This window comes from Desmodus rotundus, chromosome 5, assembly GCF_022682495.2.
Source record: "Desmodus rotundus isolate HL8 chromosome 5, HLdesRot8A.1, whole genome shotgun sequence".
NCBI classification, from domain to species: domain Eukaryota; kingdom Metazoa; phylum Chordata; class Mammalia; order Chiroptera; family Phyllostomidae; genus Desmodus; species Desmodus rotundus.
In genome coordinates, this window is record NC_071391.1 from 100,027,678 (window position 1) to 100,572,149 (window position 544,472).

General features: G+C 44.1%; 6 protein-coding genes, 3 long non-coding RNA genes and 3 pseudogenes across 11 annotated transcripts; 6 read left to right on the top strand and 6 right to left on the bottom strand.

The window, feature by feature from the left end:
- Window positions 1-1,233: 1,233 nt before the first annotated feature.
- On the bottom strand, window positions 1,234-102,021 carry FAM178B (family with sequence similarity 178 member B). Its single transcript, XM_045204780.2, has 17 exons — window positions 101,911-102,021; window positions 101,638-101,779; window positions 86,754-87,175; window positions 85,747-85,808; window positions 83,364-83,471; window positions 78,443-78,595; window positions 70,982-71,093; window positions 67,823-67,907; window positions 48,709-48,823; window positions 41,498-41,591; window positions 41,022-41,198; window positions 40,682-40,779; window positions 25,703-25,790; window positions 18,143-18,268; window positions 3,471-3,548; window positions 3,017-3,169; window positions 1,234-1,708 (listed from the first exon to the last, which is right to left on the bottom strand). The coding sequence occupies exons 2-17, from the start codon at window positions 101,684-101,686 to the stop codon at window positions 1,676-1,678; spliced, it is 1,953 nt and encodes a 650-aa protein (XP_045060715.2). The 5' UTR covers window positions 101,687-101,779; window positions 101,911-102,021; the 3' UTR covers window positions 1,234-1,675.
- Window positions 102,022-107,292: 5,271 nt separating this feature from the next.
- LOC128780873 (uncharacterized) lies at window positions 107,293-109,531 on the bottom strand. The gene is made up of 2 exons (XR_008426863.2): window positions 109,102-109,531; window positions 107,293-107,958 (listed from the first exon to the last, which is right to left on the bottom strand). It is a non-coding gene; the product is annotated as an uncharacterized lncRNA (long non-coding RNA).
- A 60-nt stretch (window positions 109,532-109,591) lies between these two features.
- Window positions 109,592-111,355, top strand: COX5B (cytochrome c oxidase subunit 5B). The gene is made up of 4 exons (XM_024571878.3): window positions 109,592-109,748; window positions 110,292-110,365; window positions 110,539-110,638; window positions 111,164-111,355. Exons 1-4 carry the CDS (start codon window positions 109,646-109,648, stop codon window positions 111,274-111,276), a joined length of 390 nt encoding a protein of 129 aa, XP_024427646.1. The 5' UTR covers window positions 109,592-109,645; the 3' UTR covers window positions 111,277-111,355.
- Window positions 111,356-113,949: 2,594 nt separating this feature from the next.
- ACTR1B (actin related protein 1B) lies at window positions 113,950-122,726 on the bottom strand. The gene is made up of 11 exons (XM_053924410.2): window positions 122,499-122,726; window positions 120,383-120,447; window positions 119,136-119,211; window positions 117,940-118,065; window positions 117,502-117,626; window positions 117,063-117,279; window positions 116,822-116,914; window positions 116,556-116,730; window positions 115,478-115,539; window positions 115,195-115,235; window positions 113,950-115,025 (listed from the first exon to the last, which is right to left on the bottom strand). Exons 1-11 carry the CDS (start codon window positions 122,544-122,546, stop codon window positions 114,923-114,925), a joined length of 1,131 nt encoding a protein of 376 aa, XP_053780385.1. The 5' UTR covers window positions 122,547-122,726; the 3' UTR covers window positions 113,950-114,922.
- A 15,673-nt stretch (window positions 122,727-138,399) lies between these two features.
- On the top strand, window positions 138,400-139,271 carry LOC112315175 (C-terminal-binding protein 2 pseudogene; annotated as a pseudogene).
- A 5,037-nt stretch (window positions 139,272-144,308) lies between these two features.
- Window positions 144,309-151,831, top strand: C5H2orf92 (chromosome 5 C2orf92 homolog). Its single transcript, XM_024571831.3, has 4 exons — window positions 144,309-144,354; window positions 149,200-149,310; window positions 150,623-150,773; window positions 151,505-151,831. The coding sequence occupies exons 1-4, from the start codon at window positions 144,309-144,311 to the stop codon at window positions 151,635-151,637; spliced, it is 441 nt and encodes a 146-aa protein (XP_024427599.1). The 3' UTR covers window positions 151,638-151,831.
- Window positions 151,832-157,673: 5,842 nt separating this feature from the next.
- ZAP70 (zeta chain of T cell receptor associated protein kinase 70) lies at window positions 157,674-181,204 on the top strand. Of its 3 annotated transcripts, none has more exons than XM_024571877.4 (13): window positions 157,674-157,776; window positions 168,254-168,704; window positions 169,412-169,572; window positions 174,542-174,680; window positions 174,781-174,862; window positions 174,939-174,985; window positions 175,199-175,250; window positions 176,297-176,489; window positions 176,998-177,204; window positions 178,793-178,985; window positions 179,072-179,212; window positions 179,306-179,418; window positions 180,693-181,204. In XM_024571877.4, exons 2-13 carry the CDS (start codon window positions 168,303-168,305, stop codon window positions 180,814-180,816), a joined length of 1,854 nt encoding a protein of 617 aa, XP_024427645.1. In that variant the 5' UTR covers window positions 157,674-157,776; window positions 168,254-168,302; the 3' UTR covers window positions 180,817-181,204. The 3 variants fall into 3 exon arrangements, with proteins under 3 accessions (XP_024427645.1, XP_045060724.1, XP_053781720.1); XM_045204789.2 differs by lacking the exon at window positions 157,674-157,776 and adding an exon at window positions 161,316-161,422; XM_053925745.2 differs by lacking the exons at window positions 157,674-157,776; window positions 168,254-168,704; window positions 169,412-169,572 and adding an exon at window positions 169,835-169,938.
- Window positions 181,205-207,405: 26,201 nt separating this feature from the next.
- LOC128780793 (uncharacterized) lies at window positions 207,406-208,459 on the bottom strand. Its single transcript, XR_008426792.2, has 3 exons — window positions 208,328-208,459; window positions 207,633-207,816; window positions 207,406-207,514 (listed from the first exon to the last, which is right to left on the bottom strand). It is a non-coding gene; the product is annotated as an uncharacterized lncRNA (long non-coding RNA).
- A 9,870-nt stretch (window positions 208,460-218,329) lies between these two features.
- LOC123480886 (uncharacterized) lies at window positions 218,330-263,062 on the top strand. Its single transcript, XR_008426962.1, has 5 exons — window positions 218,330-218,580; window positions 223,690-223,812; window positions 245,472-245,575; window positions 255,702-255,804; window positions 262,669-263,062. It is a non-coding gene; the product is annotated as an uncharacterized lncRNA (long non-coding RNA).
- TMEM131 (transmembrane protein 131) lies at window positions 234,214-454,289 on the bottom strand. Its single transcript, XM_053925284.2, has 41 exons — window positions 453,636-454,289; window positions 411,092-411,153; window positions 392,587-392,627; window positions 372,455-372,523; window positions 361,129-361,252; window positions 342,143-342,259; window positions 337,382-337,504; window positions 329,743-329,823; window positions 320,596-320,746; window positions 320,442-320,498; window positions 319,224-319,285; window positions 304,300-304,408; window positions 297,903-298,011; window positions 296,688-296,841; window positions 296,428-296,598; window positions 295,288-295,398; window positions 295,062-295,196; window positions 292,441-292,545; window positions 290,860-290,946; window positions 287,845-287,997; window positions 287,667-287,742; window positions 287,395-287,512; window positions 285,415-285,553; window positions 285,211-285,320; window positions 284,476-284,542; window positions 280,009-280,160; window positions 279,387-279,529; window positions 278,539-278,725; window positions 277,318-277,503; window positions 276,511-276,669; window positions 275,537-276,132; window positions 260,366-260,541; window positions 257,345-257,472; window positions 253,159-253,283; window positions 252,804-252,953; window positions 245,159-245,324; window positions 243,893-244,014; window positions 243,691-243,787; window positions 242,758-242,855; window positions 241,747-241,907; window positions 234,214-235,263 (listed from the first exon to the last, which is right to left on the bottom strand). Exons 1-41 carry the CDS (start codon window positions 453,811-453,813, stop codon window positions 234,982-234,984), a joined length of 5,637 nt encoding a protein of 1,878 aa, XP_053781259.1. The 5' UTR covers window positions 453,814-454,289; the 3' UTR covers window positions 234,214-234,981.
- Window positions 329,907-332,019, bottom strand: LOC112315194 (POU domain, class 5, transcription factor 1-like; annotated as a pseudogene).
- On the top strand, window positions 342,395-347,222 carry LOC128781067 (ferritin heavy chain pseudogene; annotated as a pseudogene).
- Window positions 454,290-544,472: the final 90,183 nt, after the last annotated feature.

The following is a 544,472-nucleotide window of genomic DNA, read 5'->3' on the forward strand; positions in this document are numbered from 1 at the left end:
TCCTTTAGGCCTCCCTACTCCGTTCTCTGCCCTTGGCAGGGAAACAAAGAAGGGAAATGCAAAGGTGATTTCCAGGTTTCCAGAGCAAACTGAATGACTGCAGATGAACTGCCAGGTTGTGCAGTGTCAGAAGTGGGCAGCCCTGAGGGCGGGGGCAGGAGATTGGCTCACCAGAGCCTCTCCGACACATACTCGCAGTATCTCAGACCTACCCAATGCCTCTGAGGCCTCCGTGGTGCCCCGGCCAAGGGGGCCTGAGCTGCGGCCAGGAACAGAAACCAGAACTCTCAGTCAAGTCATCTGGGCATCCAAGTCACCCTGGCGGAAGATTTCTTCCACCTCTCACTTGGCAAAGGCTGTGAGGCAGGGAGGCATCCTGCATGGTACCCAGCCCTCTGAATTATAGATGCCCCCTGGCTCCCAGCGTCTGGGGTCCCGGCAAGGGAGGCAGTTGTGTATTAAGCAGGCTCCGGAAGCGTTGGGGGACACTGTGGATCTCCAAACTGAGCTACTTGCCCTGAAGGTCCTGTATTGTGGCAGAGCCTTTCTCCTAGTTAGCCCACCTTCCCTGATCTCTGTGGCTTGAGAGAGCGAAGGAGAGGGACACACCAGCAGAGAAAGTCTAAGTACCCACCATGGTGATGTTCCATTGGTAGATGCTAAGGCTAAACCAAGGAGTGGGCACGGGCCACTTGGTCAGGGGTCATCCTTCCTCTCTACTTCCTCTCTACTTCTGTGGCCCCCACAAAACCCCATTCTAGCCTGGAAAGAGCCAGGAGTGGCCAGAGACTAGAAATGGATTCTCAGGATTGGAGGAGTGGACAGAGGGAGAAAATGAACACCCAAGGGGTTTCCTGGGGTACAGAAGACCCATTCACTTCTCAGGGAGGGACAGGTCAAAGACATCCAGCATCCTGTTGGGGATCAGCACCCTCAAAACTTACCTCGGGTAAGGCTGAGGGAAGCCAAAGCAGTATCGGGAACTGTCTTTGGCATGCCCCGCCCCCCATACTCCTAAGTCTGGAGAGTTGATTTCAGAGCTCAACAATAAACTGAACTGAGTGTAAGTACAGCTTTGACCCACTGTCTCACTCTGGGGGGTCTTCTCCCATGGGGTGGGGGTGGGGAATGGTCCCAGACTAGGTCCAGACACATGCTCCCTGTCCAGGCTCCAGGGGGTTTCTGGGGCCACAGGAACAACTGATCCTCCTTGGAGATGTACAAACAGCCTCCTGCTGTAGGGCAGCAGGGCCTGAGTCCCAGTCACATGACTGTTTGAGGTGAGCGTTCGGCAAACTGGATGCTGGGCACGAGACCTCGGCATGGGGATTGCAGGAAATCATCCGTACCACTGATGTGAAATTAGACTTTAGTGCGCACAAAGAAACCTCACATTAGTGACAGGGAGAGGAAGGAGGGTGGGAGGACTGGGGCCTGGGAGGGCCTTGGGTGAAGAGGACATGCCCGGCGGGGAAGGAGAGCTGTGGGTGTGGGGTGGGCAGGCAGGGAGAGGCAGGATCCCTTGCCGGTGGGGGTCAGGGCAGTGGTGGAAGAGGGCTCTTGTTTCATCAGACTGGGCCTCCTCTGGCCTCCGTTCTTTGCTTCCTCCAGTTCCATGGGTCCTGTTTACTCCCTGCCAGAGCCAAGAGCCATGGGCCACTCCTACCCTGCTCCATTAGATGTCTTCCCAGGGGCTGAAGTACTGGGCCTGTGGCAAGGTGAAAAACAGGGTGTGGTAGCCCCGGGCCCTGACGTTCCCTGATTCTCCAGTGTCCATTCAACATTTACAACAGCCCTCCTCTGTGCCAGATGCTGAGTGACAGGACTCCTGGGGCTCACCACAGGCAAGGATGGCAGGGCAGCAGGCCACAGGGCCACATCTCTGCCTGGTTTCCCTCCACTCGCTGCTCATAGCCTCAGGGCAGCGTGAAAGAAAGGTAAGGACTGCCTCCTGGCTTGACCAGGACACGAATCACTTTTCCTTCTTTTCATGACAAACACAGTTTCCCACCAAAAGACTAGTGTGATCTAGTTCCTTGGGGACTGAGGGTGAGGTTTGCTCTCCAGCTTTCTCAGGGACTTGCGAAATCTGAGACCCAAGCCACAGCTTGTGGCAACATGTCAGCCCCAAGTCAGAGGTTACAGGGGAAGGACAAGCACAGAGAAGGCAGAAGAAGGGCGAGTAGGAGCCAAGGACCACTGTGGAGGGTGGGTGCTCATCGTCACAGAGGGCTGGGGGCCCAGAAGGGAAGTGCCCCTAAACCAGCGGTGCTGTTTGTCAGAGGGATGGAGGCCAGAGGGAGGATGCCAGGGTAGGCAGGGCTGGACTGTGTTTAAAAGCTGCAGGCGTGGGAGCCAGGCTGGCCCTGTGCCCTGGTTCTGACATTTACATACTGCCTGCCTGCGTGATGGGGCAAGCTATTTAACCTCTCAGTGACTCTGGTCAGCTTGCTCATCTGCAAAATGGGGTCATAATAATACCTGCCTCGTGGGGGTTATATAGACTCATGTAGAAAATGGCCTCATTCAATAAATATTAGCTATAAATACTATCATCTAGAGTCTGAAAAAAATGAGTGTGTGGAGAAATTGAAGGGACCAGGGCAGTCTGGGAATGTTCCTCCTAGCTGAGTAGGAGGCCAGCTTCAGGCCTGCAGGACAAGAAGGCAGGGGGTGGACAGCTGGTGCCTCTGGTGTCTTTTCCTGGCACTGCTCATGATAAACTGGTCCTCCCAGCCCAGCGTATCCCCTCCCCAGGGCAGTTTCTCTTTGCATTTGCTCTGGAGAGGCTTTTCTGTAACCCCCCCACCACATATCCACATTGGGTATCTGACTCTTGATAAAGACGAAGGCCCTCCAGGCGGCTCCCCTCCCCCCACATCGCCCTCTCCACCAGTTTCCCAGCCAGAAGCCCAGAAGCCTAGCAGCTGCAGTGGGGGTGGACACGCTCTGGCTCTGGTCAGCCGCCTCACCACTTCCCTCCCCTCTTAGGTCAGGGGGCGAGAAAGGGCACCACCTGGGGCTGGCAGTGGGACAGCAGCTCCTGCCAGCGGATGTAGGTCTGGGCAGCTAGGTCCTTGAGTTTGGTCCGGTGCATGGCCTGGGGGCTCTCCCGGATGTGGGTGCTGATGTGGCAGTCCAACTGCAAACAGAGCAGCTGCAGCTCTCCCTGCAGAGACAACCGTGGAGGGGGCGGCCCATCCGGCACAGCCACAGTGGGGGAAGAGGAGGAACGGAGTCAGAGAAGGAGAGGGACGCCTATGAGTGACTGCACAGAAGTTGGCAGGAAAGGGAGGAGAGGGACTGGGCAAGTGCCAGGGTCATGGGTTGAGAAGGCCCTGTGGGATGCTGGGAGAAGGCAGAGGCCTGCTACCCCAAGTCTCCTTCTTTCTCAGCCCCTTTTTGCACTTCCTGACAGCAGGCTGGGCTCCAGCCCAGCTGATTGTAGCCCATCCTCTTGGGAGACTCACCCACTGGTCTGGAGTAATGTCTTGGCAGCTGACCACCACCCCAGCAAGTGTCAGGAGGCTGTGACACAGGTAGCAGACCTGGGGAGAGAGCACAGGACTCAGTCGTCCCTAAGTCCCTCACCCCCAGCCCTCATTCCCAGGCCCTGGGGGGTGTGAGGGCTGGGCCTCCAACCAGTTTCCTGGGAGGCGTCTTCAAGGAGGTCGCTGAGCCCCACTCACTCAAAGCTCTCCCTCTGGTGAATGACTTTCCTCCCTTCCTTCAGAAAAGAAGAAACTCGTCCAACCAGAACCCCATACTGTACCCAATCCTGTCCTGGGGCTCTGGCAGAGAAAGCCAGTAGGGAGAGGGCCTGTCTACTCTGACCTCTGCTCTGCTCCTTGAGACACCCACCTACATGTGTGAGCATTGTGACCAGGTCCCACTCTCCTCTCTGGGTGGATGTGGTCCATTGGTGCCCAGCTTACCCCTTGGCGGAGTACCACCTGCACAGACAGAGGTGCAGCCCGGTCTGGACAGTCAAACCATGCTGACACAAGGAGGCAGGCGGAGAGAGGGGAGGCAGGGGGTTGGTTTGGGTTGAGCATTTGCATGCCTGACCCACCAATTCACACCCTTGCTCTTGCCCACTGGACACTGAGGGGTGAACACAGAACAAAGGCCAGTTCCACCTGATCAGAGAGTGGTTTGATCCCAGGCGCTCTTACATGCTCTTGGTGCCCATCCATTTATGGAAAATTCACCTGCTGTGCAGAGAAAATGAGGTACGGGGAGCACTCCAAAGACAGGCGAGGCCCTGGTGTGAGGACAGTCTGCTCCTGGCACTCTGAGTCCTGTCTGCAGGCACCTCCCCACCTCAGACTCCTTATATCTGGGATAGGGAGGGTGGCAGGAAACAACCCACAGACCCCCCCATTGTGTACCTGGCAGATAACCAGCCCTGAGGCTGAGCTGGGAGTGAGAGGTGGGCTCCAGCAATGGGGCTGGAACTCAGAAACAGCCCAGGGCTTCCCCTGCCCTATTCACCCTCTCCCTTAAGAGCACCGGATGGTGCCCCAGAAACTGGGCAGCCTCTATGCATGGACTCAAAAGCCTCCTTAGGGCAGAAGCTAGAACCACTTTTGAGAGCACCGGGCTTGGCACTATAGAATATAGTCTTGAACTCACATACTGCAGTGCAAAGTCCTGAGGAGAGAGGCCACTTGCCCCCTCCCCCAGTAGCGCCTGCCCTGCCCAGACCCAGTCTGTTCTTCAGCACATGGCTGAGGCCCCCTGGGGCCTGACCCCATGGCCTGGCCACGTTGGGCTGCACAGCCCACCGCATGCACAGAGAAGACACAGTGGGAGAAAACCTGGGCCGGGGTACACCTGGCCTCTCTGAGCCAGCTCCTGCCAGTGCCCAGAGTCCCCCAGCAGGCTGGTTCACCAGGGAACTGACTTGCTAGCAATCCCTTGCTCCCTAGGGGCTCCCTGCCCCCAGACTGGCCTTGCCCTTTGGAGGGAGGGCCACAGCATTTGGAACCCCTTCTGACCTCTGCAGTCCTGCCAAAGGGCTCATTGCCACCCCTCCCCCACCCTGGACATAAAGCAGGCTCAGGCCTGTGTGCCAGATACTGTACTTGAACTAAGACACAGCCACAAACACTCAGACATTAGAGGGGGAAAGATACTTCAGGAAGACAGTCATTTAGTCAACAAATCCTGAATTTCAGCTTCCCTGGGGAGCAAAAGGAGAAAGGGTCCTTCCAAGTTTTGGGGGGAGAGGGGGCTGGGGGGTTTATTGGGGGTCCGGTGTATGCAGCTCAGAAGGTTCAAGGAGGAAGTGACTAAGCTAAACCAGGCTTCTAAAGCACAGTGAGATCTGTGGTGAGGTTAGCCCTGTGAGGCGGGGGCAGGGCTGAGATTATAGTACCAGACAGACCGTGGGGGCTGATTCAGGGAAACAGAGGTAGGCACTATGGGGGACTGCCTGCCAGGGAGCCTGCCAGGGTGGAGCAGGAGGAAGGGCTCCCTGAGGACAGGGCTGGCAGCAGGGGTCTGGACAGTAATAGGTAGTGGAAAGAAGGGAGGCTGGCTTGAGTCACCCCAAGATTGCCTCAGGTATGCAGGTCGTTTTGAGCTAAAGGCAACTTTAGCCTCAGGCTCAAGAGAATCTTCTGCCCCTCCTTGTAACTACCTAGAAGAACTTGAATTAGGGGCCTTGCCTAATTTGACCTGTATATAGGTCAAAAGAGATCATTTCTTTTTGACCCATCTATAGGTCAGGGCAAACATTTTCTGAATGTCTGTTCTTATCCCGCAATGACCCTTTGAAGGCCCCAAGGTGCATCACCTCATCCCTAGCTCAGAATGCCCTCTGTCCCTCAGTCCCCCTTTCTATCTCAGCCTCTCCTGACCGTGGGTCTCCCACTCGCTCCTTTATGTGCATACAGTATATGCATACGTATATATTGAATTTGGTTTTTTTCTCTAGTTAGTCTGTTTCATGTCTATTTGATTATTAGACCACCTTGAGGATAGAGGAAAGTTTGTTCCTTCCCCACACAGGGACAGACTGGGAGTACCTGAGGGAAGTCAGGCACCATTGCCATGGAAAACGCCCCAGAGTGGCAATGTGGCTCTGAGAGAAAAGATTATAGAATATCCTTCTTATTCTTTTTTTTCCTTAAGATTATTTCTCTACAGTATGTGTGCTTTACTCATATAATCAGAATACAATGAAAGTTGTTAAAAATTAATTTTAAATAAAGACAGTACCAACTAGAATTGACTAAATCTAGTTGGCTTTGGGGTGGGTGTAGTGGACGGGAGAGGGACAAGACCTTGAAAAGAAGCAGCGCCCTGGGGACTGACACCCCTCTTCGAGAGGGCACTGAGCAAGCTGAGGGCGAGGTGGCAGGAGATACCAAAGAAAATACTCAAGGGCAATGATCTGAGGGTGACTGGGAGAAGAGCCCGTCTGTCCGCAGGGGCTGGGGAGAAGAGGGAGAGAAGGGGGTCATCTCTCAGCACTTTCATTGGTTAATTGTCCCAGTGCTGAGGTGGGGGCAGTGGGTTTTTTGCCTGCCTGCAAGCTCAGGTGGAGGTCCCTGCAATTCAGCCTCCCACTCCCACCCCAGCTGTGCACAAAAAGCCAGGGGCTAAAAGAGACCTCAAGCCAGCCTCGATGGGTGCCTGGGGCAGAAAGTGTGAGGGTGGGCCCAGGATCTGAGGAATGCCCTGGAGGAAGATCTGCGAGGAGAGGAACAAAAGGCCCTGCAAGTATGCGAGATTCACCACTTTGTTCTTATGCTGATCCCCACAATTGAATCTGGAGGGAAACCCCAGGAAAACTATTCTGAAGGTGTTTTGGGGCTTCGGAGTGGTAATAGCAAGAAGGAAATGGTAGCTCCTAAGAAAAGCCCCATTTAACCACACTCTATTAGATGATTTCCCAAAGGGGAAGTCGCCTGCCCACTACCTGGAAGAGGGCGATCCCTGCAGTGGGGCTCAGCGAGGGGAGGCCCTTTAAGGAAGATTTTGACCCCACTTAAGAGGATAAGGTTCTGAAACCAAGGGTCCTTATGACTTGGGTTAAATTTAGTTTTAAACCCTAGCACTGGAAGTTATTTCTCTCTGTATATACCCCTCAGAGACCTAGCTTTCCCCCCAATAATCTGTAGCTCCTGAGGCAGCAAAAGACAGTGTCCTGGATCTGACTAGTGATCACAAGTCTGGACCTCTGGCAAGCTAAAGACTACATCTTTTTTTTAATTGTATTTTTTTTCCATTACTATTTATCCTCCTTTTACCCTTCCCCCACCAAAGATAACATCTTGACCTGAATTTTGTTTTAGCTACTCAGCCCTAACATGGAATTGCCCCCTGGCTATGGTGAAACCAGATGGAGGGATGCAAAGCAGGCCTCAGAGCTATCCTCAAGACCTAAGAGATGATCCACCACCCTTGTCTAACCTCTGACCAGTGGGCTCCCAGCTCTACCCAAACACCTAAGCCACAGTCTCGTGATTTTGCCCTATATAATCTGTAACCCTCACCCCACTGGGGAGTTGGGATTCAATATTAAACTATTTTTCTTTTGTGGGGGTCCAGAACGAGTCACCCCAAGATGTGCCTCTGTGGTATGCAGATTGTTTGGAGTTAAAGGCAACCTAGCCCAAGGCTCAGGAGAAACTTCTGCCCCCATCCGTAACTGCATAAAAGAATTTGAATCAGAGGCCTTGCCCATGTCAGCAATAATCTTTTCGACGCACCTACAGGGCAGGGCAACCTTTTATTTACTAAACATCTGCTCTTCTTATCCTGCAATGACACTTTGAAGACCCCAATGTACATTATACACCTTAATCCCCTTTCTATCTCTAAACCTCTCCTGCGCGTGGGGTCTCTGACTCTTGTGTATGTGGGGTTCCCATACGTATGTATTAAATTTGGTTAATCTCTCTCTCTTGCTAACCTGCCTCAAATCTATTTGATCATTAGACCAGCCCAAAGTCGTGAACTTTGAGAGCAGAGAGGTTTGTTTCTCCTCCACACTTTCTATGTAGCAAACTCCTACCCATGCATTTCTTTGGGACAGTGCGCGCAGGCAGAAGGACTCAAACATTGGGGTCCCCGTAACAGTTCCAGCTTGGTCAGTCATCATGAACAGTGTGTGTAGTGGTGCTTTGGGGGAGAAAAAGGCTTCATTATGCGCACAGGACGCGCTCAGACCATGTCCTCCCCTCACTTCTTGGAGACCCGAAGTCTCAGCGTTAAGGAGAGGGTCCAACCTCGTCCAGACAAATGCACGGGGTGCATGCACGGCCTCTTCTGAACCCCCAGCCTCCCAGACTCCTCCCCATGTCCTGTTTCTGTGCTGCTCAGAAAAGCAGACATCAGTGGACACTGGACTCTGGCTTGGAGGAGGCTGAACCCGAGTCTCCATTCTCTGACAACCCCACTGCTGCGTGGGGGACCAGAGGCTGGCCAGGGAACACCAGCTGGGGTGAGAGCCAGCCGTTGCCAGCAGGACACAAACTAAACAGCCAGGTACGAGTGCTGTGTTTCCTGCTCCAGTCGCGTTGTGACCAGTTCCTGAACTTAGCAAGCCCATTCCTGTCCTAGCTGGCAGCACAGACTTGGGGCTCTGTCTCTTCTTTCAAAAGGCAGGAAAGGGAGGCTGGGCAGAGGCACCCGGTGCCAGCAGACCGAAGCCCCCTGCCTCCTCCCATTTCCTGCTCAGCTGGAAGTATACCGTGGCCCTGAGGCCCCTTCTGAGTCCCTAAAGGCATGTAGGTAGGAGTGGGGTGTCTGTGGCTTCAGGGTTAAAGAGCAGTACAGAGGTACTCCTTGGTGGGGAGGCAGCGGTGGGGGCCATAATTGTCCAGCCTTCGGGACCCTGTCTGAAAATTGGGCCCTCACTGTTTGGGCTACCCAGTGCCTCCCCGACTGGGTGTGAGTTGGAGGCTGGGAAGCCCCCACAGGAAATGGGGCCCCAGAAACCTCAGTCAGCAACCTGGGGAGAGGCAGAGTCTGAGGGTGTGGAATGGGACATGGGATGTGACGTGTCTGAACCCTATGCAGACAAGACAGGACCATCCCCTACTGCTGCTGCTGGCACTGGAGCCTTACATGGCCTAGCCTGCCCCCTGGGGAAGGATGACAAGGGTAAGAGATAGAAGACAGCCTGCTGAGCTTGTCAAGTGGGGAGTGATAGGTCACTGTCTCCTTGTTCTGGTCCAGCCAGTTCTGACCCCAGGAACCAGAGCCAAGACTCCCTTTGCAGCACTTGTATCACAAGAGGAAAGGGACAAAGGGTGGCCATTTCCCAGGAACTTCATTCTTCACAGAATTCCCCTCCAGTAATGCCAAGGGAGAAGGAAGTGGCGGGGAGTATTTATGCTAAAAAAGGACAGAAGGGAGGAGGGAGAGGATCTCCCAGGAATCTACTCACTCTGCCTGGAACATCATGGTTTCTTTCACGTCGGGTCATGACCAGGAATCCAGACTCACTAATCAGGCAAGTCTTCAACCCCATCCCTTTCCCTGGAGGCAGAACCATGCCCAGTGGAGATGGCAGATCTTGTCACTGGCAGGAAGATCCTATGGGATCAGCTCTAGCCAGGCTCCAGGGCAGCTGGGTGGTGGGGGAGAACTAAGGCTGACCTAGGAACACCTGCTGGGGGGGACCAAGATGGACCATAGGACATGCTTTCCCAGCCAGGCTGCAGCTGGAATCCCTGGCTCCTGCTCAGAAAGTCAGCCCTAAATGCCTACTGGTGTCAGGGTCCCTGCCTGCCACCCCAGAACAGCCTCCTCTGGTTTGGCCTCGGCAAGCTCATTGGCTGTGGGTGGTAGCTGCCTTGGGGGACCTGCATTCAGCCACAATCTGGCTAGGCTGCTCTCAGCCCTGCCTGAAGGGCCTAGAGGTCCAGCCCAACTGGAGGGTTGACTCTAGGAGAATTCTGCCAGAGGTCCCATCATTGTCATGTATGGGTCCTCTCAGAGGTTTTGTTTAAATATCCATTGGAGACATTTAGACACATGTACATGTGCTGAAGGTCAATGCCAGAACCAATCTAGTATGGGAAAGATTGGTGCTGCCCTGGTCTACCATGGGAGATTTCAGACTCAAAGCTAGGGCTGGGTCCTGGTGCATTTTTTCTTTTCTTTCTTTCTGCTTTTTTAAAACTAAATTTGAACCTATAGCCTCACTTGACAGTGCCCTGAGGCAGGGGCTCACAGAAAGGGCCTGGTGGTCGCACTTCCAGCAGATGAGGAAGCTGAGGTTGGAGTGGTCCTCTGTCTGCACGGCCATCTCCAGTAGAGGTCAGGTCTGAAGCAGATGTCTGTGCTCTCTCCTTTAAGCTGGACAAGCTCCAAGTGTGTGTGGTCCCCCTTCAGAGAGAACAAGCCCCTACTGCTGGGTACAGCAAAGGCCCAAGGGCCTGCTGGAGGCTGCACAGGGAGAGGCTGAGGCTGCTCCCTGGGAAGGGAAGCACTGGAGCCTGAGCCCCCAGGGTATGGTCTAGGCTCTCCACCACAGGCTGTGCAAATGACAACAATAATTAATAATGAGTGTTCCCGAGGCAGGGCTACTTACAGGCCTCAGGTCAAGAGCCTCAGCCTCTCCCTGCACAGCCTGCATGAGGCACTTGGGCCCTTGCTGTGCCCAGCAGAAGGGGTTGGTTCTCTCTGAAGTGGGATCCACTGGGAATTAGGTCGACATAGACTTTGGGCCAGTCCTCAATGGTGACACTGTTTAGGTGTGTGAAACCACAGATGAGTGAACAGCCTGAAGGACCATGGGAATCCAGACCAGGAGGGACAGGCTGGGCGCTGCCAGGGAGGAGGAACAGCAGGAGCAAAGCCACAGACCTGAGAATGGGGGTTTCTGGGAAGGACACCCACTGCCTGGAATCAGGTGGTATGATTGGATTTTCAGGAGGGAAGTGCATGGATGAAGTGGGCTGGCCAATGAGGCCTTGGACAGCAGGGTTTGGATATGATATGACAGGTGCTGAGGGTCGATTTTTCCTGAGTTGGAAGGGGAGAAGATGATCACAAAGTTGCCCAGAATGACTTGCAGGATAAAGAGGCTGAGTTTGGGTATTAGGTCAGAAACAGAGAAGACCAACACAGGGCAAGGACAATGCCACGGGAGGGACCCCTGGGTCGGGGGTGGGGTGGGAGAGCAAGCTATGCCTGAAGAAGCCCAGCCTGCTCTCTCTGGCTGAGCTCTGTCACTTCACCCCCTGCTCACATGCTTGCAAAGAAGCCAGAATTCCTGGGACCCAAACAAAGGTGACCTGGGCCTGGGCCCGGTGTGGCTTCAGATGCTCAAGGGAGGACCCATTCTGAAGAGGCTCAGTGGCCACTTAGGTGGATGTGAAGTGCTGCCAGAGCAAAGATGTCCCTTTAGGGTCAGCTTTCCAGAGGCCAATTCTTTGAGGTTGATTTCAAAAGATGTCTGATGTTCCTCACTGTAGAGGAACTACGAAGAAACCACCACCCACCAGCCAGGCAAGTGACACACTTCTCCCAAACATGTAGTTTCTGTTCCTCAAAAGTAGTCAGTTTTCCCCCATTCCACTTAATCTTGGCCTGACTAGGGTCCCCAGCCCTGAGGCGTGTGGCTCTCTAAGGTGCAGGGTGAGGGCAGGAAGAAAAGGACAGCACCTGCTGGTGAGGAGGCAGAGAGTGTGGGAAGAGGGAGAAGCTCCCAGTCCACCGTTCTTCTGGGTGACCCAGGAGCCAGGTCTGTGCTCAAACCAAGCCCGAGGGGGCGCCTGTTGCCATGCCGCTGCCGAGAGCCCGCAGGAGAGAGCAGGGGCCACGCACCCTCCCTGCCTCCTCCCGGAGCCACCCAAACCTACCCCAGCTGTGTAAGGTGCTCTTGTCAGGGTCACCTGACACTGGGACAGGCTAGCTGCCATCTCAGTAGCAGAAAAAAAAGCAGTAAAACTTGTTTGTCAGCTCTATTAACACAGGCACACACCACAGGGATAGACAGGAAAGGCGCACACACAGACACACACGTACACAGATGGGGAGATACAGGCCTACGTCCTCTGTGGGGACATTCGGGGGCCCCGGGAGTATGGGCGCTTAAAGGATGTGAAGCCGCAAGCATGTTCCAGACTCGGAGCACAGCCTGCTCCAACATCTCCTGTACACGAACACTTCTCCCATCCACAGGCTGTGTCCCCAAGCAAAGGGCCGACCACAAGCGGTGTGCATGGGAAGGAAGCTGACAGGAGCGACCTGTGGTCGGCCGGGTTCCATCTTGGTGGCATGGCCTCTTGTAGCTGGGCCATGGGGATAGGGGTCAGCACATGTGCAGAACCCTCAGTGTCTCAGGCTGTCTGGCCTACAAGGACATCATTAGGCTGTGAGGAGTGCTAGCCCAGGAGGCTGAGGAGGACTCAGCACGGGGCTCCTGGTGCCTGGGTGCAGGCCCACCCTGGACTTCCCCTCTGTGGACCTTCCTTTTCTTTCACATAGTGAGAGACAGTCCACTTCCTCAAAATTCCCAAATTTAACCAAACTGGGAAAACTCCCACCCCACCATAAAGATTCTGGTTCTATATACCTTCCATGCCTCTAGGGGAAAAGACAGAACCAGAAACTCCTTCCCAGTAGCGCCTATATAGCCAAAGCCTGGGGAAAGAAGGCCAGACAGGGCAGGAATCTGTGGTAGATGGGGCACAACAGATGACAGAGGCTCAGCAAGGCCAAAGTATCAATAAGCTCCATTAAAGTGAGTGGGCCAAGACTCTGAGATCAGTCACAGCTAGACAAAATCTGGCCAAACACACTGTGGACAAAAAAGGGGCCACACACCGAACCTGACCAGCTCAGGGGAGGCCTACGTGGTGGGACTTACAAGCTCATGGACCTAAAGTAACCACAGAGGATGGCCTGAAATGAAAACTTCCTAAGAAAAAGCAAGTCATGGCAGGTAGTCACGTCCTAGGCCCGCAGCTGAGCCTATTATCTCTTTGCATCTAAGATAACATACCTTTGAAACGTCAGTGATCTTTTCTTCCAGACCCCTGACAGCATCACCTGGGGCAGCAGGGCAGAGACCACAGACAGCCCTCCCCCGCCCCCCACTGTTATCTTATTCCCTGAATACCATCTCTATGTGCTGTAAATGTTAACTATTAACCATTCAGTACCCACCAATGTAAAAGAAGGATGGTTCTCTCTGTTTTACTTTTTATTCAATCCTGGAGATTTCCCCACTTTGCTTTCTCCCACCTCTCTAATCCGCCACCGATGGATTTCATGTAACCTTCGTTAGGTCTCCTCCTTTGATTCTAATGTATAAAATAAGCTGCAAAACTGCCATTTTCAGGAGGATTTTTCAGTCCATTGATATTTTGCTACTGGGTAATTGTTATCAGTTTGGCTCAAATAAATTCATTAAAAATTCTCTACAGGTTTGGACGTTTCTTACATCAATGGTTTACGTACGTCAACAAAACCCCCAAATTCCCAGGATCCCTGGTTCTGGGTTGGAAGGCTGAGCTGTTTGCTTCTGTGGACAGCAGGACCAATAAAATGGCGTTAGTCCTGTCAAGATAGGATAAAGTCTATAAAACACAATGACACTACTCGTGTCAACCAAGATCGCTGCCAGTCGGTCACGACACTTTGGTTCAAGAAGGAAGCCACACCAGACACATCTGGCAAGGAGTGTTCAAAATATCTGCATACATGACCTGAACAGACACACCTGTAGAGGTGGAATACCCCAGGATAAGCCCACCTGGAATTCCCAGACCACTTATCAAGGGTCCCAAGATGCTTATTACGAGGCCCAGAGGGGTAGAGTACACGACCCTGGAGGGAATAACTGAGGTGGACTTCAGAGCCACCACGGAGACAGCACATCTCCACACACCAAGGCGCTGCTCCATGCCACGCTGATCTGACTGATGTGCCGCTGTCGGAGGCTCTGCCCTGCGGGACTGAGAACTTGGTTTGCCCAGTGGCCAACCTGGCTCCGGAAATCCTGCCTCATAAGATGTTGACAGCTCCCCAGCCTACTGTGCTGTCTGCTGGACCCACAGACTGAGACTCTGGGGCTGAGTTTTGTGATCCCTCAATTCTCTCGTGTGATGTTATTACTGATTGCATCTGAGTGATTATTGCTATTGTTAGGTTAGTAGTGATTTGGATTGGATCTGCATTAGTAAGAGCCAAGTGAACAGCACAGTCACCTGTGTTGGCTTCCTATTATCTCTCAGTGCCGCCAGCTGGGGCTACCTGTAGGACTGGTGGTCATATATATATACGCCACTTGAGGCTTTCGGTTCTTCAGGCCTGAATCAGACGACCTGAGCGGGGACCAAAGCCTGGCTCACAGGAAAGATTACATTGTGAAACACATGCTCCTGACAGCTTCCAGGAGACAGTGGCAACTGGAGTCCAGGCACGTGATGTTTGTACGCATGGGGCTGGTCTGGAGGCCCAGAAGGCCCCGTCTCTTGTAGAATTGATATCTGTGGGCCAGAAGGGAGCACCTGGAGACCAACTCTGAGTATACTCCTACGGTAAGTCATCTTCTCCCCTCTCCCAGACCCCAGACGTCACTCTGACCTCTCTCTGCTCTCTGCTGGGAGAGCTCCTCTCCAACCAGGTCAGCACAGGGCCAACGACAGCCGCTGTGGGGGCCACGAAAACTTCCTCTTTCTCCCTTTAGTTCTTGTGGCTGGTTGAAGAATTTGAAGATGCACAGCAGATAAGAGGAGAAAATCAAATCTTAATACTTGGGTACCCGGAATTCACATAAACATACAAATTACAAAGACAGGCCCTGGCCAGGGAGCTCAGTTGGGTGGAGCATTGTCCTGATATGCCAAGGTTGCAGGGTCGATTCCTGGTCAGGGCACATACAGGAGGCAACCAATAGATGTATAAATGGGTAGAACGGCAGCTTGTTTCTCTCTTCTCCCCCTACCTCTAAAATCAGTGAATAAAAATAAACAAACATTTTTAAAAATTACAAAGATAGTGAGGTGAATTAAGGTATATATGTCATTTTGGACTAAGGAAGGGGAGGTAGGCAATTCACAGGTCATTGAAAAAGATCAAACATTTTGTAAATACATTCCTACCTGGCCACCCACAAACAGCGGGACACAGAAGGGGACCTAGGAAACAGATGTTTGCTTGGATTCTGCTTGTCTGCCACACTTCATTCATATGTGCCAAGGCTCCCTGTCTGAAGCAGATTTTTCTATCTGAACCTCTCTCTAGGCAGGAAAGGGGAAGGTAGCAAACTCTTCCCGAGATTATTGGGCTTTAATTGTTTTTTGTTCGAAATAATCTGACCCACACACCAGCAAGGGGCTGGGCAACCATTTCTTTATCCAAAAGCACTTGAAAATGCTGTAGGTATTCTAGTCACCCCATTAAGAAGCAGGATTCCGATATTCCACAAGCTCTGTGGGGATCTGCTGGGATACAAAGAGCCAGCTCAGGCCAGCCAGTCTTCCCTCCTCACCTACCCCTCCCTGCCACTGAAGGGCTGTGCTAGGGGCAGGTTCTCTCCTTTGTGGCACTCGGTGGTTAGCTTTCCCAGGCAGGACTTCACTAGCTTATAATTACACACAGTGTTTTCTGATTGGTTTTCCATAAGCAGGTGACACTTGTGAAGTCACACACCTCACAGAAGCCCAGGCTATAAACCCTTGCAGCGCTAATGATACAAGGGCTTTAGACACAACCGGGCTGACGTGCAGAGGCTGGTCAGAGGGTAAGCAGAGGAAGGTTTCCAGAGGCCAGAATCGGGAGTTGAGGGAGAAGACAGTCGGTCGAGAGAGGAAGAGGAATTAAAGTTGCTTCATTCATTCATTCACGCATCTAGTGCCAAACATACCATACGATGCTGGGAGACGCTGGCTGTGCCCACAGTCAACCTAGGGACATGACAAATAAAGGGACAACTGCAAAGCCCTGAGATCAGTGAGGACAGAAAGTCATGCCCTGGGCAGCAGAGAACAGCTCTCCCAGTCTGGGGAAAGGCTGGCAGCTGTCACTGGGGAGAGAGGAGACTGGGCCAAGGCCCCAGGCAAAGGGAGGAGGTGGAGAATCCAGGGAGTGGAGCCTGGCAGAAGCGTTTATCTGCAGGGCGGGAGGAGGGCTGCAATGCACAGCAGTCTCTCTAGGGCAGGAAATCTTCCAGACAGGAGTGAGCAGGGTCTGAGGGAAGGGGTCCAAGGGCTGGGAAAGGGCCCATCCCATTTCCTCCAGGCTGGTCGCCTGTGGCCAACCTCACTCTGGCCTTAGTTTCCCTGTTGTACCTCAGGAGAAAGATGGCCAAGCCTTTGAGCTCTGAGGATAAAAGGCTCAGCCGGCCCAGACCACCACTCCCTGTAAAACAGGGTGGAGGATGCCTCCACTCTTTTTGGCTGGTGAGTAGCCTGATCATCTTTGAAGATGAAACGTGCTGGGCCTAATGAGGAGTCAGTCGCCATGGTGGGGGTAGGGCTGGGCTGTGGAGCCAGTCACCTACCTGCCCAGCCCAGTCACTTGCCCCACCTAGCCCCTCCAGGTCAGAACAGAACCCAGCCTGGGGGGACGAACACTTCACATTTCTGTGTCTTCCACAGTGCCTCCCACCAGCCTGGCCTGCTCCCTTCCCTCCTCTGCTCTGGGCCACCTCCCTCTCAGGCCAGGGCCACCCCCAGGTGGGCTCCTGCTACAGCACAGGCATCTGAGAACCTCCTGTGCCTCTTCCACTGCCCTGGACCAGCCCACTCTAGACTTATGCCCTAGTGTAGGGTGCCAAGACACACCAACTCCTCTACGTTTCCAGGCCAAACTGGTCATTTCCAATATGGCCCCTAACCAGGGGGACACTTTATAACCTCCTTTATGTGTGTGAGAACAGTCCTCAAAATAAAGGACACCATCACAGGAGTGGCCCCAAGGCACCTGGAAGTCACACTTACCACACACCATGAACAAGGCACAGCCCCTGCTTTACCTCTCACCACTCCCCTTCTTCCTCCCCCAGCCCAGGCCTGGGCCTCTAACCAGTGCCCCGCTCAGACAGACCACTCCCAGGGCTGCCCTCGCCACACCCCACTCAGCCTCCATAACCAGCCCCAGTTTTCAGGAAATAGTTGGTACAGGAGAAAGGGACACATGGACGCTCACACACCCAGGGGATGCAGCAGCCTGGTGACGATGGCAGGAATGGCAGGCAAAGCTGAAAGACAACCTTCCTACACTTTTCAGAAGAGAGGGTGCACCTGGGGGTTCTCATATCTTCTTAATGGTCCATTTGTATTCATTAAGTAATTAATTCATTTATCTGATTTGCAGGGATGATGCCCAAAGTTTAGACTTCTGAATTCTTAATACACAACCTTCAAGTGAGCTTCTGGAATTACCACCTTCCTAAATTGGGAAGATGCTTATCTGTGTTCCTTACCCTGAGTCCCCAGGGCTAGCATGCTCACTGAGAACCACCCCCCTTCCCCAGGAAGCCAGGTTTGGGAGTCCAAATCTGAAGCCCCTACACCTACCCCTGCTTGGCATTCATGCCAGGGGCCACAGCCTCACCATTCCAAACCCCACACCTGCTAGCTCTGGGGGACCTCACTGCCCTGACTCCTGCAAAAGCATGGCTCTCAGGGAACCAGGGCAGCATCTGGGAAGTCAGTGAGGAAGAACTGGAGAAGGCCAAGGACTTAGGCTCAGTGATGACTATGCTGAGGAAGGACAGGGGTGTTGGACCTAGTGCTACCCTGGGAGAACAGGGTGCTTTTCACAGCTGGACATTTCCCTGGCTTCGAACTTCATGTCCCTTTTCACTACACCCCCCTCATCAGCATTTCTGCTCCTGCATCCTCTCTAAACAGTGTGGTAAGACTACTGGAGCACCCATGGCCAGCACAGCCATGCCAGGGTGCGTAGTGTGCAGCAGAATCCAGAGCAGGGCCAAGCGGACATTTGGCCTGATGCCTGTGCACACAGCGCCCCACAGCGTGGGGCCTGGCAAGGGCACTAATCAATCACAGGCTGCGCCCACACCTTGACTACCTGCTCACTAGAGGGAGGCAGCTTGCTGGTCTCTTTTCCCTCAGGGCCCGCAGGAGTGAAGGGTGAACAGCTTTGCCTTACCTGCTTCCCTGGTGCAACAGTGGTTAGAGGCAGGCTGGCACAGGGTGCTCACCTTATGGTCTAGCTCAGCACTGGCCTTTGGCTGTTGTTCCTGGCAGGGTGGCAAGGTCTCAGAGTCCAGGTACGGCCCAAGGGATGATGGCCTCATGAGGCTCAGGAGCCGGCTGAGCTCTACCAGCTGAGGAGAAGAAGAGAGGCCATTACTCCCAAAGGGTGGCGGCTGAGTGCTTGGGCACTGCAGGGACCAAGCCCAGCAGTCTTGGCTGACTGGTGGCTTAGAGTGCAGGCCCTGGAGCCAGGCATCTAGCTTCTGGAGCCTGGATCCACCTCTCGCTTGGAAGTTGGGTCTTATGAGTAGAATGGAGATAAGCGCACACCTTCTTCCCAAGAAGGTCACACAGTCACATGGGACCCGGTATAGGGCGAGTGCTCCCTTAAAGGAGTGAACTAGGAAGAGCTCTGTGGGCTGGAGGTGGAATCCATTTGCCTAGGGTAAGCACACTCATGGTTGAGAAGAACGAAGACCAGCAGAGAGGGTCTCCTCTGATACCAGGAAGACCCTGTGCACCCTGAGCTGTTGCTCACTCTGGGGACCACTCTCTTGCATCCCTTTCTTTCCATTTAACTTATTCGTGTAGGGCCTGGGCACAGGTTCAGGAAAGAAGAGAGATTGTGTATGACCCTACACACACACCTTTCACTAGGAACAATGACCGACCAGCCTGGCCCTGAGTGGGTGGGTCTGCTAAGGTCAGCTGCTGTGTGTGAGTTCTTGACTTCATGTAGGAAAGATTTCACATGAATCCAGGTGACTATGAGGGTACATTCATTGAAGCTGGGGACAATGAAACAAGGAAGGACTTAGCATAGAGGAAGCAATAGGAGAACCCAGGCTGGGCTGCCTTAGCTCACCGGGAAGTCAGAGAAAAGGGGGCTTTGAGGACAGGTTCAGAGTGTTAGCCTGGGACAAGCTGCCAGCTGCCCATTGCCTTAGAGTTTAGGAGACAAGTGCTTATGAAGAAAGAAGTGGGGGAAGAATCGAAAGAAAACAGCTAGGGCTGCTCCCCAGACGGAGAGGGCAGGCTGGGTCTTTGCCTTGAGACTTTTATCGCTTTCTTCAAGGCGGGGAATATTGGGGGAGGCTTCAGGGGAGGGTTTCAGTAGAATATTCATCATTTCTCCAGGTGGGCCCTTTCAGGGTCATGGTCCCCTCTGATTGGTCAGTGACAGGGGAAGGGGTCTGTAGCTGATGGCATCACCCACCTGGTTTTGCTGCTTTTCTGGGCCTGGAGCTGAAACACAACTGAGGCCTAGGTGTTATCTCCAGGGAGGAAAGACTGGGGGAGAAGAGGTTACCCTGGGGGCAAGGTCCTAGTTTACCCAGTTTTGCCCCCTGCCAGGCACTCGGCCCTCCTGCCCAAGTGACCGTCTGCCCCTGGCTATTGTGCCCAGCTATCTGTCTTTCCCTATTCCACTTGCCAAGGAATTTTCCTAGCTACTTACTATCCTGCCTCAACACTGCCTGCCCTGTTTCACCCTTCCACTCCCCCGTTTTCCTTCCAGAGAAATTTAAAGCAAATTCAAAGGTTGTATCATTTTACCCATAAAGAGCTTCTAACAGTAAAGGATAAGGATCCCCCCTCCCCCCATAATCACAATACCATTCTCTTGCCCAATAAAGTTACCAAGAATTAATTCCTCATATGATCTAACAACTGTACTCAGTTTTCTGGGATGGTCTCAAATAGATCCTTCTATAGTTGCTTTGTTGGAATGGGGATTCCCCCACAAGGTCTGCACCTTGCATTTGACTGAAATGTCACTTAATCTGCTAGCTACCCACCACCCCCATTTAAACTGCTCATCCTCTCTGAACAAATGGGCCAGTGTTTCCCACTCTCTGGACTGTGGTCCGAGTAAGTCCAGGTGTCTGAAGCAAGCAATTCTTCCTGCCTAGCCCCTACACCTGGTTTGGGCAGCCTCAACCAAACTCCAGCAAAGCCCATCCAGTTGCCCCGAAGCTAATCTGTGGCGGGGCAGGCAGGCAGGATCCAAGCTCCTGGCCCCTCTGAGGCGATGTGCGGCCCTAGGGAGGGGTGGTGGTGTAGTACGAGGGAGTAGAGTCAGGGGAGTTCGCAGAGGCATCATCTCTTCAGAAGCAGATGCAGGGTGGACAAAAGGGCAAGGTCTCTAGCCCCAGAGCCCAGCTCCCTGCTTGAGCCCAGCCCTGCCCAGCACACCTGGCTTCTTCGCTCTGACTCACCCCCAGACACCTGCTCAGCTCCTCAGCGGCTGCGGGCTTAGACAGCCCAAAAGAGCAGCTGGGCTGAGTGCTAGGAGTCAGGCCTGACTCCTGGAAGGGAGCCAGGGTTTTCTGGCTTAGTGTCTGATCCTGTCAGAAGGGGAGAGGAGGCGGCAGGGAGAAAGAGGGAAGGTTCTCTGCGAAGAGAGGCACCATCTGGAGCTTCACCAAAACCAAGTATACCGCCTTGCTCAGTCCTTGCAAGTCTGGGGATAGTTTTCAAAACAGCCCTGCCTGCTCAGGGCTCACAACTGCAGCCAGTGCTCCCAGAGCAGCCCTGGGGCAGGCAGCCTCGCCTCAGCTGGACCCTCCCTGGCAGGGAGCCTTGGGTGGGGCGGGGCAAAGGAGCACACAGCGCTCCTCGAGTTTTCCCTCTCACTCTCTGAAGAGAGCTCCACTCTGCTCAGTGCAGCGAGCCTCCCCCTTCTGATTGTTTATTCTCTTTTGGTCCCAGCTCAGCCATTGCCTCTCTCTCCAGGATAACGGCTTGTTTGGGCCCCGTGGGTCCTCTCTGGGCCTGGGCCTGACCAGAACATCTCCCCACCTTGCCCCCATTTCTGGGAGCCGGCTCCGTAAACACTTTGCCCTTGAGGGCAGACACCTCTAGGCCAGAAGCAAATGATCACCCCAGAAGGCAACAGTCTGCCCAGCAAGAGAACACAGGCCAGTCCCAGCGCGGGCACTGTCTACATAGCCTGTCTTCTCGAGCTCAACCCCGACTGCTCTCCCACTCGCCCCAAGGAGAAGGCCAGGGTCTTACATGCTTGATGACCCAGTGGCCCCTGTTGCTTCCGGGAGCCTGTACCCGGAGCAGTCGCTCTGACCAGACACTGCACAACCGTGCCTCCCCTTCTTCCAGCCCCAGCTCCAAGACCACCTGCTTGATGAGGCTCACCCAGCTCCCCAGCTCCCCTCAGTCTTCCAGCCCATATCACTCCACTTGCCAATCCACTACTCTGCACTACTTGTATTCCCGTGGCGTTTATCACCTTCAAACAGGCTGTGTAACCTACTTGTTTATTATCATCTGTTCCCCTTTCCCTCACTAGAATGCAAGCCCCGGGAGGGCAGGTTCATTCATTGCAGTGGCCCCAGAGCTTAGTACAGTGCCTGGCACATGGTATATGTTTAACCCGTATTCATACTCATGAACAGCAGGGCAGGGCTGCAGCTGTGCAAACCCGATCCCCCGTCAGCCCTCTGAAGCCCAGGTTTTCCAGACTCCAAACTGGAAGACATGGCCGGACAAAAGAGGCTTGCTGTGTGGCAAGAGGTGGCCTGAGACAAGAAACAAACTCTGACTTCCCTCCAAACCTGTTCCACCTGTGCCCTGCCTGGCTCAGTCAAGTGCCTCTCCACCCCGCCAGATGCGCAGGTCTTGGAGCCCTGCTTGCCTCCCTTCTCTCACATCCCGGGTCCCAGTGGCTGTCCTCGGGAAATACGCCTAGACTCAGCCCACTTCTTGCCACCTGTGCCACCCTCTTCCCTGGCCAAACTGCCATTATCTCTTACCGTGGTTACTGCCATCGCCTCCTTCCTCCCCACCCCCAATAGTCTATTCTCAATACAGCAGCCAGAGTATATTGTAAAAATTTTATAAACCAGTTTTGTTTTTCCTTTTAAAACCTTCCAATGGATTTCCACTTTGGCATGAAAGTCAAAGCCCCCACCATGGTCTGGAGGTGCTGGAGGATCAAGTTCCCACTTTCCTTTCCGACTTCCACTCCTGCTCCGCCCTGAGCCTTCTGCTCCAGCTGCACTGGCCTCTGTTTTTTTCTCCAACCTAAGAGAACTTTGCCTGCCCCAGGGCCTTTGTGCTTGCTCTTGCCTCTTCCCCCAGAAACCTGCATGACTCCTTCAGGTCTGGGCTCGATGTCCCTGTTCACCCCAATAAAATAGCGTCCTCCCAACACTCCCTCTTCTCTTTATCTGGCTTTATTTTTCTCCATTGCACCTGGCAGGCCAAATATTTACGTCTTCCTCAGCCCCTGTGTCCGCCTCCCCCGACCATGAGTTTCTTGAGGGAGGGACTGAGTTCTGCTCAGGACTGTATCTTTAGTGACCTGAGAAGTGTCTGGAGCATACTAATGCCTGAGGCCACAACTCTGCTGTTCCTGGGTTAGTCCTGGGAGTCACAGGAACCACTGGAGGCAGTGTGACCCTGAGACTCTCCTGGAAAATGCAAGCCGTGGTGTTGTTGTGTCCTGACCACCTACAGGAGTCCTGATCCTCAGATTCCACGTCCAGCCCCTGCTCCTGTTCCTGCTCCCAGGGACGCAGACTGCAGCCTGAGTGGAGAGCCAAGCAATGCAGGCATCAGGGACTTCTGCCCAGCAGTGCCCTGACGATTCTCTGCCCAGCATTCACCCTAGATCCTCTCCTCCCATGGAGTCAGTTTGCAGCTGCTGCAATTCCCCTTCCTAGTGAATCAGTCAAAAGGTTTATCAAGCTCTTGTACACTGATGAAGAATGAGGAAGGGGTGGCCCTGGCCTATCTGCATCCAGGACTAAAGCTCAAGGGACCAGCAGGGCACCTGCAGCATGAAGCCACAGTTGTGGGCCAGGCTGCCACCATAGTGAGAGCCAAGGGAGTGGCTAGGGGAGTGCAGATGGCTTGCTGCAGGGTCAAGGGCAGGACTCTGGAGCCAGGACCTCTGGGCTTGAATACTCGACCCATGGCTTTGCTGCTGTGTGATCCCGAGAGTCTCCCTAACCACACCTATCTTGGTTTCCCCATCTGTAAAAGATGGATGATAAACAGAGTTCTTACCACCTGGGGCTGCTGTGAGAAAGAGGTGAGCTTTGAGATGGCCCCTGGGACACCGCCAGTGCCAGCCGGCGTGTTAGCCACCACTATTCAGTTGGGAGTGATGGGTGAAAAGGAAGAAGTGTCAGTACACAGCACTGTGTGCAGAGGCACGGAGCTGGCCTGTGGAGGGGGAGACGGACGGCACTGGCAGGCGGTACAGGGACAAAGTTGGGAGAAGGCGTGTGGGCTGAACATAGGCAGCTGTGGGGCTGAGGTGCTCTTTGAAGGTGTATTTCATGGGGATCTGTCTGACAAGCCAGACTGGACAGGGGAGTGCCTGCAGCAGGAGACCTGGAGGAGGCTGTGCAGCAGCCCGGGGCTGGTGGTGAGCACAGCTGGGGAAAACACACGGAAGGGGAAGGCCGTGGGCAGGCCCGAGCTGGTCCTTCCTTCCCTGGAGCCACCAGGAGTCTGACACAGCTCTGTACAGCTGTCCTGCCTGCCTGTAGACTCTCCTCCCCAGCACGAGCACTGACTCAGCCTTCCAGGCTTGGTGCAGGACACCTCTAGGAGCCATTGCCGCAGCCTGCCTTGCTCACACCCTCTTCTCTGAAGGCGTCACTTGGTACAGAGTCTGCAGGCCTCCCATCACACTCCCCCCTCACTGTCCTGGGCATGGGCTCTGGTCAATAAAAACAAAGCTAAACAAAACCCCGAACCTTGAACTGACCCTGACGTTGGAGTCACCTACTGTCTTTCCAGTCACTGCCAGCTGCTGGTGGGTGGCTACCCCTGCTCACCACCCACCACCTGCAGCTGGTCCTTCCTTCCCTGATCTTGGCACTCTGGCCCCTCGCTGTACTCTGCTGACACTGAGCTCTGTTCTCCTGGGGCTCCATGATGCCCCAACCCCAGTGAACACCAGTGCCTCTCTGCCAGGTGGCCCTTCGGAGTCCTCTGGGACCACTTGGCTTGTCCCCCACTCCCTCCTCTCTGCACCCCTGCCTGCCCCTAACCATGTGGCAACCCCCACAGCACTGTCCTTCTTCACAGAGATGTCCTCTCCTCAGGCTGTCACTTCTGTGAAGTTACCCCTGTGCAGGCCACTCCCTCACCCACCCCTCCCAAGGTCTCGGCCTGGGACCTTGCACATCTCTCAGAAACTCACTTCCACAAGTGAGTACCCACAGAGTTCCTGGGTGTGCCCAGCACTGTGCTGGGCGCCAACGGGCAGCAGCAAGCAAATGCCTTTTGGTCCCTGGCCTCCAGGAGCTGCTGGTGTGCATGTGCATAAGTGTGTGTGTACTATGTACACACGTACACAGACCTGAACAAACAAATAAGAAAATATCAGGAGGTGAACACCACAGACGATTTAAAAACTGGGTGACAGTGGCAGGGGACTTTGGGTTGGGTGTTCAGGAAAGACCTCCTGGAGCAGGTGACACTTAAGCTGGAATGGGAATTACAAGAAGCTCCAGCCATGCTAAGCCCTAGGGGAAAGGCATTTAAGGCAAAGGGGATAGCCTGGGCAAAGCCAGGCCAGGCTTGCTCTGATAAGCCAACCCAACTGGTCACCCTTCTGAGCTGCCTCCCTGTGACGTCAGACTCAGCCATGTTGTCCACCCTGCTCCAGAATGTGCTGGAACATTCTCTCTGGGCAAGGGGTTACACAGGCTTGACCAGTACACTTTTAATGACCAGAGGCACACAGGCTTTCGGCAGGCCTACCTTGCTGGAGTGAGTGACTGAGCTGGAGGGCTCCGCCATATCCAGCACTTGTTCCGGGATTGCAGGGAGATTCTTGGGAGGTGACACCACTCCCAGCCCCGCCCCCGCCCCCCACACACGTCCTGAGGCCACTGCCCCTGGTCCCCGAAGGGGTGTTCTTTGAGCTGCAAGGAGGTTGAAGTCATAGCTTTATGGAGAACAGAGGAATGGGGGAAAAGATAAACTACCTCCTCACCGACCCAAGAATGCCTAACACTGGGACAGAGGGACAATGAAAGGGAGCAGTTCCAATGGAATAGTGTTTGTTTTCCGCCCACACAAAGTGATCTAACCAGGGGCTGCAGAATGAGGGGATGGGGAGTGTGTTTCACGATCCGGTTTCGGTTTGGGGAGATGGGAAAGTTCCAGAGCCAGACGGAGGGGGCGGTCACTCAACACTGTGAATGTGCTTAAGGCCATGGACCTGGACACTTCAAACTGCTTAGAACTCTACACTTCAAATGATTAACGTGGTTAAAAGAAACAGTTAAAATGGTAAAGTTTAGTTAGATATATTTTACCACAATTAAAAAAAAGTAATAATAATATGTTCCCTGCTCCCCACTCTGTCCTCAGAGCCTAGCACACACACAGCAGGCTTATAAAAAAAGTAATTGTCCAGTGTACGAATATGAGTGAGAAATTCAAACTCAGCTTGGGTCTCCTGGCCTGAGGCTTTTAACCTTTGGGGAAAGCATGGGGGACGATGAGCAGGCCATGGGGAGAGCTGTTCCCTTGCCCACGGGGTTCCCAGGCCCCAACAGACACCGCTGATGGTAACCCAAACTCACCCGGGCCTTCTCCTCCCAGAGAGAGAGTGTCTCCTGCTGGTCCAGCAGCCGGGCAATGACCACGAGGCTAAGCTGGCTTCGAAGCTGCCTGTGAGACAAGGGAGGGAGTACTGAGGGCGTGACATTTGAAGAGGAAGGGTGTTGACATCCACGTGGGGTCAGACACCCACCGAAAGAGAGATAAACAAGGGAGAGTCACTCTGTCTGAAGTACTTGGGCTTTCTCTTCTGCTTTACAGCATTTATTTTATTTTATTTTTAAAATTATTTTTATTTTATTGATTTTAAAGTGAGAGAGGGAGAAATATCAATTTGTTGTTCCACTATTTATTCATTCATTGGTTGATACTTCATTGGTTGTATGTACCCTGACTGGGGATTGAACCCGCAACCTTGGCATGTTGGGACAACACTTTAACCAAATGGGCTACCTGGCCAAGGCCACGTTTGTTTTAGAAGGAACTGAACATGCATAATGGGAAAGCTAAAAAACAAGCAAAAATAAAAATTAAAGTGACTAATTTTAGAGGCCAGCATTGTAGTGTTATGTCTTCTCAGCCTGTTTTTCTCTCTCTATCCTTAGACTTACCTGTGGGTACACAGAGATAGGAAACATCAACCCCTTTACAAGGACCTTTACTTTTTCCTTCTTTTGTACTTAGAACCTTTCAGCCCACACAGGGTAAAGTGGGTCACCTGGAGCAGCGGAGGCCTAACTTTGTTGTTGTTTTTCACTTAGCATCCAGTGACTTTCTTTCGGAGAACCCCGCCCCCATCTGGCCCAAACCCAAGCTCTCCAGGTGGGCACAAGAGCCAGGCCTGGTCCAGCACAGGCCCTGGGAGTAAAGAGCTGATTGGCGGCCTGGGGAGTCGTGGCTGGAACTATCAGCAGGGCCACTACTTTGGCAGGAGGTGGGTCCTACAGCTGCTGGTGGCCATCCTGCCTCCCTGTGGGAGAGCCTGAAGGACGAAGCAGACTGGATGGAGAGAGAGCTCCAATAGCACCCAGGGCCCACCCTGCCTGAGACCTCCAGCTCCAGGCCATTCCATTGGTAGGTCAGTTGGTTGGTGGTGTGAGTCAATAAATTGCTTTTGCTTGAGTCAGTTTGAGCTGGGCTTCCGAGTCTAGCACCAGTCATGACTCATTCATGATGGGGCTGGTATTTCCTCTCTTCAGGTGTGAAGACTTCTTCTTCTTCTTTTTTTAAATATATTTTATTGATTATACTATTACAATTGTCCCATTTACCCCCCTTCACTCCACTCCATCCTGCACACCCCCTCCCTCCCACATTCCCCCCCTATAGTTCATGTCCATGGGTCATACATATAAGTTCTTTGGCTTCTACATTTCCTATGCTATTCTTACCCTCCCCCTGTCCAATTTCCACCTATCATTTATGCTATTTATTCTCTGTACCTTTCCTCCCTCTCTCCCCCTCCCACTCCCCTGTTGATAACCCTCCATGTGATCTCCATTTCTCTGGTTCTGTTCCTGTTCTAGTTGTTTGCTTAGTTTGCTTTTGTTTTTGTTTTAGGTGTGGTTGTTAATAACTGTGAGTTTGCTGTCATTTTACTGTTCCTATTTTTGATCTTCTTTTTCTTAGATAAATCCCTTTAACATTTCATATAATAAGGGCTTGGTGATAATGAACTCCTTTAACTTGACCTTATCTGGGAAGCACTTTATCTGCCCTTCCATTCTAAATGATAGCTTGCTGGATAGAGCAATCTTGGATGTAGGTCCTTGCCTTTCATGACTTGGAATACTTCTTTCCAGCCCCTTCTTGCCTGTAAGGTCTCTTTGGAGAAATCAGCTGACAGTCTTATGGGAACTCCTTTTTGGTAACTGTGTCCTTTGCTCTTGCTGCCTCTAAGATTCTCTCCTTCTGTTTCATCTTGGCTAATGTAATTATGATGTGGCTTGGTGTGTTCCTCCTTGGGTCCAGCTTCTTTGGGACTCTCTGAGCTTCCTGGACTTCCTGGAAGTCTATTTCCTTTGCCAGATTAGGGAAGTTCTCCTTCATTATTTGTTCAAATAAGTTTTCAATTTTTTGTTTTTCCTCTTCTCCTTCTGGTACTCCTATAATTCAGATGTTGGAACATTTAAAGATGTCCTGGAGGTTCCTAAGCCTCTCCTTGTTTTTTTGAATTCTTGTTTCTTCATTCTTTTCTGGTTGGATGTTTCTTTCTTCCTTCTGGTCCACATCATTGGCTTGACTTCCAGTTTCCTTCCATCACTATTGGTTCCCTGTACATTTTCCTTTGTTTCTCTTAGCATGGCCTTCATTTTTTTCATCTAATTTGTGACCCAGTTCAACCAATTCTGTGAGCTTCCTGATTACTAGTGTTTTGAACTGTGCATCTGATAGGTTGGCTATCTCTTCGTCACTTAGTTGTATTTTTTCTGGAACTTTGATCTGTTCTTTCATTTGGGTCATTTTTTTTTTGTCTTGGCGTGCCTGTTATGTAAACGGGTGGAACCTTAGGTGTTCAATGGGAAGGGGTAATGCTTGTCGCTGCTCTGTGATGCTGTTGTGTGTGGGGGGGGTCCGATAGGAAGCAATGGCGCCTGCTCCACTCTCTGCTGGTTTTCAGTCACTCCCACCACTACCCACAATCAAATTGTTCCCTTCTGGTGCTGCTTTCCGAGTGGGTGGGTTTGTGTACGTTCTAGGACTCTGTGGGTCTCTCCAACAAACTCTCCTGTGAGGCTGGGAGTTTCTCCCACTGCCACCTCAACCCCCACAGGTGTTTTCAATCAGTGGTTTGAGGCTTTATTTCCCCGTGCTGGAGCCCTGGGTTGTGTGGTCTGTCACCTGGTCCACCAGCTGCTGCCTTGCCAGTCAGCTGCAGCCTTGCCCACCCCACTCCACAATCCGCCACCTCTCTGGGTCTGCCAGCTGCCGCCTTGCTGCGAGTCCTCTCCACCTGGCTGCCCGTCTCTGCCCCTCCTACCTTCCTGGATGAATGTTTCTTCTTTATCTCCTTGGTTCTTGGACTTCCATGCAGTTCGATTTTCTGTCAGTTCTGGTTGTTGTTTTTAAATTGTTGTTGTCCTTCTTTTGGTTGTGCACAGTGTGTCTACCTACACCTCCATCTTGGCCAGAAGTCAGGTGTGAAGACTTCTAATGTGAATTTAAGATGCTAATGTTTGAGGCTCTGATTTTCAGGGTTATTGAGGGCTGGAGTGAGCAAAAGAGAAGAGGAAGGAAGTGGAGACCAGAGACCGGAGAGAGATGATGGGAAGAAGGGTTCAGGCCCCACCCTCCTTGCCCACACTACCCCCGCTACAGCCTCCACCATGAGGTTACATCTCCTTGCACCCCCATACACGTTGCTCCCCTATAGGCGGCAGAGATGAGCACCTAGAATGCACTTTGATGTGGCTGAGTCCCTAATTTCTGTGGAAAGCCACCATCAGGGGAGGCAAAGGAGAGGTCCTAAAGCTGGAGGAAACTATTGGGCTGGAACTGGCTCCTTGGAGAACCACCCAGGGGACAACACTGTGGAAGGATCCCACAGAGTGGACCGGACCGACACCTCGAGAACTGAAGGAGGGAGGGGATGTGGGAACAGCAAGCTGCGGGCAGCACTCGGAAATGATGTTTCCTGAGAGAAGTAATTAGGGAGCTGGTGCTGAAGGGTCCCCTGCACCCTCCACCCCAGAGCCTGAGGTTGCTCAGGACCCCCATGGTGCTGGGGACTGAGGGGGGCTGGGCAGGCTGGCATCTGAACCAGTGGCTTCATTTATTTTCTTCAACAGCACTTGGTCAAGAAAGTCAAAGGAATCAACAAAGCAAGAGGCTCTTGATTAAACAAAGAAAAAAAGGCAGCAACAGGCAGTACCACTACATACCAGGACGAACATAAAAAGGAGGGGAAGGCCCAGCCCCGGGAGGGGGGAGGGGCTTGCACAGTTGGTAGGAAAGTAAATTGGTGCCTCCACTCAGTAAACTGTTTGGAAGATGTACTGAAGCTGTCCACATGCCTACCTCCTGACCTAGCAGTCCTCCTCCTAGGTACTTACTCCAGAAATAGGAAAGACAGAAGTGCGATACCACTGAAATGGACAAACAGATCCATACCACTCAACCCAGCGCAGAATGACCATAAAGGACATACAAGCGCATCCAACAGCTTGGATGACTATCTTGGTGTCGTGTGAAAGAGTCCAGATACAAAAGAATAGATGTGTATGATTTCACTTACATAATGAACAAGAACAGGCAAGTACCAGCTGTTGGAGGTGGGGACACTGATGACATATTGGGGGGAGCAGGTTCTGCGCACGTTTCATTTCTTGACCCCGGAGCTGGTTCCGTTCCACATGTGTTCGACTTGTGGAAGCCCACTGAGCCATACACTCAGGTCTGTGTTCTGTTCTGCTTGTGTGTTACAGTTCAGTCAAATTATTACTTAAAGAAGGAATTCAGCTGAGGGAGGAGACAGGATGGTCAGATTTGGCCCATAAAAATATAGGATGCTCAGTTGAATTTGAAATTTCTTACAGATTAACAAAGAAAGAATTTTTTAGCATAAATTTCTACCATGCCATATTTGCGTCTTACCTGGCAACCTTGGGAGGGTCTGGCTATCCCATCTATTCTTGACCTGTAAGTCTTGACCTTAACCAGCGTGGGGACTTCCCTCACCCTGTCTCCTGTTAGCCTTAAATCTTTTCTTCAGAATGCCTCAGCATTCCCACCCCACCTTAGGAGTCCTGAGGAGAGGTAGCCCCTTCTGGACTGCACCATGGGACAGAAAACAGAAGCCACTCCTCCTGGGGTCCCCCACACTAGACTCCCATGGGTACAGTCAGATGTTGTCCAGCCCCAGCTCCATCCTCCAGTTTCTCCCTGGGCCATGGCCCCAATCACATACCCTGCATGGCTTCCCCCTCATAGTCAGTGAAGACCTGCTCTCCAGCTGTTCCTGGGAGCCCCAGCAGCAGCTGGGCTGGGAACACAGTGGGAGGTAAATGACCCCTCTGAGCTGCTGCTCTGAGCAAACTTGCAGCCAGAGTCAGAAGTGCTGCATGTGAGTGTCAGTAATCCAAGCCAGGACTGGGAAGAGCTCCTTTATCACAGTGGGAAGGCTGGGAGGGGCCAACCTGGGGGTGGGGATGCTGGCGGGCAGAGGAAGCAGAACTAGGGTGGCTCTAGAAGGGAAGAGGCAGGTGGGTGGGTCGGGACAGGACTGATGTCCAGAAATGAAGAAAAGCACCAGAAAAAGCGCTGAGGGTGTGAATGGATAAAAAGAAACCCACGTCTGAGAGTGGCACTCCCCCTCGCTGTTTGCCTGCCCACTGCCTTTGATGCTAATGGCTCGCCCTGCCTTTTAAACACAGTCCCCTGCACCCGCAGTTCCCACAGGGAGAGGGGACAGGACCGCTTTTTAATTTTAGACTGAAAACTCACTTTACAGAGGTGAAAAAGCAAAGATGCCCCCCAAACACCATCCAAACTGCAGGGGGCAGGCAGGGGGCCAGGCCCTACTGAGGTTGGCCTGGGCTCCTCCTCCCGGAAAGCTGCCCGACCCTACCCAGCAAAGCCTCCCCGGAACTCAAACCAGGCAGACAAAGGAGGATGCAAAAGCCACTGGAGCCATACCAGCCACTGTCATATAAGGCAAGGCTCCAGCCCTACCACTCGCTCACAACAGGCCAGGCCTCTGCCTGGGCCCTGCCCCTGCCACTCCCACAGGCCTCCAGAAGACCAGGACACTGGATTAGTACTCACAGAAGCCCCAAGTGCTGGGAAATTTGGAAATGATTTTTCTAAAGTCAGCAGAGATGGGGAAGTAGAATGTAGGCACACTGCTTCCCAGCCTCTAGGTCTCCTTTCATCTCCTGCAAAGGGCAGCTTTGCCGGCACCCTGCAGAGGCTGTCAGGACAATCCTGAAGTCAAGGTGGCCCCCTCTGGTGCCCCTGGTCTTCACTCCTTCAGAGGGGAACCAGGCCGTACCAAGGCTGAACTACCCTAAAAGACCATCAGGCATCTGGCCAAAGGCGTGAGCTGCCTTTTCTAAGTCTCTAGGGCAGCTCAGGAAGCAACAACAGTGGCCTGTTCGCCTGTGGAAATGCAGCCCAACACCCTGCCTCAGGGCGTCTGTCTCTCCAGGCAGTCCAGGCTTTCAGTCAGGTCACTGCTGCCTCTCAAACCACCTGCCCTCAGTTCTTCTCTTGGAGTCTTCCATCCTGCCTGTGAGCAGGGGTACCCAGGCAGAAAGGACCCGGGCCTGGGTTAAGAGATGAGTGGGACAGAAAGGCAGTGGGACAGGAAGAGGCCGCAGGGCACAGACAGCCACAGACCTGCTCATCAGCCACTGTGTGGCAACAAACACGAAGGGTCTACCCTCTTCCACAAGGACAAAACCCACAAAGAGCTGACACTTCACCGGGACAGGAGGTGCCAGAGAGAATTCTGTATGAGCCCATTTTGGTACATGTTCCAACTCACGTGAACGATCTGTGTGATGGGAGTTGGGGAAGGGTTTTCTTTGCAGAGGGAACACCTGGGAGAGGTCTGAGGCAGGTGACAATGACCATCTCTCCTAGGATGTAGTGCTGGTTACACAGATGGTCTCCTTTGCACAGTGCACTGCGTGTTGCCTCTGATGGGTCTTCTCCTGTATGCATATTATAACTCACTAAAAACGTTACTATTATTTAGTAATAAATGAAGTTCATATAGACAATCACAAGACAACTTCCTCCCTCCCTCCATCCTTATGTCTTTCTTTGTTTTTGGTATTATAACCTTAGACTTAGAAAACACCTCAAAAGTCACCTTCTCTAACATCTCTCTATTCATCCACATACTGAAGGAAGTTGCATTGTTTTCTGGGCCACCCCTCTCGAGGTCCTCCGGACACAGTCTTTTATCTTTTGCCATTCTGGGATGGGTCCTCCGAGGGCCTTGGGGTTTGCCAAGCATTGCTGGCCGGGGAGGCGCTCAGAGCTGAGGCTGGTGTTCATCGTCAGAGGCCCCACGATACTGTGCAGTTAACAGATTGAGCCCAAAATCTTTTTCACATATCTTGCTGTCAAATCCCATCTCCTACATCTTGTTCTTAATTGTGCAGCTGGGTCTCTCTTTTCTACCCAGTCCGTCATTATGGTCTGTTGAGATCTTCTGGTATCTTCAATTTGCTGGCAGTTGTACTCACATCATGCGTGAATCTGACCGTTGTTCCATGAATGGCCTCATCCCGAGATGCTAGGCTGGCCCTGGTCAAACTGTTGGTGAACACAGGACTCTGGTGGCCACAGGGCCTGCCCCCAGGCAGAGTCCGGTGGCCAGTGCTACCTTTTGATGATGAGCCAGCCTAGTTTTACATCATTCAGCCCACGTTTCCTTAACACTGTCCACAAGAGGCTTTTTGACCAGAAAGCAAAGTCACACTCCTCCTTCAAGATGCCCCAGCTCAAGGGGTCTGCAAAGGGCACCAGCAACCAAGGCCTGTGGCAGGTAGTTTCTGGGAAGAGGAGATGCCTTGCTCTGAGCCTAGGTTTGAGGGTGAGGAAACATTTACCAGACAAAGGGGAGGGGGAGAGGGGAAGAAGAGGCTTCCCTAAGAAGAGGGAACAGATGCCCAAAAGCTCAGGGGCAAATCCTCATGGTTTTGGTGGCTGCAAAGATTTAGGGAATGGCTGGAGCATGGGAGCCTGTGGAGAATGGGAGTGGGGAGAGGGCAGAAGATAGAACTGGGGAAGAGGCCCAGAAGCCCTTGTGCGTGAGACTGGGCTGTTTCACTTCATCCTGAGGACAGAAGCCTGAAGGATTTTAAGCACAGGAGTGACAAGGACAGATGTCGTTTGAAGGAAGGGCACACTGCTGGACAGTGTGCGGAAGGGGACTGGTTAGACGGGAGAGAGCCTGGAAGGAGACAGCTCCAGTTCTCCGGCAGAAATCCCAGGTGTGGCAGTAAGAGCTGGAACTGTGGCAGCCACAGTAAGGTGACAAGGAGAGATGAGTGTTGTGGGAGATGGGAAACCTGATGGAACAAAGGTGCCTACACACTCCCAGGCTTCAGGTAGTGGGTGGTGCTAAAGCCACCAAGGGGCCAAGGATGACAGGGGGTGACCCTCCTTGGAAGGTGGTGACTTCTGCTTCACACATGCTCAGCTGGAAATACCTGCCCATACAGATCTGGTGCTGAGCAGAAAAGTCTGGCCATAGGCATTGCTTTGGGGTGCCCAGCGTGTAGCTGGGGTTGAAGCCATGGTGTGGATGAGCTGGGGATCTCAGGTCGAGTTCCCCAGGAAGTGGGCTCTAAAATGTAGAGTATTTACGGGGTGAGAGGAGGAGACAGGTGCTCTATGGGGAGTGAAAGAAGTAGGTGCAGGCCAAGGGGCAAGCCGGGCTGTGGTGCAGTCACAGCAAAGCTGGCCCTACAAGGAGCTCTGGGGCGGCGAGGTCCTTCAGAGATATCCCGAAGTAAGGTCACTCTACCCCCATCACTGGGCTGCTCCCAAGGCAGGGGCCCAACGTTGGGGAAGGTGACAGCCTTCCGCAGAGGCAGCTCCTGGAGTGGGCTGGCAAGGCAGCAACACTCCAGCAGCTGGGATGGGGTGCCTGAGTTCCCCAGTGGACAGGGCACCACGTGGGCCAGTGTGGGCAGAGAGCCACAGTGCCTGCCCAGAAGACGCCCTGAGAATGTGCCCTGTGTCAGAGAAGAGGGCCTGGGACAAAATCCTGAGGCACAGCAAGGCTCAAGGGGCAGTGGAGGAAGGGCAATGAGTGATGGCGATGGAGGACGGGCACAGAGTGGAGGGAATAACAGGAGAAGTGTCCTGTGAAGTCAGGGAAGAGGATGCTATGCTTGTTCGTGAGAAACAGCCATTAGGTCACTGGTAACAGAGCAGCTGAGATGAGTGGCTGGTGCCAGATGAGGGGTGTCTTTTCCACTTCTGGCTCCTTAAGTCACTCCCACTACCTCCTTACACATACTGATAAAAGTGAGCTGGGTCCTCATCAGCCACTACCCCTCACACTCCTGGCTTCATCGTGACCACTTTTCCTTTGTTGTCTATCTCCCAGGTTCAGCCATGGCCCCTTGACTCCTAGACATGAACTTCATCTCTGTTTCTTGTTCCTCTCAATTTTGAACACTTCTGAAATATTGAGGGTTTTTAGAGCATGGCTGCCTCCTTCTAGAACATCCTCAGTGTCTATCTTCTCAGGTAGGAACTCCCTACAACACTGAGCTCTGCAGACTCCAGGATGTGTCCAGGGTTCAGACAGGAGCTAGAGGAAACAGGGGGAGGGAAGTTTGGAGACGCAGCAGCAGGGGGAGGGAACGGTGGGTGGAGACCGAAATGTTCTAAGGTAGGGGACTCATGGGTGCAATTCTTTGCAGAGCAGAAAAAGCTAGTGGTGAATAAAAGCTAAAGGTGTAAGAATAAGAAGGGATGACCACAGAAGGAAGGTTCTGGAAGAGCCAGGACGGCTGGGATCCTGAGATGGGGGGAGAGATCATGAGGAACGTGGGGTCTGGAGGAAACAAGGTGGCCTTGGATAAAGCTATGGCACTCCTGGAAGTGTCACCGCCCTGGTACCCACTGCACAAAGACTTGATGACTTTGAGGCTGTCCTCTCTCAGGGCCACCTGCCTTCTGCTTTATGAGCCAGCCCCCTTATTGGTCGGGTCTGGCTGCTTTGGACAGAAAAGGACTATGCTAGGAGGATGCTGGGGAGCTCTGGAATCCATGGAAAGGTGAAGAACTGGGCTTGAAAACCAGTCAGGAGCCAAGGGACATGGGAGCAGTGAGCAGGCAAGGTCCCTGCCTAGGAAGAGTGAGGAAGGCTGCTGCCCAGGCTCCTTCTGCAGGGGCATCTGACTGGTGTGCCGGCTCTAGCTCTCAGGAGGTGACAGAGGAATGCCTGGCCCTTGTTTCTACAGGGAGGCACAGTGAGGAATTTCCCCCAGCACAGGAAGGATGCCCAATGTCTGGGAACAACTCTCTCCTTTCCCTTAAAAAAGAAAAAAGAAAAAGGAAAAGCCAAAACCTGAATGTATCTCCATCAGAGAAGCAGGGATAGGAAGAGAGCCAAAATCGGGCACTTACTTATTCATCCAATATTCAGTGAACACTCAGGATATCCTAGTCACTGTTCCAGGCTCTGAGGACACCCCCGCAGGGAGCTTGCATCCTCCTAACAGGGCAGGCCGATTACACATAAATAAATGCAGGCAACATGTGATGTTTGATGATAAGTCAGGAAGAAAAACAAAGAAAAGTAAGGTTCTGGAAGCCCTGAGGAGGAGCTAATGTGGAAAGGATCAGCGGGCAAGGATCTTTGAGGAGTGGCATATGGGCAGAGACCACAGTGATGTGAGAGGGCGAGTCTCCTGCCAATGTGGGAGGAAGGCAGTGTGCTGGAAAGGGGGGATATCAAGACACAAGTCCCCAGTGTGTCCCAGGGACAGTGAGGGTTCAGCAGTGGGCAGGGGCCACGTCCCAGGGTACCTTGCAGGCCATCTTAGAATGAACATCCTTTCAAGTATAATGCTAAGCCTTGGGGGATTCTTGGACAGGGAAATGACTCAATTTTTCTGTGGTAGTTTTTTTACCATTAAATGTTCTAGGTGTGAGAACTATTATGTTTTAAAAAGCAGGGCCTTGACTTTTAGAGACGCCCACTGAAATAAAACGATCTGATGTCTGGGATCTGTTCCCCACTGATCTGGGGCAGGAAAGGTGGGGGAGCAGGTGAGGGTGAAGGGGGTCACTGTGACCACAGTGAATGTCTGTTGAGGTGGAGCGTGGGTGCATGGAGCCCGTCACACTATTCTCTTGTCTTCCGTATATGTTCAAAATACTCTGTAGCAAAACTTTGAAAAGCCATTAAGTAAAAGTGACTCTGGCTGAATGGTGACAACAGGCTGTGGGTATAAGAACAGAGGCAGGGAGGCCAATAGGGTTTTTGGAAAAGAGAGATGATGCCAAAGACGACAGAAGTCACTAATACTAACCTCAAACCTCAAAGACTACTCCCCCTCCCAATAAAATCGGGATCACTTTACATATGGACCCATAGCCTTTTCTCATTTAGGACTATTTTGTTAACTTTCCCTTTCTTCCATGAGGTCATTTTTAAGTGCTCTAAAATATTCTGGAGTGTGAGCACAATTTAATTTATGGTGGGGCACCGAAATCATTTCCAATTTTTCACTCTTATGAAGACCACTGTGCTAGACACCCTTGTCAGTATAACATTGCTAGTCCCCCAAACTGTTTGTCAAAGGGTTTGAACGTATTAAAGTCATTTGCCTGATTCGGCCGAGTTGCCCTGCAAGGGCAAGGGCAACAGCAGGGAGTGCACACCACGAACACGGGAGTAGTGGGCCTGTTTCTACGTCGTGCTGATGCTGGGCAAGAGCTCTGTCATTGTCAGGGCCGGTTCTGTGGTGTTTTGGGCAGCCTTGGTCCGCCGACCAGGCTGATGGTGGTGGCACTCTGCCCTCTACTCTGAGGACCCCCAGAAGCAGCACGCAGGAGAAATTTAATAAACATTCAAGGTGGTGATGTAGGGAGCCTGGGAAAGTCCATCAGCTTTTAGGGGAGCAAAAGCAGCCCCCGTCTCGTCTTATTCCCAACAGGGCTCCTAGGAGTGGGTGCAGTGGTCTGCTGGGAACTTGTGCTGGGCCTGGACAGAAGCTGGACAGCTGGAACTACCATGGAGAGCCCATGGTGCTCAGACAGATTTTCCTCCAAGGACCTCCCCTGCAGGTGGTTTTCAATGTATTTACTTTCGTTTTCCAGGGTTAAGCTCAACTTTGCCTTCAATCAACTTTTCTTAACTTTTTAACTTGCCTTTTCAACTTTTGCACATCCCTTAAAGTCTTGGTCAACAAGGTAGATGGGGGGAGACCTGCGTGTGTCAACATTGGTGGGACTTCTTGCTCTGTGCTTAGCCAGTTGGTAGGCTCAGAATGTGACAGCCCATTGTCACATTGCCACAACATGCCTTCCTTTCTGCGGTCAGTCTGGGAACTGGGTCCAGTGGGGTGGCCACGAGCGAGGGCAGAACAAGGCCACCAGCAAGCTCTCCAAAATCGCCACCATAGGGAGCAAGGTTGGGAGGACAGCTAAAAGCCACAGTGAGTACACTGTGCCTGAAAAAATGAGAAGCTGCTGCTGATCCAATCTGGAATGACTGCCGAAACACACCTTGGCGTGACAAGAAGGGCAGGGAGTTCATGGGCATATTTTCAACACATACTTCTTGGTGCCTTTTGAACTCTGTTCTATTTACATGCTTTATGTATTGAGAGAAAGAAATACAAGAAGGTATCTAAGTGAATGAATAAATAACACATGTCTAGATGGTGAACCTCATTCCTGGAGAAGCTCTTGGTAGAAAGTGTCACTTGGTTGACATGTCTGTCTGAAAGCAAGGTAAGGCTGCTCATTTTATTCACTCCTGGCACTGAAGGGGCACTAACCAAGGGCCCAGAGCTACAAAGAGACCCACTGACAAACAGCCACTGACTCCTGGAATCAAAGCTTCATGCTGCTAACAGATGAATGATGCCATATGTTTAGGATGTGATGAAGGTGAGACAAAAAAACTGGTGTCGGTGCGCTGGCTCTTTGGGGGCGGACAAGTGCAAATTAGATCCCCGTCTCACACCTACAATGCACAGAGTCTGGACGGGACTAAGAGCCAACAGAGACAGAATGGTGTCAGTACTGAAAGATACAGAACTCAGTGTTTTTACGGGTCTTAGGTTTTATGGTTCAGAAGGCCTTCCTATCTGAGATATAAAGATCCTATCACAATCAGCTCTCTGTACTATCCAACAAACGTTTCTATAAATCTAAATCTACTCTAAAATAAAAAAACTTTCTTTAAAAAGTAAAAAAAAGAAAGAAAGCCCTGATCTGTGTGGCTCAGTTGGTTGAGCGTTGTCCTGCAAAGCAAAAGGTCGCTGGTTCGATTCCCAGTCAGGGCACATGCCGGGCCTGGTACCCAGTTGGGGCATGTGTGAGAGGCAACCAATCGATGTTTCTCTCTCACGTTGATGTTTCTCTCCCTTTCTTTCTCTCTCCCTTCCCCTCTTTAAAAAGAAATAAATAAAATCTTTTTTAAAAATGTAAAAAAAATTTAGTTCACTGAAAGATAATCATATACAAAGGTTTAAAAAGGACAATTTACAGCCTTAGGAGGAAGTACAGCATGTGTGAAACATATATAATATGCATGTAAATCAATATAATAAAATAAATGACAAGATAGAAAAATGGGCAAGAAATAGCAAAGATAATTTACAATAAAAGGAACAAATGGCCAATAAACATATGAGAAGATTCTCAAATTCACTGAAATCAGGGAAATAAAAATTAGAACCACAGAATGGTGTTTTTCACTTAACAGACTCACTGAGGATACACAGTGTTAATGACAACGTGGAGAAACAGGTGTTTTCATGTCCATTTGGTGGTATTAATAATTGGCACAACTATTTTTGGAGGCCAAGTTTAAATGTGCACAGTTTAGGACTGCAATTTCACCTCAAGAGCTTTATCCTGTGGAGATACGGCATGAATGTGTAAAGCTGGTACACATGGATACTCACTGGACGAATACCCAGAGTGAGGGGTCTGACTGCACACACACTGGGAACAACATGCAGCTGGGGAGAAGAATCCAGCCCTGGCTCGTGTGGCTCAGTGGATTGAGCACCAGCCTGCGAACCAAAGGGTCGCCAGTTTGATTCCCAGTGAGGACACAAGCCTGGGTTGCGGGCCAGGTTCCCAGTTAAGGGCGTGGGAGAGGCAACCATTTCCCTCCATCTCTTTCTCCAGCCCTTCCCATCTCTAAAAATAAAAAAATAAAAAAATAAAAAGAGTGCAGTTCATCGTGTGTGTGCACATGCATGTACAGATGTATAGGTGTGTAGCCCAGCTCTTTCAAACACAGAGCAAACACCTCCCTTTCAGGCCTGTAGAGAGGCCTCCTCTCCTTCAACCAGATTCATAGGAAAGAGACTGAGCGCCCATCTCGGGACTGGACTGGGTCTCAGGGTGATCAAACCTGGCTGGGCCCCGGGGACATGAGGCTGAATAAAACTCCAAGCTGCTCCCAGCAGCCACCCTGGGGAAGGAGCTGCAGGGAGCCCGCCCCAGTGGAGGTGCCTGTGAAGGCTGGGGGTCTTCCTGAGGGGGGCTCCAGGACATGCCTGATTAGAAGGGTGGGAAAGGCTATCATTTTAGGTGGGAGGAGCTGCACATGGAGAGCCAGGAGAGGAGAGGAGAGGGGCTGGAGAGTGGTCTGCCTGCTCAGGGAAGGGCAATGAATCCCCTGAGCCTGTGGCCTAAAGGGGAAGAAGCAAGGAGGAGAGCAGAGACAGAGGTCAGGTCCAGCTGATGCGTCTTATCTCCCTGTGGGCTGAGTTTGTTCACCTTGGTCAACAGTGTGCCAGGCACTGTTCTAGATGGGGGTGAGATGGCAGTGACCCAGATAAGGTATCTGCTCTCTTGGAAGTAAGTAACATGGAGGAGAGGCAGCCATAAACAAGGAAACAATCAGTAAGATCATTTCTGGCAGAGGTCGGCGCTGTGTAGAAAATAAAACAGGTTGATAAACTGAGAGTGTGGAAGGCAGGGTGGGGGGAGTGGGGATGATCAGGGGACGCAGTGCAGCTGAGGTTTGAATGACAAGAAGGAACCCCTACCAAAGACTGGGGACAGTGGAGCAGCAAAAAAGAGGGTGGGACCCCTGCAGTCACAAGCTAATTGTGCAAGACAATTGTTTTGCTAATAAAACCATGGTAAGAAAATTAGGCTTTTTTCATTTGTAATGAACTCATTAGTGAGTTGTATTTTTAGTTCTTTCTCCTGGGTTTTAGAGATTGTTGAGAGTGGAAGGTCTGTTGGGACTGATGGGGACGGTTCTGGATCCCCACAACCTGGCTGTCACAGGGTGGGATGAGTGTCAGAGGAAGAGACAGAGGTGCAGGAGCACCCACCTGCTTCGGGAGGTCACATCCAGGAAGAACTGCACAAGCGCCAGCAGGTTATGGTGGTGATCAGACACGGAGCTCAGGGCACAGCACAGCTGCCGGAGCTGTGGGGACACCAGAGTGGGCGGGGGAGGGGTCACCTTCCACCCTGAGCTCTCCACCAGCTCCCTCCCGGAGGGGAGGAGTGCTGGCCATGGAGGCAGGCCAGGACAAGAGGGATGTTCCCTAGCATTCCAGTGGCTTCATGGCCTCGGAGCAGTGCCATCCCCATCCAGGGCATGCTAAGGATAACTTGGGACCGTACAGAGGAGGTTGGGCTGGGGCTGGGCCCAGGGGCTCAGTGTACCTTCCCTGGCCACTCCTGGATGTTCTCCAGGAGCAGGAGCAGGAGCTGCTGGAGGTCTATCTTGGGCAGCAGGCGCAGCCGCACGTCCAGGCCAGCTCTGCACAGCAGCTCAATCAGGTCCAAGAGGTTCTCATCAGTGGTGGCCCCTGGCTGCACTAGGGCACACAGTGTCAGGAACTGGAGAGCAGAGAGAGCACTAGGGCAGTGTGGCCTTCCTGGGAGACAGGACAGGCAGGAGGGGTGGCATTGTGAGCCTCTTGGCCACGTTGGGTGAGAGCTGAGATAAACAAGCAGTGAGGCCAGAGGCCAGGCCCCGTGGGGTCCTTGGGTGGCAGGTGATGGCATGGGGAGTGTGAGCGTGCCATAGCATCAGTGCTGGCCGCCCATCTGGTGCCTGCAGTGGTGCTTGATGGGACTCTCCGAACTAACCTGTTGAATAGATCTGGATTGGAAGTGGAGACAGCCATTTGACTCACCTTATAGATATAGCTCAGGCTGATGTCCAAGGCGGTCTCCTGCGGGGTGTCCTGTTGCTCACCCTGGCTCAGGCTAGCCTCCCTTTTAAGCACTCTAAGGCAAGACAGAAACAAAGGGAAGGAAACAGGAGGAATGGGCATCAGGGGAGAACTGAGGCAGAGAGGGGGCCACACTTACTCAAGAACGTGGGACCCAGGGACGAGCCACTCGGCCTGGACCCTGTGTGTGCTGGTCTGCATTGCTGCATAACAAATCACCGCCAATGTACAGGCTTAAAACCATTTATTATCTCACGTAGTTTCTGAGGGGTGGGAATCTAGGAACAACTCAGCTCAGTGGTTCTGGCTCAGGGTCTCTCAGGAAGTTGACCCCAAGATGTTGGCTGCTGTTGTCTCAGGCTTGGTAGAGGCAGCTGCTCCCAAGCTCACGCACACGGTCAGCGGCCTCAGCTCCTTACGTCTCCATAGGCTCCTCAGCATGGCTGCCTGCTTCCCCTAAAGCAAGTGAGATTGCCTGGGACAGAAGCCGTAGCCTTTCACACCTAACCTTGGAATTGACATCCCACCATGTCTGCTGATCACTCTTGGCCGTACAGGCCAGCTCGACTGCTACCATTCTGGTCAGGCCTCCTGCTGTAGTTTTCTGGGACTTGGAAACCAGAAAATCGTACTCCATTTCCCTCAAAGAGTCTTCCTCAAAAGAGTTTGTCCATGCAGGTATGGTGACTGCATGCCCTGAAGTACCTGACACTATAGCTTCCAAAATCGGTAGGTTAGGTGAAAATCAGAGCAAAAACGATCCTTGAAAGCCCTCCAAAGGGGTCACACTAACACACCACCTACTGGTAAGTCCAGCAGGGACACTGCTCCCCGAGTGACGGAGCAGATCTGGTTGAGCCTAGGTGAAGTTAGAGGTCAGAGTCATATTTAAAAACAACAACAACAACAACAAAACAAAAAGCAAAAACCGCCTCTATAAAGACTAGAGTCACACTCAGGGTGGCACGATGCTTCAGAGAGAGCAGGGTCACACTGTCCTTTGCACAAGTTTCCCAGGCATGTGCTCACTGGATAAATGATTCTCTCTGTGGTCGAGAGTATGTTGTCGGTTTCAAGTAAGTGAAGTGAGTTTTTGACAAGGCTCCCTTTGTGTCTCATCCACTTTCCACTCTTGTCAACCACCCTGGAGTCCAGCTGGCAGCGGGCTGTCCGTAAATGAAGATGCTTACGAGACAACACTGCCGACAATAACGGCCACCGCCACTCCCGCACGCTCCAGGGAAAGTCCTCTGCTCTTCTTGACTCGGCATTGTGCTGCTTCTTCGAGGGAAGGAAGGAGAGATCCCTGTCTCGGCCCTAGGGAAGTTGATAGCAACAAACCAAAGTTGGGGGCGGTGGACCAGGACTGGGTTCTGCTGTTTCTTCCAGATCTTAGCATTTATTAGGCCAGGGAAGTGGGCGAGGCTGGTATTTGCATCTGGGCATGCGCAGGCTGTGTCAGTGCGATGAAGTTGCAGCTGTAGCAGCCTGTGAGCATGCACGGGGTAGGCAGGCATGGGGGGATGTTTCAGATTTCCCGAAGGGTGGGGCATCACCGAGTGGGCTTCATGCCTCTGCTGGGAGCAGTGGGTTTTCAGATGGTTGGCTGCTGCCCGAGGGAGTTGGGCTGGAGCACATGGGAGCTGGTGATGTCTTCTTCCAGCTGGGGAGGGGAAGTGTGGCTGTGACAGAGCCCTCTCTTCTTTGGGAGGGAATGCCAGCACCCCCTGGAGAGAGGGGACTGCCTCCTGGCGTGTGTGCCAGACAGTCAGCATTTATTTCCCTGTGCCACCTCTCCTGGGAAGCAGCAGACCAGAGCAGGTTCCTCCATTCCCTCCCCTTCTTGAGGACCCACTTGACTGAATCGTGTAGTCTGTGACTGCTGTCCTGGGGTGCAGCATCAGCTGATCCCCAGGCCTCCACCACTGTTCACATCAGGGGGCCATGGAGCACAGCAATTCACAACCTAACAACCCCATTCCCCTCCTGCACCCAGCAGGTGAAGAGTGAGCTGATGTGACTCCATGAGCAAAACAGCTTCATCTGTGACGCCCTTCGGTCCCTGTCCTCAGCTGGCTAGGTCAGGGCTCACAGCCCTGTGAGCAGCATCCAGGGGCTGGAGTTTGGGTCACAACGACACTGTTCTACACTCACTGAGTCATCTTAAGAGGGTGCGTCACTCAGTTTCCATATATGTTTTTCCCAAGGGCTGAAAAAAATACTAGTTACTATCTGTGGGAGCTCCGGCATTCTCAGCAGGAGGAGGCGAGGAAGTGTGTGGGCACTGCCACCACCACGACCAAATGACCAAGTGACCATGTGCTGCTCTGAAGGCCCGCCGTCAGAGCCCCACATGCAGGCTGCAGGGCGCTCTCTCCCTGAGCTCTGCAGTGCTCAGCCAAGCCGGACCTGTCAGCTCTGCTCCACAGCAGCTGAGGAGTCGATGCTAAGCTAATGGAAAGGGAAGGAAAGGCAAACTTTACCTGGATAGGATTACACTGTCCCAAGGGAGCCAGTTACCAACAGCATGCCCTTTCAATGGATTGCCATTTATTCACCCGTTTGGGCACTGCATCAATTTAACCTTTCAGAAGACCAAGTGGAAGAAGGCTTCCAGCACTGGGCAACCACAGCAGGCTTGCTGGCCTTTCGAGGCCAGTCCTGTGTACCTGACCAGGGCTCTTCAGCTGGGCTTTGTAATCAGAAGTGGCCTTGGAGGGCCAGCCATGGCTACCTGAGGCCCTCCCCTTTCTTCCCAGATGAGACTACGTAGCCATGTGGCACAGCCTCCTCTGAGGATGCTGGAGCTCTCGTTCAGTGTCCATACTCCAGTCCCTCCTCCTCTGTTCCCCCCACCCCCAACAGCCTCCTGACTTCACCGTCCCAGCCTCATCCCTGGCAGAGGGCTACTCCTTTGGCATCAGGTGGACATCAGACCACCTGCACATGTCCATTGCGGAAGAGCTATGTCTTTCTGAAAGGAAGTCTTGGAGCTCTCATAAGATGGTGATGGGCTTTAAGGAAATCTGAGGTTAAGAACAGATGGTGGAAAACCTGAAATTCTCATAGCAACTGGAATGTCAGCCAAGTCATGGGCCCACGTGCAGAGACTACTCAGCCCTTGTTTCCAGCCTTGGCCATCGCAAAGTTCTGTGGGGGCCCTGTAGGAGATCCACCTGTTCTGCCAGGGGACCCCTAGTGGGACATCCCTGGAAGTTGACAGAGAGATGTGCCTGACATGGACTCAGCTGGCATGGGACAAGCTTCATGTAAGCCTAGTCAAGATGAGGAGGGTGGTGGGGAGCAGGCAACCTGCCACGCACTTGCTCTTGTGGTCCATGCACCCTTGATGGAGGAAAAGCTAGAAGCTGGTTCCTAACACCCTGGAGGCATCATCCTCCCACCCCTTGACTCTCAGAGCTTCACCATCACAGTAGCCAGCCAGCCAGGCAGCCAGCCAGGAAACATACCTGAGCATCTTTGACAGCCCCCTCCCCACTGAGGTCACAGGATGGTGTCCAGGACCTGATTGCTTCTGTAACGGTGCTGTGTCCAGGCAGGAAAACCTCCCCAGGTCGAGTGGTTTGGCAGGTGGTCCCAACCTGCTCTTACAGTGTTGTGACAGGGGAATCACCCCTGTAGCCATCGCCAGCTCCTTGGGGCCAGTTCTAAATCCTCTTGGGAAATGGTGTCAACAGCAAGCCCAAGGTGCGGGGTCCAAGGAAAGGGGCAAAGCTGTCACCAAGTAGCTCTGGTGGTGCTCTGGGCCTGGGCTGAGGCCAACGTGGCTCTGCTTGCCTTCTGCACAGGGCTAACTGCCCCTGGTAAAGCTGGAAGTCTACATGCTGGGGTTTGTGTTGCCAGGTATTTGAGATGGCATGTTTAAAGGACCCCAATAGTAGTGCCTACCTGCCTGCCTCCTGTGGCCTCCAAACAAGGTGGATTTGTCCTGAAGCAAAAGTGGCAGGAAGCCACAGAGAAGGGAGGGGAGACAGAAGTGGCTCTTTGCGGAGTGCTTTGTGAATTGAGTGGTTATGTCTCCAGAGCTACCTCCCACTTGCCAAGTGGACACCAAGTGCTCATCAGAACAGTTAGAAGTGACTCTTCTGAACCCCACAGCATCCCACCCCACCTCCAACATGAATTTGTTTTCTGAGTATAATTCTCTCCTGACTCATCCTAGATGGTGGTGTGACTGCAGCTCCATGTTCAGGAAGGGAAAGTGGCTTATTACACCAGATTCGGAGCTCAAGGGGTGGGGAGAGCTGGAGCACGTGCGTATTTATAGCACAGCCAGTGTGGTTTGGTTTGGCAGACAATTACTAAACACAGTTGTGGAGCAGGTTCTTCAGAAAACTTGGACCTTCTCCCCAGGTGAACATCTGCCTACCACAGCAGAGGAAGGGGGCTGGGCACCTTCTGGGATGAGGGTCCGTCTGCAGGATGGAGGCGCTCCCATATAACAACCCATTCAGGGTTCTAAATGCTCCATTGTATCTCAAACCAACTTCTGAAAGAATTCTCAAGAAAGAGTTTAGATGCACTGTAACTCATAGAACAAGCTAACCTCTGCAAGGCGTTTACAACCCAGACCTAGTCCCCACCCACCCGACAGCTGTCATCAGTGTGTTAATTTATGGCTTTGTTCCTGGAAGGCAGGATCCATGCTTATGCAAATTAGCATCTCGGTACCCACCCAGCCCTGGGGCACAAAGGGCATACCCGCAAAATAATGCTGAGCACTGTGGAAATATCCTGCACAACTGTGGCCATGAGGTATTAGGTGTGAGCCAGATAAGAGGCCTGGAGATGGACTGAAAAGATTGGGACATGTCTTGGAAGAGGCAGGGTAGCGAGGGCTCTGAGTCAGGAAGGGGCAGAAAGAGATGTCAACCAAAGCAGTAAGACGCATTGTGCCTGGTTTTTCTGTGACCCTAGGTCTCGGAGCTGGGCAGTTCACACACTTAAGATTCTCAGGCACTCATGTGGAGTTGTTCTGTAATTCCCTCAGACTCTGGGCTTCACCACGTGGGCTACAGCAAGTTTAGTAACTTTTTCTTACTTCAAAAAAGTCCTTAGGTATGTTCCCTCTATTCTCACTTTGCTGAGAGTTTTTTGTTTTTTTTTTTTTAATAAAAAATGGGATGCTGGATTTTATCAAATGTTTTCCTGCGTCTATTGATATGATCACGTGGGGTTTCTAAAAAATATTTTATTTGTTTACTTTCAGAGAGGAGAAGGGAGGGGGGAAGAGAGGGAGAGAAACATCAGTGTGTGGTTTCCTCTGGTGCACCCCACACTGGGGACCTGGCCCGCAACCCAGGCATGTGCCCTGACTGGGAATTGAACCCTCGACCCTTTGGTTTGCAGGCTGGCACTCAATCTATTGAGCCACACCAGCCAGGGTGATCATGTGGTTTTTATCCTTCTTTTTGTTTATGTGGTGTATTACATTTATTGATTTGTGAATGTTGTACTGACCTTGCATTCCTGGAATAAATGCCATTTGATCACGATGTGTGATGTTTTTGAGGTATGGCCGTATTGGGTTCGCTAGTATTTTGTTGAGGATTTTACCATCTGTGCTCATCAGTGATGTTGGCCTATACTTTCCATTTTTTGTAGTGTCTTTATCTGGTTTTGGAATTAGGATAATGCTGGCCTTATGAAGTGAGCTTGGGAGTCTTCCCTCCTCTTGAATCTTATGAAATAGTTTGAGAAGGAGGGCTGTTAGTTCTTCTTGGAATGCTTGGTGAAATTCACCTTGCAGCGTCCGGTCCGGGCTTTTCTTTGCTGGGAGTGTCTTGATTATATTATTTCCATTTCACTGGGTATCGTCTGTCTACTCAGATTCTCTGATTCTTCCTGATGTAGTTCTGCAAGATTATATGTCTCTAGGAATTTATCCATTTTGCCCAGGTTGTCCAGTTTGTTGGCTTTTAATTGTGCATAATATTTTCTTACAATCCTTTGTATTTCTTTGATGTCAGTTGTTATTTCTCCTCTTTCATTTCTGATTTTATTTATTTGGGTTCTCTCTTTTTCTGGTTGGGTCTGGTTAAAGATTTGTTAATCATGTTTATCTTTTCAAAGAACCAGCTCTTAGATTCAGTGATCATTTGTATTTTTTTTTTAAGACTCTATTCCATTTATTTCTGTTCTGATCTTTATTATTTCCTTCCTTCTATTCACTTTAGGCTTTGTTTGTTGTTCTTTTTCAAATCCCTTTAAGTGTAAAGGTAAATTGTTTATTTGAGCTTTTAATGGAACTGCCTTATTACCCAGGGATTCCACTTCTGTGAATTTATCCGAAGACACCTGAAACGCTAATTTGAAAGAACATAAACACCCCTATGTTCACTGCGACACTATTTAAAATCACCAAGGTCTGGAAGCAGCCCAAGGGTCCATCAGTAGATGAGTGGATAGAACAACTATGGAACATTTACACAATGGAATACTATTCAGCTATAAAAAAGAAGAAAATTTTACCCTTTGCGGCAGCATGGATAGAGTTGGAGAACATCATGCTAAGTGAAAAAATCCAGTCAGAGAAAGACAAATACTACATGATCTCCCTCACATGAACAAACTGAACTAACAAGCAAAAGAGACAGACTCACAGAGAGCAGGCTGATAGCTCCGTGGGGAATTAGGGGGTGGAGGGATTGAGCAAAAAGGAAAAAGGACTCATGGACATGGACAAAGTGTGGTGACTGCAGGGTGGGGAAGGAAGGGGGGCACAGGGGGAGAAATGGTAATGGAAAATATACAATAGAAATTTTGTTACCCTGGGAAAAAAAGAAAAATGTACATAATTTTATCTAAAAATCAGAGGATATCTTTCTTTTTCTAACCTATAATAGCTCACTGAGCTAAGGATCATTTCACAAATAATAAAATAGATAGCTTTGTGCAACGACTGGCCAGTTGTATTACATTTATAGAATAGGAAATACTTTAAATTAATATTTCCCAGCATGAATATATTTTTAGAAGAATCTTTCTTTTGAGGGGAGGTGATACTTTGTTTTGTTTCTTAACATTTGTACTGAGGTGTGATGGCATGGGAAAACCCGCCCCTATTTAACACACACACTTTGGTGGGCCTGAACAGAGGCCAGTGCCCCGTGAACAAATGAGAGAGGGTGAGCGGAAGGGGAGGCACTCACCTCTTACTGTGCTGAGACGGCCCCAGCGGGTACAAAGCAGGGCTGTGGGCCCCCAGACTGTGAAATACCTCTATGATCTCGCACAGCGAGGGGCACCACATGCCCAGGTCTCCATCTGTCAGGCCAAAGGAAGGCAAGGGTTAGAGTGGGCAGAGGAAGACGGGGTACACTACTCCCACAGGAAGGCCTGGGAGAGACAGCCCTGGCCGAAGGGGACCCATTTCTGCGTTTTCTGGAACAGGTATCATCTGGAGAAATAAAGCACCCACTGGTTTTCTCACACTCATTGGAGCTTTGGGAACCTGGTCTTCAATTCCATGATCTTCAACCTATAGCCGCCTCCATGTGCTAGAGCCCTAGGGTGAAGGTGCCCTGACCACCTCCGTCAGGCAGCCATCAGGGCGCTAAGCTGCTCAGAGCTGAGCCAGATGGGGAGCCCGGGACCAGAGGCCTGAAAACTTCAAGACTCAGAAGACACCCATCTTGATGCCCCAGGCTCCCCGTCACAGAGGACCACTGTCCTTCTTGTGACATCCAGGTTTCCCAGGCCCACCACCCCTGCTGGTGTCTTCTCAGCAAGCTTGGGCTGTGAGCACCATCTTCTCTTGAGAGTTTACAAAACATGAGTGAGAATCTGACCACATCAACAAAGGGGAAAACCTAAACACTCAGGGCCTTTGTCAGACTACTTAAGGACATTTTCAGAAAAGGAAAACAGAAAAATGAAAACTGTGTGTCTGGGCATATTTCCTAAAGGTGAAATGCTATGATGTCCTCTCTGCATAGGACACCTTCATGTCCAACCAGAGATGCAGTGGAGGAAGTGGAAGGACAGAAGGAAGGAAGGAAGGGAGAGAACCCTAATCAAACCTGACTGAGTAATGCATGGCTAAGAGGGAAATGGAAAACAAGTCACAAAACACGATGGCACTGTCAGAACACAAACGCAGACTTTGAAAGGACTGAGGTGTTGGATCAAGAGCCTGGGATCTGGGCTGGTACGTGGGCAGGGCAAAGCTTGGTCATCGGATGGCGAATGCTCCTGCCTAAGGCCCACCTCCCGGCACCCCATGTGTTCGGGGATCATGCCAGGTGCTAAGACCACAAAGGTGACTCAGTAGAGGCCTTGACCTCAGGGATCCCACAGTCCAGGAGGCAGAGGAGCCAGGCAGACAAATGAAGACAAGAATGTGTTCATGCAAAAACCTAAGCAGGCGAAAAGTGCAGAGCCTGATCAGAGGCGAGAGAGGAAGGCAAGAAACATGGCACCGGCAGCAGGAAAGCAAGCGTGTGCCTTGCACAGGGACAGAAGTGACAAAGACAGAGAGGCACGTCCAGAGACCAAGACAAATAATCAGGTAGCTGAAACTCATTGCAAAGTTGTGGCCCCGGTCCAGGCTGGCTACAGAGCCGGCAGCTGGTGGAGTGGCAGGCAGAGGGTCCCTTAGTCCCATCCAAGGACCTTGGTTCAGTGGCATCAAGTGTCTCTCTCTTTGGAAATGTATATGGGTCAGGGCTCACCCAACAAGTAATTAGATTCTTGGAGGAGGAAAAACTTTCCTTGTTTGTTTTTTTTCCTCTCGGGCAGCTTAACAAGAGAACGGTAATGATACCCCTTGCCTGCTTCACAAATGAGCTGGGAAGAATGAAGTCTGCAAAACACAATGCAACTCCACGGGCGAGGGAGAGCTGTTTACCGGGGCCCTTGGGGATGGTGCACGTATGAGCACGCACGTGTGGGCGGCCCATGGACATTTCAGGGAGGGGAAGATAAGTATGGAAAGAGAATCAGGCTAGGGTGAGGCCTGGGAGGCCCAGCTGGGCCATAACATCCTGCCAGTGGTGTCAGACCCCAGAGGGGGCTGTGCAGGGCCCACACAGGTGCTTCTGCTGCTCTGAACCCCGACAGCAGTGGCACTGGCCCCACCAGTCTCATGTTGTCCCCTGTCCTTACTCCGACCCAGTAACTACTCTGCAGTGCAGCTAACCCAGGCTGATGTGTCAGAAGCAGTTTCAGAGAGAGGGGCCTGGGGTGCCTTGGGATAAATCAGTCCTCTTCACAGCCCCAGAAGTTGGCTAAGTGACGACAGGCACCAGAGAGCCCGTAATTAATGCTGCGCCCATAAGTAGGCCACGAGCTCAGCTTTTCCTGAGCACTGTGTTTCCCGAGTGAGGGTTTTCTGGAGAGCTGACACAGAAGTTAACTCAGGCACGGAGCTGCCAGCTCCGTCTCCCTCAGATGCTTCCCGCCCACAGCAGTCATCTGAGGTGAGTCCCCAGGGGACCGACTGGCCTGTGCTGCCTGTGCTGCCAGCGCTGCCAGCCTACACAGCTGGGCTCTGGTTAGAGGCTGAGGGCCTGGAAGCGTCCCTTTGGAGGCTCTCACAGGATGGAACCAGTGCTCTGAAGGAAGGCAGGAGACGAAAAGAATCAGGCCTCAAATAAGAGTAACTTTTCCATCTGTGCCTCAGGAGAAGCTGTTAGTTCACGCAACACCACTTTCTCCTGGCACTGTTACCGAGTGAATGGGAAAAACACACACATCCCAAGAACCTCCTGGGGCGGGGCTCTGCTGCATCAGGGTCGGGGGTGGGGTGGAAGGGGCTGTCTCTAAAGGCAGTGGAGCTACCAATCCATCAGACAGAGCCCCATCCTAACCGGAGTGTGGGGCCTTCCACCTTGAGAGGAGGTTCAGAAACCTATGGTCTCATCCTCCCAACTCTAACTACTGAACTTCCCTCAGCACTTTCCTATTTAAATTTAAACTTGTTTCAACATCACTGATTTAGCCTTAGTCATTTAAAGTTTTTATTCACTCAACAAACGGTCAGTGAACACCAGTTGCTATTCTAGATGCTAGGGGCCTAGCAATGCGAGAGAGAGAGGGAGAGAGGGGGAGAGGGGGAGAGAGAGAGAGGGAGGGGGGGGGGATAGAGAGAGAGAGAGGGAGAGAGGGGGAGAGAGATATCCTGGTCTCGTGGAGCTGATGAACTGGTGGGGAGTCAGACATTGCATGTGACAAGTGAATACACAGATGACACTGGGTGCGAACGTGGCACAGGAGAAAGGTGGCCAGGGTGACAGGGAGTGGTGTCACAGCAGAAGGAAGAGCCTGCAGGGATCTGAGGCCAGAACACAGCTCCTCCCTTCAGGCCCAGCAAGGAGCCCGGGGTACTAGGGCGGGTACAAGGCCGAGGGTGGGGGACTGGCTGCCTTGCAGACTGCTGGTCCTGTGGGGAGGGGGTGATGTTACCAAGGTGATCCGTTATGTGGCGAAAAAGGCAAAACCCTATCAAGTCCATATTTCACAAGTGCACACACGCCACCGGCACAGCTACAGCGACAGGGCCTCTCACAGCAGAGCTGGCGTCTAGCAGGACTTGGACAAGCCCTGACCTACCCCCTGCTCCTGGCCTCTTACCCCCACGGGCTCCTTCTCCAGACCTGCTCTACCCACCTTCTTTCGGAAGCTTCTTTTTGTTTCTTGCCCACTGTGCAACCTGCCCGTGGGTTTCTTCATTTTCCCTTTGCTCCCCATTCCTCCTGAGACAAGGCCCTCCCTTTGGTGCCCCACAACCCCTCTGCCTACTTGTGTCACCCAGCCTGCACCCACCCCCTTACATCGGTGTGCCCTTACATCGCCCACCACACACACATCCTGCGCACACTCCCAGCCCCACACACAGCCTCTGTTGGCCTGGTCTGTTTATTCATGGGAGTGAGGGTGTGTTCAGGGTAAGTGATGCCGTCCCCAGGCCACCTCTCCTCTTTTCTGCCCTCTGTAACTCACACTACTACCTGGTGTCACCTAACACCGTCAAGGACTCCAGGCACTCGTGTGCAGGACAGACTTGCACTGTGCCAAACCACCAAACCACTGGTCTCAGATAGATTTAGGTTCAGCTGCAAATAACAAAAAGACCAAAAACAAAACAAAAAAACCCACCTGGGCTCAAACAAGCTAGATTTTAATTCTCTTTGATAAAAAAGAAGTCCAGAGGTGGGTGGGCCACGCTGGTGCAGGGACCTGACTGATTTGTAGGATCCTGGGTGCCCACCTTCTGCTCTGCCTGTCCTTCTCAAGGTCACCTCACAGTCCAGAATGGCTGCAAGAGGCCCAGCTATTACGTCTCAACCCCAGGCAACCACCTCCTCACTTTGCCACTTTGTCATGCATGCTTAAGTTGTTGTTAAGGATGAGGAACCCTCTCGGTGTGACTCAGGAAGGCACTAGGAGATCACCAGCCAAAGTTTAGAAAGCAAGACTTGAGACAAATTTGGACTCAACCAGAGAGCTTCCCAGTGGTGTCGCTGAGTGCATGACTCACAAGGTTCTCTCTCACTTTGGATTTCTGAACCTGAGACTTTGCAATATTCCTGATCTGTGGAGACATGGAAATACTGGCAGGACGTGGAGCAACAGGACTTCCATTCATTGCTGGTGGAACGCGAAATGGTTCAGCCACTTTCAGACACAGTCTGGCCGTTTCTTACAAAACTACGCACAGGCTCACCATATGATCCAGCAACTGCACTCGTGGTATCTTCCCCAAAGGAGCTGAAAATGTGTGCCCACACAAAAAGCGGCACACAGATGTTTATAGCAACTTTATTCCTAATTGTCAAAACTTAGAGGCGACCAAGATGTCTCTCAGTGGGTGACAGATAAACACACTGGTTGATTTTGACAATGGAGTATTATTGATCAGTGCAAAGAAATAAGCTGTCAGACATGGGAAACCTCCAGTGCACATTACTAAGTGAAAGGAGCCTCTGAAAAGGCTACATGCAGTATCATTCCAACTATATGCGTGACACCTGGAAAAGGCAAACTATACAGACAGTAAGAGACTGGCGGTTGCAGAGGCTGGGCGTGGGAGGGAGGAATGGACGGGGGAACACGGGGGATTTTTAGCGCAGTGAAGCTGTTCTGTATGAGACTCCAGTGGTGGAGAGATGCCATCACACACTTACTAAAACACACAGAATATACAACACGAAGAGTGAATCCTAATTTAAACAACAATCTTCAGTTAATAATGTTTCATGAATGGCTCGTCGATCATAATAGAGACACCACACTAATGTGAGATGTTACTAACAGGAGAAACTGTGGGTATGTGTGTGTGGGGGGGAGCTCTCTGTACTTTTCTGTTAATTTTTCTGAAAGACTAAAATTGCTCTAAAATATGACAACAACAACAAAGAATTCTTTAAAAAAATGAAAGGATGGAAGGAAGGGAGGGAGGGAGGGAGGAAAAGAAAAGAGAAGAGGAGAAAAGAGAAGAGAAAAGAGGAGAAGAAACAGCCTGCACAGCCAGCAGCGCGGGCAGCGGGCCCGCATCTGAGGGACGGCAGTGTGTGGAGACCAGGGTGTGCGCTCTTTTCTGGACCAAGGATGCCGCCGAGGACACAGCAGTGGGTCTCAGGCTTGTCTGCACATTTTGGAATCACTTTGGGAGCAGCTTTGGGAGAAATGGCTACCACCTGTGTCCCACCCCAATGTCTGTGGTTAATTAGTCTGGGGTGTGGTTTGGGCTTTGGAGTTTTTGAAAATTCCCCAGTACTTCCAATATGCAGCCAAGTTCAGGAATGCTGAGCTAAGGAAAGTGTGGCCCTTGCTCCAAAGTGGCACACGGGCCATCCTCACATGCTCCAGTGCTGGAAACAGGTGAGGTAGGGTGGGGGAGGACTGAGAAGGCAGCCCAACTCCTCGTGCACACCCGGCCCTTGGCCTTGCACAGTGGCCCTGAGGCTCGCAGCCCCCGCTGTTTACTGGAGTCAGCTGGGAGGTTCTAGAATGCCCACGGCCAGGCTGCACTGCAGACCTGCCTCAAGCACAGGACTCTGGTCTCCATGCCTTGTGACACTCGGCAACCGCTAAACACTGTGGTGGCTAGAGGCCGAGTACAGGGGCACACTGCCGTTTTCTGAAGACAAACACATTCAAGTCAGTCACAGTACTTTCCTCCACTTTTCAGAAGGTGGGTCGAGAGTCTTGAGCTCAAGAGGTGGGATAATCCGTCACTGCATGGCTCCGCTCCACCCCACCAAGAGGTTTGTTTCTACACTTGGCCAGAGTCCCCCTAACCCAGCTCCTTCTTATCCTGGCTGCACAGGAGAATCACCTGGAGCTTTAATAAGTCCTGGCCAGGTACTCTTCCAAAGCATTACAGGGTTAACCCACCTGTACGTCGGCTGCATACGAGAGCAGCGCCATGCCACCTGGCTGCACAGGGGGTGGGATGAAGTGGTGGTCAGGAGGCAAATGTTCTAGATGCTGGCTGGGCTGGAGTAGAGCACACATGCCTGTCTGCATGGGGCCAGCGGACCCTCTGTCCTGACCTCAGAGGACCAGACTGCATGCCCAGGGCTTGGCCGGCATACAGAGCTCCACAGCCAACTGACCCATTGGGGTCAGAGAAGCTGGGGGGACGAGATGCTGATGTCTGCCATGGGCAACACACGTATTTTCCAAGACTCATCCTCTCCTTCCGCAAGTAATGCCTGGGTCCTGCTGTGTACCTGGCTCATGTAGCTGCCAGGAACTCCAAAGAAGGCTAAATGAGAACAAGCAAAGACGTGGCCCCTGTGCTCTGGAGCTCACAGCCTAATGCAAGAGACAACATGAACCAAAGAATTCACCGTTAACTATGACCAGAGCCACAGAGTAGAAAAGGAGTGTTAGAGTAGAGGGAAGGGGGGCTAGACATAGGGTACGGGGCAGAGTGCCAAAGAGGTGAGCCAGCAGAGGAGATGGAGTTGAGAAGGCAAAAGCAGAGAGCTGCTGGGAGGAGGGAGGTGTGCAGCCAGGCCGGGGACGATGGGAGGAAGAAGAAGGGAGGAAAAGAAGGCCGGCAAGCCCGGAGCCCAGAGACCGAGAGAGAATATGAAAAAGTGAGCTGGACTAGGTAGGGTCTGGTCAAGCACACAGGAGACTGTGAGTGTCACCCAAAGAGTGTGCAACTCTTTCAGGCTTTCCAGCGCCGACTACCTGTGAAGTGGGAAAAGAGAACTGCCTACTTGGGGTGTTGTGGTGATTAAATGAGACAGGCAAAGTCCTGGGTTCAGTGCCTGGCACAGCTCTCTAGAAATGTTAGCTGTTATTTTCAACAAAACTACTTTTATTACAACTGATATTTTAAAAATGAGGATCAACTATGAAATTGAATTACTGTTATCGCTGCATTGCAACTGGAGATTTTCAAGGGGTTGTGCCAGGCCAATGACGGCTCCGTAGGAGTTGGGTGATGGGATCTCCTGCTGGTTCTCCTGCAGGTCTGGGTCTACACAACCTCCGCACAGTACCCGTGTGGGGATTAAGAGCACCGCTGATGGCAGACCTGGGTCCCGGCCACCTTTCCAGGCCTGGGGATAGCAGCACCTGCCCTGTGAAGTTAGTGAGTGAAGGTTACCCACATGTGTCCACTGCTATTGTCACTGCCAGTGGAGATGTGACCCACTAACAAGGCCTTATGGATCCCCAGGGGCAGCTGTCCACTCTGGGAGGCTCCAGGAGGCTCTGAGTGGGGTGCTTCCTGCCACGCCAGTGGGAGGCTGTCCTACGCACCACGAGAGGCAGATCAGGTGAAGTGCAGGCAACTCCTCACGAGACAGTAAAGGACAGAAAGTGCCCACTGGGTGTGTAGACAAAAGGATTTCTGACTGCTTAAAAACCGTCTGGGAAAACAAAAAGAAAAGTCAAATCCCACCATCTGGAACAGAAATGGCAAAAACAGAACTATAAAAATTAAGAAAAGGTACACACAGTACTCACGACATTGGTGCTACTTACTCAGTTCCTTTGGTTTATCTAATGAGCTCTGATTCATGAAAAAATACATGTTTGTTTTGAAACAGCTGTTATGTTTTGAGTGTCCACTATGCACCAGGTGCTGTACATCTGTCATCACTGCTGACTCAGAGAACAGTCCTGAGAGGTTGGTGCTGGCCACTTAGGTGACGACTCCACCTGTGGTGTGATGCTGCCCTGTGCTGCTGCGGAGTTTTTCCCAAGGTGGGAACTGTCCACATCCTGTCTCTGCTCCATCCACCCCACCCAACGCTCTGTCACCAGTCTTGCCTCCCATGTTCCTAAGATACGTCTCTGCTCAAAATTTCCAATGAGTCAGTCTAGAGTTCCAATCAAAGAATGCGTTTGGCAGTCTCCAAACTTTCTGATGTGCATGTCTGTCATTAAAACATCTTATTTGCCCTGGCTGGTGTGGCTCAGTTAGTTGGAGCATCATCTCATAAACCGAAAGGTTGTGGGTTCGATTACCAGTCAGGGTACATATCTAGGTTGCGGGTTCCGGTCGGGTGTGTACAAGAGGCAACCGACTGATGTTTCCCACATTGATGTCTTTCTCTTTCTCTCTCTCTCTCTAAGCCACGACAAAATGTCCTTGGGTGAGGATAACAAAAACAATTTTTAATTTATATCTCCAACAAGTATACATTTATAAACTATGTAAATGTACCATGAAACTAACATGATAGGTCCATTATATAACTTAGAAAATTTGAAAAAGATGAGTTACTATGAGCTAAGTTTCCACCTTAAAAAACTGGGGGAAAAAAGAGCAAATCAAACCTAAAATAAGCAGAAGAAATGAAATAATAAAGATAGAAACGGAAAGCAGAAAAACTATAAGGAAAATCAATTAAACCCAAAGCTGGTTCTTTGAGAAAATCAATAAAGTCGGTAGACCAATAACTTGACGGATCAGGAAAAAGAGGGAAAGAGAAACTCCAGTACTGGAGTGAGACAGGAGCCCTCGCTGGTCCAGCAGACGGTAAGAGGGCAGTGAGCGAGCGTTATGAAAAGTCTGTACCAGTAGCCCTGACATCTTGGATGAGACGGACACAAGTTAGATTTTGATCATGTGAGTAGCCACATAGTTATCTTAAAAATCAGATTTGTAGTTAAAAATCTTCCCACAAAGAAAAGCCTAGATGGCCTCACTGGCTACTTTTACTAAACATTTAAAGAATAAATAATAACAGTTCTACACAAACTCTTCCAGAAAATTGAAAAGGGATATACTTCTCAACACATTTAAGAAGTCAGCATGACCCTGATGCTAACACCAGAAGGAGAAAATGACAAATTAATACCCTTCATGAACATAAAGGTAAGGGTTCTTAATGAAAGCTTCGCAAATTGAATCTAACAACGCATAAAAAGTTAATACATCCTGACCAAGTAGAATTTATTCCAGAAGGCAAGGATAAAAGAACAAACATTCAAAAATCAATCAGTGTAATTTACCACACTGAAAAACTAAATAAGAAACATCATATAATCATCTCAAAATCCAATGTCTGCTCCTGATAAACATTCTCAGCAAAGTAGGAGTTTATTGAGGTCATAATATATAAAGTCAATATATAAAAATCAATTGTATATTAGTTCACTGGCAAGGATCAGACCAAAAATAAAATTTAAAAAATTCCATTTACGAGCATCTAAAACAATAAAATACGTAGGAGTAAATTCAGCAAAAGAAATGTAAGACTTGCCCACTGAGGAGCCGAAGGAAACTAAGGAAGGTCTAAGTGAATGTAATGGCATCTGCGCTCGCGGACTGCAAGGCAACGCTGCTAAGGGGTCACATCGATCTATGCGCTCGGTGCAATTCCATTAAAAAGTCCAGAAGGATTTTTTTTTGTAGAAAATGACAAGTTCATTCTAGAATTTGTATGAAAAAGCAAAGGACCTAGAGAGCCGAGAAACTTTGAAAAAGAAAAATAAAGTTGAAGAATTTAAACGACACCTAATTTCCACACATACAGAGCTACGACAACCAAAACAGCGGGAGTCAACTTAGACATATAAATCAATGAAACAGAACAGAATCCAAAAATAGGCCCACACGTATATGATCAATTGATTTCTGATACAGGAACCAAGGTAGTTCAATGTAGATGGACAAACTTTTCAACAAGTGGTGCTGGACCAATTGGATAGCTGTATGTAAATTAACCTTACTTTACATCGTAAGCAACATTAACTCAAAATGGATCACTGACCTAAATGTAAGGCTTACTATAAGCTATGAAACTTATTTAATTATGAAAATTGTAAATTAGAAAAATTGTAGAAGAAAACAGGGGAAAAAAATCTCAGTGATCCGGGTTTCACAAACTATAAAATATCAATAAATTGTACCTCATTAAAATTTTTTTAAAAAACAAACTTTTGTTCTCCAAAAGACACTATCATGAAAATGAAAAGGAAAGCCACAGATTGGGAGAGAATACTTGAAAAACATGTATCTGACAAAGAATTCTAACTAGAATATATGGAGACCTGTCAAAGTTTATTAAGACAAACAACCCAATAAGAAAATGGACAAAAATACTAAACAGACACTTTACCCACAGATACAGATGGCAAATATGCTGATGCAAATTTTATCAGTAGTCAGGGAAATGCAAGTTAAAACGACAGTGAGCTCCCACTGTTAAGAAGACTGACTATGTGCCAAGTGGTGGAAAGGATGTGGAGCGACTGGAACTCTCCTCCACTGCTGGTGGGAAACGGTGTGAGCGCTTTAGAAAACAGTTTGGAAATGTCTTAAAAAACATAAACATTCATTTACCCCCGGCCCAGCCTATCCACTCTTAGATATTTACCCCAAGGGGAAAGAAAGCAGACGTCCCCACAAAGACTTGCGTCAGAGTGTTCACAGCAGCTGTATTGAATGGGCTCCAAACTGAAAACAACCAAGATGTCTAAGCACTGGTGACGGGAGAAACTAACCGGCCGATCTCTACACCGGATGCTGACCAACTACACACAGAAATAAAGTACGGACACACACAACGTGGGCGAATTTCAAAATAACCATGCTGAGTTAAAGGAGCTAGACAGAAAAAAAGAGAAAAAAGAATACCCACTGCCCGATTGCATTTATATAAAATTCTAGAAAGTGCAAACTAATCGGTAGTGATAGAAAGCAGATCAGTGGTTTCCTACAGACAAAAGGGGAGGGACGGATGCGTGAATTACAAAGGCCACAAGAACACTTTGGAGGTGATGGGCACGTTTATTATCATGACTGTGGTGACAGTTTTATGAGTACATACATACGTTAAGTGTATGAACTGTGCACTTGAAATGTGTACAGGTTAACATATGTTGATTAAACCTCAATCAAACTTTTCTAAAAGATGGGCTAAAATGTAAATATATGTATTAATGTTTTCTTTTTTGTACCCTGGTGGCTCATCCCACCTCCAGGGCCCCAGCTCTGCAGACTCCTGGTCTAGAAAATCTTGCCTGACCTGCCTTGTGTGGGCTCTGACCTCTCCTGACCTCCAGGGAGAGGACTGGAAACTCCTAGAAGAGTAACTCTCCATGGAGGTAATTTCAGATTACTGCTGAGGCAGCAAAAGAAATATGGTGTAAATGAATCTGTAAGTATAAAACATATACTTTGTGGCTTGTGCATTCACTTTGCTCCTGGAAATAACCACAAGACTTTAAACAATGAGTATTAGGGAGAGCAAGTGGCCATGGGGAGCAGGTGGGGAGGGAGCATTCACTTTGCATTTTGCACCTTTCTCTAGTATTTAAATTTCTGCATTTGGAACACAGACTACTTTAAAAAATAGTAACAGTGGTTACTTGGCTAGTGAGATTACCGCCATTTTTGTTTTCTTCTTTTTCCAAGAAGCAACCTTATAACTATTATCTGGGAGGGAGTAAGGAAGGAAGGGAGAGGAGGAGGAAGGAGAGAGAATGAAGCAGGCAATGACAGAAAAGAAAGTTACCCACAAAACAGGGGCCTGTCCAAGACAGTCCCAAAGCCCCAGTGACTACGTACGATACTAGAGCTCTGGGGACAAAGGGAAAAACATGGTGACCCAATGAGGAAGAACAAAGTGTCAAGAGACACTCCTTGTGAAAATACAACTAATTTGTTTGGAGAGCTGAATTTCTCGCCCACTTAAAAAATATCCAAAGAATGTATTGGCCAGGGTCATTTTTTTTTTTATTATACTCTCCCTCTCCTACACAAATTCTTAGAAGCCGCTAGAGAATGGAATGAGTAGGTAAGAATGAACAACATTGTTGTGGAAGCTAATGGGAAAGAACCTCCACATGTTTTACGCCTCTTCTGAAGGGCTCCGATCTCACTGATGCGGCTCCCTTTCTCCAGGCACTGCCGCGTGCTCGGTATGCTCGGCGCTGGTGTTACTGGCCAGTCCTGCATTGGCACAGCCAAAGCATGTTTGCTAAAGAAACATGAGTCATGTCTTTCAAGCAATTAGTTGCACAAGAATATGTTTGCTTTCAAAACCAAATTCTGCTATAAAAAATAACGATTAGAGCTAATAAATGAGTTCAGCAAGGTTGCACGATACAAGGTCAATATACAAAAATATGGTGTATTTCTATACTCTAGCAAGGAACAATCTGAAAAGAAAAAAGAAGAAAACAATTTCATATATAATAGCCTCAAAAAATAAAATACTTAGGAATAAATTTAACAAAAGAAATATAAGACTTGTATACTGAAAACTATAAAACACTGTTGAAAGAAACTAAAGATATTCCAATATTCCATGTTCAGGGATGGGAAGACTCAATATTATTAAGATGTCAATAATACCCAGCCCTGGCTGGTGTGGCTCAGTGTATTAAGCACCAGCTTGCAAACCAAAGGGTCGCTGGTTTGACCCTCAGTCAGGACATGTGCCTGGGTTGCAGGCCAGGTCCCCAGTGGGGGTGCACTAGAGACAACCACACATTGATGTTTCTCCCCCTCTCTTTCTCCCGAAAGAAGGGAAAGAACCCTCTAAGAATAAATAAATAAAATCTTTTTAAAAAATGCCCAAAGTTATCTACAGATTCAACACAATCACCATCAAAACCTCAGCTGCTATTTTTGCAGCAATTGACATGCCAATGCTAAAAGTCAGACAAGGGTTCCAAAGTAGACAAAAGAATGTTGAAAAGAGCAGCTTTGGCATACTCACACTTCCCAATTTCAAAACATACTACGAGCTACAGTAATCAAGAATTTGGGGTATTGGCATAAGAATAGATGTATAAACCAATGTAATAGAGTTGAGAGTCCAGAAATAAACTCATACATCTATAGTCAACTGATTTTTAACAAGGTGCCAAGACAATTCAATGGGCAAAGAACAACTGTTTCAACAAATGGTTAGGAAACTGGATTCCCACATGCAGAAGAATGAAGGTGAATCGCCTATCTCACAGCATATATAAAAATCAACTCAAAATGGATGGAAGACCTGAATGTAACAGCTGAAGCGGTGAACTCTCAGAGCCCTGGCCAGGCAGCCCAGCTGGTTGGAGAGTCACTGATACCCCCGGACTGCAGGTTTGAGCCCTGCTCAGTGCGCGTCCAAGAAGCAACCATCCCTCCATCCGTCCTCCCCTCCCTCCCTCTCTCTCTAACATCAATTTTAAAAATTTTTAAGAAACCCTTAGAGGAAAACACGAGGGAAATTCTTTATGACCTCGGACTAGGCAATGGTATCCTGTTTGACACCAAAAGCACAGGCAACAATAGGAAAAAACAGATAAATTAGACTTTATCAAAATTAAAAACTTTTGTGCATCAAAGGACACTATCAAGAGAGAAAAAAGACGGCCCCCAGAATGGAGGAAAATATTTGCAATTACATAGCTGGTAAGAATCTGGTATCCAGAGTATATAAAGAACTCCTGCAATTCAGTAAATAAATAGGCAAAACATTTTAACAGACATTTCCCCAAAGAAGGCACACAAATGGACAATAAGCACATGAACAGGTCCTCCACATCCTTAGTCATTAGAGAAATGCAAATCCAAATCACTGGGAGATACCACTTCACGCCCACTAGTAAGGCTACGGCAATAACTAATGCTGGCGGGGATGGAAAGAAAGTGGGACTCGCATAAATTGCCGGTGGGAATGTAGAAGGATGTAGCTGCTTCTGAAAATGGTTTGGCAGTCCTTTAAGAAAATTAAACATAGAATTACCATGTGACCTAGCAATTCTACTCTTAAATATGTACCCAAAAGAACAGAAAACATATGTTCCCATAAACACTTGTGTGCAAATGTTCATAGTAGCATTATTCACAATAGCCCCAAAGTAAAAGCAGTTCAAGTGTCCATCAAGTGATGGATAAAATGTGGCATATCCATACAATGGAATATTATTCGGCTGTAAAAAGGAATAAAGTACTGACATATAGGACAACGCACATGGACTGTGAAAACATGTTAAGTAAAATAAGCCAGACTCAATTGGATTCCATTTATGTGAAATGTCCATAAAAAGCAAGTCCACAGAGACAGAACACAGACGAGGGGTTGCCAGGGGCTGGGAGAGAGGGAATGAGAAGTGACTGACTGCAGATGGGTATGAAGTCCTTTCTGAGGGGTGATGAAAGTGTTCTGGAATTAGACAGTGGTGATGGTTGAACAAATCCGAACCATACTGAACCACACACTTTGCAAGTGTGGATTATATAGTATGCGAATTATGTCTAAAACAGCAATAATTTTGTCCTGGTTTTGCCAAATATTAAGCTTCACTGTGTCTGAATGGCCCCACTGTCCTCTGAGCTCCGGCCCCAAATGTTCCGTCTTATCTCCCGCACTGCCCCCTGGAAGGAAGCCCCAGTCTCCCCACCGCCTTTTCCGTGTTACGCCGTTCTGCGCTTGCCTTGTATCTCTCTGCACCTGAATCCTCCTCCCAAGGCTGCAAATCAGTGGAGCTGATTCCATCTACAGTCAGAAAGAGTCTGCAGATGGGTTCACAGTGGGAGTTTTTGCTTTTGTTTTTTAACTGAATTAGCTACCACGAGGAGATTTCACATAAACACCCACATTCTGGCTATGGCAGCTGGCTGCCTACCCAAGAGCCACGCTCCTCTCCTTTCCTGGTAAAGGAAGCTGGGTTTTGTTCTGGCTTCTGCTCGGGAACAGCTGGCCCACTGCAGCAGATGAGCCATAATGTCCCGCTTACCTTTCCGGAGACTGGTCTAGGGCGGCCAGTGGGGCAGTGAGAGCGTGTATCCACAGGCAACAGAAATGGGAGCGGCTGCTTGAGCAGAAGCTGATGAACCGTAAAGCTGATGAAGCTTAAGCTTCGGGGCCCCTCACCTGTGTGACCCTGTGAGTGTTCTAGGTTAGGTGAGGAGGCGCGGCACAATCAGCAGGCATTCATGCAAGAACTTCCGGGAAATGTCCAACAGGGGTGTCCAACCTTTTGGCATCTCTGGGCCACACTGGAAGACAAAGAGTTGTCTTGGGCCACACATTAAATACATTGCGACACATAATCACCAAAGAATCTCATAATGTTTTAAGTAAATTTACAATTTTGTGTTGGGCCACATTCATAGCCATCCTGGGCTGCGTGTGGCCCGTGGGCCACAGGTTGGACGCCCCTGTAAGAGATCTGGGAGAAGGAGACCTGAACTTCCCAAGATCCAGCATTTTGGTCCATGGTTTCTTTAGTTATTCTAAGTCATTCAATTCATGCTTAATTTTCCATGTAATGAATCCGATGACCAGATGTTAGGACTCCAGAGAAGGGTCTAAAGCAGCTACTGCGACTACGCTCAGGGTGGTAAATGACAACACGCTCATACCGAAGGGGCGAATGAGAAATCCCAGTGCAGAAATAGAAACTATTAAAAAAATAAAGAACTAAGCACAACTAAAAATTCCAATAGTTGAAAGGAGGTTGGAAAAGTGTCCTAGATTCTAACCTGGAGTAGTAGGATTTATGGAACTGAAAATTCTTCAGACACCGCCAGAGGCTCAAAGGGCACCAGGGTCAGAAAATATGGGAAATGTCCTCTAAAGCCTGGGCTCCAGTTCTGTTTAACGAAACAAAATGCAAAGAATGTCCTGATAAAAAGAGAAAAATGCAAGAAGTGATGACCTTTTATCCTCTACCCTTCTCCTTTCTGCCCCGAACACTGTTGTCCCAGGAGAACATGATGGTGGTTGGAGCTATGACAGCCATTTTGCAGTCCTGAGGGGCAGTCGTGAGAAGGGAGACACATGAGCTGAGCTAGGACTCCGATTCTGCAGCTCTGCTGGACATACCACAGAACCATCTGCCTCTGGAATTTCTGTCACATGAGATAAGAAACTTTTACTTGGCTATTGGTTACTTACAGTCCAAGCACAGCCTAACTGAAACACAGCCTGTTTTGAGAACGGAGAGAGAGAGCACTATCTGGCAATACTGTAACGCCAGTGCTTTAGAGTGAGCAGAAGCTCTCCAGTCGTGGATCTTACTTGGTCTCTACAGGAAACAGTTTGCAATCCCTGACCTACACGTCTTCTGAGAGATGGATCTCTGGCCCCTCTTCTACAAATCACTTCCCAACTCCTGTCTTCCCCACTCCAACTCCATCTAGCTACAAGTAATTCTCCTTCCTTGGAAGTCCCACAGCTTTGTCAGAACCTCCCTTCTATCTCCTACTGTAACTCTGCCATCATCCCCTCCCACTTGGCCATCAGCCTCCTGAGGGCAGGAGTCCTGCCTTATTCATTCCTGAGTCTCCCTCTGCTGTGGAGTGAGGTGCGCGAATACAGGATGCCCTCGGTGCATGTTCGCTGAATAAATGAATAAACACTCCCTGCAATGCCAAGGATATCCCATCCTCCAAATTCACCAAGGAGCTTTTAACAGGTAATATGTGGCTCTCAATCCAGGAAAATAATTCCCACCATACTCAGTACTCCAGGGAACCTCAGACCCACCCACTTGGAGCACACCTGAAAACAGTGGGCTCTGAAGCTGGGGTCCCAGACTCTCCAGAGACTCTGGGCCACCTCCGTCCTGACCTTGCTCAGGAAGCCTGGTGGGATAACAACCTCCCCAGCATGGCCTGGGAGGGACTGCCAATCAGCACAAACGACAGGAAAGGACATAAACACACACACGCACACACAAATCTCCCCAGTTTACAAGAGAAAGGCCAGGCAACTTGAAAACACAACAATCACAGATCTTCCCGGGAGGGAGGCAGCCCTGCGGTTCTTCCCCAGAGGGCTCGGCTCCCACAGATGACAAGGACACTCAGAGCACCTCAAGTCGCTGACACATCCAAGGAGCAGGACTTGTGTCTGTACCAATGCTGCATCTGATTTACTCTTACAAATGCTTCCTGAACTAGTGGTTGATATTCAGTCCAGCTTTTGGTAGATTCTTTCTTGGCACCTGGCTCTAGGCTCTGGATGTGACTATTTTATTTGTTTTTTAAATTATGGTAAAAAGCATATAACATAAATGTTGCCTCTTAACCGTTGTTAAGTGTAGAGTTCGGTAGTGTTCAGGGCGTCCACCCTGCTGCTCAGCCCTCACCACTACCCATCTCCCAATCCGTCCACCTTCCCAAGCCGAGACTGAAACCCTGTGCCCACGAACGCCAACCCCCCATTCCCTCCACCCCCACTCCCTAGCAGCCACCATTCTCTTTTCTGTCCCCACAATTTTGACTGTTCTAGGGATCTCATGTACATGAAATCATACAGTATTTGTCCTTTTGTGTCTGGCTTATTTCACTAAGCAGGGTGTCCACAGGTTCATCCATGTTGTAGAATGTATGTCAGAGTTTTCTTCCCGTCCAAGGCTGAGTGATGATCCACTGCATGTATATACACGATTTATTACCCACTCACCCATCAGTGGACACCTTTTCGCTGCTGTGAGTAATGCTGCTGCGCACACCTGTCTGTTCAAGTGCCTGCTTACAGTTCTTTTGTGGACCTGGTCTTTGACTTCCTCCGAATTAGTCAAGATTCCACCTTGGACCTGGAATTCTGGGAGGGAGAGAGAACCCCAGCATGATGCATGAGAAGTGCTCTGGAGTCGAGGGAGCAGAGCTGAGCCAACTGGGAACTCAGGAGCAGGCTCCTGGCCCATCTGATGGAGGGCAGTGAATCAAGGACATTGTGGCGGGCAGCAAAGAAGAGTGGGACGTCCCCCTCTGCCTCTGCGGGAGCAGACACATACCACTGCCCGGAGGAGAAGAGCAAGACAAGGCAGGCCTCTGTTCCCCCAAAACGCAGGCATGCTGCAGAGGTGGCCTCGGGGGCTCTCAAAAGGGCAGCCCCGCTGCAGGGGCAGAGGTTGTGAAAAGGGAGAGGATGTTGAGACTGGTGCTGTTCAGAAAAGCTCAGAGGGGCCTAGGCGAGGGGGCGGGGAAGGGGAGAGGGGTCAGGAGTGTGGAACGCTCTCATTTGACAGCTGGCCCCCAGCTCAGCCAACTCCTGAAGCAAGGAAGGCCCAAAAGCAGAAATTCAGAGGGCTGGTGGGGCGTTAATGGTGCCTATCATGGGTCTCTAAACTTGGCCTTGAGAGCTATGCCTTTAGCCTTTCAGTGGGAGGGTGGGCAGACTACAGCTAGTGAACAAAGGTGGTGTCTGGTCACCTGTGAGTCCCTCTCACTGTAAGCAACTTTTAACTGGTTACATGATATTTTTTTGGTGCCAAAGTGTCTGTGTCTGGGTTCAGGTATGAAATGATCCCTTCAGCCTGGGAAGGGCGCAGCCACTAAAGGGAAAATCAATCACTTCTGTGAACTCTGAACTTCTTGAAATGTAAAGATGACTTAAGTGCACCCCTTAAATGTCAGGTCCAAGGTACAGGCATGAGGCTTTCGTTCCAGCCCAGACCAAACTCAGGGGCTCCACCAACGCCTCGGGAGCCGAGGCGAGCTGCTGGAGGGGAAGGGCTTCAGGCTCCCTGTGGTAAACTCAACCCAAGAGGCTTCTCCGATTTGACGTAGGTGTTCAGAGAGAACTGTGCCCTTAATCCAGAGCACTGGCCCTCCAAACTGTTCCGGGACCCCGACAGTCTGTGAGGCCAGCCTGGACCTGGCTGCCATGACGTGCGTCCGAGGCCAGATCCAGGTGCCGCAAAGCCTGTGGGCTCAGCTTTTTACTGACGCCGGAGCCAGAGCCCAAGATGGTCTGATGTCTCCACATCCCGGGGACGCCACGTCCCCACGGGCACGGCCTTGCGTGCCGGGCTCCAGGGACACTGGGTGCTGTGTACTCTCCGGGCTCTCAAGCTTGGGTACTCGGGGCACAAGTCTCCATCCCACCCCCTAGCACTGACCAGACTGACAGAGGAGTCTATCCACGCTGAGATCCCACAGGAGGCCAAAGGCTCTTGAAGAAGTTTCTGGAGGCCATGTCAGCAGCTAGGAGAAGAAACAGGTTAGCTGGGTCATTCCTATGTTGTAACAGTAGTAAACATCTACTGCTCCACATTAAACATTCCCATTTAACCCTCACAAGTCCACATGGTACAAGGGTAGGGTCATTATTGCCATTTTACAGAGCAGGAAGCCAAGCTCAGAAGGGTCAGGCAACTTTCCCAGGGTCACACAGCTTTTATGTCACAAAGCCAGGATTCAATCCCAGGTTTATGTGACTTCAAACTTCCTACTCTGTCCACCTCCCTGTGAGGGAGTCTTGTGTCCCTGCCTTTCACCCCCTGTGGTCAAGGCTGTGCCCCTCCAGGGCAGGGCCCAGTATAGGAAAGAGAAGAGAGAGCTTGAGAGTCTGCTGCACAATGACAGGCCAGCTCCTCTCTGTGATCCCCCATCATTCCCAGGTCAGTGCCTTAACTTAGGGTCTTCTGAGACCACCAGCTCCAGGGGTCCGTGGTCCTGAAAGCAGATCCTCACACAGCCCGAGCTGCGGTGGGGGTGGCAGGTCACCCACCTGACTCAAACTCACTGGGATCCGAACCTGAAGGCTCCTCGAGTCTGAGGGTCGAAGGGACTCAAATTCTGCCACCCTAAAGCCGCTTTCTGGGATGTTGATTTTAAGCTGTTTATCAAGACGCAAGAGACTCAGAAAACACCTTTGACCCTCCCCCCTCTTTCTTGCCTAGAGATTCAGGGGAACTTGCTTCAGGAAGGAGATCTTAGGATGTCACCTTAGTCAAATTTGAATTAAGTGTGTTACACAAGAGGACTTCAGGCAGGTCTTTGTCTGATAACTGGCCTTGGCTGGATCCCTTGCCTTCATTGGTTCAACTCTAAAGGGTCACCCAGTTCCAGAGGCCCCTGTAGGCCTGGCTGTGATCCTCTTACACTTGCTTTGCCTCGCTACCCAGGCCCCTGCTCCCTTGCTTCCACGGTGGCTGCTGAGAAGGATCCCCCGCACCGGAAATCTGCTGGGAAACCACGTTTCAGAGTCAGCTCTCTGGGATCTGACCTAAGACACCAGAACTCTGCCTTCTCCTCCTTTTCCTTTTATAACTTCCCCTAACTTCTTCATAGCTGGACATTTGATCATTCCCCAACAAGAATATACATTCAGAGCACATGCTCTGTGCTTTTGTCCACCTCCCCAGCTAGAGTAACCCAGTAGGTACACACTAGGACTCTAGCGACAAGTTTATGTAATTCATGAGCACAAAGGCCAAAGTCTCTTCACCCAGCACCCACTGTACGTACACCCCAGTGAAGCCCCTGGAGGGGGGACCAAAGGGGCTGGCGGCAGGACCTAGACCCCACGGGACCTCGGGAGATTCTTTCCAAAGAAACAGTCCAACGAGCAAGTTTGGGGAGGTGAGCCCTGCTTACCCACCCCCAGCTGTGAGTTAACCGCAGGTTCACAGGTCACATAGTCACATGGTCACTGTGTTGCCTTACTCCTCCTTCCCCTCCAGAGACAAAGATGCTGATCAGAGTCTTGCCTGCAGGTTCCCAGGGTCAAGGGAACCAGAACCCTTTCACTGATCTGGCCCTAGCTGTGGGAGTGGGGAGCTTTTGTGTCTCCTTCTTGAAGGTGGAGAACTGGAGCCTCTGAGCTAACATTCTTTCTGGAAGATGCCCAGGCCCCGGGGCAGAGCCTTTGTGGGGGACCATAAAAACAAGACAGGCCACAGGACTCTTCCTCATGGGACTCTCAGCCCCAGTTTGCACAGTGCAAACTGAGGCACAGGGCTGACACTAGATAACTTGCCCAAGGTCACACAGTAGGAAGTGGCAGCGGTGGAAACGCACATGGCCCGTCTGGCCTCAGGGCAGGGTCCTCTGCTGTATGGTCCCTGCTGGGGTGACAGAGGTGGGAGAAGAGACAGGGCAGGGCTGGCTCCCTCCTCCCAAGGCAGTCCACGCCGTGTCAGGGTCACACAAGGACCCTCTGTGGGCGATGTCTCAGACGGGCCCTTTGTGCCTCCCAATGCCCAGTTGTGCGTTTTGTCACACACTGTGTGCGTGGAGCACAGAGACACTGCACTGGCGGGGGCAGAGAAGAATGGCCGCACTGTTCCCTGTTACTAGCCTATAATCCCGCTGGGCCTGGGGGAGGGGTGAGGCAACAGCCTCACTCGAGAGCCCCAGGCACCACAGGGTCCTTTTCTTCTAGGGCAGGGAGGGGCAACGGGAAGGAGAGAGCTGGAGGGCTCTTTCAGGAAGGCAGTCCATCAGCTGAGGCCGACTTCCTTGAACAATCCACCCTGCACTCCAGCTCTAATTTACAGCTGGGATCCAGGTTCCAACTGGCAGGAATGAGACCAGCTGGAACTTGTGACCTGCCCTCCCCAGACAGGGATGGCCCTGGGTTGGTGCCAAGGCTGGCATTCAGACCACAGCAGCTGGTTCTTGGGCTGTCCCTGCTGGCTCCTCACCCTCTTTCGCAGTGCGAAGGTCTCAGCCCCTGGGTAGGATGCGGTTTCCCAAGTGCCATGTTCCAGCAGCACCAGCAGGGAAAAAATGGGCAGCTACTACGGTTGCTCTAGGCTTTCCCAGTTGACCTACAACTCCACAGAGGGAGGCAAATGCTCAGACACCTGAGCACCCCCAGCTTGCAATTCATGAGGGCCCCCACACCTCCAGGGTGCTATAGGGCTGTGGTGGGCCCTGAGCCAGGACCTGTGACATGGAGCAGAGATGAGCTGGGACACATGGAAGCACCTGTGGAGTAGCAGAGACAGAACCACAGAGAGGACTTCTGGTGGCACAGGTAGCAGCACCCTGTGAGACACTTGCCCTGGGCAGGGTCCTCTGCTGTATGGTCCCTGCTGGGGCGACAGAGGTGGGACTGAGTGGGGGGTGGACTGAGACCACAGGGTGGTTGGAGTACCTCCCTGACTCGGCCATCACAGGCCTTCCTTCCTCCTCTTCCTTCAGCTGAGACAAACTCAGCAGACCACACACTCCACACCTGTACCCCGCAGCCCCTCCCCCTTCCTGGCCAGCCCTGCCAGGCTGCAGGCCAGAACGCGCCCGCCACCTAGTGGCAGGACTGAGATCCTCACCTGGAACAGCCACTGGAGCAGAGGTATAGGGCAGGTGGGTGCAGGCGCCTGCAGGTAGAGGTTGCTCAGGAGGCCGCTGCGCAGAAAGGAGAGCTGCTGGGCCAGTGGGGAGCTGTAGGGGCAGAGGAGCCAGGTTAGGGGACTCCATGCCAGTGGCCTGGTAGCTTTCCTTAACACACCTGTCTCAGTAAAACAGGGTGGGGGTGATTCTCATATTTCAGCTTCACTAGGATGCTTGAATCCCTCCCTCCCTCCCTCCGGTGAGCCCTTGATTCAAGCAGCTGTCGGAAGGAAAAACCACTCACGTCAGCATTGGAATCACGTGCTCCCCATGAACACATCCCACCGTTTTTTTTTTTTAAGAAATGTTTTATTTATTGATTTTTTTTTTACAGAGAGAGGAAGGAAGAGAGAGACAGAGAAACACCAATTTGTCATTCTGCTTATTCATGCATTCATTGGTTGATTCTTGTATGTGCCCTGACCGGGGATTGAACCTGCAACCTTGACATATCAGGATGACACTCTAACCAACTGAGCTACCCAGGCAGGGCCCAGGACTCATGCTCTTAATCACAGTTCTCTGGCACAGAGAACTCCAGATGGTGATCTCTTTCAAGTTAGGGATGAATTTTCTCCACTCTTGTATCCTCAGCACCTAGCACAGTATCTAGCACTGAAGAAAACCTAATACAAATCAGTTAAATGAATTGGTGATTATCGCACCTGTTTTACAGTTAAGGAAGCTGAGACTCAGAATTATTAACTCATTTGCCCAAGGCCACCCCACTCACAAGCAGCTGATCTGGAATTAGGTCCCAGGTCTGTCTGCGTTCAGGTGGTAATCGTTTCCCTACCCCACACTGTCCATGAGGTACTTCTCCCTCACAGATGAAAGCATATTGTCTACAGTTTTAAAAAACAACATCAACAATAACAATAACTACCATCACAACCACCAAAAAAGTCCCTTTTCCATGACTAACCCCAATGCTGTGAAGGCACTATGACAGTAGATGCGAGGCGAGGGGAGGAGTGAAAGGAGGGAGCCAGCCCACATCATCACAGTTGTCACCATCCCAGCAGCAACATCATCTCCAACACAGACTGTTTGGTACACGAGAGGCACTGTGCTCAGTGCTCCATTAGCACGGGCTTGCTGAACCTTCATAACCAGAGGGATCATCATCAGAAGAAAGGTAACCGAGGCTTTGAGAGGTGCAGTAACTTGTCTGCAGTGGGTAGAAACCCAGGTGTACCTCTTTGGCCCTAGAGCCTGTGTTCTTATGCCAGGTAAAGAGTCTTCCTTCTCTTCTTTTGGCTCTGCTGATCAGCAAAGGTGATTAGCTTGCCCCAGATCACACAGCTAGTGAATTCAGAGTACATATTTGAACCCAGGTTTGCCTAATTCCAGAGCCATCAGCTGGACAGACCAAAAGTGTCAGAATGTTGCCACTGGCATATAACGAGGGCACCCTGTGGAAAGCAGAAACAGGGTGCCAGTTGTTGCCTCAGTGACCAGCCTGGATTCTCCCACGGCACCTTCGGTCCCATTTCTTAAGCCCGACATCCTTCCCTAGAGCCTTTGGAGGGAGCATGGACCTGGGGTAGCCTCGATTCCAGACTTCTAGCCTCCAGACCTGTCTCTGACTCGCGCAAAGTCTGGTGACTCTCCAGGGCGGCTGTCCTGCCTGCAGTGATTCCCTGATCTACATTGCCCCATTGGTTGTGCCACCTTCTCAACCCCTGCCTTTCAAAATGAGCACATCCCACCGTTTTAAGCATACGACCGGGCGGTACATTTTGTCCTTTCCACTGGACCAAGGGGAGACTGAGGCGTTTACCAAGGCTGATTGGAGGATCTGAGTCAGCTGCTCTGAGGGGAGAATCCGGGATTCACAGGTCTCAGCCCAGGGCCCCGCCGTGGCGGTGGGCAGAGTTACCGGTGGGGCCCACGTGAGCCAGCGTTTGGGCTCTGATTACACGGGGCTTTTCTGCCTGTCCTGTGTTTTTCCAAAACAAAAGGGACACCTGAGAAGATAGAGAAATAACAGAAAGGGGCCCAAGATGGGGAAATTCTGGGAAGCAAATCACAAATGAGGTGTGCGGAGACGCTTCAGAAACCACTTGAGCAGTGACGGCCCTGAGCGCAGGGGGACCTGCACTCAGTCACTACGTGCCTGTGGCCAGAGCCTGCATTTCCTCTCAGCACAGGCTCCTGCGGGGCCCCTGTCCACTAAGAGGAGCTCTCAAAATCTCACTGCTGGGGTGGGGAGGAGCCCTAGAGTCTGCTGGTTGGTCATGGGGACCTATGGGATCCCAGGTCCCTATAAACCAGCAGTTGAAATATTCCATGTGGTTTTAGGGCATCTGGTGAGAGGAGCTTCCGAAGTCATTTTGGAGGGTTGGCAGGACTTCCTTCATCCCGAAGGAGGCTGGGGCTGGGGGAGGGCTCTCCCACTGTCTGCATTTTGGGAAGGCTCCTTTTCTCTCTAGACATGTCGTAAAGGCAATTAACATGGACTCCAGGAAATGGAAACGGATTTTTGTGTCTATTCTTTTTTAAATGGCCAGACCCATGCAAAGAACATTTCGGACAGCATTTAAAACCATGACTCCAGATAGAAATGTCCTCATCGGCCAGCCCAGCCTCCTTCTCTTTTTAAAAAGGACGTATTTTAATCTGCTAGGAACAGAATGCTCCAAAACAAAGATTCTCCTCCAAGCCAACCTGCTGTCTCCTTGAGCGTGTCCAGGCAATTTAAGAATTGTATATATTTTTTCCAAGCCATTTAAGTTCAGAGGAGAAAGCGGCTTTTTTCCTGTGTTTTGAAGCTGATCGCTCTAAAATAGACCTTTATTTGTACATACAAATATGTGTGTGCCCCAGGGCCTCTGGCACACTCCGCGGGGCTCCCTGTGCTTGATCACATGGACACTTCAATGGACTGACCCCACGATGCCTGCAGGGTTCAAGTACAGCGCCCGGAATGCAGACAATACCCAGGCAAACAGTGTCTGCAGGGCCTCACAAACTGGCAGAACATTGCCCCGGGCCGTGTGGAGCGGAGGCTGGTGCTGTAGGGACTCTGAGGAGACTCTACAAGCCCCTTTTGGCTCAATCGACACAGTTCCAACTGCTGCTCCAAGGGAGAGACACCCCCGGGTTGCGATGTCTCCCTGCTGCAACGCCCACCTTGCACTGCATTTTTTTTTTTTTGCCACGGAAATAATCAGGCTGCCTCTGAGTTCGCAGAGGCCGAGTTAGGGTTAGTCTGTAACCAGCAGCAAGAGATGGCAGAAAGGGTGACTCAGCTGTGCCCTGGAGTGAGCGGCTGTTGGGAACTCTGTGCCTAACGCTGGATGAGATGTGGGAGCTCGCCCCTGCAGGCTGGGTCACAAATGCTGCTTCACCTTGTGGACTCGGGCCTACTGCCTTCAGTGGAAGGGACAAGGCTGCCGGCATGCGTAAACTGCAGCCTGGCGGGAGGGCCTCGCTGCAGACACTGCCCAACCTGAGCAGGAGGGAAGGTCCCCACAGAAGCACCTGGTGAGGAAGGTGAGAAGAAAGGGAAAGGGCAGGAGGTGTGTGCTGAAAACTCAAAACCCTTGGGTTGCAGAATCAGCTGCTGTTAGATTTACAAAAACCCTTGCCGTGCTGGCAAATCAAGGGTGCAGATGCTGGGTCCCAGTGGGTGCCTGTGCCTGCGGCTGAGCCAGCGCTCAGATCAGAAGCTGTGCTGAGAATGTCAGAGGACCGCAGTGAGAAGGGGACTGAGGGAGCCTCTGTCTCAGTAGATGCCACACAGGCCCGCTGAGCACAAAGCCCCAAACGTCGACCCTGGGGATCCCAGTGAGGGAGGTTCTCACCAGGACAAGGAGCAGCCAGTCAGAGAACTGCTAATCCCCAGTCACCATGGCAAGGACAGAGGGCCTGGGAATGGGGGAAGGAAGGGGAGAAATTAGCCAAAAAGGGGAACTGTGCAAACAAGGGGGGAGCACAGAGGGCACTGGTGTGCGTCCACAGGTGGGTGCCTGGGCACAGCTCTGACCTCTGTCGGACTTCCCATTCCTGATAACACCTGGCCAAGAGTGCTCCAGTCTTCCCCTCCTCTCCCAGTCTCAGGGCAGCCGGCCCAGAGGGCAGGCCTCTCAATGCCTCGGGAATCCCAAGCGATGGTGGCGGGATAAACACCAGTGCAGCTATTTATATAGTATCAGTTTCTGCGCCCTTGCCAAGTTACTCAAATGAAAGTTTAAAGGCCTTGGCAGAACAGAAACAAATAATGCTCAGAGTGTTTGTGCCGGCTTCTCTTCTTTTTCTTTCTTTCCTTTGTTCAAGTTAAGCAGCACTGTCTGGTCAGAATCAGAGACCGCAGCGACAACCCTGCCTGTGGGCTCTGTTTTCAGGGACGGTTGCAGCCAGTTGGGCAGCTCAGTCCTATCCGCCCAACTCTAACTGCCGGATTTATTTCACAGGCTTCAACCCCGGCATGCCAGGAAAAGGAGGGGGTGGTGGCAAAGCAAGGGCTGGGCCACAGGGAGATCCCCAGCGCAAGCAGCACTGACATCCACACAGCTCGGCCACGTTCTCCTGCTGAGGTGGGCACAGAGCGAGGCCCTGGCCTGTGCACCCGGTGACCTGGGAACACACTGCAGACACCTCACCCACAGGACACCCCCACACACCCCGCAGGGCCAGAGGAGCACCCGGAATAATTCAGCAGGCAGGCCCCACCCTGCCCTGGAGCTTCTCCTGCCTCCTGGCCGTGAGTGGGCCAGTCCTGAAGCTTTTCCACTCAGGGGATCGGATTTCCTTCTGAACTGTGGTCAAGGGAGAAGGAAAAGGTTCAGTCCCGCACCAACTTTGTCATAAAGGCATGTGACCGTGGTCCTGAGGAACTGACCTGAGGTCACACATCCAGCTGGGTGGTGACGGAGAGGGGATGGCCCGGGCCATCCCAATCCTATAGCAGTGGGCTCCAGGGAGAAGCGTCTCGCCCAGAAACCCACGCAGGCCCGGTCTGGGAGGACGTGGTCTGGCGCTTGGACACTGGGGCGGCCCTCACTAGCTCTGCCATCTGAGACAGACAGCTTGCTTCCTCTGTGCCAAGGCTTCCCAAGGAGAACAGTGGGGAGAAAGATAACACTCCTTTTCACAGAGTGGGGAGAAGTGACTCTATTTCTAGGAGAGATTTTGAAAAACTGCATTTACTCTCTTTCCCCCTCAAATGATTAAAAATAATACACGTTCACTATAGAAAGTTTGGAAAACACAGGAGTATAATGAGGAAAATTAATATTACCTGTAATCACACAGTGTTAAATTTTTGTATGAAAAGAAAGGGAAACACATTGCTTTTTTGAGAGATCAAGGGATCTTTTATTCTCCCTTCATTTTAATGTTTCTGGCTAAACACAATGGGATAATTATTACGGACTAGCATCTCCCATTCTGTGTCTGAACTTGAAGTCCTTGGCAAAAACAGGAAATAAAAGATGACTCCACGGCTAAATGGTGACCTTCAGGAAGTAGCCCTCACCTACCGCATAGCAGGGGCCCCTGACCTGACCATGTGCAGGGCATCCCTCCAGAAAGCCCCTCCGATCTGAGGCGCTGGCAGTGGTGCCCGCGATGCTCGTTAGCATGCTTCAGGGAGGAGGGCCTGAATTCCTTCCTCCAAGGAAGCTGGCCAGCCACCTGGTCCCATTTGGCAGGGCCGCTCGGATCCAGGTCACTGCTCCACAGGCCGGCTCATCTGTCAAACACTTCCTGTGGCCCATGCGGCATGGGAGAGAAACCCCGCTGTTGGCACAAACCATGACGCTGCTCAGGAAGCGCCTTCCTTTCTCCTGTCCCCACCCCCCCAGCGTCCCCCGTCCCCCACCTGCCCAGACCCTTCGTTGTCTCCTCCTTTCTCCGGCTCCACTATCTTTCTTCTTCTCCCTTCACTCCCTTTCCGTCCTTTTCTTCATCTCTTTATTAGATACCTTTGGAATTTGGCAAAGCAAACCTTTATCAATATTCATACGCTCAGGCCACATCACTCACATCACACCCGGGGGGATATCCCAGGCCTCCAGACAGACCTTGCTGTGTCAGGATACAAGAACATCCTCTGCCACACTTTACAGGAGGGAAAGGCAGGACACAGGGAGGACGGGGACCACCGCGCCCGGCGCCGACGCAGTGCAGTGTGGTTTCCCCAGTCAGGTTACCCTCCTGCAGTGCTTAGGCCTTGTTTACAGCCTGACTTGAACATTTAAAAACATTTATAAGACAACTGAGGAAATCCGAACATGGACTGATACTGATGATATTAAGAAATTACTGGTTTTTTAGGTATAATAATGGTATCGATGTAACGTCTAAAGTACAATCCTGTCTTCTAGAGACACAAACTGAAGTATGTTCAGATGAAATTATATGTGTCTGGGGTTTGCCAGGAAGTCAGCTTGAGGGGACAATGCTAGTGGGCGGGGGAGAGATGGAACAAGATTGGCTCTGAGTCGGGAATTGTCGACGTTGGGTGCTAGGTCCGTGGAGGTGCACCGTACTGTCCTCTCTACTGTTGCGTATGCTCCGCACTTCCCACGGTACACAGCGCTAAAGGAAACACATCGAAGTGTTATCTTTCTGTTATAAAATAAGGTGGATTTAGAATGAATGGAATAGACATATTAAAGCCCTGAATAGCTGCAAGAAAGAGTAAGATTCCTGTGTTCAAGTCCTAATGTGGCTGAAGAGGCCACAGAAGCAGCCTGGCCTCTGCTCTTCACGGTGGGCGGGCCAGGTGGCCTCCCGCGTGGCCCCTGCCAGCCCGCGCGAGCGCCCCGTGGACGGCCGCCGCACTGAATGCCGTGGGCCTTCTCTCTCTCTCATTCTTAGCATATCACTCACAGTTGCAAGTGTGGACGTTATTGTCGTGAAGTTTTTTTTTTTAAAGCCCTTAAAAAAACATAGTCAGTGGTTATGTGATGACAATCCTAAATTTATTTCCAAGAGAAGAGGAACAAGCTGTCCTAATGTTACACACAGCGTACTTGTGGCCGCGGACAAACTTTTAGCATCACACACAGATTGACGTAGCGTATCGAATGAGTACGTGGCAGTGACGCTGACGTGCTCTGGAAATCTGCTGATGGCCCAGAAAGGGGCTCCCGCGTAGATGGAGACATAACTCCAAAGGCAGGTGGCATCAGTGTGACTAAAGTTATTCCACGAAACTCAGGTGTGTGGGAGGAAAGGCAATGTGAGTAAGTAAATACACAGTCTAATATTTGCTGAAATGTAAGGTTAAAAAATTATATATTGTTAGACACGCAGAGCTATTTCATCTCTGTCTCTAAAAGCTGACACAGCCAAGTGGGCCAAACACAGCTTTGGATTTCCTCCTTTGGGGTGGACCTAATCACTGGGCCCCATGAGGGAGGGGCCTGGTCACGCGCACAAACACTTACCTGAGGAACAGCTCCTCCAGGTGGTTACGGGGCTTCACGTGTGAACAGTCCAGGATGCAAGGCAGCGGGTGGTGCCTGGGTAGAAACATGGTCTCTCCTGGGTGGACTGATGGGATGGCCTGCATGGACATGGAGAACCTCTCCACCAGCTTCCTGGCAAAGCAAGGGATGGGAGAGCCCAGTCAATAGGCGCACCTGGTCTGCCGCTGGGATCTGGGGGTGGGGGAGTGGGGGTGGGAGTACCAAACCAGCGGGACAGCGCCACCTGCTGCTGGAGGAAGAGCCCAGGAGATACAGTCTAAGGAACCCTTTCCTTTCCACTCCGTCCTACACCTGATTCCTCCCTCAGTCCAGGAGCCTGAGGTCCTGGTTACAAGCCCAGTGCCACCTGTTGGCTCTTTTCAGTTCCAATGTTCACTGAGTGCCCACCACGTGCCGGTGCCAGGTGGTGGACGATGAATTAGGTATGGGCTGCCCTTGCACTTCCCGGGACCCTGCAGTATGTGGATGGGCCGCAGAGCTGAGACATGGGTCAGCCAGGGTCAGGGAGAGCATTTGCGCCACCAGGAAGCCCAGACTTCCTCCAGGCAGCCGTCCTCAAGCTCCATGATCAGGAGGACTCCCCAGGAAGCGGCTAAAATGCAGATGCCCAGGCCCCACCTACTCTTTGACCTAAGTAGACCAGAGCTGGGCCCACGGACAGCGGAGGAGGGGGAGAAGAAGAGGGGATACAGTCCAACTATGTTGGGAGGCGCACACTGTCAGGACTAGTGACCCAGTGAAGAGGGAACAGGAAGAGGGAGGTAGTTGGGATGATTCCTGGGAATGAGGTAACTCTGTGCCACAAAGGTGGGTGGAGAAGCCAGCTGCAGAACGGGAAGTGTGTGCACATGCATGTGTGTGCACATGTGTAGGTATACACACAGACATTCATAAACACACGCAGCACCCCCCCCATCTGACACATGCAACTATGATCTAGGGTCAGCCTTGGGCAACAGGATTTGGGGAAGAGGAGGCACTTCCTGTTTACTTCATACAACTGTGTTCTGCTGGATTTTGTAACACATTTAACTGAATTTAACTACAGTAACAGCAGCAACAAATTAAACCAGCTGTGGGTACTCATCCCCTCTTCTCACCACAGGACCGCCTACACTCAGGTCTCTGGCTGGGCAGACTGAACTCGGAGAGCCACAGCACGTAGGGCTCCCAGGAGGATCGGGGGCTCCAGCAGTCAGCCCTACAAATGCAGCAGTGAGGTGGCTGCCCACTGCTGGCCAGGTGAACTCCGCTCACTTCACGTCAGGTGGCCCAGTGTCAGGGAATAACCTGAATTACAGGGTCGCCCTGAGGATGAAAGGGCACAGTGCAGGGGTGACTTGGGGAGATTCTGATCCTGCAGCCTTTTGGAAGCAGCCTGGGAAAACCAACACACAGATGGTAAAACAGTTTTCTGTTTTGTTAATTTCTTTGTTGTCTGAATAACTGTGACTTCCAATGTTGCTTTTATAATTAAAAAAATGTACAAATTATTAAAAGTCTGAAAAAAAAAGTCTGTAAGAAGTAGGCTCACCCGTAAAAGGGTCTTAACCCTGTCACCAAATCACGGTTCAAAGGGACTTTTGTGATATTAAATATAACATCTGTTCGTCATCCAGAGTTCTGAGATGACCCTCATACAACTAATTAAGGATTTCCTGTGCAGCCCAGAACTGAGGACAAAGGATGCTGTTGTGGTTTAAATGTCCTCCCTCCCCGACCCCAGCACGCACATAAGGTCTTTTAACTTGAAGAAATAAAGAACATAGGACGCTGTCCATTCCGAATTACCAGACAGCCCTTAGCGTGTGAGCAGACAATCTGCTCAGGATGCTCAGGGCCCTTTCTGAGGGGCAGCTGTGGCAGCTGCATGACTCCTGGTCACAGGCGACTTGTCTGCCTGAGGTGGCCGGCCCCAGCCTCAGCTCACCCGCTCCAGGCCTACACTCCTCCACGCTCCACACCGTACTCAGGGAGGGAAGAGGCTGCTGGCTTTGTGCACCAGGGAGTCATTTTCTTTGAAGCAGAGAGTTGCTCTGTCCCATCAAAATGATCCCATATCAAAACCACCACCTCAGAGTGGCTGTTGTCAAAAAGGCTTTCTCATAGTCCAGTTTGAAAATGTCACATGCCCAGAAAATTGTCAGCAATTTTAAAGCCTGAACCCCCTTCTGCCTTAAGCCAGTTGTCCAGATAACTCCCTTCCTGCGAGGATTTCAAAACATCCAAGCCATAACTTCTGGAATCCTGGACGTATGTAATAGAAAGGCAAAGAACTAGAATAATGATTCTTGCTAGAGAGATTTTTAAAAGGTTCAATTCCAAGGCTATCTATCCAGACAACTGGGAACCTGGAAACCAAATCCACGGGCCCCAACTTATGGAGATGAATGCTTTCATCACTTATGGTGTCACCGAGGCCTTTGGCCCACACCCACTGGTTCCACTGTCTTCACACCCAGCCGCCTGCACTCAGACGCACCGTGTGTCTTGCCCTGCACCTTTCCCGGGGCCCCTGGGCAGCCTGTGCGCAGCGCTCAGCCTATCTGGCCGCTTGGATTTGCACAGTGAGAAGTGGTAGCAGGTAGGCGGCAGGGCCCCTGAGTCCCGGCCAGGCCTGCGGTGACTCCTGCCCATTTCTGCGATGAGGTTTTACAGCAGCACTCACGCTCATTCAACCGACACGCCGCCTGTGAGTAGTTGTAACAGAGACTGTGTGGCCCTCGAAGCCTAAAATCTTCACCATTTACAAACCTTCTACTAAGTGTGCTCATCCCTGATCTGGTCCGAGACAATTATTGGAAAAACTTCAGAAACAATCAAACAGAAAGCGAAAGTGTCACTCGTAATAATCTCTGGTAACAGTAACATTTGGGGATCCCCAAAGTGGAGAACCTCAGCAAGTGGATGCCAAAGGCAAATTTCACCTGTCACTGCATGGACCAGCACTGGACACCACCACAGACTTACCAGAAAAGCAAAGCCTGGACAGGCTGACCAACCTGCGCCAGTGACATGGCTGAGGTGGCTCCCCTCCTGCAGCCCGTCCGGCAGCTTCTGAGGGAGGGAGGGAGGGAGGGAGGGAGGAAAAGACAGACAGAAAAGCTCTAACCTGACTCCACTTTCCACTTCAGCTACTGCCCATTTTTCACTTTCTCTCTGCTCCTCCTGTTCTCTGATGAACCTACTCTGGCCAGGTTTGTCCAAAGCCGTCCACCAGAGCTGCTCTTGTCAAGGTCAATGTGACCTCTAGGTTTCACCCTTGGGCCCCTGTCTCGTCTCTCTGTGTAGTGAGTGCAGGGCGTCCAACCTTCTGGTGACTCTGCCACACTGGAAGAAGAGCTGTCTTGAGCCACACATTAAACACACACACGCTAATGAAAACCGATGAGCAAAAAAACGGTTTAAAGTAAATCCACGATTTTGTGTTGGGCCATGTTCATAGCCATCCTGGGCCGCGTGTGGGTTGGACACTCTGGTAGTCTCTCCCCAAGTCATCTCACTCAGTTTTGTGGCTTTAAGTGTCATTGTACTTAGCAACTTCCAAGCTTGCCTCTCCAGACGAAGCATCCTAGCCGCCTCCTTCATCCTGCCTCTGAAATCTCCCAAAAGAACTCCCGATCCTACCCCACCCCACCCCACATCACTTAGTCTTACCCCAGACAACTACAACCTACTGCTTGCTCAGGCCCAAACCCTTCAGGCTCCTTTAGTCACTATCTCCGTTTCTCCTCAACACCGTGGCAGAGGATCCTGTTCAGGCGAATGGTGGCAGCTCACTCAGAGAAGCTATGGCATGGAGCCCCTACTCAGCGCCACCCCCCCATCTCCTCTCCTCCTCTGCTTCCCCTGGCTGCTCCCCCAGCACACCAGCAGTGGTCTGGTGAGGGGGTGGGGGCAGGCCCAGAGCTGCCTCTCAAACTCTTTCAGGCATCTGTTTAAAAGTCATCTGCTCATGGAGGCCTTCTCTGACCCCCCATCCAAAATCTCCCAACACTCCCTACAGTCCTGATGCCCCCTCCCCGCCTTATCCTTTCTCACTGGCACTTTGCCACATAGCTTCCTTCAGCGGGTTCACCGTTAGTCTCTCTGCCTTGAAAGCAAGTGATATGAGGGCAGAGATGTCTGCTTGGCTTTGTTCCTGCTGTGTCCCCAGAGTCTGTAACAGAGGCTGGCACCAGGCTGGCACTCAGTAGGTGTTTGTTGGATGAATGGATGGGTGGATGGACAAACACACATGTGGCTGGACTAGTAACAGGGTACCCTGAAGGTGGAGTCATCTGCGTCCTTGGGCGTCTCTGAGACTCTGGCACAGACGAGTCCACCCTGCTCCAGCCAGTGGGCTCACAGACGCCACCCACACGATAGCATGTAAAGCAGCCACCTGCTCTTCCCCAGACAGGGACGGTGAACAATGTCACGTGGCTGTATCCTCCCCTTTAAAGGCAGTTTTCATTTAGACTTTGGTCTTGTGCAGTTATTACCCCGAGAGACCCAGTTCTATAAATGTGGCGGGCAGGTGGGCAGAGCAGGCCATGTTTTCTATCTGTGTCCTCAGAGGCCCACACTGGACCCTGACACACGGCTGCTGAATAAATATTTCTTGAGTCGATGAATGAGTGTGGGTTTAAGAGGAGGAGGCAACCTGGGAACTCATAAATGACAAATAAATCACTGACTAAAATTGCCCAAAACTCAGTGTGGCAGACCAAGTCCTTTGCCTGGAGAGGTGGGCACAGGGGTACTTCTCCCCGTCCCCTCCCCACCTGTGCCGGCCCCTGCCCGTATCCCCCCGGGTGCCCCCTCTTGTCCCTGGGTACCCACCCCTCACCTAGGTCCCCACTGCGTCCCTCCCTCTTCCTGTGTCCACTCTCCCCACCTGTGCTCAGGTGTGAGAGGCAGGTCCTCCTCATCGAGATCCAAGGAATCGAGATGAGGGCAGCCCTGAACAAGCAGCTTCTCCTGCTGCTGCTCCAGCACCTGTTCCCTGCAGGGAGACGAGAGCCAACGACGGGGTTAGTGCTGTTCCCGGTGGGTCACCCAACCCTGTCACTGGGCCGCAGGGACCCCCCAAGAATATGGTGAGGCCTAGGAGGGAGGGACCAGGAAGCTGCATTGCCTGCCTCAAAAATGTATTTTTGGGTGGAGGTGCTGAGCTGCATCGATGGCGTCGCATCTGAACATGCACGGATGGGCAGACGGGCCCCACAAAGGACGGTTTTCACCACGCGCCTTCAAATGCGCTTCTACTATATACCTTATTTTGGCATTTGCTCACTTTTTTTTTTTTTTAAATTTTTACTTGAGGACATGCCCATTGATCTTAGAGAGTGGGGAAGGCAGGGAGAGAGAGAGGAAGAGAAACATCGACGCAAAAGGGAAACATCAGTGGGGTTGCCTATTGGACAGGCCCTGACTGGTACCAAACCTGCAACCTGGGTTTGCGCCCGGACTGATGATCGAACCTGTGACTTTTTGGCTTATGGGAGAATGCTCCAACCAACTGAGCCACACCGGCCACGGCATTTGCTCATTTTTTAACACACTTTGGCCTGCGTCTAGCCCTTTTGCTCCTCCTGAGGTCCAGCTGCATGGTCAGGAAAAGCCCTGTGCAGCTTGCTGCCCAGAGATGGGACACTTGGCCTGCCTCTCCGCCTCACATGGCAGCCCTCCAGATCTGGCTCAGCCCTTACCCTCCCCAGCCTGTGCCCTCAGGCACAGAGACCTGGAGCCCACATTTCTCCCAACAGCCCCTGAGGGCTTCACTTCCCACTTCAACCAGCCCTCACTACAGGCTCTGTTGCCAACCTTTATCTTGCCTGAGCCCCTACTCCCTTCCCTGCTCCAGCCTTCTCTGTCCTCGTCCCTCAGGCTGTTGAGGGAGCCCTGACTGCCTCACAGCCCTTGTCCTGCCCCTCCCAGTGTTTGTCCTGGCCCATGGGTCCTCAGTTCTCAAAGATTTTTCACCTCGAGCCTGGACCTCTGTCTCAGGTTCAGATCCCTCCAGCTAGCTGCTGACTGGATGGTTTCCAGCTTGGTGCGCTCGGGCCCCTCTGATGCCACAGGTCCAACTCCGAAGTCCTCTTTCCCATGCAGGCGCTGCAACCAGCCACCCAGGCGCCATTTCATCACCGGTCACCCCACTTCCTCTCTTGCCCTACCCATCCATTCCCCATGGTGCAGCCCGAGTATTCTTTGTTAGACACATGGGAAATCACTACCTGCTCAAAAGTCCCCTAGGACTCCATCCTGTGCTCATGACGCCCCTCATGCCCCAGCCCCTGTTCACATCTTGGCTGCATCTCTTGCGATCTCCACCCCCAACACTCTAGCACGAAGAGTTCCAGTCCTGGCCAGTCAGGAGAGGCATAGCCTGTCCTACTCACCTTTATATGTGTTGTCATCCCTGCCACCCTCCCAAATCTTCTAAACCACCGAGGTTCAAGGACAAGGGCACCTCTGGGGAGTCTTTCCCGATCCCCTGGTTAAGTTAGGTGCCATGATTCCAGGACCCTCTGTAGCATCTCTATGGCCCAGGAGACACTAGAATCATGATGTTAATTTCCAGGTGAGCTGGGGCTGCACAGTCATCTCTATATCCAGCACCTGGTCAGGGCCCAGCGCAGAGCAAGACCCTCTCAGTGCTAAAGAGTTGGTGTCTCCAACACCATCTCGGCCTCCCTAAGGGACCACTTCTGATTGGATGTGACTTTGGCCTTTAGAAAGTAACTTCTATGTGAGCTAAGGCTCACTGTAACACCATGGAGATGGCAGATGTGAAAGCGATGAAGTGCTATGGGAAAATGAGCAAAGCGTGCTCCAGGGTTGGTGCAGAGCAGGGCAGCAGGAACTGGTGCATCTCTGTGGAGGCAGGAGGCAGCTGCATGCCTGTCAGAGCCAGCACCTTCTCTACTTCTAACACAGCACCTGAGAGGGAACTGAGAGACTAACTCTTCCCTTTCCCCCAACTAGCAGGAATTGGGCAGAAGGGAGTTGAGAAGAAAGAGAAGCCAGGATAAGGGCTCTGTACGTGGTGGGGGGTCTCTGCTTGGCATGACCCTCACCCCGTTGACCTGGCTGCTGTTTCCCATGTTCATTATTAATTCAAGCGCATAGGGCCCTCTGGGGGGCACACTGTGGGGGGAGGGAGGCCGCTTTATCCTGAGAGGCATTTGATATGAGTCTTAGAGGACAACCTCTGTGAAATTACTACCAACCCCACAGACACGAACATCCCATGATGGACCCTTTTTTGAACTCACCTCTTCTCCTGCAGCAAGTAATCTAAGCTGTTGACGTAGCTTTCTGAGTCCCCAGGGGTGAGCTGGAGAAACAGGTCATGGGAATGGAGAAGAAAGAGAAAGACAAAGTAGAGGGGAAACAGAATAAAATTTAATCTAAATTAAGCCCTTTATTTTTGTTAACTTTTCTGAATAGGCAACCCATTCACATGACTGAAAAAATCAAAGAGCCTAAAGGCATTCAGTAAGACATTTCCCCTGCCCTCCCCCCAGGAATGCTGTCAGAGACATTCTGCGCACAGAGAAGCAGACAGTAACGCATCACAGCCCCCACCCCCACACAAAGGGCAGCGCACCATACACCCCATCCCGCACTGCGCCCTTTGCATTTTGCAGTATGTCTGGAGGGCCATTCTGTATCAGTCCTTCACAGACAACTTAAGAAATACTTTCAGGGTCCTCTGACATGTGACTAGAACAGAATTTATTACTTCCCTAGTGGTGGGCATTTCAGTGATGACAATCCTGGGCTATCAGAGACAAGTGAAGCCCTGTTCCTAGAGTACATTTCCTTCAGTGTCCCCACTGTCTACCTAGCAACAGCAGTTTGCTCTGCTTGTTAAGTTCATCACAGAGTGTCCACTCAGGAATCTAAGTCCAGTGGGCCACACTCAGCCGAGTCTCTGTGCCTGACTAGTCCTGGCCCAGCTCCAGGGTCCCTCCTTCTCCAGGGCCATAATCCCCACCATGGCTGGGAAAGCCTTGCAGGGCCCCATGCAGGAGGGGCACCAGATCTGGCACCGCCAAGCCATCTCTTAGCAAGAGTTAGAGTGGAAGTAGAGGGAGAGCAGTACCTCGGCCTTTAGGGCCCAAGGACTGCAGGGAGATTAGGGGTATATGATGGTCCAAAGGAGGTGGTCACAGAAGGACAGTTGGGAAATGGCCAAGTAGGAGTGTCAAAAAGGGGTGTCTTGGGGGTGACAGAGGAGGGTGACTGAAGATGGGTGGCAAGGAAAGGAGGTACCCACCAATGGAGCCGCAGCCTCTGGGCTTGGGCCTGGCGTGTTCCAGAACAGCTCCTCCAGTGAGGCCAGGTTCCCCTGGGGGTCTGAGACCTGGGGCTTCTGCTCTAACTCCACAGGCACCCAGCAGGCCAGTCTCTTCAGGCCCTGAGGTCCCACTGTACCCACCCACCTGTGGGCTTGGGCCCCCTTGCCAGCTTGCTGAGCCCTTGGGGTCAGGAACTCAATAGGTGGTGGGCTCCAGTTGGTGGGAAACATGTCCCCTGTGGCCTGCATCTTGGGCTTCTTCGACGACTTGGCAGTTGGAGTTGAGGTGGGGCTGCAGAGGCACTGGGTGGCCGGGCGGATCCTCTTGTGGTGGGGATGGTCCAAGACACTGTGCTTCAAGTTGGGCAGAAGGATGAGGGCAGGGGCAGCTGCCTCGACACCTGTGGACAGGATGAGCACTGCAGTGTCCCCACCTGACCACCACCATCCCACCGTGTGGGTTAGGAGAGGGAGCAACTTTGGATTGCTTGGGCAAGATGCGTGGGGAACCTTAGCCATGGGGTTTCTATTCCCATGTGGCCCCAAACCTCAGGAGGGCTCTACCTATGCAGGTGAGAGATACCCACCTGCTCTCTGAGGAAGGGCTAGCACAGTCTTCTAGGATATGGCCATCTGAAGACTTCTGGGAGTTCTGTCCTCAAGGAAACTGCCTATCAGGTGAGGTGAGATGAGCCTCCAGAAGAAAGCTCATGTTCTGGGGCCCTAGGTTCCTAGAGAGGAGGGCCCGGACCTCTGGTACCCAGGAGGGCATCCCCCCTCCAGCTCCACCCAAGGGCCGACCATGTGCACCATGAAGCTCAAGTTGCTGAGGTGACAGGGGCTTGATCTGACCGCCCATTTTAAGGATGTGATGGGCAAGGGTAAGGACATCAACAATTTTTAAAATCTGTATAAAATTAAAACTAGTGGGTTCAGCAGGAAACTTGTGTTCGGAAATGACATCCTGAGCATCTTGCTTGTTTGGTGTCACGCCTGTCCAGCTGTTTGCCCACAAGGACTGGGCAAGGCTGTCCCCAGCACTAGCACAGGCTGGTATACAGCAGGGCTCAGTGAATTTCTGTTCAATGAATGAATGATATAAGCAGGCCCAGGGGCAGGTCCAACAAGCTTCCTCCAGTGTTAGGGACTGCCTGTCCCCAGCTAAGATGGGTCATGTCACTTACACAGACATCTCTCGTCACGTCAAGCCCAGACTCAGGTAAACAGAAACGAAGGTGAAAGGCTAATTCTTGAGTAAGCTGAAGAGTCTAATGATCCAAGGAAACAACAGTGTCCAGAAAAACAAACACTAACTCAATAAGGCTCACACTCGACAACACTGAAATTGAAATCAATTTGACTATGAAGTATAATTCAATAATAAACAAAAAATTAAAAATCTGTAACAACAAATGTTGGCATTACTGGAGGATATGCATGGCTGTTAGCACTGTAAAATAGATTATTCATTTTAGAGGGCAGTCTATCAATATAAAAATAACTGTAAAAATGTCCATACCTGGGAAGAGGGAACTCTGCAAGTCTATGCCTTCACAAAAGTGACAGTTAAGCTGGCAAAAACTGTCAGAATCAACATGTACAGAACTTTGGAACCCAACCAAAAACTAGCAACAATCAGGGGAATGCTTAAGGAAGAAAGAAGCTGCTAAATTTCAGTAAGATTGCAATCTGGTTTTTAAACATAACCACCTATCATTCATGCTCAGAGGCAGCCCTGGGGACTGTATTCCTGGTACAGTTTTCAGGTGCCAGTGGCAAAGGGGCAGGCAATCCAAACGGTGTTTTTTTTTTTTCTTTTTAAGTACATTTTCTTGATTATGCTATTACAGTTGTCCCATTCTTTTTTATTCCCTTTATTCCCCTCAGCCTTGTACCCCCTACCCTCCAGCATCCCCCCTCGCTCAGTTCATGTCCATGGGTTGTACATATAAGTTCTTTGGCTTTTCTATTTCCTATACTATTCTTAACTGTCTGTTGTGTACCTAACATTTATGCTTCTTATTCCCTGTACCTTTTCCCCCATTCTCCCTCCTCCCCCTGTCCACTGATAATCCTCCATGTGATCTCCATGTCTGTGATTCTGTTCCTGTTCTAGTTGTTTGCTTAGTTTTTGTTTTTGTTTTTTAGGTTTGGTTGTTGATAGTTGTGAGTTTGTTGTTATTTTACTGTTCATAGTTTTTGATCTTCTTTTTCTCAGGTAAGTCCCTTTAACATTTCATATAATAATGGCTTGGTGATGATGAACTTCTTTAACTTGACCTTATCAGGGAAGCACTTTATCTGCCCTTCCATTCTAAATGATAGCTTTGCCGGAGAGAGTCATCTTGGATGTAGGTCACTGCCTTTCATGACTTTGAATACTTCTTTCCAGCCCCTTCTTGCCTGCAAGTTTTCTTTTGAGAAATCAGCTGATAGTCTCATGGGAACTCCTTTGTAGGTAAATCCTTTTCTCTTGCTGCTTTTAAGATTCTCTCTTTAATCGTAGGTCACTTAATTATGATGTGTCTTGATGTGTTTCTTCTTGGATCCAAATTCTTTGGGATTCTCTGGGCTTCCTGGAAGTCTGTTTCCTTAGCCAGATTGGGGAAGTTTTCCTTCATTATTAGTTCAAATAAGTTTTCAATTTCTTACTCTTTCTCTTTGGCTTCTGGCACCCCTGTGATTCAGATGTTAGAGCACTTAAAGTTGTCCCAGAGGTTCCTAAGCCTCTCCACATTTTTTTGAATTCTTATGTCTTTATTCTGTTCTGGTTGGATGTTTATTTCTTCCTTTTGTTCCAAATTGTTGATTTGAGTCCCGGTTTCCTTCCCTTCACTGTTGGTTCCCTGTATATTTTCCTTTATTTCACTTTTCATAGCCTTCACTTGTTCCTTCATTTTGCGACCAAGCTCAATCAATTCTGTGAGCATCCTGATTACCAGTGTTTTGAACTCTGCATATGACAGGTTGTCTATCTCCTCGTCACTTAGTTCTTTTTCTGGAGTTTTGATCTGTTCTTTCATTTGGGCCATATTTCTTTGTCTTGGCGCACCTGTTATGTTGTAAGGGGCAGAGCCTTAGACATTTGCCAGGGTGGGGCAAGCCTCTTTGCTGCATTGTGGTGCTGTCTATGGGGGAGGGGTCAGAAAGGGATCAATGCCACTTGCTTGCTCTGCTCTAGCTCTGCTTTCCGTCACTTCCCTGGCTTCCCACAAGCGGATTGTGCCCTTTCAGTGCTGATTCCCAGGTAGGTGGGTTTGTGTACATTCTAGGACCCTGTAGGTCTCTCCAATGAACTCTCCTATGAGACTGGGAGTCTCTACCACCACTGCAACCCCCACAGGATTTTACAGCTAGAGGTTTTGTGTCTTTAGTTTCCCAGTTATCCAGCCCCTGCCTCACCTGCATGGTCCACCACCTTGCCTCAGGGTCTCCGTCAGGTTGCCTGTTTCCACCTCTCCTACTAGTCTGGATGTATGTTTCTTTAACTCCTTGGTTGTCAGAGTTCCATGCAGTTTGATTTTCTGGCAGTTCTGGTTGTTTATTGTTTTTAAATTGGTTGTTATCTTTTTTTTTGTTGTGTGAAGAAGTGAAGCGTTTTTACCTACATCTCCACCCTTTGTCCTGGTTGTGACACCCTGTCCTCCTTTGGGCCTTCAGGGAACTATCACCCATTCTTCCACTTGCCTGTGGAATTGTTTCCAGTTTTTCTGCCCTAAAAAATAACCAGTTGGTTTTCCCCTACACTCTTTTCCTTCCTGTTCTTCCTGAAAAGTGCTTCTAATTCAAGCTTCCTAGAGCATCAACTCAACTCTGTAACAACTTCTGCTCAGAAGCCATCACTGGACACAGCACATGAGGTCCCTTCAGAGAGTGATGAGAATAAATATTCCCTGTCTCGATTGTTGGTTTCTCACACTATATACATTTGTCAAAGCTCAGTAAACTGCACATCTAGGAAGGATGAATTTTACTGTATGTAAATCATACCTTAATAAACCTAAGTTTAGAAATATCACCAGCTTTTATTTAGCAAATGTTGAGACAAACTTTTCAACATATAAAATGATTTCCACATTAGAAATCACCTGGAGTACAACACTAGATGCACATTCTGTTAAATGAAATGAAAAGGCTTCTGGGATAATCAAGTCATCTTTGTGTATAAAGTGGCCACTCTCTACAGGGAACCCTGGCAAGTGCTAAGAATCACTGGACTTCCTTATAAATAAGCAGGAGCAGGGCAAGGGGGTCCAAGTCTTGACAGGAGTCCCCGATGGTATTTTCTCTCCTGCTGGGGGGTGGTACTTGGGCCAGAGTATGCTTCTACATGGGAGGCACCTTTGGCCTTGGAGAAACAAGAAGGACCAGGGTGGGCCCAGCATAAAGGAAACCAGACTGGGGCCTTCAGGGTGACCCAAGAAGAGCATATGGTCTGGGACCTAGGGTTGTGATTTGTCCATCAGGCCCACAGGGTAAGAGAGGAGGCAGGTGTCAGGGCACAGGGGTATCAGGGTGCATGTATTAGTCATCTTGGGATGCCATAACAAGTACTACAGACTGGATGGCTTATACTACAGAAATTTATTTCCTCACAATTCTGGAGCCTCAAAGTCTAAGATCGAGGTGTTGGTAGGGTTGGTTTCTTCTGAACCTTTCGTCATGACTTGCACGAGGCCATCTTCTCCCTGGGCCGTCACATGGTTTCTCCTCTGTGTGTCTATGTCCTAACCTCTTCTTATAAGGACACCAGTCATAGTGGATTAGGGCCCACCCTAGTGACTTCCTTTAACCCTAATTACTCCCTGTTTCCAGACACAGTCACATTATGAGGTGCTGGGGGTTATGACTTCAACATGACTTTTATAGGGTCACAGTGAGGGCCATACAGTTCCTTTTGTGGCAGTAGCCTGAGCTCTGTGGAAGGTGGATGTTGGTGGTGAGGCCTGTGAAAGCATTTAAAATGTTTTGTGTGTCAGAAGGGTGATACCGGAAGTCCAAGTTCTTTCCCATGTTCCTGATTTGGACATCATTTTGCTGCTGATGAGGCTGCAACATCAGCATGATCACAAAAGACAACCTAAATCACTCAAGCAAGAAAAATTGTGAGCGACCTTCTACCTAAACTCAATGGTTTTTAATATGTGAGATCACAGGTCAAGATCAGCAAAAGAAATTGCTCTCATTACGAGAGTGATCTGCACGGTTGTTTGGTCCATAAATGACCATGCCTCCAGGGGTAATTCTCCAGTCCCAACAGCACTGAGGACCAAGGCCTGGCTCCAGCAGTACTTGCAGAGCACGTTCGAGAGGGCACTGTAGGCATGGTGACGACACCTCCACCCTTTTCAGAGAAGCATTTTAACAGACAAGCTGAAAAGTCGGTCAGCAGTAAAATTTGCAAACATTAAAGACCAATAAAATATTTCCTTTGCTTACTGATAAGGAAGAGAGCTTTGTAGAAGTCTGGCAGTTCCTCAAACAGTTAAACATAGAGGTACCATTTTACCCAGCAATTTCATTCCTAGATATATACCAGAGAGAAGTAAACACATGTCCACATAAAATCTGTACATGAATGACCACAGAGCATTCATAAAGTAGAACCACCCAAATGTTTACCAGCTGATGAGTGGATAAACAAAACATGGTATATCCATATAATGGAATATTATTCGGCCATAAAAAGGAATAAAGTGATACATGCCACAACATTATGCTAAGTGAAAGAAAGCAGACATAAAACCACATAATGTGTGGTTTCACTTAAATAAAATGTCCAAAAGAGTCAAATCCAGAGAGACAGAAAGCAGATTAGTGGATGCTCAGGGCTGGACCAGAGGGAGAAGATGGGGAGGGGTCGGTGATAGCTAAGGGATGTCGGGTTTCTTTGTGGGGGTGATGGGAGTGTTCTAAAATTAACTGGGGTGATGGCTGCACAACTCTGTGAATTGTACACCTTTAATGGGTGAATCACATGATATGTGAATTACATCTCAATACAACTATTTTTAAACAAAAAAGGTAAGTGAAAAAGGTAGATGTGAAGCACAGCACGGGCTATGCGGTCAGTAATATTGTAGCGACTATGCGCAGTGACCGATGGTCACCAGGCTGACAGGGCCACACTGCTAGGTGTACAAGTGCAGAATCACTGTGGTGCACCCATGAACTAATATAATATTGTTTCTTTGTCAACTGTACTTTAATGAAAAAGAAAAAAGAAAGTAAGTACAAGGTCACATCTGATGATGTTGAACCTTCTGAGAGGACAAAGGAGTTCATAGTGTAGCTACTGATCAAGAAGAAGGAAAAGAAAAACAAAGACTAGAAAGTATTACTAAAATCTTCCAGAAAGAGCCTATGTGATTGATGATGCTTTTTGAGAATTTATGAGGGGAAGGTGGGGGTAGAATTAAAAAAAAAACCTTTTATTTGGGATGTTCTTAAAGTACCAAGTTGAGTCTGGAACATTTGCCCAAAACAAGAAACTACCCTAAACCAAGCAAATGTTTAGTGTTCAGAAGTCTGTACAGATGAGAGAATAAAACAAAAAGAATCAAAAACTAGTGACCTACCACTGAGACCAATTCTATGCAGCAAAAGCTGTGTGCAAAGAAGGGGTGGGCAGAGGCTGTGCTCTCCTTCTGAACTCGTTTCTTTTCTGAACACAAGTGCTTTCTGTATCTTCTGAACAATGCAGGGCCCACTCGGCTCAGGAAACACACCAGCCTTTGTCCCACTGCAGTGCCGATGGTTTTGCTGTTCCCATTTTGGATGTTCCTCAGATCATGAAAAGCAGCCTGCCCTGGTTTTGGAAAGTTCAGCAGTTCACGGCTCCAGATGGAGCACAAGAGGGGAGCACTTTCAAGTCTATGAGAGGAATAGATGTGTCCCTGCTGACTGAGGACACTGGAGTTTCTCAGCCCTCCCTGTCACCCTCACAACACTCATGCATCTTCACCACACTGATGAGTCAGTTTTCCTCGGGAGTCACAGATGAAGCCTTGTCCTGTATCTCAGCACTCGGCCTGGGCCCCAGTCAGAATGGATCTCCAGAAAATGAGATTGCTGAGGCTGGTGTTTATTTGTATGTGCCTTAGTCTGCTCTGGCTGCTCTCATAAAACACCAGACTGGGAACTTTAACAACAGATTTACTTTTCACAGTTCTAGTCTGGGAGACCAAGGTCAAGGTGCTGGCAAGATAGGTTTCACTCTGAGGCCTTTTCTCCTGTCTTGTGGGAGGCCATCATCTCTCCATGTGCTCCCGTGACCCCTTCTTCGTGGGAGAGGGGCAGGGAGGGCATCAGCGAGCTCTGGTCTCTTCTCACGAGGACACTAATCCCATCATGGGAGTCCCACTCTCGTGACCTCATCTAACTCTAAGTCCCGAAGGCTCCTTCTCCAAACACCACCACACCACGGGGCAGGGCTTCCACACAGGAATTGGGGCGGGGGGCACAATTCAGCCCATAATGACGTGCAATATACCAAACATCACTGTGCTAGGTATAAATCGGATTAACAAACTTTAAATGAAGGTGCAATACACATACAGAAAGGCATACCAGTATAAAAGTACTGACTGGTGAATTTTCACAAAGTGAACACACCTAGGTAACCATTACCCGACTTAAAAAACAGCATATTCCAGTCCCTCAGGGTCCTCCTCGCGCTCCCTCCCAGTGTTACTACCCTCCAGCCCAAAGCTAAGACAGACACCACAGACTTGTTTTTCTTGATTTTTGAATGTTACACAAATTAGTGACACCATATGGATTCTTTTGTGGCTTCTTTTGTTCAATATTGCATTTGTGTGTGTGCATTTTCATTGCCGTACAGTAGTCCACTGTGTGAATACAGATTTAATTATTCTACTATTTATGGACCTCTGTTTCAAATTTTTATTAGGAATAATGCTTCTATGACCCCCCTGCCCCCACACAGTCACACACGTTTCTGTTGGGAATGCACCTAAGTGTCAGATTGATGGGTCACAGGAATAGGAATGTCCAATACGGCAGATAAGGCTGAACAGTTTCAAAGTGGTAGTGTGACTTTACCAGCCATTGATCAGTTCCCCTGTTGAATCTTGCCAACACTTGAGATTGTCAGGCTTTTACCGTTCCGGTTGGTGCGCTTTATTTCTCATTGCATTTTTAAAATTGCATTTCCCTTATTCTGTAAGATTGAGTGCCTTTTTATATTGTGTTGTCCACCTGGATATCCTGTTTTACGAAGTGCCTTACTCAAGTCTGTTGCCCATTTTTCTATTGCGTTGTCCTTTTTTAACAGCTCTTCATCCGCGGGCATTCTTTTCTCACTCTCAGTGAGTCCTCTGTCAGGTACACACGTTGGAAGCACTTTCTCCCACTGCGTGGCTTGTCTTTTCACTCTCTTATGGTGTGTTTTGGTAAAGAGAAGTTTATAAGTTTGTTGTAGCCTAATTTACCAGCATTTTCTTCTATGATTAGTGCTTTCTGGGTCTTGTTTATGAAACCTTCCCCTAAACCAAAGCCATGAATATATTCTTGTGGCATATTTAGAATTTTTATTATTTTACAATTACATTTGGATCTATAATCTATACGATATACATTTTTACTTTGTTTATGTACAACTGAGATGTGTGAAAATTTTAAGTGTTCAGCTTGGTAAATTTTTAGGTATGTGTGGGCATGGGTGTGTGTATATCCGCTACCCACATCAAGGTGTTAAACACTCCTCACCCTCTAGAGAGATCTCTCATACCCCCGCCAGCCAATAACCCCGAAAAGTAACATCAGTCTGCCTCTATCGCCACTATTGTGTGGAGCTTTCCCCCCGAAAGCCTGTTTTTGAACTTTACATACATGAAGCCGTACATTTTGTATTCTCCTGTCTGATGTTTTGCTCAGCATCACGTATGTGAGACCCATCCAGGCTGCGCACGCTGCAGCCAGCAGCTCCCTCAGTTCATCGCCGTGTAGTGTTCCAGGGCACACACACCTCACAACTCATTTACACACGCTTCTTTTCATAGACATTTGGGCCGTTTCTTATTTCAGGGTGTTACGATACATTTGCTACAAATATTCTTGTACGTATCTTTTGAAGGACATAAGCACTCATTTCTGTTGGATATATGCCAGGGCACATAAAGTTTTGATGTTACCATATTATCATAAAAACATTCAGATTTATCAAGCACTCCCTGCCAAATACATATAATAGCATATCTCACTTGTTCCCACATCTATCTATAATTCTTGCTGGAAAAATGTTAAAAGCAGTATTTCCTATTTTGAAATAATTTCAGACTTACTAAAAGTAAAACTAAAACAAAGAATTGCCATATGTCCGAATTCCTCAAATGTTAACATTTCCCTGTATTTGCTTTATCATTCTCTCTCGCATATGTGTGTGCATGTGTGTCAATGTGTGTAAATATATGCTCTTGACACTGTTGAATAGTATTGATTGGACAAATACTCTGTAGATTTTCTGTCAATTTGGTTTGTGGATGTTTCCTGGCCACTAGGCTCAGGTCGTATGTCTTGCGCAGGAATACACAGATGTGACACTGGGTCCTTGACAGTGCATCGGATCGAAATGCACGTGATGTCGAGTTATCCCATTATTGGTGTTCCCAGATTTAATCACTTGGCTAACATGGTAGCTGCCAATTTCTTCACTGCAATATCACTATTTTTCCCTTTGCAATCAATCAGTATCTTCTGGAGAGAGCCCTTGAGATCATGCAAGCATTCTGTTTCTCATCTAACTGTCATTTCCTAGTTTTATCCACTGCTGATGCTTGCCTCAAACAATTTTTATGGTAGTGGTTGAAACTAGTTTTTTTTTTTTAATCGCTTCAAAATTTTCAAAAAATCTTACAATGACAATCAGTAGTTCTCACATTCAAAATAAAATTTGGAAGACCATCAAGATACCTCATAAAAACATCCCCCAAGTCACCTTAAAGATTAAAAAAAACCCAACAACTTGCAAACTGGTGGTGGCAGGGGCAGCATCCTCAGGCAAAATGCAACCCAACCCTGGAAACATGAGAGTCAGTCAAAGTCATGCTTCCATGCAAACCGCCCCGACACTGTTGGTGCAGGCTGAGAAAAGATGTTTTGCATGCTCAAAGCATTTCATTCTGGAAGGAACACTAAGGTCAGCCAGGGTGAGAATGGATAGCAAGGTTTAAGTCTGGCAAACCAGAGGGCCCCCAGGGTCTGGCCCATGTCTTTTCTGGAGACAAAGCAGGTCAACTTCGGCCTTATGTTTCCAGGAGATTTGCACTCAGCTTTCAAGCCCCAGGCTGGTACCTACTTATCTGCATAAACACCAAACCCAGCATAGAAACCTGCTGTGCCAACTGTGATTCTAAGATCCTGTGGCTTAACTAGTGAGGCTATCTGGGAGCAAAGTCACCAAGTGGGTTGCTATCTAGGCAGGTTCAAATTTATAACTGGACCGAGTCTCCATAGCTCATTCTGCAAGCCAAGGGTTAATAGGAACAGGACGTGGAGAGAAATAAGGTCTTCAGGTTAGCTTACAAAACCAATAACTCACAAAGCAGCTGCATGGAGGATTGAGAACTGTGAATGGAACCTTGACCCAGAACATGATTCTTCTGCAACTTAGACTTAGGTGCTAGGCACACAATTTATCCCACCCTGTCTGGCATAGTTCTGCTCAGCAACCCCACTTTAGCATCCCTGATGTGCCAGGCACTGTGTTGAACACTGGGAAATCAAGGATGGGGAAGGTCAAATTTCTGCCCTTGAGAAGCTTACAGTGATGGGAGATTTCTGCCATGGGATAGACCCAGGGTCATCAAGACTCCCGTGGATGGTGGGAGCCAGACCCCACTGTCCCAACAGGTGTATTCAGATTGGCAGTTCATGACAGACTCGTGGGCCAGGGCTGCCTGCCCAGTGGGTAGTTAAGCCTGGCTGCTGCAAAGATTTTTCTCTCAATGTACTGATCTATCAGTGGTTATATGGTAGTCTAGTGTTTTTTTCTAGTTCAATGTTTCTTTATTTGAAATTTTAAAAAAATTTTCAATTACAGTTGACATTCAATATTTTATTAGTTTTAGGTGTATAGCATAGTGAGTGGACATTTCTATAACTTATAAAGTGATCCTCCTGATGAGTCTAGTACCCACCTGACACCATTCATTATTGACTATATTCCCTATGCCGTACTTTACATATTCTCCTGATTATTTCGAAACTACTCATTTGTGGTTCTTAATCCCTTTACATTTTTCACCCAGCCTTCCAACCGCCCTCCTATCTGGCAACCATCAGTTTGTTCTCTGCATCTATGAGTTTGTTTCCGTTTTGTTTGTTTATTTTGTGTTTTAGATTCCACATTAAGTGAAATATGGTTTTGTCTTTCTCTGACTCATTTCACTTAACATAATACCTTCTAGGTCCATCTATGTTGTCGCAAATGGTAAGATTTCATTCTTTTTTATGGCTGAGTAACATTCCATTGTATATACGTACGACATCTTCTTTATCCAGTTATCTAGTCCTTACCTTGGCTATTGTAAATAAGGCTGCAATAAACATAGGGCTGCATATATTTTTATGAATTGATGTTTTGGGCTTTTCAGATAAGTACCCAGAAGTGGGATTGCTGGGTCATATGGTAATTCTATTTTTATTTTTTTGAGGAACCTCTACACTGTTTCCACAAGTTTTCAATCCAACCAACAGTGCAGGAGGACTCCCCTTTCTCCACATCCTCACCAACACTTACTGGTTTTGGTTTATTGATGACAGTCATTCTGACAGGTGTGAGGTGACATTGCATGTGCTTTTACAATAATTTGCATTCCCTTGATGATTAGTAACACTGAGCATCTTTTCATCTGTCTATTGGCTACCTGTATGTCCTTTTTGGAGAAATGTCTATTAAGGGCCTCTGCCTATTTTTTAATTGGATTGTTTGTCTTTTTTGGTGTTAAGTGGTATAAGTTCTTTATATATTTTGGATATTAACCCCTTATCAGATACAACACTGACAAATATCTTCTCTCATTTTTGTTTTGTTGATGGTTTCCTTTGCTGTGCGAAAACTTTTTAATCTGATGTAGTCCCATTTGTTTATTTTATGTTTTCCTTGCCTGAGGAGTTTTGTGGTTTCAGGTCTCACATTTAAGTCTTTAATCCATTTTGAGTTTCTTCTTGTATATGGTGTAAGAAAGTGGTCGGTCTAGTTTCATTTTTTGGCATGTGTCTGTCCAATTTTACCAACACCATTTATTGACGAGACTGTCTTTGCTTCGTTGTATATTCTTGCCTTGATCACAGATTAATATAGGCATGGGTTTACCTCTGGGCTCTCTGTTCTGTTCCATTGATCTATGTGTCTGCTTTTGTGCCAGTACTGGGCTTTTTGATTACTATAGCCTTATAGTGTAGTTGATATCAGCTAGTGTGATACTTCCAACTCTGCTGTTCTTTCTCAGGATTGCTTTGGCTATGTGGGAACTTTTGTGGTTCCTTATAAATGTTAGGATTATTGGTTCTAGTTCTGTGAAAAATGTAATGTGTATTTTGATGGGGATTGCACTGAAACTGTAGATGGCTTTGGGCGGTATGGACATTATAATGATGTTAATTCTTCCTATCCATGAGTATAGTAAGTGCTTCTATTTATTTGTATCTTCTTCAATTTCTTTCTCAGTGTCTTATAATTTTCCAAGTATAGGTCTTTTACTTCCCTGGTTAAATTTATTCCTAGGTATTTTATTTTTTTGATGCATTTGTAAATGAGATTATTTTCTTAATTTCCCTTTCTAATAGTTTGTTATTGGCATATAAAAATGCAGCCAGTTTCTGCTCTTGCAGGTGTCGCTCAATGTCGGAGCATTGTCCTGTAACCAACAGGTTGCGGGTTTAGTTCCAGGATGGGGCACAGACCTAGGCTGTGGGTTTATTCCCACTCCGGGCGTGGGTGCACGCGACCCCAGTCAGGACACGTATGACCCGGCGCAGGTCCCTGGTCTGGCTGTGTATGAGGGCAACTGACCAATGCTCCTCTCGCATTGACGTTTCTCTCTCCCTTCCTTTCTCTGTCTCTAAAAGAACAAATGAAAAATGTCCTCAGGTGAGAATTAAAAAAATGTTTTAAATGCACCAATTTCTGAATATTAATTTTTTATCCTGCTACTTTACTGGATTAGTTATCAGTTCCAATAGTTTTTTGGTGAACTCTTTAGGATTTTATATATGTAGTATCATGTCATCTACAAATAATGACAGTTTTACTTCTTCCTTTACAGTTTGGATGTCTTTTATTTCTTTTTCTTATCTGATTGCTGTGGCTATGGCAGTCCAATTTCACATGGAAAGGAGACAACCCACCAGCTATTTCTTTTCTCTTCAACCCACAAAGTAATACATTCTTCATACTTGTACCTACTCTTCTGGCTTTTTACCAACCCCTTCTCTCACATTCCTTGAAAACATTAGCATTTTCAAAGAAAAAGAAATGAATGACAATAGAAGAATATAGTCTGATAACAAGTCACCTTTTTTGCCCAAGTCTCCAAGCCCCAAATCTGCCATTATTGGACCAAGGCCACAGTGAACTACAGTACTTCATCAGACTTAAGATGCCGCTAATGTTAAGAGCACCAAGATGTTCTGTGCCACCAAGAAAACAAAAAGCTGACAGCTTAATGAAACACTAAAGAAGACACCATCCACTGTGGGATCCAGCTCAACTCGTGGCTGTTCAAATGGGAACAAAGATGCATCCTAGAATCAATTTAAAATGATAATTCTGATTAGACTAACGTGCTCCCAGCATTGTGTTAGGTGTTGAGAAAGGAACATGGGAGGGGACAAAAGTGATGATATTGAGCCCTTTCACCCTGTCAAATAGGGAGACACCCTCAACATCTAAATTTTGCTTCTTCCACCCTCTCCCTCCCAAGCCATAGATACACAACCAGCTGGGCCCTGTCCGTCCTCAGTCTCATTCATTCTTTCCAGGCTAAGGACTGAAACCATTTCAGAGCTTGGTCTCCTGGCTTGGCTATGCTGCTGCTCTCCAATCCAGCCCAGAACTCGGCTCCACAGGTCTGGCACATTCAGTGCAGAGCTAGTGCCTCCCCAAACCGTACTGCATTATTTACAATAATCTTACAGTGTGGCCACGAGGCCAAATAATTATGGAACCCAAAGTGCTCTGAGCCTCGATGAAAAAAGACTATGATTATCTCAGAATGTTACAACTGTCCTGTTTTTACAAAAACTGCTTTTTCCAAGATGCCTTATTCCTAACACCATGCTTTGTGTCTGCTCTTTTAAACAAATATTTAATAACTTAGGAATTTTACTGAAGGCAGTCACTCTGGTCAGAAAGGACTCAGCTCGCAATCTGAAATAAAACGGGACGAATTTTTTCCACAAATAAAAGTCAAACAGTCTCCAGTATGGTAAACTGCACGTCCATCACACTGGGCAGGGGCTAGGAATACAAAGTGTTTCTGGAAAGAAAAACAGCAGCTACCCTTGTGTCTGAGGACCAACGGAAAAAACGAAACAAAGAAAGAAAGAAAAGAAACACACCAAATCAACCAAAACATAAAGCAATGCTCAAATTAGTTTGAAGAAAGTTCCAGCCCAACCAAGTAAACCATGCCCTGGGGATGTGCTGCCCGGGCAAGTAGGGCCTGGCCGTCTTGGTCTGGGTCAGGCAGGGTCACAGTAAGTGAAAATCGCGCAAGTGCTCATTGTTTTCTTTAAAGCGCCAACCTGGCGCTGGGCCTGGGACAGATAGGAAATCTAGCCAGGGCGTTTACTGTGTGACCACCATAGGACTGAGGCTCGTGTGCCTCATTTAACTCACCTGTAAAATGGAGCTGGCGTCCTACCAAGCGGGTGGCATGGCTGGCCATACAGGGTAAGTCGCCTTCAGTACAAAGGGAGAATGGCTGGGGTGTCTAGGGAGAGCACCCAGAAGCGCCAGCACATCAGATGCCTGGGTCAGCCTGTGGGTACAGGAAAAGGGTGCAGGCTTTCTTGACCAGGGGTGGAAGGGAGTGGGGGGTGGGGGAGGTAGGAGGGATGCCGGGATGGCAGGTTAAGGCCAAGTGAGCAAGGGAGAGGCAGGGGATCCTACCTTCAGGGCCCACGGGGTCTCCCTGCGCCTCAACATTGATCAGAACAGGAAGCTGGCATCCAGCTCCAGCTTCAGCTCTGTGATGAGAGGTAACTCACTGGTACACCATCCCCACCAGCCGCCGCAAGCAGCATGCGTAACGTGCGCAACCCCGTCACGTGCACGCCCCCCCCCCCCCCCCCCCCCCCCCCCCCCCCCGCGTGCATAGCCCTGCTGTGTGCACGGCCCTGTTGCACGTGCCCCCGTGTGTGGCCATGCTGGCCATACAGCCTGGTGGGGGCAGCCACACCACACTTCCTCTTTCCAGAGCCATGGATCTGTGCCAGTAGCTTCATATGTACTAAGTCATTCAATCCTCACCTGAATGAGGACATCCATTTTACAGAGGACGACACTGAAGGGAAGGAGCCACTTGCCAAGGGCACATGGACAGAAGGGAGGGGCAGCAAGATTTGAATCCAGAACAGATTGTGACTCCTTAGCCATCTGACCATTTCAGATTTTTGCAGACTTTAAGCACTATAGGCATGTGTGCCGAGTGCTCTGCTCATAACTATCACCCGTGGTTATTCTTTGTTATGTTTTGCTTTGAGAACAAATCTGCCCTTGGTGTGTGCCTGAGTGTGTGTGCGCATGCGTATGCAATCAGTTTAGAGGATGTTGGCCTTCAGATTCAAACTCAAATGCTGTTTGGCTCTGACCCTGTGCCTGTGACTGTGCTTGAGCTAGGCCATTTCTCTTTATTCTATGTCAGCCCTGTTGTGGGTTAAAACCCTCTCCTACCCTTCTGGGGAACTGACTTTTTAACTGGCATCATGAATAACTCATTAATGATACCCTGCTTGGTTCATCAGGCAGGAGCATGGTAGAGGTGTGCTAAGCTGGCTAATCTACTGCTGGACTCAAGCGAAGCCCATCTCCTGAGCCAACTGCTCTCCTGGGGCCCAGGTGTGAAGGGTAAGAAAGCAGCAGCCCTGGTGTGCTGGGAGGCCTTCCCAGCAACATTGCTACTTGACCTGTACTTTTGATCAACCCCTCTAGGAGTTTGGGACTATCAATTCATTTGACTTCTAGTTGTCAAAAGGTATGCCTGAGAAGTTGAAAGGAACCTATCCAAACTCCTTACTGTTCTTTGGAGAACTGCCATTTAAATGTTTGAAACATACATAGGTAAGTCCATTTTAATGAGCATCATTTGAAAGTTTAATATAAAAAGACAAAACTGGCCCTAGGCAAAATTGAAAATAACAACCTAACACAAGAATAATAAATTTTCAGTATAAAAATTGCTTCCACCAACATTACCTCATTTGATCTTCACAGGAGGCTGGAGGGCACTATTACAATTTCATTTTTCAGATGCAGAAACTGAGTTTTGGAGGCCCTCTACCTGGCCTAGGGCCATATACTAGTTTAGGAGACCCAGCATTTAAGCTCAGGGCTCTTGTTGCTCCTGGCCTATCATTTTAACGCCACATCATCCAGTGTGTTGCCCTCACTTTAGGGGCTGGCTAATGGCTGTCCCTATTTCTGCAGAACGCTGTCAGTGTTCAGGCTCTCTGTCCTTGACGCCTCCACTGTCCTCACAGAGCACCCTGGGAGAGCATAAAAGGAGGTTGGCTAATAGGGCTGCTTCAGGTGGCTGGGGGGGTCCCAATGGAGGGCCCTTGTAGGGCCTAGCCATGCCCAGCTGAGGGCCTGCCCAGTCTCCCCTACTCTGCCTCTTCTTCCCTCTCTTCCTCCTAGTCCTAAAATTTCTGTTTTCTTAGGCTTTGCTCCATGGAACCACTCCTAGTGACTTGATCTCTTAGCTACTTAAAAAGCTGTGTTTCTGGGTGACATCACCAAGATGGTGACATATGTCATTCCTGACTTTGCTCCTCTCATGAGAACAACTAACATCTATTCAAGAATAAGACATCACTGAGAGAGTCCCAGAACACAGGGGTGGGAGTAAGGCTGAAGCACCCGGCTGCCACTCAGCGACCAAGACAGACTGCACTAGAAGGGTAAGAGAAGTGGCTACACATTGATTGCTTTACCCCACCCCTAGGCCAGTGCAGCACCCCAGGGAGAAGTCTCCTGTGAGCCTCCAGTTCCTCCAGGGGGGAAAGAGAACCCAAAGAGGATAACCAGCCTCCCCCAGCATTGGGGGTTGCATTGTGGAAGCCCCTATTCTGATATGGCACCACAGGGATTACGGGGGAATCTGTAGGGCTCAGCTACTGGGAATCTATGACAGGAGAGGGTGGAGGATTCAATGCAATCCCTATCAAAATTCTAATGGCATTTAAAAAAAAGATTTTATTTATTTATATTTAGAGAGAGGGGAAGGGAGGGAGAAAGAGAGGGACAGAAACATCAATGTGTGGTTGCCCAATGGCATTTTTTTTGTTGTTGTTGTTATAGAAGTAGAGCCCTGGCTGGTGTAGCTCAGTGGATTGAGTGCCAGTCTGTGAACTAAAGGGTCGTTGGTTTGATTCCCAGTCAGGGCGCATGCCTGGATTGTGGGCCAGATCCCTAGTTGGGGTCGCACAAGAGGCAACCACACATTGATGTTTCCCTCTCTTCCCTTCTGCCTAAAAATAAATGAATAAAATCTTTTAAAAAAAGGTAGAAAACTCAATTCAACATTTATATGGCACCAAGAAAGATCCCGAATAGCCAAAGAAATCCTGAGAAAGAAGAACAAAGCAAGAGGTATCACACTTGAAATAACCTGATTTCAAGCTATACTATAAAGCTATAATCATCAAAACAATATGGTCAGCATAAAAACAGACAGACCAATGGAACAGAATTAAGAACTCAGAAATAAACCCAAGCGTATATGGTCAACTAATATTTGGCAAGGGAGCCAAGCCTACTCCATGGAGAAAAGATGGTCTCCTCAATAAATTGTGCTGGAATAATTGGATAGTCACATGTAAAAAAATGAAACTGGACCTATATCTCATACCACACACAATTAACTCAAGATGGATTAAAGAGTTAAATGTGAGATCTGAAACATGAATTGCCTCAAAGAAAATATAGAAATGAACCTCCTTGACATTGGCCAACAAAATAAAAAAATAAAGACTGGGACTACATCAAATTAAAAGGCTTCTGTACAGTGAAAGAAACCATCAGTAAAGTGAAAGGACAACCTATGGAATGGGGAAAAAATTGTAAACCACATATCAGATAAGGGGTTAATAACTGAAACATAAAGAGCTCATACAGCTCAATGGCAAAAAACAAAACAAAACAACTCAGTTTAAAGAATGGGCAAAGGACCTGAACAGACATTTCTCCAAAGAAGATTTACAAAAGGCCAACAAGTACGTGAAATGTTGCTTAACATCACTAATTATCAGGGAAATGCAAATTAAAACCACAGTGCAATAAAACCACTACCTGTTAGAAGAGTCATCATCAGAAAGAGAAGAGATAACAAACGCTGACATGGATGGGGAGGAAAGGGAACCCTTGTGCACAATTGGAAAATTGTGCAACCCTTGTGTAAATTGGTGCAGCCACTATGGAAAACACTATGAAGGGTCCTCAAAAAATTAAAAATAGAACTACCATATGATCCAGCAATTCTACTTCTGGGATTATATCCAAAGATAATGAAAATGCAAACTCAATAAGATATCTGCATCCCCATGATTACAGCAGCATTCTTCACAATAGACATGGAAGCAACCTAAGTGTCCATGGAGCGATGAATGGATAAAAAAAGTTGTGGCATGTAAATTATTATTCAAACATAAAAAATGAGGAAATACTACCATTTGCAACAACATGAATGGATCTTTCTTTTAAAAAAGATTTTATTTATTTTTACAGAGAGGGGAAGGGAAGGGGAAAGAGAGGGAGAGAAATATCAATGTGTGGTTGCTTCTTGCACGCCCCATGCTGGGGACCTGGCTCAAAAACTGGGAATCGAACCCATGACCCTTTGGTTCACAGTCCAGTGCTCACTCCACTGAGCCACACCAGCCAGGGAACATGAGTGGGTCTTGAAGGCATTATGCTAAGTGAAATAGGTCAGAGAGAGAAAATCAAATACTGTATGATGGCACTTATATGTGGAATCTAAAAACCCAAACTCACAAGAAAAAGAGAACAGAGTTGTGGTTAGAGAGGTGGGGGTTAGGGGTGGGGAGCAGTGGGGGGAGGGGGAATTGGAGGAAGGTGGTCCGAGGTTGCCAAGTTCCAGTTACAAGGGAAGTAAGTACTAGGGATGTGATGCACGGCAAGTTGACTGTAGCTATCACTGTTGTATGATACACAGGAAAATTGTTAAGAAAGTAAATCTGAAGAATTCTCATCTCAAGGAGAAAAGATATTTCCCTTCATTTTTCTTTCTCTTCTTTGTATTGTATCTATACGCTGAACCTATATGGCAATTATTTCACAATATATGTAAATTAAACCATCATGCTATAGGCTTTAAGCTTATATAGTGATGTATGTCAATTATTTCTTAATAAAACTGGGGAAGGAAAAGTTGTGTTTCTAAGAGTCCTTTGCATAGTGGCCTTAGTGATGGCATTGACTCAGGGCAAAGGGACTTTAGGCAAGGTCCTGTAGGCTTTGCTCCTTCCCAAGTCATCCTGTAAGAAGCTGCTTATTCTTCCAAGGCCAGCCTGGAGTGACACTTTTAATTATTTTATTCATTTATAGCTTTCAGTATGTGTTAATATAAAGTGGTATCTCCCTTCCTAGGCCCCATGCTGACAGCAGTTACAGGTGACCCATTTTGGATTTGTGGCATCTGCATGACAATGCTTGGTTTGGCTTGATCCATCTTTTTGGTCTGAAGGATTCTAGCTCTCAGCAGGCTGCTGGAAGTTCAGCCACTTTGTCACATTTTCCTCAGGCTTTTCTAGGGGACCCTCGGGTGTGGGCTATCCATGACTGATGCAGATCCGTCCAGGCCTGTACGCAGCAACTGTCTCCCTCACCTGTTGTAATAAAAATCTGACCATACAAGTGCTATTGTAAGTGGTCAGAGCCTCTCTGGTCCAGTCAGAGCTCAGAGCTGCTTGTTCCAGCAACAGAAATGCAGATTGAGTCCCTTTCGTGATCCCATAGCTTCAGACTTGGGTGAACTCTGGTCAAACTAAAGACGACCTCCTCTACTCCCCTTTCTTATGATGGATTCAAGGTAGAGACCAAGTTCTATTGATTTTTGAACAGTGCCCAGCTTGGCCCATGGACAGTACTCCATATAATCTCCGTAACACTCAAAGTCTCTGCAAATCAATTAGATAAACAACCTGAATTTCTCACTGGTCTGCTGCGAGGTGGGTTAGTAGGTGTTTCTTGGGAGTTTTGTGGTCAATTAGGATGGGAAAACTCTGGCTTAAACCACAGGTAAATTAAACAGGATTCTTTGCTGCAATCCTAATCAGAGGCTTTAATATTCGACAATGTGTATCTCCAAGAGGGTGGTCATCAAATGCAGAGGGTGTCCTGACCAAGTCCTTTTTATGGAGAGCTTCTCTTGAGCCTAGGGTTCCATGGAATACACTTTGGGAAATACTAATCTAGTCTAATTATAGTTTTACTAAAGAAATGGTGGGGAAAAAAAGGTGGGGGGGACTGGCTGAGCTGACTGGTGGGGTTCCATCTCAGAATGTCTTTCTTCCAGACCAAGGCTCCCCCACTCACTAAACATCTAACCAAGGGTACAAATAAATTATAGATTCTTGGGAATCATTCTTAGGATTTAAGAAAAATATTTCAATTTAATGTTGAGGGGTTACAATGGGTGGGTTGAGGAGAAGGGAGTAACAGTGGAAGCCATTGAAAGCAAAATTCGAAGAGCTTTTCCGGAAGAGGTCAGAGTGGGGTGCGATGCGTGAGGTCCCACAGCATGACATCACAGGGCAGGCACCTTCAACTTTTGCACGCAATTAGATGATTTGCCTTCAGGCTCCAATCCTAAATTGAGAGCAACCTCTGTGTTGGACTAGGTTCTTCAGCCAAGCAGAAAGCTTCTAACTCAGCTTTAACTAAAGATGACTTTCTTGTTCACTCAAGAAATTCGCGTGTCTAAAAGACATGAAGAAATAGTATCGCAAAGATTAAAGTCACTTCAACAAATGAAGAGTAAATCTGGAGATCAAAAAAAGGAAAAGGCATCTCAGATTCAAGCAGCTGATGCTGCATTTAAAAGGAACCTTAGACCTTTAAAGGACATAGAAGGAGCAGAAAAGTTTCTACAGGCCCGGCTTCACCCATTTCCATCACCTGAGGTGGTTTCTCTTGAGGTGAGAGTCTTAAGGAACAATGAATGGTAAAGGAAGAGACCCGATCATTGCAAATTTCATAGTGATTATGTCTGTATTTTCAAGATTAATTTATTCAACTAAAATAAACAAGATAGGTCTGGTCAAAAAAAAAAAAAAAGAAAGCAAAACTCAGCTTCAGATGATCAAGAAATTTTCAGCTTCAGAATAGAGTCCATTTTTTCTTCTTTTTGGTGGAGAAGACACTAACGAAGACCAGCTGTACTCCTGTGAAGAAATGCTCCACCAGGTCCTTTTTAAAATATTCTAACCTGCAGGAGACAGGTGGGAACACCTGGGACTTCAACCCTCCCCAATTTGCCTCAAATTGACCACCACATTCCAGAAGCCCTACAAAACAGATTTGTTTATTCTATCCAAGCAGTAAGAACACTAAAATTTATTTGACCCTATTATATGCAAGGCCTCTGCAAGGCACTGGGGATTTCAAAGAGGAATACAGCATAATTCCTGCTCTGAAGGGATTTTCTATCGGGTGAGGAACAGATATGGCACAGGTAGGGAGCCAGACCGTGACAGGGCTACACCGACGATGTGAACCACATCCTAGGAGCCGTTGGAGGGCAGTGTTTGCAAAACCCTTTAGTGCCCATCCTGCTACGAAGCTTGCACACCTTAGCTTGTAGGCCAGGCAGAGCTAAGGAAGATGTGTTCCGTTTTAAGGAGAGCTCTGGCCACAGAATGTTCCGTGACTCTATTTCCCATCATCAACTGCCCTTCCTGCTGCCCTTCCTTGGCCAACCTCTCACCCATCACCAAGGGCCTCGGTCCTGGAAGGGGTCCTAAACCTGGGCCTACTCTCCTGCCTCTCACCACTTGTGATGACTTCATCACCTCCACACCCCTGAACCAGGAGACTGATGCCAGCACTGCGGGTAGGTTCTACCTGAGTACTTGTAGACTAGGCCAAAGCAAGTTCGCGATGGCTCCCACGCTGCCAGAAAAACCAGCGTCACATGAAGCATAACAGTGAACACATGGGCCTTCAGGAGCCCACTCTTAAATCATTCAGGGTCCAGCAAGTCTCTTGACAGAAGCGGGATTAACGACTTCCCACTGCAGCCTCCACATTTACCGAGCACAACTATCAGGCAACACGCACAGGGACGCCAGTGTGGCTCCCCATTCCACCGAGGAGGATACAGGGTCCCGTGGACGCAAACCGAGCTGTCCCAAATCACAACATCCGGAACTGAGACCGTGTCCACTCCTACGCTTCCGCGGGGGTGCAACGGCGGAATGCGAGACAGCACTGGACTTGAACATCCTTTTCCGTCGGCTGGCAGTCACTTGAGAGGGGCGGATCCCGGCGCGGACGCAGCGGCACCCGGCGGAAGCGGACGGCTGACGCGTAGACGAAAGCAGCTCTCTCCGGAAGTCCCGCCTGTCCTCGGAGGCTGTCCCGGAAGTGTTGTGTTGCTGCGGGCGTGATGGCTTCAAGGTTACTTCGCGGAGCTGGAACGCTGGTCGCACAGGCCCTGAGGGCTCGCGGTCCCAATGGGGTAGCTGCGGTGCGGTCCATGGCGTCTGGAGGTACTCGGCCAGCTGGTCGCGTCAGGGCCCGGCGCAGTGGTCCTCCCGGGTCGGGGGTGCTAGGGCAGCACAGCGGACCGGCGTTTCAGCGACTCTGGGCACCAGTGACCGTCCCCGAGCCCCGCGGGCCTCAGGCTCCGCGGGCATTTCCCTGTTACTCCCGGCCGCCGCTGTAGCAGCCCACCTAATTGACCCTGCTGCGAAAGAATCCTAAGTGGAGGTGCTGGGTGACCTTGTGGGGGCAGGTGCTGCGAGCGTGATGGGAAGGGGCTAAGCCGCCCTTCAGACCCGCGCGCAAAGTTGGACTCTGATTTACCTGCTTTTAGAAAAAAATGTGTCGAAAAATTTGTCTCGGTGGTTGAGGGAGAGATTTCCTTGGTGCTGTCACTTTTGGGGATCATGACTCTAGTACTTAGGGGACAGTGGGTACGGGTAGCCTTTAGGAGCTTGTGAGCCCACTTAAACAGCCCGCAGAAATTTACCTCTGTGCGTTTTCTGCCTTAATCATTCTGACGCCGTCATAATTCATGTGCCTTTCTTTAGGTGGTATTCCTACAGATGACGAGCAGGCGACTGGGCTGGAGCGGGAGGTCATGATGGCTGCGCGGAAGGGACTGGTGAGGAGAAACTGCTTTCTGTGTCTTCTCTGGACCTCATGACCTTGGTTGGGACCAGAGCAGTCTCCGCTCTGGGAGCTTTTGATCCAGGAAACCTGGCTGTGGGAACAGTAACATTAGCCCCTGGAGGGTAGGGGTCCTCTGGTATAATGGCTCAATTCTTGTTTTTTCAGGACCCATACAATATGCTAGCCCCAAAGGCAGCTTCAGGCACCAAGGAAGACCCTAATTTAGTCCCCTCCATCACCAACAAGCGAATAGTGGGCTGCATCTGTAAGTACCTCACCACTATGTTCTTATTCATTTGTTTAATATACCCTGCTGTACAGGATGTCTGTAAGCTGCTGCAGATCTTGTGTGTGTGTAAAGAGAATATGTTTGTAAATAAGTTGTTCTAAGGGTCTGCACCCTTTCAACCCTTCTTATGCCTGAGTAGGTCACCCTTACTGTCAAGAGGCTCACTGGAGATGCAATATCAGTATTCATTCCAGAAAATGCTATTTCCTCTCTGCCAGACACCATTTTAGGCACTAGGATTACGTATCAGAATGACCCTGCTTTGGGATTCTACGTAGGCAGGGGAAATGTCAGAACCTATACTGACTGCGATATATGGTCAGTTTACTCACAGGTAAACTCAGGGCCTCAGGTTTTTCATCTGAAAAATGGGGAGGAGAGCTTGAACTGATCTCTTAAGATATCGACCATAACTTTGTTCTCGGAGGTGTCTGAAGAAAAGAGATGTTGAGACTCCTCTCTTCTAGACTAGATGGCCTTCAACCACCTTCTTCCTTTTAGGTGAAGAGGACAACAGTGCTGTCATCTGGTTCTGGCTGCACAAAGGCGAGACCCAGCGATGCCCTAACTGTGGAACCCATTATAAGCTGGTGCCCCACCAGTTGGCCCACTGAGCCCCGACAGTAACTCACAATGTGCTGTAAAGTTTCTTGTCTCCAATAAAAACTGGCCATTGCTTTGGCTCCTCCCATAGTTGGCTGGTCTTATTTCTGTGTTTTTGGAGAGAGATGAGTAATTCTTATACCAGGACTAGCTCTCTGTTATTACTAGCTTGCCCTCCACTTGTGGCAATCCCATAATGCCATGACTGGGACTACCTGGCACAGGGGGAGAGCATGTGCTGTGGAGTCAGACTGATTGGACTTGTAACGGTGGCTCCATCACTTCCTGTCACTGGGGACTGTTTTCTGAGTGCACATTATAAAGAGCCCGGCACGTGGTAGGTCCTCAAAGTACTGTTACAAAGACAGGGTAACTTGAGAGATGAGTTTTTGGGGGCTTTGAGGTCTTGAGGGACCCAGGTTCAAAGCATAGTTAATGGGGATACTATCACCAAAGTTCAGAATATGGGACAGTTCCAGAAACCAATGACCAGGTTTTGTCAACAAATACACTGCAAGGAGAAAAAGAGGGAATGCCTGTAGAATGAAGTGGACGTGAGGGAGATTGCAATCAAGTGCAGTGGTGAAACTTGTTTAGATACTGATTTAAAAAACCAACTGTAAAGAAAAAGAAGTTGGAATAATTTGAACTCTGGATATTTGATGTTTAAGAATTTATTACATTTTTAGGTCTTCATTTTTTATGCTTTAGAGATACATACTGGGGTACAATATGCCTGGGATTAGCTTTAAAACTGGGGAGAAGAGGAAGAAGTGGTTTGGAGTGTGATTGATTCCCTCGTAGCCAGGGAGGTACATGAGGGGGTCACTGTTCTTTCTGCTTTGGTGTGTGTTTGAACTTCGCCATAATGATGAAACAGCACCAGAAAATAGAGTTCTGTTCATATCCCCAGTCCCAACACCATAAGGTTCTAATAGCCTTACCAGCCTCTCACCTGTAGCTTTGCCCCAGCAGGGAGAAACCCGGCAGGGCCAGAGCGATTAACTGCATCATCCCTGCCAAAAGGGGGAGGAGGATGGGCGCTGCATGGTGCTTGGCGTAAAGGACGGGATACTGACAGATGTGCGGGAGTCATTCCTAGCATGGAATGGCATGAGTAGTGGCTGGCAGACAAAGCAGCCAGTCACTACTCATGCATGATGATGCAGAAGCCTAAAACAGGGAAGGGACAAATCCCAAAGGGCCTGAATTAAATGCAACAATGTGTAGTTAGTTCATGGAGGAGATCTCACTAGGCAGTGGAGAACTGTTTGACATTTTGGACTAGGAAGTGGCAGGACCAAGGCTATCCAGGCTTTAGATCCAAGAGCAAATGGATTGGTGGGGAAAAAGGAGCTATGATCTTGAGCCAGGGTGGTAGTGGCCCTCATGAAAAAGAAATGATGGGTAGGAAAGGTATTACAGAACCAAAAGAACTTGGTGATGGACAGAATGTGGGGGAGGTAAGGAAGAGGGAGGGCTCACACTAATAGGGCTCCAACTTGGATGGCTGAGAGAGTGGCACATGAACAGAACCCCAAAGGGTTCTCTGTAAATTGTTTCCCCCTTGAGGGCAGCTATGGGCTTAACTGCTTTCTGAACACAAAGGCTCACAAAATGCCCTGTGAAGACAGTCCAGTCAGATAACCTCTCCCCTTCTACATGATCTCAGTTCTGGGCTCTCCCTCAGCTCCACTCACTCCAGTTACCTTCAACACTCAGCTATGACAACCACCCTCCCATAGCAGGCTGCCCATCATCCAGCACATTGCTAAAAATCTGCAAGGCCCTCCCTGTGCTGGCCTCACCCCCTGACTTTTTTGGGGTGTATCTTGCATTCCAAACAGAGACCACTTCCTTTTCCCTGCTGACATGCTGTCACTCAGGTCTGTGTCTTCTGTCCCATTGGTCCCAGGTGTCTCCTTGAGCTCTTACCTCTGCCTGGAACACCCTCCCACACCTGGTTAACTCTTCCTGGACCCAAGCAAGTAAGCCTGCTCCACCTGCTGGGTTAGAAGCCCCTCCTTCAGGCTCCACAACTACTGGAATGGCCTGTTGTTCCTCCCCTGACCTGTATGTTTCTGGGGGCAAAGATACATTTACCACTGTCCACAAACACATGGACCCTCCTGTGCACGTTATGTACGCATTCAAATACTTGATGGCGGAAGGAAAGGGCAGACACTCTGGTGTCTCCTCACTGCTCCGTCCATGGTCCTTCCTATCCTCAGTTCATTGACAACCTTTGCCATCTCCCCTTCTCTCCCTCCTTCCTCACTTGTCTGAACTCTGAGTCTGTATCATTGTCGGTCCGTCAGCCTTAGCCACATGGGAGTGGGCAGCAGAGGTGTTCCAACAGGTGAGGACACAAAGGCACCACGCCCCAGCCTCACCTGCCAGGAGGCCCTGTCCAGGAATAAGGCAGAGGAAGGCAGCTTTGTCCTCTGCTGCTCACAGAAGACTGCAGCAAGTGGGTACTGAGCCTGGGGAATTCTGCCACCAGGCTGAGACCAGCCTCCTGGGGCCTCCTGCGCCACACTGCCCCACCAACCACTAAAACCCTCAGTGCTCTGAGCTAGAGCCGGTGCCATGTTGCGTTCTTGCCTGCCCTTTCTTTCAGAGTCCCCAGGGATGGGTGAGCAAACAACAGCTTAAGAACCACAAGAAAAGAGTCACACACTGGGCCTTGTCCATAATTATTACTATAATGATTTACAAAAAAGTTTTTTTCAGGCAACTGGGTAAAATTACTGTACATATCTGGGAGAGGGAGGTGGGGAGCCTGGCCCAGGGTAACGAAGATCTCCTTCTGGGAAAGGAATTGTGCTCCCTCAACCCTCTGGGTCTGACTCCTGATTAAGTGGCTTCCCCTCCCTCAGCAAGTGAAGACCATTAACTCTTCCCCGTCCAGGGAACTGGGGTAAAGGAGAAGGAGCAGCAAGTCAATGAAGTGCTTTGAAGGGGAGAACACAAAAGACTGTGGCTGCCTGAACCCCTTGCACACTCTGCCCTGGCTCCAACCCTGGGCCAGAGCCCTCACCGGGGAGGGCGGACGGCCCATGACTCAGCCTGCAGCAAGGCATCTACTCAGGAAGACGGGGACAGAGTGTGGAAGGTCAGGGATGCCTGGGAGTGGCTGGCCCTTTGTGCTACCCTGTCAGGTCAGGGAGGTGTCATGAGAAACAATGATATGCCAGCGGGGAGCTGCTGGCTGCCCCTCCTCTAACCCACTCCCCAAGGCTAGTTACACAGGCATCCAGGCACTCAGCTCTGGGAGGGACCCTGTCAGAGGAAATAGGGGCGTTTGGGTATCTGGCCTTAGAGCTCAGGGAAGCAGCCCCAAGGGTTAGAGCCAGGGACCATAGGTCTAATTGGCCCTGGCAAGGGGGACAACCAGAACCATTCAAGGCCGGCTCCTCAATTCCTATGTTCCAGCTCAAGACGCCCACCCGTGCAGCTAAACATTACCATGTCTGTGTGCATGCGTGCATGTGCGCGGAGGGCAGCGCTGCAGGGAAGCACTGTTGCACCACCTGCCCGGGGTTCAGGGCATGCAGGGGACCCTACGCCTGGTGTGTCAGCCCAGCCCAGAAGGGGTCAAGGGCTCTGGCTCCCCTTTCCTCCCATTCTCCCAACGCACTGCCCCCTCCTTAGGCACTAGAAGGTTTTGCGATGAATAGCACGGGCGCCATCTTCTTCATACTCTTTCTTGGAGACCCACATCTTCTTAAAAGTGTCTAGTGAGGCCAGGATGGAGCCACTGTGAGGAGGGAGGGGTGGTGTTCTTGTGTTCTCTGGCCACTCAGAGTTCTGTCTCCCTCACTGGGAGGGAAATCTATCCACCTCCACCTGGCCTGGGCCAACCCTGGGAGAAGTCTCCAAGGCAAAACGGTTTCCTCCCAGAGCCCTCCCTGTGAGCTCTGCCTTACCCGATCCATGTGGAGTACAGCCGTTCCTGAGGCGCAGAGATCTAGAGGGAGCAAGAGGCAACTAAGTGCCTGTCCCCACACAGCAGCCCCTGCCCCAGCCTTGGGGGTGATTCCCACAGGACATGAGGCCAGACAGCTAGTGCATCAGCTGGGGGCAGGGGGAACAGGCGAATGGGAGATGCGGCTGGGCTGGAGATGAGAGGGCCTCTGGAGGTGGCATGTGCCCTCTCCCGGGTCATGGTTGCCAGGGACCCCATGCCCCATGGGCACTCCACCACCTCACCTTGATTTTGACGTCCTTTGGGGCAAGCTTCTTCACTTCACTTAGTAATCGGTCACCAAAGCCTGTGAACACAAGGCTGGCTAGCCTGGGGTCCCCATCTAGCCCCTTTACCACTAGTTCCCCCATATCCCACTTGGTGCCCCACAGTTGCTTCTTCCTTTCAGCATTTCCTTCCAGGATTAAGGGTGGACATGAGCTACTCCAGGGGCAGAAAAGACCCAGCACCAGGCCTACAAGGAGTCCAGCTTCCAAAGAGAGGAGACATGATATGGAACCCCAAGTCACAGCTCTGCTGGCCCCCCATGTTCTTTATCACTCAGTGCACCAGCAGCTAAAACCTGCCAGAAGCAAAATCAAAAGCTAACGACAAATCAGGAGAAAACATCTATCGATTTGGGGGCAAAGATCCCGCACGGTGTCAGGCTGGTGGCGGGCACAAGCTCTCAGGAGGGACACCTTGGCAGGACCCACCAAATAACAAAGGCATATCCGTAGTCTGACTCAGTTCTACTCTAGGATTTACCCGTTAGTATATTCTCAGCATGCGAAATGACAGTGCAGGAGAGTACTAATTAGAAATGACTGCCACTCCCTCAAAGGCCATCAGCAGGATGACGGCCGCATGGCACCGCCATTCAGTGAAACAACGTACGGCCAGATGAGAGAACTCACACGGGTAGGAAAAGACCTTCCAGATACGATGCTAAGTGAGCCATACATGGTCAGGACTCGTACCACATGCTACAGTGTGTGTGTACACGGGGGTGGCACACATTTGTTACATGTGCCGGGAGGTCGTTGACAGCTGCCTGAGAAACTGGCAAACCCCGTGCGGAGGGAAGGGCTGACCAGGACAACAGGGAAAGGACACTTCATCTAACACAGTTTAGATCTCATATAAACTTATCACCCATTTACAAAGTGAATAAAATGTAATTTAAAATTTTACTCTTTAAAAGAAAGTTGCTCACTGAACACCAAAACGCTAATAGAAAACCGGCTACGTGCCAGGCTGCAGGTGAAGGTGCAGCTGCCCTTGGCTCCCAGAACCCTACCACCACCTCCCAAACCAGGGCACCTTTGAACAGCGTGGAGCCGCCTGAAAGCACGATGTTGGCGAACAGTGTCCGGCGGAGGTCCAGGTCAGACTTGTGGATGGCAAAGGCCAGCACCTCGTGGAGGCCCTCGCTCTCGTCCCCTATCAAGTCTGGCTGGAACAGCAGCTCGGGAGCCCGGAATCGTGCAGGTCCCACCTTTGGCACACAGGATTGAGACACAAAGTCCTTTTCCCCCTCCAGGTCCCAGCAGCACCACTGCCACCCAGGGCCAGGCCTGGTGACTTACGTCAAGTGTGCTGCCATCTGGCAAGGTGTACTGCACCTTCTCTGTCTCCAGAGCCTCATCCTTCTGAGGGTTGATAGACAGGTAGCAGGCTCTCTGCAAGGGGGTGGGGGCAGGGACACATCCTCAGAAGGCTGCAGACTGGGGCACCCACACCCAGGGTTCCATCTCAGGCCTTGGTCCTGCTCCCCTCCCCTGCCATTTGCCCTCCGGGTCATCTTGACACCCTCCTGCCCTTCATCACCTCTTTGATGGTCCGAACAACCTCAAACTCAGCTGAGGTGTGAAAGTCGACGCCTTCCTTGCGCAGCAGCAGCCGGAGATAGCGGGAGACGTCACGGCCCGCAATGTCCACGCGCATGATGGAATGCGGCATGGCAAAGCCCTCGTAGATAGGGACGGCATGGGTGACCCCGTCCCCCGAGTCTAAAACCACTCCCGTCGTGCGTCCTGTCGCATACCTGTCAGCGGGTCAGCACCGCTTCACCTCAGCCAGTAAGGCATGGGGACCTCCCACCCCTGAAGGGAACGCTGGGACACCTGCATGATGTGGTCTGAAAAAGGGACATGAGGAACTCCCTAAAGGAATAACCATCAGGGGGCTGTTTCTATAGGGAAGTCAGACATCCGGTTGCCTTGAGCAGGATGGCCCAGGGGGGACAGGGACTCAGGGGACCACTCACAGGCTGAGTACGGCCTGCATGGAGATAAACAGGGCCGGCACGTTGAAAGTCTCAAAGAACACCTCTGCTGCCTTTTCCCGGTTCTTACTCGGGTTGAGCGGGGCTTCCGTTAGAAGAACAGGATGCTACAAGAGATGGCGAGTTGTGGGCGTGTGCACAGACAGTATGCTAGGCTCTAAAAGGATCTTTCCAGACAGCCAACCCCCTTTGCTCCCTGCTCTGAGGACACATGGTTGCAGCCTGATGTCCTCGAGGGCACTTCCCTGTCACCTGCTGGCAGTTATTCTTCCAAAGAGCCAGCTCTCTCTGGAAGTGAAGAGGTGGCAGGCCCTATCAAAATGCAGGAAATATGGGAACCTGACCAATGGAGAGCAGAGCAGGGAGGGCAAAGGGCAAAGTGAGAGGATTCGGAGCTTGTGGGAGGCCTGGCTGCCACACCTCCTCAGAGAAGGTCTGCAGCTGGTCCTTGGAGTAGACGTACTGCCAGATGCGCTCCATGTCATTCCAGTCCCGCACCACGCCGTGCTCCATGGGGTAGCGCAGGGCCAGCAGCCCCCGGTGCTCCTGCAGAGGGTGGGTGGAAAGGCCAGTGTGGCCCCAGGCCCCTCACCCAGGCATTGCTTTCTGCCTTCCTGCAAGCTGCCCCTTCCGCTGTCCTGAGTAGAACCACCGCTGCTTACTGGGTGTCCCCATGCACTGTGGCAGGTCCTGAACTCAGTGTAGCTCAACTAACTGTCCCGCAGCCTCTCAGGATCTCAGAGCCCAGCCGGCCTCAACGGGCCAGGGACAAGGGAGCGTGGTAACATGCTTCTTCCCATGATCCAGTCCCTCTTCTTCCTCCCCTGACCATGCGTCTCTACCCTCACTGCCAGCACGTTCTCCCCTTCTCCCCAGGTCGCCCAGCTTCCATCTCCATCCCTCAGTCACTGCTCCCATCAGTGGCAGTACAGTTCCCTCCAGTGGTCACCTCTCACCCCCACTCCTCCCAGCTTCTCAGCCAGCGCTCACATCTCCTGCATGGGTTTGCCCTTTGATGTCACCCACAGCATGCCCCTTCTCGCCAAGCACCACACGGCCTCTCTCCCCCAACTGACTCATCTCCTGAGAGCCCGTCCTACCCCAACTCAGGCCCCAGGCCCTAGCACCCCACATTAGGTTTCGTAGGTGCCTAATCTGCACTTGTTTTTAATGCTCCCACCCCACATTTGCTCTTCCCGAGGGCCTCTTCTGGTTGTGTGGCCCCTAGCAAGTCACCCTAGCTGGGGTGCAAGTGGCTGCACAGCTCTCATTGTGACCGGTTATCAAGTCTGGGTAATTCAGACTCTTAAAAGCCACTTTTTGTGACTCTTAAGTGACAGGCGCAGTCACTTTTTAATCAGTTCTTTCCTCCACAGCTTCCAAAGACAGGGCATGAAGTGCTCTAACTTCCCCTTCTCCCTGCCCATAGGAGCCAGTGCCTTATTACAGGGCAGAGCTCTTTAGAGCTGAAGCTGGGGGGAGTCCAGGGGGGACCTGACACATGGCTCAGAGATCAGAGTCCCAGGGGCCTCTGCAGTACAGCTCTGCCCCCAGCGGATGCTCCTGGGACTATGAAGACCCCAGACCCAGGAAAATGCAGGTTCCACAGGTGTCACCTCTGCTTTTGGTCCAATGAAGATATCCCCTTCCAGGGCTCCAGCCATCACCCGCATGTGCTTAGGGCGCCCAACACTGCAAGGACAGATAAAGTCAATGAGGTGGGTGGGGGGGCACAGCTCAGCCGAGCCCAGGAAACCAAGTCCTGCTCCAGTCGCCAAGAGAGTAACTTACTCCAGAGCAACAGGATGTGGCCATGGGGTAAAGGTCAGAACCCAGGGAAATGGGATAAGGGACTACAGAGCAGGCCTTAGCAGGACAGAAAGCTCAGTGTCAGAACAGGTGTTCCTCCCAGAGAGGGATGAGCTTTGGAATGCCAACCCTCCACAGCCCATTCCTGGCAGTGGGTCAGCTTCTGCAGCCACGGTGACTCAGCCCACGCTCTCGATGTTAGGAGGGCAAGCTGCTGCCACTATCTACAGACCCAGGGAGGAAGGCCCTGGGAAGCTGGGTAGTGGCTCCCTGTGTACCCGTCTCTCATCAGTCGATCCAGCCCCTTCCCACTGCCAGGGCCTCCTGAAAACAGATTTCAAATTTGACCCAAGTTCCCTGCGTATCAACAGGAATCTTAATTACATCCAAGTGGGGTTCAGAAAGGAAAGCTGGAGCCCTACTGGGTGTTCCACACGGGCTTGTCTTCAGACCAGGCCTGGGGTCTTGGCACAGCCAGCCACTTCAGGGGCTCCAGAAGCTCCCACCCACCCCAAGGCTTAGGCTAATCACCAAAGTCTCCAGAATTTGCAAGGTGACGCTGCTAAGGGAAAAGTTCCCAGTGGGCTGGAGTAGCCAAAGGTGTACCCCAGGCTTTGTCCAGGTTTTACCTCCTCTGACCCCCGCCACCACTGGCACCATTCAAGGAAGTACCTTCTGGACCAAAAGAAAATATTTTCTAAAGTCTGAAAATAAATAAGCCCCTCAGAAAACCTCTCCCAGGAGGAGGAGGAAAACCTCTCCTAGGAGGAAGAGGCTTGCACTAATTCCGCACTCTTTACTCCTCTGAATTCAGGTCTTTTTCCTGAAAACTTCTCCCTTTTATTTTTGCTGCTGCTACCACGCCCTGTCCCCGGGGGAATGCTGGCAGCTTCTCCTCCCCAGCTCAGTGAGGGACCGAATTCAGACTCCAAAGAGGAGGGGTGAGCCCAGAGCCCTTAACAGCGTCAGCCTCACAAATCTAGTGTCTTCCCTACTAGTGGGGGCAAGGTTGGCCTCAAAGACACAGGACCACTGTTCTGGGAAGTGCACTTACTAGTTTGGGAAACAGTATTTGGGAATCTGGTCTCCTGCAAAGCCAGCCTTGATCACCCCAGAACCCTGCAAGGAAAAACAATGTTTAGCCACCTGCATTCACTCCCAAACTAAGGCAGCGCGTTGCAGTGGACAGCGCAGGCTGCCTACCGACCCCCACAGCAGCAGAGGAGGAAGCTCAGATCTTGCCCAGAGAGCAAGATTGTTTACAAGTACACTGGTGGCTCAAAAAAGTGTGTGTGGGGGGCAATTTTGCACCCCTTCTCCCCCGCAAGTTGACAATGTCTGTAGACTGGGGAGGGGAGGGAGGAAGCTACTGGCATATAGCAGGTAGAGGCCAGGGACCTGCTGAACAACCTACAGTGCACAAGCCAGCCTCTCACAGCCAAGAATTATACAGCCCAGAATGCCAACAGGAGACTGACAGACCACTGCACACTGCCAGGTTAGCTCCCGGCAAGAGGAATCCATGGCAAAGCTACTCCTGAAAGCGGCCACAAGCAACCCCTAATGTAGTTTTTTCAACAGCCCCTGGCCCCCCTCCTCCCAGTAGACTGTGTCACATACAGGGCCCATGGGGAGACTACAGACAAAGCAGAACTTGTGCTGCCATTGCTCCAGCAGGGACCTGGCATCTAGAACCCCTGACCACGCCCTGTTCACACAGGTCTTCATCAAACCCTTTGGGTCTGCAATGCAGGAGTAACCATCCCCGAGTTACAGAGCAGCCAGAAGCCCAGAGGCACCATGCAGGGGCCCTCTGAACTCGTAAGCTTGTTGTTTAGCCTAAGTGAATTTCTGGCTCCCAAGAAGGGAAGTAGACGGAACCTTCTTATAGTCTGCTGGAGAGTATCCCTAAGCCCAGTTCTGGCCTTCTTATTAAACATCCCTGTTGTGGCTCAGGAAGCCCACATGGGTACTCCAAAAAGGAACCACTCAGGGATGACATGTGGAGGTCATGTGGGAGGGAGACAGATCCCAGAAAAAGAAGGGAGTCATTATCAAAAACTCCAAGGCTTGCCCTGGCCGGGTGGCTCAGCTGGTTGGAGCATTGGTTCAAACACCACCACAGCTCACACCAGAAGGTTGTGAGTTGATCCCAGTCAGACTGTAGGTTTGAGCCCTGGTCCGGGAGTGTATGGGATGTTTCTCTCTCACATCAATGTTTCTCTCTAAAATTGGTGAACATGACCTTGGTGAGGATTAGTAATAATAATAATAACAAATAAACACCAAGGCTCATACACCAGAGGCAGGTACCCAGAGCCACTCATTTTCTTCCTATGACCAGAAATTTCTGAGGACAAATCCTCAGGGGGCAGCTGACAGGATGCTGAGCCCCACTGATGTAGGACAAGGCCACAAGGAAGCCAGGCCTCTTTCCTTTGAGGCTTCCAAACAATTCTCCTCAACTGTTTATGGGTCCTGGGGAGAGAGGTCCTGAACTCTCTCTGTGCCCTGCTAGCTACAGCATCTCTGCTCTGCACCAGGAGCACTTCAGGAGAGGGCCAAAGTCGCCAAGTGGCCAACCAGGTGGTGGTGGATTTGTGACTGGTGCAGCTGAATTTGCATTTTTTTCTAGTCCCAGGAAAAGAGGGCAGTAGGGCCTGTTCACTCTGGAGGTCCTGCCTGGGGGTGTAGCCCTTTGGGAACGGCTGTTGGAAAGGTCCCCAGGCCAACCCTCCCCAAAAGATGAGGCCAACGGTGTGCTAAACGGCAAATACCATATTTCCTCTACCATGAAGGGCAGACAAGAGCCACAGCCTGAAGGACAGGGGTAAAGAGACTGGGGTCGAAACCTGCCCAGTAATCCCACTCTCAACCAAGCAGGGTCCGGGGTGCGTCCCCACGCAGGGCAGCCCGCTGTCACTCCTACTCTCCCGAGATGTTCATCACGGGCCGGCTGGGGAAGGGCTCGGGCAAGGGCTCCACCACGGCGCCGGGGGTGGGGGGTGGGTCTGGCCCCCCAAGGCCCGGGCTACAGGGCCAAGCGGAGGCGCGGGATCCGCGCAGGCAGCCCGCGGAGGACAAGCCCAGACGGGTGGGGTCCCTCCCGGTGCTGCCGCGTACGACCCGGTGGCGGGGCGCCCGCCTTCCCCCCGGCTGCCGGGCCTCACGTTGTCGATGACCACGGGCTGGTTGGCGATGATGTCGTAGGACTCCATGGCGGGGCCGGGTCGGCCCTGCCCAGCAGGCAGGCCGCAGGAAGGACCAGCGGACCGGCGGGCGGGCTGACCGGACCACTAAGGCTGCAGACTGGGCGCTGCGCCCCTCCCACCTGAGCGCGCAGCCTGCAAGGGCCTCTCCGGAGGGCGCGCCCGGCGGCCAATCACCGCTCCCACCTGGGCGGATTGATTGCACACGCCCGGGGCTGGTAGCGAGCAAAGGGGCTGGATCTTGGGGCGCTGGCCAGCCAATTGCGGTAGCCCAGAAGAACTGCCGGGCATTTCCAAGTTAGGATGCGCGGTGTGGAGATGACGTCATGGCCTCGCTCTTAAAGGGAACTAGGGTGCAGTCTGGCTGGCTCGAGGTCGTCTGGCCAGGAAGATGTCTTCCTGACTCCCAGCACCTCGAAAGCCGCTCCTTCGTGATCGCGCAGTCCCCGAGGAGGCCGCGCTGGCTATTTCACCTAAAGCATTTATTGAACACTGAGCATCATCCTTTCTTTTGTAACAATTACAATTTAGTGGTAACTTGGTAGCTGGCGTTTATCCAGCACTTCCTCTGGGGCTTGTGGAGCACTTTGTATAGATTATATTAAATTGGGCAATAACTCTACCAGGTAATTGCATTGTTATTCCCATTTTACAGCTGTGGACACTGAGAATCCTGTCCACAGTTATGGAGCTAGCACTTGAGCAGCTTCCAGCCTCGCTGGAGTCAAAGGCTGAGACATAGTGATTTGCCATCATACAGAAAAGTGCAGAAATCATAAGCCTACATTCAGTGCATTATTACAATGTGGACACACGTGTAACCATCACTGAGTTTAAAAAACAGCATGACCTGCACTTCAGAGGCCCACCATCCCTCTCAGTCACTGCCCTGTTTTTCCTCCCAGGTGTCCACCCTCGTGAAATTAGCACCACAGGTTAATTTTGCCTATTTCAGAACTTAATGCAAATGGATCTTAGGAATGTATTCATTTGTATCTGGTGTCTACGCATTCATAAAATGGGTCAATGTTTAGTCGTTTACATTAATAAGGGAGTTCTATATTATCTGATATGAAACACATGAGGACACCCGCGTAAATCAAAGCAAAGAAAGCCTGCGGCAGTGTTCAGCTCGTCTTCTGTGTGGATGGCTGTGAAGAGTCTATCAGGGACCTTCAAGACTCGGTAATATGAGAAAGGGGCCATTGGTAGACGCGGGTGAATGATGGGAGAATTCTTTTTACAATGTAAACTTTTGTATTGAATTATTTTTAACATGTATACATTGCTTTTTAATAATTTTTTATTGTGCTAAAATACACATAACATAATTTACCACCTTAACCATTTTAAGTGTACGGTTCAGTGGTACTAAAAAAATTCACAATGTTGTGCTATCGCCACCACCGTCCTTCCATCTTGTAAAACCGAAACTCTGTGCCCATTTAACACTGAGTCCTGCTCCCCTCTCGCCAGCCCCTGGCAGCCACTGTTCTACTTTCTGCTTCTAAGAACTGACTAAATATTTTGAATCTCTATACTGTTTTTCCATAGCAGCAGCACCAAACAATGCAGAAGACTTCCAGTTTCTCCACATCCTCGCCAATACTTGGTATATATATATATTACAGCAGACATTCTAATGGGTATGAGGTGGTGTCTGGTATCTCATCATAGTTTTGATTTGCATTTCTCTAATGATCCATGATGTTGGGCATCTTTTGTGTGCTTATTGTCCATTTGTACGTCTTCTTTGGAGAGATGTCTATTCGAGTCCTTTGCCCAGTTTTGAATTGGTTTCTTTTTGTTGTTGAATTGTAGAAGTTCTCTACATATTCTGGATATTAATCCCTTATCAGATATCCAATTTGCAAATATTTTTCCCATTCTGTGGGTTGCCTTTTTACTCTATTAAGAGTCTTTTTAAAAAAGATTTTATTTATTTATTTTTAGAGAGAGGGGAAGGGAGGGAGAAAGAGAGGGAGAGAAACATCAGTGTGTGGTTGCTTCTCATGCACCCCCAACGGGGGATCTGGCTGAAACCCAGGCGTGTGCCCTGACTGGGAATCAAACTGGCAACCCTTTGGTTTGCAGGCTGGCGCTCAATCCACTGAGCCACACCAGCCAGGGCTATTAATAGTGTCTTTTGATGCACAAATTTTCAAAGTTTTCATGGTCTAACTTGTCTATTTTTTCTTTTGTGGCCTCGGCCTTTGATGTCATGTCTGAGACACCAAATCCAACGTTGTAAAGCTTTTGCCCTATGTTTTCTTCTAAGACCTTTATGTTCAAGTTCTTATATTTAGGTCTTTAACCCATTTGAGTTAATTTTTATATATGGTGTTAGGTAAGGGTCCAACTTCTTTCTTTTTCATGTGAATATTCAGTTTTCCTAGCACCGTTTGTTAAAAAGACTATCTCTTCTTCTTTAAACGGTTTTCTCACCCTGTCAAAGACCGTTTGTTTATATATGTGAGGGCTCTCTATTTTATTCCACTGGTCTATATGTCTGTCTTTATGATATATTACTTTAAAAATGAAATAAACTACTGAAGCGAAAAGCTGTCTGCATAACAGTCATTTATAAAAGAAGGCCAGGGTCCTGGCTGTGAAGAAATTCCACGGACACTCAGCAGCAGGGACGACAGTGTGGTGGTGGGGGGGTGAGGAGTGGCTGACAAGGGCCTCAAAGCACGTGATGTTGAGGCTCTAGAGCAAACCCAGCTACGGAGGCAGGAGGGCAGGCTTGTCACTTAACCTCTGAGATAACTAGAAAGAGGAAGAGCTCAGAAAACTTATTTTGGAGGGAAGAAACAGAGAGAGAGAGGAAGAGAGAATGATAGCGATCGAGAGAACCCCTCCAGCCCGAAGGGCCAGCCACGCCCCGGCCCCTGGAGCCACCCCACTCCTTTTTTCACGGGAACGGCACCCGAGCACTCAGACTCCTTTGGTTTTTTCAGTTTCAGTAACTTATTTACACCCACTTTACTAAAAAAAGATTGTTGTCCCCCTGGGGAAGGATTATAGCTGTCAAAAAGGACTCTTCGTTGTGGTTAATTGGGCCCAAATTCATAATCAGAGTTCAGCAGCCCTTGTTCACCTGGGGCCTGCAGTTCAGGGGAAAGCCACAGAGTGGGCTGCTAAGCCTCCTGCGTGGCGTTCCTGCTGGTTCTGCTAGTCCTTATAAAGGAATTCCTGGTACCACATTTTGACCCATGGGTCGAGACCAGCCCTGTCCAGCTGGAGCTGCGCAGACAAAAGGCACCGGTGCAGGTAAGGTCTTGGCACCTCTGGAGACACCCAGAGGGTGGAGTCTTCGGGGACGTCCCTGAAAGAAAGACAGATGAGGGAATGCTGAGCCTGATGCCACCTTATCCTGGATTTGCTGAGGATGTGAGTTTCATGTTGTTTCCTATGTTCTTTTCTGTTCTGTTTTTACTTTTTAAAAGCTATTTTGGAGAAATAAGACTTACGCTGCTGTCATTGCCTAATGTTAGGACTTGAATCGTGGCCCACCTCCCATCCCTAAGTTTAAATGTGGAAGTCCTAACCCTCAGTATCACAGACTGTGGCTTCATTCGGCATGTCTTTAGGAGGTAATTTAGACTAACTGAGGTCATTAGGATGGGCCTTAATCCTATGTGGCGATGTGCTGCTAAGGGAAGGAACTTCGCATGTGGAGGGAAGACACTGTGAAGACACAGGGAGAAGATGGCCACCTACAAGCCAAGGAGAAAGATCTCAGAAAGAACCAACCGGGCTGACACCTTGACCTCAGACTTCTGGCCTCCAGAACTGTAAGACAGTAACAGATTTTTGCTTGTCAGCCCCCGCCCACCCATTTTGTGGTACTCTGTTACGGCAGCCCCAGCAAAGGAATATGCCTGAGCTGCTCAGAACTCAGCTTTATAATTTTTTGCCCCCAAAGACCTCTTTCATTCCCCTCTGCAAACAGCATGTGAATGGGAGGGCTGAAGGGCCGTGCCAGCTGTGTAATTTGTGGGACCCAATGCAAATGAAAATGTAGGGGGAAAATGCAGTTAAAAGTGCTAAAATATAATGACTTTTACTTTGGAAGTAGTTTAATACTTACAAAACGTAGTAGGGAAGCCCTGTCTGGGTAGCTTGGTTGGTTAGAGCATTGTCCCGAAATGCTAGGGTGTGGGTGCAACCCCCGTTCAGGGCACATGCAAGAATCAAACAGTGCGTGCATAACTGAGCGGAACAACAAATCACTCTCTCTCTCTCTCTCTCAAATCAATACTAAAAATTTCAAAAATGTAATAGGGGAAATAGTGATACATAAGGGACATTCGCTTATACTTTTGTTTATAATATTTTGGTATTATAATTTTATGTGATACAATAAATAACAATGCTTCTTGTGGTATCTTGACTTACCCTAAGATTTACTGTCTAGATCGAGGAGACGTTTTGTCACTTGCAGCCTACTGCCTTCAGGCTGCAGTGCGGGCGGGATGGAGGAGGCAACGCACAGGCCCCTCCTGTCCTTGTCTAAGGAATCCGGTGCCCCCTCCCTTCCCCCACAGAACTGCCCCCACCTTGCCTCTGCTGTGACTTCACAGACCATAGGGTTCCATGGCGTCCTAGAGTTCAAGGGTGTTCATCAAGAGGTTTGCTTCTAGTGGTGTACAGACCACGGCAAAGATGAGAGGAACAGAGAGCCTCTTCTTTGTTCTCTTCTTGGACTGTTGGCTCGGTGCAGCACTCCATCACCCTCCCCATCTGACCAAAGGTACTGAAACAAGAATATTGCTATGGCAGTTAGAGAAGTGGGAAACTCACCTGGAGCCTGAGTCAGGCAGGAGATGGTGGTCGCCTCCTGTGAGTTCTTGAAGTGGTGAACACGGGGCTTCTCCCACCCTCTACCTCCTTCACGTCCCTGAGTCTACCATAATGACTTCTTGTCCTCAGGAAAATGGAGTAACTTTAACATTTTTCCTAACTTTGAACCTTCCCCAAAATTCAGGGATCCACAAGAGAGTAGAATACATGTACATTTTAAGTATTCATTATAAAAAATTTCAGGTATACATTAAGTAGAAAGATTGGTATGATGAACCTCCGTGCGCTGATCAGGCTGGGCTTCCTTTATCCGTCCCTTCGTATACACACACTACATCAAATGACAGGTTGAGATATTTGCATGTGACATAAAATTCACCCCCAAAAAGTGTATAATCAAGCAGTTTTTAGTATAAAGAGTTGTGAATCACCGCTATCCAATTTTAGAACACTTCTGTCATCCCAAAAAGTAATGTCACAGTCCCTAGTTGTCAGTCCCCAACATCCCTTTCCCAAGGCCCCTGGTGACCACTGTCTCCTGTATAGATTTGTCTAGCCTGAATATTTCATATATGGAGCCATGTAATATGTGGTCTTTTGTGATTGGTTTCTTTTATTTAACATTTTCAAAATTTTTATGATTCAATAATATCCCATTGTATGGGTATGCCACATTTTGTTAAATCCACTTATCTGTTGGTGGGTATTTGGGTTGTTTCCACCTTTTGACCATCTGATTGATGCTATTGTGAAAATAGCATTTCCAAGTGACATCAGATTTCCCTGCTCTTTTGCTGTTTATGAAGCTTATTGGCCGACGACATTCTGAGAAATTCTCTTGATGTAAAACCCATCAGGTCTGGGGAGAAAGTAGGAGAGTAGACACAACCCTGGTGGTGGGGGAAGAACAGTATTGTTCTCCAAAAATTAAGCAGACCAAGGGCGTAACCAGTGCCATATGTCATAAAGGGCAGTGAGTACAGTATGTGAACTGCCCAGTCAGTGGGGGCAGCAGGAAAGCGGAGACAGTAACTGCTCTCCCAGGGCACTTGAAAAACAGAAGGATTTTTGTGAACAGATATTTTACTGCATGGCCTTAATATACTATCATTGTAATGATCATTAATAATTCATTAATATCTCAGCAAAAGAAAATGTTTTTCATTTACTAAAAAGACAGTGTATCTGGAAGAAATGTTAGTGTCTCTTGAACAAACGTATTACCTCATGAAGAGCCGAAAGCTGCTGCCTGCACACATTACCCAGCGGCTACGCGTATTGTCTGCCGGGATTCCAGGCGACAGTCAGCACTGTCACTGGATCTGAGTTACAGGTCAGATGCACAGACACGACAGCTCTGTGGCACTCAGAGTAGGTAGGTGGTCTGGCCTTAACCACCCTTCCTGAGGGCATCGGTTTCTTCTTGGTGGTTTGCCCACTACCCCGGGGACAGAAAGCAGGGCTGGTCATGACCTTGAATCACAAAGATGTGTCTGGACACTGAGACATCACAGCCTCCATGAAGAAAAGCCTGACGCTGTAGCTCAAAATCTCCGTGGGTCGCTACAGTGCCTTAGCCCAACTAGGCACATCCTTGATGTAGCCACGTGAGAGTGAGCAGAAGTCTTGAAAACAGCCCATGATGTCCTAGAGGAGATTGCCACCAGTCCGTTTCATTTGCACCTTCATCTTTCATTTGTTACCATCAATGTCAGGGGCTCCCTGGGCTCACCAAATGGGTCAGGGGGATAGCCGAACACAGACCCACAGCTTGGGTCAGGGCAGGGTGCACAGCGGTGTTGTTCCCCCACCTCTGAAACAAGAAAGCACCGCATCTCCTGAGTGGTCGAAACCTCTCCTATCAGCAGCATTCCTTGGACAGGGGAGAGTTTCTCTTAAAAATACCCGAGGTGTGGCTGTCTGTCTGTCTGTCTGCCCCATGCCGAGCACCACACAGCCATGAGTCCCCAGTAGATACAACACTGAGATGTGAGAAGGGGAGGGCATCTCAGCAAGTTTTGTCTCCCTCCGCCTCCTGTGGTCGGTGCCTTTCCCACCAGTCTCAAGGAGAAAGCCAGATCCATAGAACTTCACTGCCTGAGCTCACAGGCACTCAAAGGATGGACCAGAAGCCATCCCCAGTGCTCTTTGCCCCAGAGCAGCCAACCACGTGATGCTGCCCCCCACACACCATGTGTGGGGGTATCAGCTGAAAATGCTGCATGCAGACCTGATGAGAGATTTACTCACAGCTAAGGTTTATTTTCCCACAGGCTCTTCTCAACACAAGAGCTTGAAACATTCTAAATTTGCAGCAAGTCCATATAAGCAAGAAGAATATATGGCTAAACTCTTTGGTAAGTTCCTTCCCCATGTGACACTGTCAGGCTGTATTTGAGCATCCTGTGCTTGTCCCTGGTCGTCCCCCAGAAACCTGTTCCTGCAGCTCTGTGGGAAGGAAGGTGCTTTGCATGGAGGCTAGAACCCGTTCTCTAGGTGACAGAGTCCCAAGAAATTATCAAAAGCATAGAAGATCAACATGGGCAAAAGATTCTGCTCCTCACAGAGTGGTGCATGTGGCAGCAGCAGGGCCATTCTCTGGGAGGTGAAAGAGGTGCAGTGTCAGGCCCCCCCGAGACCAGCTGTGTCACATCTGCCCGGGCAGGTGCCCAGACGATTGTGCATGTGGTAGAGATGGTGAGGCCCTTAGGCTGAGATGGATCCTCTGCCCAGGTCCTCAGCCCTCATGGGACACGAGCATCCCCTGGGAGATTATTAAACAGACAAATCCAGACCCACCCAGCCATCAGGTTCCTTGATGTGGGGTGAAACCTTCATGTGAGTCATTTTTAAAGGTGAGTCTTGGCTGGGACTCACTGATCTACTCCAAACCTCCCATTAATACTTGAGATTTAGGGCCAGGGAGTCTTTCTTTTTTTTAAAGAAGCCGAAGTGAATCTACAGTGGTTTTCTACCTGGCAGACGGATGGGTAGGTGACCATGAATGAATGAAGGGATGGGTGCAGCCAGCTCTTGCAGTCCCACTGCCCATGCTGTCAGAGGTCCTGTCTAGGAGTAAGAAGACTCTTTCATCTTCACAGGTGTGCCTAGTTCACACGTGAGGAAGGGGAGTGTGTGCATCTGCAGATGGGTGTCTGATTCAGGATTTGGGAGGATCCCATCACCCCCAGGGCCTACTGAGTTGCCCAGTGCCATGCCAGCATTGGCCTTGGTATTGGTGGGCCACCGATGAACTTGCCCAGTTCTCTCTGAGCGGCAATTCAGAAACTTGTAAGTCAACCCATTCACCAAGGAAGGGCTGGTGATGAGAACCCATCATTTGAATGAGTGAATGTGGTAGTCAATTTTTTGTGTCCTTATTGTAAGCATCTATCCACCAGGTAAGTAGAACATCGACCAATGTACCAACAGCCCTTGAAAAAGGACTCAGAATAAATATCCAATCAATGTGGCCTAGCAAAGTAAACCTAGGAGGGGAACTTGAAATGGTTGTTTTCAGTGACAGGTGGAAACTGGAATGCTTTAAAACAGTGGTCCCCAACCTTTTTGGCACCTGGGTCTGGTTTCCTGGAAGACAATTTTTCCACGGACCAGAGTGGGGGAGATGGTTTTGGGATGAGTCAAGCTCATACATTCAAGCTTACCTCTGGCTGTGTGGCCTGGTTCCTAACAGGCCCAGATCAGTACTGGTCTGCGGCTTGGATGTTGGGGATCCCTGCTTTAAAGGAGAAGAAGAAATTAATATATTTCAAAAAAAGTAACTATGGAAAAGTAGTAAGAATATTATAAATGAAGAGTTTTCTGAGCTTATTGAACCTGTTGTTCTTTACCTCCATCCCTAAGTCCACTGAATTTTTGTCGGTACAATTTTCATAAATAACATCTGTCAATGAATTTGAAACCTCTGAGGACAGCTTTGTCGTTCGGGTGTGTAGAGTCCTGGGCCGTCCTGTTGTGACATGGACCTGTCTCGATCTGGGTTCTTCTCTAAGGCACCGGGGGTGTCCTGTGCGGTCCCGGCGGGGCCGTCATCGGTCTGCAGCTTGATAACTGTCTCGAGGACTTTGTATGATCTTGTAGTTCATTGGGTTACGGTCTCCCGATGGCTATTCTCAAGCTCCTTGCATGTCACATAGAGACCCACCGGGGCTGCTGTGACCACTGTGAGCACCAGAGTGCTGGTGAACGCAGTTCACTGACACCCAACACTTGTAGACGGGACTGACCTTCGGGGTCTCAGCAAATACCACGGTCAACATGATGCAGGCTCAGCCTCAGCCAGCAGGGCCTCCTCCCTGCTCCCGAAGCCTGCCCAGTCTAGTGCCTGTCTCCTGGCTGCCTGGGGCAGAGCTGGTTTTCCTCCTCCTCTCTGCTCCAGCCCTTGCTTGTTGCTCTGTGTGGCTGTGTCTGTGTGTCTGGTCATGTCTTGTGTGTCGGCCTCTCTGCCTGTGTCTGGATGGCTCAAGGATGCGGACCAGGGACCAGGCAGCAGGTCCCATCCCCTTGACCCTCCAGATCCTAGTATGGTTCTGAGCAGAGCCAGGGCTCCCCACAGGCTTTGTGTCAGAATGACCACAGTCTTCTATTCTGTCCCAATCTACGTGGGTGTTGTGATTTGGGGGGACTTATGCTTGGGTCCTCCATACAATAATGCACCATCAATAACCAGGGGCCAAGGTTACCTCGGGAGGGTCATGCAGGTGTTGCCATATTCATTGTGCCAGTTAAGAGTGCACTAGGCCCTGGTCAAGTATGTCAGTTGGTTAAAGCGTGGTACTGTACACCAAAAGGTTACAGGTTTGATTCCTGGTCCAGACACGTGCAAATATCAACCAATAAATGCATGAATAAATGGAACAAATCAATGTTTTTCTCTCCTCCTTTTTAATAATTACTTTAAACATTACAGAAAAAAAATAATGCACTTGGCTGCAATTACCGGAAGACCTGAGATTAGTGGCTTAAACAGAGAGTAGTGTATTTTCCTTCTGTCACAAGTAGCCTGAGGGAGGCAGCCTCTGTTTGGGTGCAGTGCACAGTGACTTCGGGCCAGGGTGTGCTTCTCTGAGTACATCGGGGCCTTCCCTGGTGCTTATGTCTCTTGCTCATAAGATGGCTTCTGCAGCTCCAGACATCACATCCACTTTCAAGGCAGGAGGTAAAGGGATTGAGGCAGTGCAGCCCCAGCACGACTTTCTCTTCCATCTGGAGGTGCAAGATTCTTCAAGGGTCAGCAGAGTCTTCAGAGCCCCTTTGCAGCCCCATATCCCTCCCCTGGCAGTCCCATATCCCTCCCCTGGCTGCCTGGGATGTGGGGTGGGGCAGAAAGGATGTGTCTCTCCAAGGGCTGGCCCCTGAGGCTCCGAGCACAGGTAGGCATGGGAGGAGGCAAGCATGGCTGGATGGGGTGCCACAGAATCTATGGCAGATATTCCCGTTTTCATATGATAATTACATCTCAGTTTCCTTTGTGCTTCGTCTTTTTTCTTCCCCACCCACGTATTAATGCACTTGTGCCACGTCCAAAGAGCAGGAAACAAGCAGTGTCGCCAGCTGACCTGGGGGTTATCGTCATAGCTAAGACGAAGAGCAGCAGTCTCCAAATACTCAGTCTTTAGCATATGGGCACACTGGCTCTGTGCTAAGTGGTTTCCTATACATTGTTCTGTTCAATCTTCACAGAAGTTCTGAGTGAAATAATCGTATTCTCATTCTATCCACGAGTATCCAGAGATCAAGAGGTGGAGCTAATTGCCCGAGGTCTCATTTTGGTAAACAGCAAAGTCAGGATTTGGTCTAGGTTTGTCTGTCGCAAAGGCAGGGCTGTCCCTGTGAGTAGCTTCTTAGGAGGTGCAATGAGCCCCCATGGAAGAAAACGATGTGCTACTTACAGAAACAGGACAGAGGCTTGTTCCCAGAGAGGGACAGCGTGAGGACGGTCTCAGAGGTGAGGAGAATGACAACGGGAACAAGGAGAAAAATTATGACATAAATATCATGAGATTTGGACCAAATTTCTATAGTGGGTCTGTAATGTTTCCTGTCTGGGGTATCTAGTGAAATCACAACTTTTCAGAAATGAGATCCATAGACAAAATTCTCCAGACAAGACATTTTAGAGTATGATGTTAATATTTAAATAATGATATGTTTGTATCTCTGACTCACTGTATTCCTAGACTACTTTAGGTACTTATTGACCAAAATGTATCAATGCTGCATTGCTGCTATTTACATGCCTTTCTTTGCTTTCCCTGAGATGACATTCTCCTGCAAGTGTATTCCAGTGTTTCCTTTGATGAGGCAAGAACAGCAGGAAAATCAATTACAAAGAGAGCTGTGAAAGAAAGCAAGTACATGTTTTTAAACCTATAAGTGCACATATTTCTTTTTTTACGTATATTTTATTCATTATGCTGTTACAGTTATCCCATTTTTTTCTTCCCTTTATCTCCTGCCCTGCACCAAGCTTCCCTCCAGCAGCGCCCTACCCCCCACCCTGCCCCACTCTCTTAGTTCATGTCCATGAGTCATACATATAAGTTCTTTGGCTTTTCCATTTCTTTTTCCATTTACTATTCTTAACCTCCCCCTGTCTATTTTGTACCTACCATTTATGCTTCTCATTCCATGCGCCTTTTCCCCCATTCTCCCCCTCCCCCTCCCCACTGATAATCCTCCATGTGGTCTCCATTTTTGTGATTCTGTTCCTGTTCTAGTTATTTGCTTAGTTTGGTTTCATTTTTTAGGTTCAGTTGTTGATAGTTGTGAATTTGTCATTTTACTGTTTGTAGTTTTGATCTTCTTCTTTTTCTTAGATAAGTCCCTTTAACATTTCATATAATAAGGGCTTGGTGATGATGAACTCCTTTAACTTGACCTTATCTGGGAAGCACTTTATCTGCCCTTCCATTCTAAATGATAGCTTTGCTGGATAGAGTCATCTTGGATGTTGGTCCTTGCCTTTCATGACTTTGAATACGTCTTTCCAGCGCCTTCTTGTCTGCAAGGTTTCTTTTGAGAAATTAGGTCATAGTCTAATGGGAACTCCTTTGTAGGTAACTGTGTCCTTTTCTCTTTCTGCTTTTAAGATTCTCTCCTACTGTTTAATCTTGTGTAATGTAATTATGATGTGCCTTGGTGTGTTCCTCCTTGGTTTCAATTTCTTTGTGACTCTCTGGACTTGCATGTCTATTTCCTTTGCCAAATTAGGGAAGTTTTCTTTTAAGTTTTCATATAAGTTTTCAATTTTTTGCTTTTCCTCTTCTCCTTCTGGTACCCCTATGATTCAGATGTTGAAATATTTAAAGTTGTCCCAGAGCTTCTTAAACCTCTCCTCATTTTTTTGAATTCTTGTTTCTTCATTCTGTTCCGGTTGAATGTTTATTTCTCCCTTTTGTTCCAAATTGTTGATTTGAGTCCCAGTTCCCTTCCCTTCACTGTTTGTTCCCTGTGTATTTTCCTTTATTTCATTTTTCATAGCCTTTACTTTTTCCTCTATTTTGCAACTATAATCATTTCTGTGAGCATCCTGATTACCAGTGTTTTGACCTTTGCATCTGATAGGGTGGCTATCTCCTCATCACTTAATTCTTTTTTTGGAGTTTTGATCTGTTCTTTCTTTTGCGCCATATTTATTTGTCTTGGTGCACCTGTTACATAGTAAGTGACAGAGCCTTAGGTATTCCCCAGGGCAGAGCAACCCCCTTTGCTGCCCTGTGGTACCCTCTGTGGGGAGGGGTCAGAGAGGGGAACAATGCTACTTGCTTGGCTCTCACCCTGCTTTCAGTGACTTCCTTTGCTACCCACAAGAGATTTGTGCCCTTTCAGATGCTAATTCCCAGGTGAGTGGGCTTGTGTACACTGTACGATCTGGTGGGCACCTCCAACAGACTCTCCTGTGAGACTGGAAGTTTCTCCCCTTGCTGTAACCCCCACAGGTTTTTACAGCCAGAGGTTTTGAGGCTTTAGTTTCCCGTGCTGGAATTCTGGGAATGTGGGATATCCCAGTCCACCAGATGCCACCTCACCCATCCGGCTACTGCTGCTTCCCTGCTGCCTCCCCGCCCCAGCCTCCCGACTCTGCCCCTCCTACCAGTGGATGAGTGTTTCTTCTTCAGCCTCTTGGTGGTTAGAATTCCATACAGTTACATTTTCTGGCAGTTCTGGTTGTTTTTGTTTTTAAATTGGTTGTTATCCTTTTTGGTTGTTCAGGGAAGTGAAGCATATCATCCTATGCCTGCCTCATCTTGGACAAAGCTCAAAATCAGCGCACATATTTCCAAGAGCCTGTGTGTTGTCTTATTTGTACTACCCTATCATTTTAGCATCCTTTAAACCAAGTAGTATGGGGCATACACAAATTGAGATATGGAAATGAGAATTGTTTGAAATACTCTATGGAATTCTATGGTCTACAGTGCAATATTCCTTTGTCTTCAGTGATCTCTGAAGTTCACGTGTCAGGTAGGTTTCTTACTCTGGAGGCTGTTCAGAGGACGGGAATCAATTTCCAAGCAGTGTTCACAGTGCCTGGTATGGCTGGTCATGAATAGTTTAATGTCATTCTATTCAAAGGTGCCTTATTCAGAGTGCATGAGTGCTGGGTCACTGGCTTGGAGAGTGAAGCCTTCCTACTTCCCTCCCTCTCACCTCCGCATACCCCACCCTCTGGAAAATAGTTGCACTGAGGAGCAGAGCCAATTTCTCCCTTGGCACTGAAGGGAAGCAGTGGTCACATATGCAAAAAAAAAAAAAAGAAAAAGAAAAAGAAAAAAGTATATTAGTCAAAACACGAAAGTGACAGAGACACTATGAACACTACGTACATTAGTAAAACTTAAAATTGGGGAGTTGGTTCTCAGGATAAGCAGACATGTGTGTCATACTGAAATTATAAAATTATTAGCAAACCAATTTTATAACTAATGCCCTTGCCAATGCATTTTGTAAACCACATAGTTAAAAGAGTAAAGACTTTACTGTACTCAGCATGGTGCGCCTGCACAGGGTTTTATTATGCTCCCTAGGCTGACACCATATAAGCACATTTTTAGCAAGGTGCTGCCTTAATTCAGTATATCTATTCCTTATGATTCATCAAAGTCTTAAACAAGAACTATATATATATATATATATATATATATATATATATTTATTTATTTATTTATTTATTTATTTATTTTTTAAGAACTATATATTTATAATTTATGGGCTCAAACTAGTCACACTTGAAATCATTTGGCACATGCCATACAACACTTCTACCAATTCTTCTGAAGAGCCGAAAGCTGCTGCCTGCACACATTACCCAGCGGCTATGCGTATTGTCTGCCGGGATTCCAGGCGACAGTCAGCACTGTCACTGGATCTGAGTTACAGGTCAGATGCACAGACACGACAGCTCTGTGGCACTCAGAGAAGGTGGGTGGTCTGGCCTTAACCACCCTTCCTGAGGGCATCGGTTTCTTCTTGGTGGTTTGCCCACTACCCCGGGGACAGAAAGCAGGGCTGGTCATGACCTTGAATCACAAAGATGTGTCTGGACACTGAGACATCACCGCCTCCACGAAGAAAAGCCTGACGCTGTAGCTCAAAATCTCCGTGGGTCGCTACAGTGCCTTAGCCCAACTAGGCACATCCTTGATGTAGCCACGTGAGAGTGAGCAGAAGTCTTGAAAACAGCCCATGATGTCCTAGAGGAGATTGCCACCAGTCCGTTTCATTTGCACCTTCATCTTTCATTTGTTACCATCAATGTCAGGGGCTCCCTGGGCTCACCAAATGGGTCAGGGGGATAGCCGAACACAGACCCACAGCTTGGGTCAGGGCAGGGTGCACAGCGGTGTTGTTCCCCCACCTCTGAAACAAGAAAGCACCGCATCTCCTGAGTGGTCGAAACCTCTCCTATCAGCAGCATTCTTTGGACAGGGGAGAGTTTCTCTTAAAAATACCCGAAGTGTGGCTGTCTGTCTGTCTGTCTGTCTGCCCCACGCCAAGCACCACACAGCCATGAGTCCCCAGTAGATACAACACCTAGATGTGAGAAGGGGAGGGCATCTCAGCAAGTTTTGTCTCCCTCCCCCTCCTGTGGTCGGTGCCTTTCCCACCAGTCTCAAGGAGAAAGCCAGATCCATAGAACTTCACTGCCTGAGCTCACAGGCACTCAAAGGGTGGACCAGAAGCCATCCCCAGTGCTCGTTGCCCCAGAGCAGCCAACCGCGTGATGCTGCCCCCCACACACCATGTCTGGGGGTATCAGCTGAAAATGCTGCATGCAGACCTGATGAGAGATTTACTCACAGCTAAGGTTTATTTTCCCACAGGCTCTTCTCAACACAAGAGCTTGAAACATTCTAAATTTGCAGCAAGTCCATATAAGCAAGAAGAATATATGGCTAAACTCTTTGGTAAGTTCCTTCCCCATGTGACACTGTCAGGCTGTATTTGAGCATCCTGTGCTTGTCCCTGGTCGTCCCCCAGAAACCTGTTCCTGCAGCTCTGTGGGAAGGAAGGTGCTTTGCATGGAGGCTAGAACCCGTTCTCCTCGGGTGTGTCAAGTCCTGGGCCATCCTGTTGTGACATGCACCTGTCTCTATCTGGGTTCTTCTCTAAGGCACCGGGGGTGTCCTGTGGGGTCCCGGAGGGGCCATCATTGGTCTGCAGCTTGATAACTGCCTCAAGGACTTCATTTGATCTTGTAGTTCATTGGGTTATGGTTTTCTGATGACACACGAGACATGACCAGACATACAGACACAGCCACACAGAGCAACAAGCAAGGGCTGGAGCAGAGAGGAGGAGGAAAACCAGCTCTGCCCCAGGCAGCCAGGAGACAGGCACTAGACTGGGCAGGCTTCAGGAGCAGGGAGGAGGCCCTGCTGGCTGAGGCTGAGCCTGCATCATGTTGACCGTGGTATTTGCTGAGACCCCGAAGGTCAGTCCCGTCTACAAGTGTTGGGTGTCAGTGAACTGCGTTCACCAGCACTCTGGTGCTCACAGTGGTCACAGCAGCCCCGGTGGGTCTCTATGTGACATGCAAGAAGGCACAGGGGTGCAGAGCACTGAGCAGATCAGGGAGGTCGCCTGGGAGCAACCTTCGTTCTCGGAAAGACGCTGGGCCTCACAGGCTTTGGTCACAGAGACAGGTGGTCGCTGTTTGATCCAAGACCTTTGGATTCAGTGTCATCTTTTTTGACTCCTACTTGCAGGACCAGGTAGAGTGGTCCCTGGGTGGACAGAGGCTCTACACCCTCAGGACTTACTTTATTAGAGAGCCACTGCATCTCCTTACACTGTAATCTCAATCAACGTAATCTCCACCTCATCAACAACTTCACTATGAAGCAGATGAGGCAAGGAGCATTCCTGGTGAATGCAGCCCACTGTGGACCGGTGGACGAGAAAGACTTAGTTAGACCAGGCCCCCAAGGAAGGCAGGAAAGGAGGGGTGGCCCTCGAGGTGCACCAATTGGAGCCTTTCAGCTTTGCTTAGGGTCCCTTGAAAGATGCACAGAATCTCATTTCACGCCCCACACAGTCTGGTATAGTGAACAAGCGTCACTAGAGACAAGGGAGGCCACTGCCACTGAGATCAGTTGGGCAGTCACTGGTCTCATCCCAGAAAGCTTAAGAAACTGTGCGAACAAGGAATTCTTTGTCACAACTGCTCCTGTTCAGTAACAGATCAGCAAGCAATTCATCCAGAGCTCATCGGTGCCACATGGAGACCCCTGTCAGGCATCGTGGGTGTAGCCCCGGGGACTACCTGGTGCCATGGAAGGGACCATCCCCAGAGGCACCCAGGTGACTCGCAACTTCCCCACAGCAGCACACCCTTCCCAGGTGCCCTCTCCCAACCAGTCCACAAAACATGGGGACAATCGAGAGAACCCCAAAGAGCAATAGCAGAGGATGACAAAAGGTCAGATAAACCTGGGACCAAGAGATAGTGAAAAATAAATAAACTAAGGGGGAAGGATGTGACAGTGTTTTTAATTGACTCTGGACATGTGCACCATTGACATTGCAGTGTTAAAACTACAAAACAGCTAGAAGCTGAGACGTGGGAAAACTGAGGATGCCTTCTACTTAGGAGGCCCTGAAAGACTAGGATGTGTTTTATTATTGACCAACTTCTGTTATTGTCAGTTAAGCTTTTCCTCTATGCATCAAATCACAGAGAATAAATAGATCTTTTTCCTTTATCAGTCCCTTGGGCATAGCAAGTCCTGAACACCTTGCTACACAGAATGTTGTGTCAAGAGTTCCAAACCTTAAAATGGAAATTGTTAAGAAGCAATCACCATCCTGTGACTTTATTGCCTTTGGTCCATGGGGGCTGGTTACCTCTTTTGCTAATAGGAAGATTTAATTACTACAAAATGGGGAGAAAACTGTTTGCCTGTGTTAGTCAACTTAACTGCAAGCATAGGATGACAGTCCAGCTCCTGCACTGGGAAGTCTCACATCTGAATTGCATACTAAGCGGGCGAGTTGGTTGTGAGTTCAGTAATATACTCTCTGATGGTGTAAAAAAAAGCATTGAGTTTCACAAACTGTTTGTACTCAAATATATTTTCTCAGTTCAGATCCTCAGCTATTTTATTGAGTGGAAACAAAAACAGACACACAGATCAATGGAACAAAATAGAGCCCAGAAATGAACACACACACTTTTTTATTAAAGATTTTATTTATTTATTTCTAGAGAGAGGGGTAGGGAGGGAGAGAAACATCAGTGTGTGGCTGCCTCTCACATGGCCCCTACTGAGGGCCCGGCCCGCGCCCAGGCATGTGCCCTGACTGGGAATCGAACTAGTGACCCTTTGGTTCACAGCCAGCACTCAATCCACTGAGCTATACCAAGCCAGGGTGAACACACACTTTTATAGTCAATATTTGACAGGGGAAGCAAGCACATACAATGGGCTAAAGATAGTTTATTGAATAAATGGTGTTGGGAAAATTGGACAGATATATGCAGAAAAATGAAACTATACCACCACCTTTCACCAAGAATAAATTCAAAATGGATCAAAAACTTAAATGTTAGACTCAAAATCATAAAAAATCCTAACAGAAAACACAGGTAGCAAAATTGTGGATGTTGCTTGTAGCAATTTTTTAGCAGATATATCTCCCCAGGCAAGGGAAACAAAAGAAAAAAATAAACAAATGGGACTACATCGAACTAAAAAGTGTTTGCACAGCAAAGGAAACCATCAACAAACTAAAAAGACAACCCACAGAATAGGAGGACATATTTGCCAATACATCTGATAAGGGGTTAATATCCAAAATTTACAAAGTACTTACAAAACTCAACACCAAAAAACCCCAAACAACCCAATTAAAAAATGGGCAAAGGACCTGAATAGACACTTCTCCAAAGAGGACAGACAGAGGGCCAATAGACATATGAAAAGATGTTCAACATCACTAATCATCAGATAAATGCAAATTGAAACCACAATGAGATACCATCTTACACCTGTCAGAATGGCCACCATCAATAAAACAAGTGCTGGTGAAGACATGGAGAAAGGGGAACCGTGTACACTGTTGGTGGGAATGCAGACTTGTGCAGCCACTGTGGGAAGCAGTATGAAGATACCTCAAAAAATTAAAAATGGATCTGCTTTATGACCCAGCAATCCCTCTTCTGGGAATATATCCAAAGGAACCCAAAACACTAATTCAAAAGAACATAAGCACCCCTATGTCCATTGCAGTATTATTTATAATCATCAAGATATGGATACAGCCCAAGTGTCCATCAATAGACGATTGGATAAAACAACTATGGGACATTTATACAATGCAATACTACATGGCCATAAAAAGGAAAATATTACCCTTTGCAACAGTATGGATGGACCTGGAGAACATTATGCTAAGTGAAAAATGCCAGTCAGAGAAAGACAGATATGATTTGTCTCATATGATTTCACTCATATGTGGAATCTAATAAACAAACTGAACAAGGAAAATGGGGACAGACTCATAGATAGCAGGATGACAGCTATTGGGGGGTTAGTGGGTGGAGGGATTGAGGAAAAAGGAAAATGGGCTCATGGACAACAGTGTGATGATTGGTGGGGAAAGGTGGCTATAAGGGGACTAAGAGGTAACATAAAAAAATACAGTAAAAATTTTTTTTAAAAAAAAGTCTTGAACTGAAAGGGTTCAAGAAGGATAATGTTTCATTTCCTTATTGTCTCAGGAAACACTTTTTGTGATAACTTGTCAGATTGTCTATGAAGAAACCCACTTTAAAAAAATATTTTATTGATTATACTATTACAGTTGTCCCATTTTCCCTCCTTTATTCCCCTCTGCCCGACACTCCCCTTCCCACCTGCGTTTCCCCCTATCACAGGTGGGCACAGGTAACCGGGTTCTTGGTGATCGGGACAAAGAATTACACACCCAGAGTTTACAGCAGAGAACATGGGAGAGGGCCAACTCCAAGCAGAGATTGATCTCACTGGCTGGAGGGATTCTATTCTTATAGGGTGGATCCTTCCTGGCTAGTTTTGGGGGGCTTTTATTGCACATGTACAAGTACTTGTATTACTTTAAAGCTACTGTGCATATGGTCTCCCATGGTTTTCTTTGATTGGCCACCAGAGAAGGGGTCGTGCAATGTTACCAAATGGACCCCCCTTCTCCTGGGGGCCCCCTGTACTAGGTTCACCTTGCCCACTGCCAGGGAATTATAGCTGTCAATGTCAGAGATTGATGAAAAGGAAAGGAATTATTTATTCATAAGTTATAAAGACTTAAGAGTAATGACTTAATGTCTTCATTAAAATCCCAAAGTCTCTTAAAACACCCACAAACACACACAGTCCTTCCTTCCCCCCTTTGCCCAGTCCAGGGTACCATGTCTCAGGACAAGAAATAGAGGTCTGTGGCTCAGGTAGCCCCCGGTTCTTCCCAGTAATCCATGCTCGGCTGGCAGGCCTCCCTTGGTTCCCAGCACCATCAGCTGTGTCACCGGCATCTCCAGTTCTTAATCTAAAACCCCACTTCACCTTCTCATGGCCCAGCAGCAAGAGTTCTTTCACCCCTTTCATTCCCTCAGTGTCTCCCCTGCATTCTTCCAAACTGCTGAGAGAGAGCTCTGTATCGCTGCTACATCCTGCTTTCCGGCTTCCTAAGCTGAGTGGCAAAGGGAGCCCCAAAGCCGCGTGGTGATGCTTGTCATGGCTGCCACACCTGGGTTTAAATCCCAGCACCAATCTTCCTCTGCGGCCCCATTTCCGACTCCTCCCACAATTGGCTACACCTGCCAGCATTCCCATGTTTTTCCAGCTTTTCTGGGCTGCCATAGTAAGTCCAGGCGGGCGTAGCCCCATGGTGTGGAGCCAACCATCTCCAAGCTCTTACGAAGGCGAAGGCACAGGCGCTGTAACCAAAGGGAGTTGCCTCCCAGTTACATCCTGGGTGGAAGTCACTCCCATTTCCCTGGCTCAAAGCATGGCCACAGCTATTTAACATATCCATGAAACTGGGCAAAAGTTATAGATATGTTAAATGACTATTCTAGAGGTTATTTGCAAAACTGTTGCTATGCAAAACAGCTCTTAATGGCCCTGCTCCATGTGTCCCATCCCACAAGTTTGGAGGGTAAGGTTATCCCATATTTTTAATATTTCCTGGACACCTTGAGTTCTGGACCCCATTACAAATCATTCTTAGGGGGCCCCCTGGCTATACCCTCTTACACCCCCACTTAGTTCATGTCCATGGATCATACATATAAGTTCTTTGCTTCTCCATTTCCTATACTATTCTTATCCCTGTCTATTTGGTACCTACCATTTATGCTTCTTATTCCTTGTACCTTTTCCCCTATTCTCCCCCCTCTCCCTCCCCACTGTTAACCCTCCATGTGATCTCCATTTCTGTGATTCTGTTCCTGTTGTAGTTGTTTGCTTAGTTTTTGTTTTTGCTTTAGTTTTTCAGTTGTTTATAGTTTTGAGTTTGTTGTCATTTTAAAAAAGATTCTATTTATTTTTTAGAAGGGAAAGGGAGAGAGAAAGAGAGGGAGACAATCATCAATGTGTGGTTGCCCCTCACGGGCCCCCAACTGGGGACCTGGACCACAACCCAGGCTTGTGCCCTGACTGGGAATCGAGCCAGTGACCGTTTGGTTCTCAGGCCCATGCTCAATCCACTAAGCTACACCAGCCAGGGATACCTTTCATGGTTTTTTATCTTCTTTTTCTTAGATAAGTCCCTTTAACATTTCATATAATAAGGGCTTGGTGATGATGAACTCCTTTAACTTGACCTTATCTGAGAAGCACTTTATCTGTCCTTCCATTCTAAATGATAGCTTTGCTGGATAGAGCAATCTTGGATGTAGGTCCTTGCCTTTCATGACTTTGAATACTTCTTTCCAGCCCCTTCTTGCCTGCAAGGTTTCTTTTGAGAAATCAGCTGATAGTATTATGGGAACTCCTTTGTAGGTAACTGTGTCCTTTTCTCTTTCTGCTTTTAAGATTCTCTCCTTCTGTTTAATCTTGGGTAATTTAATTATGATGTGTCTTTGCGTGCGCTTCCTTGGAAACCCACTTTTTTAGACATTGAAAAAAAAAAGGTTGTAGGTGTGATTCCCAGTCCAGGGACATACAAGTATCAACCAATAAATGCATAAATAAATGGAACAACAAATCAATGTCTTTCTCTCTCTTTACTCTCTTCTCCTCTAAAACTACTTAAAAAAATTATGAAAAAAAATAATGCACTTGGCTGCAATTACCGGAAGACCTGAGATTAGTGGCTTAAACAGAGAGTAGTGTATTTTCCTTCTGTCACAAGTAGCCTGAGGGAGGCAGCCTCTGTTTGGGTGCAGTGCACAGTGACTTCGGGCCAGGGTGTGCTTCTCTGAGTACATCGGGGCCTTCCCTGGTGCTTATGTCTCTTGCTCATAAGATGGCTTCTGCAGCTCCAGACATCACATCCACTTTCAAGGCAGGAGGTAAAGGGATTGAGGCAGTGCAGCCCCAGCACGACTTTCTCTTCCATCTGGAGGTGCAAGATTCTTCAAGGGTCAGCAGAGTCTTCAGAGCCCCTTTGCAGCCCCATATCCCTCCCCTGGCAGTCCCATATCCCTCCCCTGGCTGCCTGGGATGTGGGGTCGGGCAGAAAGGATGTGTCTCTCCAAGGGCTGGCCCCTGAGGCTCCGAGCACAGGTAGGCATGGGAGGAGGCAAGCATGGCTGGATGGGGTGCCACAGAATCTATGGCAGATATTCCCGTTTTCATATGATAATTACATCTCAGTTTCCTTTGTGCTTCGTCTTTTTTCTTCCCCACCCACGTATTAATGCACTTGTGCCACGTCCAAAGAGCAGGAAACAAGCAGTGTCGCCAGCTGACCTGGGGGTTATCGTCATAGCTAAGACGAAGAGCAGCAGTCTCCAAATACTCAGTCTTTAGCATATGGGCACACTGGCTCTGTGCTAAGTGGTTTCCTATACATTGTTCTGTTCAATCTTCACAGAAGTTCTGAGTGAAATAATCGTATTCTCATTCTATCCACGAGTATCCAGAGATCAAGAGGTGGAGCTAATTGCCCGAGGTCTCATTTTGGTAAACAGCAAAGTCAGGATTTGGTCTAGGTTTGTCTGTCGCAAAGGCAGGGCTGTCCCTGCGAGTAGCTTCTTAGGAGGTGCAATGAGCCCCCATGGAAGAAAACGATGTGCTACTTATAGAAACAGGACAGAGGTTTGTTCCCAGAGAGGGACAGCGTGAGGACGGTCTCAGAGGTGAGGAGAATGGCAACGGGAACAAGGAGAAAAATTATGACATAAAATATCATGAGATTTGGACCAAATTTCTACAGTGGGTCTGTAATGTTTCCTGTCTGGGGTATCTAGTGAAATCACAACTTCTCAGAAGTGATTTTGATAGACGGAGTTCCTTGCTCAAGACAAGGTGTTTTAGAGAATGACAATAAATATTCACTAAATGGTACCCAGCAGGAATAGCTAGAGTTGAGTCCAGGGTTCTGCACATTTTTGCATTTTCCCCGAGTCACTTGTCTACATCAGCTGAATTAACTCTTATTAACTCATATAGTTTCCTGCAGGAAGAACCAGGACAAAAATATTTGTTTTGTTTTTTTAAACATCGCAATTAATTTAGAACCTTCATCTCTTCTTTGCAAACATTATTTTTGAATCAATTCCTTGTTGTATTTGGGGCTATTTCCACCTTCAATCTGACTGGTACTCGTTCTCCTAGTCCCTCTGTTGAAATGACCAGGAGATACCTCGTGACAATATCTGCGCACTCACCAGGCCCTGTGTCCCACGCTGAGGAGTCGGGTGTGATAGGTAGTAGGTGCTCAGTACTGTTTGCTGAAGGAGTGAACGCGGATGAATGTATGATACATTCTGTGTAACGATAATAACAACTATTACAAGGAGAAAATTAAAATATACTGAGCACTTACTGTGTGCCAGACACAGGAGTTTTTCAACTACCCTGTTTTATTTCCACAGCAGTCCCGTGTGTGCAGCATTATGACTATGCCCCCATTTTCCACGCAGGGGCCCCGAGGTTAAGTGACCTGCCTCAGGTCAAGCCGCTATTGTGTGAACTTGGGATGCCTGTAGGAGACACCAGTTATGGTCGCGTGTGATGTGTCCATTTTAAGGACACATTATACCCTTTCCTTAGCAACAGTGAGCATTAAAAAAAAAAAAAGATTAAAAGGGCTCGATATGAAGAGCAGTGAGGAAATTATCCTCTGAGAAGTGAAGTGTCCTGTAAACAGTGAGCCCAGGTGTGGGAAGGGACGCTCGTCCTCAGTTAACAGGGACCAATGAGTTGCTGTTCACGCGGAATCAAAGGCCCGTTCCCGTGTCAGAGTCTCCTAAGCCTACTTAGAAAACGCAGAGAAGTTACGAAGATGTAAGACTTCAACTTTTCCTTGGGCACAAAGCCAACATTTCTTGGTTCTGGGCTCATTTGGGATAAAGGTGCCAGGCCCCGGACATGACTGGGGATTTGGACCAAGTCTGCGCCATGCAAACCCCAGGGACTTGACCATGCTTCTCGTGACAGGGGCTGCTGCTGTCCCAGTCAGTGGTTTTCTAAAGCTGAAATGAAGTTTGGAAGTTGACTGCATTTGGCAAAACTTGATAATACTGCTTATTTTTTTCACACAAAAATAATTCAACAAATGATCAAAATTACAACCCGTCACACATGGAAAGCATCCTTCAAACTCTCCAAAGAACCGTAGGTAAATGGAAACATCTGGCCGTAGAGACAATAAGTATGGACAGTGTCTTACGTCTTGGTTGTGCAGAGACGAGGAAAGTAAAAGTTTGTGTTCAAGTTATAAGTCCACCTTTTTTACGGCTCCATGAAAAAGTAAGGCAAACCCAGCCCTCTTGTGGACTCACTCCATGTTATCCAGAGTTTTCTGTCTGTGGCAGTTAACCTCTCAACTTTGCCTTGACAAGCTGGCCTTTCAAAGTGAGTCATATTGTGCTGGGAGTTTTCTCTTTTTTCCAGGCCAAGTTGAATGAGGAACAAATTTCCCTCTTTCCGGAGAAATAACTAAGATCTCACAAGGCTGTTATCACCACCCCTGCCTCCACAACAGTCTTAACCAAATTGTCTCCCTGAGGCACCAGGCACGCAGAGATCTCCCGTCCAGGACTAGAGGCTCCAGCCTGGCCAGCAGTGTCCTCCGGGTGCGGCTCATTACTTTTCATTCTTCCCCATTCTCCTTGTGACAGCCCTGCTTTCTAGCTGTAAACAGTCTAAACAGATGCAGCTGGAGCTCCTACCCATTGGTTCTAGTTTGCTCCTGGAACGTTTCAGAAATTCTCTCAGCCCCCTTCTAGGACCAGTCCTGTATTAGGCAAAGACAGCTTTCTGGCTGCCCAGTTTTCTCCACGCTAAACTCACTCAGGCTCTCTGACAGATCCTGTATGCTAATGAGCCAAAGACAGCCATTGGCAGCGTTGGGATGCAAATATTTTTATTTATTTATTTATTTATTTTTAATTAATTAATTTATTTTTATTCAGTTACAATTGTCTGCATTTTCTCCCCTTCCCTCCACCCCAACCCAACCAGTCCCACCTCCCGCCCCCACCTCTACCCTCCTCCTTGATTTTGTCCTTGTGTCCTTTATAGTAGCTCCTATAGACCCCTCTCCCCACTTTCCCCTCCCCACTCCCCTGTGACTATGGTTACAATGTTCTTAATTTCAATGTCTCTGGTTATATTTTGTTTGCTTTTTTCTTTTGTTGATTATGTTCCAGTTAAAGGTGAGATCATATGGTATTTGTCCCTCACCGCCTGGCTTATTTCACTTAGCATAATGCTCTCCAGTTCCATCCATGCCATTGCAAAGGGTATAAGCTCCTTCTTTCTCTCTGCTGCATAGAATTCCATTGTGTAAATGTACCATAATTTTTTGATCCACTCATTTGCTGATGGGCACTTAGGTTGCTTCCAGTACTTGGCTATTGTAAATTGTGCTGCTGTGAACGTTGGGGTGCATAGGTTCTTTTGGATGGGTGTTTCAGGGTTCTTAGGGTATAAACACGTCCCTTAGGGTATAAAGCAAGGGACATAAAGGAAAGAATAAACAAATGGGACCTCATCAAAATAAAAAGCTTCTGCAGGGCTAAAGAAAACAGCATTAAAATACAAAGAGAACCAACAGTATGGGAAAACATATTTGCCAATGATACCTCAGACAAGGGCCTGATCTCCAAAATATATAAAGAACTCACACGACTGCACTCCAGGAAGACAAACAACCCAATTAAAAAATGGGCAAAGGACTTGAACAGACACTTCTCCAAGGAAGACATACGAAGGGCCCAGAGACATATGAAAAGATGCTCAGCATCACTAGCCATCAGAGAGATGCAAATTAAAACCACAGTGAAGTACCATCTCACACCGGTCAGAGTGGCCAACATAAACAAATCAACAAACAAATGTTGGAGAGGATGAGGAGAAAAGGGAACCCTAGTGCACTGTTGGTGGGAATGCAGACTGGTGAGGCCACTGTGGAAAACAGTATGAAATTTCCTCAGAAAACTAAAAATGGAACTGCCCTTTGACCCAGCAATTCCGCTGCTGGGATGCAAATATTTTTGATGTTCAAGTCTGTCTCTTTCTGCTAATCCACTCTGCAGTCTCTCTACCAGTGAATGAGCATCTCAGTCTAGTTCATGTTCCTGCCCTACGTTTGCCACTCAAGAACACTTGTTATAGTACTTTGTGGCTTATAAGTGGTTTTCCCGAACATATCATGCACCCTGTGAGGGAGGTTGCATTATCTCTGTCTCTGTGCTGGTGGAGCCCGGGGCTCTGCGAGGCCCAGGGACTGGCTGGAAGGCTCTCCTCAGGCTCCTCTAGGTGTGGTCCTCGGCTGGCAGCGTCAGTGCCACGTTTTCAGGCCTTCCCAGACCTACTGAGTCAGACCCTCTGGGATGGGGCCAAGTGATCCGTGTGGACGTTAAACAAAATCATGAAAACTAACAGGTTTTTTCAAGTACAGTTGACGTGCAGTAGCGATCCGTGCTTTACCAAGGCCTCCTGGGGGTCCTGACAGATGCTCAAGTGTACAAACCACTGCCTCAGTCTACACGGGGGTCACCGAGGACTTTGTCAGATGAAAAAATAAACAAAAACAAAACTTTGATGTACTTTTGGACTCTTCTCCAAAATCCTCCCTAACCTCTCACTTTGACTTGAGAGGAAGTTACTTTCATCCTAAAACCAGAACTAATCACAGACCAGAAGCTGTTTTTAGATGAACACATTTTGCCTTTTGTCTCTTGTAGGTCACATGTCAGAGAAGGAGAGAAATAAGGAGCCCTCTCCGTTCAACAGGGCTGTAAGCAAGCAGTTAACCTCTGTAGATAAAAGAACACTTAAAGAAGCAGTTAAGCCAGGTAATAATCTACGCAGCATGAGCCTGTCCGTTTGCCTTTTACGGCATTTAAAGGACCAGATGTCAACACACCTTTAAATCACCCACAAAAGAATACAACCTGCAGTTAAAATTATGAATAAAAGTAATTCCTGGAATTTGAGCTCCCTTTCAAAAGGATGCTCCCTTTACGTTGTGTTGTGCAGCCAGGGCCACGCACAACATCGTCACCATCTTGTGAGCCCCGCCGGGACTGGGCACCGAGACTTACTAAAAATGGGAAGGACTAGGCGCCAAACAGGGACCTAATCCCTCATCACCAACTTTGGATTGCCTGAGCCTGAGCCCATTCAGTGTGGGTAGGAACTTGCCCATCGAGACAGCACGCCAGTACCCAGACCAGTATACTCCCTCCATGTAGCCACCCGCTAACAAAACTATACCTGGTTGTCCCTTCCTAACTCTGAGAGGTCCAACGCTAAATCATTCCAACAGAGCCCTTACAGCTCCTCGATGCTACTGCGTCCTGGTGTGGTGGAGATGCAAGCAGGGAACAGGCCCAATTTTGCTCCATGAGCCACGAAGGCCCTTGGCCAGCACCTCCTGTCAGCATCACTAGGCTCCCAGCTTTCACACTACGCCATCTGGTTCCTGTCATTGTACCTCTGCGCCTTATTTCCCTGAATCTTTTCTTTTTTTTGGTCATACTACAAATGGTGTTCCCAATGTCAGTGGGGGTCTCCTCCTTTGGGGTCTAGCTAAGATTGCCTTGTACTCCCACGCCCACACTCGCCATTCACAAGATTTCTGCAAGTCCCCAGGTGGCCAGAAGAGCTCAGGATCATCTCAGGATCGCATTTGCCTTATGTCACAACATTCCCCTGAACTCACACACGCGAGGCAGACCGTGCTCATGTTAGAATTTCCTGAAGCTGAGGGAGCAGGAGCGGGAGGGCAGCAGAGAGAGGTCGTACCACTGTCCTGGGAAAAGCTGCAAACGGAGTGTCTGACTCCATTGTTCTTAAAAGCGTGGCAGTAGGACTTTGTCACCTCCTCTCATGCTGCCACCTCTTCCCTCCACCTGAGCTCTCCCCTCTTCTCCTCACTTCCTATAAACTGTGGTTTGTGGAACCTTCTCTTTGGTTGCTTTGCTGCTTCCCAGCTCACACCCTGAGTATCTTGCCTCCTCCACCAAAGAGCTTACAAAGGCGTTTCCCTAAAGAAAGCCAGTTCCTTCCCGGTGAGGTTTTGCTGTTTTGGGAGCCAACAGGTTGTCCCTGCGGATCTGTATGGGGTCGAATGTCTGCTTACTCTGCGAATGTCTTCTCATTTAGATACTCAAAGCAGGACTGTGCCCTGCAGGGAGCTGCTGCACTTCCTCCAGAGGAACATTGTGGTTGCCGTTGCCGCGGTGGCAGGAATCCTAGTGACCACAGTGGTGCTGTTGCTCGTGCTGACCATGTACACCAGGAGGAAACAGGCGTTGTGAGTGGCTCTCAGTCCCCACCTTTCTTCCAAGAACTCATGGGTGTTTGTACCAGTGTTGCCCGGAGCTCCCCGCTCCTCTTGGATTTAGGAGGCAGGGGCTCTTAGTCTGGGGGAGCATTGGCATCTCCTTGCAGGCTTTGTGAGAGTACAGGTAACCCTGCTGTAGGTTTTTAGGCATTGCCTGGGAGGCTCTGTTGCACAGCCAGGTTTTGGGATCCCTGGCTTGGGCCATGCTGGCCCCTAAAGGCCGCATAGGTTCGGCCACACCTGTGCCTGTATGAGGGCTACTGAAAGAGGAGCTGGGACAGCTCCGGCTGACAGATCAGGAAGTAGGAACATGGGTGTAGAAGGGAACATGTGCAGTAAGAGGGCAGGAGGGGCAAGGCGGGGGTGGAGACGGCAGCATTCCTCCTGGAACAGTGGCGCTGGTTTCAGGGTACTGGTACACTCCCCTTCCCAGAACCTTCCACAGACTGCCCAGTCTTCTCCATGATCCTGCAAATGAGGCTAATGCCTGGCGCAGCAGTGGAGGTCTCAGAAGAAGCAGCAGAGAGTATGGCTACATCCCACAGGGACCCACCAAAGCTGTGGGGAGCCGGAGCTGGGAGGGAGCTGCGGGAGGAGCTTCCCAGAGGCAGAGGGAAGGGGAATCCTCGCCCCTCAATGAGTGCACAGTAGGAATTTCTGTAGGCACATTTGTGGGACGTGGTTTTTGTGTCTTGTTTCAGATATCCTCCGGCGAACATGACATATAACATTTTTATAATGAACGGAAAGGCCTGGTGGAACAAGTCTCAGGAAAAGAACTCCAAAAAATACTCAGGAAAGCAGAAACAGCTGAGCTGCGATTCCTGCGCCTAGGTGGGGGTGGGCCAGCCCCCGTGGACTTGGAGCCGAGATGCACACCCCGAGAGGCACCTGGATCTGGCTGTGAGGTGTACCGTATGGATATTTACCTTCTTGGCACCTTGGGTGGGCCAAGACAAAATGTTCCCCCCACAGGGTGCTTGTGGTGGTGTGGCACCATGACTAGCATGGGGATTTAGGGTGCTCGCGTGAAGACAAGCCTGACAAACACTGGTTCTTTGTTAACACATTGATTCACTGATTCAGTCATTCATCAAACAGATATTAGCTGAACACCTAATACCTGACAATATCAAAATACATGAGGCGACCAAAGGCGCTGGCTGGAGTCAGGCGTGGCCCTGGCAGGTTTCTGAGATGCCAGTGGGCTGGCTGAAGCTCTTGGGGGGCCAGTTAGGTCTCCGTGTTCCAGGGTTGGGGCCCTGTTGTTGGTGTTGCGTGTTGCAGGGGCCGGGAGTATTGTGCTCAGGCAGCACTTGCCCCCTAGAACACGGGAGGGCAGCAGGGTCAGCAGAGGGTCCTGAGGGCCGTCACGGCAGCAGCTGGGGAGGACCTGCCCTGCCACCTCTGTGGTGCAGTTGCCTCCAGCCTGAGCTCTGCCTTGACCCCAGGGCAGGCATACACTCCTGTAGCCCCAGGCAGGGGTCCAAAGGGGCAAGGGCTGAGGTCGGAGGAGGGAGGTAATGTGTAAGGAAGGGGTGTGACCTAAGCAAGTGGTCCTGATGAAGGTGGGAACTGGCCCAAAATACACTTGCGGGGCCCAAGGGCTGGGGGGTGGAGAGAGGGAGAGTTGGGTGGGAATGGGGTGAGGGAATAAGGTAGAAGGTGAAGATAGGAAAGGAAGGGCACTGGGATAATGGTGTTGGGAGGGGCAGGGCAAGGGAAGACGAAGTAGGAGGGTGGGGAGGAGGAAGGAAGATTTGGGTGCAAAGGAGGGAGAGTAGAAAGAACAATGGGGTGAGAAGGAAATGGAGGAAGAAGGGAATGGGGTGGTGGGGGGAAGAGCTGGAAGGAGATGGGGTGGGAGCAATGGCAGGGGAAGGAAAAACGTAAGAGGGGGTGGGAAAGAACTGGGGAGGGACTGGGTGAAGGCTGGAGGGGCAGGGAGAGGAGAGCGCTCTCCCCACTCAGCGTGGGAACAGCCGTTACTTACTGAGCACTGGTCCCACCCAAGCAAGAGTTTATTGGGCACTTCCCTGGGCCAGACACACGCTCTGGCCGCCGACCCAGCCCGATCCACCTGGTGCCCCAGAGCACTCTGCTGGACATTGACCCATATGGGCCTGCCCTTGGCCTCTGTGATCTGACCCCTTCATTGCTGAGGAATCTGAGGCCAGAGAGGGAAAGCGCGAATGCTCCGAGAGAGCAGCTGCCCACAGGTCTGGGTGCCTGTCCAGGGCAGGTGCCCCAAGAGGGAGAGATGGTGACTGGAGCGTGGCCAGTTCCACCTGACGTCTGACTGACCCAGATCTTACTACTTCAGGCATTTCCCAGGCATAGCCCCTGGGAAGCTGGGCCCTGCTGGATTCCTGCGCTCAGTTTCTCTGGGCCTCAGTTTCCTTGTCTCGGCAATGGGGGTAGAGATTAACCTCCTGTCAGGGCTATCAGGCGGTGCATTCAGCAGCCAACACTGGCCGAGCACGCTCCGTGTGCCTGGCACTGTGCTGGGCTGGGTGCTGCGCACAATGGAGAGAGAAGGGGCATGGCGGCCTTCCTGACAGCAGCTTGCTGGCGTCCTCCTGAGCTTGGGATGAAATGCGTCTGCCAGGGCTTGGGTATACAGCAGGCACGCCGTAAGTACCAGAGTTTTCCATGAGCCCCTGACAGGTTGTACCCCACCCTTATCCCCTCCTCATCCTGACCTCTTGGGACCCGAGACCTGAGGGTCGGCCCACCCTCCAGTGGACCTCACAGCCCTACCTCAGGCTTCCATCTGAGGAACAAGTTGGGGTCCGCCGCCTCTAGCCTCTGCCAGCAGTCTCCCATTACCTGCAGGCCCATGGTAGCCTGCCCTGCGCTGTCTCCGTTTCCCCCTTTCTCTATCAAAGAAGCGGCCCCTTTGCTTTCTCAGTTTGCTCTCAACTAAGGGCTTCCACCTTCAGTTCAGTGGTCGGTCCAGCGGCCTGTCCTGGCTTGATGCAAGGTACTGCGGGGTCCAGGCCTGGGGAGGCTCTGGGTTCCCTTAGAGCCAGGAGATCCCAAGCTCTGCCACTTACTAGCTGTGAGACCTCAAGCCTCAGTTTCTGTCTCCGTAAAGGGGCCTAGCCTACTCTGCGGGGCTATTGTGAGCATCACGTACACCTTAGCTCAGGCCACGCGTAGTGGTGCTTGCTGCCAGTGACACCGTGAGTCTCAGCTGTTATGATTATCCTGTAAAACTTTGGCCCTTTGCCTGCCCAGCATTCTTTTCTCCTCCTTCCAGCCATAGTCTCTGACTTCTCTGGGGTTCTCAGTGTGGTGTGGTGGGACAAGTCACCTGGTCCTAAGCCACTCACTCTCCCACCCCAGCCACTGGTTTCAGGGACGGGCTGGGGAGTGGACCTATGTCCGTTCAGCCAAGGAGCTGTTTGGGGCTCTTGCTGGGAATACTTAGAGAGGTTCTTGCTCCTAAGTGGGATTTAAAGCTGAGTCACTATCTTGGAGGACAAGGAGAAAAGCTGTCTGAGAATAAAGCCTGCCTCTGGGCTTTTCCTCCATCCTGCCGTATTTATTGAGCACTATTGTATACCAAGTAGCACTCCAGTTGCTGGGGATGCAGCCAGACACTCCCCACCTCACAGAGGTCATGGTCCTGCCCCAGGGCCTTTGCACTTGCTGCTCCCTCTGGTTAGAATGCTTTTCTCCCCATATCTCCATTGGTCCTTCTGTGCCTCCGTCAAGTCTTTATTCACAGGTTGCCCCCTCAGTGAGGCCTCACTCTGACCCCTCTGCCCCACCTCACATGCCCACACAGCTCTTCTCCCCTTTCCTGATTTATTTTACTCCTCAGCACTTCGAACTACCAGATAGACTCTACAGAACACTTGTGTATTTTGTTCCATCTCTATCTCCCGCACTAGAAAGTCAGCTCCACAAGGGAAAGGATTTTCGTCTGTGCTGCTCACGGCAGATCTCTACTGCTTACAACAGGGTCTGGCGTAGAGTGGCGGCTCAGTATTGAGTAAGTAGGGGACCCCCAAGGGCTGTCTGAGGAGGTGACACTGGCATTGCCGTTTGAATGTTTAAGGAGCCAGCATTTGCTGACCCCCAGGGGAGGGCACAGCACATGGCTGCTGTGGACAATGGATTCGTTTGTAACTTAAACCAAGCTGGAGTTAAAAATTAGGGGGGAGGGGAGGTGTCCTTTCAACCTTTAAGCTCCTGAGTTAAGCTTGGATGGACGCAGAACTTTAGAGCTGCCCCTGGAGGGCACCAGGGAGGCGTGTTGGCGCCTGTGGACGGCAGTCACCAGCGCACTGTGAAGGGGGGGTCCAGAGGTGGTGGCGGCGGCGGCAGTAGTGGGCTATTTGCTTTAAGGTCTGTTTTCATGTTCACAATGTCCCTGTGAGGTAGGTGCTGTGAGGGAGCCAAGACACGGAGAGGTCAAGTGACTTTCTCAAGGTCCCCGAGCTGTAAGTGGCAGCACCAGAAAAGGACAAGAGAAAAGTTACCACTGTCTGACCCCCAGAGGAGAGGCGGGTGAGTTGCATGGCTGAAGACACCCAGGTGGGAAGGCATTGAGGTGGGGCCCTTGGGGAGTCACTGGGCTGAGGTGTGAGCCCTTTTGCCGCAGCCCAGATGCTGCAGGTTTCCACGGCAGTGGCTTGGTGTCCTTTCAAATCTGGAACGAAATACGGCCGGCACGAACGTAGGTGAAACTGACACAAACCCCAACCTTGCCCTGATTGAGGCTTGGAAGGCTTCCCGGAGGAAGCCACATTTAACCAAAGACCTGGAGTAGGAGGAGTCACGTGGTAGAAGAGGTGGGAGGAGAGTTCAGGCTGGGACAGTGTGGGCAGGGGCCCGGGGGTATAAAAGTGAGCGACCAATTTCTTCCAAGTCTCTTTGCCTGTCTGGAGTGAATATTTACTCAGACCCGCCCTCCGCAAATGCACCACAACTTTCTCAGCCCACGTTTCCATCCATTTGCTCTTCACCCCAAACGTTCAAAAGATATATCCACCTATTTCCTCGACTGTGGCACAGCGAGCGCCCTTATCTGCAGGCCCATCTCAGAACTGTCTGGGGCCGTGTAGTTTCAGGAGGCAGCGTCTGGGACTGGAAGGGCTAGAAGGCTGCTGAGCCAGTGCCTCCCAGAGGCTGGGAGCCCTTCTCAGGCCTGAGGACCTCAGACTGGAAGCCCTAAACCTGCTGCCCCTCGGGTGTTCCGCCGTGTGTAGCCTGCTCCCCTTCCAGGTCTCTGGGAGGCCCGCTCACGGAGAGCTATTTTGCAGAGGAGGTTTCCTCCTCTGTCCACCCAAGGAGTGCTGTGGCCACTTGACCTCTGTTAATTAACCTCTCTGGGCTTCACTTACCTTATCTGGGAAATGGATTAAATTGCAAACTTCTGACAACATTGTCTGGCTCGGCCTAAGTGCTCAGTAAGCACTGCTGTTTCTCCCGTTGGGGACTAGGTGGTTCTGATTCTGTGACTTCTGCCCTGGCAGCCTGCTGGCTGTTCTCCCACCACCCTGGAAAGGAGGGTCCAATGTGGAAACAGAGTTCTTTTCCTGCACTTTGAGTTTCACGGGAAGAGATTTTTAATAGAACAGTTTTGTGGGTTTATTTGGAAATCTATGTAGGAGAAAAGTATCTCATCCTGGAGCCCAGAAAAAAGATTTCCTGAATGAGGAGAGGGAGGCTCGGCGAGCTGGGGGAGGGTAGAGGTGAGGGAGAGGATCCGCAGAAAGGAGAGCTGGGCGCTGCATGGAGGGAATGCCAGGCAGGCTGGGGAGCTAAACCCATCTACTCAGCACGGGAGGACCCAGGGAAGATTCTTGGGGTCTCAACAGTGGGCCTAGGACAGCAGCCCCTGTGGGTCTGAGAGGGCAAGGAAGCAGGGCCGAGAGAGCCCCTGAAGGACTTGGGGTGCTACCGGGAGAGACCGGGTGAAGTGGAAGCCAAGCCCAGGAACCGGCTGCTCAGCAGAGAGGCTCTGCAGGTGGCTGAGAGAGCAGACGTGAGGTGTGGCCACTGGTCAGTGTGTGGGCAGGTCCATCGTGGGGGTGTGCAAGTGTGAGGGAAGGTAGGAAGTGGTGGTGGTCAGAATAGGAGGTGGTGATCAGCCATGTGCAGTGTGAGGGGAAGGTCTGAGATGGGGCTGGGCTGGGACCGGGGGGCACTGGGGATACCCTATCTCCGTGTCTCGATATGACCGACATGACCGACATGACTGATCCCTTTGAGGACCCTTCCCTGACACTCCCCAGGCAGCGGGAGGCTCCTCTGGGATCACACAGTGCCCAGGCTTCTGCCATCCCAGCTCTGTCTCCCTGGTGACTCGGCCTTCTCCCCTGCCAGCCTGTGCGCCCTTTGAGAGCAGAGACAGAGCCGTCATTGCTGTCCTGAAGCCTGTGTGATACCTGCCACACATGATGTGCTTGGAACCTTTGAGATATGGACCTACTTAGTAGGTTTCTCCTCTCTATCTTTAACCTGCCTGTGGAATAAACAAATCACTCTTACGCGCAGTTCAGCCAAGAGCAGGCCTGAGTCCGTGCCCCCTTGGGAGAGGAGAGTGGAGCATTCTAGTTTCCAGTGAGTCCTGGGGATCCCCCACCCACTGCCACTGTCCCACCTCCAATTCCAGCACTACAATTCCCCTCCTACCCCTCCCCAGGTTTGGGGTGCTGTTGGAATCATTATTTTTGCACAACCCCTGCCAGCAGCTAGCCTCAGTCCCTGCCCCCCACGCTGGGGTAGGCACTGGTGGCCCCGGAAATGCCCTCTGCCCTCCCAGGAGCACGTGGCCTACAATTTTCCTTGAACACAGCATTTTGTGACTTACACGTAAGCTTCAAACGCAGCCCCCTTTCCTGTCTTTGCATCAAGGAAATAGGTTGAGTTTCAGAGAAACCCGCTGCAAAGAGAGCACCAGGCCTTCCGGCCCAGGTCCCTGCCCTGCTTGGATCTGTGCTGTGGCTCCTGCGTCCAGGTGAGTGGCCGTCCTTCAGCCTTCTGCCTCTGCTGGGCCAGCACAGCCACCCCAGGGGGCTCCGGGGTAGCTGGCAGAGGGGGAATAAAATTCCCCTTCAGTGAGAGACCCTGGTGAGATGGGACCTCTTTACACTTTGCCTGGGTATGTTGGAGTGATTAGCCAGCGGCAGCCTCAAGCTGGGGGCTGTAGAGAAACCCAAGTTGGTTTCTTGGCCCCCAATTTTTCATCTCGAACCAACTGTCCATCAGCCCTGGGGACCAGAGACATTGCAGGTAAATCCTCCCAGGTGGAGCAGCAACCGGCCACTGTCCGCAGTGGTGGCCTGGGTCTGGTGGAGAGGGACAGAGTCAGGAGGCCTCTCAGAAGAACCAGGAGGGCTGTCGGACTGGGATGGTGGTGTCGAGCTGGAGAAGGAAGCAGGCATGGCTTGTGGCTACCCTGAGGAAAGCAGCTCCCCTTCCAGAGGCTCAGCCAAGCAGCAGTGTCCTGGGGTCACAGAGACGCCTGTTCAGTCCCTAGCCTCCTGCTGGTTCCGTCAGGGTAGCATCCTTGGTTCTAAGAAGCAGAGAAACCTCCAGAGAAAGCTCTGGTCCCAGGCCCCATGAATGTGAGGGTGGCTCAACAGGGCTGTGAACTTGAACAAAAAAACACTGGTGAGTCCCATCCTTCCGGCCACTGTAGGGCAGCTTAGGTTAAAGTGGGACCCAGAGAGACAGGTCCCAGAAGGAGCAAACTGCTTGAATCCTGCTTGGTCACTGTGTGTCCTAGGCAAGTTGCTTGGACATTCTGAGCCTCAGTTTGCACATCGGTTACATGCAGATGTAAGCGTTGGCACCAAGTAAGTGCTTGGCTCCTGACTCTTGGCTGAGAGTTGGGAAAGGAAGGGTCTTGGCAGGAAGGAGCAGGGGTTCTTGTAGTGAACAACTCAAGATGATCTTCACTATTCTTGTTTCAGCCAGGGAAGCAGGCACACAGTAGGGGCTTAATAAAGCTTTGCTGAGAGATTAGGATCAGGGACTCCTGGGTGCCTGCCAAAGCTCTCCTCCTGCCAGTGCAGAGCTTCTTTTCCCTTTTCTCCCCTGCCCTCCAGACTCATGCCTGCAGCCTAGGCAGGGCCCCTGGACAGGCAGGCAGCCTGGCGGGTGTTAAGTGGGCACTCTGGAGCTAAGAGGCCTAGATTCAAGTCCTGGCTCTGTCACCTGCTGTGTGTGCTGTGTGACCTTGGGCAAGTCACTCCACCTCTGTATGCTTCAGGTCCCAAATTCACACATCCTTCACTCACAGGGTTCTTGCAAGGATTAGGGGAGTGAATACGTCTAGGGCGCTTGGCACATAGTAGGTGCTATATAGACATATTGCTCTAGTTGACCCATGAACAATGTGGGGGTTAAGGGTGTTGACCCTCTGCACAGTCAAAAATCCATGTATAACTTTTGACTCCCCAGTCATCCCTCCGCATCCACCAGGGATTGGTTCCAGGACCCTCGGGGAGGCTCAAGTCCCTTATAAAAGATGGCGCAGAACAGTGCACACAGTCAGCCCTACGCATCTGCAGATTCCCACCTGCGGATCAAAATGACTGTTTTCTGTTGCAGTTGGTTGAATCCAGGGATGCAAAACCTGGAGATACGGAGGGCCTGCGGTATCGCTTTGAAAAAAGTCCATGTGTAAGTGGACCCAGCGGTCCAAACCGGTGCTGCTCCAGTGCCAACTGTAATTTTCGTGATCATTACTAGCTCTGGGTGGTTCTCAGGCTCTGCACTTGGTAGCTGCTGGACTTTCCTGGGGCTACAACATGCTGGCTCCTCCCTGCCCCACCCCACAGCGCAGGATTAAGGCAGTGGTTCTGCACGGGAGCCAGTTTTGCTTCCTCCCTCCCCCAGTGCTCCCCTCACCCTGGGGACATTCGATAATGTCTGGGGACATTTTTGTCCTGACGCGGGTGGGGGTGCGGGTTACTGGCATGTAGTACACGTAGGCCGGGAATGCTGCTGAATCCTCTACAGGGCCCAGGATGACACCACGCTGTCCCCACAGCTCTGCCCGTCTCCGTTCTCCTGACTCATCTTACTTTTCCCACCCACAAAGCCTTTTCCCATCTCCCGCTTACAGAGCTTGCCACTCAGAGAGGGAAAGCTCCTCGCGGAGGTCGCGCAGCTCCCAAAATCCAGGCAGCAGAGGTTGGGGCGAGGGCAGCTGCTCTCAGGGTATTGTCCAGTCACTTGACAGACACTCAGAGAGTCTGCCGGATGTAAGGACATGCCCCTGACCCCCCAGGAATCCCGGCCCTGGCAGTCAAAGGCGGCTCTCGCGCAGGTGCCCTTGGGTCAGCCCGGGGTGTGTGGGGATGCAGGAATCCCGGAGCACCCAGCTCGGAGCCGAGGGTCCTGCCATCCTGCTGAACCAGTCACCCGAGAGCAGAGAGCAGTTCGTGCTGGCTGCGGGTGAGAAAAGCCCGGGCTCAGGTCCCAACCGCCGTCGTGGGCTGCATGGTTCTGAGCCCAATACTGGCCCCTCTGAGTCTCTGTTCCTTTAGCTGAGGGATGGGAATGGCAGTTCCCAGTGAACAGATTTAAGGTGAGGACTGGATTAAATGGGTAATGCTCGTAGAGGTGCAGTAAAGGCCCTGGCATAGAGGCTGCTGTTACCTGCGTGACGAACATTTATTGGGAGGAAGCAGGGGCTACAGTAGAAAGAAAACAAGGCAGCTGTAGGCTCTGCCTTGGGAGCTTGGCCTGGTCGGGGACGGAGAAGCAGACAGACAGGGCTCTTGAAGCCATCAGGGCTGCGATGTGGGAGGATGGGTCCTAGGGGAGTGGAGGAGGCACCTGACTCAGCCCCGGGAGGAACACTTTTGGGAGGAGGGGACAACTGAGGGGCCCTGCAGCACCTGGCAGGAGCAGGCTGTGGGCGCTGTCCTTGGCAGAGAAAACAGCTTGTGCAAAGGCTCCTTCAGGTTGGTCCTCTCCTCTCCCGCCGCTGCTAGTGGAGGAAGCCTCTAGGTCCACTCTCCCTCCTCTGTCCTAAGGAAGCCCCCGTGGCCCTTCATCCTCCCCAGGCTGCCAGGTTCCCCGGACCCGCAGAGGTGTCTCCACCCATCATCGTGGCTGCATATATCTCTTCAGGTACCCGGTATTGGTGGCCTCTGTGCACCACAAATATTTATTGGGCACATACTATGTACCTTGCTGGTGTAGGACAGGAATGAGGAGTGTCCACTTTCACAGTGCTTTCCATCATGTCATAAGATATGTCATAACATGTGTTGACATGTCAAAGGTCATATGCCAACACATTGATACATATATCCCTTTTCCGGTGGTGAAGAACGATAAAGCTGGGTCAGGGAGAGAGAGAAGACAAAGCTGTTTTAGAGAGAGAGTTCAGGGAAGGTCTCCTGGAGGACTGGATGGTATTTACGCAGAGACCCAAGGGAAGTGAGGAAGAGGGAACAGGCAGCGCCAAGGGGTTGCAGCTGACTGGTTTTTTTTCAAGTGACCTGAACAAGTATTTAAAGAGGCCTGTGTGGCTAGTGGGGAAAGAGTGAGTACAAGCAGGCGATGGGGCTGATTGTGCAAAGCCTGGGGGACCACCGAGAGGGCCTGGGCTGTAACCCTGAGTGAGCCGCATGCCCCGGCAGGTGGTAAGTATCGGTAGAAAAGGACAGACAGCACGAGGGCAGGGCAGGCCCCGAGCTTGGCGCGCAGTGAGCCTTCTCTCAGGGGACCCCTCAGTCCCTTGGTGATGGCACCTTCACTGGCCCCGTTTTCCAGGTGGGGTCTGGCGAGCTTAATTCACTGCTCAAGACCACACTGGCTACTACGCAGTAGATTCATAATTTCTTGATTAAAATCTGATGCCCTGTGTCAGAAAAAGATATGAAGGAGCCTCTTGCCCTCTGTGGTACCATGCTAATTGCTGTCCTTGTGACTTATAATGTAACCAAGGTGGCATCTTGTTGCCTGACAAATGCCTGTGCCACTTCTATTGGTCGGCCCCACCATGGGCCCCACCAGGGCCTATGGGCAAAGGAGCAGGAACAGTGGCTTCAGGGGGGACTTGGGGTCTTGGGCCGAGGACTGGAGAGTCAGTGAGAGGAGGCATGGGTCGTGCGGAGCTGGGCCCTCATTTCGTCTGTGCTTGGGTGGGGATGCTTCCCGTGTCTGGCTGAGGGGGGCACGTGGGGCCTGTGGGGTTTGCTGGGATCACTTCCACCCAATTCCGGCCCGTCTAGTTGGATCAGTTGCCTCTGCATTCTGTCTCCTCTCTGAGCTCTCGTGATGGGCATTTAATTGGGGATTTTGATGCTCAGAATAGTTTGTGTGGAACAGGAGACCTTGATGGCCCTGCTACATAGCTGTGGGATTAAATGAAGTTGAGAAGGGTCCTTCCCTTCAGGTCTCCTCAGAGCCTTTATTATTTGTTTGTTCATTTGTTCGTTTGTTTTGGTTTGTTAGATTCCACATATCGGTGTATCATACAGCATTTGCCTGGCTGTGTCTGAGTTATTTCACTTAGCATAATGCTCTCAAAGGCCATCTGTGTTGTTGCAAATGGCAAGGCCCATTCCTTTTTATGACTAATATTCCATTGTATGTATGTACCACAGCTTCTTTTTCCATTTGTCACCCATCGGTGGACACCCAGCTTGCTTGGGTGTTGTAAATAGTCTTGGCTATTGTGAGTAACGCTGCAATGAATTAGGGGTGCAGATATCCTTTCAAATTAGTGTTTTCGTTTTCTTCAAATGAACACCCAGAAGTGTAATTGCTGGGTCATATGGTAGTTCTATTTTTAATTTGTTGAGACATCTTCATTCTGTTTTCCATAGTGGCTGCATGAGAGCCTTTACTATGCTAATATGCTTCTCAAAATGTATTTGGCCACCCGACCCACCATTCTTCCTTTGCAGTATGTTTAGGGTGTCAGGTCTCTGGAACAGATGTAATTTAACCCGGCCTTTACCCCAGGAGGATGCTTGAACGGTGGGACTTCTGGCAGACATGTCTGGCCAAGGATCAAAGGTTTCCTCCCCCTCGTCCCATGGCCCACGCTGTGAGAGCAAGGCGGGAGTCCCAGGGTGTCCTGTGGGCCCGCACGCGCTGGGAAGGCAAAGTTAGGATCACGGAACTCACAAGGAGCACATGTGGTCCAGGGGAGGCCGGACAGGGCCAGCCCCGGCAGGACTAGGGAAGGGGAGTCTCACGGTGGTTGCACCTCCTGTGAAAGCCATGGCATGTGCAGGGACACCGCTCAGGACAGAAACATCTGGTTCTCCTGCTGGTGGGCACACAGGAGGCTGCAGGCTGGACCGGGCCCTCCGAAAACTCTTGTTGTTAGTGCCAGTGAGACGGGGGAGTTGGGCTAAAACTGAGCATGCACAGGGAACACTCCTGTCTCAGGGATACCTTGGCCCCCAGTCCAAGCTGGCCAGTCATGGCTCACAGCCCTGGACTGAGCCCCAGGGGTCAGCTTCTCCCCATCCCCCGCTTCTGCAGGAACCTGCCTTTGGCTACCCAGGCTGCACCTGCGGCTACTGCGCTTAGGGGAGGAGCTTCTCAAACTGTGTTGCCAACAGTTTCCTACCACAGCTTCCTGCCCAGAGACAAAGTTCTCTACCCCCACCCCTCACCACGGTTCCTGGACAGGCCCCCATCTTGCCGCCTTGTCCTGTGTCCTTATACTCTATGCAGAGCAGCACTGTGAATCTGTGGGGCAGAGCTGCCTGGACTGGGCAAGTGGAGAGGAGGGGGGAGGGTGTACTCAGTGGAGGGCACTGCGTGGACAAATGATGCAAGCGAATATGAGGGAAGGCTAACAGCACAGCCCTGCTGCAGCAGGGGGTGAGCTGAAGAGTTTAGTTAGAGTCAATGAAGTAGGCAGAAGGGAGCCACAGTAGGCTCTTGAGCGAGGGAAGCCTTGGGGAAGAATTGCCTAGAAGCTCAGCTCATGTGGGAAACAGACTGTGGGGTCCAACCACAGGCACCATGTGAGTTAGATGCAGATCTCAGGTTTTATTAATAGAAACAGGGGTAGAGATCAAAGGCGGTGACGGCAGCACACAGCAACCTCAGGAAGAGAGATCTGGACTAGGCAGGTGGTGTGGCGGCACGTTCAGCCACAGACAGGACAGCCCAAGTAAGGCCACCAGGGCTGGGGAAGGGGCGAGCACAGAAGCTGTAAGAGGGAGGAGGCGAGCCAGGGGTCCACGGCGTTCAAGCAGGAAGGGGGTCGCTAGTGTCCATCACTGAGGGCACCCAGGGTCCAGGAGGGCACTAAGTGCTTGCCTAGTGCCCTGCCCTCCAGGGGGATATAGCAGTGCGCCCCCGAGCCTGGAGATCAGCTTGGGGAGAAGGTAGGAGTCTAGGAGGGGAGCAGGAGTGAAGGCAGCTCTGTTTCCTATTTCAGTTACTGCTTTCAGTGCCTGGCATGTTATACCTTCCAGCTCGTTTATCCCCCTTCAACTGAAAAAAAAAGTTATAATTTACATACTGTAAAATTCACTCATTCTAATAAAAAATTCTGTGAGATTTGACAAATGCATAGAGCTGAGAAACTACCATCTCAGTCAAGAAATTCCCTCATGCCCCTTTGTAGGCAATCCTCCCCTGGCCCCAGCCTCTGGCAGCCACTGATGTGTTCTGCAATGATAGTCTTTTTTTTTTCCTGAAGTTTATTTTTTTCCCATTACTATTTAGTCCCCTCATATCTCCCTCCCTGCTGCAGTCACCACACTGTTGTCCATGTCCATGAGTCCTTTTTCCTTTTTGCTCAATCCCTCCACTCCCTAACCTCCCCCCACCCCTTAGCTGTTAGCCCGCTCTCTACCTATGAGTCTGTCTCTATTTTGCTTGTTAGTTCAGTTTGTTCATTAGATCTCACGTATGAGTGAAATCATATGGTGTTTGTCTTTCTCTGACTGGCTTATTTCACTTAGCATAATGTTCTCCAGGTCCATCCACACTGTCGCAAAGGAGAAAATTTTCTTTTTTACAGCCAAGTGGTATTCTACCGTGTGACTGTCCCATAGCTGTTTACCCTCTCATCAACTGACGGACACTTGGGCTGCTTCCAAATCTTGACGATTGTACATAACAGTGCAGTGAACATAGGGGTGCTTATGTTCTTTCGAGACACAGTCTTGAGTGGAATCAGACAGTTGTCGTTTTTGAACCTGGCTTCTTCACTCAGCATGATGCCTTTGAGGTTCATCCATGGTGTTGGGTATGTGAGCATTTCATTCCATTTGATTGATTGCTGAGTGGTGTCCCAGTGTAGGGACGCACCACAATTATCTGTTCATTTGCCGAGAGACATCTGAGCTGCTTCTGATTTGGGCAATGATGAATAGAGCCGCTGTGACATTCCCGTGTAGGTTTTTGTGGGAATGCACCTTTCCGTTTCTCTAGGTGAATAATAGCTCTCCTGACCCCACTCAAACCCTCTTACAGAAGGGTGACCTATGTCTCCAGGTGGGGACACAGACGCAGTCCCTGATTAATCACCTGCCAGTAATCAGTAACCATGGGGACCAGGAAGCCCCCTCAAGCCTGGCTCTCCCAAACCTGGCGTCAGAAGCAATCTGGTTAGAATGCAAATGTTGGTCCCTCCTCTGGTCGCCCTGACCCGGACCTCTCCCTGAAAGAGTTCCCATGTCAGTACAGCAGGCCCGCAGATAACGCTGTTTTGTGTTCATGTTGTTCCATTATAATGTTCATGGGGAAAAAAATTCAATTCTTAGCTGGGCTGCTCTCTGTGTGGAGGTTGTGCCTTCACCCCATGTCTGTGTGGGTTTTCTCCAGGGACTCTGGTCTCCTTCCACACCCCAAAGGGGAGATCGTGAAAGGAACCAGCGTGTGTTCACTGCCCCGTCTGGGTGGGTGCGCGAACGACACTCAGAAGGGCTCCAGCACCCGGCCCAGAGCTGGGAACGGCGAGCTGAAACAGAGCTCTCTTACACTTGTTTTCATTCATCTCTCTTAAATGCATGTCTAGCTCACATTGGTTTTCAGTGTTCAATATTAGAACAGCTTTGAGTCATCGTTTAGAAGTCTGGTGGTGGTTTTGTGACCAGACACGTGCCAAATGAACTTGTTTCTATCAGTTAGCCTACAGTGAAATTGGGTCCCTATACATTGTTTAACTTGAAGTCACAGTTTCCAAGAACGCATGGATGAGGTGAAGTGAGGACTTACTTCAGGTGATGTGGGGGATATTCTTCCTCTCAGATCCAGTACCTGTCCTTACACACCCCTGGACGCCCAGCGGAAAGGCAGCCTTTCTTAATCCATCGAAGCTTTCTGTGTGCCCCTCGCATACACTTGCTTAACTAAGGAAGGTGCCCAAGGCCCCTTTCTTGAACACAACCTGGGTGGCCTTGCTGGGTCCACCTTAGTAGAGAAATGACTGGAAACTGCAATGGAGAGAGAATTTTTCAACATTATATTAAAATTTATAAACATACAGAGAAATGGGAAGGATTGGTTGTGTACCCATGAGCCACCTCCTAGATCCTACAATTAACATTTTGCTGTATTCGCTTTATCACATACAGTCAATACCCATTGTTACTGGATTCCGTATTTGTGAATTAGCCTGTCACTAAAATTTGTTCGTAACCCCAAACTAGTCCTTGAGTCTCCTTCACGGTCATCTGAGAACACAGGCAGAACAGGAAGAAACTTGAGTCACCTGACGTGCACATTCCCGCTGAGGTGGAACAAGGTGATGCTCTGCCTTCTTGTTTTAGCTTCCAAGTGGAAGCTAGTGTCCTTCTTACAGTCCTCTTGGTGCCACACTTTCGTGCTGTTTGTTGGTGATTTCACTGTTTAACTGGCCCTCGAATGCAGTGCTGAAGTGCTTGTCTAGTGTTCCTAAGTGCAAGAAGGCTGTGAGGTGCCTTATGGGCAAAGGACGCGTTAGATAAGCTTACAGATACAGTGCCGTTGGCCGAGACCTCCATAGTAACGAATCAGCACCCAAGGCGTCTTTGAGCAGAAGTACACACACCACAAGGTTATGTACTGAGCGGTTAATGAAAATGTGACTGGAAGCTCAAAGGAGGAACCTGACCTGGACGTCGTCTCGGAGCCGTGGCTCGGTGTGCGTGCATTTCGGGTTTGCATCGACTGTCCAGGACCACTGTGAACCACGAGACTCGACTGTGCCTCTCTACCCATCTACTCGTCCCGCAGTCAGTGGTATTTCTGTGTGCCTTTCAAGGCACATTACAGTCATCAGTGCCACCTAAACACTTCTGCACACAGATCACTAACTAGGGTTTAATATGTTATGGCTCTTTTAAGTAGAGGGATCCAAATACAATAAATTGAGCAAATCTTAAGTGTCCGTTCTCTGAGTTTTAAGGAATTCACACACCGGTAAATCCAGTGGCTAGCATCATCAGACAGCATCATCACTCCAAAGTTGAAGGAGAATGATTTTAGGTGATCTGCCTCACTATTTATCTAAATGTTATTGATTTTTTCTCCCCATGCACGATCATACTTCCTGGTCACACTCCTCACTTTATTTAACGGCTCTATCAAAGTTCACCTAGGAGTTAAACCCTAATATATTTAACCAAGTTCCTATCTATCGGTACTCAGATTAGCTTCTGCTTTCTAGAAACTTGTCCATGGAGGCAGAGGGGAAAGAACAAAGGGGGGATTTCTAGTGCAGAGGGGAGTGAGTGGAGAAGGACAGGGAAGGCTAATGGAGTGAGGCTCCTTTGATAAGCAAAGCTCGCTGCAGTTTCATTAACCTCTCCAAGTTGATTCTGGCACAAAGAAGGCTCTGCACGATGGGTGCGGGTGCCCCTCAATGTGCCCTCTCTCCCACTATCTCCGAACCCATGAACGGAGCTCAGGAAGCGAACCCGAGATCCTTTGCCCTTGCTGTTCCCTCTGCCTGCTGCGCCGCTCTCCTCCGTGCTCCGTGAAGAGTCAGCTCCTCCTCGTCCTTCAGCTCTCAGCTCAAAAGCTGCCTTCTCGGAGAAGGTGGCCATCCCAGCAACAGTGGCCTCATTCCCTCTTAATATCACTCTTTATTCCCTTTATAACACTGATCTCATCTGTAATTATTATTTTGTCCCTTTCCTTGTTTATTGCATCCCCTCCCCCTCAGACTGTTATCTTCAGGAGGGCAGGGACCATGTGACTGAAACGCAGTAACAAGTCAACGTGTTTGCGAATGAATGAATGGTTCCAGGTGCTGCTGTGTGGGGGCCAGTGGGGTTGTCTGGGCACCCCGCACAAGGTCTCTGAAAAGTCAGAGGAAAGTTTGGGACTACCTGATCTGGGCCCACCAGGCTGGGACTCCTCTCCAAGTTGATTCTGGCACAAAGAAGGCTCTGCACGATGGGTGCGGGTGCCCCTCAATGTGCCCTCTCTCCCACTATCTCCGAACCCATGAACGGAGCTCAGGAAGCGAACCCGAGATCCTGACGTGGCTCCAAACCCTCTTGCACCCTCAGGGCCTGGCGAGGTGCACAGGCGCGCTATCTGCACGAGGCAGCGGCAGCGATGCCGGACCCCGCGGCACACCTGCCCTTCTTCTACGGAAACATCTCGCGCGCGGAGGCCGAGGAGCACTTGAAACTGGCGGGTATGGCCGACGGCCTCTTCCTTCTGCGCCAGTGCCTGCGCTCTTTGGGAGGCTACGTGCTCTCCCTGGTGCACGACTTGCGTTTCCACCACTTCCCCATCGAGCGCCAGCTCAACGGCACCTACGCCATCGCCGGCGGGAAGGCGCACTGCGGCCCCGCCGAGCTCTGCGAGTTCTACTCCCGCGACCCAGACGGTCTGCCTTGCAACCTGCGCAAGCCGTGCAACCGGCCGTCGGGGCTGGAGCCGCAGCCCGGGGTCTTTGACTGCCTGCGCGAGGCCATGGTGCGAGACTACGTGCGCCAGACGTGGAAGCTGGAGGTGAGAGCGCGGGCACCAGGAGGGGGCGGGCATGGGGATGGCGGGCGAGGAGGCTGGGCCCTGGGGCCAGGGAAGAAACGGACCTCTTCGCCAGCCTATGCTTTGGTGCGCTGCATCTGATTTGGAAGCTGGAGGGAAGGTTAACAACGACAATAAAGGACTTTATTCTTGGATTCCGTTGACATGCTCTTTCCGTGAGACGGAGAGGGGCGCTGGCTGGGGGCGAGATTTGAGAGTGGTCCTCCCAGGTAGGGGCCCAAACTGCTAGAAAGAAAGGTGGCGGTTGCCCTAGGCCAGGAATAGGGCAGAAAGGTGGCGGTTGCCCTAGGCCAGGAATAGGGCAAGGCTTAGGCTATTTTGGCGGTGGGGTTTGAGAGGATGGTTGGATCTGAGCCCTGAGGTAGGGTGGTTAGTAGGTTGGTGGCTGTGGTCTTCCATCCCTTGTGTTACATCACGGTGCTTGACTGACTACCAGTGTCAGAACTTCAAGCTAGAGATGAGCTTGGGGCTGGCTGGAAGGCGGTTCGCAGGGGGGGGGAGTGTGGCTGTACTCTACAGCTTGAAGGACTTACCCCAGGTACACCTGGGTGGGCTTGGGAGGGGTCTCATGGATAGGGGCTGTGGGGTGGGCCGAGGAGATGGAATAGGGTTCCTGTGGCTGCACACTTGAGGTCACTTATAAGTGTCCTTGACCCTTCCTTCCCTAGGGTGAGGCCTTGGAGCAGGCCATCATCAGCCAGGCGCCCCAAGTGGAGAAGCTCATCGCCACCACAGCTCACGAGCGGATGCCCTGGTACCACAGCAGCCTGACCCGGGAAGAGGCCGAGCGCAAACTCTATTCGGGCTCGCAGACCGACGGCAAGTTCCTGTATGTCGGGGTTGTGGCCTGGGGCTTGGGGGCAGGTCTCAGTGGGCAAGTGAACCGGGAGGGGTGTGCCTGTGCTTCCCATGAAAGTGGGTGGTGCGTTTCTGAGTGTGCAAAGGGCCTTCCTCTGGGAAACGAGCAGCAGTGTTTAGTGCCCACAGCTCAGTGCCTGGAATGGAGTCCAACGTCCACTTCTTACCAGCTGGGACGGTTGGCCAGTAGGTTGCGTTCTCCTTCATTCCACAAATATTTACTGAATACTTGCTATGTGCCAGACACTGCTTCAGGCACTGAGGACATGGCAGCGAACAAAACAGACACAAATCCCTCCCTGTCCTTGCGGAGCAGGGAGACAAAGAAGATGAATCAGTAAGACACAGAGTGTGTCAGATGGTGAGGACGGGGCTGAGATTAGGTGGCCAGAAGTAGCCTTTCCTATCAGGTGGCTTTTGAGGGAAGAACCGAAGGAGGTGAGAAGTGAGCATGCAGCTCTCTGGGAGAAGGGTGTTCTTGGCAAATGGGAATGGGAAGTACCTAGATCAGGTGGCAGGTTCTTGGCAAGGTCAAGAAACAGCGAGGAGGCTGCTGTGCTTGGAGCTAAGTGAGGGCTGGAGCAGGAGGATCTAAGGGGAGGGAGAGGTGACTGCCTCTGACTGCCCTGTGGATGAGAGTAGTACCGCCCCCCAGGGGCTGTTATAAGAATTGCATGAATTAATATGTGTAGAGTAAAAGTATAGTATCTGGCATATAGTAAAAGTGCACTGAATGTTAGTTTTTATTACATGTGGATGAATATGTGTCTCTGCCTGTGTCTGAGTTACAGCTGAGCCATGTGGCTACTTGTGAGTTTGTTAGTATGAAAGAATCTCTAAAGCTATTTATATAACCCTGCGGGTGTCTGAAAGCCCTACTGGCACTGTTGCTTTCTGGTCTGGACACAGGTCCCCTTGTGTAACAGATGTTATCCAGACGTCAGCTGAGGTCACTCTGGCCTCAAGATCTAGAGAAGCATGGCACTTGCCTCTTTCCTGGGACCGCAGGAAGTCCTGTGCCCTCCTCAAGATGTCTTTGAGTTCTCAGGGGTCTGAGTTCCCACATGGCTGAATCCCAGCTCCCATCCACCTCTCCTAGGGCTGTGCCCACGGATGCCCTCAATTTCCCCACCCATGTGCGGCCTCTCGTGTGTACCAGATTGCCTGCAGGTCTCCCACAGGGTGCAGGTTCCAACACAAGATTCTGTTGTCAGCTGATAAAATAATTTTTTTAACCTGCCTAAAGACTTAGGATAAAATTGGAGTAAAGTTTCTAAGGCTTCTGAGGGGACTCTTGAATGCACATTTCAGATACTGTTCAGAAGCAAGGAAGGCTTTTAAACAAGGTAAGATAGGACTGTTTTCTCTAGGAGGGTAAACTTAGCCTTATATTTGTATCACTTAGCTTTTGATACATAACAGACTGCCCGAAGAGTTACTAGCTCAAAACAACGTTTTGTTTTTTTTTTTTACTTGCCACGCTTCTGTGAGTCAGCTGAGCCGTTCTCCTTTGGGTTCAGCGGGGCTGGGACTGCATAGGTTGGGATGGCCATGCTCACGTGTCTGACTGTTGGCCGTGTGTCCCCTGGGCGACAGGGATGCATTGGTGGCAGTGCTGTCATTGTCCAGTAGGCCAGCCTGGGCTTATTCAGTGGTGGTGGTTGCAGAGCTCCTAAGAATAGTCGCAGAGGGAACGTGACAATACACAAGCACTTTTTAAGCCTCCGCTTGTGTAATGTTACTGATGTCCTGTTAGTCAAAGCAAGTTAAGTGGCCAAAACCAGAGTCACTGTGGGAAAAGGGACTGCCCAGAGGAGAGGAATTAAGACAGCCAGTTTTGCCAAGTCCATCGTAGGACTGGAACAAGGAGATCACAAAGGAGGTGGTGGGCCTCTTGGACATGGGTGTTTGGGCCTCCTTCTTTCATTTTGGGCCTTAAACTTGAGGGCAGAGCCTGCATCCGGTGCTTCCAGGGGGCTCCATCTTCTAGTACATAGTGAGGGCTGTTACTGGCCCAGATGTTACTTGTCTTCCTCCAGATGCTGCACACTTCCCATCTCAGGTGTGATGCTCACTAAGACATTACCAACACAGGTCACATGACTCACATACATTCATATCTCACTTGCTCATGCATGCGTTCACTCAGGTGCCAGAGTGTCTGGGGCTCCCTCCCAGCTGGACACAACCAAGGGAGGTAGTGTGACTCCCCTGTTGGTGTAGCTGATTCTTCCTCCTTGTCTCTGCTTTCTCCTTCATGACATGTAATTTCCTCTTTCTTAGTTTTTACAGTCTAGATTTTCTTCCCTGGTTTCATCACAAGTTCCTAACTCAGCTTTTCATCACCTCGGTTTTTGCCTCCCTTTGGTCTTGGCTTTTGTTTTTTCTTCTCTCCTCCCCTCTCTTCCCTTCCTACGTCCCACATACAGACAACTATTCCACCATTCCAATGGTGTTAAAAGGACACCCCAGATTGCCTAGGCCCCCCTGAAAGTATCAGAGGATTCTAGGGGAGGGAGGAGGTGGAAGAATTGAGTGGAGGGTGGAGCAGGTGGCTACTGAGCTCCCATCCCAGCTCAGCTTTGACCTGTTCATATTTTAAGCTTCCATGGAATATGTTTGACAAAGAATTCCATTGACCAAAGGAATAGTTTGCAAAGTTTTTGCATTAACACAGCAGAGTTTATGACAAGCTTAGGGTTAACCTGTCTATTGAGACAAGAGGAATCTCAGAAGAACAAGGGCCAATGGCTTCAAGGAGCTGGTGCTTTGGATACCCAGCTGGCTTGAAGGCTCAGAGGCAAGTGTTAGCCATAGAGGGTGAGGCTGAAGGAGGTAAGATCTGGGTACAGTGTAGAGACTGAGGCTGGTGCTGGAGTTCAGAAGCAATTGGAGCAGCGACATGATGAGGGACAGTGATTCATGCTGGAAAAATGTCAAGAGACAGAAGCTGTTACAGTGAGCCACACTGATGGAAAGTTATGCAAGGTGTGCTTTGGAAGGAAACTGTTGTAGATTCTTCTTGTGGTTCCTATAGTCAATAACTGCTTTTTCAGTGTGTAGATAATTAGGGGCGAAGGTCAAGGCTGTAGGTAGGCACAGAACCTCACATAGGGCAGCAGTGAGAGAAACATCTCTGGTAGGTCGTGAGGCCTGGGACTTACCCAGACCTGGTCTAGTTCTGAGATCGGGGTGCAGGGTGTGATAGAAAGACCCATACCACTCAGGTCTGCAGTTAAGACTGGAGCCATGCATATCACTGACCACAGTTTAGACTGTTGAAGAATGGATGGAGGCCCTGGCCAGGTGGCTCAGTTGGTTAGAACATTGTCCCACTATGCCAGCGTTATAGGTTCCATCTCCAATCAGGGCATAAACAAGAATCAACCAATCTCCCTGACCAGTGTGGCTCAGTTGATCAGGCATGAACGTTTCCTGCACAGTGAAATGTTGCTGGTTCAATTCCGGTCAGGGCACATGCCTGGGTTGTGGGATTGCTCCTGGTCAGGGCACGTTCGAGAGGCAACTGATTGATGGTCCTCTCTCACATCGGTGTTTCTTTCTCTCTCCCTTCCCCTCTCTCTAAAAATAAAATAAATAAAATCTTAAAAGAATCAACCAATGAATGCATAAATAAAGTGAAGAACAAATTGATGTTTCTCTCTCTCTCTCTCTAAACTCAATAAATAAAAAATAAAAAAGGGAGCCCTGGATGGTGTGGCTCAGTGGATTGAGCACTGGCCTGCAAATTGAAGGGTCACTGGTTCGATTCCTAGTCAGGGCCCATGCCTGGATTGCGGGCCAGGTCCCTGGTTGAGGGAGTGTGAGAAGCAACCGGTAGATGTTTCTTGCACATTGATGTTTCTCTCCCTCTCTTTCTCCCTCCCTTCCCCCTCTCTAAAAAATGAATAAGTAAAATCTTTAAAAAATAGATGGCCATTTGCTGCTAAAGCTTGTTGCCTTTCTGCATAATTCCAGCATTTGTGGTTGATTCTATGTGTAAACAAACTTGACCCTTGGGAAGGGCCTTCAAGAGCATATTGGTAGGTGGTTCTTAACCTCTTTGGGATCATGCTGTCTTTGGGAATCTTACTGAAGCTGAACCCTCCCACAGGCACCCCCACAGTGCAGTCGGGTCAGTCTGCGTGCGTGTGTGTGTGTGTGTGGATGGATGGGTTCTCACTGCACCAAGGCACCATCTTTGAGGGGCTCGATTCCCATTCACAGTCACAGAAGATATATTTATCTTGGCAAATTTACAGCAGAGGACAATCAAGGGTCTCTTTCTGTCAAAGGTCTGTCTGTTACAACAAACAGACCTAGATCTGTTTTAATAACAGTGACTCATTCTGGTTTGTACAAAGGTGTCCCATGATCTAGCCTCAGAATTGTACTTACCTTTGTTGCTTCATGTAGAAATGACTTTTTCTCCCCAAGAGAATGGTCTTAAGTCTACCATGTGTGGTCAAGCGTTCTCTGCAGATGGCTGAGTGTCCCCTGTAATTGGCTGAGCATCCCCTTGTGGACGGCTGAGTGTCCACTTGTGGAAGACCAAGTGTCCAGACAAGTGTTCCACCACAGAGGACCAGGTATCCCTCTGTGGATGGCTAAGTGTTCAGCTGTGGGAGTATCAGGTCATGCAAGGTTGAGTATCTGCTTTGGAGGCCCAGTATTTCCTTGTGAATGGTCACATGTCTGTCCTTGGCTGACTTTTTCTCTGCTCCCTGACCCCTGTGCCCCACTGGCCTAGAGATGACCAGTAGGTCTGGAAGTTGAGTGGGGCCTGACCGACCTTGGCTCCCCCAGTCCAAGCTGCTTCTCCATGAAGCTCTGTGGGGCCCACAGGGTGTGTATGTGAGGGAACTGGGGCCCAGTTGGGGGACACCACAACAGGGGCCCAGGTGGTTGTAGGGGTGACCTTCCCTCCTTGTCTCCGCCAGGCTGAGGCCCCGGAAAGAGCAAGGCACATATGCACTGTCTCTGATCTATGGGAAAACCGTGTACCACTACCTCATTAGCCAGGACAAGGCGGGCAAATACTGCATACCAGAGGGGACCAAGTTTGACACGCTGTGGCAGGTGAGCCACTGCCCACTCTGTTGTGAGGGAGACACAGGGCAAGGTGCTCAGGCTCCTGGGGGAGAGAGGAGCGGGGCCCTGACGGCCCTTCCCCCTGCAGCTGGTAGAGTACCTGAAGCTGAAGGCCGATGGGCTCATCTACTGTTTGAAGGAGGCCTGCCCCAACACCAGCGCCAGTGCAGGTGAGTTGGGCAGCGGGGGTGGGGGGAGCCGGAGACACTCTCTCTCACTCCCTCACTGTCCTTTCTGTTCCCTCAGGGGCCGCTGCTCCCACACTCCCAGCCCACCCATCCACATTCACCAATGTGAGTCAGCTGGCATCTCAGAGTTGGGGCCTCAGGGACAGAGCTGGTGGGTGGGCCATGGGTCCTGTTCCCAGGGCGAGGCTAGGGTGGAGAGTGCAGTTGCTGTGGAACAGTAGACTCTCCCTGGGAGTCCTCAGAGTCTCTGTGCCTCATGAGAGGTGCTGGTGCCCTCAGCTTGGGCCCCCTGACTCTTGCTGACCTCATGACCTTTAGACTCAGAGACAGATGGACACCCCCAACTCAGATGGATATACCCCTGAACCAGGTGAGCTGGCAGAAGTGGAGGTATGTGGTGGGTTTCATGCCAGGCTGATGGCTGGGTCCCTGGCTGGCTCTGGGTGTGTTCAGGGAGACACATGGGCCTGGCCTGGCCTGTGGCAGTTGGCTTGGTTGGCCCTGTGCACACGCTGTGCCTACAGTCATCTGCACAGGGGCACACTCATCTCTGTGTGCATGTACATGGGTGTGCAGATATGCAGGGGAGAACACATGGCTGTGCCTGGGATGCTCAGGGCACAGACACACATTTGTTAAGCACCTACTATGTGCTAGTTATGCTCCAAGCTCACTGTGCATATGAGCTTGTTAGATCCTCCTGGCATGCCACAGGAGGTAGTCACAGTAATTCTTCTCATTTTACAGGTGAGGGAGGACAGTAACTTTCCAAGGTCAGGCAGCCAGGCAGTAGTAGAGCAGGACTGGGGTCCAGGCAGATAGGTTCCAGAGGCCATGTTCCTAAAATACCTTGCTGCCAATGCCCATGTGTTTGATGTGTGGATGCAAGCCTGTCCATGTGTGTGCTCAGAGAACACACATGGTTGTGTGTGCACACAGAGGCTCACCTCTGGAGCCCTTGTAACTTGGCTGCATGGCGCCCATGAGACATGGGCAGGCACAGATGTAGGTGCATACATGTTAATGCACACACAGGTACCGATGAGCACATTCCAGCTGGCACACTAATGGTTACTTGTACAGACACGCTTGCCTGCCCCCTAAGAGATATCAGTGGGAGTATACATGGGTGCATATGCATGAACACACAGGGGCATACATGGTTACATGTGCAAAGCAATGTACACACCTTTAGAGTCTACTTGGACGTGGCTTCCCAGTGCACCTGCAGATGGGACCAGGAGTGCACCTGTGTGCGCAGTGCACACACACGTACCCCTGTGCCTATACATGCTCTAGGAGGTACACCCCTGTCCAGGACATGTGCCTTATGGGTACCGAGGTTCTCTGCCCTCCCATCCCCCTACCTCTCTCCCTCCTCTTGACCTGGGAGTGCACTTCTGTGTGTGTGCCCAGCACGCCAAGCATCCCCAGAGAAACCACGGACAATGCCCATGGACACAAGCGTGTATGAGAGCCCCTACAGTGACCCCGAGGAGCTCAAGGACAAGAAGCTCTTCCTGAAGCGTGAGAACCTCCTCATGGCTGACATTGAACTTGGTTGCGGCAACTTTGGCTCAGTGCGCCAGGGCGTCTACCGTATGCGCAAGTACAGCTTTCCCTGAGGCCGTGGTGGGGGGACCACTGGGTGAAGAGCCAGGGTGTGACATCAGTTTGCTTGGGAATCAGACCTGGGACAGGAAATTGCTAGAGGATTTTCCTTGAGAAGGGAGTAAGGGAAACAGCCTGGGGCGGGGGAGGCTTGGCTGGGTTGCAGTTGCTGATCCCAGAGGCTTCAGCCAATCCCAGGGGCCCCTGAACCCCTGCATCCACCCATCATTGAATGCAGGCTGCCCAGGGGAGAGTGCAACTTCGAATGAAACTGCTCTTTTTCAGTGAGGGGCTGTTCCGGGGGAGGGACTTGGCTGTGCTCTGTCCCAGCTGACACTCCTGGCAGCTGGGGGACTGAGTGCCTGGGTCCTGAAGGGAGATCTAGGTGGCAAACCACAGTATCCTTTCTGCAAATCCAGGGAGGAGGAGGCAGGGAGGGGCATGCGGGCGAGCAGACCTGTGCTGGCTCACGTGTGTACCTCCCTCGTGGGTGTGCATTGTGGCAGGAAGCAGATTGACGTGGCCATCAAGGTGTTGAAGCACAGTACAGAGAAGGCGGACAAGGATGAGATGATGCGCGAGGCGCAGATCATGCACCAGCTGGACAACCCCTACATCGTGCGGCTTATCGGCGTCTGCCAGGCTGAGGCTCTCATGCTTGTGATGGAGATGGCAGGCGGAGGCCCCCTGCACAAGTTCCTGGTTGGGAAGAAGTGAGCCTTGGGTTGCCGGGTGGTTGGGATTGGGGGCTCATCCTGTGCACTGTGGGTGTGCTGCGCCCATGAGTGCGCGTGCATCCTACATGTTCATCAACACACTCACACCTACCCCCCTGTACGCCCTGACATGCACACTATGCCCCAGGGAAGAGCATGACCTCCCTGTTTGAGTCACGGCCCTGACGCTAACTATTGAGACCCTAGGCAGGTGTCTTAATTTGTCTGGGCCTCAGTTTCCTCATTTACACCACAGTGGTGATCATAGTGTTTACCTCAAGGGGTCCTTGTGGGGATCCAACAAGTTGGTATTCATATTGTAAAGTGCTTGGGATGTGGCCGGCACGACTTGTGAGAGCTTTCTAAGTACTAGCACTGAGTAATGTAACGATGGCCACTCCAGCTTTCTTGGCCAAATTCATGACCATGCGAAATTAAGTTGATTGTCTCTGACCTGAAACAGGGTCAGCAAACTGCAGCCCATGGCTTACTTTTTGTCCTGCATGGTTTTGCATTTTTAAAAAAGATTTTATTTATTTATTTGTAGAGAGAGGGGAAGGGAGGGAGAAAGAGAGGGAGAGAAACAGCAATGTGTGGTTGCCTCTCATGTACCCCCTACTGGGGACCTGGCTCACAACCAGGCATGTGCCTTGAATGGGAACTGAACCAGCGACCCTTTGGTTCACAGGCTGGCACTCAATCCACTGACCCACACCAGCCAGGGCTGGTTTTGCATTTTTCAAGTGTTATAAAAGAAAATGAAAACACAAGGATATGTGGCAGAGAAAACATGCAGCCTGCAAAGGCCCTGAGGTGCACCTGAGCCCGGCATGGTGGAGGAACAGTGATGGGGGCCTGTGGCTGGAGCTGATGTGGGTGGGAAGGTGACAGGGCAGGTTTTGCACACCCTGTGGGTGCAGGGAGGACTTGGATTTTGACCCTTAGTGAGGTAGAAAAGCTGCGAGGTGTGAGCAGATGAGGAGGACTGACTCCTTCTGGGGAGGCCAGACCATGAGGGGTGAGGGCAGAGGTGACTGTTCTGGTCCAGTGAGGGATGATGGAGGCTGGACCAGGGTGGCAGAAGCCAAGGAGGGAGAAGCAGGAGGGTTCTGGAGGGATTCTGAAGGCAGAGCTGCCAGGCTGTGCTGATGGATTGGATGTTGGGTTGTGAGAAGGAGGGGCTGAGGGCAAAGCTTCTGGCCTGAACAGATGAGAGGATGGAGCTGCTGGGGGGAGGGGAGAGGGAGGAGTCGCCATATGTTTCTGCATGTGTATCCACAATCCTGAGCTTGGCTTTGTCCTTACAATCTTTGAGATGCCTGTGAAACCCCCCTGAAGGGACATGCGATGCAGGCAAATGAAAAGATTGGGAATCACAGTATGTGGGTGAAATTTAAAGCCTAGACCTGCACGAGGGCAGAGGCTTTGTGTGCTCACTGCTACGTCCTCAGCCCCATGCCTGGCACACAACAGATTCTTCATGAGCATGAACACATGCCCAGCTGGGTCGGAGACATGGGCTTGGGCCGCTTGGGGACTTGGGCTGTCCCCTCCTTGCTGACCTTGCCTTCCCCCTTCACCCCAGGGAGGAGATCCCTGTCAGCAATGTGGCGGAGCTGCTGCACCAGGTGTCCATGGGGATGAGGTACCTGGAAGAGAAGAACTTTGTGCACCGTGACCTGGCAGCCCGCAACGTCCTGCTGGTCAACCGGCACTATGCCAAGATCAGTGACTTTGGCCTCTCCAAGGCACTGGGCGCTGATGATAGCTACTACACAGTGAGACCCGCCCCTTTGGTGCCCAGGTGGGTGGGTGGGGGGGCGGGTTCCCAAGCCCGGACCCAGCAGTATCTCCCCTTCCCCAGGCCCGCTCAGCAGGGAAGTGGCCACTCAAGTGGTACGCACCTGAATGCATCAACTTCCGAAAATTCTCCAGTCGCAGCGACGTCTGGAGCTATGGGGTCACTATGTGGGAGGCCTTCTCCTACGGCCAGAAGCCCTACAAGGCAGGCGTGGGCAGAGGTGGGCGGCCGGTTGGGTATGAAGGTGGGGGGGGGGCCCTGGTTACTCACGTGTGCACTTGGCTCTGGCTTGAGCAGAAGATGAAGGGCCCCGAGGTCATGGCCTTCATCGAGCAGGGCAAGCGGATGGAGTGCCCGCCAGAGTGTCCTCCTGAAATGTATGCACTTATGAACGACTGCTGGATCTACAAGTGAGTGCCAGTGCGGGGGGAGGGACCCGGCTGGACTGACGCCTGCCTGGGCCTGGCAAAAGGGCTTGGTGCCCAATCCCTCAGTCCAACAAAACTCTTCCTGGTGTCATCTGCCCGGAGGCTCACTAGTTCACTGTCTCTCCACCACTCAGCATCTTTAGTTCTGCATCTGTGCTCAACTCTCTAACACACTTGCCCCACAATGCTCCAGTGGGCCAGCACCCCAACACCCTATCTGTGGACCCCCAGTGCTCCAGCATCTAAAACCTCAGTCTCCCACCAGCCAACACTCAACACATCAATCCCGCGATACTCAAACAAGTTAGTATCCTGTCACCCAAAATATGGTACCAATTCTCAGGCATTGGATAATACTCCAGCATCTAATTCCTCAGTTCTCCACCAGCCAACACTCAATACCTAATTACCCAAACAGGCCAGCACCAAGTACACAATGCTCGATACGATCAAACCCCACCTCTGCCTGGTCAAAGCTTGACACCAGAACACCCCAACTCCTAACACCATCAACATCCCAACTTCCCATCAGACAACAGGCAACATGGGCCCAAACAAGCTACCATCGTCCACTGATGATGCAACACACGTCCACTCCAGCCCCGATACGTCTCCTAGCCCACCCAACATCCGTTCCTCCTCTGGCCAACACCCATGACACTGATACCCAGACACCCAAGGAACTGAATAGACACCCTATTTATGATAAATAACACATGATCAGCCTTCCCTACGCAAACATTTGTTAACCCATCTCTGTGAGGAAACACCTAATAACCCAAAGAGGCTAGCATCTAACATCCCAACACAATACACGATATTCCACACACAGCACCATCACTACCCCAGCTCTCTGCTAGCCAGACCAGCCTCTGTACCCCGCCTTCTTTCCCATTGCGGGCAGCATACTGATGCCCTCAGGAGGCCTCACCGAGCACCCACACACCCTGACCCTGGGCACATTACACACTCGGTGTCTCAGCACTCGATAGCCCAGCTCCCGTGGTCAGTTGCTGTCAGCCCAGGGCTCCCTGAGTCTTTACTAGGTAGCACTCAGCATCCTGTCTGTCTGCAGCCCTTCTTCTACTGAGCAACCCTAAATTCAGGTCTCTCATACCAAGAAGACCTTTTCATTCCCCGATACTCCATCATCCCGATAGCCCCAAGATGTTCTGAGCCCCATACAAGTCTGCCTCCAGCTGAACTTGGGCTCTGGCTGTGTGGTCAGTGGCTTAAATCTGCCCCACCCCCCACAGGTGGGAGGATCGTCCAGATTTCCTGGCTGTGGAGCAGCGCATGCGGACTTACTACTACAGCTTGGCGAGCAAGGCTGAGGGCCCCCAGGAGTGTGGGAAGGGGGCCGAGGCCGCCTGTGCCTGAGCACCAGCCTGCCCAGGGACTGCAGGCCCCTACGCCCCAGCTTTTCCTCGGGGCCTTCAGTCCCATCCCAGGCCCTCCAGTCTGGCTGGGCCAGCCCAGTTCCTCTCCCAACCACCTGGGCTGTGAGGGATTGCTGAGGCCTCAGGCCCACACGGGTCTAGCATTCCCTACCCGGTCACCTGTTCTTTCTGGCTGGGGAGGAGGAAAGCCCCAGGGTGGGGGGCACTGTGTAGCCTGGTCCTGGGCTGGTATGTACTGGGGTGCGTGCCCTGAGCAAGGGGTGTTGCTTACAACAAAGACCCTCCTTCCTCTGGCCCTGAAGGGGAAAACTCCGGGAGTCTTCAGGTGGCAAGACCCAGTCATTGGAATAAATTCAGCTTCTCTCTTCTTTGAGATCCCTCATCTTTTTGGGGGTGAGGGTGGGACCATAAAGGGGTTGATAGGAAGTGTCTGAAAACAACTTTTCCTTTGTGGGGATGGCTTTCCTGCTTCTCTTCCTTGGGAACATCTTCCTTAGAGTGAGGGGCTATGGCAGATTGGGGAAACCAAAGCAGTTGAGTGGGGGCCGAGCCTCAGCCTCCCTGCCTTTGTGACTGCATGGTAGCATCACCTGGAGAGACTTTAACACCTGCTGACCCCCCAGCCCCCCGTGCATTTTAAAGTGTCTTCAGGTGAATCTGCTGCCCAGCACCCTGCTCAGCTCTCCCACCTCTCTTCCTGGGCCGGGCAGTCATAGCTGGAGTTGTCATCACCTGGTGCCCCAAGTGCCAGCTCAGTCCCACTCAGAAGACCTGTCTCCAAACTTTTGTTGCCTCAGTTTCCCCACAGAACCCAACAGGTGGGGTGAAATGGGGCCAGATTCCTGCATTTTTTCCCCCCAAACACTCCTTTCCTCAGCTGCGATTGGCTCCGTCCCCAGGCCCCAGCCAATGCCTCCTTCTCTTGGCTTGGCCCCCAGAGTGATTGGCCCAAGGGTGGCACAGGACCCACTAAGAGCCCAGGAAAGGCAAGATGCTCTCTGGCTTCTGGGAAGACAGTTTGTCTCCTTATTTGTGGAGCTGTAGGGGAGGGCTGGGGGGCTTCAGCGCTGTGAGGAGTGGGAGTGGGAGGCCCAGATGGGTGGCTCTCCAGAGGGGACCGCTAGCCTTTGTGTCCTGTGAGTGCATGACAACCAGGAAGCTGACATTGAGATTGACTTGGAGACAGATCTTGTTGTAATTTCACCATTTACTGTTGAGTTTTAATACTTGATACATAAGGTTCATGTGAGCATATTCTTTAACAAACTTTGAATTCTACATGGAAGTGAATCTGGAGAACCCCCAGTCAGACAGTTGACTCCAGACACATGAAGACTCTGAGCTATGTGCGTGATTTGGGGAGTAAGTTGGTAAAGGTTTGGAATTTTTTGAGGGTCTCTGAGCCCTGCCAGACAATATCTTCCTGCATTTAGATTTGAAACAGACTTAAAGGAGAACACAGAGATTCTAAAGCTAAAGACACAAATTCAAATCGCTCCCACTTTTGTCATTCTCTGTTGTGTGAAATGTGAGCACCTGGACCCCTTCCCAAGCCCCAGCTCCCCCTCCCACCCCGTGGGAATATGACGAAGGCCTTCTGTACATGTGGACTGTGGGACCTTGGGGGCCTGGCCAGCTCCTTGGTCAAGGAATGGCCAAAAAGAAACCTCTTGGATGTGAGCCTGGATTGTAAGCAGCTGGCATTTTGATCCCGCGCGGCTTGCTCGCGCACTCTTCGGGCCCTGTTTGCTTTGTCTGTGCTCTGTGCGGGGCAGCCCCGTACTGGGAAGGCCCGCGTTGTGGAGACTTCACCTGCAGGCTGCCCCTGGTGAGCGCGTAAGTGCTAATGAATTCATGTCTTTCGCAGCCAGTCCTCAAGGTTATTTCTTTGGATCAGCAAGTAATACAAGGAATATGCTGAGGGCTTCTCGGACCTTGGCTCTTCTCATAACACTGTGACCGTTTGGAGATTTTATTTGTGTTTAAAATGCAAACCAGTGAAGCCTCACAAACCACAAGATATAACAGCTTTAGTTGGAAAATGCACATTAGTTCATATGTGAACCATAATACTGAATTTAAATAACACCATTAAAATGCAAACACTGTTTTTAAATTGTGTTTTTAAACTAGTGAACAAATCAAGAAAAAAATCACATCAATGGTACAGTTTTGTGGCTTCCCAAATTCTGTTTGGGAAGATAGGTCAGTTTTATTAAATTCATTGTTAGTTATGGGACAATTCACATTATTACAATACATAAACAATTATATCATAAGGGAAATAAATGTTCACTATCCGCATTTATTTTATAGCCACCATTAATTGTTTTGTTTTATTGTTATTGCTGAAAAGTATTTTATAGGAAGGAGGTGTTAAAAGTGATCCACTCTGGGTGTCAAACACACTGGGAATGCTAAGTGTGCACGCAGTAAATGTTGAACTAACAAAAGTGGTTGACATGTCATGTAGCTACCACCAGGTGCCGCTGTTCCTCAAACCAAGGTCGCTCAGTTCCTCCCTTTGGCCCTTGCCTCCTGCCCTGCTACTGGGTGTCTCTTCTGTCTGGAGCACGATTCCAGGCTCCTTCCTGATCTCCAGGCTCCCCTGCCCTGCCCCCTGCAATCCATTCACCCCAGAACCACTTGCAGGATCTTTCATACCAGCAGTTCCAAAGCCCTTCTAGGGTTCCCCACTCATATCACACCTGCACCCCACGCTGCAGTTGCTTTCATCCCCGGGTCTTCTTAACACGAACCGAATGACAATCCCAGGACTACATGCACCTCTCTGAAAAGTCCCCATTACTTTCAGTCCTTACACAACCACTAGCCGGGGTGGGAGTTCGGTGTGGCTGGCCTGGGCGGTGCTTGTGAACTTCGGAGACAGCACCTGGGACAGCAGGGGGTCCAGCTCTCCTGGCTCTCCAGTTGCTGTTTCTGGGCTCTGCCTGTAGAGGAGGGTTGGGGCTGTTACTGGGGAGTTCAGTGTCATTGTGGGGGTCTGACTCTTGTGGAGAAGTGGTTGTAAAGATGTGGGGAAGCTGTGCTGTGACCGAGCCTGTGCGAGCTTGTTCCATGCACTGGGGTGCAAGTAGTTCTCAGGCTGGGCTGTTGAGGAGGTTGGTGGTTGTCCTTGGCTGTGGGGTCAGGCTTCTGAGGGTGATGCAGAATCTGTTGCGAGTGATTAGTTTCTACAGACCTTGGTGGCTGTCTGCTAGACTCTGGGTGTGGTGTAGGGTGTCTTGGGGGTACAGTTGGTGAAGATCAGCTCTGCTCATCTTTCCTTCTTTCTTTATTTCTTGTTCTCAGTGTTTTGCTCTCTGTCCATCTTTCTCTGTTTCCACCTTGCTCTCCCTGTCAACCAGGCTAAGGCAGGTCTGTCCTGGCACAGGGTCTGGGATGTGTGGGTTCTTGACTTCGTGCAGGAAAGAATTACGAGTCCAGGCGATTTTGAGAGGATGTTTATTAAAACTGGGGACAGAGAAACAAAGGAAGGACTTAGGGTAGAATAAGGAAGATCACAGCCACAGGAGTGAGCCTAGGTGGAATTGCTTTGGCCCTTTGAAAAGTTAGGCACGAGACAGGCCCTTGGAGCTCAGGAAAAAGAAAATACTTGCCAGAGGAGACAGAGGCACGGGCATGCTCCAGAGAGTCCTTTGTCCTGGGGTTTTTATATGTTTTCTAAAGGCAGGAATTTTAGGGGAGGTCTCAGGGGAGGATCTCAACAGAATATTCATCAGCCTTATTGCGCTGATTCATCAAAATGAGCATATGGAAGGATCGGGGTCGTTCTCTGGTCAGCTTCACCTCTGTCTTGGGTTTGTCTGGCTCTAACTGTTTTTGTGTTTGTTTGGTTGGTTGGTTTTTTATTCCCCTGATTCCATCCCTTCTTGAGCATGGCTGGCAATAATTGGGTCCCTGTTATTTATCTTCTTGACTGGGGTGATTTAAGCTACTTGCTCTCTGGTTGGGAGGAGAGATGGAAACCATCAGCTCGAAGTGCTTCTGGTTAGAGAAGACAGGATCTTGCGATTTATAAGCTGCCTGCTAATTGCTCAGCTGTTTGTCTCATGATTTGTCTCAGTTCCCAACCCCACTTGCCAGGGAACTTTCCTAGTTATTTACTGACCTGCCTCATCACCACGGGTGCCTCTCCTTTCCCGGCCCGCCAGACCTCCTGATTCCACTCAAACGCATGTTGAGCACCTGCTGTGTGTGTGTTTTGGCTGTAGCAGGTGCCTGGGAACTCTGGGCCCTGCCATGGGAAGGAGGAGGGACCACCTATCCCCAAAGGCTGGTCCTGGGAATGTAATCTTTGGTGGGGCACAAGGGCTCGGTGCTGTGCCTCAGGAACTCCTTGGTAAGGCTCCTTCCCTTAAACTTTGTGGTTGAGTCTGAGGGGGTTGGGTGGGCCTTAGGTATGTGGGGTTGAGGAGGCCTCAGCCCCAGACCCCGGGTTGTGGGGGGTGGGACTCTTCCCTGGGGACAGACAGGGTCCTGGACAGGAGAGGGAGCAGTCACGCTGGTATATGTGGGAGAGTGCTCCAGGCAGAGGGAACAGCCTGCCCAAAGGCCCTGAGGTGGGGAGGTGTCCAGCGTGTTGAGGCACAGAGAGGTGACCAGTGTGGCTGCGCAGAGTGAGTGAGGGGCAGGAGGGAGAAGTGGGGGTAGAGTGCGAAGGGTGTTTTGGCTTTTACTCCAAGTGCAGTGGGAACCACTGGGGTGGGCACATCCACCCCAGGCTCTGGGCACACAGCAGCCCTCATTGCACTCGTGGCCCCTGTGTGGAGCCTCCTGCCATGGTGGATGTAGTGTTGGTTGAGCCCAGATGGGACCATTCTCAGGCTTTCACGTGCCAGGAGCCTCCTTTCACGTGCTAGAAGCTCCTCGGCCTGAGGTTGGGGAGTGGCAGCTGAAAGTTCCACCAGCTGAAGGAGAAAAACAAGGCCAAGAGCCCCTCTGTGTCAGAGAAGGGTCTGGGGAACTTCTCTTCTGGGGAGGGAGTGGCTGTCCCCTTCCTTCTCACTTCTTCCCTTAGCCTGGACATTGTTGATTAGTCTCCCGAGGGGCCCGCAGGAGGGGTGTCCCTCTCCACTGCATAGGTGGGAGTTCCCTGCGGACAGGCTGTCTCTGTCATCCGCTGCCTGCCCCTGGCTTCCTGGCAGAAACTCACTAACGGAGCTCATCCTCCAGACCAGGCCTGGGCTGAACCCCTCAAACACTTCCTCCATGTTAATCCTCCCAGCGGCCCTTTGAGAGTGTGTTCCCATGGTCTCTCTATGCACATGGAGACCTGGAGGCTGGGAGAGGTTGCAAGCTGTCCCCTGCTCTGCCACGCACTGGGCACTGGCCGGAGCACCTCCTGCCCCCTCACAGCCGCAGCCTCAGCACAGGTGAGCAGTCATCTCCTTGGGGCTCAAACCGCAGAAGGGAGTCTGCTGCAAACCTAGGCCTGACCCCGTCTGCGCCCTGGGAGTGTCACCAGCATTGCTTCCTCCGGTGCTCAAGTTTCCACAGCACCTTTGTTCTTTTTTTTTTTTTTTTTTAAGATTTTATTTATTTTCAGAGACAGGGCAAGGGAGTGAGAGAGGAGAGAAACATCGATGTGAGAAACATCGGTCAGTTGCTTTTCATAGGTGCCCCGCCAGAGACCGAACCACAACCCAGGCACGTGCCCTGACGGGGAATCGAACTAGTGACCTTTCACTTTGCAGGACAATGTCCAATGGACTGAGCCACTCTGGTCATGCCCACAGCACCTTAGTTTTAAAAACCGCTCTCCTGTCTCCTGATCCCAGAAGTAACAGGGTCTGTGGGGCAGGACAGAGGGGCTGAGGATGCGGGAGGCAGGGCCGACCCTCAGTGGGGCCAATGTCTCTAATGCTTCCCACCCCCCACCCTGAGGGGCAGATGGTGCAGAAGCAGAGAGCGATCCTCCCTGCCGGCCTGTACCACCACCAGCGGGCAGTTGTGCTGGAGGCCCTGGGCTGCCTCGGGCCCCATCAGCCCTGGACTCATTGTGGGGCTGAGGCAGAGGCCTGTTCTCTCTGGACAAGTCACGTCTTTCTTCGGTAAAGTGTGGGTGGTTTCTGAAAGGATTTAACTCGCCCACCTGCCGCCACCTGCTGTCACACAGGGAGCGTCCAATGCTCTGCAGTGAGCAGTGAAAGCAAAATGGGTTTTTCCAGAGATGCCCACGAAGGAAGTGGTGCCTGGACAGCGTCCAGCCTCACGGAGGCTCAAGACCGGAACTGGAGAGGGTGGTCCTGACATGGGGGCTGTCCCCGAGCTCCGGAAGGTGAAGGACAGTGAGCCCTGGCTAACTCCCATCTTCGTCCTCCCTCCCACAGGCAAACAGTCGCTGGAGGAGTTCATTAAAGGTGCCAAGAGTGAACTCTCCATTGGCGGCTGTTACAGTGGGACCCCGGCAGTGCAGGTCAGTTCTACGGGACTGGACACCTGGACAGTTACGGAGAAACACAGGCTTACCTCGCCATTTAAGCTTTCCTTGCAAAAGAGGATGCCTCCTCAATCATCCCTGCTCTTCCGGGCCAGGCCCGGTGACAGGTGGCACCCAGCAGCTGGGCCTGCCTCCTCGGCCTGGCCCCTCCCAGCCCCTCCCTGCCCCGTCCAGGGAGAGTCCGGGGATGTTCACATGCAGGGCTCAGCGCTCTCGCTCCCAGGTTATCCCCACCTGCAGGGATCTCAGAGGACACAACCGAGGACACTGGTGGGACTCTCTAAGATGACACTGAGGCCAGCTAGTTCATTTTGTGACTGCAGGTGACTCCGTGGGTAAGGTGAGGACAAGAGCAGAGGCACAGGAGACAGCAAGCCCTCCCGGTGCGTGGCACCACCTCGCTTGTTCGTTTTCTTTGATCGAAGCCACTTGCACGTGTATACACTGTGTCTCCTTTCATTTAATACAGAAATTAAACACGTGGTGATGTGAGATGTCACGTGTAGGTCCCATATTTAAGGCCTCGATTGCCTCTGAAGTGTGGTTCCCTCGCAGCCCGTGATCCCGCCCAGCCCGGTTCTGTTGTGGTATGTATGTCGTCAGTCTGCCTGTTTCAAAAGGAAACGCACGTGTGCCTGTTGCCATGGAGACCCTCCTGTCCACGCAGTGAATGAAGCATCTGCGTAAGGTTTGCCCTGTGGAGCAGTCTGGCATTTCCTGTTTTAAAATGACTGAATGAACAGGAGTGTCTGAATCGTGTGTCGGCTGGTGAGAGCCCCAGCCTGCTGCCGTGGCCCTCACAGCTCTTGGCAAAGGGGGGTCCAGCGGCCCGGCTGCTGTTCGTAAACTCGGCCCCCCCTGTGTCCCTGCGGCGGTCTCTGTGTCTATAAATCTTGTGCAGTGTGATGTCTGCCTAGTGCCAAGGAACATCGGTGGACACAGAAGATGACCGTTCTCGGCAGGTGTGACTGCGACACGTCCGCCTCCCCCACCCTGTGGTTTAGTCAGCAAGGTCACAGGACAGCACATACCAGTGAGGACAGAGGGGGCACCAGGGCCATCAGCTCCAACCCTGTCCCTGCGGGACAGACCTCGTTTCTCCTCCTGTGACCATTGAGATTCTTCTGGTCCCAGCGGCAGAAAACCCAGCAGAAGGTGCTTCAACCTCAGGGACCTTTGTCCAAAGCAGCCCCTTGTGGCCTTGGCTGATTCAGCAGCTCGGGGCCCCAGGTTCCACCCACCTCCCCACCACCCCGCCCCACCCTCCAGCCTCACAGTCAACTTTTGTCCTCACAGAGGTCTCCTCGATGTCCCCACAGCACTGCCCCTGTTCTGGGCGGTCCGGCTGACACAGGAGCATTCCTCAGGCAGGAAGAGAAGCAGCCCTGCCTTCTGTTTTTCCTTGAGAAGGAGAACTTTCTGGAATTTTCCCTCCCCACCAGTCTCACTTCTCATTGGCCAAAACCCAGGCCAGGCATTTTCCAGGAGTGTGAGGTGACTGGGACTGGCCAGTCAAGATGCGCCACGGCTGAGTTTGGCCCACCACCCCCGCAGGGCACGGCACCGGGAAGGTGAACAGGATAGGGGTTCTGTTTCCAGGACGGGCACCCACAGTGTCTGTCAGACCTGCCCACAGGCCGCAGGCCTTCTCTGAGCCTCAGCTGCAGAAGAGAAGAGGTGCACCCAGGAGGCAGAGGATCAAGGTAAGTGGGCAGAGCACGTAGCTCAGAGCCTGACTCACAGCAGGCTGTCAGACATGGTGGCTATTTTGTGGATTTTAGTGACCTTGCTATATTTTAAGACTACATGTCTCTGAATAGAAACCATGAGCCCATCTGCAAGTGCCTCCTGAGCCAGGGTCACCCCCAGGAGATGATTGGTGGTGAAGCTCCTGGTGGCCTGCCCACAGCCACTACCTGAGGAGCAGCCCCATCCACGGGGGCGGGGCAGGTCGGCCAGGTGGCCTGGGGTAGATCCAGTTTGCCACCAAGATGGTGCTTTTGGACCCCGTGGAGGGGCTTGAGGTTTACAAGACGGAACCGGCACAGCCTGAACCAGCAGTGCTAGCTGCGGGCCTGCCATACTGCTGTGAGGATGGGTGCGCAGCGGACTCAGGTGAGAATGGCCCGTGTGGGGTTCTCCAAGGAAACGACCGATAGGACAGCTCTCCGTGAGGTGCAGGCTATCGGAGACACTGTGGTGAAGGAGCTCTGCGAGCCTGGGCCTGGACGCAGGTGTGTTTATGGAGAGAACATTCCAGAGGGTGGGCCCAGGGTGCGGCCGAGCAGGGCACTGCCAGGGGCCGAGGAGCCATGCGGTGAGTGCAGGGTCCTTGTGGGACAAAGTCTGACTGGGGCAGGGTCCTGGGGAGGCCAAGAGGTGGGGCTCTCCCCTCCACCCCATGTGAGCTCGTCCCAGCAGCTTCCAGGACTGAGCTGGGGGTGGGCCTCCCTGGGGCCCAGACCTGAGCAGGGGCTGTGTCCAAGGGCCTGCCAGGCCCCTGCCCCCCTGCACCCTGAAAGGGCACACTGAGCCCACCCTGGCCTTGGCCGGAGGAGGGGGCTGCTGTCTCCTGTCTATGAGCTGAGCGTGCCCGTGGCACGTGCACACACTTCGTGCGCACACACACACCCTTGCTGTCTGTCACACGCACTTTCCCCAGCACTGCCGTCCTGCTGACACCACTGCGAAGTTTACGAGGGCCTCGGTGATGCACATGCTCCAGTGGCAGGCAGCGAGGAACCGGAGAGGGGAAGGGACGGACTGTGTACCTGAGTGGTTGGGTGGGGGTCTGTGTGTTTGGGGAGGGACAGGTGGTAGAGTCCGTGGTGCAGACGTGGCTCTGTGGGACAGGTCCAGTTTGAAGTGTGTGTGTGTCTCGTGTGGGACAGTCGTAGACACACATCCAAGCACATCCTGTGCAGAGACTCAGCATCAAGGGTCCAGGGCATCTGGCCCTGGTCTGTGTTGGCAGGTGGGTGGCTCTTGGAAATGTCTGTGAGGCTGTGTTGAGTGGCAGCCCTCAAAGCTTGTTCCAGGCGGGTGACGTGGAGACACCCAAGCACTCTCCATGGAGGGGGCTCGGCAGGCAGTTGGCACGGCTGTCTGCTCCTGCTGTAGGGCACCCGCCCTGCCCCTGGGCCTGAGAGGGACTGACAGTGGCCTCCCTGAACATCATCCCATCCATATACCAGGCCATTCCCTTTTTAAAAATTATTTTTTTTTTATTGAATTTATTGGGGTGACATTGGTTGATAAAATTATATAGGTTTCATTTATACAATTTTTTTAAAAAAATTTATTTATTTATTCTTAGAGAGAGGGGAAAGGAGGGAGAAAGAGAGGAAGAGAAACATCAAGTTTCTCTCATTGCCTCTCATGTGTGGTTGCCTCTCATGTGCCCCCCATGGGGACCTGGCCCACAACCCAAGTATGTGCCCTGACTGGGAATGGAACCGGTGACTCTTTGGTTCACAGGCCGGCACTCAAGCCACTGAGTCACACCAGCCAGGGCCCAGGTGTACAATTCTTAATACACCATCTGTACATTGTATCATGTGTTCACCACCCCAAGTCAAGTCTCCTTCCATCACCATTTATTCCCCCCTCTACGCTCTTTTACCTCCTCCCACCACCTTTCACACGCCAGTCCATTCCTAAGACTCCCAGCAAACATCCTTTCCTCTGGAAGCTGTCCCCCTCCTCCCCAGATACTCCGTACACTCCCCAGGTTCCCTCACTGGGTACTGCTCTGTTCATATTGACCTGCACCCCCAGAGCCACTGCCAGGCTGGGCTTAGAATGAGCTGCTCAGCAACGAGTGGGTGAATGAGCGAAAGAGTCAGTGTGTGGCCCACCCACCCCCACGGCCTGGAAATGCACCCACATGGACCTGGCACACAAGTCCCAGCTTGCTTACATGACCCTGGGCAAGGCCCTCCCTGTCCCACCAGTAATACAAGACTCAGAGAGCCAGGGTCACTGACCTTGGCCTTTCATGTCAGCTGGCAGAGGGGGGATGCAGGGCCTTGGAGTGAGAAAAGACCCCCATCAGCTAGGACCTGCCTGAGCTCTGGCTCAGAGCAAGCCCTGGAAGTGGCCCTTGGTTCCTCTGGCTGCGGGGCCAGAGCTGGGGCTAGGACCTGCTCCCTGGTGGGGCAGCCCCAGCGTGGGAAGAGCTCAGATGGAGCCCTGCAGAGGTGGGAGCCAGCAACACTGGTCCTGGTGGGTAGAGACAAGGACCTGGACCCCAACTTCAGGGTGGGCTCAGTGGATGGGGAGTGGGTGGGGAATGGGTGAGGGCAGCAGCCCCTGCTTCCCACAGCACTCACCTGCTGCCCAGCCAGGGCGGGGGCACCCTGTGAGCAGAGCCCGGGGCTGCAAGGGCCCTGTGGGCACTTCAGGAGGTGGCGGGGTTCGGGGGATATCACTCACTCCTGAAAGGCAGGGGGCAGCAAGCAGACAAGCTGTTCACTGGGTGTGAGGCAGGAGGGCCGGGGCTGGGCTAGGGGATAGGCTTCCCCTGTGGGGGCTCAGGAAGAGTTTCAGGGGGAACAGCCTGGTTTGGGGACAAGGCTGCCTGGAGCCCCTTCCTCAAAGCCCTGGATACGCTGATGTGGTAGGCTCTGGATCTCCCTGAGTCAGGCCACACTCTTGTTCCCACAGCCCTCCTGTCCCAACTGACTCTGTCAACGTTTGCTGAGTGGCTGAGAGACCTGACAACTTGGTCAGGGCACCTGACCCACAGAGGAGCCTCAAGCACTAGGTGCTGCTGCCCCCTGGTGGCTGTGACTGGGAGGGCCCTCCTGAGCATGCACATCTGGATTTTTAAGGCCTCCCAGAGCCTGGTTTCTGAGCTGCTTGGGCCAGAATTATATAGGAGATTTCAGACCTGTCTCACTTGTCAGATGAGGAGACAGAGGCCTGCAGGAGCATGTAATTTTTGAGAGCCACCCAGCCTCTGGAATCTGATGGTACCCTGGACTCAGAAGGCTTGTCAATAGGATGCCTAATTTGAATTTCCAAAAAAAACCAAATAATCTTTTAATATTCATGTGTCTCATGCAATATTTTAAGTTTGATTTGACTTATGTGGCAGTCCTACTTGTCAAGCCATGGAGCTGAGCCTGCACAGCTCTAGGGCAGGTCAGGAGCTGGAGGGACCAGCTCCCAGGCCACCCCCAGGGCAAGGGCACATGGCCCTCCTGGTGGAGCCACCCCTCGTGCCCAAAGACTCAGACCTCAGTCCAACTCCAGCCGCTAATCTCGGCTGCTCAGAGGCCCTTGGACCTCCCCGTTCAGCCCTCACCACCGAGACCACAGCCTGAGGAAGGTCATCTCAACTCAGCTTCCACCTCAGCAACCCCTGTGGCCAGAGGCACAGACTGTCCCATCAGGACCTGATGTCACTCTGTCCCTGAACCTGTCCTTGGGAACCTCAAACAGAACCAGAGCGGTGCTGCTGTCGAGGGGGTGGCCAGGCAGCGAGTAGAGGGCTTCAGGAGGGCGCCCCACAGCGCCTGCCCCCACGCAGGCCTGCAGCCGTGAGTACACAGCATCTGAGCTGCCCCCACTTCCAATGGCTGCAATTCTTGGTCCCCAAGTAAGAAATGAACAAACACTCAAACTCAAGGAGCCAAGATCACCAGGGCCATCACAGCCCTGGGATGGGAGTCCCTCAGCCCCGCAGGGAGCACTACCAGGGTCAAGAGGCCACCAGAGGCCCAAGGGCTGGCCTGTGGGGAACGGGAGACAGGAGGCAACTCCCAGTGTGAACCTGGTCTGCAGGCAGGACCGCTCCCTCCCTGAGGTGGCTCATGGAGTGGCAACTGCATTTCTGAACCAAAAACTGAGATGCAGTGCCTCCCTCAAAATAAAAAGATTTTTTTTTTCATTTGTGAATTTATTTATTTGAGATGTCCTACTTGTCAAGCCATGGAGCTGAGCCTGCACAGCCCCAGGGTTTAAGAAACCGTATGTTAATGAATTGGTTTTATGTGTGCCCTCTGCTCCTCTGTGGCCCTCGCTGTGCCTGGGCCTCGGGGGTGGGGCCTTCACAGGCCTCGCTGAGAGCGGCTGGGAGACACACAGGGGAACAAGAACAGCACCGTATTTTGGACGATCCTAAGAGCCAGGATAAAACCAGACTTAGGGGAAGTGACTGGAGAGTGACAGGAATGATACTGGTTCTCTACTGCTGCCCTGACATGTGACCTCAGACGGAGTGGCCCAGACCACAGCGTGTGCGGTTGCAGCTGCTGTGGGTCAGAAAGCTGAGGCGGGTTCATTGGGCTGCACTCCCCCCTGGAGGCCCCTGTCCCTGCTCCTGCGGTGCTGGCAGAATCTGCTCCTGATGGGATGTTTCCCTTCCGTGTCCCTGCCAAAGCCACACTCCCCGCTTCCAGGGCCCCCCGAAAACCTTATACCATGGTCCCTTCATCCACCTGGCAGACTGTGGATGGTTGCCAGGATACCTCTGTGACCTGTTGCCAAGTGATGCTGCACAGGGGTGGTCTGGGACCTCTGCAGCGACTCCCCAGCAGGGTCAGGGGAGGGCTCCCCAAGATCTTCCCACATTCAAACTCCGACTGGGCTGTTGAGACAGAGCTGGACACGTGGAGAACTGGGGAAGCCACTCCCAAAGCAACAGCAAGTGCCCCCAGGCAGGGACAGCCAGGCTGGCTGTCGGGCAGGGCAGGTGTGCGGATGAAGGGCCCTCAGGCGGGTTGAGAATGCTATCACAGCCATTATGGCTTTTAGGCACAAGATCTGATTTATATTTTTTTAAAGATCATGCTGTGATTTGACATCAGAAATAATATTTGAGATGTGTCTTGAGGGCACAGGTAGGATTTAGACAGATGAAGAGGGTGAGAAATGTGCTTCAGGTACAGAGACTGGGACGTGGCCTGGGGACAGGAGACGTGAAGAGCAGAGACCGGAGTGTACGCCAGGAAGAGGCTTGTGAGTGACAGGGCAGGGAGAGAGGAGACCTTCCAGAGGGGGCAGGGCAGTGGGGGTAGGGGACCCGCCATGGAGGAGGCAGTTTAGAGGGGTAGGGGGCCTTCCATAAAGGGAACAGAGGAGGGGGCATAAGGGACCATCCTTGGAGAGGGCAGGGCAGAGTGCCGAGGGTACCCTCCATGGACGGATCAGGGCAAGGGGGGACAGGGGACCCTCCATGGCAGGGGGATAGGGACTCCATGGTCGGGGCAGGGATGACAGGGACCTGTTATGGATGAGGAAAAGGAGGAAGTCCAGGGGATGAGGGGCAGGGGACAGGGCATACTGCACCCTCCATGGAGGGTCCTGTTTCCCCTTCCTCCCTTCTTCAGAGAGGGTCTCCTGTTCCCCTGCCCTGTCCCCTCACTCACAGGCCTCTGAGAGGCAGTTGCTCTGGTCTGTGTTTTCATCTCTCCTGTCTTCTGGCTGCGTGCCCACTCTCTCTACCTGAAGCACACCCCAACCTCCTCATCTAAGTGAGTGATTCTTCATCTGGTGTGCCACACGAATTTTTAAAACATGAAGTGCCTGACTATTTAGTCAGGGGCACTGACCCTTTTCCCTTTGATTGTCAAATTTAAAAAAATAACAACACAATTTTAAGCAGGAGCCTAAAGAAGTGTTGGCTATTTCAGAACTTAGGAAATGTAATAGTCAATTCATTTGAAACATCTAAGGAAAGAGAGAAAAGAGAGGAAAAAAGAAGAGAAAAACATGATAAAAGCATTGAAAAGAGACCAGTGCCCCCAACTAAATAGTCAGATATTGCAGTTCCAGAAATTCTTGCAGCGCGCCAGGGTGTCGCGGCACCCAGGGTGAAAACCTCTGGTCTGAAGCCTGCCTGCTCCCGGACACCTCTCCAATATCACTTCAGATGTCAAGTCCCAGGGGGACCTCCAGGGGAGAATGGGGCGGAGGAGGAGAGGGCGCAGGCTGAGCAAACGGTGGTGGGAGCAGAGCTGGACACCTGACGCCTGTGGAACTTTATCACCCAGTCCATTCGATTAGAAACAGACAAAAGGGGGGTCTTTGGGAGTGATTCGATCATGAGGGTGAAGACCTCATGAATGGGATTAATAGCCTTTTAAAAGAGACCCCATATTACACTTATTGGGAGGATCACTTTGTCAGTCTTATCACTAGGTTATACACTTGAAACTAATATTAACTGTCAACTCTACTTCAAAAGTTTAAAATTATTAAAATATAAAAATAAATGAAATAAAATAAAAAATATATAAATAAAAAATATAACTCATAGTAATCTTTAAAAAATATAGATCAGATTGTATCACTGTCGTGTCTAAAAGCCTTGCAGGGTGTCCAACCTTTTGGTGTCTCTGGGCCACACTGGAAGACAAAGAGTTGTCTTGGGCCACACATTAAATACATTGCGACACGTAATCACAAAAGAATCTTGTAATGTCTTAAGTAAGTTTACAGCTTTGTGTTGGGTGGTGTTCGTAGCCACCCTGAGCCGCATGAGGCCTGCGGGTTGCAGGTTGCACACCCCTGGCCTGGCAGTAGTCAGCTGTCCAGACCGAGTCACTGCTGGGGTGCTGTGACACTGCTGGGAGACGAGTGTCCTGTCTTCCTGCGGGTCTCCGTCACTGTTCAGGTGGCATCTGGTTCTGGCGCAAGGCCAAGCTACGCTCCATTGAGAGTGTGCTAAGCATTCACTGTGGCTGCTTAGTTCTAGTGTGGGAGAAGACCCACAAAGATATATATTTTTAAAAAGTCTTAATGGTTTTCTATCAAGGACACATGGACAAAATCAAGGGGGAGGATGGAGGTGGGGGAGGGAGGGTGGTTCGGCTGGGGTGGGGTGGAGGGATGGGGAGAAAAGGCAGACAACTGTAGTTGAGCAACAATAAAAATTAAAAAAAAAAAAAGTCTTAATGGTTCTGATAGCATTTTCAACTCACCAGAGAAGTGTTCATGCCCCTCCCCCCATGCTCTCCTGCCCCCCTCCAGTCTCACTCACCCAGGCCTGGGGCAGAAGGCTGAGACAGTGCTGCCCAAGCAGCCAGTGAACAAGCATCTGGTCGGACACCTGAACAGAACTGCAGTTCTCTTAGGAAGCAAAGGGAGGGAGGCGTCTGCTAGGGTCACCCACGTGTGAGGGAACTAACCTTTTTATGACACAGTGACAGGATCACGGCCGCATGACCCCTACCATACTCTTGCTCCATTGCCGTATCCCTGGGGACCTATGAATCCCCCACGGCAGGAAGCAGCTCCCTGGCTTCTGAGAACCCACAGGCCCTCTGCGGAGCCCTTGAGCTCCTCATACTGCTGATTTCAGACTGTGGATCCGGGACAATTTAAGTCCTGGGATGTGGCCCGTTTCAACTTTTTAATCCACTTTTACAAAGAGAGCCAGGTCTGGGTCCCTTGTACACAGCTCAAAGATGCGCGAGCACCCAGCGGGTGGCACTTAGACCTGGTTTACCCCGGGACACGTGCTGAGTGGCCTTAGACCCAGCGTTGACACTGAGTTTAAACCTGTATCAATCTGGTGAACACCACTCTCCTCTACCTGGTGACTCAATGAAAACCTGCCTCATACAACTCAAGTACTGCCAGAGGCTTTTTAGTGACTGAGCTGAATAGGTGGAGGCAGGCAGAGGTGGATCTTGAGGTACCTCAGGACATTTACTGAGCTGTCCCAGGACCCAGTGCTGGAAAAACCTATCCTTGTTGCATTGCTTGGACTTTCCTGCGCTCACTCAGGCCCCACAGAGGCAGCCACAAAGTGTGGATTGCTTTGTAGCTCGAAATATGTTGCCCAGGGCCAGTCACAGGAAGCATCTGGCATTGGCTGGCACCAAAGTCCCTCACAAGAGGCCCCAGAACCAACACACCCAGTGGCCAGCTTCAGGCAGCATCAGAACAAGATCTAATTAGCTCCACAAGCATATCCAAAGGGGGATCACAACAGGCACCAGACTTTACTGAGACAAATTTCTTCTCTGTGTGGTCAGCACCTGCACAGCAGTCCACACACTGTGATTGGGATAGATTCTCAGTCAGCCAGCCTGAGGATCGACCCCACACATGAACGGGCCAATAGCGATCAAGACTCAATCACAACAGGAGAGGCCACGTAACCTACACACGGGACATTCCTGGAACACCCAGTCAGCTTATCAAGGAGATTGTGCCACTGGGTCCCACAGGACACCTACTACACAAGGCCACCCTGCCAGGACTGGGAGTCACACAGATCCACCTACTACGTAGAAAGAAACACAAAGAGGGAGCCAAAATGGGGACACTCAAAAAGATGCCTCAAATTAAGAGGAGACACCTCCAGAAAAGACGCTAAATGAAGAGGAGGCAAGCAATAAGATCTAGAGTGAAAGTCAATGGTTATGAGGATGCTCAAGAACTTGGGGGCAGAACGGGTAAAATCAGTGAGATCTTAAATGAGAGAGAGCAAGCATGAAAAAGGACACAGAAGCAATAGGAAAAAACAAAACAGTCAGTCCCTGGCCAGTGTGGCTTGACTGACTGGAACATCATCCTGGAAACCATGTATAGTGGTTCTGATTCCTGGTCAGGGTGCATGCCTGGGTTGCAGCTTTCGTCTGCGGTCAGGGTGCATATGAGAGGCAAACAGTCGATGTTTCTCTCTCACACCAATGTTTCTCTTCCTCTTTTTGTCCCTCCCATACCCTCTCTCTAAACATGATGGGCATGTCCTCGGGTAAGGATTTAAAACAATGAACCATCAGAAATGAAGAATACAATATCTGAAATGAAGAATACACTAGAAGAAATAAACGGTTGGATGAAGCAGAGGATTGAATCAGCGATTTGGAAGACAAGGTAGCAAAGACACCCAAACAGAGCAGCAGAAGGAAAAGAATTAAAAATTAGGATAGTTGAAGAGACCTTTGAGACAACATGATGTGTAACAACATCCGCATCATAGTGGCACTGGAAAAAAAAAAGACAGCAAGGTTATCGAAAACCTATTAAAAGAAATAATGACTGCAAACTTCTCTAACCTGGTGATTAAAAATTTTAAAAAACCATACAAGTCCAGGAAGCCCAGAGAGTCCCAAACATGATGAACCCAAAAAGGCCCACACCAAGACACGTTGCAATTAAAGTGGCAAAGTTTAAAGAAAAAAATCTTAAAAGCAGCAAGAGAAAGTCAGTTAACCAGAAGGGAGCCCACATAAGACTGTAAACTGCTTTCTCAACAAAAACATTTCAGGCTGGAAGAAATTGGCACAAAATATTCAAAGTGATGAAAAGCGAGGGCCTACAAACAAGACTACTCTACCCAGCAAGGCTGTTATTTAAATCTGAAGGAGACCTGGCTGGATGGTTCAGGTGGTTGGAGCACAGTCCTAGTGAGCCAAGGTTGCAGGTTCAATTCCCAGTAGGGGTGCATACAAGAATCAACCAGTGAGTGCGTAGACGGGTCAAACAACAAGTCAGTGTTTTTCTCTCTTTGTTTCTATTTCTCCCTCTAAAGTCAATAAATAAAAAATTTAAAAATAATAAATTTGAAGAAATAAAGTGCTTTCCAGACAAGAAAAAGCTGAAGGAGTTGGTTACCACAAAACCAGTATTACAAGAACTATTAAAAGTTTTTCTTTAAGAAGAAGAAACAAAAAACAGAGGAACATAGTGAAATGAATAAAACGGCAATAAATACATACCTAATAATAATCACTTAAAATGTAAATGGCTTAAGTATTCCAATCAAAAGACATGGCACCTGAATGGATAAGAAAATAAGATTCACATATATGCTGTCTACAAGGGACCCACCTCAGAATAAAAGACACACACCGACTAAAAGTAAAGGGGTAAAAAAAGATATTTTATGCAAATGTAAATATAAAACTGGAGTAGCAATACCTAGTCTGCCAAAATAGATTTCAAAACAAAAGCTACATTAAGAGACAAAGAAGGACACTACATAATGATAAAGGGAATAAACCAACAAGAGGGTGTAATCCTTGTAAACATTTCTGTACCCAACATAGGAGCATCTAAACATAAAAAGCAAATCTTGGTGGATGTAAAGGAAGAGTTGACAGTCATACGGCCATAGCAGGGGATTTGAACATTCCATTGACACGAATGGATAGATCATCCGACAAAATATCAACGATGAAACAATGGCCTTTAATGACACACTAGATCACATGGGTTTAATTTATATCTTCAGAACATTTCACCCCGAAGCAGCAGAATGTACGTTCTTTTCAAGTGCACACGGAATGTTTCCTAGAATAGACCACATGTTAGAACACAAAACAAGTCTCAATAAATTTAAGACTGAAATCATACCAAAGTATCTTCTCTGACAATAATGGTATAAAACTAGAAATCAATCACAAGAAGAAAAAGCTGGTATGCAGATGATGTATTATAGAATTGTACACCTGAAACCTATGCAATTAGCCGATGTCACCCCAATAAATTCAATAAAGAAGAGGAAAAAAAACCTGAGAAGCTAAAAAAAGTTGCGGAGATTGATGGTGATAATAGTTGCACAACATCAATGTGCTTACTGCTACTGAATTGTTTACTTAAAAATGGTCATAATTGTAAATATTATGTTATATATATTTTACCACAGTAAAATTTTTTTTACAGGAAATGATTATTACTTACAGGATTGAAAAAAAGAAAAAAAAACTGAAAAACACACAAAGGCATGAAGGCTAAATAACATATTACTAAACAGCGAATTGGTTAAGAGTGAGATTCAAGAAAAAATCAAAAGCTACCTGGAAACGAATGAAAATGAGAACACAACAACCCAAACCTATAGGAGACAGGGAAAGCGGTCCTAAGAGGAAACTCATAGCATTGCAGACCTACCTCAAGAAACAAGGGAAATATCAAATAAATAATCAAACTTTACACTTAAAGAAACTAGCAAAAGAACAACAAACAGCCCAAAGTGAGTTGAAGAAAGAAAATAATAAAAATCAGGGCAGAAATAAACAAAATAGAGTCATTCATGATATGTGGGGTGACTAGGGCGTGGGAACTAATGCCTGCACATCTGTGTGGTCCCTTTTTGCCCTCACTCCCAGCCACCCTACTGTGTGTTGTGACTTGTTCTACAGGCCACCGCACAGGCCTGGAGGTTGGCAGGAGTATAAGAGAAAGAGAAGTGGGGAGGTCCCTGCCTTCTCCAAAATAACAGAGAATTTGCTGGGAGAGAGACCAGGACTTCTGCCAGATGCCACTGTATTGGAGGCATTTGGAGTGTGGCAGATGTAACCAGTGCACGAAAGCCTTCAACTCCTCTGAGGTTGCTCGTCTCTGCCCCGTCCCCCCCTCTGTGAGACCCTACTGTGTGCACTGCGTCACTTTGTGAGGAAAACCATGACTGGCCTAGGGGGATCAGAAGTGCCAGACAAAATGTCTTCAAATTGAAAGAAAAATAATAACCACCCTCACAGATGTGTCTTGGAAGTGACTACACACAGGTCTCACTTGGGAACATTTTAACATTATTTTTTAATACGAATTCCTTTGACTTTATCATCCTTACCTCTGCCCACTGTCAAATTACCAGAGAAAGATGAGCTGTCACCACCTTGGGCCAACTCTCTCCTGGTACTAGAGTGGGAGCCAGAACATGACGAAGTGCGGGGACAGGCAAGAGGCAGCCCCATCGCACAGGGTGGCAGAGGGAGCAAGGGACTGAGTGCTCTTCGTTACCAGCCCCCATGCTGCCCCATGCCATCCCAGTGTCCTCTGGGCACAGTCACTGGACTGATCACTGCTGGCCATTCACGTGGCCGCAGCCGCACTTCCCTCCACAGTCCCCACTCCACTCTGCGGATTCAGGTCTATTCTGTGGCTGGTTCCAAGTCAGCAAATGAGTATTCTTTCTTCTGTAACAAGAAAAATTAGTTTCTCCACAGAAGGAAAGAGAAGCAAATTAGAATTGTTTTACTTATAGAAGGGAGGACAAGGGGGAAGGTACTGGTCTATATATGAGAACAATTTATGTTATGCAGGGTGCTGGGCTCTTGGTTATAATTTTTAAAGTGAGTTAGGAAACCCTTTGGCCACTGGGATGGCTATGGGATGCTCGCTCGGCTGACAGAGGTCGCCACGGCATTTACCCAGCTGCCCTGCAGGACTTCCCGATTCCAATCAGTTAGAAAGCAGAGGAACAGACATAACACCAATGTTTTATTGAAACTAATTTATTTGCTTTTCTTGGGTCTTGGCCATAATCACCAACATCAATTATCGATGCTTTGCAGATGGGAGTGGGAGATACTAGAGTGAAATTTTGACTAAGGAAGACTGGATTCTGATGCGTGTTTATTATAACAAAAGTGGTTGGTTGGGGTGTCTTCCTGGGTTGCTTAGATGGGTCTAGTCTCCAATGTCTCTTTCCCCATCTCACACATCTGCCCTCATTTCTTCTGCCACCCCATCCCTCTCTGATTTCCTCTCTAATCCTACAAAGTCCACACAGACCGACCATTTCCGAAAGTAGTACAACAGCCCTGTCTGGTCCCGTTTCTCCCGGGCAAACTGAACAGGTAATAACATCCCTCTTACCTAGGCACCTGTGCTTGGTGTGCATATGCAGACCCTCTCTGCCTCCTTGGCTGTCACGGACACACCTCAGCTCCTCAAAGTCACCTGTGACCCATCAGCTTCCTCCTCGCTCTGACTGTGTCTCACAACACCCCTCAGCAGAACCCCTACTTCCTGCCCCACCCCCTGCCTTCCCTGTTTCCAGCTCCAGACTTCCCCAGGCGCCTTCATTTGCCTCTTTGCCAATCAACATCCTTCACCCCTTTTGAAACCCTTCATATTTTACCCTTATTTAAATTTTACCTGGGACTAAACTAGCTGTTCATCGGCCTACCTGTCTCATCTAGTTTCAAAGAAAAACCAGAGCTGGACAGTAAAGTGGTAAAAACAGCTTTTGTTCAGGAGCAAAATAGGAGAAAAGAGACATTGGGACAGAACCAAGCTCAACCCCGAGCACAGCGTGGGCAAGTGGGAACTTACCGGGCGGAGCAGGTGGGGCCAGCGGAGGCAAAATCACTAAGGAAACTGGGGTCAGAGGGGAGTGGGGTAAAGCAGACCCGCAGGATGCTGCTGAAGGCAGGCTGGGGTGGGGGGCCAAACATCGCCTGGGTTGGGTGGGGGTGAGGAACTTGATTAGATAAGGGGGGTGGTTAGATGCAGAGGGTGGGGGAGGCCAGCTGAACCAACTCAGCAGGATTCTTGTGAAAACTGAGCAGTGCGGAGAGGAACATGGAAGCCCAGAGTGGAGGCCCTGTGGGCAAGTCCAGGGGAGACCAGGTAGATTCTGGTCAAGGAGACAATCCCTGTCACTAGGCTGTGAGCTCCCAAAGGACAGGGACTATGTCACACTCTTCTGTACCCACTCCAAGCCAAACCCGGTGCCTGGCACAAGTACCCCCGCTATGATTGCAGGAGAGCAGGCTGTGACACGTTAGGTGTGGGCTCTGTCCCCTGGCCTAATGGCTCTGTATCTCATTTCCCCAGCTGGGCTGTTGTAGCAGCCCACTCCCTCTGCCAGGCCCTCGGGCAGCTCCCTCCAGCTGGGCGCCACCGCATGCTGGCCTTGTGGCTGGCGCGGACAGGGCTGCAGGTCCTTAGGGAATTCTGGCTGAGGTGAGGGAATGACTGTGCTCACTCGTCACCACCTCGAACGATGAAGCTAAGACACAGGTGGGGAAAGCTGAGACCAGAAGGGAAGAGTGTGGGAGGGTCCCATGTGGGAGAAGCCGGAGATGTTTCACTAGAGCACAGGAAGGCACAGAAAATTGCGTCCATAGGCACCCATCCTGGGCCTGCAGATGTCTGCGTCAGTGTGTGTAGCTCCCAGGACAAGTCAGCACCGACACGTCACTGCAGAACTCGGGAGGGAGCCCTTGTCATTTCACATGGAAACGGATTCTGCTTCTGTGGCGGGCTGGGTCGTTCACACACCACTTTGTAGGAAGACAATCAGAGCTGTTTTTGTGACACGGGAGACAAAAAGCTCCTGGTGGCTGTTCTGTAGCAAGTCCTGGGTAATCACAGACCTCCGTCAGGACAACCTGGACATTACCCAGCAGCAACCCCCATGGCGTGGGCTCCGCGGGTCCCGATGGACTCTCCCCACCGTGCGCCTGGGCGATGGAGATGAAGGCAGCAGCAATGACAACACAGCTGACCCTTGAAGAATGTGGGTTTGAACTTTCTTCAACAGATGTCTGTGCCGTTTTCGATCGCGGTTGGCCGTCTGCAGGTACAGAAGGCCGACGGTCTGCACTGATCTCTGCACTGTATTCAGGGAACTTGAGCCCCGTGGTTTTGGTATCTGCAGGGGTCCTGAAGCAGACACTGAGGGAAAACTTAAGTTTGGGGGGAGTCGAAAATCACACATGGATTTTCGATTTCCCGGGAGATCGGGACCCCTAACCCCAGTGTAGTTCAAGGGTCAAGTGTACTATCCTGGTGATGACTTATAAATCAGCTCCCATTTCTTCGGTTCTGCAGTGGGCCCATCACTGTTCTCTTTTCATAAATTACAACGTCATGCCCGAGAACACCATTGTATACGTAGATACTATAAGTAGATACTATTACCCCTACTTTACAAATGAGGAAACCGAGGCACACAGAAGGTGAGTCACTTGCCACAGGGATGCTGACAGTAAGTGGCAGATACAAAACCTGAGCCCAGCTGTGACTTGGCCCCAGCTCTGCAAGGTCCCTCTAAGCGGCAGTGTCAAACTGGACTCCACCAGGACCCTGTTGGGCGGGCAGAGCGAACTTTACCCTCCGATGCCCAGGAAGAAACTTGCTCGGGGAAGTTACACGGGAGACTAATCTGCTTCTCCTAACCCACTTCTCTCTCCTTCGTGCTGCTCCTCTGGGGGCGTGGGCTCCCGGAAGCGTCCATCCACCCGTCCCGCAGAGGGCCACTCGGAGGGCCGCACCTTTCTGAACTGGGATGTGTCTTATGCACAAGGAGGGAGGTCTAAAGATAAGAGGGAGGTCGCAAGATAGCAAATGGGTGTCAAATGGAATGTCCTCTCCTTTAAGGCTGGTCTGTCAGCTACTTTGGCCACTGGCTGGGGACAGTGTGAAGGACAGGTTCAAAGAGCTTGAGAGAAGGGTGGCTGGCTCAGCAGCATCCGGCACAGCTTGCTCCGTGTGCCTCAGGACACTCAGTGTGTGTCACTGTCAGCAGGGCTCTAGAGAGCCGGTCCCACCTGCAAAAGGGTCTCCCCGAGGCCCAGTTAGGGGCCCCTGTCCAGACCGCTCTGTGGCCAACCAGAGAAGGGGTGTAGGATCTTCCTGGTATGGACACTGTCATGTCATCGCAGAATACGAGGGCTGGAAGGGCCCAGGCCTTGTCACACTGTCAAGGAGACGGGAGGTCCCGAGGGACGTCCTACAGAGTGCCCACCTCTGCAGGCGCAGGGGGTAAGCACGGGCGTGTCTAGCAAGCTCTTTGTTTGGCAGAAGTGGGCCTGCCTCCCTGGCATTTGCACCTACAGCTCTGCAGTGTTTCGCCAGGAGCGCGCCAGCTACCCTGGATCCAGAGCCAGGGGAGACCATGTGGAGCCGGCTGACCCTGCAGGCTCACGCCGCTTTTCCGGAACATCCGGGGGCCCAGGCCACTTGTGGTTTATCTGGTATTGGCGATGGCGTGGCCGGACTGGGTGACTATTCAGAGAAACACCCAGGGTGTTAGTGTCCAGTCTTGTCCCCTCACTGACTTGTTCTGTCTGACTCGTTCCCCTCCTGTTGGTGCTCTGTCCACCTGAGAGGGATCATAGGACTCAGCTCTTGGCCCTGAGGGAGCCCCTCACCTGTCATCTACCTTGACTCCCTGGCGTCAAATGCCGCCATGGCTGGCATGGCACCTGCCCACAGCAGGCGGCCTGTTAAACTGAATTAAACCGCAGGACTCAGATTCCAGCCGGCTCCGAGCCTGAGTCTGGTGCCTCTCCTGGTCCGGCACTGCCCCCACAGCCTCGCTCCTCCTCCTGGTTCCCACCTCAAAGGCACAGCCAGACACCGAGGGCGAGTCAGGGGTCACCCCATTGCTGCCACCTCCTTTTCGGCAGTGCTCAGAGCCCTCTCAGTGCTGAAGAGCAAAACAGAGCAGGGGCCAGGGATCTGGGGCTTTTAAAGGTCAACCAGGGTTTGCTGCTGCGCCAAAGCCGGGCTATTATTCCACAAAACAGGAAAATATAAGACAGTGGGTGGGGAGGGGGTGAGAAGAAGACAGAAGGTTAGTGGATTTTCATTTTAAAAACTAAATGTATGGTTCTAGGTCAGTTACGAACAAGTCTTCCTGTGGTCCTGCCTGCCCTGCACACAGAGAGCTGCACACCCCCTTCAGCTCATCTTTCCTCCGAGACCAGCTCCACTAAAACCCCAGGATGTTCTGGATTCCAACAGGAAGTCTGCGAGCAGCCCGATCTACCCGCAGCCCGGTGCTTCCCCTGCCGCCTGCCCGGTGTTCTGGTGAAGGGAAACCAGGGGCGCTTTCCCGGGCGCGGGGGCAGCTGCTGGCCGGCCGCAGGCTCTGAAGCAGCGCTCCTGCTCCCGCTGCGCCCTTTCACTCAGCCCTTCTCTGCGTCCGTGTGCGACGTCCGAGGGCCTGCCTGCAACTTAACTGAAACAAAGTTTCCGCCCGGGTTTGCGAGTTATTCGTGCAAAGTTTCAAAGGAAATATTACGAAAACGTGAGGTTTGGGCATCTATCTGCCCCGGAGGACTCCTGGAGCCCGTCCTCCTGGTGACCACTGCATGGAGGGGGCAGTTTCTGTAGTAGCTGCTCTGGGCCAGGTGAGGATCCTGGTCTAACTGTCAGTACTTCCTAGAAGCCGTGAACCATCCTGGTATGTTACACAGATGACGAGATTCAAGGCCAGAAAGACAGTTGACTTGTCTCAGGTCACAAGGGGAGAAAGCAGCAAGGTCAGGTCAAGGTCAAGGCTTCCCAGGTCAACCCCTTCTACTCCTGCAGAGATGGGGAAGCTGCCACTGGGCCTGTTTCACAGTGACTTCAAAAGTCCCCCTCTTGGGACCTCACACCCGAGTTTACCCTGGAATAACGGTTCTGCTGACCTCCTGGAGAAGCTGAGGAGTCAAAACACACAGAGGGCCCTGGGTTTGTGCAAACACACAGCTCCCGTGATGACAGCCGATTGAGCTGTTTCTCTCCCAGACGCGTCGCGCAGGCAGCTAGCTCCCTGACCTCCGCGCTGTGCTGGTCTGACAGCGGCAATATGTCCCAGGGGACTAATCAGCACTAAGTACTCAGGTCACTCCAAGGCCACTTAGGAGAACAGTGCAGAAGACAAAGCTGATGAGCTTTGTGGCTGAAGATGGGAGAAAGAAAGGAGTTAAGAGAAGAGAGTACAGAAAATTTTTTTTTCTCAAGCCATCTGCTTGAAGGGTTTCATCAGAGAAATGCCACCAGCCCAATCTGCACAGTAAAGAAGTGAATTATTAAAATCAAATCTCTTTCCCGCCAATGTTACACTAGGAGCACACGACTGGGTCTGAACCCAAGTGAAGGGACCCTGAGGAAGCATCAGGGGGACTGAGTCTAAACCTGGAGAAGGGAGATCCAGCACCTCCAGTACCCACCGCTCGCTGCCCGGGGTTGGGGGCCGGCGACCGCACTGACTTCAGGGACAGGTCTTCCCAGTAACTGGGGGCTGATTCCATCTCACCCACTGGACCGTTGGTTTGTGACATGGACCCAACAAGGAGGCCAAGTGTGGATTGGAGGTGCCCCGGAGTAAGTTTATTTTTTGGCCTGTGATTTATTAAGGTGCCCATGGATAGCTGCTTTTTTGGGGGGTGGGGAGAACTTAGCAGCCCTGGGGGTATGTACCCAAAGAAAGCCCCTCTCTCTGCCTTCCCTGGTGGTGGATCATCTCCTTACTCCTCACGGGTACCTCCAGGATTCCCGTCCAGGTAGAAACCACTTCTCCCACTTCGCAGATAGGACGACTGAGAACTACACTGGAAAGGGGGCTGTTCTAACTGAGCTGAAGAGCTGGGGACACTGACGAGGAATGCAGGCTGAGGGACGAGGGCCCTCCTGCCGCCACTGCCGTGCAGGCCCTTGTGCCCTCTCTCCCAGGGCTCTGGCTGGAGTTCCCAGTGGAGTTGCAGGTGCAGACTGTCTGGTGCCACAGGGAACTGTGAGGAGCTGGGCTCTGGGACAATGGAAAGGGGACTTGGAGTCACATCCGCCATCTGAGCAGCAGTTCCCTTCCCTTCTGCAAAAGTGTCAAGAGCAATCCCTGCCGGGAGAGTCCTGAGTCCCATGCCTACCTCGGCCTCAAAGGTGACAAGGAGACTCCCATTTGTTGAGGGCTCCCCGGGGCCAGGGCGCACTCAGCTCTTCCTCTGGATAGGAAAGGGGCCTTGGCAGAGCTGGAGCAGCTGGGGGCTGGCTGTGCTGAGCCTTCGCCATACTGGGCTTCTCATGCGGCATTCGTGATGATGGAAGGATGCACTGGAACCAGTACAGAAACCGAACCCACAAATCTCTCAGGAAGGAGACTCCTAGGGAGGGGCCCGCAGTCCCTGTGAAGCCCAGACCCCGTGATATGAGTTGTGTATGTAAAGCAGAAACTGCCCCACGAAGCCGCTCTGGTGTGTTCCATGTAAGAGACATTTGCTCATCGTGTCCCCGCATGGCTGGGGGAGGGGTCTGCAGGGGCTTTCAGAAACCTGAACAGGCTTGTTGGCCCCAACTCCGGACCTAAGAAAATAATTACGACCTCTCAAAGTCCTACTAAAAAGGACGTGGCCACAGACTCACAGAGAAGGGAGGGTGCCTCTGGCCAGCCCTGACCCAGAGCCTCCACCCAGGGTCTCTGCCCATGGGCTGGGTCAGCTGGGGTTGGCCTGGGAGAGTGGTCAGGAATGGAGACCCTTGGACTGGGCCTCTCTGAACCCCTCCCCCCAAAGAGAAACCCAGCCCCTCTGCTGGACTTGGTCACTGTGCATCCCCAGCAGAGTACCTGGGCTAAGGCAGTTCCCCGTGAACCCAGAATCACTTCCCCAAGAGTGCTGAGTGTGGGCTCATCCTTCTCTCTTCAGAGGGTGTTTTACATCCTCAAGTTCTATCTCTGAAGGGAGTGAGGGCTGAGAGACTCAGCCTTTCCCCAAGTCTCACCTAAAACAAAAGCAAAGTGCAGTCTTGAATGGGGGTGTGTTCCCCTGCCCCCTCCTTTCAAAATCATCATTTTCTTCCCAAATGAAATCCTTTTACCTTTTGGCTCCTTGTGTTCTCAGAAGCACAGAGCTCAAAGCTTTCTCTGCACAACTGGAAGCTCCGCACCTCTTGGACTGGTAAGTACGGCAGCTTTAAAGTGCTTAGCACGGAAGACAGACCAACTGTGGCGAGAGAGCGCAAACACATCCCCGCACAGTCACGCAGAGCAGGCTGCTCCTGAGACTACAGACTGCAGTCGCTGCCTGAGCTGGGGGAAGGCTGGTGCAGGCTGGGCGAGGGGGGAGCACGGCCGCGGAACAGCCCCTCTGCCTCAGGTAGTTGTGCCCCAGAGCAGGTGAGCCACCTAAGAGTCCACTCGGGACCTGGTGTGGATGCCTCTAAGCATAGCCGGCTCTGCCAACATGTCATAGGAAATGTCCCAAGATAAGAGGAGCAGCTTTATTCTTCTCCTCTAATGGGGATCCTCTCCCTACCCCTACACTTTGTGTGTGGGTGACATTCGCCAGCGAGACAACTGGGACACTTTGCAAGATAGAACGGGATCACTACATAATTTGATATGAATATTTGGGGAAGTTTCCCTATGAAAAATAGATACTTTAAACACACCTGCAACCACATACACACACATTGTTTTTATGAGAGCCAATTAATAAGTGCTAATTCATTCAAGCATATCTCCACTGAATTACTGTTCCATTTAGTTGCAGGGGAACTTTCCATTACTAAACTCTCCCTTGCTGATTTTTTTTTGCATTATTTATATATTTTTCAGTTTCACTAATAGTGAGGTTGGTATGTGATATTATCTGTTGTTTGTGCGTCTTAAATTTCTTTTTCATCTAAAATGTTTCCTCATTCTTGCAGCTCCACGTAGTCTGGGAGAAACATCATTAAAACCAGACAAGATTTTACACATAAATGATTGAAAAAGGCACTGGCTGAATTAACCCGACAGGAGGGCATCTTGTCTGATTGTGCTGCTCCCAGTTCAGGCGTGCACATGTGCACGAGGGCATCTCCACTCTGGGCTAGTGTGGAAATGTCTTCCTATGTCAGTGAGTCACAAGTCTGTCCGTGAAAAGATCGTGGGTGCACAACTAGGAACGAAGCCCACAGGGGCTTTAATATTAAACACACAATCTCTTTGTAGGTCCCGAGAGCACAATGCAAAGCTCCGGCTCCCTTTTCATGGACACGAGTCAGGACTTTGACTTCCAGACATCAGAGATCCAGACCAACTGGTTCCCAAAGGTCTGCCTTCCTTTATTCCTGGAAAAGTGAGGGGTTCCGGTGGTGGTTAGGGGTTGCTTAGGGGAGGTGGTGGGAATCGTGTTCTAAAGGATATGATCTGAAGTAGAGCTTCAGTTTCCTTATATTGAATGACCAAGGCTCCATGCACCTGGCTACCTTTGTTTCTGAAATAAGTTTGCTCATTTTTATTCTCCAGCCACTTTTCCCCTGCCCCCACACAGCCTGCTTTCAGTCTTTCTTTCTTTCTTTCTTTCTTTCTTTCTTTCTTTCTTTCTTTCTTTCTTTCTTTCTTTCTTTCTTTCTTTCTTTCAGTCTTTCTTTCTTTCTTTCTTTCTTTCTCTCTTGTTAATTCTTTCACTTTTTTTCTCTTTCACAGAAACAAATTCTGGGGGATGTGAATGATTAAACTGTTTACTCTGAGGTCTAGGTATGAAAAGACATGTCACTGTAAGTAAAGTTTCACCTTTATACTCAACTCTATCAATAATTACAGAACAAGGATGACTATTAGTAAATCTTCCTTACAATTGGCTCTTACAAAAATAATGCCATTTATCCAAAGCATACTGAGTTCTATTGATTTTACTTTTCACAAAAATTAATTACAAAGCAGAGCATCCTTTGTAATATCCGTGTGAAACATAAACCCATAAACACGTGCCCTTACAGTTGGAGACGTGAGGCCCTAGGTGCAAAGTTTTGACATACTATTGCAATAGATGCTCTCCTTTGCACACAAATATCTATTAACAATTAAAAGTCTATGAGACTGGTTGATTTTTGTGCTGTGTTCCTTCATGTCCCTTGTCTCCTCAGCAGAATTAGAAGAGTCCTTTCAGGTATAGATTGGTAAGATTAACTTTCCCTCCAGGGCAGAAAATGCCCCAAATAAATGCTTCCAATAGACGTCAAAGTGTCAATTAGAAATAATTACTTCTTATCAATCAGTGGGGCAATTAAAGTGACAAAGCTTGAAAAGATACTTATCTGGAAAATAATTCACGAGGTAGCTAAATTATCTCCTAATTAACTTGCGTTGAGGAGGGTGGGAGGAAGGAGCATCTAGAAACAAAGATGAATTGAGGAGCCCCAATACCTCTTTATACCCTTTCAGACCGTGTACATCCCAGGAAGACCTAATTTTCAACCCCAGCGAGAAACCTGGGAAGAAAACAGGCCCTCCTCAAACGCCTTTAGCCCCTTTCCCCTTTCCCAAACCCGGAGGCGCGCACAGGGCTTCACGCCTCGGATCTGGGGAGTTAGAGGCACGCTCCTCCGCATCTGAAGTCTTGTTTTATCACTTGCATAACCGATTTTCAGGAGCTCGGCGACAGGGCTGAGGCAAGTTGTTCCACGTAACTTTTAATGACAACCCGCTTGCTTTATTAAACTCTCTTCCTCACTGACACACAATTGTTTACGCTTAATATTTATGTGGCATTTATCATTTCCCATCCATCTTTGAATATTTAAAAAATGTTTTTGTTTTAGAGGATCTTTGGTCCCCGATGCTACAAAATTCCCAGAGGTTTTTACGAAATGTTCAGCTCATTGCTAACCAGCGCACACCAGAACAATTCGCTATTCGCTCTCCACATCCCTTCAGAACAAAGCTGTAGACTGAGTGAATGAGTAAGTGTGTGTGTGTGTGTGTGTGTGTGTGAGAGCGAGAGAGAGAGAGAGAGAGAGAGAGAGAGAGAGAGAGAGAGAGAGAGAGAGAGTGAATTAGCAAGATCAGCCAGATCAGCCCTCCGCCAAGAAGGAGCCGGGGGAGGCTGGCCGCCAGAGCGCAGAGGCGCGCAGGACCCTCTAGAACGCCTCGGGTCCCCGGGGAGGGCGCGCCCGCCCTGCTGCGGTGAGCCGCCTGGCGGCTTGAGCCCAGTCCTGCCCTAGAGGAAACTTAGATGGGGGACTCCAGGGGAAGCCCCTTAGAAATGGAAGTGCTGGGGGAAAGAAGCCGCTAACACCTAAGTGAGAAATAGGCTTACAAAACCGGGGGGAGCCAGGTTATGAGTTGAACTCTACACACAGGGCAACAGCGTCAACGAAACTGATCAGAAAGACAGGGTCCTCGCTGCGGTGAACGCACAGAGGATTTAGAACTTCAGCAGGGGCGGCCTTGAACCCTCTGGGCTTCATTTTAGGCAATTCTCTTCTGTTTCATTAGCATCACATTAAACTAAAGGAGGAAGTCTCATTCTTCCTCCCGCTCAGCTGTATTTCTGTTTTTGGTGGGGGAGGGGAGAGGGCCGGGAAGCCCCCCTGGCTCCCCTAGACTGAAAACTCTAGGGCCCTCCGGCCGCCGGGTCACTGCGCCCTCCCCAAACCAAGGGCTGTTTGCGTCTGAACTCCGGGGAATCCGTGCATGATCTGAGCCTGTTGCTGATTTAAAATAAAAATAAACGGTGTCCTTTTTTCCCTCTGTTTTATTCCCACTTGTTCTAATGAGTGCTTCTAGAATGAAAATAATTAGCGAATCAAGCCAGCCCAAGGAACTGCGACGTCCTCTTACGTCTCAAAGGATCTGGTCCAGCGCGGTAAATTCGGGGTCCGAGAGCACCCACTGCTACCACCGCCGGGAAGGTCAGGGGAAAGTCGGGGGGCGACGGGGGGGTGACGCGGGGAGCGGAGTGGAAGCGGCTGGACCAGCCTGGCGTGGGATCCCGCACCCGGCGACCGCTCGGCCTCGGAGACGGTCCTGCTCCCGAGGCGGGCGACGCCCGGTATTGTACCGCATTTGGCTGAAGACTAAGGGGCGAAAACAGTTCTGGCCTCAGAAAGTGGTCCGTGGCGCCGGGGCTCGGCTGGGCAAGGGGAGCTGGGGCAGCCCCGCTCGGTCCCCGGGCTCCGGGAAGGGCCGCGAGGTCTCCGACCTGCGCCCGCGGAGGGACGGCAGTGGGGGGTTACTGATGACTCGGTCTCCGCCACGCAACAAACCCGAATAAGAAACAGTGCGGCGCCCCGGGGCTCCCCGCGCCCCACGCCGTGGAGCCTGGGCCGGGAGATCCGAGGCTGCGCGGATCCGACCCTCCTTATTATAACAAATGTCCCGTTTGCCGAGCGGGCTTCATATTCGCCAAGAAATCATCTGAAATACTGATTTCCATCGCTTCTCGGCCTTTTGGCTAAGATCAAGTGAAATATTGATTTCCTCTCATTTCACTGGCTCAAATCGATAGAGCTCTGACCCCACAAATCGCTTTCCCGCGGCCGACCCGGCTCCATTCATCACTGCGGCCGGGCCGCGCCTCTGCCCGCCGTCCACACTTGTTGCGCACGGAGTGGCCGTGCCCAGCGCGCCCATTGGCCTGATCCTAGAGCTCCTTCCCGAAGACCTGCACCCCTCAACTCCGCCCCGGCCTTGGCCAGGAGAACGAGAAAGCAGGTGCCCCGGCCAGGGACTCCGAGCGCTTTTGAAAGCCCTGGGCCCAGGCGCCTGCGGGGAAGAAGTTCGGCACCGCGGGCAGCTCAGTCTTCGCAGGCCGGACCCGCCTGGCCCGTGCTCGACCGGAAGGAGTCCGAACCCCCGAGCTCACTCCTGCCCCCCAGGCCCGGACCACGGGCTACTTTCCCGCTGAGTTTAGAGGTGCGCGGGGCTCACGTCCTGCCAGGGGATCCACGACAGCTGCGCGCACGCGGACACGGGCTTAGTGGTCGAGGCAAAGCTGCAAGTCCAGCAGGGCCCAGCCCACACTCACGGGCCAGGCCAGCCGGGGTGGGCGCGACCCCACCGCGAGCTCCTCGCCGCCGCGAGTGGTCCGCAGGAAACAACGCCCGCGGAGGCAGTTCTGCGGGACCGAGGGAACCTCAGGGCGGGACAGCTGTAGCGCGGTCGCAGCAGAAAGCCAGGCCAAGGCAACCCAGCTGCGTCCCCAGGCTGCGGTCCCGCGAGGCCGGCGCGCACGACCCAACCCCGCCGCCCCGAGCGCAGCACGGACACACGTCGCCCGGGGGTTCGGGGTTCAGGGTCCGGCCGTGCGCGTCCTTACCGGATGCGATGGAGTTATGATGCCGCGAAGGATCGCTCATGGCCGGCGAGGGGCTCGGGGAGCCCTCATGCAGGTCTCTGCCGCATCCGCTGCGCCGCTGCCCAGCAGACCCAGGGGAAGGGGCATGTCTGCTGCCTTAGACCTCCGCCCAGGCCCTTCCCCACTGGCCGTCTTAGCCTTGTTGGAGTCCGAGGGTTTTAGGCGCAGCTTGGCCAGCCTCAGCCTGGCCTAGCACGCCCGTGTGGATCCCGAGGGCCCAGATTGGGGATCTGCCAGCGAAGTCCCAACTCCAAGCCCGGTGCTCACTTCTCTGCCACCCAAGTCTCACCCAGTTTAACTCGGGAGGGAAAAGGCTTCTTGGGTCCCCCTCCCTTCTCGAACCGACCCTCTCCCCTGGTCAGCTTCCAGTCAGCCCTGCGCAGCATACCTGGCCGGCAGCCTCAGGCCCTCAGTGCCTGGGTCCGCCGCGAGGGTGCCCTGGGCCCGCGTTTCTCCTCTGTCCCAAGTTTGTTCCCATCCACCAGGCATCGCCACCGGTTTTATCCCGCCAGGGCCCTGAGACAAGGGTCTGGAGAGGCTCGCAGCCCGCCGATTGGCTGGCTGGGTGCAGGGGGGTGCGGGAAGGGGAGGATTTTGCAAGGGGGACATGGCTGAGTGGACTCAGGAGTTAGAAACATTCTCTGGAGCTTCGGTTTCCATTGGAGAGGAGAGGGAGGCAGCTGAGTCCTAGTTCAACAGGCCTCGGCGTATTCCAGGATTGGGAGATGGAGACTTCAGGGCCTGACCACGAGTGTCTCTGTGTCCCCGGGGGGGGGGGGGGGGTCACTGACCAGTAGACGCGACAGGCACAGCGCTCTACAACACCCTGTCCCCTTCTCCTCAGAGGCAAGGAGCCTTTTCTCTCACAGGAGGGAGCTTTTTTGTGTGTGATTAACATAATTTATTTGTCAAGTACTGAACATACACACATTTCCTACACTTTCAGTGAATTTGACAAGTTAATTAGTATGACTACTAAGCAAAACCTAGAGATCATTATACACGAAATATTTCCTTATAATTCTTTTTTTTATTGTTGTTCAAGTACAGTTGTCTGCCTTTTCCCCCCACCACTCCCCTCCTCCCCAGCCATCCCCACCTCCCTCCCCTGATCCCCACCCCCCCCCCTTGAAAAAAGACACAGGAGGGAACTTCTGTTTCTATGCTTGCTTCTTAAGGCAGAAGCTGCTCACCTGCCCACCACTGGTGTGGGCTTCTTCCAGGGTGGAACCCTGAAGAGCCCCGGAGCCCATTCCTCCTTACCGCCAGGCAGGGCCCACACTCACCCTACTAGGTTAATGGCAATGGCCACACAGCCAGTTTCACAGGACTGCTCTCTGCCGACACACACACAGCACCAGCCCTCTTTCTTGCTCCTCGAGGATTTTGAACTTGGGAGAAGACTTCGGAGGACTGGCAGTGAGAGCCTAGATTCCACCTCGGAGTGGAAGGGTGTTAGAAAGGGACAGGACTGGGCTGACCTCTGCCCTTGTCTGCAGAAGCCAGCAGCCTTGGGAGGTGAGGGCCTGGGTGTGGATAAGAAGGGTCTCCCTGAGAAGTCTCAGGGAGAGAAGTGGGGTACAGGCAACACTGTAGAGGGGGGCAAGGCCTGGATGCTCCCTCAATCTCAGGCCAGGCTCCTGGACTCAGGGTTACAGCTGAGAGAACAGTGGTGCTCCCTGGGCCCGAGGGGCTGTGCTCCCTGGAGAGGCTGCTGCTCTGGAACAGGGAGGCCAGAGGTACTGGAGTGAGAGGGCAGTGAAGGGGCCGAGGAGACTGGGGTTATTCGTGTGTGTGTGTGTGTGTGTGTGTGTGTGTGAAGTCACACAATTTTTCTTAATTAAATAAAAGTTCTCTCTCTCAGGCAAATCCACTTGCTCCTCACACCCAGACTTTCTCATTTCTCGATTTAGCAGGAATTAATCATTTTGTAAAAACAAAAAGAATACATATGACCCTAAACGTATCCTCCACATTTGCAAACGTCTCTAAACAAAACAGTAGGTGCTTCGTTGTTTTAAAAGTCGCTCTGTGTTTCCAGATGTGCAGCGCCCACTCTGGTCGGACCCTGGGGAGCAGCTCGAAGGACGCTGAGATGGAGGCGGGCCTCGCACGGCATCGGTCCCACCACCAAGTGGCAGCTGGCCCCCTGCCTCTCTAGGGCAGTGTGGAGTGTGAATCCTCCAGACAAGCCCCTGTCCCAGGAGTTCTGCAGACCTCAGAGGGGCCGCCTCCTGAGGGGCTGAGAGGTACCAGCAGCGCTGAAACTCAGGCGTCCGTCTTGCTCGGCTCTTCTCCTCTGAACAAGACAAGCCTCCTCCTTCCCTTCCCCGCCCCCTATTTTTGGCAAAAGGTCTCAAAGGACAAAAAACAGCAAGTCATCAAAACGTTCTGTTCCTGTCCCATTTGTAAGCTCATTTTTAAAAAGCCATTTTAATATGAAAAGTTAGTGTGCAAAACCTACCTGCACACACCTTGGGAGCAGCCCTTCCCCAGACTGCAGGTGACAGGAGGCAGCTGAGCAGAGAAGTCCTTCTGCCGCCACAGGGGGGAGGAACTCAGGGAGCCCACTGCCGGCTCCAGCCCTGCATTCTGGTCTCAGTGGGGAGCAGGCCCCGGGGTCTTTGCCATGTCCTCGTTCTCTTCAACCAAGGCCAAGAAAATAGTTATTAGCAGCACCCCACCTCCTTGGGGCCAGCCTCATTGTCTGCAAAATGACGAGGTTGAGATTTTATATATGTATACACACACACGTATAAAACTATATATACACACACACACACACACCCCTTTTATCATGTTTTTTTCCTCAAACTTAAAAAAAATCCATGATTCTCAGTTAAGAATGAAAATCTCAAGCCTTCCTTTGACGTTACTTAAAATTTTGAAATAATTTAGCATCGAGAGTAGGAGACTCTGGGATCGATGGGAAATTCAGAACATGCTCTTTAGAATCAGCACCTTCTTCTCGGGCCCTTCTCACACCTGCTGCCCGTGAGCCTCTCGTGCCGGGACTGTCGACCAGCAACCTGTGGTTTAAGCCTAGTTACAATTTTTTTAACCCAGTGTTTTTCCAAGAAGTTATTTAGTTCTCAGTATGAAAATAAATAGAGAAGAGAAGGTCACTCTGGCTTGCCTTTAAGTTTTGGGCAGATCTGGCCGCAGATCTGAGTGTTTCTGTGTGGAAATGAATATTCTTTCCAGCTTGACATTCAAAGAGTTCCGTATCCATCCCAGGCAATGAACAGCCTAAGTCCAGGGAGTAGTCCGGAGTTTTCTAATTTAGATTGATCTGCTGAGCCTTCTGAAGATGGTCTTTTTTCCGAGGCTCAGCTGAAACCCACTGAGCTGGTGGGAGGGATCGCCAGGGGCGAGGCAGAGGGCGTCTGTTCCCTGGATGGGGGAGTTTGGGTGCTAAAACCGACTGTCCCAGGCAGACCTGGATGAGCTGGTCATCTAGCTGATGGAGCTGGGAAGCAGGTGGCTTGGGGTCTTTTTCAAGCAGCTCGGAATTTACACTGACTACGGACGGTGTTTAACTGTGCAGCTGGAATCCTGCCTCCTGGCTCGGGCTGCCTGGCCCCTGAACTCCAGCGTAGACCGTGGGCCTCTCCCCTTTGGCCCAGGTGCCCCGGGAGAGGCAAGCCTTGGGGGAAGGTTCCTGCCCCCAAGAACCCTTCTGGGTTACCTGATCACCCCCGCACCACTGGTGAGCACCTCCTGGGACTCAAGTGCACTCTCTGGGAAGGAGACGGCCACTCCTGCTTTGCGTTGGGAGGTGAGTGGTGGGCCCCGGCTCCCTGGGATGGGCCCTTGCCTTCCTCTGAGCCTCAGTTCCCTCTTCTTTAGGATGTGGGTGCAGGTAGGAGTGGGGACGGCAGGCCCTTCCTAGCTTTGCTGTGAGGTGAAAGGAATTATGGATGTGAAAGCCGTTTGAAAGCTGCGGCTCTGCACAAAGTTAATTATTATTAGACAACAAAGGCGGGGCAGCACTTCCAAAAGGGCAGAGTTAAAACTGCTCTCAAATTTTTGCAGTAGAAGTCGGTTCCTTTAATCCTTTCCCCAGAGCACTGTGAGTTTTTCAAGCAGCCGACTGAGCCCCTAGGTGACAGACAGGTGATTTCCTGTTGGCAGGAAAGGACCAGTGAGTGAGTCTAGGTGCAGGGTGGGTGTGGGGGCTGCATGGGGGCAGGGGTGTCTGTGAGGGGACCCAGAAAGAGGGAGCACAGGTGAAGGCAGAAGGGGCCCCACAAGGGCAGAGCCTCCAGGCGGCAGGGGTTTGCAGAAGGGCTCAGGGCACCCTCTCCCCTCTGACCTGCCCGGTTGTGCCACAGCCACACGGGATTTCCACCGCGTCCCCACACCTCAGGAAACAGGCTGCCCCGGGCCTCCTGCTGGTGGTGCCAGAGAATCAATCATTAATTATCCTGTGCTCCTCCCCTCCTCTCCTCAGAACCCCTTCAAAACCCAGAAATAGAAATACAGGTCCTGGCAGGTGAAAGGAAAGGGCTACCGGTTGTGGAAAGCACTTTGGAAAAAGCCACTGGTGGCACTTGTCCGGTTGGCGTCGGGTTGGAGAGGTGTCCTGGGCACACCTCTGTTGAGCTCCTTGCCCGCCTGCAGTGCCTTGGTGGCCGCCACCTGGGCTGCAGGGTGGAGACTGCTGTTCCCAGGCTTGTGCAGGAAAGAGCCTCACTGGGGAGCAGGGAGGACGGTGACAGGAGAGGAAGGGTCCTGTGGAGAGGGGATAACGCAGGTCAGTAATAGTTCCTTTCTTTTTTTTTTTTTTAAGTTACAAATAATGAGCTAGGTCCTTTTGCAACCCGTTTTGCAGATGGGAAAACAGAGCCCGAGGAAAAGAGGTACCATGTCCAAGGTTCTTAGCTGGTGGGTGGTTGACTCAAAGTCCTAATGAGCACTGGTGACCCAGGCCTTAAGCGTTGGGCATTCTGCTCTCCCAGTCTAATTCCTCCCTCCGCAGCACCCACGCCCCTCCCTTCAGGAAGAAGGTTCTGGAACCCAGGGAGTGGCCAGGATGAGGTCAGACCCTGGTGGCTAGAACACTTCCCTGCACCAGGAGAGCGGAGCAGCTCACTCTGCATGAACGCGACCCCCCCCCCCCCCCACTCGCCAGGCCCCTGCCTCCAGCCCCAGCGGCAGGACTCAGGGACCCGCCCAGCCAATGCTGGGCACCTGAGTGGGCTGCCTTCCCGGCAGCTGTTCTTGGGGAGGCGCCAAGGAAAAACCCAGGCACAGGGCTCTTGGCCAGACTCAGGGTCAGCTTTGTTCTCCGTGGCCTTGGAATGCCAGAGGTCCCTGCTCTTGGCACAAACCCCAGAATAGAGCCTGCCCTCCCCTGACCCTCTCAGTGCCCAGGGGCCTGAGGAAGGGACCGGGCCCCTGGTGGCTGGGAAGTGGGACAGGCTGCCTGCCCCAGGAAGCCGGCTCCACATCTGAGCACAGCGACCCCGGGCCTAGGCCACCTCCCAGTCCGTGTCTTGCCTTCTGCTGCAGACAGCCCAGTCTCCCTGCACCTGCAGGGGCAGCCCTGGGGACTTAGGGCCCTGCACCCGTTTTTTGTCTCTGGGCCCCATACCTGGTGGTAGGGCCATCCTTGCGGTCATAGGCCCCACATCTGGGACATCTGGGGATAGACACACCCCCACCCTGAGGGAAGGCTGAGCATGGTGCTCGCTCCCTTCTAATAACAGCAGCCATCTCTACTATTATTTACTAAGTATTATTAAATGCCAGGTACTGTCGAGTGCCTTAAGTATAACCCCATTTATTTCCCACCACACCCAGTGAGGCTGAGTTTTGCGGCAAGCGGCGCATAGAGGTTGCTCTGGGCCAGTCCAGTGCCAGCAGAGCCAGGATCAAACCCAGGCTCATCTGAATGCGGGCCAGCATCCTCTCTGCCCCCAGAGGGTGTTTCCAGGGCCCAGACGTAGTAATAGCTCCAGGGAAGCCACTGGGACAAACTAGAAAACAAACTAGAAACATGGTCTCCTTTGTTAGTTTCAGGGTCGCCAGGCCTGTTGTTGGAGGAAGCCTGACCCTTAGTGAGGAGCCTTAGCTTTCCAGGGGGTGAGGGGACAGAGGAGTGAAAGGGTGAGAGAAAAGCGAAGCCACCGCCCCACCTGAGCCCCCGCGCACTTGGCAAAGCTTAGCCACCAGCACACTGGTGGCTAGAGTGAGTGAATCACACACCTGCATGTTTCCCGTTCTTTTTTTTTTTTTTTTGCTCTTCAGCTTTGGGGTAAAACTGACAAAAAAAAAATTGTAAGCTTGTATTTAAAGTGTACGACATGGTGACTTGGTGTACGCACACGCTGTAAAAGGACTCCCGTCTGGAGAGTTGACGCCTCCAGCACCTCACGTGTCCATCGTGTCTGACTGGCGAAACGTTTACATTTAATTTCCTAGAAGTTTCAGGGTACGACACAGTGTTATCAGTGGTGGGGCCAGGCTGGGCAGCAGGTCCTTGGACCCTAAACCTGTACAGGCGTTCTTCCGGACTTGGTTGCAGACTCTTCCTTGTTAGGCCTGTCGTCTGTGCGGCGGCATTTTCTTGTGTGTCCTCCACTCCTCTCTGTGAGCCTCGCGGAGCGCGCCGAGCCCCAGTGGCTTCTGTTTGCTTCGCCCACGTTCCCTGGCCCCTTTAGACTTGGATGCCATCTGCTCTGTGACTTCTGTTTCCCAGGAGAATCACTCTGGCGGGGAGGGCCCAGAGTCGGGGGGGAAGGATCTTTTCCCGCTCGAACGCTGGAGCTCCGTGCTTCCATGGTGCGGAGACAGTGCAGGAGGATGACTGACTGTTGACTAAGGGGCTGGGACTCTGGCACCAGAGCCGGAACCCGGGCACAGTCCTGCCCTGCTCTGTGACCCGCGTGGTCACCGCCTGCCTCCGCTGAGACTGAGCAGTGAGACTAATAATGGTGCTTGTGTTACACTGGGGTGCTTAACCAGACGGAGTACGTGCAGCGTGTGGGTGCTCAGTAAATGTTAGTGACGGAAGGTAAAACTAGCCCCGACAAAGGGGACAGAATGGTGCTCATACACCTAAGGCAGGTGTCACTGTCACCATGACCAGGACACCAGGAGACAGGGACAGGTTCCAAAGGTGGCAATGGGGTGAGGAGACAGAGAGGGGGAGAACCGAACTTGTGGGTTCCGTGGACAACCGGAGCACAGGGCCCCAGGCCTGGGAGCCACTCCCCGCTCCGGGTGCGCACTGGCCCGGCCTCCTCAGAGCGCCCCCGACGAGGCGTGTGGACCCCAACCTGCTCTCTGCCTGGACGTCTCTCCTCCCAGAGAGTGTCCCTGTGGCTCCAGAGGGTGGGAGAACAGGACATCCTTCCTGGGAGGGCGGGTGGGCTCGGCGGCCTGGTGGGCGACGTCGGACCTAACTGCCACTTTCCGATTCATTGAGAAGCCATAGCCTGTTATTATTCGGTATTCGCCCTTGCAGACCTTTCCTGTCCACGTCTCCTGTCTGTTCCTGTGGAAACGGGGGCTTCGTTTTGGGGGCGCGCGCAGGAGCACGCCTCGTGCACGCCCCGCTCTGCGAGGCGCGTTCACCCCTCCGCAGTGCCCTGGGCGCCTTCCCGCGTCCGGCGTCCGGCGGGGTGGACGGGTCGCCTGTCCCTCCAACTTCCCCGTCAGCGTCCCCATTGCGGGGCGGACGTTCTCGCAGCTGCCCCTTTCTGTGACATTCCCTCCCACCTTTCTCTTACGAAAAGTGTTCTGCAGTGAACTCGTTGTGCACGTGTGTGAGTGCTTTCCAGGAGAAGTTGGAAATGAGAAACGGAGTTGTGGGAGCAGGAGGTGGGCACCTTTAAAATAGGAGAAATGGACTCCCTCGAGCCTAGTCTGCCTTCTCTTTTCATTGCTCTTGAACACGCCTTCGAAGATCGAAGGTGAGCAGGTAAGAAGAGGGAGCTGGTGAGGTTCCCCAGTCCTGCAGGCAGCGCCGCTGGTGCGCAGAAGTTCGGGCAGCCATCGTGGTGGGGACTGCCCTTCACCCCGAGATCATCCTTGACTGCCCAGAGCTGACCCAGGAACAAAGAGAGTGTGACCTCAGCCCCGGTCACCCAATGCTACCTTCACAGGCCAAATCGGGTGACCGAGTCCAGCATATAATCTCTCCTTCAGGATTCAAGAGAGAGCTGGACCGCCATGCTTGGAACTCAGTCTCTCTGTTCCAGAACCTGAGAAGCTGTGCACTCAAAGTCAGAGAGGCCTGGCCCTGAGCTGTGTGACCTCAGGAAAGCCACTCGCCCACTCTGATCCTCAGGTTCCTCAGTTTTAAAAAAGTCATAAGCTATTCACATCCTATCAGCAGTGTGCAAGTGATTTGTAAACTGTTAGGAAATGGAGAACTGTGAGGGATGATGACTTTGGACAGTTATGACTATGACATATGCCCGGGTCTCCTCACCGGGACAGCTCTTCTCTCCTCTCCCTTTCCTCCTCCCTCCCTCTCCTTCGTCCCTTCCTTTCTGCGTGTGTCACTCTACAAACATTTGTTGAACATCTAAGTGGTGGGCACTCTGCTAAGACCTGGAAACACAGTAGTGACCAAAACAAGTTATGTCATCCCGAAACAGACAAGCCCTTGCAGGGGGGTGTGCGACATGCTGAGATGGGGTTGCAGTGGCCAGCGGGAGGTGTGTCCCCGACCTCACAGAGCAGGGCACCTCGGGTCTTGGCTGTTCAGATGGGACCTCAAAGCAGAGGCCAGAAGGAAGAGGTGGGACTGACCAGTGGGAGGAAGTGAAGACAGAAGACTCTGGTATGGGGGGGGAAGACCCCATGTGAAGGTCAGTGGCCAGGGGGCACCGAGCACATTTAGGGAACTGAGTTCACAGTAGTGCAGTTACAGGGTGTGAGCATGTGTGTGTGTGTGTGTGTGTCCAGGCATGCACATGTGCGTGTGCACAGGTATGGTGGGGGCGGAGAGATGGGGCTGGGAGAGTGTGCAGGGTTAGATCCCAGTGTTCTTATAGGCACGTTAAGGAATCTGGACTTTACCCTAAAAAGCAAAGGAGAGTGTGTAAAAGGATTTTATCGGGGGAAAGGAATGGCCAGACTTCTGCTTTAGAAAGTTTTGCCGGCTGCAGTGTGGAGAATGGGTTTCAGCTGCGAGGCTGTGTTCCCATAATTCCCTGAGGGCTGATGGGAGCGCTGGGGGTGGGAGAAGCAAAGACGGCCATGGGGTGGTGGAAAGGTGGTCAGAGCCAGCTGTGGACTGCCAGCGTCATCATCAGTGTGGTATCGAAAGGATGCGGTGCTGTGTCAACCAGGTCCAGTGTAAGCGCTGGCCCTGCCCTATCTTCCTGTGCCCTCTGGGGGGCTCAGAGCTTGGGCCGCAAAGTGGCAGCCACTGCAGGCAGGTCTGGCTCTTCTCCCAGTGGACCGGGAGAAGTTTCTGTCTGATTGTGTCAGACCAGGCAATGGGGGGGAGGTGCTGGTCCAGGACCCAGACTGCACCGATGGGCCGACAGGGTGGGGAGGGGGGGGGGCTAAACTTGCCCAGGGTTTCGATTTGAAGTCGGCCGCAATCTAAACACTGATAACAGCCTTGAGGCTGAGCGGCAGAGAAAGGCTGACCAGGAGGAAGGAGGGCCAGAAAGTCACACAAGACAGACCTGCCTCTGTAGAGGGCAGTTGAAGTCTTGGATGAGAGTCAGCTGGGTAGGGTCCCAGGCTCAGGACCGTGAGGAGGTCACTCGCCGTACCTGGGCCTTGGTGTTCCGGTCTCTGTCAAGGTGGGGTGGGGGAAGGCGGACGGGTGCCCTGGCTCTCGGGTCGCAGTGCAGCAAAAATCATCTCCACACCGTGTTTTCTCATTTTCCACGCACAGTGCTGAAGGACAGCTTCCTTCTTAATCTCCGTGGGTTGGCTCCTGTGAACTCCGGGGTGTGAAAGCACTGTGAAACCCCCCAGGCTGAAATAACACCGTAGCCTACTGACACACTGCTTCACAGTGAGTAACTGCTGTCGTCCGCTATCTCACTCCATGCATCTGTCAGCGCTCGTGTGTATTCCCGCACGGAGCTGCTGTGTCTCCTACGTGTAATGTAGGACGGTGTGTGTAACACAACGCATCGCTCTGCGTGTTAGAGCAGGCGTGAAACTCTAAGACCGTCCAATTCAGTTCCAGGCTCCCTAGAGCCCCTCCTGCAAAACTACAGGGGAAAGCAGGCAACATGCCCTCTCACTTGATTAGTGAAGCCTCTGGAACTAGGACCCCTCGGGGCCCAGACATTCAGTAAACGCTATTGTAGGCCCAGGGGAGGACAGGTGAGCTCAGGCCTTGTGTTGGAGTGTGTTTCAGTAGCTCATTCCCTTTCCTGCCAAATGGAAGATGGAAGCCTTTCATCTTAGCATTTTCTCAGCCACAGACCCCAGAGTGGAGTGAGCCCTCCCTTCTCCATCTCCCTTGCCATGGGTGCTCTGCAGAAAGGGGGAGGTCGGGAGACAGCCTTGGACAATAACAGCAACTACCATGGCAGAACTTTTCAATAGAATTGAAAAGAATCATCTCTATCATTCTCATGAGCAGTTGATGAGGTTAGGGTTGATCTGTTTCATAAATGATCTGTTTCATTAGAGCAAATCGAGGCTCTGATGGGCTAAGTAACATACCCAAGGTCACTGAACTACTGCGTGTTGGGGCCAGGATTGGACCCAGACCCTCCGATTCCAGAGACTAGGGGGGTTGGGGAAGACCATCTGGGAGCCAAGTGGAGCCTGGCCAAGACCCTTGAACCTCCAGGCCTTGCTCGCCTGGAGATGGCCCTCCATCAGATTGCCCAGTGTTTGCTGATGGCGATGGGTCTTCGGGTTGATGTCCTCATACTCTTCCCAAGAAAAGCATTTGTTTTGATAAGTCCCAGAGTCACGGTGCCTTAATTAGAGGAGAACTTTGATGAACCACTGACCAACAGTAGTCATCGGGAATTCTAGTTTTAGTTCTAGTCCATGTACTGGAGTGACAAGTTCCATTCAGTTCACCGCCTAAAATGTAGTCAGCCTCAAAGTTGGGGCCCAGATGGTCCCTGCCTCCTGGTATTCACGCCCGTGTGTAGTCGCCTCCCACATTACACCGGGCTTGGTGTATATGACATGACCACTGGAGCACGGCAGAAGCGACCTGTCACTTTCGGGGCTAGGTTACAAGACAAGGCTTCTGCCCTGCTGCCTCTTGGGCTCCTTGTCCTGGGGGAAGCCAGCTGCCGTGTCACGAGGACACTCAGGCATCCCCATGGAGAGGCCCACGTACAAAGATCGGAGAGGCCTCCAGTCAACAAACGTGCGAGGGAGACGTTCCAGATGTGGATCGTCCAGCCGCAGTCACGCCTTCGGAGGACCACAGGCCTGGCTGACGGCTGCCTGTAACCTGGTGAGAAACCCGGAGCCAGAACCGCCCACGATGGAGCTCCTGGATTCCTGACCTTCAGCAACTGCCGGATATCACATGTCTGCTGTTCTCAGTGCTGAGTTTGTGGCAATTTGTCCCACGACGATAGACAGCTGGTGTTAGACTCAGTCTCCTATCCGCCCCGAGAAATTCTGCTCTTGGCCACGAGAGCGTTTTGTCAGCAGGCTGCTCGGAGAATGTTTTCACCACTAGAGCAGAGAATAGAATTTCGTCTTCTTTCTTTTTTGTCCTAAACTGACTTCTTCAGGCTTTAAACCTGCCTCTAGCACTGGCACTGAGGCCTGGTGAGTGCCCATCCATTCATTCTTGGCAATTTAGATGTGACTGTGATCAACTCCCAGAGGGGATCCCCCCAGCAGCTGGCCTGGGGACAACAGGGACGTCCCTCGGAGTCCAGTCGATGCTTTATTCTGCTTTGGCTGACGTTCTGCCTGAGACAAGGGGTCGCCCTGGGGGAGAGGTCACAGGGAGAGAAGAGCCAGGAAGAATGGAGGTGGTGGGGCAGCCGCAGGTGAGGCTGGTGAGACCCACCTCTCAAAGTCAAAGAGAGTCAGTCCTGCATTTCCTGTGTGCGCACAGAGCGCGGTCCTTCCACTCACAGTCTTCAAAGAAGTGGAGGCCACAACCAGTACTGGTCAAGTTTCACAAGTTTTGCTTGTAACTTTTTTCCTAGTTACTATACTTGTCACAGGAAAGGGAGCCGGAGGAGCGGGGGAGCACAAAGTGAGAAACGGGGAGAACAGGCAATGAACACCCCAAATCCCTGAGGACTAAGGCAAAGGAAAAAACAGCCTCTGAAGAGCTGGTTTGGGCCAGTGAAGGAGGTGTGGGCCCTTGTCCTGGGCTCCCCAGTGTCTCCTGGGTTCTTTCCATGGCAGGACTCTGCCTGTAATTCAGGTAGGTGCCACCAGGGGGAGGAGAGTCTGCCTTGCACTCAGGTGATTTCCCAAGGGTGTGGGGTTTTCCCCTCCTGCTTACACTGTTCCTAAACACACACACACAAATCACACACACTCACAAATCACAAAATACTAACTCCTGAGAAAGGACCCCTCCACTAACCAGCGTTGTAACCTTGTGGGAGTTGCTCGCCCCTAATTCCTCTGCAGGCCTTTGTTGCCTCATCTTTACAGTGAAAGGCTCAAGAAAGTGACTTCCGGTATCCAGCTCCGGAATTATTGCATCAAAGGCCCGTCCTAACGACTGCACCTAACTGATTGCCTCTGTAAATACTCTATTTCCTAATAAGGTCACACTCAGGGTAGCAGGGATTAGGACTTCAACATACCTCTTTGGGGACACAATTCAGCCCACAGCGCCCTGTAAATGCTCTCACTGCCAGCTCGGCCCCTGGCTTCTTGTAGTCAGGCTTCTGTCCGCAGCTTGCTGCCAGATCTAGTGGCTTTTCTCTATCCTTGTGACTGCCCTGCAGCATTTGCCATGGTCACCTGTTCCCTCCTTCTCTCTGCTAACCCGACATCCAGGTCATTGTGCACACCTGCGGTTCTTCCATCTTCCAGATTGTTCCAGGTGTGCCTTCTGCTCCGACTTTTCCTTCTCTCCCCGTCTCCAATCTGAGGTGTGTCTCAATCCTGGGGACTTGCTCGTGTTCTCTTCTTCCAACACCCTCTCCTCTGGCCAACTCCCAACCTCCATGCTTCATTGCTCTCGTCTAAGTAGATAACAAATATCTCCTTCTGGCTTCCCTGTCTCCCAAGCTCAAGGCGAACATTGCCACTTGGAAATCACCGAAGAGCCTTGAGGGTAACATATCCCAAGCGTAGCATACCCTCCTACACACACGCACACACACGCATGCCGAGATGTCCGGAAACACTGTGGCACTTTGAACGTGGACAGGCACCCACACGGGCAGGTGGAACCAATCCAGTGAGCTGGGCCTTGTTGCCGTTATTGTGACCCCATCTTTAGGCACAGGCTGTTGCGTCCAGGGGGAGTCTGGGCCACACCTGCCTCTGCTGGCCGAGACTCTCAAAGCAACAACAGCAAAGGCATAAGTAGCGGACAGTTCAGTGTCAGACCCAATGTGGCCCAGCATTCCTGCCTCATGTGCCACTTGACTTGGAATATGAGATTTCCACTTTACTTCTGCGTTTCTTTCGGAGCCTCTGGTAGAGTGCCTCACACGTAGCTGGCTTCCTAGGAATGTGGCGGCAGGATGGAATTTGCCTGGGTGCTTATCTCAGCCATAAAACCCAATACACTTGCACACCAGGATCTGTAAATAAGCAGTTGATGCCGCTTCTCTGCAGCTCAGCTCCCCGAACCTCCATTCCCTGCACAGCCAGAGAGCATAATAATGGTGATATTTAAGATTCAGGCCAGAGTGGACCACAGAGATGACCTGCTTCCACCCTTCATCTCATTGACAAGGAGGCAGCCATTCTGAGACGTTGGGAGACTTCCCCAGGCCTTCCCCGTGTGGTCCCCTGACATGCCATCCGGATTTATTTACCTTCTCTTTAGAAAGGACAGCACCGGGCGCAGACGGCCATTCCTGGGACAGGCAGAGGGGACCTCCATGAGCTCACCAGCTTGCATTGTGTGTGTGGGGGGTATAGGCCTGTTGCACATTTCATCCTGTGACATCCACCTACAGTGCCATGGAAATGCTGCCCGGCAGCAAAGCACCTTGGGAAACCTTCAGGGATATTGTCCCGGGTGGATCCTTGGCGTCTGGAGGGCTCCGCAAAGGGAGAGGGGAAGACAAGGAGTGTTGGGGCAGCCAAGTGTGCTCTGTTCTCAGGGACTCTGTTGGGACCTAATGGCCTCTTTCAGTAAAGGGAGCCATGCTGGGCAGAGAACCGGTGTCAGTCTCATACAGGGGCGGGCAAAGTAGGTTTCCAGTGGTAATACAAATAAACAATACAACAATTACTGAGTAATAACACAGGAATAAACTCTGTTCCACATACTCACAACTCTGTGCCTCCTTTTGCCCGCCCTGGTACTGATGTGGCCTTTTCTGGGGCCTGTATGATGCCTTGTCCAGACGTAGCAGTTTATACAGACCAGGATCACAGGTTTTATTTTTTCTTATATTTAATTTAATCTATTTTATTAAAAATAGATTGTGTGTGTGTGTGTGTGAGATGGGTGCCCAGTGCTGGCCGAGGTCCAGGCACAGGGACCTGCCGGCTCCAGGAGATGCCACGTGGCCCGGGGAGTGAGAGCCTTTGGAACAGAGCTCCAGGCCGCAGTGGGGTGCAGGCAAGTGAGAGGCGGGCAGTAGGCATTGCGAGGGGCCGGGGCCCCATCGCCCCAACGTTCAGGCCTCCCCTGTAAGTAAAGCCTTTGGCCCCAGGGTCCTAGTTCTCTGACACTCGATCCTCACTGCGTATGGCCTCACTGGGCTGCTGCCACATAGGCTCTGGAGTCAGAGGGCCGTAAGGACACAACAGGGGCAACCGAGGTTTGGCATGAGGGACTCATGGAAACACAGTCCCACCTGTCCGTGTTCGCAGCACAGCAGGGTGCACGCCAGGCTCCCCGTGTCCTGCTGCCCCCGTGGCTGCCTCGTCATCCCTTTGCCCGCTACCTGTCTTCTTTCCATCAAGGCTGCAGTGCCCAGCTCTGGAGATGAGGAAGCGGTGAAGCTGTTCAGCTGTGCGCCTCTATGTGCCAGGCATTTGCAGTGGCTCCTGTGATCCTCTCTGCAGCCTTCTGAGTGAGGCGAGGGTGTCTTAGTGTGCAGTTAAAGAGTTTTTTTAAGGAGAGGTTCAATTGTGTCCTTGAGTCACCCAGACCCTCGCTGCGCTGCTGCGGGGGGAACTGGGACAGAGACTCTCACCGCCCAGGCCTCCTCAGCAGCCCCTCCCACCCAGGGAGCTCACCTGGGCCAGGTCAGGTGACTGCACGGCTGGCGGGTGACACGTGGAGAGTGTCACCTCCTGCCTGACAGCCAGAAGATAAACAGCTTCACGTTAACTCTCGCTTAATGCTGATATTTATAAATTTATTCAGCTGTGTTTACTGAAGCGTGAGAATGCCTAATAACATAATGTGCTTCATCTCACATGTTCCTACTAATGAGAATGCAAGTATTGCTTAATTTAAAAATTATTTCGTTTGCTTTCCCCTCCCCTCATCTCGTCCTGTTTTTGTTGGCTTGACTTTTAATCTGTTACCAAATTCTGAAAAGTTTGGCCTTTGGGCGTTAGTGAAGAGAGGGCCAAAGCAGGCCTGGAACACGCACAGGACTCAGCCCTGTCCCCGCGGCACTTCACCCAAGGGGTCAGGGGGCTGGCTGACGGGATGGAGCACGCTGACAGGAGAACAAACGCCTCTTTCTACTTTCTGCTGCAGTTTGCAGAAGCTGCATGGTTTGGGACAGAGTTGCAGTATTTTGGGGTTTTAGGGACAGGAAATTTAGGGCAGAGGACAGGGAGCTAGTGCCCTTGGCTTTGAAGAGACAAGGGGGATGGCCAGAATGACCACAGGAAATGGGCCACATTTGTGGGGTCTTGGTGCGGGTGTGTGTGTGTGAATGTATTTGTCTGTATAAGAGATAGATATACTTGTAGAGGGAGAGAGATAGAGAAAGAGGGAGAATGAGAGGGGAGACTCCACTTTTATCTCCGCCCCTCCTACCAGTCTGGATGAATGTTTCTTCTTTAACTCCTTGGTTGTCAGATCTACTCTCTATGAGTTTGAGATAAAGGCCTTCCTTCCCCTGGGTGTTTATTCCGCTAAGGCCACCAGGCAGCCTTCACCTGGCCAGCAGGAGCCCCAAGACCAGGGCAGGGAGGGATGGCGAAAATATCAGCAGAGCTCAGGAGGGTGTCTAGAAGGCCAGTAAGTGAGGGTTGAGGATGGGGAGAGCAGATGCGGTCCATGCTGGGCTTCCTTTGGGGGGAAGGGGAGAGAGGGGACTGGTTGGCAAACTGCCAGGCCTCAGTGGCCTGAGGGGAGGACACCTTGCAGAAGTCTGGAGTCAGGAGCTGGGGAGGAGGAAGGCTGGAGAGATGCTGACCAGGGGGGCAGGACCAGGAGGGGGCTTTGGTGGGGCACACACTGCAAGGTCAAATTTTATTTTCCATGAACAGCTTCATATAAAATTTCTCCTGAAAAAGGAACCACAGATTCCTGCTGCCTCCTCCCCAGGGGACCATGAGAATACACTGATCCTGATCTCATTTGCTCTTGTTAGGTTTGACTGATGTGTTTCTGATGGTTGAGTTGGGGAATGCATTTTGAAAGGAAGTATTGCTCATAGTGACTGTGCATTTCCTATCTTAGAAAGTGGGGGGTTAGAAGAGCATGCGCTGTAGCCTGCCTTTGGGGAGAAAGGGGAGGGGAATGAAGGCCGGGTAGAGGAGGGGGGCCCTTTTCCCAGGCAGAGAGTTAGGGGGCAGGAACCAGGGGATTACAGTAGTGAGTCTTTCTTCAAGCCATGGCTGCCCATGGGTTCAAGGTGGATGATGCACCATCAAGAGCTCACTCAGTTTTGTAAATGTTTTCAGTAATGGCAGCAAAGGCATGTCTGTGGGCACACATTCAGAAGTGGGAAGGCGACTTGGGGCAAAGAATTAAGTTTCAGGAGGATGATGAATATGTTAAAACTTGCAGTTCTACCCTGGCCAGCGTGGCTCAGTTGGTTGGAGCTTTGTCCTGGAGACTGAAAACGCACAGGTTCAATTCCCGGTCAGTGCACGTACCCAGGTTGGGGGTTCTATTCCTGGCCGGGCACATATGAGAAGGCAACCAATCGATGTTTCTCTCCGACATTGATGTCCCTCTCTCTTTCTCTCCCTCTTTCTAAAAGCAGTAACAAAAAATGTCCTCAGGTGAGAATAAAACAATTTTTTTTAAACTACCTAAAGTTCCATTAACAGCTGGGGACTTCTTTAAAATCCCACGTCTAAGTGAGATTATACAATATTTGTTTTTCTCTGTTTGACTTATTTCACTTAACATAATGCTTTAAAATTCTGGCCATATTGCAAATGGCAAGATTTCATTCTTTTTTAAAATAGCTAAATAATAATTCACTGTTTATATTTAGAGCACATTTTCTTTATGTTTATCCATTCACGGACACTGAGGCTGTTTCGAGCACGTGGCTATCGTAAATAATGCTGCAATGAACATAGGGGTGCATTTATCTTTTTGAGTTGGTATTTTCATTTCCTTTGGAAAAATGTCTATTGAGATTCTCTGCTCATTTTTATTTTCTTCTGCCCATCTTTAAACTGGATTTTTTTCTATTGAGGTGTATAGCTCATTTATATATTTTGGACATAAACTCCTTATTCGATTTGTGATTTGCAAATATTTGTATTCATTCCATGGGTTGCTTTGTCATTTTGTTGATGGTTTCCTTTTCTGTGCAGAAGCTCATTATTTTTTATTATTTGTTTTTTATTGAGGCAACATTGGTTTATAACATTATATAAGCTTCAGATGTGTCACACTGTAAAGAGACGTCTGTATTACTGCATCATGCTCCCCACCAGGAGTTAGTTTCCACTGGCCATCATACAGCTGACCCCCTTCACATGTTCGCCCTCCCTTCACCCTTCTTCCCCTCTGGTAACCACCGATCTGTTGTCTTCCTCTGTTTTTGTTTTTATACTCCACATATGAGTGAAATCATACGGCATATCTTTTTCTGTCTCACTTACTTCACTTAGCATAATACTATCAAAGTCCATGTTTTCTCAAATGACAGGATTTCACCTGTTTTTTATGGCTGAGTAATATTCCATTGCATACATACCATATCTTTATCCATTTATCCATAGATGGACACTTAGGTTGCTTCCACAATGAGACAGGAAAGTAAGAAGCTGGAAAAATTCCGGGGCAAGTAGAATGGGGAAACTGAGACAAAAAAATTAAACAAGGCCAGATATCTGCCCAAGATGGAGGTGTAGAAATGCTCTGTTTTCTATCACAAACAAAAGAAGGACAACAAAAAAATTAAAAACAAAAAGTAAGCAGAACTGCCAGAAAATTGAACTGTATGGAAGTCTCACAACCAATGAGTTAAAGAAGGAACATTCATCCAGACCGGCAGGAGGGGCAGAGATGGGCAGCTGGGGCTGAGAAGACACACAGCAAGGAGACAGACTGGGCCGGGTAAGGCGGTAGCTGGCAAACTGGGAGGTCCCACATTTGTGTGCGAATAAGCCGGAAGGAACAACTGGAGAGTGAGAGACAGAGTACGCAACCTAGGGTTCCAGTGCAGGAAACTAAAATCTCAAAACCACTGACTGAAAAACCTGTGGGGATTGCAGTGGTGGGAGAAACTCCCAGACTCACAGGAGAGTTCGTTGGAGAGACCCACAGGGTCCTAGAATTTACACAAATCCATCTACCTGGGGGTCAGCACCGGAAGGGCCCCATGTGCTTGTGGGTAGCAGGGGAAGTGACTGAAAGGAGGGGGAGAGCTGAGCAAGTGGCACTGTTCTTTCTCGGACCCCTCCCCCACATACAGCACCATAATGCAGCAAAGTGGGTTTCCCTGCCCTTGTGGATACCTAAGGCTCTACCCTTACAACATAACAGGTACGCCGAGACAAAAAAAAAAAAAAAAAAGGTCCAAATTAAAGAACAGATCAGAACTCCAGAAAAAGAACTAAGTGATGAGGAGATAAGCAACCTATCAGATGCAGAGTTGAAAACACTGGTGATCAGGATGCTCACAGAAATGATTGAGTATGGACACAAAATAAAGGAAGAAGTGAAAGCTATGCAAAGTGAAATAAAGAAAAATGTACAGGGAACCAACAGTGAAGGGAAGGAAACTGGGACTCAAAGATTTGGACAAGAAGGAAGAAATTAACATGCAACCAGAACAGAATGAAGAAACAAGAATTCAAAAAAATAAGAAGAGGCTTAGGAACCTCCAGGACAACTTTAAAAGCTCCAACATCTAAATCATAGGGGTACTAGAAGGAGAAGAGGATGACCAAGAAATTGAAAACTTATTTGAAAAAATAATGAAGGAGAACTTCCCTAATCTGGCAAAGGAAATAGACTTCCAGGAAGTCCAGGAAGCTCAGAGTCCCAAAGAAGCTGGACCCAAGGAGGAACACACCAAGCCACATCATAATTACATTCCCCAAGATGAAACAGAAGGAGAGAATCTTAGAAGCATCAAGAGAAAAGGACACAGTTACCTACAAAGCGGTTCCCATAAGACTGTCAGCTGATTTCTCTAAAGAAACCTTACATACAAGAAGGGGCTGGAAAGAAGTATTCCAAGTCATGAAAGGCAAGGACCAACATCCAAGATGACTCTATCCAGCAAAGCTATCATTTAGAATGGAAGGGCAGATAGAGTGCTTCTCAGATAAGGTCAAGTTAAAGGAGTTCATCATCACCAAGCCCTTATTATATGAAATGTTAAAGGGATTTATCTAAGAAAAAGAAAATGAAAAATAGGAACAGTAAAATGACAGCAAAATCACAGTTAATAACAACCACACCTAAAACAAAAACAAAAGCAAGCTAAGCAAACAACTAGAACAGGAATAGAACCACAGAAATGGAAATCACATGGAGGGTTATCAACAGGGGAGTGGGAGTGGGAGAGAGGGGGGAAAGTTACAGAGAATAAGTAGCATAAATGGTAGGTAGAAAATAGACAGGGGGAGGGTAAGAATAGTGTAGGAAATGTAGAAGCCAAAGAACTTATGTATGACCCATGGACATGAATTAAAGGGGGGGAATGTGGGAGGGAGGAGGTGTGCAGGGAGGAGGGGAGTGAAGGGGGGGAAATGGGGCAACTGTAATAGCATAATCAATAAAATATACTTAAAAAGAAAGAAAAAAGACAGTGAATACTCATAATTTAATTAGAACACTGGGGTTCCAGCCATGATAATTCCAATTCCACAGAGTAAATGATAGCATGGTTTAGTTTCATGTGAGAATCCAAATAAATGTAACTTGCATGTTAGAAAAGGCACACAACCATTCAGGGCTTTTGAAAAAAGCATCATTTATTTCAAAGTACAACACAAAGTTGTATTTTTAAGAAATACACATTCAATCTTGTTATCTCAAGACTTGGCTATGTGTATTTCAGTTTATCTTTAAAATAAATTCAGGTATACAAACGTTACATACCTCAAGTACAAACGGCACAGAAAATGCATATGGTCTTAACCGAATGTTTTTACATTCACTGTTCTTAAATTGACTTACACTTCAGTAATCTGCTTTTAAACCAGGACAGCCTTATTTTAAAAAAATACTCTGTATTTTTCAGCACAAAGTCCTCATACATTTTTAAAATTAGATCTTGGTGCATAATATTGCGAAATTATAAAAAACCAATCCTGGTAATTCAATAAAATTGTCACATGCCAGAAATTCTGAATCAACTCAAAAAATTATTTCCTTAGCTGTGATGTCAAATTTGCGTCCGTACAGATAAAGAATGGAAGGAGACAGATGGCGGAAACTTGATAACAGTTCAGGTTTTCAGATGTACAGGTCTTACTGGAGTTTGTGGCCGAGTCCAGACTTTTCTAAAAGCAAAGAGCAAATCTCATTATCATAATTGCAAGAAATATCTGAAAGCAGCGAGTGGTACAAGCCTGCCCTGCTTGAATCTGTTTTGCAAAGAAGTGGAGGGTAGGGAGTGGGAAGCTACAACAGTAAGAGCCTTAGAAAGATGTCTCAGAAACTGGCATATCATGATCTAGAAGAGGGCCCCACTTTTTTTTTTTTTGCTTAATTTTAAGTTTCATGAGGGAAGTGCGAATTAGACCATGGGTCAGAGCTTCTTCTTCCAATTGTGGGGCTCCATATTCGCCATGGATTGTAGGTCTGTCCCAAGTCGTCAGCTGGACTGGAGGCAGAAGGAGCGTGAGGAGCAGAGTTCTCTGCACCCATGAGGCCAATGCTGGTCAGTGTGTTTGCTGGAGTGGTGAAAGGAAGGGCGCTGCTAAGGTTGCTGGACCAGATTGAGCTGCTGAAAGGAGTGGTGGACCACAAGCCGCTGGTGTTGCCAAGGACTGACTGCAAAACAGAAAACATACAACATGAGGTCAGGCTGAGACTGATAGGCAGATGGTAAAGTGGTGATTATGCTTAAAATAGGGGCTGCGTCAGACACTTCCACTTTATTTATTTTAAAACAAATTAAGTATTACTTGTCTTATGTATAGCCATTCCGGGGTCTGAGCAAATGGCTAAGCTTTTATAGAAGGACTGGCCAACTATAGCCAGTGGTCACATCCAGCCCTGCCTATTCCTGTGAACAGTTTCCCTGGAGCCCAGCCGCACCATCTGTTCGTGTACTATCACAGCTGCTTGGCCCCATTACGGCAGAGGTGAATAGCTGTGATCCAAACAGCACAACCTACAAAGCCTGAAGTATGAACTGACCCCTGTTTTAAAGAATGGCTGAGATGCTTTTAAAACTGAAGCCAAATGATCACAGTAGAGACAAACTTTAAAATTTATTTAAATGAGGAAGAAATCACAGGAGAATCACATTTTTCTGTCAAAAATTTTTTTTCTACTTTTTAAATTTTTTTTCTGTCAAAATTTTGTAAAAGCTGAAACCAGTAATTATTTTCTTTGGTAAGAATACTTTCCTAGAGCATGATTTATGCAGAAAAATCTCGCTGCAGATCAAACAAACATACACAGAAAACTCAAGACAAGACAGTTGCTTCTCAGAAACAAAATCAAAGGTACCACCCAACAAACCCTACTATGTGGCAACTACCTGTTTCTTCTCTGTATCTATGAGTTTGTTTTCTTTGTTTGATTATTTTAAATTTTAGATTCCACATGTAAGTAGTATCACCTGGTGTTTGTCTTTCTCTAACTTATTTAACTTGGCGTAATACCCTCTAGTCTATCCATATTGTTGTAAATGGCAGGATCTCATTCTTTTCTTACGGCACACATTGTGTATGTACACCGTATCTTCTTTATATATTTTTCTCTGTTGATGGGCACTTCGGTTGCTTCTGTATCTTGGCTGTTGTAAATAATGCTGCAATAAACATAAGGCTGCCTTTATCTTTTTGAATTCGTGTTTTGGATTTCTTCAGATAAATGCCCAGATGTTGTACTTCTGGACTGTATGGTAGTTCTCTTTTCAATTTTTGAGGAACCTCTGTATTGTTTTCCATAGAGGCTGCACCAGTTTATAACCCCACCAACAATGCACGAAGGTTTCCTTTTTTCCATATCTTCACCAACATTTTTTTTAAAATTAATGATTGCTATTCTAACAGGTATGAGGTGGTATTTCGTGCTTTTAATTCGCATTTCCCTGATGATCAGCAATGTTGACCATCTGTGTGTCTCCTTTGGAGAAATGTCTCTTCACATCCTCTGCCCAGTTTTTAATCGGATTGTTAGGTATTTTTTGGTGTTAAGTTATACAGGGAGGAGTAAATGTAGGTTTACAGCTGCTTGTATAGAAAATAATACAAAAACAACTCTGTGTTTTGTGTACTCACAACTGCAAACCTACTTTTGCCCCACCCTGTATGGGTTCTTTATGTATTTTGGGTAGTAACCCTTCTCGGACACATCATTAGCGCTGCCTTCTCCCACTCACTAGGTTCTTTTTATTTTGTTGGTTTCCTTCACTGTGCAGAAACTTCAGTATGATATAGCCCCTTTTATTTATTTTTCTTTTGTTTCCCTTGACTCAAGAAGACATATCCAAAAAAAATATCACTAAGAGTAATGTCAAAGAGTTCACTCCCTGCATTTTCTTGGAGTTTTATTGTTTCAGGTCTTCCATTTAAGGCTTTAATCCATTTTGAGTACACTCTTGTATATGGTGTAAGAAAGTAGCTGTTTCATTTTTTTATGCATGTATCTCTAGTTTTCCCAACACTGCTTATTGAAGAGACTGTCCTTACCCCATTGTACATTCTTGCCTGCTCTGTCATGAACGTATAAGCGTGGTTTTACTTCCAGGCTCTCTGTTGTTTCCCTGATCTGTCCACTTTTATGCGAGTACCATAGTGTTTTGATTATGACAGACTTGTAGCACAGCTTGAAATCAAGTAGTGTGGTATCTCTTTGCTGTTCTTTCTCAAGACTGCTTTGGCTAATTTGTGGTCTTTGCGCCTCCATATAAAATTTTAGATTATTGGTTCATTCTGTGAAAAATGCCCCTGGTGTTGTGGTAGGGATTGTACTGAATGTGTAGATTGATTGTTTTGGGTAGTATGGTCAGTTTGATGACATTAATTCTTGCTATCCATGGACACAGTTCATCTTTCCATTTATTTGTGTTTTTCAATAGTATGTCGAATCAAAGTGATAAAAGTGGACATTCTAGTCTTGTTCCAGATCTTAAAGAAAATGCTCTTAGCTTTTCACTGTTGAGTACGGTGCTTGTCATATCTTGCCTTTTTATGTTGAGGTATGTTCTCTTGACACCCACTTCAGAGTTATCATAAATGAATGTTGGATTTTGTCAAATGCTTTGCCTGCATTTATGGATTTAATGATATGATTTTCATCCTTCATTTTGTTATGTGGTGTATCGTTAATTAATTTGGGGATATTGAACCAATCGTGCATCCTGTGAATAAATTCCAGTTGATAATGGTGTGTGGTCTTTTTAATGTATAGTTGAATTGTATGGTAATATTTTGTTGAGGATTTTTGCATGTGTTCATCAGGAATATTGACCTGTAATTTTTTTTTTGTACTGTCTTTGGTTTTGGTTATCAGGGTAATGATGGCCTTGTAAAATGAGCTTGGGAGCCTACCCTCCTCCAAAATTTATTGTGCGTTTGAAAAGTATAGGTATCAATTCTTTTTTGGATGCTTGGTGAAACTCTGAAGACATCTGGTCCAGGATTTTTGTTTGTTGATTCTCATTACTGATTCCATTTCATTAGTAATGAGCTTGTTTAGATTTTCTGTTTTTTTTTCTAATTCAGACTTGAAAGATTACATGTTTGTAGGAATTTATCAGTTTCTTCCAAGTTGTCCAATTGGTTGGCATATAATTGCTCTAAAATTTCCTTTCTTTTTCTGTGCCGTTGGTCATCACTTCTCTTTCATTTCCAATTTTATTTTTTGGTTGCCCTCTCATTTTTTCTTGATGGGTATAACTACAGGTTTATCAATTTTGCTTATCTTTTCATAGAACCACCTCCTGGTTTCACTGGTCTTTTCAATTGTGCTTTTAGACTCTATTTAATTTACTTCTACTCTAATCTTTATTATTTCCTTCCTTCTACTCACTTTAGTCCATTTACATTTAATTATTGATAGGGATGCAGCTACTGCCATTTTATTGTTTTAATTGATTTTGCACTTCTTCTCTGTTCCTTTCTTATTTGCTTGAGCTCTTCTATGTTGATGACTGTTCCTAGTGTTTTTGAAGTCCTTTGTTTCTTGTGTACCTCCTGCAGGTTTCTGGTCCGTGGTTACCGTGCGCTGCATATACACCAACCTATGTTACGGCAGTGTATTTTCAAGTTGATTGTTGCTTAGGTTTGAACACATTCTAAAACCCCTAAAACTTTTACTCACCTCCTCCACATTTATGTTTGTGTCATTATTTTTCCTTCTTTTGTTTGTGTGTATCCCTTAATTTATTATTGTAATTACACATGACCTTCCTACATTTGCCTTTTAACCTTTGCATTAACTTTATAGTTGGTTGATCCACTGCTTCAGTTAAGTGTTTACCTTCATCAGTGAGCATTTTTTTTCCCTTTCATATATTTTCTTATTCATATTTTGGATCCTTTCCTCTTTAAGAAGTTCCTTTAACATTTATTCTAATACTGGTTTAGTGATGATCAACTCCTTTAGAGCTTTTTCTTGACTGGGAAAAAAGCTCTCCTTCCATTCTAAATGACAGCTTTGCTGGGTAGAGCAGTATTAGTTGTAGGTGCCTGTCTTTCCCCCCTTTGAATATTTTGTGCCAATCCCTTCTGCTGAAAAATCAGCTAACAGTCTTCTGGGAGCTCCCTTGTAAGTAACTAACTGGTTTTCTCTTGCTGCTTTTAAGATCCTCTGTCTTTAATCTTTGGCATTTCATTTATTTTTTAAAAAAAGCTTTTATTTATTTATTTTTAGGGAGGGGGAAGAGAGGGAGAGAAACATCAGCTTGTGTAAGATACACTGATCGGGTCGCCTCTCATATGGCCGGCACCTGGGGACACCTGGCCGACAACCCAAGCATGTGCCCTGACTGAGAATCAAACCAGCGACCTTTCGGTTTGCAGGCCAGCACTCAATCCTCTGAGCCACACCAGCCAGGGTAACCTTTGGCATTTTAGTTATCATGTGTCTTGGTGTGGGACTCTTTGGGTTCATCTTGTTCAGCACTCTGCGCTCCCTGGATTATGTGCCTACTTCCATTGTCAGGTTAGGGAAGTTTTCCATCATTATTTCTTCAGATATGTTTTCAATCCCTTGCTCTTTCTTCTTCTGGTACCACTGATGCAATGCTGGTATGCTTGATGTTGTCCCAGAGGCACCTTAAACTGCTCGCGTTTTTAAATTGTTTTACTGTTCTGATCAGGTGTTGGCCACTACCTTATCTTCCACATCATTAATTTGATCCCTCTGCTGTTGATTTCCTCTAGTCTATTTTTCATTTCACTTATACTCCTCATTTATGGTCTTTTTATGTTTCTATCTTCTTTTTTGTTTCCTTTTTGTTGAAGTTCTCACTGAGTTCATCTATTCTTCCCCTAAATTTATTGAGCATCCTTACAACCATGTGTTTTGAATTCTGCATCTGGTAGACTGCTTATCTCCATTTCGTTCTTCTTCTAGAGTTTGGTCCTGTTCTTTCATTTGAGACATGTTTGTCTCCCTGTTTTGGCTGCGTTCCTGTATTTGCTTCTGTGTATTAGGTAGATCTGCTGTATCTGGGTCTTGACAGAATGGTCTTATTTAAGAGGTGTCCTATAGGGCCCAGGGGTGCAGTCTCTTTGGGAGTCTACTGTGTGGGTTGTGTGCCTTCCTGTTGCGCCTTGATTGCTGCTGGGACTGACCCGCAGGCTGTCTGGCTGTGACTACAGTGAACAAGCTGTTGTGTGTGACATTCGCAGAGTGAAAGTTACTTTAGTGGGGCTCTAGTACCAGCTGAGTCCACTGTTGAGATGTGTTATTTTGGAGCTGGTTGGGTGGTGCCCTTGTGTGGTCTAAAGCTGGCCACCAGGTGTGTTGGTTCTAGAGCCTTTAGGGAGGAGCTCTGGTGAAGGTCAAAGTCAACTACCATTTGAATCTGGCTTGGCACCATCTGGTAAGAGGTACAAAGTGATCTATGGTTGGGTGTTGCTTGTGCTAAGCTAGGAGGCATTTGGGAGAGGCTCTTCTGGAAAACAAGGCTGGCTGCCACTAGTGTCAAACTTGGGACCTGTTGGTGGGCATCACAATGTGAGCTGAGGCCATCTGCCACTTGGCTGAGTGTGTGGCCACTTAATTGAGGCTATATTCCAAGCCAAGACTGGCTGCTGCTTATGCCAACTTTGGGGGCTAACTGATGGGAGTTACAGTGCAAGTTGGGACCTGTTACTGCTTGTGCTAAGCTTGGGGTAGCTTAGCAAGAGGTACTGGTTACACTGAGGTCTGCTCATGCTTATTTGGGGTTTGTGGACCTTTGAGAAGCTTTAGGAAAGTCTGTAGCACAAACCAACACAGACCACTTGTGTGAAGAAGCCCCTGAAAGAGGTCTGGCTGGGAAGGAGAGTTGGGTGAGGCAGGGTCTCAGAGAATCACTAGAGTGGGGTGAACCCTATTAGGCTAATAAAGAGCTCAGATTTGGAGCCAGGCTGGCTGGGTGTGGGGAGAGCTCAACAAAGGAACTGTATCACCTGCCAGCACTTCTGTCCCTGAAGAGAGCTTCCCCTCTATCCCTTGTCCTGAAGCTAGCCAATTTAGTTCCTCTCCCTATGTCTCCAGCGCTTTTTGAGCTGTTGGCCCTGTGTTGGAGAGTGGGGTGAGTCTCTGTGCTGACTCTTTAAGAGCAACACGCTGGTCTCTAGCAGTCCTTTGTCTCTTTTGGATGCAATCCCTGATGACTTTCACAGCCATGTTATGGGGACTCTTTTTCCTGGCACTGGCACTCCAGGCTGGGGAGCCCCTGTGGGGCTAGGACCTCTCACTCACTCCTTAGGAAAGACCTCGCCAGTCTGTGACTCCACTCCTCCTAAATGGTCTGGATGTGGCTTCTTTTTTATTTCCTTAATTACAGGACTTTTGTTCAGCTAGACTTCAGGTGGTTCTCAATGATGGTTGTTCTATAATTTAGTTAATTTTGATGTGGTCATGGAACAAGGCAAGAACCGTGTTTACCTACTCCACCGTCTTGACTAGAAGCCCCTCTTTCCGTAATTTGTTGACTTTAATGGCTCTGACAAGTATGGATGGGTCACTTTGGCAGATGTGAAGACACAGACAGAAAGACAGTAACAGTGCTAACCCAACCTTTCCACACTATTATCAGTTGTTTGTAACCGTGGCAGTAAGGATGAGCGAGCCCTGAGTACTCACTGTGGCTGTGTGGGTCGGGGAACTGGAACTGGTTGGCCAGGAAGGGCTGGGATCTGTTGCTGGAGAGTCCCAAAGGTAGGAAGGGCCACTACTAAACTCATTCCAGCTCCTTTGGGAGGCCTGATTGCATGGTCGAGATAACCCAAGTTTGCTAAAAACTTCTGAAAATAAGAACACAAGTTTGAATCCATATTTCATTTTGCCTGGGTCAAGAAAGTGGCATGTCCAATAATTTACTATATATTACCTAGTATTTGCTCCATTTTTTTCTTCTCAAATACATTTATGTTCTTCTATGTCTAATTATCAGATCACATCCTATCTTACCAAGGACAGGGTCGGGCATTCACCTAGTGGCACATATCCCACCACTGCTCATTGGGAGTCATCACGCCTACCTCATCAGCTCCCACACACTCTGGGAGGGAGTGGGGGATGGTTCCCAGAACTCAGGCACACAGTGCACGACTTGAGTACTTTACCCAAACCTAGATAACATAAAATGCAAGCATTTCCCCCGTCTAACATTACAATCACAGCTGATGTAAAACTCCCAAGGTGGTCTCTAATTCTGTACAGCAAGAAAATGTAAGGAGCCCCGGCAGGGCCAGGAATCACATTTCAGACACGAATCCTTTCCTGAAGTTCTTAAGTGTTGTGGAGCGCAGACCAACAGAGACTCACGCAGCATCGAGCCTGTTCCACTGTACCTCTGGGTTGAGAGGAGAGTGGGAGGGGACCCTTCCCAGTAGCTCTTGCTGGGCCCCATAAGCATCTGTCCAAGTGGCGAGAACAGACCCACTTCCTTAAGGTAAACCCACATATTTTATGTCTGTTGGCGCCTGACTGCAAGTACAAAGAAATGCATCTTTTAAAAATATCTACTACAAGACAAATCATGCTTTCTTCTCTACCTCAGTGTGTTTCTCCACATGTAAAACTAGACTTCGTCCTCCTTCCTTCTTTGCCCACAGGCTTATGTGTGTTACAGGTCTAGTGTGAAACACTCACCACCGGTTAGGTTAAAAGAGTTCCCGAAGGCGGAGAACGAATTGAGGGGTGTCAAGTCAGGGCTGCTGGGGTTGCTGACGGGACTCCACAAACCTGAGCTGAATGTTACAAGAGGAAAATGCAACACAAAATGGATGATGGTTAGAGTAAATGGGTCCCTTAAGTATGGCTTCACGCAGGGGAGGCGCTGCTTCAGCTGGGGGCACTCAAGTATTAAACACAAACGCAAAGGGGAGAGCGGAAAACAGTGTCTATACCCCAGAGGGTTGGAAGAACAGAGAATCCCAGAGCTCCTGCTCCTTATCACAAGCTCAGAGCCTGGAGATATTGCTTCCTTATGTTTACTTTTTGTTAATAAAAGATTTATTTAAAAACATTTAAACATAGACTCATTTCCTTTTAGTGCTAAACAGGTAAAATTGGGGCTCTGCTTACTGACAGTCTTTATCGTTACTGTTACTTATCTGAGAAGACAAACCAAGGCACTCACCGCATGCCGCCAGGCCCATACAGTGCTCTGGGTCAAGGAAGTGGCATGTCCAATAATTTACTATGAATTATCTAGTATTTGCTCCAATTTGTTTCCTCTCAAATCCTTTTTTTTGGTTCTTCTACATCTAATTATCTGGCCACCACCTTTCTTACAGAAGGCTATGATAATGGAAAAGGACAATACAAACCTCCCTCTCTGCTAGGGTGACACATCATGTGCACCTCCTTCCCTCTGTTAGGGGAGCTGTGGGGGGAGCACAGTAAACTAAGCTTTCCGCTTCCACCCAAAAGACAAGAGCCCCTGGAAGCCTGGACCATTTCTGACAAATGCCTACTTGCAATCCAGGGAAAAATGCCTGAAACACATGTATGGATGGAAGATGCTAACCTGAGTTGAGAAACCCGTCCATCTTTCTACTGAGTAAGAATGGTCTACTGTACCTGTCTGAGCCATCGCTGTCAACAGGAGTGTGTGAAATGCCAAGACTGCTGGAAAAATCTGTTTTGTTTGAAGAAACTTTAGTAAAGCCATTCCCACCTGTAACAATGGACTCTGAATCAATCAAAGACAAATCAAGCCAAAGGTAATCCCACCATGCCTGAAGCCCCGCTGTGACAGGCCTTCTGATGCCAGGCCACTCACCCGGGCTCTTGTCATAGCCAGCTGTGACCGCAGCAAAAGTGGGGTTGCCATTCTTGCCAGGAAGTGAGGCTGCTTTTGTCAATTTGTGTTGGCTTCCATTTGGCTGCTTGGTTTTTGGGTCGCTGAAGAAAGACGCAAAAAGAAAACAACTAATCCCTCATCAGTACTACCCGCTGGAGGCCCGTAGGGGCACTTGTCTCAGGGCTGTGGCTCCACAGGACTGTGCCCATGCAGTCAGCACCTTCACCATGCCAGGCCAGGGCTCCTGCAGGGCACAGTCTGGCCTCACGTTAGTGGTTTGGGACCTACAACTTCATAGTCAAATGGAAAATAAGGGATTTATGGGGAAAAGTAAGAAAATACAGGATCAGTATAAGAGACCAATGTCACAATTTAGGGACTGGAAAGACTGTTTAAGAGAGGATTTTAGGAAAGGAGGCACTAGGAAGTGAACAAGGAGTAGAGTGTGAGGTCTTGATAGGTGGCAACACATGACAAACTTGTTCTTAGGAGTGTCCTCCCCTGTCAGGACTGGCCAAGGAGCTCACGGTGGCAAAGGCCCAGGCTGGGTAGCCTCTCCCGGACTAAGTGGATGCTGCCTTTTTCAGCAAAAGGTAGAAACTTGGCAGGTGCACTGTAGTTTCCTTGTGTGGAAAGCAGGAGTGGTGACAGTACCTGGTCTGTGCTTGCTGGGAGGGTGAACGCAGGGACAGCTGGGCCGTGCTGACAACAGTGCTGGTGTGTGCTAAGACCTTGGTCAGGGCTGGATAGGTGGTTACAATGACCACTTGAGGGGGTCCCATCTGCCTGTAAGGAGGCTGCCTTGCTGTGCGCATGTCTCCTACTGAAGCAGATTTGTTCTAGATCCTGCCCTTTTAACTGTTAAGCTGAAGTGCCATAAGGTTAAGATAAATGTCCCACAATGCAATTTCCTCAACTCAAAGGACATTTGTAGATCTTCACTGAATGCTCAACATACTTATTTACTCTTGAATTAGAAGATACTTCTAATAAGTTATATTATGTATTTCCAGCCCATGGGTGATAAAAGCCAAGGGACAGAAAAGGTGCTGCTGGAATTGGGCACCAACATGATGGCACCAAGGGAGAACCTGACCCAGGGAAAGGACGGTGCTATCAACAGATGTAGGAGGCGAGACAGGATAGCAGTCTGTGGCCACTGAGTGTTCCTATTTAATGGGAGTGAGCCTCAGGTCTCTGGAGCACTTGCCTGTTCAAGGAACAGGAAGCAACCAGGGAGCCTACCTGCTGGAGCCACTGTTGACAATGCTGCTGTAGCTGCCGCGGGGCGTGAGCAGGCAGGGTGCAGTGGGGGGAGACGGAGAGGCAGGCGTCGGTGAGGTCTGGCGTTGTTTCAAGAAAATGTCTGCGTTGAGGGTTTGCAGAGAAAGTTTATAAAGACTGTCAGTAGCTGGAAAATAAAAATAAAAGGTCTCATTAATGTGATATTTTCACTTTTCAAAATTAGATACTTTTGATGTTTCATCTGATACTATGCAAAACTCAAGTGCTTCTACAAAAAACAAAATTAAAGTTTTTACATGTGTTGTGTTCAAAGGTTTAAAGAAAGCAAGGAAAGCAGCTTCTCTCTGCATTATGAGGCTTCCCCAGAAGCACCAGTGAGGCCCATCTCTGCCGAGCTGTGGAGGATCCCACGAACAGGTCTGCTTTTCTTCCCTTCTCCCACGTCCTTCAGGAATGGGTGGGTGGAATCACTGTGTGGGATCTGAGTCTCTGTGTGTCCATACAGGCTCACACGACTGTGGCAGGTGCAGGGCCTGTGGCAAAACACCCCACAGTTCACTGCACAATACCCCGTGTTCCCTCACACTTGGTGAGGAGCTGTTCCTGGCTCCTGGTTTACAAGGATACAAACTCCTAGCATCTTCCTGCTTCCCTTTAGGGTAATGTCTACGTAGCTGTTTTAAAAATTTAAAACAAAAAATTGTCATGAAATAATACTTCTGTACTCACTAAATGGAAACATGTAATACCTTTATCAGAAAAGGTATCACCACTTCTGATCAAGATGGTAGAGCAGGTAAACACCATGCTCGCTCACCTCCTTCCATGACCACCACATTAAGTTACTACTAAAGTAGAACTAGAAAAAGAAGAACAAACAAAGCCCAAAGTGAGTAGAAAGAAGGAAATAATAAGGACCAGAGCAGAAATTTTAAAAAAGTTAAAAAAAATAGAAAAAAACCCCAGCAAAACATAAGAGGAGTTATTTTTTTTGAAAAGGTAAACAAAATTAACAAACCTTTAGTCAGACTCATCAAGAAAAAAATGAAAGGACCCAAATATATAAAATCTGAAGTGAAAGGAAACTGATGCTACACAAACAGAAAGAATTATAAGAAAATACAATAAACAATTACATGCCAACAAATGGGACATCCTAGAAGCGATGGATAAATTCCTAGAAACACCCATTCTTCCACAGTGAATCAGGAAGGAACAGAAAACCTGAACATTGATTACGACCAATGAAACTGAAGCAGTAATTAAAAAAAAAAACAAAACTCCCAACAAACAAAAGTCCAGAATCAGATGGCTTCACAGGTAAATTTTACCAAACATTCAAAGAAGAATTAGTACCTTCTCAAACTATTAGAATAATAGAAGGGGAGGGACAATTCCTAAACTCACTTTATGTGGCTGGTATTACTCTCATTCCAAAACCAAAGACAGTACAAAAAAGAAAATTATAGGCCAATATCCCCAATGAAATAAAAATCTTCAACAAAATATTAACATACCAAATTCAGCAATATATTAAAAAGATGACCAAGTAGGAGTTATTCTCAGGATGCAAGATTGGTTCATTAATTATTATTAATGTGATATATACCACATAACAAGATGAAGGATAAAGAACATATCATCATATAAACAGATGCAGACAAAGCATCAGACAAAAACCAACATCAATTTACAATAAAAACTCTCAGCAAAGTGAGGATAGAGAAAATATTCCTCAACATAATAAAGGCCATATATGACAAACCCACAGCCAACATCATCCTCAACAGTGAGAAGCTGAAAGCTTTTTCTTTAAGATCAGGAAAAAGACAAGGAGGCCCACGTTTACCAATTATACTCAACATAGTATTGGAAGTCCTAGCCAGAGCAAGTAGGCAAGAGAAAGAAGTAAAAGGCATCCAAACTGTAAAGGAAGAAGTAAAACTGTCATTATTTGAAGACGACATGATACTATAGGGTCTGGCACAAATAACACCCCCTTTTATTACACAATCTTTATTACAAAATCATAAGCATGCAATTCTGTAACATAACAACATCACACTCAAGCGCACCATATGACAGTTTATGGGAAATGTTCAAATTAAAACTATAAATTATTATACCCATTTTATTACCCTACCAACCACACTCAAGCAGGCGTTACTTCTGCCAGACCCTGTACATACAGAAAACCCAAACTATTATAACTAATAAATGAACTCACTAAAGTCGCAGGATACTAAACTAATACTCAGAACTCAGTTGCATTTTTCTATGCCAATAATGAACTACCACAGAGAGAAATTAGAAAACAATTCTATTTACAAATGCATTAAAAGGAATACCAAGAAATAAATTTAAACAAGGAGGTAAAATACCTGTACTCTGAAAACTATGAGACACTGAAGAAAGAAATAAAAGAAGATACAAATAAACAGAAGGCTATACTGTGCTCATGGATAAAGAGAATTAACATCATTACAATGTCTGTACTACCCAAAGCAATCTAGAGATTCAATGCAATTCCTATCAAAACACCAATGGCATTTTTCACAGGATGAGAACAATTAATCCAAAAGTTTATAGACCCTGAATAGTCAAAGCAATCTTGAGAAAGAACAGGATGGAGGAATCACACTACCTAATATCAAAGTATACTACAAGGCCACAGTAGTCAAAACAGCATGGTACTGGCATAAAAACAGACACATCGATCAATGGAAAAGGATAGAGCCCGGAAATAAATTCACGTTTATATGGTCAATTAATCTAAGACAAAGAGGTCAAGACTATACCATAGGGTAAAGACATTCTCTTCAATAAGTGGTGTTTTCCCAACTGGAGACATATGAGGGGGGACCAAAAAACCCCCTGGGATTTACTTATTGTATAAAAAATTGTGTATTTATTCTTACATGTTTAAACTTCAGTCACCTTCAAAGTACTGTCCATTTGATGCAATACACGTATCGGGATGTTTTTTTACACTGCTCAACAGTTTTCAAACTCCTTGATTTTTATGCCTCTTAGTGCTTATGCCATTTTTTGTTTCACTTCTTCCACGTCGGCAAAATGTGTCCCTTTGAGGACTTTTTTCATCCGGGGAAACAAAAATCACTTGGGGCGAGATCAGGTAAACAGGGGTCATGCTGTTTTTGGTCAAAAACTGCTGAACACTCAGCACAGTGTGGGCAGGTGCGCTCCTAAATCACCCATCGTGAAATAAGCAAACGTGCTGAAAGAGTCTTCAAAAAACATTTGCTGAAGCCAAATACAGCTTCTCACAACAATGCCAGCGGGTACACTGATACAGGTGGGTTCCTAGAGGAAGGTTCCTAACCTAGAGGGGGGAGCCTATACTACAAGGGGCCCACCCTCCAGAAGATAATTCCATTTCCTGGGTCCCTCTTGCACATGGAAAAAAATGAAACTAAACCAGTTTATTACACCATATACAAGAATAAACTGAAAATGGATTAAAGTCTTAAAGAACCAAAAAAAAAAAAACCCCCCTGAAGAAAATGTAGGCAGTAAACTGTGACATCATTCTTAGCAAGTTTTGGGGGGATAAGTTTCCTTGGGCAAGGGAAACAAAAGAAAAACAAATGGGACTACATCAAACTAAAACTTTTCTGCACAGCGAAGGAAACCATCAACAAAATGAAAAGAAACTTACCGAATGGAAGAAGGTATTGGCCAACGATAATTCTGATAAGGGGTTAATATCCAAAATATATAAAGAAATCACACAACACCAGAAAACAATCAGATTAAAAATGGGTCAGAGGACATGAACAGACATTTCTCAAAAGAGCACATACAGACAGACAATAAACGTATGAAAAGATGCTCGACATTACAAATCATCAGGTAAATGCAAATTAAAAGAACGGTAAGATATCACCTCACACTTGTCAGAATGGCTATAATCAATATGCCAAAAAACAACCAATGCTGGTGAAGATGTGGAGAAAACGGAACCCTCGTGCACTGCTGACCGCCGGGGGGACTGCGAACTAGTACTGCCACGATGAGACCCTATAGGGGTTCCTCAGAAAATTAAAAACAAACTACCATATGACCCAGCAATTCTACTCCTAAGTATTTATCCAAGGAACCCTCAAACACCGATCAAAAAGACATATGCACCCCTACGCGCACTGCAGCAGTATTTACAACAGCCAAGATACGGAAGCAGCTAGTGTCCACAGACAGACAAACGGATAACGATGCGGGTACGTATATACAATGGAGTATTAACCATAAAAAAGCATGAAATCTGGCCATTTGTGACAACATGGAGGGACTGAGAGAGCATTATGCTAAATGAAATAATTAGAGAAAGACAATTACTGTACTGTTTCACTTATATGTGGAATCTAAAAAACAAAATGAATGTACAAACAAAACAAACTGGTAATACAGAGAATGAACTGATGATTGCCAGATGGGAGGGGGTTTGGGGAATGGGTGAAAAAGGTGAAGGGATTGAGATGTAATCAGAGGGTGGGGGAGGGGGATAACGGGGAAACGAATGGGAAGGGTCGTCAAGGAACATGTATAAAGGACCCACAGACAAAGCCCAAGTGGGTAGGATTGAGGGTGGGAGGTGGGGGGTTGGTTTCTGGGAAGGGTGGTGGGGAAAAATGGAGGAGACAACTGTACTCGAACAACAACAAAAAAGATGTACAAATTGGCAGTTATTATATAAAAACAGTTACAAGGATGTAAAGTACAACAAAGAGAACAGTCAATAATACCGTAATAACTATTATGGTATCAAAAGAGCACTAGACTTATTGGGGTGATCACGTAAGCTTTACAGTGTCTAATCACTATGTTGTTCACCTGAAAGTAATATAACACTGTATGTTAACTGTAACTGAGAAATAGATAAAAATATTGCAAAAAGATTTTTCTAAGCCCCAACCAGTGTGGCTCAGTGGGTTGGGCATTGTTCTACAAAGCGCAAGATTACCGGTTCGACTCCCAGTCAGGGCACAGGCCTAGCTTGCAGGTTTGATTATCAGTTGGGGCACATGCAAGAGGCAACCGATTGATGTTTCTCTCCCTTCTTCCTCCTTTCCCCCCTCTCTTAAAATTTTTTAAATTAACAAAAAAGAAAGAAAAAGATACCATGTGTACCTTGGTGCTGGTCAGGTGACTGTGATACAAAGAAGTGTAAGGAAAGTGCTCTGGCCTCTGTGAGTTCCGTCTCCATGGGCCCCCAGTCTTTGAAGCTGCCCACCGACCCAGTTATACTGGCACAACTGCGCAGCCCCACTGCCCTCATTCCTTACCTTTGCCCAAAACTGCTCTACCCAGTCTGACACATTTCCCTGTGACCTTCCTGGTTGGCCTTTTATGTCTCATGCAAGTCCTGTGTATAGTGAGGACAGTCAGTTGTACTCCGATTTCTTGTGAGGAGTCTATTCCTCCTCACTTCCAGACTGAAGCCCGGACTCACGGTGGTTCTACTTCCTTGTAATTCTCTCTTACATTTGATGAGTCTCCCCAGACCCCTGGGGCCCAGGGCCTAGATAAGGCTGTAGCTTCCTTGGTTGTGTCAAGGCCCCCATCATGGCCCCCACCAAGGAAAACATCCTTTTCTTTGAAGCCCAAGCTGTCCATTTGCCAGCCTGTGCTACCTTGTGCCTGCCCCAGTTCTCCCTGACATTCCTCAATACTGTTGGCACCTTACTCAATGTCCTTATGCCTGTCCCACCCACTCGCACCTGTGACCATGCGGACAATTCCTTCCCTCATGTGCTGTGTTGTCTGTCGCCCTGATGCCCATGCTCAGGGCCCATCCCAAATGCCATCTCCTCTATGAACCCCGCTCAAATCTCTCCATCCTCCTGTCCTCCCTGAAAGCCCCCACAGCACAGTGTGCCTCAATAATGTCTCATGTTCACTGCAGGGTCACTATTTGTACACTTGTCCTGACCCCCCCCCCCCTTATGTAATACATTTTCTGACCTCCTCCACCACCACCAGAAGTGACCTGTCCCCCTGTGAACTCTGCACACCTGTGCCCTTCACCCGAATTCTAAGTTCTTAGCCTCCATCCAACTTACCGAGGCTTCATTTACATTTCCCTTCACCTTCAACAATGTTGTTGCTCAACCCTGATTTTACCTTCAGCGCAAACAAGCCAAATGTGAGTTTACTCTAACACTGCAGTGTAGACAAGTCAGTCCTAAGACTGGCCCTCTCTTCATCTGAAATCCTGCCATCAGGCCCCTCCCTGTGTTTGTCTTTCTTGTCTTCTATTTCAGGCACAGACCTCTGCCTTGTTTTAGTGGCTGTGCTGCTGTCATGATTGACAGTAAGCCAAATCTGAGAACAAGGTAAAAAAGTTAGTGAAGAAAACAATTAAACTTTCACATAGGTTGTTTATGCAAAAGATGTGGGTAAAGCTGAGAGTAAACTGAATTTTTAGAAAGTGATTACACTCTAAGTGTATGAGAACAAGAAAGGTAAAGCAATGTGGAGTTAATACTCTCATAAAGAAGCAGTTTTTTTGAATGATTCCCCAATCCAAACAGGTATTCCCATTTTGGACAATGGGCAGTGGTGTGTTGGTGTACCAGCTTCTGGGAAACAAAAGACTAATGTGGATCATTTGCTATTTCTCTGGTGTACATACTCATTACAGTAGGTAGGTAGTTATTAACAATGGAAGGGAGCAAATGGAATCAGACATTAAGCCTGGTTAACTAGGAAGCTGCAGCTTCACAGACTCCCCTGGGGACAGCTGCATCCTCCGCCAAAGGGACTCAGTCCCCAAGCAGGCAGAAGGACAGGTTTTCCAATCTCCTGGGGGAATAATCAGCCTGTTACTGGGGGAAGGGAGAACCAGTAGGAGATTCCCCTGCAGAGGCATGTGCAGCTGAAGTCAGATGACAAAGCAACACTATGAAACAAATGCAGCAGGAGCCAAAATGGCAACCACAAAGCGGGGGAGTCTAGCCTGGGAAAACATGGGGAAAGGCCGGGATAGGGGGAGGGCCCAGCACAGCACAGCACGAGGAAAACCCAGGAAACAGGTTTGACAGTTTGCAAGACAGCCTGGTTGTTCCTAAAATCAAGAAAATATAGGAAGGATATCAAGGACCTTGAGGCAGTTGCCACTACAGCCTGCCTGCCCTCTACATCTCTGAGGGAGTATTATTTATTTTCACCCCAATAAATCTTTCCACTACTCTTAAACTTCTCCCATATGTGTGCCCCCTGAAATTCTTTTCTTGCAACACTACAAGAACCCATATCCTCCAGCAATGCTCTCACCACGACCAACTAAGCTACTACAGTTTAACAACTGGCAGGCTATTTAACAACAGGCTTTTGTTGACTGTATAAGCTGGCTCCAGCAAACCAGACATTGGGTTGCCTTCCTTTTTTATTAATTTTTATTTTTTAAAAGATTTTATTTATTTTCAGAGAGAAGGGAAGTGTGGGAGAAAGAGAGGGAGAGAAACATTGATTTGTTGCCTCTCACATGCCCCCAGCTGGGGACCTGGCCTGCAACCCAGACATGTGTCCTGACCGAGAATCAAACCGGCGACTGGATTGCCTTTGAAAACAATGCATCCCTGCTGAGTCGTCATACCTGGAGTGATTCCCAAGTTGCCATACTTACAGCTGCCAGGTTTGTGAACTGGCACAGAATCCCACTCTGGCGGTGGAGAGTCTTTTTCTCCCTCTGAGCTACTGGTGTTGCCTAGTTCTTGACTATTTGGGAGGAACTTCGCTAGGGCAGATGGCCTGTTATCCACTGCCTTATTTGTACCTGCACAGAAAGGAGAAAAGAAAATTGTTAGTGGACAACGACTCCTTTCTTTTAGGTCTACTTCCATGACTCCTCTAAAGCAGATGAGAACACAATCTTAGCTTTTTATATGACTAACAACTAGAACTGATCACTGGTGATTCAGAACTAACAACTGTTGATATAACCAATCATGGAGGTATCTGTATGACCAACAGCAAAATACCTTTTGTTTTCTGGCAATTCCGTGATTTGGAGCTGCCTGTCAATGCAGTTGGGAGAGTGATCTTGGCTGGGAGACTCTTCCGCTGTTTACTTTCTAATGAGGGAGGGTATGGCAGCTCTAAGCAACTGAAAGACAAGCATGGAAGCAAAATTCAGATCTGTCCCTTATTTACTGAAATTTTTTATTGTTGTTCAATTACAGTTGTCTACCTTTTCTCCCCACCCCTCCACCCCACTCCAGCCAAACCCACCTCCCTCCCCCATCTCCACCCTCCCCCTTGGTTTTGTCCATGTGTTCATGTGTTCCTGTAATCCCCTCTCCCCACTATCCCTTCCCCGCCTCCCCTCTGGCTATTGTTAGGTTGCTCTTAACTTCAATGTCTCTGGTTACATTTTGTTTGCTTTTTTCATGATCTCACCTTTAACTGGGGCAGATTTGTCCTTTTTTGTGGGGCAGAGAAGTCTCTGACTGCTCTGCACTTTCAGTGCATGTTTTAGGAATCTGGCTTCCGGAGGCATTATCTGCCCCCGACCCTGCTCCTGCCTAGGAGATAGCTCAGCTGGCAGACACCTCCTTTGCACTCTGAGTGCTGACAATGAATGGTTAGAGCACCTGCCTCAGGTAATGGGCTTAACGCCATTAGCGGGAACTTGCCATTTGGAAACTGTTGATATCTCCCAGTAAATATACACTACTGCTGGGGTTCCTGAATGCAGAGATTAAGGTCAAGGTTCTGGTGTTCAGAACTCCTAAGACGTGTTTTGTCATAGACACTATGGAATGAACCAGGCTATATGGATTCTCCCCCCTAGAAGGCAGCTACTCCACACCAGATTTCAAATGCCAGGATGGTTTAAACGTCCCAGATCCAATGGCACACACAGTACACTCCTTCCTCCAAAGGTAAGCAGATTACAGAATATGATTTCAAAAATAAGTAAGTACATTTTAATGAAGGCTATTTACAAACATTTTATAAGGTACTAGGTCAAAGATCATTTTATTTTCACTCTTTTGTTTCTATTTCACACATTTTCTATCATAAATAGGTATTATATTTGGAATTAGTAAAATGGGTAAAAAAAATCCAAAGGGTCTCAGTTACCCCCAAAAACGTTTTAGGCAGGATAGCAAACTGACTTAAGAAAATAGTTTTATAAATCTTCTTTTGCTTCTGACTGACAAGGTTACTCAAAAATTCCATCTTTTAAAAAAACAAAAGCTCCCAAGACACAGACACCCCCCAGTCCTCTTGTGGTGGGTGAGTGTGAGTTATTTTTAAGTCAGTGGTTTATAAGTGTCGTGGGTGAAGGCTGTCTATTTACACAAAGGTTAACTCTGTGCCACTGTAAAATTAATTGGTTTTTAAGAAAAAAGGTGCCAGACAACTACTTTATTTTTGCTGATTCATACTTTCCCAAATTAAGCCAAAAGATCTCTATTAAGACAACGTTTTTTAAGGCTTCTGAATAAATGGGTAAGGGCCAACTTAATTTAAGTGATAATTTGTGAAAGGAAAAAACCAGAAAGGTGTTTCAGATGCCAGACTTTATTTTGACTCAATACACGGAATAGGCCCCATGCAGGGAGGCAGGAAGCCAAGGGCAAGGTCAGGGTTTCCCTGTGCTGATGTGCCTGGAGGCTGCTGTGTGGAATGTGGTGTCAACCTCCTGAGCTGTGTGTGCTGTTTGACCAGATTATGAGAGAGTAAACATTGTGCTAACTTTAGATTATTACATTTGCTTCACAAATGTAAAATGTTGATAAACAATTAGAAAACCAAAGGATCACCAGACAGCTAGTATCCTCAATCAGGGTTTCCTGGGCCTTTCTTGGTTCTCCAGAAGTCCTGACTCTTCCTCCCTGGCATCTCTGACCTACAAAAGTCTTGTGGAGGTCTGCAGGCCCAGTTCTGCAGGGTTGAAGCTGGGAAATGAACGGACCGGAGCTCTGCCATTGCAGCCCAATGATCCATACTCCTCAGAAGTGGTTTTTGTGAATTAACTCCTGGGAGTCTGGTAGAGTCTGTACTGGGAGAGACTGAGGCATCCCTCTCTGGCTTTCTCTCTTTTTAAAAACTCTGGGGTAAGGAGGGTTGGGGGTGGAGGGATCAAGCAAAAAAAGAAAAAGAACTCATGGACACTAACTACAGTGTGGTCATTGTGCGGGGGATGGGTAGAGGTAGAAGAGGTTTTCGGGGTTAAAATGGTAATGGAAAAATACAATAAAGCAGTTCAAATACAAGAAATAAAAATAAATCTCATAAAAAATGTGTGTATATTTCCTCCAGGTATAGTAAAACACTGGAAGCACTTGTTAGGTGACAGTCATTTCAGGTATTACCAATGACAGGGCCACAAGTAACTGACTGCACCTGAACAGCGCAGGCGTGTACCATCCTAATTCAGGGCGAACCGGAAATGGCTCTATTCAGAAAGGCTGCGTTGCTGGCTATGAAAAGAAGTCTCTGTTTGACTCCGTACTTGATTGATGTACTAATGAATACTGACTCTTAATACTTTTATTTTTATCCCTGAATTCAGAAAAACACAAAACAAGATCTGTGAGTTCAAGAAATTAGATCAAGGAGATTAGAAGACTAAGGCTGCATGTGGATTTCTCCAGTAACAGAGACAATTTAAAAAGGTAATTAAAAGTGCACTGCCTAAATTGTTTTTTGGCAATGATTTCTCTCTTAGCTATGCCCAGCTGCTCACTGTAGCCTGTTGTTTGCCAGAGAACTTAAAAGCCTCGGCGAGGTTAGTGGTACTCCATTGAAGTCTTTTGCAAACTTTTCAAAATCAAATCTGCGAATAGTCAACTTACTTCATTAAAAAAGAAGAGAACACAACCCAAGTTGAGGAAGAGCGATGAGGGTGAGACTAACACGTACTATTTGTTTTACATTATCACGTCTCAGGCACTGAGCTCAGGCACCCAGGCTAATAAACTTCCCAGCCACCAGCCGGGTAACATTCTTGTCCTGGGGTGCCAGCCCAGCAGCACCAATTAGTGCCTCAGAATGATTTCTCTCAGGGGAGGTCCAAGTGTGTCAATCGTTGACTCCTTGTGACAGTCCTTCTAACTGGGTTAGACCATTCTCAACAAATTATGTAACTAGGTTACTCTAACAGTTTGCACAGAAGAGTAAACTTTATACACTCCATTACTAGTCACTGCCATATGCTGCTGTATTATTCCTAAATTCAGGGACAAGGTGAAATTTCTTTGCAGTAATCACTAATTTCTTACTAGCTTTCGGTTCTACAGAACAGAATGCCCTATCTGAGTAAAGCTGTGTAATCTAGGGAAACAGTGTAGGTTATTGGGGTTTTGGCAAAGCTCAAGTGTTAGACCCAGAATAAGAGTTCTAGGCAAATTTTAATGATAACAAACTATGTCTTCCTTTATTGTTTTATACCTAATTCCTTCAACTTCCTGGGTCAATGTCCACTTACCACACAAAAAGGCAAGTATCGGCTTTCATGCTGACAGCCACTTCATATGATGAACTAGGAAGGGCATTACTAACAATGCTAGAACCAAAATCAGTTTATTAGGTAGATCTAAGGCTTAATAGAAGTATGAAGTCAATAACCCAATAGTCCAACTCGTTCATTTACTTGGGGAAACATTCTGTAGCAAGCCTTCCAGGGGGGGTGGGTGGATGGGGGGGGGGGGTAAAAATCCTGACCCACAGGGCCTGGGATGGAGTTATTTCATGATAGACTTGTCTGATAGGTACCATCTGCCCTGATTACCTAAGCATAGATTCTTCCAAGTTTTATGGCACAGAATTCTAGATTCAGCTGCTGCTTCTGAGTTAGAGGGCAGGTTCAGAGCTCCTTTCACAAGTTATGCTCCCACCTGTGGCTAAACCCCTGAGGTCTTCTTTGTGTGGAAGTGAAATGGCTCTCTGCTGAGGAATGAGTTACCAACCTAAATTTTCTCAACAAGTTGTTACCTCTGTCTTTTATGTTTCTGACATCAAAAGCATGTGGCCATCCCTAACGGTAAACAGTGGGCATCAGAAAGAAACCAAGAGGAACATGATGTAGTAAAGGGCTTTTGTTGTACCGCCCTCCACCCCTGAAAGACCAACCAAAACAAGCAAAACTTTACCTAGTTTTTACCAGTAACTTGTTTTATGTTACTTTATTTCTCTGCACTCATTTCTTTATCTCACCTGGGTTTCACATCTGTTGGGATTTCCTTCTTTACATTCAAGAGTTTTTTGCTTTTTTGCTTCACTTGAGGCATTTCATTTTCATGTTTTTCAGTCATGGATTGTTTTCCCTTTTGCTTTTCTGTATCCTGTAAAAAATGTACACTTAATTGCTGAGAAGTCTTACTAAAAATGACTGATATAATTCTATTTGAATGTAGAGGCACAAACCCGAAGATATATATGCCATATATATAAAAACGATAAACTTCTTTCTTCAAATCTATTTTAACTATTGTGCTTCTGTCAATTTTTGAGCCTTTGACTTATTATAATTGTGTTTTGGTGAGTCTGAGTTATAAAGTGCCATTTTAATTTATACCCATATCCTGACAGGAGTGGGTGGTGGCAGTGGCAGCAGCCAATTGGTGGCTTCTGATTTTTTAGACCTAGGGAGCAAAACCTTGCCTTCGTTAACAAGAAAAGTTCAGCTAGAACAACAAATAAACACTATAAACACTCTGGCAATGTGCCCAGTGCTGGTCCCGAGGACAATCCAAGGCAAGAATACAAGTGTCCACATTCATTCAATGAATGTTCACAAGGCCACTGTGACTGTCAACAGAGGTATGGTGAGTTAATATAAACAAGTATTCACCATCAACGGGAGGGGCTTAGTTACTGATTCATCTACTCAACATTTACTGGTCACCCACTTGGCGCCAGGCAAGGGGTTACCAAGAGGGTCCAGGCCCTTCCCCTGAGGGCTGGTCTAGCAGGAGGGAGATACATATGACAGTGAGAGATCAATTAACTTATGCTGTCATATGGAAATGCTCACTGGCCATGACCACAGCACAGAAGAGCTGTCTCACCTGGCTCACGTGTGAAGCACAGGCTGAAAAGGCCATACCCATGCTGCGTCTAACAGCTGTGCTACTTGACTTGTCACCAAATGCTATTTCCGGTCTGAGACCAGGTAAGTACAGAAGCCACATTAATGCCTTTTTATAGTAATTTGACACTGTTGTGGTCTCCAAGCACCGATCAGTGAACTTGTCTCCTGGACGTGGCATGGGTCCGTCCAGGTGCTACTGAATTTGCCCGGGGAGTGGCATGTGGACTGGGTGCATATTCCTCACGTGCAGCGAGACCGCATGTATGACAGACTGGAAACTCTTAAAAAATCTTGCTCTTCATCACAGTTTGAACGGCAGTGTGTTCAAGGAGGCACTGAGGTGAGCCAGGGGGACAGACAGGGGAAGGACATACGCAGAAAAAGGGAACAGCTGTGGGTGTGGGGGAGTTATAACCACATGGTGAATTAGAGTTGACCCAACAGTGTCTAGCTTCACAGAGTGGTTATTAAGAGAACCTGGATTTTAACAGGAATAAAGTCAAATCAATCTATTTAACTGTCGAGAGTAAATAACCAGAGAAAGGGACAGAACATCCTCCTGCCACTACACCTTTTCAGACTTATTTTGAGTTATTAAAGAAGCATTTCCTAAGCACTTGACTCATCAAGAGTTTTGTAAATGGTGAGCTCTTTGAGGACAAGAACCTAGTCTTCTGTCTACTTGTTTCCTAAGCTCCTAGCAGAAGACCTGGCTCTTAGGTACTGAGTACGGACTTGCTGAATAAATGGGTAGAACAGGGCTGGAACAGACACACAAGTGTGTAACCTAGTGGGGAAGAAATTACACACCTGGCAAACAGGTCAGTCACAAAGAAATAAGAGCACATGAACCCTCTGGAAGAATGCTGAGAAGGGGCAATAAAAACTGAACAGCTGGGAGAAGGGCAACAGGCATGGAGGCCACGAGTTCCAAGCCATGTCTGTAAGGATGCAAAAGACAGGGAAGGAGAAGCTGAAGGAAAGTAACAACAGAGAGGTAAAAATTATGCCGGCGGGTGCACCCAGAATGCAGGAGATGGGGCAGCTGGAGGGGGTCACTGGAGAATAGTTAGGGAAACAGCTGGAAAGGCAGACAAGATATAAAGAAAGCGTGTGCTAAAAATGCCTTCCAAAATCTCATTCCTATCACTGAAACTGCTGGGATCCCCCTCTAAGATTTGTAGTCGTGTGCTAGAAGGATGTAAAGTGCAGGATTCCGACACTAGCTACCCACTATACTGAGGTGCACAGGGCACCACGCCAAATGTGAAGGATACTAAGGGGAAGGCAATTGGCAAGAAAAGTAGTTACATATAAATTTTACTTAAAAAATTCATGTATGTAGTTAACACTACTGGATTTCTTTAAGAAATGATTCCTTAGGTCACCAGGTTAAAACTGAAAAATCTATAATATTAAAGGTTATATTAGCATCATTTAAAATTTGAAATATAGTTATCTAAAAGTAAAAATGCCAAAACAGTACTCCACTTTCCCTTTTGCGAATATGGCTTGTAACTCAGACTCTCAGACACACCCCAACAGTAACCCCACCCTCCACCACCCAACTCCACTAGTATCAGGTGCTTCGCAGTGTCACTCCTGATGCTGAGGACTCTGAGGAGCGAGGCAGCTTTCTTGCTGTGCTGATGTGTGCTACGCTGAGTGCCCAGTTCTGGGTGAGTGTTAAAGCCCGGAGTCTTTCTCTGGGTCATGTTCCCCTCCAGGACAATCACTACTCTGCCTGGGTAGGGAGTGAGCTGCTACCGAAGCCGACTGTGCCAGGAGTGGTCTTACAGGAAAAGCTCAATCTAATTAAAATGGTGTATTTCCTTCTCATTCTCTTCTGATACTTAAAATCTGAAACGAATTTCATGGGCCAGAGTAGTTTCTACTCCAGAGAGCCCCTAATTTTTAAGCAGTGTTTCCAATTTCTAACTATTTTACTTTGTTAGCATGCTTCCCAATATTCTTCCTGGAGGAAAAAGAAGACATTTGTCCCCGGAGCTGTGACTGTTTAAGCATGTCTGTGAACAATGAGCACTGATCCTCAGCACATGTGCTCACGTTAAATATAAAGTGCTCACCATGCATTAAGAAACCCAAACAACGAGACAGCGCCTGATTGTATGATTCCGTCCTACCTCCTTGAGGAGAGGTTCTGTGTCTGGGTTGGAGGTCTCTGTGGTGGTGGAGGAGCTGTCATCATCGGCCAAGGAGTCTTTCAGCTCCTCTTCTGCAGGCTTTCCCTTTCCCTTCTTCTCCTTTTCCTCTTGCTTCTTAGACGCTTTAACCTTGCGCTGAAGAGGTTTTCCTTTCCCTGGGTGTGAAAAATCAAAGAAAAATAACTGATTTTTAAATAGCTTAGAAAACTCAGCCATTAAAACTTCTTTGAAGAAGCTGGACTCTTATTAATAAAACTTTTCTTTCTCTGCTTTATTCCTTAGAGAACTATTATTTAATTATTCCTAATTAAAGCTTTCCAAACCATGTTTGACTTTTTGATTAGAATATTTTAAAAATCAATTTTGAGGCATAATTTTTGTACAATAAGATGTATCTATTTTAATTGTACAGTTGAACGAGTTCTGGCAAACTCAGTAGTTCTGACAAATCTGTTATGTCTTAGGAAACCTTTTTTATACCACAGAGGGTAATAATAGCTTGGAAGAGTCACAGAAGTGAAAACCAGTGGCCTTTCAAATCTATTTGGAGACGGAAGTCTGATGGTGACACAGGAGGAACGGTTCACATGTGTCACTTGAGGGGTGTGAAGAGCCCGGAGGCAAAGCCATGCTGGTTGGGTCCAGAAACCCTGCCTCTTCCCTAACCAGCTGCACGGTCTTGACGTCTCATCTGTAAGCTGTGGGACGCAAGCCCTCCTGCGGTTGTAATGAAGAACTACATGAAGCCCAGAGGAGTGCCTGGTACACAAACACCACGATATTACACATGGACAGAAAGTACAATGCCAACTATAGAAAGCCCATTATTTAGAAAGATGTAGTGCTCCCAAGGCAAATACCAACCCACAACCCACAACAGAGTGCCCACTATATACCAGGCCCTGTTCCATATCGTGGGAATACAGCGGTGGGCACCAACAGCACAATCCCATCCTCATGAGCTTATGTTCTTGCTGGACTAGCCAGTGGTAAAGAAATCCCAGTTCCAGCAGCTTGGATTATGCTGAAACCCACTAGGGCAAGCAGGCTGGGAAAGCTAGGGAAGCCCCACGAGCCACAGGTTAACTCATTCTGTACACATCATTTCTACATTTCTTATAATGCTGACTCAATATGACGTATTTAAACCCTATTTTATGGCCACTGTTAGCTGGTGCCTGAGATGCATACTTCGTCATCTAGAACAGGGTTGGCAAACTATGGCCCACTGGCCAGATCTGACCTGTGGCCTGATCTATCGGTAGGGCTTATGAGCAGAGAATAATTTTTGTATTTTTAAGTGGTTAAAAAAACGCACAAAGAATATGTGACAGAGATAGTTTATGGCACATGAAGCCTCAAATATGTACCATTTGGCCCTTTACAGAAAAAGTTGGCTGAGCCCGATCTAGAAAAAGTACCAAGGCTCTGACTGACTTCCAGGAATGTCATCTTGTCATTTACTTTCACAGTGATCCTGGAGGTAATAGATTTGAAATCGTTAACTGGGATATTAAGTCTCAAAAACTGAGAAGCCTTTGTCTTAGCAGAAGATTGGCCTATTGATTTAACTCTAACAGCCCCTGGCCCACCCTGACCAGCCAGAGCTCCTCTCTGCCACAGCAGAGGGGAGACTTCTCAGATTCTGTCAGTTCAACAGCTGATGCTGCGAATCCTTCAGTCGCTCCCACATGACCAAGACCAATCCCCAATACAATTAATGTCCCCATGCCATTTTACAATTTTATCATGGTTAGGTGCATGGGTGAGAGGCTACCTGTAGAAATAATTTGTATTTATGCCCTGGCCGGGTGGCTCAGTTGGTTGGAGCATCATCCTGTACACCAAAGGTTGCAGGTGTGTACAGGGGGCAATTAATAGATATTTCTCTCACATCGATGTTTCTCTCTCCCCCCCCCCCCCAAATTATTTCCTCTCTTTCTAAAAAAAAAAAAAATCAATAAACATATCCTTGAATGAGGATTAAAAAAAGGGAAATAATTTATACTTGTAAAACCTGAAACCTCCTTAATAAATAGAAAAGGGCTGAAAATAATATATATTTTTTCTTATTGCACTCAAATCTTGAAGCTAGGAATATATAAAGGAGGAAAAGAAATACTTAATAAACCACTGGTTAAGTTGAAAACTTGAGTGCAAACTTATTTCATGAAAGAGTAGTTTAGTGCCCTGGCTCCTTAATGATTTTGAAAAGGTGAGTAATGACCCCTTTAACTATCAATGCCAATGACCACTGACCTCTAGCATTTCTCATTCTACAGGCTTCTCTGTTCTACTGGACACTGTGAAACACCCTCTCTCCACCGTCTGCCCCAACATCATCCCCCTCTTCTGGCACAGTGATTCTTTCAACGTTTTTACTGCTTTTTTGGTGTTGCTGTTCCCTAAAGACCTGCCCTTGAAACTTCTCTTTTCCCTCTATAGTCACCCTGGGGGCTCACTTTAATAAAATAAAATAACAAGTAAAAAAAAAAGGTATACATCTCATTTAAATTTAAAAGCAGAGTTTCCCAAGAACTCAGTGACTAGGCTGTAGCACATCCACAGGGTGTACACTAAACCTTGTCAAGTGCGTTAATTCTTTAGAACCATCAGGTGTGATTCACTCTGAAAAAGCTGAACACCCTTTTTCTTATGCAAAGAAAAGGTCCACTGGGCCTGGCAGCCACCCTCCCAAGTTCTACTGCAGCTCTCTTCTCAACATGCAAAGGACTGGACCTCTCTTTCTATCATCATGTCTGAGAAAAATGGGAGATTTACAAATGTTCACCTCATAAGGGACCAACTGCTAGACCCCACTTCATCACTAAGGAAACAAGAAAATAGCTCATGGAAGTAGACAATGATCAGCAAATTCTATCACAGAGAGACACTCTAGGCATAATTATTTTGTACGACAGGCAGCACTGAGTTAACATACTGTAATCACAAATACCTTGTTCTTAAGACATGTAGGCAGTTTCCACTTTTCACTATTATAAAACATAATGTATTTAAGATTACTTCTAGATGTTAAATTTCCAGATGAGCTCACTGGTTCAAATGATGTGTGCATTATTTTATTTTTATGGCTTTGACATGCTTCAGGAAACTTGCTGCTTTCCATAACTTATGAATATACAAATTAAAAAATGATTTGAGAGAGAGAAACATTGGTTTGTTGTTCTACTTATGGATGCATTCACTGGTTGATTCTTGTATGTGCCCTGACCAGGAAACCTGCAACCTCGGCATATGGGGACGGCGCTCTAACCAACTGAGCTATCCAGTCGGGGTCAAGCTTCTTTTTAACACAGCTACCACTGAGAATCATTTTCTACATATGAGTATAACTGTAGATCCCAGGCTATTGATGTGTTTAGAAATACATAATTTGCTTGCCTAAATTGAAGACAGAAAAGTCATTTGACAGGTTAAATTCTAATCACCAACAATAATTTGGGTGTAAGCCCATCTACCATAGCAAATTAAAAGATAAGCCTGCTAAATACATGCCTATTACCATCAGCTAGGAGAATTTTTGACACGAGGGTAGCCAATGACAACCTCTCCTGGCACTGTCTTCATGTCCTGATTCAAATGTGTAAGAAGAGTCCTGGTGTCCCCGTGTATCCCGCCCTACAGAAACGTTGGCCATGCTCATCCAGGCACATGGCTAATTGGAAAGCAAACCTGGGGTCCCTGCTCTCTGAAGCCCCAACTCTCTACTCATGTTCTCTCCTGCCATCCCCAAATACAGAGGTTCTGATTAGAAGTTTTAGACCTGGGAGGGAGGCACGACGACTCATTTGGACTCGAGCATAAGCTTCTTTCGCCACCTAAGCTCTATCATGAGCTTCCTTGTCCTGAACGAGAACTGTAACCATGCTTTTCCTTGGGCTTAGCTGCCAGGACATTTGCCGCCAGTTTAATGTTTAAGGGTAACAACTAACTTTATTCCAGGCCTATTGATATAGCATCAAAATTAAAAAGAAACAAATGAAACAACAAAAACTGCCTTTTGTCTTTATCCACTGTCCTATATGTGCTTTAATAATTTAACTATCTCTAATCATTTTAAAAGTAGGCAAAATATAAATTATAAACTAAAAAAATATGTCCTACTCATTTATTTTTTCTCGCCACTAAGTGGTGTATAAATGATTCTGCAAACACTAGTTGGGGCAACTTGATTTGGTTGTGTCTCTCCCACTTTAATTCCCACTTTTAGTTTCCACCCAAAAGAATTATTCCAGGAAAATTCCAACTACTAGCAAATGGTTTATTTGAACCTGTGCAGCCCCTGGCAGCTGTGGACCTAGTTGGGTCTTACACAGCCATTTACACCACCTGACAGGAGAGTCTGGAGAATCTCTAGAGCAGGGGTCCCCAAGTGCCGGGCCACAGACTGCTACTGGCACAGGCCTGTTAGGAATGGGGCTGCATAGCAGGAGGTAAGCTTGAACGTAATGCACTTGAATCATCCTAAAACCATCTCCCCCACCCCAGTCTGGTCCGTGGAAAAACGTTCTTCCATGAAACCAGTCCCTGGTGCCCAAAAGGCTGGAGACCACTGCTCTAGAGAGTCACTAATTCCAGTGGGAATCTGTGTTCCTTCTCATCTTTTAGCTGCTTAAAAGGCCGAAATGAGGTCAATAAAAAATAAGGACCAACACATGATTTACTGGGGTCAGTCCTGGACCTGTAAATTTATTTTCCCCTATTGTTCTAAATGATATCTTCATGAGCATCATACACTGAAAAATACCACAAATGTATATGGGGAGATCTCTCCAGGAATTCTTTAAGCTAAGATAAAAAATGTCTTCAAAATTTTATAGAAATTACCGCATTACTTTGTCTTATTAAACTCTATGATGAAGAGATAGTGAAGATGCTTGTTCAGCCTGATAGAAGGTAGAGAAGAATTCCTATTTGTGAAAAAACTACAATTCTATTCCAGGGGAGGAATTAGTAATGAGTTTATAAGACAACCCATACTCTGTTGTTACAGTTTTTCTTGGGTCTAGAGACCACCAGTGGCACTAAGGAGAACTAAAAAGGTATACAGGACTAGGAAAAAAGGTTGCACAACCAAAACTTCATAGCAAACACACAATTCAATATTTAGGATTTTCATATAATCATATTCAATTAAATTCTGCATTTGTTTATTGTAGAAATAAAATATCCTGGATATTCAAAGCAACCTTACTACAATTTAACTTAAGAGGGGATAGCTTCTGTCCTTGTTTAGGCATTTCTCTCCACTTCCTTTGAGGGCAACTCCTTCCTGCCCCGAAACCCACTAGATGCTTCCTCCACCGCTGCAGCTTGACCTGTTGGATCTGCCATCCCTTGACTTATCCATGTTCTCCCTGTCTGTTTGGTCTTTCCCTATCTTGCTAATTCCCCATGCCATCCTCGCCCATGTTGTTTCGCTGTCTCTACCCCACAGAACTCCAGCACTGTCTCCATCCAAAGACCCATTCACCCTTGGGCTGCAGGGTACACGGAGAAATGACAGCACAAGGTGGTGTTGCAGTGACCCTCAGCCAGGCGCCCAATGTTGCCCAGGGGGCTGAGCTGCAAATCCAGCTGTCACGTCCTGTGGACTCCTAAGCTACAGAAATTTCAGCCGCTTGGAATCTGGCAATTCTAAACTTTCTCTATTTTTCTGTTTATACCAGGGGTGTCCAACATTTTGGTGTCTCTGGGCCACACTGGAGGAAAAAGAGTTGTCTTGGGTCACACATTAAATACAAACAGTAACAAAAACTGATGAGCAAAAAAGTCGTCACATAATAACCCTAATTATGCAGCGGCCCTCTGAATAATCTTTTAAAATCATCGAGCAGGTCCCAAGTTAGTGACCACTAATATAGGATAAACGTATCTAAGTAGTAAAACATAATTGACTTTTTAAATATTTTTTATTATAAAAGTAAAAGAGGGCAACATACTACTAGTGGGATGTTTGACCCTGTAGTTGAGAAACTGGTGCATCAATATCTGGTTTGATAGAAGCAGTTGCAATTCTCAGTGAGTTCTCCAGGAGCTCATCAGATATTTTGGTTCTAATTTTACTCTTAATGTGTTTCATTCTTGAAAATAGTTGCTCGCAAATGTAGGTGCTGCCAAATAGCGATGACATGAATAAGGTGTGACTGTGAAGCAAGGCGTATTTGTCTCTGGGAAGACAGGACCTGTAAAAGTCCAGTGAAGAGACACCATCAAAGTTCTCTCTAATTTGAATGTCAGATTGCAGCTCTGTGCATTCCATTTGAAAACTGGCAGGTAACAATTTATGTCGACTGAAAGTGGAGTCGCAAATATAGAAAAATATTATTTTCTGGGAAACCCTGAAATCTGTTTTCAAATTCCTGTATCAAACTGAAAGCAAGGCTGCATATTTTTCACTGTTCACAGGACTGTGCTTAGCCGACATGTCGAAGTGCATAAAACCGTTCTAATATGAGCTTGCCACATTTCCGTTTCATTTGGAGTGCTGATATGGTTTGAAACATGGTATTGGTAAGCTGGTTTTCACCTTGAAGACATGTTTAACTCACTTAAAGGAGCAGTCAAATCCACTAAAAATGCTAAATCTGTAAGTCAGTTTTCATCATCAAGTTCTGGTACAAATTTGTTCTTTGATACCATAAATGACTTGATAACATGTCACACATCATAAAATCTTTTCAATATCTGGCCTCAACTTAGCCAACTTACTTCCAAAAAGTAAATGACGTCACCATAGTCAGCATCAGTACTTTTAAGGAATTCCTTGAACTGGTGAAGGTGCAATCCCTTGGCTCTCATGAAATTCATAGTCTTGATGATGATCTGCATGATGTTATTCATTTTTAAAGCTTTTGTGCAGACATTTTCTTGATGTACTATGCAGTTACTTCATCAAACGTGAGTTTTGGGTGGCAACTGCATCATCTTCTATTAATTTTACAAGTCCCTCTCTTTCACCTGCCATCACCAGACACCACCAGTAACTGTACCAGATGTGTTGACAATGGACAAAGAAAATGGCTTTAAAATATTTTATACTGCTTTGTACAAATCTCTTGATTTAGTTGTGTCTTTTAATGGCACTGAAGAAGCTACTTCTTCAGTGACATTATATTCGTCATCAATACCTTTAATAAAAATGCCAAGTTGAGCCGTACCTGTAGCATCAGTGCTACATCCATCACCAAAGCATAACATTTAAAATTAGCAGCTTTACTCTCCAAACTTCTTTTGATAGATTTTCCAGTTTCTTCAATTCGCCTGGCTACAGTCTGGTGGGACAAACTGATTTTAGAAATATCCCCCCCTTTTTTCAGGGCAAATTATATCTGCCATGCTATCTATATGTTGCTTAATAAACTCACCATCAGTAAATGGTTTTGATTTTTTTGCTATTAAATATGCTACCACATAACCAGCTTTTATAATGTAATCCACCTGAGTTATAACTTTTTGAAAAAAATTTTGAGATGGTAAGACCTTTTATCATTTCTGCTATTTTGTCCTTACGACACAATCCTTCATATACACTGAATATGGCAGCATGTTTTTACATATAATGCCTTTTCAAATTATAATCTTTGAAAACTTGCACAAATTCCCTACAAATTAAGCAGAGCGCCTTACTATTTGCCTCGACAAAAAAGTAGTCATCTGTCCACTTTTCATTGAACAATCTTCCTTCATCCGTAATTTTTCTTTTTGGGGGTTCTTTTTTCTTTTGAGATGTTGTAGAAGCCATGCTGGGATTAAAAAAATAATAATAGATAAGGGACTTTATTTACTTTTATTGTTTTTAAAGATTTATTTATTTTTAGAGAGAGGGGAAGGGAGGGAGGAAGAGATGGAGAGAAACATCAATGTGTGGTTGCCTTTCGCACACCCCCAACTGGAGACCAGGCCTGCAACCCAGGCATGTGCCCTGACTGGGAATGGAACCAGCGACCCTCGGTTCGCAGGTCAACACTCAATCCACTGAGCCACACCAGCCAGGCGTACTTTATTTACTTTTATTATGAAAATTAACTGACAGGAAAAGAGAAGGCCCTTCTCTTTTGGGCCCTTCCACAGCCCTCTCTGCTGCTGACGCAGGACGAGGCAGAGGGCGGACTGAAAGTGTGGCAGGTGACGGGTGAGGCATCGCTGAGGTGTGCAAGTGCCTCTAATAATCAAATAAGAAAGCTTACCTGACTCCTAAATAACAGTAAATGCCTAACATTGTGATGGTAGGTTGAAAGATTATTGTTATTTGCTGCCTCGCTACGTCACCATGAGCACATGTAATGTCTGCGCTTGGAGGATAACACACTGGAAGCCACACACTGTTGTAGAACTGAAGCCACACATGCGTATAAACAGCATGAGCACATGCGTGTTTATTTTGTGTGATATTGTGACATGTAATTACAAATAAATCTCATAATGTTTTAAGTAAATTTACGATTTTGTGTTGGGGCACATTCATGGCCATCCTGGGCTGCATGCAGCCCGTGGGCCACAGGTTGGACACCCCTGGTTTAATACCTTACCATCTCTCCCTTAATCTCAGCAGCTGTTATTTTAGTTCAAAATAAAAAGCTCCCCTACCTCTCTGTGCTGTCTCCTCCCCTCTACCAAGTCATCTGCATTTACATACAGATGGACTAAGTGTCTTTTACCATCTACTGAACTGGGCTTCACTGCACCCTACCTCCTTGGGCATTTGGTTTTCGCCAATTACCTCGTTTGCTTCTCTTCTTTTTGAAGGAAGTGGCACAGCTGAAAGGTTAGGTAAGTCAGGCCTGGGCTTGGCCCCCACATCTGCCTGATGCAGCTCCCTGAAACTGAAGACACAGGGTCACAGCAACGCCAATTACAGCAGTTCAGGAGGCACGCGCAGTGTGTCAGCGGCATCTGCAAGTACTGACCAACACCACTGCTCTCAGCTTCACTGGCTTTTTGTCTTTAGCTCATAGGTATTTTCAAGTACCATGTTCCCTTTTTTCCTTCATTAAAAATGCTACCATACAATATATACCTCCCTTTTTCCTGTTAAAAATTAAAGACCAGCGAAGCCACAGAAGAGTAAGTTCCCCTCCCTGCGTCACTCACTTGCCCTCCAACATGTGCACACACACTAAGGGGCTGCTGGCAACAGTCGGGTGTGAGAGGTGCTCTCCAAGCCATGTAACTTGCTGTCTAGTCTTATCCCTTGACAGAACTACTCCTGTCGAGGTCAAATCGTGTCTTAGCTGCCATCTCCTCTCTGGAGCTTTGGTCTACCTTCCCTTCTCCTGGCCTCGCTGGGATATGCTGCCCACACCTCTACCTGCTTTCTGACATGCTCTCTGTTGGCCGCCTTTTGCCAGCCTTGCTCTCAGAACTCTGTCCTTAGCCCCCTGCTTGTCCCATTTGTCACCCTCAAGACCAAGTTCTAACTGGACATTTCTGCTGGGAAGTTCCACATCCACCTTCAACTCAGCAGGTGCCATTTCCTGCCCAAATAATAATCATAACAGTAGCTGCACCCTACAACATAGATAGGAGCTATCTTACTCACTTTAAAGATAACAGCTGGAGGCTTGGAGAAGTAATTTCCTCCAAAGTCACACAGTCAGTAGGATACCGCCCCAGGGATGTGATCTGGCCCTGCGCAAGGGCAGACCCTGACCTCAGGATCCCACACCACTCTGCTTCTCCTACCCTGGAGAGAGAAGTGACGATGGCCACGAGATGCCACCACTGCTTCAGTTAGTGCAGATACTACGAACTGACAGCACCAGATTCAGAGCTTTCTCTGTAACCCTCAGTCCAACAATCCCCCCAGGGTTTTTGTGTTAGAGGGGGAAAAACCACAGAAGTACAGAATTTACAGACTATCCAGCTGTACGAGGCCCTGCTCAGGCCAGCAATGAACAGAGGGCCCTTCTGGGAGCCACCTTCCATGAGGAACAGTGACTGGAAAAAAGACTAGAGAAATGGCTGGATAGCTTACAAGCCACTCAACCCCAAAAGGGTGAGATACGGGGAGATCACATTCATTTGAATAGATCATTCTGAACAGTCTCCCAGAGCTAAAAATGACATGAGCTCATTACAAGAAGACTTTTTTTCCTTTGAGATATTGAGGGTGTGGGAGGAAGAACAGAGTCCTTGTGAAAAGAGAAGGTTCATATTTAATGTAAACACGATGACTATTTGCAGGGGTTGGGGTAAGCTTTAGACTCACAGGGATGTCCAACCTTTTGGCATCTCTGTGCCACACTGGAAGAAGAGTTGTCTTGGGCCACACATTAAATACACTGTGACATGTAATCACAAAAAAAATCTCATAACGTTTTAAGTAAATTTATGATTTTGTGTTGGGCCACATTCACAGCCATCCTGGGTTGTATACGGCCTGCTGGCCACAGGGTGGACACCCCTGCTTAGAAAGATTAGAAAAATTAGAAAGCTTCTATGACATACCACTATTCTGCAACTTTCAGATCACCGCCCATCTCTCAAAGTTCGTTTAAAAGACTGGTTTACTGAATGTACATTATACGTCAATAAAAACACTGTTAAAAAAAAAAAAAAGACCTGGCTCTTTCCTTTTTTTGAAATAGCAGCAGTGGGAAGGACAACAGGCAGAGTGGCCACTCATGTGCAGCTTGTAATACTGTGTCCTCATGGAATTACTAATAATGTGATACCCATACTCTATCTTTAAGTATCTTTAAGCAGGTCAGCTCTAGGACCACTGTGAAAACTAAAACACAGTCTTTAATTTTAAAATTTATATTCTAGATGAATGACCTTGAAAATAAAAATGGACCTATCCTGATGTTAGGGGACTATCTCAGACACAGGCAACAAGGGATTCAACCTGACAATCAAGCTCTTTCTTTGTGGTAAGAATGGGTAATATCCATTTATTCTATTCGTTCCCTCCATATGGGAAAAACACATTAGGTAACTTGATCTTAACTAAAAAACTCTAAGAATTAATATTACTATAAAAGTACTGTAAAATATGTAAATTCTATTAATGAGATAACAAGAAAAAGATTTCTGTTTAAGAAACTAATATACCGAAGATATGTTACTGTTTTATAAATTCGCATGCACATACTATTTTTGTTTACTCAATCAAGGACAGTCTCATTAATAGTGTCGGGAAAAACAGACATCCACAAGAATGAAACTGGACCTCTCTCTCACACCGCTCACAAAAGTAAACCAAATGGATTACAGATTTTTTTTCTGTTTCACTTGTTTATTTTAGATTCAATTGTTGATATATATGTACTTATTGCCATTTTATTATTAATATTTTTTTAATCTTTTGTCTTCTTCTTCTTAAAGACCCTTTCTTGCAATATTGGTTTGGTGGTGACGAACTCCTTTAGTTTTTTCTTGTCTGGGAAGCTTTTTATCTATTTTTTGATTCGATTTTTAAAAAAATGTTATTTATTTATTTTTAGAGAGAGGGGAAGGGAGGAAGAGAGGGAGAGAAACTCGGTGTGTGATTCCTTGCATCTCGCACGCCCCCAACTGGGGACCTGGCCTGCAACCTAGGCACGTGCCCTGACTGGGAATTGAACTGGAGACCTTTCAGTTCGTAGGCTGGTGCTCAGTCCACTGAGCCACACCAGCCAGGGCTCTGTCCTTTCATTTTAAATAATAGCCTTGCTGGTTAGCATAATCTTGGTTGTAGATCATTGCTTTTCATCACTTTGAATATTTCTTGCCATTCCCTTCTGGCCTGCAAAGTTTCTTTTGAGAAATCAACTGATAGTCTTATGGGAGCTACCTTATAGGTAACTGACTACTTTCCCCTTGCTGCTTTTAAGATTCTCTTTGTCTTTAATCTTTGGCATTTTCAGCATAATGTGTCTTGCTGTGGGCCTCTTTGGGTTCATCCTGTTTTGGACACTCTAAGCTTCTTGTAGTTGTATGTCTATTTCCTTTGCCAATTTTCTGTCATTATTTTTTCAAATGGGCTTTAATTTTCTTGTTGTCTCTTCTCCTTCTGGCACTTCCAGGATGTGAATGTTCCTTATGCTATCCTTATTTAAAAAAATTTTTTTTTCTTTTTGCTGTTCTGATGGGTGTTTTTTGCTTCCTTATATTCCAAATCGCTGATTTGATTCTTGGCTTCATCTCCTCTACCATTGATTCCCTGTAAATTATTTGTTATTTCAGTTAGTGTATCCTTGACTGGTTCTTTTCTTATGGTTTCCATGTCCTTTTTTATGCCACTGAAGTTCTCACTAAATTCCTTTAGCATCCTTATAACCATGGTTTTGAACTCTGTACCTGTTAGTTTGCTTGCCTCTCTTACATTTCGTTCTTTTTCTTGTTCTTTTACTTGGGATCTGTTTGCCTCCTCATTTTGGATGTCTCTCTGTGTTTTTTTCTATGTATTAGGTAGAGCTGCTACGTCTCCTGGACTTGGCCTATTGTAGTAGGTGTCCTACAGGGTACAGTGGCCCATTCACCTCTACTGGGCACTCCAGGTACAACCTCTGCATGGGCTGTGTACACCTTCTTGTGATAGTTGAGCCTTGATTGCTGTTGGCAACTAACATTCAATTGGAGGGAATTACCCCCAGACTGACTGACTTCGAGGACTAGCTCAGACCATCATGGAGGATCAGCTGTGCAGAGTCCCACTGAATCTACCTCTTGAATGTGTTACTTGTGGAGGTGGTTGGGTGGTGCTTCAAAATGGTCTGAAGCTGTCCACCAGATGCACTGGTTCTGGGGCCTCCTGGGAGATGCAGGCCAAGGTCAGCTGTGGCCTGGCATGAGTAACAAAACTATCTGCAGATGATGCTACTTGTGTGGGGCTTGGAAGGGCCCAGGAGAGGCCAAGCTGTGAACCAAGGCCAGGTGGACTAGTTCTAGACCTACAGCTACATAGTTGTAGGGCATGCTGAAGCCAGATGCTGCTTGAGAGATTTTTAGGAAAGAGATTCATGAAGCATGAATCAGGACAGACTGGACACAGGTTGGGCAGGCACTCGTTGGGTGGGGTGGGATCTCAGGGAATCACCATGCAGGGCTAATAATGTGAGCCAGATTGCTAGAGACTCAGATATGGTGCCAGCCTGCTAGCTGTGTGAGGGGAGGGCTCAGAAAAGGAACAATGGCCTCTGCCAGCATTTCTGTCTGGGAGAAAGCTGTCTTTCCAGCTGTCGCCTGGATGCCAGACAATTTAGTTCCTTCTTATATGTCTCTGCTGCCTTAGTGCTGGAGCTCAGAGGGAGCGAGTCTGAGTAAGTCCATGCATAGACTGTTTAAAAGGAACTGCCTGGGACTCCCAGAAGCCCTCCATCTCACTCAACCACAATCCCTACTAGTTTTTACATCCATAATTTATGGCGGCTCCTCTTCCTGGCACTGGAACCCTGGGCTGGTGGGCCTAGTGCGGAGCTGGGACCTCTTGTTCCTCAGGGGGGTTCTCTGCAGCCAAAATATCCCTCCTGATTTTTATCTGCCAACATGAGTGTGAGACTAGCCTGTTTCATGTCTCTGCCCCTCCTAGAAGTCTTGATGTGGTTCCTTCCTTGTATCCATAGTTGCAGGACTCCTGTTCACCTAGATTTCAGGTAGTTCTGAATGCTGGTTGTTCTGCAGTTCTTTTGTAATTTTGATGTCCCAAATGCATGTAGTTCTAAGTTATATAAGTTCTGTAGTTATATAATCATCTTCACATCACTGCAGTAAGAAATTCTCTACAGAGAACTCCTGGACTCTGGGGACGTCAGGTTTTTTTGGTCATATGGCTGCAGAGTTCCCTGCTCCTTGTGTAAACCAAAGGTAAACTTCCCTGGTACAACAATGAAAAGTACTTAAATAGGCTTGGAGTAACATGCATTGGGACAGCTGACGCAGGACAGAAAGGAAGATGCAAAAATGTTCAGGATGTAAAGGATTAAATGTAAATATAGGTAGGCCATTTATTGCTTTTTACATTTGATTCTGGAAGTTACCCATTAGCCTACCTGTATATGTATGTGTGATATGTAGACTTCTATGATGGCTCCCAGTGACCTCATCTCCTCGTATTTGTGTTCTTACGGAATTCTCTCCTGAACTGTGGGCAGGACCACACTGCTAATGCCCAGACTACTGCAGAATAGACGGGATGTCACTTCCAGGAGTAGGTTACAAGAGACTGAGTTCTGTCCTGCCAGCTTGTTTTCTCTCTTGCCTTCTCCTATGCTCACTCTGGGGAAGTCAACTGTTTTGAGCTGCTTTATAAAGACGACCCTGCTTTATAAAGACGACCCTGCTGGCCACATTCAGCCAAGGAACTTGCAATCATCAGTTCAACAGGTCGTGAAGAAATGAATCCTGCCATCAACCACCTCAGTGAGCTTGGAAGCAGATCCACCTTCAGCCCTAGCCAGCACCTTGAGTGCAGTCCTTTGAGAGCCAGCAAACCCAACTGAGCTACACCCTGAGGCCTGAACCACAGAAATTGTGAGCCAGTCATTTGTTACCAAGGAAAAGATAACTAGTAGAGTATGTAGAACCCTCCAAAGCAGGGGTCAGCAAACTTTTTCTTTAAAGGGCTAGACGGTAAGTATTTTCAGGTTTGTGATCCCTATGGTCTCTGCAGCAGCTACTCAACTCTGTTGCTGCAGCACAAAAGTGGCCACAGACAGTCTGTAAACAAATGGATGTTGCTGTGTGCCAATAAAATTTTATTTACAAAAACAGGTGGTGATTTGGCTCACCAGCTGCAGTTTGCCAACCCATGCTCTAAAGTACAGGTTGTACAGAAATACTATTTTTGAGTTAAAATGATCTTTATTTTACTACTGTGTTAAAAATTATTTAAACAATTGAACAAAAGCTCATTCTAGCACAATTTCACAATAGTCACAGGCAGTTGAAAGGAAAACAGTAGATGTCTAACAAATTTCTGAATTTGGTCAATAATCTAAAAAACACAAGTATCTTTTATAACAAATGGCTACCTCTATTTGCATTTTGACATGGAAAAGGTGAAGTCCAATGCTGGAGCTAAATCTGACCCGGAAGAACACCTACTGAATTACTGTATATCACAACTCTGACCACAATAGCTGCTGAGACACGCACTGGCTTTCCCCTCATGCAGCGTACTGTTCCACAGTGAGAACAGAAGCTTACCTTTGCTTTTTGACAATGGTGATGGTGGCTGCTCTGTAAACACATCTAGGGCTGGGGGGTCATGGTGGTCAAAATCTTTGTCCATGGCTTCTATGAGACTGGTGATGTCAGAGTCTTCTGAGCTGTGCCTTGTGCTGTTGGCACGTTCTGAGTGCGAAGAGTGTGCAAGGGGAGTGGGTGACAGACTTCCGGGCTGTGGCTCCTGGTGCTGAGGCACTGGTGGTGGTGGTGGTGGAGGAGGAGGAGGAGGAGACTGCTGCTCCAGCGTGAGGTGGACATGATGCTGGCTGCTGTGCTGGCCCTGTTTTGTACCTTTGGACTTTCTGCCTGTTGTGTGACCCTGGGCCACTGTATTTGAGTCGAGGACCAGGGGGCCTGCTTTGCTAGCAGACTGTGCAGAAGTCCTGCTAGAGGTACTGGAGCTGTTTTTGGCTCTGACATTGTCCACGTCAGCTGAGTTTCTACTGCTGTGACTGTTGTGTGAGTGGATGGATGGGCCACACTGCTTATGACTCCCTGCACCAGGTCGGGATGATGAGCCACCTGTGCCACAGAACCCCCGACTGTGACTGGAGTCACAGCTGAGTGTGTTCAAGCTGAAAAAGGACAAAGTGCTGTCAGTAAGCAGCGACCTACAAAACCTTAAATAAAAATATTTATTTCATCAGTAAAGCCATCACAAATATAAATATTCCAAGGAAAAACAAGAAATGAGGACACTTCTCACAACTCCATATGGTCTATTCTTTTTGAAAATTTAGGAATTGAGTCACAGTCTAAGAATATTTTAACCCTCACTAATATAATGAAAACATGATTATTTGCTGTAAGTTCTTAGTAACTGAGAGTCGCATACAGTATGTTAAGTAATTAAGATTTTTCCCAAGTAAAGATGAAAGAGAAAGCTATTTTTCTTTTATTTACATCAACCAAATCTATATATACTAGAATCTATTTTCAGCCTGTGAACATACTTTCCTTCAGATGAAATGCCAATGATTCTCCTGAGATCAAATGGTCTTCCCACATCAAAGGGTGGGTTTGAGGCCTCAAAGGATAGTCGCCTTCGAAATGGCTCCCAAATTCCTTGAGCTTCTAAATAGGCTGTTCCGATGACCAAAAGAAAGAGGGCACTGCGGGGATGGACAGGGAGGATCAGGATTCATGTGCCAGTGCAGGAGTAACCAAATTGGATTTAAAGGTGGGGTTTCTTAGCAAAGTACAATATGATGTTAAAAAAACAAGGATGTCTATGAAAGTTTTAGATGGACAACACAAAAAACAAAGCACTGTGGTAAGAGTTTGCACACCAATTTACACTAAGGCTCATACGGGGGAAATAATTATTTGTATCAGAACAGTCACTAAAGGATACTTTTCCTTTTAACAAGAAACAGCTTTTATCTTTTTTCTTTTAGTTTTAACTCTAGATCAACTCTATTTCCTTAAAGGATGTGTGGAGTAACTATGTAAATTAACTTAGAGGTGAGTATATTTGATTCTCGAAACACAAAAAAATATACTGATGAATTAGGAATTCCCCTTTAAGAAATTAACATATACTTAACTTATATAGCAAATTTCAAAGGCAAACTTTTATCATATATGCCACCAAAAAGGGCCCAGTTTTGACTGCTCCCGCTAGATGTGGGGCAGATATGTAAGCCAGACTGTCTACTTGTGGAAGGTTCCCCAGAACTCAAACATGACTGTCACACGGTGGGCACTCCATGAACAATGTCAAGTGATGCTGAATACCAACTTCAAAAGAAGACAAGTACCTCATTATTCCTGAGACGATAATATACAGAGCCAGCTCCCAGTTGGGTCTGGGTAGGGCTTCTGCACAGGTTGCTAACATATGGTATGGAAGGGATGCATTCAATACAAACACAAATTCAGAGCCACTGGTCGTTATAAACTTCAGTTCACGAATAACCCTAGAAGCTGTGAAATCAGGAGTAAACCTAAAACAGAATGATGGCAGTTAAGGCCAAATTTTAAAAATGTACTGCAAGCAGTTTAAACATAATTATCAGACCCATATGCCTTTGAAACATAACAGAGAATTTGTTTGACACTTTTATTTAACTTCTTCATTTTAAGATAGAGAAAGTTGTTTCCCATGAGGTTAATAAAACAACTATATTCTGTAGGTAGCTGGAAAAATAACAAAAAGTACAACAGTCTGCTCCCCACAATTATTAATTCAGAAAGTGGTCTCTGAGCTTCCTTCTCTTCCCTTCTCCTTTCTCTAAATCCACACTGTTCTCACAGGATACATTCCCAATAATGCCTTTAAAAAAAACCCCCATCTAAGCCCCAGTGATCTTTTCTTTGTCTGCTGCAGTACTACTTTCTTCCCAATTATAGTATTTTTATGTCTGTTAACTGTACGTTCCCCAACCAGATGATGCGCACACGAGGAAAGGTGTGCTATTCCTCACTGTTCCTTCAATGGAGTAATAAATGTAGTAACTTGTTAAGTCAATGTCCACTCAAGATCATGACACTGCCATTCAATTAAGGGGACAAGGTTACATTTTCTTACATAAACTTTACAACATAACAAGTTATCTATTAGCTAAAATATGCTGTAACTATTATTTATACAGGAATTAAAACTGTTTTGACAAAAGTACTACATATTCTTACGTGGCACACCATGGAAAAACTGCACATGTGATGTGTTTCTTTTGTTGCCGAGACTGTGAACTTATAGTCACCACAATACCTTCTACTTTAACACAACCCCGAAAATAATTCTGAAACTGGTTATTAAGATTATCTGATCCACTGGGGACAGAAGAAGTTTCACAATTTTGAAAACAAAGATATAAGAAAATAACCAGACTAAGTAAAAAAAAAAAAAGTAAATACATTTGTGGATAAAGACCTTTTTTTTTGTTAAGTATGAGAACATTTTGCAGTCTGAATAACTCTAGTATAAAAAGTTAATGGGAAGCTAGTGATTCATTATTATTTCATCAGAAAATACTTACAATATAATTACGTCTTTAGAGGCATTGGCGCTCAGTGCAAACCCTTGACAATTAACAATTTTGAAGCCATATCCCTCACACGAGTACCCACTGACTTCAATGGTTTCTATGTGAATTTGAAGTTGTCCTGTATTTTCTACTTTAAATGTTCTTTTCAATGTGAAATTTGGTTCTCTCAGTTTCAAACCTAAAGGGAAAAAATGCAGAATGAATATAAATCTTGCAACCACATGCCCCAGGTCCAAATGACAAATGTTTCCACATGAATGCACCCAGAGATTACGAAGTAACTCCTCATGCCAAAGGATTCAGCTTTACCCAGGTATCAAGCAGCAGAAAGTACGCCACTTTGCATGTACTTTTAGATGCCAAAGGTTTGACTTTGCTTTATCTTTTACACTTAGAATAAGTCATCTAAGGCATGAAATGTATACTGGTATCTTTTTTTTTTGGTAGATTTTATTCATTTATTTTTAGAGAGGGGAAAGGAGGGAGAAAGAGAGGGAGAGAAATACCAATGTGTGGTTGCCTCTTGTGCACCCCCTACTGGGGACCTGGCCTGCAAGCCCAGGCACGTGCCCTGACTGGGCATTGAACCAGGGACCCTTTGGTTCACAGGCTGGCATTCAATCCACTGACCTATACCAGCCAGGGTGGTACTTTAAATCTTTTAAAATCCAAACCAAACAACCCTGAAAGCAAGTCAGGGTGTTTCCTTAAAACTCTGAAGTATTCATCAGTGATACACACAGGTGCACAGACAGAAATGCTGTTCTTGTTTTTGGAATTAATTACAGCCGAAAGTAAATGCTGAAGTTTGTGCCTGTGGACCTGTTAGCGATACTCACTATCTGTACAATCTTTTAATAATGCTTCTGTGATTTTAAAGCGTAAGGAACTCCCTGGGCCCGGAAGCTTGCCTGCCACCCTCAAGCTCTCCGTTGTTCCTTGTCCTTGGACCATCAGAGCATCCATCACGGTCAGGTTGTTTCTATGCAAGAACAAGAATCACAGATTTTTCATCACTCTCGGCTTTTTGGCTAAGATCAAGTGAAGGACTACAGACTTTTCTCCTATTATATTGCATAATACTTTTTGATCTGTAATTTTGCCATGATTTTATAAATCATCATGCAGAAATTAAATACAGTAAATTTAAGAGTAAGATATGTATACTTTAAAAATTTAAAAATATTTACACAGAAGAAGAGCAAGTTTTTAATTTTTAAGTCATACATGGCACAGTAAGACACTATTTAGGTTTTTTAGCTATAAACATAATCACATAATAATGTTTCATCATGCATTGTGTGTGTGTGTCTTGAAAAAAGTAAAGAAACATTCCCAGATTTAAATATGCAAATCATATTGAAACAAATCAAGTTATTTGTTATTTGTGTTATTGAAACACAAGTAAGAACTTCCATAGAAGCGCTAAAAATTACCCCACACTTAAATCACCGACCATACCTGATGATGATTAGTGAAGACACAGTTCTGTTGTGAACTGGAGTAAACTTTACTCTGACAGACCTCTTTTCTCCAGGTTTTAAAATGAGGTTGAAGATAAAATGTCGAGAGGGGCCCTCTGTGAGTCCTGTTGAACTCTGCAGTGGGTGAGCCTTGGATCATTGGGCAACAAAGAGCAGTCATTAAATAGTCTCTGGAAAAATGGTTTTTCCTTTACCCCATCTACAGCCCAGTATTACTAGCTTCTTGAGTTGATTAAATAGGTAAAGAACTTTATCTCTCATGATTTATTAAACACTGGTTAGCTGATAAGCAGAGCTAGACAGCTAGTGTATTCACTCCCCAAATGGGCTTTATTCCCAGGACACTGAAGGGGACAGGTGTCAAAGTCTTCAGGTTTGTATTAGGCATATTTTTATACACAGATCTTTTAACTTTGAAATATAACATACAGAAAAAGACACAAACCTAAGATAAATAGCTCAATGTTTTGAAACAAAGCAAACAGCTGTATAACCAACACCCAGTAGTACCCCAGAGTCCTCTCCACCTGCCGTCACTGCTGTCCTGCTCCTTCCTCTGAGGGGTATCTGCTGAAGGGCCTTAAGGCTGCATCATATGTTTTATTTGCAAAAGTATTTCCAATTCATATTACTCTATCTTTGAATTTTATTTTGAAAGCTAAGCAGATAATTACCATTTCATAAATACCTGGTGATTTAATGTTTGAAGAATAGCTTAGTTTAATAATCAAAATATGACTTCTTGACAGCCAGTTACAGATTATTAAAAGAAAATCAAGTGGTTCCTGGATCCTGCCCTCACCTTTTTTCTATCCTCTCTAACTTGAGTCCCCACCGAGCCAACCATGGAGGGGTTCCGGTCCACTCTGCTACTTCTGCTGGCTGCCCTGGTCCTGGCCCTGGCCTCTGCAGCCCGCACAAGCCCCAGCAAGCCTCTCCAGCCCAGTGGCCTGACAGAGGCAGACATCAATGAGGAGGACGTACAGTAGGCGCTTGACTTTCCCCTGAGCTAGTACCACAAAGCGAGCAGTGATGCCTCCCACAGCCGCACCATGAGGGTGGTATGCGCCTGCAAGCAGGTTGTGGCTGGGCTGAACTACTTCTTGGATGTGGAAATTGTTTGCCAAGTCCCAGCCCAACTTGGCAAGCTGTCCCTTCCATGTCCAGCCACACCTGAGAAAGAAAGTACTCTGCTTTTTCCAGGTATACACTGTCCCTTGGTTGGACAAGACCTACATGGTGAAGTCCAGCTGCCAGGGTGCAGAGAGGATGTGTGACAGGCTGGGCCACACTGACTGCCTCTCACTTACACTCCCCAACCTAGTGGAATCTTCTCAGTGCTAGTCCCAGAAGACAAATAGAGAAGGCTTCTCGAGCATCATCTAAACAGCTAAATGGCCCTAACTTGTTTCCTTCTTTTAATTGCTTTCTAGATGCACCATCCCTGGTGCACATGTTCTGCACCTATCCTACACAGTAAAAAGTAACATCAGCTTAAAAAAATAAAGAAAAAGGAAAAGAAAATCATAGCTCACACTTAAGGATATACTGAAGGGACTTTTTTAAGTAACATTAAGTTTCAAGTTTTTGTGGGAATGGTTGGCAGTATTTGGCTGTGAGTGTCCGTGCTCTTCACGGCTCTGCTCATGTGGAAAGGAGAGGTAGTTCTGTATGACTTTTCTACTCTACTTGGCAGTTAGGGTTAGTACATATCTACCTACCTGCATTCACAGGATTCTACAAACATGACTTACAGTCAGCTGACTTAATGCAACACACTACTTCTTAACTCCTCCACTTCTGAGGTACATTTTTTTCCCTGTATCTAATATTCTTTTCCATTAATATCTAGTGGGGCAAAAGAATATTCTGACTGCTCTAAATGGTAAATAAGTTCCCCTTTAAACAAACTATTCTGGGTAACAGATGACCACATCATGTATTCCCGACAAACATTAGCTAATATAAACCTGATGACTTGGGAAATACTTTAGATGTTGTGATGCCTCAGGGATAGCATTAAGGGCCTCAAAAATCCTCCATAATTTTGTAGCGATGGTTTTCACAGAGTGACCCACTCACCCCTGGGGATCTCAGAGATCTTTTCAGGACATCCATGGTGTCAGAACAATTTCCCCAATATAGACAGACACTATCTGCCTTTTTCAGTGTGCTGACAGGCTGGTACTGGTGGCCAGCAAAAACAATGATGAGTAAATCTGCTGACCCTTTAGTACAAAGCAGGGCAGTAGTATCAAACTTCCCGAGAAGCCACCGTATTTTCACTGCATGCACATGAAGTTAACAGAAGCAATTTCTGGATTAAACAACAGTAAACATCAATCTTGTTAAGTCTCAACCCCTGGGCACATGTCTTTTTTAACACTCTGTGTGATGAAATGGGCAGTGTGCAAAAAGCACTACTGCTGCACACTGAGTATCATGTTGTCTTACAAAGCTCTCATTTGAGATGCAAACTGAACTCACTGCTTTTCTCATGGGACATCATTTACATTTGAGAAAACGACTGACAGGTAACCTATGGTTATTCAGTAGCGGGTGTTCGGTACACATTTTAATGAAAATAGAGTGCATTTGTTTCTTTAGGGGAAACGACTTAAGTATTTGCTGTCGATACAATTCTAGCATTTGAACAGATATGGAAAACAAGGTATTATACATCAAAAAGAAAACAAAAAGCAAAGTTAACATGTGTATAAAGGAAGAGTCAGGGAGGATGAAGACAGCCTCATCAGAGAAGGCTTCGCAGCTAGCAGGGCGGCAAGAACAGAATGTTTAGGGATGGATGTGCTACCTGGCAGGGCTGAATGAAGTGAACTGAGGCCAAGAGACCTCAGCAGTTTGTAGGTGGCTTTAGTTCCAAGTGCTAATTTCCTGACTGGTACATACCCTACACATTATGTCCTTATAAAATGAGTGGTTAGTGGATGCTCATCTTGACCTGTATGATAGAGAATTATTTTGTTCGTAGAACAAATCATTTTATGTACACATTTATTGATTCAAGGTATCTACTGAGTGAAAACTATACTACTGTGCTAAGGTATGAAAACAGCCAGCCGTGGGTCTGGTATTCATGGAGCTTACAATTTTATTAGAAAGTATACAAAATAAAAATTTTAATGACCAAGCACAATATTTTGAGGTTTAATAAAAATAAATTATATTAGTATATACCTCATGGTCCTGATATGTAACCTTTATTGTGGATAGGAAGCCATTATAATTAAGCACAGAATATGGATGGAGGTAAAGATGTGTGACAAGGGTGCATTTTATCTATTTGTTTAATCTGTATGCAGAACATATACGAAAAACTGGGCTAGTCTCAGAGGAAGGACTGAAAATTGGTAGAATAGCAATAACTTAAGATATCCACATGAAACCAACTTACTAACAGAAAGAAGTAATGATTAGAAACCACTTCTGATGAAAGGGAAAGAAGAAAGTGCCAAAGCAGGACTGCATTTGAACGTCAAGAAGAATGATAACTACAGAAAAAATACACAACTTAAATGTAGACAATGAATACACTGAAATACACTGAATACACTGTTAAAGATTTTGCTGGTTCAGTCATCAACTCAGATAGAGACTGCAGCCAAGAGATCAAGAGAAGACTGAGACTAGGAAGAGCAGCAAAGGAAGAATTAGGAAAGATCACCAAGAGCTGTGCGTCGTTAGAGACCAAGGCTAAGATCATGCATAACCTCATATTCCCAGTAACTATGTACAGATGTGAAAGTTGGACAGTGAAGAAGGCTCACAGGAAAAACATGAATTTATTTGAAATATGGTGTTGGAGAGCTCCATGGATCTCTCCATCTGGGACTGCCAGGAAGATGAGTAAGTGGGTCCTAGAGCAAATTAAGCCTGAAACACCACTGGAGACAAAAATGGCAAAGCTGTCCTACTTCGGGTACACAATGAGAACACAGGTTTCTTTGCAAAAGGCAGTAGTGCTGGGAAAAACAGAAGGCAGCAGGAAAAGAGGAAGAGCATATATGGGCTGGACTGACTCCATAAAGAAGCTGTCGGTGTGAATCTACAGTTGCTGAGCAGGGCTGCTAAGGCCAGGACATTGTGGACATCACTCATTCATGAAATCAAGAGTAGCTGGGGCACCTAATACACACAGATACACCTCAATACAGTATCTGAATTTCTAGCAGCCGTTATTATAAATAGTCATGTGCTTAATATTTAATGCCTACAAATAGGAAGCTTCTTCTATCCGGTGTCCCTCATGTCGACCTAAATCCAACCCATTCTGCCTGGGGTTTTACCTCTAGAACCTTTACTGACCTCTTCTTAACTCGCTCTTTGGCCAAATATAAGGGCAGGTAATAGTTTTTCTGTAACATGAGCACTGATCATATTGTAGAATTATTTCTGTGGAATAGTATAAAGTTTGAATACTTACACTGTTTCTGAAGACTTGGAATTCTAGTGTTCTTAAATCTATCTTTGCCACCTTACTCAAGTTAAACCTAAAATAAAAATATTTTTCTTTGTAAGCAGCTTCATAATTAAATGGGTTATACAGTAATTATCAAGTCTATTTTTTGTTTTCAAGTTATCTTTTGGCAGATTTGAGATCAGTATTACCAGATTAATAGCCTTCACAAATTAAGAGCTACAACTTAAGAGTTAATATTTTGTTTACTTGTTAAAAGTAAAATATTTGCAAAGTTCCACTTGCTTTCTTTATAATTTCACTTGAGGATATATTTATTGATTTTAGAGAGAGATGAAGGAAGGGAAAGAGAGAAAGAGGAAGGGGGTTGCAGAGAGAAACATCGATTGGTTGCCTCCCGTACCCTCCCCGACTGGAGTTCAGACGCAACCTAGGTATGTGCCCTGACTGGAGATCAAACCTGCAACCTTTTGGTGTATGTACAGGACAGTGTTCCAACTAACTACACCATCTGTATGAAGATGTTCAACATTACTTTTTCTTGTCTTAAACTGAAAGCTTTTCCATATGCTTAACATAACATGAATCTCTTCCCAGAACCCTCTCTCCACTTTAATTGCAGGTTCAGAATTTCTTTAAGCCAAATGTATTATCGTTATGAGCTGTAACAGAGTTTTAAATGTGTAAAGCAAAATTCAGTGATAATATAGAAACATTTTGATTACCTAAAGCAATGCTTACCTTGATATTAACTTATCTACAAAGACTGAAGGATTGGAATATAAAGCCAGGGGTATAAACTGAATATAAACAGGAACATCTGCAGGATTTTCTAAAGTAATTTCTTCTTCCTTAAATAAAGTAACCAAACAGTAAATGAAAGATTCCCGAAGTTACGAGTAAGAGCAGGTACTTCACAAACCCACTGTCACTCTGCATACTTACTGAAGAGCAGTTGGTATTAGTGAGCGGAAATTTCAAGTGCCGGGGTGAACTAAGTATAGAAGGCCAGGAGAGCTCAGCAGTGATTTTTGATAGTATATTTTTTTGAAGGTCTGTATTTATTTCAAATAAAGCACTCAATCTAGAAAAAAAATTTATTAAGTTACTGGATCAAAATGAAATATTTGAGTTTTCTGAAAACAAGAAATTCTATCAGGCTTGTGTACTTAAGTAACTTTATCTGGCTCTGGATAAACACAGGTTTATTTGCTCTAGTGCTTTACCATGCATAGAGACATGTATGAAGTTGTCTCTATTTTGGCACCAAGAGCTGCCAAAATATGTATCACTGATCACCATACTGTTTTTTTCACTGAATATGTAAAGAAAAAGACAGGCACGAAAGCATAACACATCATGGGGATCCTGAAACACCTTGCATGCCTAGTGGAAAGACCTAGACACTAAGACCAGGGTGCTAAGAACGTTTTCAGTACAACTAAGGAGAAGGCAGCACATTGCTTGGCATATGGCTTTTGCCCCTTGAAATAAAAAACAAAATCCTAACAGGCAATGAAGCTGTCAGCTGGAAGGTAATCCGTAGGAGGGTTTTGTGTAGCTATCTGGGAAGTTATCAGCAACACTCAGGACCTCATTTAAATATTTCCCTACTTATGAGTGTTTATAAACCAGCTGTTTAGAACTCGGAACATGCTTCCTAAGGAAACAATATTATAAATGGGGCCAAGGTCACTACACCCAAACAAGGAAGCCTATTTAAACCCCAAATTAAGATATTCCAATATTTGGTAAGAGCACAGGCTTTATAAGACTAGTAACAGAAACTCTCTGTAACACACACACTGATAAGGTAACACAAAGGCAGGAGCAAGGAGCATGCCCCACTCACTGTGCAACCAGGACCTAGAGGCACAGGGTAGACCAGGAGCCTGGGTCTTTAGCAATGGAATGCTGGGCACATGAAGAAGGCAGGGGTTTCATTAGGTGGAAGGAGACAAGGTTTCTTGGCGGCTCAACCTAGGGCAGCACTCTAAGTTACTCATTCGTAATAGAATGTTAAAATTTGGAGACTGCCTATACATTCGAATGTCCACTATGGAAACGTAGGGGGACCAATAAGTGTTTTAATTAGTATTCTCTTAGTTCATTACAAGTCTCTTTGTACTTACTTTAATCATTTGAAAGTAAAAATTTAACTCTGTGTTAAAATTTTGTATGGCAGATAGTTCAGATGAACAGAAACCTTCAGATTTAACTATTAGTGGTTTGAAATTTTATATTACTATAAATTGCAGTATCTTGATAATGCTGACAAATAAATTTCAAATTAGCTGAGAACAGCAGTTTTCATCAGTTGTCATATTATCATCTTCTAGTCAAATCCTCTTCTCAAGTACATGAAAAGATTACATTTCTGTACTGTCTCTGTTTTGAATACAGGTGCAATAGTGATCTGTCATTAGCATGTTTTATTACCTGCCAAAAACATGGTAAGCCCATCTGAGCTGGGCCCTGTGTACGTACCCCTAACAGTTCAGCCCTTGGAAAGGAGGTGGTTCATTTCACAATGACCAAATACACATGTCTCCTACTATGGAATGAAACTGAGACCATGTTTTCCTTCCCTTTAGCAGAGGTCACTAGGAAGTAAAAACCTTCTTATGCAAATGGATGTGTCTAAGGTGGTGTGTGTAGGATAACTGTTGTCATCCTACATAAAGACAACTTTAAATGGTTTCTTTGATCTTAAGGAAGTATTTAGAGTGATGGAGTAAAGAAAAATGGTAGTATGTATATTTTTGAGCAATATACAATTAAAATGGCAATTCAAGATGCCTCAATAATTTTCTGAAGACTAGGTACATTTTCTTAGCTATAGAAAAGTAAATAACCTAATATAAACATAATATTTAGGAACCTGTAAAGACAGTTAAAATACTTAAATAAAACAAAACCACTCACCTATGACCTGAGTTTTCCTTTATTCCCATCCATCCTTTGAACAGGCTTTGATGCAAATCCCAGTCAGCATCCCATGCATCATACTGCATGGCTACCCCAGGCTGCATTTTGGGTTCAGCTAAAACAGGGAACGTAAGTTATGACATACTAATCCATTTGCCAATTTTCCTGAAATGATTTCTACAGCCCAAGAGATAAGGATGGACTTTTAAAATAGTAGCCTTCATTAAAGAATATATTGCAGGCAGTGAGAAAATAGCAAGGTAACTTACATTTGGACAGAAAAGGCAAACCAACATAGCAATGATCCCCGCACTGCAATCCAGGATCAAAATAAATGTTTGCAATCTATAAAGAGGCACAGGAGAATCATGAATTCCAAGTCTTCCCAATAGAAGGTCACAGTAATAAAACACTCATGGATGGGAATTCTTAAATAGTATGTCAAACCTTTGATTTTTTTCCTGGCTCCAAGTCTTCCTTATTGCCCCTTAATCGTTTGTAGTAAAATCGCCCATCTTCTGACAAAGATCGTATTTGCTGTATTTTTACTTTCTGTGAGAAGGAGTTCATAATACTTAAACTTTGATGAACTATTTTCCCCTGAAGGAAGAAAACAAACAAATTCATTTGAATATGGTTGAATTTTCTTTAACTTAAGAGCCAACAGATGTCTTTCTAGGAAACCAAGGCTCAAAGGACATTTAGAATTTTCAACAGTGGCTACTTCCTAAATTCGTAAATAGAGGTCTTATCAGCGGCATGCCTCTTCCTGTGGTAGGGTACCAGATTTTAAGTAAAAAATTGTATGATTTAAATAATCCTTACTTAGAATAATGTGATAATCTTGTACTTTCTTTTCTTTGAAAACTTTTTGTTTTTATAAACTGATTCTTAGCTATTAAATAAGTCTCCAAAGTGTTCTTAGCCACTGGTCTAATATTTGGTATTAAAAGATACAAAAGTTAAGAAAAAGCACTGGAAAAAGAGATGAATGATGGTGAAGTTAAAACAAACACTCATCATCCACAGTTTAGCCAGAGTAAAATGCAGCAGAAAGACATTAGAGGGCAGGTATGCTGCTGAGATGGTAAGGACCAAAGAGCAGGAAGCAGAAGGCCTGTGCTGATTCCCAGCTTGGCCTCTAATCAACTGTGCTTGCTGGCAATTACCTAGTCTTCATGTATCTGTAATAACTATTTCTCTCATGTCTGTGTCTTGTCTTGCAGGGCTATTGTGAAGATCAAAAGAGACCGCAGATATAAAATCTCATTTTACGATATTCAAATATTAAGTATTAAACTATGAGTTATTTGAAATGTTTACTAAGTATTGTTTTCAGTTAGCTCTCCCATTCTCCACCTCATAACAGACCCTATATAGAGACTTTGGTAATTGTTAAAGACTTAATGTGTAGGTCCCCTAAAATTTATGTTGAAATTCTAGCCTCCAATGTGATGGTATTAAGAGGTTGGGCCTTTCAGAGGTGATTAGGTCTGCCAATGTAGGCAGAAACCTAATGAATGGGATCAGTGAGTGCCATTAGAAGAAGAGAGCCAGGAACTTGCCCTCCTTCTCTCCTTTTCTGGCTAAGTGATTATACAATGAGAATATGGCCATCTGCAAAACCAGGAAGAGGGCCTGCACCATACGAAGAGCCTTCTAGTGCCTTGATCTTGGACTTTCCAATTTCATGAACTGTGAGAAATAAATGTTTGTTGTTTAAGCCACCAGTCTGGCAATTTGTTATAGCAGCCCGACTAACACAGTAATATCAAATTAATTTGTAATTTCAAGCAATTATCTGGACCTGTAAGCCACCCTAAGATAGAATCTGAAAGCCTAATCTAAAGTAGTTCAAACGCAGCACCTTGTTTTCATATAGATGTTTCCTCATTTACTGCAGAATTTATGTAGTGTTTAAGGAGATCATTGAATGAAAAGGTAACTGAAGGAAGAACAGGTCCTTCTAGGTAAATAACAAATTCAAGAGTTCTGTATAATCAGTGAAAAGTGGAATGACAAGAAGATAAAGATTTTAAGTAAGACCCAACCTTAAATATGCTGTACCTTTTAATTTAAAATTTATATTTTTAAGGAGCTAAGGTTTGAATTTAAGTTTTATTACATAAAGCATTAAGATTTTTGCAATGTACTGCTCTCTTAACCCACCATGTCTCCTACCACAAAATAAAAGACACTTCCACATTTGCCCCAATGTGCCCTGAACTGATTGCATCATCTTCCTGCAAAAGGCAGCGGCATCTCCTGAATTCTGCATTTCTTTTCTCCTATTGTCCAGGCTCTAACTCTAAGTCATATTTTTGATTCCTATGTCTGCCAGCCTACCACACCTGTTTCTATTAGTCCATCAGGATAGTCAAAAACAGTTCAATCAATTCACCCGAAATGTCTCTTGTCTATGTTCTCTTCTCCATCATTTGCTCCTTCATCTAACCACCATCTACTAAGTACCTGGTATTGGGGATAAAAGATGTCTCCATCCTTGTCCTAGAGGATCTCAGAGTCTCACTGGGGATACCAATACATAGGCAATATTAACAGCACAATGTGAGGCTTGCTGTGAGACAGGAATTTCAAATCCTTTCAGGATCACATAAAACAACTAGTACTGTCTAGCAGAGTCAAGACATCTTCAGAGAGGAGATGAGAAAACTGAATCTGGAAAGATAAGAAGTTCTTTGAAGGTAGGAGAGCAGGAAGGGCATTCAAGGCAGACTAAGAGCAAAGGCTTGCAGGTATGGAAGGAATGTACTGCCTCTGCCAAATCTCCCCTACGCACTTTCAAGTGGACTCTGCCAGTGTCTCTGGGTTGGCCTCCAGGCACTCTGTTGTTACTTCTGAATGTATTTACTTCTGACAAAGAGCGAACTCTTACAGCTCAGCTCTGATGTCGTCAATTTGCTGCTCAAAAACTTTAGATTTTCATGGATTTCAATGCACTTTTTTTTTTTAGCACTATCACTCCAAAATAACATTTCATCTCTCCTCTTGCCAAACTGGTCAACTCACTCCTGCCTAAAGCTATCTTGGACTTCACTACTGTGTCTTTATTCAGGTTGTTACCTGGGCCCTGAATGCACCGTCTCACCACCCCTAATCTATCCCCACCAGAAGACATTCTTAACCAGCTCACATGGCACCTTCATCAATTAGAGGTGTATTCCTCTCATAGCATTGTATTTTACCTCTTAGAGCAATTTCTACAACCTGTTTCAAATCTCTGAATTATGGATCCATTTCCTAGTTTAGATGGAAAGCTTTTTGAGGGAAGGAACCATTTCTTATTCCTTTTTGTATCTCTTAAAGAACCTGGTACAAAGTCTTACCTTAAAATAAACTATTAACAAAGAATAACTGATTTCTCTGTTGAATTTAAGGAACACAGAGTAAAGGTAAAGAAAAAAAATGAGCAAGAAAAAGCCAGTGAATTAACTGTCTTACTGGGAAGGATGGTGGAAGGACCATATGCTTTGGAAAGCAAGTCAGCGAACCCACTGCGATCACAGCCTTCACAGGAATCGTTAGAATCTGTACAGAGGCAGACCATAAAGAAGGGTTTAAGTCCAAGACTGATCTTGACTGTTAATAGCATTATGTTTTGGGGTTAAAAAACCTCATTTTGGGACTTACATTAGCAATAACCAACTCTCCAGCAGTATTAAAATCACCCATGGAAACTGTTTAACCTGACCAATGTACTCCATAAATGCACTTAAATACAATAAATTTCCATGTACTTCTCAGTGACTCATTGAAAACATGGTAAATAAGACCAAACAATGGGGAGTAAAGAATAGATTTTTTTCATAATACGTTATTTTGTAGATTATTACAATTTAAAAAGTCAAATTGTACTCCTAAAACAATGTATGAAAATCCAGTATTTTTCAGTTATATATTTTTTGTGTATATAATTAACCCAACCTAACATAAAAAATGAGTTGATTCTTAATTCACTCATTTGTGACTCACAAAGATACTTCTCTAAGATATTTTTTCCTAATTTTTATTTTCATCCATGTTAACAAAAACTTCTTACCCATGAAATATACTTATTTCTGACTGATAAACATGAATTCTATAGATTTAATTTAATATTCTCCCAACAAATCATTTATTATTAAATAATCAACTGTTTATTCTGAATTAGTTTTTTTTCATGTGTGGCTGTACGTGCTGGAAAGAGGCAGGAGAACAAGGGTAGTAATACGATGAACTGCAGTGCAAAACTTCCCAAAGAGCTCTTCAATATTAAATTAAAATATTTAGGTTTGGCAGAAATACATACATTCAAAATCTCACTGACAGCAACATGCCAAATGCCACAGAGGTTTTACAAAGCTCAATGACCATTTTGTCTCTGACTTAGGACTCATGCGATTTCCTGATTGTATCTTCCCTTTCAGAAATGTTACATGAAAGATAGCTACAATTACAGAAAAGAATCAGAGATATCTCACTCATTAATTTCAGACAGGGTCTCCGCAACGCTATAACCACTGGTAAGCAGGGTTCTAACAGAGCAATTCAAAATGTGCCCAAAGCACTTTTTACTTTTTAAAAGATTTTTGGTTAAGAGGTTTGGGTTTTATCAGAGACCAATATTCTGTAAACTAGTCTCAAAAACTCAGACTAGACCTTTCTTTTTTTTTTTTTTTTTAAAAAAGATACTATTTATTTATTTTTAGAGAGAGAGAAAGGGAGGGAGAAAGAGAGGAAGAGAAACGTTATGCGCGCGGGAAACACTGACCCGCTGCCTCTTGCACACGCTCTCACCGGGTAACTGGGCCACAACTCAGGCATGTGCCCTGACTGGGAATCAAACTAGTGAAGTTTTTGCTTCGTGGGACTGATGCCCAAACAATGGAGCCACAACTGAGCCACACCGGTTGGGGCAAAAGCTCAGTTTTTAAGGTATGAAACAGGTAAACTGTAACTTTGTGAGTAAACTTAGTTCTGTTTCTATAAAAACAAACAAACAAAAAAACTGAATTATTCAGAAAACACCCATACAGTCCTTACCTCATAGTCTGTTGTGATCTGTATGGCTCCATCATGAATCCCTTCCAGTTTTTTTGCAGTAAGTCTGACTTTGAACACTGCAAAACAGCCTGAAGCCAGTATCACCTGTATGTAGCAGAAATGAGGATCATTCACTAGCCTGCTAGTTCAAGTTCTACTACAATAGAAAAGAAGGCTATAGTGATAAACTGACTTCTGAACACTAACATATACAAGGATGACACCAAGTTACCATATCATCATGTACAAATATCTCAAAACAATGCCCATCCCTGGCTGTTTATCTACACTTATTCCATGTGCCACCGAGAAAACTGGCTCCTTGAGGAACAGAGTCCCAGCTGCCAAGGTAGGTCAGGGTATGGTCCTCAGGCACCACCCATGTACCGCCATGGACAAAGAGGATGAGGACGGGAGCAGAGGACACAGCCTTCCACCAACCCTTCGGCCACATTAGGGTACAACTACATACAAAGTATATACTACTTGGTTCTGCTTCAAGTTCTGAATTTAACTTGGTCACGTTAATAATCATGTCGTCAGAGCAAATGGGGTTGGGTTACATGGAAACATCAAATATCATGGAAAGGAAGAGTTAAGCAATACAGATTAGAAAGAAGAATGGGGACCTTATTTGTTTTCTCAAACTATTTGCTGATGTTTCTGGCACATAATCTTTACGACTGTGAAATTTCCCAAAAAACCCATGAAATTCACTTTGTGAAGTTGTGTCTTAGATTTTACTAGTTGTATTTTATTTAGAATTCACATTTACATCAAAGTAACAAATGTCGATAGACCAAACATACGCACTTTCCCCTTTTTAGAAGCATTTTTGTGTTGGTTTTTTGGTAATTCTAATGCTTCCATCATGATTCTGTAACTACCCAAGTCAGAACACAGGCCTGAGGAACACAGACTTGTTCGCAACATGTGTTTCATAAGGAACAGAATGCGAACTCAATTCATACGTGTGGCTTTTTAGAAAACAGCTGGAAGTTTACAAACTTTACAAAATCACTTGTGGAGTTTCTGTTTTGAAGTTCTCCTTATCACAACTTCCTACTTCCATGACAATGATCTCATCTTTCTGTCCCTTGCTTTTATATTTACAGTTTTATTAAGAATGAATTCTAAAACCCTAAATTGTCAAACAGACTTTATGTTGTTGAATGGATCTCTCAAATTTAAAGTGTATGTTATACGTGCTATTTCCTGCTAGGAAATGATCCAGATTTCTAAAATTATTTATAATGTCTTATTAGGAAACAATATGATTCAACCATCTGGGACTAGACACACATATGATTTTACTCTAACTTTATTGTTGGAAGGAACACATTATGGCTGGCCTCATTATTATTTTTGCAGGATTTTATTTGTATTAAAAATAAAATTTTAGCTGGAGTGACAATTATTACTTCTCATGAGTATATCTATTTTTTGTTTTAAAAAGAGGCTTTATTTCTGAATCAAATTTAAAACAATAAATTATTAAAATGTAAATACCTATAAATCTACCATTATTTAGAAATATGTAATTATGCAGTTTGAATCTTACATAGATACAATTATAATACATTATTCAGTACTTTCTTACGTTTCCATAAATCCTTTTCCAGGTTTCTATACACTATCATATTTACAACTTTTTATTTGCTTTAATAGTCAATCATAAAATCATGATTTTCTTTAGGCGCTTGGCTATGTCCCGTTACTTGGAATCATTAATAATACTATTATAAACACCTTCATTCTTACAGCTTTTGGCTCTTAAGTTGCTTCCATGTAAAGAGTTCCTAGGAGTGGTATATACTGCTAAACTCTCCTCCAAAAAACTATTTTGGGGGATCCTTCCAGTGTAAACTGTTTCTAAATCAGTTTTTATAACCTATGGCATTCCACAGAAGTGTATCTGTCATCAATTTCTGCATTAGGACATCTGCTTTTCCTTTGTAAAGCTGCTGCAAGAAGTTCTACCCTAACCTACAGAGGAGGTAAGTTATGGTCCTTTTCCTGAGAGGGGATTCTAATTCTGTTCTGAGTAGCTGTGAACTCCCAGTTCCTTTCTCAGCAGTGGGGAGGGGAAAGACTGATACTATATTCACTTTCTCTTGCTTCGTGCTTTTATAACCAGCTTTCCATATTTACAAGACAGAAAAAAGTGTACGCTCAGGGATTAAACAGTGTTCACCTCACTGAACTTTTCTAATCAGTTCAGAAAATTGGCCAGAAATACTACTGTGTAATTGAAGACACTTTCTCCTCTTGTGCAGGGTTATAGCTTTTGCCCAGTAAATTCAATGAACACAGGGTTAATTTAGTACCAATGTGCCCTGTAATGACACTTGTACGCATTATAAAAGGATAATTTAAATTCTGCTTGTTATAGAACTTCTTATGACAAGGTAGAACTTAATGCCTTTGAGTTTAAAGTAAAACTTATCATAAAGGGAGGGGTTTGAAGCAGATGACCTGCAGGGCCCTTTCAGCACCAAACAACCACTGCTACTACGAACTCCACAAAAACACGACCTGAAGTGTGTGACAGGGCAACGGCCTTTTACTCGGTGTCTGGACACGCGTCTATGTTTAAGGAAACAGCAAGGAGGGTTACTTACTGACGACTGGTCTGATAAAGAGGATGTTTCGAACTCTGGAAGACTCGAAATTATTGTCGTTTTATTGCCTCTTTCAGTAGCTATGAGTTCTATTGATAAACCATCTCCTATGATGTGCCAGCTTTTTATAGCCAACTTAAAAAAGAGAAAGATATGGAGGTGATTATTGCAGCACTTGAATAAAATCCTTAAATATGATTGAATAAAAACAGATTTTTTTTTTTACCTCGATTGGATTGCTGTTTATAATTGCAAATAAAATATGACTTGCTTCTGTAGCACTCAGTATGCCAAAATCTATGAAACGTTCCTCTATTCTGGGGGGTAATACAAAGTACTGAAAAAGATGCAAAAGAACTAGATTAAATGTGAAGTCAAACTTATGTAAGAGAATGTTATAAAGAGAAAGTGACTATATTAAGACATTCTAAGGTTTCTAACTTTTATGTAAATATATACATATACACATATAAAATATAATTATTTTAAGAAGTCAAAATGAAAATACTCATGATCTCTATTGAACAGCTGCTTCTCCTCTGAGGGCACAGAAAAAAGCAGAAAGCTAACAGGAGGGGAGGACACGGAGGGAGTCCTCGAATAGGAGGCAGAAAGTCCCAGGTTTCAGTAAGCACATGCATCATGACAGCAGCTACAAATACATAATCGTTTAAACCAAACACACGATGAAGGAGTGGGATAATATGAAGGTCCCTCTAGACCTAATACTCTTACTGATGTTGGCTTTTTGGAGAACTACATCTCTATGTTTTCATTTTCTTCTTATCTTTCCTATCAGTTTCATTTCTCATAAACTTTTTCATCAACTACTCTGAGGACACATTTTTTTGATTTTCCTCAGGCTTATTTTCTGTACTAAGGAGACCTTTGTTCTTCCTGTCTGTTTAGAATACTATTCATTCCAATCATGTGTCTTTACCACCTTCCTTTCTTCTTTATCATCTGATTCTTTTCTTCATCCTGATACTGCCTGGTTTCTTCCCTACATAGTTCCCTCTTCAACCTCCTGTTATTTTATTCTTGATTATGATTTTTCCCTGTTTTGTTGTTTTTTAGCTTCCCCACGATTACAACAGTTTAAAAGCAAGATCAAGAGAAAGAATGTGGAGAAGATCTAAGTGGAGACTGTAACTAGAGGATTCAATTGCATTATGAAGAGAGACAGCTGCTGGGAAGGGTGAAAACCAGTCGTCTTGAAAATACAGACTAGGGGGAATTAGACCTACTTGTAAAGAACAGAAAATGGCGAGATGCCAGGGTGCCTAATAATGATTGCCTAACGATACCTGAAAACACAGAAGATGGGTGGGGAGTTCAAACTTTAAAGGTAGATAAACATACTTACATCTAAAAAGCCTGTATATACCCGCACAGGCAAATGAAATTTAGAAGCATTAGTAATGAGTAAAATGTTGTTATCTATGTGCACGGATGATGTGGATGGCATAAAAAACAGAGTAAAAATGTATCCTGATTCGTTTGGAAGAATTAAGACTGGTTTGCTGAAGTTGTGAACCTAGAAAACAATGGGAGAGGGAAAACTGTGTTAGCATCTCCAAGCTGGTAGATCAGTGAAGTTAAAAGTATGAGGGGTACCAGACATACCTTAAACATTGTTTTGGCTTCTTCTGGTAGCAACACATCATGAATGAGGATCGCAAAACTGAAAGTGTTAGTCAGGTAAATTGGCCTTTCCACAGGATCAGAAGGACTGTCTCGGATGTGAAACAACGTTGCAGCGTGATCAAATCCCAAATAACTATATGAAAAAACAAAAAACATAAATCATTTTTATTTCCATCTGTTAACTTAAAATCCAAGTTCTTTTGTTGTGAGTGATAATTTATATTTAGCACTAAGGACTGTTATTAGAGAATTAGAACTGTAAATATTTTACTGATTGCCCACATGATTTAAAACAAAATTTAACTTGCAAAATATTAACAGGGACTATAAAGAACTATTCTCTACTGAATTATAATTAAAAAATTAAAACCAAGAATATATTAACAGAAAGAGTTTTAAGCTACTTAAAAAGTTTATCATTCAATTGCAACCAGCTTTGTCTCTACCAGGTTGGATATTAAACTACTATTGGTTATAGTAGCGATTTTCAACCTGTGTGCTGCAAAAAATTTTAAAACATGCACTATATCTAACTATTTAGTCAAGGCACTAACCTCTTTTCCCTTAGATTCTCCAATTAAAAAAAAGACAACACAATAGCAATCTGGTGTGAATGAATCAAAATGACACTATTGTTTGGTTATATCAGCAAAAAATATATTTTTTAGTGTGCTGCAGAATTTTAGTAATTAGTTCACCTGTGCCACGAAATAAAAAAGGTTGAAAATTGCTGGGTTACTGTATAATTAGAAAATGAACTACACATACTATTGACCATTTGTAAAAAGTTGTAATTCGAGAACAGTGCATACAAGTTTATAAAGGAATATAAATGATTTTGTTTCAACTAATAATATGCTTTACTAACAAACCACAACCACTTCCAGGTTACACAAGGAATTTACACAAAGGAAATGGTTCACATGACTTATAGATTCTTTTTCTGTTGTGTTACTGAGTCATCAAAGCTTCATTTTAAGCCCAAATCACATCATTCCATTTACATTTTTCTTCTAAGTAAAATATAAACAAAATATAGGAGACTTTCTCCTTAATAATTGAAGTTGTTCTTTTCAACAATTCTGTGGAGTTTATGTGAATTTGGCTACTACTTTTTTGCTCAAGTCAGTTAACAGGAAAATAGAACGTACTGATTAGCAAAAAGTAGCAAAGCTTATTTCAAGACAAACTCACCCATCTAATACTTCTGCTTGATATGGTATCTCGAGTTTAGAATAACTCTTTTCCTTTGCTTTAACAGTGATCTTCCCAGAAAACTGAGATGGTTTTTTTGCCTTTGATGCTGAAAGGAAACACACACAAAAATCTGTCAGCTTTACACATAGGAGTGTGAGAGTGGCTATAAGGACTGAAAAAAACTTAAAAGCAAAGTTGAGCTTTCCAACTGATAAGCAGAATAGTTTTACAACATTTTAAATCAAATATCACACTTTTCATACAAAAAAGGAGTAATGTTTTAATTTGCCTGTGATGGGATAAATAAGGAATTAGCATGAACACAATTCAGGAGGAAAACCACTTTATTTGAGCTACTTCTTTATAGCCATAAGCTTTTGCTTTGCTTATGTTTATATCTGGGTTTCTCAGCGCTGGCACCACTGGCATTTTATGCCAGAGTAATACTTTGTTGTGGGGTGGGGTGGCTGTCCTGTGCACTGTAGAAGTTCAGTAGCATCCTGGGCCTCTACTTGCTAGGTATCAGTAGCATCCCCAGCTGTGACAATCAAGAATGTCTGCAGACACTGCCAAATGTCCCTGGGAGCAAAACTGCCCCTCACCGAACCACTGGTTTACAGCCACACTGAGAAAGAAACATCACTTATGTGACCAGAGGTTTGCTATAAATACATATCAAGTCGAGTTTCGAGCTCTGACTTCCTACGTTAGCCAGCCCTAACTTACAGTAGTAAGAGGAGGCATCCTTTTTCTGCCATCACACTGTCCTCACAGATGAAGTAAAACCTTTAAATTCTATAGCAGTTCTGTGTAATTTTCACTGGAATTACAGAAATAGCTTCAGTTGGATACAATTTGGGTACCCATAGGATGTTCCTTTTCAAAGCAAATAAAGAAGCTGTTTATCTTTATCCCCTTTAAAATACTTTGAGAACACTTCCACTTAGGAGAATTTACATGTGGGTTCTGCAAATGGGTGTTGGATATCCAATTTTGGCACACTAAAAAAATGCACACACACACAAAAGGAAGGTATCTAGTGTGTGGCTAAGTACAGATGATGACTAGATTTTAAAAATCCTCATTAAGCCTCATTTCTTTGTTTGCTGTTTTAGCCACTTCTGGATGCTTTTAGTTTCTCACTATTTATTCTGATGTAAAGCTGATCACAAGGGCCATAATTAAAGCATTTCATGGTATTTTAACAAATAAAGTTTTCAAAAACCTCAAAAAAAAAACCCTGAAGAAAATTCAGTTAAAAATCCTAAAGAATAGTGACATGATGAGAAAGATGCTTGCTTGTAGAATATATATGGCATGTTCTGAAAATATTAAAAAGTTAAATAAAGCACACATTTCCTATTGATCGCCACAGCAATCCCAGCAGTATTTTGTGTCGGGATCCGGGGTGGTGGAGGTGGGATGGGCGGTGAAAGATGGAGGGATTGTCCCATGATAATAAAAACTACTTTTGAGAAATGTAGCACTTGAGAAGCAATACGTATATGAGACAAAATAAACTTTAAAACAAAGGTTATAATAAGAGGCAAATAACGACATTACATACTGATAAAGGGATAAATCCAAAAATAGGATACAATCCTTGTAAATTTTATGCACCCAACATAGGAGCATCTACGTGTATAAATCAAGTATCAGTGACGTATAGGGAGAGACTGATAGTAACACTCGCTGTAGGGGATTTTAACACCCCATTGACTTCAATGGAAAGATCAGACAGAAAATCAAGGAAATAGAAGCTCTGAATGACACACCAGACCAGACAGATTTAATTGATATTTTTCAGAGCATTTTACCCCAAAGCAGCAGAAAAAGCATACATTTTTTTTTTCAAGTGCACATGGAACATTTTCCAGGGCAGACCACATGTTAGGACACAAAACAAGTCTCAATAAATTAGAGAAGACTGAAATCATATCAAGCATCTTCTCTAATCACAATATTATGAAACTAGAAATCCATTAAAATAAAAAAACTCTGAAATACACAAACACATGACGGCTAAATAACATGTCACTAAACAATGAGTGGGCTAACAATGAAGAAATCTATGTTATCTTCATAGATAACAATCTATGAAGAAATCAAAAGACACCTTCAGACAAATGAAAATAAAAATACAACAAAACTAAACCTACAGGACACAGTGAAAACATTCCTAAGAAGAAAATTCATAGCATTACAGGCCTACCTCAAGAAATAAGAAAAATCTTAAACAATCTAACCTTACACCTAAAGAGACTGGAAAAAGAACAACAAAAAAGCCTATGAATAGAAGGAAGGAAATAACAAAGATCAAAGCAGAAATAAATGAAATAGTCAAAAAAAATACAAAAGATGAATAAAAGCAAGAGCTGGTTCTTTGAAAAAATAAACAAGATCGATAGACCTTTAACCAAACTCATCAAGAAAAAAGAGAGGACCCAATAAATAAAATTAGAAATAAAGTAGGAGAAGCAACAACTGTCAGCACAAAAATTAAGAAGGATTATCTGGAAATGTTACGAGCAACTATATACCAACAAACTGGACAATTTGGAAGAAAGAGACATATTCCCAGAAATACATAATCTTCTAAAACTCAATCAAGAATAAACAAAAAATTTGAACAGATTACAACTAATGAAATAGAAGTAGTAATCAAGAACTTTCCACAAACAAAAGTCCTAGACTAGAGGGCTTCACAGGTGAATTTTACCAAGCATTCCAATAACTAATACCTATCCTTCTTAAATTAGTCCCAAAAATTCTAGAGAAGGGAAGACTCCCAAGCTCATTTTACCAGACCAGCATTATCCTAATTCTAAAGCCAAATAAGGATACTACAAAGAGAAAATTTTAGACTAATACCCCTGATGAACACAGATGCTAAAAATTTCAACAAAAGATTAGCAAATGGAATTCAGTAATGAATTTAAAAGATCATACATGATGATCAAGTGAGATTTATTCCTAGAATGCAAGGTTGGTACAACAGCTGCAAATCATGATTAACGTGATACGCCATATAAACAAAATGAAGGACAAAAATCATGTGATCACATTAACAGATGCAGACAAAGCATTTGACAAAATCCAGCACCCATTTATGATAAAAACTCTCAGTGAAGTGGAAATAGGGAGAAATACCTCAACATAATAAAGGCCGTATTTGACTAACCCACTGCCAACATCAAACTCAATGGGGAGAAACTAAAAGTATTTCCCCTAAGGTCAGGAACAAGACAGGGATGTCTGCTTTCACCACTCTTATGCAACATAGTATTGGACCTCCTAGCCACAGCAATTGGAAAAGGAGAACAAATAAACGGCATTCAAATTGGAAAGGAAGAAATAAAACTGTCATTACTTACAGATGACATGATACTGTATATAGAGAACCCTAAAGATTCCACCAAAAAACTACTAGAACTGATAAATGAATTCACTAAAATAGCAGGGCACAAACTTAATATTCAAAAATCAACTTCATTTTTATATACCAACAATGAACTATTAGAAAGAGAAACTAGGAAAACAATCCCACCTACCGCTGCATCAAAAAAATAAAATAAAATACCTTGGAATAAATTTAATCAAGGAGGCAAAACACCTGCACTCAGAAAAATTGTAAGACTGTAAAGAAAAAAACTGAAGAAGATGCAAATAAATAGAAGCATATACCATGCTCACGGGTAGGAAGAATTAATATCATTAAAATTTCCATGCTTCCCAAAGCAATCTATAGATTCCATGGAATTCCTATCAAAATACCATGACATATTTCACAGAACTAGAACAAATAATCCAAAAATGTATATGGAACCACAAAAGACCCTGAATAACCACAGTAACCTTGAGGAAGAAGAACGAGGTTGGAGCTATCATGCTACATGATATTAAACTATACTACAAGGCCACAGTAATCAAAATAGCATGGTACTGGCATAAAAAGAGACATATAGATCCATGGAACAGAAAAGCCCAGAAATAAACCCACACCTACGTGGTCAATTAATATTTGACAAAGTAGGCAAGAACATATAATGGGGTAAAGACAGTCTATTTAATAAATGGTGTTGGGAAAATTGGACAGATAAATGCAAAAAAAGTGAACCTAGACCATCTTACACCACAAAAAAAAATCAAAATGGACTAAAGACTTAAATGTAAGACTTGAGACCATAAAACTCCTAAAAGAAAACATAGGGAGTCAAGTCTCTGACATTTCTCTTAGCAATATTTTTTCTGATATTTCTCCTCAGGCAAGGGAAACAGAAAAAAATAAACAGGACATCAAACTAAAAAATTTCTGCACAGTAACCTATTGAATGGGAGAAGATATTTACCAGCGATACAGCTGATAAATGTCTAATCATCTAAAATGTATAAAGAACTGACACAACTGAGTCCTGGTTAGTGTAGCTCAGTGGATTGAGCATGGGCCTGCGAAGCAAAAGGTCACAGGTTTGATTCCTAGTCAAGGCACATGCCTGGGTTGTGGGCCAGGTCCCCGGTAGGGGGCATGCAAGAGGCAACCACACACTGATGTATCTCTCCCTCTCTTTCTCCTTCCCTTCCCTTTTTCCTAAAAATAAATAAATAAAATCTTTAAAAAAATAGTAACAAAACAGTTCTACTTAAAAAAAAAAGAAAGAAAAAAGAACTGACACAACTCAACACAAAAAAACAAACATCCAAGTAAAATATGGGCAGAGGACCTAAAGAGGCACCTCTCCAAAGAGAACATACAGATAGCCAACAGACATATGATCAAATGCTCCAATCAAAAGACACAGGGTAGCTGAATGGATAATAAAACAAGTCCATACATATATGTTGTCTACAAGAAACCCACCTCAGAACAAAAGACACACAGATTCAAAGTAAGGAGATGAAAAAAATTTCATGCATATGGAAACAAACAAAAAAAGGTGGAGTAGCAATACTTATATGAGACAAAATAGACTTTAAGATATATAGTACTTGCTTTAAAAATGCTTTCCCTTTGCCTATTTAATTTTACTAATTTCTTTAAGAAGCACTTATTTTAATTAGAGTCTATGATCTCAGAAGAACCAACATTACCGACAGTCATTCATCTCAAGAATGGAAACAGTCACTAAATTGTCAGTCCAGGCGCTGGAGGAGAAGAGCATGGGAGGCCAGGATTGCACAGTCTTGCTGCGCACGCCCCCTATTCCTTGGACTTATCGACTTATCGGTAGGGTGGGTACTAACTGATCTCAAGGGTCAGAAATTACTATTGGCTGCTCTGTTTCTTGGTAAGAAAAGAGAATGTACCTGCTGATTTTGAAACTGGTGGTCATGACTATGGTATCTTAAGAACAGACAATGGATCGCATTCTTGGAAATAACTGTGGCATCAAAACCCTCTACAAGCCTGCTACTTGACAGCTGGATTATGACAGTATGCCACATATTTCATGTTGATTTCCTCTGGAGTTTTCTCTGAGCTGGTGGGATGAAGACTGAAGCTGGTGCCCAGCCTGTGCAGTTGCTCCAGACCCTCCTGAGAATTTTCCATGTGCAAGCTGTAAGCACAATGCTCTCACATTGTGCAGAGTTCCGGTATTCTGTCACACGCAGGAGGCCATCAGTGAGCAAGTACTCTCATCTGATGAGAGCTTCAATGTCCAATGTGGACTATGTGCAGAGATGGCTTTGTTGGAAAGCCCAAGTTTAAGCTTCAGGGCCCCTCACTTGCACAGGCCCCAATGACACAAGCCCCATTTGCAGTTTCAGTTCTTATTAAATTTAATCAGAGAGTTAAGCAGCTATTAAGTTATTATTTGAAAAATTTTGTGATAGCAAATTCAGTAAGTATTCCACTAAAGTGAGCAAAATGAATAAAAATATGCTATTCAACTATGTTAAAGTCTGGCCTGAGTTAATATTTCAAGTGTCAAAATATACAGTATAATAATTCTATTGTAAAGGCTATTATTTTAGCTTAGGCAGGACTGTCTGCCTTGCTTAGAAAAGCCAATATATGAGAATGTTAAAAAGAATATTTCTGCTCTCAAGTTCAAACATGTTTCTGAAGTTCAAATAAATTATCACCCAACTACAAAAATTAATGACTTCATAATTAAGACAAAGCATAATGGGAATATATGTGGAAGAGCCCAGATTACAAAAATGTAATTCCATTCTTACTGTATTTGCCAAAATTAGTTTAGGTTTATAAAGTTATTTTATTTCATAAAACAGTGAAATAAGAGTTCTTGATATTTTATATGAAAAACCAACCTAAGCAGTAACATGCAATCTGCAAAATGGTCAGGATTTCTATGATATGATGTTGACATAGAGAACTTCTAGTTAGTTTATCAAAATAAGAGCACTGTATTAGAAAAAGTTGAATACTTACCATCAAAACTAATACTTGCAACTTTGGTATATTTACTTTCTGAAGCTTTTAAGGTAATTGGTTTAAAGTGTACCATTATAGCATCATTCTGGGGTGTGGGTCGGACACTCTGTAAAGAGAAAAGTACAGAGAGCATTGTTTTAATCTAATGGCTCAGTTATATTACACTGGAAAATGTACTGGAAAAGTAAAGCAGAATCAAAACTTTAACTTCACGTGGTCCCTTTAAATGGAGCAAGCCAAACTAATAAGATGCCAAATTAATTTCATTAGAATATCTTTATGAATAAAATAATCAGAAGAAAAATGTATGATAAATGAGTGTAAAAATCTAAAGACAAATAAGTATACTGGGTATGAGTACATAAAACAGAAAAAAAGGTCTTTATTTTTCAAATGAATGTCTAAGTCCTATATTGGGTTGGCCAAAAAGTTTGTTTAGTTTTTTCTGTAAGATGGTTCTAGTAGTGCTTAGTTGTCTTTAAATTCATTCAAAACAATTTTGTTAGATTGTATTGTGACAGGTGCCATTATATTGTCAGCAAGCCTTTAAAAAGATTATCAAAATTGATGAATTTTTGTGTAGCCATTTTAATATTGAAGATGGAAGAAAATAATCAACACTTTAGGTATATTATGCTTTATTATTTCAAGAAATGTAAAAACGCGATTGAAATGCAAAAAAAGGTTTGTGCAGGGTATGGAGAAGGTGTTGTGACTGATCGAATGTGTCCAAAGTGGTTAGCGAAGTTTCGTGCTGGAGAGTTCTCGCTGGACGATGCTGTTCCACGGTCAGGTAGACCAGCTGAAGTTGACAGTGATCAAATCCAGGTATTAATTGATAACAATCAACACTATACCATGTGGGAGACAGCTAATATACTAAAAATATCCAAATCAATAAAGTTATTGGTGAAAATGAAAAATGTGTCTTTCTTTTACAGAAAAAACTGTACAGACTTTTTGGCCAATGGAAGAGAGGGAGACACGAAGATTTATGAGAGTCCCTTTTAAAGAATCCATGTGAAGATGAACACTAAACATGAACTTGGGAGCTGGTGCTCCTTTGCCAAGACAGTATTGCAGACCCATTTCTAAAGGCCGTTCTCTAGGGAGCGCTGTGCAAGTGAGGCGCTGCTGTTCAGGCGCAGGGGCCTCCCTCCAAGCTGTGGAGTGAGCAGTGATGCGACTGCAGGTATGTGTAATTGGGAAAAGCCAGAACTCTTTAGATTTAATAAATAAGGCCTGTCTATCAGAGGAAAAAAAAACCTAAAGTAACAAAAAAGAAACAGTAAAAGTTTGTACTTTTTGAGCAAACTTAAAAAATAAATACATTTTTAAGTGCAGTAACTTTTTAATTGATGATCCTCAGGGACACGAAGCACTTTATAGTGGACAGAACTTTAAAGATCCCAACCTCTCTTTCCCTGTTTACTGGTGAAGAGAACCATGCAGTACTGAGTGATGTTTTAATAGCTAGGCATCAAGAGGCAGAACTGGACTGAGTCCAGGGCCTTTCTTCACCTGACACCCCATGCCCAAACATGTATTACACATAATGACTACAAACACTGCTTTCCACCTTCTGCAGGCACAGCATCTCCACCAGTTGCTGGTTAGTAATACTCATACATCAGCAGGTCCTGACTGAGCCTGGAACTATGGCCTTAAGGATGGCTCTGCCAGTTTCTGTGCCTGAAATCTCCATAGCCTTAGCATCTCTCAAAACTCATTCTTTTTTTCTTTTTTAAATACTTTTGAATTTTATTGTTGTTCAAGTACAGTTTTCTGCCTTTTCCCCCCACCCCTCCCCCCAACCCCAGCCATCCCCACCTCCCTCCCGTTTCCACCCCGACCCTGTTTTTGTCCATGTGCCCTTTATACTTGTTCCTGTAAACCCTTCACCCTTTGCCCACCCCCCATTACCCCCTCCTTTCTTCCTTTTTCTCTTTGACAACTCCTCATTTGTCTTTGAATCTCTAACTGAGGCTGGGTGCTGATTTGATCATATCAATAGATTTATCATCAATATGCTTACTATAATTAGCAATCACTTAAGTACAAATCTCTTCCTTCCTTTGCAAGGGTGTGTGTGTGTTCACAGCAGTGCAAACTGTAAGATAAACTACAACTGGATGACGTGTCATTTGGCCCCACTATGCCATACTACAATGCTATACTAATATTTTCTTCCCAAGGAGAAAGCAGCAGTACAGAAGCACATGTGACCATCCCCTAGAGACCTGTTTGTAAGTATGAGCCTGAGTAAGCTGCCCATCCACTCCAGACCTGATTTTTTCCATCCTAGGGGATTGGATTGGGTATTTCCTAAGAGTCCACCTAGCTACAAAATGTTCTGATTCTATTAATTTTGCTGAGGTCAAGACTGTCAGACATGATCTTATAAAGCGCTGCAGAGCTTTGTAAAGGACTTAACACATATATGGCTGCACACTCTCTCACCTGCTCCACTGACTACGACAGGGCAGCAAGAGGACCTGGACTGTTTCAAACATGTTTAAAGACTATACGTGGCACTAACAGCCAGGACACTTTTTGAGTGTTATTAAGCTGTAGAGCATCACATGGGAAATAGCTAAGTGATGATACTTATTAAAATATAGTCACTGTAAATAGTAAGAGTTTAAGATAGTTGATGAAAAAAGGTTTTTATTGCATGAAGTGTACCACTTTTAAGATTGTTCTTACCAGAGGAAAACTTTATACTCAATGTTATTACCTTAAAATATATTGCACTAGTAGTAAACAAATATTCAATGTGTTTTATATAAATTATCTGAACTGTTCACTTAATACCATTAAAAAAACCATAAGTCAGCTAAAACCCATTTTCCAAGGGAACAAAAACAGAGCAAAACAAAACAAAACACTGAAATAGCTGGCTTATTCTGGTGGCTTTAAATAAAAAAGTATGTAATTATTAACTTGTAGTAAGCATATTTATACTAACATCAGTTTTAGTATCAGTCACTAGCTGACTCTTAAAGACAATCAAGAAGTAGAAAAAATTTGGCAAGATTCCCAGGAAAGGCAGCCTCCCACATGTTCCAAATATATCCAGTCTTGTCTCACAACACTCACACCCAACTAATGAGCAATAACTGTCAAGTGAGACTCAAGAGCCCAGGACTTTCTGAACCTATTTACAACCTTTGAGCAAGCCAAGGAAAATAACCTTCCAGTACCTAACAACTGTAGACAATAGTTGTACAAATTTGCTAAGGCTTATATCAAGCTGATATTAGTAAAATGAATAAGGATATCCGTGACTTTTATTCATCAATTAGCAAGGAAACTTCACGCAACTGTTCCTCTTAGAACATCTCAAGCAAACTTACTACATATTTTATGCAGCATTAATGTTTTAGAAATGTTATCTAAATATTCTCAAAGTTGCATTAGACGATCAATGTCAGGAAGGCTTGACCTTCTGTATCTTGCCCACTAAAAGATGGGGAATTTGTATTTGGAGCTGCTTGCTTTAACAGTCCTCTATCTACAAAGATGAAGAGGCTAAATTCCCTTAAGGGGAATTAAAAACAAAACAAAACAAACCTTCCAGCTTCTAACACTGCCTATTCCATCCTGAAAATGACATATTTGTGAAATGGTGGAAGGCAGAGGCCCTTCTAAAATGCATCAGTCTTTTTCATTTCTTTCAAAGATTTTATTTATTTTTAGAGAGAGGGGAAGGGAGGGAGAAGGAGAGAGAGAGAGACATCAATGTGTGGTTGCCTCTCGTGCGCCCCCTACTGGGGACCTGCCTGCAACCCAGGCATGTGTCCTGACTGGGAATCAAACCGGTAACCCTTTGGTTCACAGGCTGGCACTCAGTCCACTGAGCCACAATAGCCAGGGCTAAAATGCATCAATCTTTAAGTCTGGCTTATTACACAGAAAAATACAGGAAAAGCTACCATCATCTCTCAAGTGGACCACTGCAAAAGATTTCTAACTTTCTATAGTTCGTCATCCACAAAGTAGCTACAGTGACCTTTTACAAACACATAAATACTTAAAAGTTCTTTAATTTCTCATTGCACTTATAATAAAATCTAAACACATCACAAATCCTAGCACCCCTGTGTGACTCTCCAACCCTTACCTTTACATTCAACCTCTTTGTGTCTCTCATGACATCCAAAGCTGTTCCGGCCTCATACCTTTGCACTTGCTGCTCCCTGTGCTGGGAACACTCGTCCACCAATTTTTCTTATGGGTGCTTACTTCTCAGTCCTCAGTTATGACCTCAAATGTCAGCTCCTCCGAGACAACCCTATCTAAACCATCCCCCTCCTCTTACATGCCATTCTGTGGTATTTATTTCACAGAACTGGGCTTGATTTACAATCTTGTTGTATAACCTTTGTTGTCTGATTCACTGCTGTATTCTCAGTACTTAGCACAGGGGGTGGCATATAAATGATGTTCATTAAATATTTATTGAATGAAGGGCTAAATGAATAAGGAAATAAGCGAAAACTACAAAACACTGACTGTGTGAGGCTTTGGATATTAGAAAAAATACATATATTGGCAGGTACAGATGTAGATATACAGACATCCACAGATTAATACTTTTTTTATAGCAATACAAATTTGAAATTAAAATTATATACTCATGCAGACTTAAATGTCATCATATACTTAATGTACTTTATGTAACTTTTGAGTTTTTATAGTTGAATAAGTCACTATTTGGAAAACTACAACCTGTGTGCCATATAGAATTGTTGTATGAAATAAGGTTAATCCCTATAAAGTACCTTCCATGGTGCCTGACCCATAGAAAGAGCAAATAAAAAAGTGGGTTCATGGGCCTATTTAATTCCGTCATAAATGGATTAAACACTACATTTTTTTCATTCACATGCTTAGATTAATTGCTAATTTCATTTTTCTAGGAAATGTTTATTGAACAAGACATGACTGTAGTCCACTTGTGTGTAAAAAGTTGGACCAGATCATTTGGGCTGTGTAAAGGCACTTTCCCATCAAATCTCTAAACCCTCACATTTGGAGAAGTGATTGCAGGCCTGAAGTCTGCCCAACAAGCACAAAAGCTCCCACTCTCACCCTGCTCTGTGCAATAGCCTCCCACACACTGAAGAAACCAGTAACAGACAAACAGCATGCAGGACACACAAACAATAAAAATCATCTGACATCTCAAACAGAGGCAATGCAGGGCGGTCCGCCAGCAGACAAAGAGCTGTCCACAGCTGAAGAGAAATCTTGGATGCTGCCAGGAAGTTGTGCTGCACAATACCCCTCTGCGGAGGTCAGTGACCTGAGCGCACGAGAAGGCAAGGACTGGGAAGGGAGTGTGCCTGCGTTACCACAAACAAGGTAAATGGGCTCCATGTGAATGACAAACTAAAGAAGAAATCCAGCATCAGCAAGTTCAGGGAAAGTAAGTAGATTATAGCCAAAGCAATCGAGACAAATCTAGCAGAAGGAATTTATATTCCATTATAAAGGGAACTCTGGTAACTAAGCTAGAAAATTTTGAACGAAAGAATCACAGTTCATGTAACAGTAAGATTTAAAAATGCTAACATACAGCAGTGATTCCTAGGCCTTTGCATTCCACTGAGTGGTAAAATCTAGAATGTATGTGTGTGGGAGAGACCCAAGATGGTGGAGGAATAAGTGGAAGCTGCACTAACCTTGACCCAGGATCAATCTGGAATTACAACTAAATTGCAGAGAAATCATCCTAAATAACCAACTAAACACCAGCAGGAGAGAAACATTACAACCACAGGCAAGGAAACCACTTCAACACAAAGAGACTGGTAGGAACTGTGGAGGAGGTGCGAGAGGAATGGCTGGGTTCCCATGGGCAGCAGGTGAAGAGCTAGAGGGATGTTTCAGTGGCTAGGGGGTTTCCCCTGAGAAGTGGGGGGCCCAAACCCCAAGTTGGGTTCCACAGCCTACAGCACCAGGGCCGGGAAAGGAACCCAGATAACATCCAGCTGTGAAAAGCAGCAGGGCTTCTGTCTGTCAGGAAGAGAGAGCTGGAGACTCAGAGAGACTCTCAAAGGGCCAACACACAAAATTTTGTTTGCAGCCACTTACCTTGGGCTCTGGCAGAGGGAGGGCAGAGTGGACTAGAGACATGTGAGGAGAGTCTGGAGTTGGTGGCTCTGAAGAGAGAAGTGAAGGAACTGCCACCAAGATCCCTGAGCTGAGTCATTCCGCATAATGCAGAAGTCCTCTTTCTCAGGCAGAGCGCTCCTCTCCAAGGAGCATCAGCCTGAAGTGAAGCAATAGCCCCACCTGCAGGAATTATTCTGGCCCATCCTATAGAGCTTAATCCAGGCTACTGAGTACAATTTAAGGCTATATATCACTGAATAAGTTTAACAACTAAGATGGATCTCTGGGAGCTCTGAGACATTAGCTGACCCTCCCCTGGGTCCCGTGCTGGTAAAAGCTGCCTTGGTGTGCAGCCTGGTTCTTTCTGTATACACACAGACCTAGCTGAGGGAGCCCCAAGCTGTGGATCATTGATAGCTCCAAACATGTTGCACAGGGCCAGTTACAAACAGCGTCTGACAAGGGTCTGTACCAGTCTCTTTGCAGATCTACCTAATACACAGAAACAGACACAGACAGACATCCAAAAATGGGATGGCAAAGAAACAGGCTCCAAATGAAAGAACAAGAGAATTCTCCAGAAGAACAACTAGATGAAATGGAGGCAAGCAATTTATCACATAAGAGTTTTTAGTGTAATGATTATAAGGATGCTTAAGAGCATGAAAAAAGACATAGAAACCATAAAAAAAGACGAGTCAGAAATAAAGAATGCAGTATCTGAAATAAATAATACACTGCAAGTAATAAACAGTAGGTTAGATGAAGCAGAGGATTGCATCAGTGATTTGGAAGACAAGGTAGAAAAAAACACTTAAGCAGAGCAACAAAAATAAAAAAAAATAAAAAAAATGAGGTGAGCTTAAGAAATATTTTTGGGCAACATGACGCATAACAACATCTGTACCATGGGAATACCAGAAGAAGACAGTGAGCAAGGGATCAAGAATCTAACTGAAGAAATAATGACCGAAAACCTCCCTAATCTGGTGATGGAAAAGACACACAAGTCCAGGAAGCTCAGAGTCGCAAACAAGTTGGATCGAAAGAGGCCTACACCACTGTACATCATAATTAAAATGGCAAGGCTTAAAGACAAGGAGAGAATCCTAAAAGTCTCAAGAAAAAAGCAGGTAGTTCCACACAAGGGACAACCAATTAGACTGTCATCTGATTTCTCCACAGAAACATTTCAGGCCAGAAGGGAGTAGCATGAAATATTCAAGGTGAAGCAAGGACCTAAGACCATGGCTACTTTACTCAGCAAGGCTATCATTTAAAGTTGGAGGAGAGATAAGGAGCTCCCCAGACAAGAAAAAGCTAAAGGAGTTTGTTAACACCAAACCAATACTGCAGCAAATGTTAAATAGCTTGCTTTAAGGAGGAGAAAGAACTCCCCCCTCCCCCAGCAAAATAGTCTAACAATAAAATGGCACTAAATACGTACCTATCAACAAGCACCTTACATATAAATGGTCAAATGCTCTAACCAAAAGACATGGGGTAGCTGAATCAGTAAGAAAATAAAACCCATATATATGCTGCCTCCAAGAGATCCATCTCAGATCGAAAGATACACACAGACTAAAATAAAGGGATGGAAAAAGTATTTCATGCAAATGGAAAGGGAAAAAAGCTGGAGTAGCAATACTTATATCCAACAAAATAGGCTTTAAAACCAAGGCTACAGTAAGAGACAAAGAAGGATAGTACATGATGATAAGGGGAAAAATCCAACAAGAGGATATAACCCTAGTAAGTATTTACACACCCAACATAGGAGCACCTACATATATGAAGAAAACCTTGATAAACATAAAGGGAGAGATGAACAGAAATACAATCACAGTCAGAGATTTTAACACCCCAATGACTTCAATGGATAGATCTTCCAGACAAAATCAACAAGGAGACAACAGCTTTAAATGACACACTAGATCAAATGGATTTAATTGATATCTTCAGAGCATTTCACCCCAAAGCACTTTTCAAGTGCACATGGAATGTTTTCTAGGACAGACCACACGTCAGGACACAAAGCAAGTCTCAATAAATTTAAGAAGACTGAAATCATATCAAGCATCCTCTCTGACCCCAAATGCTATGAAACTAGACATTAATCACAAGAAAAACACTGAAAAATACCTAAAGACATAGAAGCTAAATAACATGTTATTAAACGATGAATGGGTCAACGAGATCAGTAAGGAAATCAAAAGATACCTCGAAACAAATGAAAATGAGAACACAACAACCCAAAATCTATGGGACACAGGGAAAGCGACCCTAAGAGGGAAATTCATAGCATTACAGGTCTATCTCAAAAAATAAGCAAAAGCTTAAATAAACAATCTAACTTTACACTTAAAGGAACTTAAAAAAGAACAATAAACAAAGCCCAAAGTGAGTAGAAGCAAGGAAAGAATATCAGAGCAGAAATAAATGAAACAGAGTCTTAAAAAAGATACAAAAGATCAATGAATCCAAGGGCTGATTCTTTGTAAAAATAAGCATGACTGACAAACCTTTAACCAGATTCACCAAGAAAAAAAGTGAGAGGACCCAAATAAATAAAATCAGAAAGAGGAGAAATAACAACTGAACCCAAATAAATACAAAGGACTGTAAGAAAATATGAACAAATACATGTAAACAAACTGGATAAATTCCCAGAAACATACAGTCTTCCAAAACTAAATCATGAATAATCAGAGAATCTGAAATAGACAGTTTACACCTAGTGAAATTGAAGCAGTAATCAAAAAAATCCCAACAAATAAAAGCCCTGGACCAGATGGCTTTACAGGTGAATTTTACCAAACATTCTGAGAAGAACTAACACCTCTCCTTCTCAAACTATTTCAAAAAATTCTAGAGGACAGAAGGCTCCCAAGCTCTTTTTATGAGGCCAGGATTATTGTAATTCCAAAAATGGATAAAGACACTACAACTACAATGAAAGAAAATTATAGGCCAATATCCAAAATATTAGCAAACCTAAAACAGCAATGCATCCAAAAAGATCATACACCATGATCAAGTGGGATTTATCCCAGGGATGCAAGGTGGTACAATATTCACGAATCAACAAATGTGATTCACCACATAAACAAAATGAAGGCTAAAAACCACAGGATTATATCAATAGATACAGAAAAAGCATTTCATAAAATCCAGCACCATCTATGATAAAAACACTCAGCAAAGTGGAAATAGAGGGAGCATACATAATAAAGACCTACTGCCAATGTCACACTCAATGGGAAAAAACTAAAAGTATTTCCCTTAAAGTAAGAAACAAAACATCGGTGTCCGCTTTCACTACTGTTATTCAACATAGTACTGGAAGTCCTAGCCACAGCTATCAGACAAGAAGAAATACAAGGCATCCCAATTAGAAAAAAAGAAGTAAAACTGTCATTATTTGCAGATGACATGATACAGTACATAGAAAACCCCCAAAGATTCCATCAAAATACTACTAAACTGATGAATGAATTCAGCAAATTAGCAGGATACAAAGTTAATATCCTGAAATCAGTTGCATTTTTATATGCCAATAATGAACTAACAGAAAGGGAAATTATGAAAACAATCCCATTCACAACTGCAAAAACAATAAAATACCTAGGAGTAAACCTAACCAAGGATGTAAAGCACAGGTGGCAAACACAAGGCCCGTGGGCCAAATCCGGCCCTCCACCTTGTTTTATCTGGCCTGGCAGCTTGTTTCTACCTGGTGGCAGTGCCGAGCTCTCACTTAACTGTTAAGGAGTAGTTATGTTGGGGTGGGGTGGAGGGATGGGGAGAAAAGGCATACAATTGTAATTGAATAACAATAAAAATTTTTTAAAAAAGGAGTAGTTATGTTTATACAGTCCAAAAATTTGGTCCTTTGAAGGCAACAGTGAGGCTGATGTGGCCCCCAATGAAAATGAGTTCGACACCCCTGATGTGAAGGATCTATACTTGGAAAATTATAAGACACTGAAGAAATAAAATAAAGATACAAATAAATGGAAAAACATACTGTGTTCGTGGACAGGAAGAATTAACATCATTAAAATGTCATAACACACAAACAATCTATGGATTCAGTGCAATTCCTATCAAGATTCCAATGACGTATTTCACAGAACTAGAACAAATATTTCAACAATTTATATGGAGCCACAAAAGGCTCCACATAGCAACAGTGATCCTGAGAAAGAAGAACAAAGTAGGAGGAATCACGTCATCTAATATGAAACTATACCTAAGGTCACAGTAATCAAAACAGCATGGTCCTGGCATAGAAACAGACTTATAGATCAATGGAAAAGAATAGGAGCCAAGAAATAAAGCCACATCTTTACAGCCAATTAATATTTGACAAAAAAGGCAAGAACATACAATGGGCTACAGATAGTTTATTCAATAAATGGTGTTGGGAAAATTGGACAGATACGTGCAGAAAGATGAAACTATAGCACCTTAAACCACATACAAGAATAAGTTCAAAATGGATTAAAGACTTAAGTGTTAGACCCAAAACTATAAAAACCCTAGAAGGAAACACAGGCAGCAAAATCTTGGACATCACTCCTAGCAATATTTTATTAGGTATATCTCCCCAGCAAGGGAAACAAAAGAAAAACAAATGGGACTGTATCAAACTAAAAATTTTTTGCACAGCAATAGAAACATCAACAAAATAAAAAGACAATCCACAGAGGCCCTGGCTGGTGTGGCTCAGTAGGATGAGCACTGGCCTGCAATCCAAAGGGTCATAGGTTCGATTCCCAGTCAGAGCAAATGCCTGGGTTGCAGGCCATGTCTTCAGTAGGGGGCACTTGAAAGGCAACCACACACTGATGTTTCTCCCCCTCTCTTTCTCTTCCCCTTCCCCCTCTCTAAAAATAAATAAATAATAAATCTTAAAAAAAAGACAACCCATAAAATGGGAGAACATATTCACCGATATATCCAAAATTTATAAAGAACATACAAAACTCAACACCAATAAAACAAATAACCCAATTAAATAACGACCAAAGGACCTGGAATAGACACTTCTTTAAAGAGGACACACAGATGGCCAACAGACATATGAAAAGATGCTCAACATCACTAAATCATGAGAGAAATACAAATTAAAACCACAATGAGATACCATCTCACACCTGTCAGGATGGCTATCATCAATAAATCCACGAACAGCAAGTGCTGGCGAGGATGAGGAGAAAGTGGCACCCTTTTGCACTGTTGGTGGGAATGCAGACTGGTGCGGTCACTGTGGAAAGCAGTATGGAGATACCTCAGAAAACTAAAAAATGGAACTGCCTTTTGACCCAGTGATCCCACTTCTGGGAATGTATCCGAAGGAACCCAAAACACTAACTTGAAAGAACATAAGCACTCCTATGTTAATTACAGCATTATTTACAATTGCCAAGATATGGAAACTGTGCAAGTGTCCATTAGTAGAAGCGTGGATAAACAATTATGGGATATTTACACAATGGAATACTTACTTGGCCGTAAAAAAGAAGAAAATTTTACCCTTTGCGAGAGTATGGATGGACCTTGAGAAAATTATGCTAAGTGAAATAAGCTAGTCAGAAAAATACCATATGATTTCACTCACATATGGAATCTAATGAACAAACTTAAGTAACAAGCAAAACAGATGGACTCATAGATAGAAAGCAGGGTGATAGCTAATGGGGATGGGGAGGTTAGAGGTTGGAGGGATTGAACAAAAAGGAAAAAGGACTCATGGACATGGACAACAGTGTGGTGACCATGGGAGATGGTAATGGAAAAAATACCCCCCCTCCCCGAAAAAAAATAATTAACAGAATGTATGTATGTTTATTCTTGTGGAGGGGAGTCTTAACAGCGGTTCCCTAACTTTTATTTTGCAAATATGTTGATTGTAGGGAAGGAGAATATCTTACTATTTACTACCTTCATTCATAAGATAAAGGGTATTTTTAATGTCAAAGAAAAATAATACAAAAATTATCACAACCAAAAGCTAGTTCTTTGAAGGGATCAACAAAATTGACAAAGAAAAACTTTAAAAAAATATAGAGAAGACTCAAATTATTAAGTCAAGAATGAAAGACAGAACATTACTACCTACTTTGTAGGGAAAAAATGAGTTTTATAAAAAAAATACTGTGAACAATGGGATACCAACAAATTAGATAACTTAGGTAAAATGAAAAATCCTAGAAAGACCTAAACACTGGAACTGATTCAAGAAATAGAGCCCTTGCTAGTGTGGCTCACTGGACTGACTTGACCACTGGCCTGCTAACCAGAAGGACACTGGTTCCACTCCTGGTCAGGGCGCATGCCGGGGTTGAGAGCCAGGACCCCAGTTGGGGTGTGAGAGAGGCAACCAATTGATGTATCTCTGACACATCAATGTTTCTCTCCTTCTTTCTCCCTCCCTTCCCATCTCTCTAAATACAAATATATAAAATCTTTAAAAAATAGAAAATATGAATATATCTATAGCAAATAGAGAGATTGAGTTAGTAATTTTAAAACTTCCCACAAGAAAAGCCTGGACCTAGATGGCTTCATTGGTGAATGCTATCAAACATTTAAAGAAGAACTAACACCAAACCTTCACAAACTCTTCTCCCAAAAATAGAAGAGGCAGAAACACTTCCCAACTCATTCTATTAAGACAAAAACCCTATCTACTGTCTTTATTCATAAAATAACAGCTATTTTAATGTCAAAGAAACAAGCACATTACTGCAGAACAATCCTTCTCTAGAAAGGGTATTTGTAAATTCTTTAAACATACAGTAATATTTTTATAAACATTTATATTGTTTTTATTTTGCTCATTTTTCTAAAGACTCGTGAAAATTTCAATATAAATAGCCCAAACCAATCACTAACCCCTCAATATTGTATTAATAATCAGCAATGTGTATTTTTTTAGAGACATAATTAATTACTGCTATAAATAGGAATTACAAAGAAACTGTACAACAGAAATATTCAGTTATATTTTCTTATGTAAAAGTTCACTCCTGGAAGACATGCTGATAGTTTTATTCCATGGGGACTTTGACGATAATCATTCAAAAGACTGAATTAAAAAAAATAGGTCACTAAATTAAAAATGAATACTATTTTGGGAAGCAAGTATATAAAAATATATACATTAGGGTTACTATTTAAGAGGAAAACTAAGAACAAGAGACATATGCTGCTGCTTAGTACTCTGGTGTTTTTGTTTCAATGGCATCAGTGTGGCTAGGTCAAAGGAGTTGTTCCTTGTAATCTGCGGAAAGACACCGGGCCCCTGAAGACCCCCCTGAGAAGTATGGCAGCATACACAGGCTATGGCATCGCAGGTTTCTCTCAGCCTGCCTAACACTGGAGGGGCAGGAACTCCAGGTGGGGCAGTTTCAATTCCTCTGCATATATGGGAAGCTCTCTACCAGACTGTACTTCCCTAATACACCCTCGATTCTTCCAGCAAGCCGGAAGAGATACAAGGTCAGAGAGCAGGACACTGTCTAGGCTGTGATCCCACTAGTGAGCAGGTTGCTGTGTATTAAAATGTGGTTACCTGGGATGGCAACTTCTTACTTTCTCATTTGGGGTTTGTATATTCTCCTTTCTTTGGTCTCTATTCCACCACTTGTTGGTAAACTCGGTTTGGCCATCAATGGGCAAAAGTCCCTTAAGTCTCAAGCCCTCTGATCTACTTATTTTATTAGTGTTTTCTGAATTTACGTTTCTGACATCAGCACAGGGTATAATAAAAATGTACTGCTTTCCTTTTCCATCATTCCCCATGGATGTGTCTTGGGGACCTCACTAGAAGGTGAGGTGGTAGCTAAAACAAAATATAAAATAGCCCTGTTTTTTTTTTTTTTTTGCCTAAAACCATCTAATGGAACCCCAATTCCACTATAAGGTGTAAAAGTTGTCTGGGTGTATGTGTGAGGGGAAGTGGGGACCCTTGTTTATGGTACACTATCTAGGGTAACTACAACAATTGCCAGTTAGAGGGGATGCCTACGACAAATGTTAACAGCATGCTACTGCTACCTACCCTAATTCCCCTAATTCTTTGCTGCATGATTTCTCTTGCCAACACATCTGAATCTTTTTTCCTCTCTTTTTACTTATTCATACATTAAGTCTAACAACCAAACTTGATGGAATCCTTATAACCTGTTTTTCTTTGCACATGGCACACAGATACTAGGATTTTCCAGAATCCAAAGGCTATTTATTTATTAATCCTCACATAAGGATACGTTCAATGATTTTTAGAGCAAGAGAAAGAGAAGTAGGAGAGGGAGGGATAGATGGAAGGAGAGTGAAAGAGAGAGAGACAGAGAAAGAAATACTGATGTGAGAAAAACATCAATTGGTTTCCTCCCGTATATGCCCCAACCTGGTATCAAACCCACAACCTAGGTATGCACCCCAACTGGGGATCAAACCCTCAACCTTCTGGTATACAGGACAACATTCCAATCAATTGGGCCGTTGGGTCAGGGTTCCACAGGCCTTTTATAATATTCTGCCTAAATAGGAACCTCATAAACTTCAGTTCAAACGTAACTTGGAAATGATCGCCTACTTTCCCTTCTCCTCCTTAAAATTTGGCGGTTAAGGCAGAACAGGTTTTTCCCGTCACACTTAGTACCATACCATGGTGTCACCAGGTCGTCACAAAACAAAATTCGTTTAGAGCAAGAGTTTAATTATTTTTAACTTTGTCATAAGCTTAAAAATAAAAAATATATAACAGGAAAAAATAAGTAAAAACTTACTGTTATTGGTACATCTTTTGTTCCTGAATTTAATAAATGAAGATTTAAAACTTTTGGTAGATCTGTTAAAATTGAAAAAAGAAGTATTTCTTAAAAAGGTGTATTTTACAGCAAGTTAGAATCTTTTATCTTCTTAGATACCAAATTGAATCTATTTTAGAATGTGAAATAAAATGGCCATCACATTAATAAAAAGAAACATTAGGTAGGAATCACCTTACTCATAAAGACATTGTGTGTTACAAGAACTGCCCCCACCTAAACAACCAGGCCAAAATAAAACAAAAAATTTTTAGTAAACTCGACATTAAAACTTTTTGTTTTCCAGCAAAGTACAATGAAGCAAATTAAAAATGTGCAATGTGAAATTATCATATTAAAACTGAATCTAACATTCAAAAATGCGTCTTCAATATCAAACAACAAAATTTTAATTACATATGGCCCACAGACATCCCAAATTACAAGTACTCTTAAGCAACACAGGGATTAGGGGTGCCGATCCTCACGCAGTTGAAAATCCACATATAACTTCTGATTCTCCAAAAACTTAACTATACTCCTTTGGCATCTAAAGGGGACTGGTTCCAGGACCCCCAGCAGTTATCAAAATCTGTAGACGCTCAAGTTCCTTATATAAAAAGGCACAGAACAATGCAGTCGGCCTTCCACATCCACAGACAGAAAATATAGTTTTTGATCCCTGGTTGGTTGAATCATGGATGAGAAACCTGGGATACAGAGGCCAACTGTATACTTATTGAACAAAATCCACATATAAATAGACCCGCGCAGTTCAAACCCATGCTCTTCAATGGTTAACTATACTAACACTTTTTCCTTAATAAATCCTTAACTGGATTTTCAGTTTTAGAATTTGAATTCTTCCTCTGATCACCGGGACAAATTTCTAATATCACGTCATTATAATGCAACTGAATAATCAATATCTAAATAAAAATCCAAAAGTCGGGAGGAACTGGATTACAAAATTGAGAAACTACTTTGTGCCTCAACTCCCATCTAGAAGACTTTACTTAAGTTATCCCATGGCCTTGTAAGGGTTCACAGTTCCCAAAAGAAGATTTCTACAACATCAGATAATCCACTAAAAGGAACTTTCAAAGCTCAACTACAAAGGAGTTAAAATAGAACCATTCAGTACTGAACAGGGATTTTCTTTTTTAAGATTCATAAAGACATTGTCTCTTTTCTTACCTTGTGTTCGCAGTGTACCAAAATCTAACATTTCTGTTGAGGAATAAATTCCAGGGGCTTGCAAAAAAGAGAAGCAAACAATTATATTTCACTTTGCCAGAGTCAGATGCAGTGAAAACTAAACAAACTTACAGTGCCTTCAGTTTCCACTCACCTGTTGTAACTTCGACCTCGACAGGAAGAATGATAAACTCTGTGCTGTCTGAAGCATTAGTCTTTATTCTTATGAAGGCTGTGTGGTTATCTGCTTCTCTGGAGGAAAAACTGGCTCTCATCACTCCCTTGGTTTCATAAGGAGGAATCTCCTGATAAGTTAACAGACCATAATGTAGCACAGCTTTTGTAATGGTGCAAAACCACCAGTTTATTCAATAAGATGACATTGACCACAAGATGCCTAATTATTTTATATACCTACTCAGAAAAAAACACATTGACAAGTATATTCCACTGTAATACACATTCCAATTTTGGAGGATGTTAAAATGTGAAATATGTGCATTGCCACTTGCAAAATCATCATTAAAAGGTTGTTCTTCGATGCTTTGGTGATACTAAGGTATACAAGGTCTACAGAAAAAGTCCAACCATTGTTAATATAACAAGAATGGTTTGTGTGACACCCGTGTAACCTGGCAGCCAAGGAGAGTGGACTGGAATGCACATGTGTGAACAATGACGACTTCACTGTACTAGTCAGCAGGGGTGGTAGATGAGTTGAGTGAACATGTGTACTATGTGGCTGTCACATTCAAAATGACTGAGCAAGTATAGGAACGATCTGCGTTAAATTTTGCATTAAGCATGAACATTCCTCTGGGGACTATTTGGATGATTCAGAAGGCCATAGCTATGGGCAACTGGAGATTGGCAGCTTCATCATGACAACGCACCCACTCATGCATCACGTCTGGTGCAGAGTTTTTTGGCGAAACATCAAATCACCCAGGTGACTCAGTCCCCCTAAGCCCAGATTTGGCACCCTGCGACTTCTGGCTTTTCCCCAAACTAAAATCACCTTTGAAAGAGAAGAGATTTCAGACCATCTATGAGATTCAGGAAAATATGATGGGGCAGTTGATGGCGATTGGGAGAACTGTGTGAGGTCCAAGGTGCCTACTTTGAAGGGAACTGAGGCATCATTGTTCTATGTATGTTTTGTGTATCTTCTTCAATAAACATCTCTACTTTTCATATTACATGGCTGGATACCTTCTGGACAGACCTTGTATAATTCAGTCCTGAAATTCTCTAACCAACAGAAATGTCATCATCAAAGGGAAGCTTTTACAGGAATCTTTTTAAAATTATAACCAAGAGAGCCTAGACTCTACATTCCTTTCATTTAAAACCTAAAAAAAAAAAAGCCCTGGCTGGCATAGCTCAGTGGATTGAGCACAGGCCTGTGAATCAGAGAGTCACTGGTTCGATTCCCAGTGTAGGGCACATGCCTGGGTTGCAGGCCAGGTCTCTAGTGGGGGGGCATGTGAGAAGCAACCACACATTGATGTTTCTATCCCGCTCTTTCTCCTTCCCTTCTCTCTCTAAAAATAAATAAAATCTTAAAAAAAAAAGGATGTGCATTAAAAAAACCCCCTAACTCCCCCCCCCACAAAACAAACAAAAAAACACCCCCCATCCCCCAAAAACCTTCCCAAGCAAATCTGCAGTTTACCAACTGTGGGTCAGGAGGGCTTTAGACATGGAAGATACCTGCAATTTCCAGGCCTGTAATGGGAGAACACTCACACACACACACTAGAAGGAAGATTCATTTTTTTTTAAAAAGGCTACTTTTTGAAGTATAATTCTTTTCCTGGTTAAAACAATCTGGCTTCTTGGGACGACCAAAATTTCTCTGCACACATGTTTTTGGTATATTTTAGGAAGTCCCTGTATTTTAGATTTTACCATTTTTCACTTACCTTTACTATCAACTTTTTAGTTTTAAAAACTAAAGGTGGTGACTGAAACATTCCTATGGCCCCCAAAGAGGGGCCGCCCACTCAGAACTCACCATTGTTTGGGATCTGACTTAGTCTCTGGGTTTTCTCACATACTGAAATGGGGTGGGGGTGAAATCAAGGCCAACTGCCTTCTTTCTAGATTTGTAGGAGTAAGAGTCACTATATCTTTTCTTGTACCCAGTGGGATTTATTAAAACATTATGCCAGCTCTGGTACCATTCATTATAATTCTTAACTAAGCAGAAGCCTGAATTCTCTTATGTTGGTTTATTAAGTACCAATTGTATTTGATAGTAAATTCTTAGTTCTTCTATCTAGAATTATATATAAATTTAGTAGCTTATAGTTAATTTTCTGAAGCACTGTTTGAGAGACTATTTCTCCCAAAGGCTTTTAAAATAATAATATAATTATAAGGTAAAACATTTTGTGAAAGACTACAAATGGACCATCTACGTATTACATATTTCTACATGATAGTGTGTTTCTATACCTCAGCAGTTTGCCAATCACTGACAAATTTGTATCTAAATGTTTAGGTCAACATCCTAAAAATGCCCCATACATCCTTTCCCTTTTTGAGAGTGGTCAGAAGACAGAATCCCGAGGTGATGTGTGTTTAACAGCACAATTCATAGAGAAAAGTTGATCTTCAGAGCTCACTCGTAGTGGCACAGTCACAGTGCGTCTTCAACAATGTGAATGACCTTGGTACAAGAATTGCATTTTCTGTATCTTTTCTCTCTTTGATTAAAGCATGGTAGAAAACATTTAAAAATACTAAAAACTCTCCTATGGTAGGAACCAATAATGCAAATAAGGTAGCTACTACATATTCACTAATTTGGTAGTATTCTCTATTCTCTAAGAAAAGTGGTTTCCTATGCAATAATATAAACTACTGCTAAATATTCAACAATATTAAAGGTGGACATGGAACACCTAAGAATGTAGCAATTTCTAAGTCCTTACAAGGGCTTGGCTATGTTTCCTCTGCAAATGCAGACAGTAAGTCTGAATGTTCAATTCTGTACCTTCAAAAATAGAATGGATCCTTTCCACAGGGCATTTTATTTAAAAAACCAAAAGTTAGAGCATATAGTTCGAAGATGTGAGATGCAAGAAGGTGGAGGAGTGAGTGGAAGTTACACTAACCTCCTCCTAGGACCAATGTAGAATTATAACTAAATTGAGGAGAAATCATCTGGAACAAAGAACTGAACAATAGTGAGAGAGAAGCCTTATAACCACGGACAGTCAGAAGAAACAGCTTCAGCACTATGTGACTGATACAAGTGTGACGGAGACATGAGAGGGCTGGTTTGGCACCCACAGGCAGCAGTTGAGGTGCTGGAGGGATAATTAAGCAGCCAGTTGGACCCCCCTGAGAAGTGTGGGGTCTAAATCCTAAGCTGGGATCTTCAGCCTAGAGCACCAAAGCCCGAAAAGTACACAGATAACATCCAGTTGCGAAAAGGGGTAGGGTTTTTCTCTGCGAAAAGACAGATGGCTGGAGACACACAGAGTTGTTTAAAGGGCCAACACATAGATTTTCTTTGCAGCCACTTACTCTGGGCTCAGGCAAAGGCGGGGGCAGAGTGGACTAGAGACCCTTGAGGACAGACTGGGGATGGAGGCTTTGGGGAGAGAACTGAAAAGAGTAGCCTCTGGGATCCTGGTGCTAAGTCATTCCCCATACTGTAGCAGCAATCTTGCTCAGGCAGACCACTCCCCTCCACGTGGGAGCAGCCTGAGGGGAAACAATAGCCCCCCGACCCCAGGAGGGACTCTGCCCGCCCTGTGGTGCTTAAGCCTGACAGCTGAGCGCAAAGACTAGATTTATAACTGAAGAAGTCAGCCATAGACTGTGGATCCCTAGTAGTCTTGAACAGGCTGCCTAAGGCCAGACTGGGACACCATCTGACACCATGAGAGGCGAATCCAGAAAGAAAAAACAGTGGTAAATACTAGATGCTACTGAGATGAAATCCACTGTGGTCTTCGCCATGATTTGTGATATAGTCTTTCCTGCATAGCTTTTTAACATTCATTTCTCGTCCTTCACGTTTGTGCTTATTAAGTCACTAGACTTCATATTATAGTTTATTTCAGTTCACATATTTTGCTCCTCTCTTCTCTTACCCCATTTTACCTTCTTCTTTTCTCTTCTCTCATTAAAATTTTATTTTCTCTTTTGTTTCCATTCCACATTCATACTCCTTCTCCCCTGTCCATCCTCTAAAAAACCAATTTTCTTGTCAATGGTCATCTCACATTCCTTTTCCCACTCTTAGAATAATCCCTGCGTTCTCACTCTACCTTTAGCAATCTTTGCTTGTTGGTTGTGGATAAGGTAGTTGTTGCAATTTTTCAATTTTATCTCCTGGTCTTCACTATTTTTATATTTCAAGTCTCAAATTTTACTGTTCCCTGCTCCTACTCTTCTTTTTGTCTCAAATTTTAATTTTTCCCTATCTTAGCCTGTTTTTCCCTCTTCCATCCTGCCCTTTCTTTTACTTTTTGTCTCAACTTTTAATTTTTTGTCTTAGTCTGGTTTTTCTTCCTCACTCTTAGTATTCCCTCTCCCTTGAAGTAGCCCACTCCAAGACACATCATAATTAAAATGGCAAAATTCCAAGACAAACAGAGAATCTTAAAGGCAGCAAGGGAGAAACAGGAAGTAACATACATGGGAGTCCCAATAAGACTAGCAGCTGACTTCTCAACAGAAACACTACAAGCCAGAAGGAAATGGCAAGAAATATTCCAAGTAATGAAAAGCAAAGGCCTGCAACCAAGACTACTCTACCCAGCAAGGCTCTCATTTAAAATAGGAGGTGAAATAAGGAGTTTCCTAGACAAAAGAAGGCTAAAAGAATACCCTCCCACTAAACCACCATTGCAAGATACACTAAAGGAACTGCTTTAAGAAGATGAAGAAAAAGAGTGAGAGAGAAACACAGGTACAAAGGGGAAAAATGGCAGTGAATTAGTACCGACCAGTAATAATCTTGGTAAGTGGATTAAATGCTCCAATCAAAAGACATAGAATAGTTGAAGAGGTAAGAAAAATGACCTGCACATATGCTACCTATAAGAGATCCATGTTAGAATAAAAGACTTACATAGACTGAAATTGAAGAGTTGGACAAAAATATTCTGAGAAAATGGACAGGAAAAAAAAGCCAGGATGGCAATACTTATGCCCGACAAAACAAATGCCATAAAGCCAGACACAGAAAGACACTTCATAATACTCAAAGGAAGAATCCATCAAGACATGAATTTTGTAAACATATGTACCCAATGTAGGAGCACCCAAGTATATAAGGAAAATCTTGGAGGACTTCATGAAAAATATAGATAGTAACACACTTATAAAGGGGATTTTAACACCCCACTGTCAACAATGGCTAGATCTTCCAAACAAAATATCAACAAGGATATTGTGGTACAGAACGACACACTGGCTCAAATGGACTTAATAGATATCTACAGAACTTTTCATCCCAAAGAAGCAAAATATACATTCTTTTCAAATGTACAAGGAACATTTTCAAAGATAGACCACATGACAGGACACAAAACAAGCCTTAAAAAATTCAAGAAAATTGAAATCATATAAAGCATTTTCTCGGAAACTAGAAACGAACCTGAAGGAAAAACTCAAAAATATTCAAATTCATGGATATTGAATAGCATGTTATTAAGTGATGAATGGGTTAATAATGAGAACAAGAAAAACCAAAGAAGTTTCTGGAAACAAATGAAAATGAACACAAAACAGCCCCCAAAATATGGGACACAGCGAAAGGCAGTCCTGAGAGGAAAGTTCACAGTGGTACAGGCCTACCTAAAAAAGGTAGAAACATTTCAAATAAACAACCTAACCCTACATCTATAAGAACTGGAGGAATAACAAGAAACAAAGCCCAGAGCAAGTATAAGGAAGGAAATAACCAAGCTCAGAGCAAAATTAAACGACATAGAGACTAAAAGCACAATTCAAAGGATCAATAAATCCAGGAGCTGGTTCTTTGAAAAGATAAACAAAATCGACAAGCCTTTAACCAGACTCATCAAGAAAAAGAAAGAGGATCCAAATAAATAAAATCAGAAATGAAAGAGGAAAAACTAAAACCGAGACCACAGAAACACAAAGGATTCCAAGAAATCACTACAAACAAGTATATGTCAAGAAATTTGAAACCTGGGTGAAATGGACAAATATCTAAACATATAATCTTCCAAAACTGAATCAAGAAGCCAAAAGCCTGAACAGACCTATAATAACTAGTGAAAATGAAGCAGTAATAAAAAAGTTCCTGGCCATAAAGTGCTAGACTGGATGGTTTCACAGGAGAATTTTATAAAACATTTACAGAAGAACTAACCCCATCCTTCTGAAACTATTCCAAAAAATCCAAGAAGAGGGAAGACTACTAAACTCTTTTTGAGACCAGCATCATCCTAATCCAAAAACCAGAGAAAGACCCAACAAAGAAAGAAAAGTACAGGCCAATTTGGCCAATGAACATAGATGCTAAAATCCTCACAAATTATTGGCAAACCATATCCAGGAATATGTTAAAAAGATCACACACCATGATCTACTGAAAGTCATCCCAGGGATGCAAGGATGGTGCAATATTTGCCAATCAATAAACGTAATACATCACATAAACAAAAGGAATGACAAAAATCACATGATCATACCAATGGATGTGGGAAAAGCATTTGATAAGGTACAGCACCCATTTATGATAAAGACACTCAGCAAACTGAGAGTGGAGGGAGTATACCTCAACATAATAAAGGACATATATGAGAAACCTACAAGCCAACATCATACTCAACAGGCAAAAACTAAAATCTTTCCCACTAACATCAGGAACAAGACAAGGGTGTCTGCTTTCACCACTTCCATTCGACATAGTATTGGAAGTTCTAGCCACAGTGGTCAGACAAGAAGAAGAAATAAAAGGCATCTAAATTGGAAAGGAAAAAGTATAACTGTCATTGTTGACAGATGACATGATAGTATACATAGAAAACCCTATAGCCTCCAAAAAACTACTTGACCTAATAAGTGAGTTTGGCAAAACAGTGGGATACAAAGTCAATATTCAGAAATTGGAAGCATTTTTGTATACCAACAGTGAAATATCAGAAAGAGAAATTAGGAAAAAAATCCCATTTGGTATAGCAACAAGAAAAATAAAATACTTAGGAATAAACCTAACCAAGGAGGTAAAGACCTGTACTCAGAAAACTACACAACATGGAAGAAAGAAATTAAGAAAGACACAAAAGAATGGAAGTGTGTACAGTGTTCATGGATTGGAAGAATTAACATCATCAAATGTCCATACTACCCAAAGCAATTTATTGATTCAACGCAATCCCTATAGACATATTTCCCAATGACACATTTCACAGATATAGAAGAAATATTTCAAAAATTTATATGGACCCATAAATAATCCCAAATAGTTTCAGCAATTTTGCCAAAGAAGAAGTAGGAGGGATTAGAATACCTGATATAAAACTATATTACAAAGCCACTGTAATCAAAACAGTCTGGTACTAGCATAAGAACAGACACAGGTCAATGGAACAGAACTGAGAGCTCACTATGTCTCTATGGTCAATTAATATTCAACAAAGGGGACAGGACCATACAAAATGGAGTAAAAATAGACTTTTCAACAAGTGGTGTTGAGGAAGCTGGACAGGTACATGCAAAAAAAATGAAACTCGACCACCAAATTACACCATACACAAAAATAAACTCAAGATGGATAAAAGACTTAAATATAAGTTGTGACACTATAAAAGTCCAAGAGGAGAACACAGGCAAGAAAATTTCAGATATTCCACATGGCAATATTTTCATTATGCCCCCTAGAGCAAGGGACATACAGGAAAGAATAAATAGCATTACATCAAATTAAAAAGCTTCTGCATGGTTAAAGAAAACATCAGCAAAATGAAAAGGGAACCAACCTGTATGGGAAAATGTATTTGCCAATGACACCTCAGACAAGGGTTTGATCTCCAAAATATATAAAGAACTCACACGACTCCACACCAGGAAGACAATTAAAAAATGGGCAAAGGACCTGAACAGTCACTTCTCCAAGGAGGACATACAGAGGGCCCAGACACATAGGAAAGGATGCTCAGCATCACTTGCTATCAGAGAGATACAAATTAAAACCACAATGAGATACTACCTCACACTGATCAGAATGGCCATATAAACAAATCAACAAACAACAAATGCTGGTGAGGTTGTGGAAAAAGGGAACCAAGTACACCGTTAGTGGGAATGCAGACTGGTGCAGCTATTGTGGAAAACAGTATGGAATTTCCTCAAAAAACGAAAAATGGAACTGCCTTTTGACCTGGCAATTCCACTGCTGGGAATTCCACTCTAAGAATCCTGGAATACCAATTCAAAAGAACTTAAGCACCCCAATGTTCATAGCAGCACAATTTACAATAGCCAAGTGCTAGAAACAGCCTACGTGTCCATCAGTAAATGAGTGGATCAAAAAACTAGTACGTTTACACAATGGAATACTACGCAGGAGAGAGAAAGAAGGAGCTCCTACCCTTTGAGATAGCATGGATGGAACTGGAGAGTATTACGGTAAGTGAAATAAGCATGGTGGTAAAAGACAAATACCATATGATCTCATCTATAAGTAGGAACCTAATCAACAAAACAAACAAGCAAAATGGAACCAGAGACATGGAAACAAAGAACAACCTGACAGACCAGAGGGAAGGGGTGAGGGGGATAGTGGGGGAAAGAAGAGGAAGGGTCACATCAAGTAACATGTATAAAGGACTCATGGACAAAGACAACAGGGGTGGGGAGGGTAAAGGACTGAATGTGGGAGGTGGGGAGTGGGAAGGGCAGGGGAGAGTAATGGGGGATAAATAGACACAACTGTAATTGAACAACAATAAGAAAGAATAAAATAAAATAGTTAAAAAAATCTTAGAGTAAATAAATTATAAATGATTAGGTTCAGAGACAACTTCACCAATATAATTATGATAAACAGATAAAACCTCTTCTCTTCTCCACAGTGGGTTAAAGATCCCACCAATTTTGTTCACTGCTGTTTGAAAAAATTACTATTTTTCTCTCACTCTCTCATCCAATTTTCAAATATATTTGTTATAAATTTAATTTAAGATGACATTTAAAAAGTCACCCATATTTTTTCAGGAGATAAAGAGTTAAGTAATTTCTGGTGTATTTAAGGAAAAAAAATGGTTTCATGTGATCACACATGAGAGAAAAATGTGTTAGCACTCACCCACAATTTTTTGGTACCTCCTTGCTGACCCGTTGGAAGTTCTAGGTGTAGATCTCCTCCACTAGAGTACATTTCTACAACCTGCAACAAAAACGTACATGACAGTTAAAAGTCATATCTTCAATGCACCTGATTTGCTGTTATATAGAAATGAGTTTAATAACCCAATTGTTTATCAGAAAAGATTTTAAAACATTTAGATATAAATGTAGGATAAGTGTCACGTCATATCAGCAGAGTCAGCTCCCCATAAGTGTAAGCAATGGTGATATTTTTCAAAAAAATAGTTTGACTTTGAAATATTAAACTTTGAAGCAGTGGAGTTGTCTCAAATACTGAGTTTTAGAAAACCCACCCATAAGACACTTATAGTACTTTGTGAAAATTATCAAATTTTAGAAATACAAATTTTGTATTTCTTTGTGCGTGTGACCGAGGCCTCTTTATTTAAGATCAAAGTGATAAGTGATGTGGGGAATAAAAAGAAGAGAATCACTGAACTTCACCTTCCCTCTAACCAGTTCTCCAAGCCCCCTGCCCCTAACCCGTCTGTGTTTCTAATTCAGTAATGAAGAAAGAACTTAGTCCCAAAGCCTTGCAACAATTTCAGGGTTCTTTCCCTAGGTCTCTCCTGTCCTCGAAGGGCTGGCAGCTCAGTTTGAATGCATGGGAGAGCCTAGAGTGGTGACAGGCAGTGGGAAAGGCTTCGCCCTTAGGAAAGGGGACTGTGGAGTACAGCGTAGTGAAGTGAGGGCGAGCACAGCCTGGAGTACCAAAATGAGGCCCAGGTGCCACAGGAGGACACTGGTACCCTGAGAAAGGAGGTCTGGAAGCCTCAAAATCCTCTTGCGAATAGTCACTACTTGATTGCTTGCCCTTCTGGTGATGGCTGCAGAACCACACTAGGACCATGTCCTTCTCCAGCTGAGCTGCTGGGCAATGTGGCTGATATGCTGCATGGTGGGCTTCCGGCACTGCAGGAACATATTCACCAGGTTGCCCCTCACTCAGTTCCTGATACTTATTTGCCTTCTCTTTCAAGCATGCACAAAGGTCTCTGCTTTGCATATTCCTGCAGATTCTTGTTGTCAATTTCCTCCATCCACTTCTGCAGGAGGGGCTGCAGCTTACACATGTTCTTCAAACTGAGCTACAGAGTCTCAAAGTGGCACATGGTCATTTGGCTGAACACCTTCCCAAAGAGAACACCCAGGGCGAGCCCCACATCGGCCTGGGTATATCCCAGGGCGATCCTCTTCTGCTTCAAGAGCTTGGCAAACTGCTTGGTCTTCATTCAGAGCTCTCATGTCCTCATTTGCCTCCTTTTCAGGGTTTGTCTCCAGCTTCACAGCTCCAGGAGGAACAGCACAAGGTTACGGGGAGGCCCCACAGAGTTGTTCTCCATCCTGGCTTCCGCCTGGCCCTCGGGCTGGGTTGTCTCCAGGCTTCCTTGGGGCACTAGCCCCACTCTAGCCTGAGGCCCATAGTAGGCTATCCCCCAACATAACTCATAAAGCAGGGGACAAGGGGAATCCCCCACACCTTGGCTCCAGGGCCAAGTTCTGGCCCAATTTCCATCCCACTGGGAGGGCCCTGGAAGCTCAGCTAGGCACAAGGGTAAACCCAACCTGGCTCCAGCCCTCCTGGCCCATCACCTCCACCACCTGGTGGGGGCAAGAAGGCAAAGTCAGAAGCCAGGTGTCCTGCCATGGGAAGGAAGAGGCCAGGTGAATGGAAGGCTCTCCAAGGCACTTAAATTCTGTACTTTGTTATAGTAACACAGTGCTTCTTTATTCACACATTTATAAGACCTAGCAGTGGAACTAACAGCTACTATAATTGTGAAACAGTGAAGAGTGTATTATTCTGAAATACACAAAACAATTTTAATGTAGTATGAAAACGTGGCTTCTACTGATGGCAAAATCACAGGTGCTGTTAATGCCTCTGTGGCTTGTACCTATACGCATGATTTTTAAAAATAGGTTTTTTTAAATGAAAGAGAAATGACTACCAGTTGAGAAACACCCTTTTTAAACAAATCCTCACCCGAGGACATGTCTATTGATTTTAGAGACGGGAAGGAAGGGAGGGAGAGAGGGAGAGAAACATCGATGTGAGAAAGAAACATCAGCTGGTTGACCCCACATGCGCCCTGACCAGGTACTGAACCCGTAAGCTAGGCGTGTGCCCTGACTGGGAATCAAACCCGCAACCCTTGGTTTACAGGACGATGCTCCAACTGAGGCACACTGGCTAGGGCTTAAAATAGTTTTAATGAGCTCTAATATACAATAAATTATACATATTTAAAGTGCACAAGATGATGAATTCTGACATATGTATACAGTATAAAGCTACCACTGCATTTAAGACATGAAATATACCCATTACCTCACACAGTTTCCTCATGCACTTTGCAATCTACCTGTCCTCTGCCCCCTCTCATTCTTAGGTATCCACTGAGTTGTTTTTGGCCACTGTAGATTTGTTTGTATTTTGTAGAGTTTTATATAAATGGAATCAAAAGTCTGTACTTTTGTGTTTGGCTGCTTTTACTCGGTGTAATGATTTTGAAATCCATTGTGTTGTTGTATGTATTTGTAGTACATTTCTTTTCCATTTTATGGATATCCAACAATCTTTGATCCATTCAACTAATAATGAACATCTGGGCTTCCAGTTTTTGGTCATCACAGATAAAGCTGCTAAGAATAATTCATGAATACGTCTGTGTATGAATGTCTGCTTTCCTTTCTTTTAGGAAAGACCTAGGAACAGAATGGGTCCTATGACAGGAGGCTTTCCTTTAATGCCAGGTAACCCTATTTCCTAATGAAAATAATCTTAATTAAATGCAAATTTGAGGTTAAGTTGTAAGAGAATGGGTAAAAAACCTTGTTTTATTACAAAAGTTCTCCAAGGGCTCCTAAAAAAGGACAAAGCAGTAACAAAGTAGTACATTAGTATAAGATTAAAGGTTTCTGGTGGGTGTGGTGGTGTTAAAGAAATGTATTGGACAAAGAATAATGAATTAGGATTTTTTCTGAGTATTACTTGCCTTCCAATTTCTTACATCAGTATGCTGTAAAGTACCGATTGCATTAATAGTAATAGCACCTTAACTTGGGGTAACTATGGAACCTTTTCTGAAAAACCAGAAAAGATCACATGTTATTTCATTTAACGTTCCAAGGTATTAAGGAAATAAGCATAACAATGTTTGGAAACAAAAGGCTGAAAGGCAGACTACTGATAACAGGGAAATAAATAAGGAGGAAAAGGCTAAATTCTAAAATCAAAGGTATGTGACACATTCCTGATTTTTAGTCCAGGACTATTTATCCTAATTTAATAAAGTCTAGGAAAAAAGATATCCAATATGTAAGGAATGTAATTTATTTTTAAAATTCCCACAGACTGTTTTTTGTATTTTTTTTGGAAGCCCAAATATATGCCTACAAATGCATAAAGAAAAGGGTCTGATGAGATGCACACCAAGATCGTGTGAGTAGTATCTATGAGGAAGGGCTTGGGGTTGGAGCTGTACTAATACATTAGTAACCTGCTACATGTGGTTACATTTAATTTTAAATTAGTTGAAATAAAATAAAATGTTTAGTTAGTTCCTCAGCCACCCTAGCTACAAATTCAAGTGCTCAATAGCCATGTGTGGCTCATGGCTACCGTACTGGACAGAGCAGATACAGAACTTTTTCATTATCCCAGAATATTCTACTAGACAGTGTTGGATTAAAAGGGAAGAAGTTCAAGGTGACGTCTGCTTCGTACTTGTTTGAAATAATATTTTTTTCAGGGAAAACACACTCATGTGTTTGTACTGTATAATGAAAAAAATCAGATGCAATTTCTTGCTTTACAATATTTTCTTAAATTAAAGGACAAGACTAATGATAGTATGACATATAGGACTATCAGGTTAAAAGTACCTTCCATACAAACTTGCAGTTATAAAATAAGTCCTGGGAATGCAATGTACAGCATGGACAATAGTTAATAATACTGTTTTGCATATTTGAAAGTTGCTAAGAGTAGATCTTAAAAGTTTTTGTCACAAGGAAAAAAATTATAACTGTGGTGATGGATGTTAACTAGCCTTATTGTGGCGATCATTTCATAATATATAAAGATATGGAATCATTATATTGTACAATTAAAACTAATATAATGGTACATGTCTATTACATATCAACAAAAGAAAAAAAATCAGTATTGAATTCAAAGAGATAATTCTTCTAAACGATAGCCTGATGACTCAAAAGCTGAGGAGAGAAGGCACAGACACTAAGACCACTTAAAAAATTGTAGGTTGGCCACCACTTGCTGAGTTGAGGACCCCCATCGTTCAGCAGGAAGCAACTCCTGAGTCCGTGCTCTGGCCATTACACAGAGAGGGCACCCTGGGCTGCTCTGTCATATTGAGGCAGGAGACAGCATAGGAAGAACTCTGAGACTGTACTGCTGTTCCTGGTCAGAGTCTAGCATCCTGGTTGTCAGGAAATGCCTTTCTCATTTAAGCTGAAGGAATAGTAAGCTGAGGCAGGGAGGAGGAAGGAGACATGTCTCACATACTAACTTAGTAGTCCTAAGCCTGGTCTGATAATATTGCCAGGTGTTCCAACATCACAAGAAACACTATGTTAGCAAGAAAGGAGGGAAGTCCCTGAAATTCTATGTAGCATTTCCACTATCTGGGAAAGAAAGTCTTGAAACTGTGCTTTCATCCCAGGGCCTGGAATGTGAGAAAGGGTCCACGGTGCCCAAAGTAGCCCATAAATAACTTTGGAAAGTGTCTCAATTTTAATTAACTGCATCCTGTCATGTATTTGTTTTATAACATGATGAACAAATGGAGTCTGGAGCAAGATAAGGATTCGTGTTAACAGACCCCCAGACATACCTAAGTTTGAGTAGTCACATCCCCCTGGGAAGGCTGGCACACTTACCCATTAATCAATATGTAACTTTTTCCTCCTATCCAGACAACTGTGTAAGTCCTTACAGGGAACCGTTCCACGCGTGGGAAATGTGGCCCAGCCCCCACTCAGAAAAGCCAGTGGGGAGCGAGGTCCAGCACACAGGACCCACGCCCACAGATAGGTTCTCCCGTGGGGAATCAGGCCTGCATTGTACCTAGGCTGCTATGAGACTTGCTCTTGCTAAAACTCCCTCACCCTGGATTGAGGCAGCAAATGTTTGCTGAGTATCTTTAAGTTCCTAAAGTCTGTGCTAAACCTCCCAAGTATGGAGTGTAACCAGTTCAATCACTTTCCCCTTGAGCTGTAACATCCTTCTCTTTGAAGTAATTAGCAGTATTCTATCCTTTGTTATCTGTAAAAGGTAATCACGTACAGTGAACCTGTGCATGCCTAGAAAAGCAATAAAAGCCTGTCCAGGCAGGGGTCGGCTCTCTCTCTTGGGCTCTCTCTAGCTCTCTTGCCCTCTCACTTAGAGAGTGGCCATGCCGTCCCTTTTTCCCCACAGGATTTCTGTAGTCCATGAGTATTTGTCTACTGCCGCCACAACACAGGATCCTGCTGGCCAGGATCCGCATCAAGTCCTCAGAACAAAGGGGGGGTGGTGGTGGTGGTGGTGGTGGTAGTGTGTGTGTGTGTGTGTGTGTGTGTGTGCATGTCTGTCTGCCTGCCTGCCTACCTGCCTGCCTGCCTGCCTCCGGGGTTCGGGGCACTCTTGGTGTTCTTGGCTCTCTGGCCACCTGGCCTCAGGCCACCCAGGGGTTTGCCACCCTGATCTTCAGCCACTCTTACTTTTGCTGCCTTGCTTTGCCCTGAAACTCTGCCTTTTACCCCTCACTCTAGTTAGTCCCGTTCTCTTCCATGGGAACGGACCACTAATAAACTGATTGCACACTAATAGATTTGCTGATCTGTAATTCTTTACATGCATCCGCAAGAACCAGGTCTCTCCTGTCAACAATACTGCTGCCACAGCAGCGTGCCAACTCTTGCAGCAGGGTCTGACAGAACGAAAACAAGCTTTTGTTTTTTTTATGTCTTCGACTTAAAGTAGTCAAGAAAGTAGCAAGAATTTATGAGGTTTCTGCATAGATTTATATGGTAATAAAAGCCAGAACAGGGAAAATATACCACTACCTAAAGAGACAAAGTGATGATGATGAAGAGGAAACACTTTTCACTGTACAAACAGGACACAAGAGCTTTTTCCTTTTTTTGTGATGAAGATATGTAGTAAAAAATAATTAAAATTCGTGCAGAGTACAGGGTCCAGCAAAATAAGGTCTGCTTGAGTGTGGTTGGGAGGGTATGCGAATGTCTCACATGAGATGGACAGCAATTTGAACATTTCACCTAAAATGTCATCTGTTGTGCTTGAGTGTGATACTGTTATGTTATAAAATTACATGCTTATGATTTTGTAATAAAAAAGCGGCATTATTTGTGCCAGACCCTGTGTTTTTATTAGTAGCTATCCTCACCCAGTATCAGCCAAGTGCTGGGGAGAAACCTTTCTTGCTATTTTAGCATAAAATTCAGGCTCTGAAAATCTCATCTTGTTTTTCCTCATTTTCCCTTCCGCTACTTATGAACATGTCTACTGGGGGTTCTAGGATGATAAATCCATGTTGGTTGCCACAACTCTTTAACTAAACACATTATATAGTATTTCCTTTTGCCTGTCATTTTCAAGATACTGTTAAGTCCTGCAGTGTTAAGTCTGGGTGTTGTGGCTATGGATATCACGAGCCATTCTGGAAAGCATCCACATCTCCTTCCAGCACAGACAACAGAACTAGATAAGCTACAGTAGCAGCAAATGCCATACAGTTGGAAGTCACTACGGATGTGGGTGGGGTTTTAAAAAATATCTGAATGAGTCACACCAGCTATGCCCATTGTAGAAGACACAGGAACCAGTGAAGAAGAGTTTCAAATTTGAAAATAATTACTACTAACAGACTGGGTAAAATAAGGAGTTAGATTTTTTTAATAAAAAATAAGTTTGCTTTTAATCTTGATTCTCTATTACCCTTCCCTGGACTTCAATTTCCAGGCTGCCATAAAATTTTATTAATTTCAGAAACAGAAACTATTTAAAAAAAATTTTAAAAATGTATATTGATTTGAGAGAGAGACAGAGAGAGAGAGAGAGAGAGAAAGAAACATTGACTTGTTCCACCAATTTATGTATTCATTGGTTTCTCCTTATACGTGCCTGGCCAGAGATTGAACCTGCAACTCTGGCCTATCAGGAGGATGCCCTAACTAACTGAGCTACCTTGGCCTGGGTCAGTACAAACTGTGTTTTTAAAAATTTATATTGGACTGGAAAGAGCTTATAGGCAAGAAAAGTAACTGCCTTATATAGCTGAAAACTCTTGTTAAATACAGAGCTGCCTAAACAGTAACATCAGAGAAGCCATAATCTTTTAAAAAACAGTTCAAAAAATTCAGTATCTAGATTGCTGACATCCAAAATTTAGACCACAGCAAGATGCATTAGAAGAATACCCATATTCAATACAAATTTAAAACCACATTATTTTAAAGTCTTGAAAACTATAATAAACTGAAAATTTAAGCTAAGCCTTAATTTCCACCAAAATGAAGCTCATTCAAAATCACCATCATCAACTCACCTGCAAAGGCTCACTGTGAGGGTTGTGTATGTTTATTATAGGTGAGAAACTGCTATTCACAGGGACTCTGGCCCCAATGAATGGCCTCAAACGATAAGGATTCGGAACTCCAACACCAAATACCTGTTTCAAAGAAGGAATAAAAAGCAATTTGAGTTGCTTTTATAATTAACATTTTTATAGGTTATGACTGACTGACCTAGGGAAAACTGGTGAGTCTAATTTAGATTTAAAAAATCTCAACTCCCTTTAAAAAGAGCACACATGTAGTCTCTACATCTGATTTGGCTACATATTTGATTTACTACATATACATGCATTTGGGGTAGTTTCTATGATATACTGGAAACACAATGATAGCAGTCCTTCATGAAGATGTGGGATAGACAAGAGAAGAAAATAGGGACTCCAAAAATTTCCATACTCTAACTCTCAGAAGATGAATGTAGGGTCCAGACATGTCTCAAATACCAAGCATGGCCTCAGGTCACTCCCACATGGGAAGGTCTGGGGTCCACTAAACAGTATGAGCCGGTTATTGAAAGGACAAATATTGACTAAGTGCCTACACTGTGCCAGGCACAAACACAGTAGTGAATAACTGAACAGTGAAAAAGACAATGTGCCTCCTCTCATGAAACTTACATTCCAGCATGAGAAACAGGCTAGGAAACAACAAAAGGTTTAAAAAATGGAATATGTGATACAGAATAACTGGCTGGAGGAAGGATGGGACTATTCTTTTAGAGAGGGTGGCCAGGGTAGTCTTCTCTGGGGAGGTGACGTGAGTTGTTGTCACCTGAAAGATGAAAAAGTCAGTGCCAAGAGTGGATTCAGGCAAAGGGAAGTGTACAAGCAAAGGGCTTGAAGCAGGAAAGGGCTTGCTTGCCTTGTTTGAAGACCAGGAAGAAGAAAGCAGCAAGGTCAAACAGGGTGTGGTAGGAGATATATATAGGAGCCAGGTTCTTAGATCCTTACAGGTCTCAGTAAGAAGTTTACATTTTGCTCAAAGTGCAATGGGAAAACATAAGGATTTACAAGGGGAAATTGACTAAATCTAATTTATGTTCAAAGGCATTGGGGAGGAATGGCAGGCCAGTTAGAAGGCTATTGTGTAATAGAGTGAGGGGTGATTATAGCTTTGAAGATGGCACTGAAGACGAGAAAGGTAGACAGACTCGAGAAATATTTAGGAGCAAGACTTGTGGAGGTAAAGAAACAGTTGGCCACTGAGGCTCATCTCGAGAAGAATCTGATCACAACCCTCAAGTAACCCCGTTTGGCCACGACCACCTAGGCTCACCGTGGCTATGCAGGGCAAAGGTATGCATATTCTTATGACAGTCTTTTCATTTACTGAACAAATGTATGTTTAAATGAGTGTCACCTATAGAGTGTCACAGTTACTTATCTATATAGGCCTTTAAAAGTTTACAGACTGCCTACTAAACAACCATTAAATACTTATTCGTACTACCTAAGTATAAGATATGCTTATGTCTAATATGGAAGGTTTATTCTGACACTAATTTTAAAAATGTGAAGTGTTCTGGGCACTGCAGAAGAAATGTTCAAAAACAAAAGCACAAAAACTGTAAAATAAGGCATTTAAACAATATAGTTCCACGGGCAATACAACACAGTGGCTAAAAGAGTGTTTGTACTTAAAAAGACATGGGTTTGAATTTCTGCTCAACAACTGACTAATAGCATAATCTGGGTAAATTATTTAACCTTACAAGTTTTACCTTTCTTGTCTAAAAAATTGAGAATAGTATCTATAATACTTGCAGAAGAGTATGTCAAGTATGTAGCATCATATAAACAATTATTCTAAATAATCTTGATAACCTCGATAAACAGTAATTTTTTTATAAGCCAACCAATAATATTGTACATAAAAATAACAAAAATTTGAAACAATATATTTACTATGAAAAGCAGGCATGTATGTTTATTTTGATATATTTATTGATTATGCTATTACAGTTGTCCCATTTCCCCCCCTTCACTCAACTCCATCCTGCCCACACCCTCCCTCCCACATTCCCCCCCCTATAGTTCGTGTCCATGGGTCATACTTATAAGTTCTTTGGCTTCTACATTTCCCATACTATTCTTACCCTCCCCCTGTCTATTTTCCACCTATCATTTATGCTATTTATTCTCTGTACCTTTCCCCCCCTCTCTCCCTCTCCCAATCCCCTACTGATAACCCTCCATGTGATCTCCATTTCTGTGGTTCTGTTTCTGTTCTAGTTGTTTGCTTAGTTTTCTTTTGGTTTGGTTTTAGGTGTGGTTGTTAATAACTGTGAGTTTGCTGTCATTTTTACTGTTGATATTTTTTATCTCTTTTTCTTAGATAAGTCCCTTTAACATTTCATATAATAATGGCTTGGTGTAAACTTGAATGTAAGTTTCATGAGAGCAGGCACATCTGAGAAGCACTTTATCTGCCCTTTCATTCTAAATGACAGCTTTGCTGGATACAGTAATCTTGGATGTAGGCCCTTGCCTTTCATGACTTGGAATACTTCTTGCCAGCCCCTTCTTGCCTGTAAGGTCTCTTTTGAGAAATCAGCTGACAGTCTTATGGGAACCCCTTTGTAGGTAACTGTGTCCTTTTCTCTTGCTGCTTCTAAGATTCTCTCCTTCTCTTTCATCTTGGGTAATGTAATTATGATGTGCCTTGGTGTGTTCCTCCTTGGGTCCAGCTTCTTTGGGACTCTCTGAGCTTCCTGGACTTCCCGGAAGTCTATTTCCTTTGCCAGATTAGGGAAGTTCTCCTTCATTATTTGTTCAAATAAGTTTTCAATTTTTTGTTCTTCCTCTTCTCCTTCTGGCACCCCTATAATTCGGATGTTGGAACGTTTCAAGGCGTCCGGGAGGTTCCTAAGCCTCTCCTCATTTTTCCGAATTCTTGTTTCTTCATTCTTTTCTGGTTGGATGTTTCTTTCTTCCTTCTGGTCCACTCCATTGATTTGAGTCCCAGTTTCCTTCACATCACTATTGGTTCCCTGTACATTTTCCTTTGTTTCTCTTGGCTTAGGCTTCATTTTTTCATCTAGTTTTCGAACAAATTCAACCAATTCTGTGAGCGTCTTGATAACCAGTGTTTTGAACTGTGCATCCGATAGGTTGGCTATCTCTTCCTCGCTTAGTTGTATTTTTTCTGGAGCTTTGAAGTGTTCTGTCATTTGGGCCTTTTTTTTTTTTTTTGTCTTGGAGCGTCTGTTACTTAAAGGGGCGGAGCCTGAGGTGCTCACCAGGCCGGGGTAACGCTGGTCACTGTGCTGTGACGCTGTATGTGGGGGAGGGGCCGAGAGGGAGCAATGGCGCCTGCTCCACTCTCCACCAGATTTCAGCCACTCCCTCCGCTACCCACAATCAAACTGGGCCCCTCTGGTGCTGGTTCCCAAGTGGGTGGGCCTGTGCACGCTCTAGGCCCCTGTGGGTCTCTCCAACGACCTCTCCTGTGAGGCTGGGAGTCTCTCCTGCTGCTGCCCCAACCCCCACAGGCGTTTTCAATCAGGTTTAAGGCTTTATTTCTCTGCGCTGGAGCCCTGGGTTGCGAGGTCTGCTTTGCTCCCCGCTGTTCGTCCCGGTTTATCTGTGCACGAATGTAGGGCCGCAGGGTCTGCTAGTGGTCAGACTGCCTGCCCCGTTCGTCCCACACTCTGCCAGTCTGGGTCCTGCCACCGCCATGCGAGTCCTCTCTGCCCCGGTGCCCATCTCCACACCTCCTACCGGTCTGGATGTATGTTTCTTTTTTATCTACTTGGTGTCGGACTTCCTTGCTGTTCGATTCTCTGTCAGTTCTGGTTGTGCAAGGAGGCGCAGTGTGTCTACCTACGCCGCCATCTTGGTTCTCGAATCGGCATGTATGTTTTAATCTTGACAATATTATAGAGAATGCTTCATAAGTGTGCAAAAAGGAAAAAAGTCAGGGTGAAAATATTTTTTACTATTCTTTTGTCAATCAATCTTACATTAACACTGCAGCTATGGCTTTAAGATCATTTGGTTCAGTCTAATTTGAATAGGAATATTCAGGGACAGAACAATAGTTATAAAAATGCTCTAAGTCTCATCTTTTACACTTACAATTATCACTGACTTAATGTACTTCTTTAAAGCTTGTCATGTGATAGGTCGAAGATGATGCATATGTTTAACAAACAAATAAGATCCCACTTCTGGGAACATATCTGGAGGAACCCAAAACATTAATTTGAAAGAACATATGCTCGCCTATGTTCACTGTAGCATTATTTACAATCGCCAAGATATGGAAGCAGCCAAAGTGTCCATCAGTAGATGAGTAGATAAAACTATGGGACATTTATACAATGGAATACTGCTAGGCTGTAAAAAGGAAGAAAATTTTACCCTTTGCGAGAGTATGGATAGACCTAGAGAACATTATGCTAAGTGAAATAAGCCAGTCAGAGAAAGACAAATACCATATGATTTCACTCATATGTGGAATCTAATGAACAAACTGAACTAACAAGCAAAATAGAGACAGATTCATAGAGAGGAAGATGACAGCTAGGGGTGGGGGGAGGTTGGGGGTGGAGGGATTGAGCAAAAAGGGAAAAGGACGCATGAACATGGACAACAGTGAGGTGATTGCCGTGAGTTGGGAGAAAGATGGTATAAGGGGACTAAATGGTAATGGAAAAAATACAATAAAAAAATCAATTGACCATAAAACAAACAAACAAACAAACAAACAAACGTTTTAATTCTGGTTCTTACCTGGTAGGTAAATACTCCATGATTAGATGTGTTAATAAATAAAGTATTTTCTACATTTCCTACTACTCTTGCAAGGAAAACTACATCAAATGATGTATTTCCTCCTGGAAGAATTTTCTGTAAAAGAACAGCAATAAATAAATTAGTAACCAAAAAAAAAAAATCAGATCATGATAACCACAATTAAGAGACTTAAAGTTCTTTAAAACAAATATCTCAGAATCATTTCCATAAACTATTTTTTCTCCCCCTAAGGTTTAAGCTTTAAATTAGTCAAACTATTTTATAATAGAAAATAACTGATATCGACAGTTATGTATCTCTGTCAATTAGCAGTCTGAAACCCTGCATAACAGATGATTTCCCTGGACTCTGTTCATTCAACAGTTGCTGGGCTGGAATGAGGTGCCTCATTATACATTGTTTTATCATCACACAATGAAGTAGGAGTGAGCTGAATCTGAACTTTTTACATACAGGTACTCTACTATGTAGCAGCAACCTGTACTACTCCAAAGAAGAAATAAGCCAAGACCTCAACCCCTTGACCTCTGTCACCCATTTACAAAGGCACAAAATGTGCCAGAAGCTGACATTAGAAAAGAAGGCATGGGTGACAGGTATGTGCAAGAACTCACACCTGTTATCTTGTACAGAATGAGAATGCCAGTATAGTTAGCAAAAAAATAAAAAAATAAAAAATTTATTATAACAAAACAATAGGGCTGCTTGAGAAGTTCAAGAGACTACAGACTGCAGTTCTGTTTCCAATTAAGACTTAAAATGCATTTTAATAAAGCCATCAACTTTGCTCATTATGTCTCTATGGCTAGAATTCTAAAATACTCCCCAAATTATAGCTTAAAATACATGACACTGCTACACCTTAGTATGTAGAAAGTTGTAAAACACATTTTTTCTGCATTGTCAATAACAATAACAACAAAAAACTTTTCTTGAACCTACCACTAAGTTTGTGTATCAACTAGCCCAGAATCTAAAGAAAGACAAGCATCTCCAAGTAGAGATGGAATGTTGAGTACTGGCTCACCCATGGTAGAGAATGGGAAGATGAGGCTTCCACAGAAGAGGATAAAATGAATTCAGCTAGAATTTTTATACACTGGCCAAGTGTGGGCTAAAATATGAGTACAAAACCCTTTGATGCTATACAAAGTAAGTGAAGGTCATACCTGAGCAAAACAGTAATAGGAAGATATCTGTTAAATTCCTCAATAGTTTGAGATGAAGCAATACCTTCTAAATAACTCATTGGTCAAAGTAGTAGTCACTATATAAATTATAAAATATTTTTAATCAATTGGAAATGAAAATAACATATCAAAATGCGTTGGCTGAATTTACAGCAATACTTGGAAGGAAATTTACACTATTACATGCTTACTTTAAAAAGAAATGCCTCAAATCAATAATCTATGTTTCCACCCTAAAAAAACCTAGAAAGTAAATTAAACCCAAAATACACAAAAGAAAGAGAATAGACAAGAGAAGAAATGAATGAAAAACAGAAAAAAAATAAAATAATAAAACAAAAGGCCAATGCCTCAAAAAGGTCCATAAAACTCATAAAAACCCTAGACAGAACTACCAAGAATAAGAAGGAACACAAAATAAAAACTGAAACACGGACATCATTATAGATAGTCTTTACATGTAAAAAAGGATGACAAAGTAATACTACCAACAACTCTAGGGCCATAAATTTAAAAACTAGAAGAAATGGACATCTAAATGGTTATCTAAAAACCACAATCTGCCAAAGCTCACTCAAAATGAAATGGAAAACTATACAGTCCTACATCCATTAAAGAAATTTAATTTGTAATGAAAAACCTTCCCCCTAAACAAACTGCCAAATATAAAAAACAGTCACAGTGATGTAAAGTACAGCACAGGGAGTATACAGTCAATACTACTGTCACTATGCATGCCGTCGGGTGAGTACTAACTTATTGGGATGATCACGGAAGTTATATAAATGTCTAATCCCTATGTTGTTCACCTGAACCTAATATAATATTGTATGTCAACTGTAATTGAAAAATTAAAAGTTAAAATAAAACTGTCCGCCCTGGCTGGTGTAGCTGTGGACTGAGTATGGGCTGCGAACCGAAGGGTCGCTGGTTCGATTCCCAGTCAGGGTACGTGCCTGGGTTGCAGGCCAGGTGTCCAGCGGGGGCCACATGAGAGGCAACCACACACTGATATTTCTCTCCCTCTCTTTCTCCTTCCCTTCCTTTCTCTCTAAAAATAAATAAAATCTTTAAAAAATTAAAAAAAAAAACTTTCCTACACAAAAAAAGACTAAGCTCAAGTCTTCAACAAGAGTTGCTGTGGTTTCCCTGCTTCAACAGTGCTGAATGGAATGCTGCACCCGACCCCCATCCCAGCCAGCCACCCAGATCTATCCTTCTGCCACCTCCTCACAGCTCCCTCCAAGTGCCCCATGGCCGCGGCCACTGTGCCAGAGCCCAGAAGCCGCCTGTCCTCAGCCACACAACAGGAGGACCATGTCCACCTCGCAGGTGCACCAGAACTACCACCAAAACTTGGAGGCTGCCATTAACTGCCAGATCAATCTGGAGCTCTACACTTCCTACATCTACTGCCCATGTCCTACTACTTTGACCACAATGACATAGCTTTGAAGAACTTTGCCAAATAGTTTCTTCACTAATCTCACGAAAAGAGGAAATATGCTGAGAAACTGATGAAGCTGCAGAACCAATGAGGTGGCCGAATCTTTCTCTAGGATATCAAGAAACCAGAATGTGGCTGAATGCAATGGAGTGTGCAATACACTTGGAAAAAAGTGTGAATCAGTCACTACTGAACTTGCACAAACTGGCCACTGAAAAAAATTACCCTCATTGGTGTGACTTCATTGAGACTCACTACCTGTCTGAGCAGGTGAAATCCAATGAAGAACTGGGTGACCACGTAACCCATCTGTGCAGATTGGGGGCCCCTGGGTCTGGCATGGCAGAGGATCTCTTTGACAAGCACACTCCGGGAGGCAGTACAGAGAGCTAGGCCTTAGGCTGCCTTCCCACAGCCATGGGAGTGACTTCCCTGGTCACCAAAGCAGCGTGTGCATGTTGGAGTTACCTTCATTTTTTCTATAACTTGTTTCAAACCATCCATTTATATCTTCTTTCATTTGTACCATTCTTTCAAATAAAGTAATTTGGTCCCAGTCCCCATGCCCTCCAAAAAAGAAAGAAAAGATCAAGCTCAGATGGTTTCAATGGTAGAAAAGAATTTTCTACCAACCATTAAGTAAATAAATGCTACATCCACATAAACTTTCCAACGTACAGAAGAGAGAACACTCCCCACCTCATTTTATGAGTCCAGCATTACCCTAACATCCACATCAGTCAAAGACTTCACAAGAAAAGTATAAGCCAATATTCCTCATGAATATAGACACACAATCGTCTACAAAGTACTGGCAAACTGAGCCCAGTCAATGTATGAAAAAGGATAATACATCTTGAGCAAGTGGTTTTTATCTTAACAACGCAATTCTAGTTCAACATTAAAAAATCAAAACAATGTAATTGGTTTTATCAATTTACTAAAGAAGAAACACCACATGGTCATTTCAATAGCTGCATAAAATAAGACAAAATTCAATATTCATTTATTATTTGAAAATCTCAGTAAACTACATCAATATGTAACCCACCTCTCTATTTTTCAGTTAAAAGTGTTTTTATAAAAGATGAACTGTTAACTAATATTGGGTTGGCCAAGAAGTTCATTTTTTTCCCCTGTAAGATGGCTCTAGTACTGCTTAGTTGTCTAACTTCATTTGAAACAATTTTGGTAGAATGTAATGTGACAGCTGTCATATCAGCGTGCATTTAAAAAAAACTTATCAAAATGGTGAATTTTTATGTAGCCATTTTAATATTGAAGATGGAAGAAAATAAGCAACATTTTCAGCATATTATGCTTTATTATTTCAAGAAATGTAAAAATGCAACTGAAATGCAAAAAAAGATCTGTGTAGTGTATGGAGAAGGTGCTGTGACTGACTGAACTTGTCGAAAGTGGTTTGCAAAGTTTTGTGCTGGAGATTTCTCACTGGATGGTGCTCCGTGGTCGGGAAGACCAGTTGAAGTTGACAGTAGTCAAATTGAGACACTAACTGAGAATAATCAACATTATAACACGTGAGACATAGCCGACATACTCTAAATATCCAAATCAATAAAACTTTTGATGAGAATGAAATATGTCTCTTTATTTTATGCAAAAAAATCCATATGGACTTTTTTGGCCAACCTAATATGTACCCTGCTGATACGCTGCAAATTTGTGTAAGAGTTCCAGGAATTAGCTTCAGGGAAGGAGGCTGACTCCAGCAACTGGATGTTCTGGCTCCAGGAGACTTGCTGATTCTCAAGGATAAAAAAGATACCTTTCTCGACCAGTTTCAAAATAATCATTGGAATGAATTGTGTTGACTTACGTGTAGGTAAGTCAGCCCCCTCCCCCTGATTTCTTTATTCTGATTTCTCTCTCCCTCCTAATAAAAACCCTTGCTTGTACTGAGAGATGTTAAGATGGGCTTTGGGATGAGAGTCCTCCATCTTCTCAGGTAACTGGCACTTGAATAAACATCAGCACCTCTGGTCTCACAAGCTTATCTCACAAGTCTGGCTTTTGTTGCAACAGGCAGTTGAACCTGCATTTGGTTACAAATAGAGGAGAACTTCCTCAGCCTGATAAAGGGCCATATTTAATGGTGAATGATTGAATGTCTGGATGTTTTCTTTCCCAAATCTGAAACAAAGCAATGATATCCTCTCTCATAATAGCTGTTCAACATTGTATTGGAAGTAATACCAGTGCAATGAGGCACGAAATAAAAGGCATACCCATTAGACAGAAAGAAAAATTTGTTGTGACCTAGTGTGGGCTGCAAACCAAAGGGTCACTGGTTTGATTCCCAGTCAGGGCATATGCCTGGGTTGCAGGCCAGATCCCCAGTAAGGGGCACATGAGAGGCAACCACACACTGATGTTTCTCTCTTTCTCCCTTCCTTCCCCTCTGTCTAAAAATAAAATAAACAAAATCTTTAAAAAAAAAAGAAAAATCTGTCATTATTCAGACAACATGGCTATCTTTATAAAGAATCCCAAAAATGTCTTCAATAATGCTCTTTGAACTAATGAGTTTAACAATATTGCAGAAATAAAGGTCCACATATAACGTACAATTTTATTTCTTTATCTCAGCAATTAACACTGGAATTCTAATGTTTAAAAAGGTATTATTTACAATAACATGCACCCATACACAAAGAAATACTGAGGTATAAATCTAATAATATGTAAATTCTATAAGCTAAAAACTATAATACTTTGCTGAAAGTAATGAAAGACTTTAAAAAATGGAAAGCTAATACTGTATTCACAGATCCGAAGACTCAATATTGTAAAGATATTAATTCTCCCCAAACTGATTTCTATATCCAACACAACTGAAATAAAAATTTCAGTCTGAGGAGAAATAATGAAATGCATTGTGAAATAGGACCCTAGTACAGAAAAAGTACATTTATACGAAAACTAATGAAATTCATAAGTTTTTTAGTTAACAGTATTGTACAAATGTTAATTTCCTGGTTTTGATAATTGTACTATGTTTATATAAGATCTCAGCATTAAGAGAAACTGGGTGAAGGACATATGAAAACTATCTGTATTTACTTTTCTGTACATTTAAGGGTAATTCAAAATAAAACATCTCAGCAAGATTTGTAAAAAAGAAATCGATCAGCTGATTATAAAATTTAGATGGCAAGGAAAGGGAAAAAGAAGAGCAATACAATGTTGAAAAAGAAAACAAAATTGGAGCACATGCACTACCTGATTCTAGGAATTACTACAAAGCTACAACAATCACGAGAGCGAGGTACTGGTGAAAGGGCAGACACATTAGCCCACAGTGGAGTCTAGGGTACAGACCCACACATACAAGGTCAACTGATTTTTGACAAAATGTAGAGGGATTTCAAAGAGAAGAGGCAGTCTTTTCAACCCACGGTGCAGGAACAACTATATATCCATGTGCAAAACAAAAGAAAATGACTCTTGATCCATATCTCATCAAAGTATCTACAAGCATTAACTCAAAATGGATCACAGACCTAAATGTAAATTCTCAAACAATTAAACTTCTGGAAGAAAAACTGGAGAAGATCTTGACCTTGGTTTAGGCAAAGACTTCTCAGTTACAACTCCAAAAGCATGCATGACCCATAAAACAAAAATTTGATAAACTGGAGTTCATGGAAATTAATGACTTCTATTCTTTGAAAGATTTTATGAGAGACCATAAAGACATGATACGGTCTGAAGGGGAAGATTTATGTCAATCACATAGGTAATAAAGGACTTTGTCAATCAAAAGATGCTCAACAATCATTCATCATTCGTGAATGTAAATTGAAATAAAAAAGAACACTGTACACCTATTAGAGTGACTAAGATAAAGAGAAAAAGAAATGCAAACTTAACAGTAGAGAGCTAATAAGGATGTAGAGCAACTGGAACTCTCGGCCACTTCTGGTGGGAATGCAAAATGGTACAGTTACCATGAAGAACTGTTAAACATTATATGTGTGTGTGTGTGCACTTAGTACACAACCCAGCAATTCCACTCCTAAGTATTTATTAAGGGAAATGAAAATTTATGTTCATACAAAAATCTATACATAATATTTTATATTAACTTTATTTATTATACCTTTCAACTGGAAACAACCCAAATGTCTTTAACTGTTGAACGGATAAATAAACTGCAAGCTGCCTTCTAATGAAGTATCACCCAGCAAAGAATTGGTACAAAGAACTGAAACATCCAACTAGTTGGATCAATTTGAAATGAAAGACAATAGACTCAAAAAGCTCTGTACTGCATAGTTCCATCTATATAATGTTCTAGAATAGGCTATCCTCAGAGACTTGAGTTGTTCATTACATGACTTTGTCATAACTGACAACTCTACGGTCACGTGCAGATTAATTAGGGGATACATCCCGAGAAATGTGTGGTTAGGCTTCTGTTGTTGTGCAAACATCATAGAGTGCACTTACCTAGACCTAGACACAGCCTACACTGTGACTGTATGTGCTATACTTTTATAGGACTGGAGCAGTAGGGTTGTTTACATCAGTATCACCACAAGTTAGCTGTCGTGTGAGCTCCAACAATTGGCGTTTCTTTTTTAATGCAACGCCTGACTTAAGCTTTGATTGCAGAGGCATCCATTTTAAAGCCAACAAAAGCAGTGCCAGACACAGGACTTGATAAAGAAGCAGTCCGCCTCCCCCCAGGGATTGATGCTCCTGTTTTAGAGATCCTGGTTGATTTAGATTAACTGATCATTTGGGCTACTGGGGGGTTTTCTTCCTTTACTTTAAATCCCCACTCTTAAGATGTTTTGTCCCCACTCTTATGGTGTTTTAAATTCACCATTAAAGATAAACCCCCAATCTTAACCCCAATAAAATCAGACCAGGCCCCTGCTGCTCTCTCCCAGGCGTGTCTTGTATTACTGGCCTGTCAGTAATAAAGTCCTTTCTCTTCAGAGTTTCCCGATGATTCTCGCTGAAGGGCGTCTTGCAATCAAAGAAAGAATCATGGGGTGGTCCAGTAATAACATTAGTGTAGAAAGAAGAGATGTCTATGGGAAGCTCACCGAAGCCCAGGTGAGTGCCCTGAGGCATTTTTCACCAATAGCACTGCTTTGGAAAGACCAAGAAAGAAGAAAATGGTAATACATTGTGCTATGATTTTCTGACAGCTACGATGTCACTATGTGACAGTAATTTTTCAGCCCCATTATAATGTATGAGACCACCTTCATATATGTGATCGATCTATCACTGAACAAAACATCGTAATGCGGTGCATCACTGTACACCAAAATAGGTGACCCACTGCATCACGTTGATTATACTTAAAGTATAGGGTGTCAGTTTGCATGTTCCCTGGAGCAAGACCTAATAACTGAATATTTGGGTTTAACTCTTAGTAGGCAACAATAAACTCAACTCTACTTAAAGACAACAAAATCATTAAACAAAATAAATAATAGTATCACTGAGTCTGTTTGGAACCATAACAGACCCCAGATACCCAAAGCAGTCGTAAGAAGGAACAACAATGCCAGAGGTATCACACTCCTGCTTTCAAACTATACTACAGTTACAGTAATTAAAACAGTATGGTACTGGTGTAAAAACAGATATACAGAGCAAATGAACAGAATAGAAGCTCCAAAATAACCCCCTGCGTATATGGTCAACTAATATTTGACAAAGGGGGCAAGAATATTCCATGGGGAGAAGCCAATGGTGTTGGAAAACCTAGATAACTGCAGGCCAAAAAATAAAACTGGAACCCCATCTTACACCACTTACCAAAACTGAAATGAATTAAGACTTAAACATAAGACCTGATACTGTAAAACTCCTAGAAGAACACACAGGAAAGAAGCTCCTTGACATTGGTCTGGGAACATATTTTTTTTTTATATGATACCAAAACAAGCAACGAAAGCAAAATTCAACTAGTAGGGCTATCAAACTAAAAAGCTTCTGTGCAGCAAAGGAAATGATCAATAAAATGAAGAGGCTACCCACAGAATAGGAGAAAATATTTGCAAACCAATTTATCTGATAAGGGGTTAATTTCCAAAACACACAAAATGTCATAAAACAACAGACAAGCAATGAGTAAAAAATGGGCAGAAGATCTAAACAGACATTTTTTTTTTTCCAAAGAAAATATCCAAATGGCCAACAGGGATATGAAAAGATGCTCGCCCTGGCTGGTGTGGCTCAGTTAGTTGGAGCGTCATCTCCTAACTGAAGGGTTGAGGGTTTGATAACTGCTCAGGAACATGTCTAGGTTGAGGGTTCAATCCCTGGTCTGGGTGTGGGTGTATGCAATCTCTGGTCCAGATGAGTATGAGAGGTAGCCAATCGATGCTACTCTCTCACATTGATGTTTCTCCCTATCCCTTTCTTTCTCTTTAAAAGCAATGAAAAAAAACATCCTTGGGTAAAGAAAGAAAGAATAAAAAGTTCAACATCACTAATCATAAGGGAAATGCAAATCAGAACCACAACGAGGTATCACCTCACCCTCAATAAAATGGATATTATTGAGAAGAGATAACTGTTGTAGAAGATATGGAGATAAGGGAGTCCTTGTACATTGTTGGTGAGAATGTAAACTGGTACAGCTACTATGGAAAACAGCATGAAGATTCCTCAAAATATTAAAAAAAGAATTATCATATGATCCAGTAATCTCACTTCTGGGTATATATGCAAAGGAAATGAAAATAGGATAAAAGAGAGATACATGCACACCCATGTTTATTGCAACATTATTCACAGTAGTCTATATGGAAACAACTAAGTGTCATTAACAGATGAATGGATAAAAAACACAACCACATACAATGGAGTATTATTCAAGCATGAAAGAGGAAATCCTGCAGTTTGTGACAGCATGGATGAACCTTGAGAACATCATGCCAAGTTAGATAAGTCAGACAGAGACAGAGAAAGACAAATACTTTATGTTACCACTTACATGTCGAATCTAAAAAAGCTGAACTTGTAAAAACAATAAATGGTGCTTACCAGGGGATGGGGGAGGGAGGGAAGATTGGGAATATATGTTGTTTAAGAATACAAATATGCGAGGAGAACCAAGATGGCGGCGTAGGTGGACACACTGCGCCTCCTCGCACAACCAGAACTGACAGAGAATCGAACAGCAAGGGGGACCAACACCAAGGAAATAGAAAATGGACATTCATCCAGACTGGTAGGAGGGGCAGAGACGGGCACCGGGGTGGAGAGGACTCGCGTGGCTGTGGTGGGACTGAGACTGGCGGAGTGTGGGACAAATGGCGCAGGCAGTCCGAGCACTAGCAGACCCTGCGGCCCCACATTTGCACAGATAAACCCAGAGGGCTGGACTCAGAGTGGCGGAGAGTGGGGCAGGCAGAGCAGTGGGTAGCACCCCGCAGCACCACATTTGCGCACAGATAAACCGGACGAACAGTGGGGAGCGCAGCAGACTATGCAACCCAGGGCTCCAGCTCAGGGAAATAAAGCCTCAAACCTCTGATTGAAAACGCCCGTGGGGGTTGGGGCGGCAGCAGGAGAGACTCCCAGCCTCACAGGAGAGGTTGTTGGAGAGACCCACAGGGGCCTAGAGTGTGCACAGGCCCACTTACTTGGGAACCAGCACCAGAGTGGCCCAGTTTGATTGTGGGTATCGGAGTGAAAGATTGAAATCCGGAGGAGAGTGAGGCGGGCGCCATTGCTCCCACTTGGCCCCTCCCCCACGCACAGCATCACAGCCCAGCGACCAGCATTACCCCGCCCCGGTGAACACCTAAGGCTCCGCCCCTTAAAGTAACAGATGCGCCAAGACAAAAAAAAAAAAAAAAAAAAAAAGGCCCAAATGACAGAACACTTCAAAGCTCCAGAAAAAATACAACTAAGCGAGGAAGAGATAGCCAACCTATCGGATGCACAGTTCAAAGCACCGGTTATCAATATGCTCACAGACTTGGTTGAGTCTATTCGAAAAACAGATGAAAAACTGAAGCCTATGCTAAGAGAAACAAAGGAAAATGTACAGGCAACCAATAGTGATGAGAAGGAAACTGGGACTCAAATCAATGGTGTGGACCAGAAGGAAGAAACAAACATCCAACCAGAAAAGAATGAAGAAACAAGAACTTGGAAAAATGAGGAGAGGCTTAGGAACCTCCCGGACGCCTTGAAACGTTCCAACATCCGAATTATAGGGGTGCCAGAAGGAGAAGAGGAAGAACAAAAAATTGAAAACTTATTTGAACAAATAATGAAGGAGAACTTCCCTAATCTGGCAAAGGAAATAGACTTCCGGGAAGTCCAGGAAGCTCAGAGAGTCCCAAAGAAGCTGGACCCAAGGAGGAACACGCCAAGGAACATCATAATTACATTACCCAAGATTAAACGCAAGGACCTACATCCAAGATTACTGTATCCAGCAAAGCTATCACTTAGAATGGAAGGGAAGATAAAGTGCTTCTCAGATAAGGTCAACTTAAAGAAGTTCATCATCACCAAGCCCTTATTATATGAAATGTTAAAGGGAGTTACCTAAGAAAAAGAAGATCAAAAATAGGAACAGTAAAAATGACAGCAAACTCAGTTATTAACAGCCACACATAAAACAAAAACGAGAGCAAACCAGGCAAACAACTAGAACGTGAGGGTTGTCATTAAGGGAGTGGGAGGGGGAGAGGGGGATAAAGGTACAGAGAATAAGTAGCATAGATGATAGGTGGAAAATAGACAGGGGGAGGGTAAGAATAGTGTAGGAAATGTAGAAGCCAAAGAACTTATAAGTATGACCCATGGACATGAACTATAGGGGGGGAATGTGGGAGGGAGGGGGGTGGGCAGGATGGAGTGGAGTGGGGGGGAAATGGGACAACTGTAATAGCATAGTCAATAAATATATTTAAAAAAAAAGAATACAAATATGCAACTAGTAAATAAGTAAGTTCTGGAGATCTAATGCAGAGAATAGTGATTACAAACAATAGTACTGGAGTATAAACTGCAAAGTTCTTAAGACTAGATCTTAATGGTCCCACCACACACACACACACACACACACACACACACAAGTTAATTATACAGTGATAGAGGCCTGTTAGCTAATCCTATGGTGGTAATCATGTTGCAATACATAAATCTATGAATTCAATGCACTGTACACCCTAAGTTTACACAATGTTGTATGTCAATTATATCTCAATTAAAAGAAAAAAGTTAAAAATTGAACCATATCCCCACTGTGCTAATCCCTCTTTTCTCAATCTGTATCATCAACTAACATCTTATAATAAGTATTTATTTATTATTCTTGCCTCCCCTAGGCTGCTGATGTCACCCTACCCCCCACCTCCCAGAGGTAAGTGTCTAAGTACCATAAGAAGAATCTCCGTTATTCACTGATGAATCCGAAGTGCCTGGAACCTAGGAGGTACTCGAATTAATTCCGATTTCCACACAGGTGGCAAGCTACTTTTTAGTTTATAATTTCTTACATGTTTTAAATTACAAAAGTAGTTAAGTGCTTATTTCACTTAGATTAGATATATTGGAAAGATGTATGAAGTTAATGCCACCAATCTTCCTTCATTCTCATCCTTCTCAGGTTATCCAGTTATCCTGTGTATTACTGGCCTGTACAATGCTCTGGCTATTCTTAATATATCTAAATATAAACAGATTTTCCTCTTTTTATAAAAAGGATATAATATTCTACTCTACAATGTGCTTTATTACATATTAACATATATAACACATTATTCCATATTAACAGAGCAGGTCTACTTCATTCTTTTTATTGTCTGCATAATATTCCATACTACTACTAATATCATATTTTGTTCAATTCCCAATAAAATGCATGGATGTCAGAATTTAACCTGAAATAAAATAAGTTTTGGCCAAAACATTTTAATTTTAGTCACAGATTGAAACAAATATTATCCTAGTTAATCTTCAGTTTATCTGAAAATTTAACCAATCAAAACATTCTAAATAATCAAGGAAAAAACAATTTTTGTTTGCTTACCAATGTGTGTAAGCTATTCCAATTTTATAATTCTTAGGTAATAAAAATTTGACTACAGGGTATTAAAAATCTTTATTCTTTCACACAAAACATGTACTACATATTTTATGGCCAATATACAATACAGCCATGAAAGATAAATAGGCCTACATTTCAGTCTTAATATTATATAATTTTAATTATGATTAATAAGACAGACTTAATTAGCAGATACTTATAAATAATTATGTTTTTCTTCTTGATTTCCAGGTGGTCTTAAAAATCAAAACTTTAGTAAGGAGGATTATTTGTGTGTATTAGAATACAGTTATGTAAAACTTGGCCTTTTAAACAATAATTATTCTTTTCCGGTTGGTTAATGTAGAGATGACATTGGTTAATAATCAAAAACTTCAGTGAATTACAGAAAATGTTTCATTCTCAAAGAAATTAAGGTTTGATTAGAAATTATGAAGGTATCAAAGGCACTCAGAGTCATAATATACAGAAAGGATTGATTTGCTCTCCTGGACATGAGACATTCTCTTCATTTTCTCCTAATGGATCTTATTATTGGCATAAAATTGAGGTGGAGGGGAAACATGTGAGTTCTTCCTCCAAGACTTCATTCCACCTCTACTCCTGGAGCTTCTGGGATCAGTACTTACTGAGGGAATAAAGATGGAAAGCAGTAAGAAGAAGAAGAAAGAGAATACAGCACAGATTTTAGCTATCTCCTTTGACTCTAAACCTAGATTACCTAAAGGTAAATGTTTATAGGGATAGATTATATTTTATTGTTTAATTTCATCTCCTGAGGAATGGAACACAGGTTGGTTCTTAACTTGTTCTTTGACTACATATACATTTAGTTTATCTTTTGAAGAATTTTCAGGAAAACTATTCTCTTTGCAGAAGATTCATGAGTATAAGTAAGTCGCTGAGAGAGTCTAGTGCAGAACTGTCAAATTGGTGACCTTTGGCTTATCTTGTTTGGTCCACACTATCTGTCTTTCTAAAGATGAATTCATTTTCAATATGTAAAAATTGGGATATCATATAAAAATGATTATTTCTGACTCTTTTTGGAAAGCCCAAAGAATTGCACATGCGCTTAACACCCCGACATGGCAACCACTGGCTGGAGCCACTGGGGACTGATCCCTGTGGACGGCCCATGTGCTCTCTCCAGGTCCCCCGACTCCACCTGGCCTGCTTCTCTTGTTTACATTGCCTACTTGGCCCCTGTAACAACCTGTGTTTGGAACTCTTGATCTAGTTTCTGTATTGTGACTGTATTGTGGAAAAAGTAAAAACCCCATCTTTTAATATGAGTAAAGCCTAAATAAGTTTAGAAACAACAAAATGCTGCTTAATTAGCATTGACAGTTAACAAGTTAAAAAATACAAACTGTAGTGGAGTTGTGAATTATTTTAAAACTGTTTCTATTTTCAATTCACTATTTTACCTTTAACCTAACATGTCTGAATGCCTGAGAGCAGGGTGCTTCCATTCATCCATATGTGCGTCTCTGTACACAAGCTTCAAGTGTATATGCTGCAAACTGGAGCTTAATGTGATCCAAATCACTGGTAAGGCCAACAGAACACTTAGACCTGGGCTAGTGTCACTAACTGCATTACCAGGGCCAAACCCTCTTTGATTTAGGTTTTTATTACTATAATAAGGGTGCCAGACTAGATGAATACACAGGTCTCCCCCAGCATTGGGATTCTATTATTTGAGACCATTAGCTCACTTATAAAAATTGCAAAAATAGCTTTCAAGTAAAGAAACTTAGAGATAGAAAATTACCTGAGAGAACTATTGCTTTAAAAAATTTTATGTAATTATAAAAACTATAAAAACAGCTTTTAGGTAACAACAAATAATAATTCAAAGGAAATTTAAGAAATATTTTATTTTTAAAATATTTATTTTACTTTTATAGAGAGGGTAAAGGAGGGAGAAAGAGAGAAGAGAAACATCAATGTGTGCCTCTTGCATGCCCCCTGCTGGGGACCTGGCCGGCAACCCAGGCATGTGCCCTGACTGGGTATCAAACTGGTGACCCTTTGGTTCACAGGCTGGTGCTCAAATCCACTGAGCCACACCAGCCAGGGCTACTTCAATAAATATTTTAATGAACAATGTTTCCAGAACCAGACAGCTTTCACAAATGAATTCTACGAAGTATTCAAAGAAGAATTAATACCTATCCTCAAACTATTTCAAAAAACTGAAGAAGAGGGAAAGCTTTGAAACTTATTTATTCTGATGGTTTTTGGTGGAATCTTTATCTACATATAGTATCTGTAAATAACATGTTTACTTTTTCATTTTCAATTTGGATGCTTTTTATTTCTTTTTCTTGTCTGTTACTATGGCTAGGATTTCCTGATACCAAATGAGGCTAGCATTACCCTGATACCAAAACCAAAGACACTACAAAGAAAATTACATGACAAATATCTCTGATAAACACAGATGTCAAAATCTTTAATAAAATATTAGCAAACCAAATTCAGTAATACATTAAAAAGATTGCATACCATGATCAAGAGGCATTTACCTCATAAACACAAGAATGGTTCAATATCCACAAATCAATCCACAAAATACACCACATAAATAAAACGAAGGATAAAAATCACATGACCATGTCAATAGATGCAGAAAAAACATCTGACAAAATCCAACATCAATTTACAATAAATATTAAAAATAAAATATAATAAAAAAACTCCCAACAAAGTGGGTATAGAAGGAACATACCCTAACATAATAAAGGTCATATATGACAAACCTACAGCTAACATTATACTCAACGGTAAAAGGCTGACAGTTTTTTCTCTAAGATCAGGATGTCCACTCTTGCTACTTTTATTCAACACTGTATTGGAAATCCTAGCCATAGCAACAGATGAGAAAAAGAAATAAGGAGCATCCAAACTGAAAAGGAAGAAGTAAATATGTTATTTGCAGATAGTATATGTAGATAAAGATTTCACCAAAAACTATCAGAATAAATGAACTTTCCAGTAAAGTTGGAAAATAGAAAATTAACATACAGAAATTTGTTGTGGTTTCTAAACTAATACTGAATGATCAGAAGGGGAAATTAAGAAAACAATCCCATTTACAATGGCATCAAAAAACCCAAAATAACTGAGGAGGAAAAAGATCTCTACTCTGTAACTATAAGATACTGATGAAAGAAACTCATGAAGACACACATTAATGGAAGGATATGCCATGCTTATGGATTGAAAGAATTAATATTGTTAAAATGTCCATACTACCCAAAGCGATCTACATATATAATGCAATCACTATCAAAATACCAATGGCATTTTTCACAGAACTAAAATAATCAATCCTAAAGTTTATACAGAACCACAAAAGGCCCTGAATAGCCAAAGAAATATTGAGAAAGAACAAAATTGAAAGTATCATGCTCCCTGATTTCAAACTGTTGTACAAAACTATGGTACTGGCACAAAAACAGACAAAGATCAATGGAATGGAACAGAGAGCCCAGAAATCAACCCATGCTTACAACTAATCTATGACAAAGGAAACAAGAATATACAATGGGGCATATACAATAAATGGTGTTGGGAAAACTTGAAAGACACATGCAAAAAAAAAAAAAAAAGAAACGATTTTCTTACACCATAAAAAAAAAAATCCCTCAGAATGGATTAAAGGATTAAATGTAAGAGATGAAATTATAACACTAGAAGAAAACAGAGGCAGAAACTCCTTAACATGGGTCTTAGCAATATTTTTCTTTGGACAATCTCCTTGGGCAAAAACAACAAAAGTAAAAATAAACAAACTGGACAATATCAAACTAAAAAGCTTTTGCAACATGAAAGAAACCATTAACAAAAACAAAAAGGCAACCTACTAAACGGAAGATGATATTTGCAAATGATATATTAATAAGGAGTCAATATCCAAAATACACAAAAAACTCATACAACTCAACATAAAAAAACTCCCAAACAATCCAATTAAAAAATGGGCAGAGAACATGAATAGACATTTCTCCAAAGAAGATATACAGATGGCCAACAGACACATAAAAAGATGTTTGACATCACTAATCATCAGGAAAATGCAAATCAAAACCACAATGAGGTATCATCTCATGCCTGTCAGAATGGCTGTCATCAATAAATCAACAAACAACACTGTTGGCGAGGATGTGGAGAAAAGAGAACCCTCATGCACTGTTGGTAGAATTGCAAATTGGTGCAGCCACTATGAAAAACACTATGGAGATTCCTCAAAATACTAAAAATGGAATTACCATATAACCCAGCATCCCATTTCTGGGTATTTATCTGAAGAAATTGAAAACATTAACTTAAAAAGATATATGTACCCTATGTTCCTTGTACCATTATTTACAGTAGTGAAGACATGGCAGCAACCTAGCCATATCAATGGATGAATGAATAAAGAAGATATACATACATATACATATACAAACAGGATGAACTATTTATTATTCAGCCATAAAAAGAATGAAATCTTGCCATCTGCAACAGTATGGATAGACCGAGAGGGGATTATGCCAAGTGAAAAAGCTAGTCAGAGAAAGACAAATACCACGTGATTTCACTCAGATGTGGAATCTGAAAAACAAAAATTAACAAACCAAAAAGAAGCAAACTCATAGATACAGAGAACAAATTGATAGTTGTCAGACTGGGGGAGGGGCAAGTGGTCTTAAAAAGTGAAGTGATTAAGATGTACAAATTGCCAGTTATAGAAACAGTCACAGGGATACAAGTACAGCACAGGGAATATAGTCATTAATATTGTGGTAACTATGTATGATGTCAGATGGGTATTAGACTCATGGGGAGGATCACTTTGTAAAGTATGTAAATATCTAATCTCTCTGTTATATACCTGAAACTTATATATTTTGTCAGTTATAATTAAAAACAAATTTAAAAAGGGAATGTTCTCCATGAATACCACAAAAATTAAAATGTTTATTATCAAATTAATATGCTGATTTATCAATTCTTTATTTATAGAATACTTTTAAATTTAAAAAGTCAGTATTGTATGTTGTACCTTTAAAGTTGTCAGTTTATGACATGTAATGAAACAGGGTTTTAGAAAGGAGAAATGTAAATATCTAAATTACATATAATTTTATATGCTAAAAAACCTCCTTAGCTATTTAGTCATATTGCTGGGAAGATGAAATTAGGATTCATTCATTTACTTTACTTCAATATTTGCTATTTAGCTAATTATTTTGGAAGCCTATATATTAAGGTTTAATGCATTCTCTCAATTTCAAAATTTATTAAGACCCAATTTTTTGTCAGATAAAAATTATATTTTTAATAACAAGTTTGCATACTCTCTACAAAAATGATTGTAAGTAAAATTATAGAGGATACTTGTGGTAGGCAGAACCCTAAAGTAACCCCCAAACTTCTTGCCCTCATTTCTGACTGTCAATGTGAGGAGATACCACACCTGTGATTATTCACAAATAAGATAAAAGGGATTTTGTAGGTGAAACTGAGGGTATGTCAATTGACTCTGATTAATCAAAAAGGAGACTATCCAGGTTTTCATGACCTAATGACATGATTAAAGCAGAATCTTCTCCACTGGTGGCCGAGGAAGCCAAAGATATCTGAAGGTGTGAGGGAGATGTGACACACCACTGCTGGCCTGAAGAAGGAACGTGGGTGCTGTAAGAAACTCAGAGAGGTCCCTGGCCAACAGCTAGCATAGGATCGGGGACCTCAATTCTACAACCACAAGGAATGGAATTCTGCCAACAACTTGAATGAGTACGAAAGTGAATTTCCCCCTAAGTCTCCAGTCAAGGACTCAGACCAGCCAACGTCTTTTGATACCCTGAGCAAAGAACCCACTGGGCTTATGACTTAGGGAACCATGTGCTAGTAAGTGGGTTTCGTTTTATGCCATCACGTTTGTGGGCATTTATTATGCAGCAATAGAAAACTCACACAATGCTGAGGAATTACCTATTATTAGAAAAGAAAATCAACTGAACATAGTAATACTACATTTTTCAGAGGGCTTAAGGTTCAAAGTTGACTTGATAAGCTATTTCATGTTGAGAAAAACATGTATTTAACAGAAGAAATAATTCTTAGGAAATGGGGTAAGCTGAAATCCAGAACAAATGTGAAACATTTAAACAGATTTTAATTACATGAAAATAAAATTACACATAAAAAATTCTGGACATTTCAATTTCAAACTCAAGAGAAATCTGCCATAAGAGAGACTTACCCTATTTTGAAAAAATGATGCATGAAAATGTGATGTTGTAGCAGAAATTGATACTAAAGTAATAGTTTCTTCAGAACTAGGATTATGTAAGTAAACTTTTTCCATTTTTGGCATTCCAACTGGCCTATAAAAACAAAAAGAAAATTGTCACAAATATTTCAAAGATAACTTCTAGTTGTTAAAAAAATCAAACATTAAAATTATTAGACAAATACACATACAAATGTATAAAACTATTTATTAAATTGGTTTATATTTAAATTTATACATAAAAATGCATTTAACCATTCAACAAATATTTGAGTGACAATTATATGTCACACATTGAGCCAGATCCTGAGATATAAGGAAACAAGTCTCCTCCTGGATGGAGCTTACAATGTAGTAAGTAAGCAGGCAGAGAACAGAATGGACAGATCCTTTTAGTTCTTTCTGTAATACCACCCTGCCTTCCTATTAATTAGAATTGTGTCCTCTTCTTCCCTATTCCATTGATCCCTGCTCTTCAATCTAGGAGGAGAAATTGGCAAAGTTGTATCAGAAGACCTGCCTCATGAGCTAGGGGCTATTATCTTCCTCATTTGATAGATAAGGATATGGAGACACAGGAAACTTAATTAACTTGCCCAAAGTCACACATGGAAACTAAATTTGAATCTAGCCATCTGGCTCTAGTTCATGTTCTAACACACTATACTAACTGCCTCCTCTCAAAGGATCAATATCACACACTCAGTGGTCTATGAGGGGGGATGCCAAAAAAAGGAATTTATTTATAAAATAGTGTATTTCCTGGATGTTTAAACTTCAGTCACCTTCAAAGTACTATTTTGATGCAAATACACCTATTGAGATGTTTTTTCCACTGCTCAAAACAGTTTTTGAACTTTTCAGTTTTGTTGCCTTTTAGTGCTTCTGCCATTTTTTGTTTCACCTCTTTCACACTGGCAAAATGTTCCCCTTTGATGACTTTTTTCATTGGGGAAGCAAACACACAAAACAAGTAGAAAGCGTGGGGCACAGGGGTCATACTGTTTTTGGTCAAAAACTGCTGAGTACTCAATGCGGGTACACTCATAAATCACCCATGATAAAATGGGCAAACACATTCAAAGAGTCTTCAAAAAAAATTCACTGAAGCTGAATGCAGCCTCTCACAACAACTCCAGCTCGTACAGTGATCCAGACGGGTTCCTAGAACACTCACCTAGTGGCAAAAGCCTGTACTATAAAGGGCCCACCCTCCAGAAGATAATCTGATTTTATCGGGGGGGGCACCTCCTTCTGTATGTGTGGAACTGGGGCTCCACTGTGGGGATCATTTCCCCTCTTAAATTCACAAGAGATAAAAGACCAAGGACTGGCCTTCTGTCCTTCCTCAATATGCATTACAAGACAGGAGCTCCTAAGGTCATACCTCAAAATAACAGGATCTGTGAGGAGAACAATCTATTAGAAGCTATGTACGATGTCATGATATACTGTATTGTTGTTTCCAAACTGCTGTCTGAACCTGTGAAGTTACACTTTTCCAGTTCAGTAACATTAGGCTTGGCCACATGATTTGCTTTGGCCAATGAAATGTGAGCAGAAGTAACATCCACCATGAAGTTTTAAGAGCCTTCTTGAACTCTTTCCTCTGCCAAGAAAAGTGGCATTTCCCAGATAGGAGTGCTCATTCAGTCTAAATCCCACTGAGATTTTGGGTTTGGTTGTGCTCACAGTATCATCTAATAAAGGCTGAATAATGCAGACCTATAGCTAGAAAACTTGAATCAAGAATTAAAAATAAGCATAATATAATATACTTAAGGAGATATGGCAAGATATTAGGAAAATGAAGCAAATCATAGAAAACAAAAGTATTAGTATAAAATATACCATATAAAGGCAATAAATGGGATAGATAGGTGAAGGTGTATTAGTGAGTTGGAAGAGCAGATCGACAATTTACTTCAGAATTCAGCAAAATGTTTAGAATATTTTAAAAGAACGAATGAAATAAAAAAAAATAGCGATATATAGGCCATAACTAGAAATGTTAGTATTTTGGAACATGATATGTAGAAATATTTGAAGAGTATGGACAAAAATAATAAGCCAAACCCAAAATTTCAAAAAAGATGAAATAATTCTTGACAGGTTTTATGAGATGTCAATATCATCTAAAACAACATCAAAATCTAATTCACCAGTATTTTACTCATTTTCGTCTACAGCTTCATGTACTGTTCAGGCTTGGATTATTTTAAACACTTTGTCTTTTCTAGAACAGAATAATAATATCTCCCTTCCATAATATACCAAGAAGTCAGGTTCATACACATAAGTTTCACAAAACTTTATGTAAATAAAAACTCTTCATTGTCTTTTTAAACATTTAACACATTTTTAAGGTTTTCATTAACAGCCAACACTAATAAACAACACAAACAGCTGTTTATTTTGTACATCAGTTTGAGAATTTATAGTGTTGACATTAAGTTTTGTTGTTGTTAGGGGTAAATGTTTTCTGGTGCCTCTAAGGCCCAAACCAAAGTCTACTGTCCTTTTGAGAGCTTATCACTGCAGGTGCTACCACCTCTTGCAAAAGTGGGAGCAGATGAGTTGGCTGCATTCACAGTCACTGGAAAGCTGTGCCCACAATTGCCTGTGCAAGCTGGCATTCCATAGGAGACACTCTCTACTCTACCCAGAGAAGCAACATCTAGATTAGTATTAGACTGACTACAATTGGGAGATAGATGTGCGTGCACCTCAGAGGCCAGCAATTTGGGGACTGTCTTAGAATTCTATCTGTCATAGCAGCCTGTGTAACTGTTTGGCTAGACAGGTAGATCTAAAAATAAAACAAAGATTTTCAAGTGCCTGCCAGGGCTTGCCCAACAGTATCTCATGGCTTACAGCACAGCCAACACAAGGGCCAACATCTTTCTGTGGTTTAACCGTTCAGCCACTAGCAAAAATCCCAAAGTGGAACAAGGGCTTGGGTCCTGAGGAAAGACAGAGGGTATCCAGAGCAAGGGGTGTGAGCACCCTCAGAAGCTCCTCAAACCCAGGAGCCCCCAATGTATGAAATCCCTGCTGTCTCAGGTGCAGACTTTCTTAGTTGCTGAACCCCTCAACAAACAGGCTCATAAATCCCACGCTGGGAGGAGGGGCAGGTCACAAGACCATGACTCAATTAGGGAAGTGGGTACAGATCCAGCTGGGGCCTCAAACCATGGCCATAATGCTGCAAGAATCCGAAGCTGCATAAAGATAGTATGCAAGATAAATTCTTCTTCTTCAAGCTTTACATAGACACGCAAGGAAAATAACAGTACACAGAAATAAAAATGTCCTCTCTACATCCTGAAAGTTCACTGATGATGTGCTTTCTTCAACCAATATGCTTTTATCTCTCAAATGTCCTGTTAGCTAACTTACAACCAGTCATTCACCTTATGAATTTGTTCTTAGCGTTTTTCCTCCTGTGATCTCCATGCAATCAATCCTAGTTAAGATAAAGACAATGGTATAAGATGTACAGGTAATCTGGGGGATTCTTCAAGAAGACAGGATGAAAGACAGTCCACCGCAGGAGGGGACTCTGGGGTAAGGAAACAAGTTTGGAAAGGTTCTAGGAACCTGAAAACACTGTAGTGGATCAGAATGCTTGATTTGCAGTGCTGCTGAGGCTGCCCTGCCCTTTCTAACAGGGAAGGCCCTGGGCCTACCCTACAAAAATTTACCCTTGCTCAGACAAGAAGGGTCATCTACTTATGCTTTCAAAGAAGTTTGGAGTAACAAGGAGAGAGGGAAGGTCTTTGGAAGAGTGTCAGGAGGTGTCCTGAAGTTCTGGGTAGTCCATGCCACGACTACCCAGAAACTGGGAAGCAGGAAGAGCACTCCTTGGGCAGACCTGCTTAGGGACCTCAGATGAACAGCTTTCCCTGCCCCACCCTCTCCTCAGCTCCCTTGGTGATATGAGCAGAATCCACAATAAAGTGGGAGAATGAAGAGAGAGGTCACACTAAAGGGGTGTTCAAACCTGCAGCCCATGGATGGCTATGAATGTGGCCCAACACAAAATCGTAAATTTACTTAAAACCTTTCTTTTGCTCATCAGTTCATCAGTTAGTGTTTGTGTATTTAATGTGTAACCCAAGACAACGTTTCTTCTTCCAGTGTGGCCCAGAGATGCCAAAAGGATGGACACTCCTGTATGGAAAATCCTGGTCATGTGCCAACTAATACATGCTTACTTGTAAATATAAATAAGCAGTGCATTAGCCTTCTGCTGCATATCAAATTACCACAAACTTAGAGACTCAAACTAACACCCATTTATTATCTTACAATTCTATAAATCAAAAGTCAGGAATGTATAAAAAGCATGACTAGTTTATCTGCTCAGGATCTCACTCATCAAACCTCAAAGTCTTCCTCTAAGCTCATTCAGGTCGCTGACAAAATTTAGGATGCTCTCAGTTACTTGACACATGGCCCCCTCCATTTCCAAAACCAGCATGATGATACTCCCTTGCATCAAATACCTCTCACACTTCTCCAGCATTTCTATCTCTGACTGCTACAGCCAGATCCGACAGGACTCAGGTTATCAGGTCAGGTCCCCTGATCACCTCTGTACCTTAAAGGTTAACTGATTTGTGACTCTAACTACATTTCCAAATCATTTAGAGCAACATCTACATTAGTGCTTGACTGAATACAATTGGGAGATGGTACACCTCAGAGGCCAGGAATTTGGGGACTGTCTCTAAATTCTGCTTGTCATAAGCAGCATGTGTGACTGCTTGGCTAGACAAGTAGATTTAAAAATAAAAGAGATTTTCAAATGCCTGCCAGTGCTTGTCCTGTTTGTTTCCATTATGAGTTGCTTCAAAGACAGAAGTAGGGCCAAAGGGGACAGTGTGAATTATTTATAAATAAACCAAGCTGAATCAATATACAGCTATTCTCTGTACTGTCAGAGCAGAGCTACTCATTTTTCATATTTTAAAAGAGTCCGAGGCTCAGAAGAATCAGGAAGAAGCAGTTATGAATCAGAAGCTAGCTCGGAAAGTAAGCTACAATCCTGTGGTCAATGGCGAGGTCCCTGTGCCACAGAAAGAAGACATGCAATGCCAGCCATCAGCTGAAGAGACGGCCGAGCCACTGCCCTGAGACAAACCTTATGAATGACACACAGCACTCTTAATAACACAACTTCTGGCAGGAAGCTGCACCAAATCAACTATGTACTACTTTGTACTACTCTATTACCACAAAACCTGACCCTCTCTAAAAACACATTTAGACTGAAGGTGAAGCTGGGGTATTGGTGGACCAGTTAGAAATTGAAAAGCTAAAAGGCACCAAATATGCCATTAGAAAAGAGGGCCTACCAGATTTTCTTGGAATACCAAAAAGTGGTAAGGGAGAAATGCCTTTGAGGAACTGAATTTATTTGACAATAAACACCTCCATTTTTATAAGTCTACCCAATTTCCACTTTCTTTAAGCCATTAAGTCTCCATTTTAAGCTTTAGATTTGATATCAAGATTTATATCAAATCTCTTAATTATTATATAAACCAAACAACTCGGTAAACCAAGTTTCCACCCAAAGCATCTTTTACAGTAGGCAATAAATGCATGAAAAAAGGAGTTATGGAAAAGGCAGTATTTAACAGCACTGGCATAAGTAACTAAAGGGGGAGAAACAAGGGGAGAGGTGGTTTTGCCCAGACTGTTCCAACCAATTGTTCAGGGGTGGGAGGGAGGTGGAGGGAAAGAAAAGAAAGGGAAAGGAAAAGAGGTAGAATTAAAGAATAAATTAAAACAAAATGAATGAAAACAAAGATAGCCATTTTTGAAAGACGTTCTAGAGGGCAGCAGGGACGGTCAGGGCAGGGAGAGAAGCCAGTGCATGTGGGGTCTAGAAAGTGGCCAGGAACTAGAGCTGCTTCCTTGCATAAGAGCCTGAAACCCTCTTGGAGGCTCTGCAATGGCAATCAGACGCACCCTGGAGTGTTAAATTCCATCCAACTTGAAGTTCTTCCAGATACTGCAAAGGGGGTTTTAAGAGTGGCTTCTGGATTTGCAAAAATGACAAGCAGTGGAAAAAGTTCACAGAATTCCTTAGACAAAACTTCAGTGCCTCGGTCAATGTAGTGAGCAATGATAACTCCACTTAAAACTTCTGGGAAAATATTAGAAAGTGTTCCATTAAGGATGCTTCCGAAGCCCTAAAATTACTGCTATACAGATCAAGCCAACAAAGCATTTATAGCATGTGATTAAATCAGTACATTGCTGGGTCAAGAAGAAAAGGTATAGCAAATATTTAATGTAGCCCAGCAAAACCACTTAAAAATGTAAACCTAACTTAACTAAAGCAAAAGAAATCAGCAGACAATCTTGTTGGACTTAATGTACCATATGTAAGTTTTAAATGTGAAATATGTAACAGAAGTACAAAGACAGACAATGTGTGTTTATTTCAACAGCTGTGCACGGACAGAAGTTAGTAGAAGGCATCACGAATAATGAAGACTCAACTCCATGTTTAACATTTGATTACTGACAGTTTCAAGCCCCAAACATCCCTTCACCTGATGCTACACATCTGGGTGAGTCGGTAAGGAAGCCTGCACACTCTCCCTCTTGGACCTAGTCAAAAGTCAAACCCTGCAAGCCCACCTCAACCTCACCCCTAACCACAACCAAAGTCAAGTCAGTTTCCTTTCTCTGCTCTCTCAAGCCGTTTTTCAGACCTGCTTGGGAGAACCTCCCCCTGCCCCCAGCTCTCTCCAGAAAGCTTCATTATGTGAGTATAATAAACCTTTTCATACCCTCTGGGTGTGTGTGCATGTGACATCAGTCTTGACATCTGGACCAAATCTGGGGTGGGGATTCATCCCACTTCTGTGGGTGAACACAACCCCATGGCAGCAGCAAGGAGGCAGTTGCTACCTCTGCTGGCCAGGCTGGGAAAGGCCTGCTTTACAGAGGATGGCTATCCCCTGTAGCACTAAAAGCCACGAGGGAGTCAACAGGCCAGGGAGGCTGTAACTGAATTCAACTGCAGTGGTTGCCCACTGTATGATTTCTCTTCTCCGGGTGAAACGTAGGGGAAAATATCTGAAGACAGGTCCACTATCAAATACCCGCTTGTCTGACTAGTGGGGTAGGCATCTGATCTAGGCCAAGGTGATTATTGCATTACTCTGAGATTTTTCAAGCTAAAGAAAAAGAAACTATTCTTCCTTGATGGAGGGAGACTACCGAGTATGAGTCGGAAGAGCAATCAGTGAATCTGTTACCACTGTAGGAAAGAAATGTGGGTAGTGGGGCAAATAAGCCAATGCAGAGAGGCAGAAATGCCAGACACAGAGAAGAGTACTGGTGGCACGGGATAATGGGGATCAGCTGTCCCCAGGTCCCAGGTGCATCTCTTCCCTTCCTGCAGATATATTACGGTCCTCCGTGTTCCTTCCAACATACACTCATTTTTGCTTCAACCAGTTTCAGTGAGATTTCTATCCCTTAGAACCAAACATTGACTACAACAGAGGAATTAAAGGCACTCTGTAATTACTGTTAAATGTTTTACAATACCAGTAATGGTACTGCAATTATGTAGCATGTCCTTTTAATGCAAATGTGTGCTGAAGAATATAGGAATGAAATGTCATCATGTATGCCACTTTCAAATGATTCAAAATCAACAAAAATATGAAGTAAAATATGGCAAAAGTGTTCACTACTGAATTCGAGTTAACAGTACATTCATCATCTGTTCTTTGTATTTTTCTGACTATATAAAAGCTTCCATAAAAATTGTTTTTATGTGGGAGACTCTTAAAGTATGTATAACATATCTAGAGCTTAGAAAGATCAGGTGTTTCAGAGCACTGTAAGTATCAATAGTTCTCCATGGGTGTAGTTCAGGGTGGGGTGGCATATAAGAAAGGTAAAGGACAGATGTGATGTTAAGCCATTTAGATTATCCTGAAGACATTAGGAAATCATTAAGGGATTTTTTGGGGGGCAGGAGTGCAGGAAATAACATGACTATTTCATGTTATTGAAATAATAAGATTTCAATAGTAAAGAGATTTCTCTGTAGTACAGATCATAAATTGGAAATGGCAGGCATGTTGTCACAGTCCAAGTAAGAAATGATGAAGGCCTGAATTAAGAGAAGGGTAAGCAGTAAAGGTTAGAGAGGAGAAGACACGAAAAACTGATAGGATTCTCATAATGGATTTGGTGAGAAAAGGGATGGGGTGCTTTGAGGGAATGGGAGGAATCCAGGAATCCTCATGATTCAGGATTTGGTGACTTGCTGGCACCATTCACAGAGATTGGAAATACAGAAGCAAGAGCAGATACACTGAGGTTAAGTTATTGTTGGGGGTGTGAGGTGAGTGTTGCTGAGGGGACTGGGGGTATAGAGTGAGAAACCATAGTTATAAACCAAAGGTGTGAAGTATCTCCTAGTAAAAAAGTGTGGAGCTGGCTGAAGAGGACTGAGGCAACAGTTAGGGGACAGTCCGAGGAAATGGACCCTGAAAGGGACTAAGAACAAAGAGCCTTAGACACAGGAGGAAAACAGGGAGCATGGTTCACAAGGCAGAGAAAGAGCTGAGAGAGAGGAATAGGTCAGCAGTGCCGTATAATCCATGAGTGACCAAGAAAGCAAGACCAGTAACTGTCACCTAACCAAAAAAACCCCTGAAATGGGCAGTTCCAGGATTGAGTGATTCAGCCGTGTGACAATATGGTCAAGGGCACAAGTTCTTTCCATTTTTCCCTCTGTCAGACACACTTTGCTGGCTTTATCCTCAGGTTAGCACTGCCAACTGATCACAAGATGGTTGCCACAGCACCCCAGGAATCACACACAGACAATATCCAGCACGGAAGTGGGGATTTCTTTATTGTATCTCTTTTCTGGAATGAAAACAATCCTCCCCCAGAAATCCGTTAGCAGACCAGACCTCTCACACTGTTCAGTAGAACGGGTCACATCCACCCCTGAATTGATCACAAACAAGAACGGGATTATTACAATTGATGTAGATTAATTAGGATTTACTCCTCTGCTGGGAACTTTTCTTCAGGCCTGGAAACTGAGGTTATTATCAATAAAAGGGGGTGGGAGAATGGAAGGTGACTAACAGGCATGAAGATGGGCCATTCTGTACTAAGGTGTTCTAATCTGGTTCTTTTTCCATTTAATATTCATTTAAGAAAGAGAAGGGATTTTTGGAGGCAAAATGCAGTCGAAGAAGGAAAAAATCAATTAAGTTTTATGTTTCTGAGAGTGAAAAAAATAAACACACAACTTTAAAAAAGGATATGTGCTAACACATCTCTGATTTCCTTTAGCAATCAGTCACTTCCTAACCCAGCGATAATTTACTTTCCTCAGTGAAAATGCACTTCATTTTGTTTGTTCTAAAACTAATTTTAAAACTATTTAAATAATTAAACCACTTAATTTATTTAGGAATTTATTGGTGTGACATTAGTTAATTAAATTATATGGGTTTCGGGTGTACAATTCTACAACACATCATCTGTATATCTGCCTGTTCACCACCCAAGTCAAGTCTCCTTCTGTCACCATTTATTCCCCTTTACCCTCTTCTACCTGCCCCACCCCGCCTTCCCTCTGGCAATCACTGCACTCCTCTGTGTTCATGAATCTTTCTTATTTCTTTGCTAAATCCTTCACCCTTCTCACCCAGCCTCCAACACCCTCCCCTCTGACAGCTGTCAGGCTATTCTCTGTATCCATGAGTCTGTCTCCACTTTGTTAAGTTTATTTTGTTTATTAGGTTCCACATATAAGTGAAATCATAACTCTTTCAAGTTCATAAAATGAACCATAGATCTAAAAATGCTAGGCAAATTCTTTTATTCACATCCCTTCTGATTTTCTACATTCAAAAGTTCTAAATGTAGGAACTTCTGTTTACATCCATGTGGTTTTTATGACATAATTTATGAAAATTCAATTTCTCCTATTTTGGGAGTGGGTCATTATTTAAAGGGTTGAGGGACAGATAATTTGGAAAAGGAATTCCCAATTCCAATTCAGGTATTTTTGTATACCTGAAAATTTCTTTATCTCAAGGGATGCATAAAATCTGTAAAACTCTCTCAAAAAACAATTAAGTGAAAAACAGTTGGCTGTAACTTCGTAAACAATCTCTCTAGAATGGTTACTAAATTTTTCAAAGTAAAAATATTCACTATTTTAGGCTAAAAATTTTGGTATGGTATACCGAAACTCATATCCCCACCCTCATATATACTCATATACCCTTGTATTGCTCACGTCACAGTCTTAGAATGGAGATTATCAGTTTTTATTCTGGTTTATTCTAGTGTATCAGAGGGGTGTTACTTTAGTAGTTACATCATGTAAGATGTGCCCTTTACCCACCTGCTAAATTGGGTTGGCACCAAATATGGGTGAAGACTTGTTTTCCCCTTAGTACATCTGCAATGTGCAAAACCTGAGACCCAGGGGTAGGCAGTGAGCCAGAAGTGTAGTTTGAGGAAGCACGTCTGTAGCTGAACCCCATCTTTCTGCGGGACATGCTTTTGTTTGCCCTTCTGGGTTGGTGATATCATTAATTTGACGATACGTAAAAGCTTGTACTTTGGAGCACTGCCACAACTTTCCCCACTCCCTTCCCCCCGGTATGTTTTCCTTGCCTCTCTTTCTTCTACTAAGTTCTAAGAGCCCTTCTTTTGCCTCTGTAACTTGTTTCCTGAGACTATTCCTTCTACAGCTCACTTCTTCTACCTCTTTAACTTTTTAAATAAACTTTTTCTTAAAGTTTGAATCTTGGCTCTGAATTATTTCTTAGCCAGAACTCAAGTATCAAGGTCTGCTCTCACTCTACCGGTCTAATTGTGCCATTTCACCTCCAACATAGGGGCTTAAGAAGAAGAAAAAAGTAATGCATCAAACAAACAAATAATATACCTTTCTACATCCACGGGAAAAATTTAAGTAATAAAAATGGAAATGAAGTGCTAATCAGAAAAGATAACCTATGAATTTTATGCTTATTCTGAAAGTAAAAGAAACAGACTCAAATATGTGAGTTTTCAAATTTTAAAAGTTAATATTATATGTTAAGATTCATAATATCACTTCCCTTTTGCAGACTGCATTCAACATCATTTGTTTCCCTGATAACTTCAACATCAACTTTCTCAAACAGGTAACACAGGCAAAAGGTAAGACAAACGCATGAGTAAAGTACACACAATATTTTAAAGGAGAACATTAAAGGTCTGGACATTTCAAACTTACTGTTCATGGAAATCCAGCATTGGTGGTTCAAATCGTATAGGTCTACAATTACCCCGGTACAGAGATAAACTGTAAGTGAAAAGAGAAGAGCATAAGAAGCAATTCCTCAAAAAACACATTTCCCCAAACCAAAGTCAGGAAGTTAAATTTTGTCATGAGAATTTATCTTTAAAAAAAGTGGAGACTAATGTTCTATTAGAAATGTGCCTTACTTTCTTTATTTGAGAAAATAATTAAGTGTTCTGTGTTTTAATGAAAAAACAAAACAAAACAAAACAGGAGTATTTTCCCTAATGTAAGGTAACGCAAAATGAGAAACTTCTCAGGCAGACTGAATGTTGAAATTTATTTGGTTGATATAATTGACAGTAATGTACCTTAACAGGCTTACTTGGATTTTTATACATGTACAATAAACAATAAATAGATAAACAACTATACATACTTGGCAGACAATATACTAGAGATAATAAGTATGATCACATTATAACTAGAGAGGCAAAGGAGCTAAACTGAAATAAATTTTGGGATAGAAATTTCCAACAACTGAAATATCTTTTTAATCTTAGAGTCTGGAACACACTGATCTCTGATAGCTTCGACTAAATATTTGAGTATTTCTAACTGTCTCACCTGATACTAGAACTTCCTACTAGAACAGGTTTTTTAAAAGATTTTATTTACTTTTAGAGAGAGGGTGAGAGAGGGAGAAAGAGAGGGAGAGAAACATCAACACAAGACAGAAACATCAATAGGTTGCCTCTGGCATGCCCCCAACCAGGAACCTGGCCAGCAACCGAGGCATGTGCCCTGACCAGGAATTGAACCGGGGGACCTTTTGGTTTTCTGAATGTCACCCAACCCACTGAGCTACACCAGTCAGGGCTAGGATAGGTTTTGAAAGAGCAAAACTTCTAGACATCACCATGACTTAACAGTGATGTTAAGTATAAGTAACCTAGGGCAGGGGGAGCCCACATACCTACACTTATCTGTTCATACACCAAGAAAACCAGAAATTGTCAGCCACTAAAATTTCTAAATAGTCTATGTTTATCTTTCTGTTGCATTTTAAGAAATGATGTAAGAACAAAATCCATTCTGTGAAGCAACTTTTTCCATCATCACCATAATTCAACAAGAACACAAGCTTTAAAAGATACAGTAATTTCATTCAAGAAATAAAGGAAATACATTAGAAAAAGACAAGAGTATACAAAATATGTTAGAAATTTAGTTTTACCTCAATTCTATAAAGATTACATAGTCTGAGGAGTGGAATGATTAATCTAAAAGTAAAAAAGTCTAAAGGTGTTTTAGCCCTACTGATTAAGAGTAACCTGTGCTGCTCGGTAACCCCTCCACACACGGTGAGCAGAGAAGATGACACACACAAACCGGAAGGGAAACTCCAAACGTAAGACTATACTTTACTAAAGCACTGGGACAAAGAAGGTATAATTCCTCACAAGACGGTTGCTAAATGCCGCAAGAGGTATAGAACCCACTCCTGATTTCTGCCTTCCTTAGACATGATGCAACAAGGACACTCTGGCTCCTTTGAAACAAGAGATACTGATCAATTCATCAGCTTTATTGGTGTAGAGTCCAAACTTGCATAAAATCTTCATATAATCAAAGCGGAAAGTAAATGTGTATAACTTGATAATTTATATATAAACACTGACTTGTTAGATATACAAAGGAGATAAAGATACAGTTTTTCTCTCTCAAAGGACTGAGAGTCTACCCCCCAAGTTACAAATGGAAATATCTAAAGTGGCCAGACAAGGTAAAAAAAAAAGTGCACACCCTATAAATTCAACACAAATATGCTGAAACCCATGGACTGTCTAGTGCTGGGGCTATGGGAACATAAGCAAAGAGCTTGCTTTCATGGCACTAACATCCCAGTTGGGACAACGAAGTGGAACATATCAGGCAGTGATGTGTAACACATAAAGACAAATCGCACACAGCAGGAACAGAAAATGCCTCTCTGAGGAGGGACACTAGAGCTGAGACCTAATGAGGGAGATCTGGGGAAAGAAAGTAGGATGTACTTGGGATATTGAGGAAAAGAAGGCTGATGTGGTCAGAGTGCAGGGAAGGAGGAGAAGGAGGTAGGAGCTGGGCTCAGGTCTTCTAGTAGGAGTCTTGATTTTATCCTGAGTATAACAAAAAGCCTCAACAGTGTTTTGAGCAAGGAAGTAACACGACTGTACATGTATGAAAAGGTTAATGCTGGCTGCTATGTGAAGAAGAGACGGTAGCAGCCCCAAAGTAGAAGCAGAGAAGTGGTGCAATAGCCCAGACAAGAGGGAATGATAGCCATGGTCTATGTGACTGCAAGGGAGGGTGGTAAGAAGTGGCTTTCTTTTAATGAATACAGGATGGGGCAGAAGTAGGGTTACAGTTGTTTGTATGGAAAATAATATAGTAATGAATAAATAATAATACAAAAATAAACTCTTATTTCACATACTCAAAACTGTAAACCTACTTTTTCCTCATCCTATGTATTTGGAAGCTAGAGACAACAGGTTATACTGACAGGCTGATTGTGGAGTGAGAGAGAAAGAAGAGAAGAATCAAACATGACTTGATTCTAAGATTTTGGCCTGAGAAACTGGACTCATGACATGGGAGGAGTAGGTTGGAAGTGGGGAAGGGAAGATGGTTAGATACTCAAGAGTATTTTTACACATTTGAACCTGAGATGTATTATCTAGATGGAGATGTCAAGCAGGCAGCTGGATATACATGGCTGTTGCTTCATAGGAAAAAATTATTGATTATTGTGTACTGATCTTATACCCAGTTACTTGGTGAGTTAATTGTAATAGTTTGTATACAGATTCTCTTAGATCTTCCCATCACTATATGGGCTGCCAAAATAATTACTGTCTTGGATTATCTCTGTAAAAAAATCACCTGCAAGTAAAAACAATTCTATTTCTTTCAAATCCTTAAACTTTGTCTTTTTTGTCTGTTTGGGCTACTATTGTCCATAAAATGATCCACAGAAGTGGCGTACAGCAATTATTATCGTGATTTTAGAGTACTCACATAATGTGAGATTGAGGGAACAATACATGAAAGATTATCCCCTTATCAATAAATGCATATTTTCAAAGCAACAGATCTGTATCTAAGGAACAGCTTAACATCTGAGTAGGTACAACACAGCTGGCATAGGTATAAGGGGTACAATCTTATTTTAACAAAACCAGAACTCCAGTAACATAACTGTCATGTAGCCACACTGATCAAAAGGGTTCCTAGTGCATTTATTTAGAAAGGGCATGACATTTAGTGCTTTATTAACAGAGAGCAAATGTTTCCAAATCCGTAACACTGAAAAATAAACTGGGGAAGAAGCAACATGAACAATGGTACCTTTGGTAATTTCAAAGAAATAGAATCTGAGACACTGTAATAGTATAATGCATGATGTTATGCTTTCTGCAATGATCCTATTTGTTTTGAAAGTCTCAATACAGTGTTTTTATTTGCACTAAAACTTTTACTGCTTATTTGGGGATAAAGAGATAACTAAAGCCTTGCTTTTGTCAAGCTAGGGAACGACTCAAGAGATACAAGACGTGGTCTAGGCTGCCTGGAGAACTGTCGGGTCAGAGTTGGGCAGGCAGCTCCCAAGAGAAGCACACAAAGGCTTCTTGGAGCTTTGGGAGTCTGTTTAAACTAAGAAATTAAAAATGTTTTCCCAGGGGCAGTTACTACCTAAGTAAAAGGTACTCTTTGGCCCAATATTTCTTAAAGAATGGTTAGTAGTCTACCTGTATCTTAATCACCTAAAATGTAAGAAGCGTAGATTCCAGGGACCCACCTCCAATCTGATGCCTAACATCTAGTGTGGAAGCCAGCCATCTGCACTTTTACGTACACTCATATCTGGGACTACTCTGTTGTATCCTGGTCCACGACAAGCATAGCAAGCAAAATTAGGACGGGGAAAAGTCCCTAAGCAAGTAAAACTTTCAAAGTCACTATTTAAAAATGGTTCCAAATATGATTTTATTAGAGAAAAGCTAAAACAAGTGACTTAGAAATGACACAGATTACTCCTATATAATATGGACTTCCCCATAAATACATTTTAGCTCAAATTTGCATTTCCCAAAGGACTAATACCTTTTCATTTTTTATTACCCTATTAGACATTTTCTTTTGTAAAGTGTCTGTTTAAAGTTTTAAAACTGGGATGTTTGTCTTAAATTGTAAAATGCAAGAGTTCTTTATGTATCCCAGATACATGTCCTTGGTCAAATATACCTACTGTGAATATTTTCTCCCTGTCCCTCCTTTTCCTAACAGTGTCTTTGGGGGAGTGGCACAGTCAAGATGGCAACATATGCCACTCCGACTTCAGTCCCCTACACAATGAGCAACTAACCATATATAAGACACCATTTTGAAAACCTAATAACATGGGGCACGGCTGAACCTCCCCCACCCCAAATCACAGAGACCAAAAACGACCACGTCACAAAGGTAAGAGGCAGGGCTAAACTCTGATCTTACTACCTTTCCACCAGGCCAGCACAGCCCTGCACTGAGAGGGCCCTGGAGGCCTAGGGTTTCTCCAGTGGGAAAGAGAGAGCCCAAGGTGGGCATCCAGCTCCCCCAGTGTTGTGGGTTGCTTCCTTTAGAAGGCCTACTTGGGGACTTTAGGGGGGATTGTGAGGGCTGGTCTGTGAGGCTTGACCACTGGAGATCAGACTGAGATGCAGAAGGGAGTGGGGCTCATAGCAACCAATACGTGGTTCTTTGCAGACTGCACTACTCCTTTCAACAACACCTAAGTAGAGATCCTAGCCAGTGGCCAGGGAGCTCAATGGACAACTCTGCCTGATTCCAGTCCCCAACCAATAAGCCATACCAGCCATAGATTATTCTATGGTCCCACCTAGGCTTGGAAGCAATTTCAAAGACCTATATAGGACTGAATATAGTCTCCAGTCTTGCTTGATCAGGAGACCTAACCAAAACACTCGGGAAGCTCTGTAGCCCATCCTATAGCTCCATTTATAATGGCATTTGAGCAGAAAGCCCAGCCAGTGCCTCAGTCCATCTGCAGAGCCAAGCTTGTTGACCCATCGGGCCCAGGAGCTTGATGATCAGCTCTGCTGAATTTGGGTTCCCGGCATTCAAGCTGTAAAGGATGTGAAGTCTGTTCTATGGTCCCACCTGAGCAAGGAATCAACATAGCCCCACCCAACTGCTGAGAACTGTACCTAGTCCTGCCCAACTGGGAAGACTGACCAGACAGAATGGGCACTCTGGAGCCCATTGTACACTTGTGCATGGACAGAGAACCAAGCCAGTAGTTTTGTTTACCTGTTCTCAGATAAGAGAAACCCCTGAACTCAGAGCTTGGGAAGTGGCCTTGGCCAAACTGAGACTCTGCCTATGAGAGGATAACCATCAAGCATCCAAAGCTGAGCTGAGTGGCAAAGGACTGTCTCTCCTGAAGTGGACAATAAAGTCAGAAAGAGGAGACCATTCACTCTATTCACTGCGTAGGTATCAAGGCAAGGAATAAAGAATTATGAACAACCAGGTAAACACAACACCACCAAAGGAAACTAAGTTCCAATAACTGACCCTCAACAAACGAGATCTCTGAACTCTCTGTGAAGAATTAAGAATGATTTTCTTAAATATGTTTAGTGAACTACAAGAACACACAGACAACTAAAAATAATTAGGAAAACAATGCATGAACAAAATGAAATCAACAAAGAAATAACACTACTAAAAAAGAACCAAACAGGCCTGGCTGGTGTAGCTCAGTGGAGTGAGTACCAGCCTGCAAACCAAAGGGTGGCCAGTTCAATTCCCAGTCTAGGGCACATGCCTGGGTTGCGGGCCAGATCATTAGCAGGGGGCACGAGAGAGGCAACCACACACTGATGTTTCTCTCCTTCCCTTCCCCTCACTAAAAAGAAATAAATAAAATCGTAAAAAAAAAAAAAAAAAAAAAAAAGGAGAGCCAAGATGGCAGCGTAGGTAGACACACTGTGCCTCCTCGCACAACCAGAACTGACATAAAATCGAACGTCAAGGAAGTCCAACATCAAGTAGATAAAAAAGAAACATACATCCAGACTGGTAGGAGGGGCGGAGATGGGCACCGGGGCAGAGAGGACTCATGTGGCCGTGGTGGGACCCAGACTGGCGGAGTGTGGGACAAATGGGGCAGGCAGTCTGACCACTGGCAGACCCTGCGGCCCCACATTCGCGCACAGATAAACCCGTCAAACGCGGGGAGCAAAGCAGACGGCGTAACCCAGGGCTCCAGCACGGGGAAATAAAGCCTCAAACCTCTGATTGAAAACGCCCGTGGGGGTTGGGGCGGCAGCAGGAGAGACTCCCAGCCTCACAGGAGAGGTCGTTGGAGAGACCCACAGGGGCTTAGGGCATGCACAAGCCCACCCACTCGGGAACCAGCACCAGAGTGGCCCAGTTTGATTGTGGGTATCGGAGTGAAAGATTGAAATCCGGTGGAGAGTGAGGTGGGCGCCATTACTCCCTCTCGGCCCCTCCCCCACATACAGCGTCAGAGCGCAGTAACCAGCATTACCCCGCCCCAGTGAACAGCTAAGGCTCTGCCCTTTAAAGTAACAGATGCGCCAAGACAAAAAAAAAAAAAAAAGGCCCAAATGACAGAACACTTCAAAGCTCCAGAAAAAATACAACTAAGCGAGGAAGAGATAGCCAACCTATTGGATGCACAGTTCAAAGCACTGGTTATCAATATGCTCACAGAATTGGTTGAATCTATTCGAAAACCAGATGAAAGAATGAAGCCTATGCTAAGAGAAACAAAGGAAAATGTACAGGGAACCAACAGTGATGCGAAGGAAACTGGGACTCAAATCAATGGTGTGGACCAGAAGGAAGAAAGAAACATCCAACCAGAAAAGAATGAAGAAACAAGAATTCAGAAAAATGAGGAGAGGCTTAGGAACCCCCAGGACATCTCGAAACGTTCCAACATCCGAATTATAGGGGTGCCAGAAGGAGAAGAGGAAGAACAAAAAATTGAAAACTTATTTGAACAAATAATGAAGGAGAACTTCCCTAATCTGGCAAAGGAAATAGACTTCCAGGAAGTCCGGGAAGCTCAGAGAGTCCCAAAGAAGCTGGACCCAGGGAGGAACACACCAAGGCACATCATAATTACATTAGCCAAGATGAAACAGAAGGAGAGAATCTTAGAAGCAGCAAGAGAAAAGGAGATGGTTACCTACAAAGGACTTCCCATAAGAGTGTCAGCTGATTTCTCCAAAGAGACCTTACAGGCAAGAAGGGGCTGGCAAGAAGTATTCCAAGTCATGAAAGCAAGGACCTACATCCAAGATTACTGTATCCAGCAAAGCTATCATTTAGAATGGAAGGGAAGATGAAGTGCTTCTCAGATAAGGTCAAGAAGTTAAAGGAGTTCATCATCACCAAGCCCTTATTATATGAAATGTTAAAGGGATTTATCTAAGAAAAAGAAGATAAAAAATAGGAACAGTAAAAATGACAGCAAACTCACAGTTAATAACAACCACACCTAAAACAAAAACAAAAGCAAACTAAGCAAACAACTACAACAGGAACAGAACCACAGAAATGGAGATCACATGGAGGGTTATCAACAGGAGAGTGGGAGGGGGAGAGAGGGGGGAAAGGTACAGAGAATAAGTAGCATAGATGATAGGTGGAAAATAGACAGGGGGAGGGTAAGAATAGTGTAGGAAATGTAGAAGCCAAGAACTTGTAAGTATGACCCATGGACAGGAACTGTAGGGGGGGAATGTGGGAGGGAGGGGGTGGGCAGGATGGAGTGGAGTGAGGGGGGGGGGATGGGACAACTGTAATAGCAATATAAGTAAATATATTAAAAAAAGAAAGAACCAAACAGAAATCTTAGAGCTGAAAAATGTAATGCAATGAAGAATTCCAGGGAACTTCAACAACAGACTTGACAAAGGAAATGAACAAACCAGTGAATTGAAAGACAGTTAATTTAAAATTACTTGGTGGAGCAAAAATAAAATGAAAAAGGGTGAAGAAATCATGTGGAACCTATAGGATAACAACAAGAAAAATAATAAACATACTATAGGAAACACAGCAACAGAGAAAGGGACAGAAAGTATATGTGAAGGAATAATGAATGAAAAATTCCCAAACATCAGGAGAGAAAAATGAACTTTAGGATTCATGAGGCCCAAATGACCCCAAATAAAGTGAACCTGAAAAAGGCTACACTGAGATATATTACAATGGACCTGTCAAAATCAAAGAGAATTTTGAAAGCAGCAAGGGAAAAGAGACATGTCACATACAAGAGAACCCCAGTAAGACTATAGGCAGATTTCTGAACAATTTCTACTTTGCAGGCCAAGAGGAAGTGGAAAAATATATTCAAAATACTGGGAGAAAATAACTGCCAGTCAACAATACTATACCCGGCAGAGCTGTGTTTCAGAAATGACAGAAGGATAAAGACTTTCTGAACAAGCAAAATCTGAGGGAGTTCACCTGCACTACACCTTCCCTACAAAAACAAAAACCAACCACAAAAAACACTAAAGGCTGTTCCTCAAACAGAAATAAAGGATGCTAATAAATATTAAAAACATGAATGTATGTGAAAAACTCACTGGTAATGGTAAGTATAGTCAAAATCACATTCTCTAATATTGATTATGGTGCTAATTCACTTACATCTTCAGTTTAAAAGTTAAAAGGGCACTAAAATAACTAAAGTTAAAATAACCAGCTATTGACCACACAACATAAAATATATGTAAAATATATATTATATGCAAATGTATTTTACATATTACTACATATATATAAAGTATATGTAAAGTATATGTAAAATTTGACATCATTAAAGTATGGGGAGGGGAGTAAAAGTGTAAACTTTATGTATGTTATCAAAGTTAAGCTGTCATCTTAAAATAGAATGTTAAAAATGTGGTTTTTATGTTCACCTCATGGCAACCACAAAAAGAAAACCTGTAGTAGTTACACAAAAAATTATGATAAAGAAGTCAAACCATACTACCACAAAGGGTCATCGAATCAGAGAAGGTAGTAAGGTAAGGAAGGAAGGAAGGATTTACAAAAAGAGAAAAATTAACAAAATGACAATAGTTAAGCCCTTTATCAATCATTACTTTAAACAAAAATGGGTTAAATTCTCCCATCAAAAGAGAGAATGGTTGAATGAATTAAGAAAGAAAAAAAAAAACAAGATCCAAAGATATGCTGCTTACTGGAGACTAACTGCAGCTTTAAAGACACACACAGACTGATGCCCTGGCAGGTGTGGCCCAGTGGATTGAGTGCTGGCCTGCGAACCAAAGGGTCGCTGGTTGGATTCACAGTCAGGGCACAGGCCTGAGTTGCGGGCCAGGTCCCCAGTGGGGGGTGTGAGAGAGGCGACCACACATTGATGCTTCTCTCCCTCTCTTCCTCCCTTCCCCTCTCTCTAAACACACACACACACACACACACACACACACACACACACAGACTGAGAGTGACATAATAAAAAAATTATTTTCAACCAAATGATAAGTAAAAGAAAGTAGGGGCAGCTATACTTATATCAGACAAAGTAAATTTTAAGCTAAATAGACATGGTTAAGAAAGGCAAAGAAGGTCATTATATAATGATTAAAAGGTCAATCTATCAGGAAGACATAAAAGTTATATCAATGTAACTAAAAAGAGAAAGAAAAATACAGTAATAGCTGGAAAGTCTAATATATCCTGACAGAGAATCAGTAAGGAAGCAGTGGAATTGAACAACACTATCCAGGGGTGTCAAACTCATTTTCACTGGGGGCCATATCAACCTAGTGGTTGCCTTTAAAAGGCCGAATGTAATTTTAGGACTGTATAAATGTAACTACTCCTTAACTAGGAACAAGGAGCTCGGCGCTGCCACCAGGTAGAAATAAGGTGCTGGCCGGATAAAACAAGGTGGAGGGCCGGATTTGGCCTGTGGGCCTTGTGTTTGCCACCTGTGCTATAGACCAAATATAGCTAAGAGATGTATACAGAACATTTCATTCAACAATAGCAGAATACATACAAGGGCAGGGAACCCGCCAAAACTTGGAATTTATTTATAAAAAATTGTGTATTTATTCTTCCATGTTTAAACTTCAGTCATTTTCAAAGTACTCTCCATTTGATGCAATACACCTACTGAGATGTTTTTTCCACTGTTCTAAACAGGTTTTGAATCCGCTGATTTTGCTGCCTTTTAGTGCTGCTGCCATTTTTTGTTTCACCTCTTCTTCACTGGCAAAATGTTTCTCATCAAGGACTTTTTTCTTCTGAGGAAACAAGAAAATGTCGCTCGGGGCAAGATGGCGTGACTAGGGAGAGTGGGGCACAGGGGTCATGCTGTTTTGGGTCAAAAACTGCCAAACATGCAGCTTGGTGTGGGCAGGTGCGCCTGTAAATCACCCATCATGAAATGGGCCAAGGTGTTGAAAGGGTCTTCAAAAAACATTCACTGAAGCCAAATGCAGCCTCTCACAACAATGCCAGCTGGTGCACTGATCCAGATGGGTTCCTAGAACAGTCACCTAGTGAGGGAAGCCTGTATTACAAGGGGCCTGCCCTCCAGAAGACAATTCTGTTTTGGGGGGGTCTCCTTTGTATTCTTCTCAGGTTCACATGCAACATTCCAGGACAGATCACGTTAGGTCACAAAACAAATCTTAGCAAATTAAAGAATGAAATTATACTAAGTATCTTTTGGTATAAAACTAGACTCAGTAACAGGAGGAAACGTGGAAAACTCACAAGCACATGGAAATTAAACATCATACTCCTGGACAAGTAATGGGTCAAAGAAGAAATAAAAAGGGAAGTGAGACAGTATCTTGAGACAAATGAAAATGGAAGCACAACACACCAAAGCTTATTATGATGAAAAACAGCAGTTCGAAGAGGAAAGTTTACAGCAATAAAGGCATACATCAAGAAAAAAGGAAGATCACAAGTAAACAAACTAACTTTATACTGCAAGGAATTAGAAAAATAACAAACTAAGTCCAAAGTTAGCAGAAAGAAGAAAGAATAGGGAAGAAATAAATGAAATAGAGAACAGGAAAACAATAAAAACAGATTAATAAAACTAAGTGTTGGTCCTTTGACAGGATAAAAAAATTGGCAAAGCTTTAGGTAGACTCACCAAGGAAAAAAAGAGGACCTCAAAATAAAAATTACACATGTAAGAGGAAACATTACAACTGACACCACAGAAATACAAAGGATCATAAGGCACTACTGTGAACAAGTATATGCCAACAAATTGTAACACCCAGAAGAAATGGATAAACCCCTAGAAACATACAACTTACCAAAACTGAATCATAAAGAAATAGAAAATCTGGCTTCCAACCAAGATGGAGGCGTAGGTAGACACGCTTCACCTCCACACACAAAACTAAGAAGGTAACAACCAATATAAGAACAAAAAGCAACCAGAACTGCCAGAAAATAGAACTGTATGAAAGTCTAACAACCAAGGAGTTAAAGAAGAACATTCATCCAGATGGGTAGGAGGGGCAGAGACAGGGAGCCAAGGCAGAGAGGTTGGGAGGCAGCAGCGGCCAGCAGGACAGGTGGCCCTATATTCACATGAGGCAGATAAAAACCAAGAGGGACAACTGGGGAGCATGCAGTCCCAGCCCCAGGCCAGGCCACACAGCCCAGGGCTCTAGCACTGGGAAATTAAACCTTCAAAATCTCTGGCTCCAAAAACCAGTGGAGATTGTGGCTGTGCAAGAATCTGCTGGTCTCTCAGGAGAGACCATTTAAAGAGCCCACAGGGTCCTAGAAGTTACGCAAACCCATCCACTCAGGGAATCAGCAGCAGGGTAGCAAATAGATGGGTGCCAGTCACTCCCAGGAAGTGGGGGAAATGACTGAAAATGGGGCAAGAGCCAAGCAAGCAGCACTGTTCCCTCTCTGACCCCTCCCCCACATACAGTGCCACAAAGCTATAAGCAGGTTGCCCTGCTCTGGTGAATACCTCAGGCTCTGTCCCTTACAACATAACTGGTGCACCAACATGAAGAATCAAAGCAGCTCTACCTAAATACACAGAAACACAGGGAGGCTGTGAAATGGAGGAGACAAAGAAATACAGCTCAAATGACAGAACAGATCAAAACTCCAGACAAAGAACTAAGTGATACAAAGATAGCCAACCTATCAGATGCAGAGTTCAAGGCACTGGTGATCAGGATGCTCAGACAAATGATTGAGTATGGCTGTAAAATAAAAGAAGTGAAGGCAATACAAAGTGAACTAAGGGAAAATATACAGGGAACCAACAATGAAGGGAAGGAAGCCAGGATTCAAGTCAATAATTCGGAACAAAAGGAAGAAATAAACATTTGCCCAGAAGAAAAAGAACAAACAAGAATTCAAAAAAATGAGGAGCAGCTTAGGAACCTCTAGAATAACTTTAAAAGTTCCAACATCCGAATCATAGGGGTGCCAGAAGAAGAGGAAGAGCAAGAAATTGAAAACTTATTTGAAAAAATAATGAAGAAAACTTCCCCAATTTGGTAAAGGAAATAGACATACAAGGCCAGGAATCTCAGAGAGTCCCAAACAAGTTGGACCCAAAGAGGGCCACACCAAGACTCATGATAATTAAAACGTCAAAGGTTAAAGATAAAGAGCGATTTTTAAAAGCAGTAAGCAAAAAGGAGACAGTTACCTACAAAGGAGTTCCCATAAGACTGTCAGCTGATTTCTCAAAAGAAACCTTACAGGCAAGAAGGGGCTGGCAAGAAGTATTTTAAGTCATGAAAGGCAAGGACCTACATCCAAGATGACTCTATCCAGCAAAGCTATCATTTAGAATGGAAGGGCAGATAAAGTGCTTCCCAGAAAAGGTCAAGTTAAAGGAGTTCATCATCACCAAGCCCTTATTATATGAAATGTTAAAGGGACTTATCTAAGAAATAGAAGATCAAAACTATGAACAGTAAAATGACAACAAACTTACAACTATCAACAACTGAACCTAAAAAACAAAAACAAGCTAAGCAAACAACTATAACAGGAACAGAATTACAGAAATGGAGACCACATGGGGGGTTATTGCAGGGAGGTGTAGGGGGAAGGATGAGGGGAAAGGCACTGGGCATAAGAAGCATAGGTTCAAAAAGACATGGGGAGGTTAAAAATAGTATAGGAAATGTAGAAGCCAAAGAACTTATATGTATGACCCAGGGACATGAACTAAGGGGAGGAGGGTTGCTGGAGGGAATGGGGGTACTGGGCGGAGGGGGGAAAAAAGGGAAAAAAAATGGGACAACTGTAATAGCATAATCAATAAAATATACTTAATTAAAAAATAAATTAAAAGAAAGAAATAGAAAATCTAAACAGACAAATAACAATTAAGGGGACAAAAACCTTCCAACAAAGTAAAGTTAGGACCAGGTGGGTTCACTAGTGAATTTTACCAAACATTTAAAGAAGAATTAATGCCAATCCTTCTCAAATGCTTCCAAAGTAATTATACCAGTTCAGCATTACCCTGATATCAAAGCCAGATAAGAATACTACAAGAAAGGAAAACCACAAGCCAATATTTTTGATGATATAGACATAAAAAAACAAATTCAGCATCACATTACAAAGATCATATACCATGATCAAGTGAGATTTATCCCTAGGATGCAAAAATGGTTGAACATATGCAAATCAATACATGTGATACAGCAAATTAATAGAATAAAAGCATCGGCCCTGGCTCAGTGGATTGAGCACCGGCCTGTGAACCAAAGGGTTGCCAGTTTGATTTACAGTCAAGGCACATGCCTGAGTTGTAGGCCAGGTCCCCAGTAGGGGGCACGCAGGGGGCAACCACACATTGATGTTTCTCTTCCTCTCTTTCTCCTTTTTAGCTCTCTCTAAAAATAAATAAATACAATCTTTTTAAAAAGAATCATATGGTCCATCTCAATATATATAGCAAATGAATCTGACAAAATTCAACATCCATTCATGATAAACCTCACAACAAATGGGGTATAGAAAGAACATACCTCAACATAATAAAGGACACATATGAGAAGCCCACAGCTAACACCATACTCAAAGATGAAAGGTTGAAAACTTTTCCTCTAAGGTCAGAGTAAGAGAGGGGGCCCACTCTTGCAATTTCTACTGAATATAATAATGGAAAGTCCTAACCAGAGCATTCAGGCAAGAAAAAAACTACAGGCAACAGAATTGGAAAGAAATAGTAAAACTGTCTCTATTCATAGATGGCATGATTATATATATAAAACATCCTGAAAACTATTTTTCCTAATACACAAATTCAATAAAGTTGCCTAATACAAAAGCAACATAGAAATCAGTTGTGTTTCTTTAAACTAATAATAAGTTATTGGAATAAAAATAAATAAAATCCCTTTCACAGTAGCACCAAAACAATAAACTACTTAAAAATAAATATAACCAAGGAGGTGAAAGATCTCTACCCTGAAAACTGTAAGATACTAATGAAAAGAAATTAAAGAAGATACAAATAAATGGAAAAACATCCCAAGTATGTGGGCTGGAACAATTAATACTGTTAAAATGTCCATATTACCTAAAGCCATTTATAGATCTAATATAATCCCTACCACAATTCCAATGGCATATTTTCTATGGAAATTTAAAAAAAATCTTAAAATTCATTTGGTTTCACAAAAGACCCTAAACATCCAAACAAAATCTGAGAAAGAACAAAACTAGATAAATTATTTCCTGATTTCAAACTACAGTACAAAGCTATAGCAATTAAAACAGTATGGTACTAGCATAAAGAGACATATAGACCAATGGAACAGGCAAGAGAGCCTAGAAATAAACCCAAGCATCCAGAGTAAACTAGTATTTGACAAGGAAGCCAACAATACTCAACAGCGAAAAGATGGTCTTCTCAATACTGAGCAATAAGATATTCATATGCAAAAGAATAAAACTACATCTCTACCTCATTCCACCCACAAATTATCTCAAAATGTATTAAAGACTTAAATGTACCCCGAACCACAAAATATATAGGACAAAACACAGGAAAAAAGCTCCTTGACATGGATTTTGGCAATGATTTTTTGGATATGACACTAAAATGTAAGCAACACAATAAAAAAGTCAAGTGGGACTAAAACTAAAAAGCCTCTGCACAGCAAAAGAAGCAACAAAATGAAAAGGCAACCTACAGAATGGAAAAATATATTTGCAAACCACACATCTGATAAAAGTTCAAATCCAAAATATACTCATATAAGGAATTCAACAACTCAAAAAACCAAAAAATCCACCAAATAATCTAATTTAAAAATGGGCAAAGATCCTAAATAGATATTTTTTCCAAAAGAATATATTCAAATGTATAACAGGTATATGAAAAGATTCTATTTAAGAACACTAATCACCAAGGAAATAGAAATCAAAACCATTGAGATATTAACTCACAAGTGTTAGAATGGTTGTTATCAAAAAGGTAAAAGATATCAGCAAACCAAATCCAACAGTGCACTAAAAATATCATACACCATGATGTTTACTTGGAATGCAAAGTTGGTGCAATATCCACAAATCAATTAACATGATACACCATATAAACAAAATGAAGGATAAAGATCATATAATCATATCAATAGATGTAGACAAAGCATCTGACAAAATTCAGCACCCATTATGATAAAAAAAAAAGTGGCAGTGGGAACAGAGGGAACATACCTCAACATAATAAAGGCCAAATATGACAAACCCACAGTCAACATCATACTCAAGGAGGAAAAACTAAAAGTGTTTCCCCTAAGATCAGAAACAAGAAGGAATGTTCACTCTCACCACTCTTATTTAACACAGCAATCAGACAAAAAGAAGTAAGATGCATTCAAAGTAGAAAGGAAAAAGCAGAACTGTCATTATTTGCAGATGACATGATCCTGTATATAAAGAACTCTAAAGATTCCACCAAAAAATTACTGAACTGATAAATAAATTCATAGAGGTAACAGGATACATAATTAATATTCAGAAATTGATTGCATTTTTATATACCAATAATGAACTACCAGAAAGAGAAACAAAGAAAAGAACCCTATTTGTGACAGCATGGATGGACCTGGAGGGTATTATCTTCCATAAAATAAGTTAATCAGAGAAAGACAATTACCATATGATTTCACTTGTAAGTAGAAGCTAAAGAACAAAATAAATAAATAAAATACAAACAGACTCACAGTCACAGACAGTGGACTGGTTGTTGCCAGAGGGGAGGAGCTTTGGGTTTGGGGGAATGGGTCAAAGAGGTAAAGGGATTAAGAAGTACAAATTGGTAGTTACAAAATAGTTACAGGGATGTAACATACAACACAGGGAATACAGTCAATAATATTGCAATACTATGTATGGTGCCAGGGCCTGGTGAGCACTGCATATAGCAGGGGAGCACTTTGTAAAGTATATGACTGCCTAACCACCATGCTATGTACCAAAAGCAATACAAAATAACATTGAAAATAACGAAAAATAAAAGTTTTATAAACAAAAAAGATAAAAGTGCTGATGAGGGTGTAGAAAAAGGGGAACCCTTACACACTGTTGTGGGAATGTAAATTGGTATAGCCACTACAAAAGGCAATGTGGAGTTTCCGCAAAATATTAAAAAATAGAACTACCACATGATCCAGCAATTCTACTTGTGGTTACATATCTGAAGGAAATGAAATCACTGTGTCAAAGAGATATCTACATCCTGTGTTCACTGCAACATTACTACACTTGGTCTTAGCCAAGAGGCTGAGAAACGATACACTGCAACATTACTTACCATAACAACTAAAACATGAAAACGACCTATGTGCCCACCAACAGAGGAATGGAAAAAGAGAATATGGTACATATACACAATGGGATATTAATCAGCCATTTAAAAAAAGGAAATCCTAGCCCTGGCCGAGTGGCTGAGTTGATTGGAGTGTCATCCCACACATCAAAAGGCTGCAGGTTCCATCCCTAGTCAGGGCACATAACCAGGTTATAGGTTTGATCCTGGCCTGGGCGAGTATGGGAGGCAACCAATCCATGTTTCTCTTTGACAACAACATTTCTCTTTTTCTCTCTCCCACCCCCTTCCTCTGTCTCTAAAATCAATGAACATATCCTTGGGTGAGGAACAACAACAAAAAAAGGAAATCCTGCCACTTGCAACAACACGGAAGGATGTTGATAGCATTATGCTAAGTGCAATAAGTCGGGCAGAGAAAGACAATTACTGTATGATCTCAATTTACTGTATGTGGAATCTAAAAAAAACAAACGAACTCGGAGAAACAGAGAATTAGACTGGTGGTTTCCAGAGGCAAGTGGTGGGGAGATGGGAAATAAGGAAAGGTGATTAAAATGATAAACTTCCTTCCATAAGATAAATAATTTCTGAGGTTGCAATATACAGCATGGTAAGCACAGTCAAAAATAGTGTATTGTATTTTGAAAGTTGCTAAGAAAGATTTTAAAAACTCATCACATGAAAAAACTATAACTGTGAGGTGATATTAACTAAATTTATTGTGGTGATCATTTTGCATATATACATAAACAGAATCATTATGTATACCTTGAACTTATACAATATTATGCATCAATTATATCTTAATAAAACTGGGCGGTAATGGTGCCTTTTGAATAGCAGAAGTTTTTAATATCAATGAAGTCCAATTTATCATTTTTTTCTTTTATGGTATGTGTTTTTGGAGTCCTAATAAAAGTTTGCCCAGGTAGCAAACATTTCTACTAATTTTTTTAGCTTTTACTCATAGGCCTTCTGTCCTTTTTAAGTTAATTATGGTTCATGTTGTGAGGTAAAGGTTCTTTTTCTTCCATATAGATATGACACAACATGTCAAAAAGCTTTTCAACAGCTAATTTAAGTCACATGTGCCTTAGGTACCTGGGTCCCCTACAACTAAAACCTGAGGCTTTCATGGTCTGATTCTAACACCCTCTCCAAGTGTGCTGCGAGGGAGCTTGCATGCTGCCACTTCTTCAACACATATGTTTTAGGGCCTCATCCGAAGTGGTGTCTCCACTGCCCTTCACAACTCCCAAAGCCACGGAGCATATCCAGCGCCCCAGCATCAAGGGGATACTTTGAGAAACTGAAAGCAGACTGTATCTCTCCCCTCTCTTCAATACTCTCCCCTGCCATGTATGCTCAGTCATGCCAACTTTCCTCCCACATGTCTCCATGGGCATCCCTACTCCTCTTTTAACACCTTCCCCCCTCTAATTCCTACTACTTCTCTATATTCTTTTTCCAGGAATATTGACTAAAAGAGAAAACACAGGGAATATTGAAGGATTCCATATTTGATATTAGAATAGTCAAAGAGAATGTAACACTGGGCTAACAATAAGATAAAATCAATTCAAACTGAAACTGCTCCTCTAACCTTGGGCACATCCCTTGGTTCTGTCAGTCTCAGCTTCCTCCTGTCAAAGGGGCTCAACAAGACAACCTATCGGAGTCTCTTGTTCAGAATCATCTCTGACCATTTGATAACTTTCATCTCAGTGAAATTTTTGAACCCAAACCGTGACACTTTTATAAAACAATCTGTATTTGAACTGAAAAAAAAAAATCACAATTTCTGTTCTGATAAAACTACATATTTACAATTCTGTTGTTATCAACTGCACATTTTATGTTTATTTTTAATAGTTTTACTGTTGTTTAAGTACAGTTGTCTGTATTTATGATGATGAGTAAGATCACTTTCATAAATGCAGTATAATCCATAGCCAACCTCTTAACTGCTGGTATAAAGGGTTGAGGAAGAAGCACAAGGTATCAGGTGTGCTTTTCTCAACACTAATTTTGCTCCAGATGGGTCAGAGAACTCTACGGCTCTTAGATGGCTCAGCCAAGGTGGCATCGGGCCAGACTCCCAGTGGTCTGAAAACAATCCATCCAGAGTCAAAAATATTTGGGGAGGGGTGAAGGATGGAAAAGTGGCATTAAAATTTATAATCACAGTAGCAGAGAAGTCTACACCTTACTGTTGGCAGTGAGCATGTCCTTTGGGCAGGGTTCATGAGCAGACCAGGTCCAAAGAAGCATGTATGACATTAAGGAGAAGGGCAGAGCAATAGGGAAGTCAGGATATTTAATTGCAGGTATGAAAGAGAAAAGAGCAAAAGCAGTGATTACTAAAGGAGTTTCATTTTATACATATTTATGAAGTAGTTTTAGCTGTCCTACTCTTAATCCGAACACTTGCTGCTACTTTCTCAAAATAAAATTTCCTGTCGATGCTATCTGAACTTCACTAGTGTGAGAATAATCCTGGATGTACTTTAATATCAAGGATCTCTGATTCACAGGAAGCTCTCCTCCCCCTCCAGAAACCAGGGGCAGGCCCTCAGTGGATATTAAAACGAATCATGCAATAGCATTCTTTATATTGTCTCCATAATAGATATGAGAAGCTCCAAAAGACTGAAGAATTTGGAGGCATGAAAGTTATCTTCAAATTCACATGCATGTATATACTCTAATACCTGAGGATAAAACAACTCCCCTGCAATTACAAGAGAATCTGTGTTTAAAAGGCATCTTTTAGACACGAGACTGGGTTTCACTGCTCCCAGTTCCCTCTCCCAGGGGCCTGCAGGCAGACTGACTCTGATGATACTGAGGGCAGCAATGGTCAGTTTGTAACAGGCAGGGAGAGACACAAGTCACTAGGGAGTTACAAAGTTGATCCTCACACAAAGCCACAAAATTTCAGCCATGAGTAAAAGCCCTTCATATATGATGGGGGAAGAATGCTACACAATACATCACATACAAATTCAGATTTAAACCTGGCTTTCCATACACAGTACTTAAATACATGATATAATGTGATTTAGAATATGCTTCACCAAAGAGTATGGGGAGAGATGGGGAACATTGTAGGAATCCCCCAGAAGGAAGTGAAAGTATGTTAGTATCTTATTAAATCTACAGAATTTTATATGCCATAATATATATATATGTATTTCTTCTTTACCTTTTTTGTTGATACGAACTGAGTCCAAGTGTTGTCTCAGTCTGTAAAAAGAAGAAAACAATGGTAAAAATACTAAAACAAAATCTTTATACTATAGACATATGAAATATCCAAAATATTTTATTGTACTTTCAACTGTGAACTTGCGCTCATTTGAATTTTCAGGTTAAACCTTATCCCAAAATCATATGAAATGATTTGTCACACTACATATACAGGTACCCTCTGCTTTTTTTAGTTTATATTACTCCACTTTGCTTCAGAAAAGACCTACATTAGTTGCCTGTTTTCACTAACTGAAAAAACCCAAGGAGGATTTTTGCCTTTACAAAAAAAAGGTAAAAAGCTAAAATAGAGCTCAGAGTTTGTTCTGCAGCAGCTGAAAGAGGCAGTGGCTACCTCGCCGCAAGAGTGGCCCCAATGAGCTCCCTCCCCAGAACCACCCTCAGCACCTCACAACCAGCCCCAGAGCTCTGACCGCGTCTGGGAGCGTCTGGGCCTTACCTCTGCATTGATTTTGGGCGTCCCTTAGCCAAGCTGTGTCCTAGGGTATCAGAAAAACCCTAGAGACCAGGGTTTTTCTATGGAGTAACACCCTTACGAGCACCAGGGAACTTGTAAGGGTGTTACACCATAGAATAAAACTGGACGTAATTAAGCATTTTGATAATGATAAACAAAGTAAAATATGTCCCTGCATTGAATTTTGGGTTTGGGAACACTTAAAAATTTTCTGTAGATATAATTGCTTCTCTACTTTACACCATTGGCTTTTAGAAACCTCTGCTTTCAGGTAGTGGGGAAACCTTTAATTGAAGTGCAAGAGTAATTTGGATTAGATTTTAACACCTATGGAAATAATACCAAGTAATGTGATTGATTTTTAAAAGTTTGCCAGACCAACTGACGAGAAGAGTCCTCTTCACTATCGCTTTGTGAGGCTACATGTGCCTCTCACTGTTCACTGCTTACCACTGTGTGCCAGGTGCGGGTATGTAACAGCTCCAGCCACTACAGAGCTCAAGGTATTGGAGGAGGGCGATCATCTTAAAACTAAATGAGTATGTGTTATCCACTGAATAAAGAACTATGAAAATCCTGGGAAGGCGCTGTGTCAGAGAATGAATAGGTGACATGCTTGGACACGTGATAAGGAAAGGCCTGTCTGCAGAGATAACATTTACATTAAAGCCTAAAGGATAAAAAGAGCTGTGTGTGGAAGCAAGATTGGGTGCTGGTGGAGAAATCAGCATGTGCAGAGGTCCTCATACAGGGAAAAGCCTCAGTGTTCGAGAAACAGACAGCAGGTCTACATAGCTGGAGCTTAGAGAGACGGTAGAGAGAGAGGAGGAAATGAGCCTGGAGGTTAACGGGGCAGATTATGTTGTGGTCTGGTAAGAAGTTCACGTTGTGTATATTCTAAATGCAATACAATGGGTCTGGAGGAGTAAGTGACAGAGACAGATGTGGTTTTAAAGATATTATTTTGGCTTTAGTGTAGAGGACAGATTAGAGGAGATAAGAGAGAAAGCAAGAAGTTGAGAGGCAACTAATGAAGGAAATGAAGTGTTTCATAATAATAATGATGATGATGATGATGTGAGCAAATGCCCAGACTTTAAGGAATACCACCAGCGAACTTACCCCAAAATGTTAGCTTCCACATTATAATTAGAAAAAGCAGTAGAGGTGTGCCATTATTTTTCCCATTAACACATATTATTTTGAAAGAGTATTTTGGAGAACATATATGAAGGATATATGGCAGATGTAGGAACTGTCCTTATTTTTCAAAGTGAATGCTTGGGTGAATGTCTGATGTCTGAAATTTTCTTTAAAATGTTTCAGGAATAAAATTTGTGTGTGCATGAAAGTGTATGTATATATAACACAAATATGGAAAATGGTAACAACTGTCAGGCCTATCTCAGTGGTAAGTGAATGGATATTCATGCTCTCAACCCTTCTTTTTTCTGTACTTAAAGAAAGATTTCTTTAACTTTTTCTTATGGGAAAAAGTATTTGCAAATCATGTATCTGATGAAGGATTAGTATACAGAATATCATAAAGAACCTTCACAACTCAACAGCAAACAACAAAAACAACTTGATTAAAAAATGGAGAGAACTTGAATAGACATTTCTCTAAAGAAGACACACAAATGGATAGCAGGCACATGAGAAGATATTTATCATCACTGATCATTAGGAAAATGCAAATCAAAACCACAATGTGATACCACCTCACTCCCATTTGAGATACCACCTCATTCCCATTAGGATGGTTACTATAAAAAAAAACAACAACAACCCAAAACAACAAGTTTTGGCATGTGGAGTAAGTGAAGTTGGTGATGTGCGGAAACTAGAACCCTTGTGTACTGCTAGGAGGAGTAAAATGTGCAGCTACTGTGGAGAATGGTAAGGCAGTTCCTCAAAAAATTAAACAATTACCATATGATCCTGTAAATCCACTTCTGGGTATAGACCCAAAAGAATTGAAAGCAGAAAGCAGGGACTCATATTTGGACATCCATGTTCATAGTAGCATCAAAACAGTCAAAGAGTGGAAGCAACCCCAAGTGCCTATAACCGATAAGTGAACAAAATGTAATTTATACAACAGAACATTATTCAATCTTAAAAAGAATGAAAATTCTGATGCATGTTAAGAAATTGATAAACCTTGAAGACTAAGTCTACACTTATGCTAAGTGACATAAGCAGTCACAAAAGGAAAAATACTGTAAGATTCCATCTAAATGAGGTACGTAGGGTAGTCAAATTCATAGAGACAGAAACTAGAATGGAGTAGTAGAATGGCCAGGGTTTGGGGTAGCAGGAGTTAGGGTTTGAGGGATGGATGAATCTCAATTACACTGAGTCAGACCCCTCTAAAAGTACACTCTGTATGATTCCATTTATATAAAGTGATTTAAAATATAAACTGAGAGACAGTGACAAAAAGCAGATCAGTGGTTGTCTAGAGATGGGAAAGTGAGGGTTGGAACGATCACCAAAGGTCACGAGTAAACTTTCATGGTGATGGGTATGTTCATTATCTTGATTAGAGCGACGGTTCCACTACAAGGTGTATAAATGTCAAACTTCAAATTGTACACTAAGTCTATACTTACGCTAAGCGACAGTTCACTGTATGTCACTTCAAAAATAGCATAACCTAACAATTCTAGAGGAGCAAAACTGGTTCCCATTTGAGGCTGCAGAAAGGAGACTCAGGAAGTGTATCACCCATGTACACTTTGTTGAGGGGGGGGGGGGAAACTTCATGAAAACAGTCTGGCCAAAAAGATTACTCATGAAGAATTGCAAATGAGGAAGCTGTATTGTGAAAGATAGACATTTAAGGTAAAGGAACTGTGGAAATAAGGTTAGAAAAGTAGAAAGTAAATTGTTTGAAGTATAAGCCACAAAAATAGAAAAATCATTATGTAACTATAACAAAGAGTAAAATATCTCAGGACTTGTCCTGATATTTTACTGAGAGAAAGGGAGAGATCGCCACAGACACTATTTTATTTCTAAGGTAATTTGAGAAATAAAGGTTTAAACATTTTAAATGTTTATCTGAAAATTAAGCCTCAAAACAACAAAAGGAAAGCATAAAAATTAGATGAACTGGATTAAACACAATATGATTAAATGAGATCAACTTGTCTATTTAAAAAAGACAAAAGGATTGTGTCAAAAGAAGAGGAAAAGGAGAAAAGGCAAGCAAGGAAGAGTTACAAAGTAATAACCTTACATCTTAAGCAAAAATTTATATAAATTAACAGGAAGGAGAAAAAAATGAAAAAAATGGGGGAAAGAATATTGCAGTTGAAATATAAGAAAAGGGTAAGAATAGGCAATTCACTAAAGAAAAATAAATGGCCAACAATTATATGAAAAGATGATCAGCCTCACTAAATAACGAAGCAGTCCCTAGAGGACACTGAGATTTCATTATTCACCATCTGACTAGCAGGCACTCTTGAACTTTATGAATTCATGCCCAGAGATAACTGTCTATTAGGAGTACTCAGGGCCCTCAGAAATGCCCGTGCCATGGATTTTCAGGGGTGGGCAGATTTTCTGTCAAATATAAGACATACTTACAGTATTTCAAAGTTCACTGAATCACAGAAACTTAAATTTGGTAATTCTTGGCTTACTGAAAATGATATTTCCACTGTGCCTACCTCAAAAGACAAGCACAGACTCCTTCCTACCCACATTTCAGAATCTACGCTGCTATTGCACATAAGGGCTCCAGCCTCAGCCTAGCTCTCACTGCGAGGCTCCAGATGTCAGACCAATCTGACAGTCTCTCAGAAATCATGCCCAACCCAAACAGGGACATATGGAGGAAAACAGAGTACTCTTACACAGGAACGGACCAGCCTCTGCAAATATGTGTGTGTGTGTGTGTGTGTGTGTGTGTGACATGCTCTCAAATATTAAATTCTATTATCACAAAAATAACACATGATAATTTTCTCCCTATAACCTAGTAGTTCTACATTGGAGGCAATTTTGTCCTCCGGGGCGTGTGACAACGTCTTGATATTTTTGATGGGCACAACTGGGGGGGGGTATGCTACTTGCATCTAGAGGGCAAAAGCCAGGGATGCTGACAAATACAACGCACAGGCCAGTCTTCTTCTCACCAAGGATTTATCTGGTCCAAAATGTTTACACTGCCAAGACTGAAAACCCTACTGTGACCTGAATTTTACAAAGAAATAGCAGTAATTTAGATTTTTCATTTGTAATGACATCAGCTTGCATTATAAGTCAAAGTGCATAACTGTCACAACTTCATGGAGACATCTGAATACAGGATTATACTTTATAGATAAGGAAACTAAGCCTCTGAATGATTCAAATTACCGTCCAGGAGCAAATGGTAAGAGTCAGAACTCAGAACCGGTACTGTGGTCTATTATTACATACTTATGATACACACCCTTGATAAGACTGTATGTGCCTAATATTAACGTCTTTTAGCTTACATGAGCTGAAGTTGGCCATGTTATTGCTAACATTTTAATGTCATGTTATGCTGTATAACTATTGAACAGCATATTTAATTTCCTTAGAAAAATTCAACTGAGTGAAATTTACCTTAGAATTAGGCAAACAAGGATAGTTGTGTACAAGGCACTAAATGTTTAGATATAAAGCAAGGGAATCTTAAAGTCTATAAAGCCTAGACTTTAAGATTCTTGATGGCACAGGTGGGACATGCACACAGGTCAGTGGTACCAGGGGCCACACTGGGCAGTATATCAGTGTCACACACTGTGCAGCTTTCTCCAGGGCTGCGCTTGGGAAGAGCCACCCAGTTTCCTTGCAGATGATTAAATCTCTCACCTCAGATAGAAAATTACATACTTCTTCAAGGATTAGGGTAGGGGTAGAGGATGAGATCCGCTTTTGATTCAGAAAAATAAACATGTGGTCTTGCCTCTCATCAACTACCCACCCTCATCCCCCCAAAGGTCCTCTGCAAATAGTTCTCATCACTGAAAATGAACACAGTACCTGTGAGGCAGTTTTAGAATTCTTTAACTCACAAAATGGGCCTTCCTTACCTTTAAAAAAATTGTTTTGTGTATGTGTTTGCCTATGTGTATTTTTAATATAAATTTTTATTGAGATAATTGTAGATTCACACATAGCTATAAGAACTAAAAGAGAGAGGTACATTTTACCCAGTTCCCCCCATTCCCCATTTTGGAGAATGTACCATTCTCCAAAAGCTATGGTATAAGATCACAGCCAGGATATCAACACTGACGTAATCACGTATCTTGTTCAGATTTCCCCAGTTTCACTTATGTGTACTCATTTATGTGTTTGAGTGTCTATTAGCTTCTACACAATATTCTCACTGGCACAGCTTCATGAATCCACCACCACAGGCATGATTCATAATATCCCTTCGCCACAAGGGCCACAGGTGCTGCTGTTTTACAACAACCCACCTTCTGTCCCCCGCCAAGCTCCAGCAATCACCGATCTGTTGTTCATCTCTAAAATGTTGTCATCTCAAAACTGTCACGTATGTGGAATCATACAAATACAACCTTGGGATTGGCTGTCTACTCAGCATAATTCTCTGGTGATTCATTCAGGTTGCTACTGTTCCCCCTTTTGCTGCTGAGCAGTGTTCCACGCATGGATACTCCACAGCCTATTTAACTAGTCACCCACCAAAGGACATCTGGGTTGTTTCCAGCTTTTGACTATTTATTACAAATAAAGTTTCTATGAACGAGTCTTAGTGTGAATATCAATTTCCATTTCTCTGGGAGAGAATTCACAAGACTACAATGTTAGGACACAGGGTAACCACGTTTAGTTTTGTAAGAAACTACCAGACTGTTTACCAGAGTGGCATACCACTTACCCACTAGCAATGTGTGAGTGACCATTTCTCCCCGTCCTTGCTAGCACTTGGTGTCGTCATTATTTTGTGTGCGTGGCTTTAATTTGCATTTTCCCAACGGATAATGATGTTCAACAGCTTTCCATGTTCTTTTTGTCACTTGTATATACTTTTCAGTAAAACATCTCCTCATGTCTCTGTTGCAAATGCCTAACTGCATTTTTTATTACTATGGAGTTTTGAGAGTTCTTTATGTATTCTAAAAACTCGGTTCTTTGTCTCTTAGTCTATATAGTCTGACTTTTTATCTACTTTGCAAGGTCTTTAGCAGAGCAAGATTTTAATTCATCAACATTCCTTTATGGAGATTATACTTCTGTGTCAAGTCTTTGGTGTCAAAAACCCTGCCAATTTCTATATCCTAAAGCCTTTCTCTATTTTTTCCCCTGAAAGTTCTACAGATTTATGTTTATATTTAAGCCCATGATCCATTTTGAGTTGTACAAGGTATAAGATTTATCTGTATATTTAAATATATTTTGGTGGTCTTTGTTCCTAGTTTTTAAAGCTACTTTTGAGTAAGCTAGTTAATCTTTTCTGTTCCAACTTTTCAAAAATAGAGGGCTGCAAATGGTGATGTGAAGAGGATAGAGAGTCAAAATGAGGCGAGGTGAAGAATGGATAGTTTTGAGAAGACTGAGGATTTGAAATAAAGAACAAATAAAAACAGAAGCCGTGTTCAAATAAGGGCTCCGCCCTCACCAGCCCAGTCACCTTGGAAAATCTACGAAGAGGCACTCTATTTTTTTTTTTAAACTGGTGAGAGGTTTTCTTTCTTTATTTTTTAAAATTCTTCCTTGATAAGATTTTATTTTTTTTTTAATTTTTATTGTTATTCAATTTCAGTTGTCTGCCTTTCTCCCCATCCCTCCACCCCACCCAAGCTGAACCCATGTCCCTCCCCCACACCTCCACCCTCCCCCCTTGATTTTGTCCATGTGTCCTTTATAGTAGTTCCTGTAATCCCCGAAGAGGCACTCTTTCAACCGCAGAGAGTACACAGAGGCCAGCATCTGGCCAGGGCCTTCTCATGCCCCATTTCTCTACCTCCAGCCTTAAGTAATCAACTGGACATCATAAGAAATGGCTGCTTTGAGTGTAAAATTCATTGTTAAATTTTAAAACTGATTATTTAAAATAAGAAAACAAAGTCATGCTTGCAAAGAGAAAAAAAATCACTGAAAGGAAGTAAATGAAAGTATTAATAGTTTAATATGCTCCCTTGTAATATGATCATAAAATCAATAACCTATTTCATGTCTTTTGACTTTCGGTGGTGAACATACAATACAATGTACAGACAATATGTTATAGAATTGTACACCTGAAACCTATATAATTTTATTAACCAATGATACTTCAATAAATTCAATAAAATTTTTTTAAAAAGAACTTAGAAGAGTAACTGGCACTTGGCAATATCCAATATAGTTGTTTATTACATTTCCAAATTTTCCATATTTTCCCCAAGTTTATATTTCTTTGTAATAGAAGTATCAAAAAAAAGATGAGTACTTTTACAATTCTGTATACATCAAATTAACATCTCCCTTCTGCTCTATCTTAAGAGAACAGAAAGCAGGGTTTCAAGACAATTTAGAGGTTAGTAATGTACAGTCTACAAATAAAATCCAGCCATCGTCCCCCCCTTTTACTATTATACATAAAACTTACCTACCATCTTAACCATTTTAAGTGTGCAACTCAGTGGTATTAAATACATTCACAATGTTGTGCAAACATCACCATCCTATAGCTCTGTAGCTCCAGAATTTCTTTCACCTTGGAAAGGCGAAACTCTATACCCAATTCCTTTTCCTTCAGCCCTGGGTGCCCACCATTCTATTTTCTGTCTCTGATTTTGACTACTCAAACTACTTTGTCTGAGTGGAACTGTACAACACCTGTATTTTTGTGACAGCCTTATTTCACTTAGCATATATCCTTAGGGTTCATCTATGTTATAGCTTATGTCAGAATTTCCTACCTTTTTAAGGCTAAATAGTGTTCTATTGTACTTATAAACCACATTTTATTTCTCCATATATCCGCTGACGTACATGGGTTGCTTCCATGCTTTGGTTATCGTGAATAATGCTGCTATTAACAGGAATGTCCAAATACCTATTTGAGACCCTGATTTGAACACTTTTGGGTGCATACCCAGAATGGAAATTTCTGGTTCATGTGATAATTATATTTTTAAAGTTCTTAGGATCTGCCATACCATTTTTCAGTAGCAGTGCACAGGGTTCTAATTTCTCCACATCCTCACCAATACACATTATTTGCTGTTTCTTCTTCTTTTTTAAAAAAAATATATTTACTGATTATGCTATTACAGTTGTCCCATTTCCCCCCCCCACTCCACTCCATCCTGCCCCCCCCCCCACATTGTCCATGGGTCATACTTATAAGTTCTTTGGCTTCTACATTTCCTACACTATTCTTACCCTCCCCCTGTCTATTTTCCACCTATCATCTATGCTATTTATTCTCTGTACCATCCCCCCCTCCCCCTCCCCTATTGACAACCCTCCATGTGATCTCCATCTCTATGGTTCTGTTCCTGTTCTAGTTGTTTGCCTAGTTTGCTCTTGTTTTTGTTTTAGGTGTGGTTGTTAATAACTGTGAGTTTGCTGTCATTTTTACTGCTCCTATTTTTGATCTTCTTTTTCTTAGGTAACTCCCTTTAACATTTCATATAATAAGGGCTTGGTGATGATGAACTTCTCTAAGTTGACCTTATCTGAGAAGCACTTTATCTTCCCTTCCATTCTAAATGATAGCTTTGCTGGATACAGTAATCTTGGATGTAGACCCTTGCGTTTAATCTTGGGTAACGTAATTATGATGTGCCTTGGTGTGTTCCTCCTTGGGTCCAGCTTCTTTGGGACTCTCTGAGCTTCCTGGACTTCCTGGAAGTCTATTTCCTTTGCCAGATGAGGGAAGTTCTCCTTCATTATTTGTTCAAATAAGTTTTCAATTTTTTGTTCTTCCTCTTCTCCTTCTGGCACCCCTATAATTCGGATGTTGGGACATTTCGAGATGTCCTGGAGATTCCTAAGCCTCTCCTCATTTTTCCGAATTCTTGTTTCTTCATTCTTTTCTGGTTGGATGTGTCTTTCTTCCTTCTGGTCCACACCGTTGATTTGAGTCCCAGTTTCCTTCGCATCACTGTTGGTTCCCTGTACATTTTCCTTTGTTTCTCTTAGCATAGGCTTCATTCTTTCATCTGGTTTTCAAACAGATTCAACCAATTCTGTGAGCATCTTGATAACCAGTGTTTTGAACTGTGCATCCAATAGGTTGGCTATCTCTTCCTCGCTTAGTTGTACTTTTTCTGGAGCTTTGAAGTGTTCTGTCATTTGGGCCATTTTTTTTTTTTTTTTGTCTTGGCGAGTCTGTTACTTTAAGGGGTGGAGCCTTAGGTGTTCACCGGGGCGGGGTAACACTGGTCGCTGAGCTGTGATGCTGTACGTGGGGGAGGGGCCGAGAGGGAGCAATGGCGCCCACCTCACTCTCCACCGGATTTCAATCTTTCACTCCGATACCCACAATCAAACTGGGCTCCTCTGGTGCTGGTTCCCGAGTGGGTGGGCCTGTGCACACTCTAGGCCCCTGTGGGTCTCTCCAACGACCTCTCCTGTTAGGCTGGGAGTCTCTCCTGCTGCTGCCCCAACCCCCACGGGCGTTTTCAATCAGAGGTTAGAGGCTTTATTTCCCCGTGCTGGCGCCCTGGGTTGCGTGGTCTGCTTTGCTCCCCACCATTTGTCCAGTTTATCTGTGCGTGAATGTGGGGCCGTGGGGTGCTACCCACCTCTCTGACTGCCCTGCTCTCCGCCACTTTGAGTCCGGCCCTCTCGGTTTATCTGTGTGCGAATGTGGGGCCGCAGGGTCTGCTAGTGCTCAGACTGCCTGTGCAGTTAGTCCCACACTCCGCCAGTCTGGGTTCTGCCACAGCTACGCGAGTCCTCTCCACCCGGGTGCCTGTCTCCCCCCCTCCTACCGGTCTGGATGAATGTTTATTTTTTATTTCCTTGATGTGGACCCCCTTGCCGTTCGATTCTCTGTCAGCTCTGGTTGTGCGAGGAGGTGCAGTGTGTCTACCTATGCCGCCATCTTGGTTCTCCTCTGTTTCTTCTTTTTTTACAGTAGCCATCCTGATGGTGTAAGATGACATCTCATTGTACTTTTGATTTGCATTCCCTAATAATGGTCACTGTTGAGCATCTTTTCACGTGCTTATTGGCCACTTGCATGTCTTTGGAGAAATGTCTACTTAAGCCCTTTGTTTATTTTTAAATTGATTTTTTTCCTCTTTTGTTGTGAGTTTTAGAACTTCTCCATATATTCTGCATGTCGATCCCTTATCAGATATAACTTGCAAATATTTTCACCCAGTCTGTAGATTGCCTTTTTACTTTGTTGCTGGGTTTTTTTGATATATGAAGTTTAAACATTTTCATGAAGTCCAATTTGTCTAATTTTTCTTTTGTTGACTGTGCCTTTGATATCACAGTTAAGCAATAAGTGCCAAATCCAGTGTCATAAAGCTTTTGTTCTACATTTTCTTCTAAGAGTTTTATGACTTCAGGTCTTATGTTTATATCTTTGATTCATTTTGAGTTAATAATTGTATGTAGTGTTAGGTAAGGGTCCAACTTCATTCTTTTACATGTGAATATCTAGTTTGCCCAGCACCATTTATAAAATGACTACACTTGCCCATTAAATGCTCTTGGCACCATTACCAAAAATCAATTGTGTATATGCAAAGGTTCATGTCTGAGCTCTCTATTCTGTTCCACTGGTCTATATAGGTCTGTCTTCATGCCAGTTGCACCTTGTTTTGATTACTGTAGCTCTGTAGTAAGTTTTGAAGTTAGAAAGTGTGAATCCTTCAGCTTTGATCTTTTTCAAGGATATTGTGGCTATTTAAGGTACCTTGAGTTTCTATATGAACTTTAGGATGGGTTTTTCTATGTCTGTAAAAAAAATACTGAATATCAATGGATTTTTACAGGGAGGTACTGAATCTATTGGTCGCTTTAAGTAGTACTGGCATCTTAATAGCATTATTCTTCCAATCCATGAACATGGGCTGTGTTTCCATTTGTTTTCTTTGATTTCTTTCAGCAGTGTTTGTAGATTTCATTGTACAAGTCTTTCACTTCTTTGGTTAAGTTAATTCCTCAGTATTTCATTCTTACAGTGGTACTGTAAATGGACTCATTTTTCTGATTCATTTCTGGACTGTTCATTGTTAGTATACAGGCATACCTCATTTTATTGTGCTTTGCTTTACTGAATTTTGCAGATACTATGTTTTTCATTAACACCAAGGCAAGATGCTCCACCAGCAATAAGATTACAATTCACTAAAAGCTCAGAGAAAGTTAGCATTTTTTAGAAATAAAATTTTTTTAAATTAAGGTATGTACACTATTTTTATTAGACACATGCTATTGCACACTTAACAGATTGCAGGATAGCATACGCCTAACTTATGTGCACTGGGAAACCAAAGAATGTCATGTGACTCACTTTATTGCAGTATTGATATTTGCTTTATTTATTGTAATTGTACATGGAAGGCTAAATATACCTCAACTAATTCAGCCTCCATCAGTGAGAAGTCATACCTGTTGCAGTCTTCTTGTCACATGCGTGCCTGAACACTTTCAGTAACAGAAATTCACTTCTCCCAGGTAATCCTATTTGGTTCTGAAATTATTAGCCTTGATTTTAATACTTTTGCTTAAAATAAGCTGACATCTTTAGAGCAAAACTCTTTAAAAAGGTGTATAATCTTCAATGACCATTTTAATATGTAGACATTTTAAGATAGTAAATCTCTTTAGTTTCTTCCTCTTACTGCAGTCTTTTCCTACACTTTGAACTGTTTTCTTTGCATGCATGCATAAGAGAGAAACTTCTTTTGAATCATCTCCCCTGCCTAAAATACTGTATTTTGGGACTATAAGATGCACCCCCCTTTTCCTCCCCAATTTGGAGTCTTATAGTCTAAATGTAGCTTACCTAGCTTGCAGGGGGCTGGAGGGGCGGCAGTGGAGCAGGTTTTTTTCCTATTTTCCTCTTGTGGTACGTCTTATGGTCTGGTGCATCTTATAGTCCAAAAAATACGGTATATTTCTTTAGCACTTAGTTTATCTCTTTTAGTTAAAAAGTACATACTGATTTTTGTGTACTGATTGTCTCCTGCTAACTTTGCTGAATTCATTTACTAGTTCTAACAGTTTTTTTGTAGAAATTTTAGGGTTTTCTATTGGGTTGGCCAAAAAGTTCATTTGGTTTTTTCCATATCATGGCTGTAGTAGAGCTTAGTTGTCTTTAACTTCATTTGAAACAATTTTGCTAGATGGTATGGTGACAGTTGTCATATCAGCATGCATGTAAAAAAAACTATCAAAACTGGTGAATTTTGGTGAAACCATTTTAATATTGAAGATGGAAGAAAATAAGCAACATTTTCTGTATATTATGCTTTATTATTTCAAGAAAGGTAAAAATGCAACAGAAATGCAAAAAAGATGTGTGCAGTGTATGGAGAAGGTGCTGTAACTGACCGAACATATCAAAAGTGGTTTGCAAAGTTTCTTATTTGAGATTTCTTGCTGGACAATGCTCCATGGTTGGGCAGACCAGCTGAAGTTGACAGCAATCAAATTGAGACACTAATTGAGAATAATCAACTTTGCACCATGCAGGAGAGAGCCAACATACTCAAAATATCCAAATCAATAAAGGTATTGGTGAAAATGAAAAATACGTCTTTTATTTTATGGAAAAAACCTAAACGGACTTTTTGGCCAACCCAATACATATAAGGTCACATCATCTGCCAACAATTTCACTTTTTCCTTTCCAATTTGCAGGCTTTAATTCCTTTTTCTTGTCTATTTGGTCTAGCTAGAACTTTCAGTACTATGTTAAATAAAAGTACTAAAAGTAAATATCCTAGGGAAAAAATACAATAGAAAATAAAATAAGTAAATTCAATCATATAATAATAAGAGAATACTAGGCATGTTAGCCTTATTCCTGATCTTAAAGGAAAACCTTCTGTTTTTTTCACCATGGAATATGTTAGCTGTGAGTTTTTCATATATGGTTTTTATTATCTTGAGGTAGTTTCCTTCTGTTCCCAGCTTGTTGAGTTTTGTCAAATAGTTTTATTGCAACAATTGAGATGAGTATGTGGTCTTTGTCTTTCATTCTATTAATGTGGTATTTTACACTGGTGGATTTTCCTATGTTAAAAATTCTTACATTTTATGAGTAAATCCCACTTTTTAATGTATTAGTCTCTTAAATCATGTCGAAAACAAAGAGTGAAGTTTTAAACCATTGTTAAAATAACATTAACTTTTATAATTGCCTATGTATTCACTTTTACTAAGATCTTTTTAAATTTATTTATTTTCATTAATTTTTTAGTCCTCACCCAAAGATATATTTATTGATTTGAGAGACAGGGGGAGAGAGGGAAATATGGAGGGAGGGAAGAAGGCAGGGGGGAGGGGAAAAGACGGGGGGAGAGACACATCAATGTGAGACAGAAATATCAATCAGTTGCCTCCTGTACATGCCCCCAATGGAGAACAAACAGCCTAGGTAGGTGCCCTGACCTGGAATTAAATCTGCAACCTTTTGGTGTACAGAATGATGCTCCAACCAACTGAGCCACCCAGCCAACAGTACTGAGATCTTTGTTTCTTCGTAGACCTTCAAGTTGTTCTCTAGTGTAGTTTCATTTTAATCTGCAGGACTCTCTTTAGCATTTTTCTGCAGGGCAGGTCTAATGGTAGTAAACTTCCTCATCTTTCGTTTATCTGGGAACGGCTCCTTCACTTTTGAAGTACGTTGTGCCAGATACGGAATTCTTGGTTGATAGTTGTTTTTTTTTTCTTTTACAACTTTGACTATATTAGCCCACTGACTTCTGGCCTCCAGAGTTTATGATGAGAAGTCTGCTGACAACCTCATTGAGGACTCCTTGGGTATGATAAGATGCTTCCCTCTTGCTAGTTTCAAGACTCACTTTGTCTTTCAAAGTTTGGTATTTATACTGTGTATAAAATGACCTCTTAGACCAGCCTACCTTCTAAGCACACCAATTAGGAATTTACCTCTTTTCTTTAAGGCAACCCTGTTAACTGTCAGGCAGCAGAGCAACAGAAAGTATAAAAGCTTTGGAATCAAACTTGTTTAATGAGTTATCTAGCTGAGATTCCCGTAAGTGCTCACAAAAAATGGTAGTTCTGGCTATTGCTGCCTTCTAGTCATGGTTTCCTATCAATGAACACTCAGAAAGAATATTTACGTCCACTGTTTCTTCACCAAAGTTAGAACACAAAATTACAAATTCTTATAAGCTATATATTTTTTAAAGATTTTATTTATTTATTTAGAGAGAGGGGAAGGCAAGGAAAAAGAAGGGAAGGGAGAGAAACATCAATGTGTGGCTGCCCCTATGTGTCCCCAACTGGCGACCTGGCCTGCAACCCAGGCATGTGCCCCAACTGGACACAGAACTGGCGACTCCTTAGTTCGCAGGCCCACACCCAATCCACTGAGCCACACCAGCCAGGGCAAATTCTTATAAGCTTTAAAAGAGCACACTAAACTCTGCATGGACTCTCAACTCATGAACATTATGGAGCTTGCCTTCTAATATCTTAAAATATTCTAATATCTATTCTAAGCATTCTGGCAGAATGAAAAAAAAAATACAGAGCTAGCCTTTTCCTTGGGCTTTATCTTCATTTGTTTATAAGGCGAGTTAGATTAGAAAACAGATTAATGCTTATAAATGATAAAGTATCTTTTAAAATTCAATCTTACAATATTTCAGAGGAACAGGTTAAAAAGAACCAGCCATTCTGACCAGTTAGCACTGAAATAATGGTTTGAGGACTCCCTATGGTGATGAGTCTTAACGCATTATTTCTTCTATCGAAATGTAGCAGTGTTCTGTGTTCATGTTAGGAACTATTTGGTCTTTATATACTCTATACTCCAAACCTTAGTTGCCTTGCCAAGCAAGAAAGACAATACAGCACCTAGAAAAAAAAACCATGGGCTCAGAAGACTCCTACTATGTCTAATCATAACCTAAGATTACCAGTGCTAATCCATGGAATGTGTTGGAGAACTGCACAGGCACTGTCTGTAGAAAGAGCTGTGAAGCACGACAGGCTAGGTACTCAATGGGGGTTAGATTCCTGCTCAAGCAACTGAACATTGAACAAACTATTTCACTTAAACCATTTTCTTGTCTTTAAAAAACAAATTATTCCTGGCCAGTGTGATTTGGGAGTCTGGTCCTGTAACCAAAAAAGGTTGCAGGTTTGATTCCTGGTCGGAGCATGTGTCTAGGTTGCGAGTTTGTTCCCCAACCAGACATGTCCAGTCCCTGGTCCTGGTATGTACGGGAGGCGGCCAACCCATGCTTCTCTTTTGCATCAATGTTTTTCTCCCTTCCTCTCTCTTCCTAAAAGCAATGAAAAAATGTCCTCAGGTGAGAACATAGAAAATTTTTTAAAAAATTCAAATCCATTCTTTGTAGCAAAGTTTAAAATGAGTTTTGGCAATTTTCATTGACTTGTCAAATAATTTTAGGACTAGAAAAATTACTAGGAGCCAAGCCACATGAAATAACATTAAATTACAGGATCTTGGTGGGAATGGTCTCAAGGCAAAATTCTCATTTTAAGTAATGTAAAACAAGTCTACTGCTTAGACTCTTTCCCTCCTTTTTTTAATTTGGAAAAACTTGATTTATATTCTGCCACAGAAAAGCTACATGTACATACTCTGTTTTAATCACACTAAAAGAAATCAGGTGTTAAGAAATAGTTAAACCTATGGGAAAATTTTTGTCAGAAAGAATGACATCATGTCAAAATCAAAAGTACTCCTAGGAAACATCCTTCAACATTAAAATGAACAATTTTTATACATGTATTCAAAAGGGTCTTGTATTCTGCTACCTGGGGATATATAATACATGATCTATAGCACCTCAACATTAGACATTCTGCAGGAGTCTCAGTGAGGTTTCACTGTAGCTGAAGTAACCAATTGGTAACACCTGCCCTCAACATGTTCCTAGTCCAAAATTACCTTTGCCATAGAGCTATGAGGTCTCAAACAAGCTCTTGCCCAAGCATTTCAGCAGACCCAGAGTATAAGCAAATCATGTCCCAGTCCACAAGCTCTTCCACAAAGTCCAGAATTTCCAAAATGATCAACTTGCAATCTAGATGTCTAGTTCCTAAAGGACATGCACACTTCCCTCAATCGGTAATTCTTGGGGAATATCCCAGAAATTCAGCCCTGATTTGTCTGCCATCCAAATCCTGCCAACAACCACCTAAAGGGAGATATTTAAAACAGTCATCCCTATAGGTTCTCCAAGTTCTCGTCTTGTGACAGATTAAAGAACTAGGGAAGGACTAAGATCATTTTCTAGTAAGAAGGCATTACAAAACTAGAAATCACTCTTTTATCTTCACTCTTCATTCAGTTTTAAAATATAAAAAGCCATACAAATACTTTCTGCAAGTACAATAGCCACTGCCTGCTTCGTTTCTCAGCATCTTTAATGTAAAGGGATAAATGACACACTTATTTAAAACTTTTAGAACCAGTAAAAATGTTACCCAAGACACTTACTTGCTTCATTGTTAGAGAAAAAAAAATCCTTAAAACCCATCACTTTTTTATCTTGATCTCTTTGTGTGCTTAGTGTCTGAAACCTAAATTTATGCTAAAATTCAAATACAAATCTTTTTCCAGGTCTCTAGTAGAATCATTTTTCTATAGCTTTAATCTAACTTTAATTTTTACTTTCCTGCCTTTATCATAAACTACTAGAAATATCTTTCCAGCATTATTTATGTCATATATCTCATTATAAACAAGTAAATGCATCATAGGCAGCATCATGTAATATAGAGACTAATAATCACACTCCACTACCACAAAGTCATGGAATTTTGGGCAACTTTCTTAAATATAAAATGAACAAAAAATTATCAGTTTTACTGCCACATAACATGGTACTTGAAAACAAATGCTATCATTACAAAGGGTAAGACTATTAGACAAACACAGAATATGATTAAAGTTTGGGGAAGAAAAGAGAAAACACCCTAGCCACAAAAATCAGAGGATTAGATAAGATGGATTTTACTGCTCTGGTTGGTGAGGCTCAGTGGATTGAGTGCCAGCCTGTGAACCAAAGGGTCGCTAGTTTGATTGCCAGTCAGGGCACATGCCTGGGTTTCGGGCCAGGTCCCCAGCTGGGGGCGCACAAGAGGCAACCACACATTGATGTTTCTCTCCCTCTCTTTCTCTCTTCCCCTCTCTCTAGAATAAAATCTTTAAAAAAATAAAGCAGTGCTGTCTAACAGAGATATAATGTAGACTACATAATAATAGCCATATTAAAAAAATTTTAAAAGATGGCTTTTACTGTTTCTTTTCAGCTCTGAAACTCTAAACTGATTTTTAGCTGGGAAGACTAAAACAGGCATCATGGTGATATCTGAGCTAGGTATGAAAGGAAGGACAGGATTTTATCAGATTACACTTTCTAATTTTATGTAATGTATATTTAAAGACGGGCTGACAATGGCAAGTGGAAGGATGCTATAGATGTAAATTTATAGAACTTACACTCTTTAGAGAAGTTCTTGTCCAGATAAATATTTTGAAGACCAACATTCGAATTCAGTGTTTCACTCACTGGCTCCATCTTTGCAGAGCTCACCAGATTCCACTGCTCCTGATCTGACTCATCCCTCACCCTCTCCTCCCCATCACTCGTGATAATATTTCATTTAAAAGATAATTCATGGAACTAGGGAGATTTTTATTATTACCAATGATTCTACTAACCTTTCTGCACATAAAACTCATAAAATATATTTCGCAGAAGCTACATATTTAAAAGAAAAAGAATAATCAGATATTATTCAAGGCTTGACACTGAGACAATTCTTTAATTTAAAATAAACTTACCTGTAGTAGCCCTCCATCGTCAAATCGCAGTACTTCTATTATGCTCTCTGACTGAATAAATGCTGTGAAGGAAACAAAACATACTATCACTTAAAGAAACATAAATTTGATTTAAATAAATCTGTTTACCTTAAAGTTAATTGCTATAATTTTATATTTTAAAAATATGCTGCTTGATGGAAAATATGACCAATACTTCTGGATTTTAGCAACAATAAAATATTTCTTAAAATGAAACAAGACAACTCAATTAGAAACCGGTTTTAAACACCTACAGGCTGTGTAAACCACTTGCAAAATATCTATTCCTACTATCCTGCCAGAGAGCACAAAACAGTCTTATTCAACTGGATGCGGCAGATTATTTTCATTGATGGGTTATTGGAAATATCATAAACACATAACAAAGATCACTAGATGATTGTATCTCCCCCCCAAATGATAAGCTGACGTTTTATATCATCTGCTCTTTTGTAGGGATGATATGACCTGGGATCAACAGTCAAGAGACGTGGTAGGGGAGTGGACAAGGAAATGGCAAAAGGAGATTATTCTGTTCCAGGAAATAGAGAACAATGCAAAGGCAACATACGAAGCTAAGATACTTTTACCACACAATCCAGCAATTGTGCTCCCAGGTAATTACCCGACTGACCTGAAAACATGTCCACATAAAAATCTGCACATAATTCCTTATAGCAGCCTTATTCATAACCACCATAACTGAACACAATCAAGAGGTTCTTCAAGAGGTGACTAGAGTGGTACACCCATACACTGGACTACTATTCAGTGATAAAAAGTAAAAGAAAATACATACTATAGGATTCCAAGTATAAGACATTCTGGAAAAGGCAATACTACAGAGATGGTAAATAGATCAGTAGTTGCCAGGGCTTTGGGGAAAGGAAAGGCTGAAAAAGTGAACCACATCCAATCTTTCAGGGCAGTGAAACTGATCTGCGGGATAATGTAATGCAGATATATGACACTATGCATTTGTCCTAACAGAACTCTACAGAACAAACAGTGAATCTAATGTATGCAATTAAAAAAATCATTTAGATCTGGGGATCCCATGATGGAATGCAAAAGGTGACAAAACAATTTAACTATATTACAAATGTATGAAACCAACTAATTGAAGGGGGGTAGAATAGGGAAAAGTGCTGACATAAGTAATTTGGAAATTACTGGAATCTGTAAGGCTATAGGCAAAGAAACTACAAGCACTGTACTGTAGCTGATAAAGTTATTTCCCACATGGGTGTGGTTTAATAATTCTGATGCTGATACATGTATACTGGAATTGGACAAGGAAATATGTGGATGGATACTGGGAGTTGGACTTCTCACTGTTGGAGTAAGAGCTTACACAAAAGCAAGGAAGGAAGCTAGAATTATCTATGTGGTTATGGATTAGAGTTGGCAACATCAGTATGAACTCATATAGTTAGCTTAATACAGATACGGACGGTTACATACAGAAATGTATGGATGTGTATATACACATGTTGGTATACACACATACATTTCTTTGCTCTGTCAGTTGAAAGGGCCTAGAAGCAATTATATCCCAGTAGCAAAGAGTATACTTATCACTCAAGTCTTGGTTTCTAATACCATCCTCCAAAAAAAGGAACTAGGGCTTTTTGGAGAGGTAGCTGAATCTAGGGCTAAGGCAGGAACATATACAAGATGAAACTGGAACATCTCATAGTGCCCAAAAGTGAGAAAATGTTAAAACAAAAAATCTACATTGATGGGAATATGTCAAAGGGACATGAGTAATAAACAGAGTTCCCAAGTGGCCAAAGCTGCAACCTGAGTAGTAAAATATAGTATTAGATTATAACCCAAAGTATAAAATAAATATCCATGAGTCCGCACTGACATAAATAAATGATTGAGTAAATAAGTGGGGGGAAAGAGACAAAACTCCCAGGCAGAAGAATTCTAAAATTTACTTTTAGAAACACTTCTGTCAAGATTGTAGAGTGTAACTCCCCACTCGCTAAGCCTGGGATGCACAGAGTGACTCCCTTCCAAAGAAAACAGTATAGAATGGAGGGGAAAAGAATAAATTCACAATGGAGAAACTTGACAAATGTCACCTCAGACGATCAGGGTCAACTTCCACAGTGAGAAGTCATGTTGATAGTATGTACCCCTGACATGATGTATAATGAAAATGGCACTTTTATCTCTGTAGTCTTCTTCCCCAAATCACTTAGCCCCAGTCTCATCTTGAGAAAAACACCAGACAAGTCTCACTGAGGGACATTCGACGAAGTACCTGACCAGTACTCCGAAAACTGTCAAGGTCATAAAAAACAAGAAAAGTCTGAGAAACTGTCAGAGACCAGAGGAGCCTCAGGGAACACGACTACTAAATATAAAGGGCTATCTTGTATGGGATCCTGGAAAAGAAAAAGGAAATTAGGTAAAAGCAAAGGAAATCTAAATAAAATATGGGCTTCACTTAATAAGACTGTATTAATATGGGTACATTAATTATTCAAAGTACCATATTAATGGAAGATGTTAATCATAGCGAAAACTAGGGGGAGTACGTAGGAACCCTGTACTACTTTTGAAATGTTTATATAAAATTAAGATTGTTCTAAAATAAAGTTAATTGTTAAAAAGCAGAAAACAATGATATTTCACTTGGCTTAATATGGTATTCACTGACTCCTCTTCATTAGTTTTTGGGCATTCAGAGAAGTTTGCTGTCTTTTCGCCAGGACAGCAAAAAAAGGTACCTGGCTTTTCTAGTATGGCGAAAGCTGAAAGTCAAGCAGAGTGGGACACTAGCTAACTAGGTTACTTCACATAATTGAGTGGTGTTTTCCTGCCTGCATCACTTTCCCCTTATTCTAATAATCACATATTGATTGTATTTTGGGAAACCCATTTCTTGTGTTTCTCTTCAACCACAGTGACAACCTGTTCATAAAATTTCTCAGGGCTGAGAGATCACAGAAAGAGGCTGACAACTCCATCATCACAAGAGTTTATGAAGAGAACTTACACATGAGGAGTGTCTTGGGCAGAGAAGACAACATGGATATCCTCTGCCACTGTAGCAGGTGTTAAAGAATTCTATAGGGTGAGCCCTGGCTGGTGTGGCTCAGTGGACTGAGTGCCGGCCCGTGATCCAAAGGGTCACCAGTTTGATTCCCAGTCAGGGCACATGCCTCAGCTGTGGGCCAGGTTCCAAGTTGGGGGCGTGCCAGTGGCACCCACACTTCAATGTTTCTCTCCCTCTCTTTCTCCCTCCCTTCTCCTCTCTTTAAAAATAAACAAAATCTTAAAAATAGAATGAGGCAGGATGAATAAAGGTACTGGGGCCCCAGATGAGGAAAAATTGCCTCATAAGCTTGCCTGGGGTGGCCGTGGGGCTGGGGAGGGCAAGGGCCTGTTCCAGGAACCAGCAAGCCAGGGCCCAAAGGGAAAGGTTGAACTAACAGTTTCTGAGGGGATTTAAAAGCCATTTCTGTTTTGGCCTAAATCTAGTTTGTGGGTCCAGCAGTGGTCACATCATAGAACAGTCTCTTCTTCACACAATCTGTTCTACTCCTGCTCATTCCCCACCAGCTCTTAGTATTTAGAGAACATTCAATGACTACTGAATGCATGAATGAGATCCTGTTTCGCTCGGGTATCATTTGGTATTTGCACTCACTGATACAAATGACTTCTTTCTGGTTTTTGTCTCTAGTTCCAGCTTGTAGTTGCATTTCAAACCTGAGATCAGAGCTAATGGCTCCAATGGGATTACTGACAAAGAGTACATTTGAAGTGCACAAGAGCATCTCTACAGAAAGTGATAAACCATTCAGAAGAAAGGACTGTCAGTGTAAAAGGTTCTGCCCAGTTCACCCATCCCATTTCTCATTCCTTTCCTCACCTGTTAACATAAACTGAAATTTCGTATTATCTAGAAAATCTTTTTGTTACACTCCTCTTGAAGACCAATTTGTTGATGTAAGAACACAAAGAACTAACAAGAATTAACTGACTAGCCAGTTGCTCTCATTTTAAGAGACAAAAAGTAGAACTCCTAGTTAGAAACTTTCCATTTAGTCAACAGAGGAAACCAACAAGTACTGGAGATATACGGTATATGGTGACTGCTATTAGAAATACAACACGATGACCATCGCCTAAGTTCCCATCACTGAGATCAGAACTTTAACTAATAAGAACGCTTACTATAAAGGCAAAAATATAATTTGGGTGTACTGTATTTTTAATTACGAACTTTTTAAAAAACTTCAATCATTTTAGCTGAAAAAAATTAATAGTAGCAGCTGATTTATAAAGTCCTAAAAAAGAAAGTTAGCTCTGTATTTTGCCATGTATGATGCTCGCCCACGTTTTTGTGCACATGGGATTATTGCATCCATTACTGTACACGTGGTATGCATTCATTATACCCATGTATAATGCGCATCCTTATTTTTCCCTCAAAAATTTGGGCAAAAAGTGTGCATTCTACATGGCAAAATACTGTATGTTACACATCATCAGCTTTCCTTAACAGATGTCGAAATGAATAGAATTTAACTCTGGCATGAAATGACACAGGATACACTGCTTTAAATGATCAATTATAACTTCAAATTAGATGCCTAGAAAAATGGCACTTTCACTAGATATATACTTAATCATTTTATGTGTTAACAGTTATTAAGCTATAAAATACAAAAAGTAATGAAAGCATGTCAAATTCTCCCATCTCCACCTCTCTGAATTTGAAACCATAACTAAAAGCTACCTCAAGAATTTTTTCCCTAATTTTATACTTGAAATGAATCCCAAACTTTCCAATTTTCCCAATTCAAGCAGCAACCATATATAATAGAAATAAAAATAACATCTAATAATTACCAATCACTGTTATTAAATTTCAAATTAATCCTGTGATGGAGACATTACAGGTTCCATGTAAAGATAAACTGGCCCAATGGAGTTATACTTCAGGTCGCTCAACAAGAAAGTGGCTTGAGATGGATTATAAATTTCAACAACGGGGCCCCAGAATCTATGCTTCTAAACCCATCACTATTTACTTTCAAACTAAATGTTACATTAATGCTTATGACTAATAGCACCTTCCAGCTACCTAATTTTAAAAAGCAGGCATATGTTATTTCCAACACCAAGTGAGAAAAGGAGGGTATATAAACAAAAGGCATTTCTATTTCTGGCTTTTATGAGTCTATTGGTATTTACTCTTGTGAAGTTAGACCCAGCAAGATCTACCTTAAGCTCCTCATATCCACCCATGTGACTATGATGTCTGAGTAACAAAGCTTATTATATTCAGTGTAAGAATCTCAATGTGCCCTGGCTGGCATGGCTCAGTGGATTAAGTGTTGGCCTGTGAACCAAATGGTGGCCAGTTCAATTCCCAGTCAGGGCACATGCCTGGTTTGCAGGCCAGGTCCCCAGTAGGGGGAGTGCAAGAGGCAACCACAAATTGATGTTTCTCTCACTCTCTTTCTCCCTCCCTTCCCCTCTGTCTAAAAAAAATAAGTAAATAAAATCTTTTAAGACAGAAAAGAATCTTAACATGTCAGCTGTTTAATGACTCACTTTCAAAACAGAAGTTCATAAGTTTATTTCCCATTTCCCTACTTCACTTGATAAAGAATGGCATTTATAAAATTTTTTAAAAACCACAAAAAAACCTTCACTTTAAAGCAAATTTTTCTCTATTATAATTAGCTTTTTCCCCCTTCTGGGTAGAGATTTCTTTTTCTGAATATTGTAACTTATGACTAAATAAAACCTGTTTGTTTTCATTCATCTTTTACTGTAATTCATGAAAATAATAAATGTTGTAAATAACTCATTAGAAATAGATGTTATATGGGTGTGTGTGAGAGACATCAGGATCCTATGAATATATACAAAAAATGAATAAATATATAGACATATATAAAAAAATTAAGCAGCCACTTGCAAAACTAGAGAAGTTAAATATAGAAATACTATACATATACACATGAACTGAAAACATGTGCTAACAAAACTTCATAAAGATGTTCACAGCAACATCATTCATAATTGCCAAAAAGTAGAAACAACCCAAATGCCCGTTGATGAAAGATAAACAAAATATGTGAATCCATGTAATAAAATACTTCTCAGCCATAAAAAAGAATGCTACAACATAGATGAACCTTGAAAACAGTGGAAACTGAAAGAAGCCAGACACAAAAGGCCACAGATTTTATTATTCTATTTATTATAGATTTATTTACTAATAATAAATAAATCTATTTATTATTCTATTTACTATTCTATTTCCTATTCTACTCAGAATAGGAAAATCCACAGAAATGCAAGTTTAATGAACTTTCAGTTGCTACTGGCTGGGAAGAAATGGGGTGTGACTGCTAATGTGTATGAGGTTTCTTTTTGGGGAGATCAAAACGTTTTGAAATTAGAAGGTGGTAATGGGTGCACAAATATTAGACTGCACTAAAACACTACTGTATACTTTTAAAAGGTGAATTTATGCTTTGGGAATTATATCTCAAAATTTTAAAATAAAAAAAATATAGTGCATGTTTTTTTACACCGTGGAATTAAAATAAGTACTGCTTAGCTGTCAATTTGTAATCTGACAAATTTTAGCAAATAAACATCAAAGAGGAGAATTAGACCTAGTTGGGTTTTTGTTTGTTTGGGTTTTTTTGAGACACAAATGCCCTCATAAAAGCCCAAGTTGGCAATAGAGGGAGTACAGTGAGGTTGGATACAACCTACAAACCAAGATGAACTCCATTTCCTAGAGAGCACACACACTATAGTTTTAGGACTTATCAGAGTCACACATTTTAAAGTTAAAACAACTGAACAAGAACAGTATTGAAAACTCTGACAAACCACCAAACCACCAATTCAACTGATGTTGGAGACTATTAACTTAAGCACCACTGGAAATATTTTAAACTGCAAAATTCCCTTTGATTAGGTAAAATCAATTATCTAAAGTGGTTAGAAAAACTTGACCTAATTAGGTTTAGCGTGTAGGTTCTGGTCTACTTTTGTGGCCTGCGGTTTTGTAACAAGCCTTTGTGATACTATATTGTCTGCTTCAGTCTTCTAGCTCCACTGGAGCTTCCTCTAGCTGTCTTCTGGTGCCACAAGAAGGGTTGAAAGGCACTTCCTTAGACCACATGGTATGACTGACTGGAGGAATGCCAGACCTGTAGGCGGACAGGACCCTAGACAGTTCTCTGCACCCGCCCCCCCCCCCCCCCCCCCCCCCCCGGGGCCCCTATTAGTGAGCTTCCCCTCTACCTCAGCTGGGGCTGCTGCTGTGAGCAGAACAGGCCCTTCAACAGCACTGGTAAAATGCCTGACTGCTGAGTTCCTGTTGGGCTTCCCCTTTCCTGGTCTTTTGGCCAGAGAGGCCAGGTTTCTCCATTTGTCTGTTTATGCCTATTGGTGATTCCAAGTTGGAGGCCCCTCCAGTCCAAAATATATGGGACATACAAAGAAAACATATGGAATCTACCACAGTGTAATTCTTCATGACTTGAAGTCCTAGCCCCTCTACCTTCTTGCCACCTTTCAGAATTCTGTAATGATTGTCTGTTACATTGTTTCCAAAGTGTTTGTTTAGTTATATTTGGAGGAAAGGAGCAGGGGAAAAAGTAAGCCTAAGCCATCTTGTCACACTAAACATAAAAAAGTAAATGCTTGATAAAATAAAAGATTTAAATTGACCCAAAGTCTCCTAACATAATAGATGTGTCCAAATATTGAATACAGTAGAATATCACTCATTTTACCAGAAACACACACTGTGAATAAGAAGGACAATCAACTGAAGCCAAAGATGCATCCAGTTCGGAACTGACTAAGATCTTAAAGCTGCCACCATCATACTGTTTCAACAAGTAGTTATGAGTTCACTTTAGAAAAATGAAACATACAAAACCACAGCAAAGAAACAGAAGTTATAAAGAAGAAACAAATGGTATTTATAGAATTGAGTATTAAAGAACTGAAAATGAAATCCCATATGAATGAAAACATCCCAAATTTGAGGAATGATAATAAACTTACATAGCAGCCCTGGCCAGGTAGCTCAGTTGGCTGGAGCGTCATACACCAAAAAGGCTGCAGGTTCAATCCCCATCAGGGCACATACCTAGGTTGTGGGTTCAATCCCCAGTCAGAACATGCAGGGGAGGCAACTGATCGATGTTTCTCTGTTTCTCTCTCTCTCCCTCACTCCCTTCCTCCCCCTTCCTCTCTCTAAAATCAATAAACATATCCTCATGTGAGGATTAAAAAAATAAACTTACAAAACAAATCCTGGGCAGAATAAACCCAAAGAAGTCAAGACACATCACAATGAAAACCTCTGAAAACTAAAGACAAACAAACTTAAAGGCAGCCTAAGAGGAATGACACTAGACACCAATTGCATTGACACCAATTCCAACGACAGTGGATTTCTCATCTAACTCATGCAGGCCTGAAGGAAGTGGCACATTTCTTAAGTGCTGAGGTACAAAAATGGTCAATCGTGATTTTATATATAATAAAATCACCTTTCAGGAAAGGAGAAGCTTTCAGGAAAAATAAAAACATTATTAGATGAAACAAAACTAAAAACTTTGTCACACCCATGCCTACCCCTAATGAATGGCTAAAGGAAGCTTCCCTCAAAGAAAGGAACTTCATAAAAGAATAAAGACAGGGATGAAAAATAAGGGTTAACATAATAGACTATCCTTCCTCAAAAGTTTCTTAAATCATACTTATGACTGAAACAAAGTTATAACAACATGTGTGTTCAATGTATGGAGAGAAAATACTTCAGAGAATTGTATTTTAAAATGTGGGAAGGAGGGAATTGAATCTTACTGAAAGCAAGATTCTAATGCTGCAGTCAAAGTGGTAAAACACTGGTTACCAGTAGGCTGTGATAAGTTACATATGTTTAGCAACCCCTAAGAAAAATATACAAAAGCAATATACTCAAAGACAATATAAATAAGATGGAATCCTTTAGAAAAGGATTCCTTCAGAAAAGAAAATCAAAACAAACTCAAAGCAAGGAAGTTTGAAAGGAATAAAATAATAAAAATAGAAGCAGAAATCAATGAAACTGAAAACAGAAAAATAACAAAAATGAAGCCAAAAGCTGGTTCTTTGAAAAAAATCAGCGAAGTTGACTAGCCTCTAAAGAAAGAGTATTAAAATAAAAAGAGAACCAACCATATGGGAAAACATATTTGCCAGTGCTACCTCAGACAAGGGTTTAATCTCCAAAATATATAAAGAACTCACATGACTCCATTCTAAGAAGACAAACAATACAATTAAAAAATGGGCAAAGGACTTGAACAGACACTTCTCCAAGGACATACAGAGGGTCCAGAGACATATGAAAAGATGCTCAGTATCGCTAGCTATCACAGAGATGCAAATTAAAACCACAATAAGAAACCACCACCTCACACCGGTCAGAATGGCCATCATAACCAAAGCAACAAATAACAAGTGTTGGAGAGGTTGTGGAGAAAAGGGAACCCTAGTGCACTGTTGGTGGGATTGCAGACTGGTGCAGTCACTGTGGAAAACAGTATGGAATTTCCTCAGAAAACTAAAAATGGAACTGCCTTTTGACCCAGCAATTCCACTGCTAGGATTATATCCTAATAACCCTGAAACACCAATCCAAAAGAACCTGTGCACCCCAATGTTCATAGCAGCACAATTTACAATAGCCAAGTATTGGAAGCAACCTAGGTGCCCATCAGTAAATGAATGGATCAAAAAACTATGGTACATTTACACAATGGAATTCTATGCAGCAGAAAGAAAGGAGGAGCTCCTACCCTTTGCAACAGCATGGATGGAACTGGAAAGCATTATGCTAAGCGAAATAAGCCAGGCGGTGAAAGACAAATACCATATGATCTCACCTGTAAGTGGAACCTAATAAACAAAACAAACAAGCAAGCAAAATATAACCAAAGACACTGAAACTGAGAAAAGGCCGACAGTGACCACAGGGGAGGGAATTTCAGGGGAAAAGGGTGAAGGGTTTGTAGGAACAATTATAAAGGACACATGGACAATAATGGGGGTTGGGTGGGGTGGTGGAAACGAGAGGGAGCTGGGGAGGGTTAGTGGTTAGGCTGGGGTGGGGGGAAAGGCAAACTGTACTTGAATAACAATAAAATTAGGGAAAAAAATTTACTAGCCGCCAGCAAGACTGATACACAAAAAAGAGAGAAAACAAAATCTCCAATACCAGGAATGAAACAGGGAGCAGCATTACAGCTATTAAAAGATTAGTAAGAGAATACTGTAACAACTTTGTGATCAGAAGTTCAACAACTTGGGGAAAAAAGGACCAATTCATCAAAACCCCCAAATATCAGAGCTTGATCAAGACGAAACAAATGGCCAGCATATACCTACAGCCACTAAAAACACTGAATTTATCAACTGAAAGATCCCCCAAAAGAGAAATTTTCATGCACAAATGGCTTTAACTAAAGAACTTTATCAAACATTTAAAGAATTAGCACCAATTTTATATAATCTATCCCAGAAGATACAAAATCAAATACTTCACAACTCACTTTCTAAGGCTAGTATTACCCTGATACCAAAGTCAGACAAAAACATGACAAATTTTCTTTTAAAACTATAGGCCAACAGCCCTTACTAACTTAGATATAAAAACCCTCAACAAATAACTAGCAAAATGAATCTAGCAAAGTATAAAGAGAACTATATACCACAGCTGATTGGGATTATTTCTGTACATGCAAGACTGACTCAATATTTGGAAATCAGTCAACGGAATCTACCACACCAACAGTTAAATAAGAAAATTGTATGATCAAAATAATTGATGCAGAAAAAGCTTTTGGCAAAATCTGGCACCCATTCATGACACACATTCTCAGCAAACTGAGAACAGAATGGAACTTCTTCCACTTTTGCATCTGCAAAAACCTACTGCCAACATCATCTGTAATAGTGTAAGAATGAATGGTTTGCCCTTATGATTGGGAAAAAAGATGAGGGTATTGCTTTCACAAATCTTATCCAGCATGGTATTAGAAGTTCTAGCCACTGCATTAAGAAAAATAAATGCACACAGGTCAATTAGGAAGAAAGAATGTAACTGTCCCTATATAGAGATGACATAAAAACCCAAAGGAATCTATGAAAAACATCAAAACTCCTAGAATAAGTGACTTCAGCAAGATAGCAAGATATAAGATCAATGCACATTACAACACTTTTATATACTAACAATGAACATATGGAAGCTAATATTAAACACAAAGTATCATTTACAATCAATCCCCCCCAAAATTTAGGCATACGCTTAAAGTATGTACAGGATCTGTAGGCTAAAAATTACAAAATGGTGATTTAAAAAAAGACCTAAATAAATGAACATACATACTGTATTCATGGATTGGAGTACTCAACAAAGCAATAAATGTCAATTCTCCCAAAATTAATATACAGATTTAATGCAATTCCTATCAATATCTCAGCAAGGTATTTTACAGACATAAAACATGCTCATTCTAAAATTTACACAGAAAGGCACACTCCCTCAAATAACTAGAAGAATCTTGAAAAATATGAATACAATGAAAGGACTTATTCTATTTCACTAAATAGCAAGAGTACTCTAGGCGTATATTACTGGCGGAGGCATATACACACACACAGATCAATAAAATAGAACCCAGAGCACAGAAACTGACCCACACAAATAAGCCTGACTGATTCAGACAAGGAGGATGAAGCAATTCAGGGGAAGGACAGACAGCCTGGTCAACAAATAATGCCAGGGTCAAAATGCACTGACACCACCAAATTCAGCTCCAAGAGTCTGCGGTAGTGGTTACATGTGAAAGGTAAGCAAGAGTCAGACAGGTATGCGTTCCCTACCAGGAAGCACAAGGCAAAGGAATTAAGAGGTACAAGAAATGATGGTACTCTCAGAAAATAACAGTCATTTAGTAGGTCTGAAATTTAGGGAGCACTGAGAGGAATCAGAGAGGAAGCTCAAGAGGGAAGCAGAGGCTGAGCCATACTCTATGCTAGGTCCTGGAAGTTCTATGCTATTTTTCCCATTTTTCTAGTAACCTGACCCAAGTCACATCTGCAGGTAAATGGCAGGGTCAAGATGAGAGCTCAAGTCTGTTTCTCTACAAAGTTCAAGCTCAGACTGCCTCTCAACAATCTTCTATAGTTTGGGGGTGAGGGTGTCGTTCAACAAGATCGGTACTTGAAGGTATAGGAATCCCATGATGAACTAGTACAAAACCCCTTGAACTGATCATTACAACAGCCGTTCTCAACGTGGGGTTCTTGAATTCCTGCATCAAATCACCTGGATTCTCAGTACAGTGGAGGTCCTTCTAAACCTCCTGAATCATGTTCTCTGGGACTGAGCCTGGGAGTTTGCACACATGCTTTGGAGGCTGGTGATATAAATATCTTTCAACTGAAGCCAGGTAGATGCCAGATTTGAAGGACAGTAGGAAGGCAAAGGCTTAATTCAATTTCAGACACATAGGACTTGAGATGACAATGGAATATGTGAGTGAAAATGCTGATGTAGACAGCCCCAAGGCAGTATTTGAACTTAGGGAAAGAGGTCACAATTAGAGACACCCACAGAGACAAAAACTGAAGGTCTAAGCTTTAAAAAGTTACGAAGGAAGAAATGGTAGAGCTGAAGTCCACAGTTTAATTTAATACAGGGCAGACTCTTCCTCAGGCAGCAGTGGAGCTACTGACAGTAGAGGTGTCTGAGAAAGAAACAAGAAAGCACAGCATGTGTCATGGAAGCCAAGAGACAGGAGGGTTCAACAGTATCAAAGGCTATCATACCAAGAGGATGGGGGAAGGGGAGGCAAAGACTTTAAAATAAGCCACCAGATTTGGTTAACTGGAAGCCACTGGTAAGTCTTTAATAGACAGATTTCTGAGTGTCAGAGCAGAAGCCAGACTATACATAATTTGGTTGCTCTGAAGGTCAAAGAGAAGCTGGGGAAGGGTTTGCCTTGGAAATGCTCTTTCTAAAGGCAGAAGCAAAGAAACATCCTGCTGAAGAGACACAAAATGAAGTTAAGGGAGAGGTAACAGGAGCGTCAAGGTCATTTCTTGGGGGAAAAGGGTGGGGGAAAGAGGGACAAGCCTGTAGAATTAACCGCTTCAGCCACATGGTAAACATTGCAGCCTAGACTCTCAAACAGGAAAACATTTTCTGCCAAATCTTTTACTGTAGAACACTTTAAATGTACAGAAAAATGATACTCTGCCAGATCTGTTTTAGCACATTCTCCTTGTCCACATATATATTCTATTTATTTGTTTATCTGTTTATTTACTGGCCACTTGAAAGTAGGCTACAGATACCACAGCATTTCCCAGTAAATACTTCAGCGTACATTTCTAAAAATGACATTCTTCAACACAATTACGATTCTATTACCACATACATGTAGTTTCACATTGATACAGTACTGAAAATATGTACTCTGTATTTTTCCTCAATTATCCCCCAAAAGTGTCTTTTGCAGTGTAGAATCTAATCAAGGATCATGCATTTCAATTGGCTGTAATGTTTCTTTAGTCTCTTTAAATTAGAAGTCTCCTCAATTTTTTTTGTCTTTCATGACATATTTTTGAAGAATCAAGACTTAGTATTTTACAGAATATACCACAATCTTGGTTTGCCTGTATCATCATGATTAGATTCTCATTAAATGTTTTTGGCAAGTATAATAGAGGACACTGTGCACCTCATCTCCTCTCAGGCAGATGTCAATCGGTCTGACATTATTGGCGATGCTAAATTGGATCACTTGGCTAATGCAGTACCCACCAGATCCTTTCATCATAAAGATGTCTCTTTTCCTTTGTAATTAGTAAGTAATTCATGGTGAGAACATAGGGAGAGCGTGCATCTATCCAACAACTTCTCACCAATGATTTTAGCATTCACTGATGATCCTTGCCTAAATCAATTATTACACTGGTGGCTGCCAGCAGTGATTTTCTAATTCAATCATTCCTTGGACATTTATAAATGACACTTTTTGGTAATGCCATTTTGATTTCCTTCCACTCTTTTTATTTTTGAATGTCACTATGGACTCATCCCCTTTTCTCCCAATATAACCGATTACTACTATTCTTTTTTGATGCTCAGAATGTCCCAAATGTGGCCAATTAAAGTCCCTTCAAGCCAGCTCTTGTGCCCATCTGACACGTTCCCTTGAGCACGTCTCTGCTTTCTGATGCGGTAAAATGTTCCAGGATAACCTGTAGTTCTCTTGTTTCTCTGAAACAGCTTGAAAGTAGTAAAACCAACTTTATACAAATATTTCAATATCACAGGAGAAAATATCTCCCAATTCATTTTATGAGGCCAACATTACCCTGGCACCAGAAACAGACAAAAAAAAATTTAAGAAAAAAAACTCCTAAAAGAAATATCCCCTAACATAGATGCAAAAATATTTAACAATGCTTTACCAAATTGACTAAAAAAATAAGTAAAAAGTGAATAATATAATGACCAAATGAGGAAAACATCAAGAATGCAAGGTTAATTTAACAGTAAAAAATATGTATTATACTATATACACTAAAAAAATATACTAACCATACTTAAACCTACAATTAATACATTTAATGATGAAAGGCTGAAAGCTTTCCCCCTAAAATTCAGAACAAGGCAAGAATGACCACTGTTGCCACTTTTATTCAACACTGTCCTGGAAGTCTTAGCCACTGAGGCAAGAGGCAAGAAAAAGAAGCAAAAGGCATAAACACTGAAAATAAAAGTACATAACTTTATTCGCCCTGGCCGCGTGGCTCAAGTTGGTCGGACCATGATCCTGTGCCAGGGGTGTCCAACCCACAGCCTCTGGGCTGCACATGGCCCAGGATGGCTATGAATGTGGCCCACCACAAAATTTACTTAAAACTTTTTTTTGCTCATCAGTTTTTGGTAGTGTTTGTGTATTTAATATGTGGCCCAAGACAACTCTTCTTCCAGTGTGGCCCAGAGATGCCAGAAGTTTGGACACCCAGGTTGAGGATTCCATACCCTGTTGGGACAGGTACGGGAGGCAACCAAGTTTCTCTCTCACATCGATGTCTGTCTGTCTCTCTCTTTTTTCTTCCTTCCTTTCTAAAATCAATAAATATATCATTCGGTGAGGACTTTTTAAAAAGGGAAAAAACCTGTTTCTATTCACAGACATGATCATATATGTAGAAAATCCTAGTGAACTTACCCAAAAAAGGGTGTTTTTAGAATTAGTGTTAGCCACAGGATACAATGACAGTATGTGAAAATCAACTACATTTTTATAGCTAACAATGAACAAGTGAAAAATAAAAGTGCAATTCTGCTTTAATAGCATTCAAAAACATGAGTGATAAATTTAACAAATCTACCAAAATATGTGCAATACTTATATACTGAAAAACTCAACGTTGTTGTCAATTCTCCAAAATGATCTATTCATTTAAAGATTAAAAATCCTAGCAGCCGTTTTTCTCTAAGTTGACAACTTAAGTCTGAAAGTTATACAGAAATGCAAATAAACTAAAACAGTTAATGCGATCTTTTTGTTGTTTTTATAAAATTAAGTTTATTGGGGTGACACTGGTTAACAGGATCATGTAGGCTTCAAGTGTGCATTTCTAATATACATGATCAATACATTGACCTAATTCAATTTTTAAAAAAGCAAAGTTGGAGAACTTACACTACCTCTTAAAGACTTAAATATAAATCTATGGCATAGAATGAGAATCCAAAAACAAAAATACACATCCTATTACGGTTAACTGATTTTCACCAAGGTACTCAGCAATTCAGTGGAGGAAAGGAAGTCTTTCCATAAATGATGTTGGAACAGCTAAATACCTGCACGCAAGTAATAAATATTTACTCCTACCTCATTAACACATACAAAAATAAGCTCAGAATGAATTATAGACCTAAATATAACAGATAAAACTATTAATATTCTAGAGAAACACACAGGAGTAAATCTTGACTTTGTGGTATGCAAAAATTCTTATAAGATTCAAAGAGCACAGAATAATAAATGAAAAAGTTGAAAAACTAGACTTCTTTAAAATTTAAAATATTTGCTCTCAGAAAACACTGTTAAAAAAAAAAATCAAAAAGCAGCTCTGGCCATGGCCTCAGTTGGCTGGAGCACTGTCCCGTGCATCCAGAGGTTGCAGGTTCTATCCCCAGTCAGGGTACACACCTAGGTTGTGAGACTGATCCCTGGTCGGGGAGAGTACAGGAGGCAACTGATCAATGTTTCTGTTTCTTTTTCTCTCTCTCTTTCTCTCAAATCAATAAACATATCCTTGGGTGAGGATTTAAAAAATGAATAAAAAATAAAGCACAGCATACACTTGGAAAAATATTAACAATATAAATCTGATAAAAGAATCACATGCAGAGTATTAAAGAACTTATGAAAGTTAATAAGACCAACAGCTCAATTAGACAAAAGATTTAACTAGAAATGTTACAGAAGGAGATCTCTAAGTAGCCTAGAACCACATGAAAAGATGCCCACAATTAGTAGCAGCCATCAGGCAAAAGCAAATGAAAACCATAATGAAACCCAAGTACACATCCACAAAAATTCAAGCATGTACAGCAAGAACAACTAGAACACTCACATACTGCTGGTGATGGTTTGGCAATTTTTTATAAAGGTAATCATAGCAAACCCTTGTCAGTCCCACTCCTAGGCACGCACTTACAAGAAAAGAAAAAGGCTTTTACTTCAATGTTCTTTAAAGCTTTAACTGTAACAGGCATAATATCTTGAAACAATCCAAATATCCATCAACAGGTGAATGCATAAATTGTAGTACATCAACTACTACTCAACAATAAAAAGAAACAAACTCCTTTTTTTTTTTGAAAGATTTTATTTATTTTTAGAGAGAGGGGAAGGGAGGGAGAAAGGGGGAGTGAAACATCGGTGTACGGTTGCCTCTCACGTACTCCCTCCTGGGGACATGGCCTGCAACCCAGACATGTGCCCTGATTGGGAATCAAACTGGCGATGCTTTGGTTCACAGGCCCGCACTCAATCCACTGAACTAGCTACACCAGCCAGGGCCTAAACAAACTTCTTTACGTGCAACAAGGAAGAACCTCAAAGCCATTATGCAAAGTGAAATAAAATCAGGCATAAAAGATCGCACACAGTAGGATTCCATTTATTTTAAATTCTAGAAAAGGCAAGATTATATTGACAGAAAGCAGATCAGTAGTTGCCTGGGGCTAGTATTAGGGGACAGCATAGACTGCAAAAAGGCACAAAACAACTTTCTGAGATGATGTAAATGTCCTAAAGTATGACGGTGGTGGTTTCATAACTGGGTATGTTTGCAAAAATAATTAAAGTGTACAATTAAAATCGGTCAATTTTATTACATGCAAATTACACTTTAAGAAAGCTGATTAAGACATAAAGCTAGCACAAGTTCAATGAAATTCACTCACCAAAGAGGGCTGTTTTAGGTACATATTGCTGCAGCCATATATGTTCTTTTTTTTTTTTCATACCATACAAACAATTTTAATTGTGCAGTTACAGTCAATAACCACTCCTAATCAGAACATTTCTGCATAAAGAAAATTGTGGTACACTTATAAAAACAGCCAGCTGTAACAAAATAGCTGGTGTTTTCATAGCCATAAACTCATACCCTTAAGGAATACACCTGTCACCTACTTTGTGTCTTTTATTAATTTCCATTGTGCTAAGGGGAGAAAAAGGAGTTATGTTGCTTCTTCACCTTTTTTAAGTCACAGGAAGTATTCAGTTTTAAAAATTTTAAAGATTGCTAGAACAATTTGATTTTTCACTTTAAAAAACAGGTAATGTTTGTACTACATTATGTTCATAAAGACTAAATGGAACTTTAAAGAAAACACAATCAGTCCAGAGATCTATGGGAGGACCTAGGGCTTATGGAAGTCTATGCAATCGCAGAGCCAGAACTCCACAGGAGAAAACTCTCTATGCTTATAATAAAGCTCTATGTTTCTAACTTCCCCTTCCCTTAACTTCCTCTTCCTTTGTATGAATCTCTCTCCAAACTGGCACACCGGGCAGACTGTGCACATGGCTTGCCATGTTTGCGTGCACTGGGTTGCAACCCTTTTCTTTTTCCCACATAAATTATTTTTAGTGATGAAATGCCTAGTAGATATTAATTTTCAGTCAACAATGTATTAAAAAGTTTTTCCTCTATGCAAATGTAGTGTGGTAAATTTGCATTAGAAGTTCAAAATATTTGCATATGGAATGAATGAATGTTCGAAAGAATGATAAGGCAATCCAGTTTTCTGACCCACAGGCTTACATAAAAGTGACATAGGTACAGTAATGTTCTACAACACTCCAACCTACTTCCAAGAAAACTGGCAAACTTTCTTTCTTAAATGTTCTGCCAATAGGATGTTAGCAATCCTGACACGCCCATTATCACACACAGCTGCAAAGGTCTCTCTTTTTCTTTCTCAGTCCCAAACAAAAGTAAATAAGGAAGACTACCATCTATAAGTTCAAAACCACTGCTATTAAATTTAGGAAATTAGGGGAACTTTTATGGCATTCTATTTTTACACTGGGTTTATTCAAGGTTGATATATGAACTCTTATTTCCTTGCAATTTTGCACATTTCCTATTACTGAAATTGGTATGCAAGTCACATCCCTCCCCTTTAAATTAAGTACCGCTGTAAAAAAATTACGAGAATATAGGAATAGGAAAGAAGTCAATATTTTCCATAATTTCCTTAAAATAGTCAAATAAATGGTGCTAAGGGAAGTAAAAATCACATGTAATTAAGAATGAAGCTTGTTAAATGCATACATAAGATATAGAAGTCCTTGACTAAGTCAATCCTGCAATCAGATCATTGTTCTTCTACTATACCTTCACTTCCAGACAGAAAAACACATCAAAATAAAAATAACGAGAATGAAACGTCTAACACCATCTAGTGAGTGCCTTCTACAGGCTGAGCACTGAGCTAAGCAATCTACATGCACCTTTTGTATTTAATCCCAAAAAATCCTGGGGAGGAAGATCTTAACCTCTAAATTAGGGAGACATTATCAAGTGGTAAAATTACTAAATACGTACTATTAAATATACTATACCACTATCAGAAAAATCTGGGAAAACACTGATTTGTGGTCTTTAAACCCTAGTTGCCTCATCTATAAAACACGCATACATTTCTTGTTAAAACAGACACTACAATAAAGTACCTGGTACATAACAGTCACCACTTACTAAGCATCAACTCTCAGTGCCATTCAGGGGGCCACTGGGCTAAGCACCTAGTAGAAGTCAGGGATGATAAACCCGGATGGTGTGACAAGCCCTATGACTAGGCACCGACTCATCTGATCTTACAAACTACACAGACAGTTTGCCATGGCAGGCACACACTGGTGTGGTGCAAAAAATTGTAAAACATGCAATACCTAACAATTTAGTCAGGGGCACTGACCTCTTTTTTTTCCCGACTGGCAAATAAAAAAATGACAACAGCCAACACAGTAGCCACCTGGTGTGAATGAATCAAAATACCACCTTTTTTTTTTGGTCAAATCAGCAAAAAATATTTTTTTTGATGTGCTGCAGAATTTTAGTAATTAGTTTATGTGTGCCAGGAGATGAAAAAGCTTGTCCTAGTGTTATGAAAATTACTACTTCTGGAAACCTGAAGACATTCTCCAGTGAATTTACATTGTGTAAGGTGGCCTACCCTTAGACAGGCTAATTTCAAAAGCTAGCTTCCACCTTCCTTTAGTCTGTCCATGAATAAATGATGCAAACACAATTCTGAAATTCATTTAAAGGTAGGATCTGATGGCATTAGCCAAGTATTCCAGTGTAGCCTTCTCAACTAGACCTAAAAACATAAATTATCAGAGAAAGAACAATGATGTAAGAATAATTCAATAAACTAAAGTGAGCAGAACCTAAAAAAATTAATCAAAACCAAAATTAGGAATTAAAAACTTGACATGAGATTACCAAATTTAATTTTTAATTTAAATTGTCATCATTAATTTGACAGGGGTATTTACAGTGTTTTTCTTTGCCATAAAACAAATTTCCATCATCAATACCTAATGTGAAACTGTCTGATTACTGGGGCTGACAATGTATACACTTAACATATAAGCCTCGCAAATGTACTTTTCTGCTCACTGTAACTTACTGGGTTGGCCAAAAAGTCTGTATGGTTTTTCCATAAAAATAAAAGACATTTTCCTTTTCACCAATAAATTTATTGGATATTTTCAGTATGTCCGCTCTCTCCTGCTATTGGCTCTAGTGGGTAGAGGCCAGGGTGCTGCTAAACATCTTCTTCCAATGCATAAGACAGCCCCAAATTGGCCAAAACGTCAATAGTACCAAGAAACTTCTCAAACTACTTTTGACACATTTGGTAAGTCACAGCACCTTCTCCATACACTGTACAAATTTTTTGTGTTTCAGTTGTATTTTTACCTTTCTTGAAATAATAAAGCATAATACAGTGAAAATGTTGCATATAGTCTTCCATCTTCAATGGTAAAATAGCTGCACAAAAATTCACTGATTTTTAAAAATATATTTATTGACTATGCTATTACAGTTGTCCCATTTCCCCCCCTCACTCCACTCCATCCTGCCCACCCCCTCCCTCCCACATTCCCCCCCTATAGTTCATGTCCATGGGTTATACTTATAAGTTCTTTGGCTTCTACATTTCCTACACTGTTCTTACCCTCCCCCTGTCTATTTTCCACTTATCATCTATGCTACTCATTCTCTGTACCTTTCCCCCACTCTCCCCCTCCCACTCCCCTACTGACAACCCTCCATGTGATCTCCATCTCTATGGTTCTGTTCCTGTTCTAGTTGTTTGCCTAGTTTGCTCTTGTTTTTGTTTTAGGTGTGGTTGTTAATAACTGTGAGTTTGCTGTCATTTTTACTGTTCCTATTTTTGATCTTCTTTTTCTTAGGTAAGTCTCTTTATTTAACATTTCATATAGTAAGGGCTTGGTGATGATCAACTCCCTTAACTTGACCTTATCTGAGAAGCACTTTATCTTCCCTTCCATTCTAAATGATAGCTTTGCTGGACACAGTAATCTTGGATGTAGGCCCTTGCCTTTCATGACTTGGAATACTTCTTGCCAGCCCCTTCTTGCCTGTAAGGTCTCTTTGGAGAAATCAGCTGACAGTCTTATGGGAACTCCTTTGTAGGTAACTGTGTCCTTTTCTCTTGCTGCTTCTAAGATTCTCTCCTTCTGTTGCATCTTGGCTAATGTAATTATGATGTGCCTTGGTGTGTTCCTCCTTGGGTCCAGCTTCTTTGGGACTCTCTGAGCTTCCTGGACTTCCTGGAAGTCTATTTCCCTTGCCAGACTGGGGAAGTTCTCCTTCATTATTTGTTCAAATAAGTTTTCAAGTTTTTGTTCTTCCTCTTCTCCTTCTGGCACCCCTATAATTCGGATGTTGGGACGTTTCAAGGCGTCCGGGAGGTTCCTAAGCCTCTCCTCATTTTTCCGAATTCTTGTTTCTTCATTCTTTTCTGGATGGATGTTTCTTTCTTCCTTCTGGTCCACACTGTTGATTTGAGTCCCAGTTTCCTTCGCATCACTATTGGTTCCCTGTACATTTTCCTTTGTTTCTCTTAGCATAGGCTTCATTTTTTCATCTGGTTTTCAAACAAATTCAACCAATTCTGTGAGCGTCTTGATAACCAGTGTTTCGAACTGTGCATCTGATAGGCTGGCTATGTCTTCCTTGCTTAGTTGTATTTTTTCTGGAGCTTTGAAGTGTTGTCATTTGGGCCTTTTTTTTTTTGTCTTGGATCGTCTGTTACTTAAAGGGGCGGAGCCTTAGGTGTTCACCAGGGTGGGGTAACGCTGGTCGCTGTGCTGTGACACTGTACGTGGGGGAGGGAGCAATGGCGCCCGCTCCACTCTCCACCAGATTTCAGTCTTTCACTCCACTACCCACAATCAAACTGGGCCCCCTCTGGTGCTGGTTCCCGAGTGGGTGGGCTTGTGCATGCCCTAGGCCCCTGTGGGTCTCTCCAACAACCTCTCCTGTGAGGCTGGGAGTCTCTCCTGCTGCCACCCCAACCCCCACGGGCGTTTTCAATCAGAGGTTTGAGGCTTTACTTCCCCGCGCTGGAGCCCTGGGTTGTGTGGTCTGCTTTGCTCCCCACCATTTGTCCAGTTTATCTGTGCGTGAATGTGGGGCCGCAGGGTTCTACCTGCCGCTCTGCCTGCCCCATTCTCTGCCACTCTGAGTCCGGCCCTCAGTTTATCTGTGTGCGAATGTGGGGCCGCAGGGTCTGCTAGTGGTCAGACTGCCTGCCCCGTTCGTCCCACACTCCGCCAGTCTGGGTCCTGCCACAGCAACTTGAGTCCTCTCCACCCCGGGGGCCCGTCTCCGCCCCTCCTACTGGTCTGGATGAATGTTTATTTTTTTATTTCCTTGGTGTCGGACTTCCTTGCCATTCGATTTTCTGTCAGTTCTGGTTGTGCGAGGAGGCGCAGTATGTCTACCTACACCGCTATCTTGGTTCTCTCTTGATTTTGTTTTTTTTTTAATGCCTACTGATATGACAGCTGTCACAACACAATCTAACAAAATTGTTTCAAAGAAGTTAAAGATAACTAAGCTCTACTGGAAAAAAACTAAACCAACTTTTTGGCCAGCACAATAATTCAGACATTAAAGCAGCACAGGGTCTGGCACGTAACTCAGATGCAGTCTTTCTGGGGTGGTTAATAAGGTCTGGAAGGGGAAATTTTACTTAACCTGATTTTTTACTTTAGAAGAGAATGCTTTTCTAATTTTTCTTATTTATTCAACTTTTCAAATCTAATCATTTAAGTGTCCTGATCTTTTAAGAGTTCAATACAAACAGAAAGCATAAACTATTTGAGGACAAGATGACCTCCTATTCATGTCTGAGGCCTCAGTGACCAACCCAGTGTCTGACAGGCTCTTTGGTCCTCAGTAAATGTCTGCTGAGCTGAATACATAGAATTCCTTCAGACAAGGAGTTGGTCTGGTCCAACTGAGGGGAACTGCAATCTGGCTAGCTGGGTATTACACAAGTGGTCCGGACTGAAATGTAATATGAGTATGTAGTAACAACAACAAAAGCTAGCACTAATCTAGCACTTAACTATATGCCAAACCCTACAGATGATCTCATTCTGTCCTCATACCAACCCTAGAAGGGAGATACTCCTGCTATCCCCATTGAAATATATCAGGAAGCTGGGGCATGAGCACTAGCTAACCTGCTCAAGATCACAATCAAGGTGGTATTTCACACTAGCTGTATGTCTAGTCTCCACAGGAGATAGGCAGCCAGGCTCCTCATGCAAGATGACAAGACTGATAACTTATCAGGGAAACTTGAACCTACTCTGACCAAACTTTTCCCAGGGCTCCCGGGCTTCAATTCAGCCACACCTGCCCTCCACAAAACAAAGGTACAATTATTACATGGGTAGTGGAGGTGGGTTGAATGAACTATAAATCTGGGTTATGTGGATTCAGAACTAACGTCCTCTCGAATACTGTTCTCTCCATTATATAAGCTGACCAACAAAGGTTTATTTATACAGTCAACCTCACTCCCACCTTGATAAGCATCTTTAACTCAACATTGTAGTTGTTTATGCCTGTATCTCTAATAAGAAATTCTTGGAAGCTGATGACCATGTCTTACTCAAACATGTTCCCAGAGCCCAGCAGTGTGCTCAATAAATACTGGCTGCATGGGAGATGCACACTGACAGAGAACAGGAAGTGTAACTTGAAAAAGTACAGTGTTGGACTTCAGGCCAAGATGGAGATGTAGGTAGATACACTTTGCCTCCTCACACAACCAAAAGGAGGACAACAAATTTAAAAACAAAAAAAAAAATCCAGAACTGCCACTGAACAACAACTGAACTGTATGGAAGTCCGACGAACAAGGAGTTAAAAAGGAAATATCCATCCAGACTGGTATGAGGGGCAGAGACAGGCATCCGGGACAGAGAGGACGAGGGCAAGGCAGCGACTGGTGGTACCACAGTTGCATGCAGAGAAACCGGGAGAAACAACTGGGGAGTGAGACAGACCATGCAACCCAGGGTTCCAGTGCAGGAAAAGAAAGCTTCAAAAACCTCTGGCTGTAAGATCCTGTAGAGGTCATGGCGGGAGAAACTCCCAGCCTCACAGCAGAGTTTGTTGGAGAGACCCAAAGGGTCCTAGCATGTATACAAGCCCACCCACCCAGGAATTAGCACCAGAAGGGCCCAATTTGCTTGTGGATAGTGGGGGAAGTGACTGAAAGCTGGAGGAGAGTAGAGCAAATGGCACTGTTCCCTCTCTGACCCCTCCCTCACATACAGTGTCACAAAGCAGTGACATGGGTTGTCTCGCCCTGGTGAATACCTAAGGCTCCACCCCTTACAACATAACAGGTGTGCCCAGACAAAGAAATATGGCCTAAATGAAAGAACAGATCAAAATTCCAAAAACAAGAACTAAGCAATGAAGAGACAGCCAACCTAACAGATGCACAGTTGAAAACACTGGTAATCAGGATAATCACAGAGTTGGTTGAATATGGTCACAAGTTAGATGAAAAAATGAAGGCTATGCTGAGTGAAATAAAGGAAAATATACAGGGAACCAATAGTGAAAGGAAGGAAACCAAGACTCAAATCAACAATTTGGAGCAGAAGGAAGAAATAACATTCAACCAAAACAGAATGAAGAAACAAGAACTCAATTAAAAAAAAAAAAAAAAAAAGAGGAGGGGCTTAGGAACCAGCAGGACAACTTTAAATGTTACAACATCCGCATCATAGGGGTGCCAGAAGGAGAAGAGGAAGACCAAGAAATTGAAAACATAATGAAGTGGAACTTCCTCAATCTGGCTAAGGAAACAGACTTCCAAGTAGTCCAAGAACCTCAGAAATTCCCAAAGAAGTTGGACCCAAGGAAGCACACACCAAGGCACATCATACTTACATTACCCAAGATTAAAGATAAGAAGAGAATCTTAAAAGCAGCAAGAGAAAAGGACACAGTTACCTACAAATGAGTTCCCATAAGACTATTAGCTGATTTCTCAAAAGAAACCTTGCAGGCAAGAAGGGGCTGGAAAGAAGTATTCAAAGTCATGAAAGGCAAGGACCTACATCCAAGATTACTCTCTCCAGCAAAGTTATCATTTAGAATGGAAGGGCAGATAAAGTGCTTCCCAGATAAGGTCAAGTTAAAGGAGCTCATCATCACCAAGCCCTTATTATATGAAATGTTAAAGGGACTTATTTAAGGAAAAAATCAAAACTATGAACAGTAAAATGAAAATAAACTCATAACTATCAACAACTGAACCTAAAACAAAGACAAAAACTAAGCAAACTACTAGAACAGGAACAGAACTGATAGGGGACTCAAAAGTTGGAAATTTTTGATGTAAGGTAAAAAGTTATAAGCCTAGCAAGTAATGTATATGTTAAAGCTTTTGTTTCAGAAACTATAGATAAGGCCCATTCTGGCTCCTGGGAAAACAGCCAAACTCCTGGGGCACTGCTAAAGATTACCGCCTGGGTACAAGTTGAGGCATCCAGGCCACTGTGTTTCAGGGTGGGGCAAACGACCACCTGCCCCTGGGAACAGCTAACCAACCTCTCAGGACAGGAATGCTGCAGTTTCTTCTACCAGACCCTGCCTGAATTTCAAAACCCCTTACCACACCTTGTTTATTCCCTATAAAAACCTTGGCCTGCAAAGAAAAGGGAAGATGGTCTGTTAGGGTATGAACCCACCATCTTCTCAGATCACCAGCCATCTGAATAAAGCGCCCATAAAGATTCAATCGCTGTCATTGCTTATTGGGTTTGGTAGTGACAGGCAGCCCAAACTCCGGTGTCTTTTCCGGCTTCAGAATCACAGAAATGGAGATTACATGGATGGTTATCAGTGGGGAGAACTGGGGAAAAGGTACGGGGAACATGAAGCATAAATAGTAGGTAGAAAATAGACAGGGGGAGGTTAACAGTATAGGAAATGTAGAAGCCAAAGAACTTATATGTAAGACCCATGGACATGAACTAAGGGGGGCGAAGAGAGGGGTGAATGCTGGTAGGAAGTGGTGTGCAGGGTGGAGGGGAATGAAGTGGAGAAAATAATGGGACAATTATAATAGCATAATCAATAAAATATACTTTAAAAAAACAGCACAGTGTTAAATTTACTCATATGTGACTATAAAATGGAAGGTTTGAGAGGGTTCCATTTATTTAAATTCCCTGGGTACAATCTGCAGAAAGAAGGAAATAAAAGCATAAAGATCACATGAAAATAAGGAATTTTAATAGGTAATTAACAAATTACCTATAATTAAAAACTGTATACTCGCTAATCCAAGTTTACAATGGGAAATTTTTCAACAGAGTTGATGCCGAAGGAAAACAGATGATGGCAGACGGATTAAGCACTCTAGAAGCAAAAGTTTAAACTCCTCAACACTCCATAAAATATTCTCCTTCAGTCTAAGAGAAAACAGACTCTCAGCCTAAGTAACTTATTCAAGGTCACAGAGCTTGTAAGTATGAGCGCCTCAAAGCTTTTCTTATTATCAAACCACACTGTCTTCTCACATAAAATATCTTCCTGGAATGTCTTACACCATACCATTTTTTAGTTTTTTTTTTTAAAGTAGGAGGAAGAGAGGAGTAAAAAATAATTCAAACTCCCTTTTAAAACACATCATAATAAAGACAGAATGTCAAGACTAAGACACCAAAATGGGTTACTCTGAGCTAAGTCAAATTACAGATGTGCTTCCTTACTTATGGACCCCAAAGGCTTTATTGAAATCTAAACATTTTGAAATGGTCTTGGAAAGATCTGTACACTGACTGGATCACAGTGAATGTCTTCTCACTGTTACCGCTAAGGTCTTCTGCTCCCCAAACCTCTGGTACACAGAGAGCCCTGTCCACAATCCTGGCACCCTCTCCTGGCAATCACCGTAACCTGTAACTCAGTGTCCGTCGGCAGGCCTGCTCCCCGAGCTGTGCTGGAGACTCCTGCAAGGCCAGAACTGTCCCTCTATCTTGTAGACACAGGCTAAGACATAAGGCCTAGTGAATAAAAATTAATGAATTAACTTGCCAGTGTTTAGCCTTCTCTGGTGACCAAATAAGAACTGATGTGCGACTACCAGATAGTTTCGTGTCAGTTCTTAGGGTCTCAGTTCTTAGGACTCAGAGGGTCTATGTTTTAAAAAAACAATCAATGTGGTGTTTTAATGTTCTAAGTATTAAGAGTTTAAGAAACCAACACAAAGTTCTGAGGTAAAAACAGAGATGGTCATGAACCAGGCTGATGGTATGTCATTCAATTTTCAATTGAGTCAAGATTTACTGAGCATTTGTTGTTACCAGGCATAATGCAGGCAGGCAATAGTGGGCACTCCTATCCCCGCCCCCCCCCCCCCCCCCCCGCGGCCTCTGAGAACAAATTCCACCCGCAGCAGGGAGATGTTGAGACAAAACATAAACCTTCAGAAAGTATGCCACGTAAAGCAAGAGTGACTTCCAGCAGCTTCCACTTATGTGCATGGCAAAGACAGAGACCTGGCAATAATAAGCTCTCTGGCTGCTGTCGCTGGGGGATTATAGACGCCTTCCCCAACTTACGCCCAAGCCAGTTTTCTAAGGCACAGCCTTAGAGCAGCAGTCCCCAACCTTTTTGCCACCGGAGACTGGTTTCATGGAAAACAGTTTTTCCAATGATGGGTGAGGGGGATGGTTTCCAGGTGATTCAAGTGCATTACATTCAAGCTCACTTACTGCTGTGCAGACTGGTTCCTAACAGGCCCACAGTGGTACTGGTCAGCCACCTGGAGGTTGGGGACTCCTGGCTTAGGAGATACAGCATCACTTATATTAGTTAATTATTTGACTTCACTCACTAAAGTACAATTTGTTGATGTGTTAGGACTATTCAGCATGTGTAAGTTAAGACTTCTATTTTCAACTGTACAAAGGTTCAGAAATCACCCAGTATATAGTGCATATCTTAAGGCTGGATCCTTAAAGATACCCTGGGGATGGGCGTGGAGGTGAAGGTTTAAAAAGACAATTGTTTTTTCAGCAGTTTCCTCCAAGACCTAGGCCTAGCTCACCTGGCTTAGGCCTTTCTGCCTCTCCCCTGCCGCCCCATTCCACCCAACTCTTTCTAACAGACTCTCTCTGCTAGCCTGTTATTTCCTCCCCTGTCTGCAGACACCCAAATGTCTACCTTATATTTTTGAAAAAATTTCCTTTTCAGAATCTAATGACACTTTCAGCCTTCTCTGATATCCTCAAATGTACCTTTCTGTGCTGGTACTCCTCTACTCTACAGGCTGTAATTCCTGGTCTTGGAGCACTCATTTTGCAATGATTCAGAAACATATCTACACATCCATCTGGTGAAGATTATTCATAATATCACTGTAGACAAACCACCCAAATAAAATTAAAAAAAAAAAACCCCACCAAAAACAGATGCAGTAGAAATCTACAGGAAAAGAATCATGAAATGAAAGCCTAACACTTTCTCCCATAAGTAGCTGGTACCCACCCCAAGCTTCCACTTCCAAAGGGGCCTGTGGACAACACTGGACTACCTGATGCTACCATAAGCAATTCAAGATCGTCCAGTTCTCTAGCTTTCCCTCATCACCTTTCGCAACAACCTTTCTGATGCTCAATTGTGCAGGGACCCCTGGGCATACAAACACCCTGGCATGGTTCCATTGCATCCTGCCTGCTGATTGAGAATGACTATAATAATGCTGCTGAAGCCAGTGAAGAATGGTTTCCAGGAATGTGCCCTGTGAACTAGAAGTAGGAAACCCTCAGGTTTCTTCCAGGGGGATCCACCTAGGAAATATTGGTTTCCGATTGAAATCAGCATGGAATAAAATGCAAAATTTGCATATGTTATTAAAATAAAATACAACACCTTAAAGGAATGACTACCTCTCTGGGGTGCGTCCTTAGGCTTCCCTTGCCCCCAAGCAAATGCCTACTAGGGAGCAGGTGGGTATTCTGTCTGTGGGACTGATCCAACAGACAAAAGCTCCAGGCACAGTTTCTTTCCCTGGGTGAAAGGGATGGGAAGATATAAGTAGAGACAGAAGTCCCCCCCACCCCAAAAAATAGCTCAGAGAAAGAAAGAAAAGATTTTTTTATGGTAGAAAGTCTTCTCTAAAGATATCAAAAACTAACATTTGGGTATACATATAAAGTGTTGAACTCTATTAAACACATGTATACCCATTTTATAGCTAGAAAAGTCCACAAATAATGAGTCCCAAGGACATACACAGTAGTAAATGATAACCTAGTACGTGAAGAAAAGTCATCCATCTACAAAGCCTTGACCTTGTCTATTTACCAGGCACCAGACCCCAGGCAGACACTAGCCAAGTAGAAAAAGAGGTACTCAGCCAATTGGTCCAGGTCCCAGAAATGTGGCCAGAGAAGGGTGACATCCTGGGGCTTCTTCCTGCAACAGGGACAAAGTGCTGACTGCTTTGGCCAACTTCTTACCAGACTGCCATGCTGGGCACATCTAATGCACTTTCACCCAGGTGGGGGTGGGGTGTGCCAGAAAAGCAGGAGAATTTATTAAAAATTCCACTGGCTTGTCTGTGTGGCCTAAAAACTGGCTCTACTGACCTTGAACTGTGCTTGCAGATATAAAAGCCTTGTCTGTTTTGTGTAACGTGTGTATGTGTGTGGGGGGGCAGTGATTAAAATCTGCATTACCATTTTGCATTATTATTCGTTTTGTACACTGACTTCTGGCTTAAATAGTATGAGGAAATACTGTATTGAACAATTACCTGAGAATTCCATCGACACTTAGACATATGAGGAAGGTGACAGTCAAATACAATAGAAAGCTGTGGAAGGCAATGTGAAAATCACTCAGAGCTGATGTGCGTGTTATTCTATCAATATTAGGTACATACAACCCTTCCCACAGAATTGTGGGTAAAGGACAGGGAGAACAATCATGGGTCTACAACACTGACACTTGTCAAAGAGCACTGAAGTTGCTGACATATGGGAGTAGACACTGCTGAAGGCGTGACAGGAAAAGAACACACACAAGGAGTGACCAGCTACTCCACTTGATAAAAAGTGACAAAGCACATTAAGAAGGTAACTGTGGTAAGTGAGGGAGGGGAAGATACTATTATATGACTTTAAGAGGAAAAATGACTGAAATATAAGGTACACTGACGCCTACTTAAAATTACATTTGTAACAATAAATCAAGTTCACAAACCATTAGAATGTTCTGAGACATGGAGGATCTAAGCCACCACGTAAGCTGGAATGAAGAAGGCATGCCAGCTAAATACGAGATTCCCCATTATCAGAAGCAACTGAAGCACAGCCACAGGCATCCTGCGGGAAACCAGTTGAATCCTCACTGCCCCTCACCTCTCCCTCAAGTTTTTCCCAGAAATAAGGCCCATAAATCTCCTGGACTTTCTGTTGCCCTGTCCACCATCCCGGATCAGAGGACACTGTTTTATCTTGCAAACACCTGTATCCGGGACACCTAGGGCAGATCAACAGGGGGACCCACCCTCTCCAGGGGTCTGCTACACACCTTAAAAACCCTTCTACCTTTTCCCTTGCCACTGTGGTCTGCCTGGACTCAGCCTGCCTGCTCGAAGTGTCCTGCCTTGAATAAAAGCCCTTAATTGGACCTTTCTGGCTCCCGATCCTTTCTTAGCCACCTTGGCTAACTAACATAAACTTGAGTAGTTTCTATAGATTGCCAGATAACAATGAGCTGAAAAGTCTCAAATCACAATTTTGTAAAGTAATCCATAACAATTAACATCAGAATTGCGTCTACCTCCATAATGAAATCAAACTACCTCCACATATTACGTATGAGATAAGCTATAATAACACATTTCTTAAAAGTATAGGTTTACAGAGTTCATTATTTCTAATATTTTTAATGTGTGTAGGTTTAGAAGAAAATCCTTAATCGATCATTTTTCTTCACTGTAGGAAGAACGACAAACGTCTGAGTAGAAGGATGGTGAAAGCCATCTACCTGTGGCAAGCAAAAAAGATCTCCTTCCACCCCCTAGATGTCCAAGTCCTAATCTCAGGAGCCTGTGAATATGTTAGTTCACAAGGCAAAAGGGAATTAAGGTTGCAGATGGAATTAAGGTTGTAATCAGATGACTTTAAGAGATTATTCTGGATTATCTGGGTGGGCTCAATATCCTTAAAAGTGGAAGAAAGAAGCAGAAAAGGGAGGACCAGAGAGATGGCTGTGTAAGAATTTGTCCAGATGTTGCTGGCTTTGAAGATGGAGGAAGGGGCCACAAGCCAAGGAATGTGAGAGGCCTCTAGAAGCTTGAAAAGCCTTTTCAAACATTTTCCCCTAGAGACTATGGAAAGGACACAGCCATTCTAACACCCTGATTTAGCTCTTGGAATCCATTTCAGACTTCTGATCTCCAGAACTGTAACATAGTAAATCAGTGATGTTTTTAAGCTACTAAGTTTGTTTGTTACAGTAGCAACAGGAAATGAATAAACTATCCTATCTGATATTAATTGCCAAAATTGTTCTGTAGCAAGAGATTTGCAAATACCTGAAAATAACAACACTGGCCATACTGAATAATAACTGATACAGGTATCTAGATTTCTGCTCCTGGGCACAATGGAGTAACAGGGACTTTATGTACCTTCCCACTTGAAATAAACACTCAGACAAAATAAATGAAGTGATAGTTTCAGACCCTAAACAGTCCGTAAAGGACAACACTCCCTAAAAGATGGGAAACAAGTAAGGTGAGCCCTGTGATTTTCCCAGTTTACTGCCTTGAGGCAAGAGTGCAGGGAGGGGAAACTGTAATGGAGCCTGGTGGACTCTCTGAATTGATGATACAGAGCTGAGAGCCGAGAGGAAACCAAGGAGTGAGAGTTCATAGGACAGAATACCAGAAAGAGAAGCAGCAGAGACAATCCTGGAGATTAGGTAGTGATCGGCACGTATGGTTAACTACCTTGGCTTGGGAAAGAACCATTGAAAAAGATTAAGAAGGACAGGGCCTGGAATTCGCAGACAGCCAAGCTCACACTGAGCCTGTTCCCACCAGTCAAACCTGGATTTTGGATAGTGTTCAGAAGGTCTTGCTTTAGCTGTGGGGAACAATTAGTCCTATACTGAGCACTGGTATATACCCACATAACAAATCTTAAAAGCGAGATCCAAAAAAGATCAAACTACCTTCAAGTAACTTAATTGCAACTTAGAACAAAGCTCAACAATATCTTTGGAATACAAAAATACATCATCTAACAAAGTAAAATTCATGATGTCTGGCATCCAATTAAAGACTAGTAAACATACAAAAAGGTAAGAAAAGCCCTGGCCAGTGTGGCTGAGTTGGTTGGGTGTTGTCCTGCAAACCAAAAGATCACTGGTTCGATTCTTAGTCAGAGCATATACATGCCTCATTTGCAGGTTCAGTCCCTGGTTGGGGTGCATGCAAGAGGCAACTGATTGATGCTTCCATCTCACATAGATGGTTCTCTTCCTCTCCTTCTACTTCCTTTCCCCTCTTTCTAGATTCAATAAGAGAAAAAAAATTAAAGAAAAGGTAAGACTACATGAGGAAAATACTCAATTGAAATCAACCCAGAACTGGCACAGATGTTGAAATTAGCTAATATGACAATAAAAAGGTATTATAAATGTGTTTCATATGTTCAAAAAATTAAGTATGTTCAAATAATTAAGAAATTAAAGATATAAAAAAGACTGAAATCATACTTCTAGAAAAACTACAATCTGTGAGATGAAAAATACTATGAATGGGATTAACGGCAGACTAGACATCACAAAAGAAAAGAGTAAGAAATCTGAAGGCAAAGCAATAGAACCTATGTAAAATGAAATGCACAGAAAAAATTGCAAAACCTAAACAGTACAGTGAACTGTAAGAGCAACTACAAGTTGCCTAGTACCTGGATAATTGGAGTCTCCAAACTGGAGTTGGGGAGAGAACCACCAGAAAAATATTTAAAGAAATAATAGCTGAAAATTTCCTAAACTTCATGAAAACTATAAATTCATAGATCCAAGAAATTCAATAAAGCCTAAACAAAAAACATGAAAAAAGAACTATACCAAGAGACACTAAATCAAATTGCTCAAAATAAGTAACAACCAGAAAATCTTAAAAGGATGAAGAGAAAAAGAAGATGTTACATATAGAGGGACAAATACAAAGATGACATCAAATTTCTCATGGGAAACAATGCAAAGGAGAAGACAGTGAAGATAACATCTCTAAAGTACTAAAAGAAATTTAAAACGTATCAACCTATAATTCTATACCCAGCAAAAATATCTTCTAATAAAACCAGGGCAACATAAAGACTATTTCAGACATATAAAAGCTGAAACAATTCCTTCTTGGAAGATACACACTATAAGAAATATTAAAGGAAATCTTCCAAGCATAAGAAAATACCAGGTGGAAATATGAATATACGAATATACAAAAGAGGGAAAATCACCAGAAATGGTAACTAGATGTTAATTATATAAACACACACAACGTAAATCTCTTTAAAATGTTTTAAAAAAAATCACTGACAGTTTAAACAAAAATAGTAATGTATTGTGGGGCATAAAACATGTAATCACAGTAGTCTTCATAAGAGGGAGGCAGATGACGAGAGGGACAGAAGGCAATGTGACAAATCGGAGAAAGAAGCTGAAATAAAGCAAGACAGTAGAGTGATGTAAGTAAGGGACTACAAGGCAAGGAATGCAGTAGTCCTCAAAACCCCAAAAGCAAGAAAGCAGATCCTCCCCTGAAGCCTCTAGGAGGAACACATCTGCCAACACCCTGATTTTAGAATTCTACCTTCAGAATAAAAGAGAATAAATCTGTGTTATTTTAAGCCACTGAAGTTGTAGTGTCTTGCTATAGCAGCAAAAGGAAACTAACAGAGTCCAAGGATTAAATCAGGGCCTGATCACATAGGCACCTTCTGCCCAGCACATCTCAGACTCCCAGAAGGAAAGCAGGTGATTAGCATAAACCACATGTACTTAGGTCTATACATGGAATTTCTATTCTATTCTATTTATCTATTTGTATAACAATACCTTACTTTTTCATTGTATAATGGCTTAACAGTATGTTTTAGTAAGTTGCTTGTGCTATTCATACCTCATAACTTTTCAGCCTTTTCCCAACTTTCCTACATGTTTATTTTTCCATATGAACCTTAACATCAACTTTTCTAACTCTATAAAAGTTTTGCTGGTATTTTTCAATTGCATGGTGTTAAATTAATGTTAACTTAGAGAACACTGACATCTTTATAATGTTGAATTCTCCTACCCATGCATAAGAAATGTTTTTTCGCTATTCAAATCTACTCCTCTGCCTTCAGGAATGTTTTCAAGTTTTTCTCAAATACTGCACATTTCTTGTTAAATTTATTCTTAAAACTACTTTGTTGTTGTTGTTGCAAAAACTTTTGATAGCTTTTAGCAATGTCTCAAGTATTTCAAAAAACTTCTAAGAGTTTTGTGTTAAAAACACCCACAATATGTAGATACAAACTTATCAAGTGGAGGGAGCAAAGGTGTGAAAGTGTGAGGTAGTGGCCTGTTAGCAGCTGGCTGCCCGTGTCCAGTGGCATCAGAGAACAGGTTTCCTAGATGGGTTAGAGACATGGGTTAATTCACCAAGAGAATTCAGTGGCACTGACTGAAGATAATTGCTGCTGTAATTCAAACAGCCTAAACCAATAGCTAAAAGTAAAAGACCATGAGATATTTCATCTACTAACTATCACATCTATCCCTAATTACTCTTAAAACTAAAACTCTTAAATACACAAGAAATTTCCTATTATCACAAATATTTTGTTTCAACCAAATACATACCACAATCATACATCACAATGAAAGACGGTATTAATTACCCTATGAAGAACAGAAAAAGATAAGGATACCTCACTTTTTATTCACTCTTATTTAACATTGTTCTAAAGATCTAGGAAATGCAATAATACATATAAACACATATATTAAATAACTAAGTTGTCATTCCATCATTTTATACCTACAACATGGCAATTTTATACAGTTCAAATTAGTGTGTGTACATATAAGGAAAATAAATAGAAAACATTATAAGGATGTCATCAAGTTCCAAAGTTATCTAATATTTTAATGCAATTCTAACTGAAAAGCGAACAGGAATTTTAAGTTTTCTTCAAAAATAATTTTAGGGCTCACAGGGAATAAAAACAAGATAGACAGGAAAATGATAGGTTGCATGCACAGGAAGAACTGTTATATATTACAGTATCTAATTTCACTAGAGATTAAAATTGTGTACTATACTATCACAAACAAGCACCTCCCAGCAGTACTGATAGCCGTAGAAGAATTGTGGCCAAGAACAAGCTGATTTTGGGGTGAGGAAAGGAGGACTGTCACCCCATGTAGGACTAATAAAAGAATTAAATGAGACAAGGCATGCAAAGCAATTAGCACAGTGTTCAAGTGACATGAAGGTGGTATACGGTAAAGACTAGCCATCATGATCAAGTAATTATAGGTGTTACCAATATAGGCAATGACTGCCTACAAAACATATTCCTGAAATGGTAAAAAATAAAATTTGGATAAATATTATCATTCCAGAATTTTTTTCTTATTCTAGTTCATCTTTAAAAGCTTCTCCTACCAAAACTGAACTCAATGTGCTGAACCCCTTAAAATGGTAGGGACAAGAAGAACATGACCTAGTCCTTAACCTCCAGAAGCTCATGATGCTATGTAAGTACAAATAAACCTGGACACGGTTGGGAAGGGGCTGATGATATTCAGGAATTATTTTCTATTTATAAAAATCTCTGGGACTCAATAAAATTATATCTAAACCGCTTCTTCTCTCTTACAATTTCTGTCTTTAGCACAATTCTCAGTAACTCATTTTCTCCTGCAGCCATAGCCCAAGAGAAGCCCCAGTGAGCTCTAAATACAAAGTAACTCCCCTAGGAAACACAGCTACTGCTACACTGGCTCTGAAAACAGAAATTATTGTACTTCTTGGTATTGATAGCAACTACTTCATGCCCCATTTGCAAATGAAGAAGCAATACTTCAGATGGGCCCAAGTAACCAATTCAGAGAAGCATATTTTTAAGTGGCCCAGTTTGTAAAAGCACACTCTTATATATGCAGCCCTACCAAATAACTGTTGGAATGACAAACTTAAGTCACATCTCAAAGCTCTTAAAAACACAGCGAAGTTTTGAGAGAACCTCTGTAGCATAAATAATTCCCTAGATAATCTCCTGCATCTAATTTAACCATTCCCCAAAAAGAAAATCTCCTTGCAGGATGTTTAGTCCTGTCCGAAATGTCCAAGGAGACAGGTGGTCCACAACAAAGCCCTCTAATCAAATACCCAAGTGGGGCCCTTGTCATACCATGGAATGCAAACTGCTAATTAATATGTGTCAGTAGATTTGGCATAGGCTACTTCTCACCCTGTACTGACTGTTAAGACAGTTTTTACTAGCATATGCTTTGATCCAAATCTAATACTATAACTACATAGAAAAAAAATTAGTTAAGAACCAAAGTTAAATTGTCATTTCATTTTGCACTCACAACTGATTTAGAAAAGTCATAAAATGTTAGAACTTAAGAGGTCTTTAAATACATTTAATTCTATAAGCAAATAATCTAAAGAAATATTTTATGTAGAATTCAGAGTTTCTTTTTTTTTTAAGATTTTATTTTTAGAGAGGGGAAGGGAAGGAGTAAGAGAGGGAGAGAAACATCAATGTGTGGTTGCCTCTCTCACGCCCCTACTGGGGACGTGGCCAGCAACCCAGGCATATGCCATGACTGGGAATCAACCCAGCAACCCTTTGATTCGCAGGCCCATGCTCAGCCCACTGAGCTACACCAGCCAGGGCTATAGTTTCTAATACAGTATGCTACTTTTATCAAAAACTACATGTTCACAACTCTTAGTGCCATACAATGATTGAAATCATTTGTTCAAAAACGCAGGTCTGATTTCCAATAGCATCAAAAAGAATAAAATTTCTAGGAAAATATAATAACCAAGGAGGTGAAAGGCTTGGACATTGAAAACTATAAATACTGCTAAAACAAATTAAAGAAGATACAAATAAATGGAAAGACATCCCATGTTCATGGATTGGAAAACAATATTGCTAAGATGTCTGTACTACCCAAAGCAATCTTCAGATTCAATGCAATCCCTATCAAAACTACAACAGCATTTTTTGCATAAATAGAAAAATCCATATGGAATCTCGAAGAACACCAAATAGCCAAAACAATCGTGAAAGAGAACAAACTTTGAGGTCTCACATTTCCTGATTTCGAAACATGTAACAAAGCTACAGTAATCAAAATGTGTGGCACAGGCATAAGAGAGAAAACAAATCAATGGTATAGAATAGAAATCTTAAAATCCAAAAGTAAAAAAAAACCTGATGGTTCATGTAGTGTTTAATACTCATTTTAGTTATAAGGGAAAGCAACATGCAGGGAAGAAAAAAGTGGTGCCACCCTGTGTCAAACTATAGCAGAATTCCTAGTAACATCTGCATCTGAGTTCAGTTTTACATGTACTCTTGACCCATAACCCAGGTCTTGGGTTTGAGAAGGAGAGAATAAAGTCATTTTAAGCAAACCTTCATTTAAACTGAATGCTTGCTCTGCATAAACTGCTCATGTTAACAGAGGTTCTGCCCTACAGAAATCCCAGTCTGGGCTAAGAATGACACCCATAAAATAATTTAAGTAGCTAAATAAGGCAATACACAATTAAGCTCAGAAGAATGACAAAGATGATGCAAATTCAGAGGGGATGGCAGGGCTGAAGAGAAATGGAGAAGACTGAGAGGTGCGAGCCCCCTGCAATGCCCCAGGCAGGAGGATGCAGGAACGCTAACCAAGATAGTTAAAAGGCATCATGTTGCCTGGTAAAATAAAAAATGAGACCAATGTAGCCAAGAATAATTATGGCATTAATATTAAAAACTGGGAAACTGGAGGTGGCATGAGATAATTCTGCTCTGGACATGTGCAGTGTGTTGATGGCTAGAAATGCAAATGAAGGAAGATATCCACGTGGCAGGTAGAGAAGGGTGACTGACAAGGCAGGATAATAACCATGAAGTACAAAGTCACCTAAACCAGGGGAGAAAAGTTCCAAGGCGCAGCTATCAACAGTGCCTGATGCCGCCTACAACAGATGGCAAGGGAAAATTCAGCCACAGAAAACAAGCCTCTGGGAAATCTGGCAAGGACAATCAGAAAGCTCAAGTCACATGCAGATGAAGGAGAATTTCTAAAATATCAAGCACCCAGCGATGATTTCATTTTCCCCAAGAGTAGTTTGGCTTATTACTACTCTGGATGACAACAAATTAAATAATTTTTACATCTACTCCCCAAAGCTGATCTTTTTAGCTGGTGTCTCTGAGTCCTGCAAGGCTAAGGAAACAGTCATCCGCAAGAGGACACACTTTTTCCAACTACAGGATCCCAGGCTCCTGGCAGTAGTGAACAGCTTTAAGCAATATTAATGAAGTGATGTTTTATTTACTAGACCCTGAATTAGAGTAGCCACTCTACACCCAAAGGATTAAAACAGGTCACTCTTCAGAAAATCACTTTTTAAAATATTCTTACATTTATATAAAGTGGTAATTTGATTAGAAATAAATTCTACTCCTAATCAATTCTACGTCCTCAGACAAATTATTAATCAAATTAAGTTTTTATCTCTTTCTTCTGGCCTTTATTTCTAAACACTTTGTCCACATGCTTTGCAGATAAAACATCTCTGCATCCTCCTCCTGCACTTCTGTCACATACACAGCTTAAAACAAAACTGACATATGAATTGTCACAGACCAAAACAGTCCTATTCCTGAAACTCATCCAAGTTTCTATTTACTAGACAAATAAAATGACCTTTTTATTTATCATAAATTAAAAGACAACCATGCCTTCCAAAAACCCATTTCAGAAGTATTGTACAAAATAGTCATAGGATGTAAAAGAGCACTGAGAATATACAGCCAATAATATTGTAATAACTAAGTATGGTACCAATGGGGTACTTGAAATATTGGGGGATCACTTTGTAAATTATGATTGTCTAACCATTGTTCTGTACACCTGAAACTAATATAAAATAATACTGAATATCCACTGTAATTGAAAAATAAAGTTAAAAAAAATGAGTATGGAGGCCGGAAGACAGTGGAACAATTCTTACCATAAAACAAACTGGCCAAACTTTGGCAGGAGTTACTAAGTCTAGCATATAGTTGTAGCTTCTGTATCAGACACACAGGGTTATTTACTGTGCTGGGAAAAAAAGAACTATATTACATGGTTTGAGGCTTTCTTTAAAAGTTCCTACGTGCTAGTTATAATGAGCTGATTTGTAAGTCAAAAATACTACTAAAAATTATACATTTAATGTATACACATACATCTTTGCTACATATTAACATATTTCATTACACACACACACCCCTATTCTTACGATTCTCAACATCTAGATCTTAGCTTCAAGAAAAATATTGATACTAATCCAGAATAAATGAGTTATTTGTAGGAATTATAGTAACTTCTACCTCTGGCAACTCTTACAAAGTCCTTACAAACTGCAGAGCACAGCCAAAACATTTTCCAAGTCCCTTTTCTCCGGGCTATTGATAACACAACCCCATAGATCAGTAAAGATGAATGTTGAGATATAGTTAAAAATATATAGGATATTAAGACAAGAAATGGCTCATGCTTCTGACTTAAAAAAATTAACAACATCTAGTCCAAACATGAAAAACTGCATTAGGTAATCTAGCTATTTCTGTTGGTTTTCTTTAGGAGACAGTGAGTTTTATTATGTTTTGAGGATTTTTTGGTGAAATTCTGCTGCAGAGGAGGAAAACTATACAAACTTACAAAATACCCAGAAAACCACCATTACAATTGCAGGTGAATCTCAACTTTTAAAAAGAAAACTAGTTTACCTTACTAAAATAAGCATAAAAGAATCCCTAAGGTGTCTATGGACAAACTGAACTTCACTACCTTTAAAAATCTGCCCAGACTTTCTGAAAAAACTCAACATCTTTTGGGGGCAAGTGCTGTTATTTGTGCCCCGTCAGTTGTCAAACTCATGGTATCACAATCATGGAACAGAAATCAATCTCATCTCTCCTGCTACTCAAACAAAAACGATACAAGAATTTGATCAGCAGGAAGGTTGAAAGCACAGCCCATTTCTGGAGCTACCTTCAGGAATATTTAATATGAACCAGACCTGTTCATGATGGACAGAGGCCTAAGTTCTATATTAATATAATCACCACCAATATCTTGAACGGCTCACACACAGACACAACACGGCCACAAAAGATGTCTCACTGTGCCAAGACCCTGACTGACTCAACCACATTTTTTCAAACTTTATACCCCTGGGGCAAGCATTCTCTTCACCTGACCCTTACATTTATGGGGATTAGAGAGGTGTACTAAAACTTACACACTACACAAATGGAAAACTAGCAAATATAATTTAGGCCCACATTTCTCAAACAAGGGATTTGTTTCCTTAACTATATAAATAATTAGCATATAAAGTGGCTTTTGGAAAAATAAGCAGCAGAATAATACAAAGTTAATGTTTTACTACACTCATTCTTTTATTCCTCTGTGTTAATGATGGCCCAGGAAGACAGTCATCCATTCAAACAAAGGTCTATTGTGTGCCTGGCACTGTGCATGTAAGCAAAGGGACAGAAAAGCAAGGACACAATACCTGCCAAGGACGCAATACCTGAGAAGGATGACTTTGAACTCAAGGAGAAAAGCCCATTACATTATTGTAGGTTTACTGGACACCAACTACATGCCAGACTGTGCTGGCACCATGGACACACAGGAACAACCGCCTAACTGCAGGTCTGTAACCAATGATGAACTCCGAAACCCTGGGCCTGACCGACTGGTCCTAAAGCATCCGTATTTTATTTTAGAAATAAACTTGTATCTATCAATTACTCCTTCCTATAGATAGCAATTCTTTGAATAATTTCTATCTATGTTGCCCCAGACTAAGGTTGCTTAGAGTGTGAAATGAGGAAATGTAACGTTTTGAACAAAAATAAAGAAACAGTAAACCGAAGCTCACTCGCACTTTAACATTAATTTGGTTTGCATTTGCTGGGGATTTCAATAACAATAAAAAGCATAAAGTGGAACATCAGATTTTCTTGCCATGGCAGTTCAGAGTGAAACAAAAGCTAAACTAACAAGTTTTGCTGAGTTTTTTTACAAGCACTGACTTTTAGTGATTTCTTCAGGAAGGCTCTGTGATTCATTTCCCTAGGCTCAAAACCAGGTAGTGTTGACAAAATTACAGTTTTGGTCTTCTAGGTGACAAAATAATGCTTAACTCTGTGCACGCACCAGTTTACAGTCATACAATACTAATGAGAAGTTTCAAAATAGGGGCCAGCCCTTGACTGTAAATTATAGATAAAGGTTTGCAAACCAGACACTTGACATTTGTTTTTAAAGTCTTTCATGTTGAAGATAATGACACCCAATTACGTATGTTAAAATAAAAAATGTATACAGACTTTCAGAAGCTTACTGGAACGCTAAATAGAATTGTATTGTACATACATATACAGAACTGTTAGCTGAACATTCGTCAACACTGCAAAGCGATACTGAAAAAGGAAACTGAAGAAACAAGATTCGTCTTCTAGAATGTTTGAACAAATTCAAAGTAAAATGTTGTAAGCTGGGTTTTGAAGCCTTTCCACTAGTCTCACTATTTTGACTACGGCACTTTAAAGTGAGCGCTGTCTGCACGCCGTTATTAAAATCGCAACCCAAAAAACAAAGTGTCCTAAAATTTGCCTATTAGCAGCAATCAAGTCTAAATATATGCCCTCCCCCACCCCGTCACAGAGTGGGCCAAGTGTCAAGAATATCCGAGAAGTCAGGAAGTTTTGAAATGGCAGTGACAGGAGACAAGGGGGAAGGACAAGGGGAAGGAATCACGGACAAGAGCAACTCGGTGCGGCCAAAGCCGCGAGGTGGCATCTGGACAGCAAGTTCGCGACTCCGGACGGGGGCTCGACCCGGTTACTTCGACCGGACGGAGCTTCGCGCCGGGGCCCTGCCTCCGCGTCGCAGCCCGGCAGCGGCCTCCGCGAGGGCGCGGTGACAGCGCGGGGCCGGGGAAACGCCGGCCGGTGACACCCACCTTCCTTCTCGGCCCGCGCCGCGGCCACGACGAGGGTCATTACCAGGTGAAGCGCTCCCAGGAGGCCGGCGGCCGCGCTCCGCGGGCCCCTGCCGCGGCCAGCCGCGAGCTCCAGACCGGCTCCGGCGGAGGTGGAAGCGGCGGCGGCTCCTGCTGCTTCTCCGGCCCGCTTTTCCATCCCTGCCGGCCGGGGGCCGCCGCGCTCGAAGTACGGCGCGGCCCTTCTCGGCGAGGCGGCGGTGGCGGCGCGGGAGCCGTGGTCCGGACTCGGGCAGCGACGCCGGGGACGAGAGCAGCTCCGGGCCCAGGACTAGGGCTCCGGCTGTGGGTTTGGGTCCGTGCGTGCGTGTGAGCGAGACTGTCAGTCACGGCCGCAGCCTCGGCATTGCCAGCGAGGAGTCGAAGCGGAGAGGCCGCGGGTCAAGCACGGCAGGCGGCCATTCTGAAAACGGGCACGGGCCAAGGGTTCCGGACGCTGGCCTGCGAGGGGCGGGGCACGGCCCTGGGCACCGCCTCCACCGTGCCGGCACTCGTGGGCCCGCCCGTTAGCTGTCCGCTGGGACACGGTGGGTAGGAACTCCTCGTCAGGCTCTCGGAGGCTCACGGCTTCACCGGCCAGGGAGAGCGGGGACAGCACAGCCTCAACCCGTCACGCTGTCCCGCAGGACGGAGGAGGGATGCAGCCCTAGATTGGCCGCCAGGACTTATGATGGCGCCGCAAGCTTCACGGAGGCAGTGACGGCAGTCACGTGGAGACGCCGTGGCCTCGCGGCGCAGCCGCGGTGGCGTGGGGGTGGGGCTGCGGGCTGCTCGGCCCCTGCTTGGACGCGGGATGTACCTCCAGCAAGTTTGGCATCCAGTGCCTACCGAAGGACTGAGTTCGCCTACCAACCTCAAGACCCAGAGCGGAAAATCCATTCCAGTGACTGCCTGATCGCAGTCTCCGCCTTGGGGATTACCCTGTGTTTGATTCTGTTCCTGGTGGCGCTTCTTGGGGGAAGGGGACCTGCTCTGTTCAACTTTGTATTTTCCAGCCCGTATATCCAGGAACGCTTACTGGAACCTTCTTGCCTTTGGATTGTGCTCACTGTTATGTGTGTATATAAAGCAGTAGTGATCCTGGAGGGAGAGGCAGGTGGTTTTCGGGAAAAACTGTCCAGTGGCCCTGCTGGCTTACTTTGTCTTGAAGTGATCTTAAAACGTTTCATACACACACTTCCTTCGAGGTCCGAATTAAACGCCATGCTCTGTAGTCTCCATTCATACATCTTGGATGCCCTTTCCACCTTAGGTTGAGGTTCTTGGTGCACTTGGCTCTTCTCTCCAAAACAATTTGCATTCCTTGAGGGAGTCTTTCTTTACTTTTCCTAGTAACTTTCCACAAACTCCTAACTTAGAGACTATTTTAGTAACTGTCGTCTTAAGGCTAAGTCCAAAACAAACTACTTAGGAAAATATGTCTTAGAACAAACTACATAGAAAAATAAGATTTCAGAAAGATTTATAAAAGGACCTCCAAGTGCTACCCAAGGAAAGCCCTTAAGTTTATTTTATTTATAAATTTATTTTTAGTGACCTTACCCTAATGACTTTGAAAAGCAGTTTTATGTTCCTGAGTATGAAACTTCTTGGTAAGGCATACTCTGATCACTACTGTTAATACTGACATTTAATGTACCCACCACACCCCCATCAAGGCCTAATCCGCCTTACCTTGTGCTCACTTTTCTCTTTTCCATAAAACTTACATTTTCTATAATACTATATAACTCACTTAATCATTATGAATTTTTATCTGTTTTCCACTCACCCCCGTCTATTTTGGTTCACTGATATAGCCCAAGTGTCTAGAATATATTAAGCACTCAGTAACATTTGTGGAATGAATATGAATGAATGAATGGAGAGGTGAGGGGATGAATAAATAGACCAAAAGATAAAGATCAGCAAGACATAATCCTTCCCCTCAAGGGAACTTAAAATCTAGTGAATAAGACAGACATGTACAAAATATCATAGGAGGGAGAAAGGAGAAAAAAAAAGTATTAAATGAAGGCAACTCTGCGTTCTACCAATTTCTGTGTCCAGTCTTTTCAACTTCTTCAACTGATTTTTCTTTGTTTTTAGTTCTATGTCCCTTCATGGAGATCAGAGTATGAATAAAGCCCACAGCAATCAAGTGAATGAGAAGAAACGTAGCATACTGACAATCTTCTTCAATATACAGAATATTCTGCTCATTTTGTCTGCTGTGTGCCTTATTCCTTGGTAAGTTTACCTTGATGTTATTCTTAAAAGAAAAAAAAAAAAACCTCTCCAGCCCAGGTTGGTATCTGTTCAACTTAATAGGTAGCTGTAGCCTGGTGTTGGACAAATAAACCCCAGGCAGGCCCATGCTATAGGATAAGAAAGTAGCTTGTGAGGTGGTGGGCCGAGCTTGATACCTGTGTGGATTTCATCTTATTTGAAACTCTTATATATTCCTCAAGAAAACTAGATTCCTTTGCATTTTCCAAGTTCACATGAACTAAGGCCTCATCAATGACCATACCCATTACCACATATGCATATCACCTCTACTAATAAGCCTATCGTATTTAGATGCTGGAATAGCTATGGTTTTATTTACTAATTCCCTTTCAAACTGACTGACACATTTTACAAGCCTATATTAATCTTTCTAGCATTCTTAAGAAATGTTTTATGGCAAACATTCTAAGTTGAAATAAACCAAAATTTCAGCCTGACATTTCAAATTGTCCACACCAGTCTTCAGTACCTCTCTAATTTTCTCTCTCCTAGAAGACTTATTATTTAACTGTTTGTAACTGTAAAAATGCCAGTAATGGTCTGTAAAGGTGAGGACCAAAGCTACTTTCTCATCCCATAGCATGGGCCTGCCTGGGGTTTATTGGTCCAACACTAGGATACAGCTACCTATTAAGTTGAACAGATACCATCCTGGGCTGGAGAGGTCTTTTCTTTTTTCTTTTAAGGATAACATCAAGGTAAACTTACCAAGGAATAAGGCACACAGCAGACAAAATGAGCAGAATATTCTGTATATTGAAGGACCAACATATTCAAGATGCTCAGATGGAGACCAAAAATGATGAAAAACAACTAAAACACTAATAATGTGTGACAGTAAAATAATGACCACTGCTGAGATGAAGATGAGGTAAGGGAGACACAATCTTAGGACTTTTGAGATGTTTCATGTTGTTTGGTGGTCTTGTCCTTAAAAGGGGGGAAATAATATTCCTGAGGCCAGAGGAGGCCTCTAGTATTTTTCTTGTTCCTCCCACCTCCCCTCCCATTATCCTCTCTAGTACTCAGTAAGTACTTTGAAAATGAATTTTAGGCTCTCCTGAGTTTCTGAACTTTTCTAAACACCGTTGTTAAAGATACCTACTTCAACCATCATTCATTTGTATCTAAATGTCATGGTGGGCAGTAATTAGCAGCCTTGAAAAATCATTCAGTGGAGGGAAAGAAAATTGAACAATGTGTTTAGGGACATTCTGTTTCTACCTCTCCCCATTACTTAACTGTTTGGAACTGTAAAAATGCCAGAAATGGTCAGTAAAGGTGAGGACAATATACTCAAGATGCTCAGATGGGGACCAGAAATGAAGAAAAACAACGAAAACACTAATAATGTGTGACTGTAAAATAATGACCACTGCTGAGATGAAGATGGAGTAGGAGAAACCCAATTCTCTCTGCCAAGCCTGGTGTGAGTTTCCTAAACGAGGAAGCAAGAATTGGCCATTCTGTGCGGCGCCCGTTTACCGGCAGGCAGCCTGAAAGCAGGTATCCCAGCTATCACATGCACCTGGGCAGTGTTTTTCATAAAGTGGTCTCTACTTTCTCTAAACATCATGACTTCAATTTTGGTATTTTTAAACACAAGTTAAATTTGGTATTTTAAAACCATAAAACATGGCTGGTAAAAATGTGTTCATGACCACAAATAAACAAATCTATAAATTATTCTTGAGAATAATTAAAGATAAGCAAATAAGTCTGGCAAAAAAACCTCAAGAACCATGTGATTTCACTTAACAGTTGGATATAAAACTAAAAGCAACAACTGAACAAAGAAGACAAGATGCATAGACACAGCAGTATAGTGATTACCAGAGGAAAGGGGTGGGGGCTGGGAAAAGGAAAACAGGGTCAAATATGTGGTGGAAGATTTGACTTTGGGCGGTGGGACTACAATGCAATATATAGATGATGTATCAGAATCCAGCATTTGCAGCCTATATAATTTTATTAACCAGTGCCACCCCAATAAATTTAATTTAAAAATAGCTTTAAAAAGAAAAGAAAAATGTCATCAGAGGAATAGTCTGTGCAGGTTCTCAAGGGTAATATTCGTGTTTTAGAGTTAATCTATGTTATGGTTAGCATCTGTGTCCTATCACAAAGGTTTGATGCTTTGAATCCCTTTGCTAGTCCACAGCCCAAGGAATATTCATAACAGAGTCTTTGATCTTCATAAAGTATGTGTTCCGTCACATGATGGAAAATATAATTGCAAATAAAGGAGCTTTTTGTTCGAGAAAATATTTTTGACAACGTGGTTTTACTTGTAAATAACTTCTACCAAAAATCCGTAGGATTTTAGAAGAAGGGGTGGACCTTAAATATTTAGTTGAGGCTGGCTTCTCAAGTGTCCCCTCCACCTCCAGCTCTTGTGGGCAAATTTCTCAGCCTCTCTAAATCTCAGTTTCCACAGTTTTATATTTTTAACAATGGTAGAAATGACTACTGAAGGCTCATTGTAAGGACTGAATAATATCCAGCATGTGTCACGTGCTCAGTAATGTCACTGTTGCAGTGGTTATCGGTACAGAAAAAGGAAACTGAGGCCCATTGATGAAGATACCTGGCCAAGATAAAGGCAAGGCAGGGACATGACTCCCAGACCAAGGTTTCAGATTTTATTTCATCTTTAGGTGCATTTAACGTAATATCTTATTTGTCTGTAGTGTTTTATTTGGCAGAGTACTCTTATAATTATTGTAGTAATCTTATAATAATACCAAGGCTAAAGAATTAAAATATCACCACTCTCCCTAAATGGTAGCACAGATCAATTCAGGGACATTTAAGAGTTGAGCCAAATGATTTCTTAAACGGGTCTCACTAAAATGTTATCAGCCAGAGGGTGAGCTTTCCTGAAGTCATATACTCAAGCCTGAGCACTTTACATGGGTCAAGGTAGATCAGGTTATTTGAGACAAAAAAACAACTTCAAAATTTAAATGACTTACAACTACAGATTTGTTTCTTTCTTCTAACACATGTTCATTTAGGACCCTGGTTGGTGGGTTAACCTGGGTCACAGTAGCTAAGTTAAAAGAGGGTTCTCGGAGGAGAAAAGGAAGTCTCATAAAGGCAATTAAATTATCTGATGGGAACTGACATTTCATCATTTCCACTCATAACTCATTGGTCAGAACCAGTTGTATGACCACACCCAACTTCACAGGACTGGAGAAGTGTAACCCTTCCTGCTTCTGGAAGGAGAGAGGCGGGCAGGACTACTTAAATGACCACCACAGGCTCTAACTTACGTTTTTTTCTTCTTGGAAAATAAGAAACAGCAGCTTGAGAAAAAATGATGGAAACTGGTTTTAGTTTCTCTTGAATTATCAAGTTGTAAAGAACAAATTTAAGTTGTTGACATTTGTACTTTTTTTTGTTTGTTCATTTAATGTATATTTTATGGTAGGTATAGTCTCCAATAAAATATGAATGCTTTTAAAAGTAGCTGGGGGATTTGAAGTTCAATTTTTAGAGTGTACATTAAAAGAGCAGTAGAAGGGAATATTTGAATACTGGCTTGATTTTTTATGAGAAATTGTTAATTATCATATGTGTGATAATGGTTACTATAGATTTTTTTAAAATGAAACTATCTTTTAGAAATATATACTGAAATACTTATGATTAAATATGATGGAATTTGCTTCAAAATAATCTACAGGGTAAGTGGGTGCAGTGGGTGGGGTTATAGATGAAAGATTAGCCATGAATTGATTGTTGTTGAAGCTGGTGATTGGTGCATGGGAGTTCATTATTCCAGCCTCTCTACTTTTAAGTATGCTTGGAATTTTCCATAATAAAAAATTTTAATGCGGTAGTAGGCCTCCAGCTGCTTCAGCCCCAGGTCCAGTTTCTCTAGACATGCCTAACAAAGGGTCCTGGCCTGAGACAGCAAATCATTGAGTCCCTGGAAATTTTTGCACTTGCCAAACATTTGAAACAATCAAACTTTAGCCCAAGATGGCAGCAGATAATGCCTGTGCCTTGAAGCATCTGGCATGACCTCAGAACCACCCACTCTTGCTCCCTAAAGAGGCTGAGCACTCAGAGCCTCCGGAGGCCAGTTGTCTGTACAGTTCAACACAAAAGACTGAGTGAGTCTAACTCTGAGCTAAACTCCTTGGATTACTCTGTGACCCCGGCAGGACACTAAGTTCTGTTGGTGGTTAAAACAGTGCACAGAGACTTTAAAGGCAGGCAAAAATGTGTGGGACATGACCCTGGGCCACAAACAGACCTGAGATGTGACGCAAAAGTTACTACAGATGCTCTTCCCCACATTCTAAGGTCCCTGGTCTTCATTACAGTTCTTCACCCCTGAGCCAGCCCACTCTCCGTTCTAATCACTGCCAAGCTACTCATATTGGAGGTGCTGGTTGTGACTATCACCAAGGTGACACCCAGCACATAACCTGTCCTTCTCTGTGAGCACTGCTCTCTTGCCCACGGGGGTGGAACTCTGGCACCTGGGCTCATTCCTCATCATCTTCTTTCCCTGTCATAGCTGATTGGCTAAGGATGCCTATCCCAGGATGGTTTAATCAGATTCTCCTGAAATTTTTCTAAGATATGTGGGCACTGAGGATAAATTCTGAGTTACATAAATGACAGAGCTTACACACAACCATCTACAAACTTCTGCTGCAGAGCCCCCAGAGCTGCCTTGAGTCCCAATCTCCTGAGGACTGATCACTCATCATTTGCATGGATGCCATCAAATAATCCAGTATCACCAAATGTACATATGACTGAGGTTTCTTTCTTTGTTGAGTGCCTTGAGGGGTGTCGTAGGAAACCTCTAAGATAGCCTCCAATTGTCTCCACATTCTGTTATCCACACCTTTCTGTAAACCACACTCCCTAACCTTGAGTATGGGCTCAATCTAATAGTGCTTCTAATGAATAGAATACGGCAAAAGTGATGTGATTTTACTTCAATAGTAGGTTAGAAAAATCTCTCTCTGTCCCCTCTGGTGGAAGAAAACTACCATGTTCTGAATATCCCTGTGCATAGGCTCACCAGTCAAGGCTCTAGCTCATAGCCAGGACCCCAGGCCTGCCAACAGCTGTGTGAGTGAGCTTGGAGGTTAACAGGAAGCCTCGAGATGACTATGACACAGGACAGGCTGACACTTTGATGACCAGCTTCTGAGAAATTCTGAGCCAGAAGTACCCAGCTAAGCCGTACCCAGATTTCTGCTGATAAGTGTTTATTATTTTGAGCTGCTGAATTTGGGAATAATTTGTTACACAGCAATTGGTAACTAATACAAAGGGTTGTAAATATTCAAAATAAAAAGGATATGATGAAAATGAAAGGAGACCTAGACTACCCCAAAGTTATAGTGTTGATTTTAATATTCCCCTGTCAGTATTTAATAGAAAAAAGTAGGCAGAAATCATAAAACAGAGAAGACTTATACAACACTGCCTAGCAACCTGACTGGGTTGATATTTGCGGACTGCTCCATGTGGGAAGAGCAGAATGCACAATCTTTGCAAGTGCAAGTGAGTTCATCTAGACACACTACCTGCTGGCCATGAAACAATGAGTTTACAAGGGCTAACATCACACAGAGTATGTTCTTTGACAACGACAGAATTAAAATAGAAATCAATATTAGAAAAATATCAGAAAAATGAAATCCCCTCATGTTTGGAAAGTAAATATTTTAAATAATGCCTGTGTCAAGGAAGAAATCACAAGAGAAATTAGAATATATTTCTGACTGAAGGATAATGAAAACCTGCCATTGAAATCTGTGGGATGAATTTTAAGCATTGCTTAGAAGGAAAAGGATAACTTTAAATGCTTACATTAGAAAAGGATAAAAGTTTAAAATCAATGATGTAAACTTCCATCTTAAGGATCTAGAAAAGCAGAAAATTAAGCTCAGATAAATGGAATGAAGGGAATACTAAAGATAGGAGTGAAAATTAATGAAATAGAAAACAGACAAACAGTAGAGAAAAATCACTTAATCCCAAAATTGGTTATTTGAATGACCATTCTTCTTGCTTCCTGCTTCTCTCACTTTTCCCTTCAATCTGAAATTCATCTTGACTATCTGACATGACACTCAGCGATGTCCTCCTGTCAAAGACTTCAGCTTCTATATCCTGTATCCGCGGCTTTAGATAGTTCAAACTGAAGGACTTTGTTGGAAATATCACAGTGTCCTTAGGAGGGTTGAAGAGATATATTAGGCTCAGCTTTTAGGGACATCATCTGCAACCCTTTCACAGAATCAGCTTGGTAAGAAATATCTGACCCCAAAACCACACTGCCTCTGCTGCCACCACACCAGCAACACGGGTCCCCTAGGCTCCTGCAGTTGGCTTGCACACCACGTCTCGGGATGGTATCATATGACTGGTAGAACCCGAGTCAATATTTGCATTGGCTAGGGAGGCTAGGAAACATAGGGTCTGGCTTCTACAGTTGAAGGTAAGTTTGCAACGGGGTGCTGAGCTAGAGGTCACCCCACAAAATCCCAAAACCCCCATAGCTATTGCTTGGGGGTTAAGGGAAGCAGAGCAGGACCATTGAGAAATACTTTGCATATCTGAAAAACTTAGCCAGTGTTTTAATAACGTTAAAAGCTAGCTTGTGCTCGGAGCCAGGAAGACAAGCATGACTCTCCCCGGTGCTCACATGTAGCCAGAGAGGCTTCCTGCTCCTGCAAGAGTGGCTTGGAGGCGGCTCCTACATTATGGGCCGTGCTTGCCTGGACTAACAATGGCAGCAGAGAAAGGCAGAAGAAACCAGACTACTGGCAGGTGGAACCCAGTGTGGGAGAAGTTGGAAATGGGGTTACAGAGGAAGATCCATGCCAGGATTTAAACCAACGTGCAGCAGCCATGCCATGCGGTTTGGGAGTGGAGAGGGAACTATCTATCTCTCTCAGCCATGCTTGAGCTCTGGACCATGGGGGAAGGAGAGTAGGAGAGCCGTGAGAGTCTCGCTCTCTCACTCGCTCTTCACAGTGAGGCTGGGGAAGGAGAAGCCTCTTGACCATGTAGCAGCAGTGCGGGGTCTTGGCCCCGCAGTTTGAAGGAATGCAGGCAGACTCCCACCAGCCTGCCATGAGGATGTGCCACTAGGTTTTGGATTAAGAACAGGAGCCTAGTTGAGCTACTGACTTCTGTTTCTTTTGCAGAGAGATGGTACCCCTGACTGGACTGGTTTGGCAAGGGGGGAAGGACTGTGTGTTTGTGGGTGTTTCTTTGTTTCTAAAGGGAGTGAGATTTAATGGCAGAATTCTGCCATTATTCTAAACCTGTATAACTTTTGAATAAGTAGTTCCTTTCCCTTTTACCAAACTCTGGCATTGAGAGCCACAGTTCTTACCAGCAGTGGGGAAAAGAACCCAGAGTAACAGAACGCACATGGGGCAGGGGGAGTTTCTGTTACAAGTTCACAATCCAGGAAATCATCAAATATAGAGATAGTGCTTTGAAAGTTTTGGGTAGGCGTGAATGACACATGGATACATAAGCTCTTGATTGCCAACACATTAGGCTTCCTCTCTAAATTACTTCAAAACTAACTTTTAATTTTGAAGTAATTGTATTCATATGCAGTTGTAAAACAATAAAACAGGAGATATCCTGGGTACTCTTTACCCAGTTTTCCCAAATGGTAACATCTCACAGAAATATAGTATACATTACTGTCAAAACTAGGAAATTAAACATTGCAGCAATGCACAAAGCTTTTTCAGATTTCATTAACTTTAATCCTTTGATGTGTGTGTATGTGTGTGTGTGTGTGTGTGTGTGTATTTGACAGGCCTAGGCAGGCCTAGGAGGAATGGAAAATCACCAGGCGGGAAACTATACCATGGGAAGCTTCCGGCCTGGGAAACTGCCTGCCAACCCTATCCAGGACAAACACATGCTTGGCTAAGATTGGGGTCTGGGGTCGGCCTATGCGGCATAACAGGATGAAATTTTAACCTGAGGCTGACAAGATGTACCGTGGGCAGAAACAGCACCCAGCAACCAGCTGTAGCCAATCAGACTCTTGACACCCCAACCAGTTACCCTTCGAGGGTTTTTGAGCTTAAAAACCCTGCCCTAAGAACCACTGAGTGAGTCTTAACCTCCCTTGGTTGGCTCCACCTTCCCTTCTTATTCCCCACTAATAGTTGCCCTGCTCCTTGGCTTGCTGCATCCATCTGGATTCTTGAACGACACCGAATTAACAGAATTTAGTTCCATCGAACGTTATCACATGTAGATTTGTACAACCACCATCACAATCAAGATATAGAACAGTTCTATCACCACAAGGCTTTCTCACGCTACTCTCTTACAGCTACATTCACCTCCCTCCCTAACCTTTGGCAACCACTTAATCTGCTCTCTATCTCTGTAATTTTGATACTTCAAGAATGGAATCAGGCAGTGTATAACAGGTTTTAAATTGGCTTTTTTTCTCCCCCCAGCACAATTCCCTTAAAATCTGCCTCAGTTTTAACCCTGGCTTTGTGCCTTTCTGGCTGTGCTGTGCTGTGTGATCTTAGGCAAGCTATGTAACTTCTCTGTTTCAGTTTCCATTCAAAACAAGGGCCACCTGATTTAAAGTTTTCCTGTCTCCACTTCACTGTCTCACCTCTCACTTGCCATTGAGAGAAGGCCTTCTGTTGGCTTTATTGTCTGCTTCTCTGTGGAATCTTGGAACATGACTGAGTCCAAACTAAACCTCTAAGCACTTTCAAATCAGTACAGTATAAACACTATTTGGAAATGCTAATTGGATAGGTTTAGGTTTTTAGTTTTAGTCATAATCTTATCTTTTGGTAAATACTTTTATTTATGTTTAAAGGAATGTTATTTTGAATGGAAGCTCATTTCTGCTGCTAGCAGTTTTTATTTTTAATCTGTTTCTCCTTCATCAGTGAAGATGTACATCTAGGCAGCATTTACCTGTCTTTTCGAAATCATTTGATTTAGCCTTAGATTGTGACATGGCCCTGGGTAAACTGCCAAGGGAACTGTCCCCCTAGTGTGCCAGCTGGTTGACCATCCATAGTTATCATTTGTATAAAACTTTTGTATAAGTTCACAGGGCTCTCTGCTCAAATGTCAGCTCAACAGAGGCCTCCTGACTGTCTCCAAAACAGTGCCTATGCCTTCTATCTCTCTTCATTACTTTACCCTATGATATTCATCATCAGAGCAGTTGTTGCTATGTTATATATTATGATATACACTTATTTGTTTACTGTCTGTCTCTCACCTTCAGAAGGCAATCTTCAGGACAGGAGGGAACCTATTTGTTCCCTGCTACATTTCTGTTGCTTCAAGCGGTCTCTCAAACATGATGTTTTTCGAATGAATGAAACAAAGGAATGAATGAATGAAATATCCCATAGTTAATGTAGGGAAGAAGGAGGCACTCTGGACCTGGACAAATGGAAGGAGAGATGGTACCTCATGCAGGAAAGACTCAGGGTATGTCAGTGATCTCCATTTGAGCCACAGAGCAGAGGTGCAAGGGCTCCCAGACTGAAGGGATAGCAACGACAAACGTCTTGTCAACAACAGTTCCGTGGCAAGAATGGAGCCCAGTCCACAAACTTGAGGTGTGCAAGAAAAAACACTTTATTTTACTGTAACTTAACCCAATTCCTATTTTGAGGCTAGATTTTGACTTGATGGCAGTACTAGCAGCAGTAGAGGTACTGTCCTGACTCACCTTGCTCCACGGTGTGAGGTGGGGTTATATATCTGTTCCCGTGGTGGGTGCAGTGTTGACTTCATTCACAGCAGGTTGAGACCATGCTCTTGCCTATCTGCACAGCTGAAGAAACCAGGGCCCATCAAGGCTCTGAGTCCATCCCACCAGGACTTTTTCTTCATCAGCTCTTTCTGACTCACCGGCTGGGCTCTGCTACAGAAGGTGATTTCCCTATAACAATCTTCTGCTTTTTAGCCATGCCTGTAATTTCTGTTCTCAATCCCACGGTAAGTTTCAGTTCTCTATTCTTGTCTCCAATATAAGACTTTCCTCTGATTCTCAGGACTAAAGTTCCAGTGATGAAATGAAGTAGTTTTTCTGGGAAACGCACATTGCCTGTTCTCATCATGAATGTTATACAACGTTTCCCAACAAAGATACCTCATTTATTGCAGCAGCATTCTTCCTAAGTCAAGTGCTTAGTTTCATTTAAAAGATGGGTGTATATTAGTGCCATAGAGATTAATAAGGCATCAGTTCTTGGGTTTCCTTTATTATAAATGAGTTATTTATCGAATAAAGTGTCTTTTGAGAAAACAACAGATTTTAAAATGCAATTATGGCACCAAAATTTCATGAGAGAAATTTTAGTACTATTGTCAGGCAGGTTTTACTTCAAACAAACTGGGAGTGTTAATATAAAATTAGGAATTAAGAGTCTAAGCCAGTAACCAGCAGTGTATGGCAGAATCATGTGTGGAGGCTTCTTAGCATACCTAAATCTGGGTCCTGCCCTCAAACCGCCTGGTTCACAGGGTCTGCACTGAGGTCTGAACATGTGTGTGTCCTTATTGCAACCCCAAAGTGCAATCCAGCCCTCTCACTCATTTTGCTGATAAAGAAATTGAAGCTCAAAAAAAAAAGTGATTTGTCCGACCTCACACACATGAAAGAAGCAGTTTCATTAATTATATTCTAATGGGCTGTGACCCCACAACCAGGGGTAAAGCTTTTCTGGGTGATGATAGTTAAAACTCATTATAAAATTCAACTATTGTCATCACCTTGTTATTCTGTAAGTCAAAATGATGCAGAAATTCTTAGTGCCTATTGGAATCAATCTTCAAGTGTTCAGGTTAGCAGTTCTCAAAGGTCATATTTATATTTTGCCAGTAAGTTGTCTAAAAAGAAGATCTTGCAGTCCTGTGTGAGGTGGGGCTGGAAGGGGTATGCCATAGAGATATACAGGGGTCTCCCTATAATTTAACTTTGACAAAGTGATATAATTTTTATGAACATCTCACTTATAGAGAAAGACATAATGGTTTTGGTATTGGCTCGAAATGAATTTAAGGGGGTTGTTACTATAGGGTGAGGGACGTGCAGTGGACACACCATAATTGGAAGAGAAGTGAGAGAGCAGGGAGCCGGCCACTCCACTGTAGGTGGTGGGACCTGACAGACCCTGACACTCAGAGAGGCACTTGCACACCCTCACGGTACCCTGCTGTGTTCCCGCAGGTCATGGAAGAGAAGGGGGCCTGATGGCATATACTTATCTACGTCACTGATGTCACTCGCCAGATAGTTTAAAATAAAAAAACCTCCTCTGACTCTGCAGAGCCTTTCTAAGCACTTATCTTTTTATATGCTCTTTACCATCAACTTAAAGAAAAGTAGTGCAAATTTGCCATCTCAACCTCTTTAACCCCTATTGGTCATCCAGGTTGTCCTTGTCCTACTATCTATTTCTGCAAAATAACACTGTTTGTTCATTCACCTAATTAATATTTATAAAGTGCTGAACTTTTGCCGGGCACTGACATAGGCTCAGGATGAGCATAAAAGACATAGACCTTGTCTCATAGACCTTACTTTTAAGTGGGGAGCACGATTAATCACCCAGTTACAAACTCTGATGGTATTAACACAATAAAGGAAGTAGAGAGCCTTAGGAGAGAGTGTAGTAGGGGACTAATTTAGATTGGGTGGAAGGTGGTGATTAAGGAAGACCTTTTTGAGCAAGTGGAAGTCAATCTGACATTTCAAGGAGTAATAGGAGTTGCCTTGCAAAAAGTGAGGGAAGGGTGTTCTCGGCGGAAGAACAAGAGTAAAGGACCCAATGTAGGGAAGAACAAAGTGGGCCAGTATGTTGAGAGCTAACGAGCTAGTCAGGTAAGCAGTGTCAAGTGGGTCTAGGGAGTCAGGGCGGCTTGAGGTTATGGAGGGTCTCGTAGGCCAGGCTGAGATCATTGGCTTCATTCCGAATGCAAAGGGTCGTCATTGAAAGGATTTAAGCAGGAAAGAAATATGAGCAAGGGCAGATGGGGCCAGGGGGATGGGGCATTGTAATAGCATCAACAATAAAAATAAAGTAAAAAAAAAAAGAGTACTTCTGTCTGTTGGCCGGAGACTAGATTAGAACAGAAACAGAAAGGCCACAGCAGTGCTCTAGGTGAGAGGTGACGGTGACTTGGAGTAGGATGGTGGCTTTGGGGTGGAAGGCAGTAGAAAGACTCTGAATGTATCTTACAGGTTGACAGATCTGATACATTAAATGTCTGGAAGGTGTTAAGTATGACCTCTAGGTTTCTGCATTAAGCAACTGCTGGATTGGTAGTGCCATTTACTGAGGTTTTAAAAGATGGCAGGAAAAAACGTTTGGAGAAAGGACAAGAGTTTCTTATTTTAAAAGTCTGTGAAGCATCAAAGGGAGACATTCAGGAGACAGTTGGATCTGTGGGGGTCAAGCTCAGAAGAGAGGTCTGGGAGGAACATAAATGTGGGGGCCTTTGGCATATAGTTGGTTTTGAAAGCCTTGGGAATATGGAAGATCTCTGGGGGAAAGAGAAAGTGTGAAGACAGACCTCTAAGAAACTTCACAAAATAGAGATCAGACAAAGAAATCAAAACATGGCAGAAGAAAACCATGGGGTGTGATGTCATGGTGGCAAGGAAAAAAACACTTTTGGAAAAAGAGTGCGGTCACTGCCACTGAGAGCTCGGGTACACTGAGGACTACAAGGGGACTATTGGATGAGGAGGCCATTGTGATATTCACCACAAAGGGTCTCTATAAAATTATGAGACAAAAATCAGATTGGATTGGCTTGAAGACTGGCGGGAGGTTTAGTAAGTCACAATGAGCATTAAAGAAAGAAAAGAATGGAAAAGACCAGAAAGCCAGAGTACATTGCTTATATTAATAAGAAATGTCTTCTGAAACTTTTGTTTCACGTACATGAGTGTGTCCAGCTGAGGGTCATGGCCAAAGGACTCTGAGAAACAATGGGAGATTGGAGACATTTTTTACTGCCATGACTGCGGATGGGGTTCCCACTGATATCTATCGAGTAGCGGCCATGTACCATGTATGCTGCTAAACATCCTGCCATTCAAGGACAGCCCCCTGCTGCGAAGAATTATCCGGCGCCAAATGTCAGAAGTGCTGAAGTTGAGAAAGAGTATTATAAGATAACAGACTTCAGCTGCCGCTGCACATCGGAACCCCTGGGCATCTTTTAAAAGCATGCATGTGTTGGGATCACCTGGGCGTTAGTGTGTTTAAAATTCCCCCCAGCTGATTCTCAGGCGCAGCCAGGATTGAAACCTTTGCTCTGGAAGGACAGTTCCGCGGTCCTTTTAGGCATGTGCACTAAAAAGGAGGCGATAGACTGCAGAAACTTTGGGATTCCGGACACCACTCCCAATGCGCGCGCACGCCCCCTTGCACATACACGCACGTGCACAGTTGGAGAAAGCCAGCCCTATGGAACCAATAAATCTTAACAACGAAGACTTGAAAAGTGGTTCTGATTAACCCATTACCTTCTTCTGGGCCCCAATGTCTCAGATTTCTTATCCTTCACTTGGAGAGTAACTGGCTATTTCTCAGTTCTCGCTCCTGTGTGTGGCTGGAAGCTGAAAAAGACCACCTGACCACCAACCAGACAGGACAGGACGTGGCTTCTCAGTAACCTACTGTAGTTCCATTTCTTAAGAGAACCTTAACACTTTGACGCGCTTCAGTTTCGCTATCACGTGACTACAGGCACGTTTATTTTTCTCTATGCTGCTTGTAATGCTGTTTGCTCTTTCCCTCTGAGCGCTCCTCCTCCTCCGGTTCTCGTCCCTTCTCTGCCGCTACTTTTCGATGTGTTGCCCCTGCCTGGGTCTCTCTATTCTCTCCGTTGGAACTCCTGTTAGATTTATGTTGGATTTTGTCATCTTCTTCTTCACATTATGTTGATTTCACTTGCATAATTTCTTCTCTCTCTGTACTTCAGTTTGATGTCCTCAGACCACTAGCTCTCTCTCTCCAGTTTTTTAGTCTATTGAATTTTTAAATTTTAATTACATATTTCATTTCCAAAATTTCTATTTGTTTTCTTATTTCCCCCTAATGTTCTCTTCCTGCCTCATGGGTTCAGTCCATTCCTTTAGCTTTTTCAACATTTTAAATATCTCAGACTGTTTTATTATTATTAGTTCTTGGAGGGTAGATTCTACTACTGGCTGTATGTGCTGAATTTCTTCCTTGTGATCTCATGCCGATATCTGTGGTAACCTAGCACCTTTGCTGTAGCATAATCCATGTCTTTCTACAGTGAACCGTCAGCTAAAAGAGTATTGTTTCCACTGGTATCCAGGCCTCACATTGGTATAAGATAGTTTATATTGTTTTAAAGCCCTTATCTGAGGAGAATTCTGTAGGCTGATTTTCCATAATTAAGATTGAGATAGGAGAAAGAAAGCGTGAAGCACCTTTCCAAATCACGTGGTCAACAGATGTAACAGAAGGTAATTTGATAAAAAGCCTCTTCTAAGTTGTTATAACTATGTCAGTATCACGGCTAGATTTTAAGGGTTAGAGAAAACTCTAACAAGCTTTATTAAAGGACATTATACTACGTCTCATGTTTTCTCAACTGCATATCTTCATACCTTCTAGTTGTTCACCCTCTGATGCCTTTTCTAGGCTGCTAAACATCTTTGCTTCCCTGTTTTCATATGTTGGGACTGCCACTACAACCCATCAGTGTGTGAGGATGGGACACAATATGTCAGACCAGCTGAGAGGATATGGAACTCTTCCTCTTATCCTGGGTCCTGTCTTCTACCCATCAAGCCCAAGACCATCAAACCTCTTTGGGTAACACTGAGTTATAATGTTCAGTTATCTAAAACTTCAACTGTCTCACACAGAAACCTCCTGCCTGGACTCTGTAGGGAGCTGAGCATGTGACCCTGCTATACAATCACTGCAACCCCAAAAGACACCTACAGAACTGGTCTGATGCCCTCTTGCACTCCAAATATTCTGCAATGGCTCTTTCCTGGGTCCCTAGTCTTTCTGAGGGAAGAGCAATTGCATATATGAAATAATGGGAGAATACAGACAAATGCCAAATCATGTGGACCAGACAAATGCTGCAGAAGGGAAGGGAAAGGTTAAGAACTGGTAAAGCTTCATGGGCAGGGTCAGATCTAACCTGGCCTTGAGGGATGAGTAGGGCCTATGCAGGAAGCATTTCAGGTGTAAGTGGCGATAAACACACGCTGGAACATGCTGACAGCTCATGCTGACCTTTTGGTGTAAATAGATAGGCACTGATGAGGGATGGTAGTAACAGGTGGGGTGGAGGGAGTAAGGAAGCTAGAAGGAAGAATACTGATAACCGACTGATGTTTAGGAAGGGAGGTAGTGGGAGGCAGATGACAAACAGAAAAAGTAATAGTAGAAATAGCCACTGCTCACTGAGTGTTTCCTATGTTGCATAAACTTTCTCATTTAATCCTCACATATCCTATGGGATAAAGGGTACCAGTATCCCCATTTTCCAGATGAGAAATCTGAGGCTCAAGGAAGTTAATTAAGTTGCCGGTAGCAGGTCACAAGTGATAAAGTATAGATTTGAACTCTGGCAGTCCAGCCCCAAAGTTTGTGTTCCTGATTGTGAGGACATACTATGCCTCACAGGATTGTAGTGTGTTGCCTTCATGCCACTATAAATTGGAGCATGTGTCAGTTTGATCATTGCTTTCCATTGGTTGTCATCTTCTGAAGTAAGACTATACTCACTCAACAATACCGCCAATCCCTAGCCTTGTATTGTACGCTGAGGATGTCAGGATGAGTCATTAATTACTGCCCTGGAGGAGGTCACAAGAAAGAGAGTCATGTAAACACATAATTATAATGCAGTCGGGCAAATGATGATTCAATATAATACTATTAAGCAGCACATGAAACTAGCAGCCTCCAAAATATACTTTGAAATATACTGGAATAAGTTCATGTTTAATTTTAGTCTCAATTTTAGTAATAAGAACTCATATATTCCAGCAGGGGAAATTATCCTGTTTACCTTAAAATTTTAAAAAAATTTTCAATTACAGTTGATATTCAAAGTAATAGTTTCAGGTGTACAGCATAGTGATTAGACATTTATATAACTTAGTGAAGTGATCCCCCAATAAGTCTGGTGCCCCCCGACACCACACATAGTTATTGCGATATTTTGGACTATATTTTCTATGCTGTACTTTACATCCACATGATTATTTTGTAACTGCCAATGTGTACTTAATTCCTTCACCTTTTTCACCTAGCCTCCCAACCCCCCTCCCAACAATCAGTTTGTTCTCTGTATCTAAGTCTATTTCTGTTTTGTTTGTTTGTTTTTGAGAATTCACATATAAGTGAAATCATGTGGTTTTTGTCTTTCTCTATTTGACTTATTTTACTTAGCGTAATACTCTCTAGAGCCATCCATGCTGTCACAAATGGCAAGATTTCACTTTTTCCTATGGCTGACTAATAGTCCATCACATGTGTACCACCTCTTCTTTGTCTAATTGTCTATCAATAGACACTTAATTTGCTTCTATACAATAATGCTTCAATGAACATAGGGATGCATAAGTATTTTTGAATTAGTGTTTTGGGTTTCTTTGGATAAATACCGAGAAGTTGAATTGCTGGGTCCTTCTTTGTCTCTTATTATACCCTTTGTTTTAAAGTGTATTTTGTTTGACATAAGTATTGCTACCCCAGCTTTTTATTTTCACTTCCATTTTCATGAAATATCTTTTTCCATTCCTTTACTTTCAGTCTGTATGTCTTTCATTCTGAAGTGAGTCTCTTGTAGACAGCATATGTATTATTGTTTTAATATTCACTCAGCTCTTATAGGAAAGGGGACCTGGCCATGAGTGGGTCTGCCTGGCACTGGCTGGTAGTGTGTGGTTCTTGACTTCATGTAGAAAAGATTTCACAACATGAGTCCAGGTGGCTATGAAGGTACTTATTAAAGCTGGGGACAATAAAACAAGGAAAGGCTCAGCACAGAAGTAACAGGAGAGTGTAGGCTGGGCTGCCTTAGCTCACTGGGAAGTCAAAGAAAAGGGGGCCTTGGAAACAGTTTCAGGGGATTAGCTTGGGATGAGCTCCTGCTGCCCATTGCTCTCCTGCTTGCAAGTCTTGTGGAGACTCTTAAAGTCCAGGAGATGTGTGCCTGTTGGGGGAAGAAGAGAGGGAAAAAGAAGGGGAAGGAAATGGTGTGGGCTGCTCCCCAGAAAGAGAGTATGGGCTGGGTCCTTTGTCTTGAGGCTTTTATCTCTCCCTTGCTGGTGAATCTTAGCAGAGGTCTCAGGGAAGGGCTTCAGCAGAATATTCATCAGTTTTCCAGCTGTGCTCTTTCAGGGTTGTGGTCTCTACTTGTTTGTCAGCGCCAGGGCAAGAGGCTGTCAGTCATTGCAGCCAGTCTTGTTTTGCTGCTTTTCTGGGCCTGGAGAGGAAATACAACTGAGGCCTAGATGTTATCCCTAGGGAGGTGACCTCCTGCATCTGGCTGTAAATTGCTTGGCCACTTTGTTCAGCTGTCTGTCTCAGTTTCCCTATTCCATTTGTCCTGGCTTACTGGCTTGTCTCACAGCCATACTATGTCTTTTTTTTTTAGGTTCAAAAATGATTTTATTTCATTATTATCCAAGTACCTTTGAAAAGATAATTGTATAAGTTAGTGCATGAAAAATGGGCTTGGGGAAGCCCCCTGTTGGCCCTAGGCTGAGAAGTGTACATATTAACACAGGCACTTAGAAGAGAGAGGCCCGGGACCCAATAAGCTGGTACTGTGGAAACTGATGGTGGAGAGGGAGTGCCAAGGTGCCCTGTTGCTAGATCCACACACTGGCAGCAAGAGACAAGCTGTGTTGAAGGTAGTCGATGACATGTACAATTTAGAGGCACCCAAGAGGATTAGAACATTTAATCAATGTACAGTTAAAGAATTATTGATAAGTATTAGTTATTGCCATTTTATTATTTATATGTTTGATCTTTCTTCTTCTTTAAGAAGTCTCTTTAACATTTCATGCAATACTGGTTTGGTGGTGATGAACTTCTTAGCTTTCCTTGTATGGGAAGCTTTTTACCTGTCCTTTTATTTTATTTTATTTTATTTTTTTAAAGATTTTATTTATTTATTTTTAGAGAGGGGAAGGGAGGGAGAAAGAGAGGGAGACAAACATCAATGTGTGGTTGCCTCTCTCTCGAACCCTCTACTGGGGACCTGGCCCACAACCCAGTCATGTGCCCTGACTGGGAATTGAACCAGTGAACCTTTGGTTCACAGGTAGGCACTCAATCCACTGAGCCACACCAGCTAGGGCTGTCCTTTGATTTTAAACGACAGCCTTGCTGGGTAAAGTAATCTTGGTTGTAGGTCCTTGCTTTTCATCACTTTGAATATTTTGTACCAATCCCTTCTGGCCTGCAAAATTTCTGTTGAGAAATCAGCTGACAGTCTTATGGGAGCTCCCTTGTAAGTAGCTAACTGCTTTTCTCTTGGTGCTGTTAAGATTCTTTGTATTTAATCTTTGGCATTTTAATTGTAAGGTGTGGGCCTCTTTGGGTTCATCTTGTTTGGGACTCACTGTGCTTCTGGACTTGTGTGTTTATTTCCTTCACCATGGTAGGGAAATTTTCAGTCATTTTTTCTTCAGATAGGTTTTCAATACCTTGCTCTCTCTCTTTTCCTTCTGGACCCCTATCATGCAAATGTTGGTACATTTGATATTGTCCCAAAGGTCCCTTAAAGTATCTTCATTTTTTAACATTCTTTTTTCTTCTTGCTTTTCTGATAGGGTGTGTGTTTTTGTTGTTGTTGTTTTTTGTTTACCTTATCTTTCAAATTGCTGAGTTGGTTTCTCTGCTGAGTTGGTTCTCTGAGTTGGTACCTTCTATTGATCCCTTCTAGGGTAGTCTACATTTCTGACTGTTTTTTTTTTAAAGAGTTTATTTATTTATTTTTAGAGAGAGGGGAAGGGGCAAGAAAAGAGGGAGAGAAACATCAATGTGTGCTTGCCTCTCACACACCCCCATCTGGGGATCTGACCCATACCCAAGCGTGCCCTGACTGGGAATCGAACCAGTGACCCTTTGGTTTGTAGGCCAGTGCTCAATCCACTAAGCCACACCAGCCAGGACCTGACTGATTCCTTTTTATGGTTTCTATGTCCTTTTTATGCTGGTAAAGTTCTTACTAAGTTTCTTGAGCATCCTTATAACCAGTCTTGTTTTGACTCTGTATCTGGTAGCTTGCTTGCCTCCACTTCATTTAGATCTTTTTCTGGAGATTTCTCCTGTCCTTTCATTTGGGGCATGTTTTTTATCTCCCCATTTTGACTACATCCCTGCTTTTGTTTCTGTGTCTCCAAGTCCTGGCAGGGTGGCCTTATGTCCTGTAGGGCCCAGTGGCACAGTCTCCCTGGTCACCTGAGGTGGGTGCTCCAGGAGTTTTCCTTGTGTGGGTTGTGTGTGCCTTTCTGTTGCTGTTGAGCCCTAGATTACTGTTGGTACATCAATAGGTAGAATTGACCTTCAGGCTAACTGACTGTGGGGACTGGCTGTGACTACCACAGATAAGCTGTTGTGTGTGGGCTGACTCTATGGATTGGGGTTTGCTGTAGCAGGGCTCTGGCACCTGCCGTGTTCACCCTAGGGGTGTGTCACCTGGAGACCTAATTGTGTGGTGGTGCTCTGATGTCATCTGAAGCCAGTCATTGGGTGTATTGGTTCTGGGGCCTCTTGGGAGGGCCTCTGGTGCAGGCTCACGTCGGGTGCAGCCTTGTTTGGCCTTGGGCAACCTTGTAGTAGTACAAAACAATCTGCAGTTGGTAGCTGCCTGTGATGGACTAGGAGGCACCTGGCAGAAGCTCTGTGAACTGAGGCTGGGTGCCAGTAATGTTGGGCTTGGGGCCACTTAGCAAGAGGCACAGTGCATGCCAAGGCCAGCCACTGCTTATTTGGGATTTGTTGACCTTTCAGAGATTTCAGGGAAGTACACAGCATGGGCAAAGGCCAGCCACTTCTAAGTAACAGCTGCTGAAAGAGGTTCCAGCCTGTGCACTAGTTGGGTGGGGCCAATGCTCAGGGAATCACAGGGTGGGGTGTGTTTGATAGAACTTAGATTTTATGTCCCCCAATCTGAATAGCAAAGAGAAAAATACATTGAAAATAAAAAGAACGGAGTCTCATGACCTGTTGAATAATCAGGATCCTGTTGATAATAAAAAGAATCTAACTTTCATGTTGTTGGAGTCCTTGAAGGAGAAGGGAAAGAAAATGGAGATAAAAATATATTTCTAACAATAATGACTAAATTTTTCCCAACTTGGGAAAATTATAAAACAACACATTCAAGAATTTGAGTTAACCCCAAACAGGATAAAACCAAAGAAATTTACATGACACATCATAATCAAACCTACAGACAAATAAAAAATCTTGAAACATCGAGAAAGAAATGACACTTTTCCTGGATGGGAAAAATAATTTGAATGACAAAAGATTTCTCATGAGGAACCAGAGGAGGCCAGAGGAAGTGGTGTAATATTTTATAAGTGCCGAGAAAAAGAACTTTCAACCAGAAATTCTACATTAGACAAAACTAGTCTTCAAGATTGAAGGGAAAATAAAGACATTCTCAGACAAAAGGAAACCAAGAGAGCTTTCAGCTTGTACCTTTAGGCTTAAAGAAATATCAAAGGTAGTTTTCCAAGGAAAAGGTAACAAAAGAAGGCCTGGAACTACAGAAAGGAAAGAAGAAAAATACAATAAGTTTTAAAAAACCTCACAAAGAGGGATGAGTAGATATACTAGACTATCTCATTCCTTGTGAGTTTCTTAAATAATATTTAATGGTTTAAGCAAAAAATCATAGCACTATTTGATGTGATCAATTGTGTAGAGGAAACTTCAAAGAATTATATATTAAAGTGGATAAGTGGAAGACAGTTTTTTACACTTCACTTAAAGTGTTAAAACAAAGATGTGATCAACAGATATATAAAACATGCTCAATGTCACTAATCATTAGGGAAGTGGAAATCAAAATCACAGTGAGATACCACATCACAACTCTTAGAACATCTATTATAAAAACAAACAAGTGTTGGTGAGGACGTGGAGAAATTAGAACCTTGGCACACTGTTGAGGGGAATGCAAAATGGTGCAACTGCTAAGGGAAACGGTATGGAGATTTCTCAAAAAATTAAAATAAAAACTACAATATCTTTCAGCAACCTCTGTTCAGCATATTTATTTGAAAAAATTGAAATCAGGATCGTACAGAGATATTAGCACTCTAAGTTTGTTGCAGCACTATTCGTAATAGTCAAGATGTAGGAACAACCCAAATGCTCACTGATGTATGTGAATGAATAAAGAAAATATGGTATATAGACACAGTGGGATATTATTCAGCCTTAAGAAGGAGACCACATGGATGAACCTTGAGGAAATTGTGCTAAATGAAATAAGCCAGTTACAGAAAGACCAGTACTGCATGATCCAACTTACATGAAGTATCTAAAATAATCAGACCTATGAAAGCAAAGAATAGAATAGTGGTTGCCAGGGGTGTGGGGGAAGGGGAAATTGGGAGTTGCTAATGGGTATAAAATTTCAGTTATGCAGGATGGATAAATCATAGAGATCTGCTATGCAACATGTGCCTGTAGATAATAATACAGCATTGTAAACTTAAAAAATTGTTCACAGAGTAGCTTAACATATGTGTTCTTACCATAATAAAGAGTTAATTAAAAATAAAAACATTAACATCAGACTTTAGTGATGATATATATATGTATATATTAGGCAAATATTATAGACAAATATTGTAGACAAATCCATAAAGGGATGTCGGCATCTCACTCTCAGTAATTGATAGAACTACTAGACAGAAAATCAGCAAAGTTAGAGAAGATCTGAACGCCACCAACAACCAACAAGATCTAATTGACATTTATACCCAGCCTATGAGCAGCAAAACGCACTTTCATTTTAAGCGCCCATGGAACATTCACAAAGAGAACATACATATCCTGGGCCATAAAAACAGACCTGAACGCATTTAAAAGACTTGAAATCATACAAAGTAAGTTCCTTTAAGATAGTGGAATCAAGGTATGAATCAACCAAAAAATCTCTAAACACTGGATATAAAACAACAAAGTTCTAAATTATCCATGGCTACAGAGGAAGTTCAAAGAAAAAGAAGTACATGTAATTGAATTAAAATAAAATACAACATATCAGTATTTGAGGGATGCATCTAAAACAGTGCTGAGAAAATAAATAATAAAAATAGGACCAGAATCAATGAAATCAAGCAATATCTGCAAAAATGGCAAAGTAAGGATTGGCAAAACACATAAAAGCAGTAAGAAAAATGGCAAACTTCTCACAATTTTGGAAACTAAACAAAGGGTTTTGGCAATCCCAAAACAGTGTTCATTCAATAGACAAGACTGAGTAAGAGTAAGATAAGTGATTTTTCTGACATTTTAAATTGCTCTATACTTATTCTCTCTCCCCTCTTACCCCCTTGGCCCAGCTCTGCTGCAGCCTTGAAAACTGACTACCCAGAATCATGGTGATAATGATTTGATTTGATTTGATTATTTTTTCTTACTAATTCTTTGTTTTGCTAGATTATGGTCAAAGGGAGTTTACAACTAAGAATTTATGGAAAGTTCTTTTATGATCTAATATATTGACTTAGTTTATAAATGCCCTGAGGTTACTTTTTATTGTTGACCCTATTAAAGATGTCTCCCATTTTCTCTCCTTTGCCCCCTTCCACCCAGCCCCTGCCCCCACTCTGCTCTTCATTACATTGTTGTCTGTGTTCATGAGCCACACATATATGCATATGTGTTCTTTGGCTAATCGCTTCCAGTACCCCCAGACCCTTCCCCTCTGAGATCTGTCAGTCTGTTCCATGTATCCAGGCCTCTGGTTTTATTTTGTTTGTCAGTTTATTTTGTTCAGCAGATTCCACATATGAGTGATAACATATGATATATTTTTTCTCTAACTGGCTTATTTCACTTAGCATTATATTCTCCAGGTGCATCCATACTATTGCAAAGGGTAAGAGGTTTTTTTTTTTTAAGGTTTTATTTATTTATTTTAGAGAAAGAATAAGTGAGGGAGACAGAAAGGGAAAGAAACATTGATGTGCAAGAGAAACATCTATTGGTTACATCTCACACATCCCCAACTGGGGACCTGGGCCACAACCCAAGCATGTGTCCTGATTGGAAATTGAACTGGTGATCTTTCACTTTATGGGGTCAATGCCTAACCCATGGAGCCACATCAGTCAGGGCAAGAATTTCTTCTTTCTTATAGCCACACAGTATTCCACTGTGTAAATGTACCATATCTTTTTATTCCACTCATCTATTGATGGTACTTGGGCTATTTCCAGATCTTGGCTGTTATAAATAACACTGCTATGAACATACAGGTGCATATATTCTTTCTGATTTGTGTTTTCAGGATTCTTAGGATATATGCCCAGAAGTGAGATCACTGGGTCAAATGACAGTTCCATTTTTAGTTTTCTTTAGGAAACTCCATATTGTTTTCCACAGTGGCAGCACCAATCTGCACTCCCACCAAAAGTGTACAAGGGTTCTCTTTTCTCTACATCTTTGTCAGCACTTGTTTTTGGCTGGTTTACTTAGGGTAGCCATTCTGGTAGGTGTGGAGTGACCTCTCATTGTGGTTTAAATTTGCATCTCTCTGATGGTTAGTGATGCTGAGCATAACTTCATATGTCTATTGGCCATTTGTATGCCCTCTTTGGAGCAGTGCCTATTCAGGTCCTTTGCCCATTTTTAAATTGGATTGTTTGTCTTCCTGGTGTTGAGTTGTATAAGTTCTTTATATATTTTGTAAATTAACCTCTTATCAGAGGTATCATTGGTGAATATTTCTCCCATTCAGTGGATTCCCTTTTCATTTTGTTCATGGTTACTTTTGCTGTGCAGAAGCTTTTTAGTTTGGTGTAGTCCCATTTGTTTGTTTTTTCCTTTGCTCTAAGAGATATATTGGCAGAAAATGTTGCTATGTGAGATATTTGAGATCTTACTGCCTATGTTTTCTTTTAGTATTTTTATGGTTTTGTGACTTTACAAAGTTAATATCCAGAAATTGATGGCACTTTTATACACCAATAATAAACTCTCAGAAAGAGAAAATAAGAAAACAGTCCCATTTACCAGAGCAACAAAAAAAATAAGGTACCTAGGAATAAACTTAACCAAGGAGGTAAAAGACCTGTACTCAGAAAACTATAAGACATTAAAGAAAGAAACAGATGAAGACACAAGCCAAGTGGAAACATATACCATGTTCATGGACTGGAAGAATTAACATCATTAAAATGTCCCTACTTACTAAAGCAGTCGATAGATACAACAATTCCTATTAAAATACCAATGGCATATTTCACAGATCTAAAACAAGTGTTCAAAAAATGTATATAGAACTAAAAAAGACATGAGTAGCTGCAGCAATCTTGAGAAAGAAGAACACAATTGGAGGGATCACAATACTAGATATCAAATTATACTACAAAGCCACTGTAATCAAAACAGCCTGGTACTGGCACAAGAATAGGCATATAGATCAATGTAATGGAACAGAGAGCCCAGAAATCACCCTACACCTTTATGGCCAATGAATATTTGATAAAGGAGGCAAGAACATAGAATGGATTAAAAACAGTCTCTTCAATAAATGATGTTGGGAAAATTGGACTGGTACATGCAAAAAAATGAAAATATACCACCTACTTATACCATACACAGTAATAAACTCAAGATGGATAATGGTTTTAAGTCAGCTATTTTAAATATGTTAAAAGAACTAAAGAAATCAATGTCTAAAGGACTAAAGGAAAATACAACAATGATGTCTCACTAAGTAAAAAATATTAATTAACAGAAATTATTAAAAAACAAATAAAAGTACAATAACTGAAATAAAAATTTACTAGAGGGCTCAAAAGATTTCAGCAGGCTGAAGAATAAAACACTGAACTTAAAAACAAATCAAATGAGATAATCTAGTGTAAAGTATAGGAAGAAAAAATAATGAATGAAAATGAACAGAGACTCTCAAGAGTTTTTTGAGTTCCAGAAGAGGAGAGAGAGAAAGGGGCAGGAATAATATTTTAATAAATCATAGCTCAAAACTTCAAAGAGTTGATGAAAGACATTAATTTATACATCCAAGAAACTCAGCCTACATCAAAGGATAAACTCAAAAAGATTCATGCTGAGAAAATGAAAAACTGTTGATGACCAAAGACAAAAGTGATTCTTGAAAACAGCAAGAAAGAAGAAAATCATCATATACATGAAGTCTTCAATAAGATTAAGTGATGATTTCTCATCAGAAATCCTTGAGCCAAAAAGCAATGGGATGAAATATTCAAAGTTCTAAAAGAAAAATACTGTTGACCAAGACTTCTAAATATCTTTCAAAAAGAAGGCAAAATTAAGATATTCTCAAATATATAAAAACTGAGAAATTTGATTACTGGCAAACCTGCTCTATCAACAATACTAAAGGAAATTCTTTAGATAGAAATGAAAGAACACTAGACAGTAACTGGGTCCATCTGAAGAAATAAAGAGTTCCAGTGAATTTACTATATTAGTAAAAAGAAAATAAGTTAAATGTATTTTTTCTTTTAAACTTTTTTTCTCCTACTTGATTTAACAGGCAATTGTGTAAATTAATAATTGCCAAAGCATATTGATAGATATACAGTGTATAAAAACAGAATTCATATGAAATGTTGAAAAAGAAGAACAAAGATGAAAGACACTTTTCAAAAATTTACTACAAATCTACAATAATCAAGACAGTGAGGTATTGGCATAACAATAAATATGTAACTCAAAGACACAGAATTGAGAGTCTAGAAATAAACTCATACATCTTATGATGCATTGATTTTTGATAAGGCTGCCAAGATCTTTCAAAATAAGAAAGAAGAGTCTTTTCAACAAATGATGCTAAAACAGCTGGGCAATCACATTAAAAAAGAATGAAACTGGACCCCTTCCTCACTCTATATCAAAAAATTAACTCAAAAGACCAAAGACCTACATCTAAGAGCTAAACTATAAAACTCTTAGAAGAAAACATGGGAGTATGTCTTCGTGATCATGGATTAGACACTGGTTTCTTAGCTATGATGCTAAAAGCACAACCCACCAATGAACAAACAAATACATTGGACTTAATCTAAAGAAAAAACTTTTGTGCTTCAAAAGACACTATCAGGGGATTGGATAAAGAAAATATGGTGTATATATGCAAGTAAATACTATTCAGCCATAAAAAAGGATATTCTGCCATTTTGGACAATATGAATGAAACTTGAGGGCATTATGCTAAGTGAAATAAGTCAAAATAGTGTATGATCTCACTTGTATGTGGAATCTAAAAAACCCCGCACAAAATCCAAACTCAGAAAAAGAGATCAGATCTGGAGTTACCAAAAGCAGGAGGTGGTGGTGAGGGCAATTGGATAAAGGTGGTCAAAAGGTAAAAAGTTCCAGTTTTTACATATAAAGTACATAAGCCCTGGGGGGCGTAATGTACAACATAATGACTGTAGTTAACACTGGTGTGTGGCATATTTGAAAGTTGTTAACAGTGTAGATCCTAAAAGTTCTCATCACAAGGAAAAAAAATTTTTTTTGTAACCAAATGATAAGATGGAAGTTAACTAAACTTCCTGTGGTAATCATTTTGTGATATAAGTGTGTCAAGCCATTGTGCAGTCCACCTTGAACTTGTACAGAGCTGTATGTCAATTATATTCAATAGAACTAAAAAATGTGAAAAGACAGCATACAGAATGGGAGAAATTTTTTGCAAATCATATATCTGATAAGGATCTAGTATGCAGGAGTTAACTATTGAATTATAAATAACTATTGCAATTCAGCAATAAAAGGTAATTCAATTTTAAAATGGGCAAGTGATTTGAAGAGATATTTATTCAAATAACATATACGGATGGCCAAAAAGCACATGGAAAGATGCTCAACATCATTGATCATAGGGAAAATGAAAATTAAAACCACAATGAGATACCAGTTTTATACTCACTAGAATGGCTATAATTAAAAAAAGATAAACGATAACAAGTGTTGGAGAGGATGTCATAAATTGCTGATGGGAATGTCAAATGATATAGTCACTTTGAAAAACAGTCTGGCAATTCCTTCCATACTTCGTATGGAGTTACCATATGACCCAGCAAATCCTCTTCTAGGTATATACCCACAAGAATTGAAAGCAAACATTTTTATATGTCCACACAAAATGTGCACATAAATATTCATAGTAGGATTAATCATAATGATCAAAAGTGGAGAGAATCCAAATTTTCATCAGGATGAATAAAATGGGGTACATTCATTCAAGAGAATATTATTCCACCATAAAAGAATGAAGCACTAATTCATGCTACAATATGGGTAAGCCTTGAAATTGTTATACTGACTGAAATAAAACAGATTCAGAGGGGTACACATTATACAATTCTATTTATATAAAATGTACAGAATAGGAAAATCCACAGAAACAAAGGTAGATCAGTAGTTGCCAAGGGAAAAAGTGGATGGAGAGTGGTTGCTAATGTGTAGGGCATTCTTTATTAGGCGATAAAAATGTTCTGGAATTAGATTGTTGTGATATGTGCTCACTTTGCAAATATACTAAATATAATGAACTATCTACTTTACAAAGGTGAATTTTATAGTATATGAATTATATCTTAATAAGTGAGTTCAGCAAAGTCACAGGATACAAGATCAACAAGACAAATTCAGTCACATTTCTATATACTAACAAAAATAGACGGAATTCAAAATTTTTGACAAAAGTTGCCACATATAATCATTCCAAAGAAAATTAAATACTTAGGTATAAATCTAATAAACACATACAGAATCTGTATGCTGAAAATTACAAAATGCTGATCAAATAAATAAATAAATGGAGAGATATACCTTATTTATGGATTTCCATACTCAACATAGTGAAGATATCAGTTCTCTCCAATGATCTACAAATTTAATGTAATCCCTACCAAAATTACAAGAAGTTTTTTTCTAGACATAGACAAACTACTCTAAAATTTATATGAAAAGGTATTATGCTAAGTGAAATAAGCCAGGTGGTGAGGGACAAATACCATATGATCTCACCTTTAACTGGAACATAATCAACAGAAGAAAAAAGCAAACAAAATATAACCAGAGACATTGAAGTTAAGAACAATCTAACAATAGCCAGAGGGGAGGGGGGAAGGGGTAGTGGGTAGAAGGGCTTTCAGGAACTACTATAAAGGACACATGGACAAAACCAAAAGGAAGGGTGGAAACAGGGGAGGGAGGTGGGTTTGGCTGGGGTGGGGAGAAAATGCGGACAATTGTAATTGAACAATAAAATAATTTAGAAATTAAAAAAAAGGAAAGGTAAAGGAACTAGAGTAGATAAATCAATTCTGAAAAAGAAGAGTAAGATAGAAACAAACACTACTTGATATTAAGGTTTACTCATATTAATCAAAGCATTATGGAGTAGATGGAGAGATATACACATAAGTCAATGGAATAGGATAGAAAACCTAGAGATAAATCCTAGAGAAAATTCATTACAGAATAAAACACAAGGGTCCTTGAGCCTGGTAAAGAGTTGTTAGTACCCAAAGCACAATCCATAAAAGAAATAATCAATACACTTGGGCTTCATCAAAATGTAAAACTTTTGCTCTGCAAAAGGATAAAAAGAGGATAAAAATCTGGGAGAAATATTTGTGAATCATATATCTAATAAAGCTCTTGTATCTATGTATAAATTACCTTCAAAACTCACCATTAAGAAAAAAAATCCAAGTAGACTATGGATAAAAAACATGAAAAGACCAAAAAGGACACATAAATGGCAACTAACCATATGAAATGGTATTCCATATCATTAGCCACTATGGAAATGAAAATTAAAACTGCAACGAGGTACCACCACCTATCTATGAGAATGGCTAAAATGAAAAATAGAGACAACATCAAATGCTGACAAGTATTCCCAGAATACATTGCTGGTGGGAATTCAAAATGGTGCTGGAGGAGGAAAAGATAGCCAACCTATCAGATGCACAGTTCAAAACACTGGTTATCAAGATGCTCACAGAATTGGTTGAATCTGTTTGAAAACCAGATGAAAAAATGAAGCCTATGCTAAGAGAAACAAAGGAAAATGTACAGGGAACAAATAGTGATGCGAAGGAAACTGGGACTCAAATCAACGGTGTGGACCAGAAGGAAGAAAGAAACATCCAACCAGAAAAGAATGAAGAAACAAGAATTCGGAAAAATGAGGAGAGACTTAGGAACCTCCAGGACATCTTGAAACGTTCCAACATCCGAATTATAGCGGTGCCAGAAGGAGAAGAGGAAGAACAAAAACTTGAAAACTTATTTGAACAAATAATGAAGGAGAACTTCCCTCATCTGGCAAAGGAAATAGACTTCCAGGAAGTCCAGGAAGCTCAGAGAGTCTCAAAGAAGCTGGACCCAAGAAGGAACACACCAAGGCACATCATAATTAAGTTACCCAATATTAAAGAAAAAAAGAGAACCTTAAAAGCAGCAAGAGAAAAGGAGACAGTTACCTACAAAGGACTTCCCATAAGACTGTCAGCTGATTTCTCCAAAGACACCTTACAGGCAAGAGGGGGCTGACAAGAAGTATTCCAAGTCATGAAAGGCAAGGACCTACATCCAAGATTACTCTCTCCAGTGAAGTCATCATTTAGAATGAAAGGGAAGATAAAGTGCTTCTCAGATAAGGTCAAGTTAAAGAAGTTCATCATCACCAAGCCCTTATTATATGAAATGTTAAAGGGAGTTACCTAAGAAAAAGAAGATCAAAAATAGGAACAGTAAAAATGACAGCAAACTCAGTTATCAACGACCACACCTAAAACAAAAACAAGAGCAAACTAGGCAAACAACTAGAACAGGAACAGAACCATAGAGATGGAGATCACATGGAGGCTTGTCCATAGGGGAGTAGGAGGGGGAGAGGGGGGGAAAGGTACAGAGAATAAGTAGCATAGATGATAGGTGGAAAATAGACAGGGGGAGGGTAAGAATAGTGTAGGAAATGTAGAAGCCAAAGAACTTATAAGTATGACCCATGGACATGAACTATAGGGGGGGAATGTGGGAGGGAGGGGGGGCAGGATGGAGTGGAGTGAGGGGGGCAGGAAATGGGACAACTGTAATAGCATAATCAATAAAAAAAAATCCAAAATGGTGCTGGAAAAGAGTTTGGCAATTCTTTTAAAACTTAATGTGCAATTACTATACACTCAGCAATTGCACTTGAGAAATAAAAACTTATGTTTACACAAGTGCATAGCAGCTTTATTTGAGGGGCATTCCTGTCCCCAGCAGTCACCATGTCCTTGGAACTGTAACTCCAAAACATCTCTCACTTCTGTGCTCTTTTCCCTCCTGGGTGCCATGTCTTTCCTGGCCTGTCTTTTAGCCTTATGGGTCTCTGCCCAACCTCTGCTGCTCTATACAGCTCCACTAATGCACCCACACATTGCAGTCAGAATGAGCTAAGGAGAAGTGTGAAAGATCTAGTCCATCTTATTTGCTATCAGTCTCTGTCTTTTTAAAACCTTCTAGGAAAGGCTTTCTTCCAGGTCAAGGAAGGGGTTAGGGGGAGGGGCTGGGTAGGAGAGAAAAGCCCTGTGTTGGTTTCATACTTGCTGGTATCCAAAAGTTGACTGTAAGCTCCTTGTGGGCAGGCAAGTCCAGGAAGACCTTTCAAACCTGACATCCTGGAACACTAACTATGTGCCAGGCCCCGTTCCCAGTTAACTGTGAAGCCTACAGCAACCCAGGAGGCCTTGTTATTATCATCACGATTTTACAGATACAGAAACTGAAGCACAGAAAAGTATTCAGAAAACCAAAGGACAACTTACATTTGGATACTGTTATCAAATCACATTTTAGGAATCAAAAATTGCACAATGAATGTTGAAGATTTGTTACACACTAACGCAAACTGACTAGTTGGCCTTACCCCCACTTTAAATATTTTTTTATTATTTCTTTGTATCATTTTTCACTTTTAGTGATATTTTTCTTCTAGAGCAAGGGTGTCCAACCTTTTGGCATCTCTGGGCCACCCTGGAAGAAGAAGAGTTGTCTTGAGCCACACATTAAATACCTTGTGACACACAATCACAAAAATATTTCATAGTGTTTTAAATAAATTTACGATTTTGTGTTGGGCCACATTCATAGCAGTCCTGAGCCGCATGCGGCCTGCGGGCTGCAGGTCGGACACCTAGATGCACATCTAAGCCCTCTCCCAGGTGTGATGAGTAACATCGTCCCCAGTTCTGACATGGGATGAAAGGTACCCAAGATATAATTGGCTATTCATATCTTAAAATAAAATACTATAGGCTATGAGGACAAATGGTTAATCAAACACATTAGGAACTAAAAAAAAAACTGAGCCCAAAACAGAAACAAGTAGAGCCCTGATCAGGAAAGGGTAAGTTTTTCTAAGATTGTGTGTGAACTGAATGTGTGTGTGTGTTTATGTGTTTTGCTTCTATTCCTTGTGGTATAGTAAAATTTAATAATGGTGAAGGTTTCTAGGTTTGGAGAGAGTCACTGTTGCTGAAACACTCAACCTCTCACACAGACATTCCCTGTGATACACAGTTTCCCTGCGAACTTTGTCCCCTGATCTCCCAGGCTCAGAGCCTCACACATTTCCAAGCTAGTTCTAACTCTAGCAGCCTTTCAAGCAGCGTGTTTAACACAGTCAGAGTTTATGTTAGTTTCCCAATGGCTGCTGCAACAGAACACTACAAACTGGATGGCTTATAACAACAAAAATTTATCGTCTCATAGTTCTTGAGTTGAAGTCCAAAATCAAGGTATTGGGAGGGTGATGTCCCTCTGGAACCTGTAGGGAAGAAGCCTTCCTTGCCTCTTGCCAACTTACTTCTGATGGTTTGCTGGCAATCCAGTTCCTTGACTTGTAGGTGGGCTACTCCAGTCTTCAATCTTTGCATGCCCCCTTTGCCTCTGTGTTTCTCTCTGGGTCCGAATTTCCCTAGTCAGATCAGATTAGGGCCCACCCTAATGACCTCATTTTAGCTTGATTACATTTGCAAGGACCTTTTTTCCAAAAAAGGTCACTTTTGAAATTACTGGGGTTTAGGACTTCAACATAATTTTTTGGTGGGACTCAATTCAACCCATCACAGGGTGTTAGGTCACAGTTTGGGTTATAGGTTTTTCTCCCTGCATTTATGGAACTGGGAGTGCTCTGTGGTGCTGCCTTCCTCAAAATCATCTTCATCTTTGGGTAATTGTTTGGCTGGGTGCTGCCTGGGGAAGCTTGTCCAGGACCCTACTATTATGATATCAAGTGCCTTGGACCCCAGATGTCACAGCAGGTAGGTAGGGGCTCCTCCCTGTGACTAAACCCTCTGGGTTCATCTTCTAGTTGTCCTTACTTCCCCTTCAGCCAAAGGACTTTCTATTTTTATTCTATTGTGCTGTATGTTTGTGCTTACAAACCTCCTTAACTCTTTTGGGGATGAAATAAAGTATAAAGAAAAAGTTAAATGAATGGCAATTTCCTGCCACAGTTTGATAGCTTAATTAGATCGCAGCAAAGGGCAGGCTGTGATTTCCAGGGCCTCGGTGATTTCCATGACAACCACAGGGTTCTGCCTCCTCCAGACTCTTCCCCAACCTTTGCCAGCTCATTCTCACACCTCAGTTCAGGCTCCACCCTTCTTGGAAGACATGTCTGAGCAACAGACAGGACCACGGGGTTCTCCATGTGCTCCCTCAGAATTCCAGGCTCCCTCTGTTGCTGCACTCACCTCATGGCATTCCAGCTGCCTGTGTAGTTCGGTGTCTCCCGCTAGACAGTGAGCCTCTCAAGGACAGGGGTCACATGTTCTGCCTCATTTATTCCCATGAGCACCTAATTTTGAATTTTGCCTTCAGGGAATTTCCAGAGCAGGAGCTGGAACACCAGCGTGTTTGACTTTTAAAGGCCTGTCTCTGAAGCTGCCACCACATGTCCCCAGATGTACCTATTTAAATTGAAAATTAAAATTACATTTAAATGAGCTCAAATGAAAAATCCAGTTCCTCAGTCCCACTCGCCGCATTTCAAGTGCTTAATAAGCCACATATAACTAGTGACTACCACATGGAACAACGCAGCTATAGAACATTTTCATCATCATAGAAAGTTCTACTGGACAGAGCTGGTCTAAGAAGATCCCATAACCAGGGCCCCCTAAGGACACTCTTGGTGTCTGTCCATTGCACTCCTAGCCCATCTGAGCTATGCCAGCTAGTTTTAGCCCTGGGAACAAGAGAGAGGATGTAAGCCATATATCCCTCTGTTAGGATCATGAGCTAATGTGAAGCCCCTCACTAAAGAGAGGAACACCAGTGGCATGACATATTTTCTTAGCTGGACCTTTCTGTCTCTGCTTTTGCACATTCTATTCCTCTGCCTGGCATGTCCACCCTAACAGGGACTCCTGACATCTTGTGTAAAGATGGTAAACTCTTTAGGCGTAAACGCACATGCCTTCACGTGCATCAATTCTCTCTCCTCATGTCCTCCCCTCAGTTGCATGTGTGTGTGTGTGTTTGTAAAATACATCTCACATCGTATCCTGTGCATTATTATGTAGTGGCATCAGAATCTATGAGCAGATTATGTTCTGTAATTAGCACAGAAGGCAAAAAATTATGTCAAATCTAACTGTCCTTGAAATCCTCTTAAAACTCCCGTAGAGCATGAATTTTTGGTTTCATTTATCCAACTTCATATAGAAATTCTTAGGGAAACTGAAGTGTACCTACTACTGCTTGGACTAAGGAAGAAGAGGTAGAAGCAAGGTTCATAAACAGATCTGCAGGCACCCAAACCACCTGCCTTTCACAACAGCCGCACCGTCCCAGGCAGGATGGCGCAATCTGGATTGTTCCTGATGGCCTGATGGTCCCCGATGGTCCCTGGTTCTCAGTGTGAGCTCTCTGGGCCCAGCAGTATTGGCGTCATCTGTGTACTCCCTGCCCCAGACCAAATCGATTGGAAACTCTGACCAGCAATCTGAGTTTTAACAAACTCTCCTGGTGATTCTGTTGCGAATTAAATTTGAGAACCATGGGTTTACCCCTTCTGGTTTTAACAGTTAACCTCTATAGCTTAGTATAGCTTTCCAGATTTGTTGGGTATGTGAGCACGATGCTATCGTGAGGTTGAAACAAGATAATAACTGTGAAAGCCCCGGCTGGGGGCCTAGCATGGGGCAGGCCCTCCACACATGTTTGCTGGACTGTGAGCTGCACTATCAACCTGTTGTATTCTTTGAATGTGACTCTTTGAGGAGCTGGAGAAGAGTGTGGCCACCTGCCTGCTGCCTTTCCCAGGTGATATTTTCACTGAATGGTGTTATTCCTACTTCTTTGGACGTTCATTGGTCTCAACTTAGAGGAAGTAAGGGAAAGAACTAGGTTTTAAAGTCTCCTCAGAACTTCAGGGCGTTAAAGACGTACAACATTTCCTCTGTGCCCAGGGGCTTTCTCACCCATCCTTACAAAGGAAGCCTCCCTGTAAGGGACAGTGAGGTCATTGCTGTGGGGGAGGAGGGGCAGCAGTACTGAGACAGCTTGTGCTGTGTTTCCAGGACTATTTGTTCTCTGAAGTTTTTCCATGTAACCAAGCAATCTACACAGCAACCCCATGAGGAGGACTCACACATCATTCCCAACGTCCCCAGGAAGAAACGGAAGCACAGAAGGATTGTATAACTCACTCACGTTGAGCTGACGACTGTGAGGTAGAGCTGAGATTTGAATCAGTCTGGCACACAATTCAGAGACCTAAATAAATACTGTTATCCGCTACCTCTCCTACAGTCAGGTGAACTTTAAAAGAGATATTTGACAGGGAAAATAAGGAGCATAGTAATGTCTACCCATGCAGAAACATTAAAGATATTCTGCAGGATTCATAAATTGGAGCACTACATGGCTAAGTTTGCTGCTTGCAGGAGTTACTTGATCACATGGGAAGGTATGTGTGTACCTCCTAACTTTATACACACACATTAAAGAAGAATATGTATGTATAGAAAGGGCCTGGAGGGTCACTGTAGTTGTTTCCTAGAGTTGCTGTAACAGATTACCACAAACTCTGTGGTTTAGAACAAGGAAAACAGTTTCGGAGGCCAGACATCAGCCATCAACGTGCTGGCAGGGCCATGCACTTTCTGAGACCTCTGGGAGAGGGTCCTTCTCATCTCTTCTAGCTTCTGGTGGTGGCCAGCACCCTTGACGCTCCTTAGCTTGCAGATGTGTCACTCCAGTCTCTGCCTCCGTCTTTGCTTGGACTTGTCCCCTGAGTGTCTGTCTCTGGGTTTCTGTTTTCTCTTCTTTATAAGACACCAGTTATTGGATTAGAGCCCTGGATCTAATCCAGGATGATTTTATCTTACTAATTACATCTGGAAAAACTCTATTTCCAAATAAGGTCACATTCTGAGGTTCCAGATGAATATGAATTTTGGGGGGACACTATTCAACCTAGTATAGTCTGCCCACTGGCATTTAAAGATTAGTCTGTCCCATATGCAAAATACATTCACCCCATCCCAACATCCCCATCCCAGAATCAACTTTAAGTCCCAACCCCCCTCAGAGAGTCCCAAATCTCATTTCGTAAGACATCTAAGTCAAGCATCAGTATGTTGGGGCAAAATTCCTTTCTATCTGTGGACCTGTGAAACCTATAAATGAAATTATCTGCTTCTGAAATACAACAATAAGACAGGCATAGAATAGATAAGGGCATGACCAAATATACCACTGCCCGACTCAACGTCACTGCCCTCTGACACTCGGTGTGTAAAATGCGGGGGACCAGACACCTCAGCCAGGGACACCACCATCATAACAGTCGCAGAAGAACCAGATGCTCCTCTACTGAGTTCCAGTCGATCCCAGATCCTGTGCGTGGTTGACCACCTCATGCTACTCACTTCTGCGTTCCAATTCTCTTACTGATGTGTCTAACTGAAGGAATGCAAGTCACATGCTCTCCAGCTTTTTATGCTAGTGGTTGACTGAGATTGTGCTGAGCAAGTTATTTTGAAGCATTGACTATATTATATTATTTGAGGCACAGCTATTCACAAGTTTGTGAATTGCATGATTTTTCTATTATGAAGAACATTTCTTTAGCTTATAAATGCCTTTGTCCTAAATTTTTAACTTATGTGTGGTAAAGACTGTGACCCTTTCTTTTTTGTTTACCTTAACATATTTTTTAACCTTCCTGAACTCGTTGTTCTTGGTATATTTCTTACATTCAGGTTTATTTTTGTATATTAGAACTGTGGGCTTTCTTGGTAATCTAATATTTTTTCCTTTTAATAGGAAAGCTTATTTATAGTTACTAATTTAATATCTTTTACCTCAATTCTGTCAGGATTTATGTTACGATTTTTGTTTTGATTCCTTCTTTTTAAATCTTTTACCATATTGTCAGTGTGTGTTGATAATTAGAAGATTTATGTTTTGTTCTAGTGGATTCTTTTTAAAGTAAGTTTTTTTTGAAGTTTCAGGTTGGGATCAAGTTGATGATGGCCTCTTAACTCTCTTCCTTTTCTCTGGGAAAGTTTGTGTAATATTGATCTGATTTATGTTTGGAGAAATCCTATTCAAGCCATCAGAGCTTGGAATTTTTCGTGGGAAAGAGTTTTAATTATATATTCAACTTATTCCATAAATATAGGACAATTCATATTTTCTGTTCTTTCTTGAGACAATTTTGGAAAGTTATGTTTTTCAAGGAATCTTCCCATTTTATCTAAAGGTCTAAGTTTATTGGCATAATGGCATATTTAGTATCTTCTCATTATCTTCTTAATGTGTATAAGATCTTTAGTTGGTGTTTTCATGCTTTCTCTTTATTTTCCTTCATTGGTTCTGGTAGGAGGTTATCAATTTTATTAGTCTAAAAGTGAATTTTAGGCTTTAAATTTTTTCTGTGTTCTATATTTATTATTACATTGATTTTTATTCTTTATTGGTATCTTCTTTCTGTTCCTTTTGGTTTTTCTAGTCTTCTTAAAACTGTTAAGAGATTCACTAAGGCATTAAAAGTTTTAAGAGTTGATTTGAGTAAAACTTGGTTGTAGTAGGGCAGTGCGAACCATGAAGTGGCTAGGAGCACTCCACTGGCAGGAGCTATGGGAAAGACTTTCACAGAGAAAAGTTGTAAGCAAAGCCAGGCAATTACTGATTAGCTGTAGTGTGAGCATTTGCCTTATTTGGAAAAGCCTAGCTACCTGTTTGTTATTGGTTATCATTAGGTTTTGATTTTTTTAATCCCTAAGGTTACACACAGGTTTGGTTTGCTTACACAGGCATTAGAACCAACTCAGTGTAATGGCTTCTTTATTAATTAATCTGACAAAATGGGTACTTATATAATTGACTTTCAGCTTTTTTTCGATCATAATGTATGCATTTAAAGCTACAAATTTCCCTGTAAGGATGGCTTTAGCTGAATGTCATATTTATTTTTGTTGTCATTTAACTTTAAATATTTCATATTTTCCATTGTAATTTCTACTTTGACCCCTAGATTACTTAGAATAATCACATTTCCTGTTAAGTTGAATGTTTTATTATTACGAAATGTTCTTTTTCTATAGTAATAATTCTTATGTCAAACTCTACTTGTCTGATATCATTATAGACACTATAGTTTACTTTTACTTATTGTTTATGTACCTTTTATTCACTTAATTCAGTCTTTCTGAGTCCCTATACTTAAAATAGAATTTGACCCATTTTAATGAAGCCTGGGAGTCTTTTTGTCTTTTAATGAACTTGTCCCTTTACATTTACTGTAATTACTGATATACTGGGTTTAAATCAACTACCTTATTATTTATTTTTCTATTTGTCCTATACTTTATTTGTTGCCTTTATTTCTCCTTTCTTGACTTCTTTCAGATCAACAGTTTTTTGTTGTATTTTTAAGTCATTCTATGCCCCTCCCTTTATTATTAGTTACACATTTTAAATTATTTATTTATTTATTATTTTTAATATATAATCATTATTATATTTTTTCCATTACTATATAGTCCCCTTATACTCCCTTCCCCCAGGCATTCACCACCCTGTTGTCCATGTCCATGAGTCCTTTTTCTTTTCTGCTCATTCCCTGCATCCCCTAAGCTCTCCCCACCCACTGGCTGTCATCTGTTCTCCATCTATGAGTCTGTGTCTGTTTTGCTTGTCAGTTCAGTTTGTTTGTTAGATTCCACATATGAGTGAAATCATATTGTATTTGTCTTTCTCTGAGTGGTTTATTTCACGTAGCATAAATTTTTCCAGGTCCATCCAAATTGTTGCAAAGGGTAAAATTTTCTTCTCCTTTACTGCTGTGTAGAATTCCATTGTGTAAACGTCTCATAGTTGTTTTATTAAAAATATATTTTATTGATTATGCTATTACAGTTGTCCCATCCACCCCATTCTTCCCTTCTGCCCTGCACACCCCCTCCCACCTGCATTCCCCCCCTTTAGTTCATGTCCATGGATCGTACATATAAGTTCTTTGGCTTCTACATTTCCTATACTATTCTTAACCTCCCCCTGTCTATTTTCTACTTACAATTTATGCTACTTATTCTCTGTACTTTTTCCCCCTCTCTCCCTCTCCCACTGATAACCCTCCATGTGATCCCATTTCTGTGATTCTCTTCCTGTTCTAGTTGTTTGCTTACTTTGTTTTTGTTTTGTTTATTTTAGGTTTGGTTATTGATAGTTGTGAGTTACTTGTCATTTTATTGTTCATAGTTTTGATCTTCTTTTTCTTAGATAAGTCCCTTTAACATTTCATATAATAAGGGCTTGGTGATGATGAACTCCTTTAACTTGACCTTATCTGGGAAGCACTTTATCTGCCCTTCCATTCTAAATGATAGCTTTGCTGGGTAGAGTCATCTCGGATGTAGGTCCTTGCCTTTCATGACTTGGAATACTTCTTTCCAGCTCCTTCTTGTCTGCAAGGTTTCCTTTGAGGAATCAGCTGCTTGTCTTATGGGAAGTCCTTTGTAGGTAACTGTCTCTTTTTCTCTTGCTGCTTTTAAGATTCTCTCCTTATCTTTAATCTTGGGTAACTTAATGATGATGTGCCTTGGTGTGTGCCTCCTTGGGTTCAAATTCTTTGGGATCCTCTGAGCTTCCTGGATTTCCTGGAAATCTATTTCCTCTGCCAGATTGGGGAAGTTCTCCTTTATTATTTGCTTAAATAAGTTTTTGATTTGTTGCTCTTCCTCTTCTCCTTCTGGCACCCCTATGATTTGGATGTTGGAATGTTTAAAGATGTCCTTGAGGTTCCTAAGCCTCTCCTCATTTTTTTGAATTCTTGTTTCTTTATTCTGTTCTGGTTGAATGTTTCTTTCATCCTTCTGTTGATTTGAGTCCTGGTTGCCTTCCCCTCACCATTGGTTCCCTGTAGATTTTTCTTTATTTCACATAATGCAACCTTTATTGCTGCCTGGTTGTTTTTTTAATGCTGTTGAAGTACCCAGTGAGTTCCTGGAGCATCCTGATAACCAGTGTTTTGAATTGTTAATCTGGTAGGTTGGCTATCTCTTTGTTGCTTAGTTGTGTTTTTTCTGGAGTTTTGAACTGTTCTTTCATTTGGGCCAATTTTTTTTTGGCTCAGCACGCCTGTTATGTAATAAGGGGCGGAGCCTTAGGTGTTCACCAGGGCAGGGCAACCCCTGTTGCTGCGTTGTGATGCTGTATGTGGGGGAGGGGTCTGAGAGGGAACAGTGCTGCTTGCTCCACTCTCTGCCAGTTTTCAGTCACTTCCCACAATCAAATTGGGACCTTCTGGTGCCAATCCCTGGGTGGGTGGGCTTGTGTACATTCTAGGACCCTGTGGATCTCTCCAATGAACTCTCCTGTGGGACTGGGAGTTCTTCCCACTGCCACCTCAACCCCCACTGGTGTTTTAAGTCAGAGGTTTTCAAGGCTTTATTTCCCTGCACTGGAACCCTGGGTTGCGCGGTCTGTTTTGCTCTCCAGTTGTTCCTCTCAGTTTATCCACATGCAAATGTGGGACCCCCCTGTGCCACCAGCTGCTGCCTTGATGGGTCTGCCAGCTGCAGCCTTACCTGCTCCACTCCACAATCCACCACCTCACAGGTCCTCCAGCCACCACCTTGCCACAAGTCCTGTCCACCTGGCTGCCTGTCTCCGCCCCTCCTACCGGTCTGGATGAGTGTGTCTTCTTTATCTCCTTGGTTGTCGGACTTCCATACAGTTTGATTTTCTGTCAGTTTTGGTTGTTTTTTGTTTTTAAATTGTTGTTGTCCTTCTTTTGGTTGTGGGAGGAGGCACAGTGTGTCTACCTACGCCTCCATCTTGGCTGGAAGCCCACATCCATTTTTAATTTTTTGCACAGTGGCTGCACCAGAGTGCACTCCCACCAACAGTGCAAAAGTTCCCCTTTATCCACATCCTCACCAGCGCTTGTTGTTTGTTTATTTGTTGATTATAGCCATACTGACAGATGTGAGATGGTATCTCATTGTGGTTTTTATTTGCATTTATCTGATGATTAGGGACATTGAGCATCTTTTCATATATATATTGGCCATCTTTATGTCCTCTTTGGAGAAGTGTCTATTTGGGTCTTTCGACAATATTTTAATTGGGTTGTTTGTTTTTTTGGTATTGAGTTTTGTAAGTACTTTATAAGTTTTGGATATATCAGCAAATATGTTATCCCATTCTATGGATTGTCTTTTTATTTTGTTGATAATGTCCTTTGCTGTGCAAAAACTTTTTAATTTGATGTGTCTCATATATTTATTTTTTCTTTTGTTTCCCTTGCCTGGGGAGATATATCTGATAGAAGGTTTCTACAAATAATATCCAAGATTTTGCTGCCTGTGTTTCCTTCTAGAATTTTTATGGTTTCTGGTCTAACATTTAAGTCTTTGATCCATTTTGAATTTATTCTTGTGTGTGGTATAAGAAGGTGGTCTAGTTTCATATTTCTGTATGTATCTTTCCAATTTTCCCAACACCATTTATTGAATAGACTATCTCTAGCCCATTGTATGTGCTTGCTTCCTGTGCCAAATATTAATTGACTATAATGTTGTGGGCTTATTTCAGCACTCTCTATTCTGTTGCATTGATCTATGTGTTTTTATGCCAGTACCAGGCTGTTTTGATGACTATGGTTTTGAAGTATAGTTTGATATTAGGTAGACTGATTCCTCCAACTTTGTTCTTCTTTTTCAGGATAACTGTTGCTATCTTGAGCCTTCTGTGGTTCCATATAAATGTTTGTAATATTTGTTCTAGTTCTGTCAAATACATCATTGGAATCTTGATAGGAATTGCATTGAATCTATAGATTGCTTTGGGTAGTATGGACATTTTAATGATGTTAATTCTTCCTATCCATGAACATGGTATGTATTTCCGCTTCAATTTCTCTCTTCAGTGTCATAATTTTCCAAGTATGGGACTTTTAAATCCTTAGTAAGGTTTATTCCTAGGTATTTTATTATTTCTGAAGCAATTGTGAATGAGATTGTCTTCTTAATTTCCCTTTCTGCTAGTTTGTTATTGGCATATAAAATGCAACTAATTTCTGAATATTAATTTTGTATCCTGCTACTTTGCTGAATTCATTGATCAGTTCTAGTATTTTCTTGATGGAATCTTCGGGGTTCCCTCTCTACAGTATCATGTCATCTGCAAATAAAGACAGTTTTACTCCTTCCTTTCCAAGTTAGATGCCTTTTATTTCTTCTTCTTGTCTGATTGCTGTGACTAGGACTTCCAGTACTATATTGAATAGGAGAGGTGAAAGCAAACATCCCTGTCTTGTTCCCAATCTTAAGGGGAACACTTGTAGTTTTTGCCCTTTGAGTATGATCCTGGCAGTGGGTTTGTCATATATAACCTTTATAATATGTAAAGTATGTTCTCTCTATTCCTATTTTGCTGAGAGTTTTTATCATGAATGAATGCTAGATTTTATCAAAAGCTTTTTCTATTGATATAATCATGTGGTTTTCATCCTTCATTTTGTTTATGTGGTGAATCACATTGATTGATTTGTGATGTTGTACCATCCTTGCATTCCCAGAATAAACCCCACTTGATCATGGTGTATGATCTTTTTGATTCATTGCTGTATTTGGTTTGGTAATATTTTGTTGAGGATTTTAGCATCTCTGTTCATCAGGGATATATTGGCCTATAATTTTCTTTCTTTGTAGTGTCTTTATCTGGTTTTTGGAACTAGGATAATTCTGGCCTAGTAGAATGAGCTTGGGAGCTTTCCTTCCTCTTGAATTTTATGAAATATTTTGAGAAGGAGAGGTGTTAGTTCTTCTTGGAATGTTTGGTACAATTCACCTGTGAAACCACCTGGCCAGGGCTTTTGTTTGTTGGGAGTTTTTTGATTACTGTGTCAGTTTCATTAGGTATAACTTGTCTATTCAGATTCCCTGATTCTTTCTGATTTATTTTTGGAATATTGTATGTTTCTAGGAATTTATCCATTTTGTCCAGGTTGTCCAGTTTGTTGCCATATAATTGGTCATAATGTTTTCTTACAATCCTTTGTATTTCTTTGGTGTCAGTTGTTACTTCTCTTCTTTCACTTCTGATTTTATTTATTTGGGTCCTTTCTTGTTTTTTCTTGATGAGTCTCATTAAATGTTTGTCAATCTTGTTTATCTTTTCAAAGAACAAGGTTTTGGATTCATTTATCTTTTTTTTTTGCATTCTCTTGAATTTTATTTTTAAGTATATTTTATTGATTATGCTATTACAGTTGTCCCATTTTTTTCAACCCTTTATTCCCCTCCACCATGTACCCCCTCCCACCAGTATTCCCCCACCCCCTTAGTTCATGTCCATGGGTCTTACATATAAGTTCTTTGGCCTCTCCATTTACTATTCTTAACCTCCTCCTGTCTATTTTGTACCTACTAATTATGCTTCTTATTCTTTGTACCTTTCCCCCATTATCCCCCACCCCCACCCTGCTGGTAAATCTGCACATGATCACCATTCTGTGATTCTGTTCCTGTTCTAGTTGTTTGCTTACTTTGTTTTTGGTTTTGCTTTTTTTTTTGTTTGTTTTTTAGTTCAGTGGTTGATAGTTATCAGTTTGTTGTCATTTTACTGTTCCTATTTTTGATCTTCTTTTTCTTAGGTAACTCCCTTTAACATTTCATATAATAAGGGCTTGGTGATGATGAACTCCTTTAACTTGACCTTGTCTGGAAAGCACTTTATCTGCCCTTCCATTCTAAATGATGACTTCACTGGAGAGAGTAATCTTGGATGTAGGTCCTTGTGTTTCATGACTGTGAATACTTCTTTCCAGTCTCTTCTTGCCCGTAAAGTTTCTTTAGAGAAATCAGCTGCTTGTCTTACGGGAAGTCCTTTGTAGGTAACTGTCTCCTTTTCTCTTGCTGCTTTTAAGGTTCTCTTTTTTTCTTTAATATTGGGTAACTTAATTATGATGTGTCTTGGTGTGTTCCTCTTTGGGTCCAATTTCTTTGGGACTCTCTAAGCTTCCTGGATTTCCTGGAAATCTATTTGCTTTGCCAGATTGGGGAAGTTCTCCTTCATTATTTTTTTCAAATAAGTTTTCAATTTTTTGTTCTTCCTTTTCTCTTTCTGGCACCCCTATGATTCAGGTGTTGGAACATTTAAAGTTGTCCCAGAGGTTCCTAAGCCTCTCCTTATTTTTTTGAATTCTTGTTTCTTTATTCTGTTCTGGATGAATGTTTATTTCTTCCTTTTGTTGCAAATCTTTGATTTGAGTCCCAGTTTCCTTTCCTTTATTCTGTTGTCTGTATATTTTTCTTTATTACACTTTGCATAGCCTTCACTTCTTCCTCTATTTTGTGATCATACTCAATTATTTTTGTGAGCATCTTGATTACCAGTAATTTGAACCCTGCATCTGATAGGCTGGCTGTCTCTTCATCAGTTCTTTTTCTGGAGTTTTTATGTGTTCCATCATTTGGGACACATAATGTCCCATATTTCTTTGAGTTTGTGCACCTTTTATGTTCTAATGGGCGGAGCCTTAGGTATTCACTGGGGCGGGGGGTGGGGAGGTCGGGGCAAGCCCCTTCACTGGATTGTGGCTCTGTAAGTAGGGGTATGGTCACAGAGGAAACAATGCCACTCACTTGGCTCTCACCCCACTTTCAGTCACTTCCCCTGCTACCCACAAGCAAATTGGGCCCTTCTGGTACTGACTCACAGGTGGATGGGTTTGTGTACGTTCTAGGACACCATAGGTCTGTCCAATGAACTCTCCTGTGAGGCTGGGAGTTTCTGCCACCACCCCAGCCCCCACAGGTTTTTACAGTCAGAGGTTTTAATGCTTTGCTTCCCCATTCTGGAACCCTGGGTTGCACAGTCTGTCTCATTCGCCAGTTGTTCCTCCCAGTTTATCTGCTTATGGATATGGGACTGCCTGGTCTCTCAGCCACCACCTTGTCTACCCTGGTCTGCCAGCCACTGCTCTGCTGCATGTCCTCTCTTCCCAGGTTCCCTGTCTCTACCTCTCCAACCAATCTGGATGAATGTTTCTTCTTTAACTCCTTGGTGTCCAACTTCCATATAGTTTGATTTTCTTGCCATTCTGGTTGTTTTTTGTTTTTAAATTTGTTGTTGTCCTTCTTTTGGTTGTGGGAGGAAACATAGTGTATCTACATATGTCTCCATCTTGGCTGGAAGTGCTATTGATTATTTGTATCATTTTTTAAAACTCTATTTCAGAGAATAGAGAAGATGCCGGCAAGATAGGTGGGAACGGAGTCCACTTCACCCTGCACACGGGTGAAAGACCTAGCCGATCTTCTGTCTGAGGAATAGAGCGAACAGCCAACAGTACCCCAGCATATATGAAGATTGGAGATCAAAAATTGTAGAGGACATTGAAAAACCAGACGGTAAGGAGAGTGCTTCAGGATAATAAGGTCCCTGGGTCCAGTGCGGAAACCAGGGCGGCTGCAGCCCCAGGCCCGGCACCCACCAGGTCAATGGCTCCCTCCCCTGACAAACAAAGTCTGAGCAGCACCGGGAGAGACCTGGCTGCTTGAAGTTGCAGGGAAGGGAATAAGGACGAAGTGGCAAACACACCTGGGCTGTGAGCACCCAGTGGAGACTGTGTGCGCTGGCTGGGGAGAGTTGAGAGTTGGGCCATGACAGGCCCTGGCCTAGATAGTCCCAGGTCTGGTTGGCAAATTGGGCAGAGTGAGAGGACAGGCTCTTGTATGGAGTGGCAGGCTTGAGCAAGAGGAATTTTTCAAAAAGAAAAAGTGAAAAAAGAGACACTTGGCGGGTGTTTGGGGAATTCTCCTGTAGCAGCCTTCCAGGCCTTTTCCCCACCCAGCCCACAGTGCTCCTGCAGTGGCACTGAAGGCCCCGCACTCACACCCAAAGCCCCGGGGAGAGTGTGCACTGAGGAAGGCCCTGTGCACAACGCCCACAGCCCTGAGGACAGTGTGCACCCGCTGTGGGACTGTGGCTGATAGTCCCACCCACCTGCAGGCCCCAGACGGAGCATGCCTGACCACTGCACTCCTGAGGAAACAGCAGAGGAGGTGTGTACCAGCATCCAAAGGGGTAGCCGTGGTGCAACTCCTGCCCTGCAGGGCCAGGAAGGTAGTGATGCCCTGCAGGGCTCAGGGAGTCAGCAATCCCCAGAAAGACTTAACACAGTGCAGGGGCTGAAATAGCCTGAAGGGGCGCTGAGAGTCCCTAGCATGTAGGACAGCAAAGAGCGAGAAGGGTGTGTGAATTGCCTCTAATTGGTACATCTCAAGGACAGCGCAGCTGGTGAACTGAGGGCCTAGGCTGGGGACTGAAGGCCTAGGCTGGGCACAGAAGGGCAGCGGACTGAGGAACTGGGCCAGAGGCTGGTCCTCAGGCATGGAGAAAAGCGAAACCAATTTCCCCTCAGCCTGCTGCAGCCAGGAATACCAGCAGAACTGGCTCGGCCAGTTTGAAGACAGCAGGAGGCTTCCCCTCCCCCCCCCTTAATTCCCATAAGTGAGACAATAAAACCTAGAACTGTGAAAAGACCAGAGTTGGACCCAAAGAGGGGTCACCCCAACAGCTGAGATAGTGAGAACAATTTCACTTTACTACTCCAGAGAACTTGCAAGTTATTGTATATTTGTATTATTACTTTCTTCATTATTCTTACATCTTTCATTTTACTGGTATTTTTGTATTTCTCTTCTTTCTGTTTAGTCTTCTTTGCTTAGCTGGTTAAATTGCATTGTTTGACTATTTCCTTTGTTCTCTCTTTTGTAGTATATTTTTAATTTACTGTCTTTCACTTCACTTGTGTTCCATTAGCACACTACTCTAAGTCCTATTCTTCCTATTCTTACTATCCAGATCACATAGATTCTGTCATATGATTGTTGCTCCAGTATTATTGTAAGTAATTGCTGTTCCATACTATTGCAAATACTACACAGCACCCATCTCAGGTCTTAGCCCACTTCACTGTTTCCTGAACTTTATTACTGGTGTGGTTAACTCTATTCCCTCACACACTACACCTATTTTCTGTCCTTTACTCTCACTTTACCTCATAATCTGACCTCCCACAAGCTCACTGCTTTCTAGACCCAACTCACAATCCTTCCCCCAACTCCCACAAGGGTCTTATCTACTTTCCACCCTTTCTTAAAAGTGGCTAGTTGTGTGAAATATCACAGTTAACACTATACATATCCAAAGGGTCTCCTATCTCTTCTCTACGGTTTGGTACTATAAATATCATAGAATACACTCCTGCTGTCTTAAACCATTTTGCCTTCCACTCCAACTGATCACAAAAAAGTGTAGGTGGAAGCTGTGAACACCAGGATACCTGCTGGAGGAGGAAACCCACCAACAAAGGAACCACCAACAGATAACAACAGAAGAAGGTGAAGCCACATTATATTGACTTTGAAGATACAAAGTCAATACTCAGAAATCAAAGGCATTTTTGTATACCAACAATGAAATATCAGAAACAGAAATTAGGAGAAAAATCCCATTTGATATAGCAACAACAAAAATAAAGTACCTAGGAATAAACCTAACCAAGGAGGAAAAAGGCCTGTGCTCAGAAAACTATACAACACTGAAGAAATAAATTAAGGAAGACGCAAACAAATGGAAGCATGTACCATGCTCATGGATCAGAAGAATTAACGTCATTAAAATGGCCATACTACCCAAAGTGATTTATAGATTCAATGCAATCCCTACTAAAGTACCAATGACATATTTCACAGATATACAACAAACAATTCAGAAATATATGGAACCATAAACGACCCCGAATACCTGCAGCAATTTTGAGAAAGAAGAACAAAGTAGGAGGGATCACAACACCGTATATCAAACTGTATTGTAAGGTCACTGTAATCAAAACAGCCTGATACTGGCATAAGAACAGACACATAGACCAGTGGAACAGAACAGAGAGCCCAGAAATAAACCCAAGTCTCTACAGTTAATTAATATTTCACAAAGGGGGAAGAAGCATAAAATGGAGTAAAAACAGCCTCTTCAACAAATGGTGTTGGGAGATCTGGACATCTACGTGCAAAAAAATAATCACCAACTTACACCATCCACAAAAATAAATTCAAGGTGGATAAAAGACTTAAATATAAGTCATGACACCATCAAAGTCCCAGAGGAAAACATCAGTAGGAAAATCTCAGACATTCCACACAGCAACATCCTCACAGACATGTCCCCTAAAGCAAGGGACATAAAGAAAGAATAAATAAATGGGACCTCATCAAATTAAAAAGCTTCTGCATGGCTAAAGAAAACAGCATTAAAATGAAAAGAGAACCAACAGTATCAGAAAACATATTTGCCAACAATACCTCAGACAAGGTTTTGATCTCCAAAATATATAAAAAACTCACAGGATTCCACTCCAGGAAGACAAACAACCCAATTAAAAAATGGGCAAAGGACTTGAACAGACACTTCTCCAAGGAAGACATACAGAGGGCCCAGAGACATATGAGAAGATGCTCAGCATCACTAGCCATCAGAGATGCAAATTAAAACCACAATGAGATACCACCTCACACCAGTCAGAATGGCCATCATAAACAAATCAACAAACAAATGTTGGAGAGGATGCGGAGAAAAGGGAACCTTAGTGAACTGTTGGTGGGAATGCAGACTGGTGCAGCCACTGTGGAAAACAGTATGGAATTTCCTCAGAAAACTAAAAATGGAAATGCCTTTTGACCCAGCAATTCCACTGCTGGGATTATACCCTAAGAACCCTGTAACACCAATCCAAAAGAACCTATGCACTCTAATGTTCATAGCAGCACAACTTACAATATCCAAGTGGTGGAAGCAGCCTAAATGCCCATCAGTAAATGAATGGATCAAAAAACTATGGTACATTTACACAACGGGATTCTACACAGCAGAGAGAAAGAAGGAGCTTATACCCTTTGCAACAGCATGGATGGAACTGGAGAACATTATGGTAAGTGAAATAAGCCAGGCAGTGAGGGACAAATACCATATGATCTCACCTTTAACTGGAACATAATCAACAGAAGAAAAAAGCAAACAAAATATAACCAGAGACATTGAAGTTAAGAACAATCTAACAATAGCCAGAGGGGAGGGGGAAGGGGACTGTGGGGACAGGGTTTTCAGGAACTACTATAAAGGACACATAGACAAAACCAAGGGGGAGGGTGGAAGCAAGGGAGGGAGGTGGGTTTGGCTGGGGTGGGGTAGAGAGTTGGGGAGAAAATGTAGACAACTGTAATTGAACAACAAAGTAATTTATGAAACAAAAATAAATAAGTAAATAAATAAAAGAAAAAAGAAAAAAAGAAGACCCTATTTTATTTATTTCTGCTCTGATCATAATTGTTTCCTTCCTTCTACTCACATTGTACCTTGTTTAATGTTCCTTTTCAAGTTACTTAAGTGTAAAGTTAGATTGTTTATTTGACCTTTTTCTTATTTTTTGATATAGGCCTTTAATGCTGTGAATTTCCCTCTTAGGATTGCTTTCCCAGTGTCGCACAGATTTTCGATTGTTGTGTTGCCGCTTTCATTTGCTTCAGGTATCGTTTGATTTCTTCCTTGATCTCATTGTTGACCCATTCATTTTTTAATACCATGTTATATAGCTTTCATGTGTTTGTGTCTTTTTCAGTGTTCTTGTTGTTTCAAGTTTCATATCATTCAGGTCAGAGAAGATGCTTGACGTGATTTCAATCTTCAATTTATTTAGAATTGTTTTGTGTCCTAGCATGTGGTCTATCCTGGAAAATGTTCCGTGTGTACTTGAAAAGTATGTATATTCTGCTGCTTTGGGGTGAAATTTTTTGAAGATATCAATTAAATCCATTTGATCTAGTGTGTCGTTTATAACTGCTGTCTCCTTGTTGATTTTCTCCTTGTACGATCTACCTGTTGAAGTTAACGGGCAGTTAAAATCCCTGACTATGACTGTATTTCTGTTGATCTCTCCTTGTATGTCTGTCAAGATTTGCTTTACATATTTAGGTGTTCTTATGCTGGGTGCATAAATGTTTACTAGGGTCATATACTCTTATTGGATTGTTCCCTTTATCATTATGTGGTATCCTTCTTTCTCTCTGACTAGAGCCTTGGTTTTAAAGTGTATTTTGTTAGATATAAGTACTCCTACCCTATCTTTTATTTCTTTTACATTTGCATGAAATATATTTTTCCAACCCTTTACTTTTTTAGTCTGTGTGTGTCTTTCCATCTGAGATGGGTCTTTTGGGGGCAGCATATATATGGGTCATGCTTTCTTAGCCATGCAGCTACCCTCTGCCTTTTGGTTGGAGCATTTAAGCCATTCACATTTAAGGTGATTATTGATGGATACATATGCAGTGCCATTTTATTGTTAGACTGTTTTCCTCAGGTTTTTTCCCTCCCCCCTCCCCCTTCCTCTTTCTCCTCCTTCTTCTTCTTGTTTTTCCTGTTCTTGTTCTTATTGTTCTTCTTTTTCTCCTCCTCCTCCTCCTTCTCCTTCTCCTCCTTCTTCTTCTTCCTTTTTCTTCCAAGCCCTTTAACATTTGTTGCAGTATTGGCCTTCCTGGGTAAAGTATCCTTGGTTTTAGGTACATGCTTTTCACCACCTTGAATATTTCACATCACTTCCATCTGGCCTGAAATGTTTTTGATGAGTAATCAGATGACAGTCTAATTGGTGTTCCTTTGTAGGTAACTGCTTGCTTTTCTCTCATGGCTTTTAGGATTCTATTCTTATCTTTAAGCCTTGTCATTTTAATTACAATGTGTCTTGGTGTAGGCCTCTTTGGGTCCAACTTGTTTGGGACTCTGAGCTTCCTGGACTTGTGCAACTTTTTCCTTCACCAGATTAGGTAAATTTTCAGTCATTATTTCTTCAAACAGTTTGTAGGTTCCTTGCTCACTCTCTTCTCCTGGTATTTCCACGATGCAGATGTTGTTACACTTCATATTGTCTAAGATGTTTCTTAAGCTCTCCTCATATTTTTAAATTCTCATTTCTTTTTGCTGCTGTGCTGATTTTTTTTTTTTTTACCTTGCCTTTCAAAACACTGATTCAATCCTCTGCTTCATCTAATCTACTATTTATTCCTTTCTGTGTAGTATTTATCTCAAACATTGCATTCTTTATTTACGACTGATCCTTTTTTATGGTTTCTAAGTCTTTTTTCATGTTGCAGAGTATCCTTAAAACTATTATTCTAAACTTTCTATCTGATAAATTGCTTACTTCCATTTCATGTAGTTCTTCTGGAAAATTCCCTTATTCTTTCACTTGGGGTCTATTTCTTTGTCTTCCCATTTTGGCTGCTTCTTTGTATTTTCTGCATTAGATGTTAAATAAATCTGCAGTTAATATGATCATTCATTAATATAATCAGTCTGTAATCAGCAGCAGGACCACTGGGTTCACAGGGTCCCCCACCCTGTAAGCACCACAGGGTGGGGCAGAGTAATTCCTGTGGGTGGGGCTATTGCTTCCACTTCCCCTCATGCTGATGCCATTCAGAGAGGAGTTCTCTGTCTGAGACAGATGGCTCCTGCAGTATTGGGGATGACTCAGCACATGGATCCTGCTGGCTGTACCCTCAGTTCTCTCCCCAGAGCCACAAACCCCAGACTCTGCAGAATTGTCTCCAGTCCATTCTGCCCTCCCTTTGCCAGCACCCAGAGTAAGTGGCTACAAATGAGATCTTGTGCTTTGGCCCTTCAAAAGGCTCTGTGTGACTCTAGCCACCGCTCCCTGGCTGACAGAACCCCTGCTGCTTTTCACAGCTGGATGTTATCTGGGTTCCTTTCTGGTTCTGGTGCTGTAGGCTGGGCAGCCCAGCTTGGGGTTTAGCTGGGCTGCCCACACTTATCAGGGGGAATCCCCCAGCTGCTGAAATATCCCTCTGGCCTTTCAGCTGCCACCCGTGGGAGCCTAGCCAGCCCCGTTATGTCTCCTCCGAACTCCCTTTCAGTTACGTTGTGATGAAGTGTTTTCTTCTGTCTGTCTGTGTTTGTAAGCCTTCTCTCCAGCTAGTGTTCAGTTGGTTATTCAAGATGATTTCTCTCTCTAGCTGGTGTGGCTGAGTGGATTGAGCACTGGCCTGCAAACCAAAGGGTCACTGGTTCGATTCCCAGTCAGGGCACTTGCCTGGGTTGCGGGCCAGGTCCCTGGTGGGGGGTGCGCAAGAGGCAACCACACATTGATGTTTCTCTCCTTCTCTTTGTCCCTCCCTTCTCTCTCTCTAAAAATAAATAAATAAAATCTTTTTTAAAAAGAATTTCTTTAAAAAAGAGAAAAAAAAGATGATTTCTCTATAATTCAGTTGTAAATCAAAATTGGTCCTAGGAAGAGGTTAGTGTAGCTTTCACTTACTCCTCTGCTGTCTTGGATCTCTTGTTATTTTTTATTTACCTTAGAGATTGTCTCATGCTTCTTTGACTTTTTAGAGTCTTCCTTAAATGCTTTCACCACTTCCTAAACAGTGCAAGGACCTTTGAACACTTACATTCCTTACCTTCTTTCTACCTTTGTCCTGTTGTTGTCATGTATTTTAATTGAACATATATTTTAATCTCCTCAAAAAATACTATTTTAAAATCTATGTTGATTTAGTTTTACCCTCATTTTTACTTTTCTGGTTTCCTTCATTCTCTTCTACACCTCCAGCTGAGATCAATTTTCATGTGACATATAAAAAGTAGAAGGAAGAACTTTTAGCTTTCAATTAGGGAGTCTGCTGATAATGTTACCATAGACTGTCACTTGGGGAGTCCCCTCCATTAGCCAAGATGGCACGGGGTGGGGGGGGTTTCTTATACTGAGCACACCAAATGTTAGAAAGATAATTAAATAGAAAGAAAGCCCTCAGCTCCCTATCCATATAAGAATCTCGGGCTTTAGTAGGATGGAGAGATGGTCTCTCATTGAGAGTCCACCATTCTCACAGGTTGCGTGGCACCTGAATAAACCTCTTTCCTTTTGCACCAGCACCTGTCTCACAAGTTTGGCTTTTGTTGTGGTAGGCAGCCAATCCTGCATTTTGGTTATAATAAAAGTCTCTCAGATGTTTAGATTTTTTTGTTGTTGTTGAAAATGATTTTATTTCTGTTTCATTTTTAAATGCTATTTTCCCTAGACAGAGAATTCCAGGTTGGTAGTTATATTCTTTCAGTACTTACGGATGACAATGCATTTCTTTGAGCTTTCATAATTACTGTTCAAAGTCAGCTAAAAGTGATGTTTTTTCTTTGAATGTAAAGTGTTTTTTATTCTCTATTTCCAATTAAAAATATTTCTAAAACTTGCTCTTATCTTTGGTCTTTAGCCTTTTAATGATGCACTTAGGTATGGTTTTCTTTGTATTTATGGTACTGAATTCTTGAATCTGTAACCTAATTGTCTTTCACCACTTTTGGAAAATTATAAGCCAGACTCTCTGCAGCGTATTCTCTCTTTTTCTCCTCCTAGAACTTGAATTCCATGTATGCCGGACTTTTTCACCATGTCCTACATTTCTCTTATGCTGTTTTCTTTATTTTCTGTATTTTTCCTTTCAGGATTTTCATTGGATAAAAACTGGTTTATTGGACCAACTGGCTTATTTTGAAACTTCCTAATCCCTCTTCTGTATCTAATTTGTTGTTGTTCTTAGGGGTGGGGCTTGGGGTAAGATGGGGGAGGTTGATCTGAAACAAACTACTCAATCAAGGTTGGAAATACTCATATATCCAAATCATTTAAAATTCTCCGGTCATTTTAACTTAATCTGACTACTTTTTAAAGTTCTCTCTTCTTCTTATCTTATTGTATCATCAGCTAAGTCTTGTGTGTTGCACCTATTTTAGTCTTTGTTTCTGTAATTATTTTGTTTTTTTTTTATCCCCCTGCTTTCCTATGTTGGGTTAACTTACATTTCTTTTTCCTCTCACTTACCTTATCTTTCCAGGGCTCCTAAATTGGTGCTTTATGCTCTTCTTTTTCATGAACAAATACTTCACTCATTTCTTTGTAAAATTTCTGGTACTTTGTTTACTCAAATTTTTACCTGTTCTGTGGCAATAGATTTTTTAGTAAGTGTTCATCTGCCACTCCCCCACTGTTACTTTCATCTTTTTATTTATTGTGCTACCTTTGTTTAGATTCTGTGACTTTAAAAAAAAATAATGCTCCTTTATAAAAAGATGAATGATCCCTGGAGGTTTAGATTGAAAAGTGGCCAGTGCCATTTTCCAGGCCAAAGGTAGCTGTGTGTATGAGAGTTCTTCTATCCTTTACTTCTCCTCAGTCAGATGAGATAAACACAGCCAAACTGCTCACACCATCTTGCCTCACCTTCAAAATGCAAATGTGGCTTGTCTCTCCTTCCTCATTCAGTCCTACGTTTGCTATTTGTTGAGACTTTGGATTTAAGCACTGAAGCCTGCATACTGTTTCTACTGTTCAAAAAGAGATTTCTGGTTTTGTCAGTCAGGGTGTGTCATTTACTTCAAGAAACTAGGTTTTCCAGAATTTGCCTGATGTTTCCCACTGTGGATATTCTCCTCAATATCATCCCAGTACCTACTTGACCTTCACTGCTTTCGGGAGCCCTTCCTTATCTATTTTGGTTCAGGATTGCAGGTGCCTCTTAATTTCTTTCAAGAATGTTGTTCCTGTTTATTATTCTCCTTCTTGTTTTGAGGTAACTTCTCAGAAAAGAGGGAAACTGCACTCTTTATGCTGCATTTTAAAGCCAGAAGGCTCACCCTCAAGGAGTCCTTTGCTTACAATATTATTTTCAGTTCTGCATCACATATACTTTTCAAGAGTCATATTAAGTGATGAATACAGAATTGAATTCAAGTTTAATTTCACTCTTGCCTGGTGCTACCAATGCAAATAACTCAGTTGAAGTGACAATGAAATCATCAAACTGTCCCACATGGCTAACTTGCGTATGTGTAGGCAATGATAAGCCCGTCATCAAGTATTCCCTGCCTGGAAGCAATAAAAATGTAGACATTTGGAAGAATGGTCTGTGGCATTTCAGCTTGACCTCAATCCACCTGGCTGATAAGGAAGGTGAATTCCTTCCATGGAACAGCATCAACTTCTGCAAAGGCCAACATTTTAGAATAGGTTTAGGAATCAAATAGAAAATAGTCCAAACAGAAGGGAAAATAGAGTTCTAGAACATGTGACACTTCTTTTTCTACTAAACTGTATGCCATTTCAAATTCATTCAGTCTTCCAACAATTACTTGAGTCTTTACTACATGCCATAAGTTAAATATTCTGCCTTTCCTAAGGAATTAACCACTGCCTTGAAAACTTTAAATATGTGACATCTTTAGGTAGGTGTTTTAGTTTAAAACACTTTAAAATATCTCTATATATATTTTATTGATTATGCTTTTACAGTTGTCCCATTTCCCCCCTTTATTCACCTCCACCCTGCATCTCCTCCCACCCTCATTTTCCCCACCCCCTTAGTTCATGTCCATGGGTTGTACATATAAGTTCTTTGGCCTCTCCATTTCCTATACGATTCTTAACCTCCCCCTGTCTATTTTGTACCGACCAATTATGCTTCTTATTCCCTATACCTTTCCCCCTTCTTCCCCTGTCCCCTCCCCACTGATAACCCTCCATGTGATCTCCATTTCTGTGATTTTGTTCCTTTTCTAGTTGTTTGCTTAGTTTATTTTTGTTTTTCTAGGTTCAGTTGTTGATAGTTGTGTTTGTTGTCATTTTACTGTTCATAGTTTTTGATCATCTTCTTTTCCTTAGATAAATCCCTTTAACATTTCATATAATAAGGGCTTGGTGATGATGAACTCCTTTAACTTGACCTTGTCTGGAAAGTACTTCATCTACCCTTCCATTCTAAATGATAGCTTTGCTGGATTGAGCAATCTTGGATGTAGGTCCTTGCCTTTCATGACTTTGAATACTTCTTTCCAGCCCCCTTTTGCCTGCAAAATTTCTTTTGAGAAATCAGCTGATAGTCTTTTTTTTTTAATTTAAAAAAATTTTTAATTGTATTGTTGTTCAAGTGCAGTTGTCTGCATTTTCCCCCCACCACTCCTCACCATCCCAACCATTCCCACCTCCCTCCCCTGATTCCACCCCCTACCCCTGTTTTTGTCCATATGTCCTTTATAGTTGTTCCTGAAAACCCTTCCTTCCCCCCATTAAAAATCAGCTGATAGTCTTATGGGAACTCCTTTGTAGCCGTCTCCTTTTCTCTTGCTGCTTTTAAGATTCTCTCCTTACCTTTAATCTTGGATAATGTAGTTATGATGTGCCTTGGTGTGTGCTTCCTTGGGTCCAACTTCTTTGGGACTCTCTGGGCTTCCTGGACTTCCTGGAAGTCTATTTCCTTTGCCAGATTGGGGAAGTTCTCCTTCATTATTTGTTCAAATAAGTTTTCAATTTCTTGGTCTTCCTCTTCTCCTTCGGGCACCCCTATGATTCAGATGTTTGAACATTTAAAGTTGTCCCAGAGGTTCCTAAGCCCCTCCTCATTTTTTTGAATTCTTGTGTCTTTATCCTGTTCTGGTTGAATGTTTACTTCTTCCTTCTGCTCCAAATCATTGATTTGAGTCCAGTTTCCTTCCTGTCACTGCTGATTCCCTTTATATTTTCCTTTATTTCACTTTTCATAGCTTTCACTCTTTCCTCTATTTTGTGTCCATACTCAGCCATTTCTGTGAGCATCCTGATTACCAATGTTTTTTAACTCTGCTTCTGATAGGTTGGCTATCTCTTCATCGCTTAGTTGTATTTTTTTCTGGAGCTTTGATCTGTTCTTTCATTTGGGCCACATTTTTTTTGTCTCTGTGCCCCAGTTATATATTAAGGGGTGGAGCCTTAGGTATTCACCAAGGCTGGGCAACACACATCACTGTGTTGTGGCACTGTATGTGGGGGAGGGGTCCAAAAGGAAACAATGCCAGTTACTAGGTCCTTAGCCGGAACACTTATTTATGTCATAGACGTGGCCTTCTCCCTTTGGAGAAACCACTAACACAAGTTTGTTTTGTTTTTGAAGAGGAACCTAAGAAGAATCTTAAAAATATTATGTTTGGCAAAAGAAGTCAGACATAAAAGACTGCATTTTTATGAAATTCAAGAAGTCTCAAAAGTAATCCACAGTGACAGAAAGCAGATAAGTGGTGACCTGGGGAGGAGGTGAGGGGAAGAATTGACTGCAGAGAGCCTAGAGGGAAGGGGTGGGGAGAATGGAAATGTTCTATATCTTGACTGCGACAGCAGTTACACCAATATATACATTTGTCAAGACTCACCAAACTATATGTTTATTTATATGTAAATTAGAAGGTTAATATTTAACATTTCTTAGAAAGGACCTTTTAAACCACCAGATGCTCCAGATGCTTTAACAGTTGCTTTAAGCACTTCAAAAAGTTCTTGCATAAAAACATGGACTTAGGGAGAGTAGTGAGGGAAAATGGAGACAACTGCACTTGAACAACAATAAAAAACAAACATGGATTTGATCTTTGTAGGCCTTGATGGAAATAAGCAGTACCTCCTAAATTGATCAGAACTTCCTCCAGAATTATTTAACTCATTAAAGAAAAATAAATATCTACTTGAAAATACATTCTGAGACTCAAATAGTCGTGTTCTAAATTCAATCAAGAAATATGAATCCCAAGACAAAGAAGTACCTAAGTATGATATCATCAAGTTATAAATTACCATTTTCTCACCACCACCTTGAAATAAAAGTTTAAAAAAATGAACCTACTTGAAAATGAACTTATAAAATACCCACCAATCAAGCATGGGACAGTATTTCATCAATATGTCCATAGATCATTTCTTTTAGGTATCGATGAGTATCTTGCAATTTATCACACAAGGCACATTTTAATAGTCATATTGGAGAGAAATGTTGTAATATGGTTTTTTTTGACAAGAGGCAGTCTGATCAATAAAAAATATAAAAGATTATATTCAAGAAACAAATTTTAAGTGGGTAATGAAAGATAAAAAAAGTTATTTTGTTTCTAAAACCCATGTCCTCTCTTGGTCTATTTTATCTCTTATATCTTTTTTACCCAGGCCTCCTAGGAACCATCTATGCTATTGTCAAAGCTTTGTTGCTGATACTGGTTTACAAAATCAAGAGTAGCTCTGTCTATATGTAAATTATGCCTCCATAATATTAACTTTAAATTAGTATGTAAATTTAGTCTGGAGTGAGGGTCTGAATGGAAAAGAATTCCCAAGGGAATACACACACACACACACACACACACACACACACACACATTTTTGTTTCCACTTTTTCTTTAAAGAGCCTTACTGAGATATAATTTATGTACCATAAAATTTACCTGTTTTAAGTGTATAATTCAATAAATTTTAGTAAATGTGCAGAGTTCTGCACTCAGCATCACAATCCAGTTTTAGACCATTTCTATCCCCAGTAAAATCCCTCATACCCACTTGTAGTCAGTCCCCATTGAAGCTTGTATTTTATGGTGACTTTTGGGAAAGGGGCTAAGCCAGTACTTTAAATGGCTGAGCTCATTTGAACAGAAAAACTTGAGCTCTGTGGGTTTGCTGTGGCACAATCCCTGAGGGCCCCCCCACAAAGGCAGGTTCTTCATTTGTACTTTAATTCTTTTGCAAATGCAGTCACAGGCATGTTCTCTATCTTCCTCCATGGACCCCATGTGGACAGGCATAGGAAAACTCATGGTTGTCCTTCAGGTACATCCTGCTGCCCTGAGTGCCCTGAGTCACTGGGCCACAGAGTCCCCTTACCGTAGCTGCCCCTGCCCAGCTCACCTGCTTTCCTCTGTGCCTAGGCTGCTGCTAGACAGGGCTCAAGTGCATTGCCACTTGAAGCTGTTGCTGGAAACAATGACAAGAACAGACTGAACATCCCCAGAGCACCACAAGTAAGTGGAGAGAACACAGGGAGGATCATGGTGGACTTGGAACAAAAATTAGCCCCATTTTGAACAGCAATTATGTTTACTCTGAAAAGGTGGCACATATCCAGAAATATGTGATAACAGTGTAACCTTAATCTGGGGAAATCAAGGGAGAAAAGCTGACAGGAAAGTGGAGAACAACCTGAGCCTCTCCTCCATGTTCCCATAGAAGGTCAAAGTCAAGAGACGAGGAGCTCAGGATTTTTACTTTACCTGCTTCCCTAGGATTCTGATGGAATTTAGCAATAAACAAAGTAAAAGTGATTTATTTACACATAGGCTATCACAAATCTAAGGGTATGTGTTACAGCTTGTCAGGAAAGGGTAATCTGAGACAGTCTGTAAGGGAGTCTGTAGCTGGTGTGCAGAGTTCTGAGCTGTGGAGCAGCCCATAGGACTGGAGTATATTCAAGAGCAGTGTGACAGGCTGGTCCTCCCTGGGGTGCTACATTTAGCATTTCAAATGTCTTTAACATTTTAGAGTGTCCCGACTGCGTGAAAGTGTGTCAGCAAGTTGCCTAGGGGCCCCTTAGCTCAGCGAGCGGCTTACAGACACTGTGTGTTGGGTCACTGCTGTCAAGGCTGGCTACATCACTGGCAGGGCCTATGTGAGATGAAAATATGGGCCCCCTTATTTATGAGGAGGAAAACAGCTTTTTCCTTCCCTATCTTCTTGACTTGAAAAGCTGTTTTTTTTTTAAATGTTATTTAATGTTGTGCTTCTTCAGGCATAGTGATTCTCATGGGGTAAGTGCAGACCCTTATAGATGCCCAGGGCCCCAACCCACAATTCTTCCTCTCTCTAGGATGGCTCGCCCTTGCCCCTTAGGTCCTTTGACAATTTTTGGCATGCTGGCCTGGGTGTGACTTAATTTCTACCAGCCAACCAGCCAGTACCTCATGTATTAGTTTCCCAAAGGCTGTTATAAGGTGGGCAGCTTGAAACAAAAGAAATGTATTGTCTCAGAGCTGAAGAATTTAGAAGTCTGAAATTAAAGTGTCAGCAGGATTGGCTCCTTTTGGAGGCCCTAACGAAGAAACCGTTCCATGCCTTTTCTAGTTTCTGGTGGGCTGCTGGCAATCCTTGGTGTTCTTTGGCTTGTGTATGCTTCGCTCCAACCTCTGCTTTTGCCTTCACTTGGCATCCTCATGTGTATATGCATCCATTTTCTCTTCGTAGAAGGATACCAGTCACTGGATTAGGGCTTACCCCCTAATCCAGTATGACCTCATTTTAACTGATTATATCTGCAAAGACCCTATTTCCAAATAAGGCCATGAGGTTCCAGTGGACGTGAATTTTGGGAGGCACAATCTACAACCCAGTATACCTGAGCTAAAGAAGAACACAGAATGCCTAGGAATTTACATCCCTCCAACTCTTAGCAGGGAAGGAGGTATAAAGACTCCACCACTTGGGTACATAATTTGTAGGGCCTAGAACTAAATGAATAATTGTTTAAAAATTATTAAGAACCTCAAGGTGATGAAAATAGAGCATTAAATAAGGTATGGGACCCTTCTGAATGTGGAACCCTATATGAGTGTCAATTCCCATGAAGCTGGCCCTGCCATTGTCTCTGATCAGGAAAACTCAGAGGGGACACATGCACTATCTCCATTGCTCCTTGAGGGCTCAAGCCAAAGCTACCCTCTGTGATAATGCACCCTTGTTTGGCCTTCCTCACTTCCCAGTCCCACTTCCTTACACCCCTACAATTCACTGCCTCATAAATCCCTTTCATCCAAATCCCCATCTCAGGTCTATTTCTTGGAACTGAACTTCAGACAGGCAGGGGAACTTCTGCTTTAATTGGATAAGCATTGAAAAGATCATTGCTGAGGCAACATGGTCTTATGTGGCACAGCTAGCTTCTCTATTTCTTTTCTTCTTATAAGAAAAACTTCCAAAATAAATCTTATATTTGTACCAGGGGACTTCTGGGAAGATAGAGTAGATGTACTTTATCTCTTCCTCCACTAAAACATCATTGACATTATATAGAAAACAAGGAGACTCTGAAAGGTGTAGAGGAGAAGGCAGGCTAGCTTGGGCTTTAGGATCCAAGGAATGACCTGGTGGTTAGTTCTCTGGATTTTTTATTTTTTATTTTTTGCTTCATATATTCCAGACTCAGAATGGAAGAAACTGGAAACTTGGAAATGGCAATGGTGCAGACAAAAAGAAAAGCCTCAACAAAGCCTGCTTTTTTCTAGTGAAAAGACGAGGAAAGGATAGCCTACAAGGCAGGAAACTTTCAGACAATGACTGCTCTCCTCCAGCTAAATACTACCAAAAACCCTGTGGCCCCACTCCCAACTATTCCAGTAAAGGCTGAGTAAGAAGCCTAGACTTCCGTCCTTACCAGTTGGAAAGAAGTGCTCCATCTCCCCTCTACCCCATTGCTGGACCAGGTGGTATTACAGAATCCTAGTGGGCAGTCATGATATTCACTATTTTCCAGCAATAAAAAGGCCACTCCCAGATGGTGTCAATGGAGGCCAGGTGGGGAGCAGTAAATGACAAACTAACCATGAAGATACAGAATAGTGGAGAGAAGTGAATTTCCACTGTCACCCAGCAGTAATGAGGAGCCTCATCACCCTTGAATGTCAAAGGAGGCCAAGTGGGGAATCAGGACTCTACCCTCATCTGACAGTAACAAGGTGGCAACCTCACCTCTGCTGGAGTAGTGTCCAAGAAGCCTACTACAACAGAAGATTTAGTAAGATCCAGAGCTTTATAACATAATACCCCAAATGTCTAGAATTCAATAAAAAAAATCCCAATCATCATATCAAGAGTCAGAAATATCACAAATTGCATGAAAAAAGACAATAGATGCCAACACCAAGTTGACAGAAATGTTAGAGTTATCTGATAAAGATTTTAGAGCATTCCCACCAACGGGGGGAGAGGGGAGGGGACAGTGAGGAGAGGGGATTACAGGAACTACTATAAAGGACACATGGACAAAATCAAGGGGGAGGGTGGAGGAGGGGGAGGGAGGTGGGTTCGGCTGGGGTGGGGTGGAGGGATGGGGAGAAAAGGCATACAACTGTAACTGAATAACAACAAAAATTTAAAAAACTTTCATACTAAAAGAAAAGATTTTAAAGCAGACATGATGAAAAAATACTTCCATGTTGAGGCAAATGCAAAAGTTGGAATTATCAGCAAAGAAATAGTTCAGCAAACAAATAGAAGATTAAAAAAGAAAGAAAAGTGGAAAATTTACAACTGAAAAGTACAATAACCAAACTGTAATAGTAGGTTTAATGTCAAAATGGATGAAATGGAGGAAATAATATGTGAACGTGAAGATAGAACAATAGAAATGTCTTAGTTTTAGCAACGGACAACAAACACACTGAAAAAAAAAATCAAGAGCCTCTAGAACCCGTGGGACTCTAATAAACAATTTAATAGTTATCTCATTGGGTTCCTAGAATGAGAGGAGAAAGAGAGAAGACTAACAAAGTTCTGAAAGAAATAATGGCTGAAAACTTCCCAAATTTGGCAAGAAATGTAAACCTACAGATTAAAGAAGCTGAGCAAATCCCAAATAGAATTAATGCACACACACACACAATCAACACCAAGATGAATTTGGGTCAAAGTTTGAAAACTACAGAGAAAGCAAAAAATTTTTTGAAAGCAGTCAGAAAGAAACATAATATCTAGGGAAGAAACAATTTGAATGACAATAGACTACTTATCAGAAACCATAGAAACCAGAAGGAAGTGGCACAATATTTTTTAAGTACTGAAAGAAAAGAACTGTTAACCCAGATTCCTATACCCAGTGAAAATATTCCTTAAAAATTAAGAAGAAATCAAGAAATTTTCAGATAAGAAAAACTGAAGAATTTGTTGCCAGCAGATCTAACCAAAATAATGAATAAAGAACGTCCTCTAAAAAGAAAGAAATGATAAAAGAAGGAATCCTGAGAAAAGCAGGAAAGAAAAAAAGATACAGCTAGCAAAAATATAGTATTTCTTCCTTCTGCTCTTGATTTTCCTAAATCATGTTTAATGATAAAAGCAAAAATTATAACACTTCTGATGAGGTTCTAAATGTATATAAAGGAAATATATAAGAAAATTATATTATTAGTGGGAGACAGTAAAGGACCATAAAAGGAAATAAATTTTTATGCTTCAGTCAACTGGTAAAATAAGACAAGAAACTGTAATAATTTAAGTATACACAATATAATACATAGAGTAACCACTAAAAATGCTATAAAAAGAAATACACTAAAAAATCACTATAGGAAATCAAAACAGAATTCCAAAAAATATACAATTAACCCAAAGGAAGTCCGGAAAAAAGACTGTAGAGCAATGAAAATCAAAGAGGAAAAAAAAGAGAAAATAAATGACATACTTAAGCCCTAGGATATACTTTACTAATAGTAATCAAAAGAAACCTGGATGAATTAATTTGCTAGGGCTTTTGTAACAAAATACCATAAGGAAGGTGGCTTAAGCAACAGGAATTATTGTTTTACAGTTCTGGAGCCCAGAAGTCCAAGATTAAGGTATCAGCAAGATCATACTCCCTCTGAAGGTGCTAGAAAAGGATTTTATTCCAGGACTCTCTCCTAGCTTCTGATGGGTCCCTTGGCTTGTGGCTGCATAACTCCAGTCTTCCCATGGTGTTCTTTCTGTGTACATGTCTATCTCTAAATTTCCCCATTTTATAAGGACATCAGTTTTATCGGATTAGAGTTTCACCCAACTCCAGTGTGTCTCCAGCGTGACCTCATCTTAACTAATTACATCTGCAACAACCCTATTTACAAACAAGGTCACATTCTGAGGTAGTGGGGATTAGGATTTTAACAGTTTTGGGGGAACAGAATTCAACTCATAACACTAGAGCAACCAGATTAATTTCATGTAAAGCAGACTTCAGAGAAAGGAAAATTATCAGGGATAAAGAGACACTTTAAATAATGATAAAAGGGCCAGTTCTCCAAGAAGATGTAACACTCCTTAGGGTGCATGCACCTATAACAACAGAACAAAATACATGAGGCAAAATAGAGCTACAAGAAAGAAAGAGACAGATCCACTATTATAGCTGGGGACTTCAAGACCTTTCTATTAAGTAAATGACAGATCCAGCAGGCAGAAAATCAGTAAGGATAGAGTTGAACCGAACAGCACCTCAGTCAACTGTATCTAATTAACATTCATAAAACACTTTTCCAACTAAAACAGAATACATATTCTCCTTCAGCTCATTGGAACATTGACTAAGATAGACTATATTCTATGCCATAAAGCAAATATAAAGGAATAGAAGTTGTACAGAGTCCGGTTTCAGACCACAGAAGAATTAAATTAGAAACCAATAACAGGAAGATGGCTAGAAAAATCTAAAAATATTTGAAGATTATATAACACACTCCTAAATAACACATGAGTCAAAGAAGTCTCAAGAAAAAGTGAAAAATATTTTGAAGTAAATGAAAATGAAATACAACTTACCAAAATTTGTGGGATGTAGCAAAAGCAGTGTTTAGAGGAAATTTTATAGCATTTAGTGCATGTATTAGGAAAGAAGAAAGATCTAAAGTTAACAATTTAAGGGACTTGAGAGCCAAGAAAATTACTAGGAACAGAGGGGGTCATTATATAATAAAGGAGTCAATCCACCAAGAAGACATAATAATCTTAAATGTGTGTGCGCCAAGCAACAGAGCAGCAATATATGTGAGGGAAACCTGATACAACTAAAAGAAGAAATAAACAAATCCATAATCATAATTGGAACGTGCAATACCTTTTTGTCAACAATTGATAGAACAACTAAATAGAAAATCAGCAAAAATTTAGTACTAAACACTGTCTACTAAGGTCTGACATTATAGAAAACTCCACACAAGAACAGAGTACACATTCTTTTTAAGTACCCACAGTGCATATGCCAAGACAAGACCACATCCTGGGCTGTAAAACAAACCTCTACAAACTTGGAGGGATTTAAATGACAGAGAGTGTGTTCTTCAACAATAATTGGGTCTATAGGAGCTACTATAAAGAACACAACGACAAAATCGAGGGGGAGGGTAGAGATGGAGGAGGGAGGTGGGACTGGCTGGGGAGGGATGGAGGGATGGGGAGAAAATGCAGACAATTGTAACTGAATAAAAATAAAATAAATAAAAAAATAAAATAAAATAAAATAAAATAAAATAAAATACAAATTTAAAGCTCAAAAAACCAAACAAACAATAATTGAATCAAACGAGAAGTGAATAATAGAAGGATAATAAGAGACTCTCCAAACAGTTGGAAACTAAGCAATATACTTCTAAGTAATTCGTAGGTAAAGAGGAGCTTTCAAGATAAATTAAAAAACAGATTAGGTGGAATAAAAATACAACTTGAAATTTGTGGGACACAGCTACAGAGGTGCTGAGAGGGAAATTTATTGCACTAAATGGAAACATTAGAAAAAATGAAATGTCTCAAGTCAATAATCTAAGCTCCCACCTCAAGAACCTCCAAAAAGAAGAGAAAAAGAAAACTGAAGTAAGGAGAGAAAGGAAATAATAAAAGTCAGAGCAGAAATCAATGAAACTGAAATTAAAAAATAGAGAAAAATCAATGAAACAAAGAGCTGTTTCTTTGAAAAGATCAATAAAATTTTGGAACTTCTGGCAAGGTTGGCAATTAAAAAAGACACAAGCTATCATGATCATAGATGAAGCAGTGGATATTACAGACCCTGCACCAAGTTAAAAGAACCAAAAGGGAATACTACAAACAACTCTATTCCCATAATTTGACAACTTAGGTGAAATGGGCCAATTCCTCAAAATATATAAAGTACCACAATTCACAGTTATAAAACAGCTCATTTGAATAAACCTGTAAATATTATGAAATCAAATTCATAATTAAAATAATCATCCCCGAAGTAATAATCAGTCCCCAAAATATCAGCCCCAAATAATCAGTCCCAAAGAATTCTACCCAAAGCTTAGAGATTTAATTACCCACAATCCATGCTGGAAAGCAGAAGGGGAGGCAACACTTCCCAACTCATACTGTGAAACTAATATTACTACCCTCATAAAAAACACCAGGCAAAGACAGGCAAAAAGAAAAGTTTAGACCGCCATCCTTCATGAAAATAAATACAAAGGTTCTTAACACATTAGCAAATACAACTCAGCAACATATAAAAAGAATTATACAACACAAAGCAAGTGGGGTTTATTCTAGGGATGCAAGAGTTGTTGAATATCCCCAAATCAATTAAAGAAGTCCACTATAATGCCAGGCTATGGAAGCAGAAAAAGCATTTAACATTTGATTTAAAAAAAAAAACCCACAGAGAACTTTAATAATTGCAGGCTTAAAAGAAAAGAGCAAAGAGGATGTCATGTGTAAATAGTGTTTTTTCCGAATAAAGGCCAAATGATGTCGTGGCTTCAAAAAAAATTCCCAGTAGTTCAAAGGAAGAAAATGGTGAGAGAACTGAGTCATCAAATAGAAAAGAATAGCAGAGACAGGGCTCTGTAAAATTATATTCCCATTGTGAGCAGCAATTTAGGTCAAACAAACCAGTATTATTAATCACATTGAATTAATAATGTCAATTATTAATGGAAATTTCATAATAACTGAAATTTAATAATAATATATTAAAATTTTATTAGACTTGTTTTGTTTCTAATCTCTACTTGCATAAGTTTATATCTAGTTCTAAATTTACTTAAGTAATATTTTGATTAAAATAATAAAAACAATACGGTACCAAATATTAGAAATCAACAAGATTGCTTTTCCTTTAAACATTATGCTGTATAGAATAAATTTTGAACTGTGAAGTTCTTCACTGATTTACTAGAGAGGAAACTGAAGTCCCAAGAGATCAAAGAACTTTTCCAAGGTCAGGTACTAATCCAAGGTCAGGTACTATCACAGGGCTGTGATAGCAGCAGGGTGCCCCGTTCAGGCCCCCTTCCAAGGCACGACTGTTCAGACAAGTGATCCAGGAGAAGGTAGGTGGTTTTTCAGCCCCAGATGGTTGGGTGGAGACGTCTCCTCTAAAATAGAGGCTGGGAGCATTACTTTGTATTTTGCAGACCACTGACTCACAGGATACATTGATGGTGGACCAGACACAACTGCAAAACCAAATAAAGTTTAAAGACAGGATTGAACGTTAGTTCCTACACACCCCACTATGGCCAGCGTTGCTACTTACTCCATTTCTATCACATTTGAATACATGCAGAAGATGATAAGTGATGCCCTAAAGTGCTACTTTTAACTTTTCTAAACGGGTGCCACAGACTGTGCGTTAGAAAGTGGATGACAGAATGGTTTCCTGCTGATTAAAAAAAAAAGACCCACTTCTTTACGGCATAATCACTGAAGCAGGCTGATACATTTTGAAATTTAACTTGATGTTTTTAAACTTTGAGTAGATAGTGAACTGATCGATGTTCAGGCTTTGAATCTGGGCTGTTTTTAGATGAAACCCATCTGAAATATTCTAACATGAAGAGCAAAGGAGGACATCATGTATAAATAGTGCATTCTTCCAAAGTAAAGGTCAAATGATGTCTTTGCTTGAAGAAAAACTCCCAATCGTTCACATGGGGAAACTGGAGGAAGAACTGAGTCATCACATAGAACAGTGGTAGAGGCAATGCTGCAGAAAATTATATTCCCGTCGTGAGCAGCAATTTAAGCCCAGCAAACCAGCATTATTAATCACATTAAATCAATCGTGTCAATTACTAATGGATAAAAGTAATAAATTTAATAATAATATATTCTGATTAAAAATTTTGCCCTGGCTGATGTGGTTCAGTTGGTCGAGCTTCGTTTTGCAAAGTGAAAGGTTGTGGGTTTGATTATGGGTTGAGGGCCAGGTCCTCGGCTGGAGGTGTGTGAGAGACAACTGAGCGATGTTTCTCTCTCACATGGATGTTTCTCTGCCTCTTTTTCTTCTTCCCTTCCTCCTGTAAGTTCAAGCTTTGAACTTGGGCTGTTTGTAGGTAACACCCATCCAAAATATTCAAACATAACATATATTTCCTTTGTTCTAGCTACCCACCACACGATACAGGACTGTCTAGGGGTGCCCAAGGGGTACCTTCCAAGTATTTACAAATGCATATAGTTAATTACCAGGTGGTGTTGGCCGTCTGTATAATTTAATTTCTGCTCTGCTGGCCCTATATACTGGTCAGCCCCATCACCTCCATTTCCCATGCCTGCCTGACTTGCATCTGACAATGCTGTTTTCTCTGAGACCCCACTTCTCCCACCTGGGCCAGGACCCCCCACTATCTGCAGCTTCCTCCACGGTACCAGCATGGTCCTGGCCTCCCAGAACTCTGCAGGTATAGGATCTATAACCTGTGTTAAGATGATTCAGTGCAAACAGTGTAATGACTGTTTCTTCCTCCCAGGCTGCTGAAGCTCCCTAACTGGGAAGACACTCTCTGCACCCACTGGGGACACAGTTTCTTTATCTGGAGTCCACTGACCTTCTGGGGGCTACAGAGAGAAGTCTTCAGGAAGTCTTTCAAATTTGGATGGGAGGAAAATGACATTTTTGTTTTCACTATCCTCAAACTAAAAAACTTTCTTTTCCTTCATTGTGATACTAGGTAGTCTTAGTCCCCATCCAGGTAGCCTCAATTGTTCCCAGCTACTGTCCATTTCAGATTGCCTCCTGGAACCTGCGTGTGGAGCCTGCATGGTCATGGGCTATGTGGCTGCTGGGGTCACATAGTTGTGGGCTCCTGTGTGACAGAGCATGCACATGTATAGGCAAGTGCATGACCAGATGGGCAAGAGAGAGCAAGAGTCTCCCTCTTGGGGGCCATGAGCCATGTGGCTGCCAAGGCCATGAGGCCCATGGAGAGAACAGGCAAGTGAACCGTGCAAGTGCAGGTCACATACAGGCAAGCGAGCAGCAGGGGGAGAGAGAGCATTTCTTTGTTCCCCTGGGATTCTTAGCTTGGGTATGGGACAGACCAGGTGCTTTCTCAAAATGACCAATCAACTTCCCAAACTTTCACAGGCTTCTACCTCCCAACCAATCCCTTCTTTCTCCAGGCTACACTGACAGGCCTCTTTGGTCTAGCATCTCTCCATGTGCCATTTTGACTTCTATGGTACATGTTCTTGCTTTCCCTGGTCTCACCCCCATTTTGGTATTGAAAGTGGGGAGAAGGGCTTTTTTCTCTGTCCAATTATCTTGCTAGGTTTTCATGCTTGGGCCCTATGCATTGGTATTTCTAGCTTTCCATGCTAGTGTAAGAACATCCCCCTGCTGCCATCTTGGCCAATGGGAGAGATTCCCTGGTGCTTTGGGCACACTGTCTACCGGTAACAACACTTTCTGGCAAGGTGTGTGTCATGGGTTGAATGGTGTCCTCCAAAATGATAGTTTGAATTCCTAATCCCTGAGACGTGTGAGTTCTGGCCTTTTTGGAAATAGATTCTTGTAGATATAATCAAGTTAAGATGATGTCATACTGGAGTCTAATCCAATATAGCAGGTGTCCTTATAAGTAAAAGAGAAGAGACAGACAGGGAGAAGTCCATATGAGGACAGAGCAGAGATTGGAGGGAATGTGGCCCTGCTAACACCCTGGTTTCAGGCATTTAACCTCCAGAACTGTGGGAGAATACATTTCTGTTCTAAACCACCAAGAGTGTGGTATTTTGTTAGGGTAGCTCAAAGAAACAAATACAGTGTGCCTAATAAAGGGAGAGTAGGAATCTCACGGAGGTCACAAAACTGGTTGTGTGACTTTTGGGGCCTAGTTGTTAATAGGGTTTGTACATGTGGCAGAATCTGGTCTGAGCGTAACACTGATTGTTAGATTCAGTCTTGTTGTGGGGTTGTGGGAAGGAAATACAGAGCAGCTGCCCACTTCCAACTGGCAGAGCCTAGAGATGCCCAAAATAGCAGCACAACTGTTGGGCCTAGAGATAAGTTTAGCACTGAAAACAGAATGTTGCTCTCCTCTTTTGTGTTACACTCAGCTACACTCAGCCCCATCTCATAAACACCTCAAGTGAAACAGTCTCCTTACATTTTTACTCATCCCCTTTTCATTCCCTGGGGCTCAAACACATGCCCAGAAAAGGCTAGGTGGGACCCAAACTCACTGGTTTTACATGGCACTGTCTCCCTCTTCCTTAGAATGTATTCCCTTCCAGGTAGAGCTCAGGGCTTTTTACAGAGACATATGCAAGTATGTCTGTATACTATCCACTATCCACCTGTGACTTTGCTGGACCTCCCCCTTACTTCCTTGCTAGACCTACTCAGGAGTGGGCGGGGCATCCCAAGTCAGGACCCTCTTCTTTATCAACAAGCCTGTTTACCCAGATGTCTAACTGTATCAAGTACCAATTCAGACACCAATTTTAGAATACCCTTTGAGCCACCAAGAAGTGTTCTGGGGCCTTGAACTTACCTCCCTGGTTTAGACAATTGAGGAAGGGATGGTAGAGGTTTAGGAATCAGTAGGGGCATCTCATTACTTGGTGCTCCCACTCTTTCCCTACTGAGTTCCCATTTCTTCATGCTTGGCTCCAAATCTCCCTTAGTCCAAGATAGTCCTTCCTCCTGCTCTTGTCCAGAAATGTGTACTACACTCTACCCTGCTCCCAATATATGTTTTAAAATACAGTAGAGCATTCATAAGAGCCACCAATCTTTCAATAAATAGCTTCGCCCAGATCAAATACAAAGTCAAATATTGACCTGCATAAACTTGTACTTATGTAATCTAATCTTCAAATGTCAGAAATATAGCCTTCAACCTTCTCCTCTGTTCCCAGGAAAAAATGGAGGTCCTTTGGTCTCACACAAAACTGTCTTCAAAATGTCTAGCCTGGCCTCTCAAATCAAGTTTTCAGTGAAAAAAAAAAACGTTGTTCAAAATGCCTGTGAACTAGCTCTTCATGTTACCAAATTACCCTCTCCCCCTCTGCTATTTTTGGCCAGTGAAATAGCTACCATTTATTGATTGACTGAGATATAACTCATATGCCATGAAATCCAGCCATTGAAAGTGTACAGTTTAGTGGTTTTTAGTAAGCTCACAGAATTGTACAACCATCATCACTATCTAATTCCAGAAGATTTTCATCACCCCAGAAAGAAACCCTGGGCCTGTCACCAGTGACTTCTCATTCTCCCCTCCCGCAGACCCTGGAAACCACCAGATTTTGGTATTGTTAATAATGCTGCAATGAACATAAAGGTGCATATATCTTTTCAAATTAGTGTTTTGGGTTTCTTAGGACTTTATTAGGAGTTTGTTATTTTTTTCAACCCTCATTTAATTTCTGTCCCTGTGGATTTGCCGGCTCCTTTCTTTTTTTTCTTTTTATTGAATTCATTGGGGTGACATTGGTTTACAAAGTCATATAGGTTTCAAGTGTACAGGTCAAACAAACACCATCTGCACACTGCATTGTGCGTCCATAGCCATAAGAAACTTTCTTTCTGTCCCATTCTCCTCTGCACCCCGCCCCCGTTTTGCCCTCCTTTCCCTCTGGCTATCACCACACTGTTGTCTGTATCTATGTGTTATGTATGTATGTTTTTTGTCTAAACCCTTCATCTTCTTTCATCTAGTCCTCTCTCCCCACTTCCCTCTGACATCTGTCAGTCTGTCCCATATATCCATGCCTCTGTTTCTATGTTGTTCATCAGTTTATTTTGTTCATTAGATTCTACATATAAGTGAGATCATATGTTATTTATCTTTCTCTGACTGGCTTAATTCACTTATGTAACAATCTCCAGTCCATCCATGCTGTTGCAAAGGGTAAGATTTCTTTCTTTCTTTCTTCTTTTTTTTTTACTGTTAAGTAATATTCTATTGTGTAAACGTACCACAGCTTTCTTTATCCACTTATCTATTGATGCACACTTGAGCTGTTACCAGATTTTGGTATTGTTAATAATGCTGCAATGAACATAAAGGTGCATATATATTTTCAAATTAGTGTTTTGAATTTCGTAGGACTTTATTAGGAGTTTCTTATTTTTTTCAACCCTTTTCCAACCTTGAGAATCTAGTCCAGCTGTACCAAATTCACATTTCTTTGGTGAAGGCCTACTGTGAGAGAGGAAGACTCTGGGCTTTGACTTTGAAAGGCCAATCTTTCAAGGTCTCTTTATTCATAATGTAAAGAAAGAGGGGCAAGTGGCCATACAGATCCCAGGAGAGCCTGGGTGTCAGGAGTTAATGGAGGAGTGGTAGCAGTGACCTTGAAGAAAGTGCTCTGGCCTTGTAAACTGAAGCCATTCATATGCTTCCTTAGCAATGAGGCTTCATAACCATGGAGAATGTGTGCCAAGGGCAGGAACCTTTTTCTCTAAGTACTGCAGAGTTACTGTGGGTGGTACTCATTTTCAATGCAAACAGGAGCAAAGTTAAATGTCCATTGATTGACTGGAAAGCTAGTTTTCTGGGGGCATAATCCACTTATAATAACATTCGCCTCTATAGTAATCATTTGTTGGATCTGATATTGCCCAGTTCACATCATCTATGTCTTCCTTTATGACAGGGGTATTATTAGGTCCCCAGATAATTAAAGTCCAACAAGGTGAAAATCGTTTTAAAAACACCATAGGAGGATACAATTTAGCCTTACAACATGTAAAAATAGGCCTATTCATTTTGCTAGTCTTTTTATAAACTAATCTATAGTAATTCTAAATATACTTTTAATTTGGAAAATATAATATGCATTTAAAAATACTAATATAAAAGGCCATTTGTTTTTAAATAAAGTTCTGAAAAATTTTCAGCAGTTCTTTTTTTCTTTTTATATTACCTACTGCTGTATTTAAATGGTTTTACCTTGGTATTTCTTTATTCATTTTATTTCATAGTTTCATTTATAATTTCTTATAACAATTTATGCATTTTATATTTATTGATATTTACCATATTGGAAGTTAAATCTAAAAACTTTAAAATACAGGGTCCAGCACAAATAATGCCCCCTTTTTATTACAAAATCATAAACATGTAATTCTGTAAATAACCATATCACACTCAAGCACACCATATGACATTTTAGGTGAAATGTTCAAGTTAAAACTATAAATTTAACATCCATATAATTACCCTATCAACCACACTCAAGCAGGCATTACTTCTTTTTTTCTTCTTCATAATTTTATTGTTGTTCAAGTACAGTTGTCTGAATTTTACCCCCACCACTCCCTTGTCAGTTATAGTTAACTGATAACTATATACATCAGTTAAGTCCATTTGATCTAGGACATTGTTCAATGCTGCAATATCTTTACTGATATTTTCTTTGGAAGACCCATCCTTTTTTATCAGTGGAGTGTTGAAATCCCCTATTATAATTGTGTTGCTGTCAATATCTTTCTTGAAGTTCTCCAAGACTTTCCCTATATATTTGGGTGCTCCTATGTTGGGTGCATATATATTTACAATGTTTATGTCTTCTTGATGGATTCTTCCCTTGAATATTATGAAGTGACCTTCTGGGTCTCTTTTTATGGCCCCTTTTTTTGACGTCTGTTTTGTCTGATATGAGTATTGCTACCCTGGCTTTCTTTTCCTGTCCATTTGCTTGGAATTTGTGTTTCCAGCCCTTCACTTTCAGTCTGTGTAGGTCTTTTGTCCTGAGGTGGGTCGCTTGTAGGCAGCATATGTGTGGGTCATGATTTCTTATCCATTCAGCTGTTCTATGTCTTTTGATTGGAGCATTTAGCCCATTTATGTTTAAGGTTATTATTGATAGGTACTTATTCATTGCCATTTTACTTCCTTCATACTTGTGTTCCTCTCTCTCTCTCTCTCCCTCTCTCTTTTTCTTAAAGCAGACTCTTTAGCATCTCTTGCAGTGCTGGTTTGGAGGAGGTGTATTCTTTGAGGCTTCTTTTTTCTGGGAAACTCCTTGTTTGGGCTTCCATTTTAACGGAGAGCCTTGCTGGATAGAGTAGTCTTGATTGCAGGCCTTTGTTTTTCATTACTTGGAATATTCCTTGCCATTCCCTTCTGGCTTGAAGCATTTCCATTGAGAACTCAGCTGCTAGTCTTATCGGGGCTCCCTTGTATGTTACTTCCTGTTTCTCCCTTGCTGCTTTTAAGATTCTCTGTTTGTCTTGGAATTTTGCCATTTTAATTATGATGTGTCTTGAAGTTGGCCTCTTTGGGTTCCTCTTGATTGGGACTCTCTGTGTTTCCTGTATTTGTGTGACTTTTTCTCCCATCAAATTAGGGTTTTTCCATCATTACTTTTTCAAACAGGTTTTCTATCCCTTGCTCTTCTTCTCCTTCTGGTATCCCTATTGTACGGATATTATTATGTTTCATGTTATCTTGCAGTTCCTTTAACACCTCTTCATTCTTTCTGAGTCTTTTTTCCTTTCTTGCTCTTTCTGGGTGTTTTTTTCTACCTTGTCCTCTAGCTCGCTGATTCAATCCTCTGCTTCATCTAGAAGCAGGTATTACTTCAGCTGGACCCTGTATATTTAATTCATTTTAAAATGACTAGTAAACATTACATGTTAACATAAATGTAAATTAAAAAAATACATTTTCTAAACCAAAAATTGTGTTGAGAAGAGTGCCATTGTTTTACATTTTACAACTCTCTTTAATAACTGTCTCAATAGAAAACAGCTAGATTTTTATATCTATTTTTATTTTTTATTGTTGTTCAAGTATAGTTGTCTGCATTTACCCCACACCACTACTCCCCACACTCCAGCCATCCCTACCTCCCTCCCTGATTCCAACCCCCCATGGTTTTGTCCATGAGTCCTTTATAGCTGTTCCTGAAAACCCTTCCCTCCTTTCCCTCCATTATGTGTTCCCACATCCCCTCTGGTTACTGTCAGATTGTTCTTAATTTCAATGTCTCTGGTTATATTTTGCTTGCTTGTTTATTTTGTTGATTAGGTTCCACTTAAAGGTGAGATCATATAGTACTTATCTATTTTTAAAATAATAGCTTAATTTATCTGTAATTCACATATCATATCATTTATCCATTTAAAATGTAAAATTCAATACTTTTTAGTATATTCACAGAGTTGTGCAAGCATTGCCATAATTAATTTTAGAACATTTTCATAATCAAAAAGAAGCATTGTACCTAATAGCATTCACTCCTTACTTCCTGTTACTCTAGGCAACCACCAGTTTACATTGTTCCTCTAGGAATTTACATATTCTGTACAAATCATATAAATAGAATTATTCAATGTATGGTTTTTTGTGACTGGTTTTTTTTCACCTGGCATAATGTTTTTGATGTCTATCTATTTTACAGTGTGTTTCAGTAATTCCTTTCTTTGTATTGTTGAGTAATATGCCACTGTATGCATATGCCACATTTCGTTTATCCATTCATCAGTTGATAGACATTTGGCCATATTTCCACTCTTTGACTCTTATGGATAATGTTGTTATAAACATTCTTGTACAAGCTTTTGTATAGATACATATTTTCATTTCTCTTCAGTATATGCCTAGAGAAATGTCTTGGTACATATGTCTTGGAAAATTGTTGGGTCATATGGAAACTCTGTTTAAAATTTTGAGGAACTGCCAGATTGTTTGCCACAGTCCATTTTATGTTCTATGAGCAACGTATGAGGGTTCCAATTTTTCCATATCCTCTCCAGCACTTGCAATTATCTGTCATTTTTATTTTTGCCATTCTAGTGAGTATAAAGGGCTATCTCATTGTGATTTTGATTTATATTTCCCCAATTACTAATGATGTTAAGCACCTTTTCATGTACTTATTGGCCATTGTATCTTTTTAGGGGAAATGTCTACTCAGATCCTTTGTCTATTTTTAACTGGGTTACTTGTTTTATTAAATTGTAAGAATTTTTTGTAGTCTAGATGCAAGACTCTTTTCAGATGTATGATTTGTAAATGTTTTCTTTCATTCTATGGATTGTAATTTCATTTTCTTGATTGTATCCTTTTAAGCAAAAACATTTTTTTAATTTCAGTGATGACCTATGTATTTTTTCTTTATTGCTTGTATATTTGGTGTCATATCTAAGAAAACATTGCCTAATACAAGGTCATGAAATTTAAACCTGTGTTTTTTTTTCTGAGAGTTTTATATTTTTAGCACTTACATTTAGGCCTTTGATCCATTTTCAGTGAATTTTTGTATATACTCTGACATTAGAGTCTAACTTTATTCTTTTGCATGCTGAAATCCAGTTGTCCCATTACTGTTTGTTGAAAATAACATTCTTCTCATTGGGTGGTCTTGGCATCCTTTTTGAAAATTGATCGACAATAAATGTGAGAATTTATTTCTGGACTCAAAATTCTGTTTTATTGGCCTATCAGCTATCCTTACGCTAGTATCATACTGTGCCATTATGGTAGCTTTGTAGGTAAGTTTTGAAGTCAGGAAGCATGAGTCTTCCAGCTTTATTCTTCTTTTTCGAGATTGTTTTCACTATTCTAGTTCCTTTGCATTTCCAAATGGATTTTAGGATCAGCTTGTTAATTTCTGCAAAGGATTTTGATAGGAATTATATTGAATCTGTAGGTCAATCTGGGGAGTATTATCATCTTAACAATATTTAGTCTCCCAATCCTTGTACATGGGATATCTTACCATTTATTTAGTTGTTTTAAAATCTCTTTCAACCAATGTTATATAGTTTTCAGAGTATAAATAGTTTCACACTTCTTTTCTTAGTTTTATTCCTAAATATTATTTTTGATAGTATATAAATGGAATATTTTGCTTAATTTCATTTTCAATTTGTTCATTGTTAGTCTATACAAATACAATTTATTTCTGTACATTGATCTTGTATCCTGCAACTTTGTTGAACTTGTTTATTAGTGCAAATAGATTTTTAGTAGATTCCTTAGCATTTTCTATATACATGATCATGTCATTTGAAAATTTAGTTTTACTCTTAGGATTGCTTTCCCAGTGTCCCAAAGACTTGGGTTGTTGTGTCCTCAAAAGATCTGTACACAGAAAATTATAAGACACTGAAGAAAGAAATCAAAGAATATATAAATAACTGGAAGCACATACAGTGTTCATGGATAGGAAGAATTAACATCATTAAAATGTACATACTACCCAAAGCTATCTACAGATTCAATGCAATTGCTATCAGGACTCCAATGACATATTTCATAGAACTAGAACAAATATTTCAAACATTTATATGGAACAACGAAAGGCCCCACATAGCAACAGCAATCCTGATAAAGAAAAACAAAGTTGGAACTATATTACAAGGCCACAGTAATCAAAACAGCCTGCTACAATTGTCCCCTCTCTAAGCCCTGCCACACCGAGCCACAAAGTGGTGAAATGGGTTGCCCCACCCTGGTGATCACCTAAGGATCTGTCCGACACAATTTACAGGTACGCTCTTCTACAATTGGCCACACTACTAAGACAAGGAGTCCAAGCAGCTTTACCTAATACATAGAAACAATCACAGGGAGGCTGCCAAATTGAGGAGACACAGAAATATGGCCCAAATGACAGAACAGAACAAAACTCCAGAAAAAGAATTAAACAAAATGGAGATAACCAACCTGTCACATGCAGAGTTCAAAACACTGGTTATTGGAGAACCAAGACGGCGGCGTAGGTAGACACACTGTGCCTTCTCACACAACCAGAACTGACGGAAAATCGAACAGCAAGGAAGTCCGACACCAAGGAGATAAATAAACATTCATCCAGACTGGTAGGAGGGGCGGAGATGGGCAGAGAGGACTCGCGTTGCCATGGCGGGACCTAGACTGGCGGAGTGTGGGACAAACGGGGCAGGCAGTCTGACCACGAACAGACCCTGCGGCCCTACGGTCGCACACAGACAAACCAAGAGGGCCGGACTCAGAGTGGCAGAGAACAGGGCAGGCAGAGCAGTGGGTAGCACCCTGAGGCCCCACATTCGCTCACAGATAAACCGGATGAACAGCAGGGAGTTAAGCAGACCGCGCAACCCAGGACTCCAGCCCAACAAAATAAAGCCTCAAACCTCTGAGTGAAAACACCCGTGGGGGCTGGGGCAGCAGCAGGAGAAACTCCCAGCCTCATAGGAGAGTTCATTGGAGAGACCCACAGGATCCTAGAGGGTGCACAAGCCCACCCACTCGGGAATCAGCACCAGAGGGGCCCAATTTGATTGTGGGTAGCAGAGGGAGTGACCGAAATCCTGCAGAGTGGAGCGGGCGCCATTACTCCCTCTCGGCCCCTCCCCCACATACAGCGTCACACCACAGCGATCAGAGTTACCCTGCCCTGGTGAACACCTAAGGCTCTGCCCCTTTACCTAACAAATGCACCAAGACAAAAAAAAAAAAAAACGGCCCAAATGACAGAACACTTCAAAGCTTCAGAAAAAATACAACTAAGCAGCGAACAGATAGCCAACCTATCAGATGCACAGGTCAAACACTGGTAATCAGGAAGCTCACAGAATTGGTTGAATTTGGTCGAAAACTAGATGACAAAATGAGGGCTATGCTAAGAGAAACAAAGGAAAATGTACAGGGAACCAATAGTGATGCGAAGGAAACTGGGACTCAAATCAACAGTGTGGACCAGAAGGAAGAAAGACACATCCAACCAGAAAAGAATGAAGAAACAAGAATTCGGAAAAATGAGGAGAGGCTTAGGAACCTCCAGGACATCTTGAAACGTCCCAACATCTGAATTATAGGGGTGCCAGAAGGAGAAGAGGAAGAACAAAAACTTGAAAACTTATTTGAACAAATAATGAAGGAGAACTTCCCCAGTCTGGCAAGGGAAATAGACTTCCAGGAAGTCCAGGAAGCTCAGAGAGTCCCAAAGAAGCTGGACCCAAGGAGGAACACACCAAGGCACATCATCATTAAGTTACCCAAGATGAAAGATAAGGAGAGAATCTTAGAAGCAGCAAGAGAAAAGGACACAGTTACCTACAAAGGACTTCCCATAAGACTGTCAGCTGATTTCTCCAAAGAGACCTTACAGGCAAGAAGGGGCTGGCAAGAAGTATTCCAAGTCATGAAAGGCAAGGACCTACATCCAAGATTTCTCTATCCAGCAAAACTATCATTTAGAATGGAAGGGCAGATAAAGTACTTCTCAGATAAGGTCAAATTAAAGGAGTTCATCATCACCAAGCCCTTATTATATGAAATGTTAAAGGGACTTATCTAAGAAAAAGAAAATAAAAAATAGGAACAGTAAAAATGACAGCAAACTCACAGTTATTAACAACCACATGTAAAACAGAAACAAAAGCAAACTAAGCAAACAACCAGAACAGGACCAGAACCACAGAAATGGAAATCACATGGAGGGTTATCAACAGGGGAGTGGGAAGGGGAGAGAGGGGGGAAAGGTACAGAGAATGAGTAGCATAAATGGTAGGTGGAAATAGACAGGGGGAGGGTAAGAATAGTTTAGGAAATGTAGAAGCCAAAGAACTTGTAAGTATGACCCATGGACATGAACTATAGAGGGGGAATGTGGGAGGGTTGGGGTGGGCAGGATGAAGTGGAGTGAAGGGGAGAAAATGGGGCAACTGTAATAGCATAATCAATAAATATATTTAAAGAAAGAACAAAAACAAAATCAAACTAAGCAAACAAATAGAACAGGAACAGAATCACAGAAATGAAGATCACATGGAGAGTTATCAGTGGGTAGGGGGCAGGGGGAGAATGGAGGAAAAGGTAAAGGGAATAAGAAGCATAATTGGTCGGTACAAAATAGACAGGGGGAGGTTTAGAATAGTACAGGAAATGTAGAAGCCAAGGAACTTACATGTACAACATATGGACATGAACTAAAGGGGGGGAATACTGGTGGGAGGGGGGTGCAGGGCAGAGGGGACTAAAGGGGAGGAAAAGATGGGACAACTATAATAGCATAATCAATAAAATATACTTTTAAAAAAGAAGGTACAAAAATTGGCAGGTACAAAATAGACGGGGGTTGTTAAAAGTAGTATAGGAAATGGAGAAGCCATAGAAATTATATACATGACCCATGGACATAAACTAAGGGGGAGATTGCTGGAGGGAATGTGGGTACCTGGCAGAGTGGGTGGGGCAAAGAAGGAAAAACTGGGACAACTGTAGTAGCATAAGCAATAAAACATATTAAAAAATAAAATAAGCTACCAGTTCCCTCTTATTTGCTGACCATCAAAATCTCCAGTTGTTTTTAGGACCCTCTTAAACGTGAACTTCTGCAAACTGTGTTTCAAATAAAGTCATTTCCATGGGGAGAGTTTCAGAGTGCTCTGTTCTTATGAACTGCCTTTACCTCTGAGAAAATCTCTGAGCCACAATACTCTGAACACTGGGTGGGAGTGGTAGCCTCTGGACTTTTTGCCTTGCCTCTCCTGGTATGGAACCTGCAAGGAAGCTAGGGTACGAGTGATCAGGGTCCCACTATTCCCACATTGCCTTACTTGGGATAAAGCCTCCAAATTGTGAGTGGGGTCTGAGTGGCAGAAGTGAGCCTCCAATCTGTTCAGCTTCTTTAACTGGGATTTGGAAAGGATGAGAAATGCCATCAGCCTGGTCCTCCTTGTGAGATATTTTGTATCTTGTTTGTAAGTCCAACTCTCGATGGAGGCCCATCTTCTCGGTCATACCTGTCTCAGTGGAGCTTCTGTCAAGCTGACCTGTGGCAGGGAGGAGTGAGTCATGACTCAAGTGCAACAGACTCTCTTCACCAAGTTTTGGTGGATTTTCTTGAATAAATATTTCTTCATTTGATGTGTGTCTTTAGGACAATTTCCAGAGAATTTACAAAATTGTTTTATTATAGTTTTCCCTGGTTATGCTTGTTTTGGCTGGGTCTGTGGTGCTCGTAACACTGCCAACGCGGAAGTGGAACTCTATTCTGCGTTCAATATGTTTGATTGAAATATGAACAAAATCTGTCATCTCACACATATATAGTTGGAGAAGAGGGAGTACTTTTATATCCTTTTCAGGTAACTATAGATATTCTAAAATATAACACCTAAACTCTACGAGCATTAGTTCCTTAGGGGTTAATTGTAATGTGAAATCAAAAACCATAGCAAGAAACTTTTTGTTCTTGGTTATATTAAATCCATTGGTCTGTCTTTGACTCCTTTTGCCCATGCGTTGTTTCACAATAACATGTGTTGGTCATTTGGAAAATACTGGTTCACAGAGTTATTCAGATCTTCTAAATAGTGATACAATTCAGTATATTATATTTAAAACTATCACGGTGGTTAATGTTATAACTAATATCATCAGGAAAATATTTAGGTATTGGGAAGCTGTCAATTCTTGGTGTTGGATATTAATCTTTCAGAATTCTGATTTTTACCGGAGACATACATTTTATCATGAGTAATAGATATTATCAGCTGTTTTCTTGAATGACAAACTCACTTTACTCGTTTTCAAGAACGTATCTGCCAAGTACCCGTGTCTGAATAATCACAGTTTGTTTCTCAGTTGTTATTTTAGGTAAAAACGATGTTCTCCAAAAAAAGTGGCCACTGCAGCTCACAACACAAATCATGTCACAGCTAATTTTCCCTGAGACATCCATTGTACTTTGGTGTACATTAGTGTACCTCCCATTTTGTCACAACAAATGTTTTAAAAAGATTGAGATTTAATAAATTTACTATTTTTAATTTTAAAAAACTCAGTTTGAGATTAAAAAATTAATAAACTCACTGTTTCATCACGGACATTTTAAGTGAAATTGCCTTTATCGTCTTGTTCACAGTATGGAGAAGAGCACAGTGACTATCAGTACAGGGCTCCATGCTAACATTCCAGCAGTTCAACCTACATTGCTTTTATGATGTCAATACCAATGTGAACACAGTGAAAAATACAAATAACATCTTAGTATTATTGTGAAATATCATTGTGGAAATAGTGCTAATATTATTGTGAAATATCATTGTGAAAATAATTCTAAACTTACAGACCCTCTTAAAGGGTCTCAGGGACCCTTAGGGATCCATGGATCACACTTTGAGAGCTGCTGCTTTATGTCGTAAGTGGCCTCTGTGGAATGAACTGTTTTCTCCTAAACTTATTCAGCTGTCACTGCTTCATCTGAATTATCCATGCTACCCTGAAGCACAAGTTTGACTGGGAGAAGCAATAGTTTCTAAATATTTATTCTCATCCTAGAAAGCTAATTTTAGCATGTTTCACACAACTGTGATGACCACACATGGCTTCAAGCTGGTTTTAATTTTGAATGCTGTAATTACATTATGACAGTTGTAATTCTCTTGAGGAGAACAGCTATTTAGATGGATAGACACAAACACGGAGAATGAGGCCAGATTGCTTAAATACGGACACCTTAGGAGCTCACCTTTTCTAAGACTTCAGTGATGAGCAAATGTGCACATGTCCTTCTGGCCACAGTGTGCTTTTTATCCCCTTTCTATGTGTATACCCCAAGTGGACTAGATCCAAGATTCAGGAGATTTAAGCTGCATACTTATTCTTGTCTTGAGTAAAAGTGTAAAGATTTTAAATTGTAAGAGATCTTCCTGTTCTGATTCGAGCTTAGAACATGTGGACGCATAGTCCATACACATGTGATGATGATGATGATATCAAGAATGATGACAAGATTACTAAGAAGCTGAAAATTGCTAAGGACAAAAGAAGGCCGTCTTGATAATGCCTCTTTAAGCAGTAGAATATGCAGGAGTACATATTCCGATCTATTACATACAAGCAAATTAATCAAATTTTATCAAAATCAAGAATATTCTTTCTTTAGCTACTAAGAAATATAATTAATCTATTAACAGAACTTGAGCAAGTACTCAACACAATTATTTTTGGAGTTTCTTGTTCTTATCTCTCCCTTAAAGCAGTATTTGAGTTTTGTTTGGTTTTGTCTGTTGGGTGCACCAGCCTTGGCTCCATGTGCTCACTGGCAGTAGGTCATGGATATATAGTTAAATAATATATGTGCTGAGAACAGGGGATGAGTGTTCCTCTACATATAACTGTCTGTACATATAACTGTACATATATGCCTGTACATATAACTGTCTGTGGACCTTATACCATGAAATTTTTTCTCAGAGAGTATTTACTGATTGTTGCCAATGGCCAAAGCACCAGTTAAGGCTTTTGAAACAACACAATACATTTTACAATGAATGATGTGGCTTCAGAATTGTTTTGAGAAGGTGGGACTTAAGGATAGACTCATTGAAAAACATCAATATGCATCTTGCAGTTGTGTCCATAATGCTGGAAAAGGGAAATACTAACATACCACTTATTATCTGCCATCATAGTTATTATGATAATTATTATAGACATGTGTTAAGTTCTATAGTAGGTGACATAGGAAGTAAGCTAACCAGAGAGTCACTGACTTTTAGAACTTCGGAGCATGTGGTAGATCAGTCCAAAGACAGTAAAAGCCAAGGATTCTTAATATCCAGGCACATGTGGAGTCTCGTAATGGAAAAGAAGAAAGTCACTATTTTTATACATTATTTTTATTATCATATTTCTTAAATGCACCAACATAAAGTTAATAATAAACTCCTCATGCTTGTAACACTTACATAATTTTAAACCAAAAGAAATTTATATGTAAACACAAGAAAGTCATGAAACCTAATAAAATTCAAACTGACGTCTACTGGGACATGCTGTTCTGCTGAGCCCACACCACCACTAGCAAGGGGAGTATGTTCTGACTGCCCCTATTGCCGTCTGTGACCGCGTGTGACAGGAGGGGAACTCCATTTCACACCACTGGTCCCTGTTATACTACTGTGAAACCTTTAGCAGTGGTAGCTTTGACGATTATTTGGCTCTTACTTGACAGAATACATCATTTCACATTCATGGTATTTTCTCAGTTCTTATCTGATTATTTGAGAGATTTAATTTCTGACATCAACACATCAATAAACACAGAAACATGGTCACTCAATTGGTTAGCAGGACCTCATTCAAATATTCATAAGTTAATTAAGAATATAGTTATATATTTTAAAAGAAGATCAATAATGGAAATGAAGACACAAAATTAACAAATTTTCATGCAGCATTCAGGGACATATAAAGTAAATTTAAGGAATATACTGTTGGGAGTCTAGCGTATGCAATACTATCATGCATTAAAAATGTGTTGGTCTCTTTTATGTTTAGACACAGGTAAGTGCTGGGCACTCAAAGGGTAAGATACAGGCGGCTGGGGAGAGAACCCCAGCAGTCAGCTCAATGTGCAAATGCAACATTGGAGGCGTGGCGCTCTGCAGACTACAGAGACCCTTTGTCAAGTAGGTGACATCAGGACTGGACCTTAATAAATGAAGAATTCTCCAGGTGTAGAATTAGAGAGGAAAACTCATGGCAAAGGGATCAAAATCTCTGGAATGAATGTTTGTGTAAGTTTGCCATCCTGTATTATTATAGTAAGTCACATAAGCAATAGTGAGTGCCTGATTTCTGTTTAGTTCATAGGGGGCACAAAGAAATTCCTGTTCCTGCTTTTGAGAAGCTGAGAATCTAGCTGGGGAGACAAAACTGCAACTGACTGCACAGTGAACCTATAAGGAGTATAGTATTGCCAAAGAGTATCGCCCAGAGTCTAGATGCTACAGGAGTGCCAAGCAGGTTGAGCGGCCCAAGAGTGGGATAGTGAGAGCAAGCTTCACAGGAGGGGTGGCTGAATAAGGCCCAGGAGGGCAGAACAGAACAGAACATACAGTGACATGCCTCCCAAAGGGTGATCAATAAAAGGGGGTATTGAGGGTACCCCAAGACTGATAAAGAAACCTCACACATGGAAGATCTGGTCTGGGCATTGGAATAATGGTGTCAAGGCAGTGCTCAATTTTGATCATTGTAGTCAACATATTTTGCCCAGTCAATTAAATCAACGATTCTTCTTCGTCCCTTCTTTTCTCTACCCTGGTGAATCAACAACTGTGTAACAAGCAAAATTAACTGACAGGTTGCTTTGTCAACTGTAGCCCACACACCATGTTAGATTAAATAATCAGGCTCCTGGAAAGAGTAGCCATGACCTTGCATTAGGAATGTGCAGATCTCTTCTGCATTCTTTGTAGTGAGTGAATTGAGAAAAGCCCTCACCAGATGTCTGAGGCATCAAAGGTTTGCCAAGGATATTAAGGCAAGGACTTGATTAAGACTGCTAAAGATGACTTTCAGTTGAAAGACAAATACCATATGATCTCAACTATAAGTGGAACCTAATTAACAAAACAAACAAGTGAGCAAAATAGAACCAGAAACATGGAAAAAAAGAACAATCTGACAGTAACCAGAGGGGAGAGGGCAGGGAGATAACAAGGGAAAGATGGGGAAGGGTCAAGTCAAGGAACATGCATAAAGGACCCATGGACAAGGACGGGGATGGGGTGGGGGGGGAGAATTGAATGTGGGAGGGGGGTGGGCAGGGCAGGAGAGAGCAATGGGAGGATAATGGGGACAACTGTAACTGAACAACAATACAAAAAGGAAAAACATTTTAATTTTCAAGTTTTAAATTAATTTTTAAATAAGCTACACATTTGCATGGTAAAAAATTCAGAAATATAAAACAATATTTACTGGAAAATCTTCTTTCTGTTTGTGTCCCTAACCACTTATTTCCCCTCCTTGCAGGTAACCGACATTGCGGTCTTGAGTCTCCTTCCAGAGACAGCTTATGCACAGACAAGCAATTACATATTCTTAAGATTAGTGTCAGATTTAATAGCATAAATAACATTAAAGGTGTATTTTCTTTTACTTAAGTGGGAAGTGGTTATTCTACAAATTATAAAAATAAATGGATATTTATTATATAATACCTAGAAACTACAAAAAGAAAAATAAAGAAAATGAAAATTGCCTATTGTTGTACCATTTGGAGATAACCTATGATTATTTATATTTTCTTCTCGTTCTATGCACACAATACGTTACATTGGGGTCTTTCTGCTTTTAGTTATTGCAGTGTTTCAACCTCTCCAAGTCATTAAATATCTGTATACATCATTTTTAATAGCTTCTTTCTTTTTTTTTGCTTTTATTTATTTTAGTTTATATTTTGGTTTTTAATTTTTATTATTGTTGTTCAAGTACAATTGCCTCCATTCTCCTCCCACCACTCCCACCCTCCCCAGCCGTCCCTACCTCCCACCCTCGATCCTGCCCCCTTTGGCTTTGTCCATGGGTCCTTTATACATGTTCCTTGATGACCCTTCCCCCTTTCCCACACATTATTCCCTCCCACCTCCCCTCTGGTTACTGTCAGTTTGTTCCCCTCTGGTTATATTTTGCTTGCTTGTTTGTTTCGTTGATTAGGTTGTACTTATTTCTGTGTGCCACAATTTATTTATCCAAGCCCTCTTGCTTGAAACTCAAGTTGATTTCAATTTTACACCATTATAAACCTTGGCTTGAAATATATTTTTTTTATTTGTTGATAACTTTGTAATTTATATGCAAGTTTCTTAAAGGAAAAGACTACGTTTGTCTTGATTACTTCTATCCCTAGAGCCGTGATTTTCAAACTTCTTAATCTAATGGCACACATAAACCAATTTCTAAAATTCTGTGGCACACCAAAACTATGTTATATTTTTTGCTGACCTGAGAAAAAAAATAAGTATAACTTTTATTCACTCACACCAGATGGCTATTTTTGTGTTGGTTGTTGTCTTCTTTTTTTATTTTTATTTGAAAAGAGGTCAGTGCTCCTGACTAAATAGTCAGGTGTTGCATGTTTTAAAAATTCTTGCAGCACACTGGTGTGCCTCCTGTGGTTGAAAGTCACTGCCCTAGAGCACAGTGCCTGGTTATGTGAATTTAACTTTTGGAAGACCATATCTGCAACAAAAAATATACATTTTAAGTGGAATTAAACCTCAAGAAGGATTTAGTTAAGGAAATTAAATCTCAGAAGGGTTGGGTTTCTGATTTCTCATGTAAGTTGCTTTTGGGAGATAGGACAGTATCCTCTCACCTATAGCTACAAATCCTGTGAGATGCCTCAGATGCATGGTGGCTTGGGCATTAGGTCTGAAGCTCCAGTTCCGGTATTGCAGCTTCAGCTTCCCAGCCCAGGATCACTCCTGATGGAAATTGAAAGTGTGCTCCATTGCCCTGGCTGGGTGGCCTACTTGGTTGGAGCATAGTCCTGTACACCAAAAGGTTGTGGGTTCAGTTCCTAGTTGGGGCATGTAGGAGAGGCAATCAATCAGTGTTTCTCTCTCACAATGATGTTTCTCTCCCTGTCTATCTCCCCCTCCCTTCCTCTCTCTGAAGTCGATATAAACATGCTCTTGCGTGAGACTTAAAAAAAAAAAAAGAGGCCTGGCCATCAGTTGGTTGGGGTGTCATCCTGTATACTGAAGGTTCAGATTCCTGGTCAGGACATATACATAGGTTGCGGGTTTGGAACACTTATGAGAGGCAACCAACCAATTGATGTTTTTCTCTAACACCCATTTCTCTCTCTCTCTCTCAAAAAAAAAATCAATTAAAAAAATCCTCTGGTGAGGATTAAAAACAAGAAAGTGAGCTCTGTTGAGGTTGGCTTATATATAGGTTGGCTTATATAGAGGTTGGCTTATATAGAGGTTGGCTTATATAGAAGTGTGACTAACCCTGGTCCCTGATTAGTCCATTGACATGCAAATGGGGATTCCAAATGCTTACAGTTTGAATCGTCCAAATACCATCACACTGATTGGTTGAACGGAGCCACTGTGATTGGTCAGTAAAATGGCAAATGAGGATATAGCTGTGCAGCTCGAATTGGACATGGAAAGTCTCAGTCCTAACGACCCACTTTCCATCCTAGGAGCTCTCTTACAAGGGTTGAATTAGATGTCTTATCACAGTGCAGGAGACCAGATAGTGTAGCCTGTGGCTCCTCCCTGAAATTTGGTGTGCTTGTGAATCCTCAACAAACAATGGCTGCTAGACTCGGCTTATGAGTTTGAGCTCAATTTACCATGAGGAGTCATATTTGGCAGATACATTCTTCATGGGGTCAACAGTTGTAGAAAAAAAAGTTTGTACTTCAATGGAAAACAATGCATTATCTATAGTGTAACTTTCTGCCTTAGCAGATCGATTCTTTTTTTAAATTATTTTTATTTATTTTTTTAAAGATTTTATTTATTTACTTTCAGACAGAGGGGAAGTGAGGGAGAAAGAAAGGGAGAGAAACATCAATGTGTGGCTGCCTCCGTGTGCCCCCAAATGGTGACCCAGCCCGCAACACAGGCATGTGCCCTGACCGGGAATTGGACCTGCAATCCCTTGGTTCACGGGCCAGCACTCAGTCCGCTGAGCCACACTAGCTAGGGCCAGATCGATTCTATGGAAGCTATTTTATAAATCTGTACCTTGTGGGTAACTGGTAGACATGCAAATTACATTCTGTCTGGTAGAGATGGGCTTCCCTCAGGAAAAGCTAGTTTGTGTCTATTGCACATTCAATTCAACATCACTCCATATAATTTTTTTTCTGCTTTTCCTTAAAGCAGTTATAACATCTACCTGGTTCCTTTGTTTGATGACTTTAATAGGATTTTAACATGCAATCATTTTTATGTCTGAATGGCAGTCATGATTTTATCTTTTTCTGAAACATCTTTTAACAGGTTCAAGGCCTTTTTCTTTGAATATTTGTCCACTGTTGAGAGCTGCTTCTCTTTCTTTCAAAAATTGT

Bases quoted from the DNA above. Each gene is read 5' to 3' on its own strand.
- TMEM131 (XM_053925284.2), bottom strand. From the start codon at position 453,813: ATGGAAAAGCGGGCCGGAGAAGCAGCAGGAGCCGCCGCCGCTTCCACC. The intron at 284,543-285,210 runs GTAAGCATTGCT...TTTTTATTTTAG, and splicing joins GTAGATAAGTTAATATCAAG to GTTTAACTTGAGTAAGGTGG. The intron at 276,670-277,317 runs GTACTTGTCTTC...CCATCCCCGCAG, and splicing joins ATCGTCTCAGGAATAATGAG to TGCCCTCTTTCTTTTGGTCA.
- COX5B (XM_024571878.3), top strand. From the start codon at position 109,646: ATGGCTTCAAGGTTACTTCGCGGAGCTGGAACGCTGGTCGCACAGGCC. The intron at 109,749-110,291 runs GTACTCGGCCAG...GCCTTTCTTTAG, and splicing joins GCGGTCCATGGCGTCTGGAG to GTGGTATTCCTACAGATGAC. The intron at 110,639-111,163 runs GTAAGTACCTCA...TCTTCCTTTTAG, and splicing joins GCGAATAGTGGGCTGCATCT to GTGAAGAGGACAACAGTGCT.
- ACTR1B (XM_053924410.2), bottom strand. From the start codon at position 122,546: ATGGAGTCCTACGACATCATCGCCAACCAGCCCGTGGTCATCGACAAC. The intron at 116,915-117,062 runs GTGATGAAGGGC...ACCCCCTTGCAG, and splicing joins TTGTTCGGACCATCAAAGAG to AGAGCCTGCTACCTGTCTAT. The intron at 115,026-115,194 runs GTAAGGCAGAGC...CCCTCCTCACAG, and splicing joins CTGTACTCCACATGGATCGG to TGGCTCCATCCTGGCCTCAC.
- ZAP70 (XM_024571877.4), top strand. From the start codon at position 168,303: ATGCCGGACCCCGCGGCACACCTGCCCTTCTTCTACGGAAACATCTCG. The intron at 176,490-176,997 runs GTACAGCTTTCC...GCATTGTGGCAG, and splicing joins GGCGTCTACCGTATGCGCAA to GAAGCAGATTGACGTGGCCA. The intron at 178,986-179,071 runs GTGAGACCCGCC...CCCCTTCCCCAG, and splicing joins CTGATGATAGCTACTACACA to GCCCGCTCAGCAGGGAAGTG.
- C5H2orf92 (XM_024571831.3), top strand. From the start codon at position 144,309: ATGGCTTCTGCAGCTCCAGACATCACATCCACTTTCAAGGCAGGAG. The intron at 144,355-149,199 runs GTAAAGGGATTG...TGTCTCTTGTAG, and splicing joins ATCCACTTTCAAGGCAGGAG to GTCACATGTCAGAGAAGGAG. The intron at 150,774-151,504 runs GTGAGTGGCTCT...GTCTTGTTTCAG, and splicing joins ACCAGGAGGAAACAGGCGTT to ATATCCTCCGGCGAACATGA.
- FAM178B (XM_045204780.2), bottom strand. From the start codon at position 101,686: ATGGCCAGCCATGCCACCCGCTTGGTAGGACGCCAGCTCCATTTTACA. The intron at 87,176-101,637 runs GTGAGTTAAATG...TCCTGTCCACAG, and splicing joins ACGCCAGCTCCATTTTACAG to GTGTCGAGGCAGCTGCCCCT. The intron at 40,780-41,021 runs GTACACTGAGCC...GTGTCCCCACAG, and splicing joins TCCAGGAGTGGCCAGGGAAG to CTCCGGCAGCTGTGCTGTGC.